Here is a 576,716-nt window from a genome sequence, read left to right on the forward strand (position 1 = left end):
TGATGGCCGGCAATCACTGCATGGTGGTGGCGCTCACCTTCAATCCCAGCACTCAGGAGAGAGAAATAGGTGAATCTCAGTGAGTTAGAGGCCAGCCTGATCTCCAGAGAGAGTTTCAGGACAGGCTTCAAAGCTGTAGAGAAACCCTGTCTCAAAAAACAAAACAAAGCCAAAAGATGGCTGGCAACTACACTGGGTGCTTGGGATCCTTTCTCGGGGTAAACTTGTAAGGACTAAAACCGTGTCCTGGGTTGACATGCTTCAGTTAACAAGAACAGTCAGCCAGACACAGAACTACAGAAACTGTAAAGCAAGGTAAATACTGTTGCAGAATATTTGTTTACACTGTAAAGGTGTGTCACTGCTTAACGTGCCTTCTGACTGGTTCAATAAAAAGTTAAATGGCCAATAGCTAGGAGGGGATGGCTTAACGTGCCTTCTGATTGGTTCAATAAAGAGTTAAATGGCCAATAGCTAGGAGGAGATGAGGAGATGATAGACAGAACTTTCATGCAGAGAGAGAGAGAGAGAGAGAGAGAGAGAGAGAGAGAGAGAGAGAGAAACTGGGAGAGGAATCTAGGCACAGGAGTTTGCCAGCAGACACAGAACAAGTTGGATGTGCCATACTAAGAGGTAACCAAGCAACATGGCAGAATATAGATTCAAAAAATAATGGTTAATTAAGTTATAAGAGCTAGTTGGAGAAAAGTGTAAGCTCAGGCCATTCTTTCATAATTAATAATAAGCCTCTGGGTCATTAGTGGCAGGCGGGCAGTCCAAAGAGTCTATAGTAGTATATTATTTGTGTTTTAGTAAGTGAAGTTTGCCTAAAGATCATAGGGCAAAGCAGTCATATTAGTCAGCCATACAGGATAGGGAGTGGTGGCACACACCTTTAACACAGCACTAGGGAGGTGGAGATGGGAGCAATATAGCTGGGTGGACAGAGGAATATAAAGGGGAAGAGACAGGAACTCAGTGGTGTGTGGAATCTTCAGGATTTATGGAGACAGGATCTCCTCCATTTTTGGTCTGAGGTAGAGGTAAGAGTCGTGGCTGGCTGCTTTGTATTTCTGATTTTCAGGTTGAACCCCAATATCTTTCTCTGGATTTTATTATTCATGGCTATATTTGGCACCCAACATTTGGGGTGTGATTTCATGAAAAAGCCATTTGCCTGTGCTTTACAGCCATTGGCATAGGCCGGAGCTACACGTGGCTGGAGTCGCTGCTCTCCTGGCTAGTTGTCCCTTTTTTCTCTCCTGGCAGGCTCTCCCTGAACCCCCTTCTCAAACTGCTGCCAAACTAGGCAGCTGCCTTGAAATCCAGGCTTTTCTGTCCTATGCAGCAACAATAAACCTCACGTCTTCATCATCAGCCGTAGATTTGGTATACCAGACAGTTGGGAATTCTTAAAGGGAGGAATTACTTAAAAAAGAAAAATTTCCCCACATTAAAAAATGGGAAGCAACCAGGCAGTGGTAGCGCACGCCTTTAATCCCAACACTTGGGAGGTAGAGGCAGATGGATCTCTATGAGTTTGAGGCCAGCCTAGTCTACAGAGCGAGTTCCAGGACAGGCTCCAAAGCTACACAGAGAAACCCTGTCTCGAAAAACTAAAAAGAAAAAAAGAAAGAAAGAAAGAAAGAAAGAAAGAAAGAAAGAAAGAAAGAAAGGAAAGGAAAGGAGAAACACCATTACATTGGAGAGATTTGTTAGAAAATGGAACAATTAAATGAGAGGCTCACTAATTTAGATGGGATTTCATGTAACGTCAATTGTAAACATTATCAGCATTATCATTTTTGTTTTATCACTAAAAAAGTTAGTTAATCTGAGTGCTAAGATGCAGGACTTAGAAAAACCTAATAAAACAGACCACAGAGATATTCAAATCTAGACAGAGGAGTTTAATGGAGAACCAATTTCAGTGTTGCATTATAAGAATAGAAAGGAACAGCCTAAGGTCTTCAAGCAACCTTAATATATCCAGTAACCATACAGGAATTGCCAAATGATAGCGTGAGAGCAGAATGGACTCCTGTGCCAATGTTAGATTTAAGGAGATCCAATTCAGTAAATAGAATGATAACAAATTCAGAAGCTAAACAAGCAATAGTCTCATGCATTCATTCACCTTTTGTGAAGCAAATGTTAAACTTGTAGTGAGTTTGTAATAGAATTATCCCTAAAGACTGGATAGAACTGTTTAAAGGCACTTTAGAGCCTGTTCCATAATTACAATGGAGTATGTGGTTTAGAAAAGAGGTAAGATTATTGAACAAAAGAGTAAAGGTAGAGGTATGAAAATCTCCCAAGATCAGATTCTTGGAGAATGAAATTATGTTACTATAGAAAGGCAATCTGTATATGATGACCACACCCCGGATTTATGCTGCATAGTAGCTTTGAATACTTGGGACAGAACTGGAGAAGTAAGAAAAAAATTGAGTCATTTACTAAAGTTATACAGGGCACAAAGGAAGCCTTTATAGATTTCCTACAAAGACTGACTTCAGGAGTAAATAGAATGATACCAAATTCAGAAGCTAAACAAATATTAACTGAATCTCTGGGTTTTGAAAATGCTAATTCTCTATGCAGAAGGATAATCAGGCCATTAAAGGCAAGGTTGGCACCTTTGGAGGAATGGATCTGACATGCAATGAACTGAGTTGAATTGAATCACATAACCATGATGATGCTTGGATAGCAGAGGTGATTTCCAGAGATTTGAAGAGAAATAGAAATGTCAAGTGTTTCAATTGTGGCAAACAAGGTCACCTTAAAAGAGTTTGTAAACGGTGTTCCTAGAAGCATTTTTTTTTCAAAGCATAATCCATTCAGAACGCCCCTCCCTTCCGGATTTTGCGGAAGGTCTGGCAAAGGTGGGTATTAGACTAATGAATGTAGGCCAATAAGGGATATTCAAGGTAATCCTTTGCCACAGAGAAACTCCATGAGGGGCCTCTCACAGGTCCCTATGCTAAATCTAGTCGTTTCCTGCCATATTACAGGAAACTCCTTCCCAGATCAATTAAAGAACCTAATGCCTATTGTAAGAAACCATATTGCTCTGGATAATAGAACAGTTATAGGAGAGAACCAAAAATTCAGAAGAAACCATAAGGTGAATTTTTTGGTAAACTTCTATAAATTAACAAAGACCAAAATTGAAAATATGAATAAATGACATTGTCATTTAAGGTCTGGTAAGCTCAGGTGCGGATGTAACAACAATTTCATCAGAATGTTGGCATCCAAATTGACCTCTTCAGGATGTAAATGTTTAGTTTTTAGGGATTGAAATTTTATCTCAGGTAAAGCAGAGTGTGAGATAAGTCAAAAGTATAGGGCCAGAGGACAGAGAGGAATATTAAAACCATGTGTGGCTAACATAGCAATGAATTTGAGGGGACATGATTTGCTAGAGCAGTAGAATGCTCAGATTAACATTCCCCCAATCTTAGAAACAAACCATAAATTAAAGTATGTTTCTGGGAAAAATATTGCAAGAATTTTAAAGAACAGTCACTGATCATCCAGGTTGTACAAGAACAGGGCACAATAGTTGTTGATATTTCAAAGGCACCAACAGTCCTTCTACAGAATCATAAGGGTTTTGATCCACTTTACTTAAAATTAGAAAGTGGCCTGATCTGTCACCTTCAGAGGTGGGTCTGGTTAAACCACCTTCTCTTTGGACACATAGGAGAGGCTGGACATGGCTGATGATCCAGTGTCCAGGATCCATGTGAGACATCACGGGATCCCTATGTCCATTCAGGTGTACAAATATGTGGTGGCCACCCCTAGTTGTTTTTACTGTGTTTCTGTATGTATGTGTGTGTCTGTGTGCCTTTCTATGTGTTACTGTTAATTTTGTTTTCGTGTCTCCACCAATGACTCTCTCTGGTATGAGGACCTCCCTTGACCCGGCTTTAAGACCTGTGACACATCCTGTTAGGAACCCGAATCCTTTTTGCTCTGCCAGGTCACCCAGAGAAACCCAAGGTCCAAGATATTTTTTTTTTAAAGTTATGAAAGTTAAAAAAAATAAAGATATGTAAGTAGGTCCCAGCTGCTGGAAGCAGCTTAAAGGGTATTTAACAACAGAAAACTGATTGGGATGAGACCTTCTGCATGAACTGAAAGCCCCACGATCACCTTCTCTGATGGTCTAAAAGTGATTTAAGATGTAAATACAGCTTAAGATATGGAAAATGTTTCTGATTTCTTTCCCCTTCTATGGTAGAGTTCTGATAAGCTGATAGAGCAATGACTGCTTACTGTTTGGGTCACAAGCTCAAGATTTTAGAATTATTCTGGTTGCCTTCTAAATATGAACTTAAAGATGTTTCTCATCAGGCCAAAGACATCTCTGTACAATCCATACCTGGATATCTGGACACTAGAAAAATATACATGTTTCTAACCAAAATCTGTAGTTTTTGCTAGGACTTAAAGGTATAAGCGTAAGCCTGCTGTTTACAGATCTGCTTTTATCTATAATACAGATTTCAGTATGGGCCTGGAAGTTACAGATGTATTATTTTTCTTTAAGTACATAAATTTTAACTTCTGTTCCTAGTTTAAACTTGTCTCAATAGGTTTCCACTTGACTGGCAGATATATCTAAGCATGCGTTGCTGACTACAACCTGCCCCGAATGACCGTGAAGCCTGGACTTGCTGAAAGCTGATGTGGACCAGTTCAGCTGATGCGAATGCTCCCTGTCTCTTCAACAGAGTCTGTGAACCAGATGCTTCTGATGAGTGCCCCATTATCCAAATTCCCTCCTTACCTTTGGCTAGCCTTTCTGCCTTCTTGGGCCCTGATGACAACGCCCCAATGTCAGCTTTAATTAGTTGCAGAAAGGAACACGTTGTCCCATGCTCCCTGCCCAGAATAGGTTGAAATGTTGGGACGAGGGTGAACTCCCTGGCATGGGGGACAAAATGACTACCTATAGTGCCCGTTGATATACCAGAAAAATAAGCCCAGAGATGTCAATTAATGGATTTAATGGTTTTATTAACTAAAATGGTCCTACAATAAAAAGACACTTTGGTTCTTTATGCAGAACCACAGAACCAGAGGACATTCAAGATTATAATTACAATTTGGTTGTACTCAAAGATCAGAACTATAGGGCCCGATACAGAGAATGGCTGAAATTACCTGGCGTCAGTGAGAATGAAACACGCAACAAACCCGCTTAAGAGTTCATTATTAGAGGAGACACGTGAACAGGCCTGGGGAAGTCAGTATGCAGAAAAGAGAGCTTGAAGATGGCACATCCAGCTTTTTCTTTTTTTGGTTTTCCAAGACAGGGTTTCTCTGTAGCTCTTGTAGACCAGGCTGGCCTCAAACTCACAGAGATCTTCCCAGCACTTGGGAGGCATGTCCAGCTTTTAGAGGCTGCGCACAGGGGGTTGACGTACCTATGTCGTAGGCAGATGACGGAGCTCACGCAAATGCGCAAGGGCTTACGTAGCTGCTTATTCATAGGTGATGCAACCATGCCACACGTAGGTCACACAGGGCTTTTTAAGGTCTTGGCCCAAAGTTAGCTTGTTTTGCTTTCTTTCTTAAACAAACTAACTCTGGGTCAAGTTCTTATTCTCACAACACCCTCCTCTGAAGAGCACCAGAACACAAACTGTCTAATCACGGTGCGACCCTGTAAGAGGCCCTACCCCTGGCCCACCCTCTAGTCCTGTTTGAGAAACCCTCCGCCATCAATTCAGCTACCCTCTTCCCTGAGGACACAGGTGCTCATCCATGATGGACAGAGAAAGGCAGCGGAAGCTGTGGTAGTTACTTCAACCAAATGATTTGAGCTTGAGCCCTAGCCAGGTGCCTCAAACCCAGCGAACAGACTGATCTGACCTGGGTTTCCAGATGGGGAAAGCAAAGTCCACCACAACCTGGTGCTGCCTGAGACTCCATTGTCAGACCCAGATCCATGGACTCCCCCAAGAACCAACAAGGAGACCAAGTCCTGTATGTAAAAGTAAAGAACCTTTGTTCTTACACTCTGAGTGCCCAATGTATTGGCAGGATCCAAGAGCCCTGAGCACAGTTGACGTGGGGTTTTTACAATAGCAGAGGTATTTTTTTAAGGTCCAGGACCCCTGATTGACTGACATTTGTCTAGGGGTGCCCTGGCAAAAAGGGGATGGGTGTGTGCTGGGCTAAGGGGTGTCAAGTGATCTTACTGACAATAGTTGGAACATTAGGAATTTCCTTTGGATGGTCTGTTCCTGGGTAGAGCATGAGGGTAAACTGAGACTCCGGCCTACCTTCCTGTTCTATAGAACTTGTCTTGGCAGGTGTGTACCAAGATGCTCGGGGTCCTACATTCATGGTAAAGAAATAATGAACAAATCAATCCCTCAGGCTGAAGGACACCCGAGGGAAAGATCATTCTCCTGAAACTAAGCTACACCAGGCTACTCGTCTGGTATCCACAAAGCTTTCTGAGTTGCTTAGACCAAGGTATGTTATGCTAGACTGGACAGCCTAGCGTGGGATGTTTTAGCCAGAGGCTAGGTTTGTGCACAAGTAAACATAAAACAGAGAGCCCTTACCCAGGCAAGGGTCCAGATAAGAAACCCAACACCCTGGTGGGCCCTAGGAAAATTGACGTCACCAAGATCCAGTCAGCTGGGGAAGATAAAGCGCTTGCTCGTTTTTATAGACACCTTTTCTAGGTGGGTAGTGTTATCATTTATAAAGACATGGGGGACCAGAAGCCAGTCCCACAGGGGCAGCGGTGGGTCACCCAAGGCCTCAGCAGGTCTCCTTAGCGGGTGGGAGACAGATACACCATACAGAGAGAGTTTGGGTAAAGAGTTTATTTAGTGGGTTATGGAGGGGAAAGGGAAGGGAAGAAGGAGGGTAGAAGAGAGAGATTCAGAGAGAGAGTTGGAGAGAGGCAGTAGTTACCTTTTCAGAAGGGGGACCAGAGGGAAAGAGAGAGAGCAGGCTGGAGAGGAGGTCTGCTTGTCTTGGTGGAAGGGGTGGTTGGGAGTGGGTGGGGCTTGTCTCTTAAAGGGACAGGGCACCCAGGTGACAGACCAGGTCAGCAGATTATAACAGGTAGACACATTCTCCACCCAGACTAAAACTGCTAAAAAAAAAAAAAAAAAACTCCTCCAGAAATTTGTTCCCTGACTAGCAATGGGGTCCAGCAATGGCCTGGCTTTCATAGCCAGAACTTCTCAATTAATAGTTAAATCTTTAGACATAGATTGAAAACTTCATTGTGCATATAGTCCTCAGGACTATTTAGAAAAAAAATCATGTCATGGTTGGAGAAATAACTGGTACCAGTCTCTGTTCTTTTGGTTCCTCTGGATAACTACTCTGCTATCAGCCCTGGCTGGCCTTTAATTCTCTTTCTGATTAGATTAATGGCAGGCCCCTGCATCCTAAACTATTTGACCCATTATATAGTAATTCAATAATTTTTTTTTTTATTTTCGAGACAGGGTTTCTCTGTAGCTTTTGGTTCCTGTCCTGGAACTAGCTCTTCTAGACCAGGCTGGCCTAGAACTCACAGAGGCAATTCAATAAAATTAATAATCCTTAGGACTAACTACACCTCTTTAGAACAGGATGAGTCAGTCCAAGATTTGACTCATCCACTAAGACCGTGGGGAAGCAGGGTCCTAGACCTTAGTAGGTCCTGGGACCTTAGCACAACTGACTCTATGATGGAAGTGCCATTCAGACTATAAAACAGCACATAGCCAGCACTACCTGCCAAAACTAAACAAAGGTCTAATCCCTCAAAGCCCAAACGTGTGGGAAAGTCTGTAAAAGTACTAAACTTGCATTTTGGCTTCTGTAGTTCCACTTCTGGCTAACTGTTCTTGCTAACTGAAGTGTGTCACCCAAGAACATGGTTTTCGTGCTTAAAAGCTCACCCTGAGAAGGGATCCTAAGCACCCAATGTAGTCCCACCATCTACTAGAGACTTTCTATTGACTGAAATGCATGTCTGAGAGTCTTCTCTGGCGGACACCCAACAGCATTGTTTGGTTACTTCCACTTTGTTCCTGTGTTCCTTAGAACAAGGAGATTATTCTATTCCCTTTTCCCTTGTATAACCACTGGAATCTCCCCAACCTGTGGGGCAAATCTGATGAACACTGCAGGCAGGGGCCGGAAGAGGGTCACAAAGCCTTGCCTTAAGGGAGTTAACAGTGTCACCTCCTAGCTTCTCTGCATCGATCCTTGACACCTCCCAGCACCTTGGTTATAATTCACGCTTGATCCCTGTCAGCTTCCTCTGGATGGTATCCTTGGTCCTGCGGAGATCCTTTTGCTCTTAAGGGGGTTGTTCCCAAGGGGCCCAGAAGATGCACACTAGACCAAACGTCTTCCTCTCCTTGGTCTGTCAGATCGCATCACAGAGTGCACAGCTGCAGTTCCTGTCTGACAAAGACGAGGCTGAGTCGTCCATACTTGGTCGACATCACCTGCCAGGGTCTCCCTGCCTCTCCCAGGATGATCTTTTTGGCTTCACTCAGACGGAAGAGCTCCATCTCCTTCTGCTTCTTGACTTCCTCTGACAATGTGCACACTTTCATGTCATTGAATACTTCAACGACTTCATCAGAGACAGCCATACCAGCCACCCCACACGGAAGACCAGAGCCACCTGAGCTGCTGAAGGGATTCAGTGGAACCTTAAGCTAAACTTGCAGGAAACGAAAGTTTATTTTGCTTACAAGTTGGTTTTGGTCAATGTTTATCACTGCAATAAAAAGAACACCAGGACAGGTGCCAGGGGTGTACACTATGACAAAAGTCTCATTCATGCCTGTCTCCTGCTCCCTGGTCTTATTCCAGGGACAGTTTATGTACATGCAAGTGGTTATGAGAGTATACTACCACTTCCTCCTAGGATGAGCATGGGATACACACTGTTTAGAGCCCATTTTACTTTGTAATAGAGCTTAAGGTTCACTAAAGGAAGCCAAGGCAGGAACCTAGAAATAGAAAGTAAAACCATGAAGGAACACTACTTGCTCTTCGTGGCTTGCTAAACCTGTTTTTTATACAATCCAGGGTCACCTGACTGGGGGTGGAACTGTGCACAATGGGCTTGGTTCTCACAAGTCAATCATTAATCAAAAATAAATAAATAAATAGCACTAGGCGGTGGTGATGCACACTTACTGTGATTGGCCCTTCCCGTGGGGCATCTGATTTTAATTACAGGCATAAGATGGTAAATAAAAGAATCTCCAGGGCTGGAGAGATGGCTCAGTGTTGTAAAAGCACTGGCTGCTCTTCCATGGGTTCAATTCCCAGAACCCACATGGTGGCTCACAGCCATCTATAATGGGATCTGATGCCCTCTTCTAAGAAGGTCATAAATAAATTAAAAACAAACAACAACAACATCATCAACAACAACACTATCATTAACAACAACAACAACAACAACCAAGAATCTCAAAAAAAGTTCACTAGGAGAGCAGTTTGCCTATTGCACTTGCACCCAAAACTAATTTGATGAGACCCACGTCCTTAATTCCAGAGATTGATCTCTGAGTGCAAGACCAGCCTGGTCTACAGAGTGAGTTCCAGGACAACTAAGCCTTCCCAGAGAAACCCTGTCTCAAGAAATCAAGACAAAAATACCCAACAGACTTACCTACAATCACTCTGATGGAGGTTTTTTCTCTATTAATTCCCTTTTCACAGATGAGTTGACCCTAGCTCATGCCAAGGTGACAAAAAATTACCCAGCACATAACTGGCTATCATTGTTGTTATTATTTGAGGCAGGATCTCATATAGCCCAGGCTGTCCTCAAACTCAGCTTACTATGTACCGAGGGTGACCTTGAGCCCCATCCTCTGCAGTGCTAGGATCACAGGCATGCGACACCAGCTCAGGTTATTTACTTTGTGTGTGTGTTTATGTGTGAGAGTGCCTGCAGAAGCCACAAAGAGAGCATCAGATCCTCCAGAGCTGGAGTTGCAAGCCATGTGACTTGGGGTGCTGAGAACCTAACTTGATTCCTCTGGAAGAACAACAAGTGCTCTTAACTGCTGAGCCATTCGTTCTAGCCTCCACAGATTGGTATCTTTTATTTGTGAGAATATATTTTCTATTCTAAAAGTAAACTGAAATTTAAAACAACAATGTAGGCCAGCAATGTTGTCCTATGGTAGAACAACATGCTCTCATACATGCTATTGAGTGCTCTACCATGTAGCTCTCATACATGCTATTGAGTGCTCTACCATGTAGCTCTCATACATGCTATTGAGTGCTCTACCATGTAGCTCTCATACATGCTATTGAGTGCTCTACCATGTAGCTCTCAAACATGCTATTGAGTGCTCTACCATGTAGCTCTCAAACATGCTATTGAGTGCTCTACCATGTAGCTCTCAAACATGCTATTGAGTGCTCTACCATGTAGCTCTCATACATGCTATTGAGTGCTCTACCATGTAGCTCTCAAACATGCTATTGAGTGCTCTACCATGTAGCTCTCAAACATGCTATTGAGTGCTCTACCATGTAGCTCTCAAACATGCTATTGAGTGCTCTACCATGTAGCTCTCATACATGCTATTGAGTGCTCTACCATGTAGCTCTCAAACATGCTATTGAGTGCTCTACCATGTAGCTCTCAAACATGCTATTGAGTGCTCTACCATGTAGCTCTCATACATGCTATTGAGTGCTCTACCATGTAGCTCTCAAACATGCTATTGAGTGCTCTACCATGTAGCTCTCAAACATGCTATTGAGTGCTCTACCATGTAGCTCTCATACATGCTATTGAGTGCTCTACCATGAATGCGAGCATACACGAAGTCCTAGGTTTCAGCCACAGTTATTGGAGAAGAAAAGCAACAACAATAGTTTAAAACAACAACAACTCCATTAAACCCCACATAGCAGTGTATGCCTGTAAATTCAGCACTTAGGAGGCAGAAGCAAAAGAATCAAGTTCAATGTCATTCTCAACAACAGGATGAGTTGGAAGACTTGATTGAGCAGGGTGTACTGGTTTATGCCTAGAATGAACTAGGTAGGTTCTAGGTTCGATCTCCAAAACTGCAAAAAAAAAAAAAAAAAAAAAAAGTAGAGTCTTCTAAATTCTGAACACAAGGGATTTTCTGAAGATATAATTTATACTGCCTGAATATCATAGGAGGGACTTGATTATAATTGTGTGAGATCAGTAGCTACAAGCTCGGAAGGCACAGCAGTTTTGAGAGCACAGAATACTGGATTAACCACTAACATCTGTTGCTAAAAGATAAGAGGAAACAACGGTGGAGACTTGGTGATCACTTATTACTGGATTTATGTTAAAAATATGCTTTGAATCCTTCCTTCAGCAAAATGAGGACAGCTTTCCAAAAATACCAAAAAGCTTATTCTAGTTGTTTGGAAGCAATTTTGTTAAACTGTTAGAGAAGATTATTTGTCCCCATAAGTTACAAGCCCTGTTTGCCAAAGGAGGTTGATTATGGTTGCCAGCCTTGTGATGTGTCGCCGCTAATCTAGTTGTGATGAACCCAGCAAGGATATGAAGGTGGCTCACACCTGCAATCCCAACACTCTTCAGGGCGACACTAGAGACTTGCTGTGAGTTCAAGATCAGTCTGGGTTAGGTAGTACCAGGTCAGCCAAGACTACATAACAAGGTCAGATGTAGTGGCTCACACCTTTAATCCCAGTACTTGAGAGGCAGAGGCAGGTGGATCTCTGTGAGTTCGAGGCCAGCCTGGTCTTCAAGCCAGTTCTTGAACAACAAGAAGTACACAAAACAAACAAACCAAAAACATAAATACAAAGAAATAACCAAAATATATAATAGGATCTCTTAAAATTAGAAATATGAAAAAAGGCATTTCTCATTAGAAAAATTAATTTCATTTCCTAAAATGGCTTGAAATTAGTGAGGGTTTTTTTGTTGTTGTTGTTAGATTGGTTTAAGGGAGTGGTTCAGAAAGCCTAAACTGGCCTTGAAGTTACAGGAATTTGCTTTGGCCCAAACTATGCTGCTTCTTTAAATCTAACCCTACCCTAACCTAACTTTACTCCCTAGCAGTAACTCTAACCCCAAACCCTAGACCTGACCCTGACTGCTTCCCTAACACAACACCAACCCTAGCCCAAATGCTGACTGCATTCCTAATCCCAACCATACCCTTAATCCTAATGCTAATCCAATCCATAGCGAACTGACTGCTTCCTTAACACCAAACCTAATCTTAACCCTAACTCCTAACCCTAACAATAATGCTGTCTGCTTCCCCAAACCTAACCCTAACCTTAACCCTAACCACTAATGTTAACCCTAGCCCTAACCCTAATGCTGACAAACTTCCCTATACCCAATCAAAAAATCTACCCTAAACCCTAACACTAACCATAATCCTAACTCTAACCCTAGTTCTAACAGTAACCCACCCCCAAACCCTAACTCCTAACCCTATCCCTGACACTAATCCTAACTCATAATCCTAACACTAATCCTTACCTTAACCCAATCTGAAGCCTAACACTGTTTCCCTATTCATAACACTAACCTTAACACCAACACAAACACAAACCCCAACCTAATCCCCTAACCCTAACTGTAAACCTAAACCTAACCCTAAACGCCAAGCCTAATGTTAACCCTATGAAAGTTTTTATGGCCCAATAAACCTTTCAGCCAATGCAAGAATCCAAATCAGACCAGACCAAACTGAATTAGAAAAAGCCCAGGTTTAATGGATGCCAGTGCTCCCAGGTGTCCTTCCAGGTCCCCCAGGGATGGAGACAGGAAGGAAGACTGGGAAACCATGGAGAAGGAAAAGGAGAAACGGAAAGGCCACATGTTTATTCTCTGGGGTGGAGGGCAGTTAAAATAGCCTGTGGGAGTGGTCTTGACCCTCCTTAGGGAGGAGTCACCATTTGGCGGGCTTTCTTGGAGGTGGAGTCTGGACTGCAGCAACTCCCAGAGGAGGGGGCTTGGAATGGGAATTTTCGCCCAAACATTTCAGACTCCCCAGCCTCATGGATGCCAGGGGCTGGGGTGAAGCCTGGACCTAAATAGTATAGACTCTTTGGATATACGGATCTCAGCGGCTGGGTTGAAGCTTTCAAACAAACATGCCAGACTCTTTGGGTATAGGGGCATCGGCTCAAGTCTGGCTACTTTCTGCAAGCATGGGACAATGTGGGGGAGGATGAAGTTGGGAGTTGGTGGGCTCACACTCAGCAGGAGGTGTGGCTGGAGAGGCATCCAGTTTACTGTCATCCTGGAATCCTCGGACATCTGTTCCTTGAGGGAGATGAGAAGGCACATTGTTGCATGGAGGGGCTGCTTGTTTGTCCTGGCCGCCCATCTAGCTTACATCCAAAATAACCATACAGAAACTGTATTAATTAAAACACTGCTTGGCCATTAGCTCTAACTTCTTATTGGCTAACTCTTACATATTAGTTTAACCCATTTTCATTAATCTGTGTATCGCCATGTGGCAGTGGCTTACCAGAGATTTTAACTGGTGTCCGTCTCATGGCGGAGGATCCATGGCTTTTCCTTCTAGGCTCTTCTTCCTCCCAGCATTCAGTTCTGTTTTCTCCACCTACCTAAGTTCTGCCCTTTCAGGGGCCCAAAGCAGTTTCTTTATTAACCAATGGAAGCAACACAAAGACAAAAGGACCTCCTACACCAGCACGTTGCTAGGAGAAAAAAAAATAGATTGTTATTACCGGCCCTTTGAATGGAGCTAGCCATGGAAGGGTCTTTAACTGCCAGAAAGAATGGACAGAGAAATGCCCTGGTTGTACATGAGAGGCACAGATGAATAAGTGAGACAAAAGATATGCCCTTTAAAGCCAGATTTTAGTCATTTGGTAGGTGTCTATTTGAGCCAGGAAAGGTGGTACCAATGATGAAGACCCAGGAGCTGTTGTAGGTGCTGGCACTAACTGAAGAACACTTTGTAAGTTGGTTTTGGCCCAGACAGCAGAAGTGACCTATAAACTATGCTTGAAAATGGGTGGGGTTAAATTGACTCTGAAGACTTTTAGTTTTTTACCAGACCAGATTTCTTGATAAAGCAGCAGAATTTTCCCCAGGAACTTCCAGGTATCTGTAAGACAACTGGAACAGAAACATTTTAGAAGAGAAAGGGAATTGGGAACTCTGGATCTTTGAAGATACATTTGAAACCTGTTAATCCTGGACTACGAAGCCTGTGAAAGAGGCACACCTGTTTGTATTTTTAGCAGGAAACTTAACAGATGAAGAAATGAGTAATGAGATACCAGTACCTTAAGTCATCAAATGCCATCAGTCAGATCTGGGAGGGATAAATGAGCAGAAGCAAGACAGCTTTTTTGGCTACACAGGCAATCCCAAGTCTCTCTGTAGTCTTTGGTGAACACCAGTCTAAGAAGCAGTGCTTGCCATTAGCTGCTGAGTCCAGGAGGCTGGAAGATTTTCCTGTGGGGGAGTATTTAGTTTACCTGTCTTGGCAGGATAAAATGATCGATCCCTCCCACCCCCTGTAATGTCTAGGAAGCTGATGAGGTGGAAGGCCACTTTTTACTGTGTGGGTGGCTTTGCCATACCCAAAGGCAAGCCTCCAGGCAAAAGGTCTTCTGAAACAATATATCTTCTTGGGGGAGCTATGGGATGTTGCAGGAGCTGGCATGTCTCTGTGTTAGAAGCTCTTTTGTCAAATGTCATACTCTCAGATTAGGGTACCATTACTTGTTAGGTATATTTAAGTTAGACATAAGTTAAATTTAGGCATATACTTTACCCAATCAGTTACAGCTTACCAATGTTAGTAAATGTAAGAAGATTAAAAGGAATATTTTAATAAGTTAAATAATATTGTAGGTGGAATGTCTCCTTGGTAGGTCCAGCACACATGAATACTCTTACCAAAGATGATCCTGAGGCCAAAATGGCAGCTACCATTTTGTATTTTTCCCGAGCTGTTATAATCTGGAGTTACAAGTTTTACAGATTTTAAAACAGCACACATACACACGCAGACATAAGACAAACATACTGTGGAAACAAACACATATACACACATAGACATAAAGCAAGCATAGTGTGGTCATATTATTTTAACAGACAGACAAATAAAATGTTTTTTAGGAACCTGTGTCAGTTGGCCAACTTAAAAACTGTTGGGGCTGGAGAGATGGCTCAGTGGTTAAGAGCATTGCTTGCTCTTCCAAAGGTCCTGAGTTCAATTCCCAGCAACCACATGGTGGCTCACAACCATCTGTAATGAGGTCTGGTGCCCTCTTCAGGCATACAAGCAGACAGAATACTGTATACATAATAAATAAATATTAAAAACTCACTTAAAAAAAATCCTGGTGTTGCTGGGTGGTGGTGGCACACACCTTTAATCCCAGCACTTGGGAAGCAGAGGCAGGTAGATCTCTGTGAGTTCGAGGCCAGCCTGGTCTACATGAGCTAGTTCCAGGACAGGTGCCAAAGCTACAGAGAAACCCTGTCTCAAAAAAAAAAATCCTGGTGTAGGCAGCAGAAGCCAGGGAAGCACACAGGTGGTCCCATCAAGGACCAGATTAGCAGACACTGTAAGAAGGAACAGAAACATAAGGATAGAACACCTATACAGTGTTGGGAGCTGCAGACCCTCAGACCCTGAACTTGCTATGACCTCTTGCCTGCTGGAGTAAGCAACTGGTTTTTCTATGCTTACAGCTGCTCTTAGCATGGAACCCTCATGAGTTCCTGAAAACAAACAAGGAAGTGGTTTCTGGTGGGCTTGCAGTGGAAAATCCCCAGAGCTAGGGTGTGGCCACTAGTCAAGGAGAGCACTATATAAGCTGCCTTGGAACATAATAAAACTGGCGATCTTGCTTCAAGAGTAACCCACATCTCTGTGTGTTTTTTAAACCCCAGGCCCTTGCCTGACCATGGTTCCAGGTGGTGCAGGTGCCACAATATAGCTTTAGAGTAGAAGGATGGGGGAAATGGATTCATTGTAGAGAATCCCAGCATGACCAGATTAATGCCAGGAATGTAGACAGACAATAAATAGCTAGAGAAGGGGGGACATAGGTTGGGGAGTGGGAACACAGCATCCAGAAACCATGGACATATTGGGGCTTGATTGTTTTATGCTAGACATTAAGGGATGCATGGTGTCAGATAGCCCCAATTTAAAAGAATTTTTGTAAAAAGCAGCCCAGGAGCATTTGAGGATATGGTTTCAAATTGGAGGTGGATATCTAGCAAGTCTGTGCCAAGACTCAGGACTCAAAGCTTAGCACAATGTGTCAACCATAATAGACTTTTGAGTCAAAAACAGAGAGGTGTGGGGGATTTCTTGGAAGGACATTTCCTACCCGAAAGAGCATCACAGGGGCAAGGAGTGCCTTGTCTCCCCTGGTTGTGTCAGGTGCTGGGAACAGGCTCATTCGTGACTTCAACAGACATCCCAACAAACGTAGAGGCCCTGGGCCCTAATGGCAGCCTAACTCTAAACCCAACCCAAACTCTAAACCAATCACAACCCTACCCTAATAATAACCCTGACTGCTTCCTTTACCCACATCCTAACCCCAATCCTAACTATAAACATAACCGTAATTTAAAACCCTACCATAACCCTAAAACTAGGCACAAACAAAACTGAACCCCAATCGTAACTCTAACCCTAACCCTTGCTCTGACCCTAACCTTAGTTGAAACCCCAACTCTGACCTTAGCTCCAACCCAAAACCTAACCCTAACCCTAAATCTAACTAAACCCAGCACTACTTCCAATCCCAAATCTAGCCCTAATCCTAGCTCTTCCAACACTAACCCTGCCTCCAAACCTAACCCTAACACAAGTTCCAATTATTGTAGAATGGATGTAGATTCACACAAGTCCATAGAAGAAGACAAAGGTCCTCAAGGATGATTTTAGCATTTCTAGCTGCTGGGGGCTCAACCTCTTGAGTACTGAGACCTCTCCCTTAAACAAGGGTCTTTTTTTTTTATTGTTCTCCAATTTACACCTTTATCAAGTTGATTTCCACATCCCAAAACATCTTAATTAAGCTTCCAAAGGGACAACATCAAATGCAAATTCTCCATTAAGGGATGTTACAGTTTGCCAGAATTTTTCCCAATCAAGTTTGCTTAGACTCTGTAGCCATAGGAAACTCTCAGACATGTTTGCATATGTTAAACAGAAGGTGTTGAAGACAAAGGGCAGATTAAGGCTATAAACTGACATCCTGGAACCAGCTGCAACTGTGTAGGAGTTCTGCCTACATCCAACCTTAACTCTAACTCTAGTTCCAACCCTGCTGTGGGATAATGTTCTTGAACACTCTAGAGATTTGTCACTAGAATTGTTTTAATAAAACACCAATTGGCCAGTAGCAAGGCAGGAAGTATAGACAGAGCATCCAGACTAAGAAAATTCTGGGAAGAGGAAAGGCAGACACGCAGTCACAAGCAGGATGCAGAGGAAACAAGATAAGAATGCCTTACTGAAGCCGGGCGGTGGTGGCGCACGCCTTTAATCCCAGCACTCGGGAGGCAGAGGCAGGCGGATCTCTGTGAGTTCGAGACCAGCCTGGTCTACAAGAGCTAGTTCCAGGACAGGCTCCAAAACCACAGAGAAACCCTGTCTCGAAAAACCAAAAAAAAAAAAAAAAGAATGCCTTACTGAAAAAAATGTAGTAAGCCATATGGCTAAACACAGATAAAAAATATGGGCTAATTTAAGTTGTAAGAGCTAATTAGTAATAAGCCTGTGCAATAGGCCAAACTATTTAAAATTGATATAAGCCTCTGTGTGTTTATTTGGGACTGAATGACTTCAGGAATGGGTAGACAGAAACTTCCATATACATAAGCCTCACCCTAACCTCAACCACAACCCTAACCCTAGCTCCAACCCAAACCCAAACCCTAATGCTAAAACCAACTCTAAGCCTAGCCCTAACCAAACCCTAACCCTAAGCCTACTGCATAGCTGGAATATGGGATGTAGGTCAGCTGAAGAGTTACCACTTACACAGGGCATTGGGTTTTAGTCTCAGCACCAACAAAACAAAACAAACAAATAAAAAACACAAAAATCAACCTTGTGTGGTAGTATATTGTTGTAGAATATTATTTTAAGATGTGTTACATTTGTTTATACTTTGAAGCATTTGTTTAATGAAGCAAAGATGTGTTGCATTCCTTTATGTTGTATTTGTTTAGCTCTACAAAGCTGTTAGTGTGCCTGTCTAAAACATGTGATTGGTCTAATAAAGAGCTGGATGACCAATAGCAAGGCAGGGGAAAGGATAGGCAGAGCTTGCAGGTCGAAAGAATAAATAGGAGGAAAAATTTGGGAGGAGAGGATGAGGGAATGAGGAGGAGAGAAGGATGCCAGGGCCCAGCCACACAGCCAGACATGGGACAAGAAGGAAATAAAGAATATACAGAAATAGAAAATGGTAAAAGTCCAAAGGCAAAAGGTAGACAAGATAATTAAGAAAAGCTGGCTAAAAACAAACCAAGGTAAGGCCAGGCATTCATAAAAAAGAATAAGACTCTGTGTGATTTATTTGGAATTGGAAGCTGGGTTGTGGGCCCCCAAAAGAACAAAGAACCAAAGAGCAAAGAGTAAAAACAAAACAAAACAAAACACCACCACTACAGCATATGCCTTTAATTCCAGCTCCCTGGAGGCAGAGGCAGGTAGATTTCCATGATCTACACAGCAAGTTCCAAGACAGCCAGGACTGCAAAAACAAAACCTTGAAACCTATTGGAACCTAGATATACCCAGCCCAGGTAGACAATAGAGGCCAGTGAAGGTTTCCATGTCACTTTTTTCAGATGCACTGCTTTTCCTGGGTTTTGAAGGACAAGGAAGAATTAAATAAATTTCAGGAAGATGGAAGAAGTATAAAGACTCACTTATGTGGAGGCATTGGAGCATGAAACCAGATGATGTGCTTGGAATCTACAAACAGAGTGTGGCCAGGTGGAGAAGACAGAGCTGGAAAGGCAGGCTGGGGCAGATCACTCTGGAGAGTGAGCTCTTGTTTCATCTTCAGTGTTGTATGACACTTGGTTAGAACACCCTACTGGCACCAGTTCTTTTCTGATAGAATTTGATGACATTTAGAGGTCCCTATTAACCCATTATTAACTTATTCCCTCTTGCTTGAGCACTTACCTGCATCCATTCAGGAAGACACTTTGGGGGTCATAGCTTAAGATCCCATGAGCTTAGTTAATTGTGCTTGTTTGTGTTTATTCCATTTAAAGATTTACTTTCTTTAGTTTTAATTATGTGTCTATATGTGTGTGGTGGAGTATGTGCATGTGGGTGCAGATGCCCAACCAGTCTAGGAAAGGATGTGGGATCCCGCAGAGTCAGAGCTACAGATAGTTGTGCATGCGGGTAGGGAAGCTAATTTAGCTTATCTGTACAAACAGCACCCAACCTTAACCACTGAGCCACCTCTTTAGGCTCTGTGAGAGCCAAAGTTACAAAGACATTTTAATTACTATGCCTAAGAGATCCACGAAACAAAAATTGCCTCTGATCTGCAAGTCCCTTGCCCAAGGACAGTCACTGAAACGTTGGAGGCTGATTTTCATGGGTAATAACAAGTCATGTGTTTTCATTCCCCTAAACCAGTTTGTTTGACTCATGTGTACCAGATGGGCTTCATCACAATGGGGAGGAAGTATGTCAGGATGTACACTTGCTCCTGATTGGGCACGAGAAGAAATATTTTAAGCCCCTGCAAACCATGTCTTGGGGACATTTCCTGGAAACCTGGGTGTGGAACTGGTTAGAGCCCATGCCCTGACCATTACTTAATTAAAGCTTGCTTCAGGGCCCGGTGGTGGTGGAGCACACCTTTAATCCCAGCACTTGGGAGGCAGGGGCAGGCAGATCTCTGTGAGTCTGAAACCAACCTGGTCTACAAAGAGAGTTCTAGAACAGCCTGGGCTACAAAAAGAAACCATGTCTTGGTGGGGGCGGGGGGGGGCCTTGCTTCAAATTTGACTTTAAACTGTGGCCTGTGGTAGTGGCCTTATTCTTCACCCACGGGATTAACAGCTCTGGGTATGTTTCAGACAGGCTCTCACTGTGTAGCCCACACAACTCAAGGCAATCCTGCTTCAGCCTCCTAAATCATAGAATTCATGAATTACCATTCCTAACTAAATTTATGGAATGAATTTGAGTGTCATCCATGGACAGGAGTCATGCTAACCTCTGTTGTAGTCAGACTTTTCTTTTTCTTTTTTCTCTTTTTTTTACCCAACTAAAATTAATTTTTATTAATTTAAACTTAAGCTTAATTGCACCATTAAAAGATTTATAGCAAGCACAAAATATTATGATTGAAGTTGGAGAGATGCATGATACCTAAAAACGTATTTGTTTTTTACCTATGAGTTCCCCTTCCTCCTCTCCTCCCACAAACCCCACTTTCCTCCCACCCCATCTCCCATCTGCTCCTCAGAGAGGGTAAGGCCTCCCCTAGGAAGTCAAGTAAGTCTGTTTCCTTACCTCCTTGTGACAGGACCAAGTCCCTTACCCCTCTCCCCCTATGCCTAGGCTGAGCAAGGTATCTCTCCACAGAGAGTTGGCTCTGCAAACTCAGTTCATGCCTTAGGGTTAGATCCTGGTCCCACTGCCAGTGGCTCCATATTCTGCCCAAGCCACAACACTGTCATCTGCATTCAGGGGGCCTAGTTCAGTCCTACAATGGTTCCCCAATTGTCTCATTTTAGAGTCAGTATGTTCCCACTAGCTGGAGTCAGTGGTTTCTGTGGGTTTACCCATCATGGTATTGACCCCTTTGCTCATATTATCACTCCTCTCTCTCTTTGTACTCCAGGAGCAGTGGTTAGTTGTGGATTTCTGCATCTGTATCCATCTGTTTCTAGATGAGGGTTCAGGCTTCTCTGGGTTTGTGGACAATAGGATGGTTATCTTTTGCTTTATTTTTGATATCTACTTATGAGTGAGCACATACTATATTTGTTTTTCTAGTTCTGTCCATTTGCCTGTAAATTTCAAGATGTCATTGTTTTGTTTTTTTTAACCACTGAGTAGTACTTCACTGTGTAAATGCACCACATTTTCTTTACTCATCCTTCAGTTGAGGGGCATCTAAGTTGTTTCCAGGTTCTGGTTATTACGAATAATGCTGCTATGAACACAGTTGAACAAATGCCCTTGTGGTGTGAGTGTGCATCCTTTGGGTATATGCCTAAAAGTCGTCTTGCTGGGTCTTGAGGTAAATTGATTCATAATTTTCTAAGAATCTGCCACACTGATTTCCAAAGCAGCTGTATAAATTGCACTCTTACCAGCAATGGAGTAGTGTTTCCCTTATTCCATGCCCTCGCAAGTATAAACTGCCATCGGGTGTTTTTTATCTTAGTCATTCTTATCAGTACAAGATGGTATCTCAGAGTTGCTTTGATTTGCATTTGCTAAGGATGTTGAGCATTTCCTTAAATGTCTTTTGGCCATTTGAGAGTCTTCTGTTGAGAACTCTCTGTTTAGGTCTGTTGATAATTCTCTGTTTAGGTCTGTACCCCATTTCTTAATCGGATTATTTGGTAGTTTGCTGTCACGTTTCTTGAGTTCTCTATATATTTTGGAGATCAGTCCTCTGTCAGATGTGGAGTTGGTGAAGATCTGTTCCTATTCTGTTGGGAACCGTTTGTCTGTTTTTCCGGGGAGGGGAGATTGAGACAGGGTTTCTCTGTAGCTTTGGACTAGCTCTTGTACGCCAGGCTGGCCTCAAACTCACAGAGATCCACCTGCCTCTGCCTCCTGAGTGCTGGGATGTAGGGCCATATTATACAGCCATATTTCTACATTGTATGGTGGCCAGAATTTCAGGCCACAGTTTGCACCTGCCACACAGGGGGTGGTCACCTGGCCTTTTGAGACAAACTGATACTATCTACACAAAGGGTCAGGATATGCTGATGTCACTCTGCTTCTTCTTTGTAATTCTGGCGGTCACCTGGAAAGAGGTGTTAATTCAGTCTATGTGACAGAGCAGGCATACAGAGCAGGAAGACAGGTAGGAAGACATGACAAAATGGACATAGATAAGGTGTGGACATGACCACAGTCATTCTCCCGGCTTTTATTGGTTAACAAATAAAGTTGCTTTAGTCTATGGCAGGACAGAATATAGCCAGGCTGGAAAAGCTATATGTAGATAGAGTAGGCAAGGTCAGAAAGCCACCATGTAGCTGCCAAAGTAGGTAGATGCCATGTAGCTGCCTAAGAAGCAAGAGGTATCAAACCACAAACCTAGAGGTAAAATACAAAATAATAAAAATGGGTTAATTTAAGATATAAGAGCTATCTAGAAATATGCCTGAGCTATTGGCAAAAGAGTGTTGTAATTAATACAGTTTCTGTGTGATTATTTAGGTCTGGAGAGCTGGGAATGAAAAAGCAGTCTCCAATTACAGCATTCAAAAAATTCAAAATTAATAAAACACCACATAAGGTCAAAACTTCCTGCGTGATAATATTTTCTATCATTATGTGACTCGTTTTATGTGTGTATGTGTGTGTGTGTGCATTACCTTACTCTCTCTTTTTTTAAAAAATATTTATTAATTTATTATGTATACAATATTCTGTCTGTGTGTATGCCTGCATGCCAGAAGAGGGCACCAGACCCTGTTACAAATGGTTGTGAGACACTAAGTGGTTGCTGGGAATTGAACTTAGAACCTTCAGAAGAGCAGGCAATGCCCTTAACCTCTGAGCCATCTCTCCAGCCCCCTTACTGTCTTTTTAACGGCATTATTTTTAGATTATTTATTTTTTCTGATTGTCTATGCCCATTTTCTTTTCATTCTTTAGCATCTAAGCACATCTCTAAGCGTTCTCTACCTGTTCTGAAGTTTTCTCCATCAGAATCTGACTTTCTGCACATCTGCAGTTTTCTCTAACCACAATCTTTACACAGACATGCCAGCTGCCCCAGGGCTCTGGTGGCTGGCTCTGCCCTCTTGGTTATTTGAGAGCCTTGTCTCATGACAGCACCCACAGGAGCCGTGTTTGTCACCACAGCTCTGAGAATTTGCTGAGTCAGAGTGGCAGGCTTTTTTTCCTAGCAGGCCAGTTGCTCAAGTGCCCTGATGCATGGCCAGGGCCTCTGAAGAGAGCTGTGCTCCTGTACGCTGTGAGAAGTGAGCTCTGTGTCACTGCTCTGGGTACCATTTGTAGTTGGATTTTTTTTTTTTGAGCTGCCAGCCAGCTACCAAATAACAAAACAGAGACTTCTTAATGATTATAAAAGCTCAGCCTTATCTTAGGCTTGTCTCATGAATTCTTATAACTTAATTAACTTATATTGATCTACGTTTTGCCTTAGGCTTTTTATATTTCTTTCACTCTGTATGTCCAAGTCCCTCCAGGTCTCATTGGTGTCTCTCTGTACTTCAATTATCTCCTCCTACTTCCTCTTTCTGTATCTGGAAGCCCCACCTATACCTTCTGCCTAGCTATTGGCCATTTAGTTTTTTTATTACACTAAGCATAGCAATACATTTTCACATGGTGTACAAATATCGCACAACACTGTGTCACTCCAATTATAACAGATGAACTGCTAAAACAAACACCTTGCAAGCCTTTTTAGAAGGCATTAAATCTCAGCTGAGACTCGAGATAATTCACTACAAAACCTAATTCTTTCCCAACCCTTAGATCTGCAGTCATCTGGGACATTTGAACTTCTCTGAGTCCACATTCACACTGTGAGCCTGGGGCCATCCCCCGCTGGAGCCATCAGCATGCCTGGTGAGCAGAGCCTGCTGTGCTCAGGCACAGAGGATCCCAAGTGAGATGAATGGAAATGAGTAGCAGGTCCCAGCCCTCGGGTATTTCAGATCTAAAACTTCAAAGATGTGCGTTACACCCAGAAAACCTTTGGGAAGTCACTGACCCTGAGGAATAGATTGAATACTTATTAAGGTCCTAGTGACATGTTGGGATCAAGTGGTCAAATAGATCAGACTGAGTTCCTAACCCTAAGGAGCTCATAATCTGGTAAAATTGGCACTGAAATGATAAAAAGAAAATAACTGTAATTATTGAAGAAAAGGAGACCTCACCTGTGTGCCCACAACCCTAGACCAAGCAGTAAAGATTCAAAGGAGAACTAGACCTTGAGTGAGGTCAAGGGTGTGGTATCATAGCCTGAGCCCAGGCTTGGGGCATGCAGGAAGGACAGCCCAGGAAGAAAGCTTGAGTTCTGGGCAAAGTATGGGGTGTGTCTGAGGGAGTTTCCAGTGGTATGGCCCTGGCTGTCTGATGGGAGGGAGGGAGGGCTTTTGGAGCTGAGCTAAGGACCTGCACTTTCAGGGCACCTGAGATCAGTTCCCGGCTTCCATATCAGGTGACTCATAACCACCTGTAACTCTAGCTCTAAGTGATCTGGTACCTTTGACCTCCCTCTGTAATTGTATGCACATGCTCACCCATAAACACACACACCTACACATAATTAAACACTAACAGTCTTTAGGAATTAAGGTTAGTATGTATCCTCTTAACCTTGGGGTAGCATAGAAGTCCAGAGTCCAGAGTCCAGAGACCCATTACGCACACACCTAGATCTACAATCTCAGCACTCAAGAGGCAGCGGCAGCAGCAGCAGCAGCAGCTCTCTGTGAGTTCAAGGACAGCCTGGTCAATGGAGCAAGTTTCAGACCACAGTTATATAGTGGCATATGATGGGGGAGAGTCTTCTGTTTTGTGTTGATTTTACTGGTTAAATAAAGAAACTGCCTTGGCCCTTTAACAGGACAGAAAATTAGGTAGGCAGAGTAAACAGAACAGAATGCTGGGAGAAAGAAGCCGAGTCAGGCAGTCACCATAATTCTCCCACTCCAGACAGACACAGGTTAAGATCTTTCCTGGTAAGCCACTTTGTGGGCTACACAGATTATTAGAAATGGGTTAGATCAATATGTAAGAGCTAGCCAATAAGAGGCTGGAACTAATGGGCCAGGCAGTGTTTAAAAGAATACAGTTTCCGTGTAATTATTTCCGGGCATAAACTAGCTGGCGGCCAGGAGCCAGGCAGCAGGAACACGGCCCACAGCTCCCTCAGCAGAGTGGCGCCCAACGTGGGGCCCGAACCCACGGCCCTGGGATTAAGAGTCCCATGCTCTACCGACTGAGCTAATGTGATGGACTAAATCCACTTAAAAACCTGAGAGGGCTTTAAAAAAAAGGTGGTAGAGAGAGTTTAACACAGATTTTTGCTGTTTGTTGGTGGCGTGCTGTAGAGAGATTTCCTGATTCGGCAACAGCAGCAGAAAAAACACTGCGTCATTTTAAAGCGCGGCTTCCTGGGGCTGTGCTGCCAGTGAGAACTCTAACTTTAAAGCATTTCAATGGCTTTTATGGGACTGGATGTTTATGTTCCTGCTTGGGATCGGAAGGAGAGTGCTCTGAGACTGCCCGCCTGCAACTGGGCAGACAGCAGAATCAGGCTTAGGCAGGTGGAAGAGCATGGCGGATTCCTGCCGCCATACAGAGATATGTTTTCAGGCTACGCAATGCTCTGCGTGTCAGATTTGGCTGTAACTTGGATGAAAAGAGTTTCTGTGCTGTACGCTCAGTCTCAGAATTAAACTGCTGAGTGCGGCTCCAATGTGGACTGCTGTGTACCTGGAATTGTGTGTGGCTCTGGGGCACCAAATGGCTCTGAGGCAGCAGCGGCTCAGCTCTGCCATGCTGAACTGTGGTGGTCTCAGACAGGAACTATCGTAATTACTGTAATAACAGCACAGTTAAGGTTTAGACTGGGCAGGACACAGGCGGTACCATATTACCCCTACATGGTGCAAATAGTTTTTAAGAAGTGCTTAGCATTTTAATAACTGTTCCTGGATAGTAAAAAGAATTACAGATTCACAATAGGACAGATTCAGACCACTAAATGGATCACAATGTTGGATGACTGTACGTAGGCTTGAGAGAGAAAAATATATATACAGAGAGAATAAAGTTAATGCCCTTAAAAAAGGGGGGTAAAGTCTTTAAAGAGACAAGAGTACAGATAGTTATAGATTAAAAAAAGTAAAAAAAAATAAGCAACATAAAAATAAAAAATTCACAGAGAGTCTGTACATTATTTTTTTTTAATTTTTAACTGTAAAGGAGCTAAGTACTGAGAGACATTTCATTATATGGGCTGCCAAATGGAACCAAAATGGATATCATAAGGGTATGACTTCAAAATTTGGATCTAAAAACATGATGCTTTGAAAAGGAGTTTCTTCTTTTGTATTCACAGAGGATGAGACCCTGTGGATTGCGTCTGTCCCAATACGGTATGATAGACCACGCCCTCCTGAAAGGTTGCTGTGAACACCCTCAAAAAATTACTTTGCTCAACTGCTGACTGAAATGAACCTAGCATAGAGGTTATACCATAACAGACCGAAATAACAGCACCCCCATTCAGCAGGAAGCAGTTTGGAGAGAAATAACTGCGCCCATATTCCCAATATTGTTTATAAATGTTCTTTTTACATTTAAAGGGGGATATGATACAGATATGAATAATTTTGTATTAGTGTTGATTTTAAGGTCAATTCTGTTATATGTATATGTATTTCTGATCTTGATTAAGGTATTGTGATTTGTAGTTCATTTAAAATGTAATGTATAATTAGGAAATATAGGTTGTTAATGGATAATCAACAATAATAGTCAAGCTTGTAGTCATGTTAGTTAGATTTTCTAGATACATAGAGATATATTTCAGTTAGATAGGCATTCTTCATATCTCTCAAAGACTGCAGAATATGGCATTTAAAATATTTTAATAACTTAGGGCTTTTCATGACAATGAGACACGTCTGCTCCTGGCAACACAAGCTACTTCAAGAAGATGATGGGCATCAAAGAGGCTCCTTATGGAGTTGGATGGCCTAAAGGCTGAAGATGGATGCCCCAATGGTACAAAAGAACTTTGGGTGATTGTCCAGGCAGTGGGATGTCTCTGTCATTTCTAGAGTTTGAAGTTTCTTATTTCTTGTTTACTTAGGTAATATATCCTTCTGGAGTCTTTGATGGAGTTGAAGAATGGATAGATAATTATAGTTTTCCTTAGTTATGATAAAAGATAAAATAGATATAAATATTATAACTGTAATTCTTGCTTGATAACTGTTTTGTTATATGTAATCTTACTATGTTAAAGTGAAAGCCTTTCTTTTTTGTTTAAACAGAAAAAGGGGAAGTGATAGGGGAGAGTCTTCTGTTTTGTGTTGATTTTACTGGTTAAATAAAGAAACTGCCTTGGCCCTTTAACAGGACAGAAAATTAGGTAGGTGGAATAAACAGAACAGAATGCTGGGAGAAAGAAGCCGAGTCAGGCAGTCACCATGATTCTCCCACTCCAGACAGACACAGGTTAAGATCTTTCCTGGTAAGCCACTTTGTGGGCTACACAGATTATTAGAAATGGGTTAGATCAATATGTAAGAGCTAGCCAATAAGAGGCTGGAACTAATGGGCCAGGCAGTGTTTAAAAGAATACAGTTTCCATGTAATTATTTCCGGGCATAAGCTAGCTGGCGGCCTGCAGCTCCCTCAGCAGGCATAGCAAGTTCCAGATCACAGCTATACAGTGAGACCTGACCCTGTCTCAAATAAACACACAAAACAAAAGAACAAGAATTGGAACTGTCCAGTGCTATTCCTCCTGCATCACTATCTCTCCCTCCCCTATCTCTCTCAATAAAACAAAACAGGATGTAGCCTCTGCCTACTTATAATGCACAATTCTCCAGTAACAAGCTCTTGAATACTGGGATTATTGGTGTGTACCCCAAGTGTGAATTCTCACATCTTTCTATTCCCTGTAGTTAAGGTGCTCATTCATTGATTTAACACAGCTTTGCACCTCTCCCCCCCCATCTCTTTCTCTCTCTCTCTCTTTCCTTCTCCTCCTCCTCCTTCTCTCCATTTCCCTCCCCCAATAAACTCTCCATATAAGATGTCACATAACATCTCTTTCTTGCGCATGCTCCTGCTGTTTTTTTAAATTACAACATTGGTGTCGTGTCTTGGTCGAATCCATGTTGGTTGGTGGCCTCATCGTGATGTAGGCAGCCACATGACTGGCAGCCATCTTTCACTGAGGTTAAAGAGTACACTTCTTAGTCCTAATGAGCTCTGCTCATAGTATCTCCTAGACTAAGAAAGCAATGAGTCTCAGACATTTCGGATTGATATGGACTTTTGTATGATAATAAAAATATATGGCTAGATCTGTTACAACAAACTGTATATGTGATTCAATTCTGCTTTAAAATATATCCTAAAAGATGATAAAATTTAAGGTTATAAAGATATATTTAGATTAACAAAAGCTAACCTAGGGATTTACATCTAAGTACTTATGTTTTTGCCAAGTGAACATCAAGCTTCTAGAGAACTTAGATAAATGACAATATATGTTTGATAAATAAGAGATTTGATAAATAAGATATACATTCTATAATGGAATGCCTGGTCTCCTAAGAGGGTCCTTTTCCCAGAGTTGGGCATTTAAACAGAGGCCTCCATAGTCCGTCAAGGGCAGTGCTGGCCTCTGTGCTCCCTCAGCCTGCTCATGGACCACATCCCTTTCTCCTTTCTACTGCTCCCATTTCGCCCGGGATCTTTCCCTTGTCACTGTCATTTCCTCAAAAGAAGATGGTTGAGCACAGAAGAACGTCTGCCTGAAACTTCCTTCAAAACTGGCAACGCCAGCCACTGAGTGAAACTGCTCTTTACCTCAACTGCTACAAAGACCCTCTTCAGACTAGGGACAAAACAGGACATTGGCGAATCAACTGCCTCAAGCTGCCTAGGCAAAGGTAGGCTGGTCTTCCCCAACTCCTAATCCACAGGATCTTCTGAGACCTGCCAGGCCTGTCTTTCAGTCAAAGACTGATGTTGCCCTGAGACCTTTGTCCTCAGTGATCATGGAGGACCCTGGGGAGTGGCTGTCTAGGTAGCCAGCAGGTAAGTTTCCGCCATTTTTAATTGCTAATTCAGACAAATGTCTTCTCAGAACTCTGAGCTGTTTCAGGACTAGGCTAAAGGGAGTTAGGCTAGTTTAGAACTAGCGGAAACTCAAGGATGACCTTGATCAGGCCTCCACCTCCTGAGTCCTGGAATTACAGGTGTGAACCACCATACCCAGCAAAATGTTTTTGAAATAAGTTGATTCTGGGTTATATTGTAAGTTCTAGGCCAGCATGGCTGAAGAGACCCTGTCTCACTTCCCAATATACACCAAGAAACAAAACAAAACAAAACATTTTAATGGTTTATTATCAGCAAATGTTTATTTGTATACTATTACATATAGCTAGGGACCTGGGCTCATTCATGTAAAGATTTTACTAAAACATGAAAAGTTTTTGAGGCCCAATAAACATCTCCGCCCATGCAATAATCCAAATTAGACTAAATCAAATCAAATTAGAAAAAGCCCAGGTTTAACGGATGCCAGTGCTCCCGGGTGGCCTTCCAGGCCCTCAGAGAAGAGAAGGGGAAGGAAGAACAGGAACCAGTGTGTTTGTTCTCTGGGGGGCAGTTTACATACCCTGTGGGAGTAGTCTTGAGCATCTCTGGGGAGGGGACATCATTTGACCGGCTCTCTTGGGGGTGGAGTCTATACTGAGGCAACTCCCAGGGGTAGAGGCTGGGGTATTTTCCACCCAAACATTCCAGACCCTTTTTGGATATATGGATGCCAGGGGCTGAGGTACAATGTTAACCCAAACATTCCATCTTTGGGCATAGGGGTGCCAGGGGCTGGGGTGAAGCCTTAACCCAAACAAAAGGGGCTTGCGTGTTATGATTTCAGCCACAATAAGGTTGACACTTCTGGGTTCCAGGGCCATGCATATGTGGACAAGCCCTCAGGCAGAAGTGCCTAATGGCCCTGGGGCCCCACGTGACCCACACTCATGCGTGGTTGCATCATCCACGTATGACTCAGCTAAGCCCTTGCACTCATGCGTGAGCCCCATCATCTGCGTACACACACACACACACACACACACACACACACACACACACACGTAGCCACATCAACCCCCTGTGCATGCACTGACTGGGTAGCCTTTAAAAGTGGGTCTCTCTCTGTCTCTCTGTCTCTGTCTCTCTCTGTCTCTGTCTCTCTCCACAACCTAATGTGGAGTAGGCCAAATATGAAGTTGGAAAGGTTCCCACACAACTTGCTACCCTGAGGGGGAAAAAAGGAGTTCAGGGCTGTCACTAATTTTTATTGCAACCCTCTTCTAAGGTGAACTCCAGTCCTCTCCCTTGTAAAGTAAGGCACAAGCTTAGCATGGGAGGTTCATAGATCTGCTGCTCTAAGAGGGTTCTGGGCCAGCCAGGTCATTTGAGTATAGCGTGACTTGGAATCAATCACTCTAATCTGCAGTCTGGGCAGGGGTGGCGGCTGTCATAGCCTGGAGTGGGAAGAGGGTGCAGTGAGGAAGGGCTCCTGGGCTTGAGGTTTGACTGGCCACAGCAAGAAAGGCAGGTCACCCCCACCTCTGTGCTGCCCAGTCTAGAAGGTTCCCAGGAGATCTTCAAGGATTTGGAGCTGGGAGTATTAGTATACCCGTTGTTGAGAAAGGCTAGTTAAGACACAAACACTAATCCCAAGCCTCCAAAATGACTGTGTACGTAATTGGTCCAGCACCTTTGCATTGGCAGGACCCTGGTAGCATGCTGTGTGACCTTTATTTGACTGAAAGCCTATTTAGAACTATTAGACTGCCGGGCGGTGGTGGCGCACGCCTTTAATCCCAGCACTTGGGAGGCAGAGGCAGGCGGATTTCTGTGAGTTCGAGACCAGCCTGGTCTACAAGAGCTAGTTCCAGGACAGGCTCCAAAACCACAGAGAAACCCTGTCTCGAAAAACCAAAAAACAAAAAAAAAAAAAAACAAAACAGAACTATTAGACTGGCTGTGGCGGCAAACAGCCTTTTACTCTAATACTGGGGAGATGGAGGTGGAGGCAGGAGGATCAGGAGTTCAAGGATTGTGTTGCCTCTAGATTAATAACATGTACAAGCAGGTGGAAGGTGTGATGGAACCGTGTCCTGCAGTTGGGGAGAGGGTGGCGGCAGGAGGATCTCTGTGAGTTCCAGGCCAGCTGATATTGTGTATTGAGACCCTGTCTCAAAAACAAACACACAACAATTGGAGGCCACCTGGACTATACACATAGGCCCTACCACAAAAGACGACAGTGGGGACAGGGCGGGGACTCCTGGCTCTTGCACAGGTCCCGGATTCAGTGGCAACCCACATGGCAGCACACTACTGCCTGTAAGTCCAGTTCTAGTAGATCCAACAATCTTGTCTGGCCTCTGTAGGCACCGGGCATGCACCCGGTGCAAATACAGAGGAGCCAAACATTCATCAACACAAAATTAATTTTTTTTTGATTTTTCGAGACAGGGTTTCTCCATAGCTTTTTGGTTTCTGTCCTGGAACTAGCTCTGTAGACCAGGCTGGCCTTGAACTCACAGAGATCCGCCTGCCTCTGCCTCCCGAGTGCTGGGATTAAAGGCGTGCGCCACCATCGCCGGGCTTAAAGGCTGTTTTAAAGTACAATAAATACTAAATGAAGCAGTTTCATATTATTAACTACTGTCCAAAGATCACTAATAGTCACCATAAGAAAAAAAAAACAGTGGCTAGGCGGTGGTGGTACACGCCTTTAATTCCTGCAGAGGCAGGCGGATCTCAGTGAGTTAGAGACAAACCTGGTCTACCAAGTGAGATTAAGGACAGCCAGAACTTTTAAACAGAGAAACCCTGTCTGGGGGTAGGGTGGGGGGAAGTTCCTTAACACTGTTTTCCAGAAAATTGCTTCACTTTATCTGCAACCTGCAACAGTTGGAAACATGCCTGCTAGCTACAAATCACACTTACAGAAAAGGGCTATTAGGTGAAAAATAAGAGATTAATTTGTGATAAACACAGATCAATGTATTCATTGGGCAACTGATACATTTACAAAGTAAACACAAGCATTTGGAAGAATACAGAGGATCTGGGTATGCCTCAGAGGAAGAAAACATGCCTAGCGTGTGAAGCCCTGGCTGTGATCTCAGCACTAGAGAACCGAGGGAAATAATCCTACAGAGATAATGAAAGGACTAAAAAAAAATAATAATAAAGCAGCAGCATACCGTTTTTTTGATTTTTGTTTTTGTTTTTTGAAGATCTTACATTTCTTTTTAAAATTTGAAGCACGCTTTAGATCCCAGCACTGGGGAGGCAGAGGCGGGTGGATCTCTGTGCGTTCCAGGCCAGCTTGATCTATAGAGTAGTTCTGAGACATCCAGGGCTACACAGTGAAACCCTGTCTCAAAAACAAAAACAAAACAAAAAAACAACAAAAAAGTATGATTAAGTGACTTTGTGCTTGTCCTGGTGGTGCCTCTATTTCTGCCAACCCTTTACTGCCCTCTACTGCTCAGTTGGTCTCACTGCACAGTTTAATGACTGAGAAGGAGTACTTGTGGCCAGGCTTGACTTTAATTATGTGTAGCATTCTCGCTGAACCCTGCTCTATTATTTTATTTTCTCATAGTATTGGTGAACCAGCCTAGGACCTTGACCATGACAGGCAAATGTGTAGTGCGAATTCCAATTGGTCTTAATAATAAAAACCTGGAGTCAGATATTAGGGGGCAAAAGCTGAAAGATCAGAGAAGCAGAGCAGCCGGTCACTAGTTCTTACCTCTACGAAATCCTCAGAACCAACAGGGCAAAATCCTGTCTCTAAGAATCCTCAGACTGAACGGGGATCCTGTCTCTACAAGTTCTCAGACTGATTGCCTTGAGTTCCTGTCTCCTCCAGCCTTTTATTCCTCTCTGCCCAGTCATATCCCTTCCTGCCTCCATCTCCCTAGTGTTGGGATTAAAGGTGTGAGCCACCACTGCCTGACCTCTATGGCCACACTCTCACTCTTAGGCAAGCTTTATTTGCTATAGCACAAACAAAATATCACCACAGGAAGTCTTACTTCCCCCCACACACTGGTTTTGTTTGTTCTGTTTCTGTTTTTTTGAGACGGTGTCTCACTACATAGCTCAGGTTGGCCTCAACTTAGTATATAGTCAAGGATGACTCTGAAGAAAAAAAAGGATGACTTTGAACTCCTGGTCCTCTAGCTGCTACACCTAGCTTTTGGACAGGATAAGGACTTTTTTATATTTGTTTATTTGTGGGAGGAGGGGAGTTTGAGCCACACCATCTCACTGACTCCCCTCACCCCAGGATTGAACCTAGGATCTCAAGCAGATTGGCAGGAGTTATAACGCTGAGCTCCACTCTCAGGATGGGATAGTGATTCTCAGCTAAGATCTGTCTACCCTCCAAAATTAGTCCTTTCATAACATATTATACAGAATATATCAAATAATATGGAACATTGAGGAAGAAGTTTCTAGATCTATTTTGGGTTGGTGTAGTCGTTATATCTGTCAATCTTTACTGAGAGGATATGATAAGATTTCACAGGGTCTTGAAGGTCAGGCTAAGGAGGAAGTCTCAAAACCAAAGGTCAGGCCTTCCCATCCAGGGACATGTTTCCTGAGGGTTCCCTCTGGTGGTCAGGGATACAAAAAAGAATGTGGGTAGCTGGATGTGGTATCTTATACCTGTAATAGTACTCTGTAGGTTGATGCAAGAGGATCTTCTCAAGTTAAAGGTAGTCCTGAACTACACGGTGAGATTCTATGCCAAGGAAAATGGTGGCGTACACCTTTAATCCCAGCATGTCGGAGGCAGAGATGGGCAGAACTCTGTGAGTTCAAAGCTAGTCTGGTCTACAATGTGAGTTCCAGGACAGCCAGAGCTGCTACACAGAGAAACCCTGCCTCAAAAAACCAAAGCCAACCAACCAAATAAATAAATAAGTAAATCGGGAATTTCCAAAGACGTTTACTAGCTGAAGTAAGTCGCTCCCCATCTGTCATTAAAATGAGTTAGTGGTGAGGCCACGCTATATCGGATACTGGGAAAACATGGACTGTGTTCCACAGAAAAGCCCTAGACCTAGTGAGTGGAGGGAGGAACTGCTTTTGGGTAGTTTGTGAAAAATTTTACTTAGACTCAAAATAAAAAGCAAAACAAAAAAATACAGGTGAAGCCCCTTGCCCCACCTTGACGTGCTTCTCCTTTTGCGTGGTGCTGGGGATCGAACCTAGGACTCCTGCACCTGCTAGGGATGCCCTCTGCTACCAAGCTAAATCTTCATTCTTTCTCTCTCTCTCTCCATCTCTTTTGGTTTTTTGAGACAAGGTTTCTCTGTGTATCTCTGGCTGTTCTGGAACTCACTCTATACCAGGCTGGCCTCGAACTCGGAGATTCGCCTGCCTCTGTCTCCTGAGTACTGGGATTAGAGACGTGCACCATCACTGCCCAGTTTAAATATATTTCTTAAAAATAACTATTTATTTATATAGCGTTCTGCCTGCATTCCAGAAGAGGATACACGGTGGCTCACAAACATCTGCAATGAGCTCTGGTGCCTTCTTCTGTGAGTGTTGTCAGAGTTTTTAACCTCTGAGCCATCTCTCTAGCTCTTCATTCTTTTTTTTTAACTTTTTATGATTTATTTCACTTTATGTGCACTGGTGTGAAAGTGTCAGATCGCCCTGGAACTGGATTTATAGGTAGTTGTGAGCTGCCTGCCATGTGTATGCTGGGAATTGAACCCGGGTCCTCTGGAAGAGCAGTCAGTGCTCTTAAGCGGTCACCTTCACATCTCACGTCATTAATGGTGGTGACCTTGATGGGTCTAGAAAGAATATTGAGATAAATGCATCCCGTGGCACTAGCAGAGACTTATTTTTGTCAGGTGTTCCAGCCATATGTTGGACACACAAGTTACTCAAAACGCTTGCTGCCTGAATACGCAAATGCTTTCCTGATGAATCTCAAGTTCTGTATTTTGCAGGGCTGGGAGCACTTGGCGGTGAGCTCCAGCCCAACGCTGCAAGCTCTGGGAAGACAGGGATCGGAGCTCCCGGCCGTCTCGGCTTTAGAATTGGGACTGCAGGAGGGCTGGCTGATCCCGACTGCAGGGAGAAAACCACTATGGGGCAGAATTACCTCACTTAAGCGGAGGTAGACTACCGGGAGCGAGCCTTCAACAAAGACGAAGAAATGGGGAAGAAAGCCGCCCTCACCGCAAAGGCTGTTGGGAGCGTCGGTATCCGGAGACCCGCAGAGCGCTGACCTCACACGAGAGGCGGCAAGCCCCGCCCAATGAGCAGCTCACGTGATTTGGGGGCGGGACCACGTCCGGGTTCGTGGGATTCGGAGCATGGCGGGCTTGGTTGACTTCCAAGACGAGGAGCAGGTGAAGTCTTTCCTGGAGAACATGAAGGTGGAGTGTCACTACCAGTGCTACCGCGAGAAGGACCCGGATGGTGAGAGCCTCCTGCGCAGCTGGGGTGCCGAGAAGGGGCGCGAGCGTTTGGCTAGGACGAGGTCACGTGGCAGGTGGAGGACGCCTGAGGACGCGGTCATGGACACTAGCAAGCTGTGGGCGGGGACTTGGGGTGTACCGGGGGCGGGGCTTCTGCGGAGGGGCGGAGCCCTCAGGCTAGACCTGCCCTGGTCGGGTTTAGGGAGGAAGGACCGGAGATGCAATGGTGAATACGCAAGGAAATAAGTGAAATATGTGATAATAGTAAATGCGAATCAGGTTAGGATAAAAGAACTGGTACTGCACAATGGAATGGCTTTTGAATAAACTTATAAAGAAGGGGACAAACCATTGTAGGTCTTTGCCAGGCAGAGGCAATAGCTAATGAAAAGATCTGAAGCCGGGCGATGGTGGCGCACGCCTTTAATCCCAGCACTCGGGAGGCAGAGGCAGGCGGATCTCTGTGAGTTCGAGACCAGCCTGGTCTACAAGAGCTAGTTCCAGGACAGGCTCCAAAACCACAGAGAAACCCTATCTCGAAAAACCAAAAAAAAAAAAAAAAATCTGAGACAGAACTGGCGTCTTTTGTGTAGTGAGTGAGGTGGTTGAGTGTAGGATTGATTGACGCCCAGAGAAGCAGAGTTGTTTTCCTAGTGTTTTATTTATTTTGTAGTCAGTGGAGGCAAGGTGGGAAAACAAGAGTTCTCTTTTGGAAGGTCGAAGTCAGGATCTGTCAGAATTAAGTCAAATTAATTCTTGTGGTGCAGTCTTGAGACTCAAACCCAGGGCTTCTGCGTGTATTAGGCAACTCTTTCACCACTGTGCTCTGCCTCTGGTTCCAGAATGAAGTTTGTACAGGGAGCCTGGGTTGCAGTGTGTCCATCCTTCTAAGGCAGGAACTTGATCCTGTAGAGATGTTTGAGGGGTTCATGGTAGTTGGTGTGTGTTATGTGGAGACTATACAGAGCTGTGAGTGGAGAACGGGCTGAGGCTTGGGGATGTGGGGGCTCGTGTTCACTCCAAGTTCAGTTCCTGGCTTAAACTGGGTGTGGCAGCACATGCCTGGCCTGGGTGTGATCCTGGCACTCTAGGAAGTGGAGGCAGGGAGGGTCAGGGACGGACAGCCTCAGTGACATAGTGAGTTCTGGTCCAGTCTAAGCTATATAAGACCCTGTCTCAAGGAAATAAATAGAATTAAACAAACAAAGATAACATGTGTTATGATTTTTGGTGTCAGAATGTCCCGTCATCCTGTAGTCATCCAGGCAGGTGCAAACATGTGCCTCTGTGTAATGTTTTTACAAAGGCAAAGCGAATCTTAGCCCGTTCCCTCCTTTGTAGCTTACTTGTGTTATTTTTATTGCGGGGCTAGAGATTGAACAGAGGGCCTCCCACGCTCTAACAAGTGCTGTGCCGCCTAGCTACACACAGTCTAGCGGCACACAGCCATTTGAGTAAGAGCTAGGCTCTATCTGGCTCTACCTGTACCCACTGAACAGCAGCAGCTGGCATGAGCAACTCTTCCCTCTCCTAGGTTGCTATCGGCTGGTGGACTATCTGGAGGGGATCCAGAAGAATTTTGATGAAGCTGCCAAGGTGCTGAAGTTCAACTGTGAGGACAATGGGCACAGTGACAGCTGCTATAAACTGGGGGCCTATTATGTGACTGGAAAAGGTAAGATGCCATCTCCACATGCCTCACAGAGTACAGGTGGTGGGAGAGAGTGGCCCTTTAAGTGAAGCAGCCTTTGAGGTTACTGTTTGCACATTGTGGGACCTTGAGCCAATTAATTTTCTTCTTTTTCTTAAAGAAGTTTTTAAAATTACATTTACTTATTTATTTTGGTGTGGGGCAGGTATGTACCATGTCCTACATGTGGAGATCAGAGGACAACTGACAGAAGTTGGTTCTCCATTTCCACCATGTAGGTTCTGGGAATCGAACCCAGGTCATCAGAGTTGGCGGCAGCAAGTCATGTCTCTGGCTCATGATTAAAATATTTTTAGACAGGGTCTCTCTACAGCCCTGTCTGTCTTGGAACTCACTCTGTAAACCAGGCTGGCCTCACACTCACAGAAATCCGCCTGCCTCTGCCTTCTGAGTACTGGGATTAAAGGCATGAGCTACCAGGTCTAGCTCATTATTTAGGATAGGATTTTACTATAGTTTTGTTGGCTGCTCTGGCTAGAGTCTCTGAAAGGAGAAAACCCCAACTGAGAAAATGCCTGCATAAGATCAGGCTGTAGGGCTACCCTGTAGGACATTTCTTTTTCTTTCTTTTTGTTTTGTTTTGGGTTTTTTGTTTGTTTGTTTTTAGCTTTTGTTTGTTTGATTGATTGAGTTTTGGTTTTTTGAGACAGAGTTTCTCTGTGTAGCTTTGGAGCCTGTCCTGGAACTTGCTCTGTAGACCAGGCTGGCCTTGAACTCACAGAGGTCTGCCTGCCCCTGCCTCCCAAGTGCTGGGGTTAAAGTTAAGTTGCCACCACCACTCAGCATGTAGGACATTTGCCTAATTAGTGATTGATAGGGGAAGGCTAAGCCCATTGTGTATGAGCCCACCCCTGGGCAGGTAATGGTCCTGGGTTCTATAAGAAAGCAGGCTATGGTATACAAAATGAATTCCAGCATAGCCGGGACTGTTACACGGAGAAACCCTGTCTCAAAAAAATAAAGGAAAAAGAAAAAAGAAAGCCAAGGATTATGGATATGGAAGAATAAGCCAGATGAATTCTTTCCTCCCCAACTTGTTTTTGGTCATGGTATTTAATCATAGCAATAGAAACCCTAAGACACTGGCCTAGAATTCAATTTGTAGTCCAAGCTGGCCTGGAATTTTCAGGAACCTCCTGCCTCTGCTTCCTGAATGAGAAATTACAGATTAGGTGTTGTTGGAAGGACCAGCCTTTGGTAGCTCAGGAATTGAAGGGGAGCCATGGAGTCAGTGGGACTAATCACTCAATTGACCTTTCTATCTGAAGGAGTAAAACTTAATTCTCTGGGGCCAATGAGAACTGGAAACTCTCTCTCTCTCTCTCTCTCTCTCTCTCTCTCTCTCTCTCTCTCTCTCTCTCTCTCTCACACACACACACACACACACACACACACACACACACACACCCTCCAGCATGTCAGCATCTCACTAGGGTGCTGATGAATAGCAGGCCCTCAGCAGGTCAGAGAAACTGAAGAGGAAATGCAGAGCAGGCAAACTGCTGGACAGACAAACAGACACTCGAGGACTTTTCTGCGGACAAAAGATTAGTTCTTCCTTTTATTATTCTTTCTGTTGCTTGTTCTACTCTATTCTTTTTCTGTCCTTCTACCCTGATGTTTCCCTTCTGTGTCTCTTTATTTTTTCCCTTACAGCGTGTATATACCCCCAAAAAATCTTTCAAGCAATATAAAAATTACAATATGGTTATATTCTATTTTTAAGAGAATGATTACAATGAATACAAATAAAAGACATCATGTTTTCCATTTCCCTTACGAAAACATCTTATATATTACAGGTGAAAACAAATTGTCTCTAAGAACCCACATACATTCATATCCAAGCAACTTGTTATAAACTCACAAAGTGTGAATAAGCAAGATACTTTGTAGTAATATGATGTTATGCTATTTGGACTCTTTTAGGGGCCCACCACCCAGCTCCAAAGTGGATCACACACAGAGTCTTACTTATAAACATCCGGCCTTAGCTTGGCTGGTTTCTTGCCTGCGTTTCTTAACTTATATTATCCCATCTACCCTTTGGCCTCTGTGTTTCTACTATTCACTTATTTCTTTAAATCAGTGTTTCTTTGTGTAACAGCCCTGGCTGTCCTGGAACTAGCTCTTATAGACCAGGCTGGCCCTGAACTCACAGAGATCCACTTGCCTCTGCCTCTCAAGTGCTGGGATTAAAGATGTGTGCCACCACCACCACCACCAAGCTTAAATCTTACTCTGTGGATTGCTGTGTAGCTGGGTGCCTGACCCCTGAAGTCCTTCTCCTTCTTGGGCTACTACTCCAAATCCCTTCTCCCAGTGTTCTCCTTCTGTATTCTCTATGCCTGCCAGCCCCGCCTATCCTTTCTTCTGCCTTGCTATTAGCCATTCAGATCTTTATTTGAATATCAGGTTTTCTAGACAGAAAAAGTATCACAGCTTCGTGGAGTTAAACAAATGCAACATAAACAAAAGTAACACACCTTAAAATAATATTCCCAGCCGGGCGATGGTGGCGCACGCCTTTAATCCCAGCACTCGGGAGGCAGAGGCAGGCGGATCTCTGTGAGTTCGAGACCAGCCTGGTCTACAGAGCTAGTTCCAGGACAGGCTCCAAAGCCACAGAGAAACCCTGTCTCGAAAAACCAAAAAAAAAAAAAAAAATAATAATAATAATATTCCCAACAGTACCTTACTCAGCTAATTCTTTTACCAGCAGGCTGCATTTTGCAGTTACCAAAAAACAAAAATAAAAAAAATCAGTTATTTAATTATCTCAAAAGGTAATCTTATAAAAATCTGAAAAGAATCACAAATCTAAACTTCCACATATGAAAAACAATCAGTCATTTCTACTTTAAGTCCTTAGGGTGCATAACCACTCATCAACACTGTTTTTTATTAAATCCTATCAGGAAGTTGAGAGCAGAAATGGTTACAAGTAATTAATCATTGTCTTTGATCATCAGGCTATTGTCGCAAGAAAGGTACGTCAGCCAGCAGTGGCCAGGCTGCAATTGTTTTTGTTCCCTGACATCAGTGAGTCCCTTATTCAACTATTTAAAGTGTGTCTTTCTAAACTTTATAAATTGTCCCCCAAGATTTTCTATCTCAAAGCCCTTAACAAAAACATCTTAACTTAATATTACCAGCAATCCATATGTCTAGAGTCTTTCTCAGAATGGTGGTTGAGTCGTCAATCTGTTCCAGCAGCAGTGCTTGGAAAAAGTCAATCACTGTTATTTTAAGTACCAGTAACACTGCCCAGTGAGGGGCTAGAAACCCCGGAGAGTTTTCATGTAACCCATAGATCATGATGGGCAGTGAGCAGAGCTGTGCTCAATAGGACATGTAGTCCCTGCGGCTCTCCCGCTTGAAGGCTCACTCGGACATGGCTTTGCTGCCCGCCCAGCCATTGTTCCATGGGTTCCTTCCATGCTGCCTATTGGTTCCCTTGCATGACCCCTGACAATTAGGCATGACAACCATCCCAGCCTTAGCTAGTCACTTTTAACTCCGTGTTCCAGTTTTAGCACCTGTAAACTGGGGTTTACAGAGCCTGGACTTAATGTAGTTGGGTTACAGATTGAGATCCTGCCTCAGAATTCAAAAGAAAAAGAAATGAAATAGTTCTTGCTCCATAGTTTTATTGTGAAAGATAGAGAGTATCAGTATGAAACACACACTTGAGCAGATTACAGACCACTGAGAATACAAGGCCAATGAAGAATCCTTTATTTGCTACTGACTGAGAACAAGCTCATACCAGAAAGAACTCCACCTAAATTGAAGCACGGTGGGGTTCTAACATCCAAAACACAATCACATCACGTCAGAGGCATGGGAGGGTGGGGTGGGATGTCTGTGTGCCTGTCTGAGGAGGTCAGTTTGTTAGAACAGTTTGTTTGATGTTGTAAGACAATGGCCCTCCGGAAGCCGCAGGAGAACATTCTGCTCGGCAGGATGTGGCGCTGGGGGTGTCATTAGATAATCTAGGACAAAATGGAGTTACTCCAGGCAATTCAGGTAAAGATATTAGTATGTGGGCTGTAGAGGTGGCTCAGCTGTTAAGCACTTGTTCTTGCAGAGGACCCAGGTTCACAACCATTTGTAACTCCAGTTCCAGGGACTTCAACTTCTGACCTCAAGCACTGGGTGCACTCACGGTGCATACGCATATGCACAAGCAGAATACTCTAAATAAGATTTAAAAATAAAATACAGTAAAGCTGTCAGGATGTGCTGAGCACAGAATAAGAACTGAGTAATTGTGCTCTTATATTTCTTCTCACGCCCCAGTTGGCATTAGATCTTAAGTAATGCTAAGTTTTTGCCAGATACCAAGGTTCCCTCTTTGCTTCTATGGGTTAGGAATTTGGGGTTGGTTTAGCTGGGTGCCTTGGTCAAAACACTGGCAAGGGAAGTAGTACTGCAGTGGTTGGAAGGTGTGATTGAAGTTGCCCTTTAGATGCTGACTTACTCCCTGGCCTGACTGCAAAGGCCTTGGCTCGGTCAGCTGCTGTCTGGGGACTCTGATCCCAATGACTGTGAGCTCTCTATGCCCCCCTGCTGTGCTCAAGTCTCCTAATGATCTGCCTTTAGCTTTCTTCAGGGTAAGTAACCCAACAGAGAATCCAAAAAGGATTGGAGCAATGACTCAGTGATTCAACTGGCTGTTCTCCTGGCATTTCTTTCCCAGCACCCACATGGCAGTTACAACTATCCATAACTCCAATTCTAGGGGTTTGATGCCTCTTCTGGCCTCTGCAGGTACCAGGCATGCATGTGATACACATATATACATGCAGGCGCTCACCTGCCCTCAGAAAATAAGTTTAGAAAGTTCAAAGTCTCTTCCGACATTCATGCAATCTCTTAACTGTAATCCCCTGTAAGTCAGAATCAAAAAGCAGGTGACACACTTCTAACATATAATGGCACAGGTTATATACATTACCATTCCAAAGCATAGGGAAGGAAGCATAGTGAGGAAATATTAGACCAGAAAAGACTGAAACCTGCTGGGCAAACTCCAAACTCTGCATCTCCATGTCAAAATACTCTTCAGATCTCCGGTCCTTTCAATTTTGTTGACTGCTGTACCCTTCTTCCTCTTGGACTGGTTCTACTCCCTGTTAGCAGCTTTTTTTGGCAGGTATCCCATGGCTCTGGCATCTCCAGTATCCTGGGGTCTCCAACGCAATCCAAGCTTCAACTTGACAGCTTCACAAAACGCCCCCTCTAGGCCTTCTTTCGGGGACCCCCTTGACACATGTCTGGTCTCAGTGGCTTCCCTTAGACACAGAGGTGAATTCCATAGCCCCTTTCTTCTGTCTTTAACTCTAAAGCCAGAATCATGTGTCTCAAGTTGCCAAGTTCTGCTGGGGCTGGAACATGGCTCGTTCAGTTACATCTTCATCAACTTTCTGGTTTTGATCATTTCTTCCATGGCCTAAGTTGGCTGTCCTGAAACTGGATCTGTAGACTAGGATGGCTTCAAACTCAGAGATCTTCCAGCTTCTCTCTTCTCAGAGCTGGCATTAAAGGCCTGCGTCACTACATACAGCTCTAAGCTTCTCTTTAATCCTTTTCACAAGTTGGAAATTTAGCTAGGTGGGATCTTGTCCTGAGGTCACCACTCCCTTTATTCCATTTCTTAATCCGTTTATCTTCTTGGCCAGAGAAATTCCTTCCACTTTTTCTTTTCTTTTTTCTTTTTCTTTTTTTTTTGTTTTTTTTTTGTGTTTTTTTTTTTTTTCAGGAAAAGATTTCTCTGTGTAGCTTTGGAGCCGACCTGTCCTGGTACCAGTCTGGCCTCGAACTCACAGAGATCCTCCTGCCTCTGCCTCCCAAGTGCTGGGATTAAAGGCGTGCGCAACCACTGCCCAACTCATTCCACTTTCTGATGTTCCTTTTCTCAAATATTTTTCCATGCTGCACCTGTTCCTTCTCATTATAAACCTTTATAAGAGTGACCAGTAATAACCATACAATAACAATACTAGGCTTTTTCAAGATTTCCTCTGCCATCGGAATTAATCCTAACCTTGTCACTTTTGTCTCAGGCAGATTCTTCAGACAGGGTCAAAAAGCAGGCAAAATCTTCACCAAAATATCACAAGAACTATCTCTAGGCTACATATTAATATTCTTTTCCTTTGAAACCTCTTGAGCCAGGACCCGATGGTTCAGATAACTCCCAGCACCACTGTCTCCCCTGCTCCTACTAGTATGGCCTATTAGCAACACTTAATGCTTTGCTAACCCACACTCACGAAGTCCTTATTACTCCAAATAGAAACGTGGTCCAGCCTATCACAGCAATACCGCAGTCCCTGCGACTGTGAAGGGACACCATGACCACAGCAACTATTATAAAGGAAAACATTTAATTAGGTGGCTTACAACTCAGAGGTCCAGTCCATTATCATCATGGGACATGGCTGCGTGCAGGCAGTCATGGTGCTGGAGAGGTCGCCAAGAGTTCTTCATCTTGTGCAGGCAACAGGAAGTGGTCTCCCTGGGTGTGACTTGAGCATATATATAAAGTCAGCCTCCACAGTGACACACTTTGTCCAACAAGGCCACACCTCCTAATAGTGTCACTCCCTTTGAGGGGCATTTGCTTTCATACCGCCATACTGTGAATAAATAAGAAAAGGTTGATTGCTACTTTTTTTTTTTTTTTGGTTTTTTGAGACAGGGTTTCTCTGTGGTTTTGGAGCCTGTCCTGGAACTAGCTCTTGTAGACCAGGCTGGCCTCGAACTCACAGAGATCCACCTGCCTCTGCCTCCCGAGTGCTGGGATTAAAGGCGTGCGCCACCACAGCCCGGCTACTTTTTTTTTTGAAACAACTTTATTATGTAGCTTAGGTGATCTCAAACTTTGGATTCTCCTGCCTCTACTTCCTCAGTGCTAGGGTAATATAGCATTATAGGCATATATCACCATTCCCAGCTCCAAGTCATTCCTGTCTTTTTTTTTTTTAGTTTGTTTTGTTTTGTTTGTAATAGGGTCTCTCTATTAGGTAGCTCTGACTGTCTTGGAACTCACAGAGATCCCCCTGCCTCTGCCTCCCAAGTGCTGGGATTAAAGGTGTTAAGCCACACACACCTTAGCTTTAGCTTTTCGTTGTTGTTGTTTTTCTGCCCTGGGAGATTATTTCCAGGAGCTTTGTAGGATCAGAGTCTTCCTGTAGGTACTCCAAATCTTGCACACAGAGAATTGGCATAAACACCCACACATCCTTCCTTCCCTTCAAATCATTTCTAGCTGTGCTACCTAATACAGTGTAAACACTACTGTAATAGTTGTCCCATGTACTGTGCTGGGAATGACAGGGAAAGTCCATACATTTTTAGCACAGACTTGTTTTTTTCCCTGAATATTTTCAGTCCGTGGTCGGATAAATTTGCAGCTGGTGTCTGGGTTGAATGCTGTAATCATGTTCATAACTGATGGGATCTGCATATGCAGAGCTCATAAATATGGAGGCCAACTATATATTTAGATTAAGAAACATTCAGTTGCTTATTTTAAAATGCAGTGTTCTCACCGTAGCCCCACATGGTAGTCTCTGGTGCTCTAAGCTGACTTGTCTCTTCCTGGCTTGGCTTCCTAATAAGAGATCATGTGAACCAAAGAGTCCAGGGTTCCCTTCCTCCATCTTACTTTAGCTCACAGGGCTTGACTCAGGGATGGTTCTTTAACCTTGGCCAGACACAAATAGGTTCAGCCCTGGTTTGGGGTGGTGGAGGTACTGGGGATTGAACCCAGGCCCTCTGATATTGTTAGGCAAGAGCTCTACCACTGAGCTGTCTGCCCAGCCCTTGAGCGTACCTTTCCTTTGTTTTCTGTGTCTGTAGGTGGCCTGAGTCAGGACCTAAAGGCTGCGTCTGCCTGCTTTCTGAAGGCCTGTGAGAAGCCAGGGAAGAAGTCTGTGGAGTCCTGTCACAATGTTGGGCTCCTGGCACACGACGGACAGGCCAACGAGGACGGCCAGCCTGACCTGGGGAAGGCCAGGGACTACTACACTAGAGCCTGTGATGGCGGCTATGCAGCCAGCTGCTTCAACCTCAGCGCCATGTTTCTACAGGGTGCCCCTGGCTTTCCCAAGGACATGGCTCTGGCGTGTAAATATTCAATGAAGGCCTGTGACCTGGGCCACATCTGGGCCTGCGCCAATGCCAGCCGCATGTATAAACTGGGGGATGGTGTTGATAAGGACGAGGCCAAGGCCGAAATGCTGAAAAATAGGGCCCAGCAGCTCCACAAAGAACAACAGAAAAACGTCCAACCTTTAACGTTTGGGTAATGTGTGGCCCACCCTCCCTTCCAAGCAAGGGACAGCTTGACACTGACACCTCTGCTGTGAAACCGGATGAGCCCGTATGTCAGTCAGTGCCATCTGCTCCAGAGTGTCACCTGCTGGGAGGGGCTGGAAGTGTGTGTTTTAGTAAATAATCCTTTGTGGGTATTCTGCGAAGACACCTGTGTTATGGGGGCCTTAATTTCTAAACTGGACCTCTGAAAAATAGGGGCAAACTGAGGAGCCTTTTGGGGTTGGGGAAACAAAGAGAAGCTGGGAAATTTAGCAGCCACAGGCCTCAAAGAATCAGTCAGAAGAGCTTGAAAATTAGAAAGTGTCCTAATTTGCATAACAGAGGTCTTGAGGAGCTAAGAACAGCCGCAGTCACGACTGCCGCCCTCTGCCTTATGTAACCACGGTGTGGGCTTCTTGCCTTTCCAGTCAGGCCTTTCAACAGATTTACACGGATCAGGAGCTGTGTGCCAAGTGAAGGTTGAAGGTGGTTATATTATGCCTGGTGGTTAGGAAACAAAACCTAAGCGTCCTCTCCTCTAGACAAGACATTTGTAGTTCAAAATTACCCTCCTCAGCTGCTTCTGCTCTTCATGGGAAGACAGAAGACTCCTGAAGCAGCTGCCGCTTGGGATCTGACAACAGCACAAAGCTGTCCACTGAACAGAACCTTTTCCTTTTGGGAGTGTGGGCAGAGTGTTTCGAGACAGGATTTCTCTGTGTTACAGTCCTGGCTATCCCAGTACTTGCCTTGTTGACCAGGCTGACCTTGAACTCATAAAGATCCACCTACCTCTGCCTCCCAAGTGCTGGGATTAACTGTCTGGCTGCTTCTTTTTTGAACAGGCCTTTGTGCTATCTATGCTTGCTTTAAAACTCCCAGCCCTGCCTCAGCCCACTGTGTCAGGCAGGACTGAACTTGTTCAACTGTCCAGATGAATGAGCTGTTTCAGTTGACTTTTTAATCTGCTGTGCTCCTGTTCTCCAGATCCTGGCAGGATGGAATGTACTCATCATGGTGGCTGTGCAGTTTTCTTTTTTGTCTTTGTGTTTGCATGTGCCTTTGTAATATTTTTTCCTTCTATTGTCTCTACTTGTCACAAGGGGGCGAGCTTGTCCTTTTCCTCTGACAGCTGGACCAGTGTATCTATCCTTACCCTCTGGCTTCCCTTCTGGTCTGGCAGCTGGCTGCTCTAGAAGGCAAGCTTGCCTTTGAGGGCTGTGCACACAGCCAGCTGCCCCCTCAAGCTGACACAGGGGAGGGCCTTTCCTGAGTGTGGAGAGAGCTTTTTAAAAGACATCAAGTTTGTTTTTAGAACGTCTTGAAAATAGCGTTTGTTGTGATTGGCTGCCGTAGAGCAACAGGCTTGGGCAAATATCCTAATCGTGGGGAAACTACACATGAAAACCACACAAACTCTTCTACTGTCCTGGGACCACAGCGAGGAAGGAAGCAGCTGATCCTGCAAGTTGTCCTGTGACCTCCATGCAGGACTGTACACACCGTGAAAAATAAATGGAATAAGAAATAAAACAGTAGACAATTGATTTGATTACAAGATAACTGAAAGCCATGTGCAGGAAGTGCCAGGCTAACCAGGAGTACATAGTGAAACCCTGTCTCAGAAATAAACAGCAGCCGTGCCAATGTGTGTGTGAGATGTCCTCTGCACTGCTGCGACTCCAGAAGCCAAAACAACAAATGCAGGTGGAATGGAGCAGCAAGGACAGCATCGTTCATGAGAACAAAAGATGGCTCAGCCACTTGGGAAGACAGCCGATCAGTATTTAAGAAAACTAAACATACAGCGTCTTTTGGCAATCTTGCCTCTTTATATTTCCCCAGGGGCATTAGATGTGGGCTCAAATCCAGTAGGGCTGTGAGTGGCAAGCTTTGTGATTGTCAAAGCTTGGAAGCAACAAAGTAGATGATACAACGGAATATCTAGTACTTAAAAAAAATGAGTCACAGCAGATGCAGAGGGATATTCCTGAACGGAAGGGCCAAATCTCAAAGGTGACATTCGTGATTCCCATTGTATGATACGGGTGTCCTCAAAAAAGTGGTATCAGTAAGTTAGAACCTGGCAGTGTGGCTCAGTGGAAGAGGGCTGGCTGAGTTCCTGGGTTCTGTGGGTTCCGGGACTACAGGCAAAGCTGAGGTGGCAGGCTGCAGAGATGGCTCAGCGGGTAAGAGCGCTCACTACTGCTTCTGCAGGGGACTTGGGATTGGTTCCATCACATGGTGCCTCAGAACCTTCTGACGGCAGCTCCAGGGGATCTCATACCCTCTTCTGGCCCCAGAGGCAGTAGGCACATACATGGTACACAAATATGTAAGGTTCACATGGTAGGGTGGTTACAGGGTTAAGGTCATGAGGCCACTCTGTGTGGTACACTGGATGTGGATACAGGTCATGAGCCATCTGTCCAAATTGGGAAAATGTGAAATAAGAGTAAACCCTAATGTAAGCGAGGACTTTGGGGGACCATGTGCTCACAGAGGTTCATTGATCGTAATGGGCCTTCAGGGGAAGGTGTCAGGGTGTCTCTGTGTAAGGGCTGATTCTTCGTATAGAAGTTGCTGCATTTTCTCAGTTGTGCTCTGAACCAAAAGCTGTAAGAAAATCTGTTGAAAATACAATCACACCAAGATACTACCTCACACCCAGTAGGACCACTACTATTAAAATAGATGTCGAGTATAGAGAAATCGGGACCATTATGCCCTGCTGATGAGAATGTGAAAATTTAGAAATAAACTGCATTTTGTTTACGAAGTTGCTTGAAAAGATTTGTGGCTCTTAGCACAGCAGAGAGAGGCCTGGACTTCGCTCTTCTGAATGTGTGCAGTTCTGGGCTAGGCAGAGGCAGACCAAGCCTGTGCGTTTAGAGCACCTGACAGTAAGAAGAGGAAACTTTAAATTAGCCCTGTGAGCTAGTAATTCCATTCCTGCATACCTGTCTGCAGAAACTGGAAGCTGGATCCCCCGGGATTTCTCTGTGTGAAAAACACAGGATGCCGTACACAGTGGGATATAACCAGCTTTGACATGTGCCTGCGTGTGTGCCCATGTGAGTGTCAGATCCCCCAGGACTGGAGTTACAGACAGTTGTGAACTACCATGTGGGTGCCTGGAATTGAACCAGGGTCCTCTGGGAGAGTAGTCAGTGCTCTTAACCACTGAGCCATCTCTCCAGCCCCCAGATTAACTCTTTTTAAAATTAAGAATTGGGCCGAATGGCAGGAGGCAGGCAGGTTTCTTTGAGTTTGAGGCCAGCCTGGTCTACAGAGTGAGTTCCAGGACAGGCTCCAAAGCTACACAGAGAAACCCTGTCTCGAAAAACAAACCAAGTTCAGAATTGGGACTGGAGAGATGGTTGAGAGCACTTGCTCTTGCAGAGGACCTGGGTTAGATTCCCAGTACTCACATGGTGCCTTCCAACCATCCCTAACTGCAGTTCCAGGTAACCAATCCAGCGCCCTCTTTGACTTCTGCAGGCACCAGGCACACATGGTGTATATATGTAGATAGAACATACATATAAAAATAAATTTTTAAAAAATTAGGAATTTGAGCCAGGTAGTGCTAATACACATCTTTAATCGCAGCACTCAGGAGGCAGAGGCAGGTAAACGAGGCCAGCCTGGTCTACAGAGTGAGTGATAGTACAGCCAGGGCTATACAAACCTTGTCTCAAAAAAACAAACAAAAAATTATATATATATATATATATATATATATCCTTTCAATTAAACAATGGCCTTTGTGATTTGAGGAATTAGTTTACTTCACTGTTGGGTGCGTACTCTTTTGTATGGAGTAGTTCCTGCCCAGGACCTGAGGCACCTGTGTCATTAGGTCACATCCTGAGATAGAGCTGGGAACAATAGAGAAGGTTAGCTGTCAAAATGTTACATTTTCAGCCAGATGTGCTGTAGACGTGTAATCCCTGCACTGGGGAGATTCAGGCAAAATGACTGAATTCCAAGCCAGCCTGGGCTGCATAATGAGGCCCTGTCTCAAGAGAAAAAAAAACCCAGTGTGGGACACATGGATGGTGTGGGGCTGTGCTAAGGAACGTGAGGCGAAGGAGGGCGGGAAAGAGACCGAGGCAACAGGATAGGGAAAAACGCGCAGTCCAGTCAAGCATGAATTTAAAGAGACATAAATTTTAACTCGGGCAATTCCAAGGACAGTGGGAGTCATTCATAGTGATTTGAGGCTTGTGTGAAGGGGCTGGAACAAGAAACAGCTGTTTGCTGGTTTTTAAGATAAATATATTTAAAAATAAGTTACATTTTTGGTGTGTTTTCTGACATTTTTTGTAAAGCCAGCGGGGCGGAAAAAGCGCCTGGACACTGTGTCTTGCAGGTGTGCGCCATTCTGGATTAGCGAGACAGACTAAACAGTTTAGGGCACAAAGAGTGAGAAAAATAAATAATTGTTTTAGGGGCTGAGACGACTCTGTGGGTAAGGGTGCTTGCCACCCAAACCTGACAATGGACCTTCAGTCCCCAGCACCCCCATAAACAACCTCCTCTGTGTGTGTGTGTGTGTGTGTGTGTGTGTAGCATGCAGGCGCCCATACATACTAATACTGATAGTGTTGATAAAAACCTACATTGTTAGAAAGCTTTGGCTGCCAAGCTGTTTTGCTGCGTGGATCTTCCCCCTTTGAAGTCCACCTCATGGTTTGTGGTGGTTGTGGAATCCAGATACCAGTTTTTAGGTACAAAGGGCACGTGCTGTTTCCCACTCTTTGTTCTGCATTTAATGACTCTCTAACCTCGGACAAGTTACCCAACCTTCTGTGTTCAGGTAGAGATAAGAAAGCCCTCTAAGAGGTCCTTGGAAGGATTAAGTAATAGCCTTTATCATGGAATGCCGGACTTTAAAAGCAGCCTCTATAGTTAGAGCCTTGTTTCTTGCCACGAGGCATTGTCAGCTTCTGTGGGAGTCTAGCTTTTAAAACAGGCTGTCGTTTTACTATCAGAGACACAAGGGAGGAGGCTTTCCAGGGGGGTTTGATGGCTCAGAGCAGCTGCAAGAGGTGGGCCTGGGGCAGGGGACTTGGGGCCCCACGGTCCTCTCCTCTCTCTCTTGCCAGAAAACAGCCCCTGGGAACTGCACCTGCTGGGGTCTCGAGTGGAAACTATTCCCAGCTGTTGCCCCTGCACAGGCCCGAGGAGTGCCGATTGTATTTCAGTTTATGGACCAGGCCTCCCTACTGTTTAAGTGGGGAAGACAATCCCTTGCCCAGCATATGTCTCCCCACCCCCATGCCAATTCCTGACGCTGTATTTAGCTCCATCTTGGGCTCCTGCATCAGGGAGCTGCCTGTAGTCCCGGCACTATCACCCCACAACAAAAGACGGTCGGCACACGCGTTAACTGTGGGGGTGGGGGTGTTCATTAACTCCTGATCACAGGTGTATAATGTGTACATACAACACATTGTTCACCTTGAGTATATACATTTTTCATTTGTCGGTTATTATGGATGAAATGAGAAAGCAATAACAAAAATACCCGGGTTGCCTGTGCTGGATTCTTCCCTGGAACCCCTTTCTCTTTCATCTCCTAGGCTGGAAGGCTGCTCGTTCCTCCAGTGGGGTCGCCCCTGAGTCGGCTCACTCACGTAGCATCCATCCATCACAGCACCGATGACGTGCCGACCCAAGCAGAGCCGAGCGAGCTCTCTGTATTTACGGTCTCTGCTCCTCACACGACTGAGTTCTTGGGGAGCAGGGCTTTGGTCGATTCTAATTCTACCCTGAGACCTGAGGGAGGCTGGGCCCATTCCAGGCCTTCAGTGGCTACTTGCTGAGATGATAGCTTCCCCCACCAAGACAAATCAGACCTAGGCTCCTTCTCGGTACATAAGGCCTGTGGTTCGCAGGGCTGTAAACGAGGCTCCCCACCCCCACCCCAGTCTGCTGCAACCGATGTGGCTCAAGCTCACAGTAGATAAATCAATTCTGCTTTCATTGGGCTCTGAGCTTAATAATAATAATAATAATAATAATAATAATAATAATAATAATAATGAAGGGACAGGACCCAGAATTGCCACTCTGGCATCTTAAAGCATGTGTTTGGTCATTTAACGCCAGCAGACCAATATTAATATCCTCACGGCCAAAGACTCCTAAGTAGGCCACATGTTCTTGAAATACTAAGAATAACTGAGGGAGAACTGGATGCAGGGGATGGACATGAGTTATGAAAGATAATATAAAGCTAATTGCTTTTCTAGTTCTAATTCTCTCATGGCTTTTATTTTTGCTGGTAGATAAATGCATAAGATACATTCAACATCAAAAGTGTAAACTTTAATGTGAAGCTCATCGGTGCCGTTCTATTTTTAATTTTTCTGCTTTTTCATTTTTTACTTTTTCCGAGACAGAGTTGCTCTGTAGTTTTGGGGCCTGTCCTGGAACTAGCTCTTGTAGACCAGGCTGGTCTCGAACTCACAGAGATCCTGCTGCTGCCTCTGCCTCCCGAGTGCTGGGATTAAAGGCGTGCGCCACCATCGCCCATCAGCACCATTCTAAATGCTAGTCTCACTGCACAGAAATTCACTGAATTAGATAGATTTTGATTCTGGTTAATTTTTTTCTTTTTTTCTTTCCTTTTTTTTCTGAGAAAGGGTTTCTCTGTGTAGCCCTGGCTATCCTAGAACTCACTCACTTCAAACTCACAGATCCGCCTGCCTCTGCCTCCCAGTTGCTGGGATCAAAGGCATGTGCCACCACCTTGATGTGATGTGTGATGATTTTATTTGCAAATTTTTAAAAGTGATTTTTGAATATTTTGTTTGTTTGTTTGAAAAAGGGTCTCCTGACATAGTCCTGACTGTCCTAGAACACTCGCTAGGTAGACAGGCTGAGCTCAAACTCACATAGGACTCCTGCTTCTACCTCCTGAGTACTGGGATAAAGGTGCGCATCATACATTTGGATGATAGCTGGGCAATGGTGGTGCCTTTAATCCCAGTACTCGGGAGTCAGAGGCGGGCAAAACTCTGAGTTCGAGGTCAGCCAAGGCTTCACAGGGAAACACTGTCTTGAAAAAACAACAAAAATAGTTGATGATCAAGCCAGGCATAGTTGCAGACACCTTTAATTCCAGCACTCAGAAGGCAGGTGGGTCTCTGTGAGTTCCAGGGCAGCCAGGGCTAGCCAAGTAGCCAGATTGGCCTCCAACTCACAGAGATCCAATTGCTTCTGTGTCCCAAGTGCTGGGATTAAAGGTATGAGCCACCACCTCCCAGCTTGCATTTCTATGGCTATGATAAAACACCCTTTATAAGGTAACTTGAAAAAGAAAGAATATAATTGGGCCTAGGGTCTCCGAGGGTTAGAATCCATGACGGTGGAACAAAGGCATGGTGGGCGGCATGTACAGCTGTGAGCTCACATCTCTTCAGCAGGATGCAGATAGCGCAATGAGAATGACGGGAGGCTTTACAGTCCCAGATCAGAGCCAGGTGCTGGTGGCACACCCAGCACTCAGGAGACAGAGGCAGGCAGCACTCTGTGAGTTTGAGGCCAGCCTGGTCTACAGAGTGAGTTCTAGGACGGTCAGGGCTGCTACACAGAGAAACCCTGCCTCAAAAAATAAAAACAAACAATAATAATAAAATAAAACAAAATAAATAATCCCAAGTCAGTCCCAGTGACACCTCCTCCCACAGGGCCACACCTCCTAATCCTTCCCAAATAGCCTAGGGGGACCAAGGTTTCAGATATATAAGCCTATTGGGACAGTTTCATCCAAATGATCGCAGCGGGTGTCACGTCTTACTATATTGCCAAGGCTAGCCTTGAATTAGTGAAATTCTTGTGGCACTGGGATTGCACACCACCAGCTACGTAATAGCATTCTTACAAACTATCAGCTGGGCCAGGCGGTGGTGGCCCATGCCTTTGATCCAGCAGATCTCTGAGTTGATGTCAGCCTGGTCTACAGAGAAAGTTCCAAAACAGGCAGGGCTACACAGAGAAAACCTGTCTGGGAGGGGGAGGCAGAAAGAAAGAGAGAGAGAGAGAAAGACAGACAGACAGAGAAAGGAGAGAGAGAGAGAATTGCTAAAGGGGAGTGAGGCCAGAAGGTTGACTCACAGGTATAGCACCTGCTGTACAAACATCTTCAGAACCCATGCAAAGCCAGGTAGGTGCGATGGCCCTCCCACAGTCCCACAGTTTGTGTGGTGGAGACGAGATCCCAGAACTGGCCAACTAGGTAGACTGGCCCACATCAGCAAACTCTGGGTACAAGGTAGAGAGCGATCAAAGAGAGGACACTTGCTATCAAACTCTGGGCTCCACTGGCACACGCATGTGAACATGAAGGCACATACATGCACAGCCCACACACATATGCACATGTTACAAATAAAAGAACTAGCAGCTTCACTAGACTCATCCCCCCACCCACAGTGACCTAAAGTGCTCTCCTAAGGCCCTTCCCTCAGAGGTTCCCCACCTCCCAACAGCACCACCCTGGGAACTAGGTTTTTAACACGTGAAGGGACACGACTGCAGCCCAGCATGGCCCAGTCATTCGCGGCACTGAGGCTGGATGCTGGGGACACAGAGGCACCCACAGCACTTGTCCTTTAGGGGCTCGTGGTCTCGGTCATGACCACCGTTTGAGCACAAACTATCCTTGTCCCCTTCGCAACCCTCCGAGGAAACTTTCACTCTCACCATTTTTCAGACAGAGAAACTGAGGCTCAGCCAAAGCAGCTGTTAGGAACACAGGCCACCCTTGAGAGTGTGGTGGCTGGGATTAGGAGCTAGTCCTGCCTCCATCTTTCCGCTCGAGATGTTGGAAACCAAAGGGCCACACATCATCTCTGAGCATGGCCTAGATGCTGGGCTAAGGTCAGCTGCGCGGGGTGGGGGTGGGGTCTCCACAGCACACTGTGTGTGCTCAGCCTGGCCACGTGGAGAGCCCAGGAGAACACCCTGAGGTCAGACACTGCTCACCTAATCAGCAAGCTGTCAGGGCCAGGATTCCCTGAGGGAACCTGAAACCAGCTGGGTTTCTTCACTCCAGGAATAGAGGCTGACACAGCTCCTCAGCCACTGATGGCCTCTGATCAGGTTCCCTGAGGCCCCAGCAGGCTCCGGACATCAGTGGCCGCAAGCTGTGATGCCTGCATCCCCCAGTGACAAGGTTTCTTTGTGTTGCAGCTCTGGCTGACCTGGAACTCTTCTGTAGGACAGGCTAGTCTCAAACTACAAGATCCTCCTGCCTCTGGCTCCCGAGCAAGATGTGGTTGTGAAGTCACTGTGGGGTAGATAGGAATGGTGATATTGTCTTCTGCCTGCAGGGAGCTCCTGGAAGAGAGCTCCTGTGAGGAAGATTGGGGACTGGAGCCCATTTTGCAGATGAGGAGATTGGGGCTCAGATATAGTTTGCCCTAAGTTATAGTGAGTATGTGGCCCGCCTGGAGTGAGCCTAAGCGGCCCCTGCCAGTGACCCTGATTCTGTGAGAAGGAAAGAGTACTCCTAGGACCTCAGAAGGGGGTCCTGGGCATAGCAGACAAACACCCAGGTTTCTGAGTTGGTTTCCCAACAGAATACTGCCAAGGATTCTATAAGGAGCAGGTTGTAGCTGGGTGAGGTACCACATAGTTGTAATCCCAGCACTTAGGAAGCAAAGGCAGGAGGATTGCTGCAGGTCCAAGGCCTACAGAGTGAGTTCGGGGCCTGCTGGAGCTATAAATTCAAGCCCGGTTTCAAAACAACAACATAAAGGAAAAGACCGTATTGAAGAGCAGGTAGAGGCTCAGCGCAGCTGTGTGCAGCCTTACCAGCTGGCCTTTAGCTTTCTCTGAGCCTGGCGGTTCCTTTGTTCTGCAGTTTCTAGACTCAGCCTCCAGTGGGCATGCGATGGGATGGGCTGCAGGTGGGACAAGAGGAGCCAAGGGTGAAGGATTCCCTCGGGGCCTGCATGTTTGCAAAGGGTGCAGTTTGGATTAATACTCCTGGTTACTGTTTAGTTTGGGCTAGATTCTAATGTTCCTCAACCTTTGTGTTGAATGACCCTTTCACCATCAGAAAGTGCAGCTATGTATGTTACAACTCATAATAGTAACAAAATTACAGTTATGAAGCAGCAGAGAACATAAGTTCACGGTTGGGCATCACCAAATATGAGGAACTAACTGAATTAAAGGTTTACAGCATCAGGAAGGCTGAGAACCACTGCCCTAGAGGGTCTTTGGTCTTCTTTTTCTCTCTGCCCCCTGAGCTTCATAAAAGACATGGCACATGCCCTACGGGGGCTGGTAGTCACTGCAAAGCAAGTTTACAGGGCACCTTACATGTGCCACACCCTGCTTGATGGACATAGGAACTAGTTAAAAGGCGGAAGCTGTCCCTGTCTCCTGTCACCTGGCATCAGACAACTGACCCTAAGCTTGTACAACAGGCTACTCACCAACACGTGAGCTGAGAGCCCTCCCCGTCCTCTTACAAACATAGGAAGGGGTCCCCGCTTACTCCCGTGGACCTGAAAGTTCTTCAGAGTCCCATGTTGTCTTTCTGTGGCATTCAGAACTTTCTCAATAAATCTCTTACCCAAACTGGGCAGTGATGGCGCACGCCTTTAATCCCAGCACTCGGGAGGCAGAGGCAGGCCTGGTCTAGAAGAGCTAGTTCCAGGACAGGAACCAAAAAGCTACAGAGAAACCCTGTCTCGAAAATAAAAAAAATAAATAAAAAAAAAACCACAAAAAAAACAAATAAATCTCTTACCTGTAGTAATAAGGGCACGGCGGGGCTGCCTGCTCGGCTAGCTTTTGCCCCGAAATAACAACACACAAACTGTATTCTTTTAATCACTGCTTGGCCCTTTAGTTCTAGCCCTTACTGGCTAATTCTGATATCCCGATCAACCCATCTCTAATAATCTGTGAGCACCGGTCTTACTGGGAAAGATTCAGCATGTCTGACCTGGCGGCTTGCTTCATTGCGTGCGTCTTCCCGGGAGCAGGGAGCATGGCGTCTCTCTGAGGCATCTGCTCCCGAGAGGAGAGCTGTGGAGTCTGAGCTCACTTCTTCTTCCTCCCAGCATTCTGTTCTGTTTACTCCACCTACCTATGCTCTAACCAATAAAATGGGCCAAGGCAGTTCCTTTATTAGCCAATGACCTTCCTCCATCACTTACCCAAGAAGATAATCCAGCTCCGAAGTCTGAGGCCTTTCGGTCCCTGTCTTGAAAGTCTTAAGGACGATTTTGAGGCCCTACGTGGTGCTTGACCGTGGTTGTCACTTGACACACGTGGGATGAGAAACCTCAGTTGAAGAATTGCCTGTATCAGGTTGGCCTATGCATGTCTGTGGATTTCTTGATTGCTCACTGATGGAGGAGGGCCCAGCCTTCTGTTGGTGGTACCGTCCATAGGCAAGTAGGCCTGTGCTAGCTAGGAAAGGGAGCCAAATAAACTAGAAGACACAATCCAGTAGGCAGAGCTCCTCTGCCGTTCTGTTTGCATCAACTCCTGCGGGCGCTACTGCCCTGATGGCACCCGGGATGGACTGTGATGTGGAGGAGGTGTAAGCCAAACAAACCCTCTTCTCCTCCGGGTTGCTTTGGGTCATGGTGTTTATTAGGGCAGCAGAAGCCACACCAGAACACCTAGATTTTTATTTTATACTGGACCCTGCAAATTCTGTAGTTATTTATGTGGCTGCTGGGCTCTGGGCTGGGAGGCAGCTGCTCCGGACCCACGGTGGCTCTGGGATTCGTCAAAGGCTTGTCAATCCCAGGATCCCATCGTTTAGGCTAATGGCTGAGTCACCAGCAGACAGGAAGGAAGCTAGCCGAAGCTCCACCAGGCAGGTCTGCCCGTTACCGCAAATCTCTTCAAGACCGTACAGACGCAAGGGAGGATCTGGCTGGAGAGATTCTGGGGATCAAACCGGAAACTGCCCTGACTTGAGGGGACTTCAGCTTGGTGTCAGAAGGATATGAGAGTCAAAATGTAATCATAACATGCAAAATATACTCCAATAAAGCTGTTAAAATGCAGCTGTGATGTGGGCAAGTGATAGAAACAGCGCTTCCTGTGTGCAAATAATTAATTCACGGAAACCCAGGCAAGAGCAGGTCAGTGGAGAGCGGTCTCCACAGGACATTCAAGCCTGTCTCCACCTGTGTGACCTGGGCCAGTTACTTGGCTTCTCTGTGCTTCCATTTTATCACCTGGAAAGTGAGGAGAAAAATATCCCCTCCCCTGGGTTAGTGTGATGATTAAGTTTACATACACAAAGCATGGTGACATAAACGAAGTACCGTGTAGAGAGAGTCATCCAATTCTCAGGATAATTCTGCAGTGTAGGCATGTTATAGCATTCCCATTTAACAGACGGGCAAACTAAGTCTTGAGAGAGGTTAAGTGGCTTGCTGGTCACAACGCTCTTAAATGGAGGAGCAGAAGGTTGGGCCCTAAAAGCTAGGTCACACTTTATGGGCATTATCCCTAGAATTTCGACCAAAGTCGGTGTCTAACCTTTGTTTTCTAAGTTCTAGGGAATAAGTGTCAGGTCTATTCCACTCCAAGCCTTCTGAATCAGTCCGCTGGCTCCTTCCTCCTCTGCAGGCTCGGTCTCTCTGGCCTGTGAACTCACCTCCGCATGCTGGTCCCAGCCTCTCACATCTGGGCAGCATCACACGGTGTCACGTTTTCACTTTCAGTGGCTCATCGGTTTGTGGCCGACTTTCTGTCACTCAGACAGATCCCAACTAGTCAGGGCTGCCTGCTCCCCCCCCCCCCTCGGCCCACAGGGGAGGGGGCTGTGCAGTCTAAACACTAAACACCAGGAAATTAGGGTTGTTGCTGTCTGGGTGTGTTTGGATTCAGTGAACAAGCGTGGGGAAAGAGGCAAGGCCACACGGGCCCCTCTCCTTCTCCCCACTCTGGAAGAATCTGAAGAACCCATGATGCTCTAGGTGCGGTCACGGTCTATTATAACTACAGAGGACTAGGCCCTGTAGCCTGTCTCTGCAAGGTCTGTTGTCAAATTCCCAACAGGGGCACTATGCAGAATTACACAGACGATACAGCAGGTGGACTGAGGCTGTAACTCGGTTCGTAGCGTGGTTTGTTAAGTACAAAGAACACCTTGTATTCCACCTTCAGCACCACACACAGCGGCAAATGTCTGTCATCCAGGCGCTGAAGGGTGGAGGCAAGAGGATCAGGAGCTCAAGGCTAGCCTGGCCTACATAAAAACCCTGTTTCAAAACGGTAAACAAACTACCTGTATTCAAGCTCATTTGGAGCTCACTCTTCATCGGCTGCCACTGGGAAACCAAACCCAGCTCAGGTGACCGCTCAGACACAGCCACAGTTCAATTCTTTTTAATTCTCATTTAACAATTTTGTGAGATACATACAGTTCTTGTTTTAGCTTATAGAAATTCAGTTTTATTTGCTATCAAAAGACTAGACAGGGTTGGTGCACAGCTATAAACCCAGCACTCGGTAGGCAGAGATAGGTGGATCTCTGAGTTTGAGATCAGCCTGGTCTACAAAGTGAGTTCCAGGGCAGCTAGGGTTGTTACACAGAGAAACCCTATCTTGAAAAACAAGCAAACAAAACACTAGGGAGGACAGAAATAGAAAATAGAATTTGTACTAAGCATATAGTTTATACCCAGTATCAGCAGTGGTTAGCAGGTCAAAGAGAGGTAAGCTGGCTGTCCACTGTCCCAGTGACTAGGTAGCTCATAAGTTCCTTCATGTGTGTGCATCTTACACACTGAACATGACTCTATAGTGTGGCCCTTGAGCAAGCAGCTCAGCATTTTCATCAGTTCTCACACTGGTCCTCACACTGGTCTCCATCGACGGGAGAAAAGCTGTGTATGTCCAGCAGCAGTGGTGTGTTACCTCATGGCTGTGTGTGTATGTCCAGCAACAGTGGTGTGTTACCTCAGCAACAGTGGTGTGTTACCTCATGGCTGTGTGTGTCCAGCAGCAGTGGTGTGTTACCTCATGGCTGTGTGTGTGTGTCCAGCAGCAGTGGTGTGTTACCTCATGGCTGTGTGTGTATGTCCAGCAACAGTGGTGTGTTACCTCATGGCTGTGTGTGTGTGTCCAGCAGCAGTGGTGTGTTACCTCATGGCTGTGTATGCATGCTCAGCAACAGTGGTGTGTTACCTCATGACTGTGTGTGTCCAGCAACAGTGGTTCTTACCTATTGGCCGAGAATGAGAGACTTTACACGCATCATTTTGAGCTCAATACCAGCATTTGGGAGGTGGAAGCAGAAAGGTTGGGAATTTAAGGAATTTGAGGCTAGCCTAGGCTACATAAAACCCTGTCTCCAAAAACAAAAACCAAACAAATATAAAAGCAGAAAAAATGATTTTAATTATTCAAAACTTTTTAGACTTTATCTTAGAGGGAGTAGTTTTGTTGTTGTTGCTGTTGTTATTTTTTTTTCCTACTGGGGATGGAATGGAAAATCATGGATATGTTTAAACATGTTCTCCTCTAGAGCTATGCTCCCAGCTTACAAAAGCTTAAAACAAACTTTGGCAGGTGTGTGTGTGTGTGTGTGTATGCGTGTGCGCGCGTGCACATGTGTGTATGTGCACACGCGTGCGTGCTGGAGAGACGGCCCATCAGTTGAGTGCACTGGCTCCACTTCCAGAGGACCTGGGATCAATTCCTGTCACTTACATTGCAGCTCACAACCGTCTGTAACTCCAGGGTATTCAAAGCCCTCTTCTGGCCTCCTCCGTGGGTATCAGACATGCAAGCTGTGCATAGACATATATGCAGGCAAAAATGCCTGTATACATAAAAATATTTTTTTTCTTTTCTTTTTTTTGGATTTTTCGAGACAGAGTTTCTCCGTAGCTTTTTGGTTCCTGTCCTGGAACTAGCTCTTGTAGACCAGGCTGGCCTCGAACTCACAGAGATCCGCTTGCCTCTGCCTCCCGAGTGCTGGGATTAAAGGCGTGCGCCACCACCGCCTGGCAATAAAAATATTTTTAAAAAGCCATTTAATGCTACAACATGCTTGTGAAGGTCACTTGTGGGGTTCAGTTCTCTCCTTCCACCATGTGGGTCCTGGAGACGAGACTCAGGTGACCAGGGTTGGCAGCGAGCACCTTTACCTGAGAAAACCATCTCACCGGCCTATACACAGCTCTACCTGAACTGTCACTCAAAAAGAGACCAGCACTCTCGGCCTGCCTACAGTGTGGGCTGCACTAATGCCAAGAGCATTCCAGGCAGGAGAGGAGACAGGGGTCACCCTGCCACAGAGGGACACCTGTCCTTTGTTATCTCGAAGGAGGCTTTCAGAAGGGAAGCTCATCCATCTACCAGGACTGGCTGTGCATCTTCGAGGAGTAAGAGGTTTATTTTTATCCCATGGATGCTGTGACCTCTGTGAGAGATGTTTCCCTTTTTCTCTGGGCTGCCAGAGTCTTCAGGGCTAAACAGATGACACAGACTTAGCTGTGTAGGTCACAATGGTCTGGGCTGGTTTCATTCCAGGCTCCATTTTGTCCCTACCTTGTTTTTCTCCAGTCTCCTCTTGACCTGTCTCAAACCTTTCATGATTTATTTTAAATGTCCTCTGGATCAAGGCAGGGTAAAATGAAATAATAGCTCTTAACTTAGAGTCTGTGGACTCTGCCAAGAATCATTGACTATATGGAGCGAGATACCAAATTTACATGTATATTTTCCCCCAGGGAGAAGGATCATACATTTTATCCGTTTGAACATTTTCTTCAAGGAGGTTTACATTCAGCAAAATATTAAAGTTATCGGTATAAGGAATGAAGAGAGGAATAAATACTTGTAGTGAAGGAAGCTCAAGTTGTAGTGCTGGTTGGTGGTGTTGGTGGGGCAGAAGGTCCCCTGAAGGTAAAGTGGGGACTGTGCAGCTCTGGCAGGTTAGCATGCCAAAATGTTAGCGTGTTCTGGACTTGACTCCTAAACTCCTTCTTCCAGACATGATGCCACCCTCCTTGCCTAGGGACATCTCAAGCATTCAGTAGGAGGCCTCAGCATGCCCTGGTCAGTGTCCTGTAAGAGCTCCTTAAAGAGCAGCTGGAGGAACTGAGGTTCTTGCTCGGTTAGGAGTGCTTGCCTAGCATGCACAGAGCCCTGGCTTCCACCCCCAGCACCCCACAAAGCTGGTGTGGTGGCCCATGACTGTAATCCCCGCACTCGGGAGACGAGGCAGGAAGATCACAAGGCCTGTCTACATTGTGAATTTAAGACTGGCCCGGCACACATGTGACTCAAAAGAGGAAGAGGAGGAAGGGATGGAGGTAGCACCCACTTCCTGCTGGAACCACTCACCAGTGGCGCCTGCCTGCTTACCTATCACCTTCTGACTCTTCCACTGCCCTTAGGAAAGCTTCAAGTGTCGACTCCGGGTTTGCCTATGTGGTGGACTTTGTCTACTTATGTGAATTCAGTATCTTCACAGCATACATGCTAACCCTGTGACAGCTCTCGGGTTACCTCATTGAACGCTGGCAGGGGCACATGGAACACTCAGGGTTGGGGACAGCTTCTATGCAACTCAGGACCCTTGACTTTTGTAAGAAGCAGGGCAGCTAGCCAGAGTTATTTGGGGGTGATGAGCGATTCATAGCCAGAGAAACCTGGTCTGAAGCCAAAGCCTGGAACTGGTAGGATGGAGCCTGAGGTCCCTTAGCCTGGGTTTCAGGAGGAGCAGAGAGAAGAGGAGCTAAGATGAGGGCTGGCTTCTGGGGTACTTCTCCTTTCCTCTCTTTTCAGGCAGCTACCGCCCATGCCCAGGAGTTAACACATTGGAATGGAGAAGACAGACACACAGGTCCTAAAAGCCAGAGTGGACAGAGTCACAACACAGAAGCTGTGGGGCTTCTTGGAGACCAGAAGAGGATCCCACCTGGTGTGAGAATCGCCGACATTTCCTGGAGGAGCAGCGATGTCTGAGCTGACTCTGGAAGGGTTGAGGACAGCGCAAAAGTACATGGAAGTTACCAGGTGCAGAGGTGCGGGCCTCAGGGCAAGGTGTTAACAGTCACAGACTGTCCCGTTCCTGGGCTCTGCAAGTTTGGCCTACTTGAGTCAATTACCTGCAGGCTTCTTTCAAAACCCAGCAATTCCAATAACCCCACGGGTTTAAGCCCTTGGCAATCAATTCCAACCAGGGGACAGTAATTGACTCTTAACATGTGCAGACATCACTTGATTCGGAGAGAACAGAGTTCTCCAGAGGTGCAAACCTGTTCCCTCCCCGCCACTCTGCCGCCCTGTCTTCTCGTGTGAACTCACACCTCCACTAGCTCCTGTGCCAACATCGGGGTGGGATATTTACTCCCCATTGTCCGTCTTAGTCACTTCATACTGGTGAGGTGAACACTTCCGAGCTGAGAGGCAAGAGAATTTCATTTAAACCTGAGCCCTTGCGTGTGGACTTCATCAGTGGTGAGGCGTCAGGCAGGGCGCTTCTCACCTTCCGCAGGAACTCAGCCTTCAACAGAGTGCGAACACAGCCCAGGCCTCTTCCTTGCCTGGATGCTGTGTGTCCACGGGGACGCCTGCCTGTTCTGTTTTCAGCCTGCCACTCGGTGAGGCTGTATGCCAGAACGGACTCTGGAAACAAGAGCTCTGGGTAGGATTCTGGCTCTGACACGCCCTGCGAATTTGCCGCAGCCACAAAAAGTCTCAGAACTCTAGTCTGAAAGTCTAGGAGGCTCCAGCGAGCAAAAAGCAACGTGGTGATGGGGAAGGCACGTGCTGGTGCTGGTGGCGACTATGGTTCTCTGTACAGAAATTGTCTTGGATCAAACACAATTGTGATTGTGGCCCAGGAGAAAAACCATCTCCAGAGTCCCAGGGAATGTAGACAAGCCTTTGAAAACGTCCTCCAAGCAAATGCTTCAAGGGGAAGAACATCGTAGCTCATGCGGCTCCTCTATTCCTGTAAGGCTGGGTGACAGCAAATAAATCTTTCAGGGCCTCAGTCTTTTCGTCTGTAGAGTGGGACTATCATCTGCTTTAAGATCCTTGACTGCTGTGGAGACAGATGGCTCTGGGTCATCCCACATCCGAACTCTTTTCCTGACTCTCTCCTCTGCCCCTGCGTGGGCCTGCATTTGGCCAAGTTCACTCACTGTCTGAACTTTGGGTCTGGTGGGAACTAAGCAGAAGGGTGAGGACAGTCAGAGGTTACTTCAGGAGGCTGCAGTGGCCAAGAGCCAACAAGCAGTGGTGACGAGCAGTGTGCAGGCATGGGCTGACGGCAGACATCTCTCTGTACACTGTGTTTAGACATCTTCATTCTTTCACTCTTCTCTTTTGGTCTTGTTTCTGTGTTTTTTTTTTTTTTTGTTTTTTTTTTGAGACAGGGTTTCTCTGCGGTTTTGGAGCCTGTCCTGGAACTAGCTCTTGTAGACCAGGCTGGTCTCGAACTCACAGAGATCCGCCTGCCTCTGCCTCCCGAGTGCTGGGATTAAAGGCACGCGCCACCACCGCCTGGCCTTGTTTCTGTTTTTCAGACAAATTTTATGTAGCCCAGGCTGCCCTCAAACTCCACTGTAACCAAAGATGACCTTGAACTCCCAACCCTCCTACCTCCACCTCCCAAGTGCTGCCCGCCTAAGTGATGACTTAGACGTCACTTTCTATCACGATACAATGTTGTTTGACACTGTAGAGTTAAGCTCTTTGCTCATAACTTTCAAAACAACCTTGAGTTTAGGGGGCAGGGAGGTCCCCTGTATTAGTTGGGGTTTTCTAAGGGAACAGAATCCATAGAAGGAATAGGACTATCCATAAATAGAAATAACAGTTGTCTCTGATCTGAGAGGCTGGTTGCTGTTCAATCCTGGAGACTGGGTTCCTCAGGAGTCTCGTCTGAAAGCCTGGTAGATTCATGGAGAGCTGCTGGTCCCTAGTCCATGATGGAGACCTGGAAACATTGGTTCTGATATCAGCGAATGATTTGGCAGCAGCCTCAACAGCGCAAACCAACCAGGAGGCAAGAGGGAAGGCTAATGCAACAATAGGCCCACAATCTTCCCTTTGCCACACTCTTTTTATTCAAGATGCCACATTTGGGGTGGGTCTTCCCATGGCAATGAAGGCAGTCGGGACAGTTCTTCCGGTGAGGCCCCTACTCAAGTGATTCTAACGTGGGGCAAGCATTACACTTTTGCACCCAAACGAGGCACTGGCTCCGTGAAGCATCTCTGTAAGCAGTGTGAACTGGGACCCACGTACCTCAGTAGCTCCTGGCTGGCACTCTGGTGGTGTCGACACGTAACCTCACAGTAGCAAGTCCTGCTGTGGCGCAGTCCTATCAGAACACATACCTGGATACCTGTTGGGGAACACAGTCCTCCAAGCATCATGGGAAGCCGTTTCCAACATAGTATATGGCTGGTTGGTGCTCCTTCATAGGAGGAGGAGGTGGGGAGGGTCGTGAGACCCACCTGAGTTTCTAGCTGCTCTATCCACACACACTCAAATCCAACTGTTTGCAATTCTGCTCCAGCTGCCCGCGAGCTCCCAATGTGCAATAACACATAGAGTGTGGAGGATTAACTGGACGCGGGATGCCGTGCTGGGCGGAGACATTTAGGTGTGGTGATTGTGTTGGGGTCTCCCAGGCCTCTGGAAGTTAGCCCAATAAACTCATTACTTCACTGAGCCGGGCCATTCCATTGCTGCCTATCTAAGATGAGTCAACTTTGTTTATGTCTCCCCAGGAGGAGTTCACACAACAAAGCTTTAGTCAAACCCTGGGGTGAGTCAGCAGCTCACCCCCCTCCCCTGAGGCTATCAGGGAGAGAACATCAAGTACCAGACAAAACCTGCAGAGACAGGAATGCTCCTGCAGCCACTGCTCTGGCCTGTAGTGTAGCCGTGGGAATGGATGAGAAGTCTAGGGTGAGGAAGGGACAGGTAGGTTCCCCGCTCCCACCCTAAGTGAGGGAGGGTTTATTCCCAGAAGCATTGGCAAAGTGGTCTAATTGGAATTAATGGAAGACAACTATGCCATGAATATTGATAGGGTAGAAAATGAGGCCCTGAAGGAGGTTGGCTGGGAGAAGGGGGACACACTGGGGACAGGGATTAGGCTGTAGCTTCATGGGTGAGCCCCAGTGGTGGGCAGCAGAGACACCTGCTTGTCCCCTATGGCCTAGGCCAGTCCTTCTGGCCTTAGTCCTCACCCTGCCCTGGCCTCTAGATGCAGACTGCCCAGATGGATACAACAAGAAAGTTGGAGCCACAGGATTAGAATCTGGCTCAGGATGCCAGGCTCGTGGACTTTCAGTATCACCTGTGTTAGTAACAGACTATTTCAGAGTCCACCCGACAAGGGGTGGGGGAGGTGTAACAGGTTAAATAAAAAATACCGTGGATCCTGAGTGGCTGCAGTGGGCAGCGGGCCATGAGCCGCAGGTCCCTGAGCGGGGGTAGGCAGCGGGCCCCAAAGCAGCCAGTCCCAGGCAGGGATGGTACATGAGACCATGCTGCAGGTCTCCAAAGGCAACTGGTCCCGTGCAACGGATGGGCGAGAGACATGAATAGGTACACCATTCAGAGTGAAGTTGGATATTTATTTAGTGGGTTATGGAAGGGAAGAGGGAGAAGAAGGAGAGAGAGAGAGAGAGAGAGAGAGAGAGAGAGAGAGAGAGAGAAGGGGGAAGGGGAGAATGGAGAGAGGAAAAAGCTGCCTCTTCAAGAGGGAGACAGGGAGATGGAAAAGATAGAGACTCAGGCTGCAAGCAGGAAGATCTGCCTGCCTCAGCTGATGGGGGAGTGGGCATGGCTTGTCTCTTAAAGAGACAAGACAGACTATTACAGGAGGGACTGAGGAAGAAAATAGAGGGCATCTCTTTTGATGTTTATTAGTTTTATTTTATGTGTGTGTATGTGTACCACGTGTATGGAAAAGCCCAAGGAGGACAGAAGCACCTTCAGATCCTCTGGCCCTGGAGTTACAGGTGTTAGTGAGCCACCATGTGGCTCTGCATGGATTATAAGCACTTAGCATCTGAGCTATCTCTCCAGCCCCTAATATTCACTTAAAACAATCAATGATAGACAACCAGCACATCAAAGTATCTAAGTCCTTTCATATCTGTGTGGTTATCATATAAGAATGACACCTTTAAATTAACTTGCAGAAGACAAAGAATGGGTTGATGGAATTGGGAAACAGCCTTGTAAGACAGTCTATTTTCCATATGTCGAGGTGTTCTTGTCTTCTGGAGTTATAGTTCAACTACTTGGTGCCTTGTATCTAAATCCTGTGTGCTGTGTAAATTTGGCATGGTCATACCTTGTTTTTCTTAATGCACTCTGGCATATCGCAAGGCTCAAAAAATATCATCATTGTTGCCTGAGCATAATCAGGGCTGGTACATTCTGAGATGGCTTTTTGGCAGGTCTTTATCATCCAGCACTATTTTCAGTTCACAAAGGACTTGAAACGGCGAATCCAAGAATAGATTTAAAGTCACTAATGTAAGGATTGAACTTCATGTCATTAGTCTTTTAAGTCAGAACATGTTGTGATTTTCTTCTAAGACAAAAATTGAACTACCAAGGTACCAAAGATAGGGAAGAAAAGAGAGAAGAGAGAGAAAGGGAGGGAGGGAGAGGGGGGGAGGGGGGGAGGGGGGGAAAGAGAGAGAGAGAGAGAGAGAGAGAGAGAGAGAGAGAGAGAGAGAGAGAGAGAGAGAGAGAGAAGCCTGGGAGGCCCAGTGAGCTGCACACTGAAGGCAGGAGTGTGCATGGCGGAGGTTGTCCGAGCTTGAGACTGGCGGCAGGCGGAGCCAGGAGCAAATCGCTTAACGTCTGGGTCTCAGCTTTCACTGATACCGAATGCGGATAATAAATCTTGCCTGGGGAAAGTTCTGGATATTATCAACCCCACTGGGAATCTGCAGCCAAGAGAGATGGCGAGGGGGGAGGGGTGCAGAAACGCAGGAAGCTGCGAGGGGCTTGTGGTCTCCATGGAAACGCACCAGGAGAGAGGCTGGGTGAAGGAGCCCGGAGTGAGGCCCGGGAAAATGGTTTCACAAAGGGAGCTGCGCGGCCTGGAAAAAACAGGCACTTGGAGATGGAGCCCTTGCTGCACCACGCGGGGATCTTGCCCTGAGCTGGAGAAGGACAAAATCCTAGTATTGCTCTTTGTACTATAATGTCACCTTCTATTTAATTTACCAGTCCGTCCCAATAGGTTGAGAGATGTCTGCAGGACAGGAATTAAGATGATTTTTATTTATTTGTTTACAGAACTCAGGGCAAAAGACTCTAATGTGTTTTGGTTGTTGTGGTAAGGGGTGGGGGGTGCTAGGAATGGTTCCATCTTTGCTTTTAGTCTTTTTTTAAAAAATTAATTTTATGTGTATGAGTGTTTGCCTACTTGTATGTACCCCTTATGTGGATCTAATTCCCATGAAGGGGGTCAGAGCCCCTGGATCTGTAATGTAACTGTAAAATGGCTGTGAGTCACTGTGTGGGCGCTGGCAGCTTAGCCCACGTCCTCTGGGACAGCAGTCAGTGCTCTTAACGGCCGGCCGAGCCTCAACTTCCATCCTGGATGGTCCCCTATCTCTAAAATTCGAAGTCAAAGCCAGATGTGATGGTTCACGCCTGTAATCCTAACACTTGGTGAGCACCAACAAGAGGGTGTTCATTCTGAGGCTAGCCTGGGTTACTCAGAAAGCCGCTGTCTCTCAAACAAAGAAACAAAGACACTTTGCTCTGGGGCCTGCAAAAATTGTCAGGTTCCACCAAGGCCAAATTCAACCAGACCTTCCATCACAAAGGACGCTGGGTTATTTCTTATCTATGGGCTTAGAATCTGCACTCGAAGGGCTCTCAACCCTACACATTTACCTGACAGCTCTGACTTCTTTTCAGGGTCTTCCCTGGTCAAACTTACTCTGCATCCTAGTGGGTCCCTATGGACAGGTTTCCTTCCATAGACTCACAGCACCAGCTTGATCAACACTCCCAGTGGCCCATCCACTGGGGTGACCATCTGTGAGGTGTGGCCAGGTGTGCTACGAGCCACTCACCGGGTGTGCCCTGCATCAACTGTCCGTGTGACTCTCCTGGACACTTGCCTGCAGCTTGGCTTCAGTTGCCCCCAGCACAAAGCGGACAGTGTTAAGTGGCCTCCTCAAAGATGAGCAGCTATCTGGGGCCTGCGTCACTTTTGTGTGCAGGTAAGCTGCTGCCACGCTGTTCTGCAGACTTCTGAGCTATCCTGACTCCCCACAGCAGGAATTCAAAAGCACTCCCCCCGCCCCCAAGTAGAAATCCTTGCAGATTTATGTGTCAGACCAGGTTCTCCCATAAACTGCTGGTCTATGTGTCCCCATTGCTGTCAAGTTAAAGTTCCCAACCTCTCAATAGGGCAGGGGCTTCAAGACCTGCTTCTAAGCACAACGTCATCTCTTGCCATCCCTTACCTTGTTACCCAGAGAGAACTAGCAATCGCCAGTTCACTGTCCTCACCTGTGGCTCTTCCTTGTCATGTTTCCCTTGCCTTGAACACTGTTCTGTCGTATGCCAATACACTCGGGACTTGGTTCAGACACCATTTCTTTCCCGAAGTCCCTGGCCAGGTTAGCCATCTCCTGTAGACACCTATTGCGTGCTTATCAAGCAAACTGCTATGGCCTATTTCTAAAAAAGATTTATTTTATTATGTGTGTGGTTGTTTGGCCTGAATGTTTATCTGTGTGGATGTGGTGCTGGAAAAGGGCACTGGATCCCTTGGGACTGGGGCTCTACACAGTTGTGAGCCATCACGTGCGTGCTGGGAATCTGTGTCTCTGAAAGACCAACCAGTGTTTTTATTGTTTCTTTTTCGAGACAGCGTTTCTCTGTAGCTTTGGAGACTGTCCTGGAACTCTCAGTACACCAGACTGGCCTCGAACTCACAGAGATCCACCTGCCTCTGCCTCCCGAGTGCTGGGATTAAAGGCCTGCGCCACCACTGCCTGACTCTACCGGCTTCTTGAAGACGGACTGTGGACCTCATAGAGCCTGGCAAAGAATCACTGTTGATGAGTGTTGAATAGAGAGAAGTGAATGTTTGTGCAGAGGCTAGACCACCACCTAGCAGGATGCTATAAAGGGGAGTGGAAGATTCTAGTATTCCTAAATTCCAACGTTCAGCATTCTCTAAATTTTGGCTGAAGATGAGGACTACAGCTCTCCTCCACAGACAGCCCACTCCCCAGGCTAGCCACTCCCGCCCTGTGTCCTCTGCGCGTTTCTTCTCAGGGAGTCACACGTACATGTTCTGAACATCACCCGGAAAGCAATTTACAAGATATAATTGCTGGTCGATGTGAGCCTGGCAGCCCCAGCGAGCTCGGAGTATTTGTGTTTGTGTGTCAGCTCACAAGCCTTCAGCCCTGCTCTGCGTCCTGGGGGTGGGGGCGGGGATTCTGTCTTCAACGGTGGGTTGTTAGGTTCCAAAACAGGACTTTGACCAGCCAACCCCAGTAAAAACCTGCTCAGGGTGAGAGAATTCAATCCCGAAAAGCTGAACTCGGGTGGGGGTGGGAGCTTTATGGAGCCTGTGATATACAGGCGGCAGCTCATTCTGTTCCACCCGTGTCCATCCCATAGACACGGGGTCCCGGGGAGCAGATCCTACCAGATTCCTGGGCTCTGCTCTGTGTGGGGTCTCTGACCTCTGTGACCAGAGTCCACAAAGCTTGTCTTTGTTCTTCAGGGCCACTTGTGCTGTGAGGGAGGTCCCAGGGTAGCAGCCACAGCAGCAGCGGCGGCGGCGGCGGCGGCGGCGGCGGCAGCAGCAGCTGGAATTCGTTAAACATGCAAATCTAGGGGACTCGCTTCAGCCCTGCAGACTGAGGCTGGGGTGAGGCGTGAAGACCAGCAAACTGCGTTTTGTTTATGTGCCCTCACACCGGGTTTGGGTACGGGCCTGTAATTCCAGCTACTCAGGAAATCAAAGCAGGAGGGTCACAAATTCAAGGCTTGCCTGGAAAATGGAGAGAGTCCCTGGCACAAGAAAAGTTGGAGGTGTAGGGTGTGTGCAGCCCTGGGTTCCCCCCTCAGCACCCAAACCAAACCCAAAGCCAGAGCTGACTCTGATGCAACCAGAAACTCGAGAACTGCTGTGTCAGACTGATGAGGAGACCCCCCACCCCTTACTTCCTTGCATTCTTTGGATTTGCCACTGTCTCTCCCTCTTTGTAAACAGCCAGACAGGCACCAGCAGATTGTTGCACTGTAGAAAACATTCCGAAGAAAAAAAACCAAAGTAGTCACTGATGGGGTTATCAGGACAGAAAATCTGTCCTGCAAATAATAATCAGTGGCTAAACAGCAACTGTGCCCCACGCTCTACTTCTACACACACACACACACACACACACACACACACACACACACACACCACACCACACCACACCACACCACACCCTGTGGGGAGTCCTCTTTAAGAACTTGCAGTTCCTGGGCTACACAGGGCTTTTCTCACTGATTTGGAGCAGGCTGTACTCTGTCCCTATCGTCTTCGGAGTCTGCCTGGCCTAATGAGTCAGCTTAGACATCTTTGCTCCCTCCTGTAGCATGGGGGCCACCAGAAGGCCAATTGCCTTTTTTGGGGTGTGTACCTCAAATATCTGAGCCCCCAAACAGCAGGAATACCCTTTGTTTTTAGCAATTGTACAGGTCCTGGTTTGGTAAAGACATCACGGAGTACATGTTTAGTGGACAAAGGACAAAGGTGATTCACTGTGCTGAGAATACCGCACCCCTCAAGGAGACGGGGCAGGGGTGGGATGGGGAGAAAGACCCAGTCTTGGGTGCTTCCCACTTCATCCTGTGTGTTTTGTTGACTGAGGGACCTGAGCACAGACGTCTAAGAACAACAACCGTCTCACCGTTGCCAAACCCAGCACAGGGTCATTACCATAGTGGAGTGTCAAGAGGAGCTTTCAGAGGCTACAGGGTCTCTCTGGTCGGCCTGGCAATCCCAGGCAAAGTGAAAGCCACTGCCAAGTCCGGAGAGCAGTCAGGAGGGGTGGGGTGGCAGTGAGCTTTCTGCCTTGCAGCGTCTGGCTCGCTCTAGCTATCTAGCTGGTAATAAAAGCAAAATGTTAGAGGCAAATGAATAATAATAATGGCTAATGTAAGGCACTTCCCCCTTTTCCAACATTTCGTATTTCCTGGAGTAAATATCTTCCCCTGTGCCTGAGGAACAAGCTATTACTATTCTATTTGCTTATGAGAGAAACTGAAGCACAGGTTACCTCACAAGTGGCAGAGTCAGGACTGTAACCGGATGTTTGACTCCATCCTTATTGTTGGTTTGTTTGCTTGTTTGTTTTTTTTGGGACAGGTTTTCTCTGTGTAGCCCTGGTTGTCTTGGAACTCACTCTGTAGACAAGGGTGGTCTCGAACTCACAGAGATCCACCTCTGTCTCCCAAGTGCTGGGATTAACGGTGTGCACCACCACCCAGCCTATCATCACTGTTTATAATGACCGTGGTACACTGAAGCATATTCATTTGGTATTTTGTTTATATTATGCATATATGTATATATATAAAGGTTTATTTGTGCTTTTATATATGTATGTAAGGAGCCTGAGGAGGCCTAAAGAGGATGTCAGGTCCTCTGGAGAGCAGCAGGAACAGGCTGCTTATGGAGGTGGTTACTAGAAGTGGAAGTCAGGTTCTTGGAAAAAGTAGGAAGTACTCAGAACTGCTGAGCTGTTTCTCCAGGTCTATTTTTTTTTTTTTTTTTTTTTTTTTTTTGGTTTTTTGAGACAGGGTTTCTCTGTGGTTTTGGAGCCTGTCCTGGAACTAGCTCTTGTAGACCAGGCTGGTCTCGAACTCACAGAGATCCGCCTGCCTCTGCCTCCCGAGTGCTGGGATTAAAGGCGTGCGCCACCACCGCCCGGCTCCAGGTCTATTTTTGTTGATGTTGTTTCTTACATACATAGTTCTGGCTGTCCTGGAACTCATTGTGTAGATCAAGCTGGCCTCAGACTTACAGAGATCCACCTGCCTCTGCCTCCCAAGAATTAGTCAGAGCCATTAGATTTATTCATTTTATTTTATGTGTGAGTATTTTGCCTGTATGTATGTGTGTACAACACCTGTATGCTTGCTGTCTACAGAGGTTAGATGAGGGCATCAGAATTTGAGTTACAGAGGGTTGGAAGTTACCATCTAGGTGCTAGGGCTCAAGGCCAGATCTTCAACCCAGGTTGAAGAGCAACAGTGCTCTTAACCACACCATCTCTCCAGCCCCTATTTCATGTGTATATATACGTATGTATGTATGTATTGAGACAGGGTTTCACTATGTGGTTCTGGCTAGATTGGATCTTGCTATATAAACCAAGCTGGTCTTGAACTAGAGATCTACCTATCTCTCTATTTTTACTTTTAGTAATGTGGGGTGTGTGTGTGTGTGTGTGTGTGTGTGTGTGTGTGTGTGTGTGTGTGTGTGTTTGACCCCAGCCATCGTGCAAGTGTGGTGGTCGGTCAGAGGACAGTTTGGAGGAATCTGGTCTCTCCTTTTACCATGTGGGTTCCAGGGATCCAGGCTTGGCGGCAAGTCCCTTTGCTTGCTAAGCCGTTTCACCAGCCCTCACTTGCTCTTTCTTTCATCTGCCTGAGAAACTCTGATGGTGGCGCCCTGTACCGTACTCCCTCCCATTTTGTGAGCTCATCAGTAGCTCACTCCAGGGCAGGTGGAGTGACGGACAGGTAGATTTACCCCTTTCAGTGTGGCTCTCCATCCCAGAGACTTTTATGTATACCTCCTCTGGGGCAGAGAACCCACATGAAGGTCAGGACTTCTCAGAAGGGCTCCCTGAGTCTCCACAGGGAGTTTCTGGATTGTGTGGTATTGCTACTCCCCTGCTCCCAATCGATGACTCACATCCAATTTCTGTTGGTCCTAAGTTGGTCAGGCCAAGCAAGACAGCTGGGTCCATAACCAGACCTGGGTGCTTTTGCTGGGAAAAGCTTTCATTTAATCTTCTAGACTCCAACCGGACGGTGGTGGCACCTGCCTTTAATCCCAGCACTCAGGTGGCAGAGGCAGGCAGATTTCTGGGAGTTCAACGTCAGCCTGGTCTACAAGAGCTAGTTCTTTTTTTTTTTTTTTTTTGATTTTCCAGACAGGGTTTCTCTGTAGTTTTTGGTGCCTGTCCTGGAACTAGCTCTTCTAGACCAGGCTGGCCTCGAACTCACAAAGATCCTCCTGCCTCTGCTTCCCAAGTGCTGGGTTTAAAGGCGTGCGCCACCACCTCCTGGCTACAAGAGCTAGTTCTAGGATAGGCCCAAAGCTACAGAGAAACCCTGTCTCGAAAAACCAATAAATAAATAAATAAATATCTAGACTCCAATGTCTCTTTAGCCATTCCCACCCTCACCTTAAAAAAAAAAGACTCAGAAAGGGTGATATAGGACATTTATTGGATGTTTAAGAAACTGATCCACATGGGTCAGGGGTGGGGACAGAGGCCTCTTCAGGGCTGCCTGGAATGTTGCTAGCAGTCACCGGGGCCATGAAGTGGTGCTGGAGGGGACATCTGGGGCCCACAGGCAGCCTTTCATTGCTTTCCAGTCATGAGTTCAAGGAGTAACTCTGCCTGGGAGAGTTTGCCCCTGGCACCTCCATGGGGATTGCTGTGCTCAAACCTTGATGGTCACGTGACATCTCCTTAGCGCCTGAAAAACAGCAATCTTGAGGTGGCATCCTCCCGTAGCCCTTTACCCAGCAGTGTTACACCCCTGGCCAACTTCTCTGCTGATGACTCGAGCACCTCAGAGTGTTCATCGTCTTCAGCGAACCATTCACACAGCAAATATTTAACACTAGACCGCATTGTGCCTATGTTTCTCCTTAGTAAGGGACGCCATTTCTAGGGGAGAAAGAGCAGACCTTCACCATGGCCCTAGGAAGCCTAAAAGCCATTAAAAAAATTGCAAGTCCATTTTCTGGAGGAAGACACAGGCTTGTTATACAGCCAACATGCAGAGGAGCTGGGCTGTTTGTAAAAACATCTGTTGTTCTCTGCTTGAAGAACAGAGACCGGCTGGTGGTAGTGGTGGTGGCGCACGCCTTTAACCCCAGCACTCTGGAGGCAGAGGCAGGCTGATCTCTGAGTTCGAGGCCAGCCTGGTCTTCAGAGCAAGTTCCAGCCAGGACTATACAGAGAAACTCTGTGCATATACACCGCACACACATGTGCATATACACCACCACACACATGCATATACACCACCACACACATGTGCATATACACCATCACACACATGTACATATACACCCTCACACAATGTGCATATACACCACCACACAATGTGCATATACACCACCACACAATGTACATATACACCCCACACAGTGCACACACACACCCCCACACATGTGCATACACCCCCCCACATGTGCACATACACCACCACACACATGTGCATATACACCCCCACACACATGTGCATATACACCACCACACACATGTGCATACACACCCCCCCCACATGTGCATATACACCCCCACACACATGTGCATACACACCACCACACACATGTGCATATACACCACCACACAATGTGCATATACACCATCACACATGTGCACATACACCACCACGCACATGTGCATATACACCATCACACATGTGCATATACACCACCACACAATGTGCATATACACCACCACACAATGTACATATACACCCCACACAGTGCACACACACACTCCCACACATGTGCATACACACACCCCCACACACATGTGCATACACACCCCCACACACATGTGCATATACACCACATGTACATATACACCCCCACACACATGTGCATATACACCCCCCCCACATGTGCATATACACCCCCACACACATGTGCATATACACCCCCACACACATGTGCATATACACCACCACACAATGTGCATATACACCACCACACAATGTACATATACACCCCACACAGTGCACACACACACTCCCACACATGTGCATACACCCCCCCACACACACATGTGCACATACACCACCACACACATGTGCACACACACCCCCACACACATGTGCATATACACCACCACACACATGTGCATATACACCACCACACACATGTGCATATACACCACCACACACATGTGCATATACACCCCCACACACATGTGCATATACACCACCACACACATGTGCATACACACCCCCACACACATGTGCATATACACCACCACACACATGTGCATATACACCACCACACACATGTGCATATACACCACCACACACATGTGCATATACACCCCCACACACATGTGCATATACACCACCACACACATGTGCATACACACCCCCACACACATGTGCATATACACCACATGTACATATACACCACCACACACATGTGCATATACACCCCCACACACATGTGCATATACACCCCCACACACATGTGCATATACACCCCCACACACATGTGCATATACACCACCACACACATGTGCATATACACCACCACACACATGTGCATATACACCACCACACATGTGCATATACACCCCCCCACATGTGCATATACACCCCCCCCACATGTGCATATACACCACCACACAATGTGCATATACACCCCCACACAATGTACATATACACCACCCCACACATGTGCATACACACCACCACACACGCATACACGTGTGCATGTCCACCACCACAGGTGCATATACACCACTGTAGGAGCCCGCTACTACAAAGTCAGCTAGAGTACCTGGGATGAGGGTCATTAAAGTCTAGGGAATGTCAGATGGAAGAAAGAGAGACGGAAGACACAGTATAGAATTGGGAGGTCTGTGTGGTCATGTCAAAACAGGCAAACAGCTCAGAGTTTATTTTAGAACTTATAATAATACACAAAGACAGAACAAAGCACGGCACAGACAGTCAGTGAGCCTCTAACCACAATTGCATTCCTGTCCTTGAGTGAGCAGTTGCAATTTCTATCTCAGTGTCCCTGAGTTTGGCATCTGAAGTATTCTTTCTGCTAGATAGTGTGCTCTTTTCTCATGGGCAAAATGCTCTTTCCCCTGGGCTTAATCAGAACTTTCTCACAGTCCTCAAGGATGCAGGCAGAGCAGGCAGGCTTGAACACAAATGACTTCTTCAAGTCAGAAATGACTCCAGATGGAAACCAAGTCACACATGGGCTGCCACACACCACTACACATGAACATATGCATCACCACACGTGCATATATGCCACCACACATGGAAAAAGAAAAATAGTAGTTAGTTAAAATGAGAGCTACTTAGAGCTGGGGGTTTAACACACATGGGGCTGTAGGTCCAATCCTCAGCACAAATGAAAGATGCACACGCTTAATTGATAATGCCACGTACTTCAGACTGACTAGGTACCGTGTAAACATTATCTCTAATTTTTTCCAAAGGTTTCTTTACAGATTCAATTTGTTTAACATTCGAGTCTGGGCTGGAGCCACCACCTACCAGTAACCTGCCAAAATGACAAACACAAAGGGAGAGGGAAGAGACACCTGATGATTCGTGTCCTCTGCACGTTTTAGAAAGCCTGGGGTTGGCCTTTGGCTCTATGTTTGTGAATCTGTAAGAAAGGGACATTGTTGACATCAAGGAAATAGGTCTCATTCAAAAAAGGCGTGCCCCACAGGCTTTACTGGGCCAACAGGAAGAGTCTGAGGTGTCACCCAGGATGCTGCTGTTGAGCTCAGGAAGCAGTGCCAGGGCCAAGAAAGCATTCTGAATGGTGAAGGGAAACGGCCAGAAAAGGGAGGAGATGCAGGAGAAGGATGTCTGGGCTCAACTGAAGAGCCAGCCCATTCTGCATCTCTGTGAGTTGGCGGCAGTGAAACCGAAGCTTCCGGAGCCTGTTCCCTATGAATTCATGGCTTAATAGGTATTAAGAATAATAATAAAAAGACCTCTAAATGATCCAAAAAACCAAAAACAAGGAGCTGGAGAAATGGTTCAGCAGTTAAGAGAACTTGCTTCTGTTCCAGAGGACAGAGTTAGGTTCCCAGCATCCACACTAGACAGCTGTGGGTCTGTGACTCCAGCTCCGGGGAATCCCACTCTCTCTTCTGGCAGCCGTAGACACTGCATCTACAAGCACAAACCCACACACAGACACACCCATATAAACATAACTGAAAGATATTTTAAAAACCAAATAAATAAACTGGGTGTGGTGGTGCATGCCTTTAATTCCAGTACTCAGGAAGCAGAGGCAGGTTGATGTCTGTGCATTTGAGGCCACTCTGATCTACAAAGTGAGTTCCAGGATAGTCAGGGCTACACAGAGAAACCCTGTCTCGATTAAAAACCAAATAGGGCTGAGGGATGGCTCCCTCACAACCAAAACAAATAAATAAGCAATAAAAAGAAATAAAAGCAAGACAGGTGGCGGTGGTGCACACCTTTAATCCCAGCACTTGGGAGGCAGAGGCAGGCGGATCTCTGTGAGTTCTAGACCAGTCCGGTCTAAGGAGGGAGTTCCAGGACAGCCAGGACTACACAGAGAAACCCTGTCTTGATTTAAAAGCAAGCAAGTAAGCAAGCAAATAAATAAACAAAAACAAAGGAGCTGTGCCATGAGGACAGAAAACTAATATTAAATCCAGGGTACCCGCCCACCTGTCTCCAAAGACCTCCACCATCAGACCCTAGTCCCCGAAGGCCTCAATTTGTGCCCGTGGTGACCAGTCTAGTCGGGGTTTGAAAGGTTCTTTCCGGCTCGGAGATGAGTCATGGCTAATCACTGATACCTGTGACTAACTATGTGATTCACAGATGTCACCCTACGTGTGTGTCATCAAAACGCAGTGGGATCTGGGGTGACTGAGCCCTCCAAGAGTGCGGTGGTGGTGGAAGCTGTCATGAAGTTTGAGGCAGCTGTCATAAAGAACTGTCTGCGGCCTGAAAGGCAAAGGTCTGCCCGTGAGCTAGTCTGGGGACTGGAGTGCATGACCGCTCTTCTCGGGGCTCAAGCGTCCTTCCTGTATGACAGGAGCATCAGAACTGGGTTTCGGGTTCCCTGGGGGTTCTGGACGAGAATGGCTGATGGATGAACTCTTTCCAGAGGGAAGTGAAAGCAAAAGTTGTTTTTTTTTCTTCTTCTGATTTTTCTGGCTTGGGGTGGGACACCATCTCCATCCTCACTGCCCTTGTCTGGTCTCCAGAAAGAATGGATAGCAGCTGCCTGCAGAGAAGTGGAGCTGTAATGTGTTTGAAGTTCCCAGGACTGGGCAGAACACAAGAGCAGGACCTCAGTCACCATTCTGATCTAGCTGGTTCCTCCCAAAGAATCCACTAAGGAAGTTGTGTGTGCTTAGCATGTGTGAGGCCTTGCATTATTAGATCCCCAGCCCAGGGGGGAATGAGAAGAGGAAGGGAAGGAGGGAAAGAGGAAAGTCTCTGTCTCTATTGCAGGTCAGGTTTGGGAGATAGGATGGGATGGGGTGGTGGCAGAATCCTAGGCATGGGGAAGAAACCGTCAGAAGTGGCTTTTTCATAACCACTTGCCAAGGCACCTGCCACACCACCTTTGCCCCATCATTCAGAGAGATAAACACACACACACACACACACAGATATACACATACACACAGACACACACATATTCACACTCACAGACATACACACACAAACACACACAGACATACAGACACACAGACATACAGATACACATAAACATATGCAGACATACACACACATATACATACACACACATACACACAGGCATATACACACAGACATAGAAACACAGAAATACACAGACACACACATGCACAGACACACATACACACACAGATATACACATGCACAGACAGACAGACAGACACACACACATATGCACACACACAGTACAGTGATTGCACTTGAAAGCCTGGGAGATCTGCCTGGCATCCCAAACACACACGCTCACTCTCTGTGGGGATTTGGTCACTTTCCCTGCTAAGTCTTGCTTTTTTTTCTCCTGTAAAATGGGAACCATGATCTCTCCTGTCTTACCAAAGAGCAAGACAGCAAAGCAAATGGAAGCAGGAGACTATAAAGGGGAGACGATCTGGTAAAAACAAACAGTGTGTGTGTGTGCGCACGTGTGTATGCGTACATACACACATACATACATACGCTGGCTTAGTGTTGTGGGTATAGAGGAAAGGGGGGGGGCAACACAGTGGAGACCTAGGGACTAGAGCTGCGTTTGTTCAGATGGCAGAGGCGAAAGCAATCATTTAGTAAAAGGTCAACGGATGCATTTTCCATCTTTGAAAAATGAGAAAGAAACAAAAAGAGTATGTGCTGTCCCAAACCTTGGTGACTAAATAACCCAGCTGGTTGCTGAACACAGAAAAGCAGGAAGGTGGTCTCCATCTCAATTGTCAAGGACAGGCTATATGATCTCTAAGCCAGAAAGGCTGGGGTGGTAGCGGGGGCGGAGGATAGAAAGACCCTGAACAGCCACATCCTGGGCTCGACACAAAGAGGACAGGGCTTGAGAGGCAGTGAGGCATGTTGGAATTCCAGGACCACAGCTTGCAAGCTGGGAGCCTTTGGGCATCTCATCCAGCATCTCTGAGACCTGGCTGTCCCAGCTGTATGTGAGTGACACTCATCTCACCGGGGCAGTGTGGAAGACTAGGTGAGATGGTACATGCGCAGTTTCAGAGTGGTATCTGGCGGACAAGAGGGGCTTCCCTTTCTCAGAACATGGGTAAAGGGAGGGAGAGATGGAGCTGGCCAGTCACTCAATCACTAGGTGACTTTGAACCTGTTTCCTCACCTGTACAATGAAAGTGGTGGAAACTGTCCTTGCCCAGTGAGCATGCAGAAGAAACTGGAGAGTACATTCAGGGAGGGTTTGTCCCTCTAACTCCTGTATAAATCTCACTACCCCAGCACATCAGTTCATTTAGTTCCTTGCACTGATAAACTTTTAGCTGGCTTCCTCTGTGACAGGCTGTCCTGATATCTATTGTATCGTCTTCATCTAAAGGAGTCATCTCACAAGGATGGACCATCAGACATAGAACTGCTGGGTTACAGGGCACACATGTTTTTAGCATAAGAAGATCATTTCACGAAGTAGTTGAGTCAATTTATATTCCTGCCAGCATCATGTTATATTTCCCATTTCCCCTCCAACTTTCTCACTATTACTGTGACCCATCTCTGAACTTCTGTCAGTGTTTTATTTCTTTTTATTTTACATGTGTGTTAGTTTGCTTGTACATGTATAGGTGTACCACGTGTGTGCATTACCCTCAGAAGGTATCAGATCCCCTGGCATTAAAGGAGCCTGTGAGCTGTGTGTAGCGTGACTAATAAAAACCCAGAGAGAAAGCCGGGCGGTGGTGGCGCACGCCTTTAATCCCAATACTGGGGAGGCAGAGACAGGCGGATCTCTGTGAGTTCGAGACCAGCCTGGTTCCAGGACAGGTTCCAAGAGCTAGTTCCAGGACAGGCTCCAAAACCACAGAGAAACCCTGTCTCGAAAAACAAAACAAAATAAAACAAAACAAAAAAAAAAAACCCAGAGAGAGATTGGAGTTCAACCTGAAGATCAGAAAAGCAAAGCAGTCAGCCACTGGGAGCTCATATCATCTTACCTCTAAGAAATCCTTAGACTGAAAGATATTAATCGTGCTGCAATTGTGAGTGTTCTCTTTTCTTTTAAGTTTATCATTGTTTTCTTTAAAACCATGTGTGTGTGCTTGTGTGTGTGTGGTGTTTGTGTGTGTGTGTTAACACCTCTGTTGGAGTCAGATCTCTCCTACCTTACACAGGTTCCAGGGATTGAAATCAGCTGTCAGGCTTGCCCAGCCCAGCCAGTGGCTTTATGTGCTGAACCATCTCAGCAGTCCGAAAGGTCTGTCATTCTTGAACTGCATTCTCCTGACTATTAATCTCTTCATGTGCATTGTGAATTTTGTTGTGTTATGGCTGTTTGTTGTTTGTTTGTTTGAGATAGTCTCATAATTCCAGGCTGACCTATAACCAAGAGCAACAGTGAACTAACTACTGGTCCTCCTGTTCTTTTCTTCTTTCAAAACAGGGTTTCTCTGTGTAGCTCTGGCTGTCCTGGAACTTGTTCTATAGACCAGGCTGGCCTCGAACTCAGAGATCTTCCTGCTTCTGCTTGGAGTGCTGGGATTAAAGGTATACACCACTACCACCTCCCAGCAATCTTCCTATTTCTACCTCCCAAAAGGCTGGTATTACAGGCATGTGCCACCACACCAGGCTTGTATTTGGCTTTTATTATGATTATACTTTTCTCATTTGTTTAAAGGTGTGTTTCTGTATTCTGGATATCAGTCCTGTCTTATTTTATATGCAGTGAGTCCCACTTATCCACAGTAGTTATGTATTATAAAGTTCCCACAAATGCTGAGTTAGCAAATACTAAAGCACCACTGAAACAGGCTTGGTGGCAACTTGGTGTTGGAGGAAGGAGGATCAAGAGTTCAAGGTTATCCTTGGCCTACGTGGTGAGTTAAAGGCTAGCCTGGGCTGTATGAGACTTTGTCTTCTAGGAAGAATATAAGATGAGGTTTCTGTGTGCCTTTGGTCATGACATTTTTGTCAATCAATACTTAACATTTAGGTGCTGTTGATTAAAGACACCTGATTTAATATATATTTCTTTTAAAAATGTTTATTTTATTCTTATGTGTATGGTTGTTTTGCCTGAATATATGTCTATGTACCATGGGCACACCTGGTGTTCTGGGAGATCAGAAAAGGGTATTGAATCCCCTGGAACTGAAGTTATAAACAGTCGTGAACTGCCACCTGGGTGCCGGGAAATCTAACCCAGGTCCTCTGGAAGAGCAGCCAGTAGTACTCTTAACTGCTGAGTCATCTCTCCATTCCCATGATTTATTATATATTTTTGATTTATTAACATTGCACTCAAGTCCTTAGGTCAGACATTTAGCATTCTGTGTTCTTCACGAAGCACACAGTGTTCTTATGCTGCGGGGCACTAGACAGCGCTTGGGAACTGTATCCAGAGGCATTTCACCAGAGCGACTATCAGTGAACATCACAAACATGGAACAAAGTGTCTCTAGACAGACACAAAGAGGACACAAACTTACAGAGTGTAGCCTTGAATGACATTATCTGGGACATGTGCACCTCAAATTTTTGCCACTCTGTACATAACCTCATAAGTGTCTCAAGTATTGATTTTGAGGTTACAAATAAATTTTAGCAAGTAAGCAAGTTCAAAAATATACAACCTGAGAATCAGATTACTATGAAGATAGATGTTTCACACACAACACACACACACACACACACACACACGCAATCTTTGTAGTCCATCTTTTTTTTTTTTTTTTTTTTTGGTTTTTCCAGACAGGGTTCCATCCCGGAACTAGCTCTGTAGACCAGGCTGGCCTCGAACTCCCAGAGATCCGCCTGCCTCTGCCTCCCGAATGCTGGGATTAAAGACGTGCGCCACCACCGCCTGGCAGTCCATCATTTTTTTAACTTCACATATGATATCTTATATCATTTGTATCTGATTTAGGCAAATTAATCAATTCATTCTTCAGCTCAGGTTTTTTCCCTATCCCTGACTCCACAAGGAGACAGATGAACCTTTCCACTTTCAACCATCTTCAGAATCCTAGAAGGGTTTAGGGCTGTCACTTGTTGCATTCTTAAAGAAATTTTTAGAAAATTAATCTCTTACAAATGACAACATTCGGAGTTCTCCAGCTTTCTCTGAGACGGAGGAATTACCCACCTGCCCTTCTACCTCCCTGATGCTCACCACCTTTGCCTCTGCTGCTCAAGTTCCTCCCCTACCTTGCTGGCCCTAGTCTTTGTGGCACCACCACCAGTGATCCTGCTACTGCACAAGTCTCGGTCAGCCCTGCCCACACCTTTATCCACCGCCTACTCACCCTGCCTTCCTTCCTCTGTCCCACCTCATCATCATCCTCACTGACTCAAGGCTGGTTAAAGCAGACACAGTCGGTATCAGGCAGAGTTGTTCTTACATGCCTGCCTAGCCCTTGTGTAGCAGGCAGAAGAGCGTGTCTCTGAGAGAAGAAGCCCTGGCTGGACCTCATTTCATTGTCAGCTGGGACTCCTTAAGTGAGTCTCCAGCCCTCTCTCCGCCCCATTCTCTCACCTGTGACGTGGAGACAACACCCACCTTGGCCGCTCACTCAGCGGAGAACTTTTTGGCTAACATGGGCTTGGATCTTTCGCAGTTCCTTGCCAGAGCTTATAAAGTTTGCAGTATGGGCTTAGGAAAGGGCAACATATCTTTTTTTGTTTGTTTGTTTGTTTGTTTTTGTTCCGTTCGAGGTTCCCAATGACCCCGGGCTCGAGGAGGAATGGGTAGTCAGGACAGCAGACTATGAGAAATAAAGTCCTGTATTCGCTTTCTGATGAAATGTTGATTTTTGAGAAACAGTAAGTTTGTCTTACCAGCTCTGTTTTGTTTGGGAGAATGCGAAAATCAGTTTGCATCCCCTCAGGCTAGAATGAAAACACTATCTTAGAAAATCCACTGCGTACTCTCTGTGTGAGGATGGAGGTTGAGGGCGTTCGGCATCCCGATGAGGACCGAGCACACGAGGTCTAATAGGGTCAGGTCCCAGACCTCCTGAGAAGTGTGAACTTTTCAGAACACTCAGGAGATGAATGCTCTCGATCTCATTTCTCCTTTTCCTTTCTTTCACTTTCTTTTATTTTCCCCCCTTTGAGACAGACCTCACTATGTAGGGCAGGCTGGCTCAGTCTCAGAGATCTGCCTGCTTCCACCTCCTAAGTGCTGGGATTAAAAGGACACTCTCCCATACCTGGCCCTCTAGATCTCATTTCTAATTCTCCCTCCTTTGCAAAGAAAGGTTTGAGCCTGCCCATTACAAGGACACCAGATAGCTTCTCTCTTACCTGTTGTCACTAAGCTTAAGCCCGGGTCCAGCTTCGTGTGGGGCTTTGAGCTGATGAACAGGTAGCAGAGAACACACACAGTGATGATGAAGGCCAGAAGGACCACGGCTGCTGTGGAGAGGCCCACGAGAGCGCCCACGCTGGGGAGAGAAGATGACAGGGGGAGAGAGTGCTGGGGAAGGCAGAAGGCTGCATGCTAGGAATCAGCTTCAACTTTCCGGCTATATCTGAGGAATATCAGTGGGGGTCTTCTGCCTGGCTGTGCTCTCCAGCCCATTATATGTGCACACACTAACCCACGCACACATACAAATACATTCTTGCAAGATGATGTTAAGTGGAAATAGCAAGACAATACCACACATGAAGCTTAGCCCAAACTTAACTAAAATATAGAGATTAATTCAAGGTTGGAGGGAAATACAGCAACCTACCACCAAGCTGTCTCTGGGTATAATGCAGGCTGTAGATATCCAGCTATATTCCCTTGGGTCCAATCATGGTGGGATACTCATACAGTTTCAGTTGCCAGCATCTGTAACTCTTTGCCTGAGGACTTTCTTAGACCCAGAACAAAATTCTACTCATTGAACAAGTCAGGACTATGGGATAATTAATGCTTCCCTCCCTTGACCTGCCCTTACCCACAGTAATGTGTACATCCCCAGCTCCTGAGTCTTCTGGGGGCGTAACTCTGAGGTAATCATTGAACGCTGACTGGCAGACACTAAGCGCTGGTTACCGCTGTGTGACTTGTTGGTAACATAATCTATCCTTGGTGTTTTCTCTCTGACTCATTTTCCCACCCTCTATGAGTGTTTTCTGGGATCACTTTCCATAAAAGACTACTTAGCTGAGTGTAATGGCGCACGCCTTTAATCTTGGCACGTGGGAGGCAGAGGCAGGTGGATCTCTGCAAGTTCAAGGCCAGCCTGGCCATAGTGAGTTCTACAATAACCAAGGCCACACAGAGATTTTTGTCTAAAAACCAAACCAAGCAAGCAGCAAAACCTCTTTGTCTCTTTGCACAAACCAACACACTCCAGCTCCCTTTTTTGTATTCCTTTCTTCTGTCTTCCTCCATATTTCTGGCACTGGTTACGCGGTGCTTAGCTCTTGTTGATGCTGAAATGGTTATATCGGGCCGGGATGTAGCTCACTTGGGGAAGGGCTTGCTCAACTTGCAAGTATGAGGACTCAAGCGCAGTACCCAGACCCATGTGGTGGTGTGCACTTATAATCCAAGCACTGCACAAATGGAGACAGGAGGCTGCTTGGCCCACTGACCAGCCAGTCTAGTGAGCCCAAGGCTAAGGAGAGAACTTTCCTCAAAGGAGGTGGATGGTGTATCTGAGAATCACACCTGAGGTTGACTGCTGGCCCCCACGCATACAAGTGTGCATGTACAACCACACACACACACACACACACACAGAGAGAGATAGACACATACACACAGAGACACACACACAGCTAGACACACACATACTCATACACAGACACATACACACAGACACACATATACGCACACATGCATTAAAAGAACATCCAGTAATTTTCTCATTTGAGATACACTTATTGTTCACGGGGCTGCCAGTGGGTGGACCCATGTGCAGATGCTTACCAGGGACCTCTATGAGCACCAGGATGGGGAAGTGGCCTCTGGAACTTTCCAGAGAACTTTTGTGGAATGGATAAGAATACTGGAGGATATGTCCCTAACTGGAGGTGAGTTAGGGAGCAAATGCTGTCTCTGAAAATCACTGTCCTTGGTGTTCTGTCTGGGGACTAAAGGTATACAGAGACAGGAACAGGTTCTCAGTGGAAAACCTGGTTTCAGTACCAGACGAACTTAAACCGGTCAGCGTTGTCTAGTGGGGGGAGGCACTGTCCCCAGAGTGGGGTGAGTTCCTCACGAGAAGAGATACACACAGGACAGACCGAGCTGCCTTTCGATGAAGTCAGCACCCTGCTCTGCACAGAGGCCAAACTAGAGGCCTCTGGACTAAGGAGGTTTCACTGCACTGACTCTGAAGGACGAAGACCCGCTGTGACCTCTGAGAAGGCACTGAAGGAGCCCTAACAGGCTCCAAGATCAAGTTCTTTTCAAGGTTTGAATCCCGACTCTGCCGTGCGTGCGTCAGGGAAAACACGGCTTTGCTTTTCTGATCTTCATTTGTGAATGCTGCTATCTCACCAGGTGGCCACAGTGTGCTGAGAGACAGAGTTTGCACTACCTGGCCACCAACTCTGCCCTTCAGCTGCTTGCCTTCTGTCACACTCTGGCAGAAAGAAGCTGGAAGGAGGTTTTGGTAACTGGGCCAGATGGCCCAGTTATAGCAGCCGCTTCTCTACGGGATGTCTTCTTTCTGAGATGATTAGCTTTTAAAGACGGCTTTTTTTTCTCCCCTCAAACTCTCTCAAACTCTCTCAAAGGATACAGTGTTTACCTGGAGATTTTTTTATGCCTGCAAGAATGAAATTTCATGAAAAAGGCAAAATGAAATTTGGAACAAAACAAGGTCTCCATGCCGCAGTGACACTGTCAGAAGCACGTGGTTCAGAGTTCAGAGCACACTAATCATCCTGAGGACCTTCAGCTCTATGCTTAGCAACTGTCTTGATGTTTATGAACCATATGTTAGAACCCAGGAAGTGGGGTCAGCAGTTAAGAGTACTGGCTGCTCTTCCCGAGGACCAGCATTTCGTCTCCAGCACTCACACGACAGCTGACAACCTTCTGTGACTGCAGTCTCTGATGCCCTCTTCCGACCTCCACAGGCACTGTGTGCACAGGCATACCCAACCCCACCCCCCAGAGAAAGAACCCAGGAAGTCGCTTCACACATTGGAAACTTTCAGCTGTTTTGGGGGTCACACTGACACAGGATCTGACCTTAAAACGCTCCCTATCCAACCCTCCACTGAAACCTGTCTGAGCCACTAAACTTGAGGAACTAAAGCATTCCATTGGGAGAAGGTTTCCAAGACAACAGGAGAGGTCCCCAGAGGTGAGTAGAGGGAGTGATGGAAGAGAGGGAAGGATTACCACCTACTTGGGGGCTTGGGGGCTGTGCTTCTCTGTATCCTGAGGGTACAGCACAGCAGTCAGATGACAACAGTCAGTGTATGGTTTGGGGAGAGCTGAGGACATCAGCTGTCTGTCAGAAGCCAGAAAGGGTTCAGACAGTCATGGAACAGGACTAGTCTGGGTTTGGGGTCATCTCAGCTCTGTCACTTCTCAATGGGGTACTCGCAATAGCAATGTAACCCCTCTTAAGTCTCTCCATCTGTAAAATGGAGCGTTGTCTTAGGTTTTTGTTTTTGTTTTTCGAGACAGGGTTTCTCTGTAGCTTTTGGTTCCTGTCCTGGAACTAGCTCTTGTAGACTAGGCCGGCCTCGAACTCATAGAGATCCGCCTGCCTCTGCTTCCCAAGTGCTGGGATTAAAGGCGTGCGCCACCACTGCCCAGCTTGTCTTAGGGTTATGTATACATGGGAACATGTAACCCACCCTAAGCCCATCTCTGCCATCATAGTGCTAAAGTCAGGGTTCACTTTGAAACTCTGAGCTTCGCATCCCACACAGATGAGAAAGGGAACCCTTTCCTACTGAGTACCTGCTCAGTGCACTGAGCACCCCGCGTGCAACACAACCACCTCACTCCCTCCTTGCACTTTGTCTTCTGGAAGGCAAGCATTTGCACTGCTCTACATTTTATATTATCTTATTGACACAGGATCTCCTGGGGACTTGAGGCTGGCCTGGCACTCACTATGTACCCCTAACTGGCCACAACATCACCCATGTTCTCTCTGCCTCAAGTCTTGCAAGTGCTGGGCTTACAAGTATGAACAACCGTGCTTGGACTTTTCCAGTTCACAAACTGGGAGGTTAGCGCCAAGGTTTGTGCCAGGTTCCGAACAGATCACAGCCCCACACTGTTCCTGTACCTCAAAGGCAATCATCTTCCTTTAGTCTTAGCGCAGTGCTAAACACAGCGAGACCTCAACAGATACTGTGCTGTTTTACACAGTGTAGATTCTGCAGCTCTAACCCAGCAGTTTTCAACCCATGGGTTTCGACCCCTTCGGGGATCGAATAACCCTTTCACAGGGGTCACCTAAGGCCATCAGAAAGCACGTATTTACAATATGATTCATAACAGTAGCAAAATGACAGTTACGAAACAGCAATGAAAATAATTTTATGATTGGGGTCACCACAACATGAGGAACTGAGGCTGAGAACCACGGGGGCCTGGTGATATGCTCAATGTTAGTACTTGTCTATGATATGCCCAAGGCCCAGGGTCTGATTCTCACAAGAATAAAAGGTCCTTTTGCAGGGAATAATTGGTTTTCTATCCCCATTGCTTTGCACAAAGACACTATAGCAAGGATTACAGTGAATGGATAAATACACGGGAACAGGCTATTAGTGTGATTCCTTGGGCTTTTAGACAGCAGCCAAATGTGCAGGATACGATAGCCTGGTCGTCTGAAAATGTTTGAAAATTACAGATTGAACACCTTAGAAAAACCTATCTTTGTCATTGTAATTGGCATATATCAAGTTGCTTTCATCTCTTTCTTGGTCCTTGCCTCTCTCTGCCTTAATCACAAATCAGGACAGCAATGGGTCATTTTCCCCACAGGTAGCAAAAGAGACAGAAAGACTCAGCCGGTTCAGCAGCTAACGATGCTCTTCTCCCACCCAGAAAGCACACAGTCTTCTGCTCACACACTGTTAGGGACAGAAACTCTCGATTACCTCTTTCCCGGAGCAGATTGACGACCAGGCTCTACTTTGTGGACGAAACCTTTGGAGACTCAGAGGGTTTCAGTTGGCCCAAGCAACCCTGTCCCCGAACAGCCAGAGAAACTAAAGTGTGTTCACCCAGACCATGCTCTGTATTGAAACGGCTGGAGCTGGCCTCTGCTACAGCAGCACTGTGTCACACTGGACTTGCAGGGAGCTTTAGTACAAGCATAGGGTACATCTCCAGGATGCACGCAAGTGTCCAGTAGAGAGAGTGAGAGGGAGGGAACAAGCTGAGGCTAGGCTGAGATGAGGGTGGCATGTGACATCAGGTGAGGACGAAGGTTTGAGGCATGTGGGTCTAGACTAGAGCTTACTGAAGTCAATACGTGGGTTAGCAGGGGGGTTTGCAGGCAGGCTTGAGGAGAAACCTAGGGCAGGTGGCAGTTAGGACAGGGACTTCATAAAGCTGGGAATGTGATGGGTCTGGCATCTGGGACAGCCCCCAGAAGGGTGAGCAACTGTGGGAGGACTAAGGATAGAGTTTGGGATGCCTCAGTATGTCTGAGATAGCATTTGCTGTCAGGGCAAGAATTGGCTTGTGATTTGGGATTGGGTTGCGTGGGTGGGTGCGGGCAGCAAGAAGCTCAGAGTAGGGACAGAGGGAGAGTTTCGGGGCAGTGCTAGCCAGGTTCAGGCACGGTTCCAAATAATGGTTGGGGTCAGGATGAAGGAAGAGTTGAGATGGGGCTTCAAGAGTGCAATGGTTAGTGATAAAGTGAGAGGAGGGTCAGTACTGACAATGAGGAGAAAGGATGGTTTGCCGTATGGGCACTTAGATGAAAGTGGAGGCTTAGTAAGAGGCTAGCCTCAGGTAGGAAAGTGGGTTAAGGGTTCAAGGTGAGATTAGGGTCAGAGCCTGTACCTGAGCCACCACATGTAGCTGTGCTCGTAGGGGAAGAAGCTGTGCGGGTCGTCGCAGCAGTATTTGTGGTCGCGGAAGCCACAGCAGAAGACGGCAGCCGCCTCGCCCCCGGGCAGCGGGCAGCTGAAGCCGCGCACCACCTCCTGGTCCGCGCTCACGTAGCTCGAGCAAGAGCCGCTCATCTCGCCTTCTTGGACCCCCAGACGGAAGGCAGGCCAGCGAGGGACTGAGGGAGACCCAACGGATCCCGGGAAAGAGACGGGGAGGGAGGGGGCGGGGGGCAGGCAGGCAGGAAAGCGCGCAGGCAGAGGCGCGCAGAGAAAAAGACACAGCAAAAGGCGCGGATGCGCGGTGAGGACGGGGCGCCCGGGGACCCGGTGGACAGGTGCGCGGGCGCGGAGGCAGGGGAGCGCGCGGGGACCCAATTCGAGCAGAGACCTGCCTCCGCCCCCCCGAAACACCACACCAGGGCTGGGGAGGCAAAGTGGACACTTGACCTCGACTGCGCGAGGTAACACCTTCCCCGGGCGCCAGGACCCTTCTCTGGGAGGTTGTGTGCTACACAGGAGAGAGGCAGGTGGGGTCCTCTGGGGTTGAAGAATACACTACTCTATTTAACTGGGATTTTCATTGTATAGACGGCAATTGAGTGGGGATCAAAGACAAGTCATTTATTTTCCCCTGGCTTCTGAGCCCATGGGATTTCAACCCTTCTGCTGCCTTGCTGGTTCTCAGCAAACCTCTTTCCCAGTGGGCCTCGTATAGTCCACACTGGCCTTGCCGCCCTGATGACCTTGCCTCCCACTTCCAAATACTATGATCCTGGGTATGTGCCTCCACACCCTGCTCTAGTAATCTTTTAAAAGTCTTCATTTCTGCCGGGCGATGGTGGCGCACGCCTTTAATCCCAGCACTCGGGAGGCAGAGGCAGGCGGATCTCTGTGAGTTCGAGACCAGCCTGGTCTACAAGAGCTAGTTCCAGGACAGGCTCCAAAACCACAGAGAAACCCTGTCTCGAAAAAACAAAAAAAAACAAAACAAAAAAAGTCTTCATTTCTACCTTCTTTACCTGTGTTTTCTTTCCTCTCCTGGTCCCTCCTTCACCCACAACACCGACACAGTCCCTATTGGCCAGGGACAACAGGTAAGAAGCCTTTTCCCTGCCTCAATTAGGGGCTGCAGTCTTCACAACTTGTTCCCAGACTACAAGGGCAACATTCTCCTTCTGTCTGAAGGAGCTTCCAGAGCCTGGGTTTCCCCAACATACCCTGAGAGGGCAGACAGAAGATCACTAAGGACTTACCCAGTTTCTCAGAGCCTTAGCTGTGTGTGTGTGTGTGTGTGTGTGTGTGTGTGTGTGTGTGTATGTGTGTATGATGTGTGTGGTGTAATCATGAATCCGAAGGGGTCTGGGTATAAGCTCAGCTGACTCCTTCCCTGCTTCTCCCTGTACTTTTTCCCCGTTGTCTTCTAAGGCAGCTCCACAGATGCTGTTGTGTTTCAAGCCCTGACCTGGGTACCTGAAAGGGTCAGATCTGGGCCTGCCCTTGAGAAATAGTTTGTTGCCGGGCGGTGGTGGCTCGTGCCTTTAATCCCAGCACTCGGGAGGCAGAGGCAGGTGGATTTCTGTGAGTTCGAGGCCAGCCTGGTCTACAAGAGTTAGTTCCAGGACAGGAACCAAAAAGCTACGGAGAAACCCTGTCTCGAAAATTAAAAAAAAAAAGAGAGAGAGAGAGAGAGAAATAGTTTGGTGGAGGAATCCGAGTGAATTCATAATGGAGAGGTCAGTGGAGGAATCGACACAGGACTCGGCAGAGGACGGGGATACCAGGATTATAGATGTGGAGGGGCTCTATGTAAATACCAGGATTATAGATGTGGAGGGGCTCTATGTAAAAGGACGGGAAGGGTTTGAGAGGGCGATGACCTTGACGGTCACCATGTAGTAAACAAAAACAATAAACAGAAAAGGAGCCAGATTTGATGGCATGTACCAGTAGTCCCAGGTACTCAGCTTGCTGAGGCAGGAGGATGGCTTGAGCCCAGGAGTTTAAGGCCAGCCAGCCAATACAGAGCTCATTTCAACAGTAAACAAAAACTTACCTCTGGCATAGAGTACCATCTGCTTAGTATGCAGGAGGCCCCAGAGTCTGTCATCAGTACCTCAAAGCCAAGGGGAACTGTCATTATTCCCAGACAAGTCTTTCCTGAGCTGTGATCACTGAAGACTGAAGAAGGTGAACCTTGACCTTCATCTACCAGAAGAAGGTGGGGTAGGGGTGGGAAATGGGAGGTTGGGGGGCGGGGGAGTCCTTTGGGAAGGAATGAGGCCTCAGCGAGACGAGGTCAGCTGGCAAAACTGGGAAGACAAGTCCCCAAACCCTTTTAGGATTATGTTCCCAAGAGAAACAAGCACAATGTCACACAGTCACCCATCAGTGGCCCAAGTACAAGTGGTGGGTGCTGTGACTGTCTGACCAGGAGTTCCTTTGGATTCTTGATGAAGCCTAGGGGCCTCTACTAATAATGATGTTTTTAATTGCAAAGGAGACATTATTTAGGATCATAAAGGCTGTCAGATGCATTGAATGGCAATTTAATCCTGCTGTGTAAAGTGTCAACAAGATTGCCGTTTCTACTAAGCACTATAATTTTGAAGTCATTTCTTAAATGACGGAGCTGTAGACAGCACTTTTGTGCCTTCGTTTTTGTCATTTATTTGCATTCTAGAAGGAAGTGCTGAAGTCCAGTTGGGGCTAGTGCTAACAAAGATGTACTTCCCCCTCCAAGTTCAGACCGTTTCATTGCATCCAAGGATTCTGAGCACTTGTGGTCTTGTATTAAAATCATCGTTCTCTGGTCTAGCTCCTTCCCTAGTGTTTGTTCCTTTGATAGACTCATTATGTTCCTTCATAATATTTTTCTGAAGACATTAATTGCTCACTTATTGTATGCCAGGCTGTGTGTGTGTGTGTGTAAGCATGCTCATGAGCCATGGTGCATATGTCTTTTCAATCCTCCCATCATATGGATCCTGGGGCTGAAATGCATGTTGTTAGGTTTGGTGGCAAATACCCTTGCCCTCTGACTTTATTAGGGTATTTATTGCTGTGAAGACACACCGTGACCACGGCAAGTTTTTGTCATCATCATCATCATTATTTTGGTTTTTCAAGATAAGTTTTCACTGTTTAGCTCTGGCTGTCCTGGAACTCACTTGGTAGGCCAGGCTGGCCTCAAACTCATGGAGCTCCACCTGCCTTTGCATCCTGAGTGCTGGGATTAAAGGTGTGCACCACCAATACTCTTATAAAGTAAAAAATTTATTCGGGGGTAGCTTGTTTACAGTCTCAAAGGTTTGGTCCATTACCATCACAGTGAGGAGCAGGTAGATGTGGTCCTGGAGTAGTAGCTGAGAGACCTATATCTTGCAAGCAACAGGAAGTGAACTGAGGCACTGGGTGGTATCTTAAGAATAGGAAACCCCCTTTCCAGCTTGGGCCCGGCAGAATGGCTCCCGCAAAGAAGGGTGGCGAGAAGAAGAAGGGCCGTTCTGCCATCAACGAGGTGGTGACCCGAGAATACACCATCAACATTCACAAGCGCATCCATGGCGTGGGCTTTAAGAAGCGTGCTCCTAGGGCACTTAAAGAAATCCGGAAATTTGCCATGAAGGAGATGGGGACTCCAGATGTGAGGATTGATACCAGGCTCAATAAAGCCGTCTGGGCCAAAGGAATAAGGAATGTTCCATATCGTATCCGGGTACGTTTGTCCAGAAAACGTAATGAGGATGAGGACTCACCAAACAAACTCTACACATTGGTAACTTACGTGCCTGTTACCACATTCAAAAATCTACAGACAGTCAATGTGGATGAGAACTAACCTACTGAATCTCAAATAAAGTTGGAGAACAGCCAAAAAAAAAAAAAAAAAAAAAGAATAGGAAACCTCAAAGCCCAGCCCTACAGTGACACACATCCTCCAACAAGGTTACACCCACTCCAATAAAGCCACTTCTCTTACTAATGCCACCCCCTGTGAAATTACAGGGGCTAACTACATTCAGACCACCACACCTTTGAACCATCTTGCCAACTGAAAACATATTTCGAGGTAGGTGCTTATTTTCCCATTTTGCAGACGAAGTGACTGAGACTCGAGAAGGCTACTTGACTTTTCCAAAGCCATAAGTCCATCAGGGTTTTGTACCATTTACCCTCCCAAGATGAAGTCTGTGGGCCAAAATCTCCCATCGCCGGAAGGGACAAAGAGTGTAGGAGCGTATAGAGAAGAGGGTGGGCAGGGGGATCTCAAACTGCTGAGAACACTAATATTTATGAGCCGGGCGGTGGTGGCTCACGCCTTTAATCCCAGCACTCGGGAGGCAGACGCAGGCGGAGCTCTGTGAGTTCGAGGCCAGCCTGGTCTACAAGAGCTAGTGCCAGGACAGGAACCAAAAAGCTACGGAGAAACCCTGTCTCGAAAAACCAAAAAAAAAAAAAAAAAAAGAAAGAAAGAAAGAAAAAAACTAATATTTATGTTCATGCTTTTTATTGTCTCTTTACTCCTCACAACAACCTTCATCAAAAAAAATTAGCTAGTGTAGAGGTAGGCGCCCATAAGACCAGCACTTGGAAGGTAGAGGTAGGAGGGTTGCAGCAAATTCCAAGCCAGCTAGAGTTGCATAGCAAGACTTTATCTTATTAAATCAAAACAAAACAACAACAACAACAAAAACAGGAGCTGGGGATAAGGTAGTAGGGATGGTGCAAGCTTTTAATCCCAGCACTTGAGAGGCGGAGGTAGGAAGATCTCTGAGTTCAAGCCCTGCCTGGTGTACATAGCAAGTTCCAGGACAGCCAGGGCTACACAGAGAAAATCTGTCTTAGAAGACAAAAGCATCCCCCAACAAAAAACAAACAAACAGCATTAGCAAAATACAAAAGTATCTATTATAAAATAATACATTTAAAATGTCAATAATTAAAAGAAAAACTGGCCCATAGTGTCTCTCTCTCTCTCTCTCTCTCTCTCTCTCTCTCTCTCTCTCTCTCTCTCTCTCTCTCTCTCTCATACCCACATACATCTTGAGACATGCACCCCCTTCCTCTGTCCCCCCACCAATCACACACTAACTTAACTTTATGAATAGGAAAACCAAATCCTAGACAGGACAAGTAAGTTGCTGAAGGAAACACAAGTAACAAGTTCCAGTCACTGCTTTTTTGGAGCAGTGGCCAATTTTGCTCCAGGCAAGCACCTACCAGTTCTACTGTTAAAATTGTCAGGTCTGGTGTGTGTGTGTGTGTGTGTGTGTGTGTGTGTGTGTGTGTGTGTGTGTGTTTGGCACACAGAAACTAACCCTGTCCACTCAGGTGGGGGAAACAGCTTGCTGTTCACACAACTGGAAGGATGGGACTGTCAGCCAATCCTTAGGGAGGCAGCTTCCCCTTCCCTTCCAAAATGAAACTTTGTTTCCTTATGAGAGAAGGGACAGAGCCGTGGTGGGACCTCAGCGTCCAGATCCAGTAACCAGCCAGTTTTTCTCCATCCTTTCCTCAGGTTTTCTTGGGTTTGCTGTTTGCTTTACTCGAAATGACAAAAAGACAGAGATGGACTCTGAGTAAAGTCCCCCTCCCTCCACCTCCCCACACATAGCCAGAGGGAACCACTCTGCAGAGCCTACAATTCCTGAACACTTACTGATGCTGTTTGGAATCCTTGGATAATATGTCACACAATTCCTCAGGCGCTGGTTTTCCACTTAGCCTTTTGTCTGTGGACTTTGCTCATGCTGAAGACTTTGCTGTATCTAGTTAATCCATTTTTGCTGTGGTTTAGTTTTCTGTTCTCTGCTCACGTGGTGATTTGTTTAGTTCTTAGACATTTAGGGTCCTTCTAAATTTTTTTCTTCTTTTCTCTTTCTTCCTTTCTTTTCTTTGCTTTCTTTCTTTCTTTCTTTCTTTCTTTCTTTCTTTTTTTAACTGATGCTTTTGGTTTTTTGTTTGTTTGTTTTTCAAGACAAGGTTTCTCAGTAGCTTTAGAGCCTGTCCTGGAACTAGCTCATAGACCAGGCTGGTCTTGAACTCACAGAGATCTGCCTGCCTCTGCCTCCCGAGTGCTGGGATAACTGATGCTTTTTAAAAAGCCCAGTGTGGGATGTGGTGGCACAGGTCTTTAACCCCAGCACTCCAGAGGCAGAGGCAGAGGCAGAGGCAGAGGCAGAGGCAGAGGCAGAGGCAGAGGCAGAGGCAGAGGCAGAGGCAGGTAGATCTTTGGGAGTTCAAGGCCTGCCTGCTTGACATAGTGAGACCCAATCTCAAAATATTTTTTCTTTTAATTGCTAAACTGTTTTCCAGAATGCTTGTACAGTTTTGTCTTTTCACCAATAGTTCTTAAAGGCCATTGTCCTGCAGTATTTTTATTTTAGCCATTATTTTTTTTCATTAATTCTATTTTTAAAAGATTTACTTAACTTTTTCTTGCACGTGTGAGAATGTGTGCATATGTTTGCATGCAGTTGAGCCAGAGCCAGAGCCAGAAAAGGGTATTGGGTTCCTTGGAACTGGATCTGTGAAGGCTGTAGATGCTTATGAGACACCATGTGGGTGTTGGGAACTTAACTTGGATTCCCTAGAAGAGCAGCCAGTGCTCTTAATCACTGGGCCATCTCTCTAGTCCCTAATATTTGTCTTTCTGTGTCTGAATTATTGCATTTAATTCAAATCTCTGAAGTTACATTTTTGTTTGTGTTAACAAATAAAACTTGCCTGAAGGTCAGAGTGCAGAGCTAAGCCACTGGAGGCCAGGGAGTGGTGGCTCACGTCTTTAATCCCAGGGAGAGAGAGGCAGAGGAATCTGTTAGTTAAGGTCACCCTGGGCTACGCAAGATTGAATCTGTCTATAAGAGAAACAGAGCTCACACAAAGGTGATTCCAGCACTTGGGATCCCACACCTTTAATACCAGCTCTAGGGAGGTAGAGACAGGAGTGATATGGCTGGGTAAAGAGAGGACTATAAGGCAGGAGGGGACAGGAGCTCAGTGCAGTCTGAGGTTTGGTGGAGACAGATGGGGTCTTCGGAAACAGTCTGAACATGCATTCTGAGGATTCATAGAGACAGGGTTGCCCCTTCAGTCTGAGCACTGGTAGAGGTAAAAGGTCTCCCTAGTGCCTGACTACACGGCTTCTCAGATCTCTCGGCTTTCAGTCCCCCATAGCTTTTTGTTATTAAGAGCAATTGAATTTGTGCTACAGCTCCCCAGTTACATCCATTTCCCTGAAAATGACATAATTTCATTATTGTTTGTTTTTTTTTTTTCGAGACAGGGTTTCTCTGTGTACCAGCCCTAGCTGTCCTGGAACTAGCTCTTGTAGACCAGGCTGGCCTCAAACTCACAGAGCTCCGCCTGCCTCTGCCTCCTGAGAGCTGGGATTAAAGGTGTGCACCACCACACTTGGCTATCACTTTTTTTTGAGACTGTGTGTCACTCTGTAGCTGTCTTGGTACCAGCTATGTCGAGTTTATGCCTCTGTAGATTCCCACTGTGCTCCTCTCATCAAGCCCCGAAGTGTCGCTCAGTGGCATCCTAATCAGCCAGTCATCTTTATAACAAAATTTGTTGATGAGCCCCGAGTTTTCTTTCTTTTAAATGTTTTAAATTAAATTAAAATACATGGTTGTTTTGCAAGCACGTATGTCTGTGTACCATTTGCATAGCTGGTGCCAGCAGAGGCCAGAGAGGGAACTGGGTTCCCCTAGAGCTGGAGTTCCAGATGGTTGTGAGACGCTATGTGGGTGCATTCAAACCGGGGTCCTCTGGAAGAGCAGAGGAGTCGAGAGCATGCTCTTAACTGCCGAGCCATCTCCTACCTCTAATCCTGGGTGTTCTGCAAATGCTCCTTTTCTCCTACGGGACCCGTCTGAGTCAGCTAGTCTGACCTTGGAAAGTAGCCATCAGAGGCCAGAAGAGGTTGTTGGAGCCATGGGAGCTGGAATTGTAAGCAGTTGTGAGCAGCCTGGTGTGGGTACTGGACACGAACTTGGGTCTTCCACAGAGTAGTGGGCACCCTTCAGTGCCAAGTCGTTTTCCCCAGCCCAGTAGGCATTTATATAGAAAGATAGTAAGGCTTAGGGAGGGACCTTCCAGGAGGACCCAGGAGGGAGTCCCAGGAACTGGACTGTGTCCTGAATGTCCTGTATGTTTCTCTCTCCTTCTCTGGTCCAGCCTTGAGTGATGCATTTTCCATGTTATGAAGCCCTTTTGTTTGATTCCTTCTCAGCCCCGGTGCAGTCACTTCTTTTTTTTTTTTTAATATTTATTTATTTATTATGTATATAGTATTCTGTCTGAGTGTATGCCTGCAGGCCAGAAGAGGGCACTAGACCCCATTACAGATGGTTGTGAGCCACCATGTGGTTGCTGGGAATTGAACTCAGGACCTTTGGAAGAGCAGGCAATGCTCTTAACCGCTGAGCCATCTCTCCAGCCCCCGGTGCAGTCACTTCTGTAACTTCCTCCCAGGTGGGCCCCAGGGTGATCAGCTGACCCGCTCTTGAGATCAGTGTCTCCAGTCTTCTGCCCGCTCTGACTCTGCTGGAGTGTCACCAGTACCTAGGAAGCCGAGGACAGGAGGGAAAGCAAGGTCTTTGAGATCACACCGGCGCAGATTCTAATTGCTCCTTGGCACTTGACTTCCCGTGGTTTTGATTTTGCCTCATAAGGATGAGACACAGGCGTGTGAACACTGGGAAAAATGCTTCCGGGGCTGGAGAGAGGGCTCTGTAAGTTAGTTTGCTCCTCTGCAAATACGCTAGAGTTCACTATGTATACCTGGCTGGCTCAGACTCAGAAATTTTCCTGCCTCTGCTTCCTGAGTACTAGTATGAATACTTTTTTTTCTTTCCTGAGACAAGGTTTCTCTGTGTAACCACCCTGGCTGTTCTGGAACTCACTCTGCTGATCAGGCAGGCGTGGAACTCGCAGAGATCTGCCTGCCTCTGCCTCCCAAGTGTTGGGATCACCACCCGGCTCCTATGAATGCATTTTAATGTTACACATAATGTAATGTCACACTAATACTAGGTCTTTTTTGTTTCTGAGACTTCCTCTGGAGAAAGGTGAGCCATCTCAAGTGCTCACGGGCAAGAGGAGACTACTCAGGTTCTTTTTTGCTTGTTTTCTTGTCATGTTGAGGATCGAAGCCAGGGCATGCACACTCTAGGCAGTTGCTCTTAGATCCAGAGAATACTTAGGGTCTAAGGTTCTAAGAGGAAAGGGCCTTTGACAACAGTTTTTCCTGTGCCTGAGAGCCCTCAACCCTTCTCTGGGACATCCAAGTCTCAGGGAAACCTGGCTGGTACAAGGACATTTGTAATGGATAATAGTAAGGGCAGTTGGTCAAACAAATGCTCTTTGCTTTTTGGTTTTGAGACACTTTGTTGCCTAGGCTGGCCTAGGACTTACATAACCCAAGCAGCCTTGAATTCAAAGAAAGTATCTTCCCTCGGCCTTCTGAATGCTAGGACTCCAGGCATGAGCCACCATACCCCATGGGAGTGTGTGAGTGGGACTGCACTTATAAACTTTTAAATTTCATATATTTATATTGTGTGTGTGAGGAGGATGCATGCATGCCATGGTTAGAGTTGGCTCCGTGCTTCCACTGTGGGTCCCAGATAGACTTCAAGTCAGCATCTTTGGTGGTAAGCACTTTTATCTGCGGAACCGTCTTGTCCCCCAACCCCAGTGTATTTTGAACACCTGCTGTGAGTCAGCTGTTTGCTGTGTTCAGTGTCCCTGAGAGATAAGACAAAGCTATGTTGAGGCAAGAAGGAGAAGAATTTCCTCTTGGGCAATGGAAAGAAGTTGGGAAAGAGCCCAGCAGGCCATCTGGGTCACAGTGCAGGGGAGCAGATGGGTGCTCTGCTTGTGCTTCCTAGAACGCCATTCGCCTTGCAGTAGGAAAGATAGATTGGAGGAGTCGTTGAGACCAAGGAGATGAGTTCCAGGGATGGCGAATTCCCACGTCTCCCTTAATCCTTCCATCTTAATCCTCTTCTGCGGCTTCTGCCTCTGGTTGGGATACAGATTTAGCTGCTGCTCCAACAGTGAACAGTCTCAAATAAAAGCAGGAAGCAGCAGGCAGAAAAGGGGAGGAGATCTGAAGGATGTTAAGGTTTGAGGTACAGATGACTTCTGTCCCTGCCCCCTCAACGTCTGTTCTCCCCTTCTGCATTAATGAAATTCTCCTTCCTTCCTTCCTTCCTTTTTTTTTTTTTCGAGACAGGGTTTCTCTGTGGCTTTGGAGCCTGTCCTGGAACTAGCTCTTGTAGACCAGGCTGGTCTCGAACTCACAGAGATCTGCCTGCCTCTGCCTCCCGAGTGCTGGGATTAAAGGCGTGTGCCACCATCGCCCGGCTCCTTCCTTCTTTCTGTTCCTCTGTTCTAATGTGTCCCAGGCTGAGGGGACCCCTGATCCTCCTACTTGCACCTCCCAAGTGCTGGAAACTACAGGCATGTGCCATCTGCCTTGTTTAAATCCCCAGTTTTCACTGGGTGATCACACAGGATAAACATCTTGTGTTCTAGAGAGCTGGGCGTGGCCAGGTGACTGAATTTTGTGTGATAAAGCACAGCATAGGAGGAATATGGTTGAGATGGACAGCCATCTTGGGCCGTGCAGTTCATAGCAGTATCCCAGAGATGTCATCAGGCTGGACCCTTGATGAAGTTACAGCAGAGCAAAGGATGAGTAGACGACCTCTCCCCCTCTAGGTCCCTCTTAGAGCAGGCAAATGTGTGCTGTCATAAAGTCATAGAAACAGCACATGAAGCCCAAACACAGGCGCTGTGGAGCTGTGGGGAAGAGCGGAAGCTCGCCTACTGTTTTTACTTGTTTTGTTATACCCTGGACAGTTGGCCTTAAAATGTGGCCTTTGGACCATGTCCCATTTAATAACCACTTCAGCAGGACCCAGGAAAGGTGTGATGTGTAGGATTCGGTCTTTAGCAGTCCCCTCTAGCAATGCCTAGGTTGACCCTGCTGGATGTTCCTTCTTCCGGTGTTCCCAGGATTACCTGTGCTCCACGAAGTCCCCAGAGCAGCCTTCTACCCGCAATCTCTTCCTCTGCCCCACAGTTTCCTTTCAGGGTTTGGAACTGGACTCTTGTGGAAGACAGGCTCTGCCGTGCTGACTCATATCGGCTCACTTAGATCACAGTCCTTCCTGGCCTGGCTGGCTACCTTGCCAGGCTCTTATCACTCGGCTGCAGGAAGTACTACTGGCTCCAGTAAAGCCAGCATCTTTCCTCCTAAGGGCATTCGCCCAAGATGCTCCATCCACTTAGGACTTCCATACCTTAACCTCTAGTTCTTTGGAAAATTAGAGTTCTCAGACATAAAGTCATTTTTCAGGGAGGTGTTCTCTGTACGCCAGAACGGGCCAAGTGACAACACTTACACACACACACACACACACACACACACACACACACACACACACACGACTCCCTGCTCTTGGTGCTTATCCTAATTGTAATAATGAAATAATCGGTGTAATTGTTTGTCTTTCCCACTGTTCTGTGAATCCTGCACAGCTGGAAAGGTGCCTGCTTTGTCCACTGATGCGCCCTAAGAACACAGCAAGAGTCTAACGCTTAAGCAGAGACCAAAAAAAACTTCGTTGATGTGTGACTATCACCTCTAACTATCAATCTCCAGGGAGTGCCCTGACTGTCCACTCTCCCTCCCTTCATCGTCCATCTGTCCAACCCAAGGACAAAATCACAGGTGGTGATAAGCCTGGACCGCAGGATGCATTGATGCGTCAAGGAAATCATCTGGAGTTGCAAGGGAGGTTCAACCAAAGGCAAAGGCTGCAGCCACCAATGGCCCCTCACCCTAAAACCTACTAACCAGAATCCGTGGCAGGTAATCTACAGTAGTGCCCTTATCTGCAGCTGCCTGTTCCAAAACTTCGGTTATCGATGGTCTGAAAATATGAATGAAAAATTCCAGAATTAACCTATTCATAACTTTTTTTCTTCTGGGACAGTCTCACTATGGAACCCTGGTGGTCCTGGAACTTGTTCTGGTCATCAAGGCTGGCCCCAAGCTCACATAGATTCCCATCTACAACTACCTTCTTCTGAGTGCTGGGATAAAAGTCGGAGTCATAATTTTTAAATTGCTGTTGTGATTACACAAGGGAATCCTGGTTCCTTCTCTCCCAGGTGTGAAGCAAATGTGACTAGTGTGTTCATACTATATGTTCTATTTACCTAATGATGGGGGGGGGAGAGAATGAGACAATGCTTCTATTATAGCCTGTTATGATGGTTTATCAGTAGCTACTGCTGTTACTCTCTTACTGTGCTCAATTACACCTTTTCTCAGGTATGTGTAGGAAAAACAGAGTCTTCAGGGGTTGGTACGATCTGCAGTTTCAGGAATCCACCGTGGTCTTTAGTGACAGTGATGGCAGGAACCTAGAGATAATAACTCCACACTGTTACTAGAAGCAGCCTGAGAAATTCCCAAAACCTTTTGGGGACCTTGATTCGGGTAAAATCAGATCCTTGGCTTTAACCCAGAAAAGAACTCCAGGACTAGCCTGTATGAAGCCAGATTTATTAAAGATATTTAAGTACAGATTTTAAGTATAAAGGCTAAGAGAAAGAGGTGCTTAGGAGAAGACTAAGACCTACCCACACGGGCATGGCATTCTCAAGGGAGAGCAGCAATTAGGTGTCCTGGCATTAGTGACATATACCATCTTCAGGGCTCTCAAGTTTCTTTCTTTCTCTCTCTCTCCCCCCCCCCCCAAGACAGAGTTTCTCTGTGTAGCTCTGGCTGTCCTGAAGCTTGTTCTGTAGACCAGGCTGACCTCCACAGATTCGCCTGCTGCCTCTGCCTCCCACGTGCTGGGACTAAAGGCATGCGCCTCCACTGCCGGGCAAGTTGCACAGCTCTTTAATCCCAGCACTCAGGAAGGAACTCTGTGAGTTTGTGGCCAGTCTGGTCTAAACACTGAGTTCCATGCCAGCTAGGACTGTATAGTGAGAACCTGTCTCAGAAAAAAAAAAAGAAAGAAAGAAAGAGAAAAAAAAAGAAAAAGGAAAAAAAGAGTTATACCTCTGTCTGTGTATGTTGATGTGCGCAGGCACACATTCAAACATGTGTCACAGCACATGGGCAGAAGACTACCTGTGGAGGTCATTTCTCTCTTTCCACTTTCTGGGATTGAGCCGATGCTGCGGGGCTTGTCACCAAGGTCACCAAGGTCACCAAGAGTCTTTATCAGCTTTGCCATCCCCCAGTCTTTCTCTGTTTCATAAGTGGAATTTAGAGGGGGACTCTGGGATGGCCTGGATAGATTGCAATCCTTTAAAATAAAAGTAGGAGCCACTAGGGGTGACACAAAGAGGTTAGGACATCCCCCTTTCCTTTAAAGTTTCTGGTGAGATGCCCAGAAAAGTGTAGGTTTCTAGCCGGGAAGAAGTAAAACCTTAAACAAGTGTGATTGTGCGGGCGTTCCAAATTGTCAGCTGCCTAGAGGCTTCAGCCAAGGCTAAAATGAAGGGGTTCTTTCTCTCTTCCCATGTGTCCCCAACTGTCCCTGTGAATAGGGAGGACTACTGTACTCTAAATTAACGGCAGATAACTAAAGTATCAGTAATACGTTAAAAGCAAGTTACTAAGCTATTGATTAATAATTAAGGCTGAGCATGTAACTGAAATGTCATGTAATACAGTCTAATGAATATGAATCTAGATGATAAGCCCAGTGTCAGGAGATAATTAAACCATTAGTAGATGATCATATATCAATTACTCAAGTGTTAACTGATAGCCAAGGGATTTAATTGAAAAATGCAGATATTGGCAGATAATGGCTAATTAATGGCTAAGGTGAGAGCTGATTAAGATTTAAAATGTCATTTTCTTAAGAAGAGTTTCATGTGTGTTAGAAGGATCTAGAGCCAACCGGAAGTTAGTAAAGTCTATAGAAATACATGTCCTGAGCCGGGCAGTGGTGGCGCACGCCTTTAATCCCAGCACTCGGGAGGCAGAGGCAGGCAGATCTCTGTGAGTTCGAGGCCAGCCTGGTCTACAAGAGCTAGTTCCAGGACAGGCTCCAAAACCACAGAGAAACCCTGTCTCGAAAAAACAAAAAAAAAAGAAAAAGAAAAAAAAAAGAAATACATGTCCTATGAGAAGTGTAGAATCATCAGTGGGACTCACTACTTTTGAGGAAATGATTTTTTTTTTTAATCTTTGGTGTCCGTATATATATCCAATATGGCCACATTAGGAAAAGGAACAAAGCCCAGTGACCCTTCCCCAAGTTAGCATTCAGAGTCTGATGCAAGATTTAGGTTTGAATAGAAAGCAAGATGTATATAGAACTGAAGAGTTCTGGGAAAGGGGTGGTCCCACCCATCACTGCCCCATCATTGCCTGGGCACTAGTCTCCTCTGCAAGGTGGTCTGACAAGTGTCATACAGTGTGACATCTCTTTCTGGGGGACCGGCTCCCCTCTGGCTGAGGGTCCCCATCTTATCTCTCTACTAGCATGAGCTGGGAGAGAATTTCAATTTCTTAGAGTTCATTGTTACAGTAGTCTGAGAGGCAAAGGGAATGACATGGTATCTTTCTTTAGAACACCTTCAGTCCTAGTAGAATGGTTAAATTGAGCACTAGCCCCAGGGCCTTTTAATCAAATCCATGAGTACAAACTTTTCATAATGCAAACTGTCTCTTCTTTGAGAAGGCAAAAATGCATAAGCAACAAAACTCAAACAAACAGAATAAACTTTAACCCCTTCCTGTAGGATAATGCTCCTGTACACTGTAAAGATTTGTCACTCATATTGGTTTAATAAAATGCTGGTTGGCCAGTAGCCAGGCAGGAAGTATAGGGGGCAACCAGACTAGGAGAATTCAGGGAAGAGGAAAGGCAGAGAGTCAGTCATCATCCAGAAGCAGAGGAAGCAAGATGAGAATGCCTTACTGAGAAAAGGTACCAAAACACATGGCTAAACATAGATAAGAATTATGGATTAATTTCAGTTGAAAGAGGTAGTTAGTAATAAGCCTGAATAATAGGTCAAACAGTTTATAATTAATATAAGCCTCTGTGTGTTTATTTGGACCTGAATGACTGTGGGACTGGGTAGGACAGAACAACCCCTCATACTTCACTTGTGCCCAACTGTGAGGCTCCTGAGACAAGGTATGTTCCATTCTTTACACCAATTTATCGCTACAGCATAACAGCCTAACACATACCATACCCTAACACAGGCCTTTAACACATTCACACCCTAACATAGGCCTTCAACACATCACACCCTAACACAGGCCTTTAACACATCACACCCTAACACAGGCCTTCAACACATTCACACCCCTAACACAGGCCTTCAACACATCATACCCTAACACAGGCCTTCAACACATCACACCCTAACACAGGCCTTCAACACATCACACCCTAACACAGGCCTTCAACACATCACACCCTAACACAGGCCTTCAACACATCATACCCTAACATAGGCCTTCAACACATCATACCCTAACACAGGCCTTCAACACATCACACCCTAACACAGGCCTTCAACACATCATACCCTAACACAGGCCTTCAACACATAACACCCTAACACAGGCCTTCAACACATCATACCCTAACACAGGCCTTCAGCACATCACACCCTAACACAGGCCTTCAACACATCACACCCCTAACACAGGCCTTCAACACATCACACCCCTAACACAGGCCTTCAACACATCACACCCCTAACACAGGCCTTCAACACATCACACCCCTAACACAGGCCTTCAACACATCACACCCTGACACAGGTCTTCAGCACATCACACCCTGACACAGGTCTTCAGCACATCACACCCCTAATTCTTTTCCTCAAAAGACAAAAGGAGGATCTGTGTTATCACTCTAAATTTTGCAAAAACAAAGTAAGAAATAATAATTTAAAAACTTGGTTTATCAAAGCTGCAGGCATTTTTATACGGTATTCGGGGAGTTAGTGCTAGGGACTATGAGGTGGGGGTTATAAGTCCAAGGCCAACTGGGGCTACATAAGAAGATAATATTTCTAAATGGATCAAAATGGGGCTAAGGGAAATGGCTCAGTTGATAAAGTACGTGAAGTCTTGAGTTTGGTCCTCAGCACAGAAAATCAGGCATGAACCATGGGAGGCAAAGACAGGAGGATCCCCAGGGCCACTGGCCCGCCAGCTGGCTTAATCAGCAAGCCCCAGATTCCCACAAGAGATTTTGTGTGGGCCAGCTTGGTCTACACAGAAAACTCCAGGATAGTCAGGGCTGCATAGAGAGACAGTGCCTAAAAATAAATAAATTCTGAAACCCCTTGGTGCAGCTTGACAGGGAAATAAGGCCTTGTCCTAGTCTGGCCCCAGCTGTGGTCCCTGAGAACATACCACCCAAAGGAGTTGCCACATCTGGAGTCCTGACTGGCCACTGGAGTCTGCAGATTCTTGTCTGCATTCTTTTCTCCTGGCCATGATCTGGCCAATGCAATTCAAGGGAGAAAACATTTCTCCTGGCTCACAGTTTTGGGGAATATCAGTCTGTCATAACCTAGAAGGCACAGTGGTGGGATTGATTCCTGGCCACAGTGTGTGTGACGGCTGGGGTCCTGCTACCAGAGCAGTCTGGAAGAAGAGCCTGAGGTCCAGCCAGAACCCTGGTTGAAATCCTGCCCCTATGGCCATACATCTGCCCCATATATAATAGGTTTCATAACCCACCCACCGGCACCCAAAACTGTGCCACTATCTGGGACCCAAAGGCTCAGGTACAGAGCCTACGGGGGACAGCTCACACTTAAACTTACAATATCTTTCACTTGTTATTTTTATTGTAATGTATGTTAGGAGCATTAACGCTTAGCTTGACTGAAAAAAATTAAAAGGGCTGGAAGCCTTTAATGTTTACTTTTATTTTATATTAATCAGTATTGTTTTTTAAAATGAATTATTTACTTTCAGTTGTGTGCACTGGTGTTTTGCCTGCATGCATGTCTGTGTGATAGAGTCTTATCTCCTCCAGCTGCAGTTACAGACAGTTGTGAGCTGACATGTGGGTGCTGAGAATTAAACGGGGGTCCTCTGGAAGAGCAGCCAGTGCTCTTAACTGCTGAGCCTTGTTTGGCTTAACTCCGTTCCTTGTTTGGATTTTTTTATTAGCTGCTCTCTCTCTTTCTGGGCCTTTCTTTCTGAGAACGGAGTCCAGAGTCTTCCAAGTGTTTGAACTCCGAACCCTTCTCCCACTCCACTCCAAGAACTGGCATCTTTTGTAATTAAATAAAATAATACACACAAGAACAGAAGACAAAGACAACAAACACGTTTGGCCTAGATTTCCTTTGGCTAGAAATCCGTGTTGAGTTCAAGTTTTATTATCACAAGTGCTGTTTTGTTTATAGGCAGAAGCATGTGTTGAATGCTTCATCTTTGGCTAACACTGCCCCAGGCACGTTCACAGGTATTAGATGCTAATCCTCACAGCCTTCCTGGGAGGGAAGACTTGGCTCCCTTTACACAAGTCTGGTTATGGGATGATTGCTTCATACCCTTCTACATGGTTTCTCATAGCCTGCCATGTTTCTTTTGGCTATCGGCCTAGTGGCCGCTGATTGGCTGTTAAGAACTCTCGTTGGCCAGGCGTTCCTATTCTTTGCTCTTGGATTCAAATCATCCAAGTCTTAGACTTCTTCCTTTATGTGACCGAAGGGATGAGAAGCCCAGGCTTTCTGCCTGTGAAGCACCACTTGAAATTGCCGAGGGACAGGAATGGTGGGGAAGAGAGAACCAGGTCACAACTCTGCTCGTCTCTGAAGAATGAGCTTTGCCACCAGCTCTGTGATCCGCGGCTTGATCTCCTGCACGGGCACAGTTGGATCCCAAGCCCCCACCACCTTTCCGTCTGGGGCCACTAGGTACTTCCAGAAGTTCCAGGTGGGCTCCTTCCCAGAAGTCTCTAAAGAAAAAGGAAGCCGAACAAACAGTGTGCCTCCCCATGCCCAATTCCTGGATCCCACTATCCGTCTATCTCGCACCTGGCCCCACCCAGACCACTTAAATTAGCGGCGCTGACAACAAGCCCCAGCTCCCAGCACTTTTCAAAAGCTCTCCAGTAGGTTTCAGTTGGAGGATTCGGATTGAGAGAGGATGCTGGGAAGTACACGATACAGTACAACCCACCAGTCATCCTCTCCTAATTACCCCAAACAGTCGCACCCTGTTCTCGAAGGCTGTTCTGCTTCGAGACAGGATTCCATTCCATGTAACCAGGCTATCTTCGTCTTGCTACACGGCTGAGGAGGATCTGGAAAGCCGTATCCTCCTAGCTTCTAACTCCTACGTGTAGGCCTACACCACAACTCCCTGCTTCCAATTAAGCCTTAATGGCTTCTAAAGGTTAGTCCTTGTACTGGCTGAATCCAAATCACTGTCAGGAAGTGGGCCTTCGGAAAAATTCTCGGGCTCTGATAGAGTAGGGTTCAGGCTTGTACAATTATGAGAGCTTTCCAGGTGCTTCTAATGCAAGGCCAGATTGATCTACAATCATGGGAACTGGGAGAACACTAACAAAACACACAGGAGGGGGAGAAAATGATGACTTTAACAAATACACAAAGCTCTCCAGATTCCAAAGTTCACAGGGGCTGCAGCTGAGACAGGCATTTGGGATTATCTTTCTTTTCTTTTCTTTTCTCCTTCTATTTTTAATGTGTATAGGTGTTTTGCTTGCATGTCTGTCTGTCTGTACATGATATGTGTACAATGCCCGAGGAGGCCAGAAGAGGGTATTGGATTCTCTGGGGCTGGAGTTCCAGAGGGTTGTGAGCTGCCATGTGGGCACCAGGACTCAAACCTGGGTTTGATTCTGGATGAGCAGCCAGTGTTCTTAACCTTGGAGTCACCTCTGGAATCTCAGAATCCCACTTTTTATTTATTTTATTTTATTTATTTATTTCCCTGAGATAGGATTTTTCTGTGTGACAGTGCTAGCTGTCCTGGAACTCGCTTTGTAGACCAGGCTGGCAGAACTCACAGAGACCCACCTACCTCTGTCCCCAAGTGCTGAGATTAAAGGTGTGTGCCACCACCGCTGGGAGCATCCCAGTTTTTAATAAGCAAGCTTAGAACATTCAATGTTTGACCCTTGGTGAGCCAAACCTGACTCTCACATAGATAGCCAGTCCCAAGAAGAGATAACCTATGCTGTAAAACTTATTCCTCAACCAAATAACGTGATATCTGCCTACCCTTCCAGGGAGACAGCCCTGAGCAGATGTCCCACCGAGTAAGACCTAAACAGCGCAGTGACACTGAAACACTGTCTGACTGTCCCCAGAGCCTCCCTCTCCATGCACAGAAAACCCCCTTTCCCTTAGACCATCTCTGCACAGCTTCTGTACTGTCTGGTCTGCTGCAGTTAGACCACAGGGTACCTAACAAACTCTACTGTCTTTCTGTGCTTGGTGATTTCATTCACAGCCCATGCCTCGAGCCTGTCACTGGTATTCCAGGCATGGCAATCAAGCTGATTCTTTTGGAGAGGTTTCCCTGTTTATGTATAGACTTTAAGTCAGAACAAGAGACTTTCAGTAATCTTGGTCACCCTTCTCCAGGTGTGTGGCATCTCATGGCTGTGCCTTAGTTTCTCTATTCTCAGTCTTCTGTTGCCCAGGGAGTCATGGTGATAGCCAGGGAGGGAAGGTGACAGGGAGAAGAGACAGGACTCACGGGTCAGGTATTTGAAGGCAGGGTGAGCACCGGTGCCCGTAACTGCAATCTTGCTAAACATGGGGAAAGAAACACTGTAGGTACGGCGGGCAAAGTTCTCAATCTCCCTGTCGGTGTCTGGTTCCTGTTGGCCAAACTGGTTGCAAGGGAAGGCGAGCACGTTAAAATGGTAGGGACCCAGGTCCCGCTGCAACTGCTGCAGGGCTCGGTAGTTCTGGTCTGTGAAGCCACATTCGCTGGCTACGTTCACCACCAGAGAAACCTGCGTGGTAGAAACAAAACAGAAGAAGGCTCAGAACCATACACAATCCAGTGAGGAGGCATGCACCTGTGTCTACTGTGATATGCCTACATCACACATGCGAGAATGCTATGAACATATGTAAATATGTGTATAATGTTCCCACAAAATACACCCACATATGAAATCAAGCATGTGGGGGCCTATACACATGTACACACATACATGAGTATTTGTGACTGTAAGCACACAGTTCACCTAAATTAATAGGCACATGCTCTATGATGCAAACCTGCATTAGCTAGAAGTACACAAATCCACAAGTACATATAGTACATTCACAGACAGGCATGCACACAGAGACCACGTATCAGTAGGCGATGCTGGGGAGGAGAAAGGCACACGTGGGTTCGATTTGGTTCTGTCAGCTGGGTACTTCCAGGAATTCAGGCGGGCTCTTTCCCAGAAGTCTCTAAAGGAAAAGGAAGCAAAAGAGCCTCCCTGTACCCTCCCCGGGTTGGGACTGCCAGTACATGGGTACACAGACAGAATGACCCCCAGGACAGTCTTTTTTATCTCCTCCCTTCCAGCAAACAAATACTTTGATCACTGAGCCCTAATTTTATTAAAGACTTTCGGCAATAAATACAGCGCTAGCTAGCTGCTGGAACTGAGTTATAATGTAATTAGAATTTTGGCACCAATGCCACATTCCCAGCTTCTAGCTATGTGTTCCTGAAAGATTACGCTTCTTTGCCTGGGCCCCTAGCTCCGTGGCTGCTTTTGAGACAAGCTGGGATAATGTCACCTGGCTATTGACCACTTCCCAGGGTCAGTCTGGAACACACTAGACGGACTCCTCAAATTCAGCAGTTCTGAAATTACAGGTCTTGGTTGTGGGGAGTGTCCTGTTTATCGCAGAATATTTGGCATCATCCTAGCTCGTACACACTCGATGTCTAGGCTTGATCACCAAAAACGTTTCCCAGTGGGGTTTGTGGCACATACCTGTAATCCCAGCACTAAGGACGCTAAGGCAGTAGAATTATAAACTGGAGACAAGCCTAAATCACACAGTACGACCGTCTCTTCAATGAAAAAAAAATGCCACATGCCTTTAATCCCTGCACTTAGGTGGCAGAGACAAAAACAAGTGAACCTTCAGGAGTTCAAGGGCAGCCTGGTCTACTTAGCAAGTTCCAGGCCAGCTACTGCACAATGAGACACCTCATCTCAAAACAAAACAAAAAACCAAAACAAACTGAAGAGATAGTCATTTGCTGCCACACTTGACAATCTGAGTTCAATCCCAGGGCCCCACAAAGTAGAAGGAAAGAAATGATTCCCCTAAATTGTTCTCTGGCCCCCACCTGGACACCATGAAAGGCAAGCACACACAAACACACACACACAATGTAATAACAGCAAGCACACATGAACACACACACACAATGTAACAGCAAGCACACATAAACACACACACAATGTAACAAAAGCAAGCACACATAAACACACACACAATGTAACAAAAGCAAGCACACATAAACACACACACACTGTAATAACAAAGAAAAAACCTTTTTTTTTAAATTTTTGAGACAGGGTTTCTTTGTGTAGCCCTGGCTATCCTAGAATTAGTTCTGTAGACTAAGTTGGCCTCAAACTCACAAAGATCCGCCTGCCTCTAACTCCTGAGTTCTGAGATTAAAGGTGTACGCCATCACCCAGCTAACATTAAAAAGAAATCTTTCTGAGAAAGATTCCCCCTGCTGAGAATCAGTGAGCTGATCTGACCCAGGCACACTCTGTCTGGAGTGGTAAGAAGTCGGGACTCTAAATTCTCTTCTTCGGGTAAGGCTCTCCTACCTTCTTTCCTGCTGGGCCTTTATTGAGTGCACTTTAAGATGCTTCTTTTTAGCCTATATCATGTGTGTCTCCCTAGGCTTTGTGAAGGGGAGCATCTTGCTTCTCATTCCATCCAGGAAACCAAAAAGCTTATCCACACATGTGCACACACATGCATAGAAATAGACTCAGATGTGTACAGAGAAACAAGCCAATAAAACACATTAACCACCCCCTTCTCTCACTCACACATTCCACCCAGGAAGTAAGCACACCGCCAAGTGACGACCTCAACATTCATGCCCAGCCATGGACTCAGTGACGTCATCCGTGACATCTATGACTGTCACTCAGTGTCAGGCATGTAGTAGGAGGCGGCAAATGCAAATGTTTGTTAACGAACAAATGAAGGTATACCCCAGGCAACGGCCCAGTGTAGGTCAACCAGCCACCCTGGACTGACTGCTCCCAGGTTCTTTTTCTTTCTTTTTTTTTTTTTTTTTGGTTTTTCGAGACAGGGTTTCTCTGTGGTTTTGGAGCCTGTCCTGGAACTAGCTCTTGTAGACCAGGCTGGTCTCGAACTCACAAAGATCCGCCTGCCTCTGCCTCCCAAGTGCTGGGATTAAAGGCGTGCGCCACCACTGCCCAGCCGCGGGTTCTTTTTCTGAGCTTAGCGATTAAGGGCAGAGACTCTTGAGTTGTACCGCTGGGGTTCAAATTCTAACGCTACCCCTCTTCAAACAACCAAAACAAACCGGGGGCGGGGTGATCCTGCACACCGCGGTGTGCCTGTTTGGAGTTCAGAGAGTAACTTCCAGGAAGTGGCTCTCTCCTTTTACCATATAAGTCCTGAGAATTGAACTCGGGTCCTTGACACTCCCACCGGGCAATCCTACTGGCCCTCTAACGCTACCATTTTATTTATTTTAATTTTTTTTTTTTGAGACAGGATCTCATTGCCTAACATAGCCTTGGTTGGCCTAGAACTGGCTATATTGACCAGACCGACTTTGAACTTACAGCTATCTGCCTGCTTCTGCCACCCAAGTGCTGGGATTAAAAGTATGTATCACTGTTCCAGGCTAACTCTACACACTATTCCTATCAGGAGCTGAAAAATATCGCCTATTTTTTTTTAATCTCCTATAGCTGTTGGGATTGCCTGACTCAGTTTTCAGTGTCTCCTTTATTGTCTTTCCTCCCTATCAGCTTGATTAAAACATCAACTTGTTTTGCCCATCACCATTTATCTTCAGGGCTTGGGTTTCTAGCTAGTATACAGTAGGTGCCAAATAATAAACAATGAATTAATGACTGGGGGAGCTGTTCGGGTGGTGTATCTGGGGACTATGTCCAGCCGTGTTAGAGGGGAGGAGAGGCCTGACAGGAATGGACCCTGCTCTTTGCAACTCTTTGGGTCCTGGATGAGGTGACCTACAATACACAGGGCACCCTAAAGCTCACCAAGTGCTTCCACAGTGTCCCCTCATTTTGAAACTCACACCGGTCAGAGCAAGGACTCCCAGCATAATCAAGAATGTCAAGGCGATTGAAAACAGTTTTGTCCTTAAAGACGGCCCTGCTCCCAAGAAAAGCACACTGAGAGCCTTTCTTCTGTGATTCGTCCAAGCCTGCATGATGGGCTCCCAGGCCCGTTAATGTCCAACATCATACAACTTCACATCAGGGTCTCCCACTTCATCTCAAGAGGCAGAAGATTTTGACAGATTTTTTAAAAATTAATTATTATTATTTTTCCGAGATAGTATCCCTGGCTGGAACTCCCTAAGAGGACACCAAGTTGCCCTCGAACCCACGGGCCAGCTTGTCTTTTCCTCCCTAGTGTAGGGCTGGGGATTAAAGGCCTGCAACACCTTGAGAGGATTCTTTGTCACAAACAGCATAGCACTGGGTCTCTGAACTTGTAGTTCAAAGTCCCTCTGGGTTCTCCCTGGCCCCATCAGTCCCGTCTACTACCATTAGTCTGGGGGTTTGTATCCTTCAGGTACCACTGTTGAAAGCCCTGGTCCTGCTGTCCCCCCCCCCACTTTTCCCCCACTTCCTCCCCCTCCCCCCCGTGCAGTTTTGCTTGCATCTGGACTTGGCCAGCTCTCCTTGTCTTGCTCATTGCTCAAATCTTTTTTTTTTTTTTTAAGACCCAATCCTGATACACTCCCTTACTGTGATTCAGTCTAGCAAGGAGGGGCCTGTCCTGCTGGATGGCTAATAGCTCCATCACAACTGCCCTCTAAGGGGTGGGGCTTGAGGGACCAAAGGGATGGGAGTTGGTTGCTTTCTACTGTTGTGTGGTCCTGTGCCCAGGCCTTCGTTCTCAGTGTGCATTCTAAGATCCAAGCAAAGGTCCATCTTAGATGGTCACTCCCTACGCTGCACTTTTATGTGTCAACCCTCTCACTGTTCCAGGCGCAAAAGTCAGACTGGAGGGGCAAAAGCTAGGGTTACTTTTACTCTTAGAAGAGGCAAAGCAGAGGCGGAGGGCATTCTCTTTCAGGGCGAGATCTTGCGGCCCGGAGAGCGCAGACAGCTGTGCCACGTAGCCGCGGGCCTCAGTGGGCAAGGGCCTGGGGGCGCCGGATGGACGGATCGCGGGGCTGGGATCCCCGGGGTGGTGCCCAACGGGAGCATCCCCGAGCTGTGCTGTACCCGAGGGGAGCATCCCCCCCCCCCCGAAGAGCCCCGGCTGGGTGCACACATCGAGCCCTGCCCCCGCCGAGTAGGGCCCGCAGGACGCGGTCACTCACCGAGCCGCGGTATTTCTCCAGCGACACCAGCTTGCCCCGGATGTTGACTGCCTTGAAGTCGTAGAAGTCCTGCTCGGATTGCACGCAGGCCGCGGCCCATAGGAGCAGCCACGCCGCCGCCACGGTCGCAACCATGACTCGCTTCCGAGGTGGCGGCTTGGCGAGGGAAAAGACAGGGAGGGGAGACCCCGGCGTGGCGGGCCCGGAAGGAGGCGGCCCACGGGCCAGGACGCGCCCCCTTCGCAGTCGCCTCTGCAGGCGTGGAGTCCTGGCTCTGGACCTCAGTTTCCCCAGATGTTCGGCGCCAGTCGGCTCGAGATCCAAGGATCCCGTTTTCTTGAGTCTGAGACCAAAATTCGCTTGTATGAATTTGGTTGCTCATGCTCAGGATACAGCGACTTAATAGGGAGAGAAAGGGGGAAAATCTGTGTGAGATTAGCTCCTAGAAGTGCTTGGTTGGCCTAAGGCAGATCGCTCACTACTCTGATCCTGCTTCTTCACGGGAATAATACGCATAGTATAGAATCGAGAGTACTGAACTATAATAGAAAAATGATGGGAAACTCCTGGATAGCTGAACGATGTGTACAAACTTTAGCTTAAGACGGAGAGGTCAGAGAAGGCAAAGGAGCCTGAGTCTGCAGCGGTTTGGACTCTTGCAGTGCAGGAGGTTTAGGAGAGACTGCTTTCGGGTTCACCCTGTAGAGACTCTGAGAGATAGCAGACCCTTACACTGCGGTCTTGCCAATCACTGATTAGTGTCTCCTGGCAAGAGGCGCTACAGGAGCCAAGAAGGCTCCTTATCTGGAGCAGCTGACAGCTAAAGGCTTTTTGTGGACATAACATGGCTAGCAGCTGGAATGTCGTCTTTAGTGACAGGCGATCTGGACAGCGCACTACACTGTTTCGCAGGCACAGAAAACCTCTTTGATACCCACAAGGAGCTGAGCATCTATTGGTGACTAAGTGTGCGTTACATATTTGGGGTACCTGTCCTATGCCAAATTCAGCTCAAGGCGCCTCTTCTCCAGTGATGAGCAAGATATATGGTCCCTATTCAGAGGGAGATAGGGCACTAAGTGGTTCACAGTTAACTCTGAAACCACTGTTATGGCAAGTTAGTACCTGACAAAGCTGAGGGTGGGTTGGGGGAAGGACAGGAGGTTTGAAATGAACTCTGACAAATGAGTAGACATTATTCAAGTCAAAGCAGGAAGCATGCATGAAGGTCGCCAGGGAGAGGGAAACATGATACACTGGGCAAGAAAGGGTATTTTGGCTGGAGTGGAGAGAACAATGCAGGGGTGGGGGTGGGGCAGGGTGGAGGGTATCACAAAGCTTGGTGGGCCACAGTAAAGTTTATGGGCTTGTGGTGCATAGTAGCCAATGCCTTTAATCCCAGCATTTGAAGAACAGAGGCAGGCAGATCCCTGAGTTAGAAGTCAGCCTGGTCTATATAGATCCAGGTGAGCTGTGAAAAAAATTACAGGCTTTAAATCAAGAAATGAAGTTCTATATTTGTTTCTGCTAGGATAAGCATCACTATAAAGTCCTACATATTGAAGACAGATCCCGCTGGTTTCCCTGTGGTGAGTAGACAGGAAAAGGCAAGGACAGATGCTGGGGGAGAGGAAACTGGAGCATTAGGGCCCAGAGATGGTGACAGCAGAGCCAGAGAGAGCAATGGGACAGTCAATGTTGGGAAGGCTAAGCAAAGGTGTCAGAGTAGGGAGCTGTGTCTATGAAGGCACAGAGCATAAGAGGAGGGTTTGGCCACTTGGGGGTAAGAAAGGGGTGGAGCAGATGAGTCTTCAGGGGCCAGCTGGGGAAAGGCTGTGTGTGCTATGTGTCACTCTGTAGGTTGTAACTAGCAGACTTGAAGCTGCATACAAGGTTACACATCAAGATCTAAAACCCAGGTCCTCAGATTTCTGTGTCACCGTTAGCCTCTCTCTCCACAAGCAGACGGCTTTGTCCGCAGAGGTGTGGTACAGGACAAAGGTGTTCCAGGCAAGGCCAAGGCCTAAGCAAGCGCCCTGCCCTTCTGCCTCTTTACCCCTATCGTGTGGGAGCCTTGAGACCTGTGATGGGTAATAGCATAAACAGTTGAGCCGACAGCAATGTTGTATAGCTGTCTGTTTCCATGACTGCCTTGCCCACTAGGCTAGGAGCACCTCCAAGGAAGGCCTGTGTCTGGATCATCTTTGTATCCTCTTTTCATATGCTAGATACTCAATAAACGTTCATTCTTTGTAACCCTTCTGGTGACCGATACGAGATGCTGTTGATTTTGTCCAACAGAGTGTAATCTGTCACCTTAGTCTCAGCCCACTGAGTATTTCTGGTGTTTTTAAAAGAGCACAGTTATTTCCAAGTGGCACATTTCACAGCTAGGAGACCCGAAGACACAGACAAATGACACCAAACCCCAGCTGAGCACGTGACAGGGTTGGGCACTCACTCTAGGATCCCTAGTCCTCCTCTTTCCTACAATAAGCTCAACAACATTATTCATGAATATTTAAGAATCTCACAATATTTGTTCATCAGATTGAGTCCCTAATAGGAAGCTATCTGAAGAATTTTTAATATAGTGAACAAACAAAATAAAATTATTGAATTTATGTTCCTGTGGGAGGATAAAGGACTAAAGACTAAACCATGTAGTAGGAAACCTATAGTACTTTAGATGATGAGAGATAGGGTAGAGGGGTATGTGGGAGGAAGAGGGATCGCAATGCTGTGTGGTGCCCTGTCCCTTATAGTTTGGGTCCTAGAACCTTGGCTCAGGGTGGCAAGGGTATGAAGAAAAGACAGACATACAAACACACACACAATGCATGAAGCTGGATGATGGGGGTTTTGCTTGTTTGTTTTTGTTGTTGTTTTTGTTTTTTGAGACAGGGTTTCTCTGTGTAGCCCTGACTGTCCTGGAACTCACTCTGTAGACCAGATTGGTCTCAAACCCAGAGATCCACCTTCCTCTGACTCAGGAGTACTGGGATTAAATGTGAGCACACCACCACACAATGATTTTTTTTTTTAACACTACTGCTATCGCTGCAACCTGAAACCTTAGCATGTTTATTAGGTACAGCACAGGGGGAAGGGTTGGCTTAGTCTTCCTAGAAGGTCTCTGTAGGCAGGCAGTCTCAGGCTGTCAGCATCCTAAAGGAGGAAGTTGCAGTTGCTAGTCTTCACACATACTGGTTACTCCTTCATAAACACTCTTACCCAGTCCCCTGAAGAAAACTCTGCCATTCCTTTTGAGCCTCGTCCATAGATAATGGCTTTCCCAGTTTCCCACGGGCCAGTTGGTATCAGAGTCCTCAACAGGACTTGCTCATGCCAAAATACACCGTCACTCAGAACTTCACTCTTTGAGGGCTTGGCTTCTTCCATTCCCTTCAGTATGTATTCTTTTTCAATTATCAGTGGATATATGTATTAGGGTTCTCTAGAGGAATAGAACTGATAGAATGAATGAATGAATGAATTCACTCACACACACACACACACACACACACACACACACACACACACACGATTTATTATAATGGCTTACAGCCTGTGATCCAGCTAGCCCGACAATGGCTGTCTTCCAATGGACGGTCCAAGAGTCCAGTAGTCATCGTGTGTTGGAATCCTGAAGTAGGCTCGAATGGACTTGCCAATGAAAATGAGAGCAAGCTGGCAAAGGGGGAAAACTTCCTTCTTCCATGTCTTTTATAGAGCTGCCAGCAAAAGGTGTGGCCCAGATTAAAGGTAGATCTTCCCACCTCAAATGAGCTGGATTAAAAGTAGGTCTTTCTACTTAATTTAAGTAAGAAATAACCCCTCACAGGTGTACCCAGTTGCTTGGGTTTTAGTTAATGTAGATGTAGCCAAGTTGACAACCAAGAATAGCCATCACAAGTCCACACCTTGTCAACCTGACAATCAGATCTCCTTATGTCAGGCTTAATTTCCAAATAAAACAATAAGCAGGCCATAATTATGCCTAATATAAAATAACTATCTCTTGTACAACTGAAAATACATTAAAATTTTAGAATAGATGACAATATTCCTTGAAGGACATTCTTTTGGTATCTCAAAACTTAACTATGATAACCAGATATTCTCTTAGTTGATGTTGCATTACATGATAAATTTTGTTTTGTTTTGTTTCTCAAGACAGGGTTTCTCTGGGTAACAGTCCTAGCTGTCCTGGAACTTGCTTTGTAGACAAGGCTGGCCTCAAACTCACAGAGATCCTCCTGCCTCTGCCTCCTGAATGCTGGGATTAAGTGTACTCCACCATCGTCCAGCATCATTACATGCTTTATTGAGGAAAGAAAGCAAATATCTGTACAAGCATATCCTTAACAAAATACAACAGAAGACTCATGTCAATTATAATCCTCATTTCTGTAACTTGGTCACATGGCCTTAGCTAGAATTTATAACTACCTTCCTCTACTACCCATTTTGCATTTCCTTGACCCTCAACAAGCTCCTCATCAGGTCTTGGCTCATCTCCTGGAGGAGTAACCCATGCTTTCATTCCTGATGGGTCTGTGCCTTTTGTCATTATGCCTGGATCAGGCTGTTGAAGTTTCCCATTGACTTTGATCACAGGACATGGTGGCACCAAGAGACACACTAAAGAATCTCCTGCACTCTAGACATAATCGTTCATACCTCCACTGTGGAGAAGCAATCTAATTTTCCCTTGATAATATGAATCAATCACCCCTCCTAACCCTGTCATTTCTTTTTTCAGACTGTTGACTTAAGGACATCAGAAGCCCAAAGTGTTCAGGGGAAATTCTGAGCTTCCAGTTCAATGCACTGTTGTGTCTCCTGATAAGAGCACTCCCCACTGTGGAACCAAAACTTTTAGGCCAGGAGAACTTAAGGTTACTGGAAGAGAAAGCAAAAATTTTCTAGTGGGTCACTGGAGGTGATAGTGAGTGGAACCATTCCCTTTTCCACCTTTTGATTCCTGGACCCATGGATGCTGGCTGTGGGAGAAACAGTGCCATAATATTAGATGCTGATTCAAAGCATATGCTGCCTAGTGGAGAACCCTGCCCCAGCCTTCCAGGGTGCTACCACTGATGCTGTAAGTTTGTCTTCTAAAGGTTATTCCATCTTTCTAGCATGCAAACTGCTTTAGGATGATGGCAAACATGGTAAGACCAGTGGATTCCATGATTGTGGGTTCACTGTCACATTTCTTAGGCTGTGAAATGAGTCCCTCAGTCAGAAGTAATACTACATGGAATATCATGATGATGGATAATGCATTCTGTAAGTCCATGGACGGTGGTTTTGGCAGAAGCATTATGTGCAGGAAAGGCAAAGCCATAACCAGAATAAGGATCTATTCCAGTAGGGACAAAGCCCTGTCCTTTCCAGGGAGGTGGTCCAGGATAGTCAATCTGCCACCATGAATCAGTGAACAATTACATAGTTCTCCTTCCAAGCAAAATGTATGCTATGTGACCAGGCCTGAGCAGGTCTTGAAGACACAACAAGGTACATGAAGTTGCCCAGATGTCTATGGTTTCTAGTCCTGTTACAATGCCATCTGCTGCCAAGCATGCACCTATAGCCTATGATTGGCTGACTGAGGAAGAGAAGACTAGGGCCTGGTTTACTGATGGTTCTGACATTATGTAGGCACCACCCAGAAGTGGACAGCTGCAGCATCATGACCCCTTCTGTGAGAATCCTAAAAGACTCCAGAGAAGGGAAATCTTCACAGGCCCGGTCACATATACATCACTTCTATTTGATAAGAAGTTGCTGCTGTGCACGTCCCACTTTATTTATGGCTTTGTGGGTCAGATAACACCCAGCTCCTGATGGGCAGCTTGGGTCACATGATAACTTGGTGGCCCTTTGTTAAATGTTCAGTTTCCACTAAGGCCCAATAACAGGCCAAAAGCTGTCTCTCAAAGGGAAAGCAGCCAGCAAATGATGGCAGGGCCTTGCTCCAAAATCCCTATGGTCTCTTTTGTGATTCACCTATGGCGGCCTGCCAAAGACCCCAAACAGCATCCCTATCTGCCACTGACACCTCAAGTCCCATCGGGTCTGCTGGATCATGTGGTCCAAGTGGTAGAACAGCCTGCACAGCAGCCTGGACCTGTTGAAGGGCCTGCTCCTGATCCAGGCCCCCCACAAAGCTAGCAGCTTTCTCAGGCACATGCTCAATGGGCTGGAATAACTCACCCAGGTGAGGAATGTGATGCCTGCCTCCCGTATCCAGACAGGCCCACTAGCTTCTTTCTTGGTGGTGGGAGGGGCTAGGTGCAACAACTTATCCTTCACCTTAGAAGGAATATCTCTGCATGCCCCACACCCTAAGGATTTCACTGAGGTAGAGGGCCCTAGAAGGGCCTACAAATTTGGTTGGGTGTTTTCCCATCTGCTGATGTGCATATATGTTACCAACAAATCTAAAGCGGTGGCTACCTCCTACTCATTTGGTCCAATTAGCATAACATCGTCAATGCAGTGGACCAATGTGATAGTTTGTGGAAGAGACAGATGATCAAGATCCCTCGGAACTAAGTTAGAACACAGAGCAGGAGAGTTAATACATCCTTGAGGTACAACAGGAAAGGTGCCCTGCTTCCTTTGCCAACTGAAAGCACATTGCTTCTGGGGGTCTTTATGGGAAGGTGCTGAGAAGAAGGCATTTGCTAGATCAATAGCTGCAGACCATATACCAGGAGATGTGTTCATCTGCTCCAGTAGGGACCCACAGCTGGTACAGCAGCTGCAATTGGAGTCACTACCTGATTGAGTATGGTCAGCCGCCATTCTCCAGTATCCATTTTGTGTTCTGTACTGGTCAGATAGGAGAGTTAGAGGGAGATGTGGTGGGGACCACCACCCCTGCATCTTTCAAGTCCTTTTTTTTTAAAAAATATTTATTTATTTATTATGTATACAATATTCTGTGTGTATGCCTGCTAGCCAGAAGAGGGCACCAGACCCCAATGCAGATGGTTGTGAGCCACCATGTGGTTGCTGGGAATTGAACTCAGGACCTTTGGAAGAGCAGGCAATGCTCTTAACCACTGAGCCATCTCTCCAGCCCATCTTTCAAGTCCTTGATGGTGACACTAATTTCTGCAATTCCTGCAGGATGCAATACTGGTTTTGAGGCATTATTTTTCTTGGCAGAGGCAGCTCTAAAGGCTTCTGTTTAGCCTTTCCAACCATAATAGCCCTCACTGCACAGATTAGGGAACCAGTGTGAGAGTGCTGCCAACTTCTAAGTGTATCTATCCCAATTATACATTCTGGAACTGAGGAAATAACCCCAGGATGAGTTCAGGGACCCACCCACTGGACCTACTGCGAATCATACTTCAGCCAAAATTCCATCAATCACCTGGCCTCCATAAGCCCCAACTTTAACTGGCTGGCTACAATATTTCTTTGGGTGTCCTGGGATCAGTGTCAGTTCAGAACCAGAATCCAGCAGATCCAGAATAGCTGATTGTTCCCTTTCCCCTAGTGTACAATTACCCTTGTAAACCACCAAAGGTCCCTCTGGGGAAGGATTGAGAAAGGCTAACAGTAAAACTCTTAGGTATTTTTTCAAGGTCCTTCCTCAGGGGAACCTGGCCATTCCTTCGTTACAGGGGTTCTGAGCCTGCAAACCACCTTAAGTCAGAAATTGGTTCACGAGCTGAGATGCCCTTTGGCCTTATCCCATATAGCCTTTCTTTCATTTGTTTGAGAATTTTTCCGCTTACATAAATCAAACAAATCTTCTGAGTGAGATTCATGAAATCTCTTAACTGTAATCCCCTATAAATTCAAAATCAGAAAGCAGGTCACATATTTCCAACATATAATGGTTCAAGATAAACATTTTATCATTCCAGACCATAGGGAAGGGAGCATAGTGATGAACTATTGGACCAAAGTAAGACTGGAAATCAGCTGGGCAAACTCTAACTCTTCATCCTCAGTCTGGTGTCAAGACACTCTTCAGCTCTCCAACTCCTTTCAGCTTTGTTGACTGAAACACACTTCTTTCTCTTGAACTGGTTCCACTCCCTGTAAGCAGCAGGGATATCTTTCCTCAGCAGGTATCCCAACGGCTCTAGCATCTCTAACATCTTGGAATCTCCATTGCAACCCAGGTTTCAACTTCACAGCTTCATGAAATGACCTCTCTAGGCCTCCATTCAGGGAGATCCCTGACACATGCCTGGTCTCAGTGGCTTTCCTTAGTTATGGAGGCAAATTCCATAATCTCTTTCTTCTTCTTCTCTTTTCTTTTTTTAAAAAAAACTTTCTTTTTTTATTAAATTTTTAAAATTTATTTTACATGCCAACCACAGTTTTCCCTCCATCCTTTCCTCCAGTTCCTTCCCTCCTCATCCCTTCTATGCCCTCTCATCTACTCTTCCTCCATCTCCATTCAGAATGGGTAAGGCCTTCCATGGAAGTCAACAAAGCCTGGCATATCAAGTTGAGGCAGGACCAAGCTCCTCCCCCTTGCATCCTACTATAGAGAATAGGTTCCAAAAAGCTAGCTCATGCATCAGGAACATAGACCAAGCTACACAACTCTCACCCACATGTAGAGGGTCTAGGTTGGTCCCATGCAGGCTCGTAACTGTTGGTCTAGAATCTGTGAGCGCCCACAAGTTCAGGTCAACTGTCTCTGTGGATTTTCCCATTATGATCTTGTTCATATAGCTTTGTTTTTGAGACAGGGTTTTTCTGTAGTTTTGGAGCCTGTCCTGGAACTCACTCTGTAGACCAGGCTGGCCTCACTCTCATAGAGGTCCACTTGTCTCTGCCTCCCAAGTCCTGGAATTAAAGGCGTGCGCCACCATTGCCCAGCATTTTTTTGTTTTGTTTTATTTTGTTTTTGAGACAGGGTTTCTTTGTGTAACTGCCCTGGCTATCCTGGAACTCAGTTTGTAGATTGTGGTGATATTTTATATGTGTTATAACAAATAAAGTTTGTCTGAAGATCAAAGTGCGGAGCTAGCCACACTAATTAGCCAATACTAGTTAGCCATAGAGGCCAGGTGGTGGTGGCACATGTCTTTAATCCTAGAACTCAAGAGACAGAGGCAGATGGATCTCTGTGAGTTCAAGGCCACCCTGAGCTACAAGAGATAGAATCAGACTAAAAGAGAAACAGAATCAAGCAGTGGTAGCTCATACCTTTAATCCCATCACTAAGGAGATGAAGATGGGAACTGGTATGGCTGGGTGAAGAGAGGAATATAAGGCAGGAAGAGACAGGAGCTCAGGATTCAGTCTGAGGTTTCGCAGAGACAGGATCTTGCCTATTCTGTCTGAGCATTGGAGAAATAAGAACCCTAGTGGCTGGATGCTCTGCTTCTCTGATCGTTCAGCTTTCACCCCCTAATATCTGACTCCGTTTTTTTTTATTATTATTAAAACCAATTAGAATTCGTGCTATAGTAGGCCAGGCTGACCTCAAACTCACAGAGATCCACCTGCCTCTGCCTCCTAAGTACTGGGATAAAAGGCATGTGCCACCATGCCCAGCCCATTAAATGGTTTTTAAAGAGGGAATTCACATTTCTTCTTTTTTTGTGTGTACGCTAGGTGCTAGGGATTGTACCCACAGCCTGGGTGTGGTAGATAGCACTCTATCACTGAGCTACATTCTCAGTCCAGAAAGTGAAATTTCGAATGTTTCAGCAGAATCACTGTGGTTGCTTTGAAGAAGCTAGTTAAGAGACTCGGCCACCCTCCATATGCAAGTTTTCTGGAGTGGTAGGATGCAGGCAGAGAATTGAGGGAAAGAATTTGTTTTTCTCTTCTTTTTTGATTTTCCAGACAGGGTTTCTTGGTGCAGCCCTTGCTGCCCTAGAAATCACTCTGTAGACCAGGCTGTCCTCACACTCAGAGATCCACTTGCCCCTCTGCCTCCTGGGGTGCTGGGATTGCAAGTGTGCAGCAACATCACCCACCCAGTGTAACATGAGGGCCAGGCGTGTTGGGGTTTCTGTCCTGCCCAGTTCCCACAGCTGTTTTGCCCCAAAGAATCACACAGAAGTCTACATTATATATAAACTGATTGGCCCATTTGCTCAGGTTTCATATTAGCTCTTATATTAACCCATTATTTTTATCTATGTTAGCCACATGGCTCAGTATCTTTTGTAGTGGGGCAGGTCACATCCTGCTTCTTCGGTGATCTGGGCAGGACTCCGGAAAGAGCTTCCTTCTTCCCAGAATACTCCTGTACTCATTGCCCCACCTCTACTTCCTGTATGGTCGACCCACCTATACTTCCTGCCTAGCCAATCAGCGTTTATTTAAAACATGATTGACAAAATACAGACAATTCTCCCGCACCACTTCCCCTTCTTTCTTTTCTTTTCTTTTTTTTTTAAACAAAGGAAAATATTCATAGTCTATTTTTTGGGAATGTGGGCATAGTATTCTAGGCTACTTCCGGCTGGTTGGGGGCACTGATAATCTTATGGGGACCTAAAGAAAATTTAGGGTTATGATCAAGTCCTGACTGGAGTATTCTGTGAGGCTTGATAATCTCAAGCAGCAACTCAGTTTGGGAAAGCATTTCTTGTAGGCTGGATTTAGAGTCTGAGAAAGAAGAGTCAGAGATGACAAGAGTTCTTGGGTGGAGCAGCTGGAAGGATAAAGTCCCTGTAATTGAGATAAAGAATGTCTGCAGAGGCAGCTGATTGGGTGTGGACGGTCAAGAGGTCAGTTTTGAACAAACTAACTTCAAGTTACCTATTAGCGATGGAATGTTAGCAAATGTTTAACAGTTATATATATATATATATATATGGTGTGTGTGTGTAACTTTACTGCTAGTGAGATATGTTACACAAATAATAAAATGTACAGTATTCCTTATTGAAAATTTGTGTGTGTGTGTGTGTGTGTAGTGCTGAGTTGTATCCCCAACTCAGGCTTTGAAGGTTGCTTTTGTTCCATTTATATAATTTAATTTTTAGTAATGGCTATGGTTAACCAACAAGGGGCTTACAAAAGTCCTCAAAAAAAAAATAACACCTGATGTTAGAAGTCGGCTCGGGACACCATTCTTTAGTGTCCTGAGGTTGGATATAGGAGTTTAGAAGTGGAAGAGATCTGACTCAGAGCTATAAATCTGGACGTGGATAGCATGCAGAATATTTACAGTCAGGATATTGGAAGAAGATGGAGAGTTGGTAGATACAGACAAAAGAAGTAAGGAACAGCCTTTGGGACCTCAGCATTGAGTATCAGGAAGATGAAGACATTAGGGAAATGAGAAGGAAAAGGCTGAGAAATTTAGCCAGAGAGAGAACAAAACAGCTCAGAGTACGTTGTCATGGAAGCCAAGGAACTAACAAATTTGTTCCAGGGTGGAAAGCAATGAACTAGTCAAATGCCACTGATAAATCCAGGAAGATTGAGGCTGAGAACTGAAAAAAGCCACTGGTGGTGGTGGCAGCTGTGGCCTATTAACCCCAGCGCTTGGGAGGCAGAGGCAGGTGGGTCTCTGTAATGTCAAGGCCAGCCTGGTCTACAGAGTGAGTTCTCGGACTTCAAGGGCTCCACAGAGAAACCCTGTCCTCAAAAACAAAACAAAACAGAAAAGGTGCGTGACACTTACTACACCGCCCCCCCTTATGCCCCTTACGCCCCTTACGCCCTGCTCCTTCCTTGCTTACAGGCTTATTAGTCAGAGCCTACAGAGGAAGCTCATCTGATAGAGCTTTATTTACAAAGGGACTGATTTCAAACGAGGTAGAGGGCAGGGCTAATTCAGGACACCTTCTGAGATGTTAACACCACTTGACCTAAAATTGCAGTCAGTTATCATAAAGGAGACTGACAGCCACGGGCTGACTGTCAGGGATGGAACCAGGAAACTAATTTTCCAACCTCCTCCTCTAATCCCCTTCAATGCTGCTCTGGCTTTAACCTAAGTAAAAGGCAAGGGAGCAGATGGATTATGTCTAGATAGTGTCAAGTCCCACAGAAACTCAGGATAAACGGCTGAGGTGCCTATTGGCACACCACAGTGACTGCTTGGCCTCGCTCAGTACCCATGGCTGCTCTCCACACTTCTCAACCCACCCCCAGGGTTCACTTCCCCTCCCCCAGCTAGACGCCTATAGAAACCTGCCGTTTTGGCCACACATTCTCTGTCCTTTTGGTTACCTTGACTCTCTTGGTCCTCGTGGCCTTCTCTCCTCTCTCTCTTGTTCTCCCTATCTCTCCTCTCCTGGCTCTGTTCAATCTGAATCCTCCCAGATGGCTCTGACTGTACTCTTCCTCATATTTAAAGTAAAAACCTTCTCTTCAGCCAGGTGGTGGTGCACCCCTTTAATCACAGCACTTAGGAGCCAGAGGCAAGTGGATCCAGGACAGCCCGGTCTACAAAATGAGTTCCAGGACAGCCAGGAATGTTCCACGGAGAAACCTGTTTGGAAAACAAAACAAACAAACAAAAAACCCTAACTTCTTCTCAACCATACTTGGAACAGTTACATTCTCGTTTTCACTCAGACAGGTAGTGAGGTAGGCAAATCGAGGGTATCCAGCATACGAACCCCACTTGAAACCACCTCTGGCCAGAGTGTAGATCAGTGCTAAAACTCTTGCCTGGTGCACATGAAGCTTTGGTTCCAACCCCAGCACTACAAATAATGCGAGGCCCAGTGCGGTGTCATCTGCCTGTAATCCTAGCATCTAGGAGGCGAATGTGGGAGTTCAAGGCCCATCTTGGCTACCTCAGACACATATCCCCAGCTAAAAAAGTCACATAATGAAATTATGTCATTTTATGCTGTCTTAGTTTGGGTTTCTCTTGATGTGAAGAGACGCCATGGCCATGGCAACTCTTATAAAGGAAACACTTAATTGGGGCTGACCTTTGGGTCAGAGGTTTAGTGTATTACAATCATGGCAGGAAACATGTTGGCATGCAGGCAGACTCGGTGCTGGAGAGGTAGCTGAGATTTCTACGTCTTGATCCACAGGCAGCAGAAGAAGACTGTGTGCCCCACTAGGTGTAACTTGAACCTATGAGACCTCAAAGCCTGACTCCACATTGACACACTTCCTCCAACAAGGCCACACCTTCTAATAGTGCCACTCTCTATGGGCCAAGCATTCAAACACAAGAGTCTATGGGAGCCATTCCTATTCAAACCACTACATATGCTCTAGAGTGAGTTTAAAGCCAATGTGGGGGAGTACACGAGATCCTGTCTTTAAAATGCATTCATGCATACATATATAACAACAACAACAAGCCAAAAGTTAAACACCAGACTCTCTCTGAGTCTCCTTGAGTAATCCTCTGCTCCATGCTTTTCTAGAATGAAGCACAGAACATGCAATTCTAAGTCTTGCCTGCATCTCAGGCTCACACAGAAGTTTGAAAAACTGCTCACACAGTTGAATCAGGAAGTCTGGGCACAGGGTCTCAGTGTGATGTTTTTAAAGTCTTCCAGGCAATTCTAAGGTTCAGCCATGATTGAGACTCATCACTGCCTGAGTGCCCGCACACTGCAGCACAGGACCCCATACAGGGGATGCAGGAGGCCACAGTTCACGGTAAAGAGAGTGTTATGACTTAGGGGAAGGGAGGCAGTGGTGGAGAGCTTGTCTAACATGCACACGGGTGCAGTTCTCAGCACTACACATACAACAGATTAGGAATTTCAGCATAGCTTTGGTGTGTGTTTGGTGCATATAACATCTAGGGGATTGTTTTTCCGAAGGTAAGTAGCCACCCATGTAGGTCATGGAATTAATTTAGTAGTTCACACTATCATGGGGGAAAAAATGACTTAGTAGAAAACATGGAGCTGGCAAGTGAGGAAAAGTGCCTGCTGCCAAGCCTGACCACATGAGCTTGAGTCCAGGGATCTACGAGGTGGAAAGGAAGAACTGACTCCCACAAGCTGTCCTCTGACATCCATACATGCTTGCATATTCACACACACACACACACACACACACACACACACACACACGCTCACACACACACACTCACACGCTGAAAATTTCAGGGTGCTTCATATAGTTGAGCTCAGTACACTGCTATAAAATACCATGAAACTAGTTTTTTTGTTGTTGTTGTTGTTGTTTGGTTTGGTCCCCCCCCCCCCCCGTGATTTCATTTAAAATGTTTGAAATCCACTGACCTAAGACAAGAACTGTAACTGTGCTTCTGTCTGTTTTTATTTATAAAATGTGTGTACCAATAGTAGCTCCTGCCTCCTGGGATTTTAATGAAGATTAAGCGAGTTTTTGTATATGAAACGCTTGGTGGTTAGCAGAGAGTAAATAATCAACAGTAGCTGTTAATATTGTATAATAGCAAATATTTCACAGAGGAGAATATAAAGTTTTATTAATGGTGTAGTAACCATTGCATGATATCGTGCACGAACACAGATAAGGGTGGTTACTCTATCAGATCCTCCAGATGCAGTAAATATTAGAGCAACAGACAACCTTCTGCAAATAGAAAGGAGTGGGCCCCATCTGGCTTTTCTTATCTTGAGGCCAAGCATGGAGGTGGAGGTATTGTCTTACCCTCTAACTGAAATCACTCCTATTAACATCTTTACTGCATCTGACCAGTACCCCGCAGGCTCTCCCTGCACCTTCTCTGGGGAAATTAACAGAGCTCTGTCTAGAGGCCCTTAGGGAAGGACTCAGCAGGCTCAGTTATTTAAATACCTAAAGCACTTAGCACCCTGCCTGGCACTCCCTAAATGTGGGCCAACTTGAACTCCCGAAGCTGAAAACTCTTGTGTGACCTTGATCGAGTCACTCCCACGGAACCAAAGTTTCCTGGGTGGAAATAAGGGAAGCTGCACGGAAGGTTCAAGGCAGAAGCACTTCTGATTCTTGAAATGGGGAAGCTGAGACCCAAACAGAGGAAGAGATTTGCCCAAGTCCAAACCACAAGTTGATAGACAAACTGAGGTTGTGGCAGAAATCTCCGCTGCACGGTAGAACACTTTCTGCAAACGTTGTGTTGCCATCCAATTTTATAACTCCCGGGAGCAGCAGGAACAACAAAGGAACGCTCTACCCAGCAGCAGGGGCCTCGGAAGACAGAGAGTGGAGTTGAGAGTAAAGGCAACCAGGAGCCTAGTATCATCTCTACTCTGAGTACACGTCATAGTTTAAATCTGAATCGTTCCCAATGGGCCCAGGCTTTGAAATCTTGGTTCCAAGCCTGTGATGCGTTGGAGGGCCATGGAGCCTGTAGAAGGTAGGACCCGTCTCATGGAGTAAATAGGTCAGGAGAGGCGGGCCTCTGTACCGGATTCTGGCTCTGGCTCTTGCTTTATCTGTTTCCTTTGTTAGCTACCATGCCTTCCCTGCCATCTTGGACTGAAATTCTACTAAAACGGTGAGCCAAAAAGCCTTTCTCCCTTGAAGCTGTTTCTTCTGTCAGGTGTTGTTTGCAGTGACAAGAAAAGCAACTAACACAGCACACACACACACACACACACACACACACACACACACACACAGAATAAAAAAGAACACAGAACTGAACACCTTAGAAGTTGATGTGGAATGTCCTTCTGTATGCTGTGAATATATGTTGCTTTTATTGGTTGATGAATAAAGCTGTTTCAGTCAATGATCAGGAAAAATATATCAAGGTGGGAAATCCAAACAAAGATGCAGAGAGAAAGAAGGTGGAGTCAGGGAGACGCCATGTAGTCGCCAAAGGAGTAACACGCCAGGGCATCACTGGTAAGCCACAGCCTCATGGCCATACATAGATTAATAGAAATAGGTTAATTGTGAGATCTATTAAGCCTCAGAGTGTTACTTCAAAAGCAGCTGTGAAGACTCATGAGCAGGAAAGAGACTGGTCCAGGGGGATGAGCGGGACAGAAAAAGAGATTCAACTATAAGATGTTCCCTCCAGGGGTGAGGAGAATGAAGGGGATGAAAAGGAAGAGTAGGTAAATAAAATAAGAGATCTTTAAGAGCAAAGCTCACGAGCTATGTATATAGATGTTCACACATACACACACACACACACACACACACACACATGTTTGGGGACTGGAATTATCTAATCTAGGATCTGCAGGTCTGCTCCAAGTATGAAGTCAGCCTGGGTTACATAGTGAGTTCTAGGCCAACCTGGGCTAAAATAAGACCCCATCCAAAAAAAGAAAGAAAACAAACCCAATAAAACATCTGGTCATGCTACTCCCTTGTTCGAACGCCCATCAGAGATGTCGTCTCTGACTGAATAGGCTGGGCAGTGTGGAGCAATGGTTAAGCAGACGGGGTTGGTGACTTGTGCATATAGCACAGTTCTGCCAATTTCTGTGGGGTTTTAAGCCAGGTAATTGGTCCCACTGTGCCTCTATTTATTAACCTGTAAAATGAAAATAATAATAGCATTGTGAAGATGGTAGATTAACTAAATGGATACTTAATAAATTCAATATTTTGTAGTGCTGGTCAGAACCAAGTCATTATTCGTGTATCCAAGGCGATTCAAAGTTTAGAGTGTATGGAAACTTCCAGCCTCATTTCCCCTCCTCCGTGTTTCTGATGCCTAGTAAGCTCTGCTTCCTATTTCCTAGACAACACCCACTTGATAAATCCCATCTTCTGGGAAACCTTACGTGGGCCCTTGTCACAAACAGGACACACTTCTCTGCTCCCAGCTCCCCTGTGTGCCTATCATGCTACCTTGTACATTGCTCTCTGGATGTTTGTTCAGCACACAATGCTTGGCAGCTGGCAGGTGCTCATAAATATTTTACTTAAAACTATGTATTGACGTACAGCAGAGTCAAGGTATCCCAAGCGCACATCCTAGATAAACTTTTGAAAACTGAGCATACTATGTAACCTGTAGCGGGTCTCTCTTTGTACTGTCAACTCTCAAATAACCACACAGAGACTTATTATTAATTATGAGGACTTGGCCTTTGCTTAGGCTTTTTCCCAACTAGCTCTTATAACTTGAATTAGCCGGTCTCTATTAGTCCATATTCTGCCACACGGCTCAGTTACCTCTGCTCTGAACAGTACATCCAACCTCTTCAATGTCTCGCTGCCTCTCTTCTTCCTAGAGTTCTCTCTCTCCCCAGAAATCCTGCCTATTCTCTCCTGCCTAGCTATTGGACATTCATCTCTTTATTAAACCCATTAGAAGGTGCCTTAGACAGAGACACATTTTTACAGTGTAAACAAATATTCTGCAACATTTCCTGCTTTTTTTTAATAAAAAGGAAAGGGTTTAACTCTAACATAGAAAAGCTATATATAATAAGGAAATTATCAGGTAAAAATAACATTCACAACGTTCAGTCCATTTGTATCTGGCCATGTCTGAGAAACTGCTGTATTATCTCTCCAATCTTAGTGAGTCCGAACTTTTATACCTAAGCCATTTTCTATCATAACTTGTACTGCCATTCTAAAAATATCTTTTAGGCCCTCAAACATTTTCTTAGTTAAACAACTTAAGCTTTTATGTCTCTGAGCCTTTATAAACTTTATATCTCCTTTGTAATTTCTTTTTTGAATTTGATAACAAAGAAAATGGTAGAATTATTTGACTTCAATCCCCATCATATACCCAAGAAAGATAAAATATTACCTGAGTAAACAGAAACTGCAGAACAGCTGGGCGATGGTGGCGCACGCCATTAATCCCAGCACTTGGGAGGCAGAGGCAGGCGGATCTCTGTGAGTTCGAGACCAGCCTGGTCTACAGAGCTAGTTCCAGGACAGGCTCCAAAGCCAAAGAGAAACCCTGTCTCAAAACACCAAAAAAAAAAAAAAAAAAAAAAAAAAAAGAAACTGCAGAACAAACAACTTCCAAAGCTATAAAAATGACAAAGACAGCTGGCTGCCTGGACAGTTGCCCAAGTTTCCTCCGCAATGTTGGGGCATCTGTCTTTGGTATACAGGTTTAGAATATGTGGTTGACTTGTGTTCACCACACATTCCATATTTGTGTTAATGTAATATGTATGTTACCTTTAAAGGTTTGTGTGTTTTCAGAACCAGACACCAATAAAAAAAGATAAGTAGCCTAGCTGATCCAGTCTCTCAGAATGTCTCTGTTTATAAAGCAGGAATTTTGAATGACTGTTATACCTTGTCTTGGCAAAGGTTTTTTATTGGTGTCTGGTACAACTCATATAACTTAACAAGCTATAATGACTGACCTCTTCAGTGTCTCCCTCGCATCTCTCTGCCTCTCTTCTTCCCAGAGTATTCTCTCCTGCCTAGCTATTGGCCATTCAGCTCTTTATTAAACCAATCAGAAGGTGCCTTAGGCGGAGACCCATCTTTGCAGTGTACACAAATATTCCACCACAGTAACCTACTCTCAGGTCCATCTACAGAATATTTCCAGAACTCTGCAGCCATGCCTCCTTCTACCGTCCAGATACTGCCACTCTGATTCTGAGAATGTCAATTAGATTTGCCTGCCTTCGTTCGCCCTTCATCTAGAATCATATAGATACACTCTTCTTTTTTTCCTCCAGCTTCCATCGCTCATGCAATATTTCATTCACAGTAGTTCATATTTTTGTTTGTAGTCATTGTTTAAGTGGAAGCCCTACCAGCACCCATACATACCCCAAAAGGTTGAAATGTGGGGATCTCTAACTAGGGAACCATTCCACGTTCTGGTCTCACTCCTCCCATTTCAAACCCCCCACCCCTGAGAAAGCCCTGCCAAAAGTCAGCCCCTCCCTGGGACTGCTCAAGACCACGCCACAGGCTATGTAAGACCTGGTAGCCCTATTTGCCACGTGATTCCTCTCCTGCCCTCCGGGAGTTGCTTTGTTCTGTTTATTAAACCTGAATTTAATAATTTGGTTTGGTTGGCTTATTACATCGGTGGCAGATTTCCAATAACTGGGGATTCAAAACTTATCAGTCGTAGGTTACTCATTTTCATGGTGAGTTCATACTGTTAAATTGCATGAATATCCTACAATTTGTCCACTCTACTGTTTAGAAACACTCAAATACGTGTGTGTGTGTGTGTGTGTGTGTGTGTGTGTGTGTGTGTGTGTGTGTAGGCCAGAAGTCAACCTTGGGTGTTGTTCCTGGGAAGCTGTTTGCCTTGTTTTTTGAGGCAGGGTCTTTTATTGGCCTGATGCTTGTGATGTGAGTTAGGCTGGCTCGCTGGCCAGTGAGTTCCAGGGATCTGCTTGTCTCTGTCTCCTCAGCGGTAGGAATATAAATGTACACCACCATGCCTGGCTTTTTTACATGGGTTCTGGGAATGAAACTCAGATTCCCAGGCTTGGAAGGCAAGCACTCTACTGAATAAAGTATCTCCTCAGCCCCCAGCCAAATATTTTCTTTCTTCTCTTCACTGCCCCACCCCCACCATGCTAGGGATTGAACCCAGGGTCTGATGCTAAGCAAGCGCTGTACCCCTGAGCTATATCCCCAGCCCTCAAATGTTTCTTAAAACAAAGAAAAAAACAATCTGTCAGTTCCACTACACTGGGAATTTCTTGAGGAAACAGGAAAGGTTTTATTCATCTCTAAATCACCGGTACCTACAGTTGGGCCTGGTTCTTGGTGGGAGCCCAGGATTTGAGGAATGAGCTGATGTAGGATCCTCCTGAGCCTTTGTAATTACACTGGTCATTTCCCCATCCTTGGAGGGGCCCCAGCTTCAGATCCCTGGGTGATGCAGGTGAGTTGCTAGGCAACAGCATGAGGTTGGCTCTGGGGTCACAGTGGAGAGTGTGCTGTGAGGCCTGCTTGCCGGTAATTGGAAACACTTCTATTCAGCTGCCTCTTAAACTGCTTCTGCTTTCTCCCCTCCAGCCCATCCCCCATTCAGCTGCAGGAGAGAGTGCTCTAAAGCAAGCACGGGATCCCAGTCCTCCCCCATCCCCATCCCTCCCGTCTCTGTGGGGTGGAAACCGAGGTTGAAGAGCTAGAGTAGTAGCCTGTTCCAAGTCCATGTAACAAGCGCAAGGTTAAACCTAGGTTTTCTGGTTGCAACACCCTAGTTCTGGACAGTATTTTTGGCTTTGGACAAGTTGAATTTGAGGTGCCCACTGAAGGAGAAATGCAAGCTGGATTCAGCAGTGGTTACATTGCTGCTCTCCTTGTCAAAGCTCCAGCAGGACACCCTGGGATAAGAAATGACCCAATCCCTAGTAGTCTAGTGGAAAAAAAAAAAAAAAAAGAAAAAAAAAAAGAAAAAAGAAGAAATGACCCAAGGAGCTGGAGAGACAGTTAAGAGCACTGGCTGCTCTTCCAAAGGACCAGGGTTCAATTCCCAGCACCCACATGGCAGCTCATAACTGTCTGTAATTCCAGTTCCAGGGGATCTGACACCCTCACACACACACACACACACACACACACACACACATATATATGCATGCACATAAAAAGAGGTCCTTCAAAAAGAGTCTTGGGGTCTGGGGTTCTAGCTGGTGGACTTTGATCTGAAAAGCAGCAGCACCAGGCCCCCAGAGCCCTTCTGCCTGGCCTCCATGACCCCAGAAAGGCACAACAGAGTGGGACGTACTGGCCCTGGCTCTGTGAGAGCAGAGGCGATTCCCATCAGGAGGACATGTTGAATAAGGAGTGGGAGATAGCCAGGCAGAGAGATGAGGAAACACGATCAAGTTCGAATGGACGCCGCTGTGGACGTGGGAGAGAGTTATTATTAAAGATGGAGCTTTAGATCTTTCTGCCTTTATTTAGCTGATAGTGATTTTGAGAGCTTTTGTGTGAGCGCAGGAACTGATCCCAGAGCCTTGTGCTTGGGTCCATTCTGTCACTGAGATGGATTCCCAGGCCTTGGTGGTTTTTGTTTCGTGACGACGGGGGATGGGAGGGCAACAGGATCTTATTAACGTTGCCCAGACTGGACTCACATGTAATCTTCGTGAAGCTCACCCATGTGCTGGGATTACAGGCATGTGCACCCACACCCACCTAGGAGACCTGATTGAACCCTGATTACTAGGTGAAATTACAACTCTTTCAAACATTCATCCGTTCCCTCATTCATTTACTCTATATTTGTGTGTGTGTGTATTAATGTACTCTATGCTTCAATCACACTGTATCTCTTCTTTTTTTTTAATAAATATTTATTTATTATGTATACAATATTCTTTCTGTGTGTATGTCTGAAGGCCAGAAGAGAGCACCAGACCCTATTACAGATGGTTGTGAGCCACCATGTGGTTGCTGGGAATTGAACTCAGGACCTTTGGAAGAGCAGGCAATGCTCTTAACCGCTGAGCCATCTCTCCAGCCCCCTCTTCTCTTTTAATAAACAAAATCCAAATTTCCCTGTAACGCAAGAGGTATGCCCTGTTAATTTGTGTACGAGTCACAGCAGTTAAGATACACAATCATTCTAGATGCCCATCAGTGGAAAAGTAGAATACGGTTACAGGCAGTGGGATACCACCCGATCGTAAGAGGATGATATACTAGCGTTTGCAGCAAGATGGGTGCAACTGGAGGATGTTACAGTAAGTGAAATAAATCAGAAACAGAAGGACAAATACCACGTGTTCTCTCTTGCATATGGATGTTTAAAAAACAATTATGTGACCAGGAAAAGAGGGAGGTTGATGAGAATGGGCATTCTATTCTGTCCCTACGTAGGAAGACTATTCCCTTATCAAAAGACTAAAGAGCTTCTTCTCCCATTAGGGACCCCAACGTGGAGACCACTGACTGGGTGCTGTATGCTCAGTCCCTGTAGGATTTTCCCCATCTCTTTTATGTCCTTTACACCATCAGTGAGTGCTGGTTTATTTCCTCTTTAGCCTACCCTAGGAGAGCAAGGATCAGGATGGATTCATAGCCCTGGAGGCTCAGTGTCTGGGACACAAGGAGCAGTTCTCCCCAGCTACAAGTCAAGGAGGAACAGAAAGAATAATTAACCCGTGTACTGTATTCAGGGTGGATATAGGCTAATTTCTACCCAGAGACATTCAGTTTTAACACAAAAAAGTCTTCTTTCCCGGTAGCAATTTTCTATGGAGCCAGGGACTTGATTTATTGAAAGAACTTAAAGTTCCGTTGAGCTAAGCAAAGAGAAGTTGGGAAGGACCTTCTTTGTCAGGGACTCAAGCCTTTCTTTCTATTACGTCAGTTGCTTTAAACAAAAAAGGATTTAAACCATCTTTTTCAATTGATTCTCTTGTAAACACTCAAAGAAAGAATGTCTATCCCACTCTGAGAATAAAGTGGGCGTCCCCTAATTGTAAAGACATGAAATGCCTTGAACTCCCCACCTACATAGTTTGAGTAATTGGCAATAATTTCCCCCTTCCCCTCCCCCCCGATTGAGAGACAGCTCGCATCTTATGAGAAGAAAACCAGATCACTAACCTGGGAACCTGAGTCTTGGAAGGAGTTTATTTTACCAGCGCAAGCTTCCAGAGGGAGCTGACGGCAGGAAGCTCTGTGTTTTCTCTCTCTCCGGTCCACCTGGTACCTGGACTGATCACCACACTCGTGATTGGTCTCTGCTTCCCCCACTCCCTCATGGGACATTTTGCAGCCTTCAAAATATTCAGGCAGATGTTTCCTGTGGAAAATATTCCATAGGACAGCTCTCTGTTATATGGGTTTCTGGTAGAATTATCAAAGGTTTGAGGCTGGACCCAGATGGAAGCCCTAGGAGGCATATTGTGCTTTTAAGGATCGGCAGTTAGATTATAAATTTCTTTCTTTTCTTTATTTTTTTCTAAAGTATTTTTTTTTTTGCATTATCAACAGGTAAACCCTCTATTTCAGTAAACAGATTTTGGTTCTACCCTTTATTAATATTATGGCTATTTTTGTTTGTTTGGCTTTATGTATGTATGTATGTGTGTGTGTGTGTGTGTGTGTATGCTTATGTATATGCATGCTCATATGTGTGTTGCATATCCATGTGTGAGGACATCTGTGTGGACGCATGTGGAGGCTGGAGGTTGATGTCAGATGTCTTTCGTCATTATAGTGGTATATTATTTGTGTTATAATAAATAAAGCTTGTCTGCAGATCAGAGACCAAAAAAGCCATACTAGTTAGCCACACAGGCCAGGGAGTGGTGGCAAACACCTTTAATCCCAGGAGTCTGGAGACAGAGCCCGAGGGATCTCCGTGAGTTCAAGGCCACCCTGGGCTGCACAGGTTGTCTAAAAGAGAAACAGAACCCACACAAGGGTGATTCCAGCACTTAGGATCCCATGCCTTTAATTCCAGCACTAGGGAGGTGGAGATGGGAGCGACATGGCTGGGTGGAGAGAGGAATATAAAGGGGAAGAGACAGGAACTCAGCGGAGTGTGGAGTCTTCAGGATTCATGGAGACAGGATCTCGCCCATTTTTGGTCCAAGATAGAACAAGTAAAAGCCAGTGATTGGCTGCTTCGCTTTCTGATCTTTTGGCAAGCTTTATCACAAATAATATACCACTATACTTCATTGCTCTCCACCATATATGTTGAGGCCGAGTCTCTTGCTGCCCCCAGAGCTGGTCATTTGACTAGTCTGGTCATCAGCTTGCTACGTGGAATTCCTGTTTCTGGCTTGCTCACTAGGATAACTGGGAAGCTGCCTCACCCACCTGGATTTTATGTGGGTTTTGGGGAACTGAACTCTGGTCCTCATGCTTACAGGGCAAGGGCTTTACAGCTGAGTCCTCTCCCCAGTGCACACTAAGGTTTTGAAAGAGTAGTGTAACTTCTCTGGACATCCGTTTTCTGTTGTTTTGAGAGCAGGTTTCATGTACTTCAGGCTGGCCTAGAGCTCACTATATAACTGAGATTGATCTTAAAATCTATCTATCTATCTATCTATCTATCTATCTATCTATCTATCTATCTATCTATCATCTATCTAGATATCTAGTACATTGGTGTTCTGCCACCTGCATGCCTGTGTGAGGGTGTCAGATTCCCTGGAACTGGAGTTATAGACAGGTGCAAGTTACCTTGTGGGTGCTGGAGATTGAACCCAGGTCCTTTGGAAGAGCAGCCACTGCTCTCAACCAGTAAGTCATCTCTCCAGCCCCAGTCTTGCCGCTGCCTCCACCTCCTGAGTTATGGGATTACAAACTTGAATACCACAACATGTTGTCAATTTCCTTCTTTGTTTGTTTGTTTGTTTTTGGAGACAGAGTTTTTCTGTGTAACAGCCCTGGCTGTTCTGGACCTCACTCTGTAGACCAGGCTGGCCTGGAACTCACAAAAACCTATTTGCCTCTTCTTCCTAAGTGCTAGGATTATAGGCGTGCACCACCACACCCGGCTTCAATTTTCTTTTCTTCTTTTTTTTTTTTTTTTTTTGGTTTTTCGAGACAGGGTTTCTCTGTAGCTTTGGAGCCTGTCCTGGAACTCCCTTTGTAGACCAGGCTGGTCTCAAACTCACAGAGATCCACCTGCCTCTGCCTCCCGAGTGCTGGGATTAAAGGCGTGCACCACCACCGCCAGGCTTTCAATTTCCATTTTTAAAACAAATTTTTACTTTTAGAAACAACAGTTTCCCTTCTCCAAGAGTTGTGATGAAGGAAAACGAAAATTAAATATGAAAATCTTCACACAAGGAAATCATGAATAAATTATAGTAATTATTATTATTACTGTTATGCCCTGGAAGTGGTTTTCTGGATGCCTCTTTACATGGTACCCTGTCTGGGAATGTGTGTTCCTGATGTCTCTGTGTGTGTCCATCCAGATTTCCTTTTGTCTAAGGATATCATAAAAGCTGTATTAAGGCCTATCCTCTGAGCCCCAGCTTAACTTGCCAAGCTCTTTATGGCCCTGTCTTCAGATGGAATCACATTTTGAGACACTAGAGGCTAGGGCTTCAACATGCAGGCAAAACACCCATACCCATAATTTATTTTATTTTGAGATAGATTTTCTCTGTGTAGCACTGGCTGTTCTGGAACTCACTGTATAGGCCAGGTCTGCCTCTACCACCAAAGTGTTGGGATTAAAGTACGACCTCTACCTGGCCATATTTTTTTTTCCCTGGCGGGCATATTTTTTTTTTTAGGGTTTTTTTTTTTTTTTGTAGCTTTGGAGCCTGTCCTGGAACTCACTCTGTCCACCAGGCTGGCCTCCATCTGCCTCTGCTTCCCAAGTGCTGGGATTAAAGGCGTGCACCACCACTGCCCGGCACAAAACACTTCTCGGGTGGACTGAGACAGTATGGCGGGCAGAGGAGCCCATGCAAATCCTGGAGACCACCCATAATTTTTTTTAAAATTTTAAAAATAAAAAAAGAGCCAGGTGGTGGTGGTGCACGCCTTTAATTCCAGAACTCGGGAGCCAGAGGCAGGTGGATCTCTGTGAATTTGAGGCAAGCCTGGTTTATAGAGCTAGTTTCAGGAGAGCTAAGGTTGTTACACAGAGAAACCCTGTCTCAAAAAACAAACAAATAAACAAGAGGTTCAGGCATGGGCCATTAAGAATCATAATTTAGACAGGCAGTAAGTAGAGGCAGGCGGATGGATCTCTCTGAGTTTGAGGCCAGCCTCGTCTACAAAGTGAGTTCCAGGATAGCCAGAGTTGTTAAACAAAGAAACCCTGTCTTGGGTGGAGGAAAAAAAAGAATTACAAGTTATACCCACCAGATAGTTATCGCACTAATAATATCATCCATTACAAATAGGAAGATAACCGGGATACAGTGTCAGCCTCCACTGCTTTTGGTCTGGGGTGCTTGGAGAGAAATGAGTAAGTGGACAACCTGAGTGGACTACGACAAGGACCGTGGCGGACGAGAGCGGAGAGGGCAGTGCGATTACAGAGAAGGGGAACTTCCTAGCCGTGGTGGTAGTGTGTAAGAGGTATTAGGGAAATCAGGGGAAGTCTTCTGTAAAGACAACAGCTGAGACCTAAAGGAGAAAGGAGTGTTAGCTACTCAACAGTTATACTCCCAACTCCTCCATCCCAGACACCTGCTTTCAAAACCGCCAACGTGAGAGCAAGGACAAAAGAGTGAGGGGGGGAAAGGGATCAAGTATGAGGGTGGAGGGGGGCAGGGCATTTTTAGGGAGCTTGCAATCAGGCTGCTGAGATAAAAAGGCATATAGTGGGACTCAGGATGTGTTTCTGGGGATGGCCAGCTGGCCACCTGGACTCATTCCAAGGCTTGAGACCGTCATAGTCCAAGGTCTGACAGACATGGAACTTTGATTTTGTGCACATGAACAGAGGCTGCATCCTTCGGAAAAGATCTACCTTTTATTGGTCAGTGCATTATGACTGGTACATAAAGCAGAAGCTCATTGATTCATTTTCTTAAAATGAAAGTATTTTCTGCAAACTATACTGGAACAATCACCTCGGAATATCTGTACATTTTCTCCTTTCCTCTGAGCATGTGACATATGGGAAGCCAAATATCAGAAGGTGGCATGGTTGTGGGTCTGGCGTGAGAGCAAGGGCATGTGAGCCAATATCGAAAGGAGAGCTGCCAGGGAATCTGGACTCTGAGCATTCGCTCTGTGTTTCTCAGCCTGACTGCCCAGTAGAACCACTTGGGAAGATTTCTGAGGTACTTATTCCTGGGACCACTCTCTGACGTTCCAGTTAAGTAGGCCTACATAGAGCAAAGCCTGAAAAGGAAGCTCCTTTTCAGAGCCACCGAGGCAGTTCCAGTGTGCAACAATGGACTTCTCTCTGGACCTTGACAAATAAGATGTCCGTGTTCACTAGGTCATCTCACTTTGGGACATTGCCTTGTGGCTTTCCCTTCAGGGCTTGATGGTGGGTAGCTGTCTCCCTTCTGTTTCCATAAACCATATACAGTATGGGGTGCTCACGTACTGAGTTGCAGTAGCTTCTAGGACTGGTTTTGAGATTAGTCCCCCACCATCTTGACTAAAGTTTGAGTGTCCCCAGACTTCTAGGACAGGATCTCATTGATGGACGTTCGCTTTCCTACAGATGGTTAACTTCACTTACGGGAAGATTTTTATTTCAGGGATATTCTAAGCTCTTTGTAGGTTTCTTACTGTTGTCTAGGGATTATCCAGAGAATAATCCAAAGTTATTGGTCCTCAGTTTAACTTTCTAAGAACATGGCAGTGGTTCAGTGGGAAGAGTCAGAGAGGTCTAAGTTCATATCTTTTTATTTATTATTTATTTATATTTATTTCTCATGTAGCCCAGTCTGATCCTGATCTCCTGATCCTCCTGCCTCGGCCTCCTGAACACAGAGGTTACAGGCCTGTGCCCCCATGCCTGGCTTGAGTTTGTTCCTGTATGCTGACATTTTTAGGTCATTTTAGGACATTTTGGGAAAAGGCTATTTATAATTTTTCCATCGTTTAGAGTGGCGGTGCTGATACTAGAGGAGAAATCCTTGGCCCTAGGTGAGAGGAAGTATTCATCCTGTCGAGGGAACGCGTTCGCCAAGGTCAGGGGAGACCTGCTCAGGACAAAACTTCCTCTCTCTCTTGTTTTTTATAGTAAATTACTTTGTTGTACTCTAAAATTATGATACATGCTCATAAAGATTAAAGTAGTTCCTAAACACACATCCATACGGAAGATGATAGCATCACTCTTAAATCTAGCACGGAAAAGAACAGCTTTGACATATAATGAAAATAGTCTTGTATATATTTATAAGAACCGATACAGCATCACTGACACAGCATAAGCAAGGTATTTTCAATAAAATAAATGACTGAATTTAATGAAAAGTCAAAGGTACAGATTAATAATAAAATATTAAAGAGACGATAAAGGTTGGTTTTGGTGGTGTGTTTCCTATGATCCCAGTATTAGGGAGGTGGAGGAAGGCGTTGCACAGTATGACTCTGCCTCAAACAAACCAGAAGCAAATCTATCAAAACAAGACAAGATGATGGGACTCGTCGGAACTGTCCCTTTTAACCACACAGCTTCATGGCAGACAATATTGACTGACTGTTGTCTTTCGTGCTGAGGTGAGTCACTCAGCTTCTCCCACCTTCTTTCTCACCTCTAACTCCCTTTACTCACTTTTTAAAAAACTCTGCCAAAGACTCATGGTATTTGTGTTTTGTTTTGCAATTAAAATCCTGTTAGTCATGAAGGCTAACTTCTGCATTAAATGGAGTCTGTCTTCAGCACTGTCGTAGTATGGTGGGGGGAGGAGACCAATCCCTTAGGATAGCTTCTTTTCTTTGTCTTTTGTTCTCTTAAGTCTCTCTTTCCCTCTTACCCCATGTCCCTGTGTGGAGAAGCAGATTTGTGGAGATCAGAGGAAACCTGCAGGATTTGATTCTCTCTTCCAATCATGTGGGTTCCAGGGATTGAACTCAGGACATCAGGCTTGGCAGCAAGTCCTTTCACCCACTAAGTCAGATCACCAGACCCAGTAGTTTGGTTGGCATGAATGTCTTTCTGTGTGCACATGTGTGTGGGGGGGGGGGCGTGCCTGTGTAGGCCAGGGGTTGCCATAAGGTGTCTTCTCTTTGTTGTGTCCTGTCCCTACCTCTGCAGTGGTGCTAGCATTACAGGTATGCAATGCTACGACCAGTTCAGTGCTACAGATTGAGCGTAATTCGAATTGGACATAAAGGTGGAAAGATGGAGTCAGCTCTACAAATTTGTCTTCCACCCCACACGTACAGTGGCAGATGCATGCCCTCCATTAAAAATTTAAACCTTACAGAAGGCAAGGTATAATTCAATGATAGAACACTTGCCTAATACATGAGACAGTCCTAGCAGCACCGCCTTGGAGCCTGCCGCCATGCTTCAAGTTATTGAGGGAGAGGGGAATAAAATAACCACCCTAAGTTTTAGGGTTTTTTTTTCTCTTCTTCCCTATTATGGAAATGGCTCTAGGATGATTATGTTTTGGTATGTTTCTGTGATTGAGGACTGGGTTAGTTGTTGGTCAGCTTGATACAGTTAGAATCATCTGAGACGAGGGAATCTCAATTGAGCAAACACTCCTATCAGATTACTCTGTAGGCCAGCCTGTGGGGCCTTTTCAGGATTGTTGATTGACATGAAAGGCCCCAGTTCACTGCAGGCAGTGCCATTCCTGGAGTGTATAAAGCAAGCTACGCAAGTCAGAAGGAGTAAGTCAGCGATTAGCATTCCTCCATGACTTGGGCTTCAGTTTCTGCAGCCAGGTTCTTGCTTTGAGCTCCTGCCCTGACTTCCTTCAGCGAAGAACCAGGACTTGAGAGTTGTAAATAGAACAAACACTTTCCTCCCCAAGTGGCTTTGGGTCACGGTGTTTATCACAGCAGTAAAGCAGACTAGCAGAAGGACACCACAGGCTAAAGCCAAGCATTCCGCACAAGTTTAGAGAACAAATCCTTCCAAGCGAGAGCGATTACTGTAACATTAATGATGGACACTCAGATCTGGGAGATGATGTGTTCAAGGTCACATAACAAAGGGAATTCAGGTTTTCTTACTTTTTTCTTTCTTCTCTTTTCTTTTCTTTTCTTTTCCCTTCCTTCCTTCCTTCCTTCCTTCCTTCCTTCCTTCCTTCCTTCCTTCCTTTCTTTCTTTGACAGCGTTTCTCTCTGTGTAGCCCTTCTATCCTGGAACTTGCTCTGTAGATCCTGTAGACAGAGATCTGCCTGTCTTTGCCTCCCAAGTGCTGGGATTAAAGGCATGTGCCACTACCACCAGGCTGGGAATTCAGATTTTCTAATTTTCACTCTACACAGGGTAGCGAGACTGAATCCACAGCTGTAAAACTAAGCCAAGTCCACTGGCACTGGCTGCTTGGGACTCCTCTACCTTTTTAGTGACGGCATCTGATCATTTCAATAGGAGTGGCGGGAAAGAGTAAAGTGAACACTAGCTATCCATAAACTGACGACTCAGCCTCTGTTCTCTGCGAAGACGACTGTTTTCAAAAGTATATTTCACTTCGTTCATTATTACTGTGGGGGGGGGGTGCGCACGCATGCACGCATGTACCCAGAGGACAACTTTATGAAGTCAGTTCTCTTCTTCCAAATGTGGCTTCCAGGGATTTCATTTTGGTCATCGGGATTTCACAGCAAGTGTCTTTACCTGCTGAGCCTTCACACCAGCTCCTGTGAAGCTCTGATACCAGAATGTAAAGCGATGCGCACTTCTCTCCATCCGTCTGTCCGTCTGACTGTCCATCCGTCCACATCTAATGGGCATCTATCTTCTTTGTGAAAGATTGTTATTGTTTCTCATGCATCCATTTCCGTAGAACCCCAGTGTGGGAACAGATCAATTACAGTGCAGTGTGACAAACAGCCAATAGGATCTTCAAAAAGATAACTGAAGTTTGGTGGTGGTGAAACAAACACGCCTTGAGTCCCAGCACTCTGGAGGACTGCAGAGGCAGGCAGATGTCTGTGAGTTCTAGGCCAGCCTGGTCTACAGAGCAAATTCTAGGACACCCAAGGCTATACATAGAAATCCTGTCTCGAAAAAGAAAGGAAGGGGCCGGGCGGTGGTGGCGCACGCCTTTAATCCCAGCACTTGGGAGGCAGAGGCAGGCGGATCTCTGTGAGTTCGAGACCAGCCTGGTCTACAGAGCTAGTTCCAGGACAGGCTCCAAAACCACAGAAAAACCCTGTCTCGAAAAAACCAAAAAAAAAAAAAAAGAAAGAAAGAAAGAAAAAGAAAGGAAGGAAGGAAGGGAAAGAAAAAGAAAGAAAGGAAGAAAGGAAGAAAGAAAGAAAGATGACTTTCTCTGCTCTCAACTCCTACCTCTCAAGACAGAGTCTCACTACATAGCCCTGGTAAGTCTGGAACTCCTTTGGCCTGCTTCTGCCTCCAGAGTGTCAGGATTAAAAGCGTTTGACACCATGCCTAACTTAGCTTTCTATTTTCAAGCTTTTTGCATTTACATTCCTTAACTTTGATGATGATTAATTTGTATTTAGACCTATGTATTAAATTCTTGCATAAATAACAAAATGGCAAAGTATAAGAAAGTTATAGTAGAACTGTATAATTATAGCACCTAAATTTTTTTTTTGAATTTTTGAGACAGGGTTTCTTTGTAGCTTTTTTGGTTCCTGTCCTGGAACTAGCTCTTGTAGCCCAGGCTGGCCTCGAACTCAAAGAGATCCGCCTGCCTCTGCCTCCTGAGTGCTGGGATTAAAGGAGTGCGCCACCACCACCCGGCCTTAGCACCTAATTTTTTACAGTATATCCTGTATACTGTTTCAACCAAATTATTATTTTTTTCTTTCTTTCTTTTTTATTTTCAAGACAGGGTTTCTCCGTAGCTTTTCGTTCCTGTCCTGGAACTAGCTCTTGTAGACCAGGCTGGCCTCATAGAGATCCGCCTGCCTCTGCCTCCTGAGTGCTGGGATTAAAGGAGTGCACCACCACCGCCCGGCTCTTTTTTCTTTTCTTTTTTATTTTTATTTTATTTTTTTTAATTTTTTTATTTTTTTACCAAATTATTTCTTGAATAACATCTAAATTCAGTCAAGTTAGGGCCAGCAAGTTGGTTCAACAGGTGAGGGCACTTGCCACCACCTGAGTTCAATTCCAGGGGCCCACATGGTGGAAGAAGAGAACCAAAGCTCTGGCAAATCATTCTCGATCTCCACACAAACACCATAGTGTGCATGATATACACACATACATACATTAATGCTTGCACAAAAATAAATGAATACATGTAATAATTATATTCAGATAATTTAGACTTAATCTGAAAACCAGCTCTTTTTTTCAAATGACAAATGAAACAGGAGATTAAAAAATACAATAAAATGAAAAAAAATAGATTACAAAATTGTCCCAATGGTAATTCAAAAGGATAACCATCACCAAGAAGATGAATGAAAAATATAAAACTGGAGTAAGGAAGCAAAGAGGCGATAGCTCACCTCACCACCAGCTACACAACACACAAGTTTCATTCCAAAGAGCTCCATAGGGCGGCTGGCCAGGCAACAAAACCTTCTTCCTGTGTTCTTCAAAAGGAAGAGTACCCGTGTGACTGTGACAGTTAGAATGTCCCTAGGGTGAGAAGTGGGCCGTCAACTTTCCTTTTCCTTTAGGGTACCATTTACTACATATGATTACTACAAATGTCTAACAGGAAATAATACAGAGGATGAGTCGCAAAAACACTACTATTAAGACTGTTTTCAAAATGAACAGACCAGAATGTTCTGTATCAACATGGTTAAATCTCAAAAGCAAACACCAGGAGCGGGTGAGATGGCTCAGTGGCTACACGCACTTGCCACACAAACCTGATGACCCAAGGATGATCCCTGGACCCACATCAAAAAGCTGGATGTGATGGCACAAATTTTACTCCTAGATACCTCTGTTTCTCATATATGAGCCAAAAGATATGCAAATATTTTCTAGCTCTGTTTCCTACTGTGAAACAAAAGGCAGAGACACGAGAACCACCCGGAAGACCCAGAAGCTGGGGGGTCAGTTAGCGTGGAGTATGCAGCGGGGCATAGACAACAGAAAGACTGCCTCGACGAGGTAGAGGAAATAACTGACTCTCCAAAAGCTGTCCTCTGATCTCCACACGCTCGCTGTGGTACAGTGCAGCTATATGCATGCATTTATGCGCTCACACATACACCATGCACACACACACAAACATATGCACATACATATGCTGCACACTCACACACATACATCATGCACACACACAAACATATGCACATACATATGCCGCACACTCACACACATACACCATGCACACACACAAACATATGCACATACATATGCTGCACACTCACACACATACATCATGCACACACACAAACATATGCACATACATATGCCGCACACTCACACACATACACCATGCACACACACAAACATATGCACATACATATGCCGCACACTCACACACATACACCATGCACACACACAAACATAGGCACATACATATGCCGCACACTCACACATATACACCATGCATACCCACACACAATAATAAATAAATGAATACATAGTTTATACTTAAAAAGCGAACACCAAACCAAAAGTCTAAAGCTGCAGAAAAATAGTAGTAGTTGAAACCATACATGATAAAGTTAGGAAACATGAAGAGTATTAGCATCTCTTTGTGTTTGTTTGTTTTTTAAATGCAGCACTTTCCTTTGTCTGTCTTTATACCCTGTACAAATAAGCCATGCATATCCTATCCTCTCATTCTGAAGATACAGAAGAAGGCACTGGAGATTTTTAGCCACTAGATGATTTAGTGGCTAAAGATAGTATATTTTCTAACTTTCTTATGCAATCGACTTAAATTTTTTTTTCTGTTCTCCTTTGTTCCACAATAGCTCGTTAAGGCTCAGTGTGGTTGTGAACTCCAGCCATTCCCTCTTCCTTAAGATGAGGGCTCCTCTGTTACTGACAGTGATGTCTGGGCCGAGTGTTTTCAGGCTCTTGGCTCTATCTACCCACGTTTGAAAACAGACACAGAGATAGATAACACTGCTTCTTATATATGAGCAAAAAGATACACAATTTTTTTTTTGTTTTTTTGTTTGTTTGTTTGTTTTTTTTCAAGACAGGGTTTCTCTGTGGCTTTGGAGCCTGTCCTGGAACTAGCTCTGTAGACCAGGCTGGTCTCGAACTCACAGAGATCCGCCTGCCTCTGCCTCCCAAGTGCTGGGATTAAAGGCGTGCGCCACCATTGCCCGGCTGTACCCTGTTTCTTAATTGGATTATTTGGTATTTTGATGTCTAGTTTCTTGAGTTCTTTATACATTTTGGATATCAGTCCTCTGTCAGGTATGGGATCGGTGAAGATCTTTTCTTCTGCTGTTTTGTCTTATTGACCCTAAGGGGGAAGCATGGATCTCCTTGGGAAGAGGAAATAGATGAGATCTCCTGAGTAAACTGGGGCTGGGGGGCAGGATAGAAGGAAGGGGATGGGGGCATGGGAGCAGGAGGAAAGAGGGTTGTCAGGTTGGGGGCAGGATGCAGCGGGAGAGTAATGAAAGAGATATCTTGATAGAGGGGGTCATTATGGGGTTAGGGAGAAATCTGGTGCCAGAGAAACTCCAAAGAACCTACAAGGATGACCTCAGCTAAGACTCCTAGCAATAGTGGAGAGGGTGCCTGAACTGGCCTTCTCCTGTAGTAAGATTGATGAATACCCTGTCATTGTAGAGCCTTCTCCAGTAACTGAAGGAAGCAGATGGAGAGATCCACAGCTAAGCTCTGGGCTGAGCTCAGGGAGTCCATTTGTAGAGAGGGAGGAGAGACTATATGAAGGAGGGTAGATAAGATCATGATGGGGAAAAACCACGGAGACAGCTGGCCTGAGTTTGTGAGAGCTCATGGACTCTGAACTGGCAGCTAGGGAGTCAGCATGGGACTGACCTAGGCCCTCTGCATCTGGGTGACAGTCCTGTAACTTGATCTGTCTGTGGGGCCCCTAGTAGGGGGACCAGGACCTGTCCCTGACTCGTGAGTTGTCTCTTTGGAACCTATGCTCTCTAGTGGGAAGCCTTGCCCAATCTTGATGCAAGGGGGTGGAGCTTGGTCCTTCCTCAATTTGATATACCCTGCTTTGTTGATTCCCATGGGAGACCTTACCATTCTGAATGGAGAAGGAGGAGGATTAGATTGGAGGAGGTAGAACAGAGGTGACATGAGGGAACAGGAGGAGAGGGGGGAGGGGAAATTGTGGTTGGTATATAAAATGAATGAATGAATGGAATAGAATGAATAAATAAATAAATAAATGAAATAAGAGCCAAATTTGTTTGGGATTGCTCTGGCTCTCTGGGAGGCATTGTAGCAAGAAGCTCTTGCAGAGCCTTGACTCTAACACCAGCTGCTTAGGTTGAATCCTGGCTTTGATCAGTCAGCAGCTGAGTGACCTCAGGCAAATTGCATCTCACTGCATCTTTTTCCTTATCTGTAGGATAGAAATGATAGAAACTTTTTTTTTTTTTCTGAGGCAAGGTTTCTCTGTAGCTTTGGAGCCTGTCCTGGAACTCACTTTGTAGCTCAGGTTGGCTTTGAACTCACAGAGACCTCTCTGCTTCTGCCTCCGATTGTGGAGATTAAAGGCGTGCGCCACCCGTGGCTCAACCTCACAGGATTTTTATGTGGATTAAACAAGCTAACATTTGTAAAACACCTGAAACAATGCTTAGAACTAGGTAGTTTTGAAGTGCTTGCTTCACCATCCCTCCATTTATCAGAATATTTGTTGAGGGCCAAGTGCTGTGCAAGATGCTGTGAAGATAAGATAAGGCTTTAGTCATGGAGGAGGGCCCTTAGGTGACGGAGACTTGTAAATAAGAAATGTTGGCCGGGCGATGGTGGCGCACGCCTTTAATCCCAGCACTCGGGAGGCAGAGGTAGGCGGATCTCTGTGAGTTCGAGACCAGCCTGGTCTACAGAGCTAGTTCCAGGACAGGCTCCAAAGCCACAGAGAAACCCTGTCTCGAAAAAACCAAAAAAAAAAAAAAGAAAGAAAGAAATGTTAACGCTGGTAAGTGCTGCAGAATTCAAGAGTTAGTGACTCATTCTCTCAGAGAAATCAAGGGAGGATTAAGAGGGGTGGATGCATTTGAGTCTGCCAACACACGCGTGATCAACAGTTTAGCAGAGGGAAAACGCAGGAGGGCTCATCAGGTCAGGAAAGCACTGTGTTACTCAGGCTGAGTCAGATACACAGACTGTTTGTTTCTAAACGGCGAAGAAGCCAGCTATGTTGGCGTGTATGGGTAATCATAAGTACTCAGGTGTTTGAAGTGGGCGGATGTTTGAATTCACAAGTTAAGACGCCAGGCTGGTTGACATATAACACTGCAAGATTCTGTACCAAAGGAAAATAAAGCCGGGCGATGGTGGCGCACGCCTTTAATCCAAGCACTCGGGAGGCAGAGGCAGGTGGATCTCTGTGAGTTCGAGACCAGCCTGGTCTACAAGAGCTAGTTCCAGGACAGGCTCCAAAGCCACAGAGAAACCCTGTCTCGAAAAACCAATAAAGAAAGAAAGAAAGAAAGAAAGAAAGGAAGGAAGGAAGGAAGGAAGGAAGGAAGGAAGGAAGGAAGAAAGAAAGAAAGAAAGGAAATGGCAAGGTACTTTGGGGTACCCTTTACATTCTAGGGTCTTTAGTAGGCACTGACGAGCCTGGAGTCCAACTGTGTAGACCAGGCTGGTTTCAAACTCACTGGCATGCACTTGTCTCCGCCTCCTGAGTGCTGGAATTAGAGGCGTATCCCTGTAATAGGCACTTGGTATCCCTTTTGCTCTTTGTGTGACTACTTGAGCACACACGGGCCACGGGTGTGAGGGCCAGAGGCTAACCTTGAGTTCATTCTTCTTCACGGACTGTCCACCTTGCTTTTGAGACAAGGTCTCTTATTGGCTAACCTGGAACTTGCTGATTAGGTTAGCCAGGGAACCTCAAGCATAGTCCTCCTTCAGTGCCCCTCAGGGTTTGGTTTCTAAGCATCCACCAGGACTGGTTTTTCCCGTAGGTTGTGGTGATCAAACTCTGGTCCTCAGCCTCATGCTTGTATATTAGGCATTTTATTGAGTCTTCTCAGCCCTATTCTTTTTACTCTCAATAGAATTTGGGAGGTAGCTGGGAGACAGAGGCAGGCAGCTTTCTGAGGTTGAGGCCAACCTGGTCTACAGAGGAGTTCCAGGACAGCCAGGGCTACACAGAGAAATCCTGTTTTGAAAAACCAATTTTGCAGTCTTACTAAAGAAAACATTCTTATTCAGAGATCTGACTGAGATTACAAGTGCACCTGGGCAGTAGTGGCACATGCCTTTCATTCCAGCACTTGAGAAGCAGAGATAGTATGAATTCTGTGAGTTTGAGGTCAACCTGGTCTACAAAGTGAGTTCTAGGACAGCCAGGACTGTTACAAAGAAAAGCCGTGTCTTGAAAAACCAAAATAAATACAGAAATAATTAAAAGAAAAACTTTAAAAATTTGCAAGTACAGTAAGTCTTAAGTAAATGAAGCTTTAGATATGTGTATATACATATCTATATATTTGTATCTATCTATCTATCTATCTATATCTATCTATCTATCTATCTATCTATATATCTATATATATATATATATATATATATATCATGTATCATCTACCTACCCACCCTTTATAGAAAGAAATTAAAGGACTGATCCTTCTTTCATATAAAGATTCAGCAAGCTGGGCGGTGGTGCTGCACGCCTTTAATCCCAGTACTCAGGAGGCAGAGGCAGGTAGATCTCTGAGTTTGAGGCCAGACTGGTCTACAGAGTGAGTTCCAGGATCCAGGACAGTATGTCTGCTACACAGAGAAATCCTGTCTCAAAACCAAACCAAACCAAAATAAACAAAAAGATTCAGCAAAAGGTGCTTTGAAGAAGAAGGCTACCCTTCAGCACAGACCAGGTCTACCGTGAGCTCCCTAAGGAGTTCCTGAAGGGGTGATGGCTCTTGCAGATGGGACTTGCAGCTTTGTCTTTGCTCCAGTTTTACAAACCTTCCCACAGTCTCATCTCCCCCTGCCCTCCCAGGGCTGCCCCAGATAGCCACAGTTTTAAGGAAAACTCAAGCTTCTTTCTGTGTCTCTCATTCATGCATGGCTGCCTGTCTGTTCCAACTACCCCATTCTACACTCCTTCTCTCCTCTGTTCATATTCCCCCTTCCCCCTTTTCCCCTTCCCCTCTCTGCTAAGTGCCTTCTCTTCTCTATACATGTGCCCTCCTAAGTCTGCTCCTCTTTCCCTGTCAGGCTTTTCTGTCCTTCCTACCTGACACTCATCCTCCAAACCCCTATCTCACTCAGTCCTTTCTTTATCTTCAGGCTCCTTTATCCTTAAACTTCTGTCTCTTATTAAACTGCTCTGTTCTAACCAAATGACACACGCACCAATCACAATTTTACAAGGGTTCTCCTTGCCTGCTTCTCACCACAGACAGCTATTTTGCATCCCAGTGAACATTCTCAATAGAGTATTGTTATCTCTCTGAACTCAACCAGGACTTTCTCTGGGTATTCATTATCATATATGCCAAGAAAAGGACACTTTAAAGCCCATATTTTCTTTTTTTATAAATATTTATTTATTAATTATATATACAATGTTCTGTCTGTGTGTATGCCTGCAGGCCAGAAGACCCCAGTACAGATGGTTGTGAGCCACCATGTGGTTGCTGGGAATTGAACTCAGGACCTTTGGGAAAGCAGGCAATGCTCTTAACCTCTGAGCCATCTCTCCAGCCCCCCAAGCCCATATTTTCTTCTCTATTCAAATCAGAAACAGGAGAACACAACTTTAAGCCTACTATAGTTACAGCAGGATAAAATATTTAAAATCTGGGTCTGTCCTCAAAAATCTAGGACATAATGTTGCTATAAATTCCACCTGTCCAGAATCCAGTTCTTAAGCAAAATCACAGGAAGAATCCTGAACACTGAATTGCTGGGAAGCTTAGGTTCTATATATTGCTCAATCCAAAGAGAGGACTCCCCTACCCCTCAGCTTGCCCTAAGTGTGAGAATTTTGACGTCCAAATTACTATCTATAAATCATATGTGGTATTGGCTTCAAAAACCACATATGCTAACAACATATACTAAAACAGCACATACATAGAATTCTTTACTGGGGACTTTGTGACCCCCAGACATTATTTGCTGAGCAAGATTGATCCCCGCTCTGAAGTGAGAGTACACAGCTTGCTACTCATTAACTTGTCTGTCAATCTGAGTAGCAACATCCAGTGCTGATTTACTTGGTCTGTGTTAAACTTTTGGTTCATTTTCCCATCGAAGAAAGAATTATGGAAAGTTCTTAACCACTGAGAATTCTTCCAGTTCATCTAGACTTTTCATCTTGTATCACCCAACTTCTGCTAATTCTCTCCTGTCCCCACAGTGTCTGGAACTCACTGTCTAGTCCAGATTAAGCTGGCACTTACAATCATCTCACCTACACCTTCCACTTGCTTATTTGTTTTTGACATGTTTCTGACTTGGCTTTTACTTAGATTCTGCCATGCTCCTGCCAAAACATACATAGTGATTACTTTTTTTTTTTAAGATTTATTTATTTATTTATTAAGCATACAATGCTTGCAAGGAAGGCACCAGGTCTCATTACAGATGGTTGTGAGCCACCATGTGGTTGCTGGGAATTGAACTCGGGGCCTCCAGAAGAGCAGCCAGTGCTCTTACCCTCTGAGCCATCTCTCCAGCCCCCATAGTGATTACTTTTGGCAATGACTCTTGAGATCTGACTTCTCTCATGTTACTCTCCTAACATCATAGACTGACTTCCTTGCCTCATCTTGAAGATGAAGTAAGGCTAAAATAAGATTTTAAAAAATAACATACTAAAATATTAATAGGACTGTGGCTGGATCATGGTTAGTTTAATGTCATTTTTCTTCAAAAATTGTAAAAAATTTTATAAGCCAGGTAGTAGTGGCTCACGCCTTTAACCTCAGCACTCAGGAAACATAGGCAGGCAGATCTCTGTGAGTTCAAGGCCAGCCTGGTCTATACAACAAGTTTTCCAGGACAGTGCTACACAGAAAAACCCTGTCTCAAAAAAAAAATCAAAAATTATATGGTTATATTAGGTATATATTTAAGTTTGAATCAAAGTCGCTCACCAAATGTTTTCATGGGTAATTACTGAATCTCCTTTCCTTCATGATATTGAAAGAATATAGAATTAGTATCTCTTTGGCCAAGCAGCCCCCTGGGATCCTATTTGGATCGGAGAAATGTCCTCCGCCTTTTCCCTCCACCTGATGTTGCACTGTCCTCTAGAATTTACCTTCCAAAGCAGAAATGTGAGCAAATATTTCTCCTACTTAAACTTTGCATGTTTCTCAACATTCCCTGCAGGATCGAGGCTAGTCTTCTTAGCAGGGCTTTTCACAGCCTATTGCCGCTCTCCCTTTCTAAGCCCTTTCTGCACTTCACTATGCTAGTACCGTTTCCATTGTTGTGACAAAATACCCAGTTAACAGTGATGGGGGGCTGGAGAGAAGGCTCACTGGCTAAGAGGGCTGACTGGGTTCAGTTCCCAGTACCCCATGGCAGCTCACAACTGTCTATGTCTTCAATTCCGGGGGCTTTGGCACCTCCACAGACATACATGCAGGCCAAATGCAAATGTGCATGAAACAAAAAAAAAATCTTAAAAAGAGAGAGGAAAGGTTTACTTTTAGCTCCTATTTACTTTGGCTCACAGTATTACATACTATAGCAGGAGGCGTGCCGGCAGGAGGGTAAAGGAGGTCAGTCACATTGTGTTCTCGGACAAGAAGCAGAGACACGTCAATGCTGGTACTCACTTTTTTCCGTTAGCATTCATTCTGAATCCTAGACCACAGAGTCGTACTGCACATCCAAGTGGGTCTTTGTGTGTGTGTGTGTGTGTGTGTGTGTGTGTCCCAGGCTGACCTCGAATTCGTGATCCTCCTGCCTCTGCCTCTTTCAGCAAATCCTAACGGCTGAAGTGGGTCTTATCCATTGCCATTTCATCTCTTTGGAAATTCCTCAGTGACACAGACATTTGTTCCTAGGAAATCCTAAATCCCATCAGGTTGGTGTTCAAGATTTAATCATCACATCTGCTAACCTTTTTCTTTCTTCTTTACCCCATGTTAAATCAGACTATTTGCCATTTTTAAATTATAGAATAAGAGCACAACACTTAAGTGTATAACTCATTGAGTTTTTACATTTGTGTATAACGGTGGGACCATGACTACTGATTTTATTTTTGTTTTTTCTTTAATACTAGACTAAATAATGAAATAGTATCTTGCTGCAGTTTTGACTTGCACTTCAGCGTCTTTTCCTGTACTTATTGGCCATTTGAGTATTTTCTCTGGAGAAACCCTTCAAATCCTAGTGTGCTTTGAACTACATTGTTTCCCTGCTCTTGAGTTTTAGGAGTCTTCTGTATATTGCGGCTGTTTGCTTCTCACCAGGTATGCAAATTCAATTTGTAAATATTTTCTTTCTTTCTCTGTGTTACCTTTGTACTCCATTGATAATGTCTTTGCAAAAGTAAAGTTTCTAGGTCACAGAGATGGCTCAACAGGCAAAAGCGATTACTGCTAAGCCTGACAACTTGAGTTTCATTCCCAGAATTCACACAGTAGAAGGGAAGAACTGACTCCCAAAACTTGTCCTTTGACCTTCACTTGTATGCTGTCGCCTATGCATGTGCACAGGCACACAGAGCTTAAAAATAAGGGAAAAAATTAAGTTGACTGTGATCAAGAAAAAAAAGGATCCCCAGCACTTAGGAGGTAGAGGCAGAAGGATCTCAGTGAGCTCGAGGTCAGTCTGGTCTACAGAGTGCGTTCCAGGACTGCCATGACTGTTACACAGAGAAACCCTGTTTTAGGGGAGAAAAGAGAAGGAAGGCAGGAAGGAGGGAGGGAGGGAGGGAAGAAGGAAGGATGGAAGGAAGGAAGGATGGATGAATCTGGGAGGTTGTGCTACACATCTTTAATCTCAGCACTCAGGAGGCAGAGGCAGGTGGTTTTCTGTGAGTTTGAATCCAGCTTGGTCTACAGAGCTAGTTCCAGGACAGCAAAGGCTACACAGAGAAACTCTGTCTCAAAAACAAAACAAAAAAGCAACAAAATTTTACAATTTTCTTGTGGTTTAATTTCTCCTTTGGTGTCATATTCAAGAGATCCCTGCCCCAAATAATGCCATAAAGCTCCTCCCCTATTTTTTTTCTGAGAGCTTTATCGTTTTAGGTCCTACATCCTACATTTTAGGTCATGGATCCATTTTGAGTCGGCTTTTGTATGTGGTCTAAGGTCAAGGTCTAACTGCAGTCTTTGCATGTGGGGGATCCAGTTTCTCTAGCATTATTTACTTAAAAAAAAACCAACTCTTGTTGCATACCTCAGCATCCTTGTTGAAATCATTTGACCATGTATGCAAGGATTTATTTCTGGATAGAGGGCATGGCATTTTATAGGACACAAAGATGAATCAGAGTACATGTTGTCCTAACACATTAGAATTGGTTGCAGGGAGACTGGTAGAATAAAACTGGATCTCATTTTGTTTTAAAGGACAGAGGTTTGATTCCTCAGTACTGAATGAAACTGGGGTAATTCTAACACTCTGAAGAATTAGAAGTTCAAGGTCATCCTCAGCTAGCAAGATGAAGGTCAGCTTTGGCTGCACAACACTCCTCGTCGAAAGAAAGGGAGGGAGGAAGGGAGGGAGGGAAGAAGGAAGGAAGTTAGATTTCGGCAGAATGTAGGAAGAATTTCTGTCATCTAGAACAGGTAGATTTAGGAAGGAATGTGATCTCTGTTAAATATAGAAACATTCAAATTGAAGTTTAATGACTATCTGTTAGTTGTTATTGTTTTGTTTTTGAAACAGTGCCTTACTATGTATCCTTGGCTGGCCTGGATTCTCTACTTACATCTGATTGGCTTCAAACTCATAAAGACCCATTTGCCTCTGCTTCCTGAGTGCTGGGATTTAAGGCCTGCAATAGACTCCCAGGCACCTCTAAGTTTTGCTGTACGACAAGTTTATCTCTCAGGCTTATAGATTTTTCAAAACTGTTCTACAAATTTAGGATAAAATAAAGGTTCTTTTTTTCTGGGTGGGGGGTTGAAACCCTAGCTGTCCTGGAGCCTGGAGCTCTCTGGAGACCAGGGTGGCCTTAAACTCAAAGATCAACCTGCCTTTGCCTCCCAAATACTGGGATTAAAGGTGTGTGCCACCACGACCCGGAAGAAAGGCTCTTTAAAAAATGTATTTATTGCCGGGCAGTGGTGGCGCACGCCTTTAATCCCAGCACACGGGAGGCAGAGGCAGGCGGATCTCTGTGAGTTCGAGACCAGCCTGGTCTACAAGAGCTAGTTCCAGGACAGGCTCCAAAGCTACAGAGAAACCCTGTCTCGAAAAACCAAAAAAAAAAAAAAAAACAAAAAAAAATGTATTTATTTTCAAGACAGGGTTTCTCTGTGTAGCAATGGCTGTCCTGGAACTTGGTCTGTACACCAGGCTGGCCTCCAGTTCAAAGATTCACCTGCTTCTGCCTCCTGAGTTCTGGGCTTAAAGGCGTGTGCCACTACTGCCTGGCTAAAGTTTTGTAAAGATGATTTTAAATTGTATGTATGTTTGTATGTAAGAGGGTGGGTATGTGCACAAGAATGCAGGTGCCTGTGGAATCAGACTCCCCTGTAAGCTAACATTGTGGGTGTTGGGAAGTGAAATCGGGTTTTTTAGAAGAGCAGTATGCATGCACTCTTAACTTCTGAGCCAGTTCATTCCCTAAAGGACGTTTGTAAAAGAAAATTGTATTTCATGGGCTGTGTATCGTGGTGCACACCTATAATCCCCTCACTGGAGAGGAAAAGGCAGGCAACTCTCTTGTGAGTTTGAGGCCAATCTAGTCTACATAGTGAAACCTATTTCAAAAAGCCAAACAATCAAAGACAAAATATATGTTTAGAATTTATTCATCTTATTTTCTGTGTGAGTGTTTGTAGCAGATGTGTGCTTAGTGCCTTCAGAGATCAGGAGAGGATACTGAATCTCTTGGCACTGGAGTTATGGGTGTTCCTGAGCCACCATGTGAGTGCTGAGAACCATGGGTGTTCCTGAGCCACCATGTGAGTGCTGAGAATCAAACTCGGGTCCTGTGGAACAACATGTGCTCTTGACTGCTGAGTTGTCTCTCAAGACCCCTAATGAAAATTATTTTTATCGCAGCCCTTATGATATGGTCCTAGATTAGCTTCAAAGAATCATCTTCTGCTATGTATATGGGTTCTTGATACATCTGTGAATACCAAAGTCTTTTTTAACTAAGATCATCCTTCCTCCCCGTGTGAGGTTTTTTTTTTTTGTGTGTGTGTGTGTTGTGTGTGAGCATGCATGTGAGTGTGCAAGTGTGTGTGTTTGTGTGTGTACTTCTTATGCTTCAGGATAGTGTGATGGGATGATAAATTAGAAGACATGGTAAGGACAGATGAAACCTTTGGAGAGAAGTGGGTGGGTTGGAGAAGCTCACTGGCCAGCCTGGTGCAGTGAGAGATCTTTTCTTAAAAAAAAAAAAGATGAAGAGGTGGAGGAAGACTCCTAGTGTCCTTCTCTGGCCTACGTATGCATATGTATGTATGTATATAAGTATGTATGTATGCATGCACGCACATAGGTCTGCCTATGTGCCTATGCATTTCCTGCCCTGTCACTCCCAATAAATTAATTTGAAAAGGAGGATGGGTCTAATGAAAGATTATTCGGATTAATGGAAGTAATTTTCCTGAGAGGGCTCTGATAAATCCCTGAGCCAAGCCCCATTCCTGGTTGAAGATATGATAACCTGTTCTTTTATATAGTTTTCTGCTATGAAGTGACACCATTTCCCATCCTCATCAGAGGCCCAAACCATCATCAGATCTTGAACTTAGAACCTCAAAATTGTGAGCTAAATAACCCTCTCCTCCCTCAGATATAGGGAGCAGACATGGGGATTTTGAGCATACTAGGCAAGCAGTCTGATACTGAACTGCACTCCAAGCCCTAAACTTCTTTCCTTCATAACTAAGCTACTTCTGCTATGTCACTTTAGAAAGAGAAGCTGAATCATATATTTCCATTATCTAAGAGGAGAACACACACAAGCAATGATCCATTAGGCAACTGTATTTCTCATTTGGTAGACAGAAGAGGACTTCTGCTGCAAATAATGTTCACCTGTTAGGATGACATGGCTGGCACTCCTGGGCCATCTAGGTTGGAAGTCTACATTTAAAACCTTAAGCACAACCGTGGGACTGTTCTAGAAAGTATTCCAGAGAGAGTCTCTTGAGTGTTTTCATGGGGCAGCTAGAGACTTGTCATTTTTCCAGTAATCTGTAGTTCAAAGCGAAGAACGCAAAAGTGGCATTCTAGTTGTGTCTGCAATTTATTTATGAACTTGGGCATTAATTAAACCCTACGTTTCCTCATTGGTCTTGCTGGAGTGCCTCAACTGTTTAGTTGTAATGGTAAACAGGAGGATGGTTGCCAAAATGTTCAACGCAACAAGCATGTAGGTACTGCAATACGAATAGAAGTATGTGTATCTAAGATTACAATCCATTGGTATCAGACGGGTAAAATTCTTGGGATTTGGAGATTGCAGAGAGAGCATCCAGTGGAGTGCTTGTGTGTTCACTTGCTGGAAGTTCTGAGGGTAAAGGGTTGTCAAGGCACACGCCTGAACTGGTAAAGCTTGGGAGGAGAATCAGGAGTTCAAGGTTATCCACGGCTACGAGTTGCTGGAGGCCACCTTGGGTTATCAGAAATCCCGCCTCAAAGGACAACTAAGTAAGAGTTGGGCTGGGTCTTGAGAAATATGGAAGGGTGTTATCTGGAGGCCCAAGGGCAGAGGCGTGGCGCTCTCCCAGCTGGCTGGGTCTTTGTTTTAGACTCAATATCTTACTCTAGACTAAATGCTGTCTTCTGAGTCATCAACACATCTTTGGCACAAAACAGGTAGTTCCTAAAGGTCGACCTTTTCCATTGACGCCTCACTTGCGTGGGATTTATCACATTCTCCTCTGGATTTGCCCAACCCTTTGTTCATATGATAGGTTGACTATAAGTTAATAACACTGCCTTCCTTGCTGGACCGTGAGCTTTCTGAGCAGCAGTCTGGGTGGTTTGTCTAGGCACTGAAGTATGTTTTGCTTACACTATGTAATCAGGAAATGTTTTTTCAATTGAATTTGGTCCAAGGACATTAATATTAGTGAGGAGCATGTTGGTAATCGTTTTAAATGTGTCTATCAGCTTTAAGCTTTCATTATTTATTTTTTCTGGTACAGAAGATCAAACTCAAGAAGCCCTTTGCGTACTAGGCAGGCACTCTTATATTGAGCTGCTATATGCCCAATCCCTACCTCTCTTTTTTTCTTTTGAGACAAGATCTCAAGTATTCCACTGGCCTGGAACTCCCTCCCAGACTGGCGTCAAACTCAAAGATCCCCTCCGTCCACTTCTGCCTCTCTCTCTCTATCCCTCCTGGGATTAAAAGCATGCTCTTCATCACACAGGTAACTTTTTGTTTTGTTTTGGTTTCTCTGTATAACAGCCTTAGCTGTCCTGGAACTCGCTGTGTATACCAGGCTGGCCTCAAACTCACAGAGATCCACCTGCCTCTGCCTCCCGAGTGCTGGGATTAAAGGTGTATGCCACTACCGACTGGCGCTATGCTGGCTTTGAACTGGCGATCCTTCAGATACAAGTTTCCAGGGTATTGAGATTACAGACACAAGCCACCATACCTAACACTAGGTTTCCACATCGGTTTCTTCTCCCGTTTCTTTCCTTAACGCTCTGCAGCGCGGACGCATTTAAAAAGATTTCAGGTGAGAAAAATCTGGATTTTTATTAATCTGAAGTCATCCAGTTGGTAACTTCCCAAACCTGGAGGGGCTGACTTGAAATCCTGTATTCTATCCAATGCTTGTGGGTCTGGAAGAGTCACAGACGGGGGAGTGCACTTCCAGAACGTAGTTTTCTCATCCGCAAACGGAAGCGATAGCAGCTATCGTCACAGGAGCAGTATGAAGGCTAGATGGTTAGGTGTTTGAAGCCCCTAGTTCAATGACTAGTACTAAGCAGGCAATGCTTGGTCTCTCCTCACTAAATTCATTAGCTTTTGGGATTCAGATGGACAAATCAAGTAAGAGGTATTCAGTTCTGGGATGCAGTGAGAAGTTGGTGAACTACAGAGACAATTGCCTCTCTGTAGCCCCTGAGCTGTTCTGGCCTCAGTCTTTAGAATATTTGTCATTGTCTTGTAAACGTTTAAGATATAGCCGCTTCCCTTTATAAACCCCCACGTTTCAGGGTGTCGTACACTTTTTCTGCCTAGTAAATATTCAACTCAAGGGTTGCCGTTTTTTGTGATTTGTCCCTCTCTGAGTGAAGTAGGAGCTTGGTCAAATAATCTCGAGGCTTGGGGCCATTAAAATAAACTAACAAAGCCTTCTCAAGTCTTTCATAAGTGTAAATTTAAATGACAGGAACCTAACACATTAGAAAAAAAAAGAAAGGGGGAAGCCGTTCGCGGTAGTTGTTTCTATGCCCACCTAAAACTAAAGACATGGTTTTCGAAATGTTTCTCAAGATCTCTCGGCTTTGTTATTCCTGAGGTGACGCAAAGCAGGGCTGGTGGCAAGGGTGAACGGGGGGGGGGGGGGGCTTTCTCTCGTCAGCTCCCTGACGGTGCACTGAAGCCAGGGATGACTGCAAAGGCTTCAAAAGGCATGGGCAGTCGAGCAGTGACAAGCCCGAGCCTGCATAGTCCGCCCCCTCCCCCAGCACCCCCCCTTCACTCGGGGAACTGCTAGAGAACCAGCCCCTTTTCCCGCCCGGGGGCCTCAGCAGAGCCGCCCGCAGCCCGGGAGCCTGACGTGAGCAGAGCGACGGTGCACGCGAGCCCGGGCTCGCAGGCGTCCTCGCGCCGCTCCCCGGCGTCGGCGTGCCGGACCGCGAGACCCTCTCCCGGCAGGCCGCTCCGACCCTGTCCCTCCGCCGGGGCCCGCCCCCAGCTCGGGCGCCACCGAGAGCCCGCGCGCGCTCGCCCGCTCGCTCGCTCTCCCCCCCCCCCCTCAGCGCGGGTGTGTGCGCGCCGTCCTCCCACCTCGATCCCCACCCCTCCCCATTGTTTCCGGGCGACCGCCACGAGCCCCCCGAGCGTAGCCCCTCCCTCCGGCCTCCCCCTCCCCCGCCGAGGTTTGACGGGTGCCGCGGGGGGGGGAATCCCCAGAACTGAAGGCGAGGGCGCCCCTGAACCCAGCCCCAAGAGGCTCCGCTCCCGGGCTGCCGAGCCCATCTCCTCCTCCCATCCCCGCGGGGACCCCAGTCTGCGGAGCGCCTCCCGCTCCCCTCCCCCTCTTCCCGGCGCCACTCTCCCTCGGCCCCCTCCCCTCAGCGGGTCCTCCTCTTTCTCTCGCTCCCTCCTCCTCCCCCTCCCCGTCCCTTCCCCCCCACAATGCAGTTCGCGGCGCGGCGGACATGGCGGTGGAGTCCTGAGCTCGTCGTGTCCTGGCCTCCATCGGCGGCGGCGGCGGCGGCGACGGCGGCGGGGGCGGCGGCAGCGGGAGGCGGAGGGGGTGCCGGAGCCTCTGCGATGAGGAGGCGTCGCGCGCGCCTGTAGCTCGCGGGCCTCGCAGGTACGGAGCTTCGGGCCGCCGCGCTGCGCGGGCTGCCGAGGGGGTGTGCTCGGCCGAGCTGGGGAAGGCTCCCCCCCCCACCCCGCTTGTCCCCTTCAGGTGCGGCGCCCCGCAGGTGTCGGGTCCCCGGGAGCGCGACTCCGCCGCCCCCCTCGGGGCCTGGCGCTTCCTCCTCCTCTCGATCGGGCTTCAAGTGTCCCAGGGGAAAGCTGAGGGAAGGAGGGAAGTGGAGAAGGCGGCCTGGGCGGCCTGTGGAGGGTTTTGGGGGGCCCGTCCGGCCACCGAAACCTGTTGTAGTCGGGTTCGGAGGATCTGAGTTAACGGGATTGGTCTAGCCTTGTCTTAGAGCCTGTGTGTGTCTCTGTAATGTGTGCCTTTTCTTTCACCCTGTAGAGATGTCTATACGCACATGTAAACACACACACAACACTATCCCCCCCCCCCCCCCCGCTCGTCCTTGTGGGGAGAAGGCAGGGTAGGTTCGTGTGGATTTCGTTTCCTGCTCGCCCGCCGTCTCTGTCCCCCACCCCCCAGTCGAATGGTGGTACTGCGCGCTTTTGACGTGGGTAACTGTGAGATTCGTATTTGTAAACAGACAGCACTTCCCCAGTGTGTCGCACGCCTCCGCAAGTGGTTTCTGATCCTTTTGATATCAGGATTACAAAAGAACGAGGTGGTTAGACCTCAAAGAAGCAGCGGGATTTCTAGTCAGTACCTGAATGGGATCAATTACTGTTATTTTTAACGTTGGTTAAACATTTTTTTTTAGAAGAATATCGAACTTTAAATCAGTCGAATCTTGTACCTTGTGCGAGGTCTTAGTTTCAGTATACCGTCTTTCTTTATTTTGATACAAAAATCATTCCCTAAACATTTGACATATTGCGATCTTTTGTAATCTTCGTGTTTAGAAATGCAATTCGAATTGTGTATTGTTAGCATGCATTTAGTAATTAGCCAGGTCATATAACCTTTTATATCTGTAGACTTATCCCTCTCCCGTCCTTGCAGCAGAAACAGTTTAAAAATGCTTCGTGAAACAGCATACCTTGTTTGTTTAAAAAGGAATAACTACTAGCTAATACAATTGGATAATCCCAAGTGGATCTGATAATTTAGAGACAACGCCATTCTCAGTCCTTGAATCGCGGAAAGGTTTGAGTAAAATGTTGTCTGTATGCATTAACGTTTTCTTTACTCAGAGCCCATGTGCATCCCCTTAGAAATACGGTGCACACTGTATCCCACTTCTGTGAAACTATGAAATATTGTTTTATATAGCTTTATTTAAGACAACTCACAAGGATACAGTGTGCTTTGTGATGCTTTAATAAATAATAAAAATGGAATTAAAAACCATATATGTTGGGGAAGATAAGTTTAAGTGTTTTGCTTTAAAAAATTATTATAAACAAAAAGTTACCGAAAACTCTTAGATAAAAGTTCTTCTTGCATAGTTTCATTTGACTAGTGTAGAAAAACGAAAAAAAAAGTAAGCTTCCTTAAAAGAATCTAAAAGTGGAAGTGAAAGTGATTGGCATTTCATGTTTTAAGTGCTGTGAACATCTAACCACAGAAAGTCAACAGGTATTGTCAGGCACATAGAAACGCACTTCAGATTTGTAAACCCGAATCCTAAGTTACACCTGATTCTGTTAATTTAGTTAGACTAGCACTTGCCTTTTAAATTTAGGTGTTAAAATGAAACTTTATGACTGCAATGATAAACGGTCCTAAATAAGAAAGTGCTTAAAGATGATTTTTGTTTGCTCCCGTAGCATGTTCATTTTAGTAAAAGTAGCTAGAGAACTTTCCTTTTTAACCTCAAAATTACTTTTACATATATGTGTGATTATGTTGTGTTCTTTATAGAGTTCAGTCAGGGTCTGTGGGTAGATAAAAGTGTTTCAATTTACTGACTGTAAAAAGATTGGATTTTTGAAAAAATATTAAAGACATAACCTGTAAATATTGATGCTAATAAATGTTGTCACCATTTTTAGCTGTGTATGGTGTTACATGATTTAATCCCAGTGCTTGGAGGCAGAGGCAGGTGGATCTCTGTGGGTTTGAGGGCAGCCTGGTTTACATAGTGAGTTCCAGGCCAGCCAGGGAGGCATAGTGAGATGCAGTTTCAAAAACAAACCAAATTCCCAAACCACATAAACCCACAAAAACCCACAAACAAACAAAAAAGTGAATATTTGGATATAGCAGAATTAAGTTAGATGTTTTCCTTTCCAGATAAACTTGCAAATGTTTTAATTAATAAAATAATGTTAAGAAATTGCTCTCATCTGTAGTTAGAAGTATGTTCTTAAAAAACAGAAAAATAGGAGCTTAGTGGTAGAACACTTTTCTGGTATATGTATGAAGGCCTATATTTAATCTCCAGTATAACACCCAAACATACACAAAAAGATTAAACAGTTCTGTGAAGATCTAAAACAGACAAAAGAAGAGACACTGTAGGTTGTAGTTCAAAGTAGAGTATGTAGATTTTTAAAAAAGTAACAGAGGACTTAGGAAAGCTTACATTCTTCTGAATAAGTTGTTTTAGATCTAGAATTCTAGCTTATCACATAATTTAGGGAAGTTTTATTTTTTATTTTTTTTTTTAATTTTATTTTTTTCTTTTAAGATTTTATGTATTTATTACGTATACAGTATTCTCAGTATTCTGTCTGAAGGTATGCCTTCAGGCCAGAAGAGGGCACCAGATCTCATTGCAGATGGTTGTGAGCCACCATGTGGTTGCTGGGAATTGAACTCAGGACCTTTGGAAGAGCAGGCAGTGCTCTTAACCACTGAGCCATCTCTCCAGCCCCCTCAGGGAAGTTTTAAAACCAGCATGTCTCCAAGTGCTTCTTCAATCCTCCCAAAAAAGAAAGGTACCTAAATGTAAATATTAACAATTCAAATTTTTCTTTTGAATTAATAGTTTGAACAAATTTCACACTGTGTGTCCATAATTCTGTGCATTGAAGGAGAGAAAAAGTTATTAGACTCCTTATTCTTTCTAGGTACTGTTCTAAGACTGTGTGCATCTTTTTCACTTGCTTACCTATGACCTGTTTATAATGAGGAATTATGACTCACAGAAGTTATTTGCTGAAGAGCATGGAGCAACAAATTTCAAGGTTGATATTTATTCATTCAATCATTTACTTTAACAAACATTTCTGTTTGTACTCTATACTAAGACATGTTTTGAAAAAAGCTTTAAATCTTGTAATTGAGCTCACTATGTGAGCTAATGTTTGAGCTGTGATTAGAAATGTTTTCTAACTTCTACTCCAGTGGGGTCCCCCCCCAATTTGGCTTCCTTATTAATAGAGTCTATGACCTAAAAGGAAGTTTTTTATTCTTTTGACTTGGATAAACAAAGTTTTTCAATTTAGCACTAGAAAGCAGTAGGTTAGGACACACTGGGAAGTGTGAGTTAGTTGGAAAGAGGAAAACTATACAAGCTTAGTGTTCACCAATAAAAATGAGCAAAGGCCACCTCTATACAGAACATCTTGTACTTAAAAATGTTTAGGGGAGGCTGGTGGGATGGCTCAGTGGGTAAAGGCCTTTACTGCCAATTCTGACAACCTGAGTATGATCCCTGGGATACATGTGATACAAAGGGAGAATCAACTCCTGAAAGTTGTCTTCTGGCTCCATTCTTGTGCTGTGGCACATGCATGTATGTGTACACACACACACACACACAGACACAGACACGTAATTTTAAGAAACCATGGAGAAGTTAGTGTAAAGCATATGTACGTTTTTGAGTTTAGTTTCTTTGAACTGAAGGAAAAAGCAAATATTTTCTATTAATTACTCAAGTCTCATAATTTTAAATTGATACTCGCTAGATAGAGTAAGAGAGTTCATAGTACTTTGTATATATTACTCTCAAGATTTTAGAAGATTTACTTAGTTCTCACAACAACCTTTTATCTCATTTGCAGGTGAGGAAAGGAGATGTAAAAGAGTTAAGTACAAAATCTCACACCTAGTTTGCAGTAGAGTTGGGATTTGATCTGAGACTGTCCTGGAGCCAGAGTGCCCAACCAATACACCATGTTATGAGTGTCAGAGGTAGTGTGTAGAGGGTATTCTGTACAGTCACAGGGTGTCAAAATATTTTCTAAGTATAGAAAGTATGAATTATACAGAATAACTAAACCTAATTGAATTTTATCTGTTAGTCATTGTAATTTAAATGATTTTGATTATTCAGATCAGCTACTCACTAAATATTAAGTGCTCATTACGTATAGAGTACTCAATGGTAATCATACTATGGGCATTAAAAAAATATTGATTTTTCTTTCTTCTCTTCCCCCTTCTCCTCCCTTCTCTTTCCCTCCCCTCCAAGACAGGATCTCACTATGTAGCCTGACCTCAAACTCAAGAGATCCACCTGTCTCTGTCTCTAGAGTGCTGGGCTTAAAGACATGTACTACCATACCCAGCAGGTTTATTTTATTTTTAATTTGTGTGTATCTGTGTGGGTATGTGCACATAAATGGTACCTGAGTATGCCACAAGAGGGCTTCAGATTTTCTGGAACTCAAGTTACAGGCAGTTATAAACCATGGGGCATGGATGGTGGAAACTGAGCTATCACTTCAGCCCCATATCTTTTTTTCTCAATAGCTTGCATTTTTAAAATGTATCTATCTCTCCCCTCATACCTGAACAGCTTTAATGTGTGTGTGTGTGTGTGTGTGTGTGTGTGTGTGTGTGTATGTATGTGGTATAGGTTAGAGGACAACTTGTGGGAATCAGTTCTTGCAGAAAGCAAGAACTATGTGGGTTCTGGGGATTGAACTCAGGTTGTCAGGCTTGGTGGCAAACACCTTTACCTGCTGAGCCATCATTCTGTTACTGTGGGCACATCTTGTGAAGGGTCTTTGAGACAAACTTTTCTTGTGTGTACCTGTGGTAATGCATGTGTGGAGGTCAGAGGACAACTTGTGGGAGTTGGTGATCTACTTCCATTATGTGGGGCCATGGGTCTGAACTCAGGTCTTTGGCTTGGCAGCAAATACATTTAACCTTTAAGTCATCTTGTCTAGCCCCCAAACTTGATTTTGTAATAATATGGTTGGAGCATTGTTTTTCTTCCTTTTTTTTATCTGTACTGAACTATATGTTTATCTACATAATATGTGAAAATCTGTGCTCTGATGGCTAATAGAATGTGCCCCCCCTTTTCTTGATATATTTATAGTACCATAATCTTCACTTTTTAAAAACCCAGTTCAGCTGGGTGATGGTGGTGCACACCTTTAATCCCAGCACTTGAGAGGCAGGTGGCTCTCTGAGTTCAAGGCCAACCTGGTTTATATAGTGAGTCAGTATAACCAGACTATATAGAGAAACCCTGTATTGAAAAAAAAACAGTCAACCAGCAAATTAAATAAATAAATAAATACCCAATTCCTGGGACTGGAGAGATGGCCTAGAGGTTAAGAGTTCGCTGTTCTGGGACACTCCAGTTCAGTTCCAATGACCCATATCAGTGGGTTCACAACCACCTGAAATTCCAGGTCCATGGGATCAGCACGCACACACATACTACACACACTCACACATACACAATATAAATCTTTTATAAACCTACAGGTTAATGGTATATACAACTTAGTATAGTCATAAGGTTTTATAAGCTCATTGCGAGAATTTTATTCCCTAATATTTTCATTATCCCAGAAAGAAACTCTACTTATTAACAAGTACTTCTCATTTCTGCCTCTTACACCTTTGGCAGCCACGAAACTTTCTCTGGAGATTTGCCTGCTCTGGACATTTTATATAGCGTCAGTCATACAGTGTATGTCTATCCTCTTCCACCAAGCTAAGGTTTGCCCATACAGTATTTTGTAGGTAGCCCATTTATCCCCCTTTATGTAGAAGTAGTATTGCTTTCTATGAAGGCATCAAAGTATGTTTTATTTAGACATCATTTGATGGACTTTTTAAAAGAGATCAATGTATGCTTGGTTTCTCTTGCCTGTACATTTAAGAGTGAAGTCTTAATATAATAATATTATTATATTTAATTTTATTAGGAACTGCTGATTTTATGTAGCACAAGTAATAAAATCTCAGAGATATTGGGGTTCAACCTGAAGATCAGAAAAGCAAGGCAGCCAAGGCATTAGAGAGCACTTAATTCTATGAACTATCCAAAGTTACATAGAGAAACCCTGTTTGAAAAAAAAAAGTCTTCAGACTAAAAGAGCACTAGTTCCTGGCTCACCCCACCTTATATTCTTCTCTAGTGCTAGAATTAAAGGCATGCACCACCACTGCCCAGCCTCTATGGCTAGCTAGTGTGGCTGCGGGGATTAAAGGTGCAACTACTGCATGACCTGTATGGCTGACTAATGTGACTGTTTTTCATTCTGGTCTTCAGGCAAACTTTATTTATTAAAATACAAATGAATTATCACTACATTTCCCCCTTTTTGTCTAAAATTAAAAAAGGCTATAACTTATATAAGAAAAACTATATACAGTATATACAGTAACTATACAGTATATACAGGCAATAAGTATATCAACAATGTCTAGTTCATTTGTATTTGACAAATTCAGAGAAAATACTTTATTATCTATCCAACTTTGGTGAGTCCAAAGTCTTGTACTTAGTTTTTTTTGTATCATAACTTTCTTTCTGTGTCTGGTAAACAAGCAAAACTTTGTAACTATAACTATGTAATCTTCAGCTCCCTCAGAGACCCAAGAAGGAAATAATATTAACTGAGTAAGCAGGAAGTTCAAGCAAGCAACTTCCAAAAAAATGTGAGAAATGATAGAAATAGCTGGCTGCCTGGACAGTCACTCAAAGTTCCTCTGCAACATTGGGGCATCCATCTTCAGCCTACAGACCTAGCTTATCTGACGGACTTTTCTGTGGAGCAGGATATTCTGAAGGTCTGTCCCTCCTTGTTTGACAATGTTTGGCAGTCATTCTCTTTTGTGTCCTGCTTGTCCTATTAGGACAGGTTAATGTCAGCAGTTGAGGCAAGGGCATTTTTTTGCCCAGTGACTGACTTTTGCCATAAGGAAATTCCACGTGGAGTTTTTTTGATGCCCATCATCTTCTCTGAAGTAGATTGGTATTGCCAGAAGCAGACAAGTCTCATTGTCTTTTTTTCTTTTTATAAGGAACCTATATTATTAAAACATCTTAAATGCCATATTCTGTAGATCTCTGAAGTGTTTAAAGATGAGCTATCTAAAATATATCCTTGACCTTGAAAACATACAAAAACTACAAGTTCAATTATAATGGATAATTAACCATTAACCTACATTTCTTTATTGTCCTAAACAGTTGGTAATAATAATTTTCAAAGACTAGAAATTTACATTACATTGTTAAATGTAATAGGTACAATACCTTGAACAAGAGTAGAAATGTAAGTACAGTATGTTCTAAAAAAAATATCAACTTTGTATCAATACAAAAAAAAATTGTATACAATATACAAAAGTCCAGCCGGGCGATGGTGGCGCACGCTTTTAATCCCAACACTCGGGAGGCAGAGGCAGGCGGATCTCTGTGAGTTCGAGACCAGCCTGGTCTACAGAGCTAGTTCCAGGACAGGCTCCAAAGCCACAGAGAAACCCTGTCTCAAAAAACCAAAAAAAAAAAAAAAAAAATACAAAAGTCCAATCCGGTGTAAAAACATTTAAAACTGGTAGTTGCTTTTTAAAAGTAGATTCAATAATCTACCTTTTTATCTTATATCTATATCCTCCCTTTTTTCTTTTCAGAGTAGGTTCAATAATCTACCCTTTTATCCTATCATCTATATCCCCCTTTTTTCTTTTTAAAACAAGAGCCTTGAATCTAATCTCCTTTGTTCAGTTTCCTCCTGACTGCAACCAATAACAACTTATAACCACCCCCCTTGAACAATAACAAATACATAACCCATTGAATGACCAAAAACCACCTATCTCACTTCTTGGGAATGTGGACGTCATCTTCTTAAATTTACTTCCTGCTGTCTGAGGGTAGTGGTACCTTTAGGGGATCCTGAAAAAAAATTGGGTTAATTGTCAAGTCCTGGGAGAGGTAGCTGTATCATTTGTTGTCCAGTCTTTGCATAATGGGAAAGTGCAGGTCCTGTCTCAAGTCCTGGCTAGAGTAGTCAGTGAGGCTGGATCATCTCAGCCAGGGACCTCAAAATTGTTCTTCCAAAGCTGATTTTTTAGGTGGTATTTTTCAACTTTGTGTGTTATCATAGTTATGGAAGAATTGTCATTGTGGGGCACCATCTTCCTTTTGGAGACTTTAAAGGTTGCTGTTAGGCATGCTTATGGTTCACTACAGAAAATTGATAGAGACCCAAACCCGAAATCATGTATAGGAAGGTAAATGAAATCTTTTTCAAGAATTAGTTAGTACTCTATGTGACCTTTAATATCATAACAAAAAGTTTAGAATACACACACACACACAAACATATAAATCTTATAAAACTTATACCTTAAGAAAAGCTGTTAAAGAGTCAATATAAAACCAGAGGATTATGGGATTAGTGGCAGTAAAATATTTGTTTTTCTCCTGTCCCATATCAGGTAGCTCTTCTGACATGAGACTGAGGTTTTGAATTTTACTTTAATAGGCACGCTTCAGTTTAGAGAAGGAGAGAGCCATGCTCCAACTCCAAAGTCAGCTTTAATCTTTAATTGGATTTGGGACTACAAAAAGATCATTTGCATTATATGTCTGTAGAGAACAACAGAAACAAACATTTGGGGAGATTTACGAAATTTTATCCTGTTGGAAATGTGGTATACTTATAGACCAATTTACTATTTTTCTTGAGACATTTTTTTTCTGGATGATTTGTCATTTTTCTTTAGATGTCTCATTTGTCCAGTAGTCTTCAGATACCTTCACTGGATGCATTTATTCTCCTGAAAAAACAGAAACAAAACCCTTCTCCAACCCTAATTTTGGGTAGATTCACTTTGGGCAAGTTATATCTGATCAAATAAAAAGCATTTGTTAGTTTTATAGGTTGGTTTAAATGGCCATACTGCTTGATGAACTATCATCTCTTCTAATTAAGAGGTGCCTCTTGTTCAAATCAGATCTTTATCAATTTTGATTGTATCCATAGCTTTTCTTCTATGTGAACAAAAGCAAAACCCCTTCCCCTATGTAACACATATTCTGGGTTCTATTATGAGGTCAGTACATCTTTAAAGTATATTGCTGATTAATTCCATAGTTTTTTCTACTATCGAGTGTCTCTCAGTGTTGTTCCTTTCTCATTAGCGAAAATTCAAAGTTAATAAATCATTATATTATGCACTTTTTTTTGTCTTTTGGAGAAAGGGTTTCTTTGTAGTTTTGGAGCTTGTCCTGAAAGTTGCTCTGTAAACCAGGCTGGCCTCGAACTCTTAAGAGATCCCACCTACTGAGTATTGAAATTTAAAGGCGAGTGCCACCACTGACTGGCCAGGTTTTGTTTTTGTGGAAATATTTACTTATTTATTAGTGGAAATTCTCAATAGGCAATAGAAAACAACTTTGTTTTTGTAAAAAGCCTGTTTTTGTTTTCATTTGTTCTTTGAGACAGTCTCTGTAGTCTTTTGTGGCCTTGAACTGGTTATGTAGACTAGGCTGGCCTTCGAGTTCACCCTGTCTCTGCCTTCGGATAATGAGGATTTAAACCCTTTTCGTATAGCTTTCTGAAAAATGTTTTAGTTTTGAGAATACATTTTAAAATTGACTAATGACAAAATGTTTTTGCATTTTAAGTAACAGATTTTGTTTTTATTTTAATTCCTATAGTTTGCTTGCCTAAACTAGATTTGGAGCAGTTCATATACCTGAGATCTGCCATTTTACAGTATTACAATTGAAAAGAACCAGATTTTCAAATAATGGAAGAGCCCAAAACTTCTAAAAGTGAAAATCATGAACCAAAGAAGAATATTATTTGTGAAGAAAGCAAAGCAGTTAAAATTATAGCTAATCAAACCTTGAAGCCTAGAAATGATAAGTCCGTAACAGAAATTGGGACCAGCTCTCTGAATAGGAATAGTAGTAAAAAAAACAAACAAAATGATATTTGTATAGAAAAAACAGAAGTTAAATCATGTAAAGTAAATGCTGCCAGTGTTCCAGGCCCTAAAGATTTGGGGTTAGCACTTCGAGATCAGAGTCATTGCAAAGTGAAAAAGATACCAAATTCACCCATGAAAGCCCAGAAGGGATCTTCACAGGCAAAAGTAGAAAAGGCTCCTAGCTTACAGGCAAAACAAGAAAAATTACCAAAGTCACCTAATTTACCAGTAAAGGCAGAAAAAACACCCTGTACAACAGCAACAACAGAAAAAGCACTTAATTCACAGAAGAAAGAAGAAACTATACCCACTTCTCAGATGAAATTACAAAAGACACCCAGCTCGCCGTTAGAACCAGAAAATGCATCCAGTTTACTGTTGAAAGAAAATATGAAACAGACAGAATCACAACAGACTGGGAAAAAACTTACAAGCTCCTTTGTTTCTGTGGACAAAAGGAATAATGAAGCTCTACAGGGAGAAAAATCAACCCTGGAAAACTTATTGCCATCTCAGAGGCAACAGGCACAGACAGATAATATTGGTGATTCTGATGACAGTGCTTCAGGAATTGAAGATACATCAGATGATTTGAGTAAGTATAAACATACATGGCATTTTCCATAAGTTATGTTTTGGGCAGGATTTCCCTGTTAATGTTCTGTAGGTTGTTTGTGGTTTAGCTACTTTAATTTAAAAAGGTTGGAAACAAAGAAATAAGCAAAACATTCATTTATTTATGTATTTATTTATTTATTTATTTTGTGGTGAAAAGCTGTGTGCATAAGAGTTTAGTGGGTGTTTGTGAATACATTTGTTGTAGGGGCCCACTTGTTGATTCCCTGCCGCCCTCCGCTTGTTTGTTTCCCAGCTGCCCAGACTCCCAAAATAACCACACAGAAACTGTATTAATTAAATCATTGTTTGACCAATTACTTAAGCGTATTGCTAGCTAGCTCTTACATCTAAATTAACCCATCTCCATTATTTTATATTTTATTATAAGGTTTGTTGCCTACTGGCAAGGTTTCAGCTTGTCTGTCTCTGGCAGTGGGCTCTATGGCTTCTCCTAAACTCCGCCTTCCTTCTCCCAGCATTCAGTTTAGTTTTCCTTGCCTAACTCTGTTCTACTCTATCAGGCCAAGCCAGTTTCTTTATGAACCAATGGTATTCACAGAGGGGAATCCCATATCATAACTCACTTATTTACTGATAGGAGGGATCTTATCCTTGTGTATGCTGGGCAAGGACAAGTATTCTTTTTTTTTTTTTTTTTTTTTTTGGTTTTCGAGACAGGGTTTCTCTGTGGCTTTGGAGCCTGTCCTGGAACTAGCTCTGTAGACCAGGCTGGTCTCGAACTCACAGAGATCCGCCTGCCTCTGCCTCCCGAGTGCTGGGATTAAAGGCGTGCGCCACCACCGCCCGGCAAGGACAAGTATTCTATCACTGGGCTACACCTTTGGATTTATACACTTATTGGTATCATTGTATAATATTGCCTTTGAACTATGTAACTCAAACTGGTCCAGAACTCTTTTGTTTCATATTTTTTTTTTTTTTTGGTTTTTCGAGACAGGGTTTCTCTGCAGCTTTGGAGCCTGTCCTGGAACTAGCCCTTGTAGACCAGGCTGGTCTCGAACTCACAGAGATCCACCTGCCTCTGCCTCCCGAGTGCTGGGATTAAAGGCGTGCACCACCACCGCCCGGCTTTTGTTTCATAATTTAAAAATTTATTATTATTATTGTTTTGGTTTGTTCTTTTGAGACTGTTTCTATGTAATCCTGGTTGTCATTGAACTCATTATGTAGACCAGGCTGGCCTCGAACTCCCAGAGATCTGCCTGCCTCTGCCTCTCGAGTGCTGGGATTAAAGGCATGCACCGTCACATCCCAGCTTTTAAAATTATTTTTAATTATGTGCATATGTGTGTGTAGGCATGTGTGTAGGGGTATGTGTGTTTGTGTGTTCATTCAGAGGCCAACGGTGTTGAATCTCCTGGAACTAGAGGATATATGGTTATAAATCACTTAATAGGGGTTCTGAGTTTTGAACCTGGTTCCTCTGGAGGAGCATTATGTGTTCTTAATTAATGATCTTTCTACCCCTTGCCTTGAATTTTTTAAAAATTATTTATTTGTATTTTATGTACATTGGTGTTTTGTCTACATATATATCCGTGCCACAGTGTCAGATCCCTTGGAAAAGGGGTATATATAGTTGTGAGTTGCCGTGAATTCTCTCTCTCTCTCTCTCTCTCTCTCTCTCTCTCCTAGTTATAAACTGATTGGCCCATTAGCTCAGGCTTTTATTAACTCTTACAACTTATATTAGCCCATTTTTCTTGTCTGTGCCAGCACGTGGCTTGGTACCTTTTTCAGTGAGGCTGTCACACCTTGCTTCTTATGTGGTTGGGTCAGGACTGCTGTGAGTGCTCTTAATGCTGAGCCATCTCTATCTCTCCATCCTTTTGAACTATTAATCCTCCTATTTTAGACAATCTCAGAAGTGCTGGGATTACATAAATTTACAACTCTACCTAGCTCCCCAGTTTTAAATGATCTTGGTAATATATTCTCATTTATTTTATAAATAGGTATATATTGGGTTCCTATTTGTGACCTAGTCATGTGTTTACAGTTGAAAACCAAAACCCAACTCTAGGTCTCAAGAAACCTTCCTATTTGATTGTAGCATGAAAAAACAAAACAAAACAAAAAACCAGAGACAGATTATTGGGGTTCAAGCTGAAAATCAGAAAAGCAAAGTAGACAAACCACTAGAGAGTCCTTATCTCTACCAAGGCCCAGACAAAGGGGTGATTCTATCCTCAGCCTGACTGCGAACTGCAATGCTCTCCATCAATCCTCAGACTGCAATGAGCTCTTGTCTCTTCCTGCCTCTTATACCTCCCTCTTCCCATCCATATCACTCCTATCTTCACCTCCCTAGTGCTGGGATTAAAGGTATGTGACTCCCGAGTACTGGGAACACTTTGTGAGTTCTCTCTCTTTTTAGACAGATTCAATCTTGTGTAGCTTAGAGTGGCCTTGAGTCTTTGGATTATATGGTGTACCACACTCCCTGACCTCTAGTGACTTAGCTCTGCACTCTGATCTTCAGGCAAGCTTTATTTATTAAAACACACAAACACACACACACACACACACACACAAAATTATTGTATTAGATGTGTTACAAAACTGATTTTCAGTGGCAAAAACTTGAGAATGTACATGATTAAATTTTGTTATATGGCCTTTAGATTGGGTAACTACATTATTAAGTATGGGCTGATTATGAATGAGATTCAGTATTGATTAGAGCAGAAATTTAAGCACATGATAAAAATTTCACCTTTTAGAGGGCATAAAATGAAGGGGCTTTTCAATTGACAAAGACCATTATGTGTGATATTAGAAGACATTAAAGAAATCAAAGATAGTTTATTTCTTTTTAAAAATGTTTTTGGCTTCAGTGCACCAGATTTTTTATTAGGAGTGAAATTGGAAGCAGAGATTGATTGAGATATATACTGTTTACTTGAACTACTTCCCCCCTTTTTTGTTTAAACAAAAAGGAAGGCTTTATCTCTAACATAGTAAAATTATATATATCAAAACAGTTATCAAGCAAGAATTACAGTTACAACATTTATATCTACTTTATCTCTTATTGTAACTAAGGAAAACTATATTATTACTGTCTATTCTTTAACTCTATCAAAGACCTCAGAAGGATATAATATTACCTAAGTAAACAGGAAGTACATTGTAAGCAACTTCCAAAACTCTAGAATTGATAGAGACATCTTGCTGCCTGGACAGTTACCCAAAGTTCTAATATACTGTTGGCATCCATCTTCAGCCTTTAGGCCCATAGTATCCAGCAGACTTTTCCATGAAGCAGGAAATTTTAAAGACAGCTTTGCCTATATTGGCAGTTTTTAGTTACTTTTTTTTTGTGTCCTGTAGAATGTCTTGCAAACTTTCATGAAGCAGGAACCCGAAAGGACCGTCTCACTTTAGGCAAGCTCAGCAGTCATCTCTCTGTGGGTACTGCATGTCCAGTAAAGCAGTCCAGGCAAGAGCAGTTTCTTGCCCAAATGGCTAAGGAGCCTCTTCGATGCCCATCTTCCTCTCGGAATAGCTTGGTGCTGCCAGGAGCAGATATGTTTCACTGTCATGAAAAGTCCTAATTTTTTTTTCCTGAGACAAGGTTTCTCTGTAGCTTTGGAGCCTGTCCTGGAAGTAGCTCTTGTATACTAGGCTGGCCTTGAACTCAAAGAGATTGTCCTAGGCTCTGCCTCCTGAGTGCTGGGATTAAAGGCATGTGCCACTGCCGCCCGGCGAAAAGTCCTAAATTTTTTAAAACATTTAAATGCCATATTCTGAAGGTCTCTGAAAGATCTGAAGAATATCTAACTGAAATATATCTCTATTTATCTATAAAATCTTAACTAACATGACTACAAGCTTGACTACTAAAGATGACTATTAACCTATATTTCTTAATGACACATTACATTTTTAAATGAGCTACACAATCACAATACCTTAATCAAGATCAGAAATAAATATACATATAACAAAATTGACCTTAAATTCGTATCCATATAGCAAGATCCATACCAATGCAAATTATTCATATCTATATCATATCTGCTTTAAATGTAAATAAACATTTATAGACAATATTTGGGAATATGAGCACAGTTTTTTCTCTCCCAACTGCTTTGTGTTGTATGGGGGCGCTGTTAATCAGATCTTTTATGGTGTATCCTTTGTGCCAGGGTTATTTCAGTCAGCAGTTGAGCAAAGCAATTTTTTGAGGGTGTTTACGGCAACCTTTCAGGAGGCCTTGGTCTATGAAACCATATTGGTGTAGAAGCAATCCACAGGTTCTCATCTTCTGTGAAAACAAAAGAAGAACCTCTTTTCCAAAGCACCATATCCTTAGGCCCAAATTCTGAAGTAAAGATATCTTTATAATATACATGCTGGTTTAGTTTAGCAACCCATGCAATAAAATGTCTCTCTGTACTTAGCTCCTTCACAGTCAAAAAAGTCAAAGAAAACACAATAATATACAATATCCAGACTCTCTGTGTATTTTTCATTTTTACGTGGCTTATTTTTCTTTACTTTTAATCTGTGACTATTTGTACTCTTTCTCTTTAAAGACTTTACCCCCTTTTTAAAAGCATTAACTTTATTACTATCTATATTCTTTTTCTTCTCTCTCCCAACCTACGTACATTTTTAAAAATTTTTTTATTGATATTTATTGAGCTCTACCTTTTTCTCTGCTCCTCTCCCTGTCTCTCCCCTCCCCTTTTCAATACTCCCCCAAGGTCCCCATGCTTCCAATTTACTCAGGAGATCTTGTCTTGTTCTACTTTTATTTATTTATTTATTTATTTATTTATTTATTTATTTATATTGAGAAAAGGAAAAAAAGTATCGGCTTCCTCCCAGCCTCCCATTTCCCTCCCCCTCCTCCCACCCTTTTCCCCCTCCCCCAAACTCCTCTCCCCCTCCCTCTCCAGTCCATAGAGCAGTCAGGTTTCCCTGCCCTGTGGAAAGTCCAAGGTCCGCCCCCCTCCGTCCATGTCTAGGAAGGTGAACAACCAAACTGGCTAGGCTCCCACAAAGCCAGAACATGAAGTAAGGTCAAAACCCCGTGCCAATGTCCTTGGCTTCTCATCAGCCCTCATTGTTCGCCCTGTTCAGAGAGTCCGGTTTTATCCCATGCTTTTTCAGTCACAGTCCAGCTGGCCTTGGTGAGCTCCCACTAGATCAGCCCCCTTGTCTCAGTGGGTGGGTACGCCCCTCGTGGTCCTGACTTCCTTGCTCATCTTCTCCCTCCTTCTGCTCCTCATTGAGACCTTGGGAGCTCAGACCAGTGCTCCAGTGTGGGTCTCTGTCTCTATCTCCATCCATCACGAGATGAAGGTTCTATGGTGGTATGCAAGATATTCGTCAGTATTGCTATAGGATAGGGTCATTTCAGGTTCCCTATCCTCAGCTGCCCAAGGGACTAACAGGGGACATCACCATGGGTTCCTGGGAGCCACTCTAGGGTCAAGTCTCTTGCCAACCCTAAAGTGGCTCCCTTAACTAAGAATTGTGGTTCCGTGCTCCCCTGTCCAACCTTCCTTTATCCCAATCCTCCTGTTTCCCCAAGTCCCCCCCTCCTTCCCTTCTAACTTTTCTCTCCCCACCTCCCCTTACCCCCATCCCATCCCACCCCACCCGCAAGATCCCAATTTTCTCCCCGGCAATTTTGTCTACTTCTCATAGCCAAGAGGATAACTATATGTTTTTCCTTGGGTTCACCTTCTTATTTAGTTTCTTTAGGTTTACCAATTGTAGTCTCCGTGACCCTTATTTATGGCTAGAAACCAATTATGAGTGAGTACATCCCATGTTCATCTTTTTGGGTCTGGGATACCTTACTCAGGATAGTGTTTTCTATTTCCATCCATTTGCATGCAAAATTCGAGAAGTCATTGTTTTTTACCGCAGCGTAGTACTGTAATGTGTATATATTCCATACTTTCTTCATCCATTCTTCCAGTGAAGGGCATCTAGGTTGTTTCCAGGTTCTGGCTATTACAAATAATACTGCTATGAACATAGTTGAACAAATGCTTTTGTCATATGATAGGGCATCTCTTGGGTATATTCCCAAGAGTGGTATTGCTGGGTCCAGGGGTAGGTTGATCCTGAATTTCCTGAGAAACCGAAACTCTGATTTCCACAGTGGTTGCACAAGATTGCATTCCCACCAGCAATGGATGAGAGTACCCCTTCCTCCATAGCCTCTCCAGCAAAGGCTATCGTTGGTGTTTTTGACTTTAGCCATTCTGACAGGTGTAAGATGATATCTCAAAGTTGTTTTGATTTGCATTTCCCTGATTGCTAAGGAAGTTGAGCATGAGCTTAAGTGTCTTTTGGCCATTTGAACTGCTTCTGTTGAGAATTCTCTGTTCAGGTCAGTGCCCCATTTTTTAATTGGGTTAATTAGCATTTTAAAGTCTAGTTTCTTGAGTTCTCTATATATTTTGGAGATCAGACCTTTGTCTGTTGCGGGGTTGGTGAAGATCTTCTCCCAGTCAGTAGGTTGATTTTTTGTCTTAGTGACAGTGTCCTTTGCTTTACAGAAGCTTCTCAGTTTTAGTAGGTCCCATTTATTCAATGTTGCCCTTAATGTCTGTGCTGCTGGGGTTATACATAGGAAGCGATCTCCTGTGCCCATCTGTTGTAAGGTACTTCCCACTTTCTCTTCTATCAGGTTCAGTGTGTTCGGGCTGATATTGAGGTCTTTAATCCATTTGGACTTGAGTTTTGTGCATGGTGATAGATATGGGTCTATTTTCATTCTTCTACAGGTTGACATCCAGTTGTGCCAGCACCATTTGTTGAAGATGCTTTCTTTCTTCCATTGTATACTTTTAGCTCCTTTATCGAAAATGAGGTGTTCATAGGTTTGTGGGTTAAAATCTGGGTCTTCTATACGATTCCATTGGTCGACTTCTCTGTTTTTATGCCAGTACCACACTGTTTTCATTACTGTAGCTTTGTAATAGAGTTTGAAGTCAGGGATGGTAATGCCTCCAGAAGATCCTTTATTGTATAGGATTGTTTTGGCTATCCTGGGTTTTTTGTTTTTCCATATAAAGTTGATTATTGTCCTCTCCAGATCTGTGAAGAATTTTGATGGGATCTTGATGGGGATTGCATTGAATCTATAAATTGCCTTTGGTAGAATTGCCATTTTTACTATGTTGATCCTCCCAATCCAAGAGCAAGGGAGGTCCATCCACTTTTTGGTATCCTCTTCAATTTCTTTCTTCAATGCCTTAAAGTTCTTGTCAAATAGATCTTTCACTTCCTTGGTTAGATTTACCCCAAGATATTTTATGCTGTTTGTGGGTATCGTGAATGGTGAAGCTTCTCTGATTTCTCTCTCTGCTTCCATATCCTTTGTGTATAAGAGGGCGACTGATTTTTTGGAGTTGATCTTGTATCCTGCCACATTACTAAAGCTGTTTATCAGCTGTAAAAGTTCTTTGGTGGAGTTTTGGGGGTCGCTTATGTACACTATCATATCATCTGCAAATAACGAAAGTTTAACTTCTTCCTTTCCAATTCGAATCCCCTTGATCCCATTATGTTGTCTTATTGCTATTGCTAGAACTTCAAGCACTATATTGAAGAGGTATAGCGAGAGTGGACAGCCTTGTCGTGTTCCTGAGTTTAGTGGGATGGCTTTGAGTTTCTCTCCGTTTAATTTGATGTTAGCTGTCATCTTGCTGTATATAGCTTTTATTATATTTAGGTATGACCCTTGTATCCCTAATCTCTCCAAGACTTTTATCATAAATGGATGTTGAATTTTGTCAAATGCTTTTTCAGCATCTAATGAAATGATCATATGGTTTTTTTCTTTCAGTTTATTTATATGCTGGATTACATTGATAGATTTTTGTATGTTGAACCAGCCCTGCATCTCTGGAATGAAGCCTACTTGATCATAATGGATAATTTTTCGGATGTGTTCTTGGATTCGGTTTGCCAGTATTTTGTTGAGGATTTTTGCGTCAATGTTCATGAGTGAGATTGGCCTGTAATTCTCTTTCCTGGTTGAGTCTTTGTGTGGTTTTGGTATCAGAGTAACTGTAGCTTCATAAAAGGAATTTGGTAATGACCCTTCTGCAGATTATATATATGTGAGTTTCTCTTCGTATCTGCATTGTTGTCTAAGTTCTCTGAGATTGTGGTTTGTAGGGTGGCTTTCTTTGCTTTATATTTAAAAACTATCTATGAGTGAGTACATGTGATAATTGTCTTTCTGTGTCTGGGTTACCTCACTCAAAATAATGTTTTCTAGCTCCATTTTTTCTGCAAAATTTAAGCTGTTATTTTTTTCTACTGTGTAATACTCCATTGTGTAAATGTACCACATTTTCCTTATCCCTTCTTCGATCGAGGGGCATTTAGGTTGTTTCCAGGTTCTGGCTATGACAAACAAAGCTGCTATGAACATAGTTGGGCACATGTCCTTGTGGCACGATTGAGCATCCTTTGAATTTCTACCCAAAAGTGGTATTGCTGGGTCTTGAGGAAGGTTGTTTCCTAATTCTCTGATGACTAAGGATGTTAAAACATTTCCTTAAGTGTCTTTCAGCCATTTTAGATTCCTTTGTTGAGAGTTCTCTTTTTACTTTTCTTTTCCTTCCTTTCTTCCTTTTATTTATTTATTTATTTTTTTTGAGACAGGATCTCTCTTTGTATCTCTGGCTTTCCTGAAACATACTATGTACACCAGACTGGCCTCGAACTCTCAGAGATCTGCCTGTCTGCCTGTCTGCCTGTCTCTGCTTCTCAAGTTCTAGGATTAAGACTGTACCACCTTATTTTCAATCATGTCTTCAAGAAACACTATAAATTGGTATTCACTATTCATTACCCTCTTCTATTGACTGCCACCCACTAATCATATAAACATTCATATACAAGGTTTTCTGTACTTCTTGTTTATTAGGATATTCAACATTTATCAAATTCTTGTGATCTTTGGAACATAGTTTGGGGCACTTTGCCTTGTGTTGATTCTAGAAAATGAAATAATTTCATACTTCTAAAAAGGGTACTTTATTTTTCAAAGATTTATTTATTTAGTGTATGTGTGAGTGCCTGCTTGAGTATTTGTGCACCATGTGTCTGCAGGTACCTGTGTAGGTGAGAAGGTATCAAATCCCTTCGAAATTGAGTTAACTGGTGTAGGTGCTGGTAACCAAACCAGGGTCTTCTGCAAGAGTTGTTAAGTGCTCTTAACCACTGCACCATTTTTCCACCCCTACTTTATATATGTCTTAGTTTTATATATGTCTGTGTGCATATGAGTTTGGGTGCTCAAGGAAGTCAAAGACCTTTGATCTTTTTTTTAGCTGGCATTTTAGCTGATTGTGAGTTGCCCAGTGTGGGTTTTGGGAATCAAAACCTGGTCCTGTGGAAGAGCAGTATATGCTCTATTTTTGACTTAGGGTCTCACTATGTAGCCTTGGCTCTCTTGAAATTTGCTATGTAGACTTGGCTGACCTTGAACTTGTAGAGATCCACTTGTTTCTGCCTCTTGAGTTCTGGCATTAAATTTGTATGCCACCATGCTCTGCCCTATTTCTGACTTAAAAAATGGTATGTAGCCAGGAATTGTGGCCAACGCCTTTAATCCCAGCAACTGAGAGACAGAGGCAGGTGTATCTCCTAAATCCATTAGCACTGCTTTTTAAAAAATGTTACATTTATTCATTTATTGTATGTGTGTGTGTGTGTGTGCACCTGGCATGTAGGGAGATCAGAAGACAATTGATGGGAGTGTATTTTATTCCACCATAGGAGTCCTGGGGATTGAACTCAGGACATCAGGCTTAGTGGCAGTTATTCTTACTTAATAAGCTATCTCCTGAGTTCATCATGCACATTTCATATATATATATGATGTATAAATCTCATTTATTACCTTGATCTAATAACTTGCACAACCAAGTGAAAGAATTCCCACCCTACTTAAGTGTTTATTTTTTAAGTTTATAATTTTTAATGATAATAACTGGTTTTGTTGTTATGTTTTTTGAGACAGGATTTCTCTGTGTAGCTTTGGCTGTCTTGGAACTCACACTGTAGACTAGGCTGATCTCAAACTCACAGAGATCTGCCTGCCTCTGCCTCCTGAGTGCTGGGATTAAAGGAGTGCACTACTACTGCCATCATGATGATAACTGATATAATAATGATTGCTTCTTTTGCAGGTAAAATGAAGAGTGAAGAATCTAATAAAGAAAATTCTTCTGAGATGGACTATTTAGAAAATGCTACTGTGATAGATGAGTCTGCATTGACACCTGAGCAGAGGCTAGGCTTGAAACAAGCAGAAGAACGTCTAGAAAGAGATCACATTTTTCGACTTGAAAAAGTATGCTATGCTAGTTATTGAGGGAGGAATGTATGCTTTATAACTTTTTTTATATTGCAGAGTGTAACTCTTCATGTTTCTTTGATTGTTGGGACATGTAGTATTCAACTTCCCCTCCCTCCCTCCCTGCCTCCCTCCCTGCCTCCCTCCCTGCCTCCCTCCCTCCCTCCCTTCTCTCCCAAGAGCTAGTTCCAGGACAGACTCCAAAGCTACAGAGAACCCTGTCTCGAAAAACAAAACAAACCAAACAAACAAACAAAAAGTCTTTGTGTAACAGCCTTAGTTAGCTTGTTCTGGAACTCACTCTGTAGACCAGGCTGCCCTCAAACTCACAGAGAGATACCTGCCTCTGCCTCCTGAGTGTTGGGATTAAAGGCGTGCATCATTACTGCCCAGCATTTTTTCTTTTTTTCTTGAGACAGGTCTTCCTATGCAGTCTTGGCTGGCCTGGAACTCACTAGGTAGGTCAGGCTGGCCACAAGCTCAGAGATCTGCCTTTGCCTTCTGAGTTTTTTTTTTTTTTTAAAGACAGGGTTTCTCTGTGGCTTTGGAGCCTGTCCTGGAACTAGCTCTGTAGACCAGGCTGGTCTCGAACTCCCAGAGATCCGCCTGCCTCTGCCTCCCGAGTGCTGGGATTTAAGGCGTGCGCCACCATCGCCCGGCTTGCCTTCTGAGATTAAAAGCATGCCATCACACCTGACATGCGTTGTCTTAGTGATTGTAAGCATTAGCAAACTATAGACTGCCCCCTTGTTTTGTTTGAATATGACAAAATACATGTCACCTTCTTTTTTTGTAAACACAGCTGTACTCATTTCCTTTATATATTTATTGTTTTTGCCTGCTTCCATGTTGTGGTGACAGAGTTGACTGAATACCAGAGAGATGATATGGCCTGCATAAAATATTTACTATTTTCTTTGTTTTCCCCTTTCTTTGTTTTTTATTTTTTCTTTCCCCATTTCTGTTTCTTCTTTTCCTTTGCTTCTTCCTTCCCCTCCCATTCCTTATTTTTTCCATTTCATGATTCTACCCCAGGCTGAACTTTATATGTAAGCAGTGCTCTTGCTTCAGAGGCTCTTGGATATTGTAATTATATGAATGAATGACCATGCCTTCCTAATATTACTGTTTTTTTTCTTATTTTTAACAATATTTATTTTTAAGAATTATTTTTAATATTAATAACATTTATATAATTATATATAATTAATAATATTTCTAATTATGTGTGTGTTATCTGAGTGGGAATATGTGCTTGTGAGTGAAGATACCCTCAGAGGCCAGAAGAGGGCATCAGATGGAGCTAGAGTTACAGGTGGCTGTGTTCTGGGAGTTTAACTTGGGTCCTCTGCAAGAGCAGTACACAGTCTTACCCGCTGACCCATCTCTCCAGTTCCTGTGTTTTCTGTTTTTCAAAGCTTAAAATATTTACTAAAATACTACTTTGCTTGGTATAAAATAAGTTATTGACTAATGATTTACTCCCTCATTTAGTATATAAAGAATGCTTGTTATATGCTGACAATTGTGTTGGATGTTGGGTATATGTTGATTTAAAAAAAGGCATTTTTTTTCCCATTAAAAGTTAAAAGTCTAGCTTGAAATGTAGTTCATTGGCAAAGCATTTACCTAGCAAGCAACAGCCCTAGGTTCAGACCACCCAAAAGTTAAAAGTTATTCAGATTGATAAAAATAAATTACTAAATACTACTATATATTTTGCTAAATTGTTTTTCTCTTGTTTTCTACCCTATGTTTATAAATAAGGGACTGTTCTCCTGGTGTCTTGTGTCTGAGTGCCACTAATTTCTTAAACCGAACACACATTCATAGCCTTAGCAATAAAAACACCACTAGATACTGAAAAATTACAAACCAGACTACAGAGAAATACATACTTAAGATGTACATAAATGTGTATACAAAGAGATCATTGTTCTTAAAATAGAAAGGAATGATGGTAGTAGTATGATTTTTTTTTTTATATAGTTTAGAAAAAAAAGATACCTAAATTGATGAAAGAAATCCTTGAGAGAGTACTTTCTTCCTGTTTGGTATTTTATTAGTGCATAGCAGTTGGTCCAAAATTAGAGTTAGTATGCATGTTAGTACATACGTGGATTTTCACGTCTATCACAGTCACTTACTGGTGGGTAACAATCCATATGCTGTTTAACCCTTCAATTTTTTTTTAATGTGTATGGGTATTTTGTCTGTATTTGTGTGTCTGTGCATCATGTAGGTGCCTGGTGCATGAGAGACTGAAAGAGATCCTCTGGGACTGGAGTTAAAATATAGTGTTGTGGGGTTGGAGAGATGTCTGAGCTGTTAAGAACACTGGCTGCTCTTCCAGAGGACCTGGGTTCATTTCCCAGCACCCACATGGCAGCTCACAACTGTCTGTTACTTCAGTTCCTGGGGATCTGATAGCTTCACTAATGCACATAAAGTTAGATAAATTATGTAGGGGCCTACTACCCAGCTCCTGAGTAAATCACACAAGGGGGCTTATTCTTAGTTATAAATGCCCAGCCTTAGTTTGACTTGTTTCTTGCCCTCTTTTCTTAGCTTAAATTATCCCTACTACCTTTTGCCTCTGGGCTTTTATCTTTCTCTATTTCTGTATACCTTTGTTTTCTTCTTACTCCATGGCTAGGTGGCTGGCCCCTGATGTCCTCCTCTCCTTGTTCTCTTTTTCTTCATTCTCTTTCCTTGTTTCTCCGCCTGCTAGCCCTGCCTATCCTTGCTTTTGCCTTGCTATTGGCTGTTTATTTCTTTAGTAATACCTTCAGGTGTTTTAGACAGGCAAAGAATCAGAGCTTTACAGTTAATTAAATGCAGAATAAACAAGTCACACACCTGAAAATTAATATTCCCCAACATATGTATTTAAAAAAATACAGTTGTAAGCCATCATATGGGTGTTGAGAATCGAACCTGGGTACTCTGGAAGAGCAACCAGTGCTCTTAACCTATGAGGCACCTCTCCAGCCTCCTATTTAACCTTTTTATTTATACCTTAATTTTTTGAACAGTAAAATGAAGTTAAAAAAAAACTTAAGAACCAAAATGATGGCTTAGATGGCTAAAGTGATTACCACACTAACATAAGGATTAGAGTTTAGTTCTCATGTAAAACCAGAAATGGTAGTATGTGTCTGTAATCCCAGCTGATGAGAACAGTAGAATATCTAGAAACTCATGTCAGCTAGCTTAGTACACATGGTAGTAAATAAGAAACCCTGCCTCAAACAAGATAGAAGGTGAAGAATGACAGCTGAGATTGTCCTCCTACCTCTACATTTGTACTGTGGCCCACACATGCCCAAACATACATGTGTAGCATGAATAATAAAAACCCAGAGACAGATATTGATTGGGGTTCAAGCTGAAGATCAGAAAAGCAAAGCAGTACTCCACTGGCTCTTACCTTATCTCAGACCGAAGTGGGCTATCCTGCTTCCACTAATCCTCAGAGACCTGTCTTCTCCCGTCTTATATTCCTCTCTAGTGCCAGAATTAAAGGTATGCACTACCACAGCCCAGCCTCTATGGCTAACTAGTGTGGCTGCTGGGATTAAAGATATGTGCCACTACTGACTGACCTGTATGACTAACTAGTGTGGCTGCTTTGACTGGCCTGGAACTCACCATGTAGACTGTGCTGACCTCAGATTCATAGAGGTCTGTTACCTCTCTTTCCCAAGTACTAGAAGTAAAAAGGCTTGTGCCACCATGCCTACCTTAACATAAATATTTTTAGATACCTTTCCCTTACATGTTATAAGTTTTTATTATACTTAGAGTGAAAACAGGAATCCTTAGTACTTTGAGATCTGGCCCAGTTACTAGTCATACTAGTGTTTTTATAATGTATTAATCAATTTTTTTTTCTTTTGACAATACCAAGAAAAAGGTATTTTAGCTCACATTTCAGAGATTACAGTTCTTTATGGTAGAGAAGGTGTGGTGAAGGAGAGGAATTGTTGTTCCCAAAGGGAAGTAGATGAGGAAAGTGGCCCCTACTCCTCAACCTATGCAACATTTATTCATCTCTTGGGTGCTTGCTTCTCAAACAAGTGGACAGCATTAATAATCACAGTTTTCCTTCCTATAGTAAATATATAATAAATAAATATGCCTTATAAAATGTAATGTGTAGTTTCATAAACATTTTGCTTATATTCTTGGCTCCAGACATTAGTTTCTTTCTCTGCCAGGAGTATTGTATATGGCTCCAGACATCTTACAACAGCCCAATTCTTGTTGTTTTTTTTTTTTTTTTTTTTTTTTTTGGTTTTTTGAGACAGGGTTTCTCTGTGATTTTGGAGCCTGTCCTGGAACTAGCTCTGTAGACCAGGCTGGTCTCGAACTCACAGAAATCCGCCTGCCTCTGCCTCCCGAGTGCTGGGATTAAAGGCGTGCGCCACCACCGCCCGGCACAACAGCCCAATTCTATACTGCCTTTAAGTCACTGTATAAAAAGGTCTTTAAGTGGTGACCATGTTAAAAAGCAACTCCTCTCTTGTCTATATTCCTATTTATTTGTATCTTACCTTTATTATTAATCTTCATGCACTAGAATGTAAATTCATTCTGACAGGAGTTTGTTTTGTTCATTGTTCAGCTCCATGAAACATGTCTCACATAAAAGAATTTTAAAATGCTCAGTTAATGCATAGTTGTAGTTGGAAATGTAAGAAAGTTTTTTTTAATGACTTAACTGATCTGAAAGAATTTTCATGTGATAAAAATTAGAACAAATAGATTGTGTGTCATTTATATGCTTGTTGCCTCTAGGAAATTATTCAATTCTTGAGATTTAAATCCTTTGTCATTAAAGTGGAGAACCCTAACAGTTAAAACTTAATAAATTGCACTTCATAAATGTTTTTTTTTTTTTTTTGTAATCTATGGTAAGGTTGGTGTTAAATTGAAGCAAGTTTCTTACTTCAAGAACATCATTTATTGAGTTTGGAGAGATGACTCAGTTTAAGAATACTTGCTATTTTTACAAAGGACCTTAGTTCTGTTCCTAGCACCCACATTGTGGCTCACAGCCTCCTGTAACTCCAGTTCTAGAGGATCTTGATACCCTTTTGGGGGGGTCATTGCACACATGTGGTGCACTTAAATACTTATAAGCGAAATGCTCACACACATAAAATACAAATAAATAAAATTTTTTTAAAAAGAATATATATTCCCAGGTGAGAGAACCGCTTTGTCAGGAGTTGCACTGAATATTGAAAATTAATCTGAAACAAAATACTACGTATTACTGAAGTTTTAGTGTAAGGCAATAGAGATGGTACTTTAAAAATCAGCATCTATTGTTTTTATTAATTTTTTATTGTAAAAGATTTTTGGCTAGCTGGGCGGTGGTGACACATGCCTTTCTTTAATCCCAGCACTTGGGAAGCAGAGACAGGTGAATTCTCTGTGAGTTCAAGGCCAGCCTGGTCTACAGAGCAAGTTCCAGGAAAGGCTCCAAAGCCACACAGAGAAACCCTGTCTCAGGGAAAAAATAAATAAATAATTGTTGTCTTTGGATTGATATATGCATGAACTGAAATTCATTATCTCCTGCTCAGTACTATTGAAACCCTGTGAAGTCCCAAGCTGTAACATGAATTCTAATTGGTATTAATAATAAAAACCCAGAGTCAGATATAGATAGGGCTTAATGCTGAAGATCAGAGAAGCAGAGAGGTTAGTCACTAGAGAGTTCTTTTACTTCTACCAATGCTCATACTGATGGGGTGATTCTATCCTCACACTGCATTTCCAGACTACATCTGTCTCCACAAAACCTCAAACGACTATGAGCTCTTGTCTCCTTTTGTCTTATTTCTGTCTCTGACCCAGCTGTCTCTGACTCCTGTTTCTACCTCCCTAGTGCTGGGATCAAAGACTTGGGATCTCAACTGCTGGGATTACATTTGTGTGAGCTCTGTTTCTTTTGTATGCAGATTCAAATTTGATAGTCCAGGGTGGCCTTGAACTAACAGTCCTAGGATTAAAGGTGTGTGCCACCGGTCCCTGACCTCTAGTGGTGTAGTTTAGCTCTGCACTCTCATATTCAGGCAAGCTTTATTTGCTAAAACAAAATATTACTACACTAATTGACATGGTTTTCATATCTATAAAATGAAAATATTAATCTTCCTGGATTATTAAGAATTAAAAGAACAATTATATATCATCTATCGTAATGTCTGGTATCTAGCAAGCATTTAGTAATTATTGTTTTATTACTTTGAGAAACATATAAAATCATGAGTGAAGTACTATAACTTATATTTTTACCATGCCCAGATTGTTTCTTAAGAGTGGTTACCTCAAGAGTTTATCCATTTATTCTCATGGTATGGTGATTGATTGGAATATTTTTAAAACTTAGTCTTTGAAATTAAAATGAATAGTTGTGATCCATTCATTTAAAATCACAGCATAAAGGGTACATTTTGTTTTTCATAGTACTCAAAAAGACCAAAAGTTAAGTTTAAAATTGATTTTGGGAATACCATTGGAATAAAAATTGAGGAGCAAGAAGCCTATTTAGCATTTTGTGATATAATTTGAAGGTAGTACTTAGGATATCCTATAGTGACTGTTTTGAAAAAGTCATTTATATCTTCGGTACTTAAGTACTTAAGCACTGGGTATTTACTAAAACATATGTTCTTGCAGTGCCTACTTGTTTTCTTTCTTGTGATACTGGGAGTGTCTGACCTAAGTCCTAGCATATGGTGGGCATGTATTCTACCATTGAACTACAACAGCAGCTCATCGGTACCTGTTTTGGCCTGTTAAAGTTAGTAAGATTGTTCACTTATATAGTCTGTCATTTATTTGTTTATTGAGAAAGTATATTTTTAAATTTGTTTCTTCAGCGATCACCGGAATATACCAATTGCCGTTATCTATGCAAACTTTGCTTAATTCACATTGAAAACATCCAGGGAGCACATAAACATATAAAGGAAAAACGACATAAAAAAAACATTTTGGTAAGTTAATATCTTTAAAAATATTTTACTTTTTGAATTGTAAAAGTATATGAGACCATTTTAAAACTTACAAACCTAATATTGAGGTGTGAAGTAACTGAAATGATAGTCTTGAATAACTGTAATTAACTTCTTTATCTCCAGTGATTAGAAGGAACCTTCTAGAAACCAGTTTGATCATGCTGAAAATTGATTCTTAAAATAAAAATTGTCAGGTACAGATTACCCATCTTTCAGGAGAAGCAGCAGCAGTGAGAAAGCTCTGGAGTCTGTCCTGGAACTTGCTCTTGTAGACCAGGCTGGCCCTGAACTCACAGATATCAACCACCTGCCTCTGCCTCCCGAGTGCTGGGATTAAAGACGTGCGCTGGTACCACCCTGCTCCTTTAATCTTTTAGTACATCTGCTCAGGTGAAATTGGATCTTTGGCTTCAACTCAGAAAGGAATAAATGTAAACAATGTAAACAGAGTTGTGATTTATTAAGAGACACTCGTGTGTGTGTGTGTGTGTGTTGTGTGTATGGGGTGAACGTGTTTGTACTTGTACTGAAGCTATGGGACGACTTTGGGTGTCATACTTTAACAGTCTCTACCTTATTCCTTATAGATAGGGTCTCTTATCTATATACTGAACTGGGAGTTATTCCTGCAGGTCAAGAAGTCTTTTAACAATTTTCTTGTCTTCATTGGTGTGCTCAACCAGTCTTGGTTTTTTATATGGCTGTTGGGAGCTGAACTCCGGGTCTCATGCTTGCCAAACTTTCTTACCCACTAAGCCATCCTCCCAGCCCCCAAAGACATTTTTATTTTGAGAGTTCTTTCACATTTATTAACATTTGTTTTTTGTACATGGGCACACATGCCACAGTACACATGTGTACTTGCTATTTTAATATAAAATAGCTGTATATGAAATGAATATTATCTCTGTAGTCTTCACAGCAAACATTTACTGTGCTGGAAGTTTGACTTCTCACTAAGACTCTTCAACTGGACTCTGGGATGAGGTGCTTTTCCACCTTTCATTTCCCGTCTTTCTATCTTACTTTCCGTACGGAGTAGTCATTGTCTGATTGTCAGATTTCCATATTGGTGAATAAGAATCATGGTTCCTGTTCCCAATAATTGGTGAATAGCAGTTTGTGTACAATAAGTCTTATTAGAGGGAGAAATAATGCGAAGGAAATGGACATTTTACTTGGTTTAGAATGGGGAAGTTTCTCTGGAAAGTGACCTTTGAGCTGAACTTTGATATAGTAGTTTAAAAAGCAAAAAGTAAGTGTGGTGCATTAAAACATCATAAAGAAAGGTCTCCAGAGAAGAGTGGACATGTTGTGTAAGGATGTGAGTAAATCTAGTAAGAGGGAAGGAGAGAACTAGAAAAACGGTGTGACACGAGGCTGGAGAAGTACAGACCAGAAATCCTCACACATTTGCATTCAGAATTTGTAATTTTTAGATTATTTTTATTAAATTATCTCACACAAATTTGCATAGAGTACTTTTCTAAGCATATTATTAACTAATTTTCTCTCTAAAAATGTAATACTGATAATATATACTCTCAGCTTAGATAACTTCTGAGAAGAATCCTCTCACCTGATCTTCCAGAAAGTCTGGGTTGTAGTAGTTCTCTGCTTTTCCATAGAAGCTTTTGCATTATTTGATTATAAAACCTTATGTTTTATAAACTTTGTGTATTAGCGAGTGTTCTTATGACCACTTGACTTGATGCTGCCTGTGTTGATTAGATATGGTTGATGAATTTTCTTTTTTACCTAAGATTGCTGTCTTTGTTGCTATGGAATCATGAGTCAGTTGTTGAACCTTTGTGTTAGCTTAGATGTAGAATTTCAGAATTTGTACCAATAATACAGTAGAACAATTTTTAAAATGTTATGTTCTTCTTTTAAAATGGTTATTTATTTGATATTTATTTATTTATGAGTGAGTATGTAAGTGTATGATGACTCCCTGTGGGAGCTAGCAGAGTCAAGGAGTGAGTATCCTGTACTCTGGAGCTTAAGTTATATAAAGGAGTTGTGAGCCACTGGATGTGGGTGCTGGGAACTGGAATGGGTCCTTCACAAAGGTAGTCCACGCTTCTGAGATATCTCTCCAGTTCCAGTAGAACAGATTTTAAAAAATTAATAAAATGATTTAATTATAGTCTCAAAAAATGTTTAAATTATAAAAAAAAATCTTACTAATAAACTCCCTTGCTGTACCTTTAATTCCTTGAGTCTTGTGCCCTAAAAGCAAAAGTTTTTCTTTGCTTCATTTATTACATGTTTTATTTCTCATGTGAATATTTGTTATTTCTGTTTTTCTTTCTTAAATATAAGGACATTAAAATGGAAACTTTTTTATTGTTGTGAAACATTCTGCTAACAGGAAAAACAGGAGGAAAGTGAACTGCGGTCTCTTCCATCTCCTTCCCCTGCTCACTTGGGTGCTTTAAGTGTTGCAGTTATTGAATTAGCAAAAGAACAAGGAATAACAGATGATGACCTCAGCGTCCGCCAGGACATTGTGGAGGAAATGTCAAAGGTCATAATGACATATTTACCAGGTACTAAAATAAACCATTTTACGTATTTATTAGAATCACAAAATTTTCCTTTACTTCCTCTTGAACTAGGGTAAATTTCTTTTTATTTTTTTGTTTTTTGTTTTTCGAGACAGGGTTTCTCTGTGGCTTTGGAGCCTGTCCTGGAACTAGCTCTTGTAGACCAGGCTGGTCTGGAACTCCCAGAGATCCGCCTGCCTCTGCCTCCCAAGTGCTGGGATTAAAGGCGTGTGCCACCACCGCCCGGCCTAGGGTAAATTTCTTAATGTATATTCTTTTTTCTTCTTTTTGAGACAGGGTTTCTCTGTGTAGCTCTGGCTGTCCTGGAGCTTATTCCAGACTGGTCTCCAACTCACAGAGATCCGCTTGCTTCTGCCTCCCGAGAGCATGCGCCACCAGTGCCCTGCCCTTTTTTTTTTTTTGCTTCTTAAAATAGACAAATTTGAGTGTTTTAGGAATGACATTTTTTGTATGTTAATTTTTTTGTTTGTGAATGTGTATGGCCTGGCAAGTAGGTGTGGAATCAGAAAACTTCTTTCCTTCTACCATATATGTTCTGGTATCCACCTCAGTTCCTCAGGGAACAAATGCCTTTAACATCTCACTCTCGAGGAATTGCTTTTATTTTAGAATTTTCTTTTAAGAAAAGTAGTATAATTTTGTGGTATGAGAAATAGATTTTTTAAAATGCCAAACGTGGGTAATTTCTTATTGGTCAGATATATTTTACATTGGTTTATGAGTATCTTTTTTTTTAAGAGAGTGAGTTTTATTATAAAAAAATATTTATAGGTATATGTATTCCACACATGTGCCAGATGCCTACAGAGGCCAGAAGAAGGTGTTAGGAGCTGGAGTTACACAGGTGATTGTGAGTTTCCTGATGGGGGTGCTGGGAATCTGAACTTGGGTCCACAGGAAGAGCAGCAAATATTCTTGAGTACTGAGTCCCTGATTATCATTGATTTCTAAGTGGATTTTAGCATTTATTTTATATATTTTCAGTACAAACATTATAACATTACCAAATAACATTTTTATTGCTTTATGATAGGGAAACATTAGTTTAATTTATTTTTGGGTTCAAGGTACTATGAATTTAGGTTTATTTGATACATTTACACAGTATAGGTTGATGCCAATCTTTTTTTTTTTTTCTTTGACATTTAGGTAAATTATACAGTAGTTTGGGAACAATTTAGCCAAGTAGGTTCTGTTTATCTTGTAGCCACAAATTTTTTCTGTTTAAAAGTTTGCTCTATCAGTTGACTTGGAGTTGCTTTGTATTTTGGAAAGCATTTGTATTGAATGATCCTTTTTTAAAAGTTGTATAAGCATCTAAAATAATAAATGGATTTTATGACAGCAGCATTGCTAGATGAGTGCATTTGTTAAATAATCTTTGATTGGTTTCTAAATGAATTGTTTCAATTGAACACTGAACTTTTCTGATAGTTTTTATTCCTTGTATTTTCTTCTTGTACCCATGATACCCATCCAGTTAGAAAGGATGTCAATTTTGTAAAAATCATTATACCATAATCATGTGAGTGAAGTTATGTATAGTTTTCCTGATGTTTTTATTTATTTGTTTTGTATGTGTGGGAGTCTAGTGTGAGTTTATATTTAGAATGTATATGTGAATGCCTCATACGTTGGAAGAGGCAATTAAATACCTGGAAACTGGAGTCACAGATGGTTATGAGCCACCATTTAGGTACAGGAAACTGATCTCTGGTCTTCTGCAAGAACAGCAGCAAGTGCTCTTAGCTGCTGAGTCATGTTTCCAGCTTCCCATTTTTTTAAAAAATACTCATATTTTCAGTTTCATGTTTTTGTGTTTTTTCTTTATTCCAGAATGTTCACTGAGGTTGTATGGCTCATCTCTGACAAAGTTTGCTCTAAAAAGCAGTGATGTTAATATAGATATAAAATTTCCTCCCAAGGTAAGTAATTAAAAAAAAATCTTCTTTCTATGATACTTATGGGTTATCTTTTAGAAAAGAGGTAGGAATTAAAAAAAAAAAAAACTTTGACTTATTGAGTATGACCATGAAGACTAAACAGTGTTTTTAAGTTACTCTTAATGCCGGGCAGTGGTGGCACATGCCTTTTAATCCCAGCACTTGGAAGGCAAGTAGATCTTTGAGTTCAAGGCCAGCCTGGTCTACAGAGTGAGTTCCAGGGCAGCCAGGGCTACACAGAAAAACCCTATCTTGAAACCCCTCTCCCTACCCCCCCCCCAAAAGTTACTCTTACATTTCAAATAGGGAGAGTAAAAACATTCAGGTGGGAGAAAAAAGCCAAAAGAGGAAAATAATAAAAGGGGAAAGTGCTTACATTTGAAATTGTTGACTAGTTACTACTTTGGGTAAGCAGTATTAAAAAGTGGAAAAATAGGCCGGGCGGTGGTGGCGCACGCCTTTAATCCCAGCACTCGGGAGGCAGAGGCAGGCGGATCTCTGTGAGTTCGAGACCAACCTGGTCTACAGAGCTAGTTCCAGGACAGGCTCCAAAGCCACAGAGAAACCCTGTCTCGAAAAACCAAAAAAAAAAAAAAAAAGTGGAAAAATAGAAACCAGAAAGCTAAATTTAAAACGTGACTGAAAAACAAAACAGAACAGGTTCCTTGATCTCTTTGAACATTGTTTTCCTCAATTTTAAAAAACAGGATAAATAACATTTTTTGTTGGTTTTGTTTATTTGAGGTAAAATTTCCCTATTTATCCTGCACTGGAACTCAGTGTATTCCAGGATGTCCTTGAACTTGTACTTCTCATGCTACTGCCTCTTGAATGCTGCTGTTACAGGCACATATGGTGTTTCTAAGAGCCTGGGCCTTATTCTACTAGAGTTCCATCTCTATCTTCCAAATAAGGGATAATGCTTCAGCTTTTGAGGCAGGGTCTCAACTATGTAGCTCTCATTGGTTCTGGAGCTCTTTGTGGCTCAGGCTGGCTTTAAACTCAGAGAGATCCCCTGCCAAGTGTTGGGATTAAAAGTGCTCCATCACACCTGGCCCAGTTTTTACATTAAATGAGATGAACATACACATATAGCCTGGTAAATGATAAATACTTATAAGACCTAGTAGTGAGGTAATGTTATTATCAACTGTCAATAATATTTGGCATTAACAATGCAAATTTTTGTCAAGCCAAATATTGAAAGTTGTCAGTCAAGGTCTGGCAATATGTCTCAATGGGTAAAAGAGAACCTGGTGACCTGGTGACCTGAGTTCAATCCTTGGAACCCACATCAACTTGAAAAGAGAAATTGATTCTGTGTGTTGTCTTCGGGCTTCACATGGTGGCTGTGTGACATACACTCCACTCTGTCACGTACAATAATACAATTTTTAAAAAGTTAATAGTCAAAATTTCATGTTTTTCTTAGAGTTTCGGTCTATGATAAAACACCTTGGAGACATTTATTTCATTTTAGCAGCTTGTAGTCCATCCAGGGAAGTCAGGGCAGGAACTCTAGGTAGGTAGGAACTGAAGCAAAGGCCACGAAGGAAGTGCTGATTAATGACTTACACTTCATGGCTTGGTCAGCCTGCTTTCTTACAGTACCCAGGACCACCAGCCCATGAATGCCACCACATCAACCAAGGAGTGGGGAAGCACTACAGGCTTGTCTGCAGGCCAGTCTAGTGATAATATTTTTTTATTTTATTTTATTTTATTTTATTTTTTTGGTTTTTCGAGACAGGGTTTCTCTGTGGTTTTGGAGCCTGTCCTGGAACTAGCTCTTGTAGACCAGGCTGGTCTCAAACTCACAGAGATCCACCTGCCTCTGCCTCCCAAGTGCTGGGATTAAAGGCGTGCGCTACCACCCCCCAGCTGTGATAATATTTTCTTAATCAAGGTTCCCTCTTCCCAAATTCGGTTCAAGTCATGTCAGGTTGACATAAAATTAGCCAGAACAATGTTTAATTTTTTAAAATACTTTTTTTGTTGTTGTTGCTCATAGATACTTAGTTTGAATGAAAGTTTGGTGTTTAAATTTCTAGTTTATTTAATAGTCATTTGGTAAACTTGGATTCTATTTTCCTTGAATAATAAATAATTCAGCATTTGTTGTAATTGTACTTCTCTGAACATATTTGTTGACATAAAGTAAAAATACTACTCTGATTGTATTATTTTAAAATACAGAGCATTATTTTTGTTTAAGTGTTGTTGTTTAATCAAATTGAGTTCTCGCTAATGTCCTGCTACTTGTTTTTTGTTTTAATGAAACTTTTTAGATGAATCATCCAGATCTTCTAATACAAGTGCTTGGAATTTTGAAAAAAAGTAGTAAGTTTTTGCTTTTTCTTCTTTCATAAAAATTTTTCTAATAGTATAGGCACTGTGTTGTTTACATATGGCTAACCAAGTTAAAATTGCTACCATGTATGAGTATGCGCGCACGCACACACACACACACACACACCCACCTATATAAATATACATGTATATTTATAGTAGGTGTCTCTGGAAATATAATTGACCTGTTGGTTAAGTCAGATGTACTGTGTCAAAATTGATAATTAAAAATGGTTATGGGATTTGGAGCATTAAAAAATACCTTTCAATACAATAGCCTCTCCTTATCTTCAGGATTTACTTATTTATGTATTTGTTTAGTGCGAGGGATGCAACCTGGGGCCTTGCACTAGATGTATATTTTGTCAGTGAGCTATAGTCCAGTCAATATCTCAGTTTTGCTTTCTGTGGTTTCAGTTAACCTGCATTCAACTACAATCAAATCAGGTAGAATATTCTAAAAACAAACAATTCCTCTTTAAAAAATATTTCCTTAATTTATGTGTATGATGTTTTACTTGCATGCATATATGAACATCATGTGTGTGCCTTGTGCCTGCAGCGGTCAATAGAGGGTTTCAGATTCCCTGGAACTAGAGTTATGGACAGATATGAGCTAGCATGTGGGTGTTTGTTGTGAACTGAACCCAGGTCCTTGTTTAAGAACAGTTGCTCTTAACTGCTCAGTTATTTCTGTAGCCCTTCCTCATTTTTAAGTCTCATTCCATTCTCAGTAACTCCATCAATTTATCTTATAGTAGCTCTTCAACTTTCAGGTTATTAGATTCTCTGCAGTGTCATGTATAGATGAGAGTCCACATTCATATAACTGATTATGTTGTAATTGTTCTGTTCTGTTTCATTAACTCCTATTAATCTTTTATAGTGCCTAATTTATGTATTAAAATTTTTCAAAGGCATTAATGATTAATAAGAGATGAGTATTTACAGTATTTGAAGCTACCTTGGGTTGCAGATATTTGCTGGTGTTTTATAAATTATTTCTTTTAGATAAAAGAGAGCGACTATGTTACATCATTTCATGTAAATGAAGACAAATAGATCTATCTTCATCTTATTGGAAGGTCACTGATGAAGGACAATTAGGGAGAGATGTAGAATAAAGATGTGTTCATACATTGTGTATACATGCTTTCTTTCTACCTGATTTGTTTGTTCTTTTTGTTTTTGTTGTTGTTGTTTGGTTGGTTTTTCAAGACAGAGTTTCTCTTTGTAGCCTTTACTATCCGGGCTGTCCTTGCTTTGTAGACCTGACTGGCCTCGAACTCACAGAGATCCACTTGCCATTGTCTTCTGAGTGCTGGAATCAAAGGTGTGTGCCACCAGTCCTGGCCGCTTTCTTTTCATTTGCAGTAGTAACCCACTTGAAATAGCTATAGTCTATTGTAATCATCTGAATCATACCAAGTAGCTTTTCCATGTTACTTGTCTGGAATGCTTTTATAAGAAAGGATACTTTTTTTTTTTTTTTTACCTGTTTCATTTTGTTTATACATCACAAATAAAAAATATAATCTTCCTGAAAGTACAACAGCTCTTTTTTTTTTTACTTTTTTTCATCTTTGTAATTATTTACTAGCTAGCAATATTCTTAATTAAGGCTACCAATAGCCTTAATTTCTAAGCTACATATGCATATAAGAAGTATGGGACTACATATGCATATAAGAAGTATGGATAGACTGCAAAAGAAAACCACTCAACTCTGCAAAAATACAAAAGAGAAAACAGTGGCCCAATATTTAGTATATGAGTCAAAAATAAAATGTTTGCAAGTGAAATTTTAAGAAAATAGTAAGAAAAGTCTACAGTAACCAACTCTTTTAGCAAAGAATCACAAAGATCCGTTACTTAGGATCTTTTTGGCAAATAACATCAAAAACAGCATTTGAAACATTGAACATCTCTGAATGCGATGAGACGACCAGACATGGGGCTCTGATCTAATGAGTATTTAATGGACTGGCGAACTCAGAATCAGAATACACTACAGGACACATACAGGCAGCACATGCCTGTATGCCCAGCACTTGGGATGTAGGGGCAGGAGGACCAGGACATCAGGAGCTGAAGGCCATCTCAGTTGTAGCAGCTGGAAGTTTGTATCACTACATGAGACCCTTAAGAGATGAGCTGATAATAATGGAGGTTGTCCACTTTATCTTTTCCTTTCCTCCATTTGTCTCCATTGGTGTGCCGTTGGGCGAGCCCAGACTCTGACTGACTGCCAGGCCCCGGCTCCGCTCCTCCTGGGCCACACTGAGCTTCGCCAGGCTCAAGAAAGGATACTTAATAGATAAAAATAATAATAAAAAAAAGAGTATGGTGTTTCAAATCAAGCTCTAAAACATATATTATAAACTGGTAAACTAGTTGACTCATCCTTTTTTTTTGTGCGCTTTTGTGTGTGTTTATGTGTGAGAGAGTGTGAGTGAATGTGTGATGTTTGTGGCACTTTTGGTGTGCATGATAGTTGTTCTTTTAGTCTCTGGAATTGAACTCGGGTTGTCAGGCTTGGAGGCAGGGGCCTTTATTATTTGAGTCATCTCATTAGCTTATTATTCATGAGCTTCTTGTTGACCATTGCTCTGGGAAATTAGTTTATAAGGAATGACGTAGGGATATTTCAGTAGAGTTGCTTTTATTAATAAATACTTGTTTCTGATTACACAAAAACTTAAATATCTCTCGAGAGTTATTGAGAAATGTCAGCCCATTATAACTATTATTATTATTATATACCTTTCACATGAGAGATCATCTTCACTCATATAATGTAGGTTTAAAAGCTTTTTCTAATTTTTTAAAATTATGTTTCACTTAATTTTCTCATTGCATCCTCTAGAAATCTATCATCAACAAGATTTGTTTTTATATTTGTGTTCCTAATCCCTTTTTGAGCTTTTTGTGTCATAAGTTACTGCCATATTTATTGTATGTTATAGTATTTCTGACATGATGGGTTTCCAGTACATACTTTTAAATTGGTAATTATCTCATCAAATACTACTAGGGATTTTCATTGAGGTTTTTCTCCCCAAACAAAATGTCAATCTATTTATCTTAAAATACTTATTTTTAATTCTTTTTTAATATTTCTTTATTTATTATGTATACAATATTCTGTCTGTGTCTGCAGGCCAGAAGAGGGAACTAAACCTCATTACAGATGGTTGTGAGCTACCATGTGGTTGCTGGGAATTGAACTCATGACCTTTGGAAGAGCAGGCAATCTCCTAACCACTGAGCCATTTCTCCAGCCCCTTATTTTTAATTTTTAAGTTAAATTTATTTTATGTCCCTGTGCATGCTTGTGGGTGGATGGGTGCTTGCATGCATTTGGAAGTCAGAGGACAACTTGTAGGATTTAGTTCTCCCTTTCCAGCACATGGGTACTAGAGGTTGAATTTCCAGCAAGGCCATCTCCCCAGACTCTGAAGTAGATATTTATGACTTGAGATCTACTTCGGTGATAGGCTTTCCCCGCCACCCCACTCTCATTAATTCCTCCTAAGAATCTTTCATTAGTCAGATTTTAGAAATATTAATTGGGTGAGGCCTAGAGTTGTACTTGAATGGCAAAGTATAAGTTCTCCTATAACTATATATAGCCCTCAGAAGTGATGTGCCCTCTTTGCTGTGTATCTGTGAAGTTTGACTACTTATTTGGAAATATTCAAACATTGAGGGATGTTAAAAGTCCTTCTTCTTAAGATGCCTCTAATTTCCAAATGGTATTTAAGACTATACTGTGGTTTATGGTATACAAGAAATGACTCTAGGAGAGGTAAGAGATTCTTTTGGGGTTTATCATTTTCATAATTAGAAGAGTAGGTTATCCCACAGAAGTAATGAGAGTGATTTTTAGAATGAAACTGTTATTTATTCTTTACTAGTGAATATTTAGCAATGCTGACATTAACTTACTTTCCCCCCCTCCTCTTATTAGCATTATATGTAGATGTGGAATCTGATTTTCATGCTAAAGTTCCTGTTGTGGTGTGCAAAGATCGGAAAAGGTTGGTAATGAAGAAAAAAAGGTATTTATAAAAACAAACTTGGGCTGAGGAGATTGCTCAATGGGTAAAGGGTTTGCTGTACAAGCATGAGGCATGAGGACTTGAGTTTGAATCACTAGCGCTGAGATAATAAGCTAGGCAATCCTACTTCTTTGAGAGATCATAGGGTCTTCTTGAGCAGCCAGCCTATCCAGCATGTTGAGCTTCAGGTCCAATGAGAGATCTATTAAGCAAGAAGGAGGAGAACAATAGTCAAAGATACCATGAGTCTGACCACCACACAAATGTGTCAATGGACCCATGCATGTTAGTACACACACACACACACACACACACACACACACACACCCGCAAGATGACTCATTTACTACATAAACCTGACAAACTTGAGTTCTACTCTTTGTATCCCATGTAAACCACTGTGCATACAAACACCCCATTATTTTTTATTTTTTTTAAAAAGGAACCAAATTTGTTTCAAACATTTCCAAAGTAAGAAATTGTATATCTTAGATTTTTCATTAGGTTAATATATCATTTATTAAATGACACACCAAATGCATGTGAACAAGAAATTGAGTTAGCAGAGTTAAAGCACTCTAGGTAAAACTTTCCCTTTCCCTCCATTTTCTTTTTCTTTCTTTCTTCTTTTTCTTTTCTCTCCCCCATTCTCTCTCTCTTTCTCTTTCTTTTTCTGCCTAAATTCATTTAGTCACCCATCATACTATAAAACATTTACTTTTGTATACGTGCTATATTGCTCTAGAGATATAAAAATAAAGAGATAGCCACTCTTTGTTTCGTTTTGTTTTTTGTTTTTTAAGACAGGGTTTCACTGTAGCTTTAAAGCCTGTCCTAGAACTAGCTCTTGTAGCTCAGGCTGGCCTGGAACTCACAGAGATCTGTCTGCCTCTGCCTCCCGAGTGCTGGGATTAAAGGTGTGCACCACCATCGCCCGACTGAAATAGCAACCCTTGATAAGGTTTTACTGCCTTTTACAATCTCGGGGCTGGTGAGATCACTTAGTAGGTAAGAGAACTTGCTGCCAAGCCTGAAGAACTGAGCTTATTGTGAGACATACCTGCTAAAAAGAGACACCTGACTCCTGAAGTTGTCTCCTGACCTCCGTTTAAGTATGTGCATGCATGTGTACATACACATACAAGATAAATAATGTAGGAAATATTTTACTTACAATCTAGTTTTCATTTAATTAGCATGACTCATTGCCCTTCTAGTCAGATATCTGTAGGACTGAGAAGGTAAAAGTACTGGGTGTGTTGGTGCACTTGGGAGGAAGAGGTAGGCGCCTCTGATTTTGTGGCCAGCCCTGTGTACATAGCAAGTTCTAGACCAGCCATAGTGAGTCTTTGTCTCAGAAAATAAAAAAAAAAAAGGAAGGATGAAAAGAAACTAAATACTACTTGAGATTTAACATGGAAGAAACATGGGCTGGAGAGATGGCTCAGTGGTTAAGAGCATTGCCTACTCTTCGAAAGATCCTGAGTTCAATTCCCGGCAACCACATGGTTTGTCACAAAATGAGGTCTGGTGCCCTCTTCTGGCCTGCAGGCATACACACAGACAGAATATTGTATATATAACAAACAAACAAACAAATAAATATTTTTAAAAAACATGGAAGAAACTTACAAAAATAGTTAAATGTTCTGTTGATTCCTCAGTTTTTTTTTTTTTTTTTGTAATGTAAGATCGTGGGTCTTTTTTTAAATTCAAATTGAAAAGATTTTGTAGAGATCTAGTTCAGCTTTCTTATTTTGGACTTTAAAGTTTTTCTGTATTAGGACTACTGAGAACTCAAGAACAATGGCAATGGGTTTCTGATCCTACTGCACGCACTGGCTTTGTGGGAGCCTAGGCAGTTTGGATGCTCGACTTACTAGACCTGGATGAAGGTGGGGGTTCCTTGGACTTCCCACAGGACAGGGAACCCTGATTGCTTTTCGGGCTGGGGGGGGGACTTAATTGGGGGAGGGGGATGGAAATGGGAGGCGGTGGCGGGGAAGAGACAGAAATAAATAAAAAAAAAAGTATTTCTGTATTATGGTGTGTGTATGTGTGGACATTTGTGTCCCATGACATGTGGAGGTCAGAAGGCAACTTTATAATGTAAGTTCTCTCCTTTAAAGCATTGCATGGGTACTGGGATTGGTTATAAAGGGTTTAACTGAGGTCTTCAGGCTTATTTGGCTAGTTAAGACATCTTGCCAGCCCAACTTCCTTTTTTTTCTAAATTAGAAAATCGAGACTGGGAGAGGATAAACATTTGTCCAGATTTATATCTTTTAAGACAATCTAGTAGATGGAAACAAAACAGAAAACAAGTGTTTTTCATGTTGTATTTAATTGCCTGCATACGACAGCCTCAGCTTCATTCTTTTTGCTGCTCCCCTCCCTTCCCTTGGATAACTCTCCACTGTATTCCTCTCATTCCACTTAAGGTAGCTCCTGATTTCACTGTACAAAAGCATAAGTTGTGGATTAATAAGTAAATTCCAATCCTTAACTTGAAAGTAGCAACAAAACTATGAAAATTTGGATAAGAGTTGAGAAGTATAGTTACTAAATCAATTTTTAAAATTTTTATCATGTACAAAACCATAAAGAATGAACTAGAAGCCAGATGGTAGTAGTGCACACCTTTGATCCCAGCACTCGGGAGGCAGAGGCAGGCCGATCCCTCCCTCTGATCTACAGAACGAGTTCCAGGATAGGTGCCAAAGCTACAGAGAAACTTGGTTTCAAAAAACCAAAAAAATTGCCCCCCCCAAAAAAGAATGAACTAGAAGAGAAGCAAGCTATGGTAATTGGCATTGAATATGTTAGTGTCATTGGTGGCTTGAGCTTGTAATCTTAGCTTGGGTTTTATAGTAAGGATCCTGTCTTTATTATGGTCCAAAAATGTGGGCTTATAAGATGGCTCAGTGGATAAAGTTGCTTGTCTCTAAGCCTGACCATCTGACTTTGATATATGGGACCCACATGGAGCAAAGAACCAACTTCCACAAATTTCCTCTGACTTCCACATACATATCATGGCACACATGTTCATACACAATGAGTAAAGGAGCAGAAAAAAAAATGTTTTGCTATGACTGAAAACAATTGCTATTATATGTGTATCTTTGTGGATACTAAAAACAACTGCAGTCTTTTGCAAGAACAGTACAGGCTCTTAACTGCTGAACCATTTCTCCATTCATGCAGTAACTTTTCTGGTTATTAAAATACATTGACTGAAAAAGATAGCCTCTGGGTTTTTGAAGCATTCTGCTTTTAAAGGTATTAATGCAACAAAATTTGTTTCTCATTCACAGTGGTTTACTATGTAGAGTGAGTGCTGGAAATGATATGGCATGTCTCACTACTGACTTACTTGCTGCTCTTGGCAAAGTGGAGCCTGTCTTCACTCCCTTAGTGTTAGCCTTTCGCTACTGGGCTAAGGTAAGTGGAACAGAAGAAAATAAGTCAAGCCTTTTCTTGTTCTTATACATATTATAATGTAGGAGGAAATAGTTGTCTGTCGCCTACAGAAAATCCTGTGTCTGGTTTCATCATGGACATCAGATAAAGTTTCACTGGCATGTAGTAAGTTCCCTTTTCCAGTTGAAACTGTTGATGACCTTGAGCCATTATACTTACTGGTTTTTCCTTTATTCACATGTGGTAAGATAAGAGAATAAAATAGGAATTTTATGACAGTGCAGTGCATTAAGTTATTTGAAGCTTGTAAATTATTTACTCTTGGAACTTTCTGTTTAACTTATACACTTACATATTTTTAAAAATTTATTTACTTGCCGGGTGGTGGTGGCGCATGCCTTTAATCCCAGCACTTGGGAGGCAAAGGCAGGTGGATCTCTGGGAGTTCGAGGCCAGCCTGGTCTACAAGAGCTAGTTCTGGAACAGGCACCAAAGCTACAGAGAAACCCTGTCTAAAAAAAAAATTTATTCACTTTATGTGTACAAGTGTTTTGCTACCTTGTATATCTTGGGTGCCTGGAATCTGGGAGGTCAGAAGAGGGTATTGGGAACCCCTGGTCTTGGAGTTATAGAAGCTTGAGAGCTGCCACAGGTGCTGAGAATCAAACCCAGGTCCTCTACAAGGACAAGTGCTCTTAACCTGTGGATTAACTCTAGCCATTATTTATTTTTTAAAGCACTTATATTTTTTATAATTTGTTAATTATTATTTTATATAAGTTATTGAATATTATACTATAATTATAGTATCTTTTTTATTTTTTATTTTCGAGACAGGGTTTCTCTGTGTAACCGCTCTGGCTGTTCTGGAACTCATTCTGTAGACCAAGTTGGCCTTGAATTCACAGAGATCCATCTGCTTCTGCCTCCCAAGAGCTGATACTAAAGGCATGAGCCCCACGCCCATTTTCTAGTATCATTTCTAATTCCATAGGAAAAAATTAGTAGGGAAGCCAATGGCTCAATGCATACAAATAAAATGTTACTATAATAAATAAAATAAATAAATAAAATAACTAGTTGGGGAGGGATTTGGCAGTGACTTTTACTTCTTTCCTCCATTGGGGGAAACTCACATCACCAGACACTGATTCTCACAGTTTAGGAAAAATTGTCTATAGGAACCAGTTCTTTATGGCACATGATATTCCCAGAGGTAAGAGTTGAACAGAGCCAATACACTACTTAATTCTAGCACTTGAGGGTCTAAGGTAAGAGACTTGCTAGTTTAGAGTCAACTTGGGTTATGTAGTGAGTCTCTGTCTCAAATACAGCACATGCAGGGTAGATGTGATAGCCAGGTCTTTGTTGGGGTTGTGGATGAAATGGCATTTCAAGCCATAGGCATAGTAACCCTAAAAAGTAGAACTTGTGGTAGAGTTTTATGTTGTACTTGAAGTGGGAGTTGGCTAGTGTAGTTCACCTAGACTATGCACAAACTGGTACTCAGGACCATAGTGACAACATTCACTCTTAGAGATGGTCTGTGAGAACTCAGTATTGTAGAGAGAGGAGATGAGTGGGGATGCAAAGTGCATGATGAGGTGTCCCAGGGAAGAGGGTATCTAGCCATAACTTTGGCTCTCTAATAGGCTGGTAGAGTGGCTAGTTAGGTAGGAAGTACCCCAGACAGGATGGAGTAAGAATTTGTGATTCAAAGTACTGAAGACTTAATTCTTTGGGGTCAGATGGCAGATCAAAAATCAGTGACAGGAGACCCTCTTAGATAGTAGCGATCCATGTGGCATCAGTTGTCATGTAGTTTAACTTGAAAGTATGAGCACTAAGGTCAGTCTCTTTTCTTTTAAGTAGTTAATATACATTCTTTGAGTTCTGGTGATAGGTAGTTTTATAGATAAAACCTTTTAAATCAAGGTAATAAATCTATTTAGTTTTATCATTCATAAATCCTAATCAAGCTACCTGATTTTCTTAATTTTTATTAAAGAATTCTATTTAAAATTTAAATATTTAAATTTTAAGTTTTTTATTTTTAATTTTGATTTCTTTGAGACGGGGTCTCTATTATTTTCTCTGTCTTAGAACTGACTATGTAGACCAGGCTGGCCTCACACTCGCAGAGATCCACCTCTGTTTACCTCTCAAGTACTGAGATTAAAGGTGTATGCCAATTTGCCTGGCCTTATTTTTATTTTCTAAGCATTGTTTGACATCTAAAAAGAGATCATGGAATTCTTTTCCTTTTTTTTTCCCTTTTTTGGTTTTTCAAGACACGATTTCTCTATAGCTTTGGAGCCTGTCCTGGAACTAGCTCTTGTAAACCAGGCTGGCCTCGAACTCACAGAGATACGCCTACTCTGCCTCTTGAGTGCTGGGATTAAAGGCATGTGCCACCACCACCTGGCTGAGATCATTGAATTCTAAAAAGGTTTTTCTTGCCTGATGTGGTAGTATACACCTGTAATTGCACTAATTTGAGGGTGGGGTGGGGTGGCAAGATGTTTGCAATGTTAAGTATAGGCTACACAGTGAAGTCCTCCATCAGAGTGGGCTATATGAGCAGGGAACTAGGAACATGAGGTAATACATTCTGGATGGTGATATTTCAGATTATTTCTTTTCTTTTTCTTTTTCTTTTGTTTTCGAGACAGGGTTTCTTGGTAGCTTTTTTGGTTCCTGTCCTGGAACTAGCTCTTGTAGACCAGGCTGGCCTCGAACTCACAGAGATCCACCTGCCTCTGCCTCCCGAGTGCTGGGATTAAAGGCGTGCGCCACCACCGCCCGGCTTCAGATTGTTTCTTAAGTTTCATTGTTTTTTGAACTTTTTTTTAACAGTGAAGAACGAGCTACTTTATACTATGAAAATTGAAGAAAGCTAAATGCTAGGACTTTGTTCTTTTCTGTTTTGCAGTTGTGCTATATTGACTCCCAAACTGATGGTGGAATCCCTTCTTACTGCTTTGCTTTAATGGTGATGTTTTTTCTTCAACAAAGAAAGCCCCCTCTTCTTCCTTGCTTACTTGGAAGTTGGGTAAGCTTGAGTTTGTGATGCATATGTGCATATAAATATATAATGTATATATAGTTCTTGCTGAGTGTTGTGCTCAAGCATTTTAAGGTGAAATTCTGGTTTTTCTATCTTTTCTTTCCTCTTTCTCTTTCTTTTTTTAAAAATAATTTTTCTACTACCAATTTGGAATGCCTTTTTATATAGATTGAAGGCTTTGACCCAAAAAGAATGGATGACTTTCAGCTGAAAGGCATAGTAGAAGAGAAGTTTGTGAAATGGGAGTATAATTCAAGTAGTGCAACTGAGAAAAACTTAATTGCTGATGAAAACAAAGCTAAGGCAGACCAACCAAAAGATGATACCAAGAAGACAGAAACAGACAACCAAAGTAATGCCATGAAGGAAAAACATGGCAAAGTAAGCTTTTTGTTTTTTATTTTAACTTTTCTCTCTGTAGAACTTATGAATGACTTCAAGTGAAACTATTTGACTAGCAGTAGATTGACCTCTTGGCCTCATTTTCCTCATCTATACAGTGAGGGGTTGATCTGGTTTAGTTTTTGGTCTGAGATTTTCTAATAAACGTACATATTGTTTGAGTTATATCAAGGTAATTCTGTTTCCTTTTTCATTTAAACCAGCAAAATTCCCTTAATGGGTTAAGTTTTCATTAAAGTTTAAGCGTAATGTGGCCAGATTGGGTAGAGAAATAAAAAGTCTTTTGCTCAGTTAATCAATTCAGCATGCATTTATTAAAGACCTCCTGTGTTCCAGGCATTTTCTTGAGTGCTAGACAACGATAGGCAAATATACATGGATTGTGTTCTTCTTACACTTGTAGTATTTCAAGAATATATGCAGTGTTGTTTGAAATGATTGCTCTACTTAACACTGAATTGTTGTAGTTCTCTGGATTTACTTCATTATTTTATTAGAGTTATCTTTCTTCTTCAACTACCTTCTACTTTTTTTCTCAAAGCATTAGTGCTCCCAATTAATGATCTTGCTTTTTAGTTTTCTGAGAATATTGAAGCAATCAAAAGAGGACTACACACTCAACCATCATCTCTGTCATTTCTACTCATATTCTTCCTTGCTACGTCTATTTCTAAAGGAACTTCCCATGCCATAATCTAAAGGCATCTTCTCCATTGCCTTCTGAATTATTTCAGAATATATTACTTTAGCAGTTTTCTTTCCTTCCTAAATTGTCAACTTTTCATTCTCTAATCAAGTATTCTTCTATTTCTCTCATTTTAAAGAAAAATTTTAAGTACCTTCCCTCCCATCTATTGCTTGGTTTCCCTTTGTAGTAAACTAAATAGAATTGTTTCTATTCTTGATTTCCATTTTTCTGTGTCTCTTTAACTCACATTATCAATCTGGCAAGACCTGTATTACTAGCTTCTATTTTGTTAAATTTTTTTTAAATATTTATTTTATTTATTATATATACAGTATTCTTTCTGTGTGTATGCCTGAAGGCCAGAAGAGGGCACCAGACCTCATTACAGATGGTTGTGAGCCACCATGTGGTTGCTGGGAATTGAACTCAGGACCTTTGGAAGAGCACGCAACGCTCTTAACCGTTGAGCCATCTCTCCAGCCCTATTTTGTTAAATTTTATGGTCACTTAAAATTATATCTTTGTAATAGCAACATTTTCCAGTTGATAATTTCAGCACACCACACCTGTAGCTGTTTAGTCCATCTCAGGTTTTTCTTTGCTAATTCATTTTTTCTCCCCTCCAGTTAGTAACGTTGAAGTGTTATGATCTTGCTTTATGATGTCTCTTTTTCTTTTTTCTTTAAAGATTTATTTATTTATTATGACTTATGTGCTTTGGTGTTTTGCCTGAATGTGTGTCTGTGTGAAGAAATCAAATCTGCTGGCACTGGAGTCACAGAAAGGTGTGAGCTGCCATGTGGACGCTGGGAATTGAACCTGGGTCCTCTGGAAGAGCAACCAGTGCTTTTAACTGCTGAACCATCTCTGTAGCCCAATCTCCCTTTTTCTGGTATATCTTCTTTCCTGTGGTAGGTGATCCTGTCCAATCCTTTTGCTTTTTAGTGCTATCTGTAGGAGCCTAGTTAGTGTCTTTTGAGGTATCTAGGTATGTCTAAACTGAACTTTGGATGTTACTCTGAAACTTGGAAGTTTTTCATGTTTCATCAGTTGATAATGCTTCGTCCTTTTAAGCATTCAATTTAAAACTCCAGAAACAGCTTTTATTCCTTTCTTTCTTGAAAATCCTTTATCAGGTATGTTAAAAAATCTTGAATCTTATTATTTTTACTTCAAAATATATCTAGAATAGCATCACCTTTTACTGCGTACTGTTACTATCCTAGTTCTAGCCACTGTCATCCTGGCCTGGATTTTTGAATGTCTTCTAACAGATATCTAATTCCTGCATGTACTCCACCTTTATTTATACTCAGCATCATTGTAATCTGGGTGGCCGTAAAAAGGTTAAGTCAGCTATTGCCCTTGTCTGTCCTTGCACAAAATGTTATCAGTTGTTTCTCATTTCATTTAGTATAGAAAAATCAAGTAGTCATTGGATCACTCTTTGCTTCTTCCAATTTCTTCTACTACACTAGCTTTCAATCTTCTCTTTTGTTTCCCCCCCTCTTCCTCCACTTTCTCTCCTTCCATGTGAAATTCACATGGTTTTCTTTTTAAAGCTAGTCACTCTTTGGTGTTATGTGTGTTTGTCTGCTCCCTATTCTTACAACACATTTCTCTTTTCATCAGGTCAGGATTTCTGAACAAAACTGATCCTGATACTCAGTTTAGCACTTAATTTTTTCTGTTCCTTTATTTCCATCCCTTTTTTTATGGTCAACTCATCCTCCCACCCCCCCCACCCCCACCCCCATAGTACTTAGCTGCTTCTAACTAATTATTTAGTCTACTTATCAAGCATGTTTGTTTTCTTCTTATAAGCTCCATGAAGGCAAGAACCTTGACTTCTTTTAAAAGATGATCCCAAATTCCACCTTAACATTTAATTTTTACTGCAATTCTCTAGATCATTTCTCTGTCCTAATAGTCTATATAATATGACCTCTCCTTCTTTGGGTAGCAGTATTGTGTAGAGAGAGATTCTTAGCACAGACACAGTAGCCAGGTGGTCTTCAGTCAGATTCTTGCACTGTAGAATTGTTCATGTAGGTTTAGGCTTTAGAAGTGTTTGTAAGGATCGGAGGCATTCTGTGAAGTTATGTGTAAATGTGAGTTTTCTTTGTTACGCTATCCTTCGCACAAATCCAGGAACATAGTAGGTTTTAAAGAAATGTTTGCTGAATGACATTTTTTTAATTTTTGAAAGAAATTTACAATATGAAATTGTTATAGCTATCCAGTAGTTTACAACCTTGACTGTGCATGAGGTTCACAAAGAGCTTAAAAAAAAAATAGGTGTAGTGCTTGTAATTCTAGTACTTGGGAGGTTGTATCTTGAGCTACAATCTTGCTTTCATTACAGGGTGAAACTCTGTCTCAAGCTCACACATCTAGTCAATAAAACAAATACAACAAAGATTAAAAAGCAAAATAACAAAAAAACTACAAGGACTGGAGATGTACCTCAGCGGCAGAGCATTTGCTTAACATTGTGCAAGCCCCTGGGTTCCATCCATAGTGTTCTCACCCCACACGCTCACACATATAGAAACCCTAGTCTCTGGATATCAGTCCAGATATCCCAGATCAGTTAAATCAGATTCCTAGAAGTGATATGGAATTTCATGCTCACCTGGTGATTGTTTTGTGCAGTCAAACTTGATAGTCACTGGCTTAATGAAAAAACACAGAATTCCTTGGATTTCTTTAATTCAAACTGACTTTTTTTTTTTTGCTTTTGATAATGCTTTGTTATGCCTGTTTGAAAATATAATCACTTAAGTTTTTTTTCTAATTAACAACTTACTGATTTTATAGTTTTGAGAAACTTTAATGAAAAGTATTTTCTCTTCTAGTCTCCTTTAACATTGGAAGCACCAAATCAGGTACCCTTGGGACAGTTGTGGCTGGAGTTGCTAAAATTTTACACACTGGATTTTGCTTTGGAGGAATATGTCATATGTGTTCGGATACAAGATATTCTAACAAGAGAAAACAAAAACTGGCCTAAAAGACGAATAGCCATTGAAGGTGAGATGATACGCTCTGTATGTGCGAGCTGTTTAGTGTTATGGTCCTCACCTTCTAACACTGTGTTTCTAACTTTATCCCTTGGGTATGCTAAAGAAAATGATAATTGGTTCCACCTGAAATCCTGACGTGGGAGTGTCATATATCAATCTGTTGATTTCATTGGCTAAGTAATAAACAAACTGCTTGGGCTCATAGCTTAGAACATAGGTGGGTGGAGTAAACAGAACAGAATGCTGGGAGGAAGAGGAAGTGAGCTCAGAGACGCCAGCCATCCTCTCCTCTCCTGGGCAGACACACGCGATGAAGCTCTGACCCAGGATGGACATAGGCTAGAATCTTCCCGGTAAGTGCACCTTGGGGTGCTACACACAGATGATTAGAAATGGGCTAAATTAATATGGGAGAATTAGCCTAGAAGAGAATGGGCCAAGCAGTGTTTAAAAGAATACAGTTTCCGTGTAATTATTTCGGGTAAAGCTAGCCGTGGGGGCGTCCGGGTGCCAGGGACACAGCCCCGCTGCCCTTATTTCAACAAAATCCCAAGCACATAATTATGCTATGACAAAAAGCCAGATGTAGTTGTTCATGCCTTCAGTCATAGCACTTGGGAGGCTTAGGCAGGAGAATTGCCATAATGAGTTTTGTTTCAGCTTGGATTATAAGAGTGAGATCCTGGTTCAAAAAGATACTATGAGAAGAAATGAAATTTTTAATATGAGTACTGGAATTTGAAAGGTTTCATTTAGTGACAGTTTATGGGGAAGCAGAGTGGCACAGCTTCTAGTAATATCTTGATTGAAACTGATTTTTGAATTGACTGTAGTGATTCTCTTATAAATTAATTTTCTCTTTTAGCTTTTGAGTTTATGGAAGAAACCAAAGATACTACATTTGTCTTTCTTCTGCTCTGTTTTTAAGAATTTGTTTGAATCCTGGGTTAGAAAACTTTGGGAACATATTCTCTGTTGATATTGCAGCAGTTAAGATTTGTTTGTGTAAGCATGGAAGTATAATTTGTTAGTAGAAACTTAGTCATTGATCATTTTCTTTTTACTAGATCCATTTTCAGTCAAGAGGAATGTTGCACGGAGCTTGAACAGCCAGCTTGTTTATGAATATGTTGTGGAGAGATTCAGGGCAGCTTATCGATATTTTGCCTGTCCTCAAAGGAAGGGTGGAAATAAATCTACAGCGGATTTCAAGAAAAAAGAGAAGGGGAAAATAAGCAATAAGAAACCAGGGAAGTCTGATTGTATGGCAACCAACTGTTGCATTCTTCCTGGGGAAAGCACAGAAAAAGTAAACACAGAGAGAGATCAATCTGTTAAATATAATGAAATGGAGCTTACATCACAGAGATGTATTGCTGACAATGACAATTTGTTGGTAAATGAACTAGGTTTGGCTGACCAAGGACAGAAAGATTCTTCATCTCTTTCTACTGCCAGGGAAGGCAGTGAATTAGAGCAAAAACCAGCTGAGAAACAAGGTGATTTAACACCATCAGAAACTTCTTTAAAAAAGGAACTCAGCCAGTGTAATTGCACTGGGTCCCCTGATGGAGCTGAATCTGCTGGAATAGACTGCAGATCGAATTTAGAGATGGAGAGTTCACATCAGATTGTGTGCAACAACTTATCTGCTACCTCTTGCAACTGCAAAGCTACAGAAGCTCCTTCTGACTTTATTGATGATGATAACCTCCCTTCCCAGGAACTATATTATGTGTTTGATAAGTTTATTTTAACCTCTGGCAAGGTAGGATATGATAAACAATTTGTAAAACATCGTGGTTACTGTATGACTATTGATAGTTTTTAGATTTATTAATAGTAACATAAAATAGCTTCTATGGTCGTGACTTGTTTTGGAATGATTTTAATGTGATTCTATCTTTTACTTATATTCTTTCCTATTGTTTGAGTTAAAAAGAGCATATAAAATGTAATCAATAATCCTACTAGTAATTGGTTTTCTTCTCCTTTTCATACATGAAATTATCTGGTATTATGAAAATCAGATTAGCAAAGCAGTGTATATTTTAAAAATCTGCTTATTTATATATATATATATATATATATATAATTATGTTTCTCTTTAAAAAGAAGACAAAGTTTTAATTTAAATAATTTTTCATTTTAATTTTGGTGTGAACATATAACTAACTATGCTGCTAAGTTGTAGTTGAAACTAAGAACAAGAGTCAAAAACATGGAGAATGTAGATTCTGTTCTGACACTGAACATTTCCGGACTTTTTAATATTTTTTGTGGATTGCAGGAGTGCTGTCCTTTTAAAGTGGAAGGATCTGAACTTAAACTCTTTAGAATGTTCAAAGTACTACAGCGAATAGAAAAGAAGCAGTACTACTTTTGTTAATAAAAGAGTTTTAGCTACATTGCATTTCTTCAAGTACCGTGTACATTACTAAAATATCTGCATTTAGAATGGCAAAGTGATTATTTAGATTTAATTGTAAGCATAGTAGATTATTGAGGGAAAATGAACTGGAAAATTACTGTTTTATCAATAATTACTTATTTACAAAGTGTAAGCTTCTTAACCTATTTACTGTACATTATTTCTTTTTTTAAAAAAAAATCTTTTTTTTGGTACTGGGGAGTTGACTAGGTGGCTAAGAGGTTCCACTTGTTGGCCTACATCATCTCTCCAATTCTAGGGGATGTCTTCCTCTTCTGACCTCTGTGGGCACTGCAAACATGTACACATCCACACATATTCAGATGCATACATGTGCACATAATATAAAATAAAAATTTAAAAAACATTAAGATTAAGTTGGATTTTTAAAAACTGTTTTTATTTAATCTGTTTTAGTATTTTGTCTACATGTTTGTCTGTGCACCACTTCCTGAGACCAGAAAAGGATATTAGATTCCTGGGAACTGTAGTTAACAAAGATGGTTGTGAGCTGCCATCTCGGTGCTGGGAATTGAATCCAGGATTCTTTGCAAGGAGCAGCCAGTGCTTTGACCTGATCTCTTCAACTCAGATTGATATTTTTAAAGACTGTAGAGACTACACACGCACACATGCACACACACGCACACGCACACATGCACGTGCATACAACTTGATGTGTGATAAGTCAACACCTCTGAAATCATGACCACTGATAATGCCACAAATATATTCGTCATCTCAAAAAGTCCTTTCTTTACTTTTTTTTCCTTTTATGGTAACTTTAATCTCCTTGCAAAATTCTAAGGCCATAATACAGTATTAAACACAGGCCCAGACAACAGTGGCTTTCCAGAACCTGTTTATTTTGCATAAATGAAATTTTGTACCTTTTGTCTCATACTTCCTCCTTTTTTTCTTCTCCACCCAGGCAGAATTTCTTTATTTTGTATAAGGATACATCTATTAAATATTATCCAGGTTATAGTATTTAATTATATAGACTGTTGCAAAGAAAAGCTAAATGGCAAATCGTTAGAAAAATCTCTTAGGGAAGTACAATTTACATTCCTTATAACTTACTCCTCCCTCCCCCAAATTTATACTAAGGTAAGTACCATATCTTTTACTTTGCTAATAAAATGTAACTTAAAAAGTATTCGTTGTAGCTGGCTAGGTGTGTCTGTAATTCTAGCCCTTGGAAGAGCGAAACAGGGAGATTGTCAGTTTGAGACCCACTTGGACTACACAGCCAGTTTTGAGTACAGCCTGTCCTATAAATTAATACTATGTTTTACAGTAGGAAAGAATTTCTACTCTAAATATATTATTTTAGAAAACAGCAGAACAGAATGCTTTGAAAAACTGATAGCTGGGCATAGTGGTATGTCTTTAATCCCAGCACTTGGGAGGCAGTTCAGAAAATAAAAGTAGTACTCTTAATTGAATATTCACATAAATTTAAGTATTTTATGAAGTTATTGTTCCTCTAGAAGTTTCTGTATATAATCTGTTGTTTAGTTTTTTAAATTTACGTGTATGAGTATTTGCCTACATGTGTGTATGTGCAGTACATATGTGCCTGGTGCCTAAGGAGGCAGTAGAGGTTGTCTGTCCCACTCACACTGGAGTTGTAGGTGGTTGTGAGCTGTCTTGTAACTTCTGGGAATCAAATCCAGTTTTCTGCAAGAGCTTAAACGTTGTCTCTCCTCTGCGGTCCCCTTTATTGTATAATTTGAATCAAGAGTTTCCGGCTATGTACATGTCCAGGCTAGCATTGGAGGAACTCTTTAGGCACACATAACAGTGAGGTATAGCAATCTTCCTTAGTCATGTTTGCTTTTTTTTTTTTTTTCTTTTTTCCAAGACAAGGTTTCTCTGTAGCTTTGGTGCCTGTCCTGGAACTAGCTCTTGTAGACAGGCTGGCCTCGAATTCTGCCTCTGCCTCCTGAGTGCTGGGATTAATTAAAGGCGTGCGCCACCACCGCCCAGCTCCTTGATTGATTCTTAAGACAGAAGATATTTGGAGTAAAATGAAAGATGCAATTTAAAATATCTTTATGAATAACTTTTTTAGGTCTCAGTAAATTAAAAACACAAGGTAGGAACTGTGGAATGTAGCTCAGCTCAGTTGGTAGTGTACTTATGTGCATGAGGCCCTAAGTTTGATTTCCAGAATTGTATAAACTCAGTGTGGTAGTTCATACCTGAAATCTCAGCCCTTAGGAAACAGACGGAGAATCCGAAGTTCTAGGTTATTCTTGTCTACATTACCAGTTTAAGAGCACCTTGGGCTGCTAAGAACCTGTCTTATAATCCAGATAGATGGGGGCTGGAGAGATGGCCCAGCAGTGCACTGACTGCTTTTTCAAAAGACCTTGGTTCTATTCCCAGCACTTACATGAGGGCTCACGACCATGTGTAATTCCAGTTCCTGGGGATCTGATGCTTGCTTCTGCCCTCGGAGCACCGGATGTGCAAGTGGTGCACAGATAACCAATGCACATAAAATAAAGATTAATATTGGGGGGTGGGAAACCCAGACAAATAAATACAAGGTATATGTTTTTCCTCTGGGAGTTGATCAGGCTGTTTGAATTAATGCAGACCTTTTGTATTGCCTGTTAATTTTTCTATCTTATATTTCCAGGTAAATTGTTTATGATGTAATGTTGGTGGGAAAGGAAAGCAGTTAAAACAGGTTTTTATATTACCTGTATTTCATAACAGCTTTTTACAAAACTCTCCCAAATTAATAGGTTATCAGAACTGAGTTAACTACATAGTGTTTGTTGCTGCTGTATTTTTGAATATGCTTTCTAAGTGGTGAAATAAGTTCATTGGATTGTTTTTTAATCATTGTTTAGCCGCCAACAATAGTATGCAGCATCTGCAAAAAGGATGGCCATTCAAAAAACGATTGCCCAGAGGATTTCAGGAAAATTGATCTAAAACCTCTACCACCAATGACAAATCGATTTCGAGAAATACTTGATTTAGTATGTAAAAGATGTTTTGGTAAGTGGTTGATACTAAAACTACTGGAAGTGGGTTTTTAGATATTGAATATCTATTTTCTAGTTTAAAAACAATTTTCAGTTTTGATCGGGCAGAGGTTTTTTTATTAATAGATAAGATCAAGCATAGTTATTTAATAAGTGCTGATCATATTCTGGGTACTGTGTTAAATGCAAAGGAAAGTATAACGGAGTCCATATGTACTACTTTAAGAAACTTTATTGGCTGAGTGAATTCCCACAACAGTGCAAGGGATATTGCAAGAGTTAAAACTTAGACTGAATATTTGAGTTATCTAATATTGTAGTTACTAGTTCTTTGTGCTTATTGAATTAGGTTAGTTAAAGTTATGTAAAGTTAGAAAATATAACTGGCTTATCTCAAGCTAGTGTACATGAAACTAGTGTATGGGTACTGTGTTGGAAGGTCTAGCTAGAGAACATTTCTTGTGTGCTTTTGGACAGTATTTTCCTAGCTGGATATAGAATATATTTACCAAATTAGCATAATTCTAACTAAATATGGCTGGATATGGTGGCATACCCTTGTAATCCTAGCACTAGGGAAGCTGAGGTAGTATTACAAATTTGAGGCCAGCCTAGACTACATGGCAACACCTTGTCTCAAGTCTGTTATGGGGTTGGCTAGCAGTTGAGATCACTTGCATCTTGTGCAGAGCATCCAGGTTTAGTTCTGTGAACCCACATGTTGGCTCATAACCACCTGTGACTCCAGTTCTTTGTTATTCAGTGCTCTCTTTGCAGGCACTAGGCACTAGGCAGGCACATGGTTCACATGCATGCATGTCTGAAGAAAACAGTATTGGTTTCAAAAGGTAAATATATTTGTAGAAATTATGTATAATATACATATATTTTAAATCTTTTTCTGCCCCCTGCCCTTTCTCTAATACCATTTATGGTATTAAATTCATAAAAGTAAATAAGTAGGTTAAAAGCCTGAAGAAATTTTCATATTCTAATTCCCTCACTGTTCTTTCTCTTTTTCATATAGATGAATTATCACCACCTTGCTCTGAACAACACAACAGGGAACAAATTTTAATTGGTTTGGAAAAATTTATTCAAAAAGAGTATGATGGTATGTCATAGGCTTAATGTTGGCTGTTATTGTTACTGTAATCACATGGTTTTGATTTTGACTGACTTAAAAATGTTTGTTAACTGTTATATGTTAAGTACTTTGCTAGGTTCTATGACTATATTACTCAAAAGAGAAACTTCTGTCATTAGTATATTTAAGAGGGAATAGCAGTCAAATACATATAAATATATCAGTAAACGCTATTAAGACTATGGTGATTAAAGAAGTGAGAGGTTGTGTAGCAAATCTCTCATGACGTAGCATTTGAGTTGTACTTACATATTATATGAAGGAACATATTATATGAATTTCCAAGGAGAGAACATTATAGAAAGAAAGGGTGGATACTAAGTCTTAGATTATGACTGACATTCTTATAAGACTGATTGGAGGTTCAGTGTGTTTGAAGTGGAATGGAAGATACTTTTTAATAGAACGATGAGGTATCCTAAAGGTTAGATCATTAGGACCCTTTGGACATTGGTAGAAGGACTTTTTGTTTAATGAAAGCTATATAGTATTTATATCATTAAATGATAATCATCTCAGAGAACAGAGTATAACACTCTAGGAGTACAAGCAAGAACATTGCAGATAACTGTGATGTAAGTACAGATGAAGCACAGATGTGGAGGAGGTAAGTGGTCAGAATTGGGTTATATTTGAAGGCAGAGCTAGCAGGAATTGCTAGTGCATGTGTGATATAATGGAAAGAAAAACTAAGCACGATCTGAAGGCTTTTACTCCAAAATAGCAGAACAGTTTTTTTAGCATGAGCTTAAAGACTCAAAAGGTTTATGATCAAATATTTTAGAAAAGTATATCTACAGTAATTTATTTAGAGCTGGGCAGATGGCTCACTTTAAGTGTTGTAAACATGAGGACCTGAGTTTTATTCCCAGAACCAATGTAAAAACATAGGGTGCAAGGGCTGGAGAGATGGCTCAGCGTTTGAGAACACTTGTTCTTTCAGGGAACCTGAGTTTGGTTCTCAGCACCAGTGTCCAGTGAATTGTCTGTGATTCTAGAGATTCAGCACTCTTTTGCTCACTACAAGCAGTTGCATGCGTGTGTCATACATGCCCACGCATACATGTGTAACACATCTTTACTCTCAGCACTGAGGAGGCAGAGGCAGGCCTCCTATCCCTGGTGCTCACCAGCCAGCTATCCTAATTGATAAGATCCAGACCAATTTTAAGTGTACCCCCTCTCTTTTGAATAAAACTCATACTTAATTTTATTTGATCATCATAGCTGTTTTTATGAATATTTGCATATTTGAAAAATAAAGTCTCATGCTTTGAAGCATTTTATATTGAGAATATTTTAAAGGCTATTTTATTATAGTAGAATTTAAAGTAAAACTCATAAAAATGTGGATCAGCCTACTGACCTGAATTGATTCCTTAGACCCACGAGGTGGTTAGAGACAATGAACTTCCACAAAATGCTCTCCACCCTTCACACATGTGTTATGGCGTGCTCACACATGCTCATATAAAGTTTTAAAAATATGTTGAATGTATCACGAATTTATATGCCATCTTTACCCAAAGACTTTGCTAATCTATTTTTCCAGTGTTGGTATATGTCCTGCTGAAGTGAGCACTATAACTTCTTTTATCCTCCTTAGTTATCATTCAGATTTAATCAGTATTACATGGAAGAATTTTTTTCAAAATATGGGATTTGTTGTCTAACTATGTAATTAAGAGTCAGCAAAATGACTCAGCAGGTAAAGGCACTTGCCACTAAGTCTGACAATCTGAGTTTAGTCTCTGGGACCCACTCAGTAAAAGGAGAGATCCAATCCACACAAGTTGTCTTCTGTCCACATATGCATGTTGGTATGCTCCAACTAATAAATAAATTAATACAAATGTTTAATTAAACCTTAAGTTACAAATTGTTATAGAACTCTTAAATGAGAAAAATACTTAACATGATTTATATCTAGTGAATTAGAGTGACTATGGGAGAAAAATTAACCTATATTGAGGTGATAATTTAAAAGTACTTGAATTGTACACTGAAAGAACTAGTTTACTTTTAAAAGATGAGTTATCAGATACTAACTTAGTCTTTGGTATTGTTGAAGAACAGCAGTAGGTGGTAGATAGTTCAGTTGAAGAAGCTGAAGGTCTTAGTGATTATGCAGGTTGAACAAGGTATTAAGGATTTCATATATTTCTGGTGAGCTTCTAAATAGATAATGATACTGTTTGCTGAGAGTTGGTGTTTTAGTTACTTGGGTTTTAGAATAAGCAAAAGATCCTAGCTGGGGTTGGATGTTTTGGAATTTCCCAATGTATCACTTTGTGTTAAACTATAGCAGATGTTAGATGACTCCTTTAACCTGTTCTTTGACTTATTTTCTCGAGCTTAGAAAAGGCAAGATTGTGCTTATTTGGTTCTTCAAAGAATGGATTTGGGTTCCGTGATAGTGATCTGGATATTTGTATGACTCTGGAAGGCCATGAAAATGCGGAGGTAAGGGGTAGTAGAGATGCTTTAGCTGTTAAGAGTGCTGATGCTGCTCTTCTAGAGGTCCTGTCCTGAGTTACCAGCAGCCAAGTGGTGACTCACAACCATCTATAATAGGATCTGGTGCCCTCTGCTGGCAAAGAGAGCACTCATATATAAAATATAAATAAATAAAAGTTAAAAAAAAAAGAAAATGCAGAGATAAGAGTTAATATTTGTAAGGGATTTAAAAGTTTGTTTTTATCTATTGGTTAATGTTTTAATTTTATATATGATATTGATTATGCATGTTATCATTTTTATATCAATGTGTTAGTAATAGTATTTGAAATATAGAAGCATTAGCATTATGGATTTAGAAGATTCTCAAACTTGCCTCTGTGGAAATTGTTAAAAATATTCAGACTTGGGCTGGAGAGATGGCTCAGTGGTTAAGAGCATTGCCTGCTCTTCCAAAGGTCCTGAATTCAATTCCCAGCAACCACATGGTGGCTCACAACCATCTGTAATGAGGTCTGGTGCCCTCTTCTGGCCTGCAGACGTACAGACAGAATTGTATGCATAATAAATAAATATTTAAAAAATATTCAGACTTAAAGTAAAATTACTATTCATCCTATTTAAAAAAAAAAGTTGATTGATTCTTTGTGGATTTCACATCATGTATTCTGATCCTACTTTCTCTACGTCTCCTCACATCTTCCTTCTGCCCTTTCAACCTCCCCCCTCCAGTCAAAACCAAATTTAAAAGAAAAACAAACAAACAAAAAAACAAAACAAAGAAGCAAAAAATGAAGAATCTTGTGGAAGCTATATGGCCTGTTGAGTCACACAGTTTACCCTTCAATCCTTTCATCTTTCCTTGCAAGTCATTGGTCTGACTGGAGGCCTTTGGTTTTTGCTGCACCATGTATAAATGGGCTCTCACTGGGGCTCCTCTTGGATATCCTGTTGTTGTCCTTTGGCATGGACGTCCTGCTGTTTTGGATCTGTTGGCTCATCCCCTTCTCATGCTCAACAGTTTATAGGTTCAGGGAATGTTGGGGTGGGTCAGTTCATAGCCTCGGTTCTGGATCTGGATGCTAGCCTGGTTGGTCAGCCCACGGGGGTCAGTGGAACCATGCTTGTCTTCACTACCCAGGTGAGCTCTCCAGCACTGCTTTGGCCAGCTTGCCTAATTCAGCCTATAGGAGTCAAGCCGTTGTCCTGCTCTCAGTTCCTCATATCTGGGTCACCCACATTCACATCTCCAGGGTCAGCTCTACTCTTTCAGGCAAGGTTCAAGGCCCTCTCTTGTGATTGCTGTAGGTTGAATACAAGGATAGGTTGTGCAGGATTAACTCTCCTGCTCTCATGCCTTTAGGGTAGGCTCACTTTTGTGTTTGTGTCTCCCACCCCCAGTGGTCAGCTCCAGTATACTACCAAGGCAAGGTGCATGGACCCCTTTCCTCTGTGCTGCAGCTAATTCTCTCTCGTGATCCTATGACCAGTTCTCTTGCCTGCCACAGGTAGTAAGAGACGGGGGGGGGGGGCATCATTCCCTCAACCATGCTACCACATGGCAGATGGTTGGGGGCCACGTAGGTCAGTTAGTTCTGTTGCTCTCACGCCCTCAGGTCTGACTCACCTGCTTCCCTGACAACAGGGTCATCCCTAGTGTGCTGCCCAATGGGGGAAGCAGAGCCTGCTTCTCTTGTGTGCCGTAGCCAGTCAGGGCTAGCTCTCCCACTCTTGTGATCCCAGGGCGACCTCTCTCAGCTTGTTACAGGTGGTAATGGGTGAGCAGGGAAAGCATCTTTCTCTCACCTATACCACTACTTGGCAGACTGTGGGAGGGGTGGAGATCAGCTCTCCTGCTCTCACCCACAGGATCCACTTACCTGTGTTCTGGACCATAGGATCAGCTCTAGTGTGCTATCCAGGTGAGGTGCATCTTTCCCTCATGCAGGCAGAAGGAGCTCTCCCCTGAGGAGTAAGGACAGCTTGCCTACTGCAGTATCCATCAAGGGGCAGGGCCAGCCATCCCAGGCCGGTGAAGGGCAGGGCTGGCTCAGTACAGCATGGTTCCAATGATCTCGTTTAATTCCTTCTCTGGGTATCATCATACACCCCAGTTGCAGCAGGACCATGGACCAGACATGGCTTCTGCTGCAGTTAAGGCTTGGATGCCACCACAGCCCTGGTGGCCCCACCCAGAGCAACACAAGCACCTGTGGCAGCGTGGCCCTTGGGCACTAGACCCTGGGCATCCACAGAGCCCTCTGACAACATGAACCACAGACCCAGACGTGGATGTTCATCCTGTTTTAATATAACAACTAGGTCTTTGAGACTTTCAAGGGTCTAGTAATGAATTGGGTGAAAAAGTTAGCTTACCATAAGTTGGAATCTTTCATTCAAACCAATGAGAAGCTGGTACTTCTATTTGGTTGTAAGTATTAATCTTACTTTGTTTTCTCTCTCTCTCCCTGTTATATACTCTGCAAGTAGAAAATGCAGGTAGTTGTTCAATTTATAAATGTATTATATTCTAAAAATTAATTATAATTTTGGGATACCTTATTTACATAGAAGCAATGTTGCAATGACTGAAGGTTAGAAATTTTGCTTTGGGTGCCACTTATATATGCTTTACCCTTTTTTATTCTTAACCCATTTTGAGGTAGATATTAATTACACCATTTTCAAAATGAGACTGAAGCTTTGAAAGATAAATTGGGGGCTGTAGAGATAATACAGTAAGTAGAGGCTTGTTTCCAAGCCTGAAAACCTAAGTTTGATCCTGGAAGGCGAGAACTAGCTTCAACAAATTGTCCTCTGATCTCTCTATGTGCCATAGTGCTCCTACTTCCTTCATACAAGTAAATAAATAAATAAACATATCTCCCCCACACACACAAAAAAAAGAAAAGACATTCATTTATTTAACTTCACCTCACCTTGTACATGATGAAGCCAGCATTTGTGTCCAGGGCTGTGTGGTTCCTGCTCTTCATATTATATCTCACTGCCTCTCTTATTATTTTTTTTTTAGCTGATAATGCAGCAATATAGTATTAATAGTAACGTAGAACCTAACCTTTACTTTAAGAAGCCGGGCTATGGTGGCGCACGCCTTTAATCCCAGCACTCGGGAGGCAGAGGTAGGCGGATCTCTGTGAGTTCGAGACCAGCCTGGTCTACAGAGCTAGTTCCAGGACAGGCTCCAAAGCCACAGAGAAACCCTGTCTCGGAAAAAAAAAAAAAAGAAGTAGAAAGCTCTCTGAATAACCTTGACATATAAGGAGATGTTTTTTCCCAGTACAGTCTCAGCATTGGGATTGTGATCATGCTTTATTTCTTCTTTGTGTTGTAGACTTTGGTCATGTGAATGAGTGAGTGTCCAAGCTCTAGTGAAGAAAGGGACTTGGTGGGGAAGAAGTGCCTTAGTCCATTGTTGGAGGAGTTAGGGGAGTGGACCCTAGTAGAGATCGTTGTTTGACCCATATATCTACTGACTATTTTTTATTAATAATCATGTCTCAGATAAAGCTCATTGGCTACAATACTGCCAGTGCACCAAGCTATTTCTTTGAGTTTTGTTTTTATGTTGTGCTGTGCTGTTCTGTGCTGTGCTATATGTACTGTGTTATGTATACTATGCTATGCTACATTATGACACCGTATCATGTAGCCCAGTCTGACCTAGAACTGCTCACACTCTCAACTTCTTAATTCCAAATATTCCAATAGACCCAACTCAGAGCCTTGTATATGTCAGTCCAGCATTCTGTACCTGAGCCATATTCTCAGTCTTGCTGTTAGTATTTATTTTTCAAAATCAGGTACTATTTGTGAGATTGGAATAAGGGCAAGCTTTTTTTTTTTAATATTTATTTATTATGTATACAATATTCAAACTGTGTGTGTTTGCAGACCAGAAGAGGACAGCAGACCTCGTTACAGATGGTTGTGAGCCACCATGTGGTTGCCGGGAATTGAACTCATGACCTTTGGAAGAGCAGGCAATGCTCTTAACCACTGAGCCATCTCTCCAGCCCCAAGGGCAAGCTTTTTGTCATCTGTAGTGGTATCACTGTATCTTCTGTTGGAGAATAATTCACAAGCTGGAGAAACGGCTCAGCAGTTAAAAGTGTACATTACTTACTCATCCAAAGGACCAAGTTTGATTCTCAGCACCCAAGTCAGGCAGCTCAAAAGCCACCTGTAACTCCAGTTGCAGGGGATTGGAGGACTTGAACCTCCTTGAGCACCCACACATGTAGTGTGTGTGAGTGTGTGCTCACACATCCATACCCATATATACATGATTAAAAAATAAGTCTTTTAAAGGAAATAATTCAATAGAATTGTGTAGCCTTGTGTTCCTGAGGCAGTTCTTCCAGAAGATGATTTTAAAATTCGTAGTCTTGGGGTAAAGATGGTGGTGGTATCTTGTTCATGGTTTTTTATGACTCTAAAAAATTGGTCATCTTAATTTTTTAAAAATTTTATTTGTCATTATCAGTGTGTGTGTGCGCGCGCGTGCCTGTGCCTGAGTCATGACAAATATGTAGAGTTCAGAGGTCTGGCAGTCAATTCCTTTTCTGCTGTGGATTCAAGAGATTGAACTCAGGTCATCAAATTTTCATGACCATTTTGCAAGCTCAATGTTTCCTTGTTTTATAAAGAAACTTAACCCCATCATTCTGGGTAAGAGGTCGTTGGATCTCTGTGAGTTTCACACCAGCCAAGTCTACACAGAGCAACCTTTTACCCCACCCCTCAAAAGAAACCAACTGAAGAATTGTAAATATTGTCTCTCTTTATTTAAATTCTCACCTCTGTTAGAGGAGATTGCTCTATTTGAAGAGCAAAAACTGATGAAATAGGGAAGAGAGACTTAGATAACTTCCTTATTAACTTTAATATTTAGATTTGAATTACAAGTAGGGAAGTTGAGACAGTTAAAAAGAACAAAATACCAAAAAAAAGAACAAAATACTTTATTCCAGATGAGATATTAACTCTTTAAAAGGTTGTCATAATTATATATTTTACACAGTAAAGAACAGTTACCTTTTCTTTTTAGTGTATGTGAATTAGTAACGGATAATTCTATTGAAATATCCAGATTTACCTGCATAGACTCTTTTTTTCTTGTAATGAAAGAATATAAGTTGAATTATACAAAAGTGATTTTATGATGATAGTTAGGATTGATTTTTTAATGCTTTTTAACTTAATACAGTTAATTTATAAAGCTATTATTCTGTTTACTATTTGCGTTTTCATTGCTATATTTTACTGTCTCTGCTTCTTAAAAAATACCGTTCAAATTTGCAGAGGGATAAATTTCCTTGAGGAAATTGGTGCTGTAGTAATAGAAATATGTTTATGTACATCATCAACATAATAATAATAGAAACCAGGCCCAAGGGCTCATGCCTTTATTCCCAGCTCTGAGTTCCAGGCCAGCCAGGGCTACACAGTGAGAACCTGTCTCAAAAACCAAAAGAAACAAACAAGCAAAACTAAATCCACAAAACACATAATAGCAGTAATAATAAATAGCTCAAAAATTTCAGGTGTGTTTCTTGCATCAGACTTGCAGGATTTTTGTTTTTTTTGGGGGGGGGCGTGTTTGTTTGTTTGGTTTTGATTTTCTTAGACAGGGTTTCTCTATGTAGCAGCCCAGGGTATCCTGGAACTCTCTGAAGACCAGGCTGGCCTCAAACACACAGAGATCTTGCCTCTGCCTTCTGAGTGCTTGTATTAAAGATGTGTGCCACCACCTCCCTGCTGCTGCATGCTTGTTAATAGGTTTTATGTAATTCTCCAGCAATTCTGTAGGGCAGGAATTTACGATTATTTTGACTTTGTAGAGTACTAATGTGATGCTTGGGGATGTTAAGGATCAATCACGCAGATAGTTAATAATTCAAATTTGAATCTGACTTTGTCTAAATTGGGTGCCTGTGTTGTGTTTTTTATCATTAAGTGATTTGCCCTCACTAAACCTATCTTTAATTTCATTGTGTAACTTTTAGCAGAAATGGCATCTTAAAGACTTTTATACGTTATAGTTTAAATAATGATCTACAATATCTGGTACTATATATTCAATAAACTCACTTTTAAATGAGTGAGTTTATTGAATATATAGTACCAGAACTGAAACAGTGAAACAGTAAGTAAACTGACTAAATGTTCTGTCTGGGACCCTTTTGTTCAAAGGGTCTTGCTGTTTTGTTACCCAGGCTTCTCTGGTAGTTTCTGCTGGATTATAGGTCTGATCTAACACTCATTGTTTTGATGCTTACTGTTTTATTCTTTACCCATTCAAAACCAAAAGAGTGTATATCATAGTTAATTTTCTGTAAACAACAGATTCACATATTGTAAACTATTTTACTCTCTTCATGCTTTTCAGACTTCAGTCTGTGTGAATAACCTTGGGATCTTAATAGCATACATTTTAGGAAGGCAATTCTACCAGGTTGCAGGTTTATGTTGATGATGGGGTTTCTTGAATTGTTACTTAGTTAACAAGGTTATACAGCTCGTTATGATTAGAAATATTAAGTACTAGTATTAAATACTCATTGGTTAAAGCAGAATTTACAGTAGATAGAATTGAACCCTACTTTCTTATTTATTTTTTCCAGAAATTAAACTGTAAGGAAATAATTGAAAATTTGGCCAAAATTCTTAAGAGGCATCCAGGTAAAATTTTATATCTTTTTGAAAAAAAGTACTCTTTAGCATTATAAATGTATTTAACTTGCTGAAGATTTTGCTCCCTCACCCTCAGGTTTAAGAAACATTCTGCCTATAACTACTGCCAAAGTGCCTATTGTAAAATTTGAACACAGACGAAGTGGACTAGAAGGTGATATCAGTCTGTATAACACATTGGTAAGATTTTCTTTATGGGCCCAGCTTTAATTGTGTTTTTTTTTAAATTTTATATATATATATATATAATATTAAAATATAACTACATCCCTTTCCTTCCACCCTTCCTATGCATCTTTGTGTTCTTTCCACAGTTTGTTGGCATCTATTTTTTTAATTTTGTGTGTGTATGTCTTACATATGTATTATGTATGTATATTCCTAAACACATAGATAACTACAACCTGTTCAGTTCATATAAAGTTACTAACTTGTGTGTGTATGATTTCAAAGCTGGTCACTTGGTATTAGATAACCAATTTGTGTTCTTTCCTAGGAAGACTATTCTCTTGCTCTAAGCCTTCCTTAGTTTCCCTTAGTCTCTTTTCTAGGGTTGAGGTCCCATGAGTTTCACTTTCATTTTAAGGTGTAGTTCTTGTTCAGGTCTTGTTTAGACAGCCATGTTATTGAGACTTCATGGGTTTCATGTCTCTGAAATTTCTAGCAAATGTCCTCTTCTGTGACCCTTAAAATTTTCCTGCCTCTTCTTCTGTTATGTTTTCTGAGCCTTAGGTTCAAGAGTTGAATTTTAGATGGATCAGTGAGGGCTGGGCTTCTTTCACATGGTCAATTGTTTTTTTGCATTTGACAGTTGTTGCTTTTCTGTAATGATCTCTATCTGTTACACAGAGACATAGCTTCTCCAGGTAGAAAGATAAATATGTATAGAGTGTAGATCCATGAATTCACTGGACCCTGGTAGTTGATAAAGTTCCAGTACCAGGCATGATTTCCCTCTTATTGAGTTGGCCTTAAGTCTAATTAAAAAGATATTGGTTACTGCCAAGGTAATTAAGACATGTGCACCACTGTTGCACCTTTGATATGGTACCATGCTTATCTTTGCTTTAGCTTGTAGGCACCATAGCTGAATAGGAATATTGGTTACTTCCCTCTCTTGGAAACTTGCATGGGATCTTCTGGTATAAAAGCTAGTCCTCAGTGAGAAGGCTTTTGGACTGAACTAGATTGGCTCTTTTAGGTCCTGTATCAGAAGAATTTGTTTGTTTGTTTTTTTTTTTTTTTTGAGACGGGGTTTCTCTGTTTAACAGTCCTGTCTGTCCTGGAACTCGATTTATAAACCAGGCTGGCCAGGAACTCACAGAGATCTGCCTGCCTCCTGAGTGCTGGGATTAAAGGTGTGTGCCAACCTTCCCAACCCCTTACCCCCACCCGTGCGTGACACAACATGATGTCTTAAGCAATAGGAAGTTACTGCAAACTTCTGGGAGGCAACCAAGGGCAACCATTATAGCCTATATTTTGGAAGTCTCTTAGATAACCCTGACCAGCAACTCAATAAGGAACTTTTCATGCCTGATGTATGTTTTCTTGTTAAGTCTGTGGCTTTTGAGGGGAGCATTGTCAGCCCAGATGGGGAAATTTTACTTAACTATATATTTAGATGTATTATTAAATATAATTTTAGATAGATAAATAATAACATGATTCCTTATGACTTTATGTTAGTTTACTCTCCTCCCTCTGAATTAATCCTCCTCCCCTTATGTAATTAAAATGCCTCTGCCCATTTTTTCTAAAATCTCTTGTACTGTTATTCTTCTCTATTGCTCTTCTTTTCTTCCCCATGGTTGGTTGGTTGGTTGGTTGGTTGGTTTGTTTGTTTGTTTGTTTCTTTCTTTCTTTCTTTCTTATTTTACTTTTAACTTTTCTGGCTTCTTTAGTTACTTCAGGTTATATACTCACATCTGAAGATCTGAACCTAGGAAACCCTAGATGGGAGAGAATATCATGTGTTTATCTTTGTGGATCTGGGTTACTTCACTCAATGCCAAATTTTTATTCTTCCCAGTTCCTTCCATTTACCTTCATATTCCATGATTTCATTTTTCTTTACAGCTGAATTATATTCCCTAGAGTATATGTACCAAATTCTCATTACCCATCCATCAGTTGAAATACATTTTTGTAACTTTGATGTCCCATCTAGTATGAATAGAGCGGCTGTTAAGATAGCTGAGCAAGTATTTGTAGAGTGGGATGTTGGCTTTTGGGCATATGCCAGAGAGAGGTGTAGCTGGCTCACATGGTGGGTTTATTTGTGGCTTTTTGAGAGTTCTCCATACTGATTTCCAGACTAGCTATAGGAGTTTGCAGTCCCACCAGTAGATGATGAGGGTTCACCACATCCTCTCCAGCATTTATTGTTGCTTGTTTTATTATGGGGTAAGATGGAATCTCAAAGTTGTTTTGTTTTGTGCTATCCTAATTGGTAGGGATGATGAACATTTTTTGGAGATATTTCTCAGCCATTTTTATTTTTAAAAAGAATTTACTAAATTGGGTGTGGTGGTGCACACCTTTAATCTAGGAGACAGAGGCAGGTGGATCTTTTGAGTTTGAGGCAAACCTGTTCTACAGAGTAAGTTCCAGGACAGCCAGGGCTATACAGAGAAACCCTACCTTGGAAAAAAGAAACAAAACAAGCAAAAAGAACTCCTTGTTCAGATCCTAAGCCCAGTTTTGAATGAATTATTTGGTGTTTTTTTTCTTTAACTGTATTTTTAATTCTTTATATATTCTGAATAGTAATCCTTTGTCATATTTACAGATGGCAAAGATTTTCTACTATTCTGTGGATTTCCTCTTTCCTTGATTGTTTCTTTTGTCTCTCTTTATTTATATTTGTTTGTTTGTTTATTTTTTCAAGACAGATTTTCTCTGTGTAACAGTTCTGGCTAAACTGGAATTTACTTTGTAGACCTGGCTGGTCTGGAACTCCCCGAGATCTGCCTGTTCTGCCTCCCAAGCACTGTGATAAAAGGTGTACGCCACCATTGTTTCTTAGCTATACAAAACTTTTTAGTTACATAAGGTCCTTAATTGTTGGCTCATTCCTGTGCAAGTGCACTCTTAATTTAGAAAGTCCTCTTCTACAGGTATACCTTTGTTTTTTGTAGTAGTTGCAGTGTTTTCAGGATTCAGATTTAGGTCTTTGGAGTTTTTATGCAAGGTGATAGATACCGGTACAATTTCATTCTTTTGATGTGGACGTCCAGTTTCTCAGGACCATTTTTTGAAGATGCTGTCTTTTCTTCAACTTATGGTTTTGGCATTTTTGTCAAATATTAGATGGCTGTAGTTTGGCATATCATGTTTTGGTCTTTAATTTTGTTTCATTGGTCTACATGGCTTTTTATATGCCTGTATCATAGTGTTTCTATTATTATGGCTATGTACTATATCTTAAGATCAGATTTTTTTTGGCTCTCCAGGCTCTTTAATGTTTCCATATGAATTTTCAGATAGTTTTTTTCTATTTCTGTAAAGAATGAGGTAGAGATTTTTTATTGAGTTGCATTGAATCTGTAATGATTTTTGGCAGAAAGTTATTTTCACAACATTGATTCTACCAGTCCATGAGTATGGTATGTCTAGTGTCTTATTTTTTTCTTCAGTGATTTAAAGTTTACATTATAGAAATCTTTCACCTCCTTGTTTAGGTTTGTTTCTAGAGACTTTATTTTCTTTGAGGCTATTGTGAATGGGAATGTCTGTGATCGTCTTCTTAGTATGTTTATTATTGGTTTATACTTCTAATTTGAAAAGTTGACAGATAGACTTCCTTGGCTGGGAAAATACCTTGATTGCTTAGGTGGTTTACATTGGATATGCTGATGATCCCTGCAAATGTGGGAAACTTGACGGTATAATTTTTGATAGTGGGGGCACTGCATTCCCACCCTTCCTTCCTTCCTTCCTTCCTTCCTTCCTTCCTTCCTTCCTTCCTTCCTTCCTTCCTTCCTTCCTTCCTTCTTTCTTTCTTTTTTGTTTTGTTTTTTGAGACAGGGTTTCTCTGTAGCTTTGGTGCCTGTCCTGGAACTAGTAGACCAGGCTGGTCTCGAACTCACAGAGATCCGCCTGCCTCTGCCTCCCGAGTGCTGGGATTAAAGGCGGCTCCCACCTTTCTTTATTCAGAAAAAAAAAAGTTGGCAAATTATTGGTATGTGTAAATTCTCAACTCTGAGCAGTGTAAGGAAAAAGTATTTTAGCTTTGATACTGATTTCAGAGTGAGGTTGATTTGTTTGACTAATTGTTAGGCATTTTGAAATCACAATATACTATTTACAGCATGTTGTATGTTTTTACCTGATTTGTAAGTTTATTAGTATATATTAAATTATTTCAAATGGGGGCTGGAGAGATGGCTCAGAGGTTAAGAGTATTGCCTGCTCTTCCAAAGGTTCTGAGTTCAATTCCTAGCAACCACATGGTGGCTCACAACCATCTGTCATGGGGTCTGGTGCCTTCTTCTGGCCTGCAGGCATACACACAGGCAGAATATTGTATAATTGAATAATAAATAAATATTTTTTAAAAAATGATTTCAAATATGTAATTTTTTTTTCAGGCTCAACACAACACAAGAATGCTAGCTACTTATGCAGCTATTGATCCTAGAGTACAGTACTTGGGATATACTATGAAAGTGTTTGCCAAGGTACTTATGCAGAAGTTAAATCATCTGTTTTGTTATGTAGTACTGTGATAGCTAAATTAAAACGTACTGGTGTTAAACTTGTGAAAAATACTGTCTCAATTTTATTTATATAGTTTTCTTTTTTTTTTTCTTCATTCTCTTTTAAGATAGGGTCTTGCTCTGGTTATTTGGCTTACATTGTCTTTCTGTTTTAATCTCCTGAGTTATATCTGAGCTTTTATTACATTTTAATTTATTTACTTTAAATTTATTTATGTTATAAGGTCTTACTACGTAGCCTTAGCTGTCCTGGAATTTGCTCTGTAGACTAGGCTGGCTTCAAACTCACAGAGATCCTGCTGCCTCTGCTTCCTAAATTCTGGGATTAAAGGTGTGTGCTACTATGCCTGGCTGGTCTCTGAGGTATTTTTAAAAAAAGATAGCTGACCCACAAGCTCCCAGAATGTTTCTGTCTTTGCCTTTCAGTGCTGGACTCATAGACACATGTAGCCAGCCCTTCTGTGCTTTTATGTGGAAATTGGGGATTTGAACTCAGCCCCTCTTGTTTTTCATAGCAATTGCTCTATTCCACTAAGCCATTTTCCCAACCCTTATTTTTTTTTAATTTAATTAACCTTTTTAAAAGTGGTAGGTACTACTACTAGTTTGTGTGGATAGCTCCAGTACTTTTATCCTAAACTTTACTGATAAACTAATTTTTTCCTAAGGTTTTGCTATTATAACTATTCCAATTTTAAAATCAAATTTTTTGTTATTATATACATTTTTAAAGATAATTTTTGGAATGGAAATACTAGGTCATTAAATTTGTTTTGCTTCTTTTATTTTCATAGTGCCTAACTGTTTTTTCTAACACTTTATTAAACTGATTTTTTAAAGAGTTGCTAAGCATGATCAGATGCACACCTTTAATCCCAGTGCTTAGGAGGCAGAGGTAGGTAAATCTCTGAATTCGAGGCCCTGATCTGCATAGTGAGTTCCAGGACAGCCACAACTCCATACATAGAGAGATTACCTTGCTTCAAAAATGAATGAATGAATGGATAAATAAAAACAGAATGGTATATCAGAGTCATCAATAGCTTGTGGAAATAGACTATTAATTTTTATTTGTAATCATTCTATCTTCTAGCGCTGTGACATTGGAGATGCATCTCGGGGAAGTTTATCTTCATATGCGTATATCCTTATGGTGCTGTACTTTCTGCAGCAAAGAAAGCCACCAGTTATCCCAGTCCTACAAGAGGTTAGTTTTCCAGAATACTGTAGAGCCCAGAGCACATTGGTCTTTAGTTCCAACACTTGGGAGGCCAAAGAAATATGATTATTGTGAGTTCAAGGCCAGCCTGGTTTGCATAGTGTGTTTCAGGACATCCTAAGCAATTGAGTGATAACTTGTCTAAAAACGAAGTATTACAGGTGTTTTCAAGCAAATCATGGATTTAAACAGAACTTGCTGAGTTCATGAAATAATGAGAAATTTTTCTGTCATGCATATTCTGAGTTTTCTTTTAAAATTAATACTATAATTAAATAGCGAGCCTGTTGGGAAATTTTATTAAAGGAGCATAGTGACTACCAGAGGAATGTGAGGTAACTGGAACTGTTGAATATCTTATAATAGTTTAAAATGTTGTAGTCTTAGAATATTTGCACATGAGCTGGTTGTTGGTGGTGCAAGCCTTTAATCCCAGCGCCCAGGAGGCAGAGGCAGGTGAATCTCTGAGTTTGAGGCCAACCTAGTCTACAGAGTTGAATACCAGGGCAACACAGGGAAACCCTTCCCACCCACCCCCCTCAAAAAAAAAAAAAACAAAAACAACCCTGCAGATGTGTATTAAGTTCCTTTAGCTCACCACAGACTCACTCATATTCTAGGCCCTCACATGGAAAGATAAAGTTTCTTCTCTCTAGAGTACTTTACTTCTTCCTCCTGCCTTATGTATTCCAGTGTCTATTTTGACAGCCTTGAAAAGTCTTGTCAAGAACAAGCAGGAAAATTGGCGCTAGCTGCTCACGCCTTTAATACCAGCACTTGGGAGACAGAGGCAGGTGGATCTCTGTCAGTTTAAGACCAGCCTGTCCTACAAAGCGAGTTCCAGGACAGCCTGTGTAACAGGGTTACACAAAGAAATCCTGTCTGGAAAAACCAGAAAGAAAAGTAGAAAAAATTTCCTCCATTCTTCTAAAGTCATATTAGCTAAACATAAGAATGCACTTTGAAAGGAGGTTATTATGTTCATATTCACCAAAAATTGGTGACTCAGTACCAATTTCTGTTGCCAGTTTATGTTCTCTGAAATAGGTGTAAAATAATTCTCAATTTTCCATTTTGGGCATAGAGTGGATTTGTGGGCATTAGAGAAGATGTACTTCTGTCTTCTTAGAAGTATAACTGTTTAGAGATAGGAGAAAAATACCAGAAGCATTTGGAAAATCACATATTCTTTCGTTTTGATTTTTGTTTTTTGAGACAGGGTTTCTCTGTCTAACAGCCCTGGCTGTTTTAGAACTTGCTTTGTAGATCAGGCTGGCCTCAAATTCACAGAGGTCTGCTTGCCTTTTCCTCCTGAGTGCTAGGAATAAAGGTGTGTGCCACTATGCCTGGCTAGAAAAACCACATATTCTGTTCTCACATAAATTATAATATGATGGCAAAGAAGAAAATGACAAAATATAAAGTCATGTGTTGTAAATATCTGATTGCCAGTCCTAAATTTTCAAATAGTCTCATGAATCATGTGGTTTTAGCAGTACCTCTTTCCCTTTTTATGGTCAGTACCAGGGAAATAAAAATTTTTAATATTTTTTCCCCCCAGGCAGAAATTTCTAACTAAGTACTATACTTGGTATTTTATGTCTTTGTTCTTGGTTTTACAAGTCTGTGGTGCTGTGAATCAAGCCTAGAGCCTCATGTATATGTAATAGGTGAGCACTATACCACTGAGATATATTCCCAGTCAAAACAGTCAGTATTTTTTTGTAATTTTAAGATCACAGCAAAATAGAGGAATATGTGGAGATTTCTTATATAACCTTACCTGGGCAGGCACTCCTCCATTATTAAAGCTGTAAATCTACAGTGGCATGTCACAGTCACGCTAAATCCATAGTTTATGTTTGTGGGTCACACTCTATGTTGCATATCATATCAATTTGAATAGATAATTATGTACACATTGTTATTATACAGTACTTTTTTTCTGAACTTGTATTTGCTTTGTCTAGTCAGCCTCCATCCTGCCAACTCTTGGTAATCACTTATCTTTTTAGTATCTCCATAATTTTGTGTTTGTGTAGAATATCAAATTGTTAGAATCATTCATACCCAGTATCTAACCTTTTTGTTTGGCTTCTTTTTCACTCATTGCATGAATCAGTTTCACATTAATATAGTTGGCTAGGACAGTTAGCCTATAATAAATGGTATATTTAGGCTTACGATTCTAGTGAATATTGTTTAATGTTAGTTGGTCCCTTTCTCTCTTAGCATATCATGTTTCATGTATGTGTTGGAGCAGATGGTACATATTAATGAGCCAGGACACAGAGACACTGAGACTGGGGTTTCACAATCCACTTGTAGAACCTATTCTCAATAACCTAATAATTTGCCATAAAAAGCCTAATAAGATCTTCATAGCATCATCTGGATGACCAAGCCTTTAACAAATTGTTCCAGTTTCGTTTCTTTACTATGATAAAGTATTCTGACAAAAAAAAAGTAGCTTAGGGGAGGAAAAGGTTTATTTGGCTTAAATAGTTTCCCCTTTGTTTCATAATTTCAGGGAAGTCACACAGCAGGAACTTGAGATAGTTGATTATGCCACATCCACAGTCAAGAGTGAGAAATCAATACATCCATGCTCACTGCTTTCTTTTTGGTAGCTGTCTCTGTTATAGATATAGTCTTTTCTCTCACAGCATCTAGGTAATGGTGCTGCCCAATGTGGAGGGTCCTTCTACATGAGTTAACAACTAAGGCAGCCCTCCACAGTCATGTGTACAGGCCAACTTTATCTAGGCAATCCATCACTCATGCTCTCTGTCAGAGGTGATTCTAAGTTGTAGGAAGTTGTCACTTAACTATCTGAGGGCTGGAGATTTGGCAAAGCAGTTTAAGAGTACTGGCTACCTTTGCAGAGCCCTTAGGTTCAGTTCCTAACACCCACATGACAGCTCACAACCATCTGCAATTTTTGTCCCAGGGATCTGGTGTTCTCTTTTGGTCTCTCTGGGTACCAGGCACACAGGTGGTACACAGACATTGTTGTGGGCAAAACACCCATACATATAAAAATAAAAATAAATAAATGTTTTAAAAGTATACATATGGCCTATGGGGAAGAAGGCCTTACAAATTCGAATTAAATAATATGTATTTATATTTTCATGCCTTTTTATCAGTAAATACCTCATTTGCTTTACTTGTATGTCAGTTTCTTTATTCAGTTACCTACTGAGAAACATCGCAGTTGCTCTCAAGTTTTGACAATTATAATACAGATGATATAAAGATCCACATAAATGAATTTGGCTTGATGTGTTCTAGTAATCCCAGCAGTTGGGAGCTGAGGCAGAAAGATTAAAAGTCTAAGGCCCGCTCTGGCTATAGAGCAAGACCTTGTCTCAAAATCAAACAACAACAACAACAAAAACCAAGGCTGTGGAAGTAGTTGTATTTGTAAAGTGTTTGCCTAACATACATGAGACGCTGAACTTGATTCCCAAACCCAAATGAAGGAGGCCTAGAGGTGCCCGTCATCCTAGCTTTTAGAGATGGGAGCACAGGAAGTTATTCTCTGCTACATTCGGACTTTGAGGATAGTGTGGAATACATGAAACCCTGTTTCAAACTGACAAAAAGACCTAATTACTGTTTTTTTTTTTTGTCAGTTTATTTTCAAGACTTTCAGGTACATGTTATTGAGCAGAATTGCTGAACAATGCATGTGAGTTTTTAGAATTTTAAAGTGAAAATGTGGAGCTCCAGAGTGGCTGTACCATTTTGTATTTCCACCAGAGTGAGGGAAAGCGCCTCTGAGCTCCACACCCTTACTAGAATTTCTGTTATACCTCTGTTCTGTACTTTGGCCATTCTATTAGATGTGCTGTGGTTTCATTGTTTCAGTCAGCATTTCCCCATTCCTTACATATCTTTCCATATGCTTATCTGTCATCCCTAGATCTGTAGAATGGTGTATGGTAAAGTCTGACCAGTATCCTTTTAATGTTCATATATGAGTATATACCATGTGTGTTCAAGTTTCCCAAGATGTGCTTGGAAACAAACTTTGGTCCTCTGTAAGAGCAGCAAGTCATTTTAATCAGTGAACCATCTTTCCAGCCATGGTCTTTAGCAAAATTTTTCAAGTAGTATGTATCACAAGGGGAAGACTGAATTCAGGAAGGAAGGAAGCAAGCATGAGGGTCAGGCAAGGACTGGAACGAAAAATACAAATTAACTTCAAGGAAGAGCAGAAAATTTTACTACTATGCAGAGGTACCACACACAATGCCAGTGCCTAACTTAAGCACTCCCAAAGAGAAAAGAGGCCTGTAGATTGTGGTAGACTTTCTTCCATATCAAGTTAAAACAATTCCCTACTCACCTAATTTATGGGGGATTTTTTTGTTTTTATTGTAGTGATTTTAGTTTCATTTTGTTTAAAGTTTATGATTTTGTATGTAGCCCTTGGTTGGCCTAGAACTTGATATATACACCAGACTGGTCTTGATGATCCTTGTGTTTCTGCTTCTTGAATGTCAGGATTGTAGTCCTATACTACCATGCCTAGCTATTTTGGTCTTTTGAGGATATAGGTTTTTTGTTTGTTTGTTTGTTTTGTTTTATTTTTGTGTTGGCCAAACTTCTCATAAACTTGGAAATAGTTGTGTGCTACTCTGTCTGGCTTTTCTTTCATTCTCGTTAATAGGTTTTGAGTTCTATCAAACAAACACTTTTTCTGAGTCTTGATATAGTAATATGACTTTTATTTGTTAGTGATAGGTTAGTTTGATTTTTATATGTTGAACCAGTTTTGAATATTTGGGATGTATCTCACTTGGTCTTGATTTAGAATTATTTTGATATATTGTTGGAATGTTTTTTGGAATGTTATTAGGTATTGGTTTAATTTAACAGATAAATGCCTATTCAGATTGTTTTTCCTTGTGTGCATTTTGACAGAAATGTATCTTTTAAGAAATTATCTAATTGAGTGTGTCTCATGCTTGTAATTGAAGCACTTTGGGAGGCTAAGGGACGAAGATTACTGTGACATCAATGCCAGCCTGTACTACAGTGAAACCCTATCTTAAAAGAGAAACAGACAAACATACATTGTAGGGATTTAGCTTATTTGGTAGAGTGCTTGCCTAATATGCATGAAGTCCAGTGTTTGCTTCCACAGTACCACATCCATCAAATGTGTTGCGTGCTTGTAAGCCCAAAACCTGGGGAGTTGGAGGCAGAAGGATCAGAAGTTTAATGTCATTCTGGGCTATATACCGAGTTTGAGAGTAGGTTGGACTACCATGAAACTAAGTAAGCAAGAAAAGAAAACAACCAAAAATCGGAAAGAAATTAGATTATTATGTCTGGGAATAGAGAGTTGATAGTATTGCCTTTTATTATTCATGGGATCTAGAGTTGTGGTTGCGTATTTTGTTTTTACATTAATTTATGTTCCTGGATTTTTTTTTCTCACTCATTGATGGTGATGATTGTAGCTTTTATTTTAAATTTTTTTGTTCTGTCTTTTTTAACCAAATGCTGCTAGTTAATTTTGAGGTTTGAGTTTTTGGCCTTCAGTCTCATTTCCCTTACCTTCTTCAGTCATGGAACTTTGCTACCTTGAAGCTGGAGAGCAGGTTAATGGGCCACAGAGGGTGAGCATCCAGGTTCTTATTTTACCACTATCATTCCAGAAAAATATTTTATTTACCTGTCTTGTCTGGAGCCACATGGGGAAATTCAGAATTTTTTCTTTTCTTTCTTTTTTCTTTCTTTTTTTTGAAATAATCCTCAACCAGGCAATGGTGACCCACGCCTTTAAGCCCAGTACTCAGGAGACAGAGGTAGGTTAATCTCTGTGAGTTCGAGGCCAGCCTGGTGGTCTACAGGGTTTCTTTGTGTAGCTTTGGAGCCTGTCCTGGAACTAGCTTTTATAGACTGGGCTGGCCTTGAGCTCACAGAGATCCTCCTGCCTCTGCCTCCTAAATGCTGGTATTAAAGGCATGCACCACCGCCTGGAAGAAGATCCTGTCTTAACAGACAAAATTAAACAAAATATAATGATAAAACTTTCCTAGTGTTGTCTTGTATAGCACACACTGAAGTAGTGCATGAGTAGGTGCATGTCTTTAATGAGCAGGAGAAGGCGGTTCCAAACTAACTAACCTGGCCACATAGTAATGCTTTTTCTCAAAAGTCACAAAACAAAAGCAACTTGGCATGCACTCAGCCTTTAATTCCAGTTCTCAAGATAGCAGAGTCAGGGGATGTCTGTGAGTTTCAGGCTATTCTGGTCTACATAGGAAACTCCACGCCAACCAAGGCTACATAGCGAGAACCTGTCTCATGCAACATAATAAATAAAATCGAGAAATTGAATGCCTTTTAACAATAAATATAAAAGTAGGTGTTCATAGTGATGGTTGTTTTAATTATTCTTTTACCATTCTTTTTTTGTGATTATTATCATTACCAAAATTATTGTTACTGTTGGGAAAATATAATAGAATTTTTTTATTCACCTCAAATAAATTTTTACATTGTTTTGAAAATATATCTTCTAGTTTTTGAGATTATAATATAATTACATCATTTCCCTCTTCCTTTTTCTCCCTCCACAACCTCCCATGTACCGTTCTTTCTCCCTTCCAGATTCATGGCCTCTTAAAAATATAGACTGTTTGGTGAATATGCTGTCATTCGCATGCATAGTTCATGCTGATCTCTGTGTCGTTTCAGTCTTAGCATATATACTGCTGAAAAAGAATACCCCATTATTTGGTTAACAGGCTATAATTTTAAAATGACATGCAATCAATGAACCCAGTATGATGAGCTCTGATTGTAGATTGAGACTGATATGTACATTTTTGCTTCTATCCTTTTCTGGTTGTCATCTGGTTTCTGGTATTATTTAAGTGTGGGCCAGTGGCATGAATCTTTTTTTTTTATGTAATGGATATATTTAATAACATTACTTACCTCTGGCTTCATTTGCAATTAAATCTAACTTTAAGTAGCTGGTTATTAAGGTTTAGTCTGGGATTTGATTGTGGTACTGTTTATTGATCCCAGAGCCTTATTCATGCTAAGCAAGTGCTGTACAAATGAACTTTATCCCAAGTTCCCTTATATTGTTAGAAATTTTATGTATTTATAATTTTTATATTTCATTATAGATTATATCTTAAACAGTTTTGATAAATTGCTTAGGCTGGTCTGACATTTGGTATTATTCTGCCACTGTCTCCTGATTAGTTGGGGTTTCAGGTATAACACTAAACTATGTTTTGGCTCTTGAATTGGTGATTAATTTCGTTAGTACTGAGGACTGAACCTCTAGGCAACCTTGGACTCTACCACCAAACTGAGTTCCTAACCCTTGGAGGATTTTTGTTGTTGTTATTGTTGTTGATCAATAATACATTCAGGTTAAAAGGAACGTTCTTAAGCAGAGTTTTTTTTTCTGTTCCAGCAAATCGTAAGTCCAAGAAAATTCTTTACATAAAAATTAACAGTAAAGAGATTTAGGAGTATTGTTCTTAGTTGATTACATGAAAATTTATGCTTTCTTAAACTATATCAACTGGAAAATTAAATTTAATCAAAGAACCTTGAGGACATTATGCCAAATGAGGTAAGCCAGTTAATAAAGAGACATAGTATTTGATTCCAATTAGGTACTTAGAATAATCAAACTCACAAGTACACAAAGTAGAATGGTGGATGGTAGTTGCCAGCAGCTGGGAAAGGGAATGCATGGAAAATAACAATTTAACACATACAGAATTGTTTTACAACAAAGGAAAAAAGACTAAATGGCTGATAACTCAGAACTGTGAATGTACTTAATGCCACTGAGCCAAATATTTAAGCCTTAGATCATAACTATTATAATATGACAGTAGACATGGGAATGTTCAAGTTTCTTAAGCAAGTATGATTTTGATTTTTTTGGTACTTGGGATTGAACTTGGGTCTTCTACATCCTAAGCAAGCTATACCAACCATTGAACTATATCCCTAACCCTAACATCTAAATCTTTAATGATAGAATTTATACTTCAGCCTCTTAATCTTTCACTTTTTCGAGAGCATGAACAGTGCATTGCACTTGTTGGGCAAATACTCTACCACTTGTCTACAGTTCCAACTGCAGACTCACTGTCGTATCTGCATCCTGTCATTCCCTCACTAGGGTAACAGGTTATCATGCCCTGCTTTTTATGTGGGTTCTGAGAGGCAAGTGCTTCACCAACTGAGCCTTATCTCCAGTCCCCAAGTCTTTGCTTTCTTTCGTTTTATGAAATACCAGAACATACACTAAACAATTTTGGGTGACAGTATTTGTCTAAATTATAGATTAAATATTCCGAAGCTGCTTATTTAGCTTAATCTTTGTAAACTTTACATTTAATATAGAGAATGTATTCAGTCAACAATTTGTATATAGTAAGCTTTGATTTAATGAGGTTTTGTGCTTTACACATTGGCTATAACTCTTTGACCATAAAGAATTTAAACATGAGAATGAAATCTGAGAGGCCAGATATAGGGCAAACCACTTGCTAAGGGCCACAAGGATTAACTAATCAAGTGATTTGAAACACTGTTCTGCTTCATTATATTTTGGACTCATTACTGTGTGTATGGTGGGAGAGGTGAAGACGTGAAAAGAAAAGCTGTGTTATGTTTAAAACAGTTCTGCCCTTTGGCTGACGGCAGGGGTAGTAGCACACACTTTAAATCCCAGCAGTAGAAGGCAGAGGATGGCAAAGCAGATCTCTGAATTCAAGTACAACCTGTTCTAAATAGTGAGTTGTAGGTCATACAGAGCTACATAGGCAGACCCTGTGTGAAAAAAAAAACAACCCAACAACACAGTACATACATAAACAAATAAAAACAATAAGTATTAAAATTAAAATTAGTAAGACACTTCTACTTTTTATTTGTTTCATGTGTCAGTTTTTTTTAATATTTATTTATTTATTATGGACACACTATTCTGTTTGCATATATTCTGTAGACCAGAAGAGGACACCAGACCTCATTACAGATTGTTGTAAGCCACCATGTGGTTGCTGGGAATTGAACTCGGGTCCTTTGGAAGAGCACGCAATGCTCTTAACCACTGAGCCATCTCTCCAGCCCCACATGTCAGTTTTTAAGAAGGTTGCATTTTAGGGAGCCCGACAGGATGTCTTAGCAGATAAAGACCCTTGTCCTCAACCCTGACGACCTGAGTTCTATCTCTGGAACTCTGTGTGGTGGAAGAGAACTAACCTCTAAGAGCAAGTTGTCTTCTGACCACCTATGTGATGTGTGTCATGCCATGTGCTTTTGCATGTGTGCAAACACATGCACAATAGATAAATGTAATTATTTTTTAAGTAAAATTTGGGGGGAGGGTGTGGAAATATGACTCAGTAGTTAAGAGGTCTAGTTCCTCTTCCAGAGAACCTGGGTTCAATTTCCATCACCTATATGGCAATTAACAACCGCCTATAACTCCAGTTCCAAGAGAGAGTGGTCAGACGTCCTTCTGGTCCTCTTGTATACCTGGCAAATATATGGTGGACAGACACATATAACCAAGACACACACCTAGAATAAAATAAACTTAAAAAATCTAAGTAAATTTGGGGATTGTAAAAATGGCCTAAGCAGTTAAGATTGCTTTTACTGCTCTTGCAGAGGACCCAAATTCATTTCTGAGTACCCCTTTTTGGGCAGCTTTTACAACCTCCTGTAACTTCAGCTACAGGAGATCTGATGCCTTCAGCTTCCTTGGGCACCTGCACTCACTTGTGCACACACACGTATCCATGTTAGTAAATGCAAAATAAATGCTTTTTTAAAAAGTCAATTTATAAACTACTTGTGTAGTTAATGAAATCTTTTATCTTTACTGGGAATTATCTTGACCTGATTATATATACACCTGATACTAGAAAATAATTTTGCTAACTTTGAAGCAGTATTGTTTATCTTTCTATTTTATTGAGTCATTGTATTAAACCTCTTTTAGAAAAGCAAGTCACAGGGGCTAGATGTGTAGTAGAGTTGGTAGCATGCTTGTGTAGCATACATAAAGCCCTAGGTTTGATCCCTGGTATTGTATAAACTAGCCATTTTGCCATATGTCTATAATCTCAATACTCAGAAGCTAGAGGCAAGAAGATCAGAAGTTCAATGTTATCCCTGGCTACATAACAGATTAGAGACTAGCCTGAACCCTGTCTCAGAAAAAGAAAAGCAAATCACAAAATTACTTGTGGAATATCTAAAATGATCACTTTTTGGTGGATCTTTTTTTCTTAGAAAATAGTATTTCTTAGTCAGACATAGTGACACATTTTCAGCTGCTCTGGTGGCTGAGGCAGGAGGATTTCAAGTTTGAGGCCAGACTGTGCAACCTAATAAGAATTCATAATTTGTTTATAAAGATGTCAGGGAATGCTATCTAATTTTCCATTGAACGTAATCTGATACCTAAGCATGTTTCTATCTTATATAATATTAGTAACTGATTAAATGTACTAGGGATCAGTGATATTGATTTCCTTTGGGTATATAATAAGATATATATATAAAATCCTTTATTCAAGCACATTTTTTTTCTTTACTTTGATCTTCCTTCATCATGGGCAGGATGTCTTTAGATAGGCCAAACAGGTAGTATCAATATTATTTGTTTGGAGAGTCTGACATTCTTAAGACATACTTTCTCAGCTTGGTTTTAGGTATAGTCTCATTAATTAATTACTTGGTATCAAGTTAATCACATCCTAGTGTTTTTCCTTGGGAAATAATTCATTAATGTCTCCTGAAGGTAAATTCTAAAATGATATGAAGGGCCGGGCGATGGTGGCGCACGCCTTTAATCCCAGCACTCGGGAGGCAGAGGCAGGTGGATCTCTGTGAGTTCGAGACCAGCCTGGTCTACGGAGCTAGTTCCAGGACAGGCTCCAAAGCCACAGAGAAACCCTGCCTCAAAAAAGCAATAAATAAATAAATAAATAAATAAATAAATAAATAAATAAATAAATAAATAAAATGATATGAAGGCTTGGATAACTTGAAATCTAATTATAACATTTTTTATACAGATCTTTGATGGAAAACAGATTCCACAGAGAATGGTTGATGGATGGAATGCTTTCTTCTTTGATAAAACAGAAGAACTGGTAATTTTTGCTTAATTTTTATACTGTAGAATGATATACTGATATTAAGATTTGCATGGTTTAATAATTTTACTTGTTTTTAATTTTTGTATTTTTGATAATATACCTATTTCTGGTTTTTTTTTCCCCCTTGCTCTCTTCTTCCATCTTTCTCCTCCTCCCCTTTTCCTTAACTGAAGAAAAAGCGTTTACCTTCTCTTGGAAAGAACACAGAATCACTAGGAGAGCTTTGGTTAGGACTACTTCGCTTTTATACTGAAGAGTTTGATTTCAAGGAGTATGTAATCAGTATTCGGCAGAAAAAACTGTTGACCACTTTTGAAAAGCAGTGGACATCTAAATGCATTGCAATTGAAGGTGATTATTTTTGTTAATTTTTGATACTTTTTGTTAATTTAAGAACCACAAGAAAAATTAGCAAGTAAAACTGATATGAAAGAGTAAGCCTCTTGTTTCTGTCACTTAATAATTTTAAAAGAATAATTCACTGGCTTGACTAGTTTGAAAATATATAGAGTTAGACTCCTATTGCTGCAGCATCCACTTTATGGGATAGTACTTATAATTAATTCACAGATGTTTTTTTCCTAGATCCTTTTGACTTGAATCATAACCTTGGTGCTGGTGTGTCTAGAAAAAGTAAGTTTTAAATATAGAGAATATATATTTTACATAGTTCTTACATAGTAAAGTCTGCATCTTTTATTATCTTCTTTCCTTACAGTGACCAATTTTATTATGAAGGCGTTTATCAATGGAAGGAAACTTTTTGGTACTCCCTTTTATCCACTCATTGGCAGAGAAGCTGTAAGTTTATGTTACTTGGAATTTTCATTCTTTTCTTTTCTTTCTTTCTTTTTTTATAGAACTTCATTGTCATTGAGGTTTTTACAGATGGCAAAGTGAAAGGGAGCAAAACCTCAGATGCATATTTCCTCATTCTAAAAAACCAGAAAAGACAGACCCGAAGTATGATGATTCTCTGTAACTATAGTCCCAAGGGATCTTACACACTCTTCTGGCCTCTGTGGGCACCAGGCATATGCATTGTGATCATACATACATAAATAAGTCTTTTTGTTGTTAAAGCATTTTAAATTTTGTTTACTCAAAATTCACTAAATCGTCCTGTACTTTGTCCCACTTTGTTATTTCTTGGTTCTTTTATTTTCCTTTCTTTTTGTTCTCGATAGAAATGGATTACAAATGAATATTTGCCTTGGATTTTAATTAATTGAATTATTTTCTTCACATACACACTCAAAAAAATTATGTTTTTCTTAAATTAGTGAACTTAAATTGTATAAATTATATTCATTACTGTAATTTTGAATTTAAGTTTATAAATATTTGCAAAATTTTGATTTTTCATTATGTAAATTCTTATATTACATTTCATCTTTGGCCACCTCCTAAACTCCTTAAAGTATTTGAGTTTTGCAGATCTGAAAATCAGTTCACTTTAAAGATTATTCAGGAATAGAATGACCACTGTGTGATTGATTAGTTGGAAGTGATGGATAAAGAAGAACAGAATGATGGGTGATGCCTGTTTCTGCCTTAAGCAACTGATAAAATGAGAAAGGATTTTGTTGTTGTGAGAAAATAGAACTGTAGCTATACATAGTAGAAGATGCCTAGAATCTCAGCACTTGGGTGTGGCAATGACTCACAGGTCTCAGTCTTGTGGCTTCTTAAGTCTGCCTGAGTTTATTTCTGTGTCCATTCTAAGCCATGTTTACACTTTAGGCTTCTTTATTCATTTTCTAAAGATTCCCTCCCTGCCCTCTGGCTACCTGCTTCCATGTACCATACTATCTTAAACAGCTTTGTTGAGGAAAAACTTTAATAAATTATAATTCAGAGCTTTTAGTTATTCAGAATATTTGTTAGTCATATTACCAAAATTGTATTATTTTTATTTCTGAGTGTTTTTTGAGATTTATTTTGTGTTTTAATTACTTAATTATTTGCATGTGTCTGGGTTGGTGCCTGGGTATGTGCACCTGAGTACCCAGAAGTATTTGATCTACTTGCAGCTGGAGATGAAGATAGTTGTGAGCTGCTTGATGTGAATTCTTGTGAGTTTGGGTCTTCTGCAAGAGCAACAATTGCTCTTAACTGTAGAGACAGCTTTCTCTCCCTACCTTATAGTGATATTTTGTTTATGTTTGAACAAATAAAGCTTGCCTGAAGTTCAGAGTGCAGAGCTAAGCTACTAGAGGCCTCTACACACACCTCTAATCGCAGGACCCAAGAGACAGAGGCACAGATCTCTCTGTGAGTTCAAGGCCACCCTGGCTACGCTAGATTGATCCTGTCTCTAAAGAGAAACAGAGCCAAGCCCTGTTGGCTCACACCTGTAGTCCCAGTATGTGGGAGTCCTTTGCCTTTAATCCGAGCACTACGAAGGTGGAGACAGAAAGGGATATGGCTGGGTGGAGAGAGGAATATAAAGCGGGAGGAGACAAGAGCTTAGTGCAGTTTGGAGATGCAGTCTGTGGACAGGTAGAGGTAAAAGGTCTCTCTAGTGGCTGGCCACTCTGCTTCCCTGATCTCTCTGCTTTCATCACCTAATATCTGACTCTGGGTTTTTATTAAGAATAATTAGAATTCGTGCTACAGTTCCCCACACCTCTTTCACATAGACATACACACTCTCTTTTTTAAAGAAGAGGAAGCACAGATTTTTTAAGGAAAGGAGAAAGACTTCCTGAGACTTCGAGGGGCTCAAAAAAAAAGCCCCTCTTTCCCATTCTTAGTTTACTATCCTTCTTTTTATAGATTTTATTTTTTGTTCTTTTTCATTTAGAATCATACCTTTTGTTTGGAGGAGGGGTCCTGGTTTCTTTCACTAGACATATTTTACTAGACATATTTCACTAGACATATTTCATCCATGATGTAGGATATGTCAGTACTTCATTTCTTTTTGAGTGAATAATATTCTACTATATAAATATACCATATTTATTCACTCAGTTGTTTAATTGGTTTGCTTCTATGTTAGCTATTGTGAGCAGTGCTTTTATGAATGAATATATGTGTTAAGTTTTTGTTTCATTAATGTTTGTTTTTATTAGGTTATACCAAGAAGTGGAATTACTGATTTGGTTCTTGTGTGTGTGCTTTTGTGTTTTGTTTTAGCATAGCTGTGCTATTTATAATCCTACCAGAAATAGGTATGGTTTTCAGTTTTTTTTTACACTCACCATTTTTTTAAATTATTTTTTATTCTATTGGGATTTCTTGTAATTTTATCCCAGATTTTTACATGGATTTATATAGGCAGCAGATTTGCTCTCTTGGCTTCTAGATGTATGCTACTGATATAATAAACTAGTGTTCCCGAAAAGTCAAGCACTAAGACTGATAAGCAAGGTGTTAGTATAGAAGTATCAGTATTAGTATAGTATAGTATAGTATAGTATAGTATAGTATGGAAGAGACATGAACTTAGTTGTAAGGGTTGGAAAATGTTTTCTGGCCTTTTCAGGTACATTCCATGTTATATAGTAAACATTATTTATTCTTTAAAAGATAATTGGTTAGGGAGATGGCTCAGTGGTTGAGAGCACTTTTAGTTCTTAGCTCCCACATGGGCAGCTTGCAGCTACCTGTAGCTCCAGTTTCAACAGATCTGATGCTGTTTTCTGGCCTCCTGGGTCCCGGCATGTACACAGTCTATGGAAACTCACAGTTGAATACCCATATATGTGGGCTTTTTGTTTTGTTTTGTTTAATTTCAAATCCATTTACTTTTTAAATAAGCTAAATTATTTTTGTACATAAAACCATTTGGAAAGATGAGCAGTTCCTTTGTAGAAATAGCCTGATGTAACAGAAAGCATGAGTTTTGCAGTTGCTACAGATAAAACCTTAAATAGGTTTTCTATTTATGAGATTTAGCCAACTTCATTACCATGTACAAGCAATTTGAATCCTCTGAGCTGCAGTTTCTTTGTCTATAATTTTGGAAAATTGTATATATTTTTTTTGAGATTTCACTTAATTTGTAGCCTCTCTTCATTTTACAGATAATTTGGTGACTATAAAGTACTTAGTACTGCTACCACCTGTGATACTAACAATAATTATGAACTTTAATTCTTACCAATTGTTTCAGTTATAGTTAAATATAACCTTAATTTTTTTGACATATTGATTTCCTTTGTATTTGGGAAGTTTTATATTTTTTTAAATAGTAAAATTATATTATTTCTTCAGGAGTACTTCTTTGATTCAAGAGTATTAACAGATGGAGAACTGGCTCCTAATGATCGTTGTTGCCGTGTATGTGGAAAAATAGGTCACTATATGAAAGACTGTCCCAAAAGGAAAAGGTTGGCAAACAATTTTCTATCAATTTTATAGATAAATGTAAGGCTAATTTATATACTTTTATTCAGAAGTGTTTTAACTATGAAAATTAAAATTTTAAGCTCAAGGTTTTCAGTTGGGTCAAATTTCATTTGAGTGGAATTTTTTGTTTGTTTGTTTTGTTTTTGTTTTTTGAGACAGGGTTTCTCTATAGCTTTGGAGTCTGTCCTGGAAGTAGCTCTTGTAGACCAGGCTGGGCTCGAACTCACAGAGATCCACCTGCCTCTGCCTCCCAAGTGCTGGGATTAAAGGCGTGCGCCACCACTGCCCGGCTTGAGTGGAATTTTGTAATGTGATATTTATGTTTAGTGGTACCCTATATCATTTGATTTTCAATCATTCTTTTTTTTAAAATTTTTTTAATATTTATTTATTATGTATACAGTATACAATATCTGACTGTGTGTATGTCTGCAGACCAGAAGAGGGCAGCAGACCTCATTACAGATGGTTGTGAGCCACCATGTGGTTGCCGGGAATTGAACTCATGACCTTTGGAAGAGCAGGCAATGCTCTTAACCACTGAGCCATCTCTCCAGCCCTCAATCATTCTTTTTTTAATAGAAATGTTAATTGACACATTGTGTGTTTGGAATTGTTAGGAACAAGAAAAAAGAAAGACTTCATAATCACACAAGCACTAATATAAGTATAATAAGCTGAATCCTGGAGATACATGTGTTTGTGTATTGTGTAAATTGAGAAGTACATGTTCTCTGTGTCACCTCAAAATAGACCTCTGTGGTCTAGGCATGGTGGCACACACCTTTAGTCCTAGTGCCTGGTGGGTAAAGGCAGGAGGATCTCTGTGAGTTTGTGGTTAGTGAGAGTGAGGTCAGGACAGCCAGAACCTTGTAATAAACCCTGTCTCAAAACAGCATCAAAAAAAAAAAAAGAAAGAAAGAAAGAAAGAAAGACAAAGGAAGAAAAGATTTATATGTGATTCATGCTGTCCCAGGTTCATGTGTACATTCATTACCAAATCTGGCTTAATAAAACGTTTGGAAGTTTTTAATTGAATAAGCTCTAGTTTTTATCACTGTTTTTTAATAAGCTTGGGCCAAGTGCTTATTTTCTGTAAACCTCTGTTTCTTCTTTGAAGTAGAGTTAAGTATCAATCTCTAAGGATTTAGAAGTTCAAAACTTGATATTAGGCTGGGAGGTGGTGGCTCACGCCTTTAATCCCAGAACTCAGGAGGCAGAGGCAGAGGCAGATAGATCTCTGTGAGTTCGAGGCCAGCCTGGTCTACAAGAGCTAGTTCCGGGACAGGCTCCAAAGCTACAGAAAAATCCTGTCTCGAAAACAAAGCAAACCAAAAAAACTTTGATATTAAAATTTTTTAGTATGGCTGGGCATGGTGGTATACCCCTTTATTCCCAGCACTTGAAAGGTACAGGCAATGATCTTTGACACTGAGGCCATTGGAGTCTCCATAATGAGTTCCAGACCAGGAAGGAACATATAGTGTCAAAAATAAATAAATAAATACTGTTATAAAATGATTACAATACTTAAATTAAGTATTGAAATATGATTTAAGTATGTTATAAATGAAAGTATATTTAAAAAAAACAGCATAAAACTGCATGTGTTAGTTCATTTGTCATTGTATATGGCTTAGTTTGTTTGTGAATCATCAGTTTGTAAGTTCCTGGCTCCACATTATTGGTATCAGCAGTTTACTGTTTAGACTAAAGAAGAAAGACAGTGAAGAAGAGAAGGAAGGAAATGAAGACGAAAAAGATTCCCGAGACCTTCTTGATTCTCGAGACCTTAGGTGTTTCATATGTGGAGATGCAGGACATGTACGCCGGGAATGCCCAGAGGTCAAGATGGCCCGCCAGAGGAATAGCAGTGTGGCAGGTAAGTACAAAAGATCAAAAATAGTTGAGAATGTTTATTTGTTTGTTGATAGGGGTCTAATCAAGGCTGCTGTGCCTGCTAAGGACATGGGTAACTACTGAGCTACAGCCCCAGTACTAGTATACTTTGTTTTGGGGACAGAGTTTTGCTATATAATGCAGGCTAACCTCAAGCTTATGATCTTCCTACACCAGCTTCCCTGGAGTTGCAGATGTTATAATACCTGACTTCAGATATTCTTTTTAGTTGATCTAGGCTGGGGGTTTAGCTCAGTGAAAGTGCAAATCTGTGATGTACCAGGTTCTGGGTTTGATGCCCTACAATGTGACATTTAAAAAAAAAATTCAGAAAAAGAAAAAATCAATTTATATATAGGAGATTGAAAAGTGTCTTTTAAGTCCAGTATTCCTGAGATGGAAACAAGAGACACTGTGTAACTCAGGTCTTGAATTCACAGAAATCCTTACGTTTCAGTGCTTCAAGCATTGAGATTATAGATATAAAACAATGTAACTACCCACTTTTTCTGTATCTTTTGACTTTTTTTTCTGTGATGTCATCTCTAGCAGCCCAGCTGGTCCGCAACCTTGTCAATGCTCAGCAGGTGGCTGGTTCAGCCCAGCAACAGGGTGACCAGTCCATTAGGACTAGACAGTCTTCAGAATGTGTAAGTATTCTGCCTTTGAATGAGTTTGACGGGAAGAGAGTCATTGTATCTGACTCTTCACAACTTTTAATTTTGGAGCCTTTTACACTTTATTTCCTTGCTGTAAAAGTGCACTAGTAGCCAGGCACTGTGGAGTACTTTTACTGGTAGTTCCTAATGTCTGGAGGCCAAGGCAGTGTGATGCTTTGAGCCTAGGACAACCCCCTCCCCCACCCTCCACACACCTGATACAGGGTTTCTCCTTGTGTAGCCCTGGCTGTCCTGGAACTCTCTCTGTTGACCAGGCTGGCCTCCAAACTCACAGAGATCCACCTACCTCTGCTTCTCAAGTGCTGGTATTCCATTACTGCCTAGCTACCCTAGGAGCTTCTTAAAAAGAGGTGACAAAGTTCCTGAATTTGGTGTTTATATTTTCCAGTTCATTGTTGAAGCCCAATAGAAACATTAGGTAGTTTACATTATTAGTTATATGAATGAAGATTTAAGTTTTTTGCCTAAGGTTAGTAGATAACTTGAACTCTCTATATGTTCTGTGTATATAAACTTATATTCTAATTATTTGTCTGTGATGCTCCTAGTTTTCTTTGTTATTTACCTTTTTTCTCACCTGACTTTTCTTTAAGAATTTAATGGACATTGTTTTTCTGGTGTCTAACAAAGCAACTCTGCTTTAATGCGTCCAGAACATAGTACTACAGATTTGCTCCGTCTTCTTTTGTTTATGGCCTTAATGTGTGTCTTACAGTCTGGTTTTCTCTTACATTTTTCTTTCCTTCAAGCTCTATTTTTTCATTCTTTTCAAAACTCATAAATTGTGGCAGGGAATGTAGCTCAATTGGGACAGTGCTTGCTTGCCTAGCATGCACAGGCCCTGGGTTTGATCCTAGCACTGTAGAAACCAGGCACTGTGGCACATACTTGTAATCCTAGCACTTGGAAGGTAAAAAAAAAAAAAAAAAAAAAAAAAGGAGGATCAAAAGTTCAATGTCCTGTGTGTTATATTTTAAATTTGAGAAATCATTGCTTGGGTGTTGTGGTTCACACCTTTAACATACCAGTACTCACTTGAGAGATTAGGGCCAGCAGATCTATGTGAATTCCAGGCCAGCCTTGTCTACATTGGTAAATTCTAGGCCAGGTAGGGTTACACACTGAGACCATCTTAAATAACTTAAGTAATAAAGAAACAAATAAATAAATAAACAAACATATAATCCTTACAGTCCTTTGTTTCACTCCTTCCCTCTATTTTAATCTCAGGACTTCTGAGGTGTAGCAGTTTTTGTTTTGTTTTGTTTTGTTTTGTTTTTTGAGGCAGAGCCCCTGGCTGTCCTGGAATTTGCTGAGTAAACCAGCCTGACTTTGAACTCAGAGACCCAATTTCCCTTGCCTCTGGAGTGTTGGGATTAAAGGTGTGTGCCCTGTGTCGCCACACTCTGCTTCATTGTACCCTTTTAATTAGTTTCATCAGGGTTTTTTTTCTTTTTCATTATTATTAAATCAGAATAATTATTTTTAATTGCAAATGGATTCTGGTTTAGTTCTAATTTTCAGCAGTTTTGCACTGCTTTTTTATAAATTGTAGAAATTATGGGATATACAAGTCACAGGAACTCTCATTGCTTTGTTTTTTGTTTAGTTCTTCAGTCTGAGAGATATATGTAGACAGATTTGTCTTTGGATTGCCAGCTCACAAAAAAATGATACAGAGACTTAATGAAAGTCCAACCTATAGCTTAGGCTTGTCCCATTAGCTACTATAACTTAAATTATAACCCATTACAACCCATTTATATTAATCTATGTTTTGTCTCATGGCTTTTTATCTCTCTTCCATCTTGCATCTCCTGCTTCCTCTCCTGTCCTCTGGCGTCTCTCCTATGCCTAGATTCATCTCCTCTTCTTCCTCTCCCTGTAAGTCCCATCTACCCTCTTCTTGCCTATTAGTCATTTCAGCTTATTATTAAACCAATTAGAAGGCAACTTGGCAAAGACATCTTCACAGCATACAAAAGATTATTTTGGGACTGGAGAGATGACTCAGAAGTTAAGAGCACTGACTTTCAGAGGTCCTGCGTTCTGTTCCCAGCAACCACGTGGTAGCTCACAACCTTATCTTAATGAGATCTGGAGTCCTCTTCTGGCATGTAGGCGTATATGCAGACAGAACATTGTATCCATAATAAATCAATCAATCTTTTAAAAAATTATTCCACAATAGATATGTTAATCCCTTACCTGTGTACTGTACTATTATACTTCTTTCTGATTTCAGTTACCTTAGACAGTTAAGTCTTTCCATGCCCATAGACATGGTATTCCTGCTGCTAAATACTCTTCCCTTCTTTGTATCCTCTTGACTTTTACCAGATTTCCTTCTATTTACATTTAGTCTCAGTTTAAAGGTTACTTCCTCTGGGAAATTCCTTGATCTCTACATTTCTTGAAAAGTGGGAGTTTTTCCTTGTTTATCATTATATAATATAAGTGAAAGGGTTTTTTGTTGTTGTTTGTTTGTTTTGGGATAGTCTCAATATGTAGCCCAGGCTGACCAGGACATGGGATCTTCTGATTTTATCCTTCTGCCTGCTCAGAGATAGCACACTACTGTACCTGCCTGTCCAATCATAGTAATAATACATTATGGTCTATTGTGATTACTTGTGTAATCTTTTCCTGCTCCCTGGTTTCCCTGCCCAGGAAACTTTTAAGGCATACATGTTAGTATTGTATTTTAAGTACTTAGTAGCAATGCTTGGTAACACAGTTGTTCAGGGAACTGTATGAAAGTGCTATGAATTATTTACGTGTTTGTTTCTAGTTTAGAAAGGAAATACATTGTTTATGATGGGAATGATGCTAAGTTCTCGCTCTTTCTTGCAAGAGAAATGCTTATGAACCATTACCCATATGAGAGAATTTGAGCACCTTGAGGAAAATTTTAACTTCACGTAATAGGAGATTTTATTATTTGTTATTATATATATCATATAGTTCTGTATATGCTGTCTTAAGGACATAACTATGCTTATTATATTTTAATCTTCATTTTAGGAAATTAAAATGTTTATAAATTAATTTTTAAAATTGTCTTTTCTGTTTTCCTGCAGTCTGATTCACCATCTTATTCTCCTCAGCCTCAGCCATTTCCACAGAATTCTCCCCAGCCATCCACTATTCCCCCGCCTCCAGCCCAGCCAGGATCCCAGCCTAAGCTTGGCCCACCCCAACAGGGAGGCCAGCCCCCTCATCAGGTTCAGATGCCCTTGTATAACTTTCCTCAGTCACCACCAGCTCAGTATTCTCCCATGCATAGTATGGGATTATTGCCAATGCACCCCCTCCAGATCCCTGCCCCATCGTGGCCCATCCATGGCCCAATGCTCCACTCTGCACCTGGCAGTACCCCCAGCAATATTGGCTTGAATGATCCCAGCATCATCTTTGCACAGCCTGCTGCCAGACCGATGGCAATCCCTAACTCTTCTCATGATGGACATTGGCCTCGTACTGTGGCTCCAAATTCCCTGGTGAACAATGGTGCAGTGGGTAATTCGGGTAATTTTCCTTTTTTCCTCTTTTATCTTTGGTTGTGGGAAGGTTAAGTAATTGGTATTATTATTGGTTGAATTTTGGGTAACAATGAGAAGAAAGGAGGATAAGAGCTATATTCATAGAGGTGGAATATAGAATTTAGATTAAAAGTAAACAGTATAGGCTTTGGACACATACTGTCAAGACTTAAATTTTGTCTGCCATTTATTACAAGGTATTGACATTCTCTCTATGCATGTGTTTCATCTCTACAATAAGGATATGAATAGTGTCTAACAGTGTTGAGAATATTAAATGATGTAATACTTATAAATATTGTTCTTTTTATTGTTTTCCTTTCACTCTCAGCCTTATTTGGCATCAGTGTTATTGGTACTCATTTTATAAATGATAAAATTGAGAGCCTGATGGATTTGGTATTGTACACTTGAATCCTAGCACTCAGATTGGCCATAGGAAGAACATGACTCTCATTAATTTTTTTAAAATATTTATCTATTATGTATACAATATTCTGTCTGTGTGCATGCCTGCAGGCCAGAAGAGGGCGCCAGACCCCATTACAGATGGCTGTGAGCCACCATGTGGTTGCTGGGAATTGAACTCAGGACCTTTGGAAGGGCAAGCAATGCTCTTAACCTCTGAGCCATATCTCTAGCCCACATTAAATTTTTTTTTTCTGTGTGTACACCTGTGCAGGCTTACACATGCTATACCTCATGTTTGGAGGTTAGAGGATACCTTTCAGGAGTTTGTTTTTCCCTTCCACTGAGAATTCCTGGACTCAAGCTCAGACTGTTAAGGAAGTACCCATTTTACCTAGATCCAGTGTATGTGTGTGTGTGTTCTTGTTTGTTTTCCAGAGTGTGTGTAAGCCGATTAAATTTTTTTTCAATCACCATTTATAACCTGAGGATAAAAAAGGAGCCATAGCAATTTTCAGAATTGTGATTTGAATTTACATATGTTTGGTTCCAAAACCCAGGTTTTCAGCCACAGTACCTCAACTTTTTTGTAAAAGCTTCTTCCAGTCCTAGAATTCTGGACTAGTTGACATTATTATAAAGGTAAAAACCTAAGTTTTGTAGTATGATGTATTAAGATTCTTTGAGATGTATATCCCCACCAACCTGACCATTTCTTCATCTTCCTGTTTGTTGAGTGGTTGTTTTGTGTGAAAGGGTCTGTTTTTTGGTTTTGAGACAGGGTCTCTGTAGCCCTGGCTGTCCTGGACTCATTGTGTCAACCAGGCTGGCCTTGATCCTCACAGAGATTTACCTGCCTCTGCCTCAAGTGCTGGGATTAAAGGTGTGCGCCACCATGCTCGGTTTGATAGTGATTGTTTTGTATTCCCAGACTTCCTTGCCTTTATACATTCCCATCCTTCTAAAGTGCCCATTCTGCCACTTTTGTCTGTTCTTTAAAATTCTAATTAGAGATGGTAAGAAAACTTCTCACCTTCAAATTCTATTAGCCATCTTTGATATAACTGATGTATTATTGTATATATTGTGTATACAAGTAATTTGAACAAATAATAATGCTTGATTCTTTAAAAGAAATTTGGTATCTGGATTAGTGTAATACATAGTTGATGATAGTTATTCCTTATGTCTCTGGAATGAAGGAATATTTGAATTAGTAAACTAATATTTTAAAATACTTTTTTTTTCCTTGTTGGAATGCAGAGCCACGATTTCGAGGACTCACTCCTCCAATTCCATGGGAACATGCACCACGTCCCCATTTCCCCCTTGTCCCAGCTTCGTGGCCTTATGGTTTGCATCAAAACTTCATGCATCAGGGAAATCCAAGATTTCAGCCCAACAAACCCTTCTATGCTCAAGGTACCAGTACTTACAAATCAATTATCAAACTGGGTGGGTATTCTAAAATGGGAATCTCAGTGGAGGCCAGAATCTAGGAATAACATTTGCATTTGGTAAATATTTATTGAGAGCATATTGTATGAATATGCCAGACTATAGGCAGTATTTATTGTCCAAGCTGCCCATATTAATGCACAGTTTAATAGGGGAGCCAAGCATGGAAAAAACAGACAAAATATTGTTTAGAAGAATGAAGTCACCTAGTCCCTCTACTGGGTAGGGTTTAGGTACTAGAGATTGCATCTGAATTCCATCTTGTAATATGAGAACTATTTATTACTCTAGAATTTAGAAGGAAGGAATGTGCTCTTAGTTAAGGGAATACATCTGTCACTGAATTTTGGGTGACATAAAAAAAAGAAATAACCAGCCAGGCCTGGTGCTTGCCTTTAATCCCAGCTCTTGGGAGGCAGAGGCAGGTGAATCTTAGTGACTTTGAGGCCAGATGGTCTACAAAGCGAGTTCAAGACAGTCAGGACTATTATGTTGAGAACCCTATCTTGAACTCCCCCACCCCCACCCCAGCCACAAAGGGGGGGGGGAATACTAGGGAGAGGAGGTGGATGGTAATGATAATGCTAGATAGCCATTACTATTAAATTGTAATGCTAGATAGGGAAGGTAGGCAGAAAAATTCTGTAAAGGAGTTTCAACTTCACGTAGTAAATTGTAAGGATCTAATAGTGTTTGAGTCAGATTTGTTTAGTAAAAGGGCATGAATGACTCTAGAATTAATTCTATTCCATTACTATATTAATAGTATAATAGCTGTGACTGAGGTAATAAGGATTGCAAACCATACATTTTAAGGACTAAGACCATTTTATCTAATCTCTTATTTCAAAAGTATCTGTCTCAATGGCAGTGGTGGCGCATGCCTTTAATCCCAGCACTTGGGAGGCAGAGACAGAGGGATCTTTGTGAGTGTGAGTGAGGTCAGCCTGGTCTACAGAACGAGTTCCAGGACAGACTCCAGAGAAATCCTATCTTGGGGGTCAGGGGGAGTAGTCTCTCAGGAGGGAGTAACTTTTCTGATCTGTGAACTGCTGGATGCTGGATACTTGAATAGAGCAGCAGTTCTTTTTTTGTTTGTTTGGTTTTTTTTCGAGACAGGGTTTCTCTGTGGTTTTGGAGTCTGTCCTTGAACTAGCTCTTGTAGACCAGGCTGGTCTCAAACTCACAAGATCCGCCTGCCTCTGCCTCCCAAGTGCTGGGATTAAAGGCGTGCGCCACCACAGCCCGGCAAGCAGCAGTTCTTAACCTGCTTTGGAGATCAGGTGACTTTCACAGGGTTTGCCTAGAACCATCAGAAAACACATTACATTATGATTCAGCACAAAAGCAAAATTAAAGTAGCAATGAAAATAATTTTATGGTTTGAGGGTCACCACAACACGAGGGAATATAAAAGTGTTGTAGCATTAGGAAGGCTGAGAACCACTGGTATAATGTGAATGGCACAAAATTGACTATGGTTGTTGGATTTATCTCTTGAGCAGAGCTGTAGAGGAAGTTGTCAGAAAAGTTTACAGTTTTTCTGTGTGTGGGTTTTCTTCCCCCCCCCCTTTTTTTTTTCCTCTCCCCCTCCAATTGTTTTGTCCTGCTTTTTTTTTTTATAAGAATTTTTAAAGCACTGTGTAACTAGTTTCTTAGTTTATCTTAATGGATTGTGAGGTGAGTAGGCACAAGCCTTTCAGCCTGCTGTCTGTGTTATTTCCAGCAGACAGATGTGCTGCCCGTCGCTGTAGAGAGCGTTGCCCCCACCCACCAAGAGGAAACGTGTCGGAGTAATGGCAACCCACAGCAGCCAGCCAATCCTGTTGCCTCAAGGGTATCCGTACCTCAGTGTCAGTTACACTCAGCAGAAAAAGTGACATTTAAGGAAAGCAAAACAAATCAGGTCCTGATTTAAAATTTTCACACGTTTAGATAGCTTATTTAAATTCTAAGACTGTTTTTAAACACTGTATTATTTGTATATAAATATGAACTATAGTTTTTACTGGTATCACTAAAATAAGTGATACAAATTTCATCTATTTTATTACCCTATTTTTAAGGGAGTTTTATGTTTTGTTTAACCTTGATGAATTGTATAAAGAGAGAATTTAAAAAATTACATTCTTTATTTTCTATTAGCTGTATTCATACTTTGGTTGCTCCAGACTTTATATATATTGTTCTTAAGGATTAGGGAAGGATTTCATGTGTTTTAAATTTGTCACTTCTATTCTTTACAGAATCTTGTAGTGCCAAAAACTTTTTAAAAGGTCAAAAAAAAATAAAATAAAATTACAACAAAGATTCAAAAAATTTTTCTTTTACATACTTGTATGTTGAATATATTCAAACTTGAATGGAAAGTTGCTTTTGTCTGTATTTTGAAGTTCTATTTTAAGTTAATAAATCTTTTTGACGAGTCAAATTTGGTTAATTCATCTGGTTTAGATGATAGGAATATGTTGTAATAATGGAAAGATTTAACTTTACAGTGACTATTATAAATCAGATTTAGTTTTAGAGATTTAAAGGTCTTTTCTTTCATCTTATTGGATTTTCACAACTACCATATGAAGGTGACAGAAGCAGATGCCATGTCCATTTTATCATAGAAATGTAAATTGCAGAGCAGAACAGTGAAGAGAAATAGAAAGGCAACAATGTCATGCTACAGTTTGAATCGAAGTAGATGAGTTGCAGATAGCTTTCCTACTTTGTGCAAGATACTGGGTTCAGTCCCTAGCAATACCTTTCCTCCAGCCCATCCCCACCTCTACAACCCCCCTGCCGCCGCCAATCTTTTAAAAGGAGAGGAAATTTTTTTTGGTGAAGAAATAGTACGTGCCAGACTGTCTATTTAGAGTCCTGGACAGACACTTGCCAGGATTGTTACTTTTTATCAATACTGGTGATCAGTCATTAGTCTTGTAGCTGCTGGGATGTATTCTCAGAAATACACGATGTGGTGATGTCATCATTGTTCAAACATCAGAGTTTGCTTAAACTTAGATCCTGTCAATCAGTTTATTTGGTGTCTTGTTGCAATTAGCAGGCACACAAACATGAGATGTGTGAGGCGGCTACCAGCAAAGTATATCACACCCTTAAAGTAATAGAAATGCTTTTAACTACACAAACATACACTTTATGAACTATACAGAAGTGTGGATGCTGTACCTTTTTATAACTGGCAGTACAATAGGTTTGATAGACCAGCTCACTATAAACCTGTGTGTAGTATATAGGTAGTTCTGAGTTATAACACCTGCAGTACGAATTTTCAGCCCCATCATTATAGGCCATGAAGTTAGTCATCAAGCAAAATGTTTTCATAAAATGTGTGGATATTGAAATTCAGTGGCATATTTTTCAACTATTCCTTTTACAGTGAGTTATTTTTTTCCCTAGTCCCTAAATTAGATTTGCCAAATAAAACTACAGATGTTTGCAAAAACCAAGTCTAATTTTAAGGATAGCGTGTTATTTTTGTTCTGCTTCCTCAGGCGTGTTATTACTTAAATAGGAGACTGGGCTTTTGCTGTATTTTCCACTTGAAAGACACTTGGAATATTCCTTAATTGCAGGTGGTTGAGGATATCCCTGCCATATTTACAGCCCCAAGTTAAGGACAGGTATATTTAATGGTTTTGTTTTTTTGGTTTTTTTTTTTTTTACATTAGTCTCATAAAGTGGTGTCAACTCTTTTGTTAATAATATACCTGATCTCCCTGTGCTTTTGTGTTAAAAACAACTTGGAGCATCCTGCAATCCCATCATTCTCTAGGTGGAGGCAGGAGGATTAAGAAATTCAAGGCCTGTCAGGCTTGATGGTGTACAACTTTAATCCTAGTGCTTGAGAGGCAGAAGCAGGCAGATCTTGAGTTTGAAGCCAGCCTGATCGACATAGCAAGTTCCTGGCTAGTCAGGATTATATAGTGAGCCCCTCTCAAACAATTGGCAGGAAATTCAAGGTCATCCTCTACAACCTAGAGCTCCAGGCCAGCCTGAGCTACAAAAGACTTTAAATAATAAAAATAATTAGATAATATAGTATTTTAAGCATTGAAATATTTAACCAAGAGATTAAAAGGATGATACTCTTTTCACTGTTCTTTCTGCTTTTGTGTATTTAAGATTTTCACCGAAAACATAAAACCAAAGAAACCCTTTTAAAAATTCCAACACGGCAGCATGTTAGCTGAGCCCCCTTTCCTGAAGGCAGCATATTATTAACCCCGATTTTACTACTCTGACAGTGTTCCATTCACTAATTTTGTGCATATCTGCCCTTCAGTTTGCAAAAACTGTTCTAAACTGAGAAACAGAATATAATTTATACAATAGCTCAGTTTTGTCTGAAAAAAGCAGTTAATAGTTAAAAAAATGATCAGTCCTATACACACTCTTAAAATGATATTTTTTGATAGAATTCGTATGCCATTTGACATAAAGGTGGTTTTACCTTGGCCCATTAAGATTATTAAAACTTGGATGGGGGAGGGGGGTTGGAGAGATGGCTCAGTGGTTAAGAGCATTGCCTGCTCTTCCAAAGGTCCTGAGTTCAATTCCCAGCAACCACATGGTGGCTGTAATAAGGTCTGGTGCCCTCTTCTGGCCTGCAGGCATAACACAGATAGAATATTGTATACATAATAAATAAATTAATTAAAAAAAAACTTGGATGGGTCAGGTGGTAGTGGCAGAAGTAGTTAATCCCAGCACTCAGGAGGCAGAGGCAGACAGATCTCTGAGTTCAAGGCCAGCCTGGTCTACAAGAGCTAGTTCTAGGGCAGCTAGGGCTGTTACACAAAGAAATCCTGTCCAAATAAATACATAAATAAAATAAAAACTAAAAATTGGATGGGCAATAGTGGTGCCCGCCTTTAGTCCCAGCACTTGGGAGGCAAAAGCAGGCAGATCTCATTGAGTTTGGGGGTAGTCTGTACAAAGCAAGTTTCAGGACAGCCAGGACTGTTACACAGTGAAACTCTTTCTTGAAAAACCAAAAATAAATAAGATTATTAAAAATCACACTACTAGCTGCATGTGGTGGCACACACCTTTAAACCCAGTACTTGGTAGACATGGGCAGGTAGGTCTCTGTCATAGCCAGCCCTGTCTATATACCCAGTTCCAGGCCAGCCAAGGCTGCTATTATAGTGAGGCCCTGTAGACAATTTTGCTGTTTTCTCCTGTAAATAAAATGCATGCATAGTAATGGGAAAATAATGCTGTTTGTTTGTAGATTTACTCTAGTTGAGTAAAACGATGAATGTTTTTTAAAAATTTTCATGTTGGGAGTACAGGTGCCCTGAGTCTAAAAGAGGGTGTTTAATTACCTCAGTTACAGGTGGTTGTGAGCTACTCGATTAGATGCTAGGAAGTGAACTCAGAGTCTCTGCAGGAAGCAGTGCCTTCCATAAAAATGATTCCCAGATAAAACATTAAGCTCCTAACTCACTTTTCCTTGTAAATGATAATGTGATGTGTTTCCTGAAAGAAAAGGTGTTAAAGTTTAGGGCTAGTAAGATGACTAAACAGCCACAGTACTGTCTTTCTTGATGAAGAAAACAGGGTATCACATATTACTTGTGTGTGCACAGACAAATGTAAAGCAGTAAAACCTGTCAGTTAAGAATTCTATTATCTGGGCCGGGCAATGGTGGCGCACGCCTTTAATCCCAGCACTCGGGAGGCAGAGGCAGGCGGATCTCTGTGAGTTCGAGACCAGCCTGGTCTACAGAGCTAGTTCCAGGACAGGCTCCAAAGCCACAGAGAAACCCCGTCTCGAAAAAACAAAAAAAAAAAAAAAGAATTCTATTATCTGGTGAACTTCAATCATTCTAGTGAATTATCATAAGTGCATACGCACAACGCTTTTATAAAGTGTGCTTATGTGCTGTCTTAAACACAGCTATGGAGCCCATGCTTATCTTCTGGAAACTAATTCACTAGACTTAGAAGGCGGCTAGGAAATTGAAATGACAACTGTTTCTCCATACAAGAAAGCCAAATTTCAAAATTGCTCTCAAGACTAAGGACAATTATATAAAACAATACAGAAGATGCAACTTTCATTTTGCTAGCTTCATGTTTCTCTTAGAAGTCAGTATGCTTAATATAAAAAGAAATGAACAAAACCTTTTTTTCTTCACCTTTATTATTGGATATGTATATGCTGGTTGCATGTGAAGAGCCAAGGAGTGGAGTGACTTAACCTCATATGACCCAGGGTTCAATTCTCTGGTCTTTGTTTAAGACTCATATTACACTACTGGGCAGTAGTAACAGAAAGAGGTTAATGAGACTACATTGGGTTGTTCTAATACAAATCTGCCACTTTTCCCTCAGAAAACACATCTTGCTTAATTTATTAAAGTCCTTGTGTTCTATGTAAGCTTTTAAGGAACTGGATTTCAAATTGTGGAAAGTGAAATCCACATAGTGGTTTAAAAATCTTAACTATAGGAACTGGAACAATGGCTCCGTGGTTAAAAGCATTTGAGCTCAGTCATGAGGAGTAGGGTCTGGACCCCAGCTCCCATGGCAGGTTACTCACAAATGAAATCGCCAGCTTCAAGTGATCCAACACCTTTTTCTGGCCCCTATCAGCACCTGTACATGTATTACCTCTGCACTAAGAGACATGCACATACACGAATCTTTTTTTTTAAAAAAATCTTAGTAAAACTAATATGAATACATTTTACATTATTTGGTTTTTTTTTTTTGTTTGTTTGTTTGGTTGGTTTTTGTTTTCCTGAGAAAGGGTTTCTTTGTGTAGCTCTGGCGGTCCTGGAACTCATTCTGTGTAGACCAGGCTGGCCTTGAACTTAGAGATCTGCCTGCTTCTGCCTCCTGAATTCTGGGATTAAAGGCATGTGCCACCACCACATGGCCTACATATTTTTTCTTAAAGCCTGTTTCAGCACAAAGAATATATGCATGTGTACAGCTGAGATGTAAGATATATTTCTAAAACTATGTTGTAACCTAAGAATTTCAAAGCTACCATTCAAAGACCTCATGTAATAATAGGTAAAACAGGTGACAAATCTATCCTTCAAATGTCATCTCTGTAATTCTGTCGTTTGTCAGAATGGTCTTCAATATTCAACATATCCTACTCACCCTTATTTTTATTTCCTTTGTTCTAATTAAGTAGTAGGAATGGTATGCTTCTTGCTGCCCATGGATCCAGATTCTACCATATCTAACGTATACTTTTGGAAAGGTTTCTCTTAAAATACTGTTGGGTCTTTCTGTTATAAGTTTATTACTTAAATTTACCTTAATATTAAAACTTTTAAACTGATGGTGCTTGGTTGGCCCATGGATCATTTCGCCAGAGGCATCTTTTCCCACCTATATCACCTCAGTAAGAAATAACTAGGAATCTCTACCAGACCTGAGTGAAGATATATTTAATATTAAAAGCCACAAAATATAGTTGTAGCTATAAGCTATAATAGGTCTTACAACTTTATTAATTCCCTTATTAATTTAGGTATCATGGTTAGAGAAATCAGCAAAAAATATGAAAGTGCAAATTGATAAAAACTGCTTTAATATTGCTACAGAAGTTCCCCAATCAACAGCAAACAATAGAAATGTTTATCCTAGGACCAGCTATTACTTCCTGAGAAGCTGGATCCTATAAGGCAGCTGGTCTTTACAGTTCTTCCTAGGCTTATAGCGACAAGAAGTCAGTCATTTCTACCCTCTTAAAGGAGGAAGGTAAGTACAGGCAGAAGGAATTGTTTTAGCTAATACAATAATACTCTCTAATATCAGTATTAAGCCTATGGACTTAGTAAAGCTTTTATTTTGCTTCTATATCTTCAGACCCTTCAGTGTCCTTGACCTACCAATTCTACCTTTGTGAATGGCTCATTCCAGTATTTATTAGGTGACCTGTATTACTAGTCACAAGTGTTGGCATTGCCTGTGGTGCTCCTGCTGTTCTTAAATCTACTGATACTCCCTGGGCATCTAAATGTCCTTGACAATTGTCAGTTCTGGCCTAGATCATCATGCTGAACCCTACTAGTCCCTCTTCCTATCCATGTAAAAATACTGCAGCTGTCTTAAACAGAATGTGTCATTTTCATTACCATCACAACCCTCTCACTTTATACCCTCTAAAAGCAACCTAGGTGAAAACTACAGTATTCTGCTTCAGCCTGTGTTGACATTACAGGTGTGAACCACCATACCTGGCTTGTATAAAGGATGTTAATTGCAATCATGTTGAATTGTTTAATGAAACTGAATTAAAAAAAATACAGAAAAACCTTCACGTTTGAATGTATTCTGTTCTTACAAAACTGCTAACTAGTAACTGTGTTTATTGTTACTGCTGCTGTCTGTAGTCAGTGAAGTGCTTCACTAGCTGGGTCGCAGCAGCATAAATTCTAGGGTTTCATAGAGAAACTAGAGATAAACGACAACTGCGTCAGGTTTAATTACAAGACAAGAGTCACCCGTGAACTACATCTCTTCATTGTCCTGAATCTCCCCAACTCCCAGGTCCCCTCTAACCTTGGTAAGTGTGAATACCATAATTGGTTAGGTCAAAACCTGACCTTGATTTGGTCAAAGACATCCTTCAAAGATGTTGATTATAATTCAAAGAGATACAAAACCTAGCACCTCTATAATGTTAAAATAAAAACAAAACAAACAAGAACTTGATTTTTAAAAACCCCAATACTCATAGCTGCCTGATCTTGAACATTTCCCTTTAACAGATATTCTCATATTCACAGGAAGCCATCTGGACTAAAAATGAATCCATTACTCATTTCCTCTCCGGCTCTTCTTGTGGCTTTTCTTAGACCTGAAATGAGATATTAAGCCATTAAATTAAGGAGCAAACAAGGAAGACAGACATTCACAGTATGCTGACACTGATGAATAGAGATGATGCACACATTAGGTGCACTGTGTGTTTTGTTGACGGCCTCCCACTTTTGCCTCCCCGGTGCTGGGATTACAGGTGTTCATCACCTTACCCAGCACAAATTTATTTGTGTGTGTGTGTGTGTGTGTGTTGCATGCCTGCAAATGTGCACATGCGCTGAGTGCATACACATGTAGTCTTCCTCGAGTGCTCTTTTGAGGCAGGATGTGCTGCTTAGTTTTTATTGTATCAACTTGACACACTCAGCTGGGAAAAGGAATCTCAATTGAGGATTTCTCTACATTAGACTGGCCTTGGCCATGTCTGAGAGGTTGTGTTGAATGATGTAGGAGGGCCTCGTCCACTGAGGACAGCACCATCACAAGGTAGTTGGGGCTAGGCTGTGTAAAACTAGCCAGAGCGCAAGGAAGTAAGCAGCTTTCCACCATGGTTCCTTGCTTGAATCCCTCCCTACCCTGACTTCCCTCAATCACAGACTGTTACCTGGAAGAATAATTTGAAATAAACCTATTGCTTTGGGTCATGCTGTCTATTCCAGTAAAAGAAAACAAGACAGATCTCACAATGGAAACTACAGCTCAAAATGAAGCTAGTCTAGACAACCAGCTTGTTCTGAGGATCCTATTCAGAGTGCTGGGATTCACGGCAGTGGAAATCACCTGCCTAGCTTTTTAAGTGGTTTCTGAGGATTTGGACACCATTGCACAGCAAGCACTTTTTCCTTTGAGCCACTGAGATCCTATCAGATTTTTTGTTTTTGTTTTTAATGGTTCTGAACAGCACTATGAGCCAAGGATGATATTTAGAATTTGCCACCAAACCCTTTATAGGGTAAGAATGTACCTAATGGGGTACATGGCCCACAGCGTTCTAATAAAGATGAATTAAAAATGACTTGTTCAAGGACTCAACTGTTAAGTTTTAAAAGTTAGTTCTTAGGCTAGAGATGGCTCAGTGGTTAAGAGCAGGCACCAGTATAGAGGACCTAAATTCAGTTCTCAGCACCCACATTGTGTGGCTCACAAAAAATACATATGCAGTTCCTGGGGATTCTATACTTTTGGCCTCCACTGGCATCTTATGTGTATGCAGATAAACGCATATACACAATTAAAAATAAAAAAGCCCAGAACCACTGAGACCACCATTCAAAGTTTTTAATTCCAAGAAGGGAAACAAGGTGCAAAAGAAATTGGCGGGGGAGGGGAGCCTATTTTACCTTGTAATGAACTACCAATACCCACATCAAAACAAAATTCCCCATCTCAGTTATATTTAAAACTTTTAACTAGTGAATAAAGATTTAAATGTGTGCGTGTGCACACGTGGAAGCCAGAGGTAAACATCGAGTGTCTTCCTAACTCATTCTCCACTTTATTTTTTGAGACAGTCTCACTGAACTTGAAGCTGGCTGATTGGCAAATTCAATGAATGGGTCTGTCTGCCTCTCCAGCAGTAAGATGTCAGGCGCTTTTAACACAGGTGTTATGGGTGGAATTCCAATTCTCATGCTTGCATGAGAAGCACTTTACCCAAAGAGCCACCTTCCCAGCCCAGAATTAAATTCTTACAGTAGAGGTTTAACCCGTACCTTTCAGGAGACTTTGAGTGACTCCTATGTCTGTGACTACGGTGGTGACCTAGGGAAGAAAAGGTCATTGGATGAGAGTTTTTGTTTTCCTTCTTGTAGGATATTATTCTCACTTCCCCCAATTCCTTTCACTCACTAGGCTTTGTTGGCCTAGTCTGAGGACACCACTCACTATTACACCTCTTTTGGTTGTTAGTTGTGATAGGGAATGCAGTAGTGAAATCATATATCCAGAGCATTATGGCTAACTTCACAAAACGTTACATCAGGCTTTGACTAATATTATACCAGGTCTTATTTCTGCAATTTTGCATAAAAACAAACAACTGTAATCCCCTCACTAGAGTCTAATGAGTACTCTCACTTCTGAATTCCATGCCCATCTCCTTTCCTGTTAGGTAGGAGTGCCATTATATATTTGTGTTGAAGGATCTTAATGCTCCTTTTTGATTTCTTTACTAAGACACTAAGACAAGCAGGAAAGAGCCCAAATACTATACCTGGGGATTTAGAGCGGGATCTGTGTCGTCTGTCTCGGGACCTGCTTCGATGGCGTCGTGGACTCTTGCTCCTATGTCTTTCTCGGCGTGGAGAAGGGCTACGGAAAAAACAGCCAGCTCAGCACTGTCCCTTCTCAGAACCCTCTTGTTAGAAATGACTCAGTACCTACCTTCTCCTTTTGGGGGATCTACTTCGCCTGTGGGAAGAGGAAGAGCAGGTTAGTGCACTGGATCTTGTAAATAACAAAAATAAGCACATAAAATTTACTCGTTCTGTTTTTTTTTTTTTAAAAGAGGGGAGGAGTGCCAGAGACTGAACAATGGCCCCTGACCTGATTCTTTCTTGTATCTATGCCTTAAATGTAGTACATGTCAACTTCTAACACTCTAGCCGTGCAATTTAGTTTTACCAGGGGGATAATAACAAACATACATATACGAGAAAAACACTTGCAGGAAGGACCTGTTGTGTCTTGTATTCTGTCACCATCTTCAAAACATAACCAACTTAACCTACTGGAGGACGGGAGGCACAGAGAAGCTGTACTAGCCATCCTTATTAAGGTTACTCTCTGGGAAATACATTAATCACAACAGGTGAGCAAAGAAACATAACTCAATTGTATATCCAAGGCCAGCTTAATTCACTGACCACAAGCGAAGATTAAAGAAATGGCCTTTTCCCTCTGCCAATGAGGCTTTATGGGTGATGATGATTCAGTAGGAACAAGGAAACAGATACCCTGGCAAACATCTCTATAGGCTTTTCCCTGGAAGTCAGATTCCTAGGCTGTAGTGTTCCAGCCCTACCTCCTGGGAGACCGACTCCGACTCCTCCTGTAGCGCAGTGCAGGAGAGCGCCGTGGCTTGTCCAAGTCTCGGTAGCTTCTTCGTCGGTGATCAGGTGATGGTACTCTTTCCAGCTTGAAACAAGATGGATGAGTATTGGCTTTTACTAAAGGAAGTCACGCAAGAACACATATATGGTTCCCTCCCTAATCTGTTCCAATGGACATCTTTTAAATGACTCTACAATTGTGATTTGACTACATAAAGGGGTAGTCTTAGTGACAAAAAGAATTACCAGGCGAGGTGGCGGTGGCGCACACCTTTAATCCCAGCACTTGAGAAGCAGAGGCAGGCGGATCTCTGAGTTTGACGCCAGCCTGGTCTACACAGAAAAACCCTGTCTTAAAAAAAGAATTAACCAATATCAGCCTATGAATGTGAGTACAGTAGGAAAAAGTAGCGCGAGCCGTGGTGGTGCGTGCCTTTAATCCAAAGCACTCAGGAAACAGAGGCAGGCGGATCTCTGATTTCAAGGTCAAGCTGGTCTACAAAACAAGTTCTAGGACAATAAGGGCTACACAGAGAATCCATTCAGTCTTGAAAAAGGGGGAAAAGGCTTATTTCTGTAAACTGGATATCCAGTGTCGGGTGTCTCACAGTAACCTATAAGTTCCCTTGCAGGGGAACCTAACACCTCTGGTCTCTGAGGGCACCTGCATTCATGTGCACATACCCAGACACATACACAGAAATAGAAATAAGATAAAGAGAAAACAAAGAATGGAGCAAAAATAGGAAAGCCGCTACTGAAGAAGAGCAGAAGAGCCATCTGCTGTTCTAAGTATCAAGATGTTGGTCAAGATGTACTATGAAGCTATACAGTTGGGGCAGGGTCCTACTTGTGCACATTTGCCAGCAGAAGAAACTGATCATAGATGAATGACATTTACAACTTGGAATTGGGCCAAAGATAGAAGTGCAGTGGAGGAAAAGAGATTAAAAAAATAAAATACCACAAGGGACAGGAATAGATAATTCCAAGTTGAGGAAAAATAGATTACTGTTTCTCCAATAGAAAATCTAATCTGAGGTTAACTTCTTAGTTTTGGAGGCAACTCTGGCTGTTCTGTTTCTGCATCTCTGGAAAGCTAGAATGAAAGGCAGGTGCTGCCGTGTGCACCAAGGTTACTATTTCCTTTTATTTTCTTCTGCCTCCCCCTCCTTTTTTTTTCTTTTGGTTTTTTGAGACAGGGTTTCTCTGTGTAACAGCACTGGCTGTCCTGGAACTCACTTTGTAGACCAGGCTGGCTTCAAACTCACTGAGATCCGCCTGCCTCTGCTTCTCAAGTACTGGGATTAAGGGTGTGCACCACTACCCACCCTTCTGGCCCTTTCTAGGCACGTTTCCTAGAATTTAATTACAAATGCTTTAGAGCTCTTTTACTATAAGCTATTTCACATTATTAATGGCTGCCTGATATCAGGTTAACAATCTGACTCCTCAGTCACTGACAGCTGGGAGCTTGTTTTCAAGCTTTTCAGCACTGTGATTATAGTTCTGACAACATGGCTCTGCAGCAGCTAACTTCCCTCTAGAGTATGTTCAAGCCTTTCCCCCTAAATGTAATAGCTACCATACATTTGCAATTATGTGGAAATATACTCTGAGACCTTACACAGCAGTGTTCAGAGAAAAGTACTATTACCTTCGAGACTGGATTCAATCCCTCACTCAATGGGGGGTAGGGGCAGGGGGAATCATGACTGTTAGGCTCACACCACTGCTATGACAGAGCTGAGGCATTCAAGCCAAGGGATATTTTACTCTAAAGGGCATTATAATAAGAAGATAAACTCTGCTTTTTTGCGCACAGGGCTGTGATCCTAGCATCCCTGAGGTAGACCTGAAATGGCTATCTAGCCTCATCCACACAATAGGGCCCTCCTTCTCCCCAAAATAATTATTTCATGAAGGATTTGAAGAGGCTGGGTGGTGGTGGTGGCACATGCCTTCGATCCCAGCACTCAGGAGGCAGAGGCAGGTGAACTTCTGTTGAGTTTGAGGCCATTCTGGTCTACAGAGTGAGTTTCAGGACAGCCAGAGCTACATAGAGAAACCCTGTCTAGAAAAACAAACAAAACAAAAAAAGTAATAATAAAAGGTTATCATTAATTTAAAGCTTGAAAAATAAGGGCTATTTCCTTCCTTCCTAGCTCTTAAAGCTTTCATATGCCTTACCTTCTCATCTTCCTCTTCCTCCTCTTCACTGGACTCTACGTCATCCATGTCCTCTTCTAGAGCACTAACTCGAGGCTCCAGTTGCTCAGCTTCCTCCAATACATAGCGTTTCTACAGAGAACACAGTAAAAGTTAAGTCACTGCTGCTTCCTCCAGGTCCTGATGGTAACACTAAGCTTCTGGGGTTGACAGAAAGGCTGTGAAGCAACAGCTCAGGTATAGTAAGTCGTATTGCACCTCAAGACTTCCCTCAGAAGCTAGTATCCCTGGCACGTATATGCTCTTTTAAGTTCCACTACAAATATAAACAATGCCGACGAGAACAAGCTCATTTTCAATTGGTTCTATTTCCTGTGGTCTTATAAGGTCACTGGAATGTCAATCAGTATCTATGTAGTCAAACATTAACCTCAGGGCTGGAGAGATAATTTAGCAATGAAGAACAAACACTTGCCGCACTCGGAGAGGACCAGAGTTCAGTTCTCAATATCTGTCTACATGGTGGCTTACCAGCTCCAGAGGATCCATCCAATGCCCTCTTCTTGCATTCTCTGGTAGAAGGTGAGAACTGAATCTCAAAAATTGTCCTCTATGGGCTGGAGAGATGGCTCAGAGGTTAAGAACAATGACTGCTCTTCCAGAGGTCCTGAGTTCAATTCCCAGCAACCACATGGTGGCTCACAGCCATCTGTAATGAGATCTGGTGCCCTCTTCTGGAATGTGGGCATGCATGGAATCTTTAAAAAAAAAATTGTCCTCTAGCCCTTACTTGCCTTGGTGAGCACTCTACTAATAATAATTAGTAAAAATAAAATTAAATGAAAAACAAATGTTTTAATTTTATAAAGACAAATTAGTTAATTTGTGTGATACATGTACATAAATGTATGAATCTCCGGGCCCATGCTTACTTGTGGAAGGCCAGAGCAGGACCGTGGGCACCTTTTGTTGCTCTCCATCTTGCTGCACAGAGACAGTCTTTCCCTGAACTGGAAGCTTGCCATTTGGCTACGCTATCTGGCGAAGTTCTCTGCCTGCCAAGCTTGGGCAGTGGGCACTTAGCAGTCATGCTTTTTACATTGGAGCTGGGGATTTGAATTGAGTCCTCATGTTTACAGAACAAACACTCTTAACTATTGAGCCATTTTCCTAGCACAGACTTGGTTTGTTTTTTGGTATTTTTTGTTTGTTTTCACTGTTTTTTGAGATAGGGTTTCACAATGAAGGCTTGGTTGTCCTAGAACTACACAAGGATGGCCCCAAATTTAGAGATTGCTTCCCAAGTTCTGTGATTAAAGGCTGTGCCACAATCTTTTCAGTGTAGGCTTTTTTTCTTTCAATATTTAAAAACTTTATCTGTGAGTGTGAGCACGTATGCCAAAGCAGAGGAACACCTGTGTGTCATGGTTTCCACTCTGTTTAATGCAGGGTCTTCTTCACTGCCGTGTATGCCAAATTAGCTGTTGTGTGAACTCCTGGCAGTGATCCTGTCTGTCTTCCATCTCCCTAGTGGCCTGCTAGGATTACTGCTGCAAATGCTCGCTCTGTGTGAGTTCTGGGGATCTGTACTCAGGGTGTTAGACCTGTGCAGCAAGTGTTTTACCGACTAAGCCATTTTCTCAGCCCTAAGGGTTTCCCCTTTTTCTTTTTTTGTAGGTAAGACTTCCTGTGTAGTCACTGGCTGTCTTGAACTCAACATCTCCTTGCTTCAGCCACTGGAACACTAGTAATTACAGACATGCGCCATCCTAGTCAACTTGCCTTTTCTGACATACAATGAAAACTGTACTTCTAAAGTGTATTTAAAGTATAAAATTTTTTCAAGAGAGGGTTTCTCTGTGTAACAGTCCTGGCTGTCCCGGAACTCACTTTGTAAATAAGAGTTGGCCTCAAACTCACGGAGATCCGCCTGCCTCTGCCTCCCAAATGCTAGGATTAAAGGCGTGCACCACCACTGCCCAGCAAAATTTAAGTTTTATTATAAAAATAAACACTTGAAATTTTCACTACAATCAAGATAGTAAAATCTCTTCCACGCCTGTAAATTGTCCTGTAGGTCTAGTTTTGAGATGTAAGGGAGGAACAGGTGGTGACAGTCACTTAGCTTTCCTTTAGTTAAGACACTAAGCTGAAGCACGAATAATAAAAACCCAGAGACAGATATTGGGGTTCCCTGAAGATCAGAAAAGCAAAGCAGTCAGCCACGGGCTTTTATCTCTACCTCAGACCAAAAATGGGCGAGATCCTGTCTCCACAAACCCTGAAGACTACACCCCACTGAGTTCCTGTCTCTTCTCCCTTATATTCTTCTTCACTCAGCCATATCATTCCGGTCTCAACCTCCGTAGTGCTGGGATCACCTGTGTGTGAGCTGTTTCTCTTTTAGACAAATTCAATCTTGTATAGCCCAGGGTGGCCTTGAACTAACAGAGATCCATCTGGATCTGTTTCCTGAGTCCTGGGATTAAAGGTGTGTGTCACCACTCCCTGGCCTGTATGGCTAACAAGTATGGCTGCTTTGCCCTCTGATCTTCAGGAAAGCTTTACTTATTAAAACACAAATAATATAGGACTAATATGAGCAGAATGATTTCTTGATTCCTTCCTTCATTGTCTCACTATGCACCCTGGCTAGCTTGGAACTTTATATGTAGATCAAGCTGGCTTTAAACTCATAGGAGAATTGCCTGCCTCTGCCTCCTGAGTGCTGGGACTGAAAGAACGCACCACCACACCTGGCACATTTTCCATTGAGTCAAGCTCCCCACCCTTGCTTTTTTTCTTTTCAACGGGAATTTCCCATTTTATAGATTGGGTTCTATAATAATACATGAACTTAGGTTAAATCCTTATCCAATCAACTCTCCACTACAACACATTTCATCTAAGTTTACCCACCATACCTTTTTTCTCTCTAAAACTAAAAATGCAGTCTTAGCCAGACATGGTGGTGCAAGCCTATAATCACAGCACCTGAAGACAGGCAAGATGACAACAACGTTTATATGGTCAGTTCCAGGACAGTTGTTGCTATATGGTCAAGACTATCAGAAAAACAAAACAAAGCAAGAACACTGGCTACCTCCAACCCTGAAGGGTGCTTCATGGATAGTCCTCACAGGATGTGAGGCAGGATGATAAACAAGACGTTTAAGGGATTGAATGTTCACATTCTTTTTTTCTGTTTCATAGACTAAGCTCATCAGTTTGAGAAAAGGTACTCCACCTATAAGACCTGTGATAATATATCCGGAAGAAGAAATGTTTTCTCTAGCTATTCCCTTCCAATGTCCTACCCCGGAAACATTCCCTGCTTCTACCTCATTCCCTCTCCAGTACAAAGTGTGATTCAGTGTTTTTTAGTATGTACTTGTGTTTGTATGGGAGGTGAAAGGTGACTCTATAGCAGACCCTGTCTCATACCTGCAGCCGGGGTAAAATGATATCACAGACCCTCTCACTGTGCAGAAGTTCATCGATGAACTCATGTATGGGAGGTGAAAGGTGACTCTATAGCAGACCCATGTCTCATACCTGTAGCCGGGGTAAAATGATATCACAGACCCTCTCACTGTGCAGAAGTTCATCGATGAACTCATCCACGTGCATCAGTTCAAACTCTGGAAGGCAAAACAATTAGTTCAAGCAACCTGGAAATGATAGACCTGGTTAACCAAAAAGTCAAAGAATCATGAAACTTTCCATGAAGCTCCCTACATGCCCACACCTCTTTACTTCCTTATCTTGGAGATGGGGACTGAACCTGGGGTCCTGTGCTTACCTAGCCAGTGCTCTGCCACTGAGCTAAATGCCCAACCTCTTTAAACATTTTTCATTGTTTATTATTTATTTACTGCGTGTGCATGCTCTTGCACAGTACATGTGTGGAGGTCAGAGGAAAACTGAGTCGTTCTCTCCTTCAATCATAGGGGTCCCAGGCTTATGTCAGACTCGACAGGAGGTGTCAGCCAAATCAAGCCTCTTTAGAAACAAGGAACTAAGAGATGAATAAGGCTGTTCCAATAAGAAAAGATCAGCTGTGGGTATAGTTCAGTGGTAAGGAACTTGCCTTGTATATATGAAGTTCTAGGTTCAATTCCTATCAAACACCACAAAACAAAACAAAACAAAAAAAACTGGAGACACAAACATTAAAGCACAAATAGTGCTTTATGAATTATGTAGGATAACACTGAATAGATAAGTCAAGATTATATATCCAAAGTTAACACTAATAAGTCACTTAGTTGTAATTTCTCCCATTAACCTACAATATCCCCGAATATATAATATTTCTATTTTAGGGGTCCATGGTGTAGCCTAGCAGATAAAAGCACTTGCCACACAAGCCTGATCATCTGAGTTTGATCCCAGGAACCACAGTGGAAAACTAGGTCCAATTCTTAGATTTATCTTTTGACTTCAACACATGCACCATAGCACATGAACTTATTACAAACACAAACACAGACACACACAAGAAATAAAATATTAAAACAAAAAATATTTCATTTTTCACAGCACAAAAAGGACACGTTTTTTAGAATCCTTATTGCTATTATCTTAGTTTTATAGTTCTCAACAAGTGACTTTGCAGACCTCTATTACCCTACTTAAAGGAAGTCTAGTTGTGTCCATTAGGGAAGGTACAGGGACGCTGCCTACATATCGTCATGTGCAGGACTACCATAGCCTAAAATGTCAAGGCTTTGAGAAATCCCATCTTAGTTTACCACAATATAAGGAACTCGTTCAAAAATGACCACAGTCATATCCACCTGTTCACCATGTTGCTTCCAGTGCCTGGCATAACATCAATTCTCAATACACATTAGTTCAGTGAAGAAATATGATAAACAAGTTTAAAGTGCAATACAGATTGAGAAGGCCTAAGACAAAACAACTAAATCCTTAACGATTCTTAAGTCTGAAACTTTTTGAACATGGACATGAAACTCACTACGTTTTCGATTTTGAAGAATTCGAGGTTTCTGACAATTTATACAACTATTGCAAAATCTAAAATGCACTGAAGCCTACAACACTCTGGCTCTAAGTCATTTTGAATAAGGAATATTCAACTGACATTAAATTTCAATCTTCTATATTCCTAAGAAGGTGTGTCTCCAATTAAGAGGTTCTGTTTGTATTACCACAAACCCTTTCTTAACATAGAAGGTGTATCTCTGAGGGCAAGGCCTGGAGCTCAGTGGCAGAACACAGATCTCACATGCATGATGAGGTTCAGTTCTCCAATACGCCCCCCCCCCCCCCCCCGCCAAATAAAGACAGGCACGGTCACGCACACCTGTAATTCCCATATTCAGGAGGCAGAGACCAGAGAATCAGAAGTTTGAAGTCCTCCTTAGCTACACAGTGTTGAAGGTCCACTTGGGCCACATGCCCTCAAGACAAGACAAAACAAAACCAGGGTGTATGTATAAAACATATAAAGATGTCTCTGTCCTTGGATAAGCTTAGTATTTTCAGTGGAGTACCTACATGAACATGAACAACACAGGTCCATTTAGTCTACAAAGTATAACATCGAGTAGCCTACAGGGGAAAAAGTGAAGCTGTGGTATTTGGAAAATGATTTTGGGCAGGCTAAGTCAGGTTTTATAGAGAGACCAATTTGAAGCTTCTAGACCTTGTGGATGGAGTAGGTGTGGAAGGTCAATCTGATGGGAAAGGGAGACAGTCATGTGTACAAGGGTTCAGGCTAACCAGATGCTATGCGTCCAGTGAGGGAGACGGAGACAGCAATGATGCAGATGAAGAGGAACATTCGGTGTTTGTGAAAACGAGTGAAGACACAGAATACAAGTGGCCGAGGAAAATAGTCTAGAGACTTGTATCATACTCACCCCCATTTCGGTTCTGGCTTTTGATTTTCCGATAGTCATTGTATAAAGGCTCCAAGTACTTGTAGCAATCAATTGCAGTTCCTGTCAGCCTCATGTAAAGTGCCCCCAACATCCGGACATACCTAACAGAGAGGACATTGAAACAACAGGCCAGCCTAAGAGTTTCTGAGTCCTATAACTAACTTTTCTCATGACAATATTAGATAAAAGTATTCTGGTTTGTTTTTCTTGTTATCAGATAATAAAGCCATAATTTCTGGGTGGTGGTGGCGCATACCTTTAATCCCAGTACTCGAGAGGCATAGGCAGGCAGATCTCTATGAGTCTGAGGTCATCCTGGTCTACAGAGTGAGTTCCAGGACAGCCAGGGTTGTTACACAGAGAAACCCTGTCTCGAAAACAAAACAAACAAACAAACAAACAAACAAAAAGCCATAATTTTGAAGGTAGCATAGAAGAGATGATGTCTAAAATGTGGAAACCCAATGAACTTCCTAATCAATTACTAGCTGTGGAGATTGGTATATGTTGCTCAAGTTTCAGATATATCATATGTAAAACTTCACAGAATTGGCCTAAGATTCCAAAAAGATAATAAATTTAGCAACACAAAGTTGTTGTTGTTGTTTTTTTTTTTTGCTTTTTCGAGACAGGGTTTTTCTGTGGTTTTGGAGCCTGTCCTGGCGCCACCACCGCCCGGCAACACAAAGTATTATATACATTTTATAACAATGTTAGAAGAAGCATATATTGCTATAAATGTAGGTTCTGGAAAAAGGTCAAAGTCATAGAAGTTAAAATTCTGATTTCGTACATTACTTTGACAGCAGACATGTAACTTGTTTTCTCAACTTCTATAATGGAGAAGCTATAGGCTAACTAACTGCCTTGGTGCTATAAACAAACGTAAGGGAACTATATTAGGACACGAGCATGTTAAGTCCTTACAGCATAAGCTATTTTTCTAGTTATTTTTTTGGTAATATTCCTTCTTTTTCCTTATCTCATGTTTCCGAATCCTTACTCAAATCTCCATTTGAAATTCAAGCTTCATCACGGAAGAGCAGTATATAAAGAATATGCATTCTGACACTAGTTGTACCTGCGACCCAGCACTCGGGAGGCAGAGGACAGAGAACTGCCATAAATACAAGGCCAGTCAGGATACACTGTGAGGCACTATCTCAGTTTAAGAACAAACCCAGAGCCCTGCATTTGTTCTACTACCAAGCTGTACCTCAGCCCCAGACCTGCCACTTAACTGTTGCCCGTCCTTAGGCAAACCACTTACCATCTCTCTGGGCCTTGGCTTCTTCCCATGTAAAATGTCATCATATTTTTAAAGCAATAGTGTGAACACAAAATGAATCACTTTCTATAAAGCCCCTAAAACAAATCATGGTACATGATCAGCTATTATTCCTGGCTCTAAACGCCGAGAGAACGGATACTATGGAGCAGCTAATTTTCTTTGCCATGCATCTGTAAGCTTAACAAATTAAAGGTCACAGTCAACAGGTGCCAAAGTCTGGATAAGACACAGATCTAACCCGTTAACGAAAATCCTCTGTTGTGTGACCCCTTCATCTATTGTCTACCAACATTTTTTTGAGATCGTGTGTGTGTGTACATGTACATATATTTGTGTATATTTATGTCATTTGTGAAGTGCTTTTGGGGGAAGGGGAAGCTACAAAGACTGATGAAAGTAGAAGGTGTACGGAACCACGACAGTCAAAATACTAGTTCAAGGGCAAAAGCCTGCAATGACACACACAACACTCAGGCAGCTAACAAAGCCCAATTCTGAACCACTGAGAATTTTATACTAGCTCACATTGTACTCACTTGAAATCTTCATTTTTTATGAACTCAACAATGATGTCTTTCTCAGGTTGAATCTGAAGCATCTTCAAGGTTAAACAGAGGAAAGGAGTTGGCTTTATGTTTCCACCATAGACACCACCCACAAACCTTAACTCCATGGCTTTGTCGACTACAAGTTCAGCTGAAATAACCAAACACAAATAGAGACATCTTAGATATAATATAGATCTTAGCTTTTCTTGGTTGGAAGGTGAAAACGGTTAAAGGTTTAGAGCTCCTACATAGTCAGCAAGAATGCAATATTAGGAGAACAATCCTTTATCAAACAAATCGTAGAGAAAAGCGCCTGTCATTACCCCCAGATGCTGCGCGGTGGTGCCGCACGCCTTTAAACGAGAAGCAGCAGGTGGATCTCTGAGTTCGAGGCCAGCCTGGAATGTCTCAAAGAGCCTAACGAAACCCTTCAGCATCAAGAAAGACCCTGCCAGATTTGTCTGTGTCCTGTCTAGTGCAAGTCTAGGCACAGAGCAATTTATGTGAAGGGCTGACATACTCTTCTCCAGTACTAGCACTGAGTCAGAAGAAACCAGCCGCAAGCCGAGACGCGGGCCGCGCGTGGTCACTCACCCGTAAGTCCAAAGCACTCTTCTTTCCAGTACTTTGATTCATAGATTCGCGTCCGAATGATCTTCTCCACCAGATACTGAGGGTTGGTGCCATGGATGCTGTGCGCATCCTTGACCGTACGGTTCGCCATTTTAGAACGCTTTCAATTCTATTTCCGTCGGCTTCTTCAATACGTCACATCCAGGTTCAAAAAAGACGTCCGGCGGCTGGGGGAGCGCTTCCAACAGCAGAAAGCCAACAGCTTGGAACCGGAAAGTGCGGCGCAGAACAATTCCCCGGGACTGCGCACGGCTGGCGTCAGAGATGGCGGAAGTACGTCATGAGCCCTTGGTGGGCGTGGCGAGGTGGTTGGGAACGCCAATCGGAATCAGGCTGTGGGCGGGGTTACGGCTAGTGGCGCGAAAACTTTCCAGTCCTCCCTTGGCGCGCGCCGAGCTTACGTGGTGTGGCCGGCTGTGCACGGGGAAGACCGGGCTGTGCTCTGCCGGGCGAGCGCTGTACAGCTCCCCGAGGTCTGAACTGGAAGCGGTGCAAAGTGCAGGGGAGCGGACAGATCTGGCAAGCTTCGGCGAGGTGAGTGCGGCTCCCGGCCTGCCCGGCGTTCTCCGCAGTCTCACTGATTTCTTTCCCTACACGTGCGGACAGACCCTTCTTGCCCCGCTGAGGTCCTGGAATACTTCCTGCTTTGCGGGAGCAGGAAGCCCACTGTGGAGAAGTGGGTGTGGCCTGCCCTCTGGAGCCTAAGAGTTTGGCTTTCCGCGTGCCCTGCCTGCGATAAACACTCGCGTCCATTTCCCTGGAACGGGAGCTGATGCTGTTATCCGCTTTACCAACTAGTGATTGCGTCCAGAGAGAGACTTTCTGTAAGTTACCTCTTGTGACTTGGGCGTCCCGGCCTTCTCAGGACTCCTCCAAATGGTGGGCTTTCAACCCAATCACAGATGAGGTCTGATGGTCCGCTTTCTACTTTGTAAGGGTCTCGCATAGAGCCAAATGCCCTTCTCTTGTAACAATTGTTGAAAGTGGGGTTCCTAAAGCTTGAGATGCGAGATTCCTGCTCAGGATTAGTACGGGTAAAACTGCAGTGATAAGGCCATTTTAGTTGTCCTTAGAAGTCGAATGATTATACTTTCTTTTCCTATTTTGGTTTTTTTGAGACAGGATTTCACTGTTGCTCTGGCTGACCTGGAACTAACGGGTAGACCGAGCTGGCCTTGATCTCAGAGCTCGCCTTCCTTTGCCTCCAGAGTGCTAGGATTAATGGCATGCACCACCACCAACCCCCGGCTTAATTTTTTAAAAGCTGTATTAGAGGGCAATGGTTGGATGTTGGGAGATTTCTGAATTCTGTGAAATTGAGTTCAGTGTTTTGCATTGAGCTGTGAATTACACAACTTCAAGAAAGCAGCATCATCAGATTTAGGATCACAAGCTGTGCCCTAACAAGCCAACTTCTGCCACTTGTCCTCAACATTCCAATTAAAAGAGCCAAATTAGGATCTGCAAATTGATACATTCAATATTGCTTCTTGACATTAAGCTAGAACCCAGGAACTCAGAGTTTGGAAGGAGAAAACCTGCTTCTGTCAGTTGTCCTCTGCCTCCACATGTGTGTTGTGGCACTGGGTAAACACACACACACAAAATTAAAAAAAAATCTTTCTCTTGAGACAGTGTTTCTCTGTATAACAGGCCTGAGTGATCTGGAACTCACTTTTAGACCAGGCTGGCCTCGAAGAGATTCATCTGTCTCTGCCTCCTGGATGCTGGGCTTAAAGGTGTGTGTCGCTGCCACCTAACAAAAAAAATTTTTTCCTCCGAGACAGGGTTTCTCTGTGTAGCTTTATACCCTGTTCTGCAACTATCTCTGTAGACCAGGCTGGCCTGGAACTCACAGAGATCCTCCTGCTTCTGCCTCCCAAGTGCTGGGATTAAAGGCGTGTGCCACTATCACCCACTAATAAATGTTTTAAAGGCCAAGTTAATAGTGAAAAGCAGAAAAAAGATTTCTTCAGTATTGCCACATTGGAGAGAGAGAGATCCAGTGGCCCAGTCCTGTCTTCATTCCATAGTCTTGATCCTGATGTGAGGGTAAGATTTAAAAGGCAAAAAACTGGGCGGTGGTGGCGCACGCCTTTAATCCCAGCACTTGGGAGACAGAGGCAGGCGGATCTCTGTGAGTTCGAGACCAGCCTGGTCTACAAGAGCTAGTCCTCCAGGACAGGCTCCAAAGAAACCCTGTCTCCAAAAACAAAAGCAAAACAGGCAGGAGATGTACCTTAACTAAGCAGTCTGCCAAAGGTGCGCTCCCCACATTTGCCTCTGACAAGTCCCTGCTCCTGTTTCCCCTAGCTTTAGTCTTCCACAGGTGGAATTAAGATAGACGTGGTTTGTCATGTATTGCTTTCCCACCTTATTACTGATAATCTTAGTTCTGGGATTATTTTTTAAGAATTAAGTGAGATAGGCATGTCAAGAGTTTTGGCTCAGCTTTTAGTGAGGTTCCTTTGTGCATTTGTCTTGGGTGTGGCTTCTGTCCTAGGTGCTATGCATATTTCAGATTTCTGGTATCTGTGACATCAAGACCTTGCAGCGGGTATCTCCAGAAGTCAAACCCTTCTTTTGGCCAAGCCAGGCCTGACTTTGCAGTTGTTTACACTGTTCCTTTGCTGACTGTGATGAGGTGGCGGGTGGAGGGTGAGGCGGAGCAGTTCATTGAACTGTGTATTACTACGTCATTCCTCGGTTCTGGAAAGAAACCGTAAGCACAGCCGGGAGCAGGCCTTTTGTGCACTAGCCATCTGATTTGGTATCTTTTCATTTCGTGTGTGCATGTGTTTGTCAACTTTCTGTTTCTATGACAAAATATTCAGAAAACCTAAAACATGAAAAGATTTATTTTGGCTCACAATTTCAGACATTCTGTCTAGGGTCCCTAACATCCTAACAGAAGAAAGGGTCAGGAACCTACTCCTTCTACATAAGTCCTCTTTTATACCTCCTGTTTTCGCTGTGTTTTAACCTGTGTAAGTGTTTGCCCACTTGTATGTCTGCACCAAGTGCTTAGAAGAGGGTGTTGGATCCTGTTGAACTGGACTTAAATGTGGTTTTAAGCTAGCTCATGGGTGCTGGGAACTGGACTCAGGTTTTCTACGGGAGCAGCAGTTGCTCTTACCACTGAGCCCTCTCTCCATCCTTCATTTCCTGGATTGTAAAAGACTTCAGAGTTCCTATCACCTCCCAAAGAGCCCATCAAATCATGAACCTGCCAAGAGGTCAGCTTCTCTAGGAGGCAGCAGGTGACCTTTGGGAAGATTTCAGTTCTGAGCCACAATAGTGATGTTGTATTAATAGTTGGATTAGTTTTGTTGCTCTATACTAATGGGAACATTTTGGTTTGTGTCCTTTCATGGTGTATTTCTGATATATATATATATATACACATACATGTATACATGTATATTTATACATGAATTACTGAGTCATAGAGTAGACATATATCCCAAGAATTTACAAAAAAAAAAAAGGTGTTTTTTTTTAGTTTCCCAAAGTGGATTTTTATTGTTGTTTTGTTTTTGAGGCAAGGCCTCAATGTATCACCCTGGCTGCTCTGAAACTCTATATAGATCAGGCTGTCCCTAAACTCAAATTCACCTATCTCTGCTTCCCAACTGCTAGGGTTAAAGGGCCATCATGCCTAAATGCTGACCAGTTTAAATGCCATTTATCTTAAAGTTAGATCATTGGAGGATTATATAAGTTTTGATGGAACAGTAATTTGTTACAAATCACTCAATGATATTCCTATTTTATTTAAATGAGTACTTGCTGAATATTACAATTTACTTGAGTCTTTGCTTTATATTTCAGAGGCATTTGCATGACTTCGTCATAGAAAGCTGGGAGAAGTTAGAAGATTATTTCTGACAATTGTGTGTTGCGTCATCCATTAAAAAGAATATATATTGAAAGTAAGTGTTGAGATTTTCCTTAAACATTTGTATGGATTCAAGTACATTCACTAATTTTTACCAGAAGGTAAAAAAGTACAAATCCAATTTTATTTTTCTCTTGAGCAAGTCCTTAATGTATGTTTGCTCACTCCTTCCCCCAAGTACTGGGGATTGAATCTAGAGCCACAAACATAGCTGTGCAAGTGAGTACCCCTGTGACCCATAACCCCAGCCTTTTTGCAGCTTGAGATAGCATCTTTGAACTCAGTCTGCCTGACAGGCCTTGAACTTGGTGATCCTCTTTCCTCAGACTCTTGAATAGTTAGGATTATGTCTTTATATTACCCAGCCTGGCTTCTTTGTTCTTTGCTTATGTCTACCTTGTATTCAATTTAAATTGGTTTATTTTAGTAGCACAGCCAAAGCAGTACAAAATAGTGACACTGGCAATATGTTGTGAATTATACTCCACATAATCATTACACAATAATTTCTGCCTGTTTTATAATTTTGTTTCTGAGTCAGGGTCTTGGTCTGTGTAGCCCTGGATAACCTGGAATGTGTTGTGTAGACCAGGCTGTACTGGAACTCAGCAGAAATCCTTTTGTCTCCCCCTCCCAAATGCTGAAGTTCAAGGCCATCACTCAGCTATCTCTTCTCCCTGCCTCCCTCCTGAGGTCTTTGCAAAGCTAATTTTTATTCAAAGTATAAGTAAGGGAGAAAGCAGACTCCTTGCAACAGGAAGGGATCCAGAGCCAGAGTCCCTTTTTCATCTTATATACGTGGTTTATTTACTCTAAATACCTGTAGTGATATTTTATTTATGGTTTAATAAATAAAGCTTGCCTGAAAATCAGAAGGTAAAGCAAGCCATCAGAGGCCAGGCAGTGGTGTCACACACCTTTGATTCCAAGATTTGGGAGACAGAGGCAGATGGATCTCTGTGAGTTCAAGGCCACCCTGGGCCACACAAGATCAATGCAGAGTTGCTAATCACCAGCTGATATTGAATTACTATTGGCACTATAAAATTATCACTAAGCTTCAAAATTGACTTCTCAATTATTTTCCTGCCAGTAGCCCTTTTTGTCACCACATGATATATATACTCAGACCCACCCCTAAATCGATTTATCAAATACTTCTATTCCTTATTAATATAATTAATTATTCTTACTTCAGACAATTCCAACTTTTCATTGGCTGAGAAGGTGTAGGTATTATATCCTTCTTACTAATGGTATGGTTGAGCCAACACAAACACAGCAGCCTTAGAAGCCTTTCTTTATAACCGCGTCAGAGACATGTGCTTCATCCTAGCAATAGCCTGATTCTGTTTAAATTCCCGCTCCTGAGAACTATAACAAATCTTCATAATAGACAACCCAAACATTTTGCCACTAATAGGAGTCCTGATCGTAGCCACAGGTAAACAGCACAATTCAGACTCCGCCCATGACTCCCATCAGCCATAGAAGGACCAACCCTGTCTCCGCACTCCTCCACTCAAGCACCATAGTTGTGGCAGGTATTTTCCTAATGATCCGATTCCACCCGATTACCTCTAACAACAGCACGTTCTACTAAGCATTTAATAACGCTGAGTAATCTCAATAATAATAAATACCCATAAATAAAGTTCAGCCAGAAACAGAAACCACTATTACTCATGCAGAACAACTATACAAGGCAGCTACCCCAACACCACCCTCACTCTTTAATCCCAACCCATCACCATCATAAACCATCCACCCACCTAAACTATTGAAATCCAACACCATATGCAACCCCTCGTAATAATTAGTTACAAGAAGTATACCCTCCTCCATAAAAATACTCATTAATAAAACTCTGAGAAACACTATTCTCAGAAATAAACTTAGGTCCACATACTTCCATGACAAGTACTTTACCAACTGAGCTAGGTCTCTAGCTCCTGATTTTTTTATTTTATGTAAGTGAAATGACACACTTGATAAAATCTATCATCACTCCCTCAAATGCTGCTTTTGCATATTTATCCCTCTATCCCTGGTAACCCCTCATTCCAGTCCATTTTATCAGTGTCTTTTGATTATTCAATATTGAGTTATTCAGTTCAAATCCTTGCAAAGCCCTTTCTCCCCGAATCTCAAGACTTGGTCCTCTAACTTCTAGTGGTTCCTTAAGACTCTTTGCACCATTGGTTGCAGATTACTGTGTTTATTTTTTACCCCATCTGAATTTTAAAGACATTTCATTTAGATATTTGTTCACACCTGTTGTGCTTTGTTCGAAGTAAGTCCCTTTTTTTTTTTTTTTTTTTTTGGTTTTTCAAACTAAGGTTTCTCTGTGGCCTTGCTTGTCCTAGCTCAATGACATTTCTTTTGTGGATAAAGTCAATCTTGTTGGGAATTAAACACAGGCAATTTAGTATATTTTATGTAGATACTGCTTATTATGGTTTAATGAATTTCACCCAGGGAAATTGGGGCCTGATATTTAGGAAAAGTTATGAATGCTTACAAGTACGGACCTACCAGCCAGGTGGAGGCAGCACACACCTTTAGTCCCGGCTCTTGAAAGGCAGAAGCAGACAGATCTCTGATGAGTTTGATACCACCTGGTCCACAGTGAGTTCTAGGATTGCCAGGATTGTGTGAAGAGTCCCAGTTTAAACTGTGAGTGTGCGGCAGGTGTTTTGAAACAAGGACTGAACTCAGTGGAGGCGGGGACTGATTATATCTTACACCCCATCAGAGCCATGCCATCCTATGTCACAAGGCAGAAGACCCGGAAAACTTTCTCATGGGTTGGCAGGCCATTGCTGGATCGAAAACAGTACTATCAAATCTACAAGTAAGTGATGAAGCTCTTCGGTGGGACTGCAAAATGTCACTTTTCAGGCTAAACCGTTAAGCTTGTATTTAAACTGTTCTACTCAATAAAGACTGAGGTTTGAGGGACGATAGAAATGAATTTTTAAGAAAGTTTTGTGTGATTATAAAAATATCTGATGTGGCTGGTTAGTAAAATTTGAGGTGTACCATAATGTCTTCTACTTAAAGTGGATTCTTTGAAGCTTAAAAGATAAGAGATGTTGGTACTATGTCCCTCCCAACTTGTTTCTGCGTGCATGTGTAGTGTGTGTGTGTGTGTGTGTGTGTGTGTGTGTGTGTGTGTGTGTGTGCGCATATATACTGGGCAGGCGTGTATGCTCTTTGGATGTCTGAGATTAATGTTGAGTGCTTCTTCAGTTGCTCTGTGCTTTATTTATTGCAGTGTTTTTATTCTTTGGGAATATCTTAGCTGCTGTGTGTTTTGAACATTCATCATCCTCCCTCCTCCCATCGCCACTCCCATCGCATCCCTTTCTACCTCAATTTGAGATTTCTTTTCTTTTTCCTTTACCAAATGAGTTAAGATTAAGTTTGCGATGTTCCACTGGTCTTGGTCTGCCCTGTAGGGACCACATTATTATTAAAGTAAACGGACTCTCTCCCTCTCCCAGCAGCTGTCAGATGCCTATCGCTTTCTAGCTACTGATGGGTTTTTTGTTTTGTTTTGTTTTTGTTGTTGCCCACCTCTCTCTCCTCTATGCCTGGCTGGAGCTTGTAAAGGTCTTGTGCGTTCTGTCAAAATCGCTGTGAGTTCGTACATGCAGCTGCCCTGTATCTAAAAAATGCTTTATCCTTGATGTGTTGACAACCACCTTTGGCTCCTCATCCATGGAGCTCCCAGAATCTTAGGAGACCCTCAGTTTTATTATTGGTGCAGTTTTTGTTGTTGTTTCTTTAGTTTTTCTTGCTGTACCTAGAACTCACCGATTCCAGCTCATCTAGCTAGTGAGCTTGCCCTGCGGATTCCTCGTTCTGTTTCCCAAGTGCTGTACTTCAGGTGGTTCTACACTTATCTGGCTTTTTACATGAGTGCTGGGAAGCTGAACTCTAACCCTTGTGCTTACTCATTCAGCAAGTGCTCCATCCACTGAGCCTTCTCCCCATTCCTTAGCAGTTTTGATATTTTTGGGTAGCATTCCAGCCTCCCGAATCCTTTATTGTTCTTTGCCAATAGCATATAGGCATTTAAGGCATCTAAAGTAGTCATTTATGCTAAAACAATTCATTACCCATTTTGTGTACTTTGACTGGATACATTGTTTTCCCAGTAAGATAATTGGAGAACTTAGAGAAGTCATTTAGAGGAATTTCCAGTTGAAGAATTTTTAAAACTTTATTTTTATTTTATGTGCATTGGTGTTTTTCCTGCCCACTGAGCCCTTAAGAATGTTTTTGAGCTTGGAAGAAAAAAAAAGATTAAAAAAAGAAAAGAAAAAAAGATTGCTCCATGGTTATCGGCACTAGCTAATCTTTACAGAGGGAGGATTCAGGTTTGATTTTCTCACTTATAGTGTGGCTCACAACTGTCCCAGGGGATCCAGTGCCCTCTTCTGGCCTCCATGAGCACTGCACAGGCAAGCATGCCTACACATAAAATAAAGAATTAAATCTCAAAAGAGGTAGCTGAACAGGAAATGTCCTTTAAAAGAATGTTGTCTTTTGTGCCAAATCCTCAAAATCTACTCCCACTTTAACGATCATGTTTCTTTTTTGCTTTCTAGAGAAATATGTGTGAAAGATAATGATTGTTCCACTGAAATTCACATCAAGGTTGGACAGTTTGTGTTGATTAAAGGAAATTATAATACAAAGCCTTATATCGCTAAACTGACTGAATTATTTGAAGATGGTGAGTTTGGGCCTGAAATGGAAGCCTTCCCTTACTGGGCACGATTGCAGAGTATGCAGGAGGGGAGGATGCTGAGTTCTCTGTTCACAGGCACTCACAGAGCACCGTGGACCACATACACTCAGCAGCACAGGTGTGGGGAAATGAAATCAGCTCAAGAATTTAGCCTTTCCATTGTTTTTAGAAGTGCAGGATTAGGGGGTGGAGAGTTTAAGAAGGCAGGAGGAAAACTGGTGATTTGCACTGCTGGGTGTTATTCATTTTTTTACTCTTCCACTCTCTTCTCCTTGGGGGCCCACCACCCAGCTCCCAAATGCATACACACACAGAAACTTACTCTCCTTTATGAATGCCTGCCTTAGCATTTTTCTAGCCAGCTTTTGTTTCTTTTTCTTCCTTCCTTTCTCTCTCTCTGTTTCTTTTTTTTTTATTAAATTTATTTAGCTTTATTTTATGTGGATTGGTGTGAAGGTGTCAGATGCCGTAGAATTGGAGTATTTTAAGCTGCCGTGTGGGTGCAGGGAATTGAACCCAGGTCCTCTGGAAGAAGTGCCAGTGCTCTTATCTGCTGAGCCGTCTCTCCAGCCTCGTAGCCAGCTTTTCTTAAATTATCCCGTCTACCTTTTGCCTCTGGGCTTTTACCTTTCTCTATTCTATATACCTTTCTTCTTACTCATGGCTTGCTGGGTAGCTGGGTAGCTGACCCCTGATAGCCTCTCTCTTTTCTTGTTCCCTATCTTCTCCCAAGATTTCTCCTCCTATTTATTCTCCCTGTCTGTCAGCCCCACCTGTCCTCCCCCTGCCTAACTATTGGCCTTTCAGCTCTTTATTACACCAATCAGGTGTTTTAGACAAGCAGAGAAACACAGCTTTACAGAGTTAAACAAATACAACATAAAAGAACACAACACATCTTTGCATCATTTAACATATATTCCACAGCATAAATGAATAACACATATTAAAATAATATTCCATAACAGCTGGGTCCACATTTTCTGAGTTCAGATACGGGGAAGTTACTCTGAGAGTTTACAAGTACGATTTCTTTACATATCTCTATCCCCAAACTGGCCTTGAACTCTATTAAACTCAGAATGCTCCTGTCCTTGTCTCCCAAGTGCTGGAATTACAAATATGAACCACCATTCCTTTTAAGTCATTAATTTGTAAAATTTTTCCATTGGTAAATTAAGTGCCTATGATTATAATAACTTGTTTTTCTTCCCTTTGGAAATTCCTTTTTATACTGATGAACACTATTAAGAGTAGAACACTGCAGGGCTGGAGAGATGGCTCAGCGGTTAAGAGCATTGCCTGTTCTTCCAAAGGTCCTGAGTTCAATTCCCAGCAACCACATGGTGGCTCACAACCATCGGAAATGAAATCTGGTGCCCTCTTCTGGCCTGCAGGCAGACACAGACAGAATATTGTATACATAATAAATAAATAAATAAATAAAATATTTTTTTTTAGAAAAAGAGTAGAACACCGGGACTGGAAAGGTGGCTCGGCACTTAGAAGCACTCACTGTTTCAGAGGACCCAGGGCTAGTTCATAGGACCTACTGTCTTTAACTCCAGGTCCAGAGAAGCTAATGCCCCTTCCTGGCCTCCGTGGATACTGCACACAAATAGAGCGCAGACATATATGCAAAACGAAACACTCACGCATAAAACAAAAATAAAATATTTTTATAAAAAGTGGAGCGCCATAAAGAACATATTTGGAGTCATTTTGCTGCTGATTGGTCCTTTGATCATTGTCAAATTATATAAGGTTCTTGAAACTTGGTTTCTTGGCCTATAAAGGGGATAGGTATAGTACCTGCTTGTAGACTTATGGGGGGATTATATTTGTATTGTGTAGTCTTTGGCATGAGGCAATATTCAGTGGTGCATTGTTCATTAGTTCACCTTCCTATTTTAATCTCCACTTCCCACCCGATCCTCTAGGATCTCAATTTCCTTCCAAGAAATGTGCTCGAGTGCAGTGGTTTGTCCGATTTTCTGAGATCCCTATCTCTAAAAGGCATTTATTAGGCCGGAAGCCTGCTGCCCAGGAGATATTCTGGTATGACTATTCTGACTTTGATAACAATGTTTATGTGGAGACCATCATCGGCCCTGTTCAGGTAGGTGGCCTTAAGTCTTGTTCTAAACAGCTCTCGCTGCATGACCTCAGAAATATTACTGATTCTAATTTGAATTATTCTCTTATCTTTTCTGGCTGTTTGCCCTATCCCACAGATACTGAGAGCATAGAGTGTGTGTTCTTGGCCTTCTGGAGGAAGTAACATTTGAGTTATGACCTGAAAGAAGAGCAGGAGTTAGAAAATGTGTCTTGGTGAAAAATCATATATAGCTATGATTATGACAGGCACAAAGCATTGTTAGGTTGGGTGTGTTTTGTAAAATGTGGACTTTGCTTTGAATAACTTTGAAAAAGTGCCCATTGCTAAAGGCAACCTTGTACAGTGGTATATTATTTGTGTTTTAATAAATGAAGCTGGCCTGAAGATCAGTGCAAAGCTGCTACGCTAGTCAGCCATACAGGCCAGGCAGTGGTAGCACACACCTTTAATCCCAGCACTGGAGAGGAGTATAAAATGGGAGGAGACAGGCCTGGGGCTTAGTGGAGGCAGGATAGCTCATTTTTAGTCTGAAGTAGAGGCTGGCTGCTTTGCTTTTCTGATCTTCAGCTTGAACCCCAACATTTGTCTCTGAGCTTTTATTATTTGTGCTACCTCATGTGTTAGAGAATTTTTGTTTTGAGGAACTAAGCTGTTGAAGTAGACAACATTTTGAAAACTTGTGTGTGTGTGTGTGCAGGCTTCTTGTTTCTAGTGCTGCTTTTATAGTAGGATTAGACTCTCCTGTGTGAAGTCTGGCTTTGGGTGATTGGGGAACTGGTTTAGCAATTGGCCAGAGAGACTGGTCTCACCTGGCTACAGTCATTCATGTTATTTATTGTTAATGAAGGTGGGAAAGGTGGATGTAGAAGTTGAAGCAGCAGAGCAGGTGAATTTGGAAGGTGTGCTCGTTAGCTTCTACAACTTGATGAGAGTCTTTATGAAATACCTTTGACAAACTGGCCTGTAGGCAAGTCTATGGGGGCATTTTATTAATGATGGATGTGGGAGGGCCCAGTCCACAGTGTATGGTGCCCTCTCCTGCGTGGCATAAGAAAGCAAGGGCAGCAAGCCAGTAAAGAGCGTTGTTCCATGGCCTCTGCTTTAGTTCCTGTCTCCAGTTCCCTCCGTGATGGATGGTGAGCAGGGCTGTCGGCTGTAAAGTGGAATAATTAACCCTTTCCTCCTTGAGTTAATTTTGGCCGATGTGATTTATCATAGCAACAGGAAATAACTAGAACAGAAGGGCAGGAGAGAAGGGGTACCTGGGAAGATCACACTATAAGCAGAACTCTTACTAAAGCCAAGTTCTGCTAGTGATGGTTGGCCATTTAGGGAATGCTGAGCACTCTGGAAGTGAGCTTAGAAGACATTGAAAAACAGTTTGGGTCATCTTGCAGCTGTGTCGCTAACTGTTCAACATGTTGAAGTTTTAGGGAGTTTTAGGGAGGGGGGTGGAGAAGCCAAGGCAGAGGATCATTCATTCTCTGGGTTCAATCACTAGCACTATACAAACCAGCTATGGAGGTCCATCTCTGTACTTCCAATACTTAGGAAGTAGAGTGAGGAGGATCAGAAGTTACAGGAGACCCTGTGCAAATAAAGTAAAGCCGATGGAGGGGGGCGACAAGATTAATTTGCTGGGTGTGTTGACACATATCTTTAATCCCAGCACACAGGAGATGCCAATGGAGCTCTGAGTTTGAGGCCAATCTGATCTATATAGGAGGATAGTTGGGACTACACAAAGAGACGCCGGTTCGAAAAACAAAAAAACAACAACAAAAAAAAGACAAAATAAGAGGGGGTGATTTCCATTTCACTGACTCCCTCCTCAAATTATTCATGACTTTGTAAATGCTCAGTTTCTCAGTTAATGTCTTTCTCTTTAGATATAAAAGATTGCGTTTCATATAAAGATGTGAGCTTAAGTAGTTTCATTGCAGCCGTGTTTTTTCTTGGCTGTATAGTCTCGTTTATTGCACTTCCAAAATTTAGGTCGTGGCTTTAGCCCCAGGTGAAGTGCTCCCTATGGATCAGATGAGTGAGGAGACACTGTTTGTGAAACTATCCTGGAATACAAAGAATTTCGAGCCACTGCCACTAGAAGTACTTTCAGCTTTGAAGAAGCTAGAGGATAGCCCTGAGTGCCAAAAGCCTAAGTCACGTCACTCTACCTCCAAATCTTGCCAGACACCTGCTCCTCCCGTGTCCCCCAATGCAAAGAAATTGCTCGAATTTGATGGTAAGTATAGTTGTAAAGTAGTTTTCAGTGTGCTGTGATCCTTTGTGATATACCAGTTCTTCCTTCCCCAACGCCTGCTGCACAGTGATGTCCTTGCTGTCTATGGTTGGCTTTTCTGGGATATCATATCATTGGAATCACAGTCTGGCCTTTTTGTCTGGCTCTCTTTTCTTGCTTTCATTCATTTGGGAGTCATTCCTGTTATTATCCTATTGGTGATTTGATCCTCTATATGCAGTGCTCTATTGTATCAATAGCTACAGTTTATTAATTCCCAGTAGGTGACATCTGGGTGTTTCTAGTTGTTCATGATTGTGAATAAAGCCACATAGACATTAGATGGCTCTTGAAACCCTGTCTGTGTCTGTCTCTCATAAGTATGACTGAAGTTGGCTCATCTGTGCTTTAAGACTGTAGGCATTCCTGCCTGCTATCTCCTGAGTTAGAAGAGCAGCATGTCCATGGATAAGTACCAAGGTTGAGTCTCATTCACCTTTTGTTTCTTGTTAGGACCTAATATAATCCTTGCCTTTTTAATAGTTCAGCTGTATCTATGAAGGGCTGTGAACCCCGGTACCCATAGTCTTGGCAAGAGTAGAACAGATCTACATGTAATGATTTCTCCTCTATCTTGCCAGATATAATCTGGGTTTAGGGGGAAAAAAAAAACAGGAAAAATTTGGGTCTGGTGTCACTCGGTATTGTACTATAAATTTCTTCAAAGGCCATTGCACTGGAAGTGTTTACCCTGCAGTGTTGCCTTGGGGAAGCTAACTGAGAAGTCAGATTCTAAATCCTGCAGATGGAGCTCGGCGGTGGAGCACATGCTTAGCAAGGGCCTGGGTTCAGTCCTCGGGACTGAAATGGGAAAACAAAAGTCATGTCTGTTTCTAAATAGGAAAGTCATGAAGTTTAGGAAAAAAGAGGCCACCTGGCCTAGAGGAAGACAATATGGACATTATCAAAGTATGAGTAACTTCCGTTGTGTAACTTCAGTTACAGTATGAGATCGGGGGTTCAAGTCTAACATCCCACATTGTCTCTTTAGGCTTAGGTTTTCCCAGGAAGCCTAACATGAGGCTATCACAGAAGATCTCGTGTGACTCCTTGGAGCCTCAAAAAAATTCTAAACGAAAAACAGCCTCCTCTGAGACAGCCTTACCACCTAAAAGGTCTCAGCCTGGTGAAATCAAGACCTCCTCAGCTTTGAAAACTCTAAGAAAAAATGGACAGGCTCCTTCCATTTGTGCCAAACAGAGCATGACTCTGAGAGCCCAAGGCCCAGCTGAGGTGACCACCAAGATTAATGTGGAGGGGGCCCTTATCCCTGTCAGGAACAGGGTGAGGTCTTGCGTGGTGCCTACCGTGATTTTGACACCAGAGCACATTAGGAGGTAAGCAGGGGTATTGCCCCCTTGCACAGACCAGCTTGAGATACTTCGTGTGATGAGAATTGGGTGTCGTGGAGGGAAACTGTCGAGCTGTGGCTGCCTGACCAGACCGAGAGTCTGAGGATCTTTTTCAAATAGAGATTTCTGAGCCTGGATTTAGTAAATTAGGCTCCACGTCTTGGGCCCAGGTATCTGTATTGTGCAATTCTCTTTGAAGTTGGCCTTGGCTTTTTTTTTTTTAATGCCTGTAATCTGGAGGCTAAGGCAGGATTGGTATGTATTGAGTTCTGATCTACATAGTAACACTATCTCCAAAAAGACATTCTTTTCTCTTCAGATGTCACTTGGGAATATCGATATTTATGTCTGAAACTATACTGCTTCACAGTCTGGATTTCATTGGTTGGCTGTGGCTCTTTGCCACAATGTAGTGATCATTTTTATCCAATTGGATGGTTTTTCATTTTTATGAAGCTAGAATCTACTCTTAAATGTAGTAAAAGAAGACAGTAAATGTAGGACAAGCTTTAGTTTGGTCATTGATCATTTGTATAGCTAATGAAGTGTATAGTAAAAGTGACAGACTAGAAATAACTTGATTTTCAATATTTCTTAAATAGAAATTCCCAACACCTGGCCCATAATAGGTTGCTCAATAAATACTAAGTATTTTTATCCATTTTGATCCACAATAACAGAGCAGTAAAGTTTGATTTAAATGATGTGTTAAATAAAACTTGAATTTTCTTTGAGCAGCTTTTGAGCCAAGTTTGATTAACTCCAAGGTTGTTATAGAAAGAATAGGAGCCAGTGAGACTTGACTATTTCCGGTACCCACTGTGGACCCTTGGTGTCTCTAACGCTTTCCTCTAATCCAGGTGTGATACCTTACAGGGAGACAAAAGGACAAGAAGCTCACAGCCGTAGTTCCCATCGTGTCCACAGAAGGAGTTCACTTGTGACTTTGAGTCGGATTAGGAAACAGCTTTGGTAAGACTGCTCACTGACCAGCAGAAGAACCTTGCTCTCGTCTGTGATAGCATTTGTCCCTTCGTGTCCCTTGTGTGTGAGTGGCCGGTCAGTGCATTGATTCTTTTTCACCTAGCATTTTGTACAGGTGTCATAGTTTGAAAGGGACAAGAAATGCTGGCCAGGGCTTGTGGTTCCTTGGCTTCCATCACTCTTGTTTCCTGCAAGTCTGGGAGCGTGGGATGCCTAAAAGCATTAACTTTGATAGATCTTAGTTTGAATTTGGGCTTCTGAAACTGAAATTTGAGAAGATGAACATTTCCAATCCTTACCCCCTCATGAACAAAATAGGGAAGATACACAAGTCTTAAAGTTGTTGAGGGATTCAGTGGATATGTAATGCCTTTGGCAGAGCATCTCAAGCAAGTATCTAAGAAGTGAAACAAATTCCATATTGCCTGGTGTTGGAAGGGATGTAATGCTTCCCGTGCACACTTTTATCCAGTTGTTAAGACATCAAATAATAAAAAAATAATCAGTCTCCACCACTCAGGCTTCTAGATAAAAGTGACGACGAAGAGGAAGATTTCATATCCTCAGCAGAGGTGTCAGACTGCACTAGTGAGGAGGAGGAGGAGGAGGACGAGGACTCTGTTCCCTCCCTTCGGAGGCAAAATCCCCAGCGGCAGTCCAGGAACCGGAGAATGGCCTCAAAGCCATCACTGCAGATCCCCTCCAAGACACCAAAGAAAACAGTAAGGCTTTTTGGGTTTGTTTACCAGTGACGTGTCCCTCCTGTATGGTATAGAATGGTAGTTCCAAGATCTCACAGTAACAGCTGGATTCTTAGCATAGGGCTAGGATTGTTAAAGTAGTGCATTCCCTAGATGAACAGGCTTACGTGAACTTGATTGAAAATTAATCTACTTGAAGATGACTTTTTCCCTTGTGTTATTTTGTTTCGCTTTTGAGATTGTGTGCTACTATAAAGCCTAGGCTGGCCCAGACTGCTCAAGGGTTTAAGTTCCTTTTTTTTTTTTTTTAAGATGTATTTATTATGTGTAGTTTCTTTTGTCTGCATGTACACCTGCAGGCCAGAAGAGGGCACCAGATCTCATTACAGATAGCTGTGAGCCACTATGTGTGTTGCTGGGTATTGAACTCAGGATCTCTGGAAGAGCAGTCAGTGCTCTTAACCTCTGAGCCCTCTCTCCAGCACTCAAGTTCCTTTTAAGGGCCAGAGTCAAAAGGCCAAGAGCACAGCCTCCTAAGGGAAGCACAAACACTGCTGAGTCGTGGTGTTTGTGTTTCCCTTGGCACTTGGGGAATTGGATTCCAGGCTGCACTAATACAGCAGAGATCAGGGGTACTGCTTACATGTGGTAATCAGTGTGCAACAGGAAAACGGAAGGAAATTCCTGTGCAACTGTAACAGCATTACGATGTTGGGGGGTCTTCTCATGCAGAGAGGTGGGTTAGAGAAACAGTAGTGTTAAACATAGTAGAACTCATCAGCATACAGTTGGGTTTTTGTTTGTTTTTAAAACAGCGTCTAACTGTGTAGCTTTGGCCTGTGTCTGCCTCCCAGGTCCTGGGACTGGCAGGCACCACCATGCCTGGCTGAATAATCTTTTTTTTTTTTTTTTAATTCCTTTCTCAAAATAACTGTTCTCAAATTCCAATTCCATATAAGTATTAGAAAAAAAGATCATGTTTGGACTATAAACAAAATGTTTGATGTGAGGGGTAGGAATGAGGAATAAATCATTTTTATTTCTTTCATGTAGGAGGTAAGACTACCTTGTTCTTTTCCCAGATCAATTTTCTGTGTCCTGGATGGTGTGTGTGTGTGTGTGTGTGTGTGTGTGTGTGTGTGTGTGTGTGTGGTTTTGCTTTATTACAGTTTATGCTCTCATTGACTACAGCCTAATCGTAGAACACCTCATCACGCCACTCCTCAGATTCACGATAGAAACCTCGCTATCCAGGAGCCAACTAGCACGCTTGAAGAAGCCCGGCTGAGGTAATAGAACCTGGATAGATCAGAGTGCTGGGGCCTCTTTCTTCACATGAGGTGGAGTTGGCTGTGCTGGTGTTGCAGTCATTTGTGCGTACGGTTGGAAGACAGTAAAACAAGTCCTTACAGAACAACTAATGGCCAGGGAGATGCAGATGGGAGGAATGTCTCCCAGGCTTGTGCCGTCCTCTTGGTGTTTCTGAGGGTGGTGTCTCTTAGTTACAGGACCCTAAAGTAGGAGTTCTCTTAAATTGCAGGACGAGAGCAAGAGTTTTTGAAACTCATAGGTTTTGGTCTACCCTGTGGTTTTGGTGGATAAAAGGGAGGGTAGGTGAGGCACCGTAGAGAGGTGAAAAGCAAGGAATTTCTTTCTTTTTTTTTTTTCATTCCTGGACAGAAATAATAGTGTCTTTTCCATGTAGGCTGCATGTTTCTGCTGTGCCTGACTCTCTTCCCTGTCGGGAGCAGGAATTCCAAGACATCTACAACTTTGTGGAAAGCAAAGTTCTTGATGGGACAGGAGGGTGAGTAATGCTGGGTAGACAGGTAGTCTGAGGAAGAGCTGCTCACACGGGGTCAGCAGAGAAAGCAGAACCACTGCTAAGCCTAGAAGAGTGGCATCCTGCCTTTCAGAACTGCAGAAACTGAACGTGGTGGTGGCAGGGCAGAGGCGAGAGGATCGGGAGTTCAGGGTTATCTTTTGCTACAAAGTGAGTTTGAGGCTAGCTTGACCTACATGGGGTTTTGTCTCAATTTAAAAAGGAGGGGGTGACCTTTGAGTAATCAGTTTGCATGCATATAGCTTTGACTGTAGAATGAGTGTCTACACAGGTCCAACTCTGACGAGTCTCCTAGGGTAGCCTTCACTGTTCCTACTTCCCTATCTCGAGGGGCTTGCTCTTTCTTAGTGTGATGTGGATGGCACAGACCCAGGCTATGAGTATTGTTTTCTTGCTGTAGGTGTATGTACATTTCTGGGGTTCCTGGGACAGGGAAGACGGCCACTGTACACGAGGTCATGCGCTGTCTGCAGCAGGCAGCTCAAACAAATGATGTTCCTCCCTTTGAATACGTTGAGGTCAATGGCATGAAGCTGACAGAACCCCACCAAGTCTATGTGCAGATTTTACAGGTAGGCAAAGTTGTTGGGGGGTTTTGGGAAACAGTTCTTTAGAAGCACGTGGGAAAGGAAAGGCTTACTTAATTTGATTTGCATTTTACATATTTATGCAGAGGTGGCAAGAGTGAGGTGGGCAGAATTTTTAGACTCCAAAACCATGGCCAGGCCTGGAGAGATGGCTCAGAGGTTAAGAGCACTAGCTGCTCTTCCAGAGGTCCTGAGTTCAATTCCCAGTAACTACAGTGTCTCACAACCATCTGTAATGAGATCGGGTACCCTCTCTGCCTTGAAGGCATACATGCAGGCAGAACACTACACACAATAAATAAATCTTAAAACGAAGAAAAAACCATGGCACAGGAGCTAAATGTTGACTGATTCCATGCCGGCGTGCAGCAAACTAGCTCACAATGGTGGAGGATGTCCTGGAATAGGGTGTAAACGCTCTTTCATTAGCTGTTGCCCTGGGACCGGTAATATCCCTCTTGGGGATGGGACTAGAGTAAGAGACAGTAAGGAGATGAGCTTCTTTTACAGACTATAGATAGCAACTACTTTTTTGCAGAAGCTGACGGGCCAGAAGGCAACCGCTAACCATGCGGCAGAGCTGCTGGCGAAGCGATTCTGCAGCCAAAGGTTCCCACAGGAAACCACCGTGCTGCTTGTGGATGAGGTAAGGTGCCTGTGGGCGCATGGAGCAGGAATAGTATAGGCACTACATCGTTAACTCAGTGGGCAAGCTGTCACTTAGGTGCCCAATCAGTCTCACCGACACTGTATATGTTCTTGGGCAGCTCGACCTTCTTTGGACTCAGAAACAAGATGTCATGTATAATCTATTTGATTGGCCTACTCACAAGGGAGCCCGACTGGTTGTCCTGGCCATTGCCAACACCATGGACCTGCCAGAAAGGATCATGATGAACCGCGTATCCAGCAGATTGGTAAGTCAAGGGCGTTGTGTAAAAATGGAAATTTAGAAGGCCAACAATTATGATTTCTGCCATAATTGTAGTTTTATGTTGGAATTAAAAATCATTGCCTTTTTTTTTTTTTTTTACACATACCATACCCTATGACTTGGCACTCTGATCCCTGTGCAATTTTAAATCACACAAAGTCTTAGAAGTTTAATTAGTTTTAAAAATATTTAAGCATGTATCACCTGCCACCTCTTAAGTGCTTACAGTGAAGCAGAGAACTAGGCAGACTTGTTGGCCTTCATGAACCTTATAGTTTGGCAGGAAACGCCAACATCAAACCATTGAGAACATGGTAAGGAGGGCGGGAGCTATGCGGGTCGGTAGCGCACCTCTCTCCCCTCAGAGAATAAAGGTTCTAAGATAAAGAGTTTGAGAGCTGCTGTCCTGCAGGACACCCCGTCATAGCCAGTACTGGCAGCAACTGCAAGGGAAAATGGAAAGAAACGTGTTGTTATGTTGGACTTGATAATCAGGCTGGGGGGCCTGAGTGTGGCTTTTTTGTTTTGTTTTCTGTCCCTACCTGGACGCGGTGAAACCTGTTCCTCTCTCCTCTCGGCTCTCCAGGGTCTCACCAGAATGTCCTTCCAGCCCTATTCTCACAGCCAACTGAAACAGATTGTAGTGTCCCGACTCAAGCATTTAAAGGCCTTTGAGGATGATGCCATCCAGTTGGTAGCCAGAAAGGTAAGTCACCATCCTTGCTACACCTCCACACCCATCCACAAGTCCTTCTGAGCACCTGTTGTCTATGCCCTGTGCTGTGTACGCTGAATGAAGAGAGCTTAGCAACTGGTCAGAGTTGGACCTGTTTATATGGGACCATCATTCTACAGACAAGGCTGTATGCAGACCCTCACTACAGTGATAGGACAGGAGGTAATGAGGAAATGTTTGGACTGCACTGCTCATGTCTAACTAGGAGTGGCTTTGGTCTCTTCAGAACATTACATACAATAGCGTGTAATCCCACTGTACAGGGATGACTGCCATGTTTGCCTTTTGAGACAGGGTCTCACTGTACCTCTGGTTGGCTTAGTATGTTATATAGATTAGGCTGGTCTCAAACTCAAGAGATCTGCCTACCTGCTAGAATTGAAAGCATGCACCATGCTAAGATGACTACTTTTAATGTCTTAGTGTATTATATACATATATACTTAGTCGTTTTCTTGGTTTATGTGCCACAATTTTGGAGGAATGGATCATTTTAGAGATAATTTGGTGAGGTCCAAAACAGGTGAATTCCAGGTTGCTGACGAATACTGGGAATATAAGAGCTGGGAAAGAGGTCTTTGTAGGCTGCAGTAGCTCTGAGGTATAGCAGTTTATCCCTGTAAGCACTTTCGAAGGTGAGGCAGGAGGATTTCGAGGTCTGGGATAGCCTGTCAAAACTTAACAAGCAGATAACATTCTTTTTTTTTTTCCCTTGGGGGGAGGTGTTTTGGTTTTTCGAGCTTCTCTGTGTGGTTTTGGGGGCTATCCTGGAACTCACTGTGTAGATCAGGCTGGCGTCAAACTCATGGAGATCCGCCTGCCTCTTGGGTATTTTTCTGAGCCGGCATGGGAGAGAGTGAGTCGGGCCTGGAAGCTCCATTTCTCAGGACATGAGAAGGACCGACAGCAGCGTAGCTCTTGGCATTGTGCAGAGCTTGGTTCGTTTGTCTCGGCAAAGGGCTTCCCCACATTGGGTTTCTTCCTTTTCTCCTCCATCTTAATTTTAATCTTTTAGATAATTGATTGGGCAGTTCTCCCAAATTCACTACATGCTCTGGGAGGTCTTGCCTCCCAGTATGTTCTCTTTCTGGCCTTAATATTAGCTGCTCCTGGGGCACACAGAATGAGAACCCGGTGTAAACCGCCTTTGGGTGGGTTACTTAGTCTAGGGGTTGTAACCCACCCTGCAGTCAGTTATTCCAGGGTCACAGAGAGGCACTATCTGGAAGATAATGGGCTAAGAGAGAAGAAGAAGGCTAAGCCGGGTTCTTGTCAAAGCCTTCGTTTATTAGAGATGGGGTACAGCTTATATAGGGTAAGGAGTTTGGCTTGGGATGGGGGCGGGGGCATGGAATCTTGCCACGTGGTCCACGGTCACTGTAGGCCAGGAGGTCACAACTAGGAGATGACACACCTAGTTCTCCAGATAGTTTGGAATGTGGGGTGGGTTCCGCTAACAGATAGCTCTCCATTAACAGCCAATTTGGGTGTGGGGTAGGCTCTGTCAATAGAACGGTTTCTTTTTTTAAAAAATTATTTATTTATTTATTTATTATGTATACAATATTCTGTTTTGCGTGTATGCCTGCAGGCCAGAAGAGGGCACCAGACCTCATTACAGATGGTTGTGAGCCACCATGTGGTTGCTGGGAATTGAACTCAGGACTTTTGGAAGAGCAGGCAATGCTGAGCCATCTCTCCAGCTCAATAGAACGGTTTCTTAACACAATTGTGGGTGTGGGGTTCTCTGCAGACTCCCCAGGGTGATGGGTTCTGTAATGATCCTAGGAGGAAATGGCTCCTGACAGATCCCCCTTCCTTTTATAAAGACAGGCAGCTATTAAGTGGAGGGCACCAGGTCAGAGTCAAACCATGGTGTGTCAGATCTAAAGGAGAAGAGGGACTGGGACAATAAGAGATCCTCCTCTCTAATGGTGAAGCAATTTACCTCTCCTGGGAACAGAGGGGTAGGGTGCCTTATGATTCTTAGTCGAGTGGGGACCAGGTCTTTTTCTCCCTTACCCGTCCTAGGGTTCCCAGGACCCTGTCTTAGGTTGGGGGATGTCCTGCCACAAGTCACCCGTCCTTGGAGCTCCTCAAATAAAAGGTATCTAGCAAGACCTAAAGTAAGCAGGTCTTTGATCACAGGGCACCCTGTCTTAGGCCATGTGGAGGGCACTCCTCGTGCCTGGCACCATGCCATGTTGAGCCGGTTTCTACAACCTCTGTATGGTGTGCTGTTCAGGCGAGAGTCCACACTAACTCCCATCATTGGGCCCCTGCGTCTATCATTAATGAAAAGACTGTGAGGAGTTCCTCAAACAAAAGATATAATATAATTTGGGCACCAATAACTCCATTTCCAGACAAGAAGAAAGGGCACCTTCCAAACCCAGTATTCACCTTTTAGTCTGGCCTTTGGTATATCTCCTTCCTAAATGCCTACTCCAACATGAAATTTTTGAGTGCTGCCTGCCAAAAATTAGGGCAGTGTAAAAGAGGTCTAAATCTAAATTAAAAAGATTTTATTTATTTATTATGTATACTACATTCTGCCTCCGTGTATGCTCGCATGCCAGAAGAGGGCGCCAGATCTCATTACAGATGGTTTGGAGCCACCATGTGGTTGCTGGGAATTGAACTCATGACCTTTGGAAGAGCAGGCAATGCTCTTAACCACTGAGCCATCTCTCCAGCCCCCTAAATCTAAAATTTTTAACATATGCATTAAACCCAAACACTTTATAGCGTGTGTTAAACCTTTCCCAACATCTATAAGCAGTTACAAATATCATTAGATCAATTGTAGTAAGAGTACAATGACATACATTGTTGTTATCAAATACCACCAGTTCCAGTCTCTGAGCAACAGTGACAGGAACCCCTAATCTTCCCCCTTCATAAGTGAAGAAGTGTTAATATTTTAATTAAAATGAGTTTTGTATCCGAAAGATTAAAACAGTCTGATGTTTAGTCTGCACCTTAGCTTCAAAGCAAACCAGAATTCAAACTGCAGTGGCAGTTTAGCATTTGTGCTTCAGGGCAGGTGGGATTCCTGAGTGAGGTGAATTGGATTCAGCTATCTGAAGCACATCCTGGCACTTATCTCAGCCGGTCTCCCTGGACTCTCTAGAGGCAGTGTGCCACCCTGCAGAGTGGAGCAGCAGGTTCTGTTATCAGGCACTCCTCTCCTTGGGGGCAGGAAAGGCGGGACCAAGGACCTCTCCCCAGTCACCTCTGGAACTTCTCTGTGGTATGACTGCAGCCTCGGCTCAGGTCCAGATTTTATTTTCTTTCTGTGAAAAAAGCATAAACATATCCTCGACCCCAAATATATATATATATATTAGGTCGGGTTTTTTCATAATGCATTGCAAGGGCTTTTCCACCTTGCCCTAGCAAAGGTCAGCTTGGTGTTATCACGCCAGATCTATTTGCGTCAGGATCTGCTCGCAACTTTTATGAGTTGCTTTTAAGGAGCCTTGTTACCTCCACAATTTTTTTTTATTAGCCATATATGCAGTTCTTCTATTGGAAGAGCCATTTGTAAAATTTAGCATAAGATCCTTTAAGGGATTTTTTTTCTATAACATTAGTAAAATACAGTTGTGTGAATTGTAGCAATGATCATCTGGGAAAAGATTATTGCTTTTGCCTTTGAATTGAGCAAAGGCAATTGTCCAGGAATTAATCTTAAAATTATCAATGAATCTATTGTTTAGTATAAGAAACATTGATCATAGTCAATATTTTGTCAAACCATTTTCCAGCTTTTATCCTGCCCTTTTGTACCAGACAGGCTACTGTTTTAAATTAAGAATTTAATATCTTTTTTTTTTTTTTAAAGAATTACTATTTTTTTAAAATATTTATTTATTTATTATATATACAATATTCTGTCTGTGTGTATGTCTGCAGGCCAGAAGAGGGCACCAGACCTCATTCCAGATGGTTGTGAGCCACCATGTGGTTGCCGGGAATTGAACTCAGGACCTTTGGAAGAGCAGGCAATGCTCTTAACCACTGAGCCATCTCTCCAGCCCCCAAGAATTTAATATCTTAACTGGCAAAACTGAGAAGGTTTAGCCATAAACAGCATTTTTTATAAAACTATTGTAGAATAAGTTTTACCTTTAATACACATACTTGTCATAGCTGAATTATAATTAATATACTGTATTTGTTGATTATTGTATACTTTACCTGTTGATTTATATTTTACCTGCTTGAGTATCTGTTAGGCAGCTTTCTTTAAGCTCTCTATTGGAAACTGTTTTTTATAAGAATTTTACCTAGCGGCCCAAGGTCTCCCATAAGAATATTATAACTAGGGCTTTAACCATTGGACATCCAACCAAAAGTTTGTAAGCTATCCTCATCTTAAGTTTTAAGTCTGCCTTGCAGATAGGAAAATAGAAAAAGGAAGCATTTTAACTAATAATGCTGGCCTCAGCATATAAAAATTATGTTGAATCTCACAGAGAAAAAAATTTTTGAAGTATACTTTGCCACATCCTAAACACAGCCTCAGTGGCACAGACATTGTGAGAAACCATAAATTATATCTCCTGAATTGAGAAGCTTTTGTATAACAAGGCTATATAATGGGAAAATATCTTTACTTATTATAAATCCATTTCAAAAATATATGAAGAACTCAGGAAATTAGTTATTAAAAATTAATCCAATAAAAATATTTGTTACAGACCTAAACTGAAAACTCTCAACAGATGAACTTAAAAATGACTGAGACACTTAAAAAATGCTCAGACATAACATCCTTTAGCCATCAGAGAAATGTAAATCAAAACTCTGAGATTTTATCTTATCCTTCTAAAAATGTCCAAGATTAAAAATTACTGCTAACAATTTATGCTTAAGAAAATGTGGGTCGCCGGACGGTGGTGGCGCACGCCTTTAATCCCAGCACTCGGGAGGCAGAGGCAGGCGGATCTCTGTGAGTTCGAGACCAACCTGGTCTACAAGAGCTAGTTCCAGGACAGGCTCCAAAACCACAGAGAAACCCTGTCTCGAAAAACCAAAAAAAAAAAAAAGAAAGAAAGAAAGAAAATGTGGGTAGGGAAAAAACTCCATTGCTGGAAGTGTAAACTGACAGTCACCTTTGGATCACACATAGTATTGAAAAACCTGGACAAACCAGACTCCCCCAGCAGAAAGAGAAGAATCAAAAATCTAGGACTAGCCTGTTCAGCGACCCTACACCAGGAACTAGCCAAAGACAAAGCCAGACTGCAATCCTGATAACAATCCCAAGAAACAGGGAGCCTCCCCACTGAGATTATCACTGTGCTGTTTTAGGAACTAGCCCAAGAGAAAGCCAGACTGTATTTTGAGAATAATCTTGAGAAACAGGGAGTTTCCCCCTGCAGGTGCTACTTACTGTTTTAGGAACTAGCTGATTACGACCTTGGGAGTGGTCCAGAGGCAGGGAGCTGTCCTCCTGCGACCACCACTGGATTTTTGGAATTTATGACCCTCCTGGACCACTGGGCTGTGGCCCCTTTTCCAAAAATTTTCTCTCCGGGTCACTAGAGGCCGAACTCCTCCCCCGCCAGCCAAAGCCGTGTGCGCGACCTCAGCAAGGACGCCTCCAGCGAGCCATGGGGGGGCTGCGCCGTCCCGAGACCCGAGTGAGAGTCTCCCCAGCATTGAGGGACCCCCATTATGTCTATATTTTTAAAATTAGGCAAATATCTACCTCAAAATTTAGCAATAACCCTTTTGGGCCTAAATATAAAGTTGTTTAACCATAAGAACATGTGCTCAGCCTTGCTTACAGCAAAATTACTTTATCATAGCCAGAATCTGAAAATAACCCAAATGTACCTCCTTTACATCTAGGATAAAAGAGGCCTGAGGCCTGAGTCTCAGCAGTCCACCCTAAAGCCACACCTAGCAGCAGGAAAGGACCTCAAGCTGAAACAATACAACTCCCACCCAAGAGCAGGCCATACAAATGGAAAAACTTGTATGATAAGAACTTTAAATCTTGAAAGATCCCCTACTTTTTTTGGGAAAGCAGAAGAAGCACAGCAAAAATGACAATTTCACTGAAAGCAGTCTACAGATTCAGTGTAAATGTCCATTAAAAATTATAGCAACATTCCTCACAGAACTCACATACAGATTTAATGTAAATGTTCATTAAAATTATAGCAAAACTTCTCACAGAACTCGAAAGAACAATCCTCAACTTTATAAGAAAGAAATAAAAACTCAGGATAGCCTAAACAATTTTTAAAATCCTCTGAATGTATTACAATCTTTGATTTTAAAACTTTCCTACAGAAACACAGTACTGAAATTAATCTACCTTAGATATAAACTTATACACCTACAAACTAAAGATTTTTGACCAAGAAGCAAGATTTTTAAAATGGAAAAGAAGCATATTTACTGTCCTGAATGAAGCTGCAGCTTTTTGAGTCTAGATTCCTTTATAGCAAACCTGCCTGTCAGCTTTTGCTCCATATGGCAGGGGGTTAAAGACATAGGCTTTCTAGCCCTAGCAGCCAGCCTGCTTGGCAGGCGTAGCTGTGTGGATTGTACCCTAGCTTCTCACATCTCAAGGGACTCCCTTTTGAGTCCGCAAGCAAACACATAAAGCAAACACATAAATCTCTCTTTTTGACTCTTATTCCTCTCCCTGATTGATTGATTAAATTCCTATATGAATTTCTCTTCCTTTGAAAGTCCCATATATTTTTGGACGACAGTGATCCTGCGCCTACCTCATTCTGCAGATCTGTCCGAGTTTTACAGCCACAGAATCTTCTTTTTTCTTCTTGTTGTTGTCCCGGGACCTTGCGCCTTCGTCCAATAGTTGGCCGTGCTCAAGCCCCTGTTCGGGCGCCACTGAAAACCGCCTTTGGGTGGGTTACTTAGTCTAGGGGTTGTAACCCACCTTGCAGTCAGTTATTCCAGGGTCACGGAGAGGTACTATCCGGAAGATAATGGGCTAAGAGGTTACGGTCGGTCAGGTCACGAGGGCAGGAAGTCACAACCAGGAGGTGACACGCCTAGTTCTCTAGATAGTTTGGAATGTGGGATGGGTTCCGCTAACAGATAGCTCTCCATTAACAGTCAATTTGGGTGTGGGGTAGGCTCTGTCAGTAGACCGGTTTCTTAGCTGGGCGGTGGTGGCGCACGCCTTTAATCCCAGCCTCTGTGAGGCAGAGGCAGGCGGATCTCTGGGAGTTTGAGACCAGCCTGGTCTACAGAGCTAGTTCCAGGACAGGCTCCAAAGCCACAGAGAAACCCTGTCTCAAAAAACCAAAAAAAAAAAAAGAATGGTTTCTTAACACAATTGTGGGTGTGGGGTTCTCTGCTGACTCCCCAGGGTGATAGTTCCTGTAATGATCCTAGGAGGAAACGGCTCCTGACAACCCGGGAGTGAGAATCCTCGTGGGAGTTTCTTTATTATTGGTGGTGGTGGTGGTATTTTTTTTGTTTGTTTGTTTTTGGGGTATTTTGTTTGTTTGGTTTGAGACAGGGTCTCTTTATGTAGCCATTGCTGTCCTAGAACTTGCAGTGTAGACCAGGCTGGCCTTCTATACCACCATTCCCAGCCATCACAGAGGCCAGAGTTGAGCTCTGGATTCTCTGGAACCTGGAGTTATGGGTATTTGTGAATTGCCATGTGTTCACCAACAAGTACTCTTAACCAATAAGCACCTTTTCTTACCCATCCTTAAAAGCAAAGGAACAACAACAAACCCCACTTATTTCCTAAATATTAAAGTTGGAGATTTCTGGAGTTACCTATAAAATCTTGGAACAGTGGTTTGGCGTGGAGGAATAGTTCTCCTTAAAAGATATAATTCCAGGCTCCCAGAGATTCCCCAACTGTCGACTTTGGCACAAGGCCATTCTCAGCACCGCCTTTTTATCTGCATAGATCAGGTGGTTATTCACCTACGTTGAGGTGGCAAGTGGACATTAGAAATAAAACGTTCCCCTCTTGTAGGTAGCAGCCCTCTCCGGAGATGCACGGCGCTGCTTGGACATCTGCAGGCGTGCCACCGAGATCTGCGAGCTTTCCCGTCAGCCTGGTGACTCTCCGGGCCTGGTGACTGTGGCCCATTTAATGGAGGCTATAGATGAAATGTTCTCCTCGCCCTATATCACTGCCATCAAGTAAGATGCTTTGCTGCCCGCACCTCTGGAAGGTTCTGAGGAGAGACCGCAGCATTGGGGCTTTGGAAATGTGCTTCTGTTTTAGACCGAACTCAGTCTACACCGTAGGTAGAGAAAGTCCTTAGGGGCAATCAGGGAGGCAAAACCAAAATCCTTGGGTAACAGATGAATGCTTATTAACATTGCAACAAGTTTAAGACTAGCCCAGGTTGCATAGTGAGTTCCAGTCTGAGCTATACAATGACTCTGTCTCAAAAAAAAGAAAGGAGCACATTTGGTAGATAGAAAGACGAGTCGGCGGTTAAAAGTACCCAAGACTCAGATTTAGTTCCCAGTACCCACGTGGCAGCTCACAACTGCCTGTGACTACAGTTCTCAGATCTGACACTCTTTTATGCTCTCTGCAGTTCACACGCGCACTCACACACACAACTTTTAATGTTACATGAACAGTTTGGGTAGTTGTGGCATGTGACTTCAATCTGACACAAGCTAAGCAGGCAGTTCTTGGAGTTTGCGGCCAACCTGGTCTACATAGTGAGTTCCAGGATAGCCAGGGATACACAGAGAAATCCTATCTATAAAATCAAAAAGAAGGAAAGTTACTTGAGCAGAAAGTCACTGTTTCTTACTGAGGCATACCCACTTGTGAAATTTGGAGATGGGCTCTTTTGGTTATTTATTTATTTGAGGTGCAGGTATAATTCCAGAAGTAGTTGCTTTTTCTGCATTTCCAAAAGAACATATTTTCAGGTGATGCAGGAAATGTTTCCTTGTGTGTTTTTCTCCTCCATGAGGCCAGGGGTGCAGGCAGCCTCTTAGTATTCATATCTCTTGGTTTCCTTTAAGAAACTGTTCCCTCGTAGAGCAGGGCTTCCTGAGAGCCATTATTGCAGAATTCCGTCGATCTGGACTGGAAGAAGCGACATTTCAACAGGTATTGGCTGAGTGCTGTTTTCTTGATCCTAATAGATATGGGTCCGGGCTTCTTAATGTAAGGGTTACAGCTCTGATGGGGAAAGTATCCTGGCATTTGGGTGCCAAGGAACACCACAAAGTCACACTGTATAACAAACCCACACAAGAGATTCCTTGGTATGGGAAATCCCAAGGGGGTGATTGCTTCTGCTGGGATGAGAAGCAACAGAGAACTGGGCAGAACATAAGGGTAGGTAGGGTTTCTTGGTGGGGGGGAGCTTTCCAGGGTAGTCTGGGATTGGAGAGGTTATGTGATCTGAATCTCTTTCCACCCCCATATGGCAGGGCCTTGCCATTCTCTAGCCTCCTGGTAGGGCAATTAAGGAAATCTGGGGGCTGTGCTTAGCCAGTGGAGCTGGGGTGAGGTGGCCACTCAACCAATCTCAAGGGGTCAGGTTGGACTGGCAGAATAGTCTAGAACCTGGTGCCCAGAGGTATCCAGGAGCAGGGCTGACAAGGAGTCTGTGAGTATGGCAGGGAAAGCCCTCAATAGCCAACACTGAGAATATGTGGGGCTGAGGATATACTTCAAAGTAGATAGTGGCCTTGAATGAACAAATTGGAGATCCATTCTCCAGTACAGTTGTAAGGCAGGCATGGTGGTGCATGCCTGTTATCCCAGGACTTTGAGGTAAAGCCAGGAGGTTCATAAATTCATTCGTCCTTGGCTACATACCCAGTTTGAGTATCAGCCACAGTCTTGTGGTGATAACATAGATTTATAGAAATAGGTCAATTTACAGTATAAGAGCTAGCTAGGAATATGCTTAAGCCATTGGCTAAACATTGTTGTAATTAATGTTAATATAGTTTGTGTGATTATTTGGGTCTGGGCAGATAAATAAAAGCACAGTCTCCATTTAAAACCAAGTGATTGATTGTTTGGAGACTGGTCTTATACAGCCTTGCTTGTCCTGGAGCTCTGCCGCCCAAGGACTTGGACTACGGATTAGAGAGCATCACCCACCCTGCCCGAGCACCCAGTTTTTGGAAAAGATGAATGATTGGATACAAACCCAGGATTATTGTTCCTCCTGACCTTGGCTTTACTCTTGCTGTCTAGATCTACAGTCAGCATGTGGCTCTGTGCAGGATAGAGGGGCTGCCTTACCCGACCGTGTCAGAGACCATGGCTGTGTGTTCACGTCTGGGGTCTTGCCGCCTCCTCCTGGTGGAGTCCAGCAGGAATGACCTTCTCCTTCGAGTGAGGCTCAACGTGAGCCAAGACGATGTGCTGTATGCTCTGAAAGAAGCTTGAAGGGCTTCAAGGACTTCTGCTATTTCCCAAAGAGCCTTATTTATTTTTCTTCAGAGCATGGAATTAAAGAAAAACAGAATGGAAATGGTTGTGGTAGATTTTGGATTTTATGTTATTTAGTTTGCTTTATCCAGAGTGTTTGAGAAGTTTATGGTAACATACTATGTATATAAAGACATGAATATAGTATATTTTTCTATGTAAAGTACTTCTGGGAGAATTTATATGAAATTGGCTACACTGGTTGCCACTGGGAAGTTCCTGGCAGTTTGTCAGGGGTGATAGGAAGACTTCATTGTATGTCATGATGTATTTGATTGTGAATGACAAAAAGTAAAATTGTTTTTATATAAAAGAACTGATAAGGTTTTGTGTTCATTATAGTGACAGTGCTCCTTGTAGGCAGGAGGCATTGGGTTCATTTCCCACTACTGAATGCAAACCAGATGCCTTTAGCCCTGGTGCCTTCTACCCTGCATGGTGCTAAGGCTGAAGCAAGAGGATTACTGAAGGTTTGATGGTAGACTGGGCCACATACTAAACTCAAGACCAGCCTGAAAAAAAAAAAAAACTAAGAACTATTAGAAATAACATAGAAATAATAGTTATAAGGTTTTAAAAGGTATCATTCACAGAGCTAGAGAGATGCCTGAGGGGTTAAGGGGACTTACTTTTGTACAGAATCTGGGTTTCGTTCCCAGCACCCAGTGACAGCTCACAACCATCTATTACTCCAGTTATAGGGTGTCTGAATTCTTCCTCTTATCTTCCAAGGACACCAAGCGTGCGTAACCGCTTTTGGGTGGGTTACTTAGTCTAGGGGTTGTAACCCACCCTGCAGTCAGTTATTCTAGGGTCACGGAGAGGCACTATCTGGAAGATAATGGGCTAAGAGAGAAGAAGGAGGCTAAGCAGGGTTCTTGTCAAAGCCTCCGTTTATTAGAGATGGGGTACAGCTTATATAGAGTAAGGAGTTGGGGGTGGGCACAGGGGCCCGGGCTCTTGCCGCGTGGTGTACGTTGGTCACGTGGTTCACGTTGGTCACTAGGCCAGGAGGTTACCTTTGGTCAGGTCACGTAGGCCAGGAAGTCACAACTAGGAGTTGACACACCTAGTTCTCTAGATAGTTTGGAATGTGGGGCAGGTTCCGCTAACAGATAGCTCTCCATTAACAGCCAATTTGGGTGTGGGGTAGGCTCTGTCAATAGAACGATTCCTAACACAATTAGGGGTGTGGGGTTCTCTGCAGATTCCCCGGGGTGATGGTTCCTGTAATGATTTTAGGAGGAAACGGCTCCTGACAAGCATGCACATGGTGCATGTGCATATATTCATGCAGGCAAACACTCAAATTTTTACAACAATTTTATCTGCATCAAAGTGTAATACCATCTGTGTGTGATCTGCTCAGAGGCCAGGAGAGGTTGTCTGATCCCCTGAAACTAGTTACAAATGGTTGTGAGTAGCCTTGTGGGTTCTGGGAACCAAGTCTGTTCCTTGCTGAGCCACCTGTCCAGCCTCTGTATCAGAATATTTTTATAATTTCTAATCTAATCTTTGTTTAGCTTTTTTCTTGATCATTATCCATAACAGCTTGTAACCAACACTGTAAACAAAGACAAAACTTCCATAATCCATTTTTGGAGAATATGGGCATAGTTTTCTAAGCTACTTCATGCTTGTTAGGTGCACTGATAATCTTATGGGGATTCAAAGAAAATTTAGAATTATGGTCAAGTCCTGACTGGAGTATTCTGTGAGGCTCAGTCAGTCATTTTGAAGCTGTTCTGGTTGTAGAACTGAGGAAACTGCAACAGAGGTGCTCAGAATGAGTGTGTCCTGCTAGTCTTGGAAGCTTGGTCTACAAAGCGAGTTCCAGGACAACCAGGACTGTTAGACAGAGAAACCCTGTGGGGGGGGGGGGGGCAAAAAAAAGTTTGTCTTTGTGTGCGAAACTGAAAGGATTTTTTGTTTGGTTTTTTTTTTTTTCATTTTTTTCGCGACAGAGTTTCTCTGTAGTACTGACTATCCTGGAACTCTCTTTGTAGACCCGGGCTGGCCTCGAAATCACAGTAATACCCCTGCCTCTGCTGGCATTAAAGGCGGGCGCCACCACCACCCAGTAAATATCAAAATAACTTTAAGAGGATTAACTGTGCACCACACGTGGGTCTGTTCCTTCCATCAGAACTGAAGCCTGCAGTTTCTCCATGAAGTGACACTGCGCATGTGGTGTGGGGATCTTGGGGTTTTACAGGGGGGAGGGGGAGCAACTCTGGAGATGGACTAGTCCGTCTGCAGGTCAGTTCCATCAGTCCGATCTAGCCCGACACCTTAGGAGGCAGCGGCGGCTGTCAGCTCGCAGCGATCCTCCTGCCTCAGTCCAGAGTGCTTTGGCTCCTCTAATCGGACTGCAAAGGGGCCCCATTTCCCTCGGTTTTCAGCGCCTAGGACGGCTAGGCGCACAAGGTCCTCCGGCCGCCTTCCAGAACCCTACACAGAGGCGAGAGTCTCCGAGAGCGGGGAGAACGAGCAAGGAAGCCGGGCGCAGACGCTCTGGCAGGAAGGGGCACGCCCCCGCCAGCCCTCCCGCCGCTCCCGTCCGCCGGTCTCGCGTTACCTGCCCCACGATGCCTGCACAGCGCCAGCCCCACCCTCAGCGAGCTCCTGGCTGCGCGCCCCGCCCGCTTCCCGCGCACATGCGCACTGCGGGTCGCTCGCTGTGGGGTCACGTGCCGGGCGCGAGCCGCCGCCTCCTGGGCGGGCGCTTCCTGTGGCTGTCCCGGGGGCCGCGGGGAGCCTGGCGGTTCCGGGCTGTGGGAGGCCCTGTTTTGGTTCGGATCCGCTGCGAGGTATGCCACGTGCCCGTCTCTCGGCGTGTGGAGTCTGGGGGCGGCCGGGGAGATAGAGGCCGCCTGGGCCGGGTCGGGCCTGGCGGTGGGAGGACGCGCGAGTGTGGGGAGCCCGGCGAGGACGCGCGTCTCCTGAGCTCCGACCAGCCTCCGGCACCCGAGCGACAGTGCAAAGCCTCATTCTCCCGAGCTGCTTCACCCCCCGCATCCCGCCCCGGCTGACCCCTCGCTCTTCACCGGAGTCGAAATCTGACACTTGGAGTGACGAGCGCTTGGGCGACTCCAGCTCCAGACGCGAGACCCCGTCTGAGTCTCAGTCCCCACGCCATCCCACGCTCCTTCGCAGGCTTGCCTGATGCTCAGGTCCAAAGTTTCCCGCCCTGTATCATCCCCCACTTCCCCGTGCACCTTTTGCATCCCATGATGCTTCCCACTGCTGTCGGGATAACGCCCGAATACCTTTAGAGCCTTAAAGGTGTTTACTGTTCGCCCCTGGATCATGTCTCCATTCTAGTCTTCTGGTTTAGTTCATGCTTCAGTAATACTGGGCCTTCCTTTTCCTTGTGTAGACCAAGTCATTTCTCATCTTAGAACTGGTATCTGTTTGATTTGCTTGGAACTCTGCTCTTCCCCAGCCTCCAAACTTTATGACTCAGCACAGGCATCATCCTTTCTAAGATGCCTTTTTTGATGTCCTGGGTAAGGGCCCCCTGTGGCACCCATGGCTCCCGCAGTAGCCCTGTGATGGTCGTGTGCCCATGGGTCTGTTTTCTTGAAGACCCATGATGAGTCCTGGCCGGTCGTGCCACAGTACCCGTTGATCACTTGTGACATCTTTCAGAGGATCTGGATGCTGAGTGTCCACGGAAACTGGGACTATGAAAGCGCTCTGTGTCTGGGTTGCCTAGTGGTACCCATTAGGCATGTACTGCGATGGAGCACTTGGGCCTAGCATTGCTTCCATCGATCTGTCCCCCATGTCCATCAGTCAGTTCAACAACTGTCATGTACACACTGTTGACAGTGGTACCCAGCCTTTCGTCCACTGCCACCTCTTGCCTCTGTTCTTTAGTTACAAAGTGGCATTTTACCTGAAGAAATTTGCTCCTTAATCACTGGGACCCCTGTTGGCCATGTCTCATCTACTCCAGTCGTCTCTTCAACTTTGCACCTAATAGGTATCTAGCCTGCCAAGATGCCAGGGTCAAGACCTCGGAACGGCCCTAAGACCAGAGGCCAGGGTGCTGCAACTGCTAAGCAGGTACGGACATGGCCTCTTAACTTGGGGTGGGGCTCTCTAGTCACCTGTAATGAATTGCGTCACCTGTGTGGTGTTCCTGTTAGTCCACAGAGGACAGGCAGTGCTTCTAAGTGGTGAAGTCCTTAGAGTTTAGTGACTAGAACCTGACCTTTCTTGGGTTCCACTTGGCCATCCTGTTGTGGCCATACCACATAAATAACTTGAGAGTTAAGGAGCTACCGAGGCTTTGATTGTCCTGAGACCTAAGTGTTCACAGGTGACAACTTTGCTGGCTAGCTCTAGGATGCCAGGATTTTAGGGCTGTAGCCAATGGGAGTCAGTTGCTGCCCACTGACAGGGACAGACTCAAGTGAGCGGGTCTGAAGAAGGTATATCTTCCATGTGTTTTTCCTTTATTTCTTCTGGGTCTTCGTCTATTTTTATTGTCTTCTGGAAGCAGGTAGGTTAGGCTTGGTGGTCCACATTCAAAATCCCGGTACATTGGGGGCAGAGGTAGGAAGGTCATGAATTCAAGGTCAGTGTGGGCTTCAGGTTTCAGGTCAGCCTGGAGGCAAACATCATTATAGTTGGCAGCTGGAGAAGTGGCTGAGTGGTTAAGCGCACTTGCTGTTTTTGCAGAAGAGGGGGGTGGAGTTCCCTGCACCAAATGGATGGCTTACAACCACTTGTAATTCCCGTTCTAGGGGATGTAACACCCTCTCTTGGTCTCCATGGGCACTGCACCCATTCTACACATCCACACATGTGGGCGAAAACCATCATACATATAAAAAGACTTAATAAATTAGAACAGACAAATAAAAAATCAGGTAAGAGGTGGGTTGGGGTAAAGTGCATAAATATCCAGAAAGTTTCAGCTATCACTGACCACTGGGGTAAACTAGTCCCTGTGTCGCCTGGAATATCAAGGTGGAGAGCGGGAGTTGGGTCAGTGTTTAATAGGCACGTGCAGCCTGTGAATGGATAGTGTGATGGTTGCATAACAATGGGAATGTAGATTAGCATTTAACTTCACGCTTGACAATAGGTAAGGTGGCAGATTTCATGCTATGTGTTTACACAGTTAAATAAATGTGGTACACGTGTACAGTCCCCAGGAAGAGTGTGAGTTCTAGGTTATACAATGAAAGCTTGTCTCAAGTTACCCCCTCTTCCCAAAAAAGATGAAGGGTGTTTGTGGTAGGATCTCAGGATGGTGAGAAGAACTAATGTAAGTCATGAGTGACACTGTGTTGTGGCCACCAGCTGTTACTGTTAACTAGAACAGGGCACTGTTGTCTTACTGGTTTCTTTAAAAAAAATTCTCCATGTTTCACCCTGTTTACCTATCTTCACATTGGGTCCCAGAGTGAGTGGGGATGGAACTCAGGGCCTTGAGAATCCTAGGCAAGCGCCCTTCTACTGAACTGTAGTCTCAGCCCTATGTTTCTTTTGACACAAGTTCTCTCTCAAGTTGCCTAGGCTGACTTTGAGCTTACCATGTACTTCAGGCAGGTTTTGAACTCGTAGTCTTCCTGCCTCACCTCCTCCAGTGCTGGGATCAGAAGCATGAGCCCACTACACATAATTTTGTTAGGTGATTTTTTTTTTTCTGAGACAGGGTTTCTCTGTAGCTTTGGAGCCTGTCTTGAACTAGCTCTTGTAGACCAGGTTGGCCTTGAACTCAGAGATTCGCCAGCCTCTGCCTCCCTAGTGCTGGGATTAAAGTGTACCACCACTGCCCGGCTGTGATTTTTTTTTTTTTAAGATCTCAGTATAGCCCAGGTTATCCTTGAACCCCTGATCATCTTGCCTGCACCTCCCAGGTGCTGGAATTGTATGCATGTACCACCATACCTGACACCATTGTGTGAGTCTTCTTTTTTTTTTCTTTTTCTTTTTTAAAGGCTGGCCTCGAACTCGTGATCCTTCAGCAAATCCTACCAGCGTGCGCCACCACAACCGGCTGTGTGAGTCTTTCTTGCTGTTTGTTTATTTTGTGGATGTTCTTGGGTTCTAGCCTGGAACTCACTGTGTAGACTAGATTGGTCCTGGACTTCGGATGGTTTTCCTGTCTTAACCCCTCATGTTCTGGTTCATTGTGTGATTTAAAAATTACTTCAGTGTATGTATGTGTGAATGTGTGCCACATGTGTGTATGTATGTGTGAATGTGTGCCACATGTGTGTAGTTGCCGGCAACTGCGAGTCACCAGTGCGGTGCCAGAGACTGAACACGAGTCTTGAAGAGGAAGAAGCACTCTAGTATTAAACCAATAATGTGATTTTTTGTTGTTGTTTTGTTTTGTTTTTTGTTTTTCGAGACAGGGTTTCTCTGGTTTTGGAGCCTGTCCTGGAATTAGCTCTTGTAGAGCAGGCTGGTCTCGAACTCACAGAGATCCGCCTGCTTCTGCCTCCCGAGTGTTTTGAGAACTTTTCTCTGAGGCTGGAAACATGGCTTTTCTACTAAGAGCACTTGGGTATGGTTTCCAGCTCCCTCGGGGTAGCTTAAAACAATCTATAACTTCAATTTCAGGGAATCTGGCTTCTGACTTACACTGGCACTAGACACATGGTATACATCTTACAAATAAAACTATAAAATCTCTATGCCAGGGAATGCATGCCTTTAATCCCAGCACTTGGGAGGCAGAGGCAGGCAGATCTCTGGGTTTGAGGCCAGCTTGGTCTACAAAGTGAGTTCCAGCACAGCCAGGGCTATACAGAGAGGCCCCGTCTTGAAAACACAAAATAAATAAACTCTTTAAAAAAAAAAAATCTCGGGCTGGAGAGATGGCTCGGTGGTTAAGAGCAGTGCCTGTTCTTCCAAAGGTCCTGAGTTCAATTCCCAGCAACCACATGGTGGCTCAGAACCATCTGTAATGGGGTCTGGTGCCCTCTTCTGGCCTGAAGGCATACACACAGACAGAATATTGTATACATAATAAATAAGTAAATATTTAAAAAAAAAATCTGTGTTCTTAGCTGGGGCTTTTCGTTGAGTTCAACACTGAAGACATGCTCCTGGGGGTGGATGAGACTGAAGATGACGGAGACCTAGAGGCTGAGCTGTTGGCTCTCACTGGGGCGACAGGGAGCACAAGCAGGAAGCCCGCACCCAAGGGGCATGGTGAGTTTTTGCCCCTGGGCCGGTGCAGGCCCATGGGGAAGATAGAGGGTCCTTTGCTCATAGTCTGAAGGAGTCAGACAGCCAACTCCCCTAGTTCTTTTGATAATTACATCCTTCCTGTAGTCCAGCCACAGAGAGGTCAGTTATGTACCTGTATTGGGAGCTTCTTCCCCTCTTCGGACAAATCTGATTCTCAGCCTAACTCAGGTGACTAGTATTAGTCCTACATAGGAAGGACTGTGTATACAGTAGAGGCCATTAGCACAGAGATGGTGTACATAGTAAACTGACAGAAATGATGTCAGTGAGTAAGTGAAATCTCCTTTAGATATCAGAATAAGGGGTCTGAATATTCCTCTTAGCAGGAACCCTAGGAGGCAGCCTGTATGCCTTTGAGCTAAAGTCAGGGCATGACTGGGAAGGGCTCAGTATCCTAACCCTGCTTTTTTAAAACAAGCCTGGGTTTGAATATTGCCACTTACTAAGATTGTGAATTTGAGGAAATGGATGTTGGTGCATCCTAATTTATTCAGTATAGAAAATGAGGATAATGTTGGCCAGGTGATGGTGGCACACTCCTTTAATCCTAGCACTTGGGAGGCAGAGGCAGGGGAATCTGTGAGTTCGAGGCCAGGCTGGTCTACAGAGTTCCAGGACAGGCTACACAGAGAAACCCTATCTCAAAAAACAAACAAAAGGGAAGGAACAAGAAAATGAGGATAATGTTGCCCATCTTATAGAACTGTAAGTAGTAACTTGAGTGGATTTAAAACCATTTACAAATGTGCAAGACATGGCGGGGCAGTGAAGAACAGGTACATTGACCTGCAAGCAGACATGCAGGGAAGGAGCAGCGTGTTACTTGGTGGGATCCTGGGAAGGCATGCAGAGCAAGAATCATGAAAGAAGAGGCCCTTTCTGAGGGGGACTTCACTGTAGAAGGGATGGGATTTCTGCCTGGGGTGGCTACCAGTCGAGTGAACTAAAGATCCTTCGTCAATGTCCAGCACCTTACCTGAGTCACTGTCTTTCCTCAGCCCCCCTACCCATGGCCCACATTGAGAAGTTGGCAGCAGACTGTATGCAAGATGTGGAGGAGGAGGGAGAGGAAGAGGAAGGGCTGGAGGAGGATGCAGACCTGCTGGTGTGTTTGCCAGGCTGGTATCCAAGGATCAAGCTCTGGTGTGGTAGAGGAGAGAGCTATTGAGGGGCTGGGGTTTGTTCCTCTTTGTTAGACTGAGTGAGCGTCCTTCCCTTCCCAGGCCTGGCCTCGTGGCTATACAGTAAGAGATTTGTCTCCTTTGACTTCTGGTCTGAGTGCTGCAGTTTGGAATTCTCTGTTTTTATCACAGTCTTCCTTGATTAGAGAGCTGTTGGTAAAGAGGACTGAGCTCAGGATTTCACTGACAGATACTGCTGGGGAAGCAGGTCCTTTAACTTTCTTCCAGACATGAGTGTGGCCATGAGACACCCAAGTTCTTGGACTGTGTTTCCCCAGAGAGAGCTGCAGGAAGTCCTGGGTGTGGATGAAGAAACTGCGCTGCTAGATGGCAGTGAGGCAACAAGCCCAGACTTGTCTGAGGAGAGGGCACAGGACAACACTGAGCAACCTGCAGTGCAGACAGCCTTCCAACAGGCTTTACCTGCAGTGCCTCAGGTAGGTTTTACAGAAGGGCCCGCATGTGTCTTGGCCCCTGTGTGTCCATGGACAGTATGCATGTAGCATGGCTTACACAGCAGAGCTGCCCAGTAACTCTTAACAGCTCCTCACACAGAAAGCCGGCATGAGGGACTACCATAACCGGCAGGCTCCAAAGGCCTTTCTGTTCCGGCCACTTCTGGAAATCATTTCTTGGCCTCTACTGATGAGGGGAGCCTCTGTTTGCCTGATATAATGTCTGGCTTCTCTTGTGGACTTTGTTTCATACTCTGGGGGTTTAGGCACCTCTTTCTCCCGGAGTCCCAGAGATCCGTCTTCTGGGGTAGCTTCCTCACAGGGAGAGAATGGCAAGGGCCTAGCTGGCTATGGAGTGGCCCAGCCCTGAGCTGAAGTATCTACAGGCTGGAGGGCCTCGGGGGCTGCAGGCTTTGCTGGAGGAACGGATCCATAACTACCGGGAGGCCGCAGCCAGTGCCAAGGAGGCTGGTGAAGCTGCCAAAGTCCGGCGCTGTGATCGGGGCCTGAAGGTGAGTCAAGCCGTGGGTGAGGTGACAGTAAAGGAAGGGCCATTCACAGGTGTGCTCAACACGCTGGGTCACTGGCTTGTCCTCCAGTAAGCCCCAGGTAGCCACTTGGGCTACTTGTATAATTCTTTCCCTCAGACTTTGGAGTCCCAGCTTGCCACTGTGAGGAAAGGCGGGAAGATCAGTGAGGATGAGATTCCACCTCCAGTGGCCTTGGGTAAAAGGCCCACACCCCACCTGGAAATGGCCAACAGGAGCCCTGAGGCAGACTCCCCAGCTCCGTGTGTCAAGGAGCCAGGTATCTGAAGATATCCTGTTCTGGTTCCCATAGCCTGCCTACCCCACCTGCCTCCCTGTCGCTCCAAGAATTCCTAGACCAGCAAGACTTGGGGTGGGGTTGATTCTGGAACTTCCTCTTTTGACCCTCTAGCCAAGTTCTCTGGGGTTCTTTTGTTTTGTGTAGAGCACCTTTTCCAACCTGAGCCCAGCCTCCCAGGCAGCTCTACCATTGCTCCTCTGCCTGTTGCAGACCCAGCCCCACAGGCCCTGTTGTTAGCCCGACAGAGAGAGTACAAAGTAGCTGCTCTCAATGCCAAACGGGCTGGAGATCTAGATCGTGCCCGGGAGCTCATGAGGATTGGGAAGGTACGACGTCCTCCCTTCATACCATTGATGGGAATGCAGAGGCTGAGAGGAACCAGACAGCACCTGGGGGAGAGTGCCCTGGCTTATGCCTGTAATTGCTCTTCTTCTGCAGAGATTTGGTATTGTCCTGGAGGCCCTGGAGAAAGGGCAGCCTGTGGATCTGAGTGGCATGCCCCCAGCACCTGATGGTCAGTCAGATAATGGGGCTATCTGCCTAGGCTGGATTAGGGAGGACTGTGAGGTGTGGGGTTGGCCGGACACTCTGCCTACCCTGCTACTCTGGGTCCCCAGATCTGAAGGCCCTCCCACAGGCTTCTGAGGCCCCTACAGCAACCCGAGTCCTGTCCCCAGCAGTGGAGCAAGTACAGAAAGTGATGGCCTCTGACCTCCCAGCCCCAGGTAGGACTTCACAGTGGGGCAATGGAGTGGGGGCCTGGGAAGAGGCAGGATGAGCTGATAGTCTCTTTTTACCCCCGCTATAGTGGCCCCTGGAGAGCCAAAAACAGTGCTGGATGCTTTACAGCAAAGGCTGAACAGGTACCGTGAGGCAGGCATCCAGGCCCGGGCCAGTGGGAATGAGCGCAAGGCCAGGATGCATGATCGCATTGCCAAGGTGAGCCCGTGGCTGTGCAGCCCCTATCCTTTGCTGGCCTGTCCTGGCTCTGTCCTGCCTGTGCACTTTCCCTACAAGCCCTGCTCTTCTCTGAGTCCTTGTCTGTTTATAGAGCTCTTGCTGCCTCGGGACCCCTTTTCTTCTAGGACTGCAGCCTTTCCCTGTCTTCTCTCTGCCTCTGCAATGAGGGCATGGTGCCTGCAGGCTGCTGAAATTCCCTTCCTTCCCATGTAGCAATATCAGGATGCTGTTCGAGCTCATCAAGCAGGGCAGAAAGTTGACTTTGCTGAGTTACCTGTTCCTCCAGGTGAGTGTGGCTTGGCCTATGGACCTTAGGTGATTTCTCAGCAAGAAGGGAAGGAGAAAGAGATTTCTCATTCGTGTGCCTTTACCTTGTGTGAGTTACCCATCCCAGAGCCAGGCAAGACCCACAGCTGCCTCATGTCTCCTTACTGCTTGCTGCTGCCCTGCTCCCTCTCCATTCTGTCTTCTCAGGATTTCCTCCCATCCCTGGCCTGGAGCTCAGTAAAGGTGCCGAGGAGGATTCAATGACAGCAACTTTGGCATATGCCCAAAAACTGGCCTCACAAGATATAGTCCTGGCAGATGAAGACGAGGAGGTTTGGCTATGGGCCCAGGACTTGAGGGTTTAGTCAGGGGTCCAGCAGATAAGGAATAAACCCAGATGCTGCTGTAGTATATTAACCTTATAAAATAGAGACCTTTTCCTCTAGTCTAGAGAAAAGCTTTGCCCTAGGCAGAACTTGAATTCAAGTCTCTCTTTATGACTGTGATTCTTGCTGTTGGGGGAGTTAGGCTAGAAAGCTTTTGAGGTTCTGTCTTTGAATTTTATGACTCTGGAGGCAAAGCCTCTAAACTGAGGTGCAACATGGCGGAGGTAGCCAATGTCTAAGCCAGGGTGGGGAATGTTAACTATTTGATAAAATCCTAACTGGTTGCTACCTGCAGAGTGATACCCCAGCACGGGCTCCAGTGGCCAAGAAGCCAGCACATCCTCTGGTCCCTTCATCTCATCCTGTGACTGAGCCCAAGGCCTCAAGTTCTAAGGAATCACTGAGTCCATCTGGTGAGTTAGGGACAGACAGGAAGAGTGGTGGTCCAGTGAGAGGCATGGCCTAACCAGTGGCCCTATTCCTTAGCTCGGGAGCAGCTGGCACTGCTGGAGGCTCGGAAACTGCAATACCAGCGAGCAGCCCTGCAGGCCAAGCGCAGACAAGATCTAGAGCAGGCCAAATCCCATCTACGAGTAGCTAAAAATCTGGAGGTCCAGATCGCCCAAGCCCAAGCAGGTCAACCCATCGACCTGTCCAAGGTGAGTCCCACCTACTGAACCAGGAGTCTGCCTCAGGCAGAGGTGGGAGCTGGTTGATTGGCGTGAAGGGGTGGCTTCTAGGTGGAGGTAGGACTTGTGTAAAATGGTGACATCAGGGAAAGAGCCTTTGCTTTTATCCCTGAGATAGAAGGGAAAAGGAGTATGGGTTACCGGGGGCCAGAGGTGACATGGCAGGAGAGGTGTAATCTGACTCTTGGGCCTGGGGGCCTTATGATCTGGCAGATGCCTTCACCCTTGACGAATGAAGAGGGTGACTTCATCCTCATTCACCATGAAGATCTGCGACTCTCCCAGAAGGCTGAGGAGGTGTATGCCCAGCTACAGAAAATACTTCTGGAGCAGCATGAGGTCAGTAGCCCCTGTCTCTGCTTGTCTGTGTCCTAACATGGGTTCAGTTTAACTCTTCTCACTGGCCTAAGGTATGACCCTGGACAATTGCAAAATAAAGCTACTCTTTTTAAGTTTAGTTTTTTTTTTAACATGTATGCTTTGCCTACACATATTTGTACGTATATCACATGTACCTTGGGTCCATGGAAGTCAGAAGATATTGGATTCCTTGAAAATGGAGTTACAGGTGCTTGTGAGCCAGTGTTTAGGTGTTGGGAACCAGGTGCAGGTCCCCTGCAAGAGTAGCCAGTGCTCTTAACCAGTGAGCCATCTATCTCCCCAGCCCCTCTCTTCATGTAGTTATGAAATTCAAACAGAGTGAAGGGGAATGGGTTTGTGAGAGAGCTGACCTGAAGTGCTGCCTTTTCTGAGAAGACAGAGGGTTGTTTTTTTTTTGTTTTTTGTTTTTCGAGACAGGGTTTCTTTGTGGTTTTGGAGCCTGTCCTGGAACTAGCTCTTGTAGACCAGGCTGGTCTCGAACTCACAGAGATCCGCCTGCCTCTGCCTCCCGAGTGCTGGGATTAAAGGCGTGCGCCACCACCGCCCGGCTAGAAGACAGAGTTCTAAAGTATATGCTTAAATTTATTTTTTGATGGTGTTGATCTTTGAGGCAGGATCTTGCTATATGCCATGATGTCCTAGAAACTCCTCATGGACCCCAGGCTGACTTCAACCTCTAAGTCCTTCTGCCTCTGCTTCCTAAATGCTGGAACTATACACTGTCACCACACCCACATGGATTAACTTTTGAAGGAAGGAGTTTGCCAAATGAATTTTTGGGATATGGTCTTCTGAGAGGAAGCACCAGGGTGTAGATGGGACCAGCATGGAGGTGACACATACCTGCAGGACCAGCACTTGGGAGGGTGAGGCAGGAGAACTGCTATGAGTTCTAGCAGGAGCTCTGTATCCGAGACCCTGTCTCAAACTGACAAACATGTAAGCAGGAAAGTGTGTTAGGCCTTAGGAAGAGTGCCCCAGGAATATGTTTTATAGGAGAGGTCACGCTAAAGACGATTGTTAGGAGCTTTGAGAGGTTAAGCCTTGAATGCTAGCCTTGGCAAGCCCTGCTCTGGCTATGGAGTCACTCTGGGCTCCTGTTTCTAGAAGTGCCTGCTGTTCTCCAAGCAGTTCATGCACCAGGGCAATGTGGCTGAGACTACCCGGTAAGTGCCAGGGCTGTGCTGGGCTTGTTGGGTTAGGGACCAGATAACAAATCCTACCTTGCTGACTTGGTTACCTGTCCCTGGCAGGTTTGAGAAGCTTGCTCAGGACCGAAAGAAACAGCTTGAGATCCTGCAGCTAGCCCAGGCCCAGGGCCTTGACCCTCCCAGCCATCACTTTGAGTTGAAGACATTCCAGACTGTGAGGTGCCAAAGCCTAAGGGAAACTGTGGCTCTGTGCAGGGATAGGGTGAAAGGTTTGGAGCAGAGCCGTAGTGAGACTTCCCAGTACCATGGATGCTAGAGGGGGGGAGGTGGATGTGCTGCCCTCAGAGGGGAGCTCAGAGCCGCTGTACCATCACCACTGCACTCTGCACCATTGCGGCCCTTGTCCTGCTACTGTCTTTTACTCTACACTTTCTTCATTCTGGTCTGTAGGATCTTCTCAGAACTTAACAGCACAGAAATGCATCTGATCATCATCCGGGGAATGAACCTCCCAGCCCCACCAGGTAACCAAGGGTCATCTTACTGAAGGATGTTGTTCACATATCCTACCTGCTGCCTGGGCACCAGGCTCTGATCGTGCTTTCCAATCTGACTCCATTTTTCTTTATAGGAGTGACTCCCGATGACTTGGATGCGTTTGTACGCTTTGAGTTTCATTACCCTAACTCGGTGAGGTTCTGATAGGGTTAGGGACCCTCTGAATCCCAGTACTATTTAGTTCCTCTCCATCTTTAAGAGGCATGGCCATGGGGATGGGTTGAAGACTTTCTGGTCCATCTGCAGGGGTTGCTTTCCTTACCACTGACACAGCCAAAGTACTGTAGCTGCACACCTGCTTTTCTGAGCTATCTTAACCTCTCTCATCTCGCTGCTGTAGGACCAGGCTCAAAAAAGCAAAACAGCCGTGGTCAAGAACACAAACTCTCCAGGTGAGTGACATATAAGACCCATTTCTGCGCGTACTTCCTATCTGGATAGCAGTTTCCAGTGTTGGAATAGCTACTGTCTTACTTGGCCCACCCAACTCAAAAATAAAGGCAGCTATTATTAATAGTTCCTTTATATAGTTGTGAAAACTGAAGCCTAGAGCTGGAGAGATGACTCAGCAGTTAAGAGCACTGGTTGAGAACTACGGTTCAATTCCCAGCACCCACAGGGCAGCTCAAAACTGTAACTCCAATCGCAGGGAATCCAGCACCGTCACACTCTCACACAGATGTATATGTAGTCAAATCAGCAATGCACATAAAACTAATATATATTATGTATGTATATAATATATGTATATATCTAGTGGAGGCTCTGCTTCTGGTTCCCAGCACGAGATCAGGGGTTACACAAACGCCTGTACCTAGCTTCAGAGGGATATGATGCCTCTGGCAGTCTTGGTCTCCAGCACACACACTATGAAAACTAATAAAGGTCTTTTAAAATTTTTTTGAGACAGTATCTCAGTGTATAGCTTATAGCTCTGCCTGACCTGGAACTCAGAAAGGTCCACCTACATCTGCTTCCTGAGTGCTGGGATTAAAGGTGTGCACCACCACACCTGAAAAAAAAATTAATGAAAATATAAGAAAAAGCAATACAAAAACTGGGGCTTATGGCTAGTTGAGTAAAAGGATTTGTCTGGGGGCTCACAGCAAGGAAGTGTTAAAAATGGACTTGAAGACTGGGTGTGTGGATCACATCTGTAATCCCAGCACTTGGGGAGCAGAGGCAGAACTGCAGCAAGATTAATGCCAGTGTGGTCAATAGAGTGAGTTCTAGGCCAGCCAGGGCTACACAGTGAGCAGGGTGGGGGTGATGGTACTTGAATCTAGGAATTCTCACTCCAGATTCCAAGTGCTTTCCAATATATAATTTGTGTCTCTGGGTACCAAAAGTGTTTACAAGGCCAAAACCTTACATGTTCTGCCTCTCTGGTGGCTCTCTCAGTTCACCCTGAATTGTAGGCAGTGAACTCCAGAGAATATACCTGCCCTGGGCTTCTTTTCCCACTTCCCCAAGAATTTCAACCCTCTCCTTGCAGAATTTGAACAAGTTTTTAAACTAAACATCAATCGAAATCACCGGAGCTTTAAGAGAGTGATCCAAAGCAAAGGAATCAAATTTGAGATCTTCCACAAGGGGTAAGAGCTATCAATCCCACGAGGAAGGTAGGAGGGGAGGAATGGCAGGCCTGTTCCTGCTGCTCCCCACACCACTGCCCGCTCTGCCCAGGCTAATCCTCTGCTGCTTCTTGCCTTCCCAGATCCTTTTTTAGAAGTGACAAGCTGGTTGGCACAGCACACCTGAAATTGGAAAGGCTGGAGAATGAGTGTGAGATCAGAGAGATCATGGAGGTAGGGCCCAGAAGGAACTCTATTGAGTGTTCTATGCACATTTTAAAATTGTATCTAGTGTGCTTCGGAATGGTTTGTATCCCCTTGTCATGGAAGATGTAAAGAAAGTCTGAGTAACTTTCAAAGGCAGCCAGATGGAAGTAGCCATATTCTTTCCATAGTCCAGGACTACTTAAGCTCCTAGGAGTGACAGCTGAGAGAAGACCCTTGAGTATTTCAACCATTGCTCAGCATGGTACAGGGCTGTGTTGTGCTTGGGGCACTGGGCAAGTAGCAGGAGGCCGAGAACAAACTCCAAACAGGAGTGGAAAGAGTATTTCTAGATAATATGCAAATGGTGATTGAAAACTGTGCAGGTAGCTCGTGAGCTTCCATGGCCTTACAGGGTTGTACAGCTGAGGAGCTTTCAGAACCTGCCTTTGACAAATGGGGAACAAGCCAGTGGAGAAGAGATTTCTATGTCCTTGCAGATCCAGGTCCAGACAGACCCTTACGGAGGCTTTTAGAGGCTAGAGCTTGCCTCTCCCCACCTGGAGTTCTCCTTATCTGCCTTAGAGGAGGGCGTAGCCTGAGCTGTACCTGTGACTGCTGCCCAACCATCCACTTCTGTGGGCCATGCACGAGGGTGTGGAAGCCAGTGCTAATTCTAGGAGTTACGAAGATCAAGAGGAAAAACAGAATAGAGCTACAGGTTTCTCCAGTTAGAGCACCGATACGTATCTAGATTTCTAGGTTACTGATTTCTAAGATATCCTGAGAGTTAGCAGTCCACCACTTCCCATATTGCAGGTGAAAGGAAGGCAGGGTTGTCCTGATGCAACTGCTACCTGCCTCAGGCTGTCCCCTCAATCAGTCTATTTCTGTGCCTGTCACAGGTTCTGGACGGAAGAAAGCCCACTGGGGGGAAGCTGGAGGTTAAGGTGAGGCTGCGGGAGCCTTTGAGTGGCCAGGATGTGCAGGTGGTCACCGAGAACTGGTTGGTCCTGGAGCCTAGGGGCCTGTAAGGTGAGTAGCTCTCTGATCCACCGGAGTTTTCTCGCTACTAAAACTTTTTCGGTCATTTCTGGGGAAGAAGCATTTAGTCTCTCAAGGAGACTAAAACTGTTGGGAAGTGCTTGTGGGTTATTTTTGAAGACTCAGGACAGAAAGACATCTCATGTTAATGTTCTTCAGAAACCTTTTAAAGCTCGGATGGTTTTCTTTGTGCTTTTGCCTTGTGAGGTAGTCGGCACTGGTACCAGCTCACTGACCCAGCTCTGCCGGCTGCAAGAGCCTTGTAGTGAGAGCTGCTGCTACACAAGCACCAAAGACCGCCAAACTAACCGTGACCCGGGCTGTCCTCGCGCCACCTCTCCTGGGCCTCCCGCCACCAGAATGTGGGTGAAGACAAGGATACCCCCATTGCTCTGTGCCAGAGTCCTACTGCCCCTTAACCTCTGCATAGCGATGATGTACATTTAACCCAGCCCCAGTTGCACCGTTTCTGGATGTGCCTTTCAAAGATGTGACTGTAAGGGATGGAGAACGTGAGGGTGATCGGAACCTTCCCTGCTTAGGGGAGGGGCAGGATTCCGGGACTGCAGCTGTTTTCCCCTCAGTCTGTGCCTTTGACCCTAACACCTGCTGCACTAGCCTTTCTGCTTCCCAGGGGACTGGGGAACAGGAAAGTTACTTTGGTACTATTGGTGGGAAGGGGAAGGCTTTCTTCGCTTTGGTCCATGTACCTAAGATGTTAACTGGGAAGAAAAGAAAAAAAAAATAGTTTTATGTGGCCGTTTTTATTTTAAAACTATGTCTAATTCACTGTAAGGACTTTATATTCTAAACAGTATTAATTTACTATCAAAGTCTTCAAATGCCCTGTTCCCTGTCACTTTAAAAGCCAAAGCAGTTCTGCTGTACCTGTGTATTCCTCTTTTGAGAAGGCCTGTTCTTGAGCTGATCTCTTGGCTAATCCCTGTTTGTCCAAGTTCTATAGCTTTCATGGTGAACAGATGAAATGAAGGGTCGGGTAGTTGCAACGGAGTTAATATAATAGATTTCTCAGAAGTCAGCACCCCAACTCTTTCCCCTGGTTTAAAGCATTAACCTCAACAAGTGTTCCTCCATATTTATTTATTTATTATTTTGGTTGAATGAGGCAGGGTTTCACGCTATAGTCCAGGCTGGTCTTGAACTCCTGCCTCAGCTTCCCTAGTGCTGGGATTACAGGCATGTGCTACCATGCCCAGCTTCCTCAGGATAATTTGTGAAGGCTCTAAGAGAAGGAAGTAGGAAGTACATTCAGCTGCTGGTCACTACAGTATTGCATAAGCACAGCCCAGGGGTGAGCTTTTGTGTGTCTGTTGGAGATAACAGGGCTGGACCATGCTTCCCAGCCCTTGAAGAGCATATCAAAATTGTTAGTGGATAACAGGACAGAAACTGCTGACAAGTGACTTCTCCCAGAGCTCTCTGGCAAATCCTACCTAGCAGATGTGAGCTCCCAATCTTGCATACGTAAGAGATTTAACAATTATAGTCACATCATGTGTCCAGCGGCGAATTGGAATGAAAGGGTCTCTGCTTTCATGAAGGAACCCAGAGCGGGGGTGGGGGGGGTGGGGGGTGGTCTGAAGAGTTCTTGGTCCCACCGCACTTTCCTTTCAGCCTACATCTGACTCAACTCAATGCTTGCTAAAATGAAGAGCCCCTGGGGTTATTCTCCACGATCCTTATCTGTCCTAGGCATTTCACATTTCTTCCTTCTACTGGGAGTGTTGTGTTCTGAGACTTCAGGGATTGCCCTTACAGCTTGTTCACTTTCAGTCCACTATATCGCTCTGCTCATTGAAAAACCACCTCAAGGCTGAGGGAGGCCTGACAAAGCCACCCACTGGACTTGGAGACTTAAAAGGCCTTTGTTGTAGCCAAGGAATGCATGGGTAGGGGGAGGGGCCTGCATAAAGCCTCATTTATGTAAGATTTAGTCAGCCACAGTAACCAAACATTCATGGATATAACTGAGAACCAGCCACACCAAAATCATTTCTAAATATTGCACTGAATGTCTTTTGAATTCCTGAACTGAATAAAATACGGAATTTTAGAGTCAGGAAGTTTTGCTCATGAAAGGCAAGGATTGTACGATTTTTTTTCCTTTATGTAGCACCAGTCTAAAACGTATATGGTTGCCGTCCTCATACTTATGGGTCACCCCACCCCCCAAATATGTGTGGCTTTCCTTAAAAGACCTTGGCACTAAGTGAGGTCAGCTGTTTTGAGTTTGAATCAAACCACAGGGCTGGGGCTGGTAATCCCAGGAAGCATGTACCTGCTCTTGTTCCTAATGTGTTGAGGATGAAATGGGCCTTAGATGACTGGCCTCCAAGATGGGCTCAGCGTCCGGCTCTATTCATGCAGTCCTATGTATACGACTTAAAAATCCCATTACCATTATTTAATTTTAGTATCAGTAAAATAGAAGCTACTGTTAGAAATACATTAAGTGCATGATTGTCTTTCAGATGACCAAAGAGAAGTCTAACTGGAATTTGGGCCACCAGCAGGACCCAGTGTAGATGGAGAAGACAGGAGATGGGACCGTAGACGATCCCATCATTCTGCCGCCTTGAGAGCAGGAGGGCTTGGGAAATAGAGAGTACCAGGTATAGTGGTGTATTCCTATAATCCCAGCACTTGGGAGGAGGAGGCAAGAGCATCAGGAATTGAATGTCATCTTTGACTAGACTGAGTGTTTGAGGCCAGCCTGGGCTACAAGAGAGCCATCTCTAAAATCCAGGAAATATATTATGCAATATATGCTTACAAACACACTTGGTAAGCATACAATTTTTAAAAACAATAAATTACCAGGATGCAATTCTGCTCTTTGTGTAGAAGCTCGGCATTTATCTTTCAGGTTAAATCTAGAAAACCCTGCCTGAAAAGGAATGTGCTGCTTCAGCACTTTATAATATAAATTACAGTACACATCATATAAAACCAAAGTTAAAAAGGAGAAAAGACTGAGCATCCTTGATGGCGTAAGCCCGATTTTCTAAGATGATTTTCCTACACACAAAGGATATTTTATGAGTTAAGAATGGACCTGTTTTTATGGCTCCAGAATCTGTCCTTTGTGGGGGAGGGGTTAAAAACCTTGTATATGAGCTGGGCATGGTGGCGCAGGCCTTTAATCCCAGCACTCGGGAGGCAGAAGCAGGAGGATCTCTGATTTTGAGGCCAGTCTGGTCTACAGAGTGAGTTCCAGAATTGCCAGGGCAGTTACACAGAGAAACCCTGTCTTGAAAAACCAAACAAAAAATGCTTGCATGTTCTAGGAGATCCATGTCCAACAGCAGGGTGCAGTTAGCTGAGCAGGAGGATGGGGCAGTGCTGTAGAAGCTCCCATCTTTTGAGGTATATTAACACCAAATACGCCTGTTAGGTACTTCCTGTTACAGGTTCAGGGCCGGTTCAAGGGCTCTTTTCTTACATGAAATCAGTGCTGGACAGGGCCAAAGGACACTTCTAAGGCTTTGTACCTACATCTAGGAGAAAGGTCATGTTCCCAGTTCTGTAGCTTCCATCAGCAAAACCTTGGGAGAAATGGGTGTGGAGTGCAATCTTCACCCAGCAGAGAGACAGTCACAGTCAGACACATAGGCCAGGCCAGGCCAGGCCTTAGGGCCTTTAGAAAACAGCTACTGCCCCAAGCAGGTCTACCAGCTCAGGAGAGGGATGGAGCAGCCTTCCACTGTCGCAGAGGCCTGCATTTGAACCTAGCTAGGGCTGTAGAGGAAGGAGATCCGGGGTGGCCTGGGCTTGGGAAGATGCCATGAACACGAGCGTTAGTTGCCCTAGAGCAGTGTATTTCAAACAGAGATGCATTTGGCCTGTGACCAAAATAAATTTAACAAAGATAAAATCAGAACCAGACCTTGGTTTCCTGTACTATTCCAATTAAAAGGGCTACTCAGAGATAAAGCGATTCCAAACCTGGCAGGTAAGTGCAAGATTAGTCTGGAGCATCTTGTTAGGCTACACAGGAAGGAGTAAAAATAAATGTGTCATGAAAGGATGCAGGAGCCAGCTTGAAGGTGCTCAACTTAGCCAAAGATGAGCGCACCTGAGTACCAAACTAAGAAAGTAGAACTCCACAAGACCAACATGAAAACTAAAAGAATAACAGGGAGGAAGGGAGGGCTGGTTTGTTTATAGTTTTTAAGTCCAGCTGGAAAGAAAGGGCATGCTGGAATTAGAAAGCCATCTTGCAGCTGTCAGAGTAAAAGATCAGTGCAGGCAAGAAGCATCCGTGGTGCAAATAAGTCTAAGGGACAATCTGAGGAGCAGACATTTGCACAGTGTGAAAAGCGCCTCTCCATAAATCTGTCATTAAGAGGGAAACTAGACATGGTGCACAGTGATGATGAAATCTGCCCCCATCTCTGAGAGGCAGAGGGACATCAAGTGATCAGGCTGAGAATGCAATAAAATTAGTACCATTGTCAAGACAACAAACTCAAATGACATGTTTTCTAAAACAAAACAAAAATTCAGGATGTGAGGGCCTATACTCAAAAAATATGCATGCCACAAAAAACCAAATCCAAGAGCTATGTGCAGTGTCTGACCCCGGCTGGAAAGCATACCATTGAGGAAAGGTTCCCAGGACAGTGCTGGGCAGGAGTGAAGTTAAAGCCAGTCACAGTGACCTCGACTAACATCCTATCTGGGCAAGGAATAACATTTACTGTAGAGGGGAAGGGGCTCTGTCGTACGCACTTCAATATTACAGAGGAGGGAGAAAGACGAGACCCCAACAAGTCAAGCGGGGCAAGCGTCGGTGTGGGCATGAGCACGTAAGGCTGTATAAGAGAGGACACAGGTTTTTTCTTTTTATATTTACAACTTTCCTGGAAGTTTAAGCAGTTTCTTAGTAAAATGCTCTTTAAAAATATCTCTAGTGTACAGTAAATGAAAATGCCTTGGGTGTTCCTTGCCGGCTCTCACAAAAGGCTCGTTTTACTACCTGCCATTCACTTAGGCAGACCGTGAGTGACTCCGCACTCGACTCTGCTATCCACACTGCCTGGCTTATACTGAGTTACCATTCCATGGCCAGCAGACAAGAAATCCCTTTGGTTTGATTCAGTCAGTAGCCGGAACAAAAAATCTAAACGTTCTTGTAAGCAGCTGGGGTGTAGCCAGGACGGTAAGGGTAGTAATGTAACATTCTTTTATGCCAGTTCTATACAGGAAGTGCAAAATTGACGCTTCATTGTTTATTTCCTTTCTGCCCCCCACCCTGATCTCGGAGATGGTTGTACCCATATGAGCATTTCTGAGTACATGACCATAAGAGAGGAGCAGACTTCTTGTCTAGACAGGAACAGAAGGGGGTTAGCTGCAAAGATAGCGTAACTGTTGTGCAGTAAGAAGCTGCCCGGGTCTTCTTGGAGAATGCATAGAAGACTTAAAATCATGGAACATCTGTCCCCCAACCACCCTCCCCACCCTTCCCCCTAAACCCTACTCCCACCCCGTACCCTCCCTACCAATAGTGCTAACAAAAAGCTTAATCTTCCAGTTTTAAAGTGCAAATGATTTGGATATGACTGCTGCTGCAACAGGTCTGAGCAGAGAAAACGGAGTCGTCCTCTATGCGATGTTTTCCAGAATGTAAAAGATGAGCTCCATGACCACAGGGCCCTCGCTGAGCTGGCAGGCTCCTCCATGGATGACAGGCACCAAGGCACTGTCCAGGTCGTTCATGTACTGCGAGGGAAGGGGCTGGCCATTGCTCCCTGCTTGATAGCCAACCTACCAGGAGAGAAGGGACGACAGGTTACGGGACAGGGAAGATCTCTCCAGAGGGCTGAGCCAAGTCCTTTCCCATGGAGCTAGACACATGACAGTGCATACACATTCTTCCTCTGTTAACTGTGGGTTACCACTGGCACCTACTCTCGTGAGACCTTGACTTTGTTCCTGAATCCGCTAATGTCCCTTTCCGGGAATAGAAAGGATGAATCAGTTTAGCCTCTGGTTGTAAAAACTAAAGTGAGGAATACAACATTGCATTTTTCTTCAGTCCATGCAGTCACCAACACACCATTTTTTGAGCAACTGAGAACAGAAATTCAAAGATAAAGGGCCCTTTCCCTCAAGAGAGTCAAACTTAGCAGAAAAAGATTTGCTGTCCGATTGTTCCACATGAGGAAGCCTCTCTGTCCAGATAGGTTATCAACACATGTGAGACGGAAACATGATAGACACTTCACTGGTATTACATGGATAAATGTTTTTCTAAATTGCATTTAATTTTATGTGTATGGGTGTGTGCCATGATATGCATGAGGAAATCAAAGGACAGCCTCTCCTTCCTCTGAGTACGTGGGTTACAGGAATAGAACTCAGGCTGTCAAGCCTGGCAGTCGGGTGCCTTCACCCACTGAGCCTGATTTTTGTTATTGTTGGCTTGTTTGGTTTTATTTGTTGTTTTGAGATAGGGTCTTATATGATCAGACTGGTCTCAAACTTGCTATGCAGCCAAGGATGATCTTAAGTTTTTGATCCTCCAGTCTCCACCTCTGAGAGGCTAAGATACAAGTGTACGTCATTATGCTCGGCTTGCATGGTGCTGAAGATCAATCCCAGGGTTCTGTGCATGCTAGGCAGGCATCTGAGCTACATCCCCAGCCCCAGATAGACCTTTTTTCAGCACAGGACAAGACCTTGAGTGAAAATAAACACTGGCTGACGATGCCTAGTGAGGAAATAAAGCCAGACACAACTTTTCACCCTGCCCTGATAATCTATTTGATTAAATTCTGCACCAAAAAGCCAGGTTTTCCCCATGTAAGCACCCAGGATAGAAACTGCTTTGGGAATATCAATCTGAGCCCACACTCATTTCTTCTTTAAAAATAAACTTCTTTTATTTTTAAATGTATGTAACGGTTTTGTCTGCATGTATGGATGTGCAATATGTGTGCCTGGTGCCCAAGGAGGTCAGAAGAAGTCAAGTCAGACCCCCTAGAACTGGAGTTAAGGATGGCTATAAAGCACGATGTGGGTGCTGGGAACTGAACCACATTTCTCCAGCCCCCACTCCACTCATTTCTAATAACTAAACACTAAGGACTGAGGGTGGAAATGGTAGCTGGCAAATTTTAGGCACCCAATGCAGGCCCAATGGAACCTGCTGTGAAGAGCTCGGCCACAATAGAGAGATACTAGGACAAGGAGCGGGCTGGGAGGTGAGGACTGGATTGTTAATACAAAGAGCACATACAAACATCAAGCCAGGCATGGGGGCACACACATTTAGTCTCAACACTCAGGAGGCAGATAGGCAGATGGATCTGAACCTCTGAGTTCAAGGCCAACCAGGGCAACTAGTGAGACCCTGTCTCAAAAAATAAACAAACAAACAAAAAAAACAAGAAAAAGTAAACAATCAAAAGCAAGCAAAAAACTAAGTCCCAATGACGAGAAAATTGTTGAGGAAACAGTGCAAACCTAACCAACTAAATGAAAATATTGGCAGCAAGACAAATTTTACTAAGCAGTGGCAACTGCAGATGCCAAGGAACAGCTCGGTCCCGCTGACTAAGAAGACACGATGAGGGGCACCTAGAACCTGCCCCTCGGGCTGCAGAGCAGTATTCATGGGTGGGCATGGGGGTTTCACAGGGTGACACGCTTATCACAGGTGGCAGATCCCGGCCCTTCCTTCCATACCCTACAGTCCTTAGGATCCACATTGCAAATGGTTCTGACCAGAGAGCATATCTGTGCCTGGTGGGATGTGAGGTCATTTATCCTCTCGGGTAACTCAGGAAAACTCTCAGAGAAAAAGAAACAAGAACAAAACAACTCAAGGCCAGCTCCAAACGCTGCCCAAGATGCTTCTTACCTGATCTGAATCAAGGGTCACGCGCAGTCCCAGTTTTGTCATTCCATCCTCCTTTAGAAGCTTCAGGTGGGGGCAGAGGGCGAGGCAGAATGCCTTGGCAACATGCTCGGTCAGTCTGCTGTGGTCCGCAGGGTCGCTCAGGCAGTTATGCTGGTCATCATTTTCTAGGAAAAACACCTGTCCCCAAACAAAAGAGGCCTTCACCTTGTGTCCAGGATGTGGAACAAGCAGATTAGCCACTGTACTTGGGCACCCAGTTCTCTAAGATGTACAAGGTGACCTGATGGGAAGAGCACTGGAGAGATGGCTTGGCCAGGAAAGGCACAGGCTGCACAAGCCCGAGTTTACCCCTGGGAAGAACCTGCTCCTTCATGTGTGCTGTGGCAGGTGTGCCTTACATCATGCATACACAGGCACAATAAAATCTTTAGAAAAGTGCAGCACCCAAGACAATCCCTGCTTGCCAGTCTCTGCACCCACACTGGCAGTAGCTCTGCTCTCTGCAAACACAGACCATGGTCTAATAGCATTTTCTACTTAGAAACAAAAAGGCTCACATTTGGTACTGTACATTTATTTTTTTGAGACAGGGCTTCATGTAATCCAGGCTGGCCTCCAGTTTATCGTGTAGTCAAGGCTAACCCCAAGCTCCTGATTTTCCCACCACGTACCACCATGTGCAGATGGACTGTGTACTTCTGAAAGGCAATTTAACATGTGGACACTTTTCATAGGGAGCAATATGAGAGTCTAAAATAACACTCATTGTAGCCTGGGGATCTAGCTCTCCACAGATTATTCCAAGTGGGTAAAGGCAGAGGCCAGGGGCTGGGTGTAGTGGCACATGCCTTTAATCCAAGTCCTGGAGAGGCCTCAGATAGATCTCCATGAGTTCTAGGATGGCCAGAACTACATAGTTAAGACTCTATGTCAAAAGAAAAAAAAAAGACAAGCTGGGCATGGTGGCACATGCTTTATGGGGCAGAAGCGAGTGGATCTCTCTGAGTTCAAGGCCAGTTTGACCTACATAGTGAGTTACAGGATAGTCAGAGCTATGTAGAGACCCTGTATCACTCCCTGTTCCCCCACCCCAAAGACAACGATGATAACAGAGGCCAGGATCCAAGTCTTCTGGAGGCCAGAGCTTGTCCCCGTGTTCACACAAGCCTTACACTTTGCTGTAGACAGGCCAAGGCACAGAAAAGATGAAACTTGAGACCCAAGACCTCGTCACACAGAAGAAAGGTCAGGAGCAAGCCCTTTACTCAAAAGAATTCTAAAGAACTTCCTTCTCATTGGCCAGGCTAATTTCTTGTTGATTGTAGCATGCCTCCTGCCTTAGTTCTCCAAGTCACTGTGACCACAGGGCCGTACTGCCGGGCCAGCCTTTAAGGAACTTAAATTTCTGGGTTTGGGAGGGAGCTCTGTTGATGAAGTTCTTGCCTCATATGATGAAGGATGAAGTTTGATTCCTCAGAACCCACATAAAACTAGAAACCTTGGGTGTAGCATTGTGCTCTTGCAATCCCAGTACTAGGGGGTAGAGACAGGATCCTTGGGGCTCACTGTCTAGCCTAATTGGTGACCTCTAGGCCAATGAAAGACTGTTTCAGGTGGGCGGTGGTGGCGCACATCTTTAATCCCAGTCCTCGGGAGGCAGAGGCAGGTGGATCTCTGTGAGTTCAGGCTAGGCTGTTCTACAGAGCGAGTTCCAGGACAGACTCCAAAGCTACACAGAGAAACCCTGTCTTGAAAAACAAAACAAAAACAAAAAAAGACTATTTCAAAGGAGAGAGATGATGTTTTTGATGGTGACAGCTGAGGTTGCACATATATGTCCAGGTACACACGTGACATGGTGTGCCTGTGGAGCCACTCCTCTCCTTCCATCTTCTCATGTATTCTGGAAATCAAACTCAAGATTGCCAGGCTCTATGGCAAGGGCTTCCAACCACTGAGCCACCTCACCAGCTCACAGACTGAGTCCTGCTTCTCAAAGGCCCTGCTTTCCTCCTCCTTCCCTCCCTCCCTGTGCACAGAGCTCTGGATGACCTGGAACACTCTGTGTAGGGTCAGGCAGGCCTTAGACTGGCAGCAATCATGTTCTTGTCTCCTGAGTACTGGGATTACATTGTGTACCACTAGGCCGGCTTTCCAAAGATCCCATAATGCCTACTTTGTCTATGTGCATACATATGGCAACTGCCTGACTTCTCTGGATGACATAAAGGATAAACAACATAAAGACAAAATTTAAAAGACAAATAAAGAAAAATATACAATGCTTCCATATTGTTATACACAACTCTTATATGCTGGTCACAAAGGGGCTATGCTATACACAAGGGGGCTGGGCACACAGCTCAGTGGCAGAACACGTGCTTAGCACGTATGAGGCTCAACCTTCAAGACCCCCCCCACAAGCCCTGCTGAGACCATTTCGACTTGCTCATATGTGCTTGTGTTTAGGGCTGACCACTTGAGAATGGATCACTTGTAACGGGGCTCGTCCAAGAGAAGACTGATTCTTTCTCACCCGGCAGCCATTAATTGCCTATATAGCCCTGCATCTAGAGTGGAGACTTGTGAAATTCCCCAGTCCACTTCGTCATGTCAACTGAGGCTGTCACAGGCGACCATACTATAGCACTTTCCTGTCCCACACAGAGGACACTACCCTGTAACAGGCGTGCCAGTCACTGACTCCTGAGGTTTTCCCCAAGCCTTGTGGGTAGGGCTGTGTTTGGTAGGACTTTAAAGAAATTAACTGATGCAGGATGGTGGTAGCCCAGGCTGGCCTCAAGTTTGTGATCTCCCTGCCTCAGCCTCCCAAGGACTGGGATTGCAGGTGTGTGAGCACATCTGGATGGCCGATTAAGAGCTGGCTAGATCTGGCTTTGTACCAGAAACTTACCATTACTTGTTTGCTTTGTAATTCTGGCAAATCTTACTGTGAACTGTCTGTCCTTTGAAGACCATGTTTTAATGGTCTTTGGCTGCAGCATGGCATACTCAACGTTCTGAGGAACACAGCACAGAAGGTGTGCCCACTCAGAGACAGCCTTCTTGTCTTCCAAAGCAAACACACCTGGAAGTGAGTTCATCAGAGTGCTGCAGGCTGCACTTTGGACTTTCTTTCCCAGTGAGCTAAGACAGACCAGAGGGGATTAAATCTAGTAGATAAATGAAAAGCTTTGCTCAGGGACACTTCTTTTTTCTTTAAAAATGTTTACTTTTTAAAAAATGTGTATCTGTCACACAGGTGCCATGCAGAGTGTGAGGAGGTCAGGGGTCGTTTGTGGGAGCTGGCTCTTTCATTCCACTGCATAGGCCCCGAGGACGGAATCCAGACCTTCAGGCTTGGTGGCCAAAGCCTTTACTCACTGACCCATCTCACTGGCTCACCTTTTCCTTCCAAATCAGCCCAGAGTGGGGCTTTGGGCTTAGCACAAGGCTATGTTGACAGTAAGGCAAGTGCTCCAAGGTTTATTTCTTACCTCTGTCCATCTGATGACTTTTCCATTGGCTTTATACTCAGACCCATGGAATATCTTCACATTGGTTATGGATTCCATGGACTTCCCGTCTATAGGACTCACGGCACTGTGACAGAGGAAGGGGAAGGAGATAGGACATCACATTTCACTACCAAATCCCAAGTATGTCGTGCTGAAGACATCTGCAGCGCGCCATGACAAGACGCAGAGTGCGCATGTGAAGAAGGCTTACGCACTGGACCTACTCAAGCACACATACCGGAGGCAGACACTTGCAAGGAGCCATTTTTCAAAGCTGACCATAACAGAAGCAGGCTGTTTGCTCACACTGCTCTTTCCCACATCTCTTTAATAACTGCATGGCCACTCACCCAGCCTGGGTCCCCACTCCACCCTCGCTCTAACAACACTGCTCAGCTGCCTTTGGAAGGCAGTGCTGCAGGGGAGGAGAACCTGTCATCCCTGGGTGCTGTACTTCACGTACCAACCCCTGCTTGGAACTTGGAGAGTTTAATGACGTCTGTTATGAACTATTTAAACGACAGACACACACCTTTAATCCCAGCACTCGGGAGGTAGAGACGGGCGGATCTCTGAGTGGAGACCAGCCTGATCTACAGAGCTAGTTCTGGGACAGGCCCCACAGTTACAGAGAAACTCTGTCTCAAAAAAAACAAAACAAAACAAAACAAAAAACTATTTAAAGCTGGGGATTTGGCTCAGTGGTAAGAGAGCTTGCTCACAGGGCAGAAGACCCGAGTTCTCTCCCCACTAATAACACATAGACAAACAATAGCCCCAGTGCTGTGGAAAGCGACAGAGCATGGCTACCATCACGGATCCTCAAGCTCAGGCTCCGAAACACACATTTCCTTGGACAGTTATTTCTTCCTCAGAATATAGCAAGTAAATTAAATATGGAGATACACATTTACTCTAAAAAGAAAACAACGACTGCCAAGGATTCTAAACTCTTTTTTAACAATGTTCAAACCTGTTAATTTTCTTGGGTCATTTTAGTTTGCTTGAGACAGGGTCTCACGATGTAGTCTGGCTGGCCTGCCTCTGCCTTCTGAGGGCTGGGATTAAAGGTGTGCTCCATCATGCCTGGCTCTGTTCTTAGTTCTCTAGACATCAAAAGCTAAATCAGCAAGATGACTCAGCAGGGAAAGGCACTTGTGTGCAGGTCTAGCCACCTAGAGTTTAATCCCCAGAACCTACATAAAGGTGAAGGAAAGAATCAACTACATGTGTGCCAGGGCAAGGCCCTCTCTTCCCCCAAATATATCAATGTAAAAAGAGAAATCTAAGTTGGAGAATGGTAAATACTGCAAGCTTTGCTGTATATGAAGAGAGAACTGCTCAGCAGGGCTGGAATACAGACAGTGGCTGGAGAGGACGTTCTGAGACAGTGGGGATGCTCGCAGGGCATCGTGAGGAAGAGGGCAGGCTGAGAGCACGGCACGCAGAGGTCTTGGGAGGAGGCACAGCTGTGCTCAAGGGAGGAGGAGAGGCCGAGGAAGGAAGATTGCCTCGAGACATAGAGAATTCCAGGCCAGCTTGGGCTATAGAGTTCAGCCCTGGCTCAAAACAGCAAGAAATGTAGGCCCTTAAGAGTTGACAAGTGAGCCGGGCGGTGGTGGCGCACGCCTTTAATCCCAGCACTCGGGAGGCAGAGGCAGGCGGATCTCTGAGTTCGAGGCCAGCCTGGTCTACAAGAGCTAGTTCCGGGACAGGAACCAAAGAGAAACCCTGTCTCAAAAAACAAAAAAAAAAAAAAAAAGAGAAGATATGACAAGTGGTGTTAAATTCCATCTTGAAAGACACTAGAAGCCATGGGTGGTCTGACAGAAGAGTGACATGCCCCTGGCAGCTGTGTTAGAGACTAGAGACAGATCAGAGAGAAGGACTTCAATGAGAGACACGCAGGCAGTGCAGCTGTGCAGACTGAGGGGTTTAAACTGGGGAAGCTGCTTCCTGTACTAGGATGGTGGCAATGGACGGTAAGAGCCACTGTGATGGACACATTCTGAAACACAGCAAGCCGGATTTACTGTTGGGATAATCGTGGGGTAGAGCAGAAAGAGAAGTGTCAAAAGTGAATCCAAGAACCCAAGGTTTTAGTGTGCAGCATTAATAGAGAGTTGCCATTAGGCAGGGAAGAGTTTGGCTTTGAAGCCCAGGAGGACTGTTTTAAATCAGTCTTGCCATGTCTTAGCTTTATGGTGCTGACGAGTCATCAGCCTTTAGGTACTTGCTTATTCAAATGAGGACACCTGTCCTATCAATGGTAGTTAACAGTGCAGATGCTTCATACCCCAAAGGCGTGCAACTTTAGGAGACCTGTGTTTGCTTCACTGCCTTATCTCTCCCTCAATACAGACAGCAAATCCTTCAGAGATCAAGGAAGGGGCTGGAGAGGTTGCCCAGTGGATAAGAGCACACACTGCTTGCCGAGGAACCAGGTTTGGCTCCCACTAGGTAGGATAGATGGCTCCCAGTCACCTGTAATTCCAGATCAAGGGGAATTTGAGGCCTCTGTGTCCAAGGGCACCCACAGTTATATATACAGGCATATACACAGACAATTAAATTTAAAAAAATGTTTAAAAAAACATTTTTTTAAAAAAAGAAATCAAGCTATAAACAGAAATGAAGAATTCTGCATTACCATCCCTGAATTCAAACTCTATTACAGAGCTACAGTGATGAAAACAGAGTGGTACTGGCATAAAAACAGAGAAGTCGACCAATGGAATCGTATAGAAGACCCAGATTTTAACCCACAAACCTATGAACACCTCATTTTCGATAAAGGAGCTAAAAGTATACAATGGAAGAAAGAAAGCATCTTCAACAAATGGTGCTGGCATAACTGGATGTCAACCTGTAGAAGAATGAAAATAGACCCATATCTATCACCATGCACAAAACTCAAGTCCAAATGGATTAAAGACCTCAATATCAGTCCGAACACACTGAACCTGATAGAAGAGAAAGTGGGAAGTACCCTACAACAGATGGGCACAGGTGATCGCTTCTTAGGTATAACCCCAGAAGCACAGACATTAAGGGCAACATTGAATAAATGGGACCTCCTGAGACTGAGAAGCTTCTGTAAAGCAAAGGACACTGTCACTAAGACAAAAAGTCAACCTACTGACTGGGAGAAGATCTTCACCAACCCTGCAACAGACAAAGGTCTGATCTCCAAAATATATAGAGAACTCAGGAAACTAGACTTTAAAATGCTAATTACACATTCCTTTTTTGAGACAGGCTTCTAGTGGGTCTGAAACGCAGTGTGCACAGCAGACGAAGCCTGAGCTGCCCTGACTGCTCTGAGGCCCACTCACCCTTTGTTAACCTTCTTGTCGTCATCCACCCACTGGATATGGATCTGCTCCTGGGGCTCCTCTGCATCCGCCTTCCCACAGGTGATGGTGAAGTCTTTCATCTCCCGAAGCGCCTGCCTCAAGGAATCCATGTTCTCAGCAGTGATCTGGACCATAACGCCATCTAAGAAAGTCAGCATGAAGATGGACAGATGGACACAGTGCAGAGCCAGGGAGGGGGATGGCTGAGACACAGAGCCTAGTGTCTGGCAGATCCTCTGATACTAAACAGAAGCTTTACAAAGCCAACAGACACAAAGACGTTTTCTTTCTGAGCTAAAACCCTTATTAAAAAAGCTGTGAGAGCCAACATGGACACGTCCTTGGCTTTAACAGGGCACATTCCTTTCAGATCCCGTGTAGTGTTTCTTCTGAGAAGGCTCCGAGGGAAACTTGCTGCTCTTCAGGCTCACAGAGCACTTGACTCCCCTTTGCCCTCTTACAGTGTGTGGCCTTCTCTATCTCTTAACTTCTACCATGACTGCCTAGTATATGAATAGGCTCCCTGTAAGTATTTGTTTTAAAAATTACTAAACAGCAACAACAATAAAACAAAACAAAGTTTGACTAGGTGTGGTGGTACAGACCTTTAATATCAGTACTTGGGCAGTAGAGACAGAAGGATCTAGTTTGAAGCTTGCCTGGTCTACATACATAGAGAGTTCCAGGATAGCCAGGGTTACATAATGAGACCCTGTCTCAAAACAAAACAACAACAAAAAACAAAAATAAAAACTACTATTTGAATATAAATAGCCCCATCTGCCTTTAATCCCAGCACTTGAGAGGCAGAGGCAGGCAGAGCTCTGAGTTTGAGGCCAGCCTGATCTTCATGTTGAGTTCTAGGACAGCCAAGGCTATACAAAGAATCCCTGTATCAAAACAAAACACAATGAAACAAAAAGGAAAAAATTTAAAAAATGGCCCCATTTCCTCATGTATTTGTATGCTCAATCCTCCAATGATGAACTGTCTAGGATTGGAGGAAGTGTGTCACCAAGAGAGGACTTGGAGGTTTCAAAAGCCCAGGCCAGGCCCAGTGTCTGTCTGTCTGCCTGAGACAGGTAGCTCTCAGCTATTGCCCCAGTGCCCACCTGCATGCCACCATGCTCCATACCATGATAATGGACCCAACCTCGGAAACCGTAAGCAAGCCTCCCTAACTAAATGCTTTCTTTCAGAAGAATTGCCTTAGATATGGTGTCTCTTCATAGCAATGGAACTGTGATTACTGCATACAGAATTACAGTAGTAGGTTTAGACTAAAAATGAGTTTTAGATGGGATACATGACCAACAGATGGTTAGCTATTTTTCACACTATCTGAGTTTTCTATTTTGACCTATCTGAGTCAAAAAATATAATTTTGAGAGTAAAACGTCACATGTTGAACAGTTTTCTGATTTGTTGCCATATACACGTAATCTTGTCATAAAATAATTTCTTTAATATAATATTTAATTATACTATATTAGATACACTATATATTTAATTTTAATCATAAAATAACTTCATTAACATAATTCTTCTAAAATTTACTTATCTGTTTTCTGTGGGGGGAGTCAGAGAACAACTTTCAGGGGTCAGTTTTCTCCTTTCATCACACGGGTTCTAGGGATCTCATGTTATTAGACTTGATAATATATACTTTTACCTACTGCGGCTCCAACACAGGCCAGCCTAAGCTACATAAGACCCTGTCTCAAAACACTGAAGTTGGGGGAGGATTCTGGGTAGTTGGAATGGATATGTTCAGGATACACTGTATGGAATTAACCATTATATTTTAAAAATACTTTAAAAAGAGTATTATTAATTATATTTATTTGAGGGTGTGTGTTAATGACAGTGTACATGAAGTCAGAGGACAACTTGCAGGATCAGTTCTCTTTCCTTCCACCATGCAGATCCCAGGGATGGAACCCAGGTCATCGGGCTTGGTGACATGTGCCTTTATTCACTGAGCCAACTCACAGGACCAGGAATGTTTTCCTGTGAAAATGAACCAGCTTAGCATGGTAGCTCACTCCTGTGATCCCAGCACTCGGGAGGCTACCGACTAAGGGACGCAAGTTCAATTCTAACTGTGCTACTTGGCAAGTTCCAGGCCTGCCTGAACTACATAGTATGACCTCATCCATAACAGGCCAGGTGGTGGCGCGCGCCTTTAATCCCAGAACTCGGGAGGCAGAGGCAGGCGGATCTCTGTGAGTTCGAGACCAGCCTGGTCTACAGAGCTAGTTCCAGGACAGGCTCCAAAGCCACAGAGAAACCCTGTCTCGGAAAAAAAAAAGATATTAACAGTACCGGGAAATGGCACAGTGGTTAAGCACACTTACTGCTCTTTCAGAGGACCCAGGTTCAATTTCCACAAAGTGGCTCATAACTGTCTGAAACTCTGGCTCCAAGAAATCTATCACTCTGTTCTGACCTCTTCCGACCCCAGGCATGCATGTGGTATATATACACACATGCAGGCAAAGCACTCACACATGTAAAACAAACTAAATAAATCCTAATAATAAAAATAATAACTACTAAAAGACTTCCCCTGAGCTGGAGCCCTACAATGCCTCACAGCAAGCAAAGCTGTGTCTTACCCAGGCTGCTTGAAAGGAACAGTTTGACTGGACAGCTTGTCTCATAGACTGCTTTCCCAGTGTGCATGATGCCTTGGATTTGATCCCAAGAAATTCCTGTACCAGGGATGGTGGTGTAAGTACTTGCACTCCTACATTCGGGAAGGCAGAGGAAGGGAAACCATAGGTCCAGGTCATCCGTGGCTACACAATGGATTCAAGGCCACCTGGAGGCGCCAGGACCCTGTCCTTTCTTCTCATTTAGTTGTTTAGTTTTTCCATTGTTATGTTATAGTCATTGACTAAGTACTTTTTTCGTTGTTATTGTTGTTTCTTTTTCAAGACAGGATTTCTTTAGTAAAAGCCCTGGCTGTCCTGGAACTCACTTTGTAGACCAGGCTGGCCTCGAACTCACAGAGATCTGCCTGCCTCTGCCTCCTAAGTGCTGGGATTAAAGGCATGGGCTTCCACTGCCCAGCAGCTAAGTAAAATTTTTTAAAATGTGCTGTAAACTTATTTTTCTCAAGATTTATAGTTTCTTAGAGCAGGAATGTTTACTACATTTAAAGTTAGTAAAAATTTATTTTTACTGTAACACACAATCCAGTAAGAATCTATTTTGCACTTACTATATTATTAAAATGTAACTCAACAGCATCATCACTGTTATGGTTTCGTCTCTTTAAGAGACAAGCCCACTCCTGGCGACCCCTGCCCCCCTCTTGTCATCTTGACTCTCACTGTCCCCTCTTGGCACACGTGAGTTCCTTCTCTCCCATTCTCTTTCTCTGTCTCTCTCCTCTTCTCTTTCTTCATCTCTCCTCTAAGTAATAAATATCTAATTCTATTCTGTACAATGTGTATGTCTATGTGCCTTCTACCCACCGCCTGCTCACACTCCCTGGGGGACCAGCCTGCCCACCATGCATCAGCCCTCCCGGGACCCTCTCCGAGTTGCTCAGGATGGCAGCCGTCTCTGCCTGGTACTGGCTGCTCTGTGGGCCTGCCTGCCTACTGCCACAGGGGATCTTGCAGCATTTTTAACAATCACTGTTGAACTGGTTTTGATCTGTTTAGAACTGTTATTTAGAACAGGACTTTGCCAGTAATTGGATTTTTTTGAGTTCAAGGCTATGATGTAATCATAGCAAGTTCCAGGCTAGCCAAAGCTACATAGTGAGACCTTGTCTCAGAAAATCAAACCAAACCAAACACAAAACTATAGCAATATAATTCAACTGCACTCTTAGGTGTAAACAAATCCCAGCTCATGGCCACATACATTCAATTATAATATAAAGACACAAAACTTGCTGTTACTACTTCATCAGGAATTGGAGTCTTCTCTTTGCCCCACCAGCACTACAGCGCTGGGAAGGTACACTAGAAGAGCCTCCCGCTGGGGCACAAAAGGCAATACAGTCTCTACTTTGTTGCTGGGACACTTGTGTTTAGAACCCTCTGGTGAACACTACTGGTCTCCAAATCAACCCAGGATCTAGACAGATATGTGAAAAAAATCTTCAGGGAATTCTGTTTTATTGCTAGAAAATAACTCTGTGCCTTTAAGTCGTCCCAGCTGAGACCACCAAATGTCCTGGAGCAGAGTGGAACTCTCCCTCTCGGGACTATCCTATCACAGTTCTTCAGCTAGAGGAGTTGGCAAGCACGATAGAAACTGCTTTACACCATCAAATCTGGAGAGATTTGTAATGCAACAAGAATAACTAGACCAGAGCCGGGCAGTGGTGGCGCACACATTTAATCCCAGCACTCGGGAGGCAGAGGCTCTGCGAGTTCAAGACCAGCCTAGTCTACAAGAGCTAGTTCCAGGACAGGCTCCAAAACCACAGAGAAACCCTGTCTCGAAAAAACCAAAAAAAAAAAAAAAAAAAAAAAAAGAATAACTAGACCAAAATACAGTAGGGAACAACAACGACAAAAAGAAAATAAACAGCAGGCTGGCCTGCCTTCCGAAGGTGTTAATCAGCCTTTATCAGGGTGAGCCATGGCTAATCACAGCACACCTCACTCTGCACGTCAACGACAGTGGCAGTATTTCTATGGGGAGGAGGGAGGGACATCACCTACACTCTTGTAGATCTCCAATATGGTATCTGTCCCTATATTACAACCCCTCAGGCACCCTATATCAAAATGAACGGCCATCTCTGACATTTCACCAGTGTCTGTGGTACCTGTACTTATCCCCTTCTTTGGAGAACTAGGCAACTGCATGCCAGGCTTTTGTAATATTAGTTAGACTGGTCTGGAATTCCTGAGTTTTAGCCAGTTCCAGTTACTTCCTGCCTTAGCCTCCTGAGTAGCTAGCGGGTAGTCAAAAAACAACAACTACAGGTTACAGATTGTGGTCTGAATGAAAATGGTCCCCACAGATTCACAGGTGTAGTCGTGTTGGAGGAAGTGTGTCACTGGGGGGTGGACTTTGAGGTGTTCGAAGTTAAACAAGGTCTAGTAGCTCACTGTCTCTTCCTGGTGCCTGCAGATCCAGATGTAGAACTCTCAGCTACCTCTCCAGCACCATGTCTGCCTGCACACCACCATGCTTCCCACCTCTGAACTAGCCAATTAAAAGTTTCTTTCGTAAGCGTTGCTGTGGTCATGGTGTTTCTTCACAGCTATAAAACCCTAAGACAGACATCTACAGCTCAGGGTCAAGCCCCCCCTCTACTGTTTCATCTAGGATGAACGTGCATGCCTGCCTCCGTGTCCCTGTACATCTGGTCTGTGCAGCAGGTTTAGAGCTTACTTTTCAGCTGTACAATCAGGAAAGAACTGAGGCACAGGGAATAAACAATCATCCTTTACCTTCCACAATACTGGACTTGGCAAGGTATCCTGAAGAGGACTTCAGAGCGCCACTGAACACAAAGAAACTGGCACCAGTCACTATAACAGACACAGAAATAGATTAGTGAAGACAGATCACTGAGATGAGCATTGGGAACAATAATGAGGGGAATTCCAGATATCAGCACACAAAAAACAAAACACCACCACGTGCACTAACCAGTTAGTTCAAATGTTTACCATATGCTTGTGAGAGAATTTAAGATACAATCAACCCTGCATTCTGCTGTACTCTTCCTCAAACAAGAATCAAACCACCTGGCTGGTCTGATGTTTTTATTTGCTTTTTGGAGACAGGGTCTCATTATGTAGACCAAGCTAGCCTTGAACTCACAAGAAACGACATCCTCTGTCTCCCAAATGCTGGGATTAAAGGTGTGTACCCCTCCCAAGTAGTTATTTTTTAAAATATTTATTTATTTATTTATTTATCATGTATACCATGTCTGTGTGTATGCCTGCAGGCCAAAAGAGGGCACCAGACCTCATTACAGATGGTTGTGAGCCACCATGTGGTTGCTGGGAATTGAGCTCAGTACCTTTGGAAGAACAGGCAGTGCTCTTAACCACTGAGCCATCTCTCCAGCCCCAAAGTAGAGTTATTTTTTTAAATTATTTATTATGTATACAATATTCTGTCTACATGTATGCCTGCAGGCCAGAAGAGGGCACTAGACCTCATTACAGATGGTTGTGAGCCACCATATGGTTGCTGGGAATTGAACTCAGGACCTTTGGAAGAGCAGGCAATGCTCTTAACCGCTGAGCCATCTCTCCAGCCCTAGAATTATTTTTAAAAGTCTATTTAGAATGAATATTTAGGGTTGGGAGATATCTCCGTTGGTACACTACCTGCTATATAACCATGGCAACCAGAGTTTGGCTCTTCAGCACCCATGAAAATTTGAGGTATAACAGTGTCCATCTGTAATTCCAGATAGCAGGTGGGGACAAGCAGCTCCCTGAGCTCACTGGCCAGCCATCCAAGCCAGTGAACTCCAGGTTCAGTGAGACATCCTCTTTCAAAACAAGTCAGGGGTTGGGACAGGGGCTGGCTAGATGATTCAGTAAGTAAAACCCTTGCCACCAATCGGGTGACTTGATTTCTATCCCTGGGACCCATGTGTCAGAAGAAGAAAACCTATTTTCTCAAATTGTTGTCTGACCTAAACACAAACACAATAAATAAATGTTAGAGAAACAACACAACAATAAAACAAAACAGTGAGCAAGTAATTAAAGAAGATACCTGAAGCTGACTTCTGATTCCCACATAGAGAAGTGCCAAGTAAGTGCATATACATCTACATGCACGTGAGACATCCACATGCACACACCTATGCACACACTCATGCACGCACACACGCATACATGCATATCACACTACACTACCACCATCTCTCCAGAAAGGAAAGGATATGCACTTACAACTTATATCAGTTGCTCTGATTTTCCTACACTTTTGTTTGTGATAGGGTTTCTCTGTGTTGTCCCTACCTGTCCTGGAACTCACTATGTAGACCAGGCTGTCCTGGAACTCACAATGTAGACCAGGTTGGCCTTGAACTTGAAGATCCACCTGTCTGCCTCCAGAATGCTGGGATTAAAGTCATTTGCCACCACCACCCAGCTATTTTCCTACATCTAAAACTGGACTGGACTAATCCAATTTCTTACTGATTGTTTTTATAATACATCTAACAGGCAGCAATCCAGCCCTTGTCAGACACAAGGAGACACAAGGCAAGCATCCTATCTCTGAACAACTCTCAGAATTACAGAGCATGACTCAAATTGAGCCAAATATGGCTCCCTGTAACACCTGCCCACTGGAGCTGGCTCTGCACGTCGTCATCACCACCCCCATCATCATGGCTTCCAAGGACCCATGTGTGTTAGATAACCACTTTACCATTAAGTTTCCCTAGCTACCTTTTAACTTAATGGTTCCAGTTTGGTAGCTATTAGAGAATAAACTGAACCTTTATTTTCATATTTAAAAAAAGCTAATTTTTATTCTTCTTCTAAAGTATGTTTCCAGGATAAGCATGTATATTTTATTGAAATAGTCTTCCTTTCACCTATGTCCTGACTTCTCAGAGGTCTCAAATTATCTTCTAGATGTCACCGACTTTTATCAGAATCTTTCATCAATGATATCCAGAACATTTTTCAGTATTCTAGACATATCTAACTAATTAGATATAACTGACTAATAGGGAACACTGTGGATTTACCACCCTGCTTAATTTTGGATTTTTTAAAAATATTTATTTATTATGTATACTACATTCTGCCTCCATACATGCCTGAAGGCCAGAAGGGGGCACCAGATCTCATTACAGATGGTTGTGAGCCACCACGTGGTTGCTGGGAATTGAACTCAGGAACTCTAGAAGAGCAGTCAGTGCTCTTAACCACTGAGTCGAATCTCCAGCCCTATTTTGGATTTTGTATTTGAAAACACACATACTAAATATTTTTCTGCTCCCACTAACCAATTGACTTTAATTATATATAAATTGAAGACAATGACCAGGACTATTGCAGACTAGGGAATGCTTCACCAAACACACAAAAGGAACAGTTTCAGGAGGACCTGGAGGGAAATAAGGTTTGTGGCAGAATGGATCTGGGAAGAGCTACACATCACCCTTCTCTCCATCCACTGTCAAAAGCCGGAAGGTACCATGTTGGGTGGCTGGAACTTATTAATACAACTTTCCAAGATTTAATACTTGAGTGAATGTTTTATTTAATTACTTATTTTTGTTTTGTGTTTTTGAGACAGCACCATGCCTGACTATGTAGACATTTCAAGCCACAGAACCTAAGGAACACTTTGGACACTGCCACCTGAACAAGGTTTCTTGAATTTGAACGTATTCTAGAACCATTTGGGCATCTTTAAGACCCACCTATAAGCAGTCTTCCTTTGCAAGTGGTGAGACCATACCCCAGGCTGCACTACACCGAAGGTCTTCCCTGAGCTGCAAATGCTACTGGCATACTCTCAGTACACAGCCTAGTCTCACCTTCAGATACCAAAGCTGGCCTCTCAATATCTTAAAATAGTTCTTTTAAAAAATATTTATTATTTAAATTCTCTCTCTCTCTCTCTCTCTCTCTCTCTCTCTCACTCTCTCTCTCTCTCTCTCTGTGTGTGTGTGTGTGTGTGTGTGTGCGTGTGCGTGTTGTGTGTACTTGAGAGCATGCAGGTACATATATAAGCTAGAGACACTGGATTCTGGTGGAGCTGGAGTTACGGGTGGCTCAAGCTTGCTCTGTCTGAGTACAGGGAACTACTAAGGTATTATGAAGAAGCTCTAGGGAACCAGGCATAGGTGGTGCACACCTTTAATCCCAGAATGCAGGGGCAGGCAGATTTCTGAGCCTGAGGCCAGTCTGGTCTACAGAGTGAGTTCCAGAACAGTCAGAGCTACACAGAGAAACCCATCTCAAAAAACAGAAAGAGGGGGTGGGGTAGGGAGGGAGGGATGAAGAAAGGGAGGGAGGGAGGAAGAAAAGGAGGAGAGAGAAAAAGGGGAAGCGAAGGAAAAGAGCTGTATGGGTTCTTAACTGCTGAGCCATCTCTCCAGCCAAAGATAGTTCTTTTAAAACAATTCCTGTTACTCGAGTAGGGAAAGCAATCCTGAAAATATACTTGAAAAGATTATGGTGTGGTCACGTATCTACTGGAAAGTAAGTGGCAGGAGCCTGAGATATCCAATCATTCAACAGAACAACCTTCCACTATAAAAAAATTTTCACTGTGCCAGGTGTGGTGGCCAGAGACTTCAATCCCGCACTCAGGAGGCAGAGACAGGAGGATTTCTGAGTTCAAGGCCAGCCTGGTCCACAAGATGATTTCCAGGCCAGCTAGGAATACATGGTAAGACCCCATCTTAAACAATAGTAATTAAATTAAAATAGGGGTGGGAGACATTACTCAATGGTTAAGAGCATTAGCTGCTCTTCCAAAGGGCCCACATGGTGGCTTGCTACTGACTGTAATTCTAGGCCCAGGACAGCCAATGTGGTTTTCTGGACTTTGCCAGAACCAGACATACATGTGATGCGCAGACATACATGTAGGCAAAACATACATACCTGTATAAATAGAATAAAAATAAATAAATGAAAGCAAACCCCCTCCAGTAGTGCAGCTGCTTACCTTTCCGGGGCTGATTGTGAATACTGATGGCCTGGGTCTGATAGTTTCCATCGTCATTCTGTACACACACAAGATGAGAATCTGCCTTTTCATTGAAGCAGGCCCCTCCTGCCAGGACATGCTCATTCGACTTGTTTATGGCTTTCATCATCTATAATCAAAGAACAGGGTTAACCTTATCCTGTAAGAATGAGCAGTTTTTCTTCCTAACATGGTAGGACACCACCTTCTCAAAGACAAAAAGTCGAAGTTCCTGTGTGACTCCGCTATACACCCTGCGCACATTTTGTACTCAGAGCTTTGTCTTTCCCTTTTTTTGTTGTTCTTTGAGACAGGGTCGCACTACGTTGGCGGCCTGAACTCCCACATAAACTAGGCTGACCTTGAACTCAGAATCCTTTGCCTCCAGACTGCTGGGATTAAAGGTGTGCTCCACCATGCCCAACTTTTTGGTCTTTTCCTAGTTGCACTGAATTCAATTAACGCAAACTAGTTCAGTCAGATGTAGTAGTTTCTGCTCCTCCCTGCATTCTGAGGACACACTCTGAGAGTCCAACTCTAAAAAATGCCTGGCCAGCATGGCAGTGTGGCGTTCACCCTTAAACCCCAGCACTTGGGAGGCAGAGCCACACAAGTCTCTACCGCTGAGCTTCATCTCCTAGCCCTTTGTTTAAAAAAATCTGGGGGTGGGGAGGGGGAATATCTATTTGGGAGTAGAACTCAAAGTTATATGGTAATTCTGTTTAATGTTTTGGAAACACACTCTACTGGAGCTTGTTTTCTTCTTGGCAAAAATGGCCTTTGGGCAAAGAAGCGCCCGTGCCTCGACCACTGACAAAATGCACTGCGTCTGGACTGGACAAGCAGGACACAAGGAATAAAAAAACTGTCAAACCTTTCCAAGACAGGATAAGATGGTTTTGAAAATTTTTCTGCCTCTGAAAATGGTCCGTCAGTTACTCTAGGCCTTAGCCAAAGTTAATTGCTCCAACATTGCAAATGAGACTTTGGGGGACTGCCCAGGTAACCAGTTGTCTCTGTCATCTACGCACATTTTGGAAGCTGCTTGATTGCACTTCCTGCCTACTCAAGTAATATTATGTCCCTTCTCAGGTTTTCAACAGGGTTACTTTCCTCTTTCAACTTAGCCAAGCCATTTCTAATACAAGACTTAGACACTTTAGGATAGAATAATTATTGAAACATTTAGCATATGTTTCTTGCTTAATATTGTTTATGCTGGTTGTAATTCTAATTTTTTATACTTGATATCTGTTCTTATTCTATATAGTTTTATATCAGGTTTGGAACTCTCTTATTTAGACAAAAGGGGGAGGTGATGGGGAACCTCCTTCAGCCAATGGCCTTTGAGAGGCTGGATCAGGTTGAGCTTGGCCTAGGGTACCAAAAAGTTGTGCGCTCATGTGCCCACATTCTCTCTCTCCTCTCTCGCCTGGATGCTGAATTCGGTTCCTATTTCCCATCTGTGCAGAGGACTATGATCTGTGAGTCCCCCTTAAATAAAGAACCCCTTATTATACTTAATTCTGAATTGGTGTGGGATTAATTTATTCGTGTTCTCCTACATCTGCCAAATTTTTTCATGGTGGATGAACTATTCTACTTCTGTGTACATGTGTGAATGTGAGTATACATCTGTGTATGTGTCTGTGTGTATGTATGTGTTTTTTCCTTCCCTATCATTAGATAGTACCTGTAGGCAGAGACTGTTTGTTCATTTCCTGGCTGCCCAGACCAGAAACAATTACACAGAAACTGTATTAATTAAGACACTGCTTGGCCTATTAGCTCATGCATATTTCTAGCTAGCTCTTATATTTTAAATTAACCCATCTCTATTAATCTGTGTATCACCATGAGGATGTGGCCCACTGGCAAGATTCCAGTAATCTCTGGCAGGCATGGGCTTCAGCGGGCATCTTTCTCCTTTGACAGCTACATGGCTTCTCCCTGATTCTGCCACGTCTCTTGCTATATCTCTTCCAGCCTGACTATATTCTGCCCTTCTATAGGCTGAAGCAGATACTTTTATTAACCAATGGTTGCAAAACATTCACAGCATATAGACAGGAATCCCACATCAATTACTTATACAGTCTGTGGTGTTTGAATAAGAATGGTCCCTATAGGCTCATATACTTAAATGCTTTGTCACCAGGGAGTGGAACTATTGGAAAGGATTAGGAGTTTTAGAAGGTATGGCTTTTTTGGAGGAAGTATGTTCCAGTGTCTGCCTGCATGCCATAAAACTCTCCACCATGATGATAATGAACCAAACCTTGGAAACTCTAAGCAAGCCAACAATTAAATGCTTTCTTTTATAAGAGTTGCCTTGAGATCTGGTGCTCTCTTCTGGCCTGCAGATGTTCACACAGACAGAATATTGTATACATAATAAATAAATAAATATTAAAAAAAAAGGGCTGGTGAGATGGCTCAGTGGTTAAGAGCACTGACTGCTCTTCCAGAGGACCCGGGTTCAATTCCCAGCACCCACATAGCAGCTCGCAGCTGTCTGTAACTCCAGTTCCAGAAGAATCTGACATCGTTATACCAATGCACATGAAATAAAGTTAAATAAAGTTTAAAAAAGAAAAAAAAGAGTTGCCTTGAGGGGCTGGGTGGTGGTGGTGCACGCCTTTAATCCCAGCACTCGGGAGGCAGAGGCAGGTGGATCTCTGTGAGTTCGAGACCAGCCTGGTCTACAAGAGCTAGTTCCAGGACAGGCTCCAAAACCACAGAGAAACCCTGTCTCGAAAAACCAAAAAAAAAAAAAAAAAAAAAAAAAAAAAGAGTTGCCTTGGTCATGGTGTCTCCTCACAGCAACAGAACAGTGACCAAGACAAAATCCTTTGCTAGGGGGCTGGAGAGATGGCTCAGAGGGTAAGAGCACTGGCTGCTCTTCCGGAGGTCCCAAGTTCAATTCCCAGCAACCACATGGTGGCTCACAACCATCTATAATGAGACCTGGTGCCTTCCTTGCCAGCATTGTATGCTTAATAAATAAATAAATCTAAAAAAAAATCCTTTGCTAGTTTTATAATTGTATTGTTTATCTTTTGTTGTTGTTATATGCCTGCTTTCTTCCTTTTATGAGATATAGTCTCATGTAGTTCAGGCTGGCTTCCAGCTCGATACATAACCATGCAGTGGAGAACAGTTTTGCTCTTCTAGCCCTCTAATCTCTATCCCTTGGTGCTGGGATTACAGTGGGTAACCTTATGGTTTTCTTGTTTTGGCTCCACGTAAGCAAAATTCCCTTGTTTTTAACATCCTTAGTAACACACACATTGGCTTTATTAGTTGTACTCAAGTTCCTTCTCTCCCAGTCACTGGGCTTGGGTGACTAAATCTCAGAGGGGCTTCTTCCACTCCCACATTCTTTCTGTCCTGTCAGCAGAGAGGTCTAAGATATGCGAGATGTGTAAGTGAATGAGTCCGTGGGTCACACAACAGACAAAAGAGAACGAAGGAAACGTAAGGGCTTACTGGTGTGGACTGCACGCCCACCACTGCTGCTTGACAAAGTTCCAGCATCCAACACTTCACCCCCTTTTTACCTTTGTTCTGAATGATTCTCACGTGTGCTGTGGGCTTTCTTTATCCCTCTTCCTTTGGGTATTTTATGTGGGCATTTGTGAAGGATGACAATGTATCCAATGGCAGTCTCTTTAAACAATGTAATTCTTTGGAAAGGATCCCTACCACTATGGAACTATATTGCATAATAAGTCTGCCTACTCCCCACACAGGACTCCCCACTGTGCCCCCTTCTCATTACACCAAGAATGGAGAAGTTAAAGATTTACTAACTGGGCATCCCCGGTACCAGGCATGAAAAACACACAATTGAGAGAAATAATGGGGCCAGAGCCTGAGGACATCTAGGGCAAGAGTTCAGTTAATAAGAATAGAAAAGGATTAGTGGCTTACTGGATGAATGGCGAGATCCGGTCCACCCCCTAGGGAGCAGATCTTTAAGAAGTTAGACTGCCTTGATCCCCCTCTGCTGTATACAGGAGCATACCCAGAAGAAATCAGAATGGTACAGTATAATGAAAGGAGTAAGGTGTGAGCATCTTCCCTTTGGAGAGCGTATTATGGAGAACAAGTCTATATTATAAAACTAAGGCACATAGGAATGCAATTAGGAAACAGTTCAATGGTTGTTGTGCTACACGGCAACCACTACTCCATGGCCCCTGAAGAATGAAAACTGCTCTTAGGGGTTTGCTTCTCAGGACTCACATTGACACCTCCTGACCACAAAGGCTGCGACCATGCACGAGTGTAGAGGTTTACCTGGTGGGGTTACTGAACCTTAGAGGCCAATAGGCATTTACATTCTTGCTAAACTTGCTGGGTTTTGCTTCAAGAATAATGTTGTGCTGTAACAAAGCTGAGGGCCGCTTTCACCCCAGGATCATTAAGCCTGCTTTCAACACTGCTTGCAGTTAAACTATAAGGCAATTGCAGAGTATATAAGGTGCATTCAACACATGGTCAACCACACTGACTCTCCCTCAGATCCCGTCAGTCTCCTTCCCTTGCTGACTCCACACCTCCTCTCTGGGACCTGCACCCTGCTGGAGCTGAACTCCTGCTGCTTACAAAGATGCTGCGACCATTTTGCAAAGCCAAAAGACCATTTATTCTTGGGGTGTTCAAAGCTCTCAGGTTTCATCAACAATCCAACAAGTGGAGGAATTAGGAACACATTTTCATGATGCCCTTAGCTTCTTAAGGTGAAATGAGCTTATATAGTAACTATTATCTATAACATGGAGAGTAGCTTCAAACCAATGCTTGCTGATCCATTTTGAGTTGGTTTTTACATATTTTGAGAAAGGCTGGGATACAATTGCATTTTTTCCCTTCTTTTCTTCCTTCCTTCCTTCCTTCCTTCCTTCCTTCCTTCCTTCCTTCCTTCCTTTCTTTGGTTTTTCGAGACAGGGTTTCTCTATGTAACAGCCCTGACTGTCCTGGAACTTACTCTGTAGACCAGGCTACCCTCAAACTGCCTGCCTTTGCCTCCCAAGAGCAGGGATTGAAGGCGTGAGCCACCATGGCCTGGCTACAATCTTTTTCTTTTATGTGTGGAAATTCAGCTCTTCTAGTGCCATTTGTTGAAATTCTTCTCTTGCCATTTAGTGTCCACAACACCCATTTAAACCAATCAGTCAAAAATGTAAGAATTTGTCTCTCAATCCTAAACTCTATTCTATGGCAGCATAGCATTATAACCGTAGCCTTTTAAGAAGTCTCTTTTTTTTTTTTTTTTTTTTTTTGCTTTTTCGAGACAGGGTTTCTCTGTGGCTTTGGAGCCTACCCTGGAACTAGCTCTGTAGACCAGGCTGGTCTCGAACTCCCAGAGATCCGCCTGCCTCTGCCTCCCGAGTGCTGGGATTAAAGGCGTGCGCCACCACCACCCGGCTCAAGAAGTCTTAAAGCTTTATTCTAACTTTATTCTCCTTTTCTCAAACCATTTCTGAATTGCTACATAAGACCCACTAGCTTTCCCTGAATATCTAGTATTGGCTTTTTCATTTCTCAAAGGCCGTGAAAATGGAGGTTTCTATGGAATCTGTAGAGAACACTGAGTGGTGGTGACTTCGTCGGTATTAAGAGTCTGGATCCAGGCACACAAAGTTCATGCCACATATGCAGGGAGTCTTCAGTTTCTACAACCGTTTATAGTTCCCACAGTATACATCTTACATCCCCAATTAAGCTTATTGTAGGGATCGATACAACTTTAAGTCATCACTACCCTACAGCTTCACTTGTAACTTTTGAAAAGCGGGTATTTGCTGATCTCAAAACTGGTACGCAGTCAGTTGATAGCCAACTTCGAATCTTCCAGGTCCCACCAACTGAGCATGGGACCACGGAGGTATGCCACCACAGAGGTGTGCCACCACGGAGGTGTGCCACCACAGAGGTATGCCACCACAGAGGTATGCCACCACAGAGGTGTGCCACCACGGAGGTGTGCCACCACAGAGGTATGCCACCACAGAGGTATGCCACCACAGAGGTATGCCACCACAGAGGTATGCCACCACAGAGGTATGCCACCACGGAGGTGTGCCACCACGGAGGTGTGCCACCACAGAGGTATGCCACCACAGAGGTATGCCACCACAGAGGTATGCCACCACAGAGGTATGCCACCACAGAGGTATGCCACCACAGAGGTATGCCACCACAGAGGTGTGCCACCACAGAGGTATGCCACCACAGAGGTATGCCACCACAGAGGTATGCCACCACAGAGGTGTGCCACCACGGAGGTGTGCCACCACAGAGGTATGCCACCACAGAGGTATGCCACCACAGAGGTATGCCACCACAGAGGTATGCCACCACAGAGGTGTGCCACCACGGAGGTGTGCCACCACGGAGGTGTGCCACCACAGAGGTATGCCACCACAGAGGTGTGCCACCACAGAGGTATGCCACCACAGAGGTATGCCACCACAGAGGTATGCCACCACGGAGGTGTGCCACCACGGAGGTGTGCCACCAACTGAGCATGGGGACTAGAGGTATGCCACCAACTGAGCATGGGACCACAGAGGTATACCACCACGGAGGTATGCCACCACGGAGGTGTGCCACCACGGAGGTGTGCCACCACGGAGGTATGCCACCACGGAGGTGTGCCACCACGGAGGTGTGCCACCACGGAGGTGTGCCACCACGGAGGTATGCCACCACGGAGGTGTGCCACCACAGAGGTGTGCCACCATGCCTGCTGTACGTGCTGCTGAACGTGGATTTCTCACATGCTAGGCAAACATTTTAGGAAGCCCTCAAAGGTTAACTGGATTTTTTAATTTAACATTTTAAACTCTGTGTAGGTGTGCGTGTCTGCCATGTGTGTGTGTTCATGTGAAAGGATGGTGCCAATTTAGACTGTGAACTGAACTCAGGGCCTCTGCAAAAGCAGCAAGTGTTGTTAACTGCTAAGCCATCTCTCCATCCCTTTCAAAGACTTACTTTTTAGAATTTATTCATTTAATGTGTGTAATCATATTGTCTACACATATGTATGAGCACCTTCTGCATGCCTGGTGTATAAAAGGCCAGAAGAGGGCATCAGATCATCTGAACTTGAATTACAGATGGTTATGCACCACCATGTAGGTGCTGGAAACCAAACCCAGGTCCTCTACAAAAGCAGCAAGTGTTCTTAACTGCTAAGTCTGTGGGGAGTGGAAGAAGCCCTGAATATGGAATGTCCTGAGTGAATGCATGCTTTTCAGACAGGCAGAGCCATTATCAAGGATTCCAAAGCCTCAGGCTAATGGAAAAATGGTAAAGTCTTCCCCAGGCTAGGCTCAGGGAAATGGCAAACTATCCTCTGGCCCAAGTGTGGATGCTAACAGTATGTGCAGAAAATATCCACAAGACTGTTCCTACTGAGATTAGCTAAACTTGATCCAGCGCAATACCATAAACCCTGCATCTTTGTTTATCTGTATGCAATAACTCCACCTCCCCGTTTAACTGTATACAATAAAAAGTCTAGGCTTCCAGGGTGATGAAGTTTCTCATCCAAGAGCCCTGACGGCCTGATGTCAGATGTTTTGGGGGGTGTCTGTCTTTTTTTCATTCCCTTGCCACCCCAGGCAGGTCCATCCCTGGGGCTGTGCAAGGATGCAGCATGAGCCATCTCTCTAGCCCCTAATTATTATTATTACTATTATTATTAATTTTTGGTTTTTCGAGACAGGGTTTCTCTGCAGCTTTGGTGCCTGTCCTGGAATTAGCTCTTGTAGACCAGGCTGGCCTCAAACTCACAGAGATCCTTCTGCCTCTGCCTCCCGAGTGCTGGGATTAAAGGCGTGCGCCATCACTGCCCAGTTTGCCCCAATTATTATTTCTTAATATTTATTTATTTATTATGTATACAATATTCTGTCTGTGTGTATGCCTGCAGGCCAGAAGAGGGCATTAGACCTCATTACAGATGGTTGTGAGCCACCATGTGGTTGCTGGGAATTGAACTCAGGACCTTTGGAAGAGCAGGCAATGCTCTTAACCTCTGAGCCATCTCTCCAGCCCCCCCCCCAATTATTTTTTTTTTTAAATTTTAATTACATTTATTTAGTGTGTGTGTGAGTGTGTGTTTGGTTAGAGGACAACTTTAAATGCAGTTGCTAGCTCAGTCTTGGCAGCAAAGGCCTTTGCTGGTCCAGAGGTTCTACTTTTTAAATGCCAACAATCTGAATCAGTAGGCTCACACTTAGCCTGAAGGACTAATCTGTCATCTGCAATTTACATGAGAATCACGTGAAAGAGAAATGGTTGCACATCGCAATTTAAAGAATGTCACATCCATCATTTCCCCCAAACCATCAGGCTAAAGTAGTTTCTAATTGTGTCTACACTAAGCAGACAAAAAACATGTCCAATTCAAACATTCTGAATAAAATACCTGGCACTGAAGGAAATCATTTTCCTGATTTATCTGGTGCTAGCTTCAATTCAAACATGGTAAACTTCAATTCCTTTAGAGCTGAATTAGCATATTTGATTTCCCTTTAAAATTATGTTCATTTGCAAAAGGAGATTTTCCCAGATTTTTACCATGAAATGCACTATGCTCACCACCTGTAAAACATGACTGTCTCAGTTGTGATATTTCTACACTCTATCAATTCGAATTCTATTTATTTTCTATCTCTTCATAATAATGAATGTACTTTTCCATAGTAATCTCCCAATTATATTTTTTCTAGACATGTGATTTCACATAACCTTAATCAATTTGATTAGTTTCATATAATATTTCAAGCCCAACTCTGACGTCATACTTTATCTTGCCTTCCACTCAGAATCATACGATTGCAAGTGCTAGCCCCAAACTAACTTTTCTGTCTTGCTTCCCTTCCTAACTGTACTCAAATATGCTTTTTCCATGCAAAGACTACCACTCCCTCACACACATTTTTTCTTTCCCTTTTTTTTTTTTTTTTTGAGATAAGGACTCACTGTGGAGTTCAGGTTGACACTGAACTCATCATGATCCTTGTTCCTCATTTTCCCAAGAGCTGGGAGTCCTGTCCAAGTCCTGGACTTAGGACTACTCCCCAAGCCCCAGACCATTTAGTGATTTCTCTGGGAATAATGGAGAATTTGTGCTACACTGACCACATTTTCTTACCCAGTGAAAGGGTGACAATACGAACGTCTGTGGTAAGCAGAACACCTAACGCAAAGCACTGCATGCAAAGAGTGGTCTCTGTGATAATCACAAAGATATGCACTAAATTCTTTTCATGGTTAAAATAGTTCATATAGGAAAGGGAGACAAGGCAGTATGAAAGTGGTCAGTGTCTTAGTTACTGTTTTATTGCTGTGAAGAAACACCATGACCAAGGTAACTTATGGGAGAAAGCATTTAATTGGGGACTTGCTTACCATACCATTTCGGAGGTTTAGTCAATTATCATCATGGCAGGGGGCATGGCAGACAGGTGTGCTGGAGTAGCAGCCGAGAGCTCACAAGTATTACACAAGTTACAGGCAGAGAGAGAGACAGAGACAGAGAGAGAGACAGAGATAGACAGGCAGACACTGGGCCTGGCATGGGCTTTTAAAACCTCAAACCCATTCCCAGTGACATCTCTTCCAACAAGGACACACCTCTTGCAACAAGGGCACACCTACTAATCCTTTCCATACAGTTCCTGTAACTGGGAACCATGAATTCAAATTCATGGGCCTATGGAGACCATTCTCATTTAAGTCAACACAGTCAGGATCATTTTCAGTGTTGTCACTCAGATCTGCATCATCTTACTTCTACAAAATCCCAGAAGTGTTCACTGGTAACTAAGCAGGTGCATATATTTAAAAATCTCAAATGGGGGGTGGGGCTGGAGGGATGGCTCAGTGGTTAAGAGCACTGCCTGCTCTTCCAAAGGTCCTGAGTTCACATGGTGGCTCACAACCATCTGTAATGAGATCTGGCACCCTCTTCTGGCCTGCAGGCAGAGTACTGAGAATATTGTATACATAATAAATAAATAAATCTTAAAAAAAATCTCAGGTAAATGGAGGGAAAACCAGATAAATTATTAGCTACATGGTTAACAGAAATTAATAATCTTGGATAAAATGGTCCAAAGAGTTTCTTGTTGTGTTATATGAGTATCTGAGTTTAGATCCCCAGAACCCATGGAAAGGCTGGGCATGGTGGCACTTCCCTGCAACCCTAGCACTGGGAAGGTGTAAACTGGTGAATCTTAGGGATTTCCTGATCAGCTAGCATAGCCAAAACAGTAAGCTCCAGGTTTGCTGATTCCCTGCCTCAAAACACAAGATAGAGAGTGGCAAAGGAAGACATCTCATGTTGACCTCTGCTCTCTAACTGTGAGCACACTCCTACATACTTGTGTGCATATTAGTATATTCTCTAACAACACACACACACACAGAGAGAGAGACAGAGACAGACAGAGAGAGAGACAGAGACAGAGACAGAGAGAGAGAGAGAGAGAGAGAGAGAGAGAGAGAGAGAGGGAGAGAGAGAGAGAGAGAGAGAGAAAGAGATATGGAGAAGGGGAAGACAGCTTAGGCCTTTTTATTTTTTAATGGCTGCACGGTGAGACCATACCTGTCTAGTAAACTTTGCCTTAAGTCTCCTTCAACTCTCCCCTTATAAACTGGATCATCATTCTTTGTAGTGGTAGCTCCTACTCTTGTTTATATATACTTTGCTTGATAAACTGGTACCCAAATTCCAGGATCTTCAAGTTCTCATCTCTAGCATCTGACAATCTATCAATGAGTAGTCATTCTCAACTACTCCCTTTGATTGCCAGTCTTGTGTGTATGTGTGTGTTTTGTTTTATTTTTAGAGGTGAGGTTTCTCTGTGTAGTTCTGGCTGTCCTAGAGCTTACTCTGTAGACCAGGCTGGCTCTGAACTCAGAGCTGCTCCTGCTTCTGCCTCCTGAGTGCTAGGATTAATGGTGTGCGCCACCACCGCCCAGCTAGATTGTCATTCTTAGTCTCATCAAGATCTTTCAGGGCTTCTAAGACCAGGATTCCAGTTCTGGTTATAAAATTTGATTCTATGTTTAGGCTTTTCATCGTCTTGTTTACTTTCAGCATATCTGAAAAGCAATGACTGCAAAATCATCGCTACAGGAAAAGTCAGGCTGAGCTTTGTGTGACCGTTGGTTGCCAGAGCCTTTGTAAATGTCTTCGGGGTCCTAGTTGGAATGTTCTAGATGTCGAGGTTGATGTCTTGCAGACCAGAGCCACTGGCTTTCATTTCCTGTAGACTCCTCTTCCACATCTACGGGGGACAAGAAGTTTCCTCAAACACTGGCTTCGCATTTTCACCTTTGACCACATTCTGCACAGGCCTTCTGCCATCTTTGCTCTTGGCTGTTTACTCATCAATCGCTGATCCTTGAGCAAATTCTGTACTCCAAGGGCAGTTGCAGGATTTCAGAGTTCAGTGTCAGAGGTGATGGTCAAATTGTTTTCTAGATTTTGGACCCAGAATCGCCTTTTCTTCTCCCCCCACCCCTGTTTTTGAGACAGAGTTTCTCTGTTTAGCTCTGGGTATCCTGGAACTCTCTCTGTGTAGACCAGGCTGGCCTTGAATGCCAGGCTGGCCTTGAACGCAGAGATCCACCTGCCTCTGTCTCCCAAGTGAAGGGATTAAAGGTGTGCGCCACCACCACCAGGTGAACCACTTCTTTTTCATGAGTTTCTATATAGCCTTTTCTTTGAGGCTAAAAATTCTCCCCTTTGTGTTCTTGGTTAAGGGTACAAGTTCTTCCAAAGTATTTCTGTTCAAAGATCTCCTTGTCCAAGAACATAAGGAGATTCTCATGGTAAAATGAGTTGGTGGCTGCTTCCTGGTCTGGTCTTTCTATTGGGGTCCAGCTGGTAGTACTGCTCATCTAGAACACTGGCAAATGCCAAGAAGTTCATCTTCATCAATATTCTTGTATTTATCCAGCTTTTATATTTTTAAGATTTACAAGCTTTTGTTGTTGCTGTTTTTTAATGTATAAAGAGCTAACATGATCTCTTTCATTGGCTAGATGGGTCTTACAAAACCTATTCAAGGAAGATCCCTCAATACAACCTAATGGAGCCTTTGTCCTTCATGATGGAGATACTGGTGTTGCGGGTGTGTGTTTGACCACACCTGTCTTTTTACATGGGCTTGGGGGATTTGAACTCAGATCTCCATTCGTGTGCAGTACATGATCTTACACAATGAGCCATTTCCCAGCCTCCATGGCTTCTTATGCATACCTTCCTCATAGATCATATAACTCAAAGTGGGCCAGTTTCCTGAGACTTCAAGCTACCACTGAGCATTTGCTCACTTACAACTGGTGGTAAGGTTAGACAAGCAGGGGCAGCCTCACGACTACCTGATACACTATAATTTCACATTTAATTCTTTACAGATGCTATTATTTTGCTTCCCTTATTCTGCCAAAATGAAGCACCTTGAAAATCGGACCCCAAATCATGGCTTAGTAAACATTTCAATTCTTGCAAAAAGTCTTTGACTCCCAATTAGATACTAACATGAGCATCCCCCTCCTTTGAAATGACACAGCACACACTTCCTCTTTGTATTTATTTATATATGCCGTCATCCTCATTCAGCCTTGAATAATAATTAACGAAGAAGGATTAAGTCAGACTTACTATATTTGAATCTAGGCTTTGCTGACCTCTATGCCCCATTTCCTCCTCTGTAAAATGAGATTTTAAAAAAGGTATCTATATAAGCCACCTAGCATAGTCTTCAGCAGAAGCCCAAAGATTTCTTATTCCATATGGTGTTGGCTCAGCCATGCTCACTGCCACTCTGTCCACAGCAGCTACGAAATAGAAACAATCTCAATGTTCCTCAAGTGATGAATGGGTGATGCAAATGTGGTACACACCACGCACAAGAGAATACTATTCATGGGAAAGGAAAATGAAATTCGCAGGTAAATAAAAACATAAAATATTACACTGAGTGAGGTAACCAGACCTAGAAAGATAAACACCACATGTTCTCTCTTACTTGTTGAGCTTAGCTCCAGACCTTTAGATGTTAAGCACATAACCTGGAATATCAGATACCAGGGGCAGGGTTTTAAATGAGATGTCCCCATATTCTTGGACATTTGAATATTTGGTCTCCAGTTTATGACACTGTGTGGGTAGGATTAGGAGGTATGGCCCTGATGGAAGAGGTGTGTCCCTAGGCAGGGAGACAGGCTTTGCCATTCTGTTTGCTCTGTTCCCTGATTGCTATCTGAGGTGTAAACTCTCAGCTTTGTTCATGCCAACTGCCATAATGGTGGTGGGACTCTTATCCTAGATATAAGCTCAGAACAAGCCTTCCTTCTACAGTTGCCTGGGTCATGGAGTTTTATCACAGCAACAGAAAGTGACTAAGACACCAGGATAGTAAAATAGGCCATGGAGCAGGAGGAGCTCTACAGGCTTTATAAAGGGAAAAACAGGACTGTGAGGGGATTTGCCCAGAGAGAGGGGAGGAAGGGAACAGAGGAAAATGGAGGCAGGCAGGATAAATAATTCTGAGGATGTTTGAGAAAGCCAAAGGGAATCCTATTATTTTATCTTTACTTACAACTACATGTATATAAGAACACACACACACACACTAATCGAAGTTATATCACTTGGGGTGACAGTGCTCCCTCAAAAGCCATAGTCTAACAAAAATCTTAATGCCAAGAATGAGGAACCCCATTCTTGGCCATGAGAGACCAAGAGACCCCAAACAATACAAACTATTGTCATGGCCCTTGGCTGCAGACTAGAAATCAAAGCTAAGACCTTACTGCTGAGGTCACCACACACTTCAGACAGAGGTCTTGGAGGAACTGAGCTGGAACTGAGCTAGAAGATTCCTTACTAAAGACTAGTTCTCAAAGTATCTGAAAGAATTATGCCAATGGAGGAAAGCAATCAATTATCCTATTATTTTATGTTTACTTACAACTACATATATATAAGAACACACACACTAATCAAACCATCATATAACATCTACTAACCATAAAAATGACTAGAATACATTGCAAGGCATTCTGAAAGATGCAGTGGTGGTACTCATACCCTGAGGGCAGCCAATAGATGCCTAATTGGACTGAAGACCCACTCGGTAGAAAGAAATTTGTGTTTTATAATCTGTTCTAGTTCTGGGATTAAGGGCTTGCAACGCCTGGTTTCTATGGCAAGTTAGTGCGGCTACTGGGATTAAAGGTGTGTGTCATTGCTGCGTGGTCTGTATGGCTGGCCAGTTTGGCTGTTTTACTTTTCTTATCACCAGGCAAGCTTTAGCTACTAAAATACAAATGAAATGCCACTATGAGAAGGCCAGCGCCTCCCACAGCTGCAGCTGTGGTTAGCTACAAAGTAGCTAATAAGTTTCCCTAGGTATCTTCAAAGAATGCCTGTGTCCCCAAGAAAATGAATATGTGTGTGTATGCATATATGTATATACATACATATATACATATATATGTATATATATATGAGCTTGAGAATTTATAATGGCAGAGAAAAAATAAAGAGCACTGACAAAGAAGCAAAAAATATCAAAAGCATATTTAACAAGTGGTGCTGGCATAACTGGATATCAACATGTAAAAGAATGAAAATAGACCCATATCTATCACCATGCACAAAACTCAAGTCCAAATGGATCAAAGACTTCAACATAAAGTCAGCCACAATGAACCTTATAGAAGAGAAAGTGGGAAGTACAATTGAACACATTGGCACAGGGAACCACTTCCTAAATAGAACCCCAGCAGCACAGACACTGAGAGAAACAATTAATAAATGGGACCTCCTGAAACTGAAAAGCTTCTGTAAAGCAAACGACACGGTCAACAAGACAAAACTACAGCCTACAGAATGGGAAAAGATCTTGACTAACCCCACATCAGACAGAGGTCTGATCTCCAAAATATACAAAGAACTCAAGAAATTGGACACCAAAAGATCACATAATGCAAAAAAAAAAAGAAAGAAAGAAAGAAAGAAAAGAAAAGAAAATGGAGTACAGACCTACACAGAGAACTCTCAATGGAGGAATCTAAAATGGCTGAAAGACAATTAAGGAAATGTTCAACATCCTTAGTCATCTGAGAAATGCAAATCAAAACAACCCTGAGATTCCATCTTACACTTGTAAGAATGGCCAAGATCAAAAACACTGATAACAACTTATGCTGGAGAGGTTGTGGGGAAAAGGGAACACTTCTGCATTGCTGGTGGGAGTACAAACTGGTACAATCCCTTTGGATGTCAGTGTGGCGATATCTCAGAAATTAGCAAACAACATTCCTCAAGACCCAGCAATAGCACTTGTGGGTATAAACCCAAAGGATGTTCAATCATGCCACAAGGACATGTGCTCAACTATGTTCATAGCAGCATTGTTTGTCATAGCCAGAACCTGGAAACAACCTAAATGCCCCTCGACCAAAGAATGGATAAGGAAAATGTGGTTCATTTACACAATGGAGTACCATACAGCAAAAAAAAAAAAGAAAAAAAAAAAAAGCCAACAGCTTTAATTTTGCAGGAAAATGGATGGAGCTAGAAAACATTATTTTGAATGAGGTAACCCAGACACAGAAAGATAATTATCACATGCATTCACTCTCAGGTGATTTTTTTAAAATATTTTATTTATTTATTATGTATACAATATTCTGTCTGTGTGTATGCCTACAGGCCGGAAGAGGGCACCAGACCTCTTTACAGATGGTTGGGAGCCACCATGTGGTTGCCAGGAATTGAACTCAGGACCTTTGGAAGAGCAGGCAATGCTCTTAACCACTGAGCCATCTCTCCAGCCCCCTCTCAGGTGATTTTTAAACATAAAGCAAAGAAAGCCAGCCTACAAACCACAATCCCAGAGAACTTAGACAACAATATGGACACTAAGAGAGACTTAACATAGATATAATCTATGTTAAGAAGTAGAAAGTAGAAAAAGACAAGATCTCCTAAGTAAAATGGGGTTGAAGGGGGTAGGGGGGAGGCAGGAAGGGGAGCAGAGAAAAATGTAGAGCTCAATAAATATAAAAAAAATAAAGAGTGCATGAATAGGAAGAACATGTGAGAGAAGACTGTTTTCCTACACCCACCAGACTTTAGTTCTATGCTTATTGTGGCTTCTCTTTTTGAACCCTGAGTGAAAGTCTTCAAGGCAGGCCCTTGAAGGTTTTCGATACTTTTTATTGATTCTATATGTCTTTTACATCATGTATCTTAGTCCCTTTCATTTCCCTGCACCTTCACATCCAACTCTGCCCCTGTACCTTGCCCCGCAAATAAGACAAAATTCAAGAGAAAAAAGGGGGAGGGGCAAAATTAAAAATCTCCTCATGGAAGCTGCAGTGTGACACAATGAGTCGCGCATTAACCCCTTTGTCCATATACTGTTACTTGCAAGTGCTCATTGCAGAGTAGTTGGTTTGGTTCATGTTTCTACTACACTGTAGATGCTGGGCCCTCACTAGGACTCCTCCCGGGTATCCTGTTGTTGTTCTGTGTCTTGGAGATCCTGCAGCTTTTGGTCTGCGAGTCAGATCCCTTGAGATCTGCTCCAGCAGCTCATAGAGGGGGTGGATGATCCTGGGTCTGGACCTGAGCAGCGGTAGGGTTGGTCCATCTGACAGTTCTCCCTGTCCTCACCACCAGGGTGAGCTCTCCAGCTAATTCACTCTGGTAGCAATGGGCGAAGGATGAGGCCAGTTCTGCTTTTACGCCCTCAGGGTTGGTTTTTCCACCCTTACACCATCAGGGCTAGCTCTCTTGTGTCGCCCAGGTGAGGTACAGGGGCTTCTCTCCTGAGTGTGCTGCAGCTGTTGAAGGGCAGGGGCAGCTCTCCTCCTCTTATGACCCCACCTCTATCAGATGTGAGGGCAGGGTGGGGGGAGAGGAGGACATCTTTCCTCTGCTCCTGCCACCACATGACAGATGAGTATGGGGACAGCTCTCCCTTTCTCACTACTCAGGCCTGGTTCACCCACACCTGTGCTAACAGGGTTGGCTCCATTGTGCTGCCCTGGAGAGGTGCAGGGCCTGTTCTCCCAGGTATTGAAGCTGGTGGGGGTCAGAGCCAACTCTCCCACCAGCTTCAGGTACTGATGGGCAAGGGGTGGGGTAGGGTCTCATTCTTTAGCTCAGGTTGGCCTGAACTTTTATATGTAGCTCAGAGTGACCTCAAACTCCTCCTGCCTCAGACTCCCACGTGCTGAATTACAGTCATGAGCCACCACAACCAGCCTGTCAGTCTCCTGTTCTTGAATACTCCTTACAAAAAGATTTTTAATTTAACCTTTAAAGTATATGGACCATTTTAAGTTCATTTTTGTACACTGTACTGAAGTAAAAGGTTGTAGCCAGTTTTTTAAAAATTGAATGCACAACTATAAAATTACCGGTTTTGTTCCAAAGATTATTCTGTCCTAACAAACTGTCTTGCACCTTTATAGAATATCAGCTGACTATATGTGAGGATCTATTTTTAGTCTCTATTTTGTCTCAGCAGTCTCTGTGTATATTTGCTTAAGGCAATGATGGCAGCTGAGTATATAGTATACCCGTTTTGATTTTTTTTTTTTTTTTTTGGTTTTTTAAGACAGGGTTTCTCTGTGGTTTTGGAGCCTGTCCTGGAACTAGCTCTTGTAGACCAGGCTGGTCTCGAACTCACAGAGATCCTCCTGCCTCTGCCTCCCGAGTGCTAGGATTAAAACCCGTTTTGATTTTTTTTTCTTCTTCTTTTTTTTTTTGTTTTTCGAGACAGGGTTTCTCTGTGGTTTTGGAGCCTGTCCTGGAACTAGCTCTTGTAGACCAGGCTGGCCTCGAACTCACAGAGATCCTCCTGCCTCTGCCTCCCGAGTGCTGGGATTAAAGGCGTGCGCCACCACCGCCCGGCTCCCGTTTTGATTTTTAAGACAGGATTTCTCTGTGTAGCCTAGGCTGGTCTCAAACTCACAGAGATCCGTCTGCCTCTGTCTCTCAAGTGCTGGGATTAAAGGCATGTACCACTATCACCTGGCTTGTCTTGAACTTCTGACCCTTCTGACCACCCCTCCTAAAGGCTGGGATTATAGGCATGTATCACCACACACTACAGTGATAGACAAACCCAGGGCCACTCTCTCTGCTTCCTGTCTCCAAAGATGTGAACAGGCTCCTTTAGAGCTGCTGCACTGGATCCCATCTCCATGGGCCATGTCACTTCAGTCGTCTTGCTATCATAAACTGAATTCTCTGAATCTGTGATCCAAAACAAAACTTCCCTTCCTTAAGCTTTTTCTGTCAGTGTTGGTCATAGTGATGAGAAGAGCTAACTACCATGATTATTCTTTTCAGGGCTGAAGTGGTGGCCATGAACTGTTTCTGTTTGTGCTTGTCTTGAAATGTCTTTCCTGTAGATTTTAAAAGATAACTTTGACCTGGTCTGATGTGGGATGCCTTCTGTACACTGTGAATATGGTTTATAAATAAGCTGCTGTAGCTAGGTGGGAAAGCCAAACTAAATAGAGGGAGAAAGAAGGCGGAGTCGAGGGAGACACCAGCAGCTACTGGAGGAGTAAGATGCCAGAGCATGACCTATAAGCCATGGGAAATATACTCATATACAGATTATTAGAAATGGGTTAATTTATATGTAAAAGCTACCCAGTAAGAAGCCAGAGCCACCAGTCAAGCAATTACAATCAATATTAAGCCCCAGAGTGGTTATTCAGGAACTGGTAGGCAGGAAACTTTCAGTAACACTGGTCAAGTGATTCATACCTGCAATCCTGTACTCATGAGGCTAATACAGGGTTGCTGTGTAAGTTTGAGGCCAGCCTGGGTTATTTATATCTGTATTCAACAAAACAAACAAAACAACCTCCCCACATAGGTCTGTTGAATGCAGCAATCTTGGTATGTAATTATATCCTTTCAAAGACAGAATATATTATTCTATTTTTTTCTGGCTTTTAGGGTTTCTGCCAGAGGTCTGATGTTATTCTGATGTGTCTGTCATTGTGACCGGCATTTTTCTCTTGCAGTTTTTACTATTGTTTCTTTGTTTTGACATCTTGACTGTGTTAGGGAGAAGTTCTTTGGTTATGTTTGTTTGGGGTTCTCAATGCTTCTTGTGTTTGGATATCCATTTCTTTCCCTAGATCCAGGAATTTTTTTACTCTAATTTCATTGAACAGATCTTCTTTGCCTTTAGTTTGTTTGTTTGCTTTTTTAAATCTTAGTTTGGTCTTCTTCCACCCCAATTGCACTGGTGCTAATCCTGAACAGGTCAAGGGTCAGATATTAGACAGAGCTGTCTTTACTTCAGCAGCTTCCTTTCTATGTGTACTAGAAGCCCCTGCTGGTCACACCCAGCTTTGCAGTCTATGAGGTAGGCAGGTTGTACCATGCTCCAGGATTCCCGTTTGTACAGCATGTAGTAGCTAATGCTTTAGCCAGAGGATGTCTCATGAGTGCATTGGCGGCAGAAACAGTAAACACAGCACTGAAATCTATACAGGCAGATCAATCTCTAGACTTGAAAATGTGCTTGAGTTAAACACCCTGTTGGTGGTGATGCAGATATAAATGTCAAATATCCACTGCCTTCAAAATTCTCCCCGTGGCAGTGAGCCTCTTGGCAGAAAGGTTAATTGACCTAAAGCTTGGCATTAGCAGACTCTGCAGTTATCTTCAGGCAAAGAACCTAGCTAGTAGGCACCACATACGTGGCCACAACCCATGGTACCCTTCATTGCTGAGCCAAGCCCCTTAACCTTTGAGTGTGCTGGCCTCTGGTCTCCATAACTGCCTCCTGCAGCAGTCTCCACCTTGGGACCGGGGGAGGTTGAGCCCAGGCTCTCTGACTTGTGACTTTTCCTTGCTATTGCTCTCAGTCCTTAATAATAATGTTCTTTTAATATAGTCTCTGGCTACAGCCACTTGAAACATAGGGAGTAACAAAATGGAGCTCCTCTCCATTGCTGATCTAGTCCACTGGAGAAGTTACTATCTCATGAGCACATCCAACTACAGTCAAGGCTTACAAGAACTATGGGCTGACATTCTTTCATCTTTTGACATTCTCTTTATCTTGTTCAGATGGCTTAGCAACATTATTGTATGTGTAACACGGTTGGTAAGAAAAGTATTCCTGGACCCATGAAAATTGCTCTGCCTGTTCCTTTCCAGTGTTTTCTTCATGAACACACATTCAACACAAACTCCTTGAAGATCTCCTGGGCTCTTTCATTTCTGGTAACCTTGCCTGAAAATTCTAGCAGTCATGGTCTTCCTGGATTCTTGACTCTATCTCCTCAACTTGGGGAAATAATAATAATAAGAGTGGGGAAATGCTTAGGTTCTGCCTATGTGTCTTGTGGCCTGGAAAACAGACAGTAAGTGAGGGTAATTACGAGCTTCCCTTATGTTCCACTGTCTGCCACCACAGAATTGGACTAACTCACAGTCCTGGAAGGTAGAGGTCCAGTATTAAGGTTAAATTAATATGAGTTAGCCAATAAGAAGCTAGAGATTAACGGGCCAAGCAGTGTTTTAATTAATACAATTTCTGTGTAATTATTTTGGTTCTGGGCAGCCGGGACAAACAAGCGGGCTCTCTTCCTACAGAAATGGCTCAGGGATTAAGAGCACTGGCTGATCTTTTAGAAGTCCTGAGTTCAATTCCTAGCAACCACGTGGTGGCTCACAACTATCTGTAATGAGATCTGGTGCCCTCTTCTGACCTGCAAGCATACATGCAGGAAGAACATTGTAGCCATAATAAATAAATCTAATACAAATATGCTTAGAATAAACTGCTCAGGGTCAGACTCTAGAGGTTTGAACCAGTACCACTAAATTGTGCTGACCTGCATTTCCTTCATGACTCTTGTGGATCATTCCTCTGCTGGCTGCAGTGTTTGCAGGGACACGACCCCCCTCCATAGGAATTAGAATCAATTAGAGAAAACAGCCTATCCTTAAACTGACACTTGAAAAGTAAGTAGGGTTAGGCAAGTGAAGAGTAAGGTCAGTGTATGTCAATAGGAAGTAGTTTATGAAAAGCTTGAAGCAAAAGCAGATCAAGGACATACAGGTGATGGATAAGAAAGGCTATGTACAGGGCAAGAGAGATGGCTCAGTGAGAAAGAATCAGCTTGATGTGCGAGCATGGGGACCTAAATCTGGATTTCCTAACACCCAATAAAAAAGGTGGGCTTGGCAGTATATGCCTAACTAGACATCTCTCATTACCAAATGAAACCTCCAGTTCCAGGAATGGTTTACAGATAATCAAGTTGTTGGCCAAAGGGGACCCAGAGACACTCCCAAACAATTCATGCTATTGCCAAGGCTTTTGGTTGCTCACTACAAACTGATGGTAAAACCATACTACTGAAGACAATGCCTAAACAACTTGATGAACATGGAGAAGTTGAGCTGGTGCCTTCCTAGTGCTTTCACCCCTAAAGACTAGTGTTCATGGTATCTAAGATAAGAAGGGACTCTGCTGATACCAAAGGAGAAAGGTAAACATCAACCTAGCTATAAACCCTGTGATCTACAACGGTGACTGTAGGACTCAGTTGTGACAAGCTCAATAGAGGCCTGAGTTTCAGATTACCTTAAGGCAATACCTGGTTCCAGGAAAGACCATAAGCTGAGACCACTCAAGCACCACCCAGGAACAGACCATACAAGGGGAAAGAAAGTCCTAACGTTCCAACCATTGTAGACAGGATCAACTGATGTCCCCTTAGTCCAGCACACACCCATCCCCTTTCACCAAGACACTCTTAGACAAATGTCATCCAATCAGGGGTCCTGAACCTTAGAAATCCCTCACTCCAACTTCTGCTATAAAATCCCCACCCCAACTGAGCTCGAGGCTCTCTTATCGTACCAATGTGTTGGACACATGGAGAGTCCAATTTCAAACTTGAATAAAGGCTCTTTGCTTTTACATACAGGATTTGGTCTCCATGGTGGTCTTTTGGGGGTCCCCACCATCTGGGCATAACAGTGACTTGCCTGAAAGATATACTGGTGCAAATTTGTCACAATGTTTATGGAAGTTATCTAATTGGATTTAAGGCTCACTCCATGAGATGGAACCCATACTCAACACTGTTCAGAGAGTCAAGAACCTGAGGTTAGATAGGCCAGGGACTTAGGGGAAATCCAAGCACTACTGTTCTGCTAAAAGAGTTTAGCAATAAAATGACTCCTAATGATGTTTGCGATACTCATAGATCACTGCACTGCCCAGCCATCATCAGAGAAGCTTCCTTCTGCAGTAGATGGGAACAAAAACAGAGACCCACAATGAAACAAAGTGCTGAGAGAGAGAACCTAGAACACTCAGTCCTAAATGGTATATTGCCATCAAATCCCTCCCCTCAAAGCTCAGGGAACCCTATGGGAGAGAAAATGAAACTGTTTTAGGAGCCAGTGGTGGTGTGGGAGCCTTCTGTGTATGTGCTGCCTTTACTGACTAATGGATAAAGAAGCTGCATGGGCCTGCAGTAGAGCAGAACAGAGCTAGGCAGGGAAACTAAACTGAATGCTGGGAGAAAGAAGTTGGAGTCAGAGAGAGTAGGAGGAGTCTGAGAGATGCCTCATAGCTGCTGCAGGAGAGACGCTGGACGGCTGAGACCGGTAGGCCACAACCATGTGATGATACACAGCTTAATAGAAATGGGTTAATTTAAGACGTAAGAGCTAGCTAGAAATACGCTTAAGCTATTGGCCAAATAGTACTGCAATTAATACAGTTTCTGAGTGTTTATTTTGGGTCTGGGCAGCTGGGAAATGAACAAGCGTCCTCCGACTACATAGTGAGGATGGGGAACACCAGGGAAACGAGACAGCAGGATGGACATAAGAACCCAGAGGCTGTGGCAGCATGTACAGGTCCTAGCCCTGAGAGGGGAGGTAGGTGGACACACCGTGCTTAGTCCAGAAGCTACTGCTAGTAAAGGAACTGCTTTTTTCCAGTGGAGTCTCACTGGGAAAATAAACCAGGCTTAAGGACAGACCTCCATGATCAGCAGCAGACAGCCAGCAAAAAACAAACTCAATGGCATTTTAGGACATTCCTTGTTTCATAATGCTTTATTTGGCATTATTTTTATTCTTTTTTTCTTTTGGGTCTTTTGTATATATATATATATATCATGATTTCCAGTTTTGTGTTTTTCTGGGATCTCTCTGTGTGAATATGTATGTTTGATTCTGCACCTGTGTTTCTTGTGCTTTTTTTCCTGGTAGTTTGTTACTTATCCTATTCCAGTTTGTTTTTATTTTATTTATACTTTATTATTATTTTTTTTAGATTCCTGTTTGCATTCTAATGAGAGAAAAAGTGTGGATTTGAGTGGGTGGGGAGTCAGGGAGGATCTGGAAGAAGCTGGGGGATGGGAAACCATAATAAAAACAATGTATAAAAACGAAATTTATTTTCAGTTAAAAAAAAACAAGAACAGCAAAGCATCTGCTGTATAAGAGAAAAAGGAAACAATACCACCACAAATTTCATTGATATGGTATAGCTAACTTTATACTTTTTAATAAAAATGTAAATCTATCACAATATTGAAAAATAAAATGACACAATCGCTTTAGAAGTCCAGAATTTATCACTCTATTTTTGTATAAGAAAATTTTACATAAACGAACAAGACAAGTACTAATATAAACTGAGCTTACTATCAATTGAAGATAAAATTCACATGCAATCATGCACTTCTTACTTTTATTTGCATTTTCAATTATAAAAAAAATTTCCCTTGTGGTGATGTCTTACCTCATTGTATCTGTTGCTGGGGATTTTGATGCTTGTTTTCCGAACTTCCATATCAACCACCAAACCTTGAACTACTGGCAAAGTATACTGGTAGTTTCGGAAGTCCTGGGTAAAGCAGATTAAAGTAGAATTAAAGCATGATAAAAATGGTAGAAATTGATTTATAGTAATAAAAGTAGCACAAAATGGAAATAATACCAATATTGAATGACCTTGCTTATTAAACACTGAGAGGATGTGCAATGGAAGCCCTGACTGACTGTATCCTGTCTCTCAGTACAATAAGCCACAGGCAGTGAAGCTGACGGCTTCCTATACTCCTCCCATGTAACACTAAATAAATGACCACTCTGCTTTATTGCCACTAATTTGCAGGAAGGTCAGACTCAAACTCGTTTTGTTCTTGTATTTCTAAACATTTCAGTTCTCAGTGAGAATCTGAAGGAACATGCACACTATCCAGTATGCCTGAAGCAAAATAAGCAGAGTCAAGTCTAGGGTGACAGTGTATATAGAAGGATGCCATAGGTTCTTATAGGTCACCAGTAGAGGGTCTGATGTTTTTTCTTCTTTTTATTTCTCTCATTCTTTGTTTAGACAGGGTTTTGTTACATGGCCCAAGCTGAGTTAGAACTTACTATGCAGGACAGGCTACCCTTGATTTCAAAACTCTTTGGCCTCAGCCTTTTCAGGGCTGAGATTACAAATTTGAGTCACCACACTTGATACCACAAATACTTTGATTCTGAGGAGGTTTCTGGCCTGTTTTAACAGATCTGACTTCTTTATGAAAACTAAGTGACGAGAAAGTGTAAGTAAGCTGGACAGTGGTGGTGCACACCTTAATCTCAGCACTAGGGTTAGAGGCAGGCAGGTACCTGTGAGTATGAGGCCATCCTGGTCTACGGAGCGAGTTCCAGGACAGCCAGGGCTACCCAATGGAACCCTGTCTCGAAAACAAAACAACAACAACAAAAGTGTGAGAGGAGGGGAGATGAGTTGATAAGAATAATGTAGGGAGCAGACAGGGATTATGGAAAGTGTTAATAGCTCAAAAAATAGTGAAAACCTGTCAGATTAAAAGAAAAACAGACAATGCCTGTCACTTGACTGGGTATGGAATATGAACAAAGAAGTTCAACAAAGAAGTCAAAAGAAGTCAATCTGACTCTGAGTTTTACTGTTAGGCCTAAGAAGTTGAAAACCAGGATGGGAAGAAAAGGTGTTTCTTTTCTTTTGTTTGTTTGTTGTTGATTTTTTTTTTTTTTGAGACAGGGTTTCTCTGTGTAACAGCCTTAGCTGTCCTGGAACTAGCTCTTATAGACCAGGCTGGCCTTAAACTCACAGAGATCCACCTGCTTCTGCCTCCCAAATGCTGGGATTAAAGGTGTGCACTGCCATCACCCAGCAGAAAAGACTATTTCTCTCTCTTTGGTTTTTTTTTTTTTGCATTTTTAAAATTAATTATTTAGTTTTTTTTTAAACAAAAAAACAATCTTTTCTCACTTTACATACCAATCCCAGTTCCCACTCTCTCTCCTCCTCCTGCTCCCTCCCCCTTCCTAAGTACTTCTACTGTGTTCCTTGCAATAGAGCACAAGACTACTGATGGAAAACCCACACACTGAAATCACAGTGGCCAGTTGAAGCGTGTGATGATCCTTCTGCTTTGCCTTGTAACTGGAAAGGACCACAGGCCTAAGTCACAAAACCTGGCTTTCACGTGTTTTAAAAATATAGCTGGATTAAAAAAAAAAAAAAAAAAAAAAAGGAGTGCGAGGGTTAATACTGTCAACCTGACAGGATCTAGAATCACCTAAGAGACAAACTGGCGGGCACATCTGTAAGGGGTTATTAGATTAGGTTAGCCGCTGGGTGTGCCCGTGTGGATTACCAGAGTGGGTTAACTGGGGTGGGAAAACCCACCTGTAGGCGACATCATTCAGTAGTTGGGGTCTTGGACTCCTTCACAAAGAGAAAGCAAGCTGAGCACCAGCACTGGCCTTGGTCTGCTTCCTGACTGCACCTGTCATGTGACCAGCTGCTCCCTTGCTGTGACTTCCTGCACAGCCATGTGACTAACTAACCCTGCCGTCACTTTCCTCCTATACTGTAAAAATATCTTACTCCCTTAGAAAAGAATCCACTCCCTAAAGAACAATCAAGGGGCTGGAGGGCTCAGCGGTTAGGAGTACGTATTACTCTTCCAGAGGACCCAAGCTCAATTCCCAGCACTCATGTCTGGGGGCTCACAATTGTCTCAAACTCTGGCTACAGGAGATCCGACAACTCAGACACCCACACTCACACATACACAAGATTAAAAATAAACTAAATCTAAAAAGAAACTAAGTGCCGGTCATGTTTGTACATGCCATCCAGCACTTGGAGGCACGAGGCAGGAGGGTATAGAGTCAAGGGTAGCCTGGGCTGTACAAAACAGGGATTCTCAAACAAATCAACAAAACAAGGAAAGACTATTAAAAGCCGAGTAAATCATTTACAACAATAATCACTTCAGTGCTGTAAAATCAGACCAAAGACATCTGACACACTCAGAAGTAACTTCATGAGAACAGCTGAACTTCAAGTACGAACAGTCAAGCTGAGGTGGGGACTGCCTTGCCAGCTCTGTCCCAAATAACCTGTTAGGTTATTCAGGCAGGGAAGGGGCTCTATGGAAAGCAGTATGTTTACTGTTCTGGACACTGTCAAACAGCAGCAACCAGAGGGCTAGAGAGTGGCTCAGCAGGTAAAGTGCTTATCCAAGTGTGAAGACCTGAGTTCAGGTCCCAGAACCCACTTAAAAAGTCAGGTGTGAGGGAGCCTGCTTGTAATCCCAGTCTTAGGGAGATGGGACAATGAGGATGCCTGGGCCTCACCTGCCAGACAGCCTCGCCTAATTAACGGACTAGGATAGTGTCTGAAAATGAGGCCGATGGTGTTCCTGAGGAATGACACTCAAGGTTGTCCTCTGGCCTCTCTACACTACACCTACACACACACACACACACACACACACACAGAGAGAGAGAGAGAGAGAGAGAGAGAGAGAGAGAGAGAGAGAGAGAGAGAGAGAGAGAGAGAGACGGGGGGGGGGGGGGGGGGGGGGGCGGTAACCTCAGCTACTCCGAAGGGTAAGGCCAGAGGTTCACAAGTTTGAGGCCAGAATGAACAATTAAATGAGACTCTGTCTCAAAATAAAAGTAATGAGTTGGGTTGTAGATGTAAATCAGCGGTAGAGAGTTTGCCTAGCCCTATGTTCAGTGCAGTATAGGGGTGGGGAGAGCAGTATCTTCGTGGCTAATTAAAAGGGACAATGGGGCTGGGCACATGGCTCAGTGGGTAAAACTGCTTCTGAAAACATGAAGACCTGGGCATGAATTTCAAGAACCCATGTAAAAGCTGGACTCACAGCACAAGTATTTATAATCCCAATACCGGTACCTGGAGACAGGAGGCAAAGGCAAGAGGAACCCTGGAAACTCAAGGGTCAGCTAGTCTGTAGGCAACAGGGAATATCAAGAAGTTCAAGGCAAAGACAGACACCCGTGGCATACTGTGACATGAATTTTCACAATCACACACACACACACACACACACACACACACACACACACACACACACACACGGAGGGTCAATAGCTATGTTAGCCTCAGGTTGCCAGCTTGTTGGGGGAACTACTCACGCAGACTAGTTAGATTTTAACAAAGAGTTCTGGGAGGTGAAATAGGAAACTTTATAAACACTCTAAATAACCAACATTTATCTTAGTCTGTTAAATATGTAGCAGAAACTTTAATCAACCAACATTTTGTTCAAAATAATCAGCTGCACAAATATAGAAGAGACATGAGAGAGGTCAACAGCCAGGAAAAACTAAAATGTAAACCCTAGTCCATACACAGACCCTTGAGCAGAAGAAGCCTTAATGGCATGTATCTGAGCATCAGGACCAATCTGACTAACAGTGAACCATACAGAGATGGCAGATGTCATTCTTACAATGAAAACAAGACAAAATGCTAGGTCTTTATTTACACAATGTTCTAGTTTTTACCAGAACCCGGTAAGGTCACTACCTAGAGAGTATATAATCAGGACTGGAATCCTGTACTGTTTCACCCAAGAGCTCCACTGTTTTCAAAAGCATTCGCTTCTCCTCCAGCATAGAGCTTCACTTGCCTAAAGCATCAAGGGCACAGCTGTCAACAAAATAAAGAAATCTTTCCCTTCAGTACAAGCACAAGAAATATAAAAGGAAAATTCTCAACTTACTGCTAGAAGATTCATGATGGTATGCCCAGTCTCTCCGAACAATGGTTTCCGAAATCTGACACTGAACAGTGGACAGGGATAAACTACAGAAATGAGAAATTTGCAGAATAAATTTGGCAGCTTAAATTTCTAGGAAAAGAGACATCGTTGTTAAATTAATTTAAATATAATTAAAATGGATCATTATGAAATTTCAATTGTTGGGCTCAAAAGAATTTAGTATGGTGCAGACAACTCCTGAGCCAGTCTTAGTCTTCTGATGAGCACAAGTCTTTCAGGGCAGTTTCTAAAGTGACCACCTATGGAGCAACTGGATTGGTGTGATCCAGAAAAACAAGGGTTTCCCCAAACCTCTGTGCTTAAGAAGTCTATGAGCTCACTCTTCTATACCTCCTAACTGAGACCCTCCACAGGAAGGCTAAACACCAGGGGACACTCCTAGAGGGCTCCTTAACCAAGGTTTCCTGTCTGAAACGACAACACAGGACAAGGAAACATGCTGCTTTGCAATCCTGTTTCTTTCTGCTGCTCATCTGACTTTGGAGTTCCAGCCAGGGGCATCTTTACCTAAGAAGTGTTTTTTATCCATTTCCTTCATTCTTGATCAAGATAAAGATCACCTTGGAGCTCCCAAAGAATTTAATAATAAGCATGGGCTTATAACACAACATACTACTGTAATCACAATCTGTTTTTTCCCTTAGATTCCTAAAATTCTATAATCATATCTTAGCCATTTCTGAATTTCCAATATTCAAAATACTTTATAGGCCTTGTTAATGTTGTTATTTTGTTCTTGGTTTTTTGAGACTGTGTCTCACTATGCAGCTCTGGCTGACCTGGAATGAGCTATGCTGACAGGCTGACCTTCAACTCACAGAGTTCTGCCTCTGCCATCTCAGTGATGATGACTTTGTTCAGCCCTTGATTAAGTTATTCTTCTCTGCATTTGTTTATATTTATTTATTTTAATGTTTATGAGTGTTTTGCCTATATGTATGTCATTGTACTACATGTGTGCCTGGTAGCCCCATAGATCAGATGAAGGCATCAGAACCCCTGGAATTGGATTTGTGGGTAGTTGTAAACCTTCACATTGGGTGTGGGAAATGCACCTGGTCTTTTGTAAGACAAGAAGTGCTCTTAAATTTTGATCCATCTCTCCAGGCCTCCTCAATTAAGTCTTAATCAATGATTAACACATAAATAAAAATACATAGGTGTGACAGCTAATCTTAGTAGTCAACTTGACACTGAGGAAGAGGGAATTTCAATTGAAGAATTGTCTCCATGAGATTGGCCTGTGAACATATGTGTAGTGGTATTTTCTTGATTATTTATTACTTTATTTTATTCCTTAAACGATATAGTAGAACATGAGGCAAGCATTAAGAGCACCAGTTTGTAAAACAAAAAGACGATTTGAGTGAGAAGCTAGCAATCATAAAATTTGAGTTACTTTCCTAAATTATAGAATTAGTAGATGGTGGGGTTGAGAACCTTATTCAAGGGCTCTGATTCCTAGACCAGGGCACTTTTAAGTAGGTGAAGATATAAAATTTAAAGTAAAGCTTGCATCTAGTCTTTCATGTCTTACACACACACACAGTTGTACTGCTACAACCATGGGCAAAGAAGACCTGTCAGTCAGCTGATCAAGTGAGAGTCTTCACCATATTACTAGTTTCAACTATCAGGGTCAAGTAAAATGAATTTTTATAAATATTTCTAACAAAGTAATAACAAATATGCTTATAGATATACTATAAAAATAAAGATACTTGTTCAAATTAATTGTTTTAAAGATGATGTTTTTATCAGTGAACCATAAAAGAATAGTTACAAAGAAAAAAATACCATCAACTTCCTCATTTGATATTTTCAGTTCTTTCCATTATAGCCAAATAATTGGTCATATTTAGCATATCTATTTTCAAAAGCTTATTTTTACTAAATTGTATCACCAGAGAGGGATCAAAATATTTCAAGCTTTATCTCACCACATGTCTTGGTAGTGTGGCTTAGAAGAAGACATTTGAACTTACGTCGATATTCAGCTCCAAGTCTTAACATTAGCCGGATGGGAAACACTTTGGCCCAAGGGGTTTCCCATTTCTGGATGAGAATCCCAAACAGGTAAGGCGGGGTTGGAAGCACTAGGTCTTGCAGTGATTGGTAGGTAGATGACACATATAAGAATCCACCGTGTTCTTTACTGCCTAGGAAACTCTGACTGAAGAAAGAATGTCCCAAGTTGCCCACAACATTCCCTGAAACAAAAAATTTGTTAATTAGCTTCTATGATAAGAAATCAATCATAGTTTAAGTAATTATTATTACCCACAACTGAGCTAGACACAACCAAATATTAATTCCCAATCTTTCCCTGTGAAAGGCCCATATTTACAAAAGTTTCATTTTGTCTATGTTTGTATTTTCCCATGTGTGCACATTTGTGTGGAGGTCATAGGTCAACCTTGATGTCATTCCTCAGAAGCAATCCACCTTGTATTTTTGAGACTAGCTCTTTTAATGGATCTAGGGCTTTCTAATGGGTTTAAGGAGGCTAGCCAGTAATCCCCAAGAAATCCACCCGTCTCCACCTCCCTAGTGCTGAGATTACAAGTACATGCTGTGCCACCTGGCTTTTACGTGAGTGTTGGAGGTTAATCTCAGGTCTTCAGACTTGCATAGAAATCACTTAATCTACGGAGCTATTTCTAGCCTGAGAAGGTTATTTTTTAAGTGAGTGACATTTGTTAAAAGATAACTTGTTTCCTAATTTTTATTAGGGCTTCCTGTGAGCATGAAATAAGGAGACTGGAGAGGGAGGGTGCTCAGGAGAGACCGCACAGGGCAGCAAGGAGAGACAGGAGAAAGGAGGTAGTAGGGACACCAGAGCAGAGGGAGCGGTCTGTGTTTCTGCAGCACAGGAGAGAACTAAGAATCTACAGTGTATTTACTACAAAGGCTCCCAACATAGGAATGAGTGATATTTGAGGAAATGGAAGTGACTGCTGCCTTGATTTGATCATTACATATTACATATTGCATACATGTACTGAACTACTGTTACCACGCTCTATTAATATTAGCTATTTAAGTTAAAATAGACAAAATAAAATTTTATAATGCAAAACCATTAATACAAAACATATCTTAGTCACTTCACACTGGCCTATCCTATTTAAAATTCTAATTTTGACTATATGTGAAAGCTATATCTCCTAAATTTAAACTAGATTTCTCTCTGAAGAGTCACATCACATATTCACCTAGTATTTACATATTCCATCTGAGTAGTTCAAAATTTATTAGTCATTAGTTCTAATTCAGCAGACTGAACAATTACTCATCTTGCTCTTCTGTCAAGTTTTCTATTGGACATCTGAATACTTAAGACCAATTCACTTGGTACAAAGCCAGAGATCTGAAGCGAACCCTCTCCTGTTCCTCTACAACACACCTCACACTCAGTTACTGAACCCTATTTAACTGAGACACCACTTTCTTTCACCTCTTTTTCTCTGTCATTACTAAGGTTAAGCCTGCAATTTCTTTCTTTCTTTTCTTTTCTTTTTTTTGAAGACAGGGTTTCTCTATAGCTTTGGAGCTTGTCCTGGAACTCACTTTTTAGGTCAGGCTGGCCTCGAATTCACGGAGCTCCAACTGTCTCTGCCTCTTGAGTGCTGGGATTAAAGGTGAGCACCACCACAGCCCTGCTGCCATGCAATTTCTTAATTGATTACTGACTTTCTACAATAGTCTGTTAAAATCATTTTGAAGCACAATTTATATACAATAAAACTCACAGATTGTTTTTGTTGTTGTTTGTCAAGACAGGGTCTCTTCCTGGCTGTCCTGAAACATGCTCTGTAGACCAGGCTGGCCTTAAACTCAGAAGAGATCTGCCTGCCTCTGCCTCCCAAGTGTGATGGTTACAGGTGTGTGCCACCTAAGTGCCGGTTTTAAATATGTAAGCTACTACATCCAAGACATCTAAATATTTATTTATGTATATGCCTTAGTGTATGCTACATGCGATTTCACTCTGATGCTCCTGAGACTGCCAATAAAGTTTGCTTTGATTCAGAAGGCGAGATAGCTACTAGGTGACCAAAATTAGCCACTGAGGCTTTGGAGAACCAGAGACAGATAGAGACACACAAGAAATAGTAGGGCAGGTGCTGGAGAGATGGCTCAGTGGTTAAGAGCATTGCCTGCTCTTCCAAAGGTCCTGAGTTCAATTCCCAGCAACCACATGGTGGCTCACAACCATCTGTAATGAGGTCTGGTGCCCTCTTCTGGCCTGCAGACATACACACAGACAGAATATTGTATACATAATAAATAAATAAAATATTAAAAAAAAAAGAAATAATAGGGCAGGGATTGGGGAGAGTTTCAGCCTTGCTGGAGGGAGAACAAGCAGGGGCGAGGGGAACTGTTACTGGTTGGTTCTTTACCATGTCTCTGATTATTCGGGTTCTTACCCCATATCTGACTCCTGAGTTTTTATTAATAAAGAATAGATAAACACTTCACATGTGCCATATGTGCACAGGAACCCACAGAAGAGGGTATCAGATCCCCGAAAACTGGAGTTAGCATGGCTGTGAGCCACTATATAGGTGCTAGGAACTGAACCTGGGTCCTCTACAAAAGCAAAAAGCACCCTTAAGCACTGATCCATCATTCTAGCCCCTATTATATAAATTTTGGCTATTACTAGAAGTTCTCAAAAAGAAGCATACACATAATAAAAGTTAACAGTTAACCTTTCCACCTATACCTAGATATTTCTATTAGTTCTAATTTTTCTAATTTTTGCAATGCTTCAAAAATACTTCATACACTAAAGCATATTTTATATTAGATAACATCTTTGCTCAAAACCTCACAGAGGGATTGCAAAGTTAAGAGACTGTGTGGCCATGGACAGGCCAGTGGGTAAAGTGCTTGCTTTAGTGTGATGGATGTCCTGAGTTTGGTCCCAGAATGCACACATAAAAGTGAAAGGAGAGAATCAATGTCACAAAGTAGTCCTTTGACCTTCTTCATAAGTGTGCTGTGCACATGCACACACAACAAACTTTTTTTTTTTTAGTTTTTTTTTTTAGTTTTTCGAGACAGGGTTTCTCTGTAGCTTTGGAGTCTGTCCTCGAACTAGCTCTTGTAGACCAGGCTGGCCTCGAACTCACAGAGATCCACCTGCCTCTGCCTCCCGAGTGCTGGGATTAAAGGCAAGCGCCACCACCACCTGGCTTCACACACAACAAATTTAAAAAAGAAAGCCTGACTAATTCATGGTTTCCTATCTTTATGAAATACTATTAGATAATACATGAAAATAGTTTTATATTAACCACTCGCACCTCCTCTCCAACACCTGTTCCTCAGCGCAGAATCTACCAGAGATGGGAGTCTCACTGTGTATACTAGTCTGGAACTCACCATCCTCAAGTGTGCAACCACATTTGCCTTAAAGATCCTTCTTAAGGACTGGAGAGACGGCTTAGCTGTTAAAGGAGAGGCTCACAACCAAAATATAAGAATTCTCTTTAGGGAAAAAAGAACTTACTTTAGGGCTAGAGAGATGGCTCAGTGATAAAGCACGCATGCTGTTCTTCCAGAGGACCCTAGTTTGGTTCCCAGCACCCATGCTAGGTAGCTCACAACCACCTGTAATTCCAGCTCCAGGGGATCTGATGCCTTCATCTGGCCTCCACAGGCGCCTGCTCTCAAGTTCACAGGCACACATACATACACAGAATTAAAATAAAAATAAATCCTTAAAAAAAATATCATCCCAGTACTCAGAAGGCAGAGGCTGAAGATCTCTGTGAGTTCAAGGCTACATGGTATACATAGTAAGACCCAGGTCAGCACAGCTACACAATAAGACCTTGTCTCAGAACAACAACAACAACAAAACCCTTGCTATTTGTGTTAGTCTGTACATTTACGGTATTCTCTATCAACCGTGGATATTATTTACTGACTTTGTTCTTATAAATAAAAATCAGTTCATTTAAACCACATCGTATCTTTTCTGTTAAATCAGGTGAATCTGTACTGTTAAATCATAAGCTTAAATGTATTTTTTGTTTCATTTTGTTTTGAGGTAGGCCCCCACTATATAGCCCAAGTTGGCCTTGAAATCATGATCCTCCTGCATCAGCCTCCCAGGTACTGAAATTACAGGCATAATCACAAGGCTGGGTCAAGTATAATTATTTCTCTCTCAACTTTAGTATTTCTTTAAGTTAACATCCTTAGCATTGTCCAGTTTTTTTACTTTTATTTTGGTTTTTTAAGACAGAGTTTCTCTGTAGTTTTGGAACCTGTCCTGGAATTTTCTCTGTAGACCAGGCTGGCCTCAAACTCACAGAGATCCGCCTGTCTCTGCTTGCTGAGTGCTGGGATTAAAAGCGATCATCACTACCACCCAACCCTTGTCCAGTTTTTACAAGTGTACCTTCACTTAGACATTGCAGTTAGTAATACAACTTATTTTGAAACCATATAAGCTAATGATTTTAAAAATATGAATATTCAAGTGCTTATACTATGACTGCATAAATATTGATAACTAAAGGTTATAATGATTGAGCTATTATTATGCTTTCTTCTACTAGATACCAATGTTATAACCCATAGTATCACAACAATGTTCTTAACCCAATATCAACAGATTCTCTTATAATTTTAAATCCATCCTTTGTAAAATAAAAGAGAATCAGTAAAAAAATACATAATTTTCTCAAAGTATGACAAGTTCTACCTTGCCACTAATGTCAAAGTCCGAGGGCTAGGGATGTAGTTCAGTGGTAGAGTGTTTGCTTAGCACCTAAGAACCTGTATTCATTCCTAGCACTGTTAGAAAATACCAAAGTTCAATGCCAGATTTCCAAACCTAATACAATTATTTTATATCTGAATCCAAAAATTTTTATCATCTACTAATAGTGCAAAGTTCTATAGCATCCCTACCTGCCAGTGCATCCCGATAAAGTTGTACAAAGTGATTAAAGATGTCCTTTGGCAAACACTTTTCATCTGGTAGACACTGCAGCAAAATTACTATCTCAGATTGACCCACAGCATGCATTCCTTTGGTTGTGAAACACCAGCACTTCCTGTTCACATCTATAGGTGGAATAAAGATATACACACTCTTCTCAATCACTGATCTTAAAAGGATGTTCAGAAATTTGTTATAATACAACAAAAAAACAAAAGATCACGTAAGCCCATACAATTCAACTTTAAATGGTCACTGCATGAACCAAAGGATTATTGTAAAAAATAAAACAAGTCAATGCCTTGTTTATTTTTTTCTCAACACTTAGAAAATTGGAAGGAAGTTAAAAGAAATGACAGACAAACAAAGTATATTTAAGACTTAAATAGACAACAAAGGTAAAGCCTTCCATATCACTATTTTTAAAAAATCATTTTTCAGCTGGGTTGTGGTGGTGCATGCCCTTAATCCCAGCACTAGGGAGACAGAGGCAGGCGGATCTCTGTGAGTTTGAGATCAACCTTGTTTACAGAGTGAGTTTCAGGACAGGCACCAAAGCTACACATAAAAACCCTGTCTCAAAAAACAAAACAATTCATTTTTCCAGGGGACCAGGGAGAAGGCTCAGTGAGTGAAGGGCTTGCTGCACAAGAGTGAGGGCTGAGTTCAGACCCCAGCCCTCACACAAACAGCCGCCCAGGAGAGCACCTGCCTGCAGGCTCATCAGTGAGCCGGTGTAGCCGATTAGTGAACTGCAGGTTTAGTGAGGGACCTTGTCTCAACAAACAAGATGGACGGCAACCCACGGAAACCCATAGGTACACGCATGGGTCTCCTCTACATGCACACCATGCCCATACACAAAGTCACTTTTCATTATTTATATGAGACTAGGAGCAAAAAGAATAAAATCTAGTATTTTAGCTTTGACTTCAGGCTGTGGACAAAAGAAAATACATTTTTTATGTACGATCTAGTTTAATTCTAATCACTTGTGAGAGAAAATATTAGATAATGAGAGGAGGACTGCACCTGGTTTTACACTACACAAAGTATGACTTGTCTAGACTACTTACTTCTGCTTCTTCACTTTAGGTTAGAAAGGGTCCAAAGAACCCCACAAGCCATATGCAGCAAAGCACATCATCCCATCCTTGACACATTATTTCCAAATGAATTCAAATAAAGTAATGTTAATACCACCATGTGCATCAAAACTAATGAAAGGTCCCTTTCTTTTTCTATGAAAATCACTACTTTGTGTGCCTACTTAGGAAGTACTCAGTCCTATTCATGTGTGTGTTCACATGTCCATGAGCCACAGAGAGACGCTGGGTGTCTTCCAATGTTTTCCGCCTTATTTTCTGAGGCAGGTTCTGTCAGTGAACATAAAGCTTGCCAGTTCAGCTGGACTGCATGGTCAGAAAGCCCCAGAGATCCGGGATTACAGACACGCTGCTGCACCTGGCTCCTCCTCCTCTTCCCTTTCTAGTATGGGTGCTGGAATCAAACTGAGATCCTCATGCTCTCACAGCAAACATTTTATCAACCAAGACATCTCCCCAGCCCTCCAATTAATCCACCATTTTAAGGTGTTTCAGGAATTCCAGGCTAGCTAATTTCTCTGTCTGTCTGTCTGCCTGCCTCTGTCAATCTGTTTCTGCCGGTCTGTCTCTCTGTGTCTGTCTGTCTGTCTGTCTGTCTGTCTGTCTGTCCATCCCATAATCATTTAATGGGTACCTTCTGTGGGCAGGATACTACACTAGGGAAAAGTGTAGGGTGGCTTCTGCCCCCAGGCGGCAAGGTTAGCTAACCTCTAATTATAATTTATAAAGTAGGTATGGTAAACTGAAATTTCAAGCAACATTATACTTAAATGTGATTCTGGAAGAAAAAGTGGATGACATTAACAATGGGCCAAACAAAAAGGCATTACTATCAGCTAAGTCAGAAACCTCCCCATTTCATCAATGGAGAATGTCTAAGGAAGCAATACAAAGGTATTTCTAGTGTCTAAGGTCAACTTAAAACAAATACTTTTGTGTAAAGAATATGAAAGCTTTAAAAATTATATGTTGAAATTATTTTTAGTTAAAAAATTCTAACTTACAATTTACAATTTTAACCATGGACAATAAATTTGCATTTAAAACAAAGACAAGTGGGTCTGGGCCACCATCCTCTAGCTGCTGCATGACTGAAATCTGCGATGGTTTCTCTTCCACGGCATAGTCTGTAAGGGAGAAAACATTGTAGCAGATTGGTTACAGGGACAAACTGAGAAGGAAATCTAGTGGAGAATGGGCTGACAGTCACAAGAAAGAGACCACACAGGCATGGCTGGTACCCACTGCCTCACTGCCATGTTTAGTGCTCCCTTTGACTCTGGCTGGAATGAAATGTGGCTGTCCTACGCATAAACGTCCCCCCTAAAATGGTCTGTTTCAAGTCTGCTGCACCTCTTCATCTAACAAAAACGTCCAACTATTATAACAAACATTTCCTAGAACAAATATTTTAAGATCAACATTTAAAATAATCCCACAGGGCTGGCGAGATGGCTCAGCGGTTAGGAGCATCGCCTGCTCTTCCCGAGGTCCTGAGTTTGAGTCCCGGCAACCACATGGTGGCTCACAACCATCTGTGATGGGGTCTGGCGCCCTCTTCTGGCCTGCAGGCATACACACAGACAGAATATTGTACGCATAATAAATAAATACATATTTAAAATAAATACTGAAAATAAATTAATCAATAAAATACTCCCACCTACATTAAAAGGTGATTATAAACTGGGAGTTCCTATGGGAAGGGTGCCAAGGAATTGGTACAGAGGGAGCCTGGCTATTTTACTCTATACTGTCATACTGTTCTATGTTTTTTACCCTTACAAAGCATTAGACTTTTTTTTTTTAATGCACCAAAAAATAGAACTGGGTTCTTTTTTTTTTTTTGCTTTTTCGAGACAGGGTTTCTCTGTGGTTTTGGAGCCTGTCCTGGAACTAGCTCTTGTAGACCAGGCTGGTCTCAAACTCACAGAGATCCGCCTGCCTCTGCCTCCCGAGTGCTGGGATTAAAGGCGTGCGCCACCACCGCCCAGCTAGAACTGAGTTCTTGAAATAATTCCTCTAAATATATGAGCACTCACTACATATGGCACTAAAATCCTTACTAAGCCACACATCAGACTGGAGCACAATCAGTACTTGACGCAGAACGCTGCTCCTCTAACCCTGCAAGCACAGCCTGTACCACGAGATCACTTCATTCTTAATGGTGTTCATCTCAGTACAAAGTCAAAAGTATGAGCAAAAGTCACCGAGAATCTAACTTAAAGATAAAGGAAAGAATTAAATTGGATTTTCAGTGCTGTTCTTGTAAAATGTATCACTAAGGGATTAGCCATGATCAAAAGGGAACATCATTTTTCACTGACCAAAAAAAACTGGGTGTTTTTTTTAGATATAATAGAAAATACTTAACTTCGTATCAATGAAAATATATATTTGAAAAATAGTGTTTTAAAAGTTTTTAATGTTATCTCACTAAAATAAAAAAAACCTTGCATAATTCTAGTGAAGAGATTGTAGTGTCGAAACAAGAGTCCAGCAATACAATTTCTTTAATAATAAATTATTACAATCTTTATTAAATTAAGACTTATAAAAATAACTCAGCCAGGTGTGGTGGCACACATCTTTTTTTTAATTAATTAATTTATTTATTAAAGATTTCTGCCTCCTCCCTGCCACCGCCTCCCATTTCCCTCCCCCTCCCCTGATCAAGTCCCCCTCCCTCATCAACCCGAAGAGCAATCAGGGTTCCCTGCCCTGTGGGAAGTCCAAGGACCGCCCACCTCCATCCAGGTCTAGTAAGGTGAGCATCCAAACTGCCTAGCACACTGAGAGCAGATCGCCACACTACAACACGTGGCACACATCTTTAATCCCAGTAGACCAGGAAGAAGAGACATGTGGATCTTTTTGAATTCAAGGATCTGTCTCAAAATAAACAAGTAAAATAAAATGACCCAAATTTTCACTTACAGAGCAACCTTCTTAACAAAAAACATGTTCTAAGGAGTTCTGGTAAAAAAGCAAAGGTTCATGACACAACCAAAGAATGCTGAGCAGATTTAGCTTATCGCCAGTAAAGGAGAAAGTGTTTATAGAGAACTGTCTAGAATAGCAGAATAGAGAAAAAAGCCAAGTGTTACTTTGTAGGTAACCTAGGATAAGACTGAGACAGTCTTGTCTGAGGACACAAATTCTTTCAAGCAGAGAAAAGACAAAGTACTAATTACTTGTCAATTTGACTGCTGTCAGAACTGTTCTTGCTATAAACAAAAAGGTATGTAATCTGATTTAATGACCACAATCACTCTTAAATAGGCGTATTTACTTCACTTTTAAAAAATAGACCAGAGCAGCCTGGTGGTGGCGGCACACACCTTTAATCTCAGTATTTGGGAGGCAAGCAGATCTGTGGGTTGGAGGCCAGCCTGGTCTATTGTGTGAGTTCCAGGACAGGCAAGGATACAGAGAAACACTGTCCCCAAAAATAAACAAGCTGGGCAGTGGTGGCGCACCCCTTTAATCCCAGCACTTGGGAGGCAGAGGCAGGCGGATCTCCGTGAATTCGAGGCCAGCCTGGTCTACAAGAGCTAGTTCCAGGATAGGCACCAAAAACTCCAGAGAAACTCTTTCTTGAAAATCCAAAATAAATAAGTAAATAGATAAATAAACAAAACAAACAAAAAATAGATAAGAATTTAAAAATAGTTCAGAGGGAATGAGTGCTTTGCCTACTATAAAGTTCATTCTTTCCCATTACTCTATAACGAAGGGAAAAAGAATAGAAATAACCTGTAAACCGAACGGTGGTGGCGCACACCTTTAATCCCAGCACTTAGGAGGCAGAGTTAGGCAGATTTCTGTGAGGCTGGTCTACAAGGGCTAGTTCCAGGACAGCTAGTGCTGTTACACAGAGAAACCCTCTCTAGAAAAAAAATAATAAATCTGTAAATAACATGTAAGGTGTTAGAAGTGAAGTTACAAGAGAAGCTGAAAGATGGTTATAAGGATTTGTGTATGTTATGATAATAATTTAGGCCAGAGAGATGGCTCAGAGTTCAAGTGCACTTGCTACTCCTACAGAAGACCTGGGTTCAGTTTTCAGCATCCACACGGCAGACCACAACTGTCTGTAACTCCACTTCCAGGAGACTCTCTTTTGGCTTCTGAGGGCACCAGGACTGCACGTGGTACACATAAATGCATGCAGGCAACAATACAAAAGATAAATGACACACCGGGTGGTGGTGGTGCATGCTTTTATTTCCAGCACTTGACAGGTAGAGGCAGGTGGATCTCTGTGAGTTCGAGGCCAGTCTGGTCTACAGAACTAGTTCAGGGCTGCGAGGGCAACACAGAGAAACCCTGTCTCAAAAAAACAAAACAAATGAACAAACAAAAAGGTTAAAGATAGAGAATATGAGGTTTCAGGAATCAAAGAGCAATGGAACTATTATTAGTATTCCCGCAGCTGGGAGGGGCTGGCTGGTGCTGATGGGATGTAGCACCCGCCCCTCAGCTCAGCATTCTTGATTGTGTCACCTCTGCTCCTTTACCAAGATCCCTACAACATATTTTTGTTAAGAAGGTTGCTGTGGGGGGCTGGAGAGATGGCTCAGAGGTTAAGAGCACTGCCTGCTCTTCCAAAGGTCCTGAGTTCAATTCCCAGCAACCACATGGTGGCTTACAACCATCTGTAATGGGGTTTGGTGTCCTCTTCTGGCCTGCAGACATACGCACAGACAGAATATTGTATAAATAAATGAATGAATGAATGAATAAATAAATAAATAAAAAGAAGGTTGCTGTGGCCGGGCGCTGGTGGCACACACCTTTAATCCCAGCACTCGGGAGGCAGAGGCAGGCGGATCTCTGTGAGTTCGAAGCCAGCCTGGTCTACAAGAGCTAGTTCCAGGACAGGAACCAAAAGCTACGAAAAGAAAAAAAAAAAAGAAGAAGGTTGCTGTGTTAAGCACAAATTTGGGTTATTTTAATAAATTTTAGTTTAGTAAGAAATTATAGTAGTTTATTTATTAAAAAGGTAAGTCAGATACTGACTTTTATATGTTAACTTCAGTTGGTTATGCCATCTTCTACTAAGAAAGAAAAATACTTCTGTATATTTATTTAATTAAAACGTATTATAAGCTTGTGCTACCACACCCAGCTAAAATATACTTTTAACAGCAAAACTGCTACTTAAGCCCTCCCCATGTGTCTTCCTGCAGGTTACCATCACACTTCAAAGCTAAATTAACATCCTGAGTGTAACAGGCGGTACTCTAGGACCACAAGCAGCTTTTGAGAGTATGTATGATGAACCCGACGGACAATGACATTACAGCAAACACATGAAGAGCTACACTAGAGCAGTCTCAGCAGCCATGTTCTCACGGCATCGAGGCTGCTGTACTGGTTAGAATGACTGTCACTCCATCATCCTTCCCTTAAACACAAGTGACATGTGGCGTATAGAATTCTGCTTAAGCACGGAAGTCCACATACCTCCTTTCACACCAGTGGAGATGAGGATGGGAGGAAGGCCATCTTCAGGAATAAGGTTCATTGCACTTCCAACAGGACTTCCAACCTGAGTTATGCTCCCAGAGAATAGAGAAATATCAGCCTAGGAGAAGCAACCATCAATGTGAACATTAGTACATGCAAAACTTTAGTAATGTGTAATTAAAATTTAAGTAAGAATTTAAATAAAAAATTGAAATTTACTCATTTTTTGAGACAAGATCTCACTATATAGCCCTGGCTGTCCTGGAACTCATAAAGGTCTACCTGCCCCTGCCTCCCAAGTACTTGGATTTAAGGGGTGTACCACCATACCTGGCTGCCTCTTGGACTTCTGGGACAGGATTGCTGGCCCAGGCTGTCCTCAAACTTACCTTATAGCTAAGGATGGCTTTAACTCTTGATCCTCCTACCACTTCAACCCAAGTGCTGGGAACACAGATATTCAATACAATGTTCAGTTTATATGGTGGTGGGAACTGAACCCTGGGCTTTATGCTTTAGAGGCAAGAATTTTATCAACTGTGCTACAGTCCTAGACCCAGTGCAGTCAATCTTAATAAAATCCAACTATACTCATAACAAAGTCTGCAGACAATATGAAGATACATATCTGAACAAATATTTTTGAATGTAAATATAAAGCAGTAACAATCTTCTGGGAACTTTGTAAGTTCAAGCTTTATCCAACCCTAATGTTAACTGTGGTCTCTGGGTGATCATGATACAGGCTCACCAAGTGTATCAACTTTTGATTCTGGAGAGACACTGATAATGATGGATGGATGACATATGAGGACTGGGAGAATGTGAGAAATATCTGTATCTTATTTTTTTGTTTTTGTTTATTTGTTTGTTTTGAAACATAGTCTTCCTACGTAGCTCTGGCTGTCCTGGAACTCACTATGTAGACTGAGCTCATCTCGAACTCTGACTCCCAACTGCTAGAATTAAAGGCATGTATTACTATGCCCAGCTTAGTATTCTTTTCAATTTGCTATGAATAAAAACCACTCTAAAAGTTTTCATAAAAAATGTATCCAAACTCTTATCCTCTAATTAAATATGAAAAAGCCAGGGCTGGTGGCATAGGAATGTAATCCCAAATATTCAGGAAGCTGAGGCAGGAATATGCAAAGTTCAAGGCCTACCTGGGCCAAGAGTTAAATCAAATTTAGCCTGAGCAACTTAGTGAGCTCCACTCAGAATAAGCATTTCAGAAGGAGTGGATATATAGTTCAACGGTAGACAAGGCACTAGCTCCAATCTTATTCACCTCAACAACAACAAATAAATAAATAAATAAAAAGGAGCTGGTATTTCTATGTTTCTTAATATTATGTCTTAAGGGGAAAAAATCCTATTAGTTCCAAAACTGTAACTGAGTTCTACAGATATGAAAGTGAAGACACAGCAATAGCTAGTACCTTAAGGTAAACTGTATGGTCCTTCCATCGAGAAGGCAAATGGTTTATTAATTTATTTAAACTTTGGTGACACTTTTTTAAAAATTTTAAATGGAAACAACAGGTTAGACAATCAGAGATGCTCGAAGACAAACGGGGTAGTTCTCCAGCTATGCTCACACTGCTCTATTCTTTCCTCCACTATATTCTTGAGCGGCTACACAGAACCCAGGAACATGATTTGGGAGCTAATTCATCTAGGGATCTTGATCTTTCTAAGTTAGGCCTCTCCCTTTAGCAGTAGCCTGAGCACACCTGAGAATCTTTCCCTTGAAAAAAAATCTTTCCGCTGGGCCGTGGTGGCACACATCTCTAATCCCAGCACTCGGGAGACAGAGGCAGGTGAATCTCTGTGAGTTCGAGGCCAACCTGGTCTACAAGAGCTAGTTCCTGGACAGCTAGGACTGTCACACAGGGAAACCCTATCTGGAAAAAAAAAAATCTTTCAAATATAGAGCAAGCAGCTAACGCTGCCATGTTTCTTTTATTTACACAAGACACAAATGAGCACTTGCCCTTATTAGACTACAGCCAAAGTACATTGGGTTTCACAAAGGAATCACTCAAGTTAACAAAAGACAGCAGACAGACAGTACCATGCTGAGCAAAGCAGTAGTCACTTTTAGTTGTCCTCCTGTTTTCTTACCTCTGCTGGCAGAGGACTGGTGGTTACAGGCTTGACCGGGTCATGTGACACAGCCAGAGTTCCTGCAGAGGAAGTCCCATTCATTGTTAATTTGGCTGCATCAGCAACTTCTCCATTGGGCAAGATCCCATCAGCAAACCAAACTCTCCTCTGCTCTCGGGGCTGCGGCACTTGAGGGGCCAGGAAAATAAAACAGGCATCAATGTGACATTGATAGTGTTTCTAATGGCAAAGAAGAGGTCACCAACTCCAGAGGTTCAAGGAGGTCCCTACTTATTATCATCTTACCATTACATACAGGAGAACTCTGGCTGAATGGCAACAGTTATAATTAACAAAAATTCCTTTTTAAATATTCTTTCTTCTACTGAAAAAAGTTTAAAATGCTTTGCTTTAAAAATATAGTAATTCTTAGACACTTCTATGATTATGTTACACAGTCTGTTCATCACGCTCACAGAAACCATGGAAAGTTTTAAATGCCCAGAAAACAGATTTATATAGCAGGAAAAAAAAGTCAAAATAAGTCCCTACCTCCTAAAAATATGAGATCCACAGAAATTAAATACTTGCAAAAGGATATGGTCCTTCTAGAGGGCAAAGATGCTCTGAAGAACACTGAGGAAACACTGGCTAGTAAAGAAAGAGTTGGCACAGACATCTGAGGCGCAAACTGACCAGATCTTTGGCTCAATGTAACTGAAGAGGAAAAAGATGATCTGGTGCTGGTTTGTACTTTAGTGAAAGGACAGGGGAAGCTGGAAAATCGCACTTGATGAAACAACGTCCTTAAATCCAGTTTTGGAAATCAGTCTGAACGGTTAAAACAAAGAGACTAGGGAAGAACAACAAAATGACAAATGAAGCAAAGAGAATAAGGATTCTAAGGAAGCCCGAACTCACAAAAATACAAGGAGTATCTACTCAGGGATGATCTGAAAGAGGAGAAGCAGCAAGAGTGGCAATCTCAATAGAGATCTGACCTTCAAAAGGAGAGCCTTAACAAGGGAAAAGCAACACACTAAGAGCGCAGACATAAAACTAATGAAGATATATAGACAAGGTCATTTTAAAGAAATATGTAATTGCTATGTTTATTATTCATATTCTTCTAAATTTATAGTGTGCCTTTCATCTGATACTATCATAATCATAAAGAAGTAACGACCCCAAAAAGTTGAGACTATAAGCTATCATATGATATAATCAGAATTAAAGCCCTGGATTTAAAAGTCTACAACTGAGATATTTTCATATTTTATAATGGACAAATTAGTTACAAAAAGAGAATACAGCAATGCTTATTCCTGAAAACAATACCAGAATGGCTTGGTCAGCAGGAAGAAGGCTCATTTTCACCACTTGGCAAACTCCTACCATGAACATTTAAGGAGCCTGAATCTAGGACTTTCCAGGATGCTGTCAAAGTCTACAACTCTTCTCAGGTCTATGTAGTGTAGCTAGGTCATTCTCAAGGTGGAGGGAAATGGGTATGCTTCCAGAGGTCCTCCAGAAGAGCAGGCAATACAGTTTAGTTTACTGGCCCACATATAATCTGGACATACTTCTCATCTCAGTCTTCTACTTTAGTAACCACCCAAAGAGACTTAGCTGCAGAGTTTTTAAGAGTGGTGCTATAAATCAGCACATCAGCACCTTTCAGAGGAGCTTGGTGAAGGAAAGGAGAGAAGAGCACATGATCCCCTACCTTCTGTTCCAGGGTGCTTTAAAACTCCCACAGGTACCATCACAGTGGGAGGTGGAGAGCTCAGGGCTCCTGAGGCCTGAGCTTGCTGCAAGGGAGGGATAGTAGAACAGTACTCAGCAGGATTGTTAGGGTTAGGGCTCTGGCTTGAGGCACTCATCATGTTCTCCCAGGCTTGAGCTAAAGCAAATACAGACACAATCAATGTGAATGGATTGCAAAATATGGACATCAAGACCTTGACAATATTGGATAATAATTAACATTCCCAGTACGTCTCTCTTCCAGCTAGTGAAGGTATTCTGGAGACAGATGGTTTTATTCAATAGGAAAGACCACTTAGCTAAGCAAATTATTTGACTGGATTAAAATAAAATGATTCAATATTTAAAAATAGTAACTCCAGGACTGTTGGTACAGACTGTTAGTTAAGGACTATGCCTATAGGTTTGTTTGTTTGTTTGTTTTTTAAAGGAGACCATGTATTTCTTAAGAAAGAGGAATCAGACTTCAAAGATTTGCAACTGAGATAGCCTTTAGGCATTTTCTGGTTTAATGCAGGGACCAAAAAATATAATTCTATTGTATGTGACTGTTTTAGTCTTATTTTTGAGACTAAAACTTAAGAATATACATCTCAGTATTTTTGTGATTTATGCTCTAATACAGTCATCACTTGTATAAAAATTTCCAGCAGTGAACCACTGCATATCCTTGGTGAATCTCAAAAGCACAGGACTTACTTGAACATGAAAATGTGCCAATGTCATGTAAGTGTGATCAACCAGTAAGATCACAAATACATTAAGAGTCTATGTTCCCTGTAATCGCATTAACTAAACACTGACATATCAACATTTTCTCTAAAAGTGACTAGGATGGATAGAGCTACAGAAACTAAAGACATCAAAACTTTATTTTTGAGGCACAGGTAATATATGCCCAGGAATAGAAACTAACTAATTTTAATTAAAGCACCTTTAAAACAAAAACAAAGCATCTCATCCAACATCAAAGAATGATCCAAAAGACTCTGCCTATCTATGTTGAATACTTATTTCCTGTAGGCTAGTAATAACAGCTGCGCTCATTTGAAAGCACTGGCAGGAAGAGGAGAGGAAGAGAACAGTAGAAAGGGAAAAGAGGGAACATTGAAAAGCATCAACTTAAATACTCAGAAAGAGACCAGGCTAAGCCATGCAAGAGGAAAGACACCGGCAAAATCAGAAGGAATTACCTTAGGATCCCCTGTTAAGGGCTTCCTTGGTTTAATAAAAAGTGAGTGATTCCATACGAATCCCCTGCCATTTCCTTCATCTTTAGCTATGCCAAGTTAAAAAAAAATTGCTATCAAGTTGGAAGACCTCATCAAATAAAAGAGGTATTAAGTATTGCTAGTAAGCTGTATATTCTTGTCTGTGGATATGTGGTCAAAAATAAAAGCAGTAGAATAAAAATTGAGTAACTCAATGAAATAACCGCCATCCAAACAGTGATTCTTAAGAGTTGAAAGAATGATTCATGTTTCATCAAAATTCTAAGAATTCAGAAATGGGAGGAAATTGGGTAGATCATAGGATATTAGAACAGATCAGATTAACTGACATGCAATAGGTTAATACGCCAGCAACAGGAAAACATCACTATGAGCAATGCAGACAGACAGAGCAGGAGGATCTGAGAGCAGATAAAATCCAGTCTCCAGGACGCCACTACTGGGACACAGGCAACATCGGTGTCCTGTTTCCACACTGTGTCTACGTGGAATTGTTCTGGCAACTGTTCAAAGAGAAATACTATCACCTGGTAAACTTCACTGCATTTTTTCATGAGACTATTAAAGGATTTTAGCATTTTTGTTTGTTTGTTTGTTTGTTTTCCTTTAACTAAAATGTCCATGGATTTATTTCTAGTCCCATATAAGATGAACACTGACTAAGTTTTATCTTCCTTCCCTTGGCTGTATTTTTTTCCCCATGTAAAAACTGTTTTGTAGAAGCCACTGGCAAAAGAAGTACAAATCTCCACTTGATGCGAACTACTAATATTTCTACTTAATACCACATTTCTATTCGATGCTAAAATATTTATTTCTAACAAAATAAAAAGTTCTGGGAAGGAGACTTGTCTCAAATTTAGTATCTTACAGCTTTGTGGTCAAAGGCATCCCAACCTGCTGCAGGAAGGCTTACCGCCTACTGGGGCGTGGTCTCACAGACTATTTACCCAGATGTCGAAGCGCATTTCCTTCTCTCCTCCCCCTGGTTCCCATTTTGCTTGTTCGGATTGTTTGGATCTCATCTCCATCCACCGTTCAAGCAGAGAATCCTGATTTTTAACTTTTCCCCCTATTTTATAACTGTCTATCTCTCAGTTCTGAGCCAGTGTGAGATTTCTTTTAAGTGCTTGATATCTCTGCCTTCACCAACCCACCCCTCCTTACAGGACAGAGACACACAGAGCTGCACAACACCATTTTCTCAAATGCTTCCTTCTTTCCACAGAACTTATCTAGCTTTAGCCATCACTCGGTAATTTGACATGGGAATCTGCAATGCTAACGCACTTTTAAAACATGGAGATTAAGCTTAGGATTTCAGTTGCAGTTCTAAACTTGAGAAGGCGAACAGACAGTACAGGAATGGGCGGGGGGGGGGGGGGGAGACTTCACAGGAATTCTCTCTCCCCCAGTGACTGCATCGATCTGTTTCAACACTTACCATTCATCAGCACTGAATGACAGATTACACACACTCTAGCTTCCTTTCGGTCCATGTATAGCAGTTTGCATTTCAGGCTACAGCAGGAGGCACAGAAAACCTGGGAAGAAAAGGAATATACTGAACTTGCCAGGATCACAGTATAAAAGAAGTGAACTAACACTGACCAATACTGATCAAGAGTGAACCACGTTATCTATCATATAACAGAATCAAAACAGAAGTTCAGAAAGCTGGAATTCAAAATCAAGAGTGATATTTACAAGTGTATCAAAAACAAGTCAATAAAACTTGATGAAAATAAAAATATTGGCCATGGTTACACGGGAAATACATATCAAGGAAAAATAAAACAAGACTTTAGTTACCCTTAGGCAATTTTCTCATAACAGCAGTATTTAAGAGATTCTTGCACCTATTTCTGTTTGGGAAGGAGTTATATAGGAGAAGGAAATGACCAAAGATGGCAGGTTCTTGGTGTAGGAGGTCCTTCTGTCTTTGTGTTGCTTTCATTGGTTAATAAAGAAACTGCTTTGGGCCTGTTCATAGGTCAGAGCTTTGACAGGCAGTGAAGACAAAACTGAATGCTGGGAGGAAGAAAGCAGAGTCAGAGAGAAGCCATGAAGCTGCTGGAGACAGACACTAGGAATTTTACCTGGTAAGCCACTGCCATGTGGTGATACACAGATTAATAGAAATGGGTTAAACCAAGTTGTAAGAGTTTGCCAATAAGAAGTTAGAGCTAATGGGCCAAGCAGTGATTCAATTAATACAATTTCTGTGTGGTTATTTCGGGGCTAAGTTATCTGGGCAGCCAGGATGAACAAGCAGGCCCTCCTTGCAACAGGTTCTGGTTTTTGGGGGGGGGGGGGTTGTTTTTTTTACTGTTGTTATTGTTTGATTTTGTTTTGGTTTTTGGTTTTTCAAGATGGGTTTTCCTGTGTAACAGCCCTGGCTGCTCTGGAACTCACTCTGTAGACCAGACTGGCATTACACTCACAAGAGATCTACCTGCCTCTGCCTCCCAAATGCTGAGTTTAAAGGTGTGTGCCACCACCACCCAGTCAAGTTTTGGGTTTTAAGTTCCATTTTCTATTACCTAATACGCATATCAGCTTGCTATGAAGGACAAGAATTAAAGCATACAACTGAATAATAAAAATCTGCACAGCTGCAGCTATATCAAACCAAGGCAGACAGCAAAGCCAGCCAGCCAACCTCATTCTCACCTTCTGAGCTTAGCTGGAACCTTCCTTCCTCCCTTTTCCACACCATGAAAAATCTCCTCAGGTTCCTGTTAGGATTTATTTTCTTGAGGATTCGTTAGTCACTTACCACATAGCTTTGCAGAGAAAGAAAGCTGTTCCCAATAAAATAAACTCTACCCTAGTTTTCACGGCATGGAACTATCTTATGCCTCTAAAGTTGAACGAAGAGAAGAAGGGTCAGACCAAATTTAACATTAGCTGTAGCAGCTTTCTTCCTACTAGGTAAAACTGACAAATCTAGCTATTACAATTACCAATTTAGTTTCCAAAGTTTGTTTCTTTCTTTGTTTCTTTGTTGCTTTCTTTCTTCCTTCCTTCCTTCCTTCCTTCCTTCCTTCCTTCCTTCCTTCCTTCCTTCCTTCCTTCCTTCCTTCCTTTCTTTCTTTCTTTCAGAGGGTTTCTCTGTGTAGTCCTGGCTGTCTTGGAACTCACTCTATAGACCAGGCTGGCCTCAAACTCAGGGAGATCTGTCTGCCTCTGTCTCCCAGTGCTGGGATTAAAAGTGTGCACCACCATGTTGCATTTTCAAATCCACTGAGATATTCATAGAAAAGAAGGTGTAGTGTACCTCACCCAGGGAGAAACTTGGGTTTTGTCTCTAATTTTGTTGTTTGGAGAGTTTCACTCTGTAGCCAACACTGGCCTAGAAGTCATAGCAGTCCTCCTGCCTCAGCATTCCAACTGCTGGGACTATAGATATGATCCATCATAGCCAGCTAAGAAACTGGGTTTAGCGGTATGTTTGCTAAATTTTCACCACTGAGACAAAATAATTGGGAAAAATAACTTAAGGGAAGGAAAATTATTTTGGTTCAGTTTCAGAGGTTTGGACCGATGAAACTGGAGGACATTTGTCTATATCATGGTGGCCAGGACCTAGAGAGGGAGAATACCTGAGTTGCTGGCTTCCTCCTTATCCTCTCTAAAATCAGCCTCCTACCCATGAAACAATGCCACCCACACTTGGAGGGTGGCCTCGATTTAGTTAATCCTCTGTAGAAATGTCCTCAAATTTATACCTAGAGTGTTCTTTCCTTATTACCTAGGCAAGGTTTGAATCAAAGCACATTTACAATCATATTAAGCACCACAGACAGTTGGATAACATATTCAAGTTCACGGTAAACTGTAAGAATACTCAGCACTTTACATATGTTGTTTGGCTCACTTCACCTAAAAATGTCTATGAAGGACAGTCATTTACAGATAACAGTTAAGTAGCAGACAGGTATTATGGTCTTAAAGATAGTGTCTCTTCAAAAACATGTTAAGATCCTAACACCCCAAGTGATGGTGTTACGATATAGAACCTTTGGAGGTGCTTAGGTCATGATCCCTCAGTAGAGTGATAACAACCTTGGTGAGGGAAGATCAAGACTCTTTGTCTTAAACTCTTTTTTCTTTTTAAATTTATTATGTACACACATGCCAGAAGAGGGCACTAGATCTCGTTATAGATGGTTGTGAGCCACCATGTGGTTTCTGGGAATTAAACTCAGGACCTCTGGAAGAACAACCAGCGCTCTAAACCTCTGAGCCATCTCTCCAGCCCTTGTCTTAGACTCTTACGAGGTTGAGATTGACATTGTGCAACCCCCTCCAAATAAAACCACCATGGCTTAAATATGAATTAAATGCATTAAATGATAAATATGAATTAAATACATGTGCCTCTAGTATCTGCTCATTTAAATAGTTGGTTCCCAATTGGTGATAGTGACGAGCATAGCACTTATGTTTAACAGGAGGAGAGCCAAGCCATGTGTGCTTAAAGCCTAGTTTCAGCTGTGGTCCTAGTTCTCTGAGTTCTTGCTGTCACTCAGTGTAAGCAGCCTGCTGTTCCCCTTGTTACAGCTGTGAGTCACTTCTACCACTACGCCTTCCCTGCCATTGACAGACTGTATTCCCTGAACCAGAGCCAAAACAAACCCTTCCTCCTGTAACCATCTGCCAAGAGCAAACTCTTCTAAGGTGACACCTCTGTCTGTCCTGCATTTCACTACTGAAAAAAAAAAGCCCCCCCAAACAAGAATTTCCCCAGGAGTCTCACACTACTGGCTGTCCTCGAACTCAAGTGATCCACCCACCTCTACCTTCTGAGTGCAGGTATTAAAGGCGTGTGCCACCACTGCCCAGGATTTCTTTCTTGAGTAACCTGACAAGCAAGCCTAGCCAAAATGGCAAGATCTGGACTTGAGACATTCCCTCAATATACAATGTAGAGGGTTAGAGGAGATAGCTCAGTGGGCAGAGGCACTTGCTACCAACCCTGGCAACCTGCATGTGAATCCCCAGAGCCCACATGGTGAGTGGAAGGCACAGACTCTGTAAGCCATTCTCTGATCTCCACGTGTGCACCATGGATGGACGGCATGCCCCTCCAACAATATTTGTTTTAAAATATAAAAGGTGAAGTGACTGAGAAAGACGCTGGGTATCTACCTCAAGCCTACAAAACCAGGTGCACACATGGGCTCCTGCACACACACAGCCACACACCAGTGAATATGAAAGATGCACAAGTACACATAACACACAAATACACTAAACAAACAAGTAAACAGAAAGCAACAGCGGAAGACACCTAACACCAGCCTCTGGCTTCCACATGTGCACACAGAAGAGTGCACCTGAACCACACATTTACATATATGCATATGTACATACATACTCACCAATAAAAACATTTTTAAAAATTAAAATGCAGACAGTAAAAGTTGCGACCGCAATGTTTCAGAAGGAAGAACTCTATGAGGAGTTGGAGTAAAAGCCATTCACGCTTCATTCTGACAAAGTATCTGGGGACATTCTGCCCATGTCTGCAAGATCTGGAAACGCTGAACTACAAACGAACTGATATTTGGGATAGTAAGTTACAAAATATTGTAAAACAATGCTTCAGTTTCAACTCACTGTTTAATTCAGACCGATTTAAAGTGAGAGAGTAAAGCCAGGTGATGGCGGCGCACACCTTTAATACCAGCACTTGGGAGGCGGAGACAGGTGGATCTCTGAGTTTGAGGCCAGCTTGGTCTACAGAGTGAGTTCCAGATAAGCCAGAACTACACTGAGAGACCCTGTCTCGAAAAAATAAAAATTAAATTAAAATAAAGTGGGAGTACAGAGAATGGAGGAGAAACTATGAAAAACATGCGTCTTGGCGAGGGAAGGGTGTGGGAAGGGTAGAACGGCAGGCGCAAGCAGAGCCGGTGTGGCTGTAAGAGCAGCACAACTAAAGAGAAGTCTCAGATTCCCCACGGGGGCTTGGGGATGGCTGCTGGAGGAAGTACTACACTCGAGAAAGCTCCAGGGCATAAAACTGAAAGCTCATTTGAAAACTATTAATTTGAAAGGAAAAATGTTTGGAAACATGGGGCTTCCAGGATGTGCTGCTGGAGAACAGAGGCAGGAAGTGTTTTCCTGGATTCAGCTATAAAAGCACAGAGGCCGCCGTGTCTGCGGTAAACAAGAGCCAGGCTTGTCTCAAGTGCACAGCAGAATTTAATATCATCAGAATGATTTGTTAAAGTTACAGGGTTGTGCTAAGGAGGCAAAAAAAAAAAGGTCAATCAGGAATAGAATGATCAGGTTCTCTGCATGGAGCTCTTGAGTGAGCTGTGTATGAAGCTAAGAAATTGAAGTCTACATTGCAATGGTAAACCTAGGATATCTAAATTCCAAATGTTGGTGAGCAAAGATGTAGGAACTGAGTGGAGCCAACCAAAAGAGAGATTATGTGATGTGTATTTACCGCATATATGCAGGTACCCATGCAGGCCAGAAGAGGGCACTGGATTCCTTGGAGCCGGAGTTAACAGACAGTAGTGAGCCATCAAGGGGCTCAATAAATTTTAGCTACTTGTAAATGTGCAAGTTAAGTACTATCCCCTCCATTTATAGATGAACAGAGTGCCTTGGCTAAAATAAAGAAGTAGATAAGTAGCCATAAGGTCATTCTAAACTAGATTACATTAATTCTAAATAAAGTTCAGGCTGGCCAGCTAACCTATACTGCCAACTAGTATATCTTTAATATTTAAAATACTGATCCCACGGGGCTGGATAGCTAACCTATACTGCCAACTAGTGTCTCTAATGTTTAAAATACTGATCCCATGGGGCTGGCCAGCTAACCTATACTGCCAACTAGTGTCTCTAATGTTTAAAATACTGATTCCATGGGGCTGGCCAGCTAACCTATACTGCCAACTAGTGTCTCTAATATTTAAAATACTGATCCCATGGGGCTGGCCAGCTAACCTATACTGCCAACTAGTGTCTCTAATGTTTAAAATACTGATCCCATGGGGCTGGCCAGCTAACCTATATTGCCAACTAGTGTCTCTAATATTTAAAATACTGATCCCACAGGGCTGGTGAAATGCCTTAGAGAATAATGGTGCTTGCTAGACATGCCTGGTGACCTGAGTTTAACCTCAGAATCCGTAAGTTAGAGGACAAAGTTATCCTCTAATCTCTATATAAGACCTGACACCTGTGCACACATCGTATGCACACACAACAAATAAAAAAACATTGACCTCTTTTGATCTTTAGTATCATGCTTCAATCAACTTTTAATATAAGTACTATACTTTGTTTTTTTTTTTAAGGAAAAGCCAGTGACCCTGTTTTAACATTCAAGGACAAAAGCAAGTCTTAAGAAAATTGATCGCTGAAGGTATAAACCAAAACATTATCTATCTTAATGTTCTGCCAAAGATCTTATGAAGGTTATTCTGTATTCACTGCCCAAATTCTCAAACATAAGATAATGGCTGTAACTTAACAAAAAAATCAACATGCATTTAAAATGAGAAATCACAGCCAGGCAGTGGTGGCCCACGCTTTTAATCCCAGCACTCCTGAAGCAGAGGCAGGTGGATCTCTGTGGGTTCAAGGTCTTCCTGGTCTAGAATGAGTTCTAGGCCAGCTAGGACTACACAGAGAAACCCTGTCTTGAAAAACCAAATAAATAAGTGAATAAATAAATAAAACAGGGAGTTACTCCTAAAATAAAATTTAAAACCAGGTATTTTTTACTTTTCTTTTTTGAAGTATATTTACAAATATTTTTTTTTGAAAATCATGGCATATCCACAATGAAAATCAGTGTGGCTCCTTGGGTACATGAGAATAAATATACTTCAAAATCCAGTTATGCCACTATTGGGCATATACCCAAAGGACTCTATATCCTACTGCAGAGATATTTGCTCATCCATGTTCATTGCTGCTCCGTTCCTAATAGCCAGAAATTGGAAGCAGCTTAGATGTCCATCAACAGATGAAAGAAGAAAATGTGCATTTACGCAATGGATTATTATTCTAGGGTTAGACATAATCCTTAACATGACCTGAGAAGCACTGCCTGACCTTTTCTCTGATTTCCTTACAACTTCTTTGCGAATTCTTTTCCTTCTCATTGTACTTTACCATACTGGATTCCTTTCTTGAACGGTGCTATCCTGAGTCAGGGTCTTCAGTCAAGCTATTTTCTTTGGAACATCAAATGTTACTTCTCACAGGCCTTTCCAGAATGCCCTACACAAACACTTTTTACATTAACTTTCTTGTTTATTTCCTTCATAGCCCTTACCACAACTTATATACATGCTTGGCTTTGGTGAATGGCATAATATTTACAAACATAATGCATTAAGGATAACAGTTATTATCAGTATAAACTCAATACTTAGTGCAGAGACTGAAGAGTAATCCACACAATAAATCAGCCATCTATGACTTGTGTATTCACTAAGTAACAGTTTGTTGAGCACTATGAAGTTGTGGGTACTGGGAATGTAAGTCAAACCCAGAATAAATATCAAAGTTCAATACAATAAAACACAAAGACAAGGCTGTGTGATTTATTGTTCTGTCATGGGTCAGGGCTGCTTTTAACCAACATAGTCTTTCAGAGAGTGTGAATGGGAAGCATTCCCCCAGCTTCTCATGAATCGAACTGTTGGTTCTATCTGACCATGCCAGATGGTTCAAATTGTAACAATTATAGACAAGATGGAGTAGAAAGGAAACTAAACTGGTTGCAATGTCCTATTTAAAGAAGGCAGTTATTGCTCTCATTTCTGTTGATTCCTGTCAGCACATAAGTAAGAAACTGTGAAGGTTTGAATGAGCACGGCTCCCATAGGTGCTGATATTTGCATGCTCAGACTCCAGCTGATGAGCTGCTGAGGATTAAGAGGCATGTCCTTGTTGGAGATATGTCACTGGATCAGAATGTAAAGCTCTCAGCTACTGCCACAGCGCCATGCCTAGTTGCTTCCCAGCATGATAATAATGGTCCCTATGAAACTGTAAGCAAAGCCCCAATTAAAAACTTTCTTTTTTATAAGAGTTGTCTTGGTTGTAGTGTATCCTCACAGCAATAGAACAGCAACTAAGACAAAAACTAAGAAACCTGTCATTGTTTCAATCTGTTCTTAAATAAGAAATCCAAGAAAAAATACAACTAATTTTTTTTTTTAATTTTATTTACTCATTATGTATATAGTGTTCTGCCTACTTGCATGTATCCCTGCAGGCCAGAAAAGGGCACCAGATCTTATTACAGATGGTTGTGAGCCACCATGTGGTTGTTGGGAATCGAACTCAGGACCTCTGGAAAAACAGTCAGTGCTCTTAACTGCTAAGCCATCTCTCCAGGCCACTATAACTAATTTAAGCATTCCCTGGACTGGGGATGTAACTCAGTTGGTAGAGTACTTGCCTAGGCTCAGCACCACATAAATGGGGCATGGCAGTACAGGCCTATAATTCAGGCATTACAATAATTCAGAATGCCAGAAATAGAGACGAAAGTCCAGGGCTATCTTCAATCACACAGCTAGTTTGAGGTCAGTCAGGACTATATGAGGTCCTATCTCAAGCAATCAAAGAGCCAGGTATAATTTTTTTTAAATGGTTTTTCAAGACAGAGTTTCTCTGTGTAGCTTTGGCTGTCCTGGAACTCACTTTGTAGACCAGGCTGGCCTAGAACTCACAGAGATCCACCTGCCTCTGCCTCCTAAGTGCTGGGATTAAAGGCATATACCACCACAACCTGGCAGATGTACACATTTGTCATCCTATCATTTAGGGGGTAAAGGTAAGGAGATCAGAAGTCCCAGGTCATTCTCTGTACTATACATAACAAGATTGAGGCTTGGGTGCACACGACCCTGTTTCAAACAAACAAAAAGTGCAGATGTGGCCACACATGCTTCTAATTCCAGGGAGGCAGTGGCAGGAGAATTAACCATAAATGTGAGGCCAGTATGGTCCACACAGTGAGTTCTAGGCCAGCCAGGGATATACATCAAGACCCCATCTCAAAAAAATTGAACAGCAACAAAAAAAGAAAACTATCCCCCAAGTTCTAGCATTTATTACATCTAAATTTGATACCATTATCTAAAGACTGAAGGTGTTATGTAAAAAAGGTACTGCTGCAATAAGAAACTATTTACTTTTTAGTTCAATGATTATCAACTAAGCATCTCTTACTTGCTAGGACTGAGAGAATGCAGCAGTAACCAAAGCAGAAAAGATCTGTACCTTCAAAGAGGTTGGACAAGACTCATAGGACAAAAATAAAGAAGTAAATTCATAAGGAAAATCACAATCATAGGACAAAAATAAAGAAGTAAATTCATAAGGAAAATCACAATCAGAAAGACAGCAGATAAAGAAATATCCAAGTGTTTAGGTTGGAACAAAGAGTTGTGGTTCTGGATTGTAAATTTTAAATCATAACTAAGTTCTAATATATCTTTATTAACTAACATAGGAACTATTAAAAACAACATATTTTTATAAAAAATAAGTTTATTAATGTAAAAATTCATTCTTTCGATTCTACAAGCTCTTCCCAGAAAGTATACTCTGCGTCCTGCTGTTTGTGCAAGTGTTCTCTCTGCAAAAGGCTGTGAGATGCTTGAAGATCGCTGGCGAGCTACCCGGTGGATGTGGTAGAGAAAGAAGAAAGTCACAGCCCAAATATAAAACCTTTGAGAGGTTGACTGTGTGCCATGGGGTTGAGTTTTGTCATGGAAAAGAACAGCAGCAGCAGACAACGTAATTCCCAGTGCATTGCACTGATTTGCCTGGCACAGTTCTGGAATGTAATGGTTTTGCAGGGAGGCAACCCACTTTTTGTTACATCTTGCAATTTGATCAAAAAAAATTGTTCCCTGTTGCATAGCCATTTTTTGTTTTGTTTTGTTTTTTAAATTTTGGTCAGTTCATGAGGCACCTACTTATCAAGCTCTTCCAACTTTTCCAATTTGCTTCAAATACCAAACCAGTTATCTTCAAGGCTCTCATTTTACAAAACGTCTTGAACCACCACTGCACTAGACATTAACAACTCTTGGGCAAAATGTGTTGTTGATGTTGCATGCTGTCACTGTTGCTTTCCAATCATTTTTGTGTATTTGAAATGGCTCAAATTTGTTTTTTAACATGTCTCACAGTATAAAATAGATAGCAAGTAATAAACTGCTCATAAAAGTGAAAAATATAAATTAAAATCACGTAGAACATAACCACATTCATGTGAATTAAAATGATGTAGAACATAGCCACATTCATTTAAGAATGTATTCTAAGTGCTGGAGAGATGGTAAGAGCACTGGCCCTCTGTTCAGAGGACCTGAGTTTAATTTATAGTTGCAGAAGGCTAGTTTTGTTTTTTTTTTTTTGTTTTTTTTTTTGGCTTTTGTAAAGTCAAGGAAGTTTATTTCCTGAGGTCATGACACAAGAAGTCAGCGCTTACCCACTGTGGAGCTCTGGTGTAAAGGTCAGAGTGCTGACTACATGATGGGTGGACCAGAAAGCTGCAATCTGTGATCACGAAATGCTCGATTACCTTGCTTAGTGTTTCACACAGTGGCATGCCTGTCCCAGAGCACAGCATCAGGAGCAGACCCTGAGTCTTCTGGGTGCTGACCAGGCCTGGAGAAGCAGCCACACAAGGCCAGCCCACAAGGCTTTGCTGCGAGATCTTGGGGAGGAGGAAGAACAACAACAATTTACAAGGGTCCAGCTGCTGAGTCAGATTGAGACGAACCATCATGTGGTTGGGTTTGGGCAGCAGGCTGGAAAGTTATCTTTTCATCATTATTAATCAGGGCTCCAAGGGAGGGTCTTGGGAGCCACCTGAGTTCCCAAACTGGGAAATTCTTCAGAGCTGCTCATATTAAGAGCCTTCTCATTGCTGTTGGAGGTCCAGGGAGCATCTTGCACCACAAAGTCTTTGGATGGTGCCTTGGACTCTTCATGTGCTGGGGGCTTCAGGTAAACCTGCAGTGCCTCACTGTCCACCACATCAGCCAGATATTCCTCCTCTAGGCCGAGGATGTGGTCGATAGCTTCCTCCACATTCTCCGAGAGTCCTGTCACAGTGACGCAATTGGGGTCTGGAGCTCCACTCTGTGGGAGCGAATGTCCACCTTAAGCTCACCCATGATTTTCCAGATGGCTTTGCCTCGGGCACCAATGATGCAGGCAGGCACGCGGTGGTTCAATGAAACATCCTCAGAAACCATCTGCTCAAGCTCACCCACAATTTTCAAGATAGCATCACGGGCAGCTGCAGTGTTCTTCTATCCTGTGATGGTGGCAGAAGGCTAGTTCTACAGCACAGTGACACAGGATTGCCAGAAAGTCCCAATTCATCCCCACGATAGCGAAAACCAAATCAGCAACAAAGAAAACAGTAACAACAAAAACCAAACATAACTGCTCCCAAAATGGGGCAACTAAGTTGTTCAGTAACTGATAACTTTAATAAGCAAATTGCAGTATACTCATACAACAGAATCTTATTCAGCAATAAAAAAAGAAATTTGTTATTAAGACATGAAAAGACATGAGAAAGCCTGGATGCATTTGAACTAGGGTCTTGCAGGAACGAGGCAAAAGCTATATTACTGAACTATACCCAGTCTGCTAATGCATGTTTCTGAATGAAAGAAGCAACTTTGAATTACAGCATACTGTGCAATTTCAATGACAAGATATTCTGCAAAAAGTAAACTTATGAAGCAATAATAAGACCAGTGGTGGGAACAAGGAGCTCAGGCAGATGAATAAACATGTGGGATACAGAGTATTTTCAGAACATAGCTGTGCTAGAGGATACCGTGATAGGATGAATACATAATGCACGTTTATTAAAGCCTGCTACAAAGTAAAAGTAATGTAAACTGTAGCCCTACATATTTCTTTCATAAAATTTCAGCAAAATATAATCTCTCAATATTGAAATGTACTCTATTAGTGAAAGTTGTTAATAATGTGTTAAACCATGGAGAGGAAATATTTGTGAAATGTAGCTTGTGCTCAATTTTCTGTTCTGAAAATAAATCTATTAATGTTTTTAAAGTGGTCGTGTCTATTGAGATGGCCTGGGGATATGTAGAGGTAGGCAAGATATACTTATCTTTGTTTATTTTATTTACTTTTTTCCCAGATGGTTTCTCTTTGTAGCCCTGGTTGTTCTGGAACTCACTCTGTAGACCAGGCTGGCCTCAAGCTCACAGATCCTCCTGCCTCTGCCTCCCAAGCACTGGGATTACAGGTGTGCACCACCACGCTCCTCTTGTTTTCTCTTTTTTTAAAACATCGTGTGTGTGTGTGTGTGTGTGTGTGTGTGTGTGTGTGCATAAAATGCATGTCACACAAATATGAGGACCTGAGTTCCAAGCCCCAGTACCCACATAAAAGACCAGATACGGTAGTATACTTTGTACTCCCAGTACTGGGGAAGCAGAGACGGGCTGGTGCCCTGGCAGTTGAACTAAATTGATGAGCTTTAGGTTCAGATACCTTATCTCAAAAGCTAAGGTGGACAAGTGAATGAGGAAGACACTTGACATGGATCTCTTGTCTCCATATGAACATGCACACATGTACATGTGTAACTGCACACACACACACACATAAACATGAACATACACACAACACAGACACACACACACAGATCAGATGGGCTCAGGAGATAGCAAAGTAAATGCTTTCAACATAACCACGAGAATCTGTTTCAGATCCTCAGTACCCACATTAAGAGAAAAAAAATGCATTAGTAAGTAGTCCCAGTTCTCAGGAGGCTGAGGCAGGCACATCATCGCTAAGTTCAAGGCCAGCCTGGTCTATACAGTGAGTTCCAGGCCAGCCGTGGTAACATAGTTAGATTTTGTATTCAAAAGGGAGGGGAAGGTGAGCAGGCATGGTGAGACACACCTGTATTCCCAGTGCTAGGAGGATCCCTGGGACTTCTGGCTAGCTAGTTTTACCAGACTGGTAATCTCTGGGGTTAGTGAGAGACAGTGTCTCAAAAAATAATGTAAAATAATGTGGGAAGCAACTGGAAAGGACACTCAATGTGGACCTCTGCCCTCCATATGCACATGCCTGACTCCCTGATATGTATACACACATACAATGTACATATACAAATGTTCATTTTATCCCCAGTTTATTTTCAATTTTTAATTTAGACAAGTATTTGTGATGATGATGACTATTATTATTTTGCTTTGAGAATGGTCTTGTATAACTCAGGATGGTCCACAATTCATGATATAGAAAAAGATGATCTTGAACTTCTAATTTTCCTGCCTCTCTGCCTTCACTTCTCTTAGTGATGAGATTACAGGGGCACAGCACCTTGCCTTGTTTATGCAGTGCTAGACATCAAAGGCAGGGCTCTACATGTTAGCAGACACCACCAAATGAGCTACATCTAGAGACAAATATTTAACATCTTTGAAACACTTTTTTACAAAATACTCAGTAAAAATTTTCACAAAACCATGTAAACATTTTGTTCTTTACTATAGTTTACAGTTTAAATGTTATTATTGTCTGTGTACACTGTATATATGTGAATGTAGGCATGCACGTGGAGGCAGAGGACGACTTTTGGGCCTGTTTTCTCTTCATCATGGATTCTAGAGATTGAATTTGGGTTACTAAGTTTGCAGGGCAAGCGCTCCTACACAGTGAGGTATCTCGTCTGCTCTTCAATATACTTTAATATAAAATATTAATTCAAATTAAATACATATAATCAGTCTCTCTGCCTCTGATGATGCCATGGCAACTGTGAAAAAGCTTGTGGCAGGCAAGGTGGTAGTGATATACATCTTTAATCCCAGTACTTGGGAGGCAGAGGCAGTGAGTTCCAGAACAGAACAATAACAGAAATTAGATAAAAATATTTTGGCGATGATAATTTACGTGATCAATTACTTGCAGTTGTTAGCAGCAAAGAGATTTACAAATTGCCTGACTTTAAGATTTAACAGGACAAAAGGAGGAAGAAAGGTTAAAAGACATTAATGGCTGGGCGGTGCTGGTGCATGCCTTTAAACCCAGCACTCAGGAGGCAGAGGTTGTTACACAGAGAAACCCTGACTTGAAAAACCAAAACAAACAAAAAACCCTCAGATTGATGTAAAGTATTTTGTATGAATTCATAAACAAAGCTTAGGCTGTTTTTCATTTTATAATATGCAGAAGATATGACAGTTTATAGCTATATTTACAAATGCTCAATCTTTCAATATCTATAAATTCAAATGTCTGAGAAGGAAACCCATTTAGAATCATATTAAAATTAATCCAGATCATGTTTCAATATGCCACTTTGATATTATATGTGTCACCAAGCTATTTTTTAATATAAGTGATGGGATTATGAATGCCTTAAATGAACGCTGGTGAAGAAGCTAGTATGACAAATTAATCAGAAATGGAAACTTATTGCAAAGTAAAACCTAAAGTGTAGCTCTCTTAACTGATACCTTGAAAAATAGCATTTCTGTTAGCTGACTTCCAGAAAATACACTCAAACTATTCTGTGGCTATTCTTCCCACAGAGTGACCTCAGCTAACTGAGTCTATCACAAACCCTTGTTCCCTTCCCTTTTTCATTTGCACATTTACTTACTCTTATTTTATTGGGTGGAGACATCAGCCCTTGCCTCCCTACACACATATACACATACCCCCCATGTACAGGTGAGTGGACACAAAAGGAAGGATTACTAGAAGGTAATTAAAGCCGTGATGGGAGCAGAGAGAAGTTAAAGTTGAGGCTGAGCTTTTGTTCTCTTAAAGTTTAAAGAAAATAATGTGTTTAGTGCTTAAATATTTTATATTCTATTTGTTAGTTAAACCTGCTCCTATTCCTAGCTTGAGTAGAATGGTTTTGCCAGGGGAATACTAGTTAAGAGTGTTGGCTGCTCTTCCAGAGGACCCAAGTTCAGCTCCCAGCACCCACAGCAGGCAGCTTACAAACACTTGTAACTCTAGTTCCAGGGAATCCAATATCCTCTTCTAGCCTCCACGGGCCATATGCAGCAGCACACACATGGTATACAAACATGAAGACACAGAAATAAAAATAAATACATAAAAAACCCAAATTGTGTTATTAACAGAATTTGGAAATAGCTAAGAAATATATCCATCCTTGAAAAAAAATAAGGTTATATATAGTCTTCAAATATTTACATTAAAGTCATATGAAAGAAAATATGTGTAGGTATTTATATAAACCTGCAGAACATTTGGTACAATAAAAAAAAACTCTACAAGCATAAGATCAGGCTTGAAAAATGGCTCAGCAGTTAAGAGCAATCACTCCTGCAGAGGACATGGGTTCAATTCCCAGCACCCCCATAGTGGCTTACAACCATCCACAACTCCATTTCCAGGGGATCTAATGCCTTTTTTGACTTTTGTGGGCATCAGACACAACAAGGTGCACATATATGAAAGCAATACATTCATTAAAAATAACCATATCTGCCGGACAGTGCTAGCGCACGACTTTAGCATTCAGGAGACAGGGGAATGTGGATCTCTGTGAGATAGAGGCCAGTCTGATCTATAATACAAGATCCAGAATAGTCAGGAATGTTACACAGAGAAACCCTGTCTAAAAAAAAAAATCAAGACACAAAAAACAAAACTAAAGTAAAAAAAGAGTATAGGATTGATTCTCAATGTAAGTTAAAATTTTAAGTATAAAAAGTATAAAGACAACCACTGACCACAGTGATTGCAATGTCTATAACCCCTGCACTCAGAAAGCAGAAGCAGGAGAACTGATGCAAGTTTGAGGCTAGCTTGGTCTCTAGAAAGGAAGTTCCAGATTAGGCAGGGCTACACACCCACACTCTTTTTCAAAAAAATAAAATAAAATAGCAAGAATATAAAAACAAAACAACAACAAAAAAATAAAAAAGTCAATCACAAACATGTCCTAAGCTGAAAGAAGAACTTCCTTATTTCAAACCATCCTCTTAACCAAGTGTCCATCAATATAGAAACCACAAAAACAAACCACTTCCTTAATCCACAATTCACTTTTCTTCACAGAAAACTGAGACAGCAAACAATCTGGCAACAGTCCAAAAAGAAAAAAAAACCCCACAAACCCAGAAATGATTGGCAAGCTTATGTTTCATATAGAAACTCACCAGAAATGAACTTTCAAAGGCTATTTATTATTTGTGTTTTAATAAAGCTTGCCTGAAGGTCGGTGCAAAGCAGCCACACTAGTCAGCCATAGAGGCCAGGCAGTGGTGGTGCATGCCATTAATCACAGCACTAGAGAGGAATATAAGATGGGAGGAGACAGGTCTCAGGCTCAGTCTCAATCTTAGGATACATGAAGGCAGGAGGCAGGATCTCCCATTTTCAGTCTGAGGTAGAGGTAAGAGCCAGTGGTTGGCTGCTTTGCTTTTCTGATCTTCAGGCTGAACCCTAGTATCTGTTACCAGGTTTTTATTATTCGTGCTACAATTTATATTGTCATCTCAACTAGAATTAAATTTACTTAATCCTGCTTTAATTTCTGATTCCGCATTATACAAAATGCAAAGCTCCTGGGATAACACATGCAGCTTACCTTCCCACAGGCTCTGCAATGATGCCTCCTTTTGGTGAATGTAAACCGAGCTTCACATTTCATGCAGTTTGGAGCCTGGGAATCTGGTACCCATACTGGTGCCACCTCACCCAGGGTAGTGAATGGCTTTCTTGCAGAAATTCCCAGTTGACCAGCTCTGAGGTCATTATCTGGACTATCTGGAGCTAATGCAAGGCATGGTCTACTGGAGATCTCAGCCTCATAATTTTCTAAATGTTCCCCATTTGTATCAGTCACAGAGATGCTTCCCAAAGATGCACCGCATGCATTGACTGCTGAATTTTCCCCAAATTTTGCTTTTCCAAGAATATCATTTTTATTTTTACTATTATTTCCATTATTTGCAGGAAGGTCATTTTGTAAGTGGTCTGATAATGGCTTTGGAATCTGAAGTTTAAGATTAGAAGGTTGCTTGGGTCTTGCACCACCAAAAGGAACACTAACAGACTGCAGGTTTGCTATCTTGGGGGAAGACTGCCCGAGTACTGATGGTATTTGACTACAGAAATTATGTAAATAATTTTTCTTCATTATGTTTCCAGTGCTATTTAGAAGCAGTCCACTCCCTTCTGCATTCTCATTTCCTCTCTGTTCATAAATATTTGAGTAGCATTCTGACTTGCTCTCCTCTATTTCTTTTTCTTCTGTTACTGAATCTTCTTTGGAGGGTAAAGTCTTTGGAACAAAAGAAACAACTGGGCTCTGCATTCCATAGGAATCACAACCATTGGGTAGAGAATTTGCTGCTGGTGCATCATTAACAGTGGAGAAATCACGTCCTTCACGTTCATTCACGCATGTTCCTTTGAAATCTAGATTTGAATCTGCCATCCCAATACACTCTCCTCCACTATTACTGTCCTCAGACTGGTTTATTTGTGAAACCATTTGATTTTCTTCATTTACTTGACTGTCATTCTTCTCATTTAACTTTGTTAATTTCCAATTAGTCATCTGAGAATCAGAGAAATGTTCTGTCACATTAAAAAGTTCTGTAGTGCCAATTTTTTTTTCATGTTTAATACCTTCATCTTCATCAGCTCTAGCTTCACTGGACACAAGGCAATCTGAAGACTGTTCACAACTGTCCCTTCCAGACACTGCAGATGCCTCTGGCTTGAGACACAAAGATAAACCAGAGGGGAGGGAGATTCCAACTGTCCTCTCCTCTGCTGCCTCGTGTGTTGTCATGAGCTCCTCGCTTTCGTGGGAAAAGGAGTTTGGGCTCCGTAGCTCTGTCCTAGAAGGGCTGTTTTTGCCAGGGAGGTCTTCTTCTGGCATATAAGTCTCTTGTTTTTTAATGGCAGACCCTCCATCCACTCCCTGGGATGAATTAATTCCTAAGCTTGTAACTGCACATTTGGAAGGGTCTCCGCCTACATGCTCATCGGCCTTTGATTGTGAAGGTGAAGAGATACTGGCTGCACCGTTGGATGAAGCAGCACAGAGATGATTAACAGAATCCCCCTCTGGGTTTGGTTTATTCAGAGCATCCGTTTGTTTCTCTGAGTTTATACCTTTTTCAGTGGACCCATTCATACTAAAACTAAATTGTTCAGTTTGTCTATTTTCATTATCCAGTGAACAGCTAAAAGAATCCGTAAGGGGTTGACTACTATAATTGTTACAACCCTGCAGATCACTTTGCAATGTCCTCTTATCACAGTTATGCATGACAGCTACAACAAGAACATTCTTTTCGTCTGGCAGACAAGTGAGGCTTCCACAGTTCTCCTCTCTCACTTCCACAGTGCTAAACTGGTCATCGCGATCACAGTTTCTCTTACTCAGCGGGTCTTCTGTCACAGCATTTTCATCAATCCACATTGTGTCAATCTCTGGCTTCAGACTACAGTCCTGTTCGTTAGCACAGGGATCTTCTTCCTCCCTCGTAAGGAGAGCTGAGCCAGCTAGAGAGAAGACTTTCAGCTGTGGTCCTGCCTCATTAGAAACTACAGGTTCGTTCACACTGGTCAATGCAGGGTTAAAAGACAGTGGGCAAGAAGAGGGATCTAGAATCTTATTCCACTTTGCATCCAATAAAGTAGGAGAAATTGTTTCATCTGAAAAAATATAAAAAGTAATTACAGTAAGTTTGCTGGTAACAATAAAAAGTTACTTAAGACTATCTAATCAACATTTCTAACTATACTTTGAAGACAAAATGTTCTCAGAATATGACAGAATATAATCTTTAGCTAGACCTAAAACACACTTAAGACAATTCCCTATAATTGTCTGTCAACAAGTGGTAACATTTCAAACAACAAAAGAATTTTAGGTCAATTTACTTGTGGAGGCACGCAGATGCTAACCTGTTCCACCTTAACTAAAGGTCAGAGAGGTTGATCTTACTTTTACTCTTTCAAAGCTGTTAACAACAGATGTGGCTACAGACAAAAAAATTGACCTAGGGTGTGCTTACTTGGTGTTTTGCCATAAAGATGACCCACAGGGATGATCTGCTCCATCCTGACCAAAGGTCAGAGAATTCAAGCCTATTCCCGTTCTTTCATTTTTAAATAGGAAGTTTGACATAGGGAGTGGTTGCCTACAGGATACTTGGTCTAGCTGGAAAGAACTCTAGGAATAGTGAGATATCTGTTTTAAAAAATAAGGTTAGAAATCACCAAGGAAGTGATATAATGTTGACTCCTGGCCTCCACAAGCATCTGCACAGACAAGAACACCTATGTGTATAAGGGTTCTGTCTGTCTGTCTGTCTGTCTGTCTGTCTGTCTCTCTCTCTCTCTCACACACACACACACACACACTCGCACACCAAAAAACCTTCAAGAACATTAAAAAATGAAATAGAGATACAGAAAAAAGTATAAACTAAACAAAAATGGCAGGGTACTAATCACTGCTGTTCATGGGTTATGATGCACTTACGTTTATTAGACTAGTCTCTTTTTTTTTAAATATTTATTCATTATGTATACAATATTCTGTCTGTGCATATGTCTGCAGGCCAGAAGAGGACACCAGACCCCATTACAGATGGTTGTGAGCCACCATGTGGTTGCTGGGAATTGAACTCAGGACCTTTGGAAGAGCAGGCAATGCTCTTAACCTCTGAGCCATCTCTCCAGCCCTAGACTAGTCTCTTTAATTGTCGTTTTGAGACACAGTCCTGGAACTCTTTATATAGATCAGGCTGGCCTCAAACTCACAAAGATTCATCTGCCTCTGCCTCCCAAGTGCTGGCATTAAAGGCATGCGCCACCATGCCCAGTATAATTTGTATATATTTACATTTTCTCATGAGGTTTTTAAAAGTTTGCTACAACATATGAAATTCTGCTAGTAATAATGTTACTAATGAAATTTATATTCATAAGGAGATTTGGAAAAATGGCATTTAAATATTATATCAAAAAACATAATTTCATCTAACATTTGTTTCCTTTGTAACAAACCATAACTATGACAGTTATTCTCTCAGATTCTAGTGCTACTTTTTGTATCTCTAAATGGGTTAAAGAAATAAAAATGGGTGCACTTAGTGCCTTTTCTTCTTTCTGTCTTCAGTAAATGATAACCATGGTGTTGAAATTATTCAGCTATAATTGTAACACCTTGCATCATAGACCGTATTAAAGTCTTTACTGCAATGCAATAGCTTATTTACCTTCTCTTTCACCTACTGAATCATTTCTGAAGGCAAAACCATTTCATTCCATCAGTGCAAGGCCTACTTTGCACAGTGTCAAGTGGTAGTAGGTAATAAATACACAAAAGTAATAAATAAAGAATAAAAACATTTGGTTTATATACCTCACTTTATGAATCAGGCTGATCTTAAATTTGTGATGATCCATCTACCTCTGGTTCCCAAATGCTAAGATTACAGAGTTGGTCATTTACTACACATTTTCTCTTTAAATAAGGAAATAAAATTAACAGGAAATGAGAAAATACCTTCATGGAACTATCTTAAACATTAAGTTTAAAATATGTAAGTATCTGGCATATAATGGTAAGAAATGTTAATTTCCTCTTTAAAATATACTATGTATTATTGTCATTATATCATAAGACTTGTGTAAATTATTTTTTAAGATTTATTTCATTCCATTTTATGTGTATGGGTGTTTTGCCTACATATAGCTCTGTGTACCACTTGTGTGCCTAGTCCCTGTGGAGGTCAGAGGAGGGCATCAGATCCCCTGGGACTGGACTTACAGACAGTTGTGAGCCACAACATGGGTGCTGGGAATTTAACCTGCGTCCTCTGCAAGAGCAGCCAGTGCTCTTAACTGCTGAGTCATTTTTCCAACCCGGATTTGTTTTAAGAACTGCATACTCTTATTCTCACATTCTCTATATCATAAATTCAAATAGATTTACCGATGTAAATTCTCACCTTCATTTTGTTCAAATTCATCCAATACCTTGTCCAGGTTGTAAGCTTCGGCTTGAAAGTAATTCTCCATCAGTGAGGAGACGCTGCTGAAGAGACTTGTCTAGACCTAAAGAGGAAAGGAAAATTGAGTTATACTTTGAATTATTAAAATATAATTTATAGATCCTAGGTATACAAGGATGAAATCACCAACGAATCCATTTGGACAACAATAAACAACCTAAGATCTTCAAGTCTAGACACCTATGAGCTAACAGTTATCAAAATGCAGTCAGCCACTATATCTTTAAGTTCTATGTCTATAGATTAACCAGTGATGGACAAGAAATAATCAGAAAAAACTGCACATGTACTGAACATACACAAACACTGTTCTAGTCATTTTTCTCTAAGTAAAACAGTTTAACAGCAATTTCTGTTGCACTTTATCTCAGTAAGGGAGCAATGATTTAAAGTATACAGGATAGGCTGAGCAAGTTACATATAAATACTCCATAGATTCTGGAATCTGCAATGGTCCTGGAGCCACTCCTTCATAGATACTAAGGGACAAATGCAGAATTATTATAAACATAGAAGGTAGATTTATTTCATAGCTTATACTTCAAAAGAGAAAGTCCAGGTGCTGGGAAGGGTCCTTTTGATTAGGATAAAGCTACATTTCCACTACAGAAGGGAGTTCATGGCTTTTGTGAAACAGAAAAATTCAGAGAAAGTTCAAGTGTAGGTAAGGGATATTTGTTTTCATTTTAATGAAGACTGATGAATCTTTTTAAATCTCTCATTTTTAAATATAATTTTAAAACTTCCCTTACTGTTATTTGACCTAAAAGTGTATGTATACACACATACACACACACACGATTTCAATGACTTAACAGAATGCCAAGTAACACCATAGTCGGAGTTAAAAAAAATGCAACTTGTTATTCCTTTATTGCTATTTAAGATTTTATAGAGTCAAAACCTACATTGGAGCCCAGGGTGACCCAGACTCTTAGGAGCTGGGATTACGTTCTGAACCATACCAGGCTTACTGATTATCCTTTTTTTGAGCAGATCAAATTTAGATTTACTAATGAAAAGTGGGAGAAAGCTCTTAAGACAGGGAGATGTTCCAAGGGAAGAATACCCTTGATTATGCCTTTAAATTAACTTATCTCTTGGTATGTGTCCATGTGTGTGTCCGTCTGTGTGTGCAGGTTCATGTGAATGTGCACGTTCACGTGGCAGGTGCAAGTGGTATACACCACTTGACACGGTATTTTCCTCAATCACTTTTCCATCTTTGTGTGTCCATGTGTGGCGGTCTGTGTGTGCACCTGTACGTGTGTCTGTGTGTGTGAGTGCAGATGTGCAAACGGCATGGCACACATATGGAGGTCAGAGGACAACCTTGGATGCTGGTCTTTGACTCCCACCTTGCTTGAGGCAGAGTACCTGCTGCTTTTCTTCTGTGCACACAAAGCTGGTTGACCCGGGAGCTTCTAGCGATTTTCTTGTCTCTGGCTTCCCACTAACAGTAGAACTGGGATCATATTGTTTACTGCCACACCTGGCCTTATGTGGGTTCTGGGTATTTAAACTGATCCTGGTTTTTGCACAGCAAGCACTTCCCCCAGAGCCATCTCCCCAGCACACTAAAGAGGTAACACCTGGTGATGTATCATTTGTGATGAGTTGTTTACTATTGGCTAAATAAGGTTTTGATGTTAGGATTAATAATTAGGGCTTAACTATTCTGCCTAATACACAGTAGATATACAATAAATGTAAGTTTGTTAGTATATTTACCAACCTTTTATCCCCTACCTTCTTTATGGTGCCTTATCCTTGCTGTCTCTAGGAAATGTTTTAGGTCTTCAAACCTTGAGACCCTGGTTTCATTTTCAAAGAAACAGCTGCGGTTCCCTGAAGACTTGGAGATTAGTGGTCTCTTATTGCATAAGTTAGAATTTATGACAAGATTCTTTACTCGCTTTCTGATAAAATGCTCATTTTACACAAAATAGTAACACACTAAATTCATTTATGTATATTTCTCTGTGAAATATACTAACATAATATAGTTTCTATATATATTTCATAGAGAAATATAATTCTTTGGATTTTTCTATATGAGGATTTTGTCTTTTTACCTCTAGAGTCTTTACTAACCAGAATCTTTAGAAATCCTGCAGAATATCAGCATTGCAGTCCCACTTATAGCACCAATCTGACTGCTGCTTTTATGTCTCCTTCCTTGGCACTTTTTGTGCCACAGTGAACATGTGTAAATTTAGACATCAAATATTACTGGGTATGTACTAGGCACCAACTATTGTCCTAGTCACTAAACTATAGTAACAAATAACCTAGTGAGCTAAATACTAACCTAAAGCAGCCCAAGGTCTCACAGGGGAGATAAATGAGCTAACTTGAAGCATAAAATACTGTGACTGGTACTAATTGATATATACATCAGGTGCTTATATGAAGCCAAAGAAGAGATGGATCTGAGTTAGTGTAAGGCGAGGGTGCATTATCAGGGTAGACTATATTATTACTAAGAACATTCCAAACATATTCCCAAGGCTATTACACAGAGAAACCTGTCTTGAAAAACTGGGGTGGGGGGTAGGGGGTGGAGTCAGGTGAGCTAAACAACTTGTTAACAGAGCTTGGACAAATAAACAGCTCAAGAAGGACGTCTTCTTGGAGGTTTATACCACGACAAGCACTGACCTGGGGACAGCATATCTAGACAGACCTGGAGCAGCACACATTATCTCTGCTTGCATTCCTTCTGTGAGGTGAGTCACAGCCACACTGAGCTGCAGGAAGGGAGTCTGGTGGACTGGGACACCCTTTGCTACAATGGTAGAAACTTCCTACAGAGGCGGTACCTGAAGGATAGGATCTTGCCACATGAAGTGCAGAAGGACAAGAAATAGCTTGCCAACTTCGGATGCAGACATTCTGGTCAAGAAAAATTATTACCAAGTGCCTCTGCGCCATCCTCAACTGAAAAGAAAGAGCTCAATTTCATATTGAACATCCATGACTTTCCTCACAATTCATGTGGAAAAAAAAAAACAACAGAGAACTCAAAAAATACAGCATTCTACTGGTGAAGGGCATGATCCATTTCTGAAACCAGCCTCACTACCATGACCTCCTGCCATTCTATAGATCTTAAATAATTTTAAGTAATTTGGGGGCAGAAAAAAAAATCTACAACTTCCAGTTAGGAAAACTCAAAGACTCTATAAGATTATAATACTTTTCTGTCTACTTGAAATTACTGCTCTCACAACTAATCTACAAATATAAAATCAAATGATGCAATTATATCTATATTTTTGATTATGTACCCCTAAAATTTTCTAATTGAATTTTGCTCTTGCATAATGACTAAGAAACAGAGACAGATATGCCACTATTCTTTCCTAATGCCATTGTTCAATCCATGTTCTTTTTTATGCTAAAACTAGCTTTCTATGATCAGTTTAACAGAAGTTGTTTCTAAAAGGAAGGAGCCAGCACTAGTAGAGAAATTAGTGTTCTAACATACTTTATAGTTATTAACCACCGCCCCCTCCAAAAAAAAAAAAAAACCCAAAACCCAGAGCTAGAGAGATGGTTCAGCAGCTAAGAGTGCATACTGCCTTTACAGAGGACTCCCGGTTCCTAGCACACATGTCAGGTGGCTCCCGATTGCCTGCTCCAGGGAATACAACACTTTCTTCTGGATGAAGCCTCTAATTCCAGTGCTAAGGAAAAAGAAGTAGGAGGCTCACAAGTTTGAACACGAGCTTGAATTACATAGCGAATTCCAGACTAGCACGGGCTACACAGATTGTCTCAAACTAATGAATATCTTACTCTGAATTAAAGTAAAATTGTTTGAAAAGCTGTACTGTTGATTGAATATGAGACATCAGTAATGAAGCACTCAGCATGTGTCCATCAACCTTGCAGTCACGGATGTAGTCCTTCTCTAGTTTAGTATCATAGAGAGATAAGACAATGGTCTCCATACCTTTCTCCTTATGAACATGATAAAGAGCAGCCTTCTCTGTGCTTGCTCATGATGCCTGCTGTGCCACTAGCCAGTCTTCTGAACCAGAATGTCCTCTTTGATCCTACAAAAAACCAGAGTGCTTATTACACTTGCTAAAACAATAAGCTCTAATTTTCATTATATAAATCTACTATAGCCAGACAAATAAAAGTAGCAGGTCTCAACAACAAATTAAAATTACATCTTCAGCCTTTAACCCCAGCACTCGGGAGGCAGAGGCAGGCGGATCTCTGTGAGTTAGAGACCAGCCTGGTCTACAAGAGCTAGTTCCAGGATAGCCTCCAAAACCACAGAGAAACCCTGTCTCAAAAAACTAAAAAAAAAAAAATAAAAAAAAATAAAAATTACATCTTCAGATTCAAAGACCTGCTTAGCATGGAAGGCAACCGAACAAACATTTTATTGAAGAAGTCAAAAATTTAAGTGTCAGAGAAGAGTAAAGAACTTCTTTGTATACTCATTTTGGGAGATTACACGTAACAAAACAACAGCAGGCAGCTCCTTTCCAATGACTTTAATGCTGGAGTCATAAAGATACTTTATTCAACAACAAGCCCTTCAGAACTCCAAAGTTAAGAAAACTGCTACCTCACAAGAATGTCCTCAAATATGATTTTTCCCTACTGTGTACACACAGAATTTTTTTTTTCCAAGACAAGGTCTCTGATGTGGGAGCCCCTCTGTGTGTTGTTTGTATTGGTTAATGAATAAAGAAACTGCTTTGGCCTGATAGGGAAGAACTTAGGTAGGCGGAGAAGACAGAAGTGAATTCTAGGAGGAAGAAAGCAGAGTCAGAGAGACGCCATGGATCCGCCAGAGACAGATGCTGGGAATTTTACCCAATAAGCCACTGCCACATGGTAATACATAGATTAATAGAAATGGGTTAAATTAATATAAGAGTTAGCCAATAAGAAACTAGAGCTAATGGACCAAGCAGTGATTTAATTAATATAGTTTCTGTGCGGTTATTTCGGGGCTAAGCTAGCAGGGCAGCCGGGATGAACAAGTGGCCTTCCTCCAAGAGGTCTCACTACTTAGCTCTGGCCAGTCTGAAATTCAGACCTTGAACTGAGCTTGAACTCAGAGATCCACCTGCCTCTTTCTCCAGAGTGCTAGGATTAAAGGTGTACACCACCAGCTTGACTGCACAGAGAATTATTAAACTGATTTAAAGGTTTCCTGCTGCAGAGAGCACCAGGTCCCATAACAGAAGGTTGTGAGCCACCATGTGAATGCTAGAAGATGAACTCAGAACCCGCAGGAAGAGAAAGCTCAGCAGTTAAGAGCACTGGCTGCTCCGGGGTTCAATTCCCAGCATCCACATGGCAACTCACACCTGTCTATAACTCCAGTTCCAGAGGATCTGGCACCCTCACACAGACATACATGCAGGCACAAAGACCAATGAACATAAAATAAAACTAAATTTTAAAAAAGAAGTTTTCCACTGAAGTTTTTATTGCCAAACAACTGCTTTCCCTCCAGATGAAGTGTCTCCATACCCCAGATGTCCCTTCTGCCTAAAAACAGTGCATCCATTAGTACAATAAATTAAACTTCACTGTTATAGTATGTTAAAGAAAAACTTCCTCAAATGTGACTTCCTTTCTCTTAAAGAATATAACAGGGAGGGGGAGGGAAATGGGAGGCGGTGGCGGGGAAGAGACAGAAATCTTTAATAAATAAATAAATTAATTAAAAAAATAAAAAATTAAAAAAAAATAAAAAGAATATAACAATACCCATGGAGTTAGAGTAGTCCAACTTACTTGCCTCTATAACTTCTTAGGGATGTTAATTTTAAATTTTCTTAAAGATTTATTCTACTTTAGGTATGTATGCATGCATGTACGCATATAGAGAGCTAGCACCACCAAGGCCAGAAGAAGGCAGATTCCCTGGTGCTGGAGTTTCATTTCCGGAGGTTGAACTTGGGTCCTCTGGGAAAGGCAGCAAGCACTCTTAACTGCTCAACTCTCTCTCCAGACCTGTGAGCTTTTTAGGGGCCTAATTTCATCTTGTACAAGACTGACAGCTGGAACAAATAAAAACAAACTAAGAAAGTATAATCATGGTATTTTCAGAACAGGTAAGATTTTTAGAGATCATTTAGCAAACACCATATTTAAATATAAAGTGAGGTGTCAGAAGAAATTTCCTGACATTATAGATGTCACATTATCTAATATGAAAATTATGTACTTAGAAAGAAAAAGTCTAAAAACTCCATTTCTAGGCACCAAAGAGAAGACAGAATGAAGCTCTCTGGTCAAGGGTTTTGCTATCTTCAAGAACACCCACCCCCCGCCATGTGAGTACGTTTTAAAACAGTGCTGCTATATTGTCTAAGGCGGTCTAGAACTTGTTAAGCAGCCCACCACTGGCCATGAAGCTTGTCTCTCAAGCACTCAGATTACAGGTGTGTGCACCACACACCAGCCCATGTGATTTCTTAATGTGACTGTGGCTGTCTTCCAAGATAGCTGCAGTCTGTCTCCTTCCTCTACACCTGGACAAGTCTTTGTGATGACCTTAACTGACAGACCTTAATGTAGGGAAACCATGTAACTTTCAAGGCCAAGCCCTCAAAGGTGAAACAGCTTATACACTATGTATGGAAACCTCAGTCTGTGGTGTATTCTTAACAATGAAGAGTTTTACCTGGTGAAAGGAACTTTACATGAAAGTGCCTCACAGAGACTTTATACAAGATGCTCAATAGATGTGAGCTATTATTTAGTAAATTGTTATTTAGCAAAAAGGACCCGAAGAAGATGGCTCTGCTGGTAATTTATATGAACTATGTAGGACCGAAAGACAGTGTGATTTTGGACCATTAAACCAACCAGTGGATTGGCCATTTATACAATTAATAACCAATCAGAATTCTTAGTCTTAAATTCAAGCCAGACCAACAAAACAGAAAAAACAAAAAGGTAACCTTATTGTTCAATTTTCTGAAAAGGCTAAATTTAGTCCTAAAAGACACCTTTTTGGATATCACCAGTTTTAATCACAGTACCAGGGGAAAATGAGATAATCTCTGAGAAGAGATTTATTCCTATAGATCAAGGTTAGAATACATGAAGGGACTAGGATCTGGAAAGCTGACATTGTTGCTGCCCAGAGTCTCACAGGGCTTCAATTTCCAAGTTATCAATCTGGCAGCACTCACAACCATCAGATTCTCAGTCAAGAGCCATGGAGAACAAGGTGGTTGCCTTCAACTAGCACATACTGAGCAAAGACAGAAGAGTCTAACAAATATTGGAAAATGTGGTTTATAACAGGTGTATCAAATACATACAGACAATAAAATCCCTAGTTCAGCCACTGATTTTAGAACAGTATTAAAAGAAAAAGCATGTTTAATTCTCATGTCTATAGTAAAACAACCCTATACCATTTAAATAAATTAACATATGTATAACACAGAGTCAGAAACCGCTGATATATATAACATCCTGGGGGTGGTTAATTTTACATGGAAATTTGCCTGAACCAATGGATGCTGAGGCATCTGATTAAAGATTGTTTTTTGATCTGTCTGTGAGAACGCTTTAAAAAAAATTAGCACTTCCATTGAGCTCAATAAACCATCTTGCCCTTCACACAATATATACACACTAACATCATGAGATTTTAGTAAGCCCTTGGCTCACAAATTATGAAGCTCCACGTCTACAATCTGCTGATAGACTTATTCTCTTTACTGGCTCTGTTTATCTAGAGAATCCTAGCGCAAAGTCATACATAGATTGATTGTTCATGACTGAACAATAATTATCAGCTCACTAGCTCAATTCCACACCTTGAATTTTTACATAGCATCCTTTCATAATTGCCTGTCTCTGCCCCATAAACATATTCTCCCCACCCTCCACTGACCCACCCAGGAGATTAAACACAGGGTCTTGCACATGCTAGACAACTACTCCAGTCTATACATTTTTATTCTAAGATAAACACCATGATCAAGTAAAGTCCATCCATCTAACCTATTGGCAATGTGTGAGCTCCTGATCTAACATGAATTAATTATAAAGATTCTCCACTGACTCTCTACCCTAACCTGGAAGATACAGCTAGAATTGGCACCTCCAAATCTTCAAGACAGCAGCATCCTTGTAGAAATTCCATGCCCCCTTTCCCATTAGTTCCAGTGGGTTACCTTAAATCCCAAAAAGTGTTAACAAATATATTTTAATAAAATAATTAAAATGAAACATCAAAACCATAGCTTCAACTTTAACAGCACACTTAAAAATTTAAAATCTGTCACTTACTCTGATGCTCTATGGCCTTAAGAAGACAATAGGAGAAACTCAGGGAGAGAAGTGTGTCTTACTAGTCGACAGTGATGAATTTATAATCTATAAATTGTGTACACAGAGAATCAAAGAATAAAGAGCATATGGGGGGGAACTATGTCCTGACATAGTGGCACACAATCTGTAATCCCAGCACTCAGAAACAGAGACTAGTGAGGACTGTTGCAAGTTCCAGACCGGCCTGGTTTATACAGCAGAATCCAGGCTAGCCAGGGCTACCCATATCTAGAAAGACTGTATGTAAAGAGCCAGTTCCCAGCACATAGGAAGCTAAACATATGAGAAGCTGGACCTACAGCAGTCCTAACAGCAGATTAAAATGCTAATCAGGATGAAAATTCAACAACTCTTTTTAGAGTCATAAAAAGAAGTGAGATCACAAGCAGAATGATTGCTCCCAAACTTGGAGAAAGTCAGGTGAATATAGACAATCACAAATTGCATGAACAGGGGGCTGGAGAGATGGCTCAGTGGTTAAGAGCATTGCCTGCTCTTCCAAAGGTCTTGAGTTCAATTCCCAGCAACCACATAGTGGCTCACAACCATCTGTAATGAGGTCTGGTGCCCTCTTCTGGCCTACAGACATACACACAGACAGAATATTGTATACATAATAAATAAATAAATACAAAAAAAAACCAAATTGCATGAACAGAAACTCATAAGCAGAAAACATTGCAAGGGGTAAGTGCTGGAGCAGGGAAATTTAGGCTGTAACTGATGAATTGCTAGAGGATTAGTGTGAATACCTCTGGAGAGTCAAAAACTCCACATCAAAGGACAGCTCCACACTCTTAGAGGAGTTTTACCTCCAAGAGCTCAAACTGTAAGAGTTACAGTCAGTATCATAGAAAAATCCCATAGAGCTTCTGTCAGGGAAAGGGATAAAAGAACAATTTTGAAATAAGCCAGTTCTTAACAAGGTCTGTCCCTGGGAGAAATTCGTTTACTAAAACACAGCCTGCTAGAGTTATATCAGAGCCTAACTGCCTGAGGCAAAGCAAATACCCAACTCTAAACCACTTTACCCATTTTGTCCCCTGGAAACAGAGGAAAAAATACTAACTAGCACTTGTAAAGTTAAGCGGTCAGAGGAAAAGGCATGTTCAGATTGTGACTTCATCACGGCACAAGAGAATGTTTCCCTTCCCTACCAACTTTATCATATTACTAAAGGTCTATTTTTATTGTTTCTTTTAACTAGTACATCATATCCTGCTACCAAGAAAAGACTACAAGGCATACTAAAAGGTAAAAACAAAACCAAACACAATTTAAAGAGATAGAGCAATCACAAAAACAGACTAAATGTGGCAGAAATACTGGAATTTTCAGATCAGTAATATAAAACTTCTATGATTAATATAAAACCTATAATAGGCAAAACAAAGTATAAGAACAGATAGGCAAGGCAAGAAAAAAGAGAGTAATTCAGAGAATGTACTAGAAAGATGTCTCAGTCAGTAAAGTGCTTGCCATACAAGTATGAGGACTTGAGAACAATTCCCAGAAGACACGTGAAGAAGCCAGGTGCGGTGACACATACTTGTAACTCCAGTGCTGGAGGCAGAAACAGGCAGATAAAGCTTGCCAGCGAGTCAGTCTAGCCTACTTGGTGAATTCCAGGCCAGTGAGGCACACTACCTCAAAAAATAAGGTGGGGCTAGAGAGACGGCTCAGCAGTGAAGGACACTGGCTGCCTTTCCTGAGGTATTGAATTTAATTCCAGCACTTACACGACAGCTCACAACTGTCTATTATGGAATCCAACGCCCTTTTACTGGTGTGCAGTACACTCAGACAAAGCATCCATATACATATAATATATAAATAAATCTTAAAACAAAACAAACAAAAACCAAACTGGGGTTGTGCTGTAGATCTTTAATCACAGCACTCAAGAGGCAGAGGCAGGTGAATCTCTGTAAGTTCAAGTTAAGTGTCTACATAATGGGTTTCGGGACAGCCAGAGCTACAGAGTGAGACGCTGTCTCAAAATAAACAAACAAACAAGGTAGCTGGCACCTAAGGAATGACACTCAAGGTTGACCTCTAAGCTTCCATATGCATACATACTTGTGAATACCCACATGTGTGCATACACACACAGCCCAAAAAGAACCCCTAAAACTGAAGAAAGACCCAAAAGGCCACACTCAGTGGAGACCCGTATTAGTGTATCACCAAACCCTCCTCAGAGAAGCCTGTTGCAGTAGATGGTGATTAACACGGAGACTCACAACTGGACAATGTGCAGAGAGAGCCCGGAAAGGGACACCTTTATCATCCCTGCCCCAAGGCTCAGGGATCTACACAGAAGAGGCCGTGGGAACGAATGTGAGCCAGAGGTGGTGACTCCAGGGCAACAGTGTTCTCCAGACACACAGGGCTGCTACACAGGAACTCACAGAGACTGAGCGTGTATAAGACCTGCACAGGTTCAACCCAGACAGAATCCCAGCATGGGAAGAGGAAGTGGGTACCACTCCTAACCAGAAAGCTACTTGCAGTTGATACCTGCTGAAAGAGTGAAAATCGGTGTTCTTCAATGAAGTGACACTGGGTATACCAACCACACTCTAGGGCAGGACTCATGCTCAGGAGTGTACAAAGTGGACTCCATGTGATTTTTTTGTGTGTGTTGGGGGGGTTGTTTTGGTTTTTTGTCTGTTTGTTTGTTTAAGAGAAAGACAGAACATGAAATTGGGAGGTGGGGGAATCAAGGAGGAGCTGGTAAAGGGAAAAGACGTGATCAAAATAGACTACATGAAAAATGTAAAAAGTAAAATAAGATTAAAAACAAAAGAAATGCTAGAAATCACAAATACTGTATCAGAAATAAAATCTGTCTCTGATAGACTTATTAAGAGAAGACGTGGCTGAGCAAAGACTCTTCTAAACGTGAGAATTTCTTAGCAGAAACCTGAGGGAAAAAAAATTAAAACACAAGAAGGAATTACTTAAAAGGAAAAAGATTTGCTTTAAAATGACAGAATTTCGTCTAATTAATATCAGATATTAAGTCCACAAGTCCAGGACATTCAGAGAACACCGAGCCACATAAAAGAGGAGCAATAGCAGCAGCAGTGTGTGTATACATGTCATATTCAAACTACAGAAGTTCAAAGAGAAAGAAAAAAATGCAAGCCAGGCATGGTATTGCTGAGAGGCAGAGGTTCAAGGCCAATCTGAAGAACATAGTCAGTTTGAGATCAGTCTGGGCTACAAGATATTCTGTCTGAAAATAAACAAAGCAAAGAGAGGGTGAGATGGCTCCAGGTAGGAGAACTGAGTTTAATCCTTGGAGCCCATAAGTGAAGCAGAAAACCAACTTCTGAGAATTGTCCAGTCCTCCACATGCGCATCATGTGTGCGTGCCCTGGACTCACATACACTGCATGCACGCATACAAAGAGTAATGAATAAAGTTTAAAAAAAGAAAAAATGCAAAAAGAAGCCACAGACAAGGGGAGGAAACATCTTACAGAAAAGCAAAGTAAAGTATTATATCCAACTTCTCCTGAAAAATCATACAAATGAGAAAGAGGGATAGAATATTTAGAGTGCTGATTGTAAGATCTAACCAACAGAGAAATCTATACTCTCTCTACAAGTTTATTCATTGTAAGTGATAGAAATAACATTAATAATCAAATCTGGTTGTATAAATGCACCAATCAAACGTCAGCAGTTTGGTCAGAGATGACTCAGTGGGTAGAGACACTTGCACATAGATCTGACAACCAGAATTCAACCCCCTGGATTGTGAGACAACTGAATCCTGACAGCTGTCCTCTGACTTCTGAAGTACATAGTAAGTTTGAGATCATGTGTGCCATAGTATGCACACACACACACACACACACACACACACACACACACACACTTGTATACAAAACACAATTACATTTTTAAAGGGTCTCCAGGACAGGCAAGGGTGGCACACACTTTCAGAGGATCTCTGTGAGTTCAAGGCCAGCCTGGTGTACAGAGTCCCAGGACAGCCAGGGCTACAGAGAAACGCTGTCTCAAAAAACAAAATAAAAAAATAAAATAAAAAAACAAAAAGGTCTCCAGCCAGGCTAATTAAGAAGGAAGAGAAGATATAAATTTCTAATACCAGAAATGAAAGAAGGGATACCACTACAGATCCTCTAGAAATTAAAAACATAAAAAGGAATACTATTGAAAAATGTTATTTAAATAAAAAACAAAAAAAACTCACAAAAATTAATACTATTGACAACCCCTATGTCCACAAACTTGATAGCATAAATGAAAAGGGTCACAAGTTAGTTAATATTCTGCTACTATAGCAAAGTATCTGAATATAATCAACTTATAAAGAAAGATTTATTGAGATATTTCAGCCCATGGTTGCTTGGCCCCATCACTTTAACACAGGAGACCACTTCATAAATATAACACCAGTACACAGACACAGACATTGAGAGCAACAATCAATAAATGGGACTTCCTGAAACTGAAAAGCCTCTGTAAGTCAAAGGACACGATAAATAAGACAAACCAATCTACAGAATGGGAAAAGCTCTTCACCAACACGTCTGACAGAGGGCTGATCTCCAAAATATATAAAGAACTCAAGAAACTAACATCAAAATACAAAACAATCCAATTTTAAAAATGGGGTATAGAGCTAAACAGAGAATTCTAAATAGAAGAATCTCAAATGGCCAAAAGACATTTAAGGAATTGTTCAACATCCTTAATCATCAAGGAAATGCAAAAAAGATGGACTCTGAGATACCATCTTATACCTGTCAAATGGCTAAGGTCAAAAATACTGAGGACAGCTTATGTTGGAGTCAGGAAAACATTCCTCCATGGCTGGTGGGAGTGCAAACTTGTACAGCTGCTTGGAAATCAGTATGGCAATTTCTCAGAAAATTGGGAATTAATCTAACTCAAGACCCAGTGATACCACTCCTGGGCATATACCCAAAGGATACTCAATTATACCACAAGAACACTTGCTCAACTATGTTCATAGCAGCATTCTTTGTAATAGCCAGAACCTGGAAACAACCTAAATGCCTCTCAACTGAAGAATGGATAAGGAAAATGTGGTACATTTACACAATGGAGTACTACTCAACTGTAAGAAACAAGAGATCATGAAATTTGCAGGCAAATGGATAGAACTAGAAAAAACCATCCTGAGTGAGGTAACCCAGACTCACAAAGACAAACCCGATATGTACTCACTCATAAGTGGATATCAGATGTAAAGCAAAGGACAACCAGACTACAATCCACAGCTCCAGAGACGCTGGGTAACAAGGAAAACCCTAAGAGGGACACATGGATCACCCAGGGAAGGGGAACTAGATGAAATCTCCTGGGTAAACTAGGGGCGAGGGAGTGGCGGAAAAAGGAAGAGGATAGGAGATGAGAACATGAGGGAATGGGATGGTTAACAGGGGAGAGGGACCGAGTCGGAGAGCAATGAAAGAGAGATCTTGATAGAAAGAGCCACCATGGGGTTAGAAAAAAACCTGGTGCTAGGGAAATTCCCAAAAATCCATAAGAATGACCCCAGCTAGAACTCCTATCAACAGTGGAAATGCCTGATCTAGCCTTCCCCTATAATCACATTGGTGAATACCCCAACTACCATCATAGAGCCTTCATCCAGTAACTGATGGAACCAGATACAGAGATACACAACCAAGCAACAGGCTAAACTCCAGGAATCCAATCGAAGACAGCAAAAAGGAATATAAAGCAAGGGAGGCCAATATCATGATGGAGAAATCTACAGAGACAGCTGAACCAAGCTCAGGGAAACTCATGAACTCTAGACTGACAGCTGTGGAGCCTCCATGGACTGAACTAGGCTCTCCATATGTCTGAGGGACCCCTGGCAGTAGGACCATGAGCTAGCTTGTTGGAGTCCTTTTCCTACAGTGGGATGCCATGCTCAGCCTTAATGCGGGGGGGGGGGGGGGGGGGCTTGGTCCTGCCCTTACCAGTTGGGAGGAGTGGATGGATGGGAGGTGAGTTGAGAGAGAGATGTGGAGGATGGAGATGGAGGCGACTGTGGTTGGAACGTAAAATAAAGTTTAAAAAAATAAAAAGATAATTTTTTTTAAAAAAGAGTTTTTTCTAATTCATTCTATGAGGTCAACTAATATCACCCTAACCCCAAAACCAAAGACATTAGAAGACAAGAACTATTTCAGTGTCTCTCATCAACACAAATGGAAAGAAACTAGACAAAAATATTAGCAAAACAAATCTAATATAATAATTATACACAACAACCAAGAGAAATTTATCACTTATTATATAAACCTGATTCAGTGAATTTAAAAACTGATCTATGTAATACATCACACCAGCATGCTAAAGAAGAAAACTCACATTGGATGGAGGAAAATCTTTTGTCAAAATCCAACAGCCATTCATGATATGTTATGTTAGAAGAAACACAGAAATCTCCTGCCAGGCTACAGACTCCTTGTAAGAATGGCAGTGTCACCCACACCTTGGCATTACTCCTGCAGTGCCCCACAGCGCTATCATACAGAGAAAGCTCTCGAACGTTTTTACTGACTCAATTACCATCTCTGAATATGCATGAAAGCAGCTAAAGGAACCAATGTAAAACATGCAACCCCTTCCTCATAAAAAGGTTGCATTCTGATTTGCAGCTCAAGGAAGCTCTGTAGAGTCTGGTGGTGTTTAGGTCTCATTAAACATAAATTCATGTTCCTTTCAAGTCTTTGTTCTAAAAACAAGAAGAGAAAAAAAGGCAAAACCCAAACCAAACAAACAAATAAAACCTGCCTTGAACAACTACAGGGCCCTTACCCCATCTGGGTACTTCTGAGGCTCTGTCCATTAAATCTACTTATGTTTTATTCTCTGGTCTCTCTCCAGGGTGTTTCTCCTCATTACATTATTTAAGGATGAGTTCACTTCAGCACACTAGACACAGCTTTTGGGTCCCCCCACCTTTTGTTTCTCTTTTAAAATGCTGCTCGGCTAAGTGCTATTAGACTGGCTACTTTCCAGGGTATTGTTCTTAGTGGTCAAGGCTTGTAGCTTCATGTGAAACAATGAGACAATGTGGAAAAATGGAAAAAATACAGGACCCCTGGGGCCAGCTGACCTGAGTTTGCAGACTGTTCAGCTATCAGCTATTTGATTGCAAATTTAAAAAAAAATCCGTTTTCTTTTTCTTTAAATGATGACAATATCAATTATATCCAACTGACCTGGGTCATTAACACTGCAATGAGGATTAGGAAATTAGATGACAATGTAGAAATACTTTATAAACTATTCTATAAACATGTATCACCATTATATAAAATATGGTTCAAAGACAGTATCAACTAAAGGATAATTCACCTCATGATGACAAGAATATCTAGAAAATCTGACAGGATCTCCAAAGCGTGGTATATCCTTTCTTTTAAATTTTTTTATGTGCTAGGTGTTTTGTCTGCATGTATGTCTGTGTGCCACATACAGGCCTGGTGTCCAGAGAACAGAGAAGGTGTTGAGCTGTCATGTCGGTGCTAGGAATTGAAATGGGGTTCAGTTCCTCTGGAAGAGCAACCAGTGCTCTAACCCTGAGCCATCTCTCCAGCCCCCAAACCCTGGCATACTTGGTTGAACTTTGAAAAAACCAAAATAATGATAGGAAATAAAAAAGCATTTGATGATGCATAAAAGAGGATAATTAAACAAATGTCTGGGTAGACACATGGTTGGTTGAATCGAGGTTTTCTTTCTGTTTGTGCATAACCTTAGTTGAATTGAGGTTTTCTTTCTGTTTGTGCATAACCTTAGTACTGTCTAGGGGAAGGTGTAATGTTCCTCTTGATGAATTTCACTGATGTCTTACTTAATGAGCTTTATTTGATTTTCGGTGTATAAGCATTTCTTCCCTCTCCTCCATTTGAAGCAACATACTGACATGCATCTGAATTGCTTGCCCTTAGTCTCCAAAACAACTGCAGTGGATCCTTTTTTTTTCTTCTTTTTTTGCTTTGATGTTGAGATAGTCTCACACTGTAGGCTATCCTCAAATGTGAGGTAATCCTCTTGTTTAGTATTAGGATTATAGGCATGGATAGTTCCTCCCCCTGCCCCCTGAGACAGGGTTTCTCTGTAGCTTTGGAGCCTGTCCTGGAACTTGCTCTGTAAACCAGGCCGGCCTCAAACTCACAGAAATCCGCCTGCCTCTGCCTCCCGAGTGCTGGGATTAAAGGCCTGCGCCACCACTGCCTTACTGGTCTGTATAGTTTTTAAGAGAGTTCATACAAACCAATGCTTTCCTCACCAATTACGAGTGGTATTTGAGTCTGACAATTGGTCAGAAAATATTTTTGAGTTTTTGAAAATTGTGAATATCACTTGTTGCATGGTTAGGTGCTTTCCATTCTTTTATTACTATTTATTTCAGTCAGTGTTTTTAATAAGAGCTCATTACATCTTTTATCTTTATAAAATGATCTTTGAAAAGTTAGGAGTGGACTACAAAGAAGACGCCATGATATTATTCTATAAATCCCTCCCTCCCTCCCTTTCTTTCTTCTCCCTTGTTGTAGTTGTTTTTTTTCACTACAGAGTTTCTCACCATGACCCTGAACTCCATCTGGCTTCAAACTCAGAGATCTGCCTGATTAAAGGTGTGGGCCACCACCACCCGGCTGCTGTATGCTTCCTTGAGACAAGAGCTCACTGTAAGCCCTAGCTGACTGAATATGTAGACCAGGATGGCTTTAATTAGCAGCAGTCCTTCCACCTTTCCCCCTAGGCCTGGGATTACAGGTTTGCACCACAAAACCTGACTCTGACCTTTGAAAGGCTAAATAGAGGCTGGGGGAGATGGCTCAGCAAATATAACTCTGAGGACCTGAGTTCAACTCCTGTCTTAGCTGGGTTTATAGTGTTACGATGAAACATCATGACCAAAAGCCGTTTAGGGAGAAAAGGGTTTATCAGTCTGTACTACCCTATGAAACAGTGGTTCTCAACCTTCCTAATGCTTTGACCTTCTAATATAGTTCCTCATGCTATGATTACCCCAGCTATAAAAGTATTCCATTACTACTTTATAACTGTAGTTTTGCTATTGTTATGAATTGTAATGTATGCAGTACATCTGATGTGTGACCTCAAAGGGGTCATGACTCACAGACTAAGATCCACTGTTCTCAATCCTTACAAGTCTTGTTTCCGTTGTTTGTACTACTCAGCATTTTTACCTTTCAAGCTCCTACAGAATAGCCCGCTGAGCTCTGCATAGTCGAAGGCTTTTCTAGTCCGAAATTCCAAATGCCTTCCATAGTCTTCCTCCAAACAACATGGTTGGGTCTGTCACAGCACTACCCACGGCCATCACAGCACTTTCTGCGTAAGTAAGGAATTATGTCCCTGTGATGAACACCATGACCAAGAGCAGTCTGGGGAGGAAAGGGCCCATTTCACTCACTCTTCCATACCAGTCATCATGCAGGGAGGCAGGGCAGGAACTGAAGCCAAAGGAGGAAGAATGCTGCTCACTTGCTTACTACTCCTGCCTGCCTCTGCCTCCCAAGCACTGGAATTAAAGCATCCATCACCACGCTAGATTCAATCATAAATTCTTGTACTGATATAGTAATAGGTACTTAGTATAGTTATTTTGATGAAATTAAAAATGAAAGTGTGAGTCTGTTAAATGATAAGGAATGTCTAAAATTCTGTTGCTTAGATCTTGTAGAGTATTCATGCTTGATTAATGAGTCAACCAAACAAAATATGTTGCCAAACAAAATACTATTTATTGAGTTGGAAGTTTTAATATAGAACTGTGTTAAATACCATTAGTCCTTCATTAAAAATAAAATTTAGGAGCTGGAGAAATGACTCAGAGAACCCAAATTTGGTTCCCAGCTCTCATGTCAGGTAGTTCACAACTACCTGTAACTGCAGCTCCACAGGGACCTGACTACTCCGCCTTCTGATGGCACCTGTACTCACATGTTCACACACATGCACACACTTAAAAATAAATCTTTAGGAGTTTAGTTCATCAGTTAATCTGGCATTTTATAAATATTTTAAATATATATATATATTCTTTACTTAACATCATATTTTGTTGTTGTTTTTTTTTTTTTTTCTTTGGTTTTTCGAGACAGGGTTTCTCTGTGGCTTTGGAGCCTGTCCTGGAACTAGCTCTGTAGACCAGGCTGGTCTCGAACTCACAGAGATCCGCCTGCCTCTGCCTCCCAAGTGCTGGGATTAAAGGCGTGCGCCACCATCGCCCGGCCTTAACATCATATTTTGTAGCTCTTAAAATAGACTTATTTGGGGCCTGGATAGATGGCTCAGTAGTTAAGAGTACTTGTTCTTGCAGAGGACCTGGCTTCCATCCCCAGCACCCATATGAGAGCTCGCAAATCATCTGTAACTCTGTAAATATGTTTCAGGGGACCCTATGTTCTCTCTGACCTCCCTGGGCACAAGGCATACATGTGGTGTACATAAATACATTCGGGTAAAACACACAATCTTTTTAAAAATGAATTAATTGGTTGTGAGAGGACTCTTTGCTACTTTTCTCATCCTATAATTGAAGATTAGTTGAAATGGCTTATATAGTAGGCTGATGGATATAGCAGAGTAAGCACATTACTGTCAAGCAGATTGAAATTATAGTTTATAAATAACTAAAACTATAAATGTTTTAGTTCTTGTTTCTACATTAACTTTCTTGAGATATGTACATACCATAAAATTTGCCTCTTTAAAGGCGTACAGCTCAGCAGTTTTTATTGTATGTACAGAACTGTGTGATTATCACCACTACACTGTGATCATTACATCAGAACAACTTCATCCCATAAAGAAACCTTGTACTGATGGGCAAGTCATTAGTCCTTTCTCATCACCACTTTTCAGTTTCTAACTATACTGCACTTCTCTCATGTGTTTCATGTAAATAGATCCAGCATCTGGCTTCTTGCATTTTTTTCTAATTCCTTTCCCATCCCTTCCTTTCCCAATTCTCTTCCCTTTATTTTTTCTTCTTCTTACTTTTAGACAGTGTTGTTGTATATTCCAGGATGGCTTTGAAATCAGAATCTTCCTGCTATGTTATGATGGGATTTCTAGGCATGTACTACTATAGTGATATTTTATTTATGTTTTAATAAATAAAACTTGCCTGAAGATCAGAGTGCAGAGCTAAGCCACTAGAGGACACACACCCTTAATCCCAGAACTCAAGGCCACCCTGGGCTACCTGAGATTGACTCTGTCTAAAAAGAGAAATAGAACTCACACAAAAGTTCCCAGCATTCGGGAGTCACAGGCCTTTAATCCCAGCACTAGGGAGGTGGGGACAGGAGAGATATGGCTGGGTAGAGAGAGGTATGTAAGGAAGGAAGAGACAAGAACATTGCAGTCTAAGGTTTGGTGGAGAACATTGCAGCCTACAGTCATGTTGAGGACAGGATTGCCCTTCATTTGTCTGAGCCTTGGTAGAGGTTAGAACTCTATAGTGGTTTGGCTACTTTGCTTTTCTGATCTTTAGCTTGAACCCCAATATCTGTCTCTGGGTTTTATAATTCGTGCTACATATCACCACACCAAGACACCTAACTTAGCATTCTGTTCTCATTCTCCCTCTCTCTCTGATTTATTTTCTTTTTAATTATGTGTGTCTATGTATGGATATGTACACATTATGCAGTTCCTGCAAAGGACATTGAAGTACCTGAAGAGGCCAGAAGGTTTTGGGCTTGTGAGAGCTAGAGTTAGCAGGTGGTTGTACTCTGTCCCGTAGGTTCTGGAGATGGAAATTGGGTGCTCTGAAAGAACAATATGCACTCTTAACCACTGAGCCATCTCTCAGTACCTAGCATGCTGTTTCAAGATTCATTCATATTGTAATGTATATCACTATTTCATTTTCAATCAGCAAATTATATGCAGTTATACTACATTTTATTTGTTGTTTAATCAGTTAACAGGCCTTGGGGTTCTTTTTTTTTTTTTTTTGCCTCAAGATGCATGCTTGCAACTTCTGCCAATAATGATACTTACCATATTTTTATTTTATTTTACTTAGGCTGGCCTTGGGGTTCTTTCATTTTGAGTCATATAAATAATACTTCTGTAAGCTTTTTTTTTTTTAAGACAGGGTCTTAAGTAACCCACTGACCTGAAACTTGCTATGTAGTGGAAGATTACCTTGAACTTCTGATCCTCCCTCCTTGACCTCTCAAGTGCTAGGATTACAGGCAATACCATCACCAAGCCCAGTTTTTGAGTATGTGTTTCTATGTGGAACTATTCTTGGATATTTTCTGAGAAGTAGAATTATTTGGTCATGTGGTAACTGTATATCTGTCTTGTTCTGCTGTTATTTGTTCTGCTAGGGGGTTATACCCAGGGCCTCGTGCATGTCATGCACAACTGCTACACTTCTGGTTCTGTGCTCCCTTTTGAAGGATCAGACTGTCTTACAAACACTTGCACCACTTTTCATACCTCAATGAAAGTGTGTATCAACAGTGCAGGAGGATTCCAGTTTTTTCACATCCTCACTGGCACTTCTGATTCCAGCTTTTTAGTGCTTGTGAAGAAATAGCTTATGGCTTTGAGTTTTCTGTTCCCTGATGACTAATGACTGAATATCTTTACATGTGTTTATTGGTTATTTGCTTTTCTTCTCTGGAGAAATGTCTGTTTAAATATAAGTTCTTTATATGTAACATATATATATATGTATATATATTCATTCTTTTTATTTCCTGTGAACCCACTTCAGATACTGAGTTTAGGTTCTGTATTAGTCAAGGTACTCTTGACTAACAGAGTATACATATGTATATATACACACACATACATACACATATATATTTGTGTGTGTGTGTATAAAGGAGATTTAGTAGAGTGATCTACAGGCTGTGGTTCAGCTAATCCAACAATGACCTCCTATGAATGGAAGGTCCAAGAATCTAGTAGTTGTTCAGTCCACGAGAGTGGATTTCTCATCTGGTCTCCAGGACATACCAGAATCCCAAAGAAATAGACTCTAGTGCCAGTGAAGGAATGGACTTGCTAGTAAAACAAAAACAAGCAAGGGAAAAGGGGGGGGGGGAGAACTTGAGGGAACAGGATAGTCAAGATGGAGGAAGGACAGAGATGTGAGCAAGGAAAGAAGATATTTTGATTGAGGGAGTCATTATGGAGCCAGCAAGAAACCTGGCACTAGAGAAATTTCCAGGAATCCACAAGGATGACCCTTTCCACCCTCCATTCTCCTCCCACCCCCAAGATCCCAATTTTGTCAGGGAAATATTATTTGAGTAAGCAGGAAGTGCAATCAAGCAACTTCCAAAATGTGCAACAAATGACAGAGACAACTGGCTACCTGGGCAATCACCCAGAGTCTCATTTGCAATGTTGGAGCAACCGACTTTGGCTAAGGCCTACAGCAACTGACAAATCATTTTCAGAGACAGGAAATTTTTCAAAACTGTCTTACCCTGTCTTGGCAAGATTTGACAGTCTTTTTTCTTGTATCCTGCTTGTCCTGTCTGGACATCATGCATTTTGTGAGTAGTCGATGCATGGGCAGTTCCTTGCCCAAAGGCCAGTTATGCCAAGAAGAAAACAAGCTCCAAGTGGAGTGTTTTCAATGCTCAACATTCTTTTTGGGAATAGATTGGTGAAACCAGAAGCAATTGTGTCTCACGTTAATAGAATCCTAAACTATTTGAATTTTTTCTAAATTCTTTTATCTTTCTGTCCCATATCATAACTCCTGACATGAGACAGAAATTCTGAATTTTTATCTTAACAACATCCTTGGATTTAGAGAAGGACAGAGTCATTGTCCAACTCCAAAGCCAGCTTTGACTTTTAAGTTAGTCATGACTATTACTTTAGCCATTATTCAGAGGTTCTCATCCTCAGATGATTTGTCCTCATAAGTGATAGTTTTCTTTGCTTGGTGATTCTATCTGGATAATTATCTTTTTCCTCTTTAGGCATCTAGATGTTCAGGGTCTCTTGACTTTCTGAAGATCAGTATTTTCCTGCAAAGACAAGAGCAGAACCCTGTCCTAACCCTTATGAGGTTTCTTTACCATCTGATTGGTTGTCACCTCTGTGGATGAGCCATCATTTCTCTTGTTAAAAAATTATGATAGGTTAGCAGATAGAGGACCTCTCCAGGAAGGCAATCGGCACGCTATCCAAATAATGTTCAAGGATGAGATGTTATCTTTAAAGGAAAAACTTCAGACCTTAGAATCACATGTACAGAATGAGGACCAGAGGCTAGGTACCTCAATGAAATCTCTAGAAATATACACAGGCCAGGAGAGTCAGGCTTTACAAAAGACAGTAGTAAAAAGATTTGAAACAAATGAGGAAATTATTGGAGCTGATGAGCAGGGAAAGAAGGCACAAGGACAGGATTCAACATCACCAGTAACTGTCAGAGATGACTTACCCAGGGTTTTAGCTTCCTACCCTGTAATCTTCTCTGACAAAGCATCAAGTTCTAAAGGCCCCAAAGAGGGGCTGGAGAGGTGACTCAGAGGTTAAGAGCACTGACTGCTCTTCCAGAGGTCCTGAGTTCAATTCCCAGCAACCACATGATGGTTCACAACCATCTGTAATGAGATCTGGTGCCCTCTATTGGCCTATAGGATATATGTAGGCAGAATACTATGCACATAATAAATAAATAAACCTTTTTTTTTTAAAAAGGCCCAAAGAATCAAAAGAAGGTAGATGGATACCTATAAGAATGAATGATCTAAAAGAAATTAAGCAGGCAGTAGGAACTTATGGCTTGCATTCTGCATTTGTTAGAGAGATGGTAAAGACATGGGTTTCTGGCATTAAAGCCACATCATATGATTGGCTTCACGGGCCTCAATTGATGTGGAAAGGCTATTTCAGAGAAGAGGTGAAAATTTTTGAACAACAGGCTTGCATCTGTGGTCTCGTAGTGTCTGCAGCACATTTGTCCAAGACCTTCTGGCTTTCATGGTTTCCATTGAGAATTGGGGTGTAATTCTGATATGTCTGCCTTTATATGGTACTTGACCTTTTTCCTTTGCAGCTCTTAATATTCTTTCTTTATTCTGTATGTTTTGCGTTTTGATTATTATATAGTGAGGGGACTTTTTTTTTTTGTCCAGTCTATTTGGTGTTCTGTAAGCTTCTTGTACCTTCATAGGGATATCCTTCTTTAGGTTGGAAAATTTTTCTTCTGTGATTTTGTTGAATATATTTTTTGTGTCTTTGAGCTGGAGTTCTTCTATTCCTATTATTCTTAGGTTTGGTCTTTTCATGGTGTCTCAGATTTCCTGGAAGTTTTGTGTTTAGAATTTATTGGAGTTAATGTTTTCTTTGACCAGTGTATCTATTTCCTCTATAGTATGTTCAACTTCTGAGATTCTCTCTTCTATCTCTTTTATTCTTTTGGTTATGCTTGCCTACTGGAGGCTGTGGACCCCTGGCCCCCTTCTTTGCCTGCTTCAGACCCTTTGCCTGCTGGAGTGAACTGAGCTAAACAACTTGTTTACCTGTGCCTGCAGCTGCTCTTAACAGGAGACCCTGATGGCAGGAGATTGGGTTCTGGTGAGGCCTGCAGCTGAAAGATCCCTGGGGTGTGGCTATCAGTTAAGGATCCCTATATAAGCTTCCCTCGAGCACAGTAAAGTTGGCATTCTTGTATCAAGGATGACCCATGTCCCCGTGTCCCCGTGTCCCCGTGTGCATATATTTTTAAGTCTCCAGCCTAGTTGCCAACTCGCGTACCGTTGGTAGTGCAGACACTACACTTGCCTCTGTAGTTCCTGTTCCTTTACCCAGATTTTCCATATCCAGAATTCCCACACTGTTTGCTTCACCTGTTTGATTGTTTTTTTCCCCTTGGTTTTTTTTTGGGGGGGGGGTGTTCTTTGAGAGATTTATTCATTTCTTCCAATTTTTTGTTTGTCTTTTCCTCCATCTCTTTAAGGGAATTTTTCATTTCATCTTTAAAGGTCTCCATCATCCTCATAAAGTTATGTTTAAAACATTTTCTTCTGCTTCTGGGTTAGGATGATCAAGTCTTCCTGTTGTGTGATCACTGGTTTCTTCCTGCTGTGTATTACCGTGTTGCTTTTTAGGTTGTTAGATGAATTGCATTGGCATCTACCTATCTCTTTCTTCACTTGGTGCCAGTGTGTCTTTGCATCTTGGTCCAATCCCTGCAGTGGCTGTCTGTGTCTTTGGGAACTGTTCTAGGTCTACTCTGTACTGTCACTGTCTTTGTTTCAGGGAGCCACTGAGGTCTCTCTCGGCTCTCTCTCTTGACCTGCTCTCCTTGTCTGCTCTCTTGCTTCGCTCTCTTGGTCCTCTCTGTGTAGTTGAGACTGTGTTTCAGAGATCCACTGAGGTTGCAGTGTGGATAGGAAGGTTTGGGGGCAGAGTGGGACTTGAAGGTTGCAGGGTCAGATGAATGGGATGGGGGTATTGGAGCAGCCTACCTCAAATCTACGTTCTTTTATGTGGCTCGGTTACCTTTATTGTGGTCTGCCCATCCTGCTTCCTCTGCATCTGGCTGATGACTTACCTGCCTTTCTTCCCGTAGACCTTTCTCCCCAAAGTCCCACTAACTTCTTTCTGCCTAGCTACTGGCCATTCAGCTATTTATGAAGCGAATCACAGTGACATAATTTCACGCAGTGTAAAGGAATATTCTGCAACATTATTTTTTTCTTTTAAATTAAAATATAATTATGTAGTTTTTCTCTTCCCTTTTCTCCCTCAGCCTCTCTCTCTCCAACCTCTTCTGTACCCCACCCTGCTCCTTCTCAAAATTATGGCCTTTGTTTCTTTAGTTGTTATTGCTACACACCCACCCACATACGCCCATCCCTAAATACGTAAGTACAGTCTGCTCAGTCTGTAGTGTTACTTGTATGTATATAATTTCAAGGCTGGCCACTTGTTACTGGATAAACAAATTAAAGGGCTCACCCCGGGGGGGAATTATTTTCTTCTGCTCTCAGCTTTCTTTAGTTGCCTATAGTTCTTTTTTTATGGGTAGAGCCACATGAGATTTCCCCTTTCATGTTATCACGTCTGTTGGTGTTGTGCTTCTGGGTTTTATCTAGGCAGCTGTATTGTTGAGGTGTCATGCATGAAGCTCACCTGTCATTTCTAAGAAACACACTGTCACAACAGCTTTCGGGTCCTTTGTGGCTGACATCATTTTTAGGAAATCATTGTTTAATCCAAGGTCATAAAGATTTGTGTTGTGTTTCTTAAAAGAGTTTTAGCTCTTACATTTAGATATATAATCAATTTTGAATTCATTTTTATATCAGGTGTGAGGTACAACTTGATGTGAATATTCAGTAGTCCCAGTACTATTATTTCCTTGTTAAATTATTTTAGTACCTGTAGTGATTTGAATGAGAAATGTCTTGGGGATTTGAACAACTTGTGGTGCTGTTTGGGGAGGCTTTTCTAGAGAAAGCGTGACTTTTCTAGAGAAAGCATGTCAGGGTGGGCTTTTGATGTGGGAGTGTCATATATCAATCTGTTGATTTCATTGGTTAAGCAATAAAGAAACTGCTTGGCTGGCCCTCATAGGTTAAAACATAGGTAGGCAGAGTAAACAGAACAGAATGCTGGGAGAAAGAAGCTGAGTCAAGGAGTCGCCATGATTCTCCCACTCCAGGCAGATGCAGGTTAAGATCATTCCTGGTAAGCCAGCTCTTGGGCTACATAGATTATTAGAAATGGGCTAGTCCAGGTGCGAGAGTTAGCCAAGAAAAGGCTAGATATAATGAGCCAAGCGGTGTTTAAAAGAATACAGTTTCCATGTAATTATTTCGGGGTATAAGCTAGAGCTAGCCATGTGGGCGGCAGGGTGCCGGGGAAGCAGCCCGTTGCTCTTATTACAACAGGTTTTGAGAGCGTAGGGCCTAATTCCACTCCCAGTTCATTGCCTCTGCTTGCACTTCAGTTGAAGATGTAAGCTCTCCACATCCACTTCAGGTCACTCACCTGATTTATGCCCATACTTCCCCACCAAGACAGATTCTTTTATATATATAATTTATTTTTTATTTTATTTTAGACATGTGTGTTTTGAATCCACATATGGGTATGTACCACATGTGTGCCTGGTATCAGAGGAGGGCATCAGAGTCCCTGGAACTGGAGTTATGGATGGTTGTAAACCATTGTGTGGGTGATGAGAATTGAACCCTGATCCTCTGCAAGAGCAACAGGTTCTCTTAACCACTAAGCCCACCATGACATATTCTTATCTTCCTAGAATCATGTGCCAAATAAAAGCCTTTCTGCTGTAAATTGCCTTAGTTGTAGTATTCAATCACAACAGAAGAGTAACTAATATAGTACCTGTGTTGGCAGATCAGTTGGCTGGAAGTCTGAGCTCTTGCTTCGTCTCCACTAGTCTCTGTTCCTATTGAATTTAAGGTAGAAGCACACTTTCTAGATTAAAATAATTTTGTAGTATTTTGTTAATTAGGCTGTGTGAGCCGTTCAACTTTGATTTTATGATATGATTTTTGGCTTAGATTACATCACTGGTTCCTAACATACAGCCCAAAGACCCCTGAGGAAAACGACTTTTGCTAACATTAAGTTGAATAAGAACACTAATAACAAAATGTCTTAGTGCATCCACCTTAGGGCACAAAAAGTGTAAAAGCAAGAGTGGGTACAACTGCTTATACATTAGTACTAACCAAGCAGGCAATCCCAAAGCATTCTAGAAGTCATACCCTTCTCTGTCTTTTCACTGTGCTGGGTTAAGGACTGAGAAGGAGGGGGGCCCATTTCCCTCGATTGATGAAGGAATACAATTAACTTTATTAAATTTTAACTCTCGGATAAATGTCCTTTATTGTCTTTGTGGAACAGTAGAGCCTACTAGTTGTATTCCCAGCTATTTAGAAGGCCAAAATGAAAGGATCAGAAGCTAAGGCCTATCTATCCAGGATGAGTTCAAGGTCAGCCCCAGGAAGTTAGTGAAATCAATCTCAGAATAAAAAGTTTAAGAAGAGTAAAGATCAGTAGTAAAGTGCTTGCCTAGCATGTGAAAGACCCTACGTTCAATCTTAAGCACTAAAAGGAAGAAAAAAGTATGTGTGTGTGTTGCTGATCGATGGAATTGTTCGTTTCAATCAACACTCATTAAGCACTTTACTATGTGCCAGACCACATCTGAAATGTCTGTTTTCACTTCCAAGTAGAAAATTCATGTCACACATAGATAGCATACTCAAGAGAAAATAATGACAAAATGAGAGTAACTAAAAGAGTTTTAGTTATTAAACACAAAAGCAACTCAGGAAAATATAGTCAGGCAATCATTATAACGTTAGCACCTAACAGTTGCTTAGTACTCACACATAAAAGAACCTGCCAATAAGTACTAGGAGTTCAGTCACACGCCCCCAGCTGCATTCCCTCAGGAGTCCCTGCTTTCAAGCTGAGGTCATGCTTGCACAGAGCAACTCCAGCCAATGACTGATCAACAGTATGGGCACCAAGAATTGGCCACCTCTTAAACACAAAACTCCTCTAAAGACAGGCTTTGATCCCACTGTTTTACTTGGTCAATGGGAAACTCCATCAGATCTACATGGCACTTCTGAGCTCTCCCTGACTCCTTTTCTCAGGAGCTGCCCCCTGCATAAACCTCTCATAGTCCTAATTCTGTCTCAGCAGCCACTTCCTAAAAGAATGGGACTGACACATAGCAGACAATGACTACAAAACAAGAGGAAAAAGAAGGCTTGGAAACCAAACCACTTATCATCCTGCTGGTAATGAGAACCTCACGCCAGGTGGGATATGAGACATGTATGGACAGTCCTTGGCACAAGCTGGTGGCCCAAGCAATAACACTTTCACAAGATCTGACTTTAGAGAAGGTTCCCAGAACGAAATCCTCTGGTTGCTCTAAAGACTGAAAAGTGTGAGTTACAAGAACAATGAAGTGAGCTTAGCTATTTTATTTCACTGAGTCCCCAGAGAGGGCCACCAAGATCCTTATCGCTAGAGTGGGAAAGCAGTAAACACAGAGTAAGCCCAGGGCAGATAAGACCAGTGTTTGAAAGGTAGCTAAATGGTCACCATGGGCGAATATGTTGTGTGTAGGTACAGGATCTTAATTTAGGAAACCAGAAGCCTGAAAGATGGGATAGGTCACCTAAGACAGTGGACCTCAAGGACAGTCACTTTTTTTTTTTTTTTCGAGACAGGGTTTCTCTGTGCGGCCCTGGCTGTTCTAGAACTCACTCTGTCTAGAACTCTGTTCTGGCTGGCCTCGAACTCTGAGATCTGTCTGCTTCTGCTTGTGTTGGGATTAAAGGCGTGCACTATCACTAACCATCCAGTCATTCTTCTTCGAACCCTCCAATCTACAAGAATGAGTTAGCGCTCCCCATAGTGTAGGACTACATTTCAGAGGCCTTTGTCCTTGTTGATATCCTCCTAACATAACAGCCATCGTCTTCATCAGAGCAGCTGTAACTACATGCAAGAGACTCTCCAGCCTGGGCATTCTGGCAGTTGATAGTCCAGACAGGAGTCTAACGTAGGTGTGTGCTGCCCCATGGTCTCAGGAGGGACTAGAGCATGGAGAGTGTGAAAGGAGAGTTCTATGCAGCATGGGGAAGTTAGCATTCATGCTTGGGTGAGACTTTCAGGTAGCCTCAGGTCACCCGTGTCACCCACGCTACTGAGTAACCCCTCATCCCACACTCTGTAAGTAAGCCCCAAAACTCATTGGTTTAGCAAGTAAGACTTTGGTTTGTCACTGGGACTTTATAAGGAAGCAGCCATTTGCTTACGTCAGCTGTTTCTACCCCTGGAGAAAGCATTCTCACAACAGCCCTCTCCTCCAAGATAACAGGTTCTCCCCCACCCCAATCTGCTCTCACTTCCACTTCTGGCTGTCATGAGTGTAGTTAATGCCACCCCTGAGAAGGACACACTGAGCCTAAAAAAAGAAGAAAAGAAACTACATATTCCAAAAGAACTATAAGGACTAGCTAGCAAACCCAGCAGGATGTAGGACATCCACAGGGCTGTATTTTTAATACCATTAATCAAAGCAGAAACACAAGCCTGAGGTAACATTTATGGGGGAGAGGAGTGGAATACAAAAGAGACACTGTCTCAAAATTCAGGAGTTAATTCTGACACAGACCTAAGTGATGGTCTTATGGCTAGGATGGCTCTTAGAAGCCTAAAAAAGTGAAATGCCTGAATTGACATGGCAGAATGTAGGACAGGATAAGGAAAGAGTTAGTAGAACAGATATATTATGGAAGGTCAGACTATTCACCAAGGCCATCAAGAACAAAGTCAGAGAGACAATAGCATCACTAAGATAAGAAAGTAGGTGGTCGTTTTCTAAAGGGTTTGGCTCATTGATAGGAAAACGAATGAAGACATTGAAGCAATAGCAACCAGGTGGCAACACTAGACGTGAATCTATCATAATGACTGACAGGTAGGTAAAAACTAATAAGCTAAATCCTCAGGGACCTATGCAGATAGTTAATGGGAGAGAGTATCATTAGGAGAAAAGTAGACAAGTCAATCACAGTGCTGCTAAATATACACACTCAAAAGTGCTGAGGGTGATTGCCCCAATAAAAATCCAGTAGCCTCTAGCCAATTCCTGGACCTAAGCCAGTTGTCAGATCCAGACCCACTGATTCATATATACCCCTACTATCTGAAGAAATACAGACTCGGAACACCACATTAGTCTATAACATCAATGGCATGCCAGTTTCCAACATTCTGAATGACCTGAAAGATAAATACATTCCAAAGAACAGGATAAAGCATTTGTCTCTTCCTATTGATGAGGAAAGGCTCTAGTACACTATCTCTTTGGGACAACATAATTCATGGAGCCCAGTTCTTGATACTCAAATTTCTTCTATAAAATGGTATAGTATTTGTACATAATCTACATATATCTTGCTATGTTAAGTCACCTCTAGATTACTCATAATACCTAGTTATATAAATGATAGGTAAACAGCTATAATACTATGTCACTTAGGGAATAATGACAAGGGAAGGGGTCTACACATGCTCAGTGCAGACACATTTTTTAGAATATTTTCAATGGATAGTCAGTTGAATCTATGCATGTAAAGTTCACAGACACATGGGGTGACTATATTCAGGGTTCTGTAATCTCAGTGTAACTGTCAGGCTCAACCCAATGCACCCCCTCCAAATAGAACTGTTATGGCTTGTATCCCTACAGTGACTTCAGATTCTAAAGGCAACATGCTGTGCCCTATGTGGTGACAAGACAGGTTACCAACTTTGAGTGGAAAACAACTCTGCAGAATTCCAGGCTTTACTGCAAGCAGTCCCTAAGCCAGTGGTTCTCAACCTTCCTAAAACTGTGACTCTTTAATACAGTTCCTCATATTATGGTAATCTCCCCAACCCTAAAGTTATTTTCGTTGCTACTTCATAGTAATTTTCCTATTGTTCTATAGGAAAGCCATGCTATTAGAACAACAGCTTCTGGTGTCCTGGTAAGAGCCACAGTGCTTGGTCATTGGGCGCCTTGTGTTCAGAACTTTACATAATAAGTTAAGTTTATTAAGACCCTTGGATGCATTTGAGCTCAGCAGCAATCCACTCTAAGATGGAAACAGTATACCAAAGACCAAAATAAAACAGAACCAAAGGACGCAAACTACATAAGCAGGCAGCCAGGACTTCCCTGACAGACACCACCATTATCCGATCACTCCTTCAGCTCATATCTAGAGCTGTTTAGTGATCCCACAGAAACAACATAAGGAAAAGAAAAAACACTTAAGCTCAGTATGTGAACACATGCTGAGAACAAACAGTGGATTCATTATAGTCAAACTTAAGGGCGACCTTGACACTGGAAATGAAAACCTCCCTAATTCCCTAAAAGAGGTTTAAATGATGTGTGTGGTTATAAAGTTTTGTAGAAAGAAAAGTGGGATGAGAACACACACATTCATAGACAATGGCGAGTAGACTAATCAGTTGGTCCAGAGAAACACTCTAAGAAAAAGGAGCAGCCAGGCGGTGGTGGCACACACCTTTAATCCCAGCCCTCAGGAGGCAGAGGCAGGAGGATCTCTGTGAGTTAGAGGCCAGCCTGGTCTACAAGAGCTAGTTTCAGGAGAGGTTCCAAAGCTACAGAGAAACTCTGTCTTGAAAAACAAAACAACAACAACAAAAATTGACTGACCACATGGAATTGAGCACAAAGCATGAAAATCTGTTTCCTGTGTCAGGCTCTTCAGAAAGTATCTAATTTCTGCAGAAGAGCCACTGAACCACCAGATGTACAAAATGACTCAAGTGACATGTGCCACCTCAGAACTGGCATGATGAGGACATGAATGAATAGGTCACTCTGGCAAAAATAGAGATGGGAAAGGAAAGAAAACACAGTCTCATTTACCACACCTAATTCTAAACATTGCCAAGATCCCAATATAGCACTAAACCTCAGGCCATCAATGAGTGATTAGGTGGCAAGTTGACTATTCTGCATCCTTCCATTCTCAGAAGAGCCAGTGTCTTAGTCTGGTTTCTATTGCTGCAATAAAGACTTGGAGAAGAGTTTATTTTACCTTATAGCTCACAGTTCCATCACGAAGGGAAGTCGGGGCAGGAACTGAAGCAGAGGCCATGGAGGAGTGCTGCTTTCTGGCTTGCTCCCCATGGCTTTATCAGCCTGCTTTCTTATATAACCAAAGACCACCTGGGCAGGTACCAATACCACCAAAGGTGGGCTAGGCCCGTTCACATCAATCATTAATCAATAAAATGACATCAGATATGCCTACAGGCCAATCTGGGAGATGAATTTTCTTAATTGAGGTTCCCTCTTCCTAGATGACTCTAGCCTGTGTTGCGATGACAAAAAAACTAACCATGAACCAGTGACTGAGTCTCACAGGAATAGGCAATTATTACAGGTCTGGTTTGTCTTTCCAGCCAGTAAGAACCTAGACTAGCACCACTGCACAGGGCTCGCAGTACCGTCTCTGGTTTGGAAATGGTCTGAGTTTGCTCCCCAAGGCTCCATGTGTTGAAATTTAATTCACATTATAAGGAATTGGGGAGCAGAAACTCAACTTGGGAGGCAGAGGCAGAAGCGGACAGATCACATGAGATCACAGATTCAAGGCCAGTTTGATCTACAGGGAGAGTGCTAGGCTAGCCAGGGCTGCACAGTGAGACCCTGTCTCAAAACAAAACAAAATACACAAAGAAACAAAACATAACCCAAGAAACAGAGATTCCCAAATTACCAGAGTGTCTGATGTCCTACTGAAGGCACAGCTGATATGCCAACTCAGAGAGGTAAAAACATCTACGATCCTCATATGCCAACTCAGAGAGGTAAGAATATATAAGATCCTCCAGTACGGTGGTTCTCAAGCTTCCTCAAGATGTGACCCTTTAATACAGTTCCTCATGTCCTTGTGACTCCCAACCACGACACTATTTCGTTGTTACTTCCTAACTGCAATTTCACTGTCATGAATTATAATGTAAAAGTCTGATATGCAAGCCCTGTGAAAGGGCCGTCCACACTCATAGGGGTCACGACCCACAGGTTGAAAACCGCTGCTCTAGTATGCAGCATAAAAACTAATTCAGAGCTGTATTTCCACCTGTAGGATATTCCATTAGCAGGATCATGTGGTCTTAGGAAGAGATGGAAGAAGAAATGTCCCCCCATCATAATCTCCAGTGACCCACTGAAGAACTTTGTGCTTTTCATCCATGCAATGCTGGGCTCGACAGAATCAGAGAGCTCCTGCCACAAGTGGCATTCTTCCTTGCTGTGGACCATGCTGGTTGGTTTTTAGTCAACTTGACACAAGCACAGTCATCTAAGAAAAAGGAACCTCAGTTTAAAACATGCCCCATCTGGCCTGTAGCAAGACTGTGAAGTATTTTCTTGATTGATGATGAATGTGGAAGGGTCCAGTCTACTGAGGGTGGTGTCATCTCAGGGCAGGTAGTGCTGGGTGTGTAAAAAACCAAACTGAGCAAGACAGGAGGAGCAAGCTAGTAAGCACTATTCCTCCATGGTCCCTGTTTCAGTTCCTGCCTTATCTGCCCTCATTGATGAACTAACTATAAACTGTAAGCCAAATAACCCCCTTCCTCCCCAGTAGTTTTGCTCAGTGTTTAGTCACAGCAATAGAAAGCTAAGAGACACATGGAAGACTGCAATGAACTACAACTTACAGCTGGGATTCCCTATATCCAGGAGGCAGAAGAGGAGCAAGCATAGCTACAGTTACATAACAGAAACAAGGAGAGGTAGTTGTGGAACTTAGACATTCAGTAGGGTGATAACTTATATTCTTCTGCCTAACTATGAATTCACAAATACAGTAACTCCTGCCTGAGAAGGTATGGATGGCTCTCAGACCTCTCAGGAAAATGTGGGCCATAATACTAATAAGCAGTCAAGACTAGGAGAAATGACAGCTGAGAGCAAGGACTTTATTTAGACAGAATAACAGAGGAGGCAGACAAGGAAAATTATTGTAGCCTGAGATCAGTTACACAGCAGGGGGGGGCTGAAACCTACCTCAACAACTTCCTTCTACCTTTCCCACTAGGAAGACAGCCCATGGATCCTAGGATTGCTGCTCTTGGAAAGTGTGTAAATACACGAATCAGTTTAGCACAAGAGGCAGACAGTGGCATTCACTCAGATCTTCTTTCAAAGACAGAACTGCCACTCAGGGGCAAGGAGGATAGTAGCTAACAGCCTCTAACTCCAACATGTTTGAACCTCAACTTCCTGAGGCTGTACTTGTCAAGGGCAATTCTTCAACAATACCTACACAGGATAGGGGTAATAGAGTCTGTCCACTTCTGCCCGGTGTGGTACTCCAGCCAGCAATTTGTGCTCTAGAGTTCCCTATCAGGTTGGCTAGGGTTTTCAGATCTGCATAGCAGGCAGGTCCTTCCCTTTCCTTTCACATCCTTCTCTAACCTCCTCTCCCTAATTTCTTTTTTATGCCACTATCCATTTCAGTGCCTGCTTTTTAAGGAAGACATCTATTGCATAGGGTGATCATCTCACAACTCTCTCAAGTATTACTGCTCCTCCTATTTTATAGGTAGGAAAGCACTGGCACAGAAAACTTCTTAACTTGCTCAACAACATACCATAAAAATAATAGAACTGGGTCTGATTCCAGAGTCTGTGTTTGGAATTACTACTCTAGGAGACAAGATATTATTTTGACATCGCTGGAGGTTAAAAAAATAATAGTTTGTTCTGCGTAGTTTCAAAACGCAAAAGGATGCACACTAGAGAAAAGCAGATGTTCTACAGAATATAAAAGAAAACGTTCTAATAATGAGCAGTAAGCAACAAAATGGATTCCTTACAGAAGTAATGAGAACTTATCAACTGAGAGTTTAAATATTCATGAATGAGGCATTATAAATACAGATCAAAGCTGACCTAGATTGGTGAAAGGTATATTAACACCTCTCAATTTGGGGCCATTATAAATAATGTTACAAATGTTTGTGTACAGATTGTTATGTGCACATATACTTTCATTTCCTTTGGGATACATATTTAGGAATAGAATTGCTGGGTCAATTAGTAACTCTGTTTAACCTTTTGAGGAACAGCCTGGCTGGTTCCACAGCCAAACAAGCTTGGTAATATGTAGCTGAAGAAATTTCAGTTAGTTCATTTCCACTCCTCAGTGTTTGAAATACCAATGTAATCAATACAGCATGCTCAAAACCCAAACTTATGTGATTAGAGAACATTTCCTTGTTCCCGGGGAATACACCTGTGCAATCCTGGCCTGGGATAATTTCTTTCTAAGTCAATATTCAATTAACCAAGGCACCTAAAATAAGCTAACAAGGAAATGGTTAGCCAAACATCACCTGTCTATCTCTATCAATATTAGTCTAATGCCTTAAGAGTGGGAAGGCTATATAAATCTTGTTATAAAAATGTATTCTATCCTTTTAAAATGTAGTAAATGCCCTCCTTTCCTTTATAAACAAACTTTGCAGATCTGTAACAATAGGGACACATTTCAATTACTAAATTCTCACATTATAAGCAATATGAAACAGGTTATTTCAAGCATGCTACTGAATTACCTATTTTCATACAATACAACTCTAGACACATTTGTCTTAAACATATGCACACTGTCATAAGCAAAGGCAGAAATGAATGTTCAGTTTCAAGGTTTTTATTCAGAAACACACTGTCTTTCAATTACAAGAAAAACTTGTAAAAATAAAATATAATACAAAATACAATTGCTCTGTTTGGTTTTTGCATATTTCTTGGTCTCCACCAGCTGCCTACCATTCCCAATTCTTTACCTGTGCCAGTTCCTCTCCACAGCCTTGAGTTAAGTCATCTAATGCCATCTAGCTTTTCATTCAGTTCACTTTTTGAAATACCAAATAGTATTACATGTGGAAAAAGGCCTTGCTATTGAGTCTAAAACTGATTTTTAGAACAGAGAACTGAGGCCTAAATCAGTTACTATACTTTCCTAACAACGACAAGTAAGACATCTATCTATTCAAAACACAGTACATGAGATCTGAAATTTCCAAAATACATACAAAATACACACACACACAACACACACAAAGTTGTCCTCTGACCTTCAAACATGCACCATGGTACACATTTACCAACATGTACTTGCACACAAATAAATAAATGTAAAAAAGAAACTGTTAAGGTTTTATAAATTCCAGCACAGAATGTGATGCTATGAATAATAAAAAATGCTATGACAAAATATATAATAAAAACAAAATAATATAATAAAAATAATAAAATCACACAATTTTATTCTTTATTTTAATAAAACAAATTCTGGCAGAGAAAATACCACTTTAACTATGAGAAGTTAGATAACCAGAACATATTACACATTAAAAAAAAAAAACAATAGGTCTATGCCTGGCATGTTGGCTCACACCTGTAATCCTAGCACTCTGGAGGCTGAAGGAGGACCAGGAATTCAAGGCCATACTGCACTACAGTGTAAAACTCTGCCCCGCACAACAAACTTTTTTTTTTAAAGGCTTTTCATGAGTCCCACAAAAAGGCTCTAGAACTGCTGCTTTTTATAACTTCATATGGAAACCGTGGCATTCAAAGCAACCAAAGAGCAGTACTAGTCTTTCATGCAGTTCAGATTAAAGGATCAGGAAAGTGTTGCACTGCTGAGCTACCTACCTCTCCAGCCCAGAGCGTCTTGAAATAGGGTCTCACGATGAAGACCAGGATGTCGTCAAATACACGATTATTCTGCATCAGCCTGGGACTACAGGCTTATGTCATCTCAGTAAACTCTCTAAAAGTAATCTTAAAATGGGAAAATAGTACGTCTAATGCGTCATGACGATTCCAAAGTTGTCCTTTGCACTACAACAATGGTCACCTGCAGTATTTCCCCTAACTTGCTTGAAAACAACAACAACAAACCAAAACTTTAAAATATTAGCCAAATCATCATTGTTAATTTGAACTATGTCTCACAAAATATCACAGAAAAAAATTCAATACCTTGAACACAAGTTAGAATATAGAGTAATTTTCTAAACATAAGACTAAGAACAATGACTAATGATTTTGCTCTGTTTTGTTTGAGAAAGTGTCTTATTACATATCCAAGACTGGCCTTCAATCCACAATTTTCCTGCCTCGTTCTCTAAAATGCTAGGATTACAGGTGTCCACCACCATCTCCAGCAATCAATCTATATTTATCTAAAAGTATACATCATAGATAGGTAATGATGGTCATTAAAAATCTGTCAGACTTTGGTGCTTAGAGACACTAATTTACAGGCTGGAGAGATAGCTCAGGAGTTAAAGAAGGCTGCTCTTCCAGAGGTTCTGAGTTCAATTCCCAGCAACCACATGGTGGTTTACAACCATCTTTAATGAGATCTGATTTCCTCTTCTTTCCTGCAAGTGTACATGCAGGTAGAACTCTCTATATATAATAAATAAATATATCAAAAAAAAAAGAAATGCTGGACTCTAAATTTTTAGAAATGTTTTAGGAGAGTTAAAGGAAAATAAAACCTGGGGCTTACAATTGCCTTTTGTTAATAAATGTTCTTTAAAGAAGGCCTGGTAGTGCTTGCCTATAATTCAAGTACTTTGGAGGCTGATGCAAGTGAATCCCTGAGATCTGAGGCGAGCCTGAGCTACAAAGTGAGATCCAGGTCAGCATGAGCCAAAATAACAGTAATAATAATAATGATTTGTAAAAATCCGGTATCCCTATTTCATTCCCATCACCACCCCCAACATGGCTAACCAGTTCCACTTAATAAGTTAACTAGCAGTACATAGTTTTATCCTTAAGCCAAAAACATTTCTTATCATCAAAAACTCTGGCAATTTGTCACCAAGTATAGCTTCAACAATTTACCTAATGACTGTAAACAAGTTATGAATCTCCACCTTACACTTACTCAGGTAGTCATATCAAAAGGCAGATAACAAGAGTTGTTGAGGATGTGAAAAAATTAGAACCCTCACGTACCTGCTAGTGAGAACATAAAATATTACAGCCACTTAGTCAGACAACCAGGCTATTCCTCAAAAGGTTAAACAGTTACTACCTAACTCAGCAATTCTATTCCTATGTATATCCCAAAGGCAATGAAAATATACATGTACATAACAATATGCATAAAACTTGACTAACATTATTCATGACAGCCAAAAAAATAAAAGCACACCCAAACTGATGAATGAATTAATGAAATGTGGTATATGAGTAATAGCAAGAAATAAGCTACAGATTCATTATTATTGAGCCCTGAAAATGCAATTATACTAATAGAAATAAACCAATCCCATTATATGACTCTATTATAGTAAGTGTTCAGATAAAAAAATAAAGAAACTGCTTGGCTGGCCCTCATAGGTTAAAACATAGGTGGGAGGAGTAAACAGAACAGAATGCTGGGAGGAAGAGGAAGTGAGCTCAGACTCGACAGCTCTCCTCTAGGGGGGCAGACGCCTCAGAGAGACCCCATGCCCCGCTCCCAGGCAGACACACGCAATGAAGCTCCGACCCAGGATGGACGTAGGCTAGAATCTTCCCGGTAAGACCGGTGCTCACAGATTATTAGAGATGGGTTGATCGGTATATCAGAATTAGCCAGTAAGGGCTAGAGCTAAAGGGCCAAGCAATGTTTAAATGTATACAATTTGTGTGTTGTTATTTCGGGGCATAAGCTAGCAGGCGGCTGGGGTGCTGAGGATGCAGCCCCGCCGCTCTTATTACTACATTCAGAACCGCTAGGAATTCTTTAGAAGAGAAACCCACTAGTGTTTGCCCAGGTCTGGGAGATTAGGAAGATATTGGGGTGATTGCTAACGGATACCAGTTTGAAGCAATGAAAATGTTCCAAAAAGAGAGTAGTAACATTTACACAACTCCATAAAATAAATAAATAAATAAAGCCATTAAATTTTATGCTTTAGATGGTTAAACTATGTGTATGTGAATTGTATCTCAAGACATAGACCGTGAAAAAGACCCTTCCTTAGTATTCTAAATGTGGCTGAATGTATGTGCTCTCATCTTCCCCTCTAACGTCTCTACAGCTAGTGCTGTGGAAGCAATCTTCATGGCTTCAAGAGTCCTGTCAAAGGCATGAAATTCCTTTCCCCTTGTGTAACAGAAACTCGAAAAACTGTTTCTTGACTTTAATGAATACCCTTAGAGATTTTACCTTTATCTTATTTTCCCAAAAGTTTTGAAAAGGTATAAATACAAACATACACATACTATTCAAATTTTATAATAGTTCATTTCTGTAAATTGGACTATTTAAAATAATTTAAGCCAAGCATAGTGGTTCATGGCTATAATCCAATCACTTGGGAAATAGAGATGAGAAGATCGGAAGTTCAAAATCATTGCCTGTTACAGTTGCAAGTTCTAGGCTAGCCTGGACTAAATCACACCCTGTTTCAAAAGGAAAAAATTTTAAAGTACTACCTAATTTATAAAATAGAAACTGTTTTATAAATAGCATTTTCTGGCTGAAGACACTTAAGGAAATGCTCAACATCCTTAGTCAGAGAACTGCAAATCAAAACAACTCTGAGATTCCATCTTTCACCTGTAAGAATGGTCAAGATCAAAAACAGTGGTGACAACTTATGCTGGAGAGGATGTGGGGTAAAAGGAACACTGCTGCATTGCTGGTAGGAATGCAAGCTAGTAAAACCCCTTTGGATATCAGTGTGGCATTTCCTCAGAAAATTAGGAAACAACCTTCCTCAAGACCCAGTAATACCACTTTTGGATATATATCCAAAGGATACTCAATCATGCCACAAGGACATGTGTTCAACTATGTTCATAGCAGCTTTGTTTGTCATAGCCAGAAGGAAACAACCTAAATCCCCTCAATCCAAGAATGGATAAGGAAAATGTGGTACATTTACACAGCAGAAAAAAACGACATCTTGAATTTTGCAGGAAAATGGATGGAGCTAGAAAACATCATTTTGAATGAGGTAACCTAGACACAGAACGACAATTATCACATGTACTCACTCATAAGTGGTTTTAAAACATAAAGCAAAAAAAAAAAAAAACTAGCACACAAATCACAATCCCAGAGAACTTATACAACGATGCAGACACTAAGAGAGACTTACATAGATCTAATCTATATGGAAAGTATAAAAAGACAAGCTCTCCTGAGTAAATTGGGAGCATGGGGACCTTGGGGAAGGGTTGAAGGGGAGGGGAGAGGCAGAGAAGGGAGCAAAGAAAAATGTAGAGCTCAATAAAAATAAATAAAAAGCATTTTTAAATTATTTCATTAAATAAATTTATAATAAAGTATAGACACTCTATTAGCTATATAATCAAAATACTAACTCTGCAAACTTGTCTCATCCTTAATTGGCAATGCTTTACAATCGATCATGCTAGCTTTATTTCTTAGCAGAAAACCATATAAATAATTAATGATCTTTTAAACTTTTTCAAAACTCAAATATATTTTCCATTTCTAGAGTAATGCTTATTTTCCATGGAACAGAACTATATCTCTGATCTATATATCACTTAATCCTTGTAATAATCCTACAAAGTGGGTAATATTAGCTTTGTTTTATAGAAGAATAAATTAAGACTTAAAAAGTCTAAACAGACTGTTCAAGGTTGTAACAGGTTACAAGACTGGAATATTACACATGATAAATTATAAGAACTCTGATTCTCATCACTACAGATTATAAGGGAAAGTCTATGTTCTTGAATAATATTCCTCAGTTCTTAAACTAAACAAAGCCCCTGAACTATTTCTGCTCAGTATCTGCAACTAAGTATTTTCCTATTATCACTACATACTCAGAATGACACTCTACAGCCAGCCAATGGTGGCACACACCTTTAATCCCAGCAGAGGCAGGTGGATCTGTGAGTTTGATGCCATCCTGGTCTACAGAGTTAGCTCCAGAAATGCCAGGGCTACACAAAGAAACCCTGTCTCAAAACACTAAAAGAAGAAAAAAAAGAAAAAAAGAAAAAAAAATGACACTCTATATAGTAATTAACACACCGCAGGCCAAACACAGAGTAATGTAAAACTTAAAGTGAATCAACAAACAAGTATATCTTAGGCATTCAGAATATTAGTTTATTAAACAAAAGATGAGGTGGAAAATGTGTGCACTGGGCAGTATTAAATTTTTTCCATCAAATTTTTCAAAAAAAAAATCCCAAAGCAGAACTAGTTTCAAATAAATAAATCAAGCTACCAAGTTTTAAGCCACACAGAATATACAAGATCTGGTTTTTATTTTTATTTTTCCCCAAAAGGAAGAATAGAAATGAACATGTTCTGCAGTGTCTACGATCACTTCATCTCATAGAAATGTTCTACTTCCCTGGGAGGGGTACCATTACTCTAAGAGACTGTAAGGAGCTCAGAACATAATTGTTACATTGCTCTAAGAGATGCAGAAAGGATTCCTGTTCATATCTGACTCCATCTCTGCACCACAGCACGCAATGCAATTAAAAACCATAAAACACGTATGTACCACCTCCTTGAAACAAAAAAAAATTGAATTAAAATCTAGGAAATTCTTTTAATCAAACATTGTACCTTGCAACCAGCCAGTCTGTGGCCAGTACATAAGAGGAGCCAAACAAACTTTAGCGCATGGAATAAAAATGGTAGCTTAGCAACAGAGGAAATGGGACCATCCCAACCCATTCATTTTTGTTCTTTCATCACGAAGGAGTTAATATAAAACTAGTACTTTCCAGGCAACATATGCCATTATTTCTTTAAGGAAAACACTGAATCAGGAATTGGAAAAGAAAGAAATACTACATGTGATTTTTTTTCCCCTCAATTCTGGGAATTAAACCGAGGGGCTCGTACATTCTAAGCAAGTCCTCTTCCACTGAGTGACCTCCCATCCCTTACCAATACTCCTGAAGGGCCAGATACTGGATGAGACACAGAAACCTAGCAGAGATCTAGCTCATTTTACTCAATTACAACACCTTTCTGACCCAATCTTGTAACAGTTCATTAAACTTGTCCTGCTTCCACAATTAGCCAATTGCTAGCAGAAGCCTTGGTCATTTTTGTATTTCCCAGAGCACTAAAACAGAACCTGTACTAATAGCTAAAACTGTTAAAAATTTTATGCATTATAATACTTTCTTCGGTGGCTGTCTCCTAAAGCCTTCCAAATTAAGTATAATACCAACCACATTTTACAGACAATATTAAAGTTTATTAATTGCCAAGATGAATGCCTAGATAGCCTTCCTTAACAAGACCATAGCAGGCTCTCAATGCTCGTCGACTGAAACAGCTGTCCCTCAAAACACAGTTTTTCTATCTGCATTATAAAACCATTATTTGTATTAGGAAAAGCCACTTAAGACAGTTTTGCTAGAGAGCCGATACGTTTGTTCACCTAAGCAGTCTCGTTTAACGTTTATGAGATGTTGAAATGTAGTAGTGCTAAGAATCAGGACGGGTGATGAACATCACAGTCTTTGGGTTACTGTTGTCACCACAGTTCGGAGGTAGGGGACCAAAAACCACATTTTTAATCAACACACTCCCAACTGATTCTAATACTGGTCTTTAGAGACACGCTCTGGAAAGATCAGACTTTTAAAACCTAAATTCACCAAAATACCTAGTCAAGGCAACTTTTTCCAGTTACAAATGCTTACACAAGAGCTGACCAAAGCAAGGGTAAAACACCTAACATGCTGGATCCTCAAAATTCTTCACCACACTGAACCCCCTTAGATCTCTGGAGGTTCCTCTGCTGTACTGGCAGGTTAAGACAGGAGGAGTCTGGGAAGTAACTACACACTAACTGATGGCTTCCTCTCAGGTAGGGAGCAACATATTTTATAAATTTTAAACAAATGCCTGGCTGTAAATAGAACCAGTCAGCATTTTAATTTAGCCCTACTACTACTACTGATAAAAATAATAATTTTACAAGTCACCATCACTAGAATCTCACTTTAAACGTTGAATGACCATCAAAATGTACTATGACATTATCAGTGATCTCTCTCTCTCTCTCTCTCTCTCTCTCTCTCTCTCTCTCTCTCTCTCTCTCGTTATTAAATACGTACTGAAAGCCGATACGGTACCTCTCCGTGTGTGCAAAATTTTTACTGTATATACATATTTTCATGAATCAAAGTTCTAGATGTACACATAAGTCCTATATAATAGGAAATAAAGAATAACCTGTAATCACATTTATCATAAACAAGAAGCACCCAATACTGACTTGTGGTATCAATTTTTTTTTTACAATATTACCGGAACAAAACAAATCGTTTTCCTTTAACAATTGCGCCTCTATCCCATTTCTGTCAGGCCCTTATTATTAGGATAATTAGCTCGACTTGAAATTCTCTTGCCATCCGTTCCTTATATGGGTGGAACATTTTTGTAACAAGGACTGAAGCATTAAAACATTTCCTGTCTCTTTGAAGGTGGAAAAGACGTATTCAGAAAAGATTTTTTTTAAACTGTAGGAGCTCAGCTAGGAAACTTAGCTTGGCAAAGATGGGATGGGGCTTTCTCCAAGGCAGACCTCGCTCAGAGACGAGATGTAACATAAGACGGAAAGGATGAGCCTGCGGCAGGTGATGAAATTTCACCTCAAATAAGACGCAAAAGGCTGTGTCTCTAGCAGGAGAGGCGTGAATGCTAGTCCTGGAGTACCAGGGGCTTCGGGGACCCGCACTCTCTGCACCTCAATACTCCCCACTCCCCACCCAGGGGGTGGCTCTGCAGGACTCAGTCCAGGGTACAGGGAAGCAAAGCTGTTTGCAAACAAGCGTCCTCTGCTTCCCTCCGGGATGTGCACGCAGGGCCCTGGGAAGGAAGGCACGCTCGGCCCCGCCCGGGACAAACGCGAAGGGCACCGGTGCGGCCGCCAGCCCGGTCTTCACGTACCCGGCCACGCCGGAACCCAGGCCCGGGCAAGGGCTTCTCGGCATCGCGGGGCCTAGTCGCCCCCCGCGCACCTCCAGCCTCCCGGGGGAACCACAGAAAAAGGGCCGAGGCCCCAGAGCCGCGGGGTGCCCGCGGCGGCCGCAGTGCCAGGACGCTCCGTCCGCCCGGCCCGATAGCTGGCGCCAGGGCCCCTGAGCGGCGCGAGCCGGCGAGCCCCGCACCGCGGCGCGCCACACTCACCGCCTCTCCATGGCCGGGGGGGGGTCGTCCCTCCGCCGCAAGCCTCCTCCTCAGCAGAGCTCCGCCGCGAAACCTCGCACTCCTGAGGGGGCTGCGGTCGCTGCGGCGGAGGCTGAGGCCCGGCGTCCCTCCAGCCGCATCGGCTCCGGGGCCGCCTCAGCCACGCGGGTCCGGGGGAGCGCGGTGGAGCGCGTCTGGGGGCGCAGGCTACGGCGGGACGACCGAGGCGCTGCGGGCGGACGGGCTCGGCGAAGCCTCGGGCGCCGCGGTGGCCGCTCCAGCCGCCCGCGCCACTGGGCCACAGCGCCCCCTGGACCCCACGTCCCGCAACGGCGCCGGGACTGCGGCGGCCGCGCCGAGCACGAGAGGCAGGGAAGGCGAGGAGGCAGCGCGGCCTAGGGGTGGCGGGGCCCTGTGTGCCCTGCGCCGCCCGCGGCCCGCGACCCGCCCCTGACGCGGCTTTCCCGGGAGCCGGAAGCTGTCGGCTCCCCCCCGCCCCACCCCCGTCAGACCCCAGCACCTTTCTTTCCTCCGGAAGGTACGTGAATGCTCTTGTCACTCGAACCCGCTCCCGCGAGCGGGAATGTGAGGGAATCTCGGCTCATTTTTCATGGAAACAGGGGGTCCCTTCTAATCCCCTCCGTGCGTCGGTACGAAAGGAGAGTGACCCAGAACAAATCTTCCTTTTATCTTTTTCAAAGCACATGCACGATCCCTTCCCAAAACAGATAAGGAATAATCTTTAACCTTAACTTTTTTGGAGCTACTGTGCAGATTCATTACAGAAATTTGCTACAGGACCCCTTAACCCTTAACCTTCCCCCCAAAATAGGGGAAAAAAATAAAACGCTGACCAAAAGAAGAGAATAAGCAACGGGTTGTTCTGAAACTGATAAACAACTTAAAGGTAAGAAAAGAATCATCCCTTCACTAACCTAACCCGGCCACCACCTCTTCTCCAGCCTTCTGCACCACCCACCCTTACCAAATCCTAGGTCAGACTCTGCAAGAGGGAAATTGTGGGGGTATTGAGGGCTGTGCAATAATTTTGTTTACAAATGCCTCCTGTTTGATCTTGCCCAGCCTCTACAGCTAACGTCACAACCAAACACAAAAGACTGTCAGAAGGGAAATAGGAAAAGAGAACATTTTCTAAATCCCTTTGGTCCCCCAGATTCCCAAATACAGTGTTTTTGTTTGTTTGCTTGTTTGTTTCTTCTGGGTGCTGTGCTAGAATGAGCAAGGACTTTGATGCCAGGCAGATCCTGATACCATTGGTTCCAGTTACATCCTGAATGGTTTTACGACCCTGGCAAGTTACGTAATATTTCGAACCTCTGTTTTCTCCTGCCCGCCTCGCTGCTTGTGAAGGTTAGCGATGAAAGGACTGGCCTACGGCTCCAATTTGTATTGACTCCAGAACGACCTAATACAACATCATTCTTCATCTTGATTTGTACCCATTTGTTTTTGTTTGTCCCACCTCACTCCCCCTACCGTGTGTGTGTGTGTGTGTGTGTGTGTGTGTGTGTGTCCTGGTCTGAGTGAAATGTTCCTAAATCTCACTAATGCATTTATATAATCCTCCACCGAAGAAGAGAGCCTAATACACTGGATCCTTTGACAGTCTACTGCATAGCAGGCATCAAAATAGAATCACTGCATTTTCTGCATGAAAATATTATAAACAATCTTCCCTTACCTTAGATTATAGCGTAATAGTAACGGATCGTGAGAAAATTACACGAGGACTTCAGGAACTGTTCAAGTAATAACTGAGCAGCCACCCCAGAAATATAACCTAGCAGTTCTCCTCTCATCAATGAAAGCTGTTCCTGCACAGCCCCAAGTCTTCCTTTGCCACATTCTGAGTCACACCACAGAGAAAAAAAAACCACTATCCCCATTTTGTAACGACAGAAAAGGGCTCAGAGGAAACTCTGATTCATCCTCACATCTCCATGAGTCTAGTGCCTTGGTACCACCATTTTCCTTGTGAAGTATATCCAACCAAAGGAAACGCTGGAAGTAGACTGTGATTCCTCCAGTCTCCCATCTGATAACAGTCCTTTGTGAAATATTAAGAAAACATGCTTCGAGTAAGTTACTATTGATAAAATTTGCTATCTGGAATTGGGCCCTTTAATTCAGATCAGTTTGCCAACCTGGCATTCGCCCGGCCCTTTCCAAGCCTAGCTCACTAACACTGCAGAAAAGCCTGCATGTGTTTATGAATAATCATGACATCTAGGGTGGAGCTACTATGTGAGGATGATTCATTTGTTCCCAGGACCAGTTTCTTCTTGCCTCACACCTTCTTCCCTCCTTTTCAAACTCTGTTGCTGATGGAGGCTGCTTGATAGAAGTTTGATTGAAATCTTTTTGTCATATGCTGGCCAGATGGCCCAGTGGGTAAAGGGCCAAACTGGTGATCTGAGCTCCATCTCTGGAACCCATATGGTAGAAGAAGAGAACCGGCTACCACAGGAGGCCTGCATGTACCCACACAGTCAATCAATCAGCAAATAAAAAAAAAAATCCTGTTGTCTGCTACCATTCCGTCCCATGGCTATATTCCCATCTTCTTACTCATTTGATTCTCTTCTGCTCCTGGCCTGTCTCTGACCTGCTTCCTTCCTCCTTCCAAATTGTTTTGGTTATCCCACTCCCAATTTTGTATTGATTTCCACCACTCTGCCATCACTTTAAAATGTACCATAATTCCTCTTCTGGTAGAATTCCCCGCTTTTGTCTTCATACCATCAGCTTCCTTTAGAAAGCCAGTGTGCTAAGAATGTTTTCCAGGGAGTGTAGGTTCATCCCTGTTAGAATTTCCTTTGCTCTTTAAGCTTAAGGTGAAGCCAGGCATGCTTGTGTCCACCAGTATATCTGTTTATTTCAAAGGCTAAGCAAAAGGATCACTATTGTTCAGGAGTTTGGAACCCAACATAGGCAATGCACAATAGTCCCATCTCAAACTTTTCAAGCAGGAGAGCAGAGATACCAGTGACGTCATCATCCATCAGGTGCCTAGTCCAAATTCTGGGGATCATATTTAATTGTTATCACTACTGGACACAAAGCCAAACAAATTTTGCTTCTTGGTTTTTTTTGGTTTTGTCTCGTTTTGTTTTTATTACTCTCCTCCCCTCCAACTCGGTGCTGCCCCTTTGGTCTAGAATATTTGGTGAAGAAATTAGAGGTTTACTGAAGGGAAGAGGGAAGGGAAGGAAGAATAATAAATATTTTTTTATTTGTGTACAAGCGTATATAGTATATAAATTTTGTTGAAAGTGAAACATAAAATCCCATCTGTGTTTGTTTTAGCCCTGTACTTTCTCAACCTACAGCTAAGCCACTAAGATGGCATAGCAAGCTCCCAGATGCCCCCAGGTTCCTTTTTCAGTTTAGGATGCTTAACAGACTTCTGGCTTGCTCTGGGGCTTGTCAGTTCTACAAGACACTGGGATTTCAGGTGTGATTCTGGGCAGCATTTGATGAGGGAAGAAGGATGTGAGCGATCACAGCTGTCGGCAGTAGGCTAGGTTCCGTTCTGGGCTACACATCTCAAAGGGAATTCTTATTTTAGCTCCTGAAAATTGAAGGCAAGGCTTAAAAAGTCACTGAGCAGGTATGATGTAGGCTAACTAGTTCAGCCTAACAATACCCATGCTGAGACCAATTTTAGGGATATAGAGAGGATTAAAACACAGCACTTGTCCCACAGGCTCACAATCTTATAAGAGAGACATACAAGTAAATATGTTTTGACCTTGTATTGATAGTCACTTTAAAAAGAACAAAGCAAAAAAAAAAAAAAGGGCCGGGTGGTGGTGGCGCACGCCTTTAATCCCAGCACTCGGGAGGCAGAGGCAGGCGGATCTCTGGGAGTCCGAGACCAGCCTAGTCTACAGAGCTAGTTCCAGGACAGGCTTCAAGCCACAGAGAAACCCTGTCTCGAAAAAAACCAAAAAAAAAAAAAAAAAGAACAAAGCAGCCTGCAAGATGGCTCAGTGGGTAAATGTGCTCACCTGTAAGCCTGATGATCTGGGACCCACGTGGTAGAAGAGCAGAACTGAGACCTCCAAGTTATTCCTTGACTTGCACAGGGTCTAACCTCCACACAAGTGCAATCATTCACTTTTTTTTTAAGATTTATTTATTATGTATGCAACTTTCTGCCTCCACACGCCAGAGGAGGGCGCCAGATCTCTTTACAGATGGTTTGGAGCCACCATGTGGTTGCTGGGAATTGAACTCCGGATCTCTGGAAGAGTAGACAGTGCTCATAACCACTGAGCCATCTCTCCAGCCCCAAGTGCAATCATTCAAAGAAGCAACCATATGTATAGATAAAGATATATATATATACATATATGAGGTATGTTTTATTATATAATAAAATAATATAAAAATATTATTTATATGTGAGAGATATAAAATGTTGTTGGCACAAAAATATGAGGATAACTTAAAATGAATTAAGTAAATTATATTATCTCCACAAAAATATTGTGTATCCATTAATCTTTTTGTTTGTTTGGTTTTTGTTTTCAAGTTTCTCAGTAGCTTTGGAGTCTGTCCAGGAACTTACTCTGTAGACCAGGCTGACTTCAAACTCACAGAGATCTGCCTGTCTCTGCCTTCTGAGTTCTGGGATTAAAGGCGTGCGCCACCATCTCCTAGCCATTAATCTTTTTTTTTAATACATATGTGTGTGCCTGTGTGGGTTTATGTGCACCATATGCATACAGGTTTCCAAGAAGGCCAGAGAGCATCAAATCACCTGTACCTGGATTTACAGATGGCTGTTAAGAACCTCAGGTAGGTGCTGGGAACTAAACCCTGGTCCTCTGCAAGAGCAGTGAGCATCTCTCCAGCCTCCAGTAATTATCTTCAAATTGTTTTAGATGATATTGAAAACTGCTCATGATTCAGTACCAACGTAATAAAAGTATAAAGTAAAAAGGAATGTTGTATGGTTCCAGTTGTTTTTCTTTTTCTTTTTTTTTTTCTTTTTTATTTTCGAGACAGGGTTTCTCTGTAGTTTTTGGAGCCTGTCCTGGAACTAGCTCTTGTAGACCAGGCTGGCCTCGAACTCACGGAGATTCACCTGCCTCTGCCTCCCAAGTGCTGGTATTAAAGGCACGCGCCACCACCACCCGGCCCAATTGTTTTTCATATTTGCATAAATCAAGTGCAGTTGAAGACTGATTTCATTATTTCTAGTAAGTGTGTCAGTGTGTGTGCCTGTGTGCCAGTCTATACGCGGGATTGCAGGTGCCCTCCTAGGTCAGAGGTTTCAGGTCTGGTGGGGAAGTGGTTGTGAGCCAATGCCATTTGTGCTGGGAACCAAATCACATCCTCTGCAAGATCAGTATAAACTCTTAACTACTGAGCCATCTCAACAGTACCAATGTACATATATTTAGAAGGGAATAATTAAAATGTTATATGCTTGTGGGAATTTCTTACTTTATAATTTGGAATAATTTCAGATTTAAATGATTGCAAAAAAATATTACCCCCAAATCTCATGTATGTGTCACCCATATCCACATTTGCTTTAGCATACTCTTATTTTCTCTTTTTTCTATCTCAATAAGAGATAGATGTGTATATATACATATAATATGTACATCTATTATATATAAGATACATATGTAGATGTATATATGATATATATTGCTTTTAATTTTTAATTTTTAAAATTATAATTATGCCAGGCAGTGGTGGTACACACCTCTAATCCCAGCACTCTAGAGGCAAAGGCAGGTAGATGTCTGTGAGTTCGAGTCCAACCTGGTCTACAGAGTACCAGGACAGTCAGAGCTACACAGAGAAACCCTGTCTACAAACCCCTCCCCTCAAATCAATACCTCTTTTTCTTTAGTTGTTATTGTTACATATACATAAACATATGTAGGAATAAACTGCTTAGTCCGTTAGTGGTACTTATGTGTATATGATGTTAGGACTGGCCACTTGGGTCTGAATAACCAGTTAGGAGACCCATCCCTGGGGAAGATTGTTGCTCCCACTCTTAGCACCCCTTAGTTGCCTGTTGTTCTTTGTATGTGGATGGGGCCCTGGGAGATTTCCCCTTTCGACGTTAGCATGTTTATTAGTGTGTTTCTGTGGGTCTTGTTTAGGCAACCATATTGTTGAGGCGAAGCTTCCCTATCATTTCTAGGAAACAATCTCACAGCAACTTCTCTGGTCCTCTGCCTCTGTTCCTTTCTTCTGTGATGTTCCCTGAGTCTTAGGTACAGGAGTTATGTCATAGATATATCAGTTGAGGCTGGGCACCCCAGATCACTTGTTGTTATTATTATTAGTTTTCCAAGACAGGGGTTTGTCTGTGTAACAGCCCCGGCTTTATAGACCAGGTTGGCCTCAAACTCACTGAGATCCACCTGCCTCTGCCTCCCGAGTGCTGGGATTAAAGTCATACATCACTGCCTAGCAAATAATTATTTTCTAATCCTTTGTTCTTAAATATTTTAGTATATTTCCTCACAACAGTACAGATATAGTATAATTGCAAAGATTAGAAACATTACATTAGTATAGTATTATGATCTAATCTTTGAATTTATTCAAATTTTGTCGTGTCTACTAATATCCTTCATAGAAAAAGAAAATAATTGTTGGGTGTGATGATTCATGCCTTTAATCCCAGCTCTTGGGAGGCAGAGGCAGGTAGATCTATATGAGTTTGAGGCTAGTCCAGCTAGTCTACATAGTGAGTTACAGGCCAGCTAGGGCTATGTCGTGAGACCTTATTCCCTTCGCAAAGAAAAAGAAGAAGGAAAGTGAACTTCTTTTATTCTGGTCCAGACTACAATATGGGATCACACATTATAAGTAGTTGTTGGGAGCCTGGACGATGACTCAGTGGCTGCATGTTTGCTGTTCTTCCAGAAGAACCAAAGTCTATTCCCAGCAACTAACATCAGGAGGCTCAAAACCACCTGTAACTCTTAACTCTCAGGGACCCAACACCCTCTTCTGACCTCCTCAGTACCTTGTATACATGAGGCATACACATACACACGCATGCACACAACAGAGAGAAATAGAAATATTTTAAATATTTTAATAAAAATGAATCTTTAAAATAGTTTTAAAGTTTTTTTTTCTTTAAACTGGAACAGTTTCCTAGTCTTGTCTTTTGTGACTTGACAGTTTTGAAAAATGTGTTTATTTTGTAAGCTTTTGTTTTAACTTGAGTTTTGATGTTTCTTCATAACTAAATTCAAGGTTATGCATATCTGCAGGAATACTGCAGAGCTGGTATACTGTCTCAGTGACTCACTCAGGTGTGTGATGGCTGTGTATCCCATGGCAACAGCAACTTAGTTCACTTGTTCAAAGTGGCATCTACCAGATTTCTCTACATAAAAATAGCTTTCCATCTTGGGTCTTTTTTCCTTTGGTTTTTGTTTTTGAGATGGAAGTTTATGCATGAGCTTAGGACTGTCTTAAACTCATGAACTCAAGTAACCCTCTGCTCCTCTCCCCACCAGTAGCTGGGACTATTGGTAAAGTGACTATTTTAGCTCTGTGCTTAACGCATGTCTTTTGGGAAGATCATTTGAGAATACCCACAAATTTTAACATTAATTGATGATGCTTATTTGAAACAGGTATTACTATAGAGATCACCAAATAATAGTCTAATTCCATCATTATTCCTTATAAATTTTTCTTCCTGCAATATAGGAAAGCCTCTTTGTTATCTTTTATTTGTTGCTTTATCAACTTTGTCCCCTTTGACTTCTGTTTTTCGCTGTGCATAGTATCTTATGCCTGCAGTCATTACTACCATTATCCACATTGATACTACAGCCCTTTCCAGCCTGACTGGCTTTGTTGTTCCTTCAGCGTTTCTTCATGTGTGTTAGACTTCCTTCCCTGGCTTTCCGTCACTGCGTATCAGGCTCACTTTGTACTTTGCTAGCCCTTGCGTGGGAATAATTTGGTTTTCCTAAAAACTCTAGTTCCATTTAGTGGAGAATGCTTTTTAAAAAAGAAATGCTGGGGCTAGACATGGTGGCACACAACTACAAGTTCTTGTGGGTCTGAGGTATGAAGGTAGTAACTTTAAGGTCAACCTGGCTAAACAACAGATCTAAGTGCTAAGTATCATTCCTCACTGCCTCTATGATGCCATTGCTTGTAGGGTCTTTCAATGAGCAAGACTAGAAAATAAACTCACACCTCACTTTGACCTGGACATCATTCTAATTAATTAACTTCTTGGGTTGGGTGTGTTATTGTACATGTGTGCCGTGGTGTGTAGAGGTTAGAGGACGATTTTCAAGAGTTGGTTCTCACCTTGGACCGTGTTGAGTCAGGGTCTTTTTTGTTGTTGTTTCTCCTGCTGCACCATATACTCCATGCATGCTTGCCTGGAAGCTTCTGTGCAATTCTGTTTCCACCTCTTATCCTCTGTAGGAATGCTTAATTACAGATGTGTTCCACTGCATCTGGTTCTTTACCTAGTTTCTGGGGATTAAACATGTCAATGGCTGGGTGGTGGTGGCAACTTCTCCTTTAATTCCAGTAGAGGCTGGCAGATCTCTGAATTTGAAGCCAGCCTTGTCTACAAAGCAAGTTCCAGGAGATCCAGGGCTACACAGAGAAACCCTATTTTGAAAAACAAAACAAAAAAAAAAAGCGTGTCAAAGAATCAGTTTCTAAGTCCAGAAGCAAAAGTAAGAATCCAACTATCTTGTATAAAGTTTTTCTTACTTTAAAACAAATGCCAACAATAATCCAGGCAAATTAGAGCAGAGCCAGAACAGAATAGAAGTTTCAAGAGGAAGCACCATCGAACTCATGGTTAGGTTGGCATGTGGGGAAAAAGGGAATTGAGTGAAGAAGAGAAGTCAAGGTTTACACTTGAGTTTCTAGCTTGGAAAACTTGGTGAGTTTGAGACACAGAACAAAGGAGGAGGAGCAGGCTTGGAGAGAAGGATGATGAAGTGTGCTGTTTCAACATACCCACAAATTAAGAAACAAATTCTCAGAGGTGACACTGTGTGTCCAAGATGACTGGAAACCCAGAGCTGAGATTCCAACCCAAGTCTGTCTGACGACAAATCTCCGTGTTGCTCAGCACTGCCACACCTCCTTCCACACTGAGAGTGGGAATGTGGACCAACCACTAGGGATGGGCAGCCCATGGGGACCACTTACAGTGTGAGTAACGTACTCTCTTCCATGTCTGAAGAGAGCAACTAATAACATAAGAATATTTCCACAGGCATAATTCCTATTATTAGCATTGTGCCTGTTGTGACTCAACACTGCCTTCCTCTGGTTCCAGCGTGAAAGCACTGAGATGCACCTGATACTGGGGTGTTTATGATGTGTCTTGTGTATGAAGCAGTATGGCATGTGTGATACAGTGGAAAGATCTTGGGGATAGAGACTGGAAATAGACGTTCTAATGATGTAAAGAAAGCTTGGTCAGTGGAAGAGGTTGTTATTGGGTCTCTGAGCTTTACGTCTGCATATCCAGTTCCATCAGGACTCCCTTAACCCACCAGCCTATTCTACACCACACACACGTAAAGAGATAGCAGCACAGCGTTGTGGGTGGTACAGTGTGCAGCGTAGTCCAGCACTTTAGAGTGAACAGATTTGAATTCAGATAGCAGTGCCAGGCTGCTTGAAGGAAGGGAGTTACTTATTCTGAGTTCAATTTTTTTTCTCCTTAGTATGGTTCAAGATGTAAAGATTATCTAGAAGTTTGAGGCACACAGAGGCCTTCAGTGAAGACTAATTATATTCTCTTGCCTTTTCCACCCCTTTAACCTTAACCATCGTTGCTCCTGATTTCTGTCACTAGCAACTCCAAAGTTTACAATTTTTTTTGTCTTTTTCCCCTAAGGGCAGGGATTAAACCCAGAGACTCATATCAGGACCATTTTATTCATCATCTAATCTAGACTTAAGATTAAATGATAGAGTAAATGTTAATTATTTTATGTCTACTACTGTTATATTATGAAAATCACATACAAAAATAAGGTTTAGTGGGAAAAGCACTTGTCACAAGCCTGATGCCCTGCATCCCATGTAAACTCAACCATCTGTGATTCCAGTGCTGGCTTTCAGGAGGATGAGATACAGAGACAGAACCACCAGAAGCTGGGAGCCAGCTAGCCCTTCCACAGCAGTGCACAGCAAGAGAGACCTGTCTGGAGCCAAGGTGCAAGGCAAGGACTGACTCCTACATTGTTCTCATCTGCCTCCACATTCCCAAACCTTGGTAGACTTGCACCCATGCTCGGCACATACATCATACACATGCACATGTGTACACACGTGTGCGCACACACATGCACAATACACACACACAATCAAGTAAATAGTTTTACAGTATTTGAAAACAATCATTTTCAACAAACCATTTGCGCCATTCATAGGCCAATCAAGATTTCAATAGACGCCTTTGTTATTTCATTTTTATGTTCCTTATACTAAAGTATTGACCAACATTCTCGTCAAAACTATACTAGGAGAGCTGGTAGTTAAACATTTACCAGCAGCAATACCACTAGCTGGAAATGGTACCAAAGATCCTAGTATCTAACATCTCTTATCATCTTACATAGTCTCAGCTTGATGCTTAGAACTTGTTCCAGTCACAAGCAAATGAATGGATGGCCATATCAGATCATGTGCTGTTCCTGTGCACTTTAACACTGCCTCCCTGGATATCCAGGAAAATGTTTTCCATGCCATTCCGGAGTAAGGACAGGCAGTGAAGAGGTGTAAAGCTAGTTGTTACCAGTTCAGATGATAAAATGTCCTCCTCTCAGGACTTCTAGTAAGTCTGTATACCTGGCCTGGGAGGAAGAGCCGAGAGGATTAGGCCTAGACAAAGACCTGCCAAGTCCTCTATATGGGCAGACAGTAGAGCAGGCAAATAAGCCATGTCTTGTTTGGGGACTTTTCTCCCCTCTCTTTTACTCAACTCCCTGAGGTGTAGTCTTTAACTGGGAATTAAACAGAGACTTGGCCCCATGGGAGCCAGGTCTGAACTTGGCTTCCAGGCCAAAGCACTCTTCTTGGCTCTAGTCACTGGGAACATTACTCCAACCTTATCTTATTTACCCAGAGTCTCCTCGGGAGGTGAGCCAGGGATTCATAAAAATAGGCCTTTACTTTTACATGAAACCCTTTCCAGCTTACAGGGCCTTGTCCGTGCAAGCTGTGTAAGCCCCCTAATGGCCTTGTGTGGTGAGTAGGAAGGAAATAGTAAATCTATTTATTGATAAGGAAAATGAGGTTCAGAGATATGGAACCTATTTTAGGGCTGGAATCCAGGTATGCTAACTCAAAAGTTTGTTGTCTTCTGTGAAAAAGAAGTATTATACCCTAGAACTAGAAGTACTCGGAATTATTATAGTTATTTGCGATAAAAGTGCTTCCCATTCACTTTCATTGTACCTTCATATCGTGTTTTTGAAGTAGACGTTAAAACTCCACATTAAATGAATAAGAAACCAAAGTTCAAAAAAACCTGAGGAAGTTGTCCTGCATCACACAGCAGACCTGTTCAAGATCCTGGGTTTAAGCCCGGATCTCAGTTCCCAGTGTCACACCCATAGCTCTGAAGTAAGTGAACAGCCCCGGACACATGAAGCAATATTTCTGAGAAAGAAAAGAAAGCAAACTGAATGTCCACTGCTCAGCTGTTAATAACTATTCCCCGAGAACCACACCTTCAGATTGTACTGGGTACAGAGTAAGAGGGACGTAAAATAGATTTGATTGCTGTGCTTAAAAGTGCTTATATTTGTGTGTGGGTGGTAGTAGTAGTGCATATAAATGATTAAGCGTAAATTGTGTAAATCCTGGAATATTAGGAGAGGCAATAATGAGGACAGGGAGACCTTTGAGAGAAAATTACTCAGGAGAGTCCAGGGAAGCCTTTTTGAGGAAGTGATATGTAAGTTGAGACCAGAATCCAAGTCATAATGAGGCAGAGAACAGTGTGTGCTTGAGCAGATAAAATGGCAAGCGATAAAGCCATAGAGAGGCAGGTAGGGGTCAGGCCGGAAGGATCTGTGCCCATCGGGAGGGATTTGAGCTTTTCTCTCAGTGAGAAATCGTGAAGAGCTTTCAACCAAGGAAGACTTATGAACTAATTTATATACAAAATATCACTCTGGCTATTGAGAGGAATTAAATTGCAGAGGCAAGATTGGAGACATGGGAACAAGAGTTTTTTTTTTTCTTTTCAGAAGCCCAGGTGAGATGGAAACCTAGACTAGGCCCAAAGAAATGCCAGTGAAAAGGGAAACCTGTAAGTGGTAAATTGAAATATATACCAGATATTATCCTGGGTATTATAAAGTTTCTTATTTAAACTCACAACCAAGAAATGTAGTTATTTTCCAAACTTTTTAGATGAGGAAGCTGAAACTGAGAGACTTAATGACCATATTTTATATTTTCTCCTCCTTCAAATAATAGTGATCTCTTGGGTAGAAAGACTCATATTCAAAACCTGGAGTAGGTATCATGGTGATGTACATGGAAAACTCCGTATGAAATCCTGTCTGCCCCAGATGACAGAGTCAGTCTAGATAGGGAACATCTGTGCTTAGAGATGAGTCTGGTAGAAAACTGTACTTGACCTAGCACACCATCAAGTTACCAGTTCTGGATTCTAACTCAGAAATCCAGATAACTGGACACAAATGTCTCATGTCACAGATAAGGAAACAAAATCTAAATTCCAAAGCGTCTGGGGGCTGCCAGAGACACATACATGACAGAGACAGAATGGGGGCTACACCAGGTCTTTAAACGCCCAGCCATTGGTTCCCATAGCTGTGTCGTATGATGGACCCAAAAGTCCTTTTTCTGTATCCAACAAACTGGGTGAGGAAACGGCAGATCTCATTTCTGCTCCTGGGTGGTCTCTTGCAGAAACACAAGGTCTGTGTCATTTACATAAAGAAGGTATAAGTCCCCTAAGGTAGCCAGCCTACATCTGAGAAGCTGGCTAGAGCTGTCCCCAGGATTTGAAGCGCCTATTCCTAGACCTCTGTGACCTTCTCTGCTCTGTGCTCTCTATACTTTGGGAAAAGATTTTTCTGTCCATCACTTTACCATGGCATGGATTATAAAGAGTCAAATTCAAGTAAGGCAAGGGCCCTGAATATTGCCATTTGCTGCTATATGACCCCCAAAACAAATCTTTGCTCTGCCATAGGCCTGTTTCTTTATCTGTTGGATACGGAGAGTGGCGTAACTTCTGAAGGGCTTACTATGTATGATTGTGTGGAATCAGAACTATTAGTTGCACAATTCCAGGTCCCTGGCACGGAGTGGATTCACCAGAACTCTTGGCTGCCTGGTGAGATAGAGTTCATCAGGTGGCATGTGGTAACTGCGGAGTTCTTCCTGCCAACCCCAATGTCAGCCCCCTCCTCAGAGTCTCAGCTGATGACCAGAGGTGCCCAGTACTCAGAATCACTTCCTTCCTTGTATTCAGGGGAAGAGCCCCAGAGCCCGCCCTCGCTCTTAACAGGCCACTGTCTGAGTATAATTTTAGAGAGGCACCTTCCTGTCCTAAAATATCTTCTCCACCCATGGGGAGGAAGGGAGGTGTTGATGAAGGAGCAAGCACTCAGCTCATTACTTCACTAGCTTTGTGTCCCCGCACACGCAGATCCCGAGGAACACCCCGAACACTGAAAATTGGATGTGATGCTCAAAAAGTACCTGTGGAATAAAAGTTTGTAAACCTTTCTACTTAAAACGTTAGAAATAAAATATTAAGGGCCATCTTGTTACAAATCTTTTAAATGATGAGATTTGTTCAACAGTTGTGTGTGTGTGTGCATGTGTGATGTATTGTGTGTGATGTATGTGTGCCACAAAGCTTGTGTAGAGGTCAGGGTACCACTTCAGGATTCAGTTCTGTCCATCCATCATGGGCTCTGGCATTGAACTCAGATCATAAGACTTGGGCAACAAGCAGTTTTACCCACTGAACAATCTCACCAGCCCCACAGTTTTTCTCAAAACCAATATGGAATGTAAAAATCTTTCCACATGCTTCAGTGTAGCAGGCTTTCTTGGACTGCCAGCCCCCAAATTATGACAGGAAGACTTATTAGTTATGAATGCTGGGCCTTAGTTTAGGCTTGTTCTGCTAGCTCTTATAACTTATCTTTAACCTATTTCTAGTCATCTACATTTTTGCCTTGGTGCTTTTTACCTTTCTTTCATTCTATATGTCCTTTCCTGCTTTCTTCATGTCCGTTTGGCTGGCAGTTGCCTGGCTGACTATCCCCTGGCTTTTCCTGCTCTTTTTCTCTCATTCTTCCTACTAATCCTCATTGCCCACCAGCCCCTCCCATTCCTCTATTGCCTAGCATGTCCAAAAGGTGGTACAGCAGTCGTGCCCACAGCCGCCCATCCATAATCCACAAGCATTCTTATCCACACTTTACAAATAAGGGAAAGAGGAGAGTTTTTCTTTTTCTTTTCTTTCTTTCTTTGTTTGCCATTCAGCTCTTTATTAGACCAATCGAGTGCCTTAGGCAGGTAAGGGGAAACAAATGTAACAGATCTTTACATAGTTAAACAAATGCAGCACAGCTTAACATAGTTGAAGTAATATTCTGCAACATAAATGTAACACATCTTTATATAGTTTACTATTCCACAACACTTCATAGGTAAGTGTTCAACACATCTATATCATCCTTATAATTATACTCACTGATTGTGAGCTGTGTGAATTCACTGAGCAGGTTCTAAATTCTCTCAGAAGTAGAACTCTGATTCTAAAGTCTGTCCAGCTGAAGGATATTCAGTAGCTTCCCAAAACCTGCAGTGTATGAAACCCAAATATAAGGCTGTAATTGAGGGTTCTTAACTCTCAGTGCCCAGCCTACTTTTGCAATCTGAAGTCTTTCATGCAGCTTTTAAAAATATATGGAATTTAGTGTCCCACTTCAGCTGCTCACCTGATTTCTTCCTCTGTGACACTAGTATTTCTACATCATAAATAACATAATAGCTTATGATAGCTACTGGTGACTGCCGTTATTAACTGCTGGTTAGTATGTAAGAACTTGACACTTGACGGACATTTAATTCTGACAAGAGCCCTGTGAAGTAGGTTTTACTTTATTTTTTTAATGTATTTATTTTTATTTTATATGCACTGGTGTTTTGCCTGCATGTATGCCTGTGTGAGTGTGTTCGATCCCCTAGAACTGGAGTTACAGACAGTTAGTTATGAACTGCCATGTGGGTGCTGGATATTGAACCCAGGATTTCTGAAAGAGAAGTCAGTGCTCTTAACTGCTGAGCTATCTCTCCAGCCCCAAATAGGCTTTGTTTTAAGGTTAAAAAAAAAAAGGGCTGGAGAGATGGCTCAGCGGTTAAGAGCATTGCCTGCTCTTCCAAAGGTCCTGAGTTCAATTCCCAGCAACCACATGGTGGCTCACACCCATCAGTAATGGGATCTGGTGCCCTCTTCTGGCCTGCAGGCATACACACAGACAAAATATTGTATACATAATAAATAAATATTTTTTTAAAAAGATTAAACAGAGAGAAGTTAAATAGCTGTTGAATGCAACAGTTATCAAATACAACAGATTTAGAGCAGGATTTAGCTCAGCCCTCGGTGTTAGCATTGTGCTGTCAAACTCCCCATAGGTCAGATGTTTAAACGGACTTTGCACACACTGAAGCTCTGTAAAAATTGGCTATTAATCACTATCATCACCTCCTCTTCCTTGGATGCAAAGATCTGATTACACAGCAGCTTACTGATCTCAAAGGCACTTTGGCTGTGCTTTTGAGCACATTGTTATTTTCTGTCTCAAGCGTTCTTTTTCCCCCTTAAATGTATCTATCTTCCTTCTTCAGGATCTGCCCAGTGAGGTTCCGTAACACACCGCATGACCCTCACCCTGTCAAGGGTGGGTGTGAAGACTTCTCTTGTCCCCCTGCTCCTCTCCACTTAGTTAATGAGTTAATGCTTACTAGATAATGTTCAAACTCTCTTCTCCTAAATAATTTCCATGAAACCAATCAGCAGACTCCTCTATTGTCCCAAGAGAAACCTTGGGATTGTTGTATAGACACAGGACACAAATAGCAGTGTAATTCAAGTCCTGTCCAATAGGTGGCACAGCGGTCGTGCCCACAGCCGCCCCTGTATTATCCACAAGCATTCTTATCCACACTTTACAAATAAAGGGAAAGAGGAGACTTCTTTCTTTCTTTCTTTCTTTCTTTCTTTCTTTCTTTCTTTCTTTCTTTCCTTCTTTCTTTCCTTCTTTCTTTCTTTCTTTCTTCCTCTCTCTCTCTCTCTCTCTCTCTCTCTCTCTCTCTCTCTCTCTCTCTCTCTTTCTTTCTCTCTGTTGTTTGTTTTTCAAGACAGGGTTTCTCTGTCTTGGAACTCACTCTGTAGACCAGGCTGGCCTCAAACTCACAGAGATCCACCTGCTTCTGCCTCCCGAGTGCTGGAATTGAAGGCGTGTGCCACCACCGCATGATATTATAATAGGAGACTTTTACAAACTCCAAAATCTTTTCAGAACAGGTGAGGTGAGTTGACCAACAGAAAGGCCTTGAATTTTCTTTTAAATTAGTTCATCCTTTGCAAATGTGTAAGCTATAGCATTAGGTACTTCAATTCATTTTTGTTTGTTTGGTTGGTTTTGTTTTTTTCAAGACAGGTTTTTCTTTGTAGCTTTGAAGCGTGTCCTGGAACTAGCTCTTGTAGACCAGACTGGGCTCGAACTCACAGAGATCCGCCTGCCTCTGCCTCCCGAGTACTGGGATTAAAGGTGTGCACCACCACCGCCCAGCTCACTTTTTTTAAATAATTGATTTAACTTTACTTTATATATACTGGTATGAAGGAGCCAGAGTTACAGACAGTTGTAAACTGTCATGTGGGTGCTGGGAATTGAACCTGGGTCCTCTGGAAGAGCAGTCAGTGCTCTTAATCACTGAGCCATCTCTCCAGCCCCAGAACTTCAATTCTTTAAAACCTTCTAAAATATTTCATAAGAGATATATGAAATATCTTAATTTGCTTTACCTCAGTGTAAAAAGTTCCAAATGTGTTATTTTGGAAGTGTGGGTTTTTGGGACAGTGGTTTAGCACTTAGCCCAGGTTTGCTTATAACTTGCAATCCTCATTCCTCTTGCTTTTTTGTTGCTGGGGTTACAAATGTGGACTGTCATAACAAGCCTCAAATATTTGAGAAAAGGTCTTACTGTGCAGCCCTGACTGGCCTGGAACTTGCTATGTAGACCAGGCTGGCCTCAGAGTCACAGAGATCCACATGCCTCTGCCTCCTGAGTGTTAGGACCAAAGGTGTGCACTACCATGCCCGGTGATATATTCTTGTTTATTCTTGGTGTTTTCAGACAGGGTCTCACGTACCCCTGTGTAGCCAATGATGACCTTGAACTCCTGATCCTCCTCCTCCAGTTCTCCAGTGCTGGGATTACAGACAGGTATGTGCCACTACACACAATTCTTCATGGTGCTAGGGATGGAACTCGGGGCTCCAGTCATACGAAAAGCACTCAAACAACAGAGCTACAGCACCACCCCACCCCAAGTGCATATTCTTTTGTTGTTGTTGTTGCTTTTTTGAGACAGGGTCTCTTTGTGTAACAGCCCTGACTATCCTGAAACTCATTCTGTAGACCAGGCTGACCTCGAACTCCCAGAGATCCACCTGCCTCTGCCTCCCGAGTGCTGGGATTAAAGGTGTGCACTACCTTTAATATGAGTGTCTATTCTTGAAGCCACTTGACCTTATAGGCTTGATGGACACAGAGAGAAGATCCACAAAGATAACAGTGAAGAAAGGATAGAAGAACTTTAGGAAGTTCCTTAGAAAAATCTGCTTCCCTATGACTTCAGCCATTGCCAAGGGGCTCTGTGGAGATTGGTTATTCCAGGAATTTGAGCGTACAGTTTATGAGAGCATATAAAACATTATGCTTGGGATAGCCTCAAGAAACTCCTAGCCAGTAGCTAGGAGATAAAAAAAAATTGAGAGTTACATCTGTATAAGAATCCAAAAAAGGAGTGAAATAATAATATCTAAAATTCCAAATTTGGTAACTGAAGTTCAGTATTAGAATCTCAGACTTTAGAACCAGGTTTCTGGAGGTGCACACCTTTAATTCCACTAGGGCAGGCAGAACTCTGTGAGTTCAAGGCCAGCCTAGATTACATAGTGAGTTCTAGGACAGCCAGGGCTATGTAGAAAGACTCTGTCTCAAAATTCAGTACTCAAAATAGAGATGAGTCTCAGACTTTGATGCCAGGTTTGGTGGCACAAACCTATAACCCCAGCAGTTGAGAGGCTGAGGCAAGATGATCACGTGAGTGTGGGAAATTCAAGACCAGCCTGGGAAACACAGTCAGATCCTGTCTCAACAGCAGAGGATCTGTAGCTCAGATTAGAATGGAGTGTTCCAAATATAGAATCCTGGTTTGCCATTATTGGCATGTCTGAAGTAAAGTTTCTGGTTCTGGTTGTAGAACTGACCATAGGGTTTGAATACAAAGAATAGCGCTATCCTCCTAACATTAGAACTGTGGATTCAGACAGCAGCCGAACACTAATGGGAGGAAACTAATTCAGCGAATTAAAGCTGAGGCCAATGGGAGACTTTAGAGTTCCATAACAGAATCTCAGGCTCTAAGTTTGGAACCAGGACTTCTCATCTCAATAGAATTTCAGGTTATGAGAGCAAAACCTGGGAATCTGACAGGAGACTTTCAGTGTCACAGAAGAACCTGGAGTAGAATTTGGAGTTATAAGACTAGACTTAGAATGTTCTTACTAGAATCCTGCCTTTTGAGACAAACCTTAATTCTAAAAACGCAATATTACAGTTTAAATGCTTAACCTGAGATACAAGTACCGACTACGGGATTCAGAGAACACAGCTTTGAGTTCCAGAAAGGACACTTGAGTTGTCATAGTGGATTCTTGAGACACAATAGTCAGCTATGCATATTAATACATTATTAGACTAATATTAAACTTTGCCACACCCAGAAGCAATAATGCAGACCAGATAATGGTGATGCACACCTGTAATCCCTTCACTCGCTAATGTTAGGACTGCAAGCCTTGAAAACAGAAGCTAAAGTTATTAGAAAGTTGAAATCCAAAGTTTAGAATTTGGTGTTGCATTCCAGTAGAGTAATCTAGAGTTCCAGATGAACAAGAATTTAGAATGATGGGTTGGCTAGGCATCTCTACAGGCAGCCACCAGGCCTGATTACAAGAGTTTAGTCCCTAGGACCAGCACGGTAGAAGGAGAAAACCAACTCCCCCAAGCTGTCTTCTTCCTCCACACATGTGCTCTCTGTCTGTCTGTCTGTCTGCCCATCTCTCTCTCTTCTTCTTTCTTGTACTAATAGAATAATGTGTTTTGTTGTTGTTTTTTAAAATAGAACTTGTAATAATGATGGTGGACTCTCGTAGTTAGTTTTCTTCTTAGTTTTCAGTCTATCCTGAGCTAGTAGTGGATTTGTTGTGTGTCCTTATTACAAATCAAAAACAGAAACAAAAAAACAAAAACAAACCCTTTCTGTTCAGTGAGGAAAGATTCTGACCCAGAAAGTAGGAGTGGAACTGACACATTCAGAAACACGTAGAAGCGAATGGAACCTTCCACTGTTAGTGAATCCCCAAGCCCTGTGCTCAGGCCTGTGACATGCTGTGGCGCTTCTCCAGCAGAAGATCTGCCCTGGTCCTGAGAGGTTAGTCATGAGTAAAGCAATACAAGCTTGCCATAGTGAGGAATGTCATCCATGGCTAGAATGCATGGGGTTATTCAGACAAGGAAGAAAGAGATCTGTGTGGGCTGCAAGGGAGGCTCCACAGAGGAGGGATTCTGGAGGATGGGAGCATGTAAATAGAAAGTGGGGCATTGCTGGTGGAAAATACTCGAATGGAAACATGGAAATAGGATCCACATTGTGTACACCGGCAGTTTCTTTCAGCAGAGAAACATATGGAGTGGCTACTACTCACTAGGGTCAAATAGGTCCTTATAAACAAAAAACACAAGTAGTGGTTTCTGCCTCTGAGGAGAGACATTAAAAACAATTATGGGCTAAGAAAGGGAAGGCAGAGTACAGAAGTCAAAGGCTCAGTGTATAAAATGTATGTGTGTGAAAATATCCTTACACAACAATTCCCATGTACAATTGGTTTGTTTTGTTTGTTTGTTTGTTTGAGACAGGGTTTTTCTCTGTAATTGTCTTGGAACTGGCTGGTCTCAAACTCAGAGATCCATCTACCTCTGCTTCGACCTCCCAAATGTTAGAATTAAAGGGTGCACCACTGCTGCCTAGTAAAAATTTTAATATTTATGGGTACACATTTCCAAAAATTTACAATGACTTTGGATTTATATAGATATGAGCTTGAAAGGTAGGTCCACTGACTAACTACCCTTGTGACTAGGTATGCTAGTCTATCTATAGGGCTGTCTTTGAGTTATTAGCGCTCTTTATACAGAGAGGCTAATACCACTTCCCTTAAAATGTAGGATGGGCATTCATGAGTGTGTGTGTGTGTGTGTGCGTGCGTGCGTGCGTGCGTGTGTGTGTGTGTAAATAAGCACATGGAAGTTATTTACTCAAATAGACTTATGGACAATGTGTTTTAAGGATACAAAGGAAGAGCAAGAGAGATGGCTTAATTCTTGCAGAGGACCCAAACTTGTCTGAGTACCCATGTCAGGTGCCTATAACCACCTATAACTCCAGTTCCAGGAGATCTACACCCTCTTGGTTTTTATGGTCACCTAAATGCATATGTACATACTTATACACAGATACACTACATACACAAAAATAAAGCAAATCTTAAAGATTTTTGTAAAGATTTATTTATTACATTTACAGAGTTCTGTCTGCATGTATGCCTACAGGCCAGAAGGGGGCACCAAATATCAAAAACAGATGGCTATGAGGCACCATGTGGTAGCTGGGAATTGAACTCAGGACCTCTTGAAGAACAGACTGTACTCTTAACCCCTGAGGCATCTCTCCAGCCCATAAAATAAAAAATTTAAAAGGAGAGATGGCTCCATACTTGCTGCTCTTCCAGAAGACCTGAGTTTGGTTCCCAGCACCCACAATGGGCAACTTATAACCATATTAACTTACTTCAGGGGATCTGATACCCACTTCTGACCTCTGTGGGCACCATATATATGTGTGCATGCACTTAAACACACATAAATTTTAAAAATATATTTATAAAATAGAAGTGGGTGGAGAAATTACATTAATTAATTAATTTTAAGCTAGGTGGAGGTAACACTCACCTTTAATTCCAGCACTCAGGAGTCAGGCAAATCTCCAAGTTCACGGCCAGCCTGGCCTACAGAGCTAGTTCCAGTATGGCCAGGGATATACAGAGAAACCTTGTCTAAAAAAACAAAATAATAATTTTTAAAAGAATGCAGCTGGGACTGGAGAGATGGCTCAGCAGTTAAGAGCACTGGCTTCAGTTCCTAATACCCACATGGTAGCTCACAACTGTTAATAATTCCCGTTCCAGAGGATCTGACACCCTTACACAATTGCTCATAAAATAAAATTAAAATAAATTTTAAAGAAATGAAACTGGGCATGGTGATGTATGCCTTTAATCCTGGCACTTGGGAGGCAGAGGCAGGTGGATCTCTGTGAGTTCCAGAATGCTTAATCTACATAGCCAGTTATAGGTTAACCAAAGTTATATGATGAGACTCTGTCTCAAAAAACAAACAAAAAGTGAACAAGAACAACAAAAAGAATGCTGAAGTTTGAGCTGAGTCCTGAATAGTCCTTGGAAAATCAGACAAGGAAAAGAGCACGCGGGACAGAAGAAAGAGAGATTATGGACGTATTAGGTAGCTAGAGACAAGGTACTTTGGAGGGCTTGGTCATTGATGAGGCTCAGCTGGGATTAGACAACCAATGGGATTAGATGCCATGCTGGTGTCGTTATATAATAACGAAACTTGAAGTATTATTAATAAGGAAGTCATTCAACAAAAATATATTGAGGTCAGGTTCTAATAGATAATAGGCTAGCATAGGAGTTGGGATAATCTTTTTTTTTAAACTACATTTATGTTATTTCTTGTGTTTATGGGTGTGGAGGTCAAAGAACAACTTGTGGGAATTATTCTCTATTCTCTACTTCCACCATACAATCCCAGGAGTCACACTCAGGTCACCAGGTTTGGTGGCCAACTCCTTTATCTGCTGAGTCATCTCCCTTGTCCATAATGATTAGTCTTGTCAACTTGATCTGATTGAAAAGCACCGAGGAGGATTGATAAAGCACACTGCTGGGTGTCTGTGAAGGTGTTTCTGAGGGGATTAACCAAGGGGGTGAGATTTGTCTTAAATGTGAACGGTGCCATCCAAATATAAGTTCAGGCCCAGAGGGGGTAAAGGAAAAAGGAGAAAGCCCAGTAGTGCAGGACCCCTTCCTCTCCCTCGCCCTGTGGCTGCTTCCTGGCCACGGAGAGTTGAGCTGCTTAGTTCACCATCCTTTCCCCACCATGATGGACTGATGCCTACATAGCCTTGAGCCCAAACATCTTCCTGGTTTTGTCAGGTATTTTGCCATAACAACAAAAGTCTGACTAACTCAGAGAGATAGCTTTGCTTGCATACAGCTGGTAAAAATGTAGGGAAAGGTGCTGTATACACACACCCGTGACTAACAAGCCAGGGATTCCCCACCATGTCTCACTCATCAAATTTTGTTTGTGTGTATTTTTATTTCACCTTCACTTGGCAACAAGATGTTTTAAAAGACTTATTTCAGGATTATATCTAAGGAAAAGTAGAAAGGAAAATGGCTCTAGGAAAGGGTTCAAGTCCTAGCTACCACATGATGTGGTTTTTGGCAGGTTAATTCACCCCTCAGAGACTCAGTTTACAAAACTACGGAGTGAAAATACCAACCCCCGTTTTTCAAGAAGGGTCAAGCTGAGCATGGTGATACACGCCTAGTATTCTGGAGGCAGAGGCAGACAGATGTCAGTGAGTGGGAGGTCAGCCTGATCTACATAGTGAGTTCTAGAACAGACAGGGCTACAAAATAAAGAGATGATAGAGAGAGGGAGGGGGTAGGGAGGGAGGGAGGGAGGAAGGGAGGGAGAGAGAGGACTATCTGTGGTTTTAGTTCAGGCTGTGTGAGTGTTAGGACATTCACTTTAGTTATAAATAACAGAGCCGTGAGAAGAAGGAATGCCACAGCCAAGCCTGGCTGATCAGGAACTTCCAGACAGTGGTTTCCCGTGCCTACTAATGTAGTTTGGAAATTACACAGATGCCATGGTATGCCATCCATACACCCATCAAGATTACAACAGTCCTATTCCATCTGCCAGCCCCCTCTCTGAGAACTGCCCAACGGGTGCGAGTGGCCGCCACAAGGTTGGACCTCCTCCTAGGTGTAGTATGTCTCCTAGGACTGGCTGTTGTTTGACTCAGTGAGGTGTTGTAGAATATTATTTTAAGATGTGTTACATTTGTTTATGCTGTGGAACATTTGTTTAATGATGCAAAGATGTGTTGTATCCTTTTATGTTGCATTTGTTTAAGTCTGTGAAGCTGTGTTACTCTGCCTGTCTAAAACACCTGATTGTTCTAATAAAGAGCTGACTGGCCAATAGCTAGGGAGGAGAAAGGATAAGCGGGGCTGGAAGACAGAGAGAATAAATAGGAGAAATCTGGGAAGAGGAAAAAAAAAGAGAACAAGGAGAGGAGGATGCAAGGGGCAAGCCACCCAGCCACACAGACGCCACGGAGTGAGAGCGAAAGAAGAGATATACAGAAGTAGAGAAAGGTTAAAGTCCAGAGGCAAAAGATAGATGGGATAATTTAAGAAACGCTGACTAGAGACAAGCCAAGCTAAGGCCTGGCATTCATAAAGAAGAATAAGTCTCCATGTGAGTTTATTTGGGAACTGGGTGGCCGACCCCCAAAAGAGTCAAGAACCAAGAGTAAAAAATAACCAACCACAGTGAAGGACACAGAATTCACATCTATTTGCTTCAATTCTGGAACCAAAAGGTTATTGGTTCTTGACTCTTAGGAACATAGAGAATTCTATTTTTTAATTATTTTTTATTTCATGTGCATTCATGTTTTTGTGTCCATATATGTCTGTATGAAGGTGCTGAATCCCCTGGAACTGGAGTTACAGAGAGTTGTGAGCTGTCATGTGGGTGCTGGGAATTGAACCTGGGTCCTCTGGAAGAGCAGCAAGTGCTTATAGCTGCTGAGCCATCTCTCCAGCCTGAGAATTTTATTTCATCTTTATTACAACCAGCTTCTTTCTCTGCTTCATCCTGTACCCTCAAGTCCTCTCAGGTACTTATCTTTAGCTTCCCTTGTTTGCTTAAAAAATTATTTTGGGGGGCTGGAGAGATGGCTCAGTGGTTAAGAGCATTGCCTGCTCTTCCAAAGGTCCTGAGTTCAATTCCCGGCAACCACATGGTGGCTCACAACTGTCTGTAATGAGGTCTGGTGCCCTCTTCTGGCCTGCAGGCATACACGCAGACAGAATATTGTATACATAATAAGTGAATAAATAAATATTTAAAAAAATTATTTTGAATTGTGTCTGTATCTGTCTGTATGTGGGTATGTACATTCACAGGTGCCCACGAAAGGCCAAAGGCATTCAGGGTGCCTGAACTGGAGCTATAGCAAAGTGTGAGCTACCTGATGCGGGTTCAGGGAACTGGGCTTCAGCCCTCTGCAGGAGTACTGAGTACCCTTCAGGTGTGACTCCTAAGTGCATGCTGATTCAGCTTGTTTAGCAGAGGTCCTGACTATAGACAGGGAACTGAAAGGCAGATTCGCATCTGGGGAGAGTTCTGCTCCAACAAGCTGTCTTCCTAACCACTGGACAGCAGTGGACATCCTTCCCCCATGGTGAAAACTTGATACAAAGTTGACACTACCACTGTCTACTTCTCCTGGTTCTGCAGCTATCAACAAAATTTTCTCCTTCAGTGTCCTTCTCTCTGTTTCTGCATGGCTTCTGCTTTCTGCATTCTCTGTTTACTGTGAACTTTGGCTACTTCACTTAGTAAAGTTTTGCCTGTTCATGGCTTCACAATACAGTGAACATTAGTAGTGTTAATAGTAAAGGAGATGACCCTTCCCCACGAATACTGACCTCATACTGACTAAATGAAACCAAGTGTAGGAAACGAGTGACTGCACAGCACAGTCCTTAACGTGAGTGTGAGTTCTTGTTACTGTACAAATTTATATCAAGGAAAGCATAGTTATACCTGTGGTAAACTGGGAATACCAGAACAAGCAAAATAGTCAAAAGAATAGCTGTGTTTCTAGCGGGCTCAGCCAACTTCCAACTGACTTACTTTTTCCTTGTCCTTGCAGCAGCAACACAGGGAACATTTCTCCTTACCCTACTGCATGCTCTCATTTGCTTCCATTTCTCTGATCGGTCTCATTATGCCATGACAATCCCTGTTTCTTCATGTCCTCAAACACTCAACTTCCCTCAGGGCTCAGTGCTGGTTAGGTTTTTGTTTTGTCAGCTTGATACAAACTGAGGTAATCTGGGAAGAGGAGAAAACATCTCCATTAGCTTGGCCTGTAGAAAGTGTGTGGGGCATTTTCCTAGTCAGTGATTGATGTAGGAGGGCCCAGCCCTCTGTGGGCAGTGCCAACCTGGGCAGATGGTCCTGGGTCTTACAAGCAGGCTGAGCAAACTAAGAAACATACCCCAGTTCCTGCCTCCCTTTATGAAGGAATGGACGCTAAGGATGAGTGAAGTCTTTCTTCTCTAAGTTGTCTTTAGTCATGTTTTATCCCAGTAACAAATACGCAAACCAAGACACACTTTTACGTTCTCTTCCCTCAATCCTCATATTTGTCTGTGTGTTTAATTACAGTCTTTGGGGCTGAGAAGATGGCTCAGTGGGTCAAGAGCAATTGCTGTGCAAGCATGAGGATTTGAGATTGAATCCCTGGAACCAAGGGGGCTGGAGAGATGTTTCAGCAGTTAAAGAATGTATCGCTCTTACAGAGGATTTTGTTATGCCATGCTTGGTTGGTGTCCCTGGGAGGCCTCCCCTCTTCTGGGAGACAAGGGGAGTGGAGGTAAGGGATGCTGTGGTTGGGATGCATTGTATGAGAGAAGAATAAATAAAAAGAAAAATCAAGTTTCATTGTTCTGAAAAAAAATAAAAAATATGGAGTGTTCCATGAACCCTGTGCTATCCTTTCTCTGGGGCCATCATTATCATCCCAATGTCAGTACATATGCTGTTGAAGCAAAAACTAAAGGATGCTTTTTTGAAGCTGTAGAAAATGACAAGCCTAATCCACATTGAAGCAGAGATTACCATAATGCCATAGGAAGACTCAGAATGCGGACTGAGGATGTAACTCAGACATGCTGTAAGAGAGGCCAAGTGGAGTGGAAGCTTCTAAAACTGTCCTGACAGTACCCAACACACTAAATCAAAACCTGTCATATCATATGGAGTGACAAAATTTAATGCCTCCTCCAGCATTTTAAGAACACAAGAATGGATCCAAGGTGTGGTGGCACAGGCATGTAACCCCAGTCCTCAGGATGGAAGAAGACTCACAACTTCAAGGCTGCCTGCTCTTCATGTAGAGTTGCAAGCCACCATGGGGATGGGAAAGGGGAGAAAGGTAGGGAATAGGGGTAGGAGTGGAATTGAGAATGAATATGATGGTACTTGTCATATTCCCACTTACTTCAGAAGTCTGGATTCTGGGAAACTGAGGGATATAACAGATGACAGGTTACCAAACTTGGTAAGTAGTGGATACAACTATAATTGCTGTTCCACATGCAATGTAGAGAAACTTAGCATAGCTGTTACCTGACAGCCAGCCAGGGATTCGGCAAATGTGCTCTTTCCACACCTGTCTAGAAAAAGACTATTGTAGGATGGTAACAGTATACAATCATAATCTTCTCCTAAAATTAATGTTCACATGCCTTCTGTCACTTTGAGCGCAAAGGGTCAAATAGTTTGGCATTTTGCAGAACATTACATCAGTCTAGTGTTTCAATGCTATTATGATTATTGACCTAATAAGCAGTAAGTGTTAAGTACTGTGGAGGGCACACTAAGGCATGGAAGAGAAGTTTACAAAGAGTCAGAGACCTGACACACCAGCTTTGAGGGGTTCAGTGATCTGGGCATTTCAGAACATACCCTCCAGAGTGAAGAACAGCCATTTCCACCAATGAACACCAGCAAGTACATTTTCTAGGCTCCTCTGGGTTTTAGAGATGGCAGGTTTTCCGTTCGGAATACTTCTATTGGGCCCCTTTGTCAGTTGATACAGAGACTAGTAGCCTGGGATGGGACCCAGAGTAAGAAAGATTCAAGGCTGAGTAGGGCTTACCACCATTACTTGGTCCATTGGCTGAGTATGACTTAACACCATCGCCTGGGCAGACTTTTATCACATCTGAGGCCTCTCGAATAGAGAATGACTGTAAAACCTCCAGCCATCTGGCTTAGATACATAGTTCACAAATGGCTGATTACAACTGATTCAAAGTTTACCTGATAGGTGCTTAACATATGCTAGTCCCTGTGCTGAAAGCTGCAGACAAAGAAATAAAACTTAATACTTATTCCTGAGAAGCCCAGAGTTCAATTTTACTCTATTTGCATGTATTTAATTCATCCATTACTTTTCCTTCCTCTGACATTTTGCAGGACTTGGGGAAAACACTCAAGAACAAGTTGCTAACTAGCATATATTGCAAACCAGGTGTGATGACACAATTTTGAGATTGAGGCTAGGGCAAAATGATCACAAATTCCAGCCCAGCCTTGACTACCTAGTGAGATCTGTCTGAACCAGTGAATACTGCAAATTGGACTAAACCATTACCTATTATTGATGAAAACATATAGTGGTCATTCTTTACCAATAAAATCCAGTATTTACTGAGTATCCACTGTGTGCCATGCTATTTCAGCAGACAAGTCAATGAAGGCACGGAAGGGGCAGCAGAACTAAGATGTGCATACGGAGCCACTGCTGGCACCCCACATTTGGTTTTCCTCACACTAAAAACTACATGTGATTTCCTCTGTATCAGAAACTGCTTTGATCTATTCCAACTCTATCCTCATTTGAAGCACTCGTGACTGAACATTTCAAAGAAGCTTTTTCATGCTGACCTCACACATGCTAGGCCAGTGGCTTTACGACTGCACCACACACTCCCAGCCAGGATTTCTTTTGGTAGCCCAGGCTGACCTGCCTCAGATTTACGAGGCACATGCCAGCCCTACCATAGAGTCGTGTAGAGGGTATTCAGATGTCCTCCTTCTAGGCTCATTAATTGCTAGGAACTCAGTCTCTCAAGCTAGCTTTGACAGTGACAGTGGCAGAAGGAAGTGTTTCAAGAACACAAAAATTCTGCCAGTAAGCAACTCAGAATCAGAAACAAAGTACAGCTAGACACCATAGGAACAGAAACTATAGGGATTGTCTGGGGCTCTTCTCTCACTAGGGTTGCTTATGGTTTTTTTTTGTTTGTTTGTTTGTTGTTTTTTTGAGACAGGGTTTCTCTGTCTCTTTGGAGCCTGTCCTGGAACTAGCTCTTGTAGACCAGGCTGGTCTCGAACTCACAGAGATCTGCCTGCCTCTGCCTCCCGAGTGCTGGGATTAAAGGCGTGCGCCACCACTGCCCTGCTGTCTATTATGTTTTATTCTTACCAGCTTCCACACAGACTGTTTGTGCTTCAGTTCAAGGGTACATCATTGCAGTCAATCTAAACAAAACTATAAACCCTAGAAATAAATGGATTGGTCCATCTTATTGTACGGATTGGATATTCTGGCCTTATCTGATCGTCTACGGCTGGGGTGAAGTTACACTATTGACAAAGCTACCTAAGAATGTGCGCATGGGTATGCATGCTTACTTGGATCCATGAGTGCTAAGTGCACACTTTACCACTGACCTATACCCTGGATCTGTATCTAGGCTTGTCTTGTGGATATGAGCTGGATTTCTTAATATACTGGCAGCCAATCTTGTCTAGAACACATAAGGGTAGGATGATGATTCTTTTCTGTGAGACTTGCTTGGTTATTTTCTAGCACTTGTGACACCGTGGGGATAGGACCTGGTGCCTGGCTATCTGACTCTGCTACATACCCACTCAAGGCTCTCAAAATCAAGGCCTGGATTCAAGGCTACTCCAGTCACCAGTGACAGCTAGGCTTGTGGTAGGGTGCACTTAGCCAACTGCGGGATGATCCAGCTATTCAGCATGTTTTTAAAAAAGAAAATCAGGTAGTTTGGCATTTAAAAGTGCTTGCTCTTAGTTGGGCAGTGATAGTACACATTTTTAACCCCAGGATTTAGGAGGCATAGGCAGGTGGATCTCTGAGTTTCAGGCCAGCCTGATCTACAGAGTGAGTCCAGGATAGCCAGAGCTACACAGAAACCCTGTCTCGAAGAACAAAAACAAACAAACAAAAAGTGGATGCTCTTGCAGATGACCTAGGTTCTTAGGTTCTGTTCCTAGCACCCACCCAGCAGGTCACAACCATCCTCAGTACAATGCCCAAGACTCTGAAGCCCTCTTCTGATCTCTGTGGGCACTGCACACATGCGCTGTCAGGTATCCATGCAGGTAAAACAACCATATACATCATAAAATAAAAAATACAAATCTTTAAAACTAATCCTGAACAACCCTTAAATTTGACCTACAGGCTAAAACCAAATAATCCTAATTTGATATCTGACTAAAGGTTATATGCATACTTTTCAATATGTAATTGTTAGGCTAAAGATAAATTGAACAGTACAGCCCTTGAATAGCATGCCTGAGGCTTTAGGTTCAATCTCCAGTATTTCAAACAACAAAATAAAGGGTTTTTGAAGAGTATGGAATTTAATAGTTCTATATAAGAACATTAGTTCTACAGATTAGTTTGATCTTTGGTAACTCCTCTATTCTTAGTTCCTCTTTAAAACTCAGACAATGCCTGTTCCACTAAATTGAGAATTGAATGAATAATTTTGTAGTCAGTAAATGTCATGTTCTCAAGTAAATGTGGGGCACTATGCAAGATGTTGGAGACAAAATGACATCTATCAATGTTTATAATCTGGATGACAGTCTATACTATACTATAGCAACAGTATGGATGCTGAAGTGAATATAGAGGTGTGACACACTCAGATATGAACTTTAGGTAGCTTGGCTTCTGAGTAAAATACTGGGGGAATTAATCACAACAAAGACTAATAAGGCTTATTAACCCAGGTAAGCTGTGTGTCAAGGCAACCCATAAGGGTGGCGCTGAGGACAGTTAACAGCCTAGAAAGTAACTTTCTGCCATGCTTTGGAAGAAATGCATATTCGCCTTACTCAGGCAGATTTCAAGACCTCTGCTTAATCTTAAAATTCATTTTACAGAGGAAACAGAGGCTTAGAAAGTACTATGAGCTGGGCATAATTCATATTGTAGTTCTGAATACAGCAACAAGCCATGGCTTTTAGAGTTGTCCTCTACAGCAGATCTGTGAGATTATCTTAAAACCTGTCATTTTCTTCAGTCCCAGGGTATCAGACATCCTCTTCTGGCCTCTTTAGGCACCAAAAAATGTGCATGGTACACAGACATACATGTAAGCAAACATCCATACACATAAAACAGCAAGAAAATAAAGATACCCCTAACAGATGACAAAATCCCTTCTTAGAGAATTCCCAAAATGAGATTCACAGAACTGCAAGAGCAGAAAAAACGCCTGCACTTGGAAATATCTTACTGGACTGATGATGAGATTTAGAGTAGTTTGGTGATGTGAGTGGATAAGGCCACATGTCAGAATCTGGACCAGAAACACATTTCCTCACTTCCAGTACATTCTCTGTTCACCCACTACAGTGCTCACTGCTCTCTGCTCCACAATGTATGCCTTTGGGCAGTTAGAGGAACAAAATTCTGGAGTAATTACAGAGTAGGTACAGACACTGACCTAACAATGGATGAGATTATTTTAAACAATGACATGAAAATTCATTTGTGTATGGAGAGTAAAGGAAAAATAGGAAAGAAGGAACTGAAGACAAGTAACAGAAGCACTAGAGGAAGTAGTCTCCTCTTTTGTACTGTTATTTTATTATTGTTATTTATTTTGTTAAGTCCATATATTATATAAAACATGACAGAAAAAAATCAACAAAGTTTTAAAATAAATTGAAAATGTTTGGGTGAAAAGAACACAGGAGCTTTGCCTTCATGTCTATAGATCTCTTAGTATGCTGTTGGTCTTGCATCTTAAGTACTAAGGAAAGGTATCTAGCTTGAAACAAAAGTTGGCATGCTGCAAGGTTAAGGGGCAGTTAGTTTGATGATGGGCCAGGAAATAATAGATTCTTCAAACCTTATCCTAAAATATTGGCTATAATAAATGCTGATATGCATAACACAGGCTTTTATCAAACGCAAGAGGAAAACCTGAGTGAATGAATGTAACTTACCTCTAAGTCCTCTGAAAGGAGGTAAGCGAATAAATACTGTGTCTTACCACTGTTCCCCCCAAAGCATTGTTTTCAGCATTCAGGGGGGTGTTATGAGTAGCTACAATCAATCAGATCTACCCAGAGGTAAGTTCAGGGCCAAGAACAGGAGAGTGGCTGAAGAAATTCTCCTGTGGCCAGTACCGTTTCAGAGAATGCCCATCTATGCTAGGAGCTATGTCTATAGCTTAAGTTCTTTTCATTCCAAAGGACAGTCCCAGTTTCAGCCTTGCTGAAAAAGAGAAACTTGTGCACCTGCTACTGACAACAGCAAGGAAACAGGCTACGCCTGGCATGGTTATTTAGTAAGCACACGCTAGCTCTTTCAGTTTGAGATCAACCAAACCATAAATGTGAAGGGAAATGAAACACTGAAGATGGAGCTGTCCCTTGAGGTGAGGACAGAAAGAGGGGTTAGGCACTCTCTCAACTCTATATGGAGAACTTCTGTCTCAAGCTAAGCAGGAGATAAGACCATTTAAAGACTAATAAGGGGGCGGGGAGCAGCAGGAAGAAAGCTAATAAAAGGAGCATTTCTGGGTCTGACAAGGAAGTGAGTCTAAGGCAGCCACACCAAAGGTACCCAATTTATGATTCTGGCAGCAATCTGGTGGTAAAATATTTCAAGATTTTTCAATCCAGAGAAGTGTATAAAAATATTAAAGTTAACTGAGCAAATTAACTTTAAAACCAAAAGTTTAAAAACCAAACTTCCAACAGTAGGAATATCCTAAGATCTGAAATCAAAGAAACTCACTTCATCAATTTTGTACAGTATTAGGGAAAAAAGTAACAAATGTAAAGATTTGTTTTATTTCTATTGGGGGAAGGAAGAGGATAGATATAACTGTTATCCAATTTTCTGTCCACCGTGTACACACATACCCACACACATACATATACATACACACCCAAAAGTTCCCCCCCAAAAGCAAAAACCACCCTCAAACTGTATCAATACTTCATATTTTGACCAAAAGAATAGATCCTGGGAAGTGCAAAATGCAAAATCAAATGACCGAGAAATGCTGATCAAACAGCATTATTAATATACAAAATATTTATATTACTGAACTAGTAACAGGTGATGTTCTCCATGTCTGTAAAACTTTGGAACAACAGAGCTGATTGTTAAATCTAGTCCATGCCAGCTTCCAAAACCCAGAGGATTTTAGTTAGCTTCATTTTTCGATGCTTCATCAAAATTTTCTACAAGATCTGACAAAAAGAAGAAAAGAAAACAATAAATAAAATGCAAATGAGTCAAAATAGTTGCAACTAGAATTAGTTAAAAAACAGAAAAGGCAGAAATGAACTAATGGCATTTTAGTAATAATGACTTTTATAAACAGTAATCTTAAGGAAATGGGACTTTAAAAATGTATGTAAAAATACTAAAGTGAAATATTTTTATGTCAGCTTAATGACAACAATTTTTTAAATTATTTTATTATTTTATGTGTATGGATGTTTTGCCTGAATGTATGGCTGTGTACCATGTGCATGCAGTACCTGAGGAGACCAAAAAGGAGTGCTGGATCCCCTAGAACTGGGGTAACAGATGGCTGTGAGTCACCATGTGAGTGCTGGAAATTGAACCCAGGTCCTCAGGAAGAGGCCAGTGCTCTTAATAGCTGAGCCATTTCTCCAGCCCTCCAATAAAAAAATTTCAACAATAATAAAGTATACTGATAATAAAGAGTGATTTCAATTTAATACATACAGGCAACAGAGCTTTATGGAATATTTTCTGACTCTAAGTTCTGATTCTTTCTTATTCGTTATATCCTATCACTGGGATTTCAGTCTGGACTCCCTGGTCTTTGTGATCTCTGTCTAGAGAACTTAGAAACACAAAGAAACAGCATAAAAGACATTCATTTATAATAAAGTAGAGTACATATAAACATTCATTTATAATAAAGTAGAGTACATACTCAAGGGGTTAGTGTGGTAAGTGTGGACAATGCTTGAGGGGCCACTGACTTAGGCAGGTTGTATATTATTCTGAAACCTCCAGGACAAACAGCTTTTCTTTTCTTCTCTCTTCTCTTCTCCTCCCTCCCCCTTCCCCCCTTCTGTTTTCTGCCCCCTTTGGTTTTTTAAGACAGAGTTTCTCCGTACAACAGCTCTTGCTGGAACTCACTATGTAAAACAGGCTGGTCTTGAACTCACAGAGATCTGCATGCCTCTGCCTCCCAAGTGCTGGGGATTAAAGGCAGGCACCACCACCAACTGGCCAACAACAGCCTTTCTTGAGGGACTTTTTGTTCTGTTCAGGTAAGTGACAGCCCTATTTGGTTTGACACTGATAGAAGGCAATTGTGTGTCTTTGGTTCTCTATCAGATAATACAACAGTCTTTTATAAGGGTTAGCATTCCTGGAACCAGGCTTATATAATGGCAGTTTAGGATGTCATGTCTCTCCCATGAACAGGGATAGGGCTTAGGGGACATTTTCTGACCGGAAGTTCCACTCCTTGGTTTTACAGGCTGATGATTATGAGGGAAGGCTCCATCTCCAGTGTCTTCCAAGCCAGCTAATATCTAACTAGAAACCTAACACTATCCATATCATTGTAAATCAAATGAAATTCAGTCAGAAAAATTCTGAAAGTCATCTATGCAATAAGTGAAAGGAGACAAATTATTTTTGCTTAGTTTTATGTGCATGTGTGTGTACGTGTGAAGATCAGAGACAACCTGTGCAGGTTGGCTCTCTCCTTCCACAATGTGGGTCTCAGGGAAGAAATTCAAATTGTCAGGCTTGGCACCAAGCATTTTTACTAGAACAGTCTTATTGGTTGGAGACAAATTTTTTTTTTATATTTATTTATTTACTTATTATGTATACAGTCTGCGTGTATGTCTGCAGGCCAGAAAAGGGCACCAGACCTCATTCCAGATGGTTGTGAGCTACCATGTGGTTGCTGGGAATTGAACTCAGGACCTTTGGAAGAGCAGGCAATGCTCTTAACCACTGAGCCATCTCTCCAGCCCCCCCCTTTTTTTTTTTTTTTTTTGGAGACAAATTTTAACACTAACAAAATGTCTTTTACCTGGAACGTCATCATCTTCTTCATCAATGTCTTCTGGTTTTGGTGCTTTACTATCCAATACTATAAAAAGTTTATATGAATATTAGTCGCTGAGAACAAAGAGCTCCACAGAACACCTCTAATACTTATCATCTCTCTGTCCAAACCTCCTATGGTTACTAAGTACAGTCAATCTAAAAGTCATTTCTGTGTTTTTGCTTAAGTAGCATTAAAAACTCTTAAATTAATTCCACTGTGCAGTAAAGGTAAAAGTTACATGCAAAATGAAGAATTTGAGAAGCTTGAACAAAGGTATTCTCCATATAAAAATATCCGAGACTTCCTAATTTGATCTAAGTAACTAGCTATGCAGTATGATCACATGACCACTGAACTACAAGACTTTTTGATGGTTAGAGAGACAAGACATGCATGAAATCAACATCAACTTAAAAATTCAGAATTTATGATTACCATATTTGTAATGGTAATCAGAGTAGCAATTGACAATACTGTATCTAAATATTCTATAATACACACTATTAGTTAAAAAAGCAAACTATAAGTTTATGAAGCACACAAGTGGTGATATAGAAATTATAAAAAGTATGTACTGAGGCAAATTCTTTCCGTTTAAGAAAGACACTTTATATTTATTTATGTATTTATTTTGAGACAGGGTCTCTGGCAAAGGCTGGACTCAACTTCCCTAAACAGCTGAGAATAACCCTGAACTTCTGATCCTTCTGCTGGAATTACAAGCATATGCCATTATACCCAATTTATTTACTACTAGGGATCTAACCAAAAACTTAATGCATAATAGGCTAGGAATCTGTCAACTGTGCTACATTCTCAGTTTCTGACGGGATGTTTTAAAAATTATTAGGTTTCCTAATTAAAGCAGGGAAGAGGGAAAGTACTGACTTGAAATACATACCTTGCCGTGGGAACTGCTCAGCTAACTTTCTAAGGCTTGTTAAGCTGTCAGCACCAAGCTGACTTAGTATTCCAGGAAGCATTTCTGTGATTGGTTTGGCTTCTGCATGACCAGTAATTGCAAAGGTGTTAGCGGAGAGAGAAGCTTGGACTTTGGGGTTGTTGAAATGAATAACTGTTCCATCATCTTTAATCATGTTCACCTGTATGGGCACAGAAAACAATGAATTTCACATGCTAGATTCAAATAAAAATAGCTTAAAAACATTTTTATCAATTATGGCACTTTACACAGTAGCAATCCCACAGCAGTAATTAGCTCAGCAGTGAATATGGCGTACAAAGATCCTTGCTATGGAGCCAAGATTACTAGAATTGTTAACAAAGTCACCAAGGCCTCAAGGTGGAAGAAGTTCATGACCACTTTTTTGTTTATTTGTTTGAGACAGGGTTTCTCTGCGTTGCCCTGGCTGTCCTGTAACTCAAGAGAGCTGCTTGACTCTGCCTCCCAAGTGCTGGAATTCAGGCATGTGCCACCACTACCTGGCTTTTAAAAAATATTTTTATTATTGTATATGTGCATATTGGGGAGTGCACATGCTGAGGTCAGAGGATCTACGCAGGTCATCAGGCTTTTGAAGAGTATCTTGCCCACCACTAATTATTATTATTTTTTAAATCAGACACAAGGGTCTTGTGATTTCCTCCAGTAGCTGGGGCTACAGGCGTGTTGCTAGTTTGTTTTGCATGCTTTGTTCTGGGGTACTCTGGGTATTCCAGGTGCTAAACTAAATCCATTCCTACCTCTTTACTTTTTACTTTGAGATAGATTCTTACTGAGTTGCCAGGCTGGCCTTGAATCTGTGATCCTCCAGCCTCAATCTTTTAAGTATCTGGGACTACAGACCTGTGCCTACAGGCTTGACAATTTTCTTTAATTCTTAAATATACCTTCTCACCACCTTCACTAATTTCTGTCAACAAAGCTCTCCCAGTAACTCACCCTCCAGGAAATGCTTTGTTAATAACCAGGAGGCCTTTAACATCATCCTGCCATTATTTCTTTAGCTTTTACCAATTGGATCTGCTATTTACATTGTTATTTCTCTCTTATGTATTTCCTTTCTAAATTTTTTGGTTTGGTTTGATCTCATTTACACAAGTTAAATGTGTAAATATTCCACCATGTGATTGATTCCACTATAAAAGTCACCTTGGTGATAACTACTTATTATATAAGGTCAGGAGAGTGACACTTAACTACTTCAGAGGCACAGAACTACTACGCTTGTCCCTGGAGGCAGAGGTGGGGGGGGGCAGGGAGTGTCTCTCTGTGAGTTCAAGGCTAGCCTGGTTTACAGAGTTAGTTCCCAGGACATCAGGGCTACACACGGAAACCCTATCTCAAAAAAAGAAAAAAAAAAGGCTTTAATCTTATGCCCTTCCTTTTTTTGGCACTGCACTAGATACAGTCGCATCTGAGGAGATCTTTTTTTTTTTTTTTTTTTGGTTTTTTGAGACAGGGTTTCTCTGTAGCTTTTGGTTCCTGTCCTGGAACTAGCTTTTGTAGACCAGGCTGGCCTTGAACTCACAGAGATCCACCCGCCTCTGCCTCCCGAGTGCTGGGATTAAAGGCCTGCGCCACCACCACCCAGCTCCCAGGACAGCTGGTTAAGTATGAACTAAGTACTTGAAATGAACTAGAGTTTCTCAACTTACTGTTTGGTTTCCTTCCTACTGTGCCATCCTTATGCTTAAAACATTCATTTGTTTATATAAAACTCTAATTCTAAGCAAGCTTGTCAAACATTTGCCTCAGAATATAGGTCAAATGGAAAAGAAACAACATTACAGATATGTGGAGAATGACTATATATATGAATGATCATATCCTTTGGATTTTCTTTCTGTCTGGGCTCCTCTCCCAGAGGTTGCAGACTGAGTCGTAGTGTACATCCTGATACATGTTTCCTCAGTACAATGCTGTCACACTTGAGGGTGACAAGTGAGAGGAGTTCTATTTCAGACCATGGGTAAATTTATTCATGATTGTTTTAAATAGGGTGGAATAAAGGAAGCAGCTGCTTGAATAGAAAGGTCCAGAAGAGTGGAAAATTAATCTTAGAAAATAGAGAATGCAGGCCGGGCAGTGGTGGCGCACGCCTTTAATCCCAGCACTTGGGAGGCAGAGGCAGGCGGATCTCTGTGAGTTCGAGACCAGCCTGGTCTACAAGAGCTAGTTCCAGGACAGGCTCCAAAACCACAGAGAAACCCTGTCTCGAAACCACCCCCCCCCCCAAAAAAAAAAGAAAAGAAAAAAAGAAAAAGAAAATAGAGAATGCAATACTAGAAAATAAAGGCCAGAATATTTCATTTCTGTTGCGATTTCCTTCCACCCTACTAAGCAAATGGCATAAGGCTCCTGGGCACAGCTGTGAGAAATAATCAAAGGATGAAATCAAAGGATCAAATGATCGGTTCTCCTGCTTTTTTAGTCAGGAGTATTCACAAAGCAACTCATACACATTTTATATGTGTTTAAGTCATGCAATGTATACATACAAAGGACAGCCATCTTGCAGGCCTCAAACTTGTAATTAATGAATTTCTCTTATTCTAAGACAGACTCTAGGTAGACTCTCTGGTCATAGTGTTTCTGAAAATCATTATATGATTTGTTTTGTTAAAGTCAAAGTGTCACTATGTAGCCTTGGCTAGCCTGGAACTCACTATGTATACCAGGCTGGTCTCAAACTCACCTAACTCTGCCTCGTGCATGCCTGATTAAAGGCAAGGGTCTCCACGACCAGCCCATTACATGCTTTCATGCATGCATGTAATGCTATAGAGCTTTTTTTCCTTCCCCTCACAAGAAGCTGTATTTAATACAAAACTACATGAGTAAGTCATGGTATATATAGTATTCTACATACTTCTAATTTAATTTGCAAAAGTTATGTAAGCAAATGTCTTGCTACTAAAAAGATCAACTTCAGAAAGAGAAAAAAAAGTAAAACTTTTTCATCTTGTTGAAAACTTCACAATTGCTACTTTATATAATTAATTATTTCATGTATATTTTCTTATACATAGAGTTTGCGAAGACAAGCAGATAATGCTGGAAATGGACAGGAAGTGGTGAGGTGGTGAGAGTGTGCACGCAGCAGCACTAATTCTCTGTGTAGTTCTGGGGCTGTGACTCCTCAAGAAACTAGGACTAAGTGGGAGTGGTGGTGTGTGGGGTTTTTTGTTTGCTTGTTTGTTTTGTTTTTGTTTTTTTCAAGACAGGGTTTCTCTGTAGCTTTGTAGTCTGTCCTGGAACTAGCTCTTGTAGACCAGGCTGGCCTCGAACTCACTGAGATCCGCCTGCCTCTGCCTCCCGAGTGCTGGGATTAAAGACGTGCGCCACCACCGCCTGGCGAGTGTTGTGTTGTTTTAATCTCAGCTCAACACTTGGAAAGTTAAGGAAGAAGACTGTGAATTTGAGGACAACCTATTCTTCATAGCAAGATCTTGTTTTTTTTTTTTTTAAAGAAAGAACTAGAATGACAATATCAACAAAAGGAATTAATAACATAGTTTAAGTATGTAAGAGCTAAGAGTGATGGAATACTTAGCTAGTATGCATGAAGTCCTGAATTTGACTCCCACAGTATGAATGCATGTCCACATATACACACACACTCATGCGGGAGGGGTAAAGAGAGGGAGGCAGAAAGAGAGAGAATATGTAACTTTTCTTTCTATAAATGTTTGATTGTAGCTGGGTGGAGGTGGTGCACACCTCTAATCCCAGCACTTGGAAGGCAGAGACCGGCAGATCTCTGAGTTTGAGGCCAGCCTGGTCTACAAAGCGAGTTGCAGGATAGGCTCCAAAAAGCTAAAGAGAAACCATGTCTCGAAAAACAAAAACAAAACAAAACAGAAAAAAAGTCTGATTGCTACCAGAAAGACTTCTTTGAAGAAATCACGTCTACATGAAGATCTGAAAGAATAAGAAATGGCAGTATCCTTGGAAACACTAAGGAAATTTCTTTTATCCATGATGTCACCGACACTGAATTATCCACGGTAGGTGCTGTATAACCCAGGCCAGAAGACGGGTTTACTTTCTTTCTAGGTGGTGGGGGGGAGTATGTGGAAGGCACAGAGGAGAGGAAAAGGTTAAAAATAAGAAAATACAACTGAAAAGATCAAAAGCTAGCTAGCTTATCATAGTATGAACTCATGTTTTTAACATTTCTTAGTTCAAACCTAGAATTCCAGTCCTTGTCATCTGTGACCCACAGGCTGGTGGAATGCTGCAAGCACTACCGCCTTCATCTGTAACTATTAACTCAGCAGGAGCTAGGAAGCTGAGAGGGAATAATGATACATACTTATATGGCTAGCCGTCTAACAGTTTCCAACAAGATTATAAGTTAGAAATGACAGAGGCTATGAATAACACTTTCTGCACCACCTCTGGGAAAATGGTTAGTACACAGTACAAATGCACGGAGTGTTGACTACCATTAAGCTCTTTAGTGTGACAATTTCAGTTACAACAGACTCATGACCTCAGCACAGCATTACAAGTTTTATAGCAGTTTAAAGAGATCAACAATTACTAACTAGGGATCAGTAATAGAGTGCTTGCCTAGCCCTGGGTTGAATTTCCAATACCTCAAAACAAAAATCAAATTATTATGTCCTTATTTCACTATGAAACATTTATTTTAATAAACTGTAATTTGAAGGGCCACAGGAGCTGGAAAGATGGTTAGGTGAGTAAGATCACTTGCCATTGTAAGCATGAAGACCTGAGTTCAAATCCCCAAGACCCATATAAAAAGCTGGGCATGACTGTACTGGTAACTGTAACCTGTGGGCTGCCAGCCTAGCGCCAGGTTCAATAAGATGTCCTGTCTCAAAGGAACAAGACAGAAAATGATAGAGGAGGATAGCTTCCACAAAGTCATGGCACACTGCCTGGTTCTGTGTCAGCTGAGTAAACACCTCCATGAGATCCAGCTGGAAGGCATTTTCTCAATTACTGATCAATGGTGGAGGACCCAGTTCATTATGGATGGTACCATCCCTGGGCTGGTGATCCTGGGTTCTATAAGAAAACAGATCGAGCAAGCCATGAGGGGAACAAGCCAGTAAGCAGCACCCCTCCATGGCCTCTGCATCAGTTCCTGCCTCCAGATTCCTGCCATGTTCGTCCTCATCTTCCATCATGGAAACATCTCTTTGCAGCACAGGAAGGCCATTACAGAAAACCACAACCAATCAAAATAGCACAGTCCCAATGGTTACATCTACAATGCACTCCTACACCTGAGACTTGAGAATCACTGCAGAGAGAGCATGGAAAGATTAAATGGGCCTAAGTTTTGAATCTTATGCATTTATTTTTGGTATTGTTAGTATTAAACCAGGGACTCAGGCATGCTGGCAAGTACTTCAACACTGAGCTATATCCTCCAAGAGAAGTCTGAAGGAACTTAGGTTTTGAAGTGTCTTTGTTCTCTTAATATATACATGATCGAGAGTATCTGTTTGAAACCCATCACTCCTCACCCCAGACAGGGTTTTTCTGTGTAGTCCTGTCCTTCGACTTGCTCTACTGACCAGGCTGGTCTTGAACTCTGCTTGTCTCTGCCCTCCCCAACCCACCAGTGCTGAGATTAAAGGCATGTGTCACCAGACCTGGCCTGTCTGAAGTTTTAGGTCAATGCAAATATATAAAAGCTTTGGGGCCAGTGAGATGGCAAAGCAGGTAAAGGTGCTTGCTGCTAAGCCCAACGGCCTGAGTAAGACTCCTGGGACCCACACAGTAAATCATAACCAACTTTCAAAATTTTTCCTTTAATCTCCACACAACACCGGCCCTCACCATGATAAATAGATATTTTAAAAGATAATATATAAAATCTTTTAACGGCTCAGAAAAAAATTGAAATTAGACATGCAAATCACAGCCTAATTTTTATCTAAGTAAGAATTCTGTCACCTCAAGCTGAAAGGAGAAAAAAAATGCATGTCTTATATTTTCTATCTTATCAATACTAATTGTGACAGTAGATTTAAAGGAGGTTAATTTGCTCATTTGCATGTGTATGCATGGTGGGGCACTCTGTCACTTCATGCCTTGTCTCTAGGACTCTATTATCAGTAATTATCCATTAAGAATACAGTGTACAAGCAGTGATGCACACCTTTAATCCCAGCACTCTGGAGGCAGAGGCAGGCAGATCTCTGTGAGTTCCAGGATAGTCAAGGCTACACAGAAAAACTGTCTTGAAAAAGTAGAAAGAGAGGGAAAAAAAGAAAGAAAGAAAGAAAGAAAGAAAGAAAGAAAGAAAGAAAGAAAGAAAGAAAGAAAGAAAACCTCAGTGATAGCCAGGTGGGATGGCACACATCTTAAATCCTAGCATTCTGGAAGCAGAGGCAGGGAAATCTCTTGAGTTCAAAACGGGTCTGGTCTACATAGTTAAATTACATAGAAAAATCCTGTCTCAAAAAAAAAACAAAAGCAAAAACAAACAAACACAAAACAAAAAACGAGAGAGAGAGAGAGAGAGAGAGAGAGAGAGAGAGAGAGAGAGAGAGAGAGACCAAAGCATTAACATTCACTTCTTTCTGATTTCCAGCTGGATGCCAGCTTCCTCGTGTTCCTGCCCAGGCCTTCGCCATCATGATGAACTGTACTCTCAGATGAGAAGTCAAAATAAACCCTTCCTTCAAGATGCTTTTGTTAAGCATTTTGCCATAGCAATGAAAAAAATAATTAATATAATAGACTTTTAAAAGTTATCATTTTTGAAAAAAAGTTATCATTTTTGAAAGAGCAAATAAATCCAATCAGCTGAGTATAATCACAGCACTATGGTGGTAGAGGCAGCTATCCAATGAGACAATACTTTAAAAAAATAAAAACAAACCAGGCGTAGTGGTGTACAACTTTAATCCCAGCACTTGGGAGGCAGAGGCAGGAAGATCTCTGAGTTCAATGCCAGCCTGGTCTACATAGTGAGTGAGCCCCAGGACAGCCAGGACCACACTGATAAACCTTGTATCAAATATTCCAAAATAAATAAATAATAAAAATAAGAAAGGGGGGAATCAAATCCATATAAAGCTACAGCTAGAAGTTGTTGGATAGAGACTTTGAGTACAGAAAAATGAATTTAGAGTAAAAAGTAAATACTAAGGAGGCAAGATCACAAGTTAGAGGCCAGTCCAGAATACAGAGTGACCCATAGAAAAAAGTATAAAACAAAACAGAAAAATGTTAGTTTACATTAAAGTTCAAGAATAGTTGAGCTGGGCGTTGGTGGCGCACGCCTTTAATCCCAGCACTCGGGAGGCAGAGGCAGGCGGATCTCTGTGAGTTCGAGGCCAGCCTGGTCTACAAGAGCTAGTTCCAGGATAGGAACCAAAAGCTACGGAGAAACCCTGTCTCGAAAAATCCAAAAAAAAAAAAAAAAAAAAAAGAATAGTTTCATAATTGTCACACATGCAAATATCTTAAGTCTGAAAGTCTGAAGAAAATCCCTAACTACTTACTAAAACCATTTTGTCCTCAGAGAAAATTCACTCACTATATTCTTTCAAAGACATGCATGAAATAAAGATTTTTCCAAGCTAGCATTTTAATTGGAAAAGTCAAAAGAACTGTGTGTGTGCCATTGTATTTCCCTATAATTTGGACTCCCAAAGTGTTCATACCTCTTCAATACCAGCTATATTGTTCACAGCCAGTTTCTTTAGAGAACTCTGAAGCTTCTTGTCATCAGCAGTAGCTGTCCTATGCACCACCTTCTTCTTTCTGCGAGCTGTACCCTGGAAAATAATCAGACAGAGGTGTCAATATGCATAGCAACTGGCAAGAGTAATCACATCCTCCTGGTTCACAATCTAAAATCCACATTGGAAAAACTAACCAGCACCAGTGATTAACAAGAGCATGGAGTTGTGATATTCAGCCAACACCTGAAGGGCGGCTGTAGTCAGTTCTTATTCTTATTTTATCATTTCAATACATTATGTTTCAAAATATTATTCGGGTTTTATTTTTGGTTCTTTGAGACAGGGTTTCTCTGTAGCTTTGGCTGTTCCTGGAACTCACTTTGTAGACCAGGCTAGCCTTGAATTCAGAGATCCACCTGCCTCTGACTCCAGAGTGCTGGGGTTAAAGGCATGTGCCCCCCACTGCCCGGCAAAATATTTGTTAACAGAACTCAACTTAAAACTCTTAAGACGATGGTCTTGTGTGCTTTATAACAACTTTAAAGCACTGTATGCTTTCATAGAATTCCTGTCAGTCCCTGCCAATAAAGTCTAAAGATGATCCAAAATCTTAGAAGCTATTATATATTGAGAATTAAATCCCTACTGTGTGAGTATTCCAGAGTCTGAGAATCCAAGAATGAAAAAAACCAAGATTTTACTTAAGTTCTTATATTACAATAAAAGGGAAGTGTCATCAAGTACTTAAATCACTTCAAACAGGGTAAGGGTATGAAAAAAAAAACCCACAGAACAAAACTAGAATGGTGAAAGAGCAAAGCATAATTTTACTAGAAATGAGACCCCCGACCAGGGAAGAGTAATCCAAGCAGGATGAGACAAGACTGAGCTTGTCTTCTGGACAGAGGGGCCAGTGCAGCCAGAGCAGAGTCAACAATGAGGAAGGAAGAGGTAAGTGAAGCAGACAGACATACAAGGGTCACATCACATAGATTAGGATCTCACGGGCAGGTGTTTAATTGTATCCTAATAGAAAGCTATTAACAGAGACCTCATCTGACTTGTTTATTTTCATCTAAGTTTGCTATAGAGAAACTGAACATGGAGGCTATGTGACCAATGAGGGGGCTGGTGTACAAGTATGGTGAGAGATGAGAAATGGTTACAGGTCAGACTGTCACAAGAGACAAAGTGACCTTGATGGGTTAGATGTAGGGCATGACAATGAGTCTTAGGATTTTGGCCTGAAGTTAAAAATAATACTATGTACTAAGTCAAGAAAAGTTCATTTCTCTATTGATAATTAGATATACAGGGATGGCGATATGGCTCGATGGGTAATCACACTTGTTGCTCTTCTAGAGGATGGTAGCTCAAATCCTAGCACCCATGTCAGGCAACTCACAAGTGCCTAGAACTACAGCTTCAGGGGATCCAATGCCCTTTTCTGGCTCCTGATGACATCAACAGACACAGAGACACATAGACACATATAAAATTTTAAAAAGAATAAAATACATTTTCCATTAAAAACTATTTAAAATTATGTATTAAATTTCTGAGCCAATTTATAAACATGTAACCAACATCAGAGCTGAAATACTACCAAAAGCATAAGTTCTGATGCTAGCTCTTTCTGAACTAAGAGTGATAAACAAATGGGGTCTTTAATCTCTTGGTAGTTCCTGCAGTAGCCCCCAGGGACTCAGCCTTACAGAAGAAAGGCCAGGGTTTCCTGCCTTAGCAATCTCAGTGGGAGAAAAAAGTTGCAAAGGTTCTGATAACATCCAGTTGCTAACAGAACACTTTACACAGATGGCCATTTATTTGGGAAGCATTCCTGACTCAGGAATAGCTTAGCTGCTTGCTCTGTAGTTTTGTTTGAGCAGTGTTGAGCTAGACAGCGAGGCAACCCTGCTTCTGCCTGCCCTGTGCTGTGATTACAGAGTGTGCCACTAGGCAGAGCTGCTCTATTGAAAGAAAGGTCTTCAGGTAATTCAACCAAGCTACTACATAAGTAGTATACATACACCTGTAATCCCAGCATGCAAAAAGACAGAGAGGATTACTTAAAAGTTTGAGGCCAGTCTAGTCAACATACCAAATTCCTAGACTTCAGAGTGAGACTCTGTCTCAAAAAAATTCATTAAAAAAACCAAAACAAAACAGGGGGCTGGAGAGATGGCTCAGTGGTTAAGAGCATTGCCTGCTCTTCCAAAGGTCCTGAGTTCAATTCCCGGCAACCACATGGTGGCTCACAACCATCTGGAATGAGGTCTGGTGCCCTCTTCTGGCCTGCAGACATACACACAGACAGAATATTGTATACATAATAAATAAATAAATATTTTAAAAAAAAACTGGGAAAAACCAAAAAAAAAAATATTTTGAGGGCTGAACCTGGTACTAAATCCTCTAGTAGTTTCTGATATGCAGGACCCTAAGGCGGGAGCATCACTTAAACCAACCTGGGCAAAAAGGGAGTGCAAATCTCTAAATTTTTAAATCTAAAAATAATAAACAATTCTCAGTCCATGTAGAGAACCCTTTCAAAAAAAAAAATTCAACAGCTGGGCAATGGTGGCGCACGCCTTTAATCCCAGCACTCGGGAGGCAGAGGTAGGCGAATCTCTGTGAGTTCGAGACCAGCCTGGTCTATAGAGCTAGTTCCAGGACAGGCTCCAAAGCCACAGAAAAACCCTGTCTCGAAAAACAAAAACAAAAAAAAATCAACATGTCTACACACTTATCAGTCCAACAATCTTCTTTCATCTCCTAGATTTTATAGTTGATAAAAGACACAGTCTCAAATTCTAAAATCAAAGCCTGGGAAAGACCTTCAATTCTTCTCTCTGCCCTTCATCTCCCCACATCCCATCTGTCATTAAATCATGCCTGTCCAGCCTCTAAACTTGTGTCCCATGTTGTACAATAGCATCTAGACTGTTCTCCAGTTGATCCCATTTTCCACACTGCTTCCATTTCTAAAACAGCTCTCATTTTGTCCTTTTTTTGTTGTTTTTTGAAGACAGGCTTTCTCTGCATAGTCAATAGTTGTCCACTGCGGATGAATAATATCCTGAGCTCCTTAGAATCGCATATAAAAAGTATGATGAAGCCCAAAGTACTTGCTCATCTCATCCCTACCATTTTCTATCCATTATATACTCTAAACTAGCTGTCCCAACTAAAGCCAGCCATTATAAAGCTCCATATTTTCTCAGCACTCCATGGGCCTTTGCACATATGCAAATGACAATCCCCATTTTAGCCTACCCCCTCTACCCCTTTCACCTGGTCTAGTGATGAATTCTTATTTATCCTTTAAATCCCAGCATGACTTTCCTAAGTAAAACACTTTGTTCTTCATTACAATACTTGATAATCTTCATTGTAACTGTGAGCATGACTTTCTTCCATGTTGAGCTATGTCAATGTCAAAAGCAAGAAATCTTGTTTATTTGCTATACCTGGTATAAATTAAGTATTCAGTTAACAGTAGATAAATTAATGCATGTACCAATCACTACATTAAAAATACATAATTATGGGACTGGGGATATGACTCAGATCAAGCTCTTATGTCAAGCATAAGGAACTGAGTATGGACAACCAAAACTGGGGATGGCAGTCACAACTGCAATCCTTGGAAGGGAGAGAAAAGAAGATTCTGGAGGCTCACTGGCTAGCCAGTCTAGCGGAATCAGGAAGTTTCAGGCTCACTGAGAAACCATCTCAAAAAATGCAGTGGGGCTGGTGAGATGGCTCAGTAGCTTAAAGTGCTTATGATCAAACCTAATAACCTTAGTTCAATCCCCAGAACTCACATGGTAAAAGGAGTGAACTGATTCCTGCAAGTTGTCCTCAGATCTCTACGTGTGTGTTACACGTTTGCAGTCATGCATGTATTCATGTGCACATATGTATGTCCACACACAAAATAACTATAAAAAAATAGGGTAGTGAGGCATAGAAGATATATGATGCTCACCTCTGGCCCCCACAAATACATGTGTCTGTAAGCATACACACATGCATAAACCACCCACTAAATAATAAAAGTAATTGTGATAGGTGGGCATCAGGCCCTTCCAGACCTATCTAGTTGTTACAAACCTCTAATTTTGCATATGTTACAATGTGAGCATTACAGCTAACAGTGTGTTAATATGACTTCACATCATCTAATTTTATCACCATCAGAAGAAAGTACTGGTCACTTCTTTCTCCCTCGACTGCCTCTACCCAAGAGCTGTGGTTATGCTCAATGGGACGCATGGTAACACCTATTAATAGCCTCCTATCTGCCCTTTCTCCATAGTGATCCACAAATGAAGTATTGTTCTTTCTCTCTTTTGCAAACATTGTACTGGGCAAAGATGAGGGTACAGTAGTCTTCTTGAGTCTCAGGCCACAACTGAAGGGAAATCAAGGTTTTGGGGTTTACAACCTCCTGAGGCTTTAAAGTATGTGGAATAGTAAACTTATGTTCATGTTCAATGGCATGGAAGAAAAAGTAGGCATTTGGAAGGAAAATCTGGCAATCCACAAAATGTATATTCACTTTAAACATTCCCAGTTATGCACTTAATCACATGGAAGTTACATTTAACCAGGATAAGGTAACCCTAACATCTATCATTCCCTACAAAAGAGGCATAATAGCTACCATTTACATTTGCTTACCACTTACCTTGTGTCAGATACCATTAGGTGCTTATAAACAATGCTCTACTTATCTATTTATTTATTAAGTTTTTCGAGACAGGGTCTCACTATGTAGCCCTGGTTGTCCTGGAACTTACTCTGTAGACCAGGCTGTCCTCAAACTCAGAGAGCCACCTGCCTCTGCCTCGAATTAAAGGTGTGTATTACCACCGCCTAGTCAATGTTCTAATTTTTAGAAGCATTTTAAATAATTATTTCTATTTTGCGGATGAAAATCTTACGAAGACGAGGTAACTTACTCATGTCACATAAGCAGGTGTTGAAATCTGGGATTCAGGGCTGGGAGATTGGCTCAATGGGTAAAGCACAAGCATGAGGGCCAGTTTGGATCCCCAGAGCCCACCAAAGCCAGGCGGGTGTGGTGGCCCCTATAATCCCTGCATGTGGGAAGTGGAACCCTTGGAAGCAGCTGGCAAGAGATTCTGCCTTGCTATGTAAGAGGGAGAACAAATGAGGACGACCTCGTCCCACGTCACCCCTGGGCCTCCACATGCATGTGCACTTGCACACGCGCAAATCCCACACACATACCAAAATTACAATGTGGGGACTCAAACAAAGGGGTCTATTTTCACTGCCACCAGAGAGAAAGTCCTCTGGTCACATGTTTTAGAACTAGACAAATTATTATCAAACAGGAAGTGGCCTGATTTTAATCACTGACAATATTCTGAACTCAACGACCACCAATACAAAGTAGTAATTCTACCTCGCAATCATACGTTCTCCTACCGGTTTGTCTTACACCACACTCACCTTGCCCCCTATCCGGACCTGAGCTTGAAGTTTGGCTAACTTTTCTTGATTCATGCTCTTGGTAAATCTAGGGGGGGAAAATAGATTTGTTAAATTTAGTTTTACCAAAGTTAAAGACTTATTTATATAAACAATACCTTTTGCTTCACTGAGCTTGTAATATGCATTAACATCATGGTCTTATAATACTATCTATATTAGTAATAGTGACAACCTGTTCTAGCTTCACATACCAATTTAAAAAAAAAATTAAACATCACACGGGAGTCAAATATACAAATGGCAAATGAATGGGATTCAACGTTGCCTATTTAAAGATCCTTTCTTAAAACATGACTCAGTCTTCTGGCATTCAGAAAAACCTAACCAATTATGAAATCTCTGTAGGCAGCAGGCTTTTTCTTCCAAAGACTTTCAAAGCAGAGAACAGTTACCAAATGTTATTAGCAAAACCTTTAAGTAGACTGTTTTCTCTGGAATCACATTCTGTATTTCTTATAAAGGATAAATAATATGACACAAAGAAAAAAGGCTAGACAAAGAAGAAATTAACAATGGGCCGTCAAAATACAAGCAAGTCACGTCCTCTATTCAAGGTCAGATGTGTTAATAATGGGAAACTACCAGATTTTCAAACGCTCCCTGATTCAGCAGCCCCCGAGTTCACTCTAGGCCTTGCAGGGATAGAGTTTGTCACACTTAACAAGATATTATTGCATATAGGGTAAACTGTTTCACTGCACAATGTGACAGAAATGTATCTTGGCTACATTAATACTGAGTTGGTGGGGAGAGAAAAAATAAGTTTTTATAGCAAATTTTGACTTTTGAAAATTCTAAGGATATTATAAAATCATAAATTCTAGTCTGGTCAGTGACTCTCCTGCTAAAGAAAACATTTTACACTAGAATCAAATATACTCTAATTCAACAGTCCTGTTTGACTTGTTCTGTGGCTCTCCAGATCATTACTGAGATATGAGGGAGGGAATAAGGGAATAGGGTATCACTAAACTTTTTTTTTTTTTTTGCTAATTTTCTAACCTTGTAATTACAACATTCAGATGAGGATACCATTTTTTTTTACATTTGAAAAAGAAAAAAAAGAATCAAAGATCCTGTAAAGTACTAACCATTCTGAGCTGGCATTGAACTTAGGGAACTGACCTGTACATATCACTGCTGTAAGGCTGAATCCATTTCCCAAATAAAAATTAGAACCTATGGCTTTTCAATTTGCTCAACACTCTATCACGATGGTCCCGCAGCTACAACTCTTGTATGGGAGGAGTTGTGTGGAGAATCCAAATAAGTCTTAGATGTGTCATGACTTAAAACTTGCAGATATGAACCTCAATCTTGTATTCAAATATTCACAAAAGAACTAACGTTTATTTTCCTCACAGGACTACAGCCATGAAGGTACAGTGAAATAACGAAGAACTTAAGGAATTTCTTGCAGAAAGGAGGTCAAGAGAAAACATTAGAACTAAACACAGGACAAGCCCTTTGGGACTATTCTGCATTTTGAGTAACAATCCCAAAGAAGAGAGATGGAAAGACAAGACAAAGAGTCCAGATTTGTTTGAAGCAGAAGCAAAGACAAAATTCTTTTCTTATGTTGTGGATGAAAGAATGATTCCATTCCAGGTGGCCAGGATAACAGAATCAAGAAATCTTATTCTAAGGAGTATGTCGGAAAAAAAGAGGGAAATCTTAGGGAGCCTGGGAGCTTAAAAACAGCAGAGGGAGAAATGTGGCCTTTTGTCTCTAAGTTGCTGGGCCGTGTAGGACTCAAGTAGGAAGAGATTCAGACTCATCTGAGACCTCACCAGTCACCGGGTTCAGCCTCTACTTGATATCTTTAATGTACCTGTCATTCTTGCTTAATGTGTGATGTCATCTCAAAGATCTGTTAGTGCAGCAGGGCATAAATTAACAAAAACACTTAGCCTTCTTTTTAGTTTAACAGAAAATGAAGGCCTGGAAAGTTCCCTTCTGTGTCCCAAAGGGAGAAGTGACTTCCCAGGGCCACATGATCACTGAGCTGAGTCTCCAAGAATCCTTTTCACACTTTTCGCACGGACTTCCGAAAGAGTATGAGATGAATCAATATTTATTGAACGCCCAAGTTCTAAGCATCCAGGTACTTTCCCATGCATGTTTACACAAAAATAATCTGTGCTTTGAGCCAGGACTTTTGATGTGAGAGTTCTCTAACAGTAGCAAAAGCTGTGGCATCAGAAAGCCCAAGGTTTTACCACTCAGGGCTTCGGAAAGCTATTTAACTTCTTTGAACTCATTTGTTTCTCCTGCATTACGAAAAGTAAACCCACCACGTACTTTACTGAGTTGAAAGATAAAGCTTAGATTATCAAGTTAACGTCAGATACTTAATAGTTGGTAACTAATGTTACCACTCTTCCAGAGGACCACTGATGATATAATGAAAGAACGTGGGAACGGAAGTTGAAACCGCCATTCACCAACTGTGTAACACTGTGCCTGGCGATCAATCATCAGCGTAATGAGGTTATAAGGATGGGCTGTCTCAAAACCAAGGTAGACTTGTAAACAAACACTTCCATTAGAAAGTGAAGAGCGCTGCAACCCAGTTCGGGCCCGAGAGGTTGGGGGCCGGGTGCTAACCTCAGTTTCCCTATCCGTAGATTGGAAGGAGCAAATGAGATGATAACAGACAAGCTGTACAAAGCTCAAAGCGTCTGACATTGTTGTTGTGAATAATGAGTGACGGCAGGAGGAGGGCTCGACCCTCCTGGGACTGGACCCGCGAGGCCAGAGCCCGGGCCCGGGCCCTCCAGAGCGGGCGATGGTGCTGGGGACCTTCCCTCAGGTGCCGACCCCCAGCTGCGCCGCCCGTAACCGACAGGCCGGGCCGGCCGCCTCCGCCCCCACTCGCCGCGCCACGGCGGAAGTGGCAGCCAGAGCGGACGGCGGGTGTCGGAAGGGGAGGGCGGGGGGGAGACCGTGCGCAGCGGCCGGAGGCCGTGGGGTGGCGGGCCCGCCGGGGGTCTCACCTGCAGCGGGGAGGGTCCTCCAACACCAGCACGCGGCAAGAGCAAGATGGCTGCCTTAGCTGAGACAGAGAAAGACCGCGGCGGCGGGAGCGGCCCACGTGACGCACGGCTCCGCCTCGCCCGCGGGTGGCGGGAGTGGGGGTGGGGAGGGCATGGCCGCCGCGCGCCTCCCAACTACAAAGCCCAGCCTGCCTCGCGCACCCCAATATTCTGATTAGCGGCGGGTGCTGGGGCCGCGCTGCATCCTGGAAGTGGCCGTCCGTCCCCTCTGCGCCCCATTGTGTCTGCGCTTACCTTTTGTCTTGGACCTAACGGATGGACGGCCTGGAGTTTAGTTTGGGTGTATACTTAGTTGGGATGTTGTTCACTGATGGACTCTTCTAGTACCAGGAGGGAAAGTCGGGAAATGTTGACTTGTTAGGTTGTAGAACGGAAAGACATACTCGACCCAAGACAGAAACCAACAGATTTAACGGAAAGAAGCGCTACACTTAAGTCATTGTAGTGACTTGTGTTCCGGTTCCCTAGGATTACCTCATCAATTGTGCAATAACAGGCTCCAAGCATGGTTTTCTTGGAGCTTGCGTTAGTTGATTGCCTCATGCCTGAGTGAAGACGTGCGGATGCGAGGGGGAAGAAAAGGTCCAGAGCTTCTCCAAAGTGCATGCCTGCAAGACACAGACGTGTGCATAGCAAAACGCGCTTACTGGTTGGGTTTCTAAGGAATCCCGAGGAGAAATCTAACAATGAAATACTGTAGTCCAGTCTTTTTTAATTTGCACAGTGGGACGGGAAATTCCAAGCCAATGGATGACTTCTCTGTTGTGAGAGGCTGATCTCACAAATAATAATTTGCTTTTCGAATATTTAGTGAAGTGGTCCTTGGGAGGGAAGGGCTAGGCTGGAGGTCAGACGCAATTAACAACGGTTTTCCCGAACTCGGCCCACCTTATGCTGCTGTGTCCCTAGACCTAGACATCCAGGATTTAGGGAAAGCAAACTCAAAATGTACTACCCCCATCTTTCTGCGTGATCTGCACCTTTAAGCTTACTACTCCATTTCAAAGCGGACCCCGGAGGCACCGCCCACATCCGTCTAACATCACTTCCTTCAGTGTTTGGGAGAAAGAAAAAAAAAGAAAAAAGAAATCTGGGAACCCGAGGGGTTGGCCTGAGCGGCGATCGGAGAGCGGACCGGACCTGCTGCTGGGAATCCTGTGTTCTTTCGGTTCCGTGGCCCTGTGCAACTGTGCAACTACCACCATGGAGATGTCGTTTCGTTTCGAGGCCACCTGTTTGCTGTGCTGCAGTTTCCTGCTCCTCATCACTTCTTCAGATGGTCGCACTGGGCTTGGAAAGGGTCAGAACTCGTTCCTATCGTTATCTTTACCGACCTCGGGTCCCCTTCTCGTCCTAATGCTCTCGCCGAATCTTAGGCCACACCAGATTTCTTTTTATCTTCTTCCTCAGCTGCTCCGGGGGGATTTCTTGGGGTAGGGACTACCTACCTGGTGGGAGAGGATAGAGGGAAGTTGTACTTAAGGGCGCTCTTAATTCTTGGTTTGTAGAGATATGGCCCTTAAATTAGGACTAGGCTGTTTAAGAGTCCAACACGTGTAGTATTGGGCGCTTGGGGAAACTTTCTGGAACTGTCCACCTTTACGCCTGAAGAAATAGGGTCTCTGGTGACTTGTGTGTGTATCAGAGATTACCGCTTGGGTTTGAAGATCTCACCACCCCCAAGACCCAGCTCCCGACTACCCAGGAGATGCAGAAAAAAAGAGCCAAATGAAGGCGAGGTCTTCTGCTAGGTTACCGACAGTTGTCTCTGGTGTAGCTCAGCTAGTGTGTGGAGGAAACGGACTTTTTTAGATGGAGGCATCAGTGGTTATGAATGAAAGTTAGGAAGTGTGAACCCTCTACTCCACGCTGTTACCTACATCTTTCTAAACTTGAATACCTTCTCGTCAGTTCTTTTTTGAAAGCTGAATTGGCTAACTGGATGAGATGTAAATGGATCCCAACCCTGCTTTGATTATTACTGATCTTATTGTATGGGTTCCTCCTGCCCCTGCTGCTGTGGTGGGGTGTGTGTACGTATGTGTGTATTTAGTGTGGTATCTGCCCACATGTGTGCTGGTGCATGGCACACATGACTAGGCCAGAAGACGACGCTAAGTGTTTGCCTCTTCTGCTTGTTCTCCACTTAGGAGACAGGGTGTCTCATTGAACCTGAGCTCACCATTTAGGTTAGCGTTCCTGTGAGTTCCTGGGATCCCAGTGAGTTCCTGGGATCTCATCCCCCATGTCTGGAGTTACATGCATGAGTTGCCATGCCAGACTTTTATATGGTTACTTAAAATTTGAACCCAAGCCCTCTTCACAACTATTCTTATCCTCTGAGCCATCTCCAGGCCCAAGCATACTGTTTTTAATTTTAAAAGATTTATTGTGTGTGTGTGTATACGTGCGTCTCTGTGTATGTGTGTGCATGTGTGTCTCTGTGTGTGTGCACGTGTGTAAATGTATGGTCCAAGTAGGCCAGAAGAGAGTGCAGTTCCCCAGGAGCTGGAAGTACAGGCCTGACATGGATGTTGGGAACCTCTGGAAGACTAGCATGTACTTTAACTATTGAGCCATCTCTCTATCCTGTTTATTCGTTTGTTGGTTTGGTTTGGTTTTTCAAGAAAGGGTTTCTCTGTATAGTCTTGACTGTCCTGGAACTTGCTTCGTAGACTAGTCTGGCCTGGAACTCACAGAGATCCACCTGCCTCTGCTAGGATTAAAGGCACGTGCCACCACTGCCAGGCTGTTGTTTTTGTTTCTTTTTGTTGGTTTGGTTTGGTGTTGGTCTGGTTTTTCGAGACAGTGTCTTTCTGTGTAGCCCTGGCTGTTCTGTATCTTGATCTATCGATCAGGCTGGTCTCGAACTTAGAGATCCTCCTGCCTCTGCCTCCCAGGTGCTGGAATTAAAGTTGTGTACTACCACCACCCGGGCAATGAGTTTGAGTAGAAATTGAGTAGACCTGTGTTAGTATTGATTTTTGATTACCAATCATATTTTGGTCATTGACTTGGAACTAGAGACGTGGCAATAAAGAGAATAGACCAAGCTCTTGCTTTTGTTGGGTGTGCATTCCAGTCAGAAAGAGGGTGAGAATAGGCTAGGTCATAACAGATTACTGAGAGAATTTCAGCTTTTATCTTATAAACCTGTGGTAGAGTAACAAGTTAAGCTGAGGAGGGCAAGGGAGCTTCTGTTGACTTGAGTTAGGAAGGTGAGAAAAAGCTTTTCTAAGGTGATGTGTGGATGTCTATCTGTAAAGGATGTGATACACAGTGCAGTGAGTCCTATTGGGTCAAAATGTTTCAAATATTGGTAATCCTGCTGTAAAACACGCTGTCCTATGTATAACTTACATATAGGTTCTATGGATTAAGATTATATCATACTTACCCCACCTCAAAAAACAAACAAACAAAAAAACCCCAAGTGCTCCCTGAGGCTGGAGTTCCCAGGATTTCTGACCAGTATTGTTTCTTCTGGGATGTCTAAGGAGCTCCAGCTCTTTCCAGAAGATGTCTTGGCTCTTTGCAGAGAGGAAAGATGGAGTGACCATCCTTCCTACCCTCCCCCAACAGTTTTCACTGTGAAGAGCAAACACAGCAGTGTGGAGTGTGCACTATACTGGGGTTATTAAGGCCTAGATTTTAATTTTGGTCAGGTCGTTTAGCCAGCTCTGGTCTTTCCCTGGTGACTACTTATTAAGGGGGAGGTTGGGCTAGAGATGTGTCCTGAGGGCCTTACAGCTCTAACACCCCAATGTCTGAAGACACTGTTCTCTCAAGACTAGAAATCGCAAATGTCTCACCCTTGAAGAGAAGCGTGACTAGCGTGTACTTCTCCTCTGCTGCCTGCAGGCACTGCTCTGTGCCTTTTGTCCTACCGCGACTATTTTCATTCTTACAGTAACTCTGTGAGGTGGGTGATATTTTTCTTGTCATCCCCATTTCACAGATGAAGACTCCAACATGAGGTGTTGGGAGTTAAGTGGACAGCAGGAAGATGAGTCCCAGAGCCCATGTCCGCACCACTGTGGCCTCCAGTGTAGAGGAGGAAACTAGCCACTCTCCCGCTCACAATAGAAATTGATGATTTCAATCTCTGGAATTAAAAGTTGGCACAATAACACTCCATGCCCTGTTTTCAGCCACAGTCACGTCAGGAGACATGTTTCTGTTAGCTATATTTCGCGTTTATGCAAACGATAGAGGTTCTGAGCTGCGATTCCAGCTCAGCTTTCTGACCGCAGACCTCTCTTGGCCAGGCTGTTTGTTACTCTACCTTTCAGGTACAGTGTTCCCTGTCTCAGCCTGGCTGCCAGCCCTGACACTTGACCTCTCGTTATTTAGTTTTCACCAGCTGGAGTGTGGGTTAATGTTCTTCTAATGTCTTTAACATGGTTTTTAGGACAAAGCTTGGACACGGACATAGTGTCCAATAGTGGGTTTGGAAATGGCTTTGCCTGTGTTAGGCATCGTCTCGGGAAAGAGCTGTTGGCACGGGAGCCTTTAGCTTCCTTTGCAGATACCTGGCATGAACTGTCTTGCGGGCGACACCTTAGGAAACTGGACTGCCTTCAGAGGTTCTGAGCTGTCGTGGCCAGGAGTATGGGTGCTTAAAACTGTCCCTGTATAAGTTCTTTTTCAAGGGGAGAACAAAAGCAAAGCAAAACCCCTGTAGGCGTTGTAGAGCTGAAGCATTCTCTAGGTACATTCCCTCGTTCATTTATCTGGGGTTCTCGAGGTGCATTCCCTCGTTCATTTATCTGGAGTTCTCGAGGTACATTCCCTCATTCGTTTATCTGGGGTTCTCGAGGTGCATTCCCTCATTCTTGTATCTGGGGTTCTCGAGGTACATTCCCTCGTTCATTTATCTGGGGTTCTCGAGGTGCATTCCCTCGTTCATTTATCCGTTAACCATTGTCAGTGAGGCAGGGAGCGGAGTGAATGGCTCTGACTGTAGATGCCACCACCTGCATTCCAGGCCTAGCTCTGCCTCTCACAGGCATGTAACCCTGGGCAGGCTCTTTTACCTGAGTTTCCTTAACTGTAAGAAGAAAGGATAGAGTTAGCACTTCATAAGGTTATTTTGAGGAAAAATATAATAATACCTCTAAACAGTAAACAGATTTTAAAAACCGCTGTGCTTAACAACACATTGTCAGTATTGGTTTTGTTATTGTAAGCGCTTACATTTTTCATCTCCTTGCATCTCTGCTGCATTCAGGAGAGCTGGTTACCTCCCGCCTGTCTCTAAGGTTGCTCTTTTAATCTAGCCATTGAAGTTTTTAAAACCTGAGCAAACAAAAGAGGGGCCTGAGAGAGGGCTCAACAGAAGCGCTTGCTGCACAAGTGTTTCGACTTAGGTTTGACTCCTGGAACCAACACAAAAGCGAAAGCAGAGAATTCACTCCATAAAGTTTTTCTCTGACCTCTACACAGGTGCAATGGCAGGTACTCCCACGTGCACACTTGCTCGCATGCAGTGAGGAAGAGAAAGGAAAGATAGAGCAGAAACTACAGTTTACATATGTGCCCTTTCTCCTTCCCGGTTCCTGTATTAGCACTGACACGTTTACTCCAGTTGATATTACAATTCAAGGCTGCCCTGGAATGAGCTCTGTAGACCAGGCTGGCCTCCAACTCACAGAGATCCGCCTGCCTCTGCCTCCCGAGTGCTGGGATTAAAGGCGTGCGCCACCACCGCCTGGCTACATTTCACTCTTAGTGTATGTTTTGTACATTTTGACAAATGCAATGTCACTATTAATTTGCCAGGGCTGCCATAGTGAGTACTATAGATCAAGTGGGCCTCTATCTTGTTTTGTGTTTGTGTGTTCATGCATATGGAGGCCGGAGGTCAACCTCAGGTATTGTTTTTCAGATGACAAGCCACCTTGTTTTGGAGACAGGGTCACTGTTTGGGACCAGACTTGGCTGACTGGCTAGAAAACTCTAGGGATCCCTGAGGCTTCGCCTCCCCAGCTTTTTACATGGATTCTGGAGACTGGAGAAGGTCTCATGCTTGTGTAGCAGACATTCTACAGACTGAGCACTGCACTGGATGGTTTTAACAACAGAAGTTTATATTTTGGTGATTCTAAAGGCTTGAAACCAAGATCAAGATGTTGGCAGGGGTGGTTTCTGCTTTTATGACCCTCTTTTCTCTACTAACATGGTCTTCCCTCTGTATTTAATCTCTTCCTTCAAGAATTAGTGTCAACTTCATCACTTCTTTAAAGACCATATCTTCAAGCAGTGTCGTATTTTTAAGGCACTGAGGATTAGAACCTCAACATAGATACGGGAGAGACATTGTGCACAGTTCAAGCTGTAACAACCAGGATCTGACAGTGCACTATAGTGTTACAAAATAGCTTGCTGGCTTTGCAAGCCTACATTACATGGGTTCTGGGGCTCAAACTTTACTGCCTGAGATAGCTCCTCAGCCCCTACATTTTTTGTTTGCTTGTTTGTTTTTGTTGTCTGGTTTTGAAATGGAATTGAATGAATCCAGGCTGGCCTCAAAACTCAAACACACTTAGTATGACTCTAAGAACAACCTTAAACTTATGATCCTCTTGTCTCCACCTCTTGAATGCTGGGATGGCAAATGTACACATGCTACCTTTTCCTGATTTTTTTTTTTTTCGAGACAGGGTTTCTCTCTGGCTTTGGAGCCTGTCCTGGAACTAGCTCTGTAGACCAGGCTGGTCTCGAACTCACAGAGATCCGCCTGCCTCTGCCTCCCGAGTGCTGGGATTGAAGGTGTGCGCCACCATCGCCTGGCCTTTTCCTGATTTGACATTTTCTTTTGTGATTCCATTAGTTATTTCTCTAAGCACTTCATTTGTAGTTTTTGTTCTGTTTTGTTTTTAATTCTGTGGTCGATAAGCTAGTATCTAAAGTCCTCATGGTCTAACTCACTCTGCTTCTGATGATTTGTTTGTGCGCATGTGTGTGCATGTGTATATGTGTATATGTGTGTGTGTGTGTGTTTAAAGCAATTTGTGGATTTATGGTGGTAAACTCACAATGGTTGTTCATTATTAACTATCTTAGAGCCCTAATTCCTAGGGGAATGTTTCCCTCTAGAAAGGTTTCATATTTACTGAGGGTCTGGGCAGGTGGGGATGAACTGGATTTTGGACTTAGAATTCCTCTAGTTTTCTTTTGTGAGTCTCAGGCTCATCTCTAGTTTGCCACGTCATAGTAGGTGTTTGCTTTTGGGGCGGGTGACCTCACCTCTGCTTGTCCTTCTGACTTCCAGCTCACTTTGTGTTTGCGGAGAGATTTCCAGTGTTGCAGTGGGTCTACTCTGAAAGGCCGTTTTATCTGGGATGTCATTGTTGTGTGGGTGGGTGCCGCTGCAGGCTCTTTAGTCAGGCTTGCTGCCAACCCCATTGTCTAGGTTTGAGGTGTGTGAGTAGTGATGATAAACCTTCCAGCCCTGGGCAGCCTCCCAAATTCACTCTCAGTGATTCACTCATCGGGATCAAACTTTGGACCTTAGGCCGGTGACACTCCCCCTCCCCCTTGGCCCATAGCCCATGCTGTTGACATGGGAAAATGATGATGGTTAGTTCGGATATTGCTCCTGTGTGTTAACACTAGTGAGTTTTTGTTTCCCCGTGGTAGAACACGGATAACAATTAGATTGTAATTCATTTGGGGGAAATAAATTTCTGAAATACGAAGGTAGTGACTGAAAAGGCACGAGGCTGGATGTGAAGTCCTAGGTTAGCAGTGAGATAACCTGGGCTAACTTGTTGGCTTCCCCGAGCCTCAGCTGTAAAGAAAAGCAAAAGCTACTCCATACACTGATGTTCATATGCTGACTATGCTAACGTTTTTCTAGTTTTTGTTTGCTATTCAGCAATAAGCTTATGAGAGACAATTATAGCGATTTGAATCCTGAGAAAACGGAAATATAGAGAGGGGAAATAGTGAATTATTGTCAAGGTAACATGAGTTGGCTTGTAAGATATGCTGTCCACATGTTAATAATAGCAGACACAAGGAACATCACAGGAGAGAGGGCAAAGAGGGTAAAGGCCAGAGGATGGGAGGGGATGCTATGAAATGCTGTCTTCTGGACATGACATAGCAGCTGTACCGTGAACTCAGCATCTGTGGCTGTGACCCTCTCCCCTGTGAGGAGAAAGAACCGGAGTTACCACAGGACACACCAAGACTAAGTTCACAGCACAAAGGAGATTTATTTTGTGCCAGATAGACAAAAGGCAGGGAGTGGCCGGGCGTGGTGGCGCACGCCTTTAATCCCAGCACTCGGGGGTAGAGGCAGGCGGATCTCTGTGAGTTCGAGACCAGCCTGGTCTACAAGAGCTAGTTCCAGGACAGGCTCCAAAACCACAGAGAAACCCTGTCTCGAAAAACCAAAAAAAAAAAAAAAAAAAAAAACCACCAAACAAAAGGCAGGGAGTAAGAGACAGAGACAGGAGGTAGGTGACGAGAGAGAAGAGGAAAGGGGCCAGGGGATTGATGTTTGACCTGGAGGTACAAAAGACAGCCTCTGGCTAGAGAGGAGACAGACGTGGCCCACAGGCAATGACAGTGTCTAAAGGGAAAAGGGGAAACCCCATGTTAGGATGAGTTGGTTTGTTTTAATTGGGCATGTTAATTAGGATTTTAAATTAAGAATTTAATAATTTTCTTACTAATAGAGTTGAAAGGGAACTTTTGATTGCTGGACTTAAATATTTTGATAGCTGGACCTTGGTGGACAGCCTCAGGAGGAGGAAGTGGCCAAATAAGGGAATAGAACTTGGTGACTACCTTCAGGAATGTAAGCTATGGCTTAGCAAGGAGGAGAAAGGTGAAAGACAAAACCTGTCAGAGCCCTGTTTACCATGGGCTTGTTAGAGCCCTTCAATGGATATATAACTTAATGGTTGCTGGAGAAGGCGTCATTCCTCAGTGGTGTAGCCATTAGTAAGGTGCCCTTGCTCAAGTAAATAACCTCCCAGCCAGGCTCATGAGTGCAACCCTAACTAAATGGGCACGAACACAGATAGGAGGAGGACTTACTAGGAAGAAGGGCGTTAGTGGGAGGGGAAAGGATAAAAGAGGATAATAGGTACATGAAATTTGAAAAAATAAATACATTTAAATCCTCGTTTGTATAGTGGTGAGTATCCCCGCCTGTCACGCGGGAGACCGGGGTTCGTCTTCCCGACGGGGAGTAAAAATAAATAAATAAATACATTTAAATAAATAGCTATCATTATGATCACTAACATTTTTCTGGAGAGAATATAAGATTTTCAAGAACTCTTATGGAGTACTTGCATGTGTACTGCTAAGTGCTAGGGAAACAGGAAAAGATGCAAGAGGGGAATTCCCCTTGGAGTAAGGAATGTGGACACAAATGGTAACGGATGTCTGGGAAATGTGGTGGTGGTGGGGGGAATGGAGTGGTTTGAGAGCAGGCCCTATCAGAAGACCTGCTCTCTGGGCTTTCTGCCTCAGTGCTGAGCTGGAGGCTAACATGGGGAAGAAAGGCCAAGGTGGACCAATTACGAAAACACCTGGAGGGGAGAGAGAACAGTGTTCTGGGTAAAGAGGCAGAAATGCTTCTGTGTCTTGGGTTTTAAGAAAAGTGTAGAGTTAGGTTGCAAAAGTGAGTGGATGTTTCTGTTTGTTTGTTTGTTTTTAAGACAAGGTCTCTTGTGTGTACTTCAGCTGTCCTGGAATTCTGCATACTCCAGGCTGGCCTTGGAACTCACAGAGATCCAACTGCTTGCTCTTCTCCCTGAGTGCTAGGACTATGGGTGTGCACCATCACACCCAGCTAGGTTTTTTGTTTTGTTTTATTTGGGATTTTCAAGATAGGGTTTCTCTGTGTAGCCTTGGCTGTTGTGGAACTCTGTAGACCAGGCTGGCCTCCAGCTCTTACAGATGTGCCTGCTCTGCCTCCAGAGGGGTGGTCTGCGCCACCACTGCCCAGCCAGGTCTTATTTTCTTATTGAAGCCTTTGTAAGCGCTTCTTTTATCCTTGGGACACTAACTCTGAAAATTTTCTTACTACGCAGTAATGTAATTGAGAAAGATCATGGGGTCCAGGGAAGTGGGTCAGTGGCTAAAAGTGCTTATCACAAGTCTTGTCAAGCTGAGCTCAGTCCCTGGGACCCACACGGTGGAAAGAAAAGGACAACTCTTTTTCTTTTCTTTTTTTAAGAAAAAAAATTTTTTTTTACATTTATAAGGTTGTATTTTTTTTTTAAGTGGGTTATGGTGGGGAAAGGGAAGAAGGGGAGAAGAGTAGAGAGAGATAAACGGGGTAAGGGGAGAAGGGAGAGGCAGAAGCTGCTGAGAGAGAGAGAGAGAGAGAGAGAGAGAGAGAGAGAGAGAGAGAGAGAAGAAACAAGGGCCAACCCTTGAAGGTTGTCCTCTGATTTCCACACAGAGGCTGTGATATGTGAATGCCCAGATAAATAAACGAACATAGTTTTGAAAAGAAAAAAAAATCTGGCAGAATTGTGAAAATGACCATTGATGTCCCTACCTGAGCTCATTTATCCTTATATCAATATTCAGAGGTAGAAATTAGTGTCTTGACTTTCTAGATGGTAAGACTGGCACTTAGATGGCTTCATTCAAACCCCACACACTTACTGGGAAGTGGAGTTCCAGATCTATGTCTTTGTGACTCTAAAGCTTAGAGTCATTTCAGTGATGTGCTCTCTGTTTGCGCTGTAGGAATTCTCATTCATTCTTACAGTATTGTTGGCCCAGCATTTCACGTCATTGTTTAATCTCCATGACAATCATTAATTAGACGGTGTCATCTCCATTGAGAGGCATGGAAAAAACAGGCTTGGGGAGTGTGATGATTCATGGTTTATACCCAGAGAACAGTAAGCTAGGTGTTGAGCACCAGGCTCTTAGCAGGGAAAAGCTGTTTTGTTTTTCCTGTTTGTGGCACCATTACAAACATGCCTCACTTCCTTCTGTGCCTATGCTCTGGATGTTTATAAGGCTCTTTCCTTCTAGGCTTTGGAGATCATATTCACTGGAGGACGTTAGAAGACGGGAAGAAAGAAGCAGCTGCAAGGTATAAAACGTGGTATCGTGCCATTGACAGTGACAAAACTTTCTAGCCATTAGCTTAGCATTGCTTTCAGGTGAAGGGCATGTCAAGGCCCCACAAGAACTAAATAATACTCGGGAGGCAGAGGTAGGCGGATCTCTGTGAGTTCGAAGCCAGCCTGGTCTACAGAGCTAGTTCCAGGACAGGCTCCAAAGCTACAGAGAAACCCTGTCTCAAAAAAAGCTCAGCATGTACTGTGTACCGGGTATAGATAATCTCAACCAACTCATTTAGTTTTCGCATTTCCATGAAGTATGTTCCTTTTTTTTTTTTTTAGCAATATGAAATTAAGCCACTCAACAGTTAATTTGTCCAAGGTCATAAGTTGGTATAAAGTAGAGGTGAGCATCCAACACCTCTTTAGGTTCTTTAACTACAGAGCCAGTGCTCTCAACCCTAAGTTATACGGCCTACTTATCCTAAAGCTAAAATGGTGTTGTGTTTCAGGTCTGTGTACAACAACCCAGAGCAAAAGGCCTGGGGGAGGAGGCGGAGGCCTGGAACTGTCAGTTTTACATGGATGGGTTTATTTAGTCTTCACAGCCTCTGAGATTGGTACACCTAGGAAAGAACTGTTACATTTTATAGAAAAGAAACCGAGATACAGAAAAGTGAAGCTGCTGTCCAGTATTTAAACTGCTATTAAATGGCAGAGCCAGGACTTTCATTTCTCTACTAGTGTATTGGAGACTTACTCTGCCCCAAAGTGTGTGTCCTCCATGATATCACAATACCGGCACAGACATGCTCACACTTACACTTCTACACCTACCAAACTAGTAATTGCTGTTCCAGAACAGATCCTACAGCCTCTTGACACTGGGGTCTCAACCTTCTGCAATAGAATTGCCAAATTTAATAATAGAAATAAAAGATGCCCAGCTAAATTTATAGTTTACACAAAGGAAAATAGAATATGTCTATGCAGCTTAATGCGATTTTAAAAAAATCTTAAATTCAGATTTAATTGGGAAATCTGCATTGTATTTGACAACCTGTCCAAGATGAAAATTCCCATTAGTCTTTCAAGTTAAATAAATAATCCTAGGGGCCTGGAGAGATGGCTCAGTAGTTAAGAGTACTGACTGCTCTTCCACAGGACCCGGGTTCAATTCCCAACACCCAACAAGGCAGCTCACAACTGTCTGAAGATCCAGTTGCAGGGGATCTGACACCTTCACACCAATGCATATAAAGCAAAGTTAAACAAACCATAAAAAATATTAAAAAAAATAAAATAAAAATAATCCGACCCAAGGATATAGCTTAGTGTTAGGGTGCCTGCATGAGGTCCTAGCCCAGCACCCCTCTCCAAACAAATAGAGACAAATTCAAATATCAACCAAGTTTCCAACGAGTTTTCTGGGCATCTTTCCACTTCTATTCTTCACACTAATGTGGCTACCTGTAGCATTTTTTACTGTGTGTGGGCACTTAATTCTTCCAGTTAAGACCCTCAATTTCCTTAGGGGAACAATTTTATGTTCATATCATATTACGGAAAGATGTTGACGATTGAAATAATTGTTGTGAATAAACATTTACTAAGAGCTACTAGCTGTAAGAGAAGTCCTGACTAGAGACGCTTCCTTTGTAATTTGCTCTCTGTGTGCTAAATGTGGTGCTAGTAATTTTGTGGGATGCCCATTAAATCCTAATTAATGGGCATCTTTGGCGCCAGGGCAATCATATTTTCTTAGACCTATAACATGTGGTGTAAATAACTGATGCCATCTAATCTCCATGTCTCCTTTCTGAGAATTTTGGTCCTTGAACTGGTTGGTTTGGCATTCCCGTTTCCATAGAAACAAGCGCGCTTGTAGGAAAACAGGACGTTCGGGTTTCACTTCCGGTTCACGCCGGAAGTTAACTCGACCGTCCGCACATGGGTGGCCCTAGGGAAGATGCCGCTAGTGGTGTTTTGCGGGTTGCCGTCGAGCGGCAAGAGCCAGCGGACGGAAGAGCTACGCCGGGCGCTGGCCGACGAGGGCCGCACGGTGTACGTGGTGGATGACGCCTCGGTGCTGGGCGATCAGGACGCGACGGTGAGGGCGTACGGCGACCCTGCCGGTGAGAAGGCGCTGCGTGCGGCGCTGCGGGCCGCGGTGGAGCGGCGCCTGAGCCGGCAGGACGTTGTCATCCTGGACTCCCTCAACTACATCAAGGGCTTCCGCTACGAGCTGTACTGCCTCGCGCGGGCTGCGCGCACGCCGCTCTGCCTGGTTTACTGCATACGCCCGGTCTGGCCGAGCCCTAGACCTCAGGGGGCTGAGGCCGCTGAGAACCGCGACCCGGCAGCTGTCAGTGTGAGCTGGAGGCCGCGCGCCGCGGAGGGTGAGAAACCTCTGGTGGCCGGCGCTGTGGGGGAACAGCGTCCCGCCAGCCTGTTAGAAAATGGGGCGGCCCTGCCTGCCCTCCCCAGGGAACTGGAGCCGGAGGAAATCCTGCCATCAAGTCCTCCAGCGGGTGTAACTCCTGAGTCCGAGAAATCTGTGAAGCCTGCTTCCAGTGCCTTTCCTCCCGAACTTCTGGAGTCCTTAGCGCAGCGCTTTGAGGCTCCTGATTCTCGGAACCGCTGGGATCGACCTTTGTTCACCGTGGTGGGCTTTGAAGAGCCATTGCCCCTGGCTGAGATCCGATCTGCACTGTTCGAGAACCGGGCACCCCCGCCCCATCAGTCTACGCAGTCCCAGCCCCTGTCCTCTGGCAACTTTCTGCACCAGCTGGATCAGGCCACGAACCAGGTGTTGAGTGCCGTGATGGAAGCACAGAAGGGCGCTGTACCCGGAGACGTGTTAACACTTCCTGGAACCACGGAGCACCTCCTGTTTACCCGGCCCTTGACCATGGGGGAACTGAGTCGTCTCCGTCGCCAGTTTATTTCCTATACAAAAATGCATCCCAACAACGAGAACCTACCTCAGCTGTCCAATATGTTTCTAAAGTATCTGAGCCAAAATTTGCCCCAATAGAGGCACTGGGAGGCGGCGATGGTTCCTGTCTAAATTGCACTGTACTTTGTCCGGGAAGAATAGTGTGAAGGTCTACAGATCCTACTGTACTAGGGTTGCTAGGGTTGACTGATTCAATTTCCTGGCCACCGCTCTGCGTGTCACACCTGTGTGTATAGCATAAGCTAAGGCATAGGAGTAGTAGCTCCAGAAATCTCAGGTGGGCAGTTTTTCTTTGGTTGGACTCTGCCTGGGGATATTACATTTGGATGGAGGAGAATTGTTTTAAGTCAACTGTGAGTAGAAGACGAAGACGATACAGTTTTGTAAGGCCCTTTCATACTACAAATATATTTGAGTATAGTACTTCTTGCTATCTATTCTGCATCATGGAACACAGATACGTTTTTTGTTCTGGGGAAACTGATATTTGTTTAAGACAACCATTAGTTATTTCCTCTAATAAAAGTTTTCAAAGTTGTTTGCTGGACTCTTAATGTAATTTAATGTTCTCACTGTAACTTAATACTTTACATGAGTCGTGGCTGATAGTGTTTTTTATATGAGAGGCTCAATTGCTTGGTCTTTATATTTTGGCACCTTCCATAGCAATTGTGCTTCATCATATTTCAAGGCAAGCATCACTAATCTTAATTTTGTTGGTAACAGACAGTAAATACTGGATTCCCGTTATCCGTATGATTTTTCAGACTTGGCTTTGGTCTTGAGTAGTTGTTTGTGTGGAATGCTTAATTGGATGAAGGGTGGCCGTCACAGAGACTGTGGAGGATTAACTAGCTGCTGGGAGAAGGTGCTTTTGGGAGACTGTAGAAAAGTTAGTATTTGAAACGCAGCTGTAGAAAAATGGTCAGCAAACGTGTTCAGTCTAGATGACTCTTGTAAATGAATGACACTGCAACGTCCAAAAAGAACACTGGTTTGGGAATCAGTCTTTTTGTTAGCTTATAAATGGCAGGACTTAAGTTTCATGTGGTCAGTTAATATCGGGAGTCTTGATCTTTCTGGGTGGGGCTGGGGATTGAACCCAGAACCTTGTACAAGATGGGCAAGTGCTCTGCCATTGAATTACATCACAGATTAATGTTTTCATTTCTATGAGACCATTAACAGTATCCACCCTAGATAAGTGTGTTGGAGTATGCTTGTAATCCTAGCACTCAGGAGACTGAGGCAGGAGGATTGCCATGAGTTTAGGCCAGTTCAGGTTACAGAGTTAGAGACCCTAAATCTAAAGTAAAATCACGATGAGATGGCCAGTCATGCATCCAAGCCTAACAAACAGTCCAACTTCAATCCCCAGGTTTTACACCATGAAAGAAGAGGACCTCTGATCTCCAGTGTACTTGCTCTCTCCCTTCCTTGCTTGCTTGGTCTCCCTTCCTCCCTGGAGCGTGCAAGGCCCTCACACACTGAAATAAACATAATTATTACGCCAGGCGGTGGTGGCACACGCCTTTAATTCCAGCACTCAGAGGCAGGCAGATCTCTGAGTTCAAGGTCAGCCTGAATATAATTATGTTCCACACTCCGGGAAATTATTTACTGGGGTGGAGGTCTCACTATGAACCCTTAGTTGGCCTGCAACTCATTATTTAGACCAAACTAGCATTCAGATTCAGAGATCAGCCTCCAGACTGCTGGCATTAAAGCCATGTGTCATGATGCCTGGCTCATAATTGTAATTTTTAAAGTTTCTCCCCTAGGGTTTATGGGGCTGTGTAGTTTAATGCATCATAGTTATGGTCACCTACATCCTGCCATCTACGTACACTTGTCCTCACGTGGTTTATAAGCCTTTACAGACACCAAAGTCAGAAGTCAGTCCATTCAGATTCTCAGTACGCCTGAGGTGAGGTAGATGGTAACCTAACGCTTACTAATCATGTACAATAGCACTGGTACATAGTGAATACTGTGTGCTTGATGTCAGTGATACTGTATGTGTTGGATATAGGGGAAGTAAAGACAGCTGAGAACACCTTGTCTCAGGAATTCTAGGTGTAATAGAGAAGCATTTTACCCACTGAACCATCTCCCTCACCCTATTGATAATTTGTTTTGTTTTCGAGACAGGGTTTCTCTAGCTTTGGAGCCTGTCCTGGAAACTACCTCTTTTAGACCAGACTGGACTTGAACTCACAGAAATTTGTCTGCCTCTGCCTGCCGAGTGTTGGGATTAAAGGCATGCGCCACCACTGCCCAGCTCCTATAGATAATTTTTTTCATATCAATAATTTTGTATCCTTATTTTATACTTAGCATATTAATGGAAGGTCTTTATTTACATTTTCAGCTATAATGTAATAATCACTTTGAGATACAGAAACATTCAAAATCTTATAATCTGATGTTTTTCTTCTATTTCACCTTTTTTGTTTCTACTTTTAAAGTCCAACTGCAGGATTTATGGAAACAGAATTTACAGTAGTTTTTTTCTGATATCATCCATTAAATAGTTGGATTATTTTATAGTTGAAACCATACAATAGAAACATTTCTGTGCAGTACTCTGACTCAGTGAACTGATGGTTTTGTTAGCATGCTTTTGAGGGATTCTACTAGAATATAATTTCTTTGTTTTTAAGTGGCTTGCCGCTGATGGTGATCATCCATAAGTCTTGGTGTGGAGCTTGCAAAGGTAAGTACAGTTGTTCCCCCCTGACGTTAGGCTTGAGATGTCAACATGTTAGTGTTGGTGCTGCCAGAGCACTGCTGATTGCTGTGAGCAATACCAAAGAAATACGACGGGGGATGGGAAGAGTAAGATGCAGTTACGTGCTATATGGAGTTAATTGTGTTAATGTCTTGGACAGTACATCTAAGCAGAAGCTGAAATGGTTTAGGGAAGGAGAGAAGCAATCAGAACTGGAGGATACTTGCCTGTGGCATGTATTCTTTCTTCCTGCCATGTTTAGAAAGAAGTACAGTTGGGCATGGCAGCTTCCAGTAATCCCAGCACTCAGGAAGCTGAACAGAAGCATTGGCACAAATTAGACCTTGGACAACAGAGTGAATCCCCGTCTCAAAAATAAGATAAATAAGAAGAGTGTACAAGCCAAGTGCTGTGCATGCCTATAATCCTAGACCTTGGGAACCTGACGCAGGAGGATCAGAAATGCAAGGATAGCATGAGTTCCACTGAAAGACCCTGTTTTTTCTTAAGCTTTTAAAATTTTCATTGAGTTTTCTTTAGTACCCATTTTATTGTTTATATCTTATTTTGTGCATGGGTGTTTTAGCTGCATGTATGTGCGTGTATCACACTTGTGCTTAGTGCCTTCAGAGGACACAAGAGAGTAGATTCCCAGGAACTGAACCACCCTGTGGATCCTGGGAATCAAACTCGGGTCTCTGCAAGAGCAGTGAGGGTTCTTAACCACTAACCATCGCTCTGTTTCAGCATTTTATTTGTATTTATTGTATGGGTGTTTTGTTTTGCTTTGTTTTGAGACAGGGTCTCGTGTAGCCCAGGCTACTCTAGATCTTCTGCCAGCGTACTGTGCATACTGAACAAGCACTTTACTAACTGAGCTCCACTCCCAGCCCAAGAGACCCATAACAACAACAACAACAAAATAAAAACTTAGAGGTGGTGTTGGCCTCCTTATTCCAGCACTTGGGAGGCTGGAACCTGAGAATTCCAGTGAGGTCTGGAATAGCCTAGGTCTCAGTGTGAGGGTCAACGCCCCCTCCCCAGCAGCTACTAACATTGTGGTTCCTTTTTCAATAGAAATTAAATTGAAATATAACTAAAAAGCAAACTGTGGGAGCCATGAGATGGCTTATTAAGTAAAGACACTTGCTGCACAAGTCTGGCATCATGGGTTTGATTCCTGGAACCCATGTAAAGATAGAACCGACTCTACATAGTTGTCTTCTGACCTCCATGTGTGCTACATGGCACATGCATACACACACATATATTTATATAAAATATAATTTATATATACACATTTACAGTGTGGCGGTCAGAGTACAACTGTGGGAGTCCATTCTTCTGCCATGTGGGCTACAGGGATTGGACTTAGGTCATCAAGAGTGCAGTGGGCATCCTTACCCACTGAGACATCTCTTCAGCTCGTAAGTATTTTTTTTCTTTTTGCTGAGACAGGGTCTCACTGTATAGCCCTGGCTATGCCAGAACTTGCTACGTAGACCAGGCTGTCCTCAGCCTGACAGATCCTTCTGTTGTGTCCTTGATTAAAGACTTGTGCTGCCAATCCCAACCCCCCATTGTTTTAATTGTGTTTGTGCATGTTGAGACATGTACATTTGTGTGCATGTGGAGACTGGAGATCAGCTTTGAATTTTTTTCCAACTGGTTTTCATGTTTACAATTTCATTTTATTTATTATTGTGCTCACGTGATGAGTGGGTGAATGCCAGAAGACAACTCCGATGTTCGGTTTTCTCCTTCTACCTTTTCATAGATTCTGGGGATCAAAGTCAGGTTGCCAGGCTTGCACAGCGGGGCCATATTGCTAGTCCCAACTTTGTTTTTTTGAGGCGAGGTCTCTCAGTAGAATCTGAAGCTATCAGATTAGGTGATGCTGGCTCAGCCAGTGCCAGAGATCCACTTATTGCTGCCTCCTAGACGCTGCAACTTCATGCTGCTGTGCCGTGCTGTTTTTGTGAGTGCGGGGAGTTGAACTTAGGCCCTCAGGCTTGCATGCAGCGCTTTACAGACTAGGCCATCTCCCAGCCCTCAATGCTAGGTTTTTAGATTTAAAAGTTTTAGTTATATGAGTTAGGTTAGTGAATACCTGACCTATCAATGGGAATTAGTGATGTTTATACTCATTAGTGTTTGGGTATAATAATGTCTCCTTCATTGTGAAATCTTTTTTTTTGGTTTTTTCGAGACAGGGTTTCTCTGTGGTTTTGGAGTCTGTCCTGGAACTAGCTCTTGTAGACCAGGCTGGTCTCGAACTCACAGAGATCCGCCTGCCTCTGCCTCCCAAGTGCTGGGATTAAAGGCGTGCACCACCACTGCCCGGCCTCATTGTGAAATCTTTTCATTTTTTTTCTCCCTAGCTTTAAAACCCAAATTTGCAGAATCTACAGAAATTTCAGAACTGTCCCATAACTTTGTTATGGTAAATCTGGAGGTAAGACTTCAAGAGTTCCCCCTCCCCATGTTCCCTGTGATCTTAAGGTATTGTTTTAGATTAGGTATAATGTGATCTGGGTAGAACTGTTGTTTTCTCTTGACTACTAAGGCTTACATGAAAGATGTATTAGATAAGCCATCCAGCATTCAGAGAGGAGGCAGGAATGGAGAATTTGAATAAGTTCCTAAAATTTGGAGTCTTTTCATCCTTAGCGTTTGACTGTGATAGATTTTAAATTTTCATATAGCTCTTCTATAGATGGTCATATAGAGAGGCTACAACTTCTGAAAATTGTGACTCAGCTGAGCACCTACTACATGCTTGGCTGAATTAGCCTTTCCTGTTTCCTCATGAATTCTGTACCTGATACAGAATTCAGGTGTTGTGGTCCTGAATCTTAGACTATCAAGTCTTAGGCTTAGAAGGGATTGTTTAGAGGTCGGGTGGTGATGGTGCACACCGTTTAATCCCAGCATTCAGGGGGCAGAGGCAGGCAGATCTCTGTGAGTTTGAGGTGAACCTAGTCTATGAGAGCTAGTTCCAGAATAGGCTCCAAAACTACACAGAGAAACCCTGTCTTGAAAAACAAATAAATAAAACAAAAACAACAACATCAAAAAAAAAATCCCAAAAACCCAGAAGGGATTGTTTAGGTCATTGGTATTGTTCCCATCTCATAGAAAGGCCTGAAATCAAGTGTGTGATTTTGTCAAACTCCTAAGAGCCTAATACACGAGAAATACTGTGAGCAAGGTGTGCTCCCTTCCAGCCATACTCTTCAAGTGTGGCACCATGTAGCACTTTATCATGATGCTTCCAGACATGAGTTTCTTTAAAGAGATTGTTTGCTTAAACATACGTCCAGCAATCTTCTGAACATGTAAAGAGGCAACATTGAAGCATCAAGCATGTAGTTAGTGGATAGCCCACTGCTAAATAAAGCAGTTTAAATAAATGCTATGCTTTTTAAATATACAATTTATTTTTATTTTGTGTTCATTGTTTTTTGAGGTTTTTTTCCCTCATGTATGTCTATGTGAGGGTATCAGAGGCCCTGGGACTGGAGTTACAGACAGGTGTGAGCTGCCATGTGGGTGCTGGGTCCTCTGGAAGAGCAGCCAGTGCTCTCTCCAGCTCCCATAAATGACCCTATTTAATCCCTGTAATGGGAACCTTGCTGTTTATTTCCCTTGAACACTATCTCCTTACTTTCTGGGGTAAACTGGTTTTTTTCACTCAAAGAGGACAAGAGGTCTCCAGTGAATTCCCAGCGTCAGGAAATACAGTCACGGTGCCACATTATCCACTCATTCAGGAAGTACCTGTGTGCGAGTCAGTGATAGCGGATTGGGAGTGCACGGTGAACAAAACAAGAGTTCCCTCACTGGAGTAACATTCTAGCATGGGAAAACAAGCAAAGTGAAATACATCAGATGCTGTTTAAAGCTATAGCCGAAAGCTAACGGCAAAAGAGATAAAATTATTAACAATTTAAAATAGGCATCTAGGAAAGAAAATTATATTTGACCAAAAATGAAAAGCAGAAAAGGGATGAGCCTGATGGACGGTGGGGAAGTGTGTCCAGGCAGAGCGAGTCCAGAAGCCCAAGTTATGAGTGTGTCAGGTTTGTTGAGTGACGGTAATAAGTAGATTAATGTGGCTAAAGATGCCTGAACAAGGTAGAACGTGAAGTTTAAGAAATTCTAGGGGAGGCCGGGCGATGGTGGCGCACGCCTTTAATCCCAGCACTTGGGAGGCAGAGGCAGGCGGGTCTCAGTGAGTTCGAGACCAGCCTGGTCTACAGAGCTAGTTCCAGGACAGACTCCAAAGCCACAGAGAAACCCTGTCTCGAAAAAAAAAAAGAAAAAAAAAAGAAGTTCTAGGGGAACCAGTTGGTGGTGGCACACACTTTTAATCTCAGCACCTGGGAGGCAGAGGCAGGCGGGTCTCAGTGAGTTCGAGGCCAGCCTAGTCTACAAAGCAAGTTCCAGGACAGCCAGGACTATTATACAGAGAAACCCTGTTGAAAAACCAATAAGAAAAAGAAAAAGAATAGAAGAAGTTCAAGGGGGCGGGTCACATAGAGCCTCCTGGCCTGAGCAAGCCTGGAATCCTCTGTAAGGCTTTGAAGAGAGGAAGAATATGTTCTCATCTAAGGATGATTTAATCTTAACAGGATGAAGAGGAACCCAAGGATGAAGATTTCAGCCCTGATGGGGGTTATATTCCACGCATCCTTTTCTTGGGTAAGGCAAACGAACCTCTTGGGTGACCCAGGATAAGAAGTTGGTAGAGAGAAATGTTAAGCATTGGAATTACACTGATGTCAAACCGGAGTGTCCAAGAATAAGGGACCTGGGGCAGGGCAAGGTGCTGCATGCCTGTAATTCTACTTTGGGGGATAATGTGTTTGAGGCTGGCCTAGGCTACAGAGAGATCTTGAGGTAGTGGTGGTGGGAAGAATATGAATGAGAATGAATAAACTTTTCCCCTAGATAACTGCTTTTATAGGGAAGCCATAAAGAGTATGACCTCCACCAAGTCATCGCCCCATATCAAAGGCATTACTAGGATAGATAGTTTCCACCCCTGGGTCTGTGTGCAGCAACCAGTGGAATAGCACAACCGGGCAGGTGTCTTTCAACTTTTTTGTTTGTTTTGTTTTTTAAAGACAGGGTTTCTCTTTGTAACAGCCTTCACTGTCCTGGAACTTGCATTGTAGACCAGTCTGGTCTGGAACTCAGCCACACCTAATTCTACTTCTGTCTCCCAGGTGCTGGGACAGGTGTGCACTACCACACCTGGCTTTGTCTTTCTACCTTTCTACAGTGGTAGCACACAACTGTGGTCCCAGCTCCGGAAGGCAGAGACAGGAGGGTCAGGAATTCAAGGCCAGCCTCCACTGGAAATTTTAGCTAGGTGGTGGTGGTGCAGGCTTTTAGTCCTAGCCCTGAGAGACAGAAGCAGGGAAATCTCTGTGAGTTTGAGGCCAACCTGGTCTAAGTTCCAGGACAATCAGGGTTACACACAGAGAAATCCTGTCTCAAAGGAACAAAAACAAACAAACCAAAAAACCATAGGAAGTTTTAGGCCATCTCAGAATACATTAAACCCCATCTCAAAAAAAATCCAAAAATTGATATTTTCATACTGAAAAATTTTTTTTGCCAGATTTAATGGATGATATAAATAGAGAAATGTATAATTCTTGGGGGGTGGGGAGGCAAGTGAAAGGAATGGGAGGAGGGAAGGGAGTGGAGACTTAGATTGGTATGTATAATGAAAAAGGATGGTTTGCTTTCTTTTAAAAAAAACAAAAAGGAAAAAAATGGAAAAAAAAAGAAATGTATAATTCTGTCTTTATCAAGCAAAAAGAACATCCAGAGAGGGAATAGCATTTGCCAAGGTACAAGATGGAAATTGTTAGCTATGTTCAAAGAGGTACATCATTTTTTTTTTTTTTACTATTATAGCATGAAATTCCAAAGGAGGGTGGTGACATAATGAACTGCAGAGCTGGGTCTTGTCTCCTGAGGGCCTAGTGTACCAAATGGTGTTGGAATTGCTGCAACCCTCTCCCCATTTGTCTTCGACAGATCCCAGTGGCAAGGTGCGTCCTGAGATCATCAATGAGGGCGGAAACCCCAGCTACAAATATTTCTACGCCAGTGCCGAGCAAGGTGCGGTTCTGAGGGGCGGGAGGCAGAATGGTTGAGCCCAGGCAAGGTCTGGGACAGGAGTCCAGCTCCGTAAGCCTGTCGGCTAACCATCTCCCACAGGACTAGCTTTTGGCAAGATTCTATAGCAGAAACAACTGAAAGATAAAACTGAGCCTTTCCCCAGCTGCTTAGACTGCAATGGGAGAGCTAATGACTGGCTAAAAACTGACGGACCGAAGCTTATGGAGGTCGTTACCGGCTCCTGGCCTCGGTTAATAAGTCAGAGCTGGATTTGGTTTGTTTTGGTTTTCCATTGTCCCTGTACTGTTCTTGTAAGAATCCAGAGGATAAGGAATGCAAGCTGTTAGCTAAGCAAGTCAAAGCAGTTTCATAGATATTAAACAAAATGGACAGACAATATAAGAATTTGTCTGGCTCTGGCAAGATGGCTCAGTGGGTAAAGGCACCTGCTGCCAAACCGGACGACCTAAGTTCAAAGGAGAGAACTGACTCCTGCTAGTTGTCCACTGACCTTTCCACAGGTGCTGTTGTATATTAGTGCTATTACACACATGCTCAAAATAAAAAATGTATAATGTGTCCCTAGAAAGACATAAAGACTATTCACACCATGAAGATGAGCGTGAATGGAGTAAGACTTGCTAGAAACAGGTACTTTGCGTGCAGAGTGATTTGTAGTCAGCAAAAAAGGGAAAAGCGTATAACAGGCAGAGGGAATGGCATTAGGGCATTAGCACATAGTGAAGGAAGGCTGACGTCTCTGCCTCTCTTTTTGGTCTCTTGGTTCTGAAGCACTGTCATTCTAGGGTTGGAATTGATGTCCTGTGTTGTCACTGTGTTCCCTCTCCCACCACCATCTTTAAAGGGTAGTCCCTGGCTAAGTTGCCATGGTATCACCTATTGTTAGACTACCAAGTCACTGATCACATCGTATCTGTCCTTGGACCTCTTATTCCTAGAGTGGAAAAGGGAAAAGATAGAGCGTTGTCCTGTGGGTAAGGAGGATGCACCCACCTTAACAGTGCAGGAACCTGGAAGTGGCCTTAGATGCAGACTTCCCACAAAGAGAAGGGCAGTGGGGCTTTGAGTCCTAAACTCGTGTCTCTCAAGATTCACCTCCTGTTTAGACTATGCAATTGCTTTTGTCTTCTCCACACTAACACAGTCCAAAGGTAAGCAAGCACAAAGCTTTTCCCGGAGTCCTCACAGCTGAGTTGGCATGAGACTGGAAACATTCAAACCTGGCTATACCAAAAGCATAAGTAACACATAAAGGGAAAGGCTAACTGTATTAGCTACTTTAATGAGCACATATGGGTTTCCAAGAGTCCCAAGACAGACTGGCTCAGCCCAGCTCATCCCTTGCCATTTTAGAGCCACCACTCAAGGGCACTGACGTCACTGCCCTCCTGGAAGTGCAAATGAGTGCTTAGGAGGGATTCCAGAGATGCACAAGGCAGGTTGTCCGCCTCTGTCTTTCCTTTCTTCCCCTACAAACCTGGCTTCTTCCATTGTAGTTGGTAATTAGTAAAAATGACAAGCCCTTCAGTAAAGATTCTACGATCATTTCCTCTCGTGGTGTGCACATGCGTGCGTATTTACTCATGCCTCATTTCTCTCCAGGGAATGAGGTGAATGCAGCAGTCACCCCAAAGGCGTCAGAGGGGCAGGGCAGCAGGAGGGTGTTCCCTCTTCCCTGAGTGTCACGTGAGCACGTGCAGTCACGATGGGGTCAACAGAATGCTAGAAGGCTAACCAAAGTAACAACTAGCATTTCTATAGATCTTACTAGTTTATGAAACACTTGTATTGTTTAATTTCCGCAACAGTCAGATGTCAGCGTTCTCTCACTTTGTAGACAGGAAGGGAAAAGAAAGACATGATAGGGCTGAAATCCAGAAGCAGATCTCGAGTCCAGGTCTTACGCTCTTCTCATATCTCTCCGAGAACATTTGAAGTCTATGTTGTGCCATGTCAGGTACTAACGACGGCCCGTACTCACCCTGTCCCTTACCTCTCTTCCAGTTGTTCAGGGCATGAAGGAAGCTCAGGAGAGGCTGACAGGTGATGCCTTCAGAGAGAAACACCTTCAAGATGAGCTGTGACATGAAGGAGTGTTCTGGAAGAAAAGCAGCAGGAATCCTGAGGAATCACCCAAAACAGTTCTACCACCAGGAAACCGAGCTTCTACCTACACTGGCAGGAGCTCTCACTGTGGAAGAGGCTTGCTGCTGAAGCGGGTCCATGCATCCAGCAGCATGGCCATGTCTTCTGCTCCCTCTCTCCTAAATAGCCATTCCTTTGAATGTAAAGGATAAAACTGTCTGGTACAAAACTTGAGCCACTTGGAGATTTGCTCCACGTCAGTATTTGCCTCCTTGCCCGTTCCCTCCTGCTGTGCTCATGCTGAAGTGAACGGAGATGGGAAGTAGCTTTTCTATAGTGTTTTTTAAGACGTCATTCTCCTTTTCTCTTGGTGATCATCCTGGGCTTCTTCCTCAATTCTTGTGGCCTTCCTTCTCTGTGCAGGCCTCCCTGCTCGCACGAATGTGTGTCACGAACAGCCGTGTGCTGGGACTCAGCCCCAGCTGGAAGCATGCTTTCCCCGTTGCTGTTAGAGAAACCCAAACCTTCAAGCCCTGAGTGGAGCCATTTTGTCAACTCATCAACTGTATTTTTGTACTGGGGTTAAAACAAGAAAAGATAAGATGTTAATTATTTCACTAAGCTTTAATAAAACTTTAAACAGAAAGATGCTGTGGTGGCCTTTCGTTATTAGAAGGGAAGAAGGGCTAGAGGTAGCACAGAGGATGAGGAAGAAAACTGGCCTGTACCAGGAGTCCTAGCCACGGACCCCTGCTAATCCACATACATCCAGGTGAGCACCTGGGTGTCTCCTTTGTTGTTATTAAGGCAGAATCTTAGGCTGTCCGGGTGTCCTCACACTCTTGGGTTCAAGTGATTCTCCCATGCCAGCCTTCTGAGCTCTTGGAATACAGGTGAGAGCATCTCTGTACTTCTAAAGCCCAATTCCCTCTGCCTTCCTATCACTTTGAGCGTATCATAGGCCGTTTCTTTCCTGTGTTTATTGTTGAAAGACCTCCGGAGCGGGGAGACTCTCACTCAAGTCTCGGGATAACACAAACCCCCAGGAACTCACGAGAGACCGTCCTTGCTTGCAATCACACGAGGTTTATTGACAGGACAGGAACCAGTGCACTGGGGCCAAAACTCATTTCCCATGCAGGGGTGGAGAGTTGGACCCCGAGTAGCTGGGAGAAGGGGTATTTAAGGGAAGAAACCACAATCCAGTAATCCAAAGGGGGTAGGGAGTGCGTCATTGGAAAATTCTGAAAATACCAGTGATCATTGAAAAATTCCGAAAATACCAGTGATAATCACAAAGGGGTAACTCCCTGTTTCTCAAGATTATAATCTAACTTTATCTTCAGCTGGTTTCTGAAACAGAGTCACTGAACCAGCTAACCTAGATTTTTGGCTTTTCTCTTCCTGCTAGATTTTTGGCTCTATTTTTCCTACTAGAGGGGTCTGGATTTATCCGGGTCTTTCATTGTGACAGCCCCGTAGCTTGACTCCTTGGCCTGTGATGTAGTCCATCTTCCTTGCCTTTCCCAGACTCATCTTTTCAGAGCACTAGTCCGTGTCACTCCCTTGCTTAAACCTTTCCTACCTTTCCGATCATGTTACTCCCTTTAAGATGCTAAGGCCTTTGGACTGCCAGGCATCTCCTGTTTGCTTGCTGCTTGCTCCTGGTATCCCTGGGAAAGGTGCTATTGTAACCTTTGTTCTACAGAATACTTTTGATTTTCCTGTATATGTGTGCATCTGTGCACATGTGTGCCTCGTATGTGCAGTGCTTATGAAGGCAGAGGAGAGCGTCGGATCTCCAGGAGCTAGAGTTACAGGCAGTCAGGAGCCTCCTGACACGGGTGCTGGGAACTGAACTCTGGTCCTCTGGAAAAGCAAGTGCTCTCAACCACCAAGCCTCTTCTCCAGCCCTTTCTCCGTATCACCTGGCTGCTCTGAAACTTCCATGTGGACCAGGCTGGCCTAGAACTCATAGACATCCATCTCTGCCTCCCAAGTACTGTGATTAAAGGTATGCCCTACCATGCCTAGCAGGTAGGTCCTTTTTGTCTGTTCTCTTTATAAACACCATCAAGCAGCCTCGTTTATAGAAAAGGGAATGTCAGAAGATGGAGTGGTTAGTCCTCCTGTCCCGGACCACATAAACACCGGATTCTAACTGCCAGGATCTGGTCGCAAACTCCTGGTCTCCCACCATGTCACCTCTCCATCCTTACGTGACTCCTTGTGTTGGACTCTAGCATCCAAACACCGAGGAGGAGTCGCCCCCAGAGACCACCTCACACACCACAGCCGATGCAAAAGCATGAGGATTTTATTAATTCTGTCATGACAGAGTCCCTCAGCATTCGGGAAGCCGAGGGACCTCGAATAGCTGGTACAGTCTACTTTTAAAGGGGCCACAGAAGCAAGGGGGGTTGTTCTTTGACTATTCTGATTGGCTTATTTGAAAGGGCTATTACCAATAATTGACTGGAGAGCTGTTGCCAGATCAGATGAGGTTAGAGGTCATTTTTGACCCCATTTCCCAGGGGACCGAACCAAAGCATACGTATATGGGTAATTGTTCAGGAACTGAGTACGTGCGAGTGTAGCTGTTAGGTCCTTGGTTCCCAGGAGAGGAGGGGAAGCACTATGGCACAGAGGCTGAGAGGATTCAGAATTGTCAAAAATGGTTTCAGGATTGTCTTAAAGTCTTACACTTGAAACAGTTGGTTTCAGTCTGGGCCATAGTAGGACAAGGGATACATGGGCACGGAAAGTTTTTAGTGAGTCCATTTCTATACCTTTATGTTCTGAAAAATTATCTCCCCAAAAATTTAATTGTGGAATTACCTCATGAGCCAGCAATTCCACTTAAGGGAATGTAACAAAAAGATTTAAAAATAGAATCTCGAGCGGATAATCGCAGTAGCCTGAAAGTGGAAGCAACATGCCTATCAGTGAGTAGTAGGTGGATTACAAAAAAGTGGGGCGGGTGGGTGGTTTCATTAGTTCCCTCTCCAGGCGCCACATGGTGGGAGGTTCTTGGGCCTCTCATGACCATAGCCCCAGCTTCAGTAGAGCAGGCCTGGACCTCCATAACCTGCATTCCTGGAAGAGAAAGCACTAGGAAAGCAGCTCTCGGCATCCCTCTGTCTGCCAGGTCTTCAGCAGGGTCCTAGCAACAAACGCCACATACTACCGAGTTATAGATCTGTGCTGATATATAACAAACACCATGCTGCTGGAGAGAGAAAAAGCTACAAACCCAGTGGCTAAGAGTGCTTGCTGCTGCTCTTCCAGAGAACCCACGTTTAGTTTTCAGCAGTCAGTCAGGGGGCTCATAACTAGGGGACCTGATGATGCCTTTGCCCTGCAGGCATCTGAACTCATGAACACACACACACACACACACACACACTCACACTACACATAATTAAAAATGAGATAAAAAACAAAGTTACACCAGGGAGCCTGCACAGGACTGACCTAGGCACTACACAGATATGTTACAATTGTGTAGCTAGCTCCTCTCATGGGACTCCTAATAGCGGAAACGGCTGTCTCTGTCTCTTACTGGCTCTTGGGACCCTACACATACTGGCTCCCCTTGCCCAGCCATAAAACACAAGGAGGTGCTTGGTGTTACTGCAACTTGATATGCCATGTTTTATTTTATTTTATTTTTTATTTTTTATTTATTTATTTTGTTTTTTGAGACAGGGTTTCTCTGTAGCTTTGGAGCCTGTCCTGGAACTAGCTCTGTAGACCAGGCTGGTCTCGAACTCACAGAGATCCGCCTGCCTGCCTCTGCCTCCCGAGTGTTGGGATTAAAGGCGTGCGCCACCATCGCCCAGCTTTATGCCGTGTTTTATTGATACTCATGGGAGACCGGCCCTTTCCTGGAGGGGGGTTGGGGGATGGGAGTGGGAGTGGAGGGAGGCTTTGGCCAGGGTGTACAATAAATAGGTGAATAAAATAAATAAAGTTACAAACAATCCATTTGGTGTATTTCAAAGGGTGTAATGTGTCTTCATTTATCAATGAAAGAAGTTAGAAATCCCCTCCCACCCCAAAGCAGCAAGTACAAACGTGTCCTTGGGTGTCACCAGCACACGTAGGGTACAGCCCAGGAAAGAGAAGGGTGAGTGAGAAAGCCTCTGCCCACCTTTATCAGATCAGCTTCATCAGAGCCTGGGGCTCCAGGAGGGTGGACAGAAAAGGCACCTTCCAAAGGAAGTGGAGAGCACCAGGTGGGGGACACATTTGCTAAATGATCCGGGGATTGGAATGTAGCCTCCTCCCCAACAGCTGCTGCATGGTTAATGAGTTAATTGAAATAGGAAATAAATAAATGACAAGCTTAACTCCCCACCCCTTCAAAGACCGAAGCTGTTGAAGGGGAATACTAGGTTATCCCAGAGTCCTCTCTAAAGGTGGAACCTGGCAGCAGCGCTAGCAGTTGGAACTAACTACTGAGCATCCTCATGACCAAGCCTTGGTTTTAAGCTCACAAAGTCTTTTTCCTTCAGAAAAGCCAACACTAGTACTGTAGCTTGTTTGAAAATGCAGTTAACTCAAAACTGACCAGTACTGGGGAGCAAAGGGAGGCTGCCTACGCAGGCCCTGCTCCCTCCCACACAGAACAGGAACAGGTTTTAATTGTTAACCTTTTGTTAAACCGTGCTTTTAGTATGACGTCATCACCAGCTGTGCTGAACGGGCTCTGCAGGGAGGGTCACAGATACAGACCTGCAGCTCTTTGCTTCCAGAGGCTGCAGGGCAGCACATAGGGTTTGTCAGACATTCTCCAAGCTTCTCGGTCAGGCCAGAGGATCACGTACTGACGGCCTTCAGATCACCTGCCAGCTCGGCAGCAGTCCCTTCTGCTTAGTCTTGGCAAGTTTCTCAACAGTGATGAGGTCATCCGGTGATCAGTTTGAGTCCCCACAAGCAAGAAAGAAGTCTTTGGATAGTTGTGAGTTTTCTCAAAGTACCTACTTTTTCTTTTCCTTCCAAATGAAGGCAGAGAGACCACTGGCCTAAACAGACTAGCAGTACATCTGCTTGTAGATAGATTGGAGGCCATAATTTGCCCTGAAGCATCAAAAACTCAGAGGACATAGCTTTCCACCTGTGGTTACATGGTTGTTGAAAAAAATGGTGGATGTTCTGATGGAAATGTGTTCTATGGGATAGCAGCATTGTTCTTTATCCTGTGGAAATAGTTCTGTGCCTAATTTTTTGTTTTGTTTTGGTTTAATTGCTTTGTGAAAGAATCTCACTATGTAGCCCAGGCTGGCTCTGCCTTCAAGACAATCCTCCTGCTTTGGCCTCCCAAGCTAGATTATAGGTGTGAACTACCATGCCTAACTCTGTATCATCTACTTTAAATATTTCATATTTGATACTGACTTCTGCTTCTCAGCCAGGGTGTTAGCAACTCTGTACAGGGTACCCTGTTATTAAACAGTGTAGTGAGCTGGACAGGATCGCCATTACAAGATGGCGCCGACATCCTGTCTTGTTGGTTATAAACAACTCCATATTTGGCTATACCTTTGAGAGCTGCGCGTCCCTGCTTCCCGCGTGCACGGTGGATGAGGATCCTTGAACCTATCCTGATGGGGTCTGGTGTCAGCTGTTGGTGGCAGCCAATCACAGGGCGACCCGTGTGCCAATTCCCTATTTAAGCAGCTGCCTAAGTGCGCCCCTCCCCTTCGCTTCCTGCTGTCTCTCCCCTTCGCTCCCTGCCCCTCCGCTTCCTCTCCCTTCGCTTCCTGCCCCCTCCTTCCCTGCTCCCCATCAATCAAGGGCACTCCAGTAAAGCGTGATCTGAGTAGAATCCTGATGTGGTGGTCGTTCTTCCCTCGCCGGTCAAGAAGTCCGCCACAAAACAGAGCATGAATCTCGGCAGTGTTTTCATGGTTCTGATGCTGGAAATTGAACCATGTGCTTCAAACATGCCGCGCATGACTCTAACACCCCCTGCTAAATATACAGTTATTATGTGAGCATAGACATGTTAACTCTTCAGCCATATAGATTATTTGAAACATAGATGCATATAGATAGTCTTGTAAAATAAGGACATTTATGATCCAAAGAAGCTGAAATGAAATATCAACAAACAAATGGAGAAACTGTGGTATATTCATACACACAGCAAAAAAGAAAAAACTGCTGATTTTTGCAACAGCATGAATGAATCTTCAGAATATGCAGAGTCAGAAGACAAACTCAAGCCAGACTTTGGTGTGAAACTTTAGAACATTTAGAATTATCTGCACTGAGAAGCAGATCAGCTTCTAAATGTTCTAAACCTGGCTTTGGGTTTGACTGAAAAGGCCTGAGCAGGAACTATGTGCTGGTAGATAGGCAACGTGAAGCTGGGCATGGAGGAACACAGCTTTAATCCCAGCACTAGGGAGGCGGAGGCAGGCAGATATCTGGGTTCAAGGCCAGCCTGGCCCACAGAGCAAGTTCCAGAACAGCAGAGCTACACAGAGAATCCTTGCTAGAAAAACCAAAATAAATAAGTAAAAAAGACATGTTGATTGTGTCAACAAACCATAGTTCTTGCCTGAAAGGAAGTGAGGGGTGGTTGTTCTTTGAGACAAATATGAATGACTGCAGCCTGGAAACATGGATTCAAGTTGCCCCAAATAGCATGTTCTGATACAGAAGGAGTTTTGTGAGGTTTTTAATAATTATAGAACAAAAGAAAGTCATAAATCAGGGCATTTTCAAAACACATTGGTGAGGGTGGGGGATGCAGTTCAGTTGGTAGACTGCTTGCTAGGGTTCCCCAGTAACATATAAATCAGGCATGGTGGACACACTGCAGTCCCAACACTTAGGAGCTGGATGGAGCAGGAAGGAACATCAGAAGTTCCAGACTTGGATGATGTGAAGCCTTATCTCAAAACAAATAAAATTCTGTTGCATAGGGACGTCAAGCAAGTGGGTTACAACAAAGTGGGAAGATCTATGCTGTGGATCTCAGATACTATCTGTTTAGAGTTATTTATTTTATGTATATGAGTACTGTATCTGCATGAACACCTGCACACCAGAAGAGGGCATGAAACTCCATTACAGATGGTTGTGAGCCATCGTGTGGTTGCTTGGAATTGAACTCAAGACCTCTGGAAGAGCAGCTCTTAACCACTGAGCCATCTCTCCAACCCCTCTGATAGTTTTTTATTTTTCTTTTTAAGTTTTTAGGTGTTTTTTTTTTTCAAGGCAGCATTTCTCTCTGTAGCCTTGGCTGTCCTAGAATTTGCTTTGCAGACCAGACTGGCCTTGAACTCATAGAAATCAACCTGCCTCTGCCAAGTGCTGGAACTAAAGGTGTGTACCATAACCGTCAAGCTAATTCTTAGCTTTTGAGTCAGCAGAAGCTAGTCATCTGTTACGACAATACATTCCAAAAGATAATCCTCAAGATTTCAGGTCAGACACAAAAGTGGGCAAAGAATGGCTATTCAGAGAATAAAGATAGGAGATAATTTGGCTGAATTATCCCAGCTCTCAATCTTGAAGCACTCATCAGTCATCCTCACAGAGCCTTTAACACAGGTGTGGCTTTTTCTAGGAACTTCAGTAGTTGTGGTTATAGAAGTGTGCACATTGGTCCACACTGACAGTTGTCAGGGTTATACAGGTGTGCACATTCGTCCACACTGACAGTGTTGGGATTATACAGGTGTGCACATTGGTCCACACTGACAGTTGTGGTTATACAGGTGTGCACACTGGGCCACACTGACAGATGTGGTTATACAGGTGTGCACATTGGTCCACACTGACAGTTGTGGTTATACAGGTGTGCACATTGGGCCACACTGACAGTTGTGGTTATACAGCTGTGCACATTGGGCCACACTGACAGTTGTGGTTATACAGGTGTGCACATTGGTCCACACTGACAGTTGTGGTTATACAGATGTTGTGCACATTGGTCCACACTGACAGATGTGGTTATACAGGTGTGCACATTGGTCCACACTGACAGTTGTGGTTATACAGGTGTGCACATTGGTCCACACTGACAGTTGTGGTTATACAGGTGTGCACATTGGGCCACACTGACAGTTGTGGTTATACAGGTGTGCACATTGGTCCACACTGACAGTTGTGGTTATACAGCTGTGCGCATTGGGCCACACTGACAGTTGTGGTTATACAGGTGTGCACATTGGGCCACACTGACAGTTGTGGTTATACAGCTGTGCGCATTGGGCCACACTGACAGTTGTGGTTATACAGGTGTGCACATTGGTCCACACTGACAGTTGTGGTTATACAGGTGTACGCATTGGGCCACACTGACAGTTGTGGTTATACAGGTGTGCACATTGGGCCACACTGACAGCTGTGCACATTGGGCCACACTGACGGTTGTGGTTATACAGGTGTGCACATTGGGCCACACTGACAGTTGTGGTTATACAGGTGTGCACATTGGGCCACACTGACAGTTGTGGTTATACAGGTGTGCACATTGGTCCACACTGACAGTTGTGGTTATACAGGTGTGCACACTGGGCCACACTGACAGTTGTGGTTATACAGGTGTGCACATTGGGCCACACTGACAGCTGTGCACATTGGGCCACACTGACGGTTGTGGTTATACAGGTGTGCGCATTGGGCCACACTGACAGTTGTAGTTATACAGCTGTGCGCATTGGGCCACACTGACAGATGTGGTTATACAGGTGTGCACATTGGGCCACACTGACAGTTGTAGTTATACAGGTGTGCACACTGGGCCACACTGACAGTTGTGGTCATACAGGTGTGCACACTGGGCCACACTGACAATTGTCAGGGTTATACAGGTGTGCACACTGGGCCACACTGACAGTTGTGGTTATACAGGTGTGCGCATTGGGCCACACTGACAGTTGTGGTTATACAGGTATGCGCATTGGACCACACTGACAGTTGTGGTTATACAGGTGTGCACATTGGGACACACTGACAGATGTGGTTATACAGGTGTGCACATTGGGCCACACTGACAGCTGTGCACATTGGGCCACACTGACGGTTGTGGTTATACAGGTGTGCGCATTGGGCCACACTGACAGTTGTAGTTATACAGCTGTGCGCATTGGGCCACACTGACAGATGTGGTTATACAGGTGTGCACATTGGGCCACACTGACAGTTGTAGTTATACAGGTGTGCACACTGGGCCACACTGACAGTTGTGGTTATACAGCTGTGCGCATTGGGCCACACTGACAGTTGTGGTTATACAGGTGTGCACATTGGGCCACACTGACAGTTGTAGTTATACAGGTGTGCACACTGGGCCACACTGACAGTTGTGGTTATACAGCTGTGCGCATTGGGCCACACTGACAGTTGTGGTTATACAGGTGTGCACATTGGGCCACACTGACAGATGTGGTTATACAGGTGTGAGCACTGGGCCACACTGACAGTTGTGGTTATACAGGTGTGCACATTGGGCCACACTGACAGTTGTCGGGGTTATACAGGTGTGCACATTGGTCCACACTGACAGTTGTCGGGGTTATACAGGTGTGCACATTGGGCCACACTGACAGTTGTCGGGGTTATACAGGTGTGCACATTGGGCCACACTGACAGTTGTCGGGGTTATAGGATGTAGGATTCCCCGAGTGTGGCCCAGTGCTTGGCTGTGGATCTCTGCATCTGCTTCCATCAGTCACGGGATGAAGGCTCTGATGACAATGGGGTAGTCACAATCTGATCACAGGAGAGGGCCACTTCAGGCTAGCTGCACTATTACTAGGAGTCTCAGCTGGGGTCATCCCTGTAGATTTGTGGGAGTTTCCCTTGCATCAGGTTTCTACTTGATCCCAAAATGCACCCCACATCAAGGCAACTTTTTTATTACTCTCCTCCTCCATCCATCCCCCAAAGCCCAACCCCTCATGTTCTCATTCCCACCAGCTCCCAGGGTACCCGGGAGATCTTTTCTATTTTTTCCTTCCCAGGGAATCCATGCCTTCCTATCCCCCTCTGGGCCCTCCTTGTTTCGTAGCCTCTTCTAGGACCCAGAAACACCTGCCCAGGGGTGGCCCCAGCTAACCAGCATTGATTGGCCCAGTAAAGCAAAGGTTTCACTCCCTCAGATTCTTTTTTTTTTTAAATATTTATTTATTTATTTATTATGTATACAATATTCTGTCTGTGTGTATGTCTGCAGGCCAGAAGAGGGCACCAGACCTCATTACAGATGGTTGTGAGCCACCATGTGGTTGCCGGGAATTGAACTCAGGACCTTTGGAAGAGCAGGCAATGCTCTTAACCACTGAGCCATCTCTCCAGCCCTCCCACAGATTCTTAATCCAAAATTTCACACAAGAAAGTATCTAATTTACAAAAGAATTTGTCACCTGCTGATTACAGTTGCTCCCTTTCTTGATGTCTGGCAGCTGTACCACAAAGACTTATTATTTATTAACTGAACCTCCAGTGTTCTCATGTGCTGTAAAAGTCCTTCTCATCTGTTTGCCTTGCCTTTGAGGAGCCTAATTTGACTTTCAGGGGATTTATCATGGAAACAGTTTGGTTTTAGACACCCGGTCTTGAAGAAGCCAAAGTCTCTCAGTCATTCCCTCAACCAGTTTCACCTTGTCACTCAAATCATTCTGCATCTGAATTCTTATACTCAGAAACCTGTTTTCTGGCCACCTATTCATGCCTTCAGTTTAGCTCATCAAATCTTCCACACCAGTTCTACTTCAGGCATTACACGACTTCCTTAGAAGGTGGTAAGGAAGTCTTTATCAACACAATGTGACTTGATGCAATTAATGCAGTCTATCATGTACCTTAAGTATATTTTAATCAAGCACTATGTTTCAAATCACTTTATTGGAAGGCCTTATACACTACCTCCTCAACCAATGCAGTACTCACTGTTAAGTGCTATGCCCAGGTGGTGGAGTCCCTGTGAGGAGGGTAATTTTAACATGGAGAGGCTTGTGTTAAGGCTCTGCACAGTCTAAGGCATGAACTGTAGATGACCCTTCTCTGTTTTGAGAACCTGGCCAGTTCTCAGAATCAAGTACGGGGAGTGCTTTTTGTTTTAATCAAGATAGAGACCTGTTGATACGGTTCGCACCCTTGACATCTGGCCAACGTCTGGGAGTGGACGCGCATACTGGACCAGGTGTTTGGACGATTGCCAATGACTGGGCAATGAGCCCCCCTTGTTCATGAGGCTTAAAAACTTGCCTCAGAATGCCTCTAGCTGCTGCTGTTTCAACCGAGGTAGACATGCAATCAGATGTTGTACTGGTGATGTATATTCCCATATTGTTCCAATGATGTGTAAGGCCTGTTCCCATGATGTTGTACTGGAGATGCGTATTCCCATGTTATTCCGGTGCTGTATGAAGAACGCCTAGTGGTAAATTCCAAGGTGAAGTCCCCTCTCTTGGGAGCTTCCCACTCTATTTCTTTGTTTCAATTAAACTTCCTTGTAGAATAAATCGCTCTCTATTAACTAATCTCATGGCTTGTGGAAGTTCTCGCGGATCAAATTGAAAATGAAAGTCTGTGCACAGCAAAGTGGTTAAAATTATTTGCCCTTACATTCCCCCAAAACCAACAAGGAGACTGAGTCCCATATGTAAAAGCAAGGAGTCTTTATTTAAATTCAAACTTGGACTCTTCGTGTGTCCAATGCTTTGGCATGATCAGAGAGTCTAAAGCTCAGTTGGGGTTGGGATTTTATCATAGCAGAAGTTGGGGTGAGGGATTTCTAAGATTCGGGACACTTGATTGGCTGATACTTGTCTAGAACTGTCCTGGGGAAAGTGGATGTGTGTGTGTGTGTGCTGGACTAAGGGACACCAGTGATGCCATCTACAATGGTTGGAACGTTAGGTGCTTCCTTAGGAATGTTAGGTACTTTCCCCTTGGATGACCCTTCCTGGATGGTCTAATCTGAAACTCAGGCCTCTATTGAGCTTGTCATGGCTGAGCCCTACTTTAAATCATCAGCCAAACTGGACTTTCAGAAAGATTTTACTTTGGAGAATTGAGATCACTGTGTTTAAATCAAATATATGAAGATAAAAGTTATATGTGTTAAAATGTTCATGTTTCATTGTGGACCAATGTGCACACCTGTATAACCCCAACATTGTCAGTGTGGACCAATGTGCACACCTGTATAACCCCTGACAACTGTCAGTGTGGACCAATGCGCACATCTGTATAACCACAACTGTCAGTGTGGCCCAATGTGCACACCTGTATAACCCCAACACTGTCAGTGTGGCCCAATGTGCACACCTGTATAACCCCGACAACTGTCAGTGTGGCCCAATGTGCACACCTGTATAACCACAACTGTCAGTGTGGACCAATGTGCACACCTGTATAACCCCGACAGCTGTCAGTGTGGCCCAATGTGCACACCTGTATAACCCCGACAGCTGTCAGTGTGGACCAATGTGCACATCTGTATAACCACAACTGTCAGTGTGGACTAATGTGCACACCTGTATAACCCTGACAACTGTCAGTGTGGACCAATGCGCACATCTGTATAACTACAACTGTCAGTGTGGACCAATGTGCACACCTGTATAACTACAAATGTCAGTGTGGACCAATGTGCACACCTGTATAACCACAACACTGTCAGTGTGGACCAATGTGCACACCTGTATAACCCCAACACTGTCAGTGTGGACCAATGTGCACACCTGTATAACTACAACTGTCAGTGTGGACCAATGTGCACACCTGTATAACCCCAACACTGTCAGTGTGGACAATGTGCACACCTGTATAACCCTGACAACTGTCAGTGTGGACCAATGTGCACACCTGTATAACTACAACAGTCAGTGTGGACCAATGCGCACATCTGTATAACTACAAATGTCAGTGTGGCTCAATGTGCACACCTGTATAACCACAACTGTCAGTGTGTCCCAATTTACACACCTGTATGACCACGACAACTGTCAGTGTGGCCCAATGTGCACACCTGCATAACCCCGACAACTGTCAGTGTGTCCCAATTTGCACACCTGTATGACCACGACAACTGTCAGTGTGGCCAAATGCACACACCTGTATAACCAACACTGTCAGTGTGAACCAATGTGCACACCTGTATAACCCCGACAGCTGTCAGTGTGGACCAATGTGCACACCTGTATAACCACAACTGTCAGTGTGAACCAATGTGCACACCTGTATAACCCCTGACAACTGTCAGTGTGGCCCAATGTGCACACCTGTATAACAACAACACTGTCAGTGTGGACAATGTGCACATCTGTATAACCACAACACTGTCAGTGTGGACAATGTGCACACCTGTATAACCCCGACAACTGTCAGTGTGGCCCAGTGTGCACACCTGTATAACCCCTGACAACTGTCAGTGTGGCCCAATGTGCACACCTGTATAACCACAACTGTCAGTGTGGCCCAGTGTGCACACCTGTATAACCCTGACACTGTCAGTGTGGCCCAATGTGCACACCTGTATAACCACAACTGTCAGTGTGGCCCAATGTGCACACCTGTATAACCCCGACAACTGTCAGTGTGGCCCAGTGTGCACACCTGTATAACCCTGACACTGTCAGTGTGGCCCAGTGTGCACACCTGTATAACCACAACTGTCAGTGTGGCCCAATGTGCACACCTGTATAACCACAACTGTCAGTGTGGACTAATGTGCACACCTGTATAACCACAACTGTCAGTGTGGACCAATGTGCACACCTGTATAATCACAACTGTCAGTGTGTCCCAATGTGCACACCTGTATAACCCTGACACTGTCAGTGTGGCCCAGTGTGCACACCTGTATAACCCTGACACTGTCAGTGTGGCCCAATGTGCACACCTGTATAACCACATCTGTCAGTGTGGACCAATGTGCACACCTGTATAACCACAACTGTCAGTGTGGACTAATGTGCACACCTGTATAACCCTGACACTGTCAGTGTGGCCCAATGTGCACACCTGTATAACCACAACTGTCAGTGTGGCCAAATGCGCACACTTGTATAATCACAACTGTCAGTGTGTCCCAATGTGCACACCTGTATAACCCTGACACTGTCAGTGTGGCCCAATGTGCACACCTGTATAACCACAACTGTCAGTGTGGACCAATGTGCACACCTGTATAATCACAACTGTCAGTGTGGACCAATGTGCACACCTGTATAATCACAACTGTCAGTGTGGACCAATGTGCACACCTGTATAATCACAACTGTCAGTGTGTCCCAATGTGCACACCTGTATAACCCTGACACTGTCAGTGTGGCCCAGTGTGCACACCTGTATAACCCTGACACTGTCAGTGTGGCCCAATGTGCACACCTGTATAACCACAACTGTCAGTGTGGACCAATGTGCACACCTGTATAATCACAACTGTCAGTGTGGACCAATGTGCACACCTGTATGACCACAACTGTCAGTGTGGACTAATGTGCACACCTGTATAACCACAACACTGTCAGTGTGGACTAATGTGCACACCTGTATAACCACAACTGTCAGTGTGGCCCAATGTGCACACCTGTATAACCACAACTGTCAGTGTGGCCCAGTGTGCACACCTGTATAACCCCTGACAACTGTCAGTGTGGCCCAATGTGCACACCTGTATAACCACAACTGTCAGTGTGGCCCAATGTGCACACCTGTATAACCACAACTGTCAGTGTGGCCCAATGTGCACACCTGTATAACCACAACTGTCAGTGTGGCCCAATGTGCACACCTGTATAACCCTGACACTGTCAGTGTGGCCCAATGTGCACACCTGTATAACCCTGACAACTGTCAGTGTGGCCCAATGTGCACACCTGTATAACCACAACTGTCAGTGTGGCCCAATGTGCACACCTGTATAACCCTGACACTGTCAGTGTGGCCCAATGTGCACACCTGTATAACCACAACTGTCAGTGTGGCCCAATGTGCACACCTGTATAACCACAACTGTCAGTGTGGCCCAATGTGCACACCTGTATAACCCTGACACTGTCAGTGTGGCCCAATGTGCACACCTGTATAACCACAACTGTCAGTGTGGCCCAATGTTCACACCTGTATAACCCCGACAGCTGTCAGTGTGGCCCAATGTGCACACCTGTATAACCCCGACAGCTGTCAGTGTGGACCAATGTGCACACCTGTATAATCACAACTGTCAGTGTGGACCAATGTGCACACCTGTATGACCACAACTGTCAGTGTGGACTAATGTGCACACCTGTATAACCCTGACAACTGTCAGTGTGGCCCAGTGTGCACACCTGTATGACCACAACTGTCAGTGTGGCCCAGTGTGCACACCTGTATAACCCTGACAACTGTCAGTGTGGCCCAGTGTGCACACCGGTATGACCACAACTGTCAGTATGGCCCAGTGTGCACAGCTGTATAACCACAACTGTCAGTGTGGCCAAATGTGCACACCTGTATAATCACAACTGTCAGTACTCCCACTTTCTCTAAATAATTCTTGCATTCATTAAAACATAATTCCCCACCCCTTTTATCTTTGGCTTGGAACCTTCTCCCTGCGTTATTGTTAATATTAAGGACAAAGTCAATGGTATTGTTTAAATGGTGGCATAATTTGACCCCAATTCTTCAATTCCATGGTATATTGTTCTCCTAATATTGCTGTCCAGACATGAAACCTGCATATAGTCTAATCTTTCCTAGGCTGTCCTGCTGTGGGAACAAAGTTCACATAAAACCTTGTTTACTCCCCTGGGGGGAACTCCTCTGCCTGCACAAGAAACGTCTGCTGGGGCAAGATGTCCACTCCGCCTATCACCCCATCAGTGCAACTCAGGTGCTCAAGGGTGGTGTGCAATCAGCTCCACCACAATACCAGGTTTAACTGGTGCTGGGAATCAAACTTTTTTTTAAAATTTTTTTTTTCTGAGATAGGGCATCTCTGTGTAATGGGTCTGGCTGGAACTCACTATGTAGACCAGGCTGGCCTTGAACTCAGAGATCTGCCTACCTCTGCCTCCCAAGTTGCGATTAAAGGCATGCACCACCATGGCCTAGCTTCAGATCCAGAACTTTGAGCAAACACACGCTACCAACTGAACTATTTCCCCAGTTCTCTCGGTGCATCTTCTTCAGAGTATCTTTCACAGCCATGATCCATAGATCACCGTGTGATTATTTATCTGATTGCCTCACTAGAACGTAAGCTCGATGGGAGTGGGAGCTGCTTGATCATCGCTGTCATTCCTTTTTCTCTTTTCTTTTTCTTTTTTGGCTTTTTTGAAACAGGATTTCTTTGTGTAGCTTTGGAGCCTGTCCTGGAACTCGCTCTGTAGACTGGGTTGGTCTCGAACTCACAGAGATCCACCTGCCTCTCTGCCTCCTGAGTGCTGGGATTAAAGGCGTGCGCCACCACTGCCTGGCCATCACTGTCGTTCTAATTGCTGTTTAGTGAGAGATTAGGCGAACATAATTTCTTAGGGTTGAACGTGCCACCGTTTAGCCTCCAGGAACACACAGGAAGTCTAAGGTTCAAAAGAGCACAGAAACGAGAGTGACGATATTCTCTCCAAGTAAAAAGGACCACGTGGCCGGTGAAGTCAGAAGTGGCTGTCTAGATATATGAGGGCTACTGAGAATAGCATCTAAGGTTGAGACAAAGTCTGTGTGAAAACAATGGGCTGCCACAACTTCTGAGGAGACAAATCATCCTGTGGGCAGAGACTAAGGCACAAGAGAGTTGATGGTTGGTGATAAATCCAGAGGGGAGAGGACCTGATCAAACTTACCAAGAGTGTTTGCCTTTATCCTACAGCACAGTGAACAATCCCCTACCCCCTAGCTTTCCTTCTGTTTAGGTCTTCTTAATATCCATGAATACTTAGAAAAGTCATTTAATACTCTAAATCTTGGGCTTTTGCTTCTGTTGAATGATTTATTAGTGACAAAAGATGATATACAGAAATAACCCCTTAGGTGCTTATCAAACAAATGTTACTTCTCCTAGCCTCTACAACCTGGTTTATTTCAGCACCATGGCTACTGGTCAGTCCAGAGGCAGTGCAGTTCCCATTTCGGACACAAGAGGGAGTATGAGATTAAACCTTTGCAGAGGGCCACAGCGCCTCCACGTCAGCCACCCTTAGCAGGCGCTCTGACTTATTTGATATAGACTAGCACTAATAACTGCTCTTCAATTCCATAGAAATATATCTGGAGGAAAAAAATCTTTGGTGAACAGAACACAGTGTATTTAGCTATAAGAGCTGTCATTGTTTTTTAGTTTTTTTTTTTTTAAGACAGTCTCACTATGTAGCCATGGCTGGCCAGAAATTCATTAAGAACCTGGCCTCCAACTCATAGAGCTCGTTCTCCCTTTGCCTTCCAGGGTGCTAGGATTAAAGGTGAGATCTCTCTAAGTAGTTGGTGTCACTGAATGTCTCTTTATGTACCACTTCCTTGAACTTAATTCCCTTAAGGAGCCCATAGACTATTCAGAGCCTCACATTGCAGTGAGAAATGCAATAACATTAACTAGCAAATGTTAGGTTTAAACCCAGACCTGTGGGGGTCTTAGAACTGATTCTATCCATTATATTTATTTTAGATCAAGTCCCACATTTGACAGAGAGGGTCCATGGATGAGTGGCTGGTGACGACCAATGAGATTGAGAGAGGACTCCATAGGGCGGGCTCACGGACACGGAGGACCCCAGAGGACTCTGCAGGGTGGGCTCACACACACGGAGGACCCGAGAGGACTCTGCAGGGTGGGCTCACACACACGGAGGACCCGAGAGGACTCTGCAGGGTGGGCTCACACACACGGAGGACCCGAGAGGACTCTGCAGGGTGGGCTCACACACACGGAGGACCCGAGAGGACTCTGCAGGGTGGGCTCACACACACGGAGGACCCGAGAGGACTCTGCAGGGTGGGCTCACACACACGGAGGACCCCAAGCACAGACTGTAGTCCAGAGTCACTGCTGTGTATGTACTGCAGGCGACGGGCCCTTGAGTGTCAGTCATTTAGCCATGGTGACCCTGGAAGAATCGCTTATCCTCTCCACGTTGATTTCCTCATGCTGCAAATGAGTTGATCCCTTCTCTCCTGTATGGTCTCAACTGTCACTTTCTCACAGAGGATCTCCCTGTTTATCGTTCTAAAACAGCCCCTTCGCCAATCACTTTCTTTCCCTTTACTTTTTTCCCCCTGAGACAGGGCTCATGTAGTGCAGGTTGGCAGGTTTGCACTCCCATGTCCCGGTTATGTGGTACTGGGGGCAGAACTCAGGGCCTCGTGCATGTTAGGCGAGCACTCTACCAACCGAGTTACCCTCCCAACTCTCTACTCTATCATCTTGTGTGACTAAGACCTCACATGTGTTTCTTATTATGTGAAAATCCCCTATGCATTGTGTTTATTTATGTTTGTTTTATTCCTAGGAGTCTAGCTTCTCCTAGGTAATGTCTATGTGCTTTGTGCCTAGAACACTGATTGGCAAATACTAAGTTATCAATAAAATCTTAGTGGAATGGATGGATGGATGGATGGATGGATGGATGATATAATGGCCAAGAAGTAGGAACAGAGGGTTGACATGGCTATGTCAGAAAGATTTTAATAAAGACAACTTTCTAAACAATGGCAATTAACCCAAAGCAAAGCAGCCACCTAGGCGAGGTAGCTCCCACATCTTCAGAAGGGAGCTTGTTGAGACTGCTTTGCTCGGGAAAGGCTGACTTGAGTGTCCTCTGGTTCCTCAATACAATTGCAAGTACTGAATTAAAACCTTGATTGCAGAATGCTGTCTACTCTCCTTGTTAAGTTATAGACTCTATTATAAGTTATTTTCTCTCTGCTTGGTAGCGGCAATGAAGGAGGTCCTGAGGGTGGGAGAGGCAGAGACAAGGGAGGTGACAGTGGTGGATTCGGGCTGAAATGATGGTGGGGTTGACCTGAGCAAAATCAATTAATGCAGCTGTGAAGAACCATCACAGGGCCGTTACCGCCTTTTCCCTTGGGACCCTGCACTCTTCTACAGAACCCCACTGTCCCTGGGACTTTTCTTCCTTTTCTACAGGTTGTCTTAAATTCCTTTCTCCCATCTACATCAAATAGTCACCAAATCTTGTCCTTACATCGCATAGTGTCTCTGAACTCAGGCCTTATCTTTGAGAAAAACGACTCTGCCAGCTTTTATTCTGTTTTCCTTACCCCAAATATCTTAGAACATCTAATCCATTCTCTATTATATAGGCTAAGATCTTTCAAAAAATGAATGTTAAACAAACCCTCCCTCTGATAAAACCCTACAAGAGCTCTGTACTTTCCTGGTCATTAGGTACATCACCCTTGGTGCTGATCTCAGGGCCTGGCTGACCTCTCCTGATTCACTCACCACCTGTCCCTCTTGTGCTTCCAAGCTCAAGGCTCTCTGGGGTTCCCTCAAGACCATTTACTACCTCACGGGGCTTTGTGCATACTGGCCCATCTATCTGGGCTGCTTTTCTGAGCACTTAATGCCATCTGCTCCTTAAATGTCAAGTCTACATCCCAGAATCAAGCACAGGCCAGGCCTAAGATCTCAGGATCCTCACTGCTGACCTACCCTACTATGCGAAAACAGCAACCTAAGGGACATACGGCCAATCTGGGCCTCACAGTTCTGTATGGAGGGGAGGTCAAAGCAGCAGGAGCTTAGAACAGCCGCTCACATTCCATCCATGGACAGAGAGTGATAAACACTTTGCTCAGCCTGCCTTCTCCACCCACACAGTGTAGCATTCCATCCCTGGGACATGGCGCCACTCACAGTGGCTAGGTCTTCCTAAGAGACCACGAACCAGTTATCGCTTGTGCCCATCTAAGATGCTGTGGTCTGTTCCCCTCTTCATAGGCTTACCATGGAAGTCAGAGATGCCAGATGTGAAACTCCTTGCAAGTATTTATGAGCGTATTTATTCAGCAGATGATCCCTCCGCTCTTCTAAGGACGATCCAAGAGGTGCTGTGAGGGACAGTGGTTGTGGCCTCGGCTTTTGTGGACTGAAGGAGAGTGTATCTTGCTCCTATTATCCTGCTGCATCAGACACTGAAGTCCTTTGGGTCAGGATCCATGTGTTGTTCACCTCCACACATACTGAGTGTGTATTAGTGAACTTTCCACTTCTAGATCAAATGTTTGTAAAATATATCAATTTACACTGCTAAAAGGTTTATTTTGGAAGTCAAAACCATGACAGATGCCGGGAGATGGTGGCGCACGCCTTTAATCTCAGCACTCGGGAGGCAGAGGCAGGCGGATCTCTGGGAGTTCGAGGCCAGCCTGGTCCTACAAGAGCTAGTTCCAGGACAGGTTCCAAAGCTACAGAGAAACCCTGTCTTGAAAAACCAAAAAAAAAAAAAAAAGCCATGACAGATTTGGTCCTGTGGCCAGAGTATGTAGTATAGAATGAAATTGCTTAGCTCATGGCCAGATCCCTAAAGAGGAAAGAAAGGCTGAGAGTCCCTTTCTCCCCATTGGAAGGTGTCCTAGTGATCTTAAGACTTCCCACTAGGCTGGTCTTCCTAAGTTAGTTTGTTTAACATCAACTTGACACAAGCTAGAGTAATTTGGGAAGAGGGACTCACAACTGAAAAAATGCCGCCATAAGACTGGCCCACAGGCAAGTCTGTCAGGCATTGTCTTGATTAATGATTGACATGGGAGGGCCCAGCCTACTGTGGGTGGTACCACCCCTCTAAGCAGGTGATCCTGGTTGTACAAGTAACAGCATTCCTTCGTGGCTTCTGCTCAGACTTCCTTTGGTGATGGACTGTGATGTAGAAGTCTAAGCGAAATGAATCCTTTCCTCCCCAAGTTGCTTTGGTCATGGTGTTTGTTACAGCAATAGAGACCCCAGCTAAGACCCTTTCACTGTCTCCAATAGCACCACTGTAGGAACCAAACCTTTACTGTATCAATCCATAAGAAATAGTTCGGATTAAAACTATATCAAGGGGCTCAGGAGATACTTGTATCAAGTGAATGACATCCAAGAGAGGGAAAAACCTTATGTAGACTCATGGAGATGTTACAGAGCAGGTCATAATCAGAGCACACCCAATAGTTTAATGTGGATACACATGAGGGGTATGTGGCTAGGTAAGAAGGCAAAGGGTGGAAGAGCCACGTGTTCATGTTAAAGAGATGGGATTTGGAGGATGGCAGTGGAGTTACTAAGATGGACGTAAGAAGAGGCCTCTGGGGCCCTGTGGGGTGTGGTATAGGCAATACCGAAGGCTCTAGCAAGAGGAGGACAGTAAGGAAGCTTTAACCACAGAATCGAAAGGAAGGGACAGCATGAAGAATTCCGGATAAGTACAATAGACTGGCCCAGGTGCAGGGTTAGCAGAGCCGGCAAGCGAGAGGGAGGAGCAGTGGGTGTTTGCTGGGTTCTGGTCACTCGAGTATCTACATGGCAAATGTTTTCTGTGTTTATCTCACATTTGATCCCTGTTGGCAGTGCCATGTTCTGGTGATGGGGCACAGCTCTCGGTGCACATTGTAACCATGCCAACTTCATCAGGAGATGGAAACGGGGAGAGTGGACCTGCAAGGTCATTCATTTTGCAGATGGAGATACTGCACACAGCGAAAACAACACAGGAGGTGTTGTTGGAGATACCCGTCGTTGGTGTGGTCACTTAAATCTGCTTCCTCTTCTGATTTGAGTGGTGAAGGCCATGAGTTGTTCACGCACCTGCTTATGTGCTGTGACTTGGGTTCCACCCCAATCACGGGTGAAATTTATTTCTCCCTCTTCTTGAATCTGACTGGGCTTGTCTTGTCTTAACTAATAGCTGCAAATGAGATTTCTGAGACTGAATTTTTATTTTATTCTATTTTTAATCATTTTTAGAAATCTAATTTTATGTGCATTGGTGTGAGGGTGTCAGACTCCCCAGAACTGGCACAGCAGACAGTGGTGAGCTGTCATGTGGTTGCTGGGAATTGAACCTGGGTCTTCTGGAAGAGCATCCAGTGTTCTCCACTGCTGAGCCATCTCTCAAGCAAGTCTCCATCCTCTGCGACTTTAGGATGTGTCCTCTACCTTTACCCTCTTGGAATGCCATCACAAGGCTATGTGGTCAGCCCAGACGACTGTGTGTGAGGCCCCATGGAGAACTGTGGTGCCCTGTCCTCGGCCAGCATCCTCGGCCAGCATCCTCGGCCAGACTTTCCGACTGAATGCATTTTACAAGTGAGCCCATACGACACTAGGAAAGGGGCCATCCAGCCAACCTCAGAACTGTGATAAATAATAAATGATCAATGTTCCAAGCAATTGAATTCGGGAGCTGTTTGTTATGGCTGGAGTAACTTCTCTGTTCATTCCAAATGGCAGCTACTTACGCTACCGCCTGTTCTGAGGAACAATTCTCATTTTATGAGAAGCATCAGTTTTATGTCTCATGTAAACACTGCCACCCTGGAGCACCGATTTCTCTATCCTAGCAATTAGAAGAAATCTAAGGCAGTTTTGTTTGTGGAAATCTTAGTGTTAATGGTATCCACTGAAGACTGCTACGAGTCTAACAGAAAATGTTCTGAGCCTGGACACAGACTAGAAGACCCTATACCTGGTTCTTCCATTCACCGAGTAATCTATTTCTTGCCTATAAAAGGGGTTTGACTCCCTGGGAGTGATTTGTAGTGTGGGTTTACCTGTACTCTGAGTTTAGAAAAAAAGCATGGCAGGTAAGGAACAAATAGGGAATGGAGAGTCTATTTAGTGGGTATAAGGGTTAGGAGGTATGAGGGGGACAGAGAGAAAAAGAGAGATAGAGAGGGAAGAGGAGGGGAGGAGGGCGGCAGAGGCTGCCTCTGCAGAAGAAGAGTGGGCAGAGACGGAGAGCAAGGAAAGGGGCCTCAAGACCATCTTGCCTTGGGGGCGGGGATTGGAGTGGGTGGAGCCCTCTTAAAGGGACAGGGTACTCAGGTGACAGGGAAGGCCAGTATAACTATAACTAACTATAACAAGTGTACCTTAAAAATGAGAGTATGAGCAGGTAGGCACTTTGCATGGTTATATTGACAATGAATGTATTTCCGTGATTATAGTTGATAGCCAATTTTTTTGTTGTTGTTTTGGTTTTTCGAGACAAGGTTTCTCTGTAGCTTTGGAGTCTGCCCTGGAATTAGCTCTTGTAGACCAGGTTGGCCTCGAACTCACAGAGATCTGCCTGCCTCTGCCTCCCAAGTGCTGGGATTAAAGGCGTGTTCTACCACCACTGGACTTTGATAGCCAATTTGATTCAAGGCAAAAGGTGGAATTTTGTTTTTCTTCCCATTTTTTCTTGGGCATTTGGATCTAGAAATAATGACAATCTAAAATTTGATTTAGTTTGTTCCTTTCTGTGGTGGTCAAGCTCCAGTGAATATTGGGGATGTAAATGACACAACCAAATGCCAGGATCATCTTTTCATTCCCTTAAGATCTAGGTGCAAAGGGCTTGGACCTCATTTTCACATTTTATAAATCTCATAATTTCAAACCTCCCCACATGGTTTCTGCAAATTCTGTGAGCTTTTTATTGTTACCCCTACCTCCAGTCTCTTTTTTCAATTAGGGCTCAACTTCCACACTCAAGCATCCACACAGCCCCTTCTCAGAAAGCATCCCTGGGCCGGGCGGTGGTGGCGCACGCCTTTAATCCCAGCACTCGGGAGGCAGAGGCAGGCGGATCTCTGTGAGTTCGAGACCAGCCTGGTATACAGAGCTAGTTCCAGGACAGGCTCCAAAACCACAGAGAAACCCTGTCTCGAAAAACCAAAAAAAAAAAAAAAAAAAAAAAAGAAAGCATCCCTGGGTCTTTTTCTAAAGCCTCCAGGGTCACAGGAGGTGTCTCATCGTCTGTGTGACAAACGACATCTCTCCCAGGACTGCTCCTGTACTTGTTGACCTTCCTCAAACAGAGCTGGGGGGGGGGGTGGCTGTGGAAGGGTAGGGGTGGGGATGGAGGGATGTGCAGGCTTCTTTTGTCTCTGATCTGTGTTACCTTTTACTGACTTTAAAAAGTGTGTGTGTGTGTGTGTGTGTACACATGCGTGTTAAGGTACATGTGAAGTCAGAGGACAACCTCAGGTGGCAATCCTTTCCTTCCACCCAGCTTTGACACAGGGTCTCTTGTGTGAGGCTGTACATGCCTGGAGTTCTCCTGCCTCCACCTCCTGTCTCACTGTAGAAGCAGAGAGATCACAGACTGGTCTTACTGTGTCTGGCTTTGCCTGAGTTTGGTCCTCATGCTTCTGGGCAAGCGCGTCACCCACTGAGCCACCTCAAGCCATGCATGACTCCCTTACTCATTTTCTTTTACCTCTCCCTCCTCTATCACTTCCTCTTATTTTGCTGAGTGAATTCCAAATTCTTTTCTCCTCTTTGTTTTCTCCTTTTTTTTGTTTGTTTGTTTTGTTTTTGAGACAGGGTATCTTTGTAGCCTGTCCTGGAACTAGCTCTCGTAGTCCAGGCTGGTCTTGAACTCACATAGATCCACCTGCCTCTGCTTCCTAAGGGCTGGGACTAAGGGTGTGTGCCACCACTGCCCGGCTCTGTTTGCTTTTTAACACAGCAATTTGGTCACCCAATTTCCTAAACTTACATTTGTCAAGGACAGACATTGAAGAAAAGGATCTTCTACGCACTGGGACTCGTGCTTCTAAGAAGGCAGTTGTGGTTAGAAATGGCATTTTTCTGCCGTTATAACCACAGCATTTCATATTTATTGAGTGCTTGCTGTGTGCCTGGCACTCTGTCAAGAGCTGTTCGGAATCATTTTCTCGTACAATCGCCACAACAATCCTGAGGCAGTTTTTGGTATTGATTTTCCTAAAGATAAGAAAGGGGTGCATGTGTCAGAAAAATGAGGTAATTGACCCAAGATCACTCAGCCAGCAAGTAGTAGAATAAAGATAAAGAAAACCATAGTCTTTGTGGGTCCAAGCCTGTGCTCTTTCTCCTCCATTTTCATGGCCTTTCAGGGGAGAGAGGAGCGAGCAATCAGACCTGAGGCTACAGGAAAGCAATGCCATCTGCTCTCATATTGTTTGACAACTTTGAAAGGGTTGTTTTCCATGTTCTCTCATTGTTCCTGTGAAGAATGGCTAGTTATTTCAAACCGGATCAGATGGATAGCGAGAAAATAAAATTAGGCCTTGTGGGAACAAGTCCAGCTTAGGGTGTTCTGTTTCGAGGCTATCAAGGTTGTAGGTGCCTAGGAGGGTCAGGTGGGACTGTAGGAGTCAATGTGAAGTCGCGTGAAGAAGTGGCAGAGGGATGGTCAAGACACCCCCCATAAGTAACTGAAGCCGCCAGGAGGATGGTGGGGCCACAGCCAGTGCAAACCATGCCAGAGGCTGAGATCTTCAGCGTATGCGAGGAGCGACGAGGGGTCAGTGGTGAGGAACCAACTGTAGAGGATGATAAGACTGGGGGTCAAAGGAGAGCCATGCTGCCCCACCTCCTGGTGTTAATGATGTGGAGAAGATTACTTACCTTTCTGCAGAGGGCTGCCGTGGAGGCCATGTCCCAGAGGAGGATACGCTTTTCGTAAAGATAAAGAGGTCACCTGAGGACTCCAGAGGTGTGATGGGTAGAACTGGGGTTCTAGAGGTCAAACAGGGTGCGGGGACTGGACTGGAAGGACTGGCAGGCATCCTAATAAGCAGTGTAAGGACCGTGAGTCTGAAGGAGAGGCACAGAGGGGCACATCTGGGCTGTTCCCTGGGCTGCTGAGAAACACTATATACAAGTTTTCATGGAACGGAGAAAAATCTGGCTTTGTAACCTGACTCATACTTCTAAGATCTGGGGTAGGGATGACTATGGAAAAGAACAACGCTGGGTGATGGTGATGCATATCTTTAATCCCAGCATTCGGGAGGCAGAGGCAGGGGGATCTCTGAGTTCGAGGCCAGCCTGGTCTACAGAGTGAGCTTTTGTCTTGAAAAATCAAAATCAAAAACAAAAACAAAGAAAACAAAAAACAAAATGAGAAGAAAAGAAAAGGACAACGAGGGGCTGGAGAGATGGCTCAGTGGTTAAGGGGTCTTCTAGAGGACCCGGGTTCAATTCCCAGCACCCACATGGCAGCTCACAGCTGTAACTTCTGTTCCAGGGAATCTAACATCCTCACACAGACATACATGCAGGCAAAACACCAAAGTCCATAAAAAATAAATAAATTATTTTTAAAAAGAAAGAAGAAAGAAAAGGAAAATTACTCTAGACCCAAACTGTCAATCCAGTGACCTCAGGAAAATGAGAAATGAAGTCCGTACTGGGATTTGAAGGTGAGATGCTATATACACCTCTTGAACCTACCACTCCTGGGAGAGTGGGCCCTCCTAAGGCTCAGACAAGAATATAAAGCACCCCAGTTAGCAGCCCCCACGGCTGGTAGCAGGGAAGCAGTGACAGTCCTTTTAACGAGGTCGATGACATTTCAAAAGGTTACTCAGGCCACTGCCCTAGGGGGTGGAGAGAAGAGGCAGGAATTGGAAAGCATTAGTCCCTGAACCATATTGCAGAGAAAAGGAAATGGAAGAGGAAGGACAGGCTATATTCAGATGGTATCATTAGCAGACTCAAAGGACACGGGTCACGAAGGGATGGATGTATGGGGCAGAGGATGACACCCAACTTCCTTTCTTAGCTTCCACCTGTAGACAGGTGTGCTCCCTCCTGGAGTGTTTATTTATTTATTTGTTTGTTTATTTTTGGTTTTTCGAGACAGGGTTTCTCTGTAGCTTTGGAGCCTGTCCTGGAACTAGCTCTGTAGACCAGGCTGGCCTCGAACTCACAAAGATCCGCCAGCCTCTGCCTCCCGAGTGCTGGATTAAAGGCATGCGCCACCACCGCCCGGCTCCTTGAGTGTTTATGAAAACGGAGTAAAGCATTTGGAAATAGCAAAACCCGACATCATCATCATCTACATTATTACCAAAGCCCCCTGAACGCCCAGTTAGTGAAGACTACAGAACGTGGGCTGAGAATTAGGGCAGATTGTAATAGTCACCCAGATATAAGAGGGTCTGGGGCTCCCAAGAAATCCTGAATTCCCTACACCTGCCAGGGACAGAGGGGCGGGGCAAGTCTTACAGGGTTCCGCCCAGGGGCGGGGCCTGGACCCAGCGGGAACCCAACCCATTTCCAGCCAAATCCTAAGCCCTCGCTAGCCGAGGTGGGAACCAGACCCTCCCCGCCCGCCTCGCGCCCACAGCCAGCAGCAGGTGCGACAGTCCAGCTACACCGTCCGGGAGCCGGCTCCTGTCCGAGGTAAGGGGCGCGGCCCCGAGCAGCTGGAGAACCGAGTGCAAGGCAGCCTAGGGGACTCGGAGAGGGGCTGCGGGAGGCCGCCAGAGACCCGCACAGCAGCAGAGCAGGAGCGCGGGCCTCGCACCCGGGATCCCAGGTCCGCCGGGATCAGCGACCGCTGGGGCTCGGGGGCAGATGCAGGCAGTGAGGGGTGGCTGGAGGCATCTAGCCGCGGGAGAGGGTACCCGGCTGCTGGGGGTAGTGAAAGGGTACTGAGAGGATGGAGGGAAGGCAAGAGAGATGGGGGTGTGTAGGTGGAGAGCTGGGGTGGGCCAGAGGGGCTTGAGTAAGGGCTGAAAGGAAGGGGCGCAGGGCAGGAGCGGGTGTCTGGTCAGGTGGAGGATTAGGGCTTCCGGGACCTGAGTGTGGTTTAACTGGGAGTGAAAGGGTACAGAATCGAGCCCATGTCGGGGGTCTCGGTGGATGGAGACATAGGGGTGGGGCTTGGAGGGGGACAAGCTTGAATGTAGGCAAAGGTAGGGAAGTCAGCCGGGTCTGTCCCACCCTCAGAGGGAGTGGCAGGAACTAGTTAGGGGAGAGGGTCGTGGCCCTGCATATGAGCGAGGGGTACCTGAGTTCTGGTCAGCAATGGATCAGGGTCTTGCTGCTGGAAGCAGAGGAACCTTGAAGGAACTTGAAGAGTCAGGTTGTGGGGGTGATGGGTCCGGTTAGGGAGGCGGCCACATGTGGGTGAGGTGGAAAATGTTGTGAGGTTCAGTACAGCCTAGGCACTGGCTGTGTCTTGGCTGTTCACAGCATGAGGAGAGCAGGCGCTGGACCAGACTACAGTGCCCACTGGTGTCGTGGGCAAGAAGAAAACAGTGAACAGAAAAATTCATCCTCATGTAACTCTATCTTGGCATCTAAGCGTGGAAGAGATTTTGAGAGGGCAGGATGACAGCCTCTAGAGCCAGCAGAGGTGCGGAGTGGACTTCTCATCCCTCCTTCCCAGAATTCAGATGAAAAGCTGTAGATTATAAACAGTGTGTGTGTGTGTGTGTGTGTGTGTGCGCGCGCGCGCGCGCATGTGCACGTGCACGAGCATGCAGGTGCATACCCTCATACAAGCAGATAGAACACACTCATTCTGTGCCTCAGAACCGAAGAGGAGAGCCCTTGCTACCCAAGCGTGAGGACTTAAGTTGAAAGCCTCAGTGTGTAAGGACCTGGTATGATTGCTCTGCCTGGAAGCCCAGCTGTGGGGGTGGAGACAGAGACGTTAAGACCCCTGGAGCTTGAAATTTGATTGTCTCAAAAAATAAAGTGGCAGGGCTGAGAAGATGACTCATCAGGAAGGAGCACTTGTTGCTCTTGTGGAGGACAAGGGCTCGTTCTTAGGAAGAGCATGTGGCTCACAACCACCCTAACTCCAGCCCCAGAGGACTCTGACCGACATCTTCTTCTGATCTCAACAGGCACCAGGCACTAGCATGGTGCACATACAGACACATGGGCAAGACATTCATACACATAAAAAAAATTAAGTCCATCTAAAAGAAAAAAACCAAGGTGGAGAGCAATAGAGAAAGATACCAGTGCCCTCCTCTAGCCTCTGCATGTGCAGGGGTACACATGCACAGAGGTAAAAGCGCCTCTATCCATAAACCGCACACACACACACCACAAACACACACACACTGCACAAAATAAAACTAAATAAAAACAAAAGAGGAAGACCATGGAAGTTGGGAAAGGCCACCTGTGGGAGTCAGGAGCCGTAGTAGGCAGATGGGTCAGCGAAGTCTCTTGGATGCTAAAGATGTAGCTAGCGCTAGAGTAAGGCATGCTCCTACCAGAAGAGCAGCATGGGAAAGGTGCAGGATTGTGAAAGGAACCATCAGCAATGGAGAATGTGCTCACGAGGCCCCTGCTCCATCCCTGCAGTGTTCAGGGAGGGCCTGGCAAAGCTGTGGGTGTGCGGTGACTGTGGACTGGGTGAGTGAGTGAGCGGTGGAGGTAGGACTCAAGAACAGTGTGAGTTGACAAGAGTTTTGTAGACTGTAAAGCACAGTACCAGAGAAGCCACTGTCACTATGCTGTGTGCTATGCGGCTGTAATGGTACCCCTGGCTCGCTCCTTCCGGTCAGAAGGAAGGAAAGCAACGTGCATCAAGTTTTGATTGTGTGAAGCTAGAATGCTTCTGAAGCAACTAGCAGAATGTTTAGTGTTTAGTAATCTTCAATAAATGGTAGCTGTCACGAGAGTGTCTCTGTGGCTCTGAGAGTCCTGGGAAAGCAGTGAGCCTGGGCTCCGCTGGTGGTGGCAGGCTGGCAGTCAGAAAGAAAGAGCAAATTGTAAAAGCGTGATTTGGGGGAAGATGGCCTACGATAGAACAAGATCCACACAGAGACCCAATTCCCTTTCAAAAGTTTTCAAATTTGTAAAAGTTATTATTATTTTGTGTTTGTGTGTGAGTTTGTGTCTCTCTGTGTGTGTACATGACATGTGTAGGGGGCAGTGAGTGTGCCACACTGAAGACGAGGAGGTCAGAAGACAGCTTGACGGGGTCAGTTCTCCCCTTTCACCTTTACTCTCTTCCGGTTGCTCCTGAGCTATCCTGATCACCTCCAGCTGCCTCCTTTCTCCATTAATAAATGTTCCGTGAGGAGGGCAGAGGGTGACATTCACCAGGCTTCTCCTGCGTTCCTTGTGCTATCTTAAATGCATCTTCCGCATCACCTACAATCTTCCCAACAAAGCTTGTTTAACTGTGCTAGTCATGTGACTTTCTTTATCCAGGTAATAATGCAGAAATGATAGAACAGGAAACTGAATCTAATTGGCTTGATTTTGAACCCCAAACTAAGATGACTTGATAGGAAATACACACGCACACTCACACACATACACACACACGCACACACACACACACGAAGCTAACAAGCCGTCTCAGGGGGTAAAGGTCAGTGCTGCCATGGCTGATGACTTAAGCCTGATCCTGAGACCCATGTGGTGGAAGGAGAGGACCTGCTCCTGCAAGCTGACCTCTGACCTCTTCCACAGGAGCACGGTGACACATGTGCACTTATAAGCATACACACGAAATAAGTATTTTTTTTTAAACTAAGAGGTTTATAAAGCTCGGAGGGTAGGCCAGCTGGCTCTGGAGAATCTTCCTGTCTCTGCTTCCCCAGCACAAGCCACCATGTTCAGATCCTGTGCTTTTGCTCAGATCCTGGGTATTGAACTCATGTCCTTGTGCTTCTGGGGCAAGCGTTTTACTGACTAACTAATCCATCCTCCCAGATCCTGTAAAGCATTCATTCACATGCTGACTTTAAAGTGTAAAAAATAGTTCTAAAAAAATAGTTCTAAAAAGCCATTTTATTCATTTATTTTATAACGCAGAAACCGAGGCCAAGGGTGTGATTTGCCTGTAGCTGCATAATTATTGCGAGAGCCCAACCCAGGTCCCTCAGACTTAAAGCCATGATGAGCCTTCAGACTCCATCAGAAAAGCACACCCATTGCCCCTGCACTCCATTTACCCAGTCCATCTCTTCCTGCGGGACTGCGGTCTCTTTCCTTCTTGCTTGTTCCTATCCTAACCGAAGTCAATGTCTTCCTTAGCTGTGTATTTTTTGCTGCCCACGAGACTGAAAGGGTTGTTTTTTATAACAGCCTTTTGGGGAGACACCCCCTGAGAAGTCTGGGACCAAGTATGGCTTCCCAGATGATTTCTGGGCCTTCATCTGTATTGCTCGTCACGGAGACAGAGAGCTTCCCAGCTTTATCATTTTATGTGGCTGTCACAAAAGAGGGAAGATCTGATCAATGCTTATCGTACAGATGCGGTTCTGTGGGCACCACTGTGCAGTGCAGCCAGCAACCTGTCTGCTCAGATCTGCCTCAGGCAGCTGCCTGCTGAGATACTTTCTGCTTCTCTAGCAAATGTCTCTGTCACCCCTGCCCCCCCCGAAGATGCCCTCAAGGGGGTTTCCATCTGAACCCTTCCTTTCTGCTCTCCTCCTCTCTCTGTTCTCATAAAACCTCCCGGGAAAGCCGCACTGTGTCCAGATAAGCAGACTTGACAGCCCAGCTGGTAAATGCCGCATGGTGACTTGACACTCTGTCCTGAGAATGCTATTTCGCTCACCTGAAATTTGCTATGGCTTTATTTTCCTTAGACCCAGCCTAATCTGGGAGACATGCATCCTAGCCACCAACTGACTTGTCATGTGACCTTAGACAAATCACTATTCTTTATGGAGCCTCCGTGTTTCCTACCTGGGATGGGGCGGGCAGATCAGGGTTTAAAATGTATGGTCACAGGACTGGAGGATCGCTCAGTGGTTAAAAGCACTTGTTGCTCTTCCTGGGACCTGGGTTTGGTTCTCCGCATTGGCACCAACATGGTGGCTCACAACCATCTGGAACTCCAGTTCCAGAGGATCCAACACCCCCTTCTGGCTTAGGCAGACACTGTACACTGTAGTATACAGACATACAACACACACAAAACACCATATACATAAAGTAAAAATAAATCTTTGAAAAATAAAATGAAACTTTATTTGATCCTCTCCCACTCCCCTTTTCCCCATCACTCCCCACTCCTCCCCTGCTCCCCCATCACTCCCCACTCCTCCCCTGCTCCCCTATACTCCCCACTCCTCCCCTGCTCCCCCATCACTCCCCACTCCTCCCCTGCTCCCCTATACTCCCCATTCCTCCCCTGCTCACCCATCACTCCCTACTCCTCCCCTGCTCCCCTATACTCCCCATTCCTCCCCTGTTCCCCATCACTCCCCACTCCTCCCCTGCTCCCCATCACTCCCCACTCCTCCCCTGCTCCCCATCACTCCCCACTACTCCCCCTGCTCCCCCATCATTCCCTACTCCTCCCCTGCTCCCCTATACTCCCCATTCCTCCCCTGCTCACCCATCACTTCCCACTTCTCCCCTGCTCCCCTATACTCCCTACTCCTCCCCTGCTCCCCTATACTCCCCATTCCTCCCCTGTTCCCCATCACTCCCCACTCCTCCCCTGCTCCCCTATACTCCCCATTCCTCCCCTGCTCACCCATCACTCTCTACTCCTCCCCTACTCACTCATCATTCCCCACTCCTCCCCTGCTCACCCATCACTCTCCACTCCTCCCCCTACTCCCCCATCACCCTCCACTCCTCCCCCTACTCCCCCTTCACTCCCCACTCCTCCCCCTGATCCCCCACCACTATTTTAGCATAACTAGTAAAGTTAGGCAAGTTTCCCATAGGTTCTATATGAACTTATATATATTTTTTGTCAACACAGTGAATGAAGCACATTTATATTAATTCTATTATTTGAACTTTACACCAGCTTGATGGGGTCAGTATTATTCTCAGATGAGCACAGTAAGGCTTTGAGCTTGAGTAACTCCCAGGTTCATGCACTGAGATACTGGCAAAACTGGAACCAGTAGCCAGGCTTCCTACTTTGATAAAAAGAGGCTGCAAACTTCCCTTTTAAAAACTATTTATTTGCCGGGCGATGGTGGCGCACGCCTTTAATCCCAGCACTCAGGAGGCAGAGGCAGGCAGATCTCCGTGAGTTTGAGACCACCCTGGTCTACAGAGCTAGTTCCAGGACAGGCTCCAAAGCCACAGAGAAACTCTGTCTCGAAAATCCAAAAAAAAAAAAAAAACTATTTATTTATTTAGACAAGGTCTTCTGTAGCCTAGGTTAGCCTCAGACTTGATACAAAGCTGAAGATGACTTTGAACTTATGATCCTCCTGCCTTCATCTCCTAAGTGCTGTCTTAGGAGGCTATAGGCCTGTTCCAACATACCCAGTTTCCAGATCCTTTCAATCCTAGCAATTTAAGAATACAAAATTGCTGAGCTTGGTGGAGCATATCTGTAGTAATTCCAGCATTTGGGGGCACAAGTATCGTAAGTTCAAGACCAGCTGTATAGTGGATTCCAAAGCAATAGCCTGTCCCTGCCCCCACAAAAAGTGTAGGGCTGGGAAAAAGCCCAGAGGTTAAAAGCACTTACTACTCTTACAGAGAACCTGGGTTTGGTTCCCTTATACCCACACTGGGTGGCTCACAACTGCCCAAAACTTCAGCTTTAGGATACCCAACAGCCTCTTCTAGCTTTAGGATACCCAACAGCCTCTTCTAGCTTTAGGATACCCAACAGCCTCTTCTAGCTTCCAAGGGCTCCTGAATGCACAGGGTGTACATAAATTCAAACAAGTTCACATACCTACACATAAATAATAATTTTTGGCTGGGTGGTGTTGGCGCACGCCTTTAATCCCAGCACTCAGGAGGCAAAGGCAGGCAGATCTATGTGAGTTCAAGGCCAGGTGAGTCTACAAGAGCTAGTTGCAAGACAGGCACCAAAGCTACACAGAGAAACCCTGTCTCAAAAAACAATCCAAAACCAAAATAAGTTTTACTAATTTTGTGTGCATTGGTGTTTTGCCTGTACATATGTGTATATGAAGGTGTCAGATCCCCTGGAGCTAGGGTTACAAATGCCGTGTGGATGGGAACTGAACCTAGGTTCTCTGGAAGAGCAGCTAGTGCTCTTAAACTCTGAGGCATCCCTCCAGCCCCATAAATAATAATTTTAAAATATTTCAAAAGTGCTAAGCTGGCTATATAGTGGGAAAAGTAATAGAAATTTACATTGGTAGTTTGAGATATGAAAAAAAACCCAGATACATGTTTATTGAAAGAAGTAACATCCCCTAAGGAATCACTATAATCACAGGTGAAATACGGCTAAAGCTGCCCTGAATTCAGAAGGGGAGGCAGCCAGTTCTTTACAAAACATGCCCTCGAAATAGAGCCCAAGTGAGGGGGAAGACAGTTAAGAAAGAAGTGAATTAAAAGCTGGTGCACTCCTTAAATATCAGCACTCAGGCAAATCTCTTTGAATTTGAGGTCAGCCTTGTCTACATAGTGAGTTCCAGGACAGCCAGGTCTATGTAGAGAGACCCTGTCTCAAAAAAAGCAAAGAAGAAGGAGAAGGAAACGAAGGAGAAGGAGAAAGAAGGAAGAAGGAAGAGGAAGAAGAGGAGGAGGAGAATTAAAGGGGCCAATAAAATAATAAACGCTGCATAGCTTCCACAAACCAACATCC

The 576,716-nt window shown here is 42.8% G+C and overlaps 14 protein-coding genes and 1 long non-coding RNA gene across 40 annotated transcripts in view; 10 read left to right on the forward strand and 5 right to left on the reverse strand.

The window, feature by feature from the left end:
- The first annotated feature begins 35,383 nt into the window (after positions 1 to 35,383).
- On the forward strand, positions 35,384 to 48,325 carry Coa7 (cytochrome c oxidase assembly factor 7). Its single transcript, XM_075945767.1, has 3 exons — positions 35,384 to 35,516; positions 37,050 to 37,190; positions 45,096 to 48,325. The coding sequence occupies exons 1-3, from the start codon at positions 35,411 to 35,413 to the stop codon at positions 45,542 to 45,544; spliced, it is 696 nt and encodes a 231-aa protein (XP_075801882.1). The 5' UTR covers positions 35,384 to 35,410; the 3' UTR covers positions 45,545 to 48,325.
- A 25,768-nt stretch (positions 48,326 to 74,093) lies between these two features.
- Positions 74,094 to 90,459, reverse strand: Shisal2a (shisa like 2A). The gene is made up of 3 exons (XM_075946415.1): positions 90,226 to 90,459; positions 84,540 to 84,679; positions 74,094 to 74,288 (listed from the first exon to the last, which is right to left on the reverse strand). Exons 1-3 carry the CDS (start codon positions 90,405 to 90,407, stop codon positions 74,185 to 74,187), a joined length of 426 nt encoding a protein of 141 aa, XP_075802530.1. The 5' UTR covers positions 90,408 to 90,459; the 3' UTR covers positions 74,094 to 74,184.
- A 3,255-nt stretch (positions 90,460 to 93,714) lies between these two features.
- Positions 93,715 to 94,178, forward strand: LOC142833508 (large ribosomal subunit protein eL31). Its single transcript, XM_075945006.1, has one exon. The coding sequence runs from the start codon at positions 93,736 to 93,738 to the stop codon at positions 94,111 to 94,113; it is 378 nt and encodes a 125-aa protein (XP_075801121.1). The 5' UTR covers positions 93,715 to 93,735; the 3' UTR covers positions 94,114 to 94,178.
- A 13,368-nt stretch (positions 94,179 to 107,546) lies between these two features.
- Gpx7 (glutathione peroxidase 7) lies at positions 107,547 to 115,209 on the reverse strand. The gene is made up of 3 exons (XM_075946244.1): positions 114,889 to 115,209; positions 110,041 to 110,302; positions 107,547 to 108,268 (listed from the first exon to the last, which is right to left on the reverse strand). The coding sequence occupies exons 1-3, from the start codon at positions 115,021 to 115,023 to the stop codon at positions 108,105 to 108,107; spliced, it is 561 nt and encodes a 186-aa protein (XP_075802359.1). The 5' UTR covers positions 115,024 to 115,209; the 3' UTR covers positions 107,547 to 108,104.
- A 47,398-nt stretch (positions 115,210 to 162,607) lies between these two features.
- Tut4 (terminal uridylyl transferase 4) lies at positions 162,608 to 260,304 on the forward strand. 7 transcript variants are annotated; one of them, XM_075946840.1, is made up of 30 exons: positions 162,608 to 163,020; positions 172,841 to 173,710; positions 183,930 to 184,093; positions 190,993 to 191,109; positions 193,505 to 193,682; positions 195,537 to 195,625; positions 197,932 to 197,983; positions 201,963 to 202,032; positions 205,371 to 205,497; positions 208,409 to 208,528; positions 208,712 to 208,924; positions 212,492 to 212,666; positions 213,727 to 214,427; positions 217,958 to 218,108; positions 219,123 to 219,209; positions 221,602 to 221,705; positions 228,347 to 228,404; positions 228,493 to 228,596; positions 233,009 to 233,098; positions 234,231 to 234,344; positions 245,447 to 245,524; positions 245,704 to 245,881; positions 246,116 to 246,163; positions 246,249 to 246,331; positions 249,752 to 249,867; positions 251,584 to 251,768; positions 252,335 to 252,435; positions 255,546 to 255,993; positions 257,679 to 257,837; positions 259,603 to 260,304. In XM_075946840.1, the coding sequence occupies exons 2-30, from the start codon at positions 172,933 to 172,935 to the stop codon at positions 259,668 to 259,670; spliced, it is 4,956 nt and encodes a 1,651-aa protein (XP_075802955.1). In that variant the 5' UTR covers positions 162,608 to 163,020; positions 172,841 to 172,932; the 3' UTR covers positions 259,671 to 260,304. The 7 variants fall into 7 exon arrangements, with proteins under 7 accessions (XP_075802955.1, XP_075802954.1, XP_075802957.1 ...); XM_075946839.1 differs by having other exon boundaries at positions 162,609 to 163,020; positions 251,581 to 251,768; XM_075946842.1 differs by having other exon boundaries at positions 162,609 to 163,020; positions 251,596 to 251,768.
- A 5,113-nt stretch (positions 260,305 to 265,417) lies between these two features.
- Positions 265,418 to 280,530, reverse strand: Prpf38a (pre-mRNA processing factor 38A). Its single transcript, XM_075946865.1, has 10 exons — positions 280,243 to 280,530; positions 279,637 to 279,796; positions 277,789 to 277,910; positions 275,456 to 275,541; positions 271,922 to 272,032; positions 269,704 to 269,816; positions 269,064 to 269,090; positions 268,894 to 268,991; positions 268,394 to 268,442; positions 265,418 to 266,718 (listed from the first exon to the last, which is right to left on the reverse strand). Exons 1-10 carry the CDS (start codon positions 280,370 to 280,372, stop codon positions 266,676 to 266,678), a joined length of 939 nt encoding a protein of 312 aa, XP_075802980.1. The 5' UTR covers positions 280,373 to 280,530; the 3' UTR covers positions 265,418 to 266,675.
- LOC142834382 (uncharacterized) lies at positions 273,442 to 275,264 on the forward strand. Its single transcript, XR_012907577.1, has 3 exons — positions 273,442 to 273,469; positions 273,578 to 273,717; positions 275,114 to 275,264. It is a non-coding gene; the product is annotated as an uncharacterized LOC142834382 (long non-coding RNA).
- Positions 280,467 to 311,224, forward strand: Orc1 (origin recognition complex subunit 1). Of its 2 annotated transcripts, none has more exons than XM_075946862.1 (18): positions 280,467 to 280,815; positions 284,113 to 284,213; positions 286,935 to 287,033; positions 288,796 to 288,923; positions 290,879 to 291,057; positions 293,053 to 293,299; positions 294,348 to 294,693; positions 295,585 to 295,680; positions 296,213 to 296,414; positions 297,585 to 297,682; positions 298,099 to 298,200; positions 298,637 to 298,808; positions 299,362 to 299,469; positions 299,591 to 299,740; positions 300,344 to 300,463; positions 308,481 to 308,650; positions 309,500 to 309,587; positions 310,692 to 311,224. In XM_075946862.1, the coding sequence occupies exons 3-18, from the start codon at positions 286,939 to 286,941 to the stop codon at positions 310,884 to 310,886; spliced, it is 2,496 nt and encodes an 831-aa protein (XP_075802977.1). In that variant the 5' UTR covers positions 280,467 to 280,815; positions 284,113 to 284,213; positions 286,935 to 286,938; the 3' UTR covers positions 310,887 to 311,224. The 2 variants fall into 2 exon arrangements, with proteins under 2 accessions (XP_075802977.1, XP_075802978.1); XM_075946863.1 differs by lacking the exon at positions 280,467 to 280,815 and adding an exon at positions 280,846 to 281,105.
- Positions 311,225 to 313,613: 2,389 nt separating this feature from the next.
- Positions 313,614 to 332,518, forward strand: Cc2d1b (coiled-coil and C2 domain containing 1B). 8 transcript variants are annotated; one of them, XM_075946857.1, is made up of 26 exons: positions 313,623 to 313,738; positions 314,917 to 314,999; positions 315,683 to 315,808; positions 317,963 to 318,107; positions 319,145 to 319,251; positions 319,606 to 319,764; positions 320,169 to 320,294; positions 320,430 to 320,589; positions 320,755 to 320,936; positions 321,049 to 321,124; positions 321,228 to 321,335; positions 321,419 to 321,549; positions 321,784 to 321,856; positions 322,045 to 322,169; positions 322,519 to 322,636; positions 322,710 to 322,882; positions 323,126 to 323,251; positions 324,401 to 324,459; positions 324,547 to 324,663; positions 324,895 to 324,968; positions 325,076 to 325,134; positions 325,343 to 325,394; positions 326,498 to 326,597; positions 326,720 to 326,810; positions 327,686 to 327,815; positions 328,036 to 332,518. In XM_075946857.1, exons 4-25 carry the CDS (start codon positions 317,996 to 317,998, stop codon positions 327,812 to 327,814), a joined length of 2,457 nt encoding a protein of 818 aa, XP_075802972.1. In that variant the 5' UTR covers positions 313,623 to 313,738; positions 314,917 to 314,999; positions 315,683 to 315,808; positions 317,963 to 317,995; the 3' UTR covers position 327,815; positions 328,036 to 332,518. The 8 variants fall into 8 exon arrangements, with proteins under 8 accessions (XP_075802970.1, XP_075802969.1, XP_075802971.1 ...); XM_075946858.1 differs by having other exon boundaries at positions 320,821 to 320,936; XM_075946855.1 differs by lacking the exon at positions 315,683 to 315,808 and having other exon boundaries at positions 313,614 to 313,738; positions 328,032 to 332,518.
- Positions 332,519 to 332,664: 146 nt separating this feature from the next.
- Positions 332,665 to 467,197, reverse strand: Zfyve9 (zinc finger FYVE-type containing 9). 9 transcript variants are annotated; one of them, XM_075946846.1, is made up of 21 exons: positions 465,344 to 465,482; positions 425,149 to 425,251; positions 424,013 to 424,130; positions 421,128 to 421,233; positions 416,738 to 418,821; positions 400,544 to 400,643; positions 397,827 to 398,003; positions 396,119 to 396,288; positions 393,989 to 394,109; positions 389,956 to 390,081; positions 389,521 to 389,643; positions 387,380 to 387,535; positions 382,432 to 382,656; positions 380,387 to 380,469; positions 376,108 to 376,212; positions 352,229 to 352,379; positions 348,013 to 348,093; positions 342,566 to 342,728; positions 339,210 to 339,315; positions 335,713 to 335,889; positions 332,665 to 333,614 (listed from the first exon to the last, which is right to left on the reverse strand). In XM_075946846.1, the coding sequence occupies exons 4-21, from the start codon at positions 421,195 to 421,197 to the stop codon at positions 333,453 to 333,455; spliced, it is 4,380 nt and encodes a 1,459-aa protein (XP_075802961.1). In that variant the 5' UTR covers positions 421,198 to 421,233; positions 424,013 to 424,130; positions 425,149 to 425,251; positions 465,344 to 465,482; the 3' UTR covers positions 332,665 to 333,452. The 9 variants fall into 9 exon arrangements, with proteins under 9 accessions (XP_075802961.1, XP_075802960.1, XP_075802959.1 ...); XM_075946845.1 differs by lacking the exons at positions 424,013 to 424,130; positions 465,344 to 465,482 and adding an exon at positions 467,046 to 467,197; XM_075946844.1 differs by lacking the exon at positions 424,013 to 424,130.
- Positions 451,049 to 466,802, forward strand: LOC142833294 (uncharacterized). Its single transcript, XM_075944589.1, has 4 exons — positions 451,049 to 451,059; positions 464,927 to 465,881; positions 466,176 to 466,250; positions 466,578 to 466,802. The coding sequence occupies exons 1-2, from the start codon at positions 451,049 to 451,051 to the stop codon at positions 465,795 to 465,797; spliced, it is 882 nt and encodes a 293-aa protein (XP_075800704.1). The 3' UTR covers positions 465,798 to 465,881; positions 466,176 to 466,250; positions 466,578 to 466,802.
- Positions 467,198 to 496,561: 29,364 nt separating the features above from the next.
- On the reverse strand, positions 496,562 to 517,648 carry Btf3l4 (basic transcription factor 3 like 4). Of its 3 annotated transcripts, none has more exons than XM_075946929.1 (6): positions 517,515 to 517,648; positions 514,183 to 514,249; positions 508,678 to 508,791; positions 500,963 to 501,164; positions 500,044 to 500,103; positions 496,562 to 498,202 (listed from the first exon to the last, which is right to left on the reverse strand). In XM_075946929.1, the coding sequence occupies exons 2-6, from the start codon at positions 514,234 to 514,236 to the stop codon at positions 498,156 to 498,158; spliced, it is 477 nt and encodes a 158-aa protein (XP_075803044.1). In that variant the 5' UTR covers positions 514,237 to 514,249; positions 517,515 to 517,648; the 3' UTR covers positions 496,562 to 498,155. The 3 variants fall into 3 exon arrangements, with proteins under 3 accessions (XP_075803044.1, XP_075803046.1, XP_075803045.1); XM_075946931.1 differs by lacking the exon at positions 517,515 to 517,648 and adding an exon at positions 517,221 to 517,354; XM_075946930.1 differs by lacking the exons at positions 514,183 to 514,249; positions 517,515 to 517,648 and adding an exon at positions 517,221 to 517,302.
- Positions 517,649 to 518,172: 524 nt separating this feature from the next.
- On the forward strand, positions 518,173 to 542,908 carry Txndc12 (thioredoxin domain containing 12). Its single transcript, XM_075946927.1, has 7 exons — positions 518,173 to 518,580; positions 528,297 to 528,357; positions 533,951 to 534,003; positions 536,400 to 536,473; positions 538,653 to 538,722; positions 540,073 to 540,156; positions 542,182 to 542,908. The coding sequence occupies exons 1-7, from the start codon at positions 518,484 to 518,486 to the stop codon at positions 542,259 to 542,261; spliced, it is 519 nt and encodes a 172-aa protein (XP_075803042.1). The 5' UTR covers positions 518,173 to 518,483; the 3' UTR covers positions 542,262 to 542,908.
- Kti12 (KTI12 chromatin associated homolog) lies at positions 530,181 to 531,693 on the forward strand. Its single transcript, XM_075946926.1, has one exon. The coding sequence runs from the start codon at positions 530,298 to 530,300 to the stop codon at positions 531,363 to 531,365; it is 1,068 nt and encodes a 355-aa protein (XP_075803041.1). The 5' UTR covers positions 530,181 to 530,297; the 3' UTR covers positions 531,366 to 531,693.
- A 26,555-nt stretch (positions 542,909 to 569,463) lies between the features above and the next one.
- The window catches only part of Rab3b (RAB3B, member RAS oncogene family), a 64,709-nt gene continuing 57,456 nt past the window's right edge, over positions 569,464 to 576,716 (forward strand). Inside the window, exon 1 of one of the 2 annotated variants that reach the window (XM_075946204.1) lies at positions 569,464 to 569,596. The gene's annotated coding sequence lies outside the window, so the exon portion shown is untranslated. Of the gene's footprint in view, positions 569,597 to 569,622; positions 569,733 to 576,716 lie in introns of those variants that run through there. The other variant, XM_075946205.1, reaches the window with a different exon arrangement.

Source organism: Microtus pennsylvanicus, chromosome 13 (assembly GCF_037038515.1).
Source record: "Microtus pennsylvanicus isolate mMicPen1 chromosome 13, mMicPen1.hap1, whole genome shotgun sequence".
In the NCBI taxonomy this organism is placed as follows: domain Eukaryota; kingdom Metazoa; phylum Chordata; class Mammalia; order Rodentia; family Cricetidae; genus Microtus; species Microtus pennsylvanicus.

Excerpts from the sequence above, each read along its gene's own strand:
- Coa7 (XM_075945767.1), top strand. The coding sequence starts at position 35,411 with ATGGCGGGCTTGGTTGACTTCCAAGACGAGGAGCAGGTGAAGTCTTTC. Across the intron at positions 35,517-37,049 it reads CCGCGAGAAGGACCCGGATG|GTTGCTATCGGCTGGTGGAC; the intron begins GTGAGAGCCTCC and ends TCCCTCTCCTAG. Across the intron at positions 37,191-45,095 it reads CTATTATGTGACTGGAAAAG|GTGGCCTGAGTCAGGACCTA; the intron begins GTAAGATGCCAT and ends CTGTGTCTGTAG.
- Shisal2a (XM_075946415.1), bottom strand. The coding sequence starts at position 90,407 with ATGAGCGGCTCTTGCTCGAGCTACGTGAGCGCGGACCAGGAGGTGGTG. Across the intron at positions 84,680-90,225 it reads AGCTACATGTGGTGGCTCAG|CGTGGGCGCTCTCGTGGGCC; the intron begins GTACAGGCTCTG and ends TTCTCTCCCCAG. Across the intron at positions 74,289-84,539 it reads CTTAAGCTTAGTGACAACAG|GCGCTAAGGAGATGTCACGT; the intron begins GTAAGAGAGAAG and ends GCTGTTTTTCAG.
- LOC142833508 (XM_075945006.1), top strand. The coding sequence starts at position 93,736 with ATGGCTCCCGCAAAGAAGGGTGGCGAGAAGAAGAAGGGCCGTTCTGCC.
- Gpx7 (XM_075946244.1), bottom strand. The coding sequence starts at position 115,023 with ATGGTTGCGACCGTGGCGGCGGCGTGGCTGCTCCTATGGGCCGCGGCC. Across the intron at positions 110,303-114,888 it reads TGGAGAAATACCGCGGCTCG|GTTTCTCTGGTGGTGAACGT; the intron begins GTGAGTGACCGC and ends TCTACCACGCAG. Across the intron at positions 108,269-110,040 it reads TGCCTTCAAATACCTGACCC|AGACTTCTGGGAAGGAGCCC; the intron begins GTGAGTCCTGTC and ends CTTTTTCTTTAG.
- Tut4 (XM_075946836.1), top strand. The coding sequence starts at position 172,933 with ATGGAAGAGCCCAAAACTTCTAAAAGTGAAAATCATGAACCAAAGAAG. Across the intron at positions 208,925-212,491 it reads TGAAGGAAAAACATGGCAAA|TCTCCTTTAACATTGGAAGC; the intron begins GTAAGCTTTTTG and ends TTTCTCTTCTAG. Across the intron at positions 212,667-213,726 it reads AAGACGAATAGCCATTGAAG|ATCCATTTTCAGTCAAGAGG; the intron begins GTGAGATGATAC and ends TCTTTTTACTAG.
- Prpf38a (XM_075946865.1), bottom strand. The coding sequence starts at position 280,372 with ATGGCGAACCGTACGGTCAAGGATGCGCACAGCATCCATGGCACCAAC. Across the intron at positions 275,542-277,788 it reads AAGCCAGAACCGAAATGGGG|AGTTTGAACTGATGCACGTG; the intron begins GTGAGTATGATA and ends TTTGCCTTCCAG. Across the intron at positions 266,719-268,393 it reads CACTCAAAGTCTCCTGAAAG|GTCTAAGAAAAGCCACAAGA; the intron begins GTACGGGTTAAA and ends ATCTCATTTCAG.
- Orc1 (XM_075946862.1), top strand. The coding sequence starts at position 286,939 with ATGCCATCCTATGTCACAAGGCAGAAGACCCGGAAAACTTTCTCATGG. Across the intron at positions 288,924-290,878 it reads GACTGAATTATTTGAAGATG|GATCTCAATTTCCTTCCAAG; the intron begins GTGAGTTTGGGC and ends CCGATCCTCTAG. Across the intron at positions 298,201-298,636 it reads GTTCTTGATGGGACAGGAGG|GTGTATGTACATTTCTGGGG; the intron begins GTGAGTAATGCT and ends TTCTTGCTGTAG.
- Cc2d1b (XM_075946855.1), top strand. The coding sequence starts at position 314,934 with ATGCCAGGGTCAAGACCTCGGAACGGCCCTAAGACCAGAGGCCAGGGT. Across the intron at positions 321,857-322,044 it reads TGAGTTACCTGTTCCTCCAG|GATTTCCTCCCATCCCTGGC; the intron begins GTGAGTGTGGCT and ends CTGTCTTCTCAG. Across the intron at positions 326,811-327,685 it reads AGATCAGAGAGATCATGGAG|GTTCTGGACGGAAGAAAGCC; the intron begins GTAGGGCCCAGA and ends TGCCTGTCACAG.
- Zfyve9 (XM_075946845.1), bottom strand. The coding sequence starts at position 421,197 with ATGGAGAATTACTTTCAAGCCGAAGCTTACAACCTGGACAAGGTATTG. Across the intron at positions 396,289-397,826 it reads AAAGCACCCTGGAACAGAAG|TGCCGCAGCCCCGAGAGCAG; the intron begins GTAGGGGATCAT and ends TGGCCCCTCAAG. Across the intron at positions 352,380-376,107 it reads CCAGCAACAGATACAATGAG|ATGATGAAAGCCATAAACAA; the intron begins GTAAGACATCAC and ends CTTTGATTATAG.
- Btf3l4 (XM_075946929.1), bottom strand. The coding sequence starts at position 514,236 with ATGAATCAAGAAAAGTTAGCCAAACTTCAAGCTCAGGTCCGGATAGGG. Across the intron at positions 501,165-508,677 it reads ATATAGCTGGTATTGAAGAG|GTGAACATGATTAAAGATGA; the intron begins GTATGAACACTT and ends GTGCCCATACAG. Across the intron at positions 498,203-500,043 it reads AGAAGATGATGACGTTCCAG|ATCTTGTAGAAAATTTTGAT; the intron begins GTAAAAGACATT and ends TCTTTTTGTCAG.
- Txndc12 (XM_075946927.1), top strand. The coding sequence starts at position 518,484 with ATGGAGATGTCGTTTCGTTTCGAGGCCACCTGTTTGCTGTGCTGCAGT. Across the intron at positions 518,581-528,296 it reads TCGCACTGGGCTTGGAAAGG|GCTTTGGAGATCATATTCAC; the intron begins GTCAGAACTCGT and ends CTTTCCTTCTAG. Across the intron at positions 534,004-536,399 it reads TTGGTGTGGAGCTTGCAAAG|CTTTAAAACCCAAATTTGCA; the intron begins GTAAGTACAGTT and ends TTTTCTCCCTAG.
- Kti12 (XM_075946926.1), top strand. The coding sequence starts at position 530,298 with ATGCCGCTAGTGGTGTTTTGCGGGTTGCCGTCGAGCGGCAAGAGCCAG.